The sequence below is a fragment of the Chlorocebus sabaeus genome, chromosome 11 (genome assembly GCF_047675955.1).
Source record: "Chlorocebus sabaeus isolate Y175 chromosome 11, mChlSab1.0.hap1, whole genome shotgun sequence".
In the NCBI taxonomy this organism is placed as follows: domain Eukaryota; kingdom Metazoa; phylum Chordata; class Mammalia; order Primates; family Cercopithecidae; genus Chlorocebus; species Chlorocebus sabaeus.
In genome coordinates, this window is record NC_132914.1 from 42,030,729 (window position 1) to 42,607,444 (window position 576,716).

Genomic DNA, 576,716 nt, shown 5'->3' on the forward strand with positions numbered 1-576,716 from the left:
TTTAACCAAAGTGATACAATTCCATTTCTATTGGCTTTACTTTGCAGTCAAAATGATTCAAATTATTTAAATAAAATCAAGCTGTTTTATTCATAGCAAGCCAAAGTTATCTTCCTTTGCAATATCTTTTAGAGATGATGAAATGATGTATGAAGACCTGTGCTGAGGAATATATTTACTACAGAGGAAAAAACCAAATTACTAGAAAAATTCAATTTGAAGTAGAAAATACATGCTGTTGGATTCTTCATGGAATAGTAACAATACCACTGAATAGAATGTGATTTTTCACAATGTTGAATACGCTCTTAGAACGACAATTTTGTAAACACACTTGGGAGAATATAATTTGAATACAAATGTACTCTTATTTAGCATTTTACAGTTTTTATGAATTTCAGATATATCAGAAGAGATCACTTGGTGAATTGGGAGCAAAATATATTTTTCTTCTCTGTAAGACAGAGAAGTCCAGTAAAAGAGTCCCAATTTATAGCCTCAGATTCTAAACCAAGTATGTCTTTGGCTGAAGAGATTTCTCCTGGAACATGGTGTGTGGTTCTGGGCATGACACATACAGAGGCACATAAACAACTCCAGAACATCTAGAAGGGAACAACTGAGATAGTTTGGGAGAAATCTACCATTGAAGAAGAGTGTGCCGGAAGGATATTTGAAAAGGAGTTTGTCAGTACGGCCCAATGACTAAAATCAGGACCAACATTATGTAAATTAAGTTGAAATGTAAGGAAAACAGATTTTAGTTGAATCATGTTCAGAAGAATTCAAATACAGAATTTAAGAAAAGGAATGAATGGTTTCTGGAGGTGGTGACAGTCTTCATTTCTGGAATGTCCATAAGCAGCTATTTGGAGAGACAGTATTCTGAATTTTGAAAAAATATAGGAGGTTATAAAAGAAATCATCAATGATACATATTAAAATTAATTATAATAAAAATGAAAATAAGCTCTAAACATAATATAATTGAAAAAGTTGCAGAAATGTGTTAAAGGATTTCTAACATCCTGGCTAACACGGTGAAACCCCGTCTCTACTAAAATACAAAAAATTAGCCGGGCGTGGTGGCGGGCGCCTGTAGTCCCAGCTACTCGGGAGGCTGAGGCAGGAGAATGGCGCGAACCCGGGAGGCGGAGCTTGCAGTGAGCCGAGATGGTGCCACTGCACTCCAGCCTGGGCAACAGAGTGAAGACTCCGCCTCAAAAAAAAAAAAAAAAAAAAAAAAAAAAAAAAAAAAAAGGATTTCTAACAATTATAAGGGATATCAAATTCTCACATAAAAAAAATCAAAACACCAAATATATGAACATAAGACATAAATAGATAATTCATACATGGGGAATAAACAACTATAAATGTTTACCTTCACAGTTATTTAAAGAAATTCAAATTAAAACAGAACTATACCATTTTATACAAATAAAAGAAACAAAATGGAGGACAAAAACTAAATTGGTAATATTCAACGGTGGCAAAAGGGTGTTTTAAAATGAATTCCATACATTGCTGGTGGCATGGTACATTGGTATAGCCTTTGCACAAGCAATAAAACAAGTTAAAACACATCATATAGACCGTTCATAACTTGCTTCATTAAATCTATTATTGACGATATTGTCTAAAGAAACAGCTCACATGATATAAATTACAGTGGCATCTATAGTAGTAAAAAAGTTAGAAGGAAATAAACTATATTTACAACAAACCGGTGAAATATGTACCAGCCATTATACTAACATCTAATAATTTTATTGAAACAATTGTTTCCCCAAAATTTTATGCAAAGGTGGAGATAAAATGATACATACCATGACTGCAACGATGTAAAATGTGTAGGCATGTGAGCAAAGAGAAGATAAATAAAAACAGTAGCAAAGGTGGTGAAATTATGGTGGTGATTTTTTTCCCTTTACAGTTTGTCTTTAAAGGAGTAGTACTGTATTTAAATAAATAATTAGGAAATAAAATTTTTTAGACAATCCTGTGTATACTTTTTAAAGTCTTGCTTTGATAAATCTTGTGATATTTTTACATGCTTGTGAAAAACTAACTGGCTTAGTTAGGAAAATATAGGCATATATATTTAGGGTAAATTTGTATATATATATTTTATTAAATATATGTATTTATAAAATGGAAATATAAAAACATATAAAATATAAATGTTTAATCAATTTGTAAACTCATTTTTGAATGTTAGAAATAGCATTATTTTGAAATAACTGGAATACACATTAGCAACACAGTTATGCATCTGTGTACCTGGTACCCCTCTTCCACCTCTTAGGATAACTACTATCCTAATTTGATGTCTATTATTTCCACGCAATTTAAAATACTTACACATGCATAAATATATGTCTACACCACATATAGGTTGTTTTTCACATTTTAAAATTTTGTAGATTATCAAAATTATAACATTTAAAAAATGCATTCCTTGTTATGCATGTATATTCTGCATTGTAATTTTTCTAAACATTGTTTGTGAGACTCATTCATGTTGGTATGTGTAGTTTTATTTGTTTTCATTCGAGTATTCTGAAGTATAAACATATTCCATTTTGTTTATCAATGACTGTATTAATATTTGAGTGGTTTCCAGTATTTTGTTATTACAAATAAAGCTGTTATAAACATCTTCTTGTCCATGTGTATGAGAATTCTTCTACATCACTGCTGTTGAATAGAACATTTTACAATTATAGAAATGTCCATTGTGCTGCCCAACAATAGTAGTAACTAGTCACAGAGTAGCTACTGAGCCCTTGAAATGTGGCTCATACAAATGGAGAACTGAATGTAATTTAATTTTAACACATTTTAATTTAATAGGTACGAATGGCCAGTGGCTGCTGCATTGAACAGTGCAGCTCTAGATCATGTACCTAGGAGTATGCTGGGTTATGAGGGGTGCACATCTTCAACTTTACGCATTGCAAAGTTACCCTCCAAACTGGTTTGGAGGTGTGTGTATAGTGTACAAGCATAGTACTCCTGTTGTTTCATATGCTCACCAATATCTGGTGTTATATTACTTTTTAATTTTGTCATTTCTCCCGATTGTGTCATTGTGGTTTTAACATACATTTACCTGATTACTAGTAAGCCTAAGCAAATTTTATATGCTTATTAGTCATTCTGGGATTTCCTTTATTGTAGCATACCTAGGTATTGCTTCTGATTATTTTTCTGTTGGATGCATTGTACTTTTCTTCTTTTTAGTACATATATATACACACACACACACACGCATATATATATACACACACATACATCTGAGTGTATAGATGTGTATATATATATACTTACATATATATATATATGCTTTTTGAGTTTATTTAAAAAATTCTAAAGCCAAAAACAATTCTTTTAATTTTTTTGCATAAATTTATTGTATTTTTCACATTTTGGTTTTTCACCTATGTGGAATTTATTTTTATGAAATAATGATCAATGTCTTTGTTTTTGTTTTCCTGTAATCAATTTTCACAGCCTCGCTCAGTGTAACTTCTATCTTCTATCAAGTATCTATATGTATATAGGATGGTTTCTGAGGTTTTGATGAAAATGTTCATGTTACCCAGATTGTTTATTCCTGAAGCAATGACTCTTAATTCCTATAGCTTTACACCTTCTTGATATGTGATAGGATAAGTATCCCCTGTCTCCAAACATAATCTTTTCTCAAAGTATTCCTGGCTATTCTTGGACATTTGTTTTTCTATAATAGTTTAGAATTACCTTAAAATAACATTTTAAAAAATTAGAACTACTGGGGAGAATTGACATTTTTGTGACATTTCTGCCCATTTCATTAAATTGAATATTCTTTCATGTTAAATCCTTTTGGTTCTCATTATTACCATCCTAGTCCAAACCATTATTCTCGTCTGAAATTCTGTGGTATGAATGTGCCTCCTGAGTACATGTTCACCAACACCCTTCGTTTCTCCCCCAACTCCACCTCTGTTTATTCTCCACATAGTAACAAGACAGATCATTTTACCTGTCATATTATAGCAGAGCTATGCTCAAAGCTCGCTAATGCCTCCTATGTCACTAAGAATAAAGACACAAATCCCTAACCATGGCCTTGGAGGACCTGATTTGGTCATTCCTCTGACAGTATCTTCTACATGTTTCAGCATTCTCATTCCACTCAAGACATGTAAGTGTGCTTCCACTTCAGATCTGTGCACGCAGCTCCCTCTGCTTGTAGTTCCTTCTCTCCAGGTATGAAAATGGCTTGTGCTCTGACCTCATCCAAGTATTTGCCCCAGTACTATTTTGTTATAGAGAAGACTTCCTGCCCAAGCGACCTAAACGATCACCACTCTCCACAACAGCATCCCAAGCCAGCTTAAATTTTCTTCATGGCTCTTATCACCACCTGATATGGTATCTATTTATTTGTTAATTTTCTTTCCCTTCCATTAGGACATGTACTTCATGAGTCAGCAATCAATGAATGCTTACGTTCTGCACATACTTTGTTCATTATTATTCCCTTCTTTCTCTTTGGCTGTGGTTTTGTGAAAGAAAGAGAAAAAGTCTTAAAAATAAACTTAAACTCACTATCATTTCTGCTTTTACATAGCACTATATTTTTATTTCAGGCTGCTTTTCTTTTTTTTTGTGTGTAATTATTTCTTTTTTTTTTTAATTTATTTATTATTATTAAACTTCAAGTTGTAGGGTACATGTGCACAACGTGCAGGTTTGCTACATATGTATACTTGTGCCATGTTGGTGTGCTGCACCCATCAACTCGTCATTTACATCAGGTATAACTCCCAATGCAATCCCTCCCCACTCCCCCCTCCCCATGATAGGCCCCGGTGTGTGATGTTCCCCTTCCCGAGTCCAAGTGATCTCATTGTTCAGTTCCCACCTACGAGTGAGAACATGCGGTGTTTGGTTTTCTGTTCTTGTGATAGTTTGCTAAGAATGATGGTTTCCAGCTGCATCCATGTCCCTACAAAGGACACAAACTCATCCTTTTTTATGGCTGCATAGTATTCCATGGTGTATATGTGCCACATTTTCTTAATCCAATCTGTCACTGATGGACATTTGGGTTATTGCAGCACTATTCACAATAGCAAAGACTTGGATTCAGGCTGCTTTTCTAAAACACCTAACATTGGAGATAAATAGGAGGTCATGTTTTAAATGCAATATATTGGTGGTGGCAGTAACACAGTGTGCCATCCATCATTTGGAATAAATAAAAATTTCAGAATCTGTCATGCAAACAATCTCTATGAACAATTGTTTAATACCAATACAAAGACAAAAGACATAGGGGAGTTGTCCCAGCCTGGCAAGTAGAGAGAATACAAGAAACTGCAACTCAGATTACCCTGTTCCAAAGTTCTTCAATAGTTCTATTCCTTGCCTATTTATGTCACCACCAATCCAGAGCTACTGTAGCCCAAGGAATTCCTGACTTTCTACCTGCAGGTCTGTTAAGTAAGGACAATTATTCTGCAAAGAGGTGACAAGTCCTTTACAGAAAATGTTGAATTCTAGGGTAGAAAATTGTGCGGTAATGAAATGTCAGTAAGACCACAAGGAGCCAACTCCACTGCAACAGCGACTGCAGACGGGGACTGTCCAGGTACCACAGTGAACAAAGCGGGTACAGAGCACAGCATCCACTTATTGTCTTCAGGGATGCTTTTGGCATGACTCTCTCAGAGATAAATTTACTGTTGAGCTACAACACTCTACATTTGAAAAAACAGAAAGTAAAAAGTCTTTCTTTAAGAACAGTTGGTATTGTCAATCCTTAAGCTATTTATATCAATAGGACTTGGACCATGCAGGTATCTGTGGGATGTGCCGACCTTCAGAGGAAGTCCTAACTAGTCAGCATTGTGGAGCTTTGATAGATGAGGTCACGCTTAGTGAACTGAAGCTCATCTTTTATTCAGCAGATGTAACCTCAGTTTTATTCAACTGAACAAGTTCTGCTACTCCAACACTCAAGAGTATTGACTGCTGTTTCAGAGCTTTGATACACCGTTCATTTTGTAAAGGCAATTTACAGGGTGTTTCAACTTTGGCTATAGATAACCAAGTTACGGGGAGGATGAAAGGGTTCCGTGATATTGCAGTATAATTGAACAAATGCATGATTCTTTTTACCATTATATAAGGCAAACTAAAAAAGCAATACGGCAGTCTTTTAAAAAAGGAGATAAACTATATAGGTTACTAAACCAAAGATTCATAGCTAAATATTTTTTTTTAAAATTTTTGCAGAAAAGAGGAAATAAAGAAAATGGAGTAAAGACTATTTTCACCAAGGCCTGCCCTTAAAGGAGCTAAGCACCTCAAATTAAATTCGTGCTTCTTAGTTCTCACTTTCCCTTAATATTGGCATAACTCAGCCACGGCATTCTGCCAATTATCATCAGAGTGAGAAACAGGGCATTCACCTTCTCTTTTTCAAGGGACAAAGTTCTTAAGAAACAATTGATTACTGCTTGCCCAGGGTCTGCACATAAAACAGGAATTCTCCTGGGGAATCTACTATTTGTGGAATAAACCTTGAAGAAAAAAAATTCAGTCTGAACATATGTATTGCTTTACCAGTCGCTGAATGATCATAGTCTTATTTTTTCCTTCTTTTCTTCTTAACTATGAGTTTTCTTTCACTCAGTGGCCTATATAAACCAAGGATGTGCAAGCCACCAATATACCCAGAGTCCTACAAAGATTTCCAAAAGATTTGTAATATAAAATTCCAGCCTTGCTTCTCCTTCCAGAAGGACATAAGATATCTAAATGACGAATATGTATCTATATGGGTGTACACACACAAACACACACACACACTTTCCTGCACACATAATTTCTTACTCTCCTCATAAAAATGAGTAAAATATACCTTTTCAGGAGGATCCAATATGAAATCACAAAGCTATATAAGGAAAAAAGTAACCTGAAAAAACTTCAAATTAACAGATATCTTCTTGGAAGCTAAATTGCTATCTACCATTGTAATACAGCTGATAAAAAAATAAACCTTATGCTCTGTTGAATTAAATTAAATATAAAAAGGCTACAGAAAAATCATTTATGATAAATTCAGGGAATGTAGATACTTGATTTTACACATTCAATAAATATTACCATGCCAAAGTATGAAGACATTTTTGAATTATCTTTCAACTCAGCTCTTGCTTGGTTGTTTCCATAGCAATAGTGAGTGAACAGTTAAAAGCCACTTTATCATTTCTGTGGCTTACGGTGGTCACCTTGTGTTCATTTTAATTTTTTTAAAAAAATAACTCTATGCTTCTAAAATTAATTTGACAGTACTTGTATTTCCTTTTCACCCTAGTGTAAAACACAACAGGGCAATATTGGATTAGCTTCCTTTATTGAGTTTCAGGACATTTACTTTTATCCCCTCTGAGATTCTGGTGCATCAAAAAATTTAACATGTAATTAATATCATAATCTCTTTTAACTTTGAGATTAAAAAAATTTTATATCAAAACGTGAAGGACCAATTCTTGAAGACATTCCCAACCTCACATACTCCTCTCCTTATGTGTATCAGTTAGGATCCTGGCAGGAAACAGATGGCACACTCAAGCTGGTTAATTAAAGAGTATAACAAAGGGACCATTTATAAAGATATGACTAGAAATAGAGAAAATAAGATTGAATAGTTACCTCCCAAGGACAGAATAGCCAGAGCTGTTAATATCCCTAAGCCAGAAGATGCAAACAGTAGAAGTTATCAGAACCTGGAGCGGGCAGTGAGACACAGAGGAGTACCTTTCAAGAGATATAGCCTTCAGTAAGGTGACACACCAAATCATGGCAGTGACCAGGCAGGAAGGGAGCCAGCAGAATAAATATCCAAACTTTACCTCTTCCTAATATGCCAGCAGTGTTTCCTGCTGCAGTATAATCAAAACCAGACAAGAATTAAGAGGAAAAAGGAACCCACTATTAGGGGTCTGTATAGATTAGCCACCCCAGGATGCAAAGCAGGGTGGAAAGGCTGAAACGGAGGAGCTAGAGAGGAAGAACTAAGTTATCCATCACATCCCTTACTTAGGCATATCATTTCAATTTGGAAATTTAGAAATAGCAACTTTCAATTTGGAAATAGCATAACAGGAGTTTATCATCAGCAGAACTAGAATGCAATTTTTATAGTGAATCATCTGTAGAAAAGAGGAACATATTAAACAAGATATTCAGACTCACATGTGTTATAAGGTAAGAGAAATATTTATTTAATTTTGCACAAGAACGAGCTTATACTGAACAAATTCAACCAAATAATATTAAGTGCAGTAAAACAAGGAAATAGGGATGACTTTTCCTGTTAGAAAATATTAAGTAACCATGCCTGTGCATTATTTTTATCATTACAATAACTTGTTTCAGATTTCTTTTCAGAGTGTGTACTGTACATAACATGTTATAGCTTCTTTGCTTTACTTCTGAAAATATAATTCATTCACTGCCTGACATTTTATTTCTTGCAGTGAGGAACCTAACTGATTCGTGAAGATTCTGATCTAGAGGAAAATTTTCTGCACCAGTGAAGCTAGAGACTTTCACAGATCCAATGGGCTCAGGCTTTCTATCCAGGGTTCAGGATGTCACGGTGCATATTCCACGCCCATTCTTCTACATGGTGATGTCAGACACAGTGGAGGCAGACTTGAGGTCTAATTATGCCCCAGTAATTTTCCTTTTGTGATTTTGTCAAGCTCCACAAATTTTATAATTGAAAGTTCACTCAGCTATTAACAAAGCTGCATTTAGCTGCCCACAAATCACCCAATTTAAGTTTTAACTTTTTTTGGTCTTTTTAATGAAAGAACATTCTTTTAACAGAAATCTCCCATGAGACAGTTAACTTCACAGTTCCTGAAGGCACTGTGGATCCACTGAGCAACAGATGTGGCCATTCTAGATTTAAAAAAAGTAGAAAGAAAAACAGAGTATGAATTTTTAAGCCATTAGTAAATGATCACATTTATTGATTGGTACGTACAAATAAAACTGTATAGTTTATTTCTGCATTCCTAAAAATTTCAATAGCCCAATCACTTTTCATACGATTTCAACTCTACTATTGCCAACTCAATTACTATGCCCATTGCATTTGTGGGAAGTCATAAACTGACTTTATTTACCCATTGGCATCCTCTGTATCACATTTGTTCTTTTATTTATTTGCAAAATACGTACTGAGTCTATGTAAGCACTACATATATTAATAAATAAAGCAGACATGGTCACTACTCTCACAGAGCAGGGTTTGCAGTTTATAAGGGAGAAAACTAGTAATTACCAAGCCAACATACAATCAAAAATTGTGAAAAGTGCTAAAAAGGTGCTGTGAACTAAATGTTTGCATCCTCTTACAATCCACATGTTGAAATCCTACCCCCCAGTGTGATGGTATTAGGAGGTAAAGCCTTTGAGGGGTAATTAGTGAATGAGGGTAGAGCACTCATGAATGGGATCAGTGCCCTTATAAAAAAATGAGAACACATGCGTCCTCTCTCTCTATCTACCATGTGATACAATGAGAAATGGCCATCTGCAAACAGGAAGTGCGTCCTTGCCAGATACCAGATCTGCCAGGGTCTGGATCTTGGAATGTGATAAATGAATTTCTCAGCCTCCAGAATTGTGAGGAATGAACTGCTGTTGTTTAAGCCACCCAGTCTATGGTATTCTGTTACAGCAGCCTGAACTGACTAAGACAAAAGAAAATAAATTAGGTGGTGGTGTGAGATTAATAAAAGACTAGCTACTTAGTCAGTGGCCAGGATAGACTATTCTGTGAGGTGATATTTAAACCGAGACCTGGTGACTGCATGAAAAGGTGGCCAAACGTGCAGGAACCAGCATAAGGAGAGGCTTTGAAATGAGGAGAGTTTTGTGTAGTTAAGAAACTGAAAAAAAGCTTTGGGTAAGAATTTTCAGTTGGGGAAGAAAACTGTGATGATGAAATAGGATAAATAAGCAGGGAAGGGCCAGATATGCATAATTAGTTTTCGATATAAGGTGTCACAACAATATAGTGTTGTACAAAGAAGAAAAATCTTCTATCCTATTCTATTGATTCCCTGCACTCTTACTTTTCTCAACCAGCTAACTCATACGATAATGTTAATATCGTTTTTAAAACTGTGATGGTGATAATATCCTTCTACTCCTTAAGTGTGTACTCTGTGGCAGACACTTTGTCAGGCATTTAAAACACATTATCTAATTTCAACCTCATGGCATTCCCAGTGGGATTCCTATTAATAGTCACATGTTTTAGATTCAGAAACTAAAGATCAGAAAGCTTAAATATCATGTACAAAATCACACAGCCAGTACATGGTAGAGCTAGGATTAAAACTCAGGCTAGCCTGACTCTAAAATACATCCTCCATTATATAGTTTCTCTCAGAAAATTGGCTTTTGATGATTGAAATGCATAATACTTTAGCATGATAAAAATCGAAAGTGTCTTTGTTTCTATAAGAGGAAACCTGAAAAGATTTTGATACTCCAGCCTTCGCTAAAGTACACCAAATGAGGGAAAAGCCAGTATATATCCAAGAAGAATATTATCAATTTAACTTATTCTCATCTTTTCTAAGTTATTATTAAGCTGAGTTCATATTCTGACAGTGACAGACTCAACCATTTCTTAGACCTCTAGTGGCATTTTAAAGTTTTGTCATCATATCTCCAGCCCCTAACATATTCCTAGAGACAGAACTGTTCGAATGAGACTTGTAGAACTCAGCTGTGCCCCAGAATCTCCAAGATGCCCCAGGCTGGAACCACCTTTGCCTATCCTGTCTGCCAAAGGCCACTTCGAGGTGCTGGCTCAGAGGCACAGGTTTTCTGACCATAACCAGGTCACACGATCTTTCCTAATTCATTGGCCCAATAAAGTGATGGGTGTACCAGTTCCTGGGAATTTCAGCTCCTCAAATTATATGGCTTTGGAGCAGAAACATAATTAGGGAATTTCTGGAGTCTTCCATCATTGAGTATGTGCAATTAGCATTAGAACCCTCGGGGGAAGAAACCATTAGTATTGCACCCGTAAGTATGTCTTAGGAAGGGACTCTTTGTTTTCTAAAATCTTCCAGGAGTGTGTTGCTTATTCCATAAGGATATGTTCTGCTACAACAGGATTCTACAAACCATATCAATGGCAGCTCCTTAATTAGGGAAGCATGGACAACTAATAAAACACCCTACTTGGGTTCCAGTTTTACTGATAGCATAGTTTCTTATATAAGACTAACCCTCCTACAGATTAACAACTACAAAGTCTGAACAAAATACAAAAATAACAATTGAAAGTAATGGAGAGTATCAGGCAGACACTACAGCAGTTTCAATCTTTGAAAGAAGGAAAAGGTACTGTGCCAGTGTTGTTTCCACTTGGTATTCCCCCTTAAGGCACTCCCTAATCTGTGCAGCTTGAGATAACTATAAGGAAAGCAGTGAGCCACAATCTCACTGAGGTGTCAGAGGACAGCTTGGGGGTTGTCAGAGTGGCTGGAAATTGAGGGAGAAATATCTATAAAAGAAGAAGTGAATCAGTAAACAAACTCCTCTCAAATCCTTGGCTGATCTTTGAGTTGCAGAGGAGATTCTAAAGAGAAAATCAAGAGAGCCACAGTTTGAAGGTTGAAAGATATGAGAAGAGCTTTCAGATGCTGCTCACTGAAGCAGTGCGTCAAATCTGTGTCCTTCAAAGATATAAAGGACTGATAAGCAGTTTAAGCTTTCCTTAGACTTCTATGTCTCACCGCCTACAAAACATCAACTAAAAATGGATTAAAGAGTTACATGTAGTATTAATACCTGCAACTATAAAACTACTAGAAGAAAACATAAGACAAATGCTTCAGGACACAGGTCTAGGAAAATATTTTATGGGTGAGACCACAAAAGCACAGGCAACAAAAACAAAAATAGATAAATGAGACTATATCAAACTAAAAAGCTTCTGCATAGTAAAGAAAACAATCAACAGAATGAAGACACAACTTGCAGAATGGAAGAAAATATTTGCAAACTATTCATCTGACAAGGGACTCATATCCAGAAAGTACAAGGAACTCAAATAACCGCAAAATACTGCAAGTAATCCAATTAAAAATGGGCAAAAGATTTGAATAGAAATTGCTGAAAAGAAGTCATACAAATGACCAACACATATATTAAAAAGGTTCAACATCACTAATCATCAGGGAAATGCAGGTCAAAACCACAATGAGCTATCATTTCCCTCCAGTTAGAACAGCTTTTATTAAAAAGGAACATATTACAAATGCTGGTGAAGATGCAGAGAAACAGGAACCCTTATGCACTGTTGGTGGGACTGTAAATTAGTATGGCCATTATGAAAAACAGTATGAAAGTTTCTCAAAAAACTAAAATAGACCTAACACATGATCCAGCAATCTCACTACTGAGTTTTTACCGAAAGGAAAAAAAAATCAGTTTATTGAAGATATATCTGAACCCCCATGCAGCATTATTCACAATCACCAAGATATGTAATCAACCTAAATGTCTATCAACAGATGAATGAACAAAGAAAATGTGGCATATATCCACAATGGAATACCATCCAGACATAAGAAGAATGAAATCTTGTCATTTTCAACAACATGGATGAGCCTTGGAGGACATTATGTGAAATAAGCCAGGTGCAGAAAAATACATACTACGTGTTCTCTCTCATACGTTAGAGCTAAAAAAATTCATCTTATAGAAGAAGAATTATGGTTATCGGAAACTAGGAGGAGTATAGGGGAGAGGAGGATAGGAAGACGTTGGTTAAAGGATACAAAATTACACAGCTGGATAGCAGGAATAAGTTCTAGTGTTCTATAACACTGTAGGATAAATATAATTAATAATAATTCATTGTATATGTTCAAAAATCTAGAAGAAAGGATTGTTGAATGTTCCCAACACGAAGTAATACATTCTTGAGGTAAAAAATACCCTAATTGCCCTGATCATTACACACTGTACATATGTATCAAAATATCACTCTGTACCCCATAAATATGTGCAACCACTATACATCAACCAAACATACAAGGAAAAAACCAAACAAACAATTCAAACTTTCAATTGAAGGCTCAAAAGGGCCATGATTAGGAGTAAAACAATACCTACAGATTAAGAGATTCACGCTAAAACTAAAGGTAAATTTGAAACAGACCTTCCTAACTGGTGTAAAGCCAACCTTTAATAAGTACCAGGTTATTGGCCAATAATTTACAACCTGCTAGAACAGAAACAGTTTTCACAAGAAGCCAATGGAACCTATGGTCTATAAAACGTATCATCCATCATATCCGATATATTATAAAAATTAATAGACATGTGAAGAAAAACAGGAAAATGTGGCTCCTAATGAAGAGAAAAAGTAGTGAATGGAAAATAACTCAAAGATGATCCACATGTTGTAATTAGCAAAGACTGGAAAGTATCTATCATAAATTTGCTCAAAAATGTAAAAAGATATGGCCATAGTGAATGAACAAATAGTAAAGCCTGGCAGAGAAATTAAACTATTAAAAATTAAGTGGAAATTCTGGAACTGAAAAATGCAATATCTGAAATGAAAAGATTCACTAGACGAACCTAATAGCAGATTAGAGATGGCAGAAGAAAAAGTCAGTAAATTTGAAGACAAAGCAATAGAAATTATCCAGTCCATAAAACAAAGACAAAAATATTGAAATAAAAATAGAGCTTTAGTGACTTTTAGGATAATTAAACCATCTAAACAAATGTTTAACTGGAGTCTCAGAAAACTATGAGAGAAAAAGATGTGGCAGACAAAATATGTGAAAAAACAGTGGCTCAACTTTTCTCAAGTTTAGTGAAATGACATCAACTTAGATATTCAAAAAGCCCAGCAAACACCAAAGAAAATAAAGACTAAAAAAAGAGATCAGACCTACGTGCATCATAGTCAAACTACTAAAAACAAAGATAGAGAATCATGAAAGGAAAAAGTGGGGGAAAAAAGAAATACTGCATACAAGGGAATAAAAAAACAAATGATCACTGTATCAGAAACAATGGAAACTAGAAAATAATAGAATATCACCTTTAAAGTTCTGGAAACAAATCTGTCAATCCTGAATTCTATATCCAGTGAAAATACTCTTGAAATATAAAGACATTTTCAGATAAATTAAGAGTTGAAAGAACTTGTTACTAGCACACCTGCAATAAGGAAAATGCTAAGGAGTGTTACTCAAGCTGAAGTGAATGTAACCACATGGAGACTCCAATATGTAAGAGGAAATGAAGAGTACCAGAAATGGTAAATATGGTAGTCTTCCCTTATCTGCAGTTTATCTTTCCACAGTTTCAGTTACCTATGGTCAACTGTAGCCCAAACAAATGAGTAAAATGTATGATAAAACATTCTGAGAGAGAAAGAGAGAGAGAGAGAGAGAGAGAGATCACATTCACATAATTTTTATTATATTATAATTATTATATTTTATTATTAGCTATTGTTGTCAATCTCTTACTGTACCTAATGTAAATTAAATTTTACTGTACATATGTATAGAAAAAAACATAGTATATATAGGGTTTAATAAGGTTCAGTACTATTGTGGTTTCAGGCATCCACTTGGAGTCTTGGAACACATATCCCTTGTGGAAAAAGGAGCAATTACTACATGTGAATAAATATAAAATATACCATTTTTCTTTTCTTAATTTCTTTAAGAGACATAAGACTTACTAAAGCAAAAATAATAACATGGAACTGTAGGATTAATAGTGAACAGAGTTGTAAAATATATTACTGTTTTAGCACAAAAGCTGTGCAGATAAAATTATACTCTCGCAAAGTTCTTATATTTTATATGAGTAGTATAATACTATATCTAATTATAATATAACAAGTTAATGATATATAGTATAATCCTTAGGACAACAAATAAAATAATAATATGAAAGTTATAGTTTAAAATCCAATAGAACAATTTAAATAAAATAAAAATGTTATTAAAGAAAAAGAAGGCAGGAATGGATAAATAAGTGTATAAAATATAGATGGGACAAATAGAAAACAAATGACAAAATAGTAGTCCTAAATCCATCAGTGTCATTAATTACATTAAATGTAAATAAACAAAACACTTTAATAACAGATTTTCACACTGGGTGAAAAATAAGAACAATACATTATCTATTAAAAATACACTTTAAATATAAAACCGTTGATAGATTAGAAGTAGATGAACAAAACAATACACTGTGTGGCTAAATAAATATCAGACAAAATTAATTTCAAGTCGAGAAGCCTTGCTAGAGATAAGGAGGGACATTACGTAGCAATAAAATGGTCAATTCACAGAAGACATAAATGAGTACAAACTGTGTAATTCAATTTATATGACATTTTATAAAGGCAAAATGAATTTATTATAAATAAATAAAATTAAAGTTGCCTACTGAAAGTAGGTGTTACTGAAAGGGGATCCAAAGGTGCTCTCTAGAGTGTTGGATATATTCTGTTGGATATATTCTGTATTTTGATTTATCAAACTCATCAAACTATATACTTAACTGTGAATTTCACTATAATATTACCTTGATAACAATGAAAATAAAACTGACTCACTGAAACTCAGTCTGACTACTAGGAATAATAAGCACCTACTATCAAAACTCATAAAATAATTATTTTTATATAGTGACACAGTAAAATAAGTTTCCTTAAGACCTTGCTATTTTTGGCTATATTTATTGTTAAAGAAGTCCTTGCCACTCTTCATGCTAACCTTTGAGAATCAAGGTTAGAAGACAGTCAACTTTTAATTTTCAGCTACACTTATATTTTTTTAATCCTATTACTGTCAGTATTTCAGTATGTTTTAAAGGAGTCCATTTCCTTTATTTTCAAACTTTTTGTAGTTAAAGTGAATATATAATTATACATAATATTTTTATCTTAATTTTTATTATAAGCATTGTGATCACTTCAACAGCTGCATAATAACATATAATCTTCTAATACATAATTAGAATACATTATATAAGTATAACATATCATATAATTGCATTGTACACGAAGTTACTATAATTTATTTAACTGTTCTATTGTTGGATATTTTAGTTTCTTCCTTACTTCTGTATAATAATGTTGAGATGTATATTGGCATGTATATAGCTTGTTTTATACTTTAGATTATTTCTTTAGGTTAGATTCTCAGACCTGGGATTAAAGAGAACAATATATTTGTGTGTGTGTATGGGGGGTGGGGATAGTGTGTTGCATTGTGTATTTCTTAATGATATTAACAGCACACAAAAATAATAATTCCAGTATATCTCTGTCAGCATTAGAAATTATTATGAGAAACTTTTTTGCTATAGTATATGAAAATAATTATTTATTATTTTAGTTTACAATTAAGGTTCACTTATTTAAAGGCTCAATGATTTCCTCTTTTATTTTAGTAGGTGTACTTTTTTAGTGAGTTGTTTATCCTTTGCAGATTTATTTATGGGGGAAATAATTGCTTTTTAAAAAACCTTTAGGGGCAAGGTCTTACTTTGTCACCCAAGCTAGAGTGCAGTGGCATGATCATGGCTGACTGCAGCCTTGAACGCCTAAGCTCAAGTGGGCCTTCTGAGCAGCTGGGATTATAGGTATGAGCCACCGCACCCAGCAGCAAGTACTTTTCTTATTAATGTTTTTGTTTTTAATCTAACACATAAACCAAATCTGCTGAAGCTATTTTTTCAGTCTGTAGTTGTGACTTTGTTTGTTTGTTTTTTTTTTTGCTAATTTTATGTATCTATAGAAGCACTAATCTTTTCTTTCAGTTATATTTTATCATTGATAAATTTTAAAAAGTATCTCCTTATAGAATTTTGATAAATATTTAATTATATTTTCTTTATTTTAATTTATTTTAATACTTAACACTTTTTCCATGAGGAATTTGTTTTGATATGTAACATAATTTTTATAGCTGCGTGTTATTTCCCTCAAATTGTTATTTAGTCATTCCATTATTTGTGAAATAATTTTTTCCTCCATTGATTTGCAAAGTCCTGATCATATATCAAAAGCTTTATTATAATATTGCCCATTTATAGGTATTTTTTCCATAGATCTAGTTATCTATTCTAATGTTAGAACAGAGGTCCACTGGCACAACTTCAAGTTTGTAGCTTTTGATAGATGAAGGCAACATTTAGGAAGTGAGAATCTTGATCGCTTTACAAAACTCCAATTTCTTCCATACCTCAATAACTGTAGCATTGTATCTAAACTGTAGCATTGTATCTAGAGTCTCCCTAGGAGTTAAAGTAGCTCCCTGGTTTCTGATTTTCAGTTTCCTGCTCAGTGATTGTCTATTTAGGAAAGGACTCCCTAACCCCTTCTTCCTCCTTATTTCTCAATTGGATACCTCCCTCTTTGTTGTTTGAAGCTCAAAGTGTTCTAACCAAAGTGTGCTTCTCTAGAAGATTTCGAAAAGGAGAACTTCTGAATTCATTTTTGACTCAAGAGTTTAACTTTTGAGTGGAGAAAGCTTTTTTCCTTTAACCTAAGAAAATTAAATTTGAAGACACCTTTAAAAAGAGAAAAGAAAACTTATCCTTTTCTACCCAACTAGCTCCTAATTCTTAGATCTCATGTACTGAGGAGTTACTCCTCAGCCAACATTTATTGAGTGCTTACTATGTGTTGAGCACTGTATGAAATTTTTGCATGGATCATGTCACTTAATTCTTAAGAGTAACCCTCTCAAGTAGACACTATTACAATTCCCAAGTAGGTACTATTATTTTTCCCATTTTTAAGGACAGCAAACTGAGCTACAGACAGATTAATGAATGTCCCCTGAGGTCACATAGTTAGTGAGGTTGACCAGGCTTTGAATCCAGGCAGCCTGATCCAGAGACTACATTCTTGACCACTAGACCAGGCCTGTCCAAGAAAACATTTTGTGATAACAGAAATGTTTTCTGTGTGTGTGATATAGTTTGGATATTTGTCCCCATGCAAATCTCATGTTGAATTGTAATCCCTAATCCTGGAGGTGGAGCCTGGTGGGAGGTGTTTGGAACATAAGGGCAGATTTCTCTTGAATGGCTTAGCATTATCCCCTAGGTGCTGTTCTCACCATAGTGAGTTCTCACGAGATCTGGTCATTTTAAAATGTGTGGCACCTACCCACCAACTTTCTCTCTCTCTCTCGTTCCCACTTCTGCCATGTGAAGTGCCCACTCCTGCTTCGCCTTCCACATGAGTAGAAGCTTCCTGAGGCCTCCCCGGAAGCAGACCCTGGTACTGTTACCCATACAGCCTGCAGAACTGTAAGCCAATTAAACCCCTTTTCTTTGTAAATTACCCAGTCTCAAGTATTTCTTTACATCTAAGCAAGAACGGCCTAACACAGTGTGCTATCTAATATGACAGCCAGTAGCCATATGTGGCTATTGTGCAATTGAAATGTGGCTAGTGTAACTAAGAAATTAAATTTTTCATATTATTTAATTTTAATTAAAATTTAAATAGCCACACGTGGCTACTGACTAGCATATTGAACAACAGAGTACCAGATAATAAGCTGATAGAGAATAACTCCCAGGGCTGACTCTGTCTGGTTTTGCTTATCATTATATACCTGGTACTAGCACAATGCCCCACACAGTGTGTATTTATCAATTAAAAACAAATAACTCAGAGGGGAGTAGAATGGAGATGTAATAAATAAAATAGTGCTTTCAAAGCACTAAATTGTGAAGAATGCTTACCTCTAAGGCAATATCTGAAGCCTGTTTTGCATAAACTTTATTTTCAAAATAACACAAAATAAATGTAATAAAATTAGTATTTGAGATAAATTTGACAAAACTGAGCATATTTTATGACTCATATCTCATATAAGAGATAAAGAAAATAGTATCTAATACTAACTTCTGCAAATCAGTACTTATCTGACAGGAAGAAATGACTTTAATATCAAAATACACTTTCTGGAATATATTCCTATCAAGAGCTGAGAGATTATAGTAGTTGTTTATAAGGCAGTGAATGACAAGCTCATTCAAATTCTTTACCCCAGAAAACAGTCTGTGTTGTTTTCCTGCCTATTACTATATGCATTTTTCTTACTGTGAATAACTTCTGTGCTACATTTCATTTTTGTTCATCACTCAATATATATTTTTGTCACTATTGCTCAGAAGAATAATCTCACAGAAAGATTAAGGGTGTAAGAGGACTCAACTCTATTTGGTAATTAAATGTCAGAAAGTATTTCCCTGTTAGTCATTAGTGCTAAGTTTCGAGATATGCACTATTGAATATACACATATTAAATATATATTAAAGGAACATTGCATATACATTCTTAGTAACTTTTAGTAATAGTAACTTTAAAATTTGCTAATGCATTTCATAAAAACAGCAGTAAATGTTCACTCAAAAAGCTTTGCTTGATTGACAAATTGCTTTGATTGAAAGAACTAGAAATTTGAGCTTGAAATAGATAAAAATGGCATCTCAAAGCTTAAAGCATTTTATATTTCTTTGTCCTGTTACTTCAACCTACTCTGGTAAGAATTTGTAATAAGTGAATCTGAATTAAATTGCTCCGTAGGATAAAAATTACAAAATGGAAATGCTCACTTAAAAAAATCAGAGCAGTTACAGATATCTGGCTATGTTATGCTGAGAAAAATCTGATACGTCTGCTATTTGGTTGTTACTGTTAAGCCTTCAGGTTATTTATTTAGTTTCAGTGTTAATTACAAAATTATGACTATAAAGCATAATGGCCACAAGATTAAATTTATATAGAAATAATAATCAAATTAGAATGCTTCCAACATTGTCACTAATCTACAAACTCTATATACTCTGCCTACATTCATTGTATTTGTGCTCTCATTGAAGCAAAAGGCACAGAGCTCTATTTTCCAATGAGAATAAGGAGAAAGAGCTTTCTAATGGTTTTTCTCCAACTGTATGAATAAAATATGGTAAAAAACAGATCTTAAAGTTTTCAACTCAATGTAACTGATCATAACAAACCAAGAAATACGCCCATCTTTGCCACATTGATTTCCACCTTGGAAAATGTAATAAATCTACTTCGCTTATGTATCTTACGGACCTTGTAAAAGAACCAGCTAAAAATCAATAAAACAATATTGTCTCCTATCATGAAAGAAGAAACATGAGGTTTGTTGTTTCAGCTTTTTTAAAAGATGTGTACAGTTAGATACTTAGGACAATTTAAGTAGCTTGTTTCTATTCTGGTGATATAAATAACGGATCATTCTGGTTTCAGTACATGCACTGTCCTTGAATATACATCAGAGGGATGCCCATGACAGCCTTGGAACTAATAGAGCTGAGTGGCGTTCCTCCCATCTATGTTTGAAAAATAAACAGAAAAAAAAAACCTTCCCATTGTCAGGTCGAGCACATTATTATCTATGAGCCCTGGGTGCAGCTGGCAAAGTGCTCACTATTTAAATGTAATGGGGTTTACCTTGCACTGGCAGAGAGTACACTCAGTGCCATGTTTGATCCAAGAGGACCCGGTGAAGCGAACCACATTCATCTCGTCCAGGCAAGTCTTGGTGATGTCATTGCGGATGGTGTCGGCCTGGCAAGGGTCTGTGACACAGCGCGGGCAGCACTCATTCTCTGGGAGAATACTGAATTCACATTCCACATCTGGGCAAGGCAGGGGCCAACAATCAACTTCCCCTTGCTATAAGGAAAACAGATGTGCAAGGGCAGAGGGAGAGGGAGGAGGAAATGGAGGGAGGCCAGGAAAAAGCAGATGAGCACAGGGTTTACTGAATACTCAATTTATTTGACTGATACTTAAACTTAGATCTACAAAGCTCATGAATCTTTTAGGGAATATATTAATACAAAAGCCCTATCAGAATGATGAGTTCTGTATTGCAGCTTGATTTTGAAACAATCTTCAGGATTTAAATAACACCAATAAAACAAAAGGAAAAATCACTTATCTTAAAACAATAAAATGTGCATGCCCCTATCTTTCCCATGACAAAGGAGAGAGGTTTTTATTTAATGTATTTGCCCATGTGATACCTTTTTCATTCTTCTGCTATTTTTTCTAAGCCGTTATTCATTCCTTTATGCATAAAGAATGTTTTGTTCATTTAAAAGAAAATAAACTAAAATATGAAGGGAATATGATGGTTTTTCTTTGTTCATTTATATATTTTTCAGTGTAGAGACTTTGGAAAACAAAAACAAAAACAAAATAAACAAAAAACCCTAGGAATTGATTTCACTCCTTTTTAATTCCACACAGGAAAATAGTGTGAATTGGATCTTTTTAAAAATGTGGTTCCCACCTGTTTCCTATTTTCTTCATAATTCTGAATCTCATGGTTTGGGAGATGAAAGCAGCCTTCAGGCACAGAAACTGACCTTGGTCTTTCCATTGATTTTTGGGTTGGAAGTATAAAAAGGAAGGAACAAAAAAGCTTTGCCTTAAAAATAACCTCACACAAATAGAAAGAAACTGGCCATAACTTTAAAAGTAGCATCTTCTGTGAAAGTTTCTGCTATAAAGACACATAGACCAATTTTCCTTTTCATTTACACCACTAGAAAGAAACAAGAAATTCGTTCCACTGAAGAAAGGCTTTAACAAATCATTACTTTCTTCTTACTTATTGTTTCTAGTAAAAGTTTTATAAATATATACAGAAATTCAATTCTAATATATATTTATTGCATATCCAAAACAAGGTGCCCACTAGAAGCATTGAAAATAACAGTCTTTAGAAGGAAATAAACGGTTTTGGTTGTGTGTGTGGGGGGGGGTTGTTTTGTTTTTTAAGTCTAAACATGGCTGATATAAATGGGTTAACAAAAGTTCTACTTGGAAAAAGAATTTTTTTTTCATGAATGCCGTTATTCTATCAATAATTGTCTTTAAGTTAGCCTAAAGATAGGAATGGGGAAGCTAAGAGAGTCTTTTCTTCTTTTGAGCTATGGAGACACTTCTGAAAGAGACATTACTGTCAGTGAAAGACTATTCAACACCTTGTGCCACATCTACCTCAGAATATTCCTTCTTGGGTTGTGATCGTGTAACTATCACCTCATCATCCTAACCAGGCTCACTTTTTATAACTGTCAACACTGTGGCCTGGTGCTAGGTATTGGCAAATGGGGAGGGCAGGGTTTGTTCCCTATTTAGATTCTGGGCCTAAATTTTCTTTCCACTTCATGTAGTTAAATTTACCAAGCAGCGGCACTGTTGACAATTCTGGACCCAGGTGTCACCACTGTTGTACAAAGTTTCCCCATTTTGATGGAGGCACTGACTACTAAGCCTTGGGTCACATTCAGGGCAGCAAAAAAGATCAACTGTCGGATTCTCACAGTCACAGACCATCCGTCGACACATAACGAATCCATTCTGTATGAAAAAGAAAAAAAGCAGTTACCAAAAACCTCCATTGCTCAATACAATAACACATACACACACACACACACATATATTTCAGATGGTGACTTGGAAGTTGAAATAATTCACACTGCTTATCCAATATAACAAATTTTCTTTAACATTTCTTTTTTTAGCTAACACAAAGAAATTACCTAAGCTGGGGGATTTTCAATTTCCTTTCCACATACTACTCCTCAAATGACCAGAAAATATTTTTTTCAGAAATGACCAGCATAAAATGATAACCACTGTGTATATAAATGTCTTCATTTATATGTAAGTATATATTTGTATATTAGTATGGTAAGTTGCATACTAACTAAATTTTGTTTTGTTTGAGGGCATGTGTTTTAACATTTCATAGTTAATAAAATACATATTACTAAATTTCTGGAGTATTTAACACCTATGTTTTTGTATAAACTGTTATCAATTTCTTTTATGACAGCTGAGTTTTTGGTACATAATATTATTCATCTGAAAATAATTTGAGCATTCATTATAACTAGGTACACATAACAGAATACCTATCTAAAACTGAAATATAGACCAAATAAATATTTTTCACTCTTGCATAATAGCATGTTCATTCTGACTTTATTTATGCAGTAATTCAAACATGATATTGTGACTAGGAAAAAATTAGCACGGTTAGTAATAAAATTTTATCAACATGTGGATACATAAACACATTGGTATATCCATACAATGAAATAATATTCAGCATTAAAAAGAAATGGATTACAGATATATGTAACAATATGAATGAATCTCAAAAACGTAATGTTGAGAGAAAGAAGCCAGACACAATATAGTATGTACTATATAACTCCATTTATATGAGGCTCTAGAAAATACAAATTTAATCAATAGGGACTGGATGCAATTTTTGCCTAGATCTAGGGTTGTGGGACTAACATTTGGGCTAATGGAAATGTTCTGTTATATTAATTGTGCTGGTAGTTAAGTGGATGTACACATTGTCAAAACTCATCAAACCACATACACACTTAAAACATATGCAAATTACAACTGAATAAAATTGATTAAAGTTTTTTATTTATACCAACCTGACATGAGCACACAGAGCACCTGTCGTTTTCCAAAACCCAAATCTGACCATTGTGCTTAACTTTTCCATCATGGATGCAGTCCCCTGTGCAGTTCTTTCCATGAGGACATCGACAATCATATCCGCCATCCAAATTGAAGCAAATGGTATCATTGGCACAGCTGTGCCTCCCGGTCCCACACTCATCAATATCTATAGACAAGAAAAAACGGCATGCAATGTGCTTAGAATATGTGCAGTTTCAAACAACTGCAATCAGGTCAGTTGTCTCCTGACATAAAGTATTCAACTGTAAATTAATTTTCATCTTACTGGTTTGCATTTGTGATTAAATGTTGACTAAAGCAATGTTAATGATCTGGGGATTTCACAGGAAAATATTATCATGTTTGATTTAAAAAATCGGGTAACCTTGGCTAGAATTTCAACTTTTATATCTATGTAAATACCATTAGGCTTTATGAAACATTTATATTTTTGAGAGTAAGAATATGACTCAATTTACCAAATAAAAACACTTTAACAGTGGAAATTCTAAAAGTGCCTATGATACTTTAATGGGGATATCATCCCCAGTGTTAAACTGGTGATTACAGAAAAATCCCTTCTTAGTGGGAGATGAAATGTCATGAGATCCCTGCAGCATTTTATGCAATATCAAACCTTATTCTCGCAGCTGCACCTGCCCCCCTCCATGAAGCTCTTTCCATTGTTCTGCCTAGGTGATCTTCCCTTGCATTCCAGGTATTTTCATACGGTCCTTAGACTTTGGCTCTCAACCACGGAAGGGCAAATAATCATCAGCAATTACCATCTCTCTCACAAAGAATCCACTACTTCTTAACTTTTCCATTTCAGATTATCATTTTGTCCCCTGCCTGACTCAGTTGGCAATTGCCCATACTTCACCTGACATCACCTATTTCATGGCCATTACAGCCTAAAGCATTTTCATACAGATGAAAAAGCAAACATATCGTGACCCACAGATCAGGTCCATAAGAGGAGATGGGATTCACTTTTATTTACCCCTGTAATTTAAAGGTCACAAGCCAAAATACATTTCAGAGATGTGGTATGAATGGCAATAAGCAGTTATTTCCCATTTCATCAGTTTCCTCTGAGTAAAGGTCAAGAAAGAAAGAATTAAATCATGGCAGAAGTGGGTTAGAGACAAGCTGGAATGTATAGCTTTTAACTAGGGCGCTGTATACTGATTCTCCTTGAAGATTTTAAAAATAAGGTTTATTTTAAAATAAATTTTAAAAATTTAGGAAATACCTTTATCAAATGATTCGATTTCAACATTAACTGAAGACTTGGACTAGTTAAAATTTGTCAATTTTAAACTTCTTATATACTTAAATTCTGCCACATATGTATTCCTGAAAGTAAGCCACAGGACATTTTTTTTCTGTTTGCCTTGATTTTTACTAGTTCCCATTTCAACAAAACTAATGAATTGGATCAATAGCCGAAAAAGTGATTATAGAGCTTTATTAAGCTTGATTTGTTAAGGATAATATTACTTATTATTGTAGACTATGATCAGAAAGAAAACTGTTAGCCAAGATGAGAATATATTTTTAAAAAATTAAGTACTATGGTTAATGTGTATTTTTTCAGATTAGAGAAAATTTTTCTCTTCGTAATAAAAATTAAATTTTATTAGCTAGTTTTATATTTGGTCAATTCGGAATGATATGGTACATCTGGTGAGTTGATACTTGTCTCCCATTAAGTATTTCTAGAATTAAGAATTATAATTAGCCAGAAAAACATAAACAAACCATAGTTATTTGACAACAAGCGCTACAGACATCCTTACTACATAGCTTTTTTACAGTCTACTATAAGGACATTATTCCATGAATGGCAATGGCTGAATTTTTGCAATCATTTTATTTTGCTTGACACTTTAAAATAAAAGCTGGGTTATCAGATAATACTTTTCTTCCCCCTTATAGGCAGAAAGATTCCACAGGGTTGCTGCATGGCATAAAGAAGAGATGTCCAGGCACAAGATGAATATGTATATTTAAATACAGCACATCTATAATAAAGAAATAGAGTAAAAAGTTGCTCATAACAATGGTTGGCATGTACTTGTTATACCTGGAAAAAATGTGTGGGCAGATACATCATAATGGACTAACTACAATCTCTTGCTATCCCAGGAGTTTGAGTAAGTTTGAACTCAGCTTGTTTTTTCTGCTCATTATCTACACTGACTCTGACAATGCAGAAACTTTTCCCAATTAACGGGTGGTATAGAATTTTGGAACCCATTTTTACACGTAGCTTGGTTATAACAAGATTCCCAAATTAACTATCTATACAAGGTGTGTATTCTACTTTGAAAAACCTATCACGGTATACCTATCATGGCATATACAAATTCCAACTTTAAAAATATAGATAACTCCTTTAGTGAGTGATTATTGAAGAAATAAGGTTACTAAATCCATTTGTCAGTGTCAGTTTTCATGTAACTTGGTCTAGCAGAGCACTTGACGAAACTTTCTCCCTCTCCTTGATAAATTTTCCCTACTTGCTTCCTATTACACTAGTAGCTCTTCTGGATCTTTTTTGTCTATACATTCTCTAGGTATGGCGATTATACTATGATTAATATTTAGCCATGCAAAGAGTAGGTAAACAGTAGTCTAGAGTGCTTTTGAGGCAAGAGTGTGCTTAAAGGCCCAACGTCTAGAGCTATCAAGATGTGCTGGAGAAACAGAAGTGCGGGTAGACTGGAATGTTCAGTAAGAGAGCAGAGTAAATAGCATGTAGCTGAAGGCTACTCAGGGTCTAAGGAAAGGTCATGTTAAGAAAGTTGAACTTTTTCAAAAAGCCAATAAAATGTCATTTTAGAGAAACACAAAATAAAAAAAATCACAATCTGATTTTCATTTTAGACAGGTTCCTTTGGGTTCATTTTGGAAAAGAGATTTGAATGGATTAGAATTTGGAGCCAGGAGACCAGTTAATAGACTGTTTCCGTAGTCCAGGCAAAAGATGATCATACAATAAAAACAGAGTCTCATAGTGGTTGGTATGTACCAGACTCTGAGAACTTTTCATATAATGATTTATTTAATCTTCACAACCACCCTCGAAGATATAATTAAATTATGATTCTCTCTTTATAAATCAGGAAATTGAGACATAATACTGTTACATAACTTGCCCAAGGTGACACAGCCACACAGCCAGTAGGCCCAGATGGGAACTGAAGCAATCATGCTCTAAGTCCGTGCTCTTAAGTACCAAGCCACACTGAGTTACAGCAGTGGGGACGCATAGAAAGAGACAACAGAGAGAATTAACACAACATAGTGATTTGTTGGCTTTGAAGATTAGAAAGAAAGAGAGATCAAGAACGATGTTTAGATCTCTGGCGTGGAAAATATGGCTGATGCTATTTATGGAAAGAAGAGCAAGATTTTGCTGTGGAACAGAAGAGCGGGGAGGGATAAAGGCAGACATGTGAAGTTTAGGACTGGCTGAATTGCACTTCCTCTGGGCTTCCAAGCAGAGCTGTTCAGTAAGTAGTTGGATATGTGTGTCTGGGGCTCAGAAAATAGAATTGGGCCAAAATGTGGATTTGATGCAGATTACTTTCATCATCTCCTTTCTCAAAAAGAGTCCTTCTACTCAGGTTCAAACTTTGTAGTACTTAGAGTATTTAGAGTTACTTCTTGTTTGCAGTCATTTTCCCTATCTCGACTTGGCAATAATCTCATCATACTTAGCAAAGTCCTAAAGCAAATATTAGGTACTCTGAGAAGCCTTCCTTGATACCAAAGAGCAAATAATTTCTCTTTGTTCCTTCACAGCATGACATTTATATTTCTTCTCAAAATCAAGTGCTTTTCTCAATCACAGCGTTGGGCTTGAACAGACTATTTAAAATACTATCATGTAAACTTCATTTTTTTGGTATCAAAAGTTCAAAAAACTTCACCAAACTTAAAGATTGTCCAGAAATTACAGCAATAATGGGAAATGTTGGCAGAAATATAAGATATTTATGCAAAAAAAGATACTGGACGGTGTCTCAGAGAGAGATAAGGTTTTAGGCACAGTGGAAATGGGGGATGGATACGGAAAATGGGACGCTGGCATGTTACCTCAGGATGAAATGTCTAAATCTCTGAGATAAATGGATGAGCAAAACAGCAAACAATTTGTATGAATGCAGCTTATAAACATGTATGTTGTAGATCACACAACTGTAACCTAAAAAGTAGTGACACAGTGAAGTTATTTATTCATGCCTTCGAGTATAAGTCTTACACTTCAGAGTAACTGTAAAGCTACCACTGTGGCTTTGTCTACTTTCTTCCCCCCAGCAACAAAAAAATAGCACCTTCTCTGATATAATCATATTTTAAAAATGGAATCCTTCTAAATACTAACATTACAATTCCACAAATCACAGAAATTGCAGTAAATGGAGAATGTTTAGAAGTTTTTTTAAATCTTTTTTTAAAAATATATCTATTCATCTGACAAAGGGCTAATATCCAGAATCGACAAAGAACTTAAACAAATTTATGAGAAAAAAACAACCCTATCAAAAAGTGGGCAAAGGATATGAACAGACACTTCTCAAAAGAAGACATTTATGCAGACAACAGACACAGGAAAAAATGCTCATCATCACTGGCCATCAGAGAAAGGCAAATCAAAACCACAATGAGATACCATCTCACACCAGTTAGAACAACGATTATTAAAATGTCAGGAAACAACAGGTGCTGGAGAGCATGTAGAGAAACAGGAACACTTTTACACTGTTGGTGGGACTGTAAACTAGCCCAAGTATTGTGGAAGACAGTGTGGCGATTCCTCAAGGATCTAGAACTAGAAATACCATTTGACCCAGCCATCCCATTACCAAGTATATACCCAAAGGATTATAAATCATGCTGCTATAAAGACACATGCACACATATGTTTATTGCGGCACTATTCACAATAGCAAAGACTTGGAACCAACCCAAATGTCCATCAGTGATAGACTGGATTAAGAAAATGTGGCCCATATTCACCATGGAATACTATGCAGCCATAAAAAAGGATGAGTTCATGTCCTTTGTAGGGACATGGATGAAGCTGGAAAACATCATTCTCAGCAAACTGTCACAAAGACAAAAAACTAAACTCTGCATGTTCTCACTTATAGGCGGGAATTGAACATGAAAACACTTGGACACAGGAAGGGGAACATCACACACCAAGGCTTGTCATGGAGTGGGGGTAGGGGGATAGGGATAGCATTAGGAGATATACCTAATGTAAATGACGAGTTAATGGGTACAGCACACCAACATGGCACATGTATACATATGTAACAAGCCTGCACGTTGTGCACATGTACCCTAGAACTTAAACTATAATAATAATAAAATATATACACACACACACACACACACACACATATATATAAATAAATCAGATGTGTTCTTTTAAAAAAATTCTTCAGGCCGGGCACGCTGGTTCACGCCTGTAATCCCAGCACTTTGGGAGGCCGAGGCGGGCAGATCACGAGGTCAGGAGATCAAGACCATCCTGGCTAACACGTCAAAACCCCGCCTCCATTAAAAGTACAAAAAAATTTAGCCAGGCATGGTGGCGGGCACCTGTAAACCCAGCTACTCGGCAGGCTGAGGCAGGAGAATGGCGTGAACCTGGGAGGCGGAGCTTGCAGTGAGCTGAGATCATACCACTGCACTCCAGCCTGGGCGACACAGTGAGATTCTGTCTCATATTAAAAAAAAATAAATAAAAAAATAAAAAAAAATTCCTTCAGAGCATGTTGTCCTCTGACAGAGTAGTAGGTTTTTCTGATAATCTTTATAAATTTTACTGGCAGATAATGGGTGAATCATCTTTCCAGAATAGTGTTTTTGTTTTTGTTTTTTTAAAAAAGATTTTACACTGCTCCTATGTTTGTGGGTTTCCTTGAAAGGCCTTTTCTATGAAGACAAATCGTCTACTTTGCTGTCTTCATATTTATAATGTGTTATTTTGATGTTTAGTTTAATTATCCTTGTTACTTTCTGGGCTGAACACTCATGAATGCATTAATTATGTTTTATCCTGATCATTATTATATATCTACTTTAACTATATATATATATCCACTATCTGTCATACTAATATCTACATTCCAACATAGGTTATGTGCCTAATGCATTTCTAATGAAGAGATTAGCTATCTATTATTTATCTCAATCTTTTCATTGGACAAATAAATGTATCATCTACTATGTGTCAGACACTGTTCTAGGCATTGGAGATATGATAGCTGACAAGCAAACACAAACTATGACCTTTGAAGCTTACATTCTAAAGCAGATAATAAGAAAGCAAACACATAAATACATACTATAATTTCAGGTGAGTTTATAATTTCTATCAAAAAAAAGTGAAGCAGGGTAAGTGAAAGAGTGTCAGAGGTGGGAGACTATTTTAAATTAGTTGTCCAGGAGAAACCATTTGAGAAGAAATTTGAATTAAATGAAAGAAGAACCTTGCAAAGATCTAGGGGAAGGGCATTCCACATAAAGGGACAGTACATGCAAATAAATCTGTTTTGTATATTTTAGAAATGGCAAGAAAGCCAAGGATGCATATCATGTGAGCCCTTGTCAACCATGGTCAGGGTTTGCATATTGCTTTGAGAGGGGTGGAGAGGCTCCAGGAGTGTGAACAGAGGAGTAACATGATCTAACTTCAGTTTTAAAAGAATCACTCTGAATGTTATTAAAAAAAAAAAAAAAAAGACTCTAGGGGAATTGGGCATGGAAGTAGGAAGACCAGTTTGGAGGCTGTTATAGTGGTTCAGGCAAAAGGTAGTAATGACTTAGATTAAGACGTTAACAACCGAAGTGGTAAAGGGTGGTTAGACTGGGAATATATTTTGAAAGTTGAAACTGTGAAATTTGTTAATGTATGGAATGTGAGATATGAGGAAAAGAAGGAAGAAAACAATGACTCTAAGATGTAGTTCTGGACAACTATGTTAAAGGACCTGTAGGACTTAGAGAGTAAATTAAAAGTTCTGTTTTAGCCATATTAGGTCTGAGTTGTCTATTAGATGTCCAGGTTGAGCTACCTAGTAGGCCACTAGATGTTGAATCTGTAGCCAAGGCAGAGGTCTGAATTTGGGATATATAGATGGCATTTTAAGCCATGAAACTGGTTGACTTAGAGATTAAGAATGGATAGAAAAGATCGACAAGGTCTGAGCCCTGGGGCATTTGAGAGAGTAAAAAAAAAGGCCTGTAGGAGAAAGGAGAAAAACCAGGAGAGAGTGGTGAACCTGAAGCCAAGTGAGGAAAATTATGTTTTGAGAGAAAAGAATGATCAACTGAGTCAAATGCCTGAGTAGTTGATCAAGGAGATAGTAATTGATCAGCTAATTTGGCAAAATGGAAATTGTTAGTAATCTTGAAAGAAAAGCATTGGCTAGAGCAGTGAGACTAAAGTGTTGCTGGAAGGAAGAAGGCAGAGATAACAAGTATTGAAAATTTTTTCAAGGAATTTTGTTCTGAAGGGGACAGAAAACTGGAAGATATGTCTGTAGAGTCAGGTAATGTCAAGGGAAGTTACATTTTGTTTGCTTTTGTTTTGTTTTCAAAGATGGCTGCTACTCTTGACTCTTTGAACACTGATAGGAATGATGCAGTAGAAAAAGACTTATACAGAAGAGAAAGTTAATAATATATGGGCAGAATCCTTACACAGGTGAGAGAGGATGAGATGCAAGATACAATGACGAATTTCATATTTGATAGGAGTGGGGCCACTTCCTCCAATAAAAGAGGAGGGAGAAAAAGCAGCAGGTATACAGAAATAAATGAGCAGATATATAGAAATAAATAAATAAGCGAGTAAGGGTTGTGGTGGAAAGTGAGGCAGATTGCTTTTGACTACTTCTGTGTTCTCAGTTAAGTAGACAAGCCACTGACAGAGAATAAAGAGAAAGGAAGCAGTATCCAAAGTCTGAGGAGACTTAAGAAGTTGTGAAATGGCTGTTAACTGGAAAGTTGGAAGGGAATGTAACTAAGGAAATGAAGTAGGAATGCTGGACAGTGCTGATGGCCCTTACAGTAGGTAGCTTCTGAGATGGCCCCAGAGATCTCACCACTTAGTATTCAAGCCCTTGTGTAATCCCCTTCCTTAAATGTGGGATGGACTTACTGACTTGATGCTAACAAATGTAAAGTGTGAGAAGTGATGGAATGTCACATCTGACATGAGGTTGTAAAAAAACTATGGCTCCCATATTGGGCATCTGCTCTTGGATTGTTTGCTTTAGGGAAAGCAAGCTCCCACGCCTTGAGGAGTGGCCCATGTATTAAGGAGATGAGATCTGCCAATAGCCACATGAATGTCCTTGGAAACAGATTCCCATTCCCTCCACTACCACCACAGACAAGCCTTCAATATAAGAAGACCACAATCCTGGCCAAGAACTTGACTGCAATGTCATTAAGGCTCTGAATCAGAGCCACCCAGCTAAGCTGCGCACAAATCCCTGACCCACAGCAAGTGTGAGACAATGTTTGCTGTTTTCAGCTGCTAAGTTTTGAGAGTAATTTGTTAGGCATCAATAGATAACTAATACAATCCACTAGAGATTTGTGATCACAAATTTGAAAGACAGTGAGCTCAGTTACAAATTTAATGTAAGACAGTCAACAGAGGTATGTGCATTTTTCTACTCACATTCAGATGCACAGAAAAAAGTGTGCAAGGATACTAACCCAAATTAAACATAGGTAACCCCTAGAGGATGAGTGGAAAAGATGGGGAAAGGGGGAAGGTGAAATGAAGATGCATATTCAGCTTTAATCCATATACAAGCTTCTGTATGATTTGCATTATTTATAATCAACTTATATTCATTCTTCATGTGCATAATTTTTTAAAAAGATGATCTCAATTAAATTCTATAAAATACAAAGAAACTAGCTTATCAGGGAAGAACAAAATTCCACTGTCTGATCTGTCTTGAAACTATAATCTGTGGTTCCTGGCATTCTTTCCAGGGCTGGAAATGTTCACTCTGGAACATTCACCAGTGCAAGATAAAGCCTTCAGACCATATTTAAGTGGTAACATGCAAATGCCAGGTTTTAGCCCCTGGTAAGGCAGCAGCATTCCCATTCTTGGGTGGAAATCCCGATGAATACTCTGTTCAAGCTCCAGAGCTTGTCTGCTGCTGGCAAAACAGGCTAGAAGCCTTGGCATCCATCACCCAAGCCTGTTTCACTTGTTTCTTTGTGAAAATCCTTTGGGGCACAAGGATAAAAAACATCTTATCATTTAGGTGTCAAGTATCTTTAGGTTAGATTGTCAAAAGCTTTCATTGACTGTGTCATCTTAACCCCATTATCCTCTCAGGCTCTATGAAGGTGTAAATACAAATGGAGAAATTAATGAGTTCTCAAGTTGTGTTTTGTTTTTCATTCCTATGCCAAGACTTCTGATGACAAATCCTTTCAGTGCGTGTAGTTTCCCTGGCAATTATTCACTGGGCTCTGCTTGCTCTGTCTGCCTGTTTTCTAAAAATCATGCCCCTTCAACAGAGGCTATAGAGGAGCAGCTTTGTCAATTCGTTCAAAATAATTCAAAATTAATGGTAACTAATTGAATATAATCTGATTGAATTTTCTACTCCTCTTAGATTGAAAACTTAATGGAAGCAGGGACCATATCTTATGTATCCAACATTCAACACTCACTAAACATCTTTTACTTTGCCAGGCAAGTGTCATGTTAGAAATAGCCCTGAGTAGCATGTATTGTGTATGTCATCCTTGACCACACCATCATTGCATTTCCTCTATTCCCATTTTTCCTCTATCTTGCTTTTTCTCATGTATTTTTGCTACATGTTTTTGGATCAGATGTATGCATGCTTTCCTTTAAAAAATTTACGTGATACTACATGTTTTTTCATTCTAAAAACGCCATTTAACAGTTGCAAGAATCCACAGAAAACTGGGTTAGTGTCACAAACTTTAATTATCTAAAAATAACAATAATTACCATAATTAGCAAGAAAAAGTTAGATTTTAACATATTTCCAATCACTGTTGTATAAACATATAGTAAAAACACTAATAACATTGGCTCAATGTATTCTATTTATAGCTTATGATATATTCCTCAAGTTCAAGAGAAGTTCTTAAATTCTAGGTCTTCTCTTTGTACTGACCTTCACATGATTCTCCACTTGGTGAAAACATCCCATTGTCATGGTAGCCATCTCTGCACTCACAGTGGTACCATCCAGGCAGGTTAATGCAATTAGCACGACTGTCACATTGAACAAAACCGTCAGAGCATTCATCAATGTCTGGCAAAAAAAGAGGGATTTTATAAAGTTATTTATTTTCTTTTAAAGAAACAAGAATATTCCGCTACAAGGCTACTAAAATTTTTAATGCCAGCAAATCCTTGAAACTGGGAATACATAAAATTAAGAAAATCCACTTGTTTGTTAAAAGCTATACAGAAAGATGTGGTGTTATTAGTAATAGGAGAAACATCTAGAAGGCTTCTTTGATGCAAAAGGCATTCCACTGTAGAAAATGGAAAGAATCCATATGTGATGGTCATTAGTGCTGCTCACCAAATATTTTAGCTCTTCTAGTCACAAGCTAGGATTATGATTCTCCAGGCCCTTCCCATTAGGTATGGCCACGTGATAGGTGAAGTGTCTCTTAAGCCAGCTCAGGAGTGATAAGTGTCACCTCTATGCAGAGCCTTTAATATGCAGTGTGTGATTCACATATACCCTTTCCCTATCACAATGAATAGCCATTTCCAGATGCTCTAAAGACCTACCTGAGTTCCTGTGGGAGACAATCTGGTGCACCTTCCTTACTTACCTGGGATGGACTTATGGCATGAGAAAGAAATCAACCTTAGTTGACACTCCAATATAAATGACAAAAGCATTCATGAATCAGCATGCTTCACATATTCAAGTATACATATTATTTATGTCACTTTCTACTGTGTTTCACACACACCACTTCATTCAACCCTCAAAAAAATCCTGCCATGTAGATAGTACATTGAACATGTGGGAAAAAAAAGATGGAGGCAGAGGGAAATTACGGGATTTAACCAAAGTCACCTGACAGTTCACATTCAGGTGTGTGCCCTTTTATAGATGTAGATCATGCTGGATCTACTATACAAAGAGAGCTATGGATCTTGAGTCTCAGATACTTCCTCCAGAGGCTTATTACTATTCCCAAATGTTGAAAGCCCTTGATTCTTCTTGTCTGGTCTACTGAATCGTGAGAACTTCCAACACCATTCAAGTACCTTCCCTTGCTCACAGGAGGAAAAGTAATCCCTGAAGTTGCCTTACAAAGTGTGTCCTCATTAGCTTCTGGTTTTCAGGATCTTTCGGCTTAACTTAGACTCTGCTATATGATCCAATGGTGCTGACCCATTGTGGCTGTCAAAAATATCCACATGTCTCCCACTCCCATCTTGATAGCCGTATGCCATAGCTGAAGGTTCCAACCTGCCAAGGCAGGATGGTTCTTTCCTATATGCTTCTGACACCTGAATCATATTTCCTGCTTCTGTGACCAGGCACGATGACATCCTTCAAGTTGAAGGTGAGACAAGATGCTTTTTAGAGACCTTTCCCCTCCAGACAGACTACTTAAGTTGACAGAATCTACTTCCTTCTTATTTCAGTCTCATTTCCCTCCAAATTCCTGGAAGCATATATTCCTTTCATTTTCTTATAAAATGTCCTCTTTTCAGAAGTTCAATGTTGAAAGAGATAAATTAATGAATAAATATATACATAAGTAAAAAAAAAGTCCGATAAATGAGCCATCACTCGTTTATTTCTTGATAGGTCAAGTGTCCCTTCAGCAAAATAGTAGCAAACCATCCTCTTAGATTATTAGGTAATGGGCCAAAAAATAAATATTTTATATAGCTGTAATAGTTCAGCATTATTTCTGAATTATGAATGATTCTACCTCTGTGGTGCCTCTTCTTTAGATATCAGTTACTATTGACAGTCATTCTTAACTGTCAAAATAATTGCGACTGATCAAATCAGCTAACCATTGACTTCCTGACACGTAACTGATGTGGACTGCATTCATTTACTGAGGCCTCATAGGTTTTGTGAAATAGTCTATTTGTACTTCAGGGACCTCCCTAACTGATGAACCTCTGATTTTAAATAGGTCCAGAATATTTTGCTCATTTTAGCTTTATATGGTCTTTTCTTCTAACCCAAATGATGTAGAAAATTGATTATGTCATTTCTTAAGTGCATGGACAAAAGAAAACAGGTTGGAATTTAAGCTTTAGAAGTGAGTTTTATTGGAAGAAAGCCATACGGGGGATGGTTAAGAGTCATTCGTTTTGGAAGAATTTGGTCACTAGGGCTGGTAATTTGGAAGTAACTCTTGATGGAACTGAGCTTACTCCACTGAAGCAACTTTCCCATCTATATTTAGCTTTCAGTTTAGTCCTTTCTTCCTTCCTTGACATAGTCGTCAGGTTATCTCAGTTTCTATGGTATAGATATATATTTCGATTGTTACTTCTCACTTCATTTCTCTCTTGTCACTCCTTTATCAGGCCCACTCCTATACTGCTTCATACTCATTTCTTCTTAATTACATTACAGTAAACTTTCTTGATCTATAAATATACTCCATAAAGTTTAATAGAAATGCTATGTGTTATATTAATTAGTGTTTTGAAGACTGGGAATACAAGCATGTGCCTGCCCATAATGTATTTTCATATAAACTTTGGGCATTATTATTATTTAATTATTACTGTGTGATAGGATTATAGAGGGTGAATAGGTAAATATGGCTGTTCCTCCACTTTTGATGTGGTTACCTTCCAATAAACCTATTGTAAGTCAAAAAGTCATAAGTTGAAATTGTATTTAATACTCCAAGCAACCTATCATAAATTAAAAAACTCATAAGTTAAACTATTTTAGGTCAGGGATCATCTGTATAAGTTTCATGCATTAATTTACATATTCAATATTTATTGAATGCATTTTATGTGCCAAGAACTAAGTGCTGGGGAAATAAGGATAAACAACACTGACGCAATTTCTGCCCTCAGTTAGTTAATCATCTATTTGAATTGTGCTTTATTGTAATAAAATTAAATTTATGAAAATCTGAATTTACAATCATATGGAACAGTATTTCCAAACATGCAACTTATCTGCCACCAGTGACACGGTATGTAGTTGATAATGGGTAGATATTTTATTTTAATGGCTACATATTTATTTTTCTGAATTAGTTCCATTTGTAGCAAGTGAGACTTACAGTAGAGTAATAAAACTATTTAAAATTTTAAAATGAGAAGAATTACAGAAACAATATTAAGTAAATATTGGTATAAATGGTCTATGAATATGAGAAAAACAATGAAGTTTTGAAAACAGCAATATACAACATAGGGTAATTATTCATCTTTCAAAAGGATTTGCTGAGTAATTCCTTGTGAAATGCAATGCCTTAATTCGTCTAAAATACGTCTGAATTTATAAAAGACACTCATGTCATAGATCAAGATTATATGCTTGCTATCATTTAGAATAGGGAAAAACCAGCCAGATAATATATACAACCTCATTTTACACTTTTATGTTCCTGCTAATTTTGATTTGTTTATGCAAATTTTTCTACTTTGGTTAGTCAGTAGACAATGAAAATGTGCTTGAATTGACAGAGTATACACTTCCCACTAGAAGGCATGTTTTTTTGGCTCATGACTCTAATTAAAGCCAAAGATCTAATAAAACAAACAGTCTCATCTGTAAGTGATTTGATGGTATGCATATCCTTATTCACTCAGTAAATACTTAGTAAATAAAGAATTGAAGTCTGATCCACAATTTATGAATTAAGTATATTTTCTCTATATACAAATGAGGACATTAACAAGAATTACAACATAAATGCACACATATTTTCAAGTATGCTCATACTGTGCTTCACATATTTTCTAACAACACAGGGCAGTAAAAAAAAGTTCAGATAATTTATTTATTGGGTACTTTCATTAGGTTAGTTAAAACCTAACTTCATATTCTCTAACTGAGTCAGATACACAGAAAATAGCAGACCCGGGGAAAAAATGATACTATTTTATTCAGTATAAGAACTTCAAAACTTGAATGCATTACTTTCCAAACTAAATAAAAGTATTCAAAAAATTAGTATAGGCTGTATAAGCTTATATGACTTAGTCTTAATCATAAGGACCTTAACTTTTTACTCTGTACGTACATTATATAAAAAACTAAGAGTAAATTTCATGAATTTTATAATTTTATGACATATTCTGTCTTAGAAAGGAACTAGTTCCTTAGAACATTTTCAGTAACCACATTTAGAACAGTCAGCTAGCAATAGTATTAAAATGCTGTCCAAAAGCACAGAGAATCTAAAATCCAAAAGATGTTTAGCCATCCAACAACAGTCATGAATATCAGTCCTACTCTGGGGATCAGTATCAACTTAGATAAAAAAAATGAAAGGCACTGCTGAGTGTAGATTTCCTAGAAAGCACACATGTTTTGAGGCAATCATTAAAAACAAATCAACAGACAAACAAAACATAACAAAACAAAAACCAAAAAAGAAAAAAAAAAGAAAGGAAAATGTATGAAGAGAAAAACAACAACAACAACAACAAAAACCAAGCTCATATACATCAGTGTCTTGTTTTCTTTGTCCCCCTCAGGTATGGTGGCACAAGACTGGTTGTTTTGTACAATGCCACAAATCACTGGCTTCAGAGGCAATCAACTGAAAATGGCTTTTGCCAGCAGCATTTAAAGGGTTATTTTAGAAAATGACAAATTATTTCCTTATAAAATTAACTGCAGTTGTAGAATGAGACACTTGAGTGATAAACACCCTCTTTCTCATGCATAGTAATAGTTCTTTCTACTATAAAATAAGAACAATAAAAAATGTGCAAATGTCCAGAACAATCCATACCTAAAATAGACCCTAATTATTACTTTAACACTCTCAAGAAAACTGATTAGTTTCTGCTCTTATACTGGATAAAAAAAGAAAGGAAATCCAACTCTTTTTTAAGATGAGTGAACTGTTTTTAATGACAGTCACATAGAGTACTCTCTTTCATACTATTTTATCATTAATAAAAATATGACATTTCTCATTTAAAAATAGGCAAGTGTTCTATTTATATCATCATCACATGCACTGGTAGTTAAATTATATTGATAAACAGTAGGCAATTAAAGATCCCCAAAACAATGAACTCCTGATTACCCACATGTGGGTTATTTGCTGTCTAGATTATCTGTAACGTTTTTTTGAATCACAAGGTCATTTCCATCTGTCTCTTGTTGAGCTTCTGGGAAGTCTGCTTTCAACATTTAGGCATGAATGCTCAAATAATGCAAACTCATTATATTACTTTAAATGACTGCAAGATTTGGGTATAAAATATTGTCTAAAATTTCATATAAGAAGACTGATTTTCTCATGAATTTTTTGAAAATACAACATGGTGACATATGTAAATAAAAATGGAAAACCACAAAATCCTCTGCACAAGTTACACCCAACATTGCATATTTAGAGAAAATTATATTCATTACTTTATAGTTCATAATTAGGAAGTTAATGACTGGTATTAAAAATGCACAGATATAATCTCTTTATCATATTGTTTAATCATTACAAGAGCCATATGAAATATTCTTATCCTTATGTCATAGACAAGAAGGTGGTGACAGCAAACAGAACAGAACCCTTTCAACTCCAAGCCCAGTTCTTTTTTCCCTTATGGTAGGCTGCCTTTCAAGACCAACACTTCGCCAAACAGAATCAGCCTATGCTTTGGAACATCACAGTGTATATCTTAAAGTCAATGAATTGCAGCTCGTTGGCTCTTTGAACTAGGAATAATACTTTCTTCATAGTTTGCTGTTAACATACGAGGCCTCACAGGAGAAGCAGTAACTGGCTCGTAAGAGGTATCTAATATGTGCAAATTCCATGCCCATCTCCAAAATAATCCTTCAGAGTTTACAAAGCATGTTCACATTCATCATTCGATTACTTGAAAAGAAACAGAGGAAAATACAATTTCATAAGATGGATTTAGTTGAAAGAATGTCTTTTCTTCTGTGAACAATCAAGAGTCACTGAAGGGTTATTAACAGGAGAGTGATGTGGAAGCTGCACCTTGGGAAGAACAGGGCAGCAGTTATGTGTCAAGCCAGTGGGACTGGGAAGACTCGAGGCCATCTCACCAGCTTATGAGACTACATTTCATAAAGAAAAAAGGTTATAAAAATTTCAAGTAGAGAATAAGTGGAAACAAGGATAAAGAAGCATGTTTTCTTCAATGCTTATCTTTGGTCAGTGTACAACTCCCTCTCATGTCCCCTGTGTTGATGTCAGGTTGACCAAGTTCACATTCCATATGTCTGGGGGATATACCAGAAAAGGAAAGAAAATTGAGACAATCTGACTTTTCTTTTGGTTACTAGAGTCTTAGTATTTTATTATTTCTTTCTTCTTCACAGAGTCTCTCCATATGTTTTCCCGGTTGACTAAAATGTTCTTTTTCTCATCCTCTCACCTGAGTTAGTTAACTACTTCTCATCTATCTGTCCCATACTAACATTAATGTCCCTTGGGGAAGCTTTCCTTGACTCTGGAGACTAGATTAGATCTCCTATTACTTAATGATTAGTCTACTTTCCCCCATATTTTCCTTGTATTTTATATCCTTGTAATAGCATCTATATGCTTTTTCTTTTTGCCTAAACTTGCACAAATATTACACTGATTTAATACAATTTCAATTCTGGAGAAGTTCCTACCTATGTTTTTCTCCCATGTTCAAAAGCATTTTTCATTTGGGCTTTTTGTCCTTCCAAATAAATTTCAGATTTATTAGTTGGTGAACTTCTCAGCAACAAAACAAAACAAAACAAAATAAACACAAGAAATGGGGGAGGGGAAAGCCTGCATTGATTCTATATATTGACTTTGGGAGAATTGAAATCTTTATATTATTGTATCTTTTAATCAATACATATTATATATTTCCTATTTCTGTAATATTTTACAGATTTCTGAATGTATGTATTGTGTATATATTGCCTGAACTTATTCCTAAATGTTTTATTACTTTATCTTTTTTTAAATTAACTTTATTGAGGTAAAATTTATATAGGAAAAAAATCACTAACAATTTCATGACTTTTCACATTAGTCACTACCATAATCAAGATATAATGCATTTCCTTCACTTCCAAAATTTCCTTCATATCAAAGTAGTTTGAAAATAATTTTTATAAATATTAATTTAATGTTTATCTCTCAGAGTAAATTTCAAATGGCCAGAAATTATGTTATATTTTACACCATATCTCTAACACTTAGAAGAGAACTGGGCACATGGCTGGAGATTGATAAACACATGCTGAATGAATAGATGAATGAATGCTCTGTTTGTAACAGCAAGTAAGTAAGTGGAACACTCACTATGCCACACTTGAGTTCTGCTAGGGTTGGAGGGGAATGAAGGCAGGAGTGACAGTTTGAAAGCATACACTAAGACAAAAATAACATGATGGTAAAATGATACTTCCTCATTCTACTTCAAATGTTTTTGCCAAAAGACTATAATATTAGATGCAGTACAATAGGTGAAGAGAATGTGTTAATTTTACACACTTTTATATACCTATTTAATTATATGTATTTTTAAACAAAAATAATACATCAACACCTCTGATTAAAATGAAAGACTGAAAACATTTTTAAATCTCTTCTTCTTTACTTCCAACCCTGTAAACATTATGTTAGAGGAACAAAGAAAAGTATAAAAAGCCAACAAAGACAAAAAGAAAAATGACAACAGGATAGAAGAAAGTATAATACATTTCTGTCTTTTCTTGGAAAATAGAATATAGGTGAAGTGGTAGAGACAGAGTAAAAGGAACCAAAGATTATAATCTTTAAGTGATAATCAGGTATGGCTGATTATTAATAATTATTAATGATTAAGAATATGGCTAATGGGTGTAGTAATCTTCCCTGAAAAACCCTGAAGAGTCTTGAAATACCATGTAGAGCTGAGATGAGATATGCAGCTGGAAGTAGTTGAGTTAATTAAAAGTCTACTGATGAATAATCAACCTACTCATCTCCTCCCACCAAGAGCAGATTGTTGAAAGAAAGCAGTTACCCTTAAAAGGCAGAGTGAATGTTTGTTTGTTTTTTTCCTGCAAGGGAAATAAATATCTGTGGGAAACTAAAGCAGCAGTGTAGAATTTGTTATTGTTTGAATCAAAGTCCTCTGCATTTCAGTCTTTAGATATCTTGAAGTACAAAAACTGGCTCTTTTTTTTTTTTTTTTTTAGCTTACGAATGTAAGTTTGCAAGCCAAAAAAAAGCCTACCCTCATATCAAAGCTCAAAATCAATTTTCTATGTATTCACTTCTAAACATTAATGTGAAATCAAGGAGCAACGGATAATCAAGAAAAGTCTGTAACATGTAAGAGAAGAGCCAAGATAGAGTATCAGAAAAACTGACCCTGAAAGAAATAGAGATAATTGGCCGGGCACGGTGGCTCACGCCTGTATCCCAGCACTTTGGGAGGCCGAGGTGGGTGGATCACAAGGTCAGGTGATCGAGACCATCCTGGCTAACACAATGAAACTCCGTCTCTATGAAAAAAAAAAATACAAAATACATTAGCCACGTGTGGTGGTGGGTGCCTGTAGTCCCAGCTACTCGGGATGGTGAGGCAGGAGAATGGCGTGAACCCGGGAGGCGGAGCTTCCAGTGAATCGAGATCGCGCCACTGCACTCCAGCCTGGGCGACAAAGCGAAACGCCATCTCAAAAACAAACAAACAAACAAAAAACAAAAAAGAAATAGGGACAATTCACAGAACAGAACCAAAAATATTTCTAATTAACATTCTTAAATAGATTTGAGAGAATATTTCATCTATAAAATAAGGACACAGTGATTACAAAAAAATATTCAGAGAGGAATAAAGAGTTCTTGAAAATTAAATATATACTAACTGGAGCCTTAAAAAATGCAATGTTAAGACTTGGAAGATCAAGTAGAAGTCGTCTCTTGAAAAGCAGAACATATAGAGAACAGAGGAAAAATATGAAAACAGCAAAAGCAAACAAAGCAAAGACCACCAACCCAAAATGCTCAGCTTCTGATTGAAGAGAAATTTCATACCAAGAACACACACAAAAAAACCAATGGGAGAAAAATATCTTTAATAATAATAATAAGTCCAGAACTTTTCTCAAAGCTATTGTCTTCAGATTGAAAGGTCTATCAGGGTCTTCAAATATACTGAATAAAGATATGTTAGCCAATAGCTGTTGTTGGCTATACGGCAGCTATTGTTCTATGTAATTTACCTATATTTACTCACTTAATGCTGACTGCAGTACTATGAGGTAGGGAATATTACTGCTATCCGCATTTTAAAGGGAAGTGAATTTAAGCAATGGAAGTTTAACTATTTTTTTACAAAATTATTTAGGGGCAAAACCGAGATCTAAACCCAGATATTTTAGATAACAGAGGTCATACTCTTGCCCATACACAATGCTGCCTCACAAATAAATGAAAGACCTACATCTAAATACACAATTGTCAAATTTCACAACAACAAGAATAACATGAATCTTAATATGTCCCAGAAGGAAAACAATAGCTTACATATAAAGGGATGAGAATCAGTTTAGTAGCACATTTCTTACTTGCAGCACTGTATGCCCAAAGAGAGTGAAGCAATGATTTTAAACCTAGAAGCCTATACTCAGCATAATTGTCAAATAGCTATGAATACAGAATAAAGATGTTTTAAGGCCATGTAGTTCTTTAGAAGTTTTATGTTCCATGCATTATTTAAAAATATTTTACTAATATAGTGCAGTAAAATAAAGGACTAAATTGAGACAGAGAAAAAACTATCAGTAGTTCATCACTCCTTTTTTACAGTACTTTCTTCACTTTGCAAGGATACACCCCTCTCTCTTAGTTCTCCTTGTACCTCACTGACCTCTATATATTACTTTTTTTTTTTTTTGCAGATCTTATCTTCTCTATCTCTAAAAGTTTGAATTCCCTGGGGATCTACCCTCAGACCTTTCCTTTTGTAGCTACCAAATTCTTAGTGATTTCATTTAGTACCAGGGCTTTAAAGGCTTTAAATATCCAAATGCCACTAGTACATTGAAAACTATCTATAGTGGGCAGAAGAAGAGCGTCCCCTAAAAAACCATGTCCAGTTGGAACCTCAGAATATGACCTTATTTAGAAAAAGGGTCTTTGAAGATATTATTAGGTGATAAACTCAAGATAAAATCACCCTGGACTTAAGATGGGCCCCAAATCCAGTGACTGGTGTTTTTGTAAGAAAAGAACACAAATAGAAACAGAGAAAGCCAGGTGAAGAATGTAAATCAACTCTCTACCATAGTCTCTGGTCTCTAGACTTTCCTGTTTCAGTCTGCCTTCAGTCAGGAAAATTGAGCCACTACAAGCATTATTGGAATAAGGAGTTTTAAATAGAAATCAAGTCTGCACAGATCAGGGAGGAATTGGGGAAGTAAAGAATGCTTCATTCTTCATCTGGAGTTATGTAGATTGGAGTTATGTAGCCGTAGCCAAAGAATGCCTGGGGCCACCAGAAGCTGGAAGACGCAAGGAAGAATAATTTTAATAATTTTCCTAGTGTCTGTAGCAGGAGCATGCCTCTGCTGACACCTTGAGTTTGGACTTCTAGCCTCCAGAACTGTGAGATAATAAATTCCTATTGTTTTAAGCTACCCAGTTTGTGGTTTTGTGATATTTTACTATAGTAGTCCTAGGAAAATAGTACAATATGTTATTTACATTTTTATTCTAGACTTCTCTCCTCTAGTTCCTACCTGTATATTCAATTTATCACCATCATTTCCACTCGGATACAAAATTTCTCCTTCTGAAGTCTCCCTCTTCTCAGAAAATGGCAATACCATTCAGTTACTTGGGCAAAAATCCTTATAGTCATTCTTCTTCTTCTTGCTTTTGTCTCATGCCCTTAATCCAATCACCAGCAAATCCTATTAGTAATGTCTTTCAAATACATCTAGAATCTAATAATCACTTCTAACTAGCTTGATACTTACCATTCCACTCCATTCAAATCCATTCACTATCACTATCTCCCTGATTCCATCTTTCCCTCCTACAGTGCATTCTGAATCACAGCAGTCAGATGATTCCTTAAAAATATATGTCAGATTGTGTCACACTTATGCTCAGATCCTATTTCCCATTCATGGAGAATTTTAGGAGGGAAGTATCTTGGGATAAAGCTGTAAGGGATATATGCTATTATCAACAACTTTCTATTGCTAAGGCTGAAGACTACATTTCCCAAACATCCTTTCCCTGTGTATGGCTTTGTGTTAGAGTTGAACAATGAGCGGAATGCCTAAATTTGCCAAAGAGAACTAAGGCAGAAGCCATTATTCTTGGGAAGTCATAGCAATCAGTGTCAGTGATTCTAAGAACTCTGGTTTCTCCACCAATTCTAGTGCATCAGTCTGAAGTGATGAGTGAATGTTTTGCAAATCCTCTGGCTGCAACCTCGAGGATCTTCACTTTCGCAACTCCTCCCTCATTTGTACAATCTTGATTTCTGTATAAAACTCCTTATTCCTATAATACTTGCAGTGGCTCCATTTTCCTCACTGAATGCAGACTGATACAGAAGTGTCTACACACCAGACGATATAGTGGAGAGTTGATTTTAAATAATAAATATGTGATGAAGAGTAAAAGAAAAATGATTGTCAATTAGGAACTTTAAGATAAGAAATCTAAAGATAAGAAATGCTATGTATATACTACTTGTGTCTCTAGTAAACAACATTTACCTGGTCACAAGGATATAAACACTATGGATTTTCAAATTTTATATACATTCCATAGGGAAAGCATGAGATATTTAAATATTAACATTCATAATATAAAAAGAAGATAGAAGTTGGGAGATGAAGGTAAGGAGCAGAACCAACATCTTTACATTTCATAGTGAGGAATCAAGAAAATCCATTGTAGTTGATACAATGAGAAGTGAAGGTGGAAAAATATATTGCTGAAGTCTGAAAAGGTAACCAATAGAGGAACTTAAACTAGTGATATAACTATATTAGAATTAGATAGTATGAACAGGTGATGGTATAAGAGAGATAAATGTTCATCTATCATACCCGGCATTCTACTGATAATGTCTGAAATTGATCAATTAGACCAAGAATGGTATAAACATATTGAAATAATTAAGTTATTTATCCTAGCAGCTTATCTCAACTGAGGTTTCAGAAGAGAATTAAACCCTAATGCATCCTTGTAAGCATGGATGAACTTATCTCCTGTGTATCTGGTATGGTGCTAGTCATATGCCATCTTTGGGAGTTATGAGAAAATAGTCCCTCAGGTAATTTTCTGGTTTTGAGATTAGATGATGAACTCCTTTTAAGAAAGGGTGCTGGAAAGTGAGCAGGAAGTGAGTCAGGTGATTATTTCTTTTCATTCCAAATTCTTCTCTATTGTTTGGTATCTTTTAACTCTGTGTCTTTTTTCTTTGACACACATAAAATATATTTTTAAAAACATTTAGGAATCTCATTTTATAAGTGTTGAGTATAATAATATGATAGGATGGCGATTCACATAGGAATGATATGAAGATATAAAGAAAGTGAGACAGAAGCTTTGGACAAGATATCAGGGCTGGAGACACAAGGGTAACCTAATTAGAACTGATACTGCAAGATGCTACTACAATTAGACCTAATTTGATGAAAGTACTAAAGTTGAGATTACAGAGAGACTAGAAAGAGATAAGGGCAGTCCTTGGAGAAAACTGAGGGGGCTGGAAAGGGAACTATAGGAGGGATTGTGAGTAGGGAGGTAGGAAGAAGATCACAAGTCTAACCACAGAACTAAAGAAAAAAAGAATGTCAAAAACAGAGGGTTGCCAACAATGGTAAGGAGTATTTGTAATGGCCTTTTGATATATATTTTAAAATAAATATTTCTGGTTTAACATAGAATTGAAACGCTCTCTGATATATGAATGAGTTGAACAAAGCATTTAATAAAATAATTCTGGAAACTCCTTAAGACTTTTCAAAAATCTTTGCAGTTTCTATTCCTTTCACAACATAACCAAAGGGTAAGATACAAGACTTAGAAGAATTTTATTCTTGTAAGTATTTGAAATAGTTCCTCAGGTCATTTTTTGGTTTTGAGTTCAGAGGAGGAAATCCTTTTAAGAGAGGGTGCTACAAAGTGAGAAAATGTATTTATTCATTCATTTAAGTATTTATTAAATGTCTATCATGTAAAAACATGTGCTAGACACTGTGGAGATACATTCAAGAGTTCATAGTCTTATAAAGAAGATATAGAATGAACACAAATAACTTAGACAACAAGGTAAATATCATGAGGTCTACAGATGAAGAAAGAGATGAATTCAGGAAAGAGACATCACCTCACTTTAAAGCTCAGTTCAGTAAAAGTTCAAAGAAAATTAGTTCACTGTAGTAAAACACGGCTGAACAGAAACTTCCAGCTTTACTCCTACAAATGCTAGAAAATTACTTAATTATTTACTACATTGTGATCAAATATCTACTTTAAAAGCAGAGTTTTTAAAAAATCAGGTGATATGATAGAGAATATGAATGTGAAGCATCTATTGACTCTACAATATTAAGTACACTGCTCTTAATCAACGCAAAAACCAGAAAAGTCTTACTTTCTATGCCTCCCAGAGCCATTTTCTAATAGCAAAGATTAGATTGTGTACTTGATCTACTTAAAGATTATTTCCAGAAGAAAAAAGCTGATTTTCTTGGACTATCCAGTAAGAATAAGAGGGTTACGGTGTCTTTGTGTAATAGCTTACTGTGAGCTTTCTAATTATTAATATAGTGAAACAAAAGACTTTACGCATTTTGATGAGCTCACTTATGGTTACTCAGAAAAATGAGCTTTGAATGGTATGCCAGAAATTGTAAGATGACAGCAAAAATAGCTATTCTGTATTTATCTGCAAACTAACTGACAAACCTACATCATAAGAAATACTGCTTTGAGTGAAACGGGCTCACTGATACCAATAAACAAAGAAATGTAATACTACAGTTTTCATATATCTGAATGAGAAATTGTCGGATATAGCTTTGAGTAGGTCTTAACCAGAAAATGCACTGACGGATGGCTTCTACTGGCTTTGAGCAAGTGTCATATGCTTGACAGACTGTCTACTTTAAGTCCATTTTATTATAACAACTACTTCCATCTCTGCTGAAACACCCATTAGCTTGATACAGGTTTTTTAGCCAGTAAGGAAACATCACATCTCTCCCACATAGATAATTGAAGGCAAAAATATACCAGTTGAGCAAGCCAATAACTCCTTCCAATTAAAATTACATGAAACAGGCTACGTGTTTCTTAAAGACAGGTTTGCTATTTGATGGTGCTTTAAAACCTCTTAACCATACAACCTGATGGCACTGTCTGGTTCTGTCAATATGAGGTCACTTAATCAAACTTTTTCCAGACTAATTAAATTTTGTGCTCACTGTAACAACTGTATTTTCATGATCAGTCAGATCAGTTGTACAATCCAATTTTATTGCTGAGGCAACCCCAAATGATAGATCAAAGGAAAAGGTTTTCACTCCTGAGTGTTTGATTTTACAGACTCAGCTTAATTGTGTACTTGAGTAATGTATCTTTAAAAAAAACACAAAAAACTTTAGTTTACATTTCTGTGATTATTTAATGTAATAAAAGAAATAGGAAAAGGAAGGTAACTGACAGTTGTTTGGTTGCTAACTGCCAGGTGTTTTGTCTATCTTTCTCATCTAATTTCCATTACAATCATTTTTTCTACACATTCACACACAAATCTTTTTTTTTAAAGATTTATATGGTTATAGGAGACATGATATGGGGTACCCAAAAGGAAAACAATTTCTGTATGAACAGAGCTGCCACAGCTACTTACAGTTTTCTGTGGCAGAACATATTCATCCTGCTACTTCTTAGAGGCAGGTTCCAACATTATAAAAAGGCTTGGTAAGAAGTTTGTCCTTCTAGTAGTTTCAGTGCTTTAGTCAACAATACGAAGTATTTTGAAGTCTAGTTTTATCTATACTATCTCAGCATTAAGCTGCTAGAGCACAGGAAATGATCTAAAAGTACAGTGATGAGACAGTGATTAAATAAATTATGGCACATGCATAAAATGGAATGCGATACAGCTTCTTAAAACGATGCTTCAGAAAATTCTGAATGTCATGGAAAAATGCTTGGGATAAATATCATGTAAACAAGGTAGGATCAAAATTATGAATAAAATATTACTCCAGCATGTAAATATGTATCTTACCCATGAATAAGGTAACAGTTATCTTTAATTGGTAATATTACGGATAGTTTTTATTGTATTTTGTATGTGCTTTTTCATTTTATACATTTTCCAAAATTAAATATGCATTGCTTTTTAATTTAAAAATATTTACCAAAAAATATATCATAGTTGAGGAATAAAACCAGAATGAATTAGAAGAGTGGTTTGTATGTAATCCTTAAATAAATTAATATCTCAAGAAGATGGTCAAGGCCATCTCATCTCATCTCCCATTGTACCCCTTCCATAGATTCTGTGCTCTGCCTGCCCCTTGCCTACACATGAACTGGACCCTTTTGCCTCCATGCTTTGGCCTACAAGACTTCCTCTTTCTGGAATACACTTTCCCTTCCTTTTGAGGCACTAAAGTATATTTTCAAGGCTCTTCACAAGTCTTACTCATCCAGGATGCTGTTCTTAACTCTCTGGGTTCTAGTTCTCCTGCTGCACTTATAATTGAACCAATCACAATCTGTTAAATGCCTGCCAGTCTTACCAAAACAAAATGTGAGCCCTTAGAGGACCTGAATCTCACATTATTCATCTTTATAATTATTCATTATTCACTCCCTCCACTTCTAGAACACAGCCTGGTGCACAGTAGCCCTCAATAAATATTTGCTCAACTCTGGTAAAGTCATCCTCAGCAAATAGGACTGGGATGCATGAGTGGGATGCCTTCGGATTAACATATGGAGTTTTCGGTGCAATCAAAAGGGCATTAGTTTAAGCTATTTTACTTCTTCAAAGGAAATTATTATGTAGTAGACTTAAGAACATAAGCGTTAGTCTTTAAAATTTTGGCCTACAGTGACTAGTATAAAACAAGAAGGATCACCTGGCCAACATAGTGAAAATGCATCTCTACAAAAAAAAAAAAAAAAAAAGTTAGCTGGGCATGGTGGCAGGTGCCTGTAATCCTAGCTACTTGGGAGGCTGAGTCTGAAGAACTGCTTGAACCTGGGAGGTGGAGACTGCAGTGAGCTGAGATTGCACCACTGCACACCAGCCCGGGCGACAGTGTGAGACTCCATCTCAAAAAAAAAAAAAAAAAAAAAAAAAATGAAAAAAGAAAAAGAAAGCCAAGAAGGAAAATAAAACACCAAGGAGACAGGCCTGAAAGACTAAGCTACCATTTTTTTTTTGGTTGTTCAAAGAACATGATCTACACTGACATATGTCATTTTATTTTCACATAAGCAATACTTTCTTTCAGAATAAATAACAATTACTGGTTTGAAATTTTCATTGGGACTTAAAGATAAGTTGTAAATATTAAATTTGTCTCACCTTTTAATTGGAACTATTTTAAATATAACACATAAATATAGTTGTAATTCACAATGATAAAATTAAGCACTCTATGCTTCTAATTTCCTATGGAAGTTGATTATAAAACAGAAATACTTTCTGTTAAATCACCTTTATTTATTCCCCAGTGGAATGTTCTTTCTAAACTATGAAGGTAACCTCTGTAATTCTTTCCACTCTAATATCTCCCATGACTAGAGATCAAAAGAAATTCACTTAACTAGGAAAGTGAAACTTGTTAGTTTCAAGAATAATGAATGATAAATTCTACTACGTTGGCTGTAAATTTTTCTACCCACATATTTAATTTCATGTTATATTGAAGAAAATAGAGTCATAGTACCTGTTAACAAGACAAATTCCTGGAGGTAATTAAAATAGTTATAGTATACTAACTGTGACAGAGATTGTTAATGGTTCACAGAAATCTATTTTCTCTTCCTTGTTGGCACACAGCTAGACTACATGAGTTTCAGAAAGTGGAATATGGGTGGTCAGAGTTTTTAGAAAGCAGATGTGGCACTGCCAGTCTCTTACTATTCTGCTGGTTGGATAGAATTAACAAGATCATCGGGAAGAGGGGAAGGGTGGGAGAGAGTTTGAGACTCTAAAATGTCTGCCAATCAGAAACACTTACTTTGGGCAGTTACATGAAAAGTAAACTTCTATTGTATTTGTCATAATACATTTTGGCTCTATTTAATATTGCTGCCAATACTTCCCTATCTAAGAACTAGTAAAGGAATTCAGTGAAGTTGCAGTGTACAAAATCAACATACAAAAATCAGTTGCATTTCTATACACTAACAGCGAACTAACTGAAAAAGAAGTTAAGAAAACAATAGCATTTACGATAGCATCAAAAAGAATAAAAAACTTAGGTAAAAATTTAACCAAGTAAGTAAAGGATCTGTACACTAAAAACTATAAAACATAATGAAATTAATTAAAGTAGACATAAATAAATGGAAAGATATCCTAAGTTCATGGATTGGAAGGCTTAACATTGTTATAATGCCAATGCTACCCAAAACAATCTACAGAGCCAATGTATTCCTATCAAAATTCCAATGGCATTTTTCACAGAAATAAAATTCGAAATTCTGAAATTCATATACAACCACAAAAGATCCAGGATAGCCAAAGAAATTTTAAACAAGAGGAACAAAGCTAGGAGTATCTGATTTAAAATTCTATTACAAAAATAGCAATCAAAACAGCATGGTACTGGCATAGAAACAGACACACAGACCAAGGGAACAGAAGAGGAGAGTCCAGAAATAAACCCACATATACATGGTCAACTTTCAACAAGGATGCCAAGAATATACAAGGGAAAAGGAAAGTCTCTTCAAAAATGATGTGGAGAAAACTGGATATTCACACACAAAAGAATGAAACTGGGCCCTTATCTTAAAGCGTAAAGAACTCAAATCAACCTAAAATTTAAAAATCAACTCAAAACTAAAAAAATAAAAATACAATGACTACATATCTATCCAAATAACTTGAAATTGGGATCTTGAAGAGATATCTGCACTCTCATATTCACTGCAGCATTATTAAAATAGCCAAACTGGGATTACAGACACATGCCACCACACCAGGTTATTTTTATTTTATTTTATTTTATTATTTTATTTTATTTTATTTTATTTTATTTTATTTTATTTTATTTTATTTTATTTTATATTTTCTGTATTATTCAGGAGGCCTAGGCAGGAAAATTGCTTGAACCTGGGAGGCAGAGGTTACAGAGAGCTGAGACCATGCCAGTGCACTCCAGCCTGGGCGACAGAGTGAGACTCCATCTCTAAATAAATAAATAAATAAATAGTCAAGTTACGGGAACAACTTAGATGTCCACCAAAGAATGAACAGATAAGGAAACTGTGGCATATACTTACAATGAAATACTATACAGCATTAAAAAGGAAGAAAATTCTGTTATTTGTGACAACATGGATGGACCAGGAAGGTGTAACATATGGTGAAATAAGTCAGACACAGAAAGATAAGTGCTGTATAATCTCACTTATATGTGGAATCTAAAATAGCCAAACTCATAGAAGCAAGGTAGAATGGTGTTTTCCAGGAGCTGAGGTTAGGAGAAAGGGGAAAGTGATAGTTAAACTGTACGAAGTTTCAATTATGCAAGATAAGTAAGTTCTGGATATCTACTATACAGCATAGTATCTACAGCTAACAATACTCTCTTTTATATCTAAGAGAGTAGATCTTATGTTAAAGGGTTCTTACCAACAAACGAGTACAAAAAGCAATAAAATTGTAAAGAGGCAAAAGAAAACTTTGGGAGGTGATGAATATGTTGATGGTACTGACAGTTTCACAGGTATATAAGTATCCCTAAACTCATCAAGATGTAGACATTGATTATGTACAGCTTTTTATCTATCAAGCATACCTCAATGAAGTGGTTTAAAAATACTCCCCTAACTAATTCAATACTATACCCCATGTAAACTATCTAAAATCTACATCTTTTATGCATCCATGCATAGAAAATCCAGGTATCATTTGTTGTGTACCCTGTTTTCTGATTTATTCACCCTTAAATATGGATGTTAATTTTTCCAGATGCATATATAATATATACATCATGTGCATTCACATTTACATTAATTTATTCACTCATGAGAATCTGCTAATTGGTAGGCCTTGAGAACACATGAGTGAAGAAAGTTCATTAACAGTCAGAGAGACAGATCTGCATAGCAGGAGTAAACTTGATGTATTAATATGTGTGCTTCCTTGTATTTCCCATTCTCTCTCCTCTCTCAATGGCCTTCTCCTCTTCCAAGTGCCTTCTGCCCCTCCTTCAGAACCTATTCTCAGTTCACACAGAGAATAGCAACAAAAACTGGAAAATTCGTAGAATTCTAAGTGGATATAGTGGTTGTGTTTGGAAAAATCAGGAAGTGGTTTGATGAGGAGATGATGTGAGGTCCATGTAAATATCTGGAAGATAATTCTAAGGTAGTATAGATAAGGCTTAGCGCCCAACTTGGACAGAAGGAGCCCACAGTGGCTTTTTAAAGAACCACCAAGTAATAACTAAAGCAAATGAAACCAAAAGCTTTTATTACTCACAAGATAAAGCACTCTCTCATAACATTGCCTACTAGAATTCCCTCAGAGAACATGAAATTCTCCTGGACACACAAACTGAAGGAGCTCAGAGAAACACGGGTCATACATGTAGACATTCCTAGGTATGGTCCCAGAAAAATGACTGGTCTGGCTGCTAAGCATGGGGAGTTCCCATTGCAGCTACTAGGCATATTACTGCTAATGTGGTATCTGTGATGTCTGGGATGCAAAGTAAGGCAAATTTTACAAAGATCACTTAATTAGAATATTTAGGTAGTTTGCTCATTGCATGTAATTTAATAACATTTTCAGGTACAGAAAACATAAATTTTTCTGAAAGATTGGTGTAACTAAAGGTTTAATTGGTAACTTTGGATTGCTTTCCTTCTTCATTCTTCAATATTATGGAGGAGATGAATAATATCCTTGTAGCCTGTCGTTTTTAAAGATGATACTAACATTAAAGTCCTATAATCATCTTTTAGAAGGGTTTCTAAGCCTTAAAGTGCTAAAAACCTCCACATATTTTCTTTAAAATAATCATTTCTTTTTGTCTGACTGGTAAGTTCAAACTTTCCACTCAGATAGACTGTGTTTATTGAATTTCACAGACAACTTCAATTACAGGTCTCTTGCAATGAAGATAATTATACTAAAATTTTACATTAGATTGTTTCTTTTTCCAGATTTTAGGGGGAAAAGAAAGACATACTAATATTTATTTTATTATTACTACCAGCTCTTACCATGTTACACAGAATTCTCCACAAAGAAAGCATATACCAAATGATTTTTAGTATGTGATGTTAAGACTATAAGAACAAAAAGAAACCAGTTACTTGTGTTTACATTTTGAGGAAACTATCCCAAAGCCCCACATTAATAATAGCACTCTCTCTTTCAATGTCTTAAAGTTATTGCTATGACTTTCAGATTTTATTTTTCCATAGGCCAAGGATCCCAACTCTGCCATAAAATATGACCTATAATTTGGAACTCTCATCTCTGAGATTTTATTTGGTCAGCTTCTATTATCTACTCTATTTATCTCTCTATTTCAATTGGACTCTGCAGAGTTGGTTAAAGGTGAACATTTCCTACAAATAAGTCTCTTCATCTCTATCTCCCAGGTTGATTCATGACCTAATATAACCTTTGACCCTAAGAAAGTAGATTTCTAAAAGAAGAACTGCTAGTTTTAGACTGCTATTTGGCTTCATATATACAGCCAGGCAACATTCTTAAATATACCAAATAATTTCCACCTTTGCAAATATGTGAAGTGCTGCTCTCCTAATTTTTTTAAAAGAAGAATCAAAACAATCATTTCTATAACCTAGTATAATGCAATACATTTTAAAAAGGGCAAATATATAGTGAACTATGAACCATGAATGCTTAAAATAGGTAGAATAATATATGTTTGAAGTGATGGATATTCCAATCACCCTGATTTGATCAGTATGCATTGTATATGAGTATCAAAAATCACATGTACCCCCAAATATGCACAACTATAATATATCAATGAAACAAAGAGACAAAAAGGGTGTTTTTGAAAGTAAATCATGAAGTAATACTATTGAGGACAATGAATTGGACATTGTGAGAATATAGGATTTAAATGTTCCAAACTAAAGAGACTGCTCATTTCCATCAACACAATATTCTACACACACACAAACACACACACACACGCACATGCAGACACATCTGTGCATTTAAGTTAATTTGCACATGCTGGTTTCACCCAAATATGATGTAGTAAAGCACAAATATTTTAGGGCTTAATTAGCCTCTAATATGGTAGGAGTACTAGCAAAACAGGACAGACTTCAGATTGCAGATATCATGTACCGTGTGTAAGAAACTACCTTATGCTGATAGTTGCTACTGGCATATTACTATATTATCATGAGGAATCTGCAGAATGGACTCCAAACTTGAGCTATAGAATAATGTAGCCTTCTGATTATAGACATTTTAGAAAAATTGCACATTTGAAAACTTTGAGTGGATGCCACTTTGTTCACAGGTGGCAGACCCACAAATGGAGCCATAGTGTGTTAAGATATCTACTTATACATGGATCTCTAACCAGCCTGAATAATTGTCAACTAATATTAGAGATCATGGTGAGAATAAATCAAATATAAAACAGAAAAACAATACAGTACATACTGTATGATTATGCTTACATAAATGCTAGGAATGCAAAGTAACATACAGTGACAGAAAGTAAATCAGGGGTTGTCCAGGCTTAGGGGAGAGGGAGTTGGAATGAGGCCTTGCAAAGGGACACTATGAAAATTTTGGCGATAATGGATATGTTCGTTATTTTGATTGTGATGATGATTCCATGGATGTACAACACATATTAAAACGTATCAAACTTTATACTTTAAATATGTGGGGCTTATTGTATGTCAATTTCAATTTTCAAAAGCTATTAAAACATGTAATAAAAATATATTCCCAATTTTATGCACATATTCAACACAATGGTCAGAAATTGGTCTCTGATGATTTACCGGTGTATGACTGTAAACAACTAAAGAACTTCCAGATACTTAAGGTAACAAATTGTCCTTTCCAAAAGAGCCAGAATTAGCCTTCAGTTACAGGAAGTGGGAGAACTGAGGAGGGAGACTTGGTGTGAAGCAAGACTGTGTGTGTTTGGAAACTCAGGTATTAAAATGGGGAGTTCTTAACAGGAACACAATAGTTTAGTATACATCAATAAAGAAAAATTTCACAGACACAGGTTTAGAAACACAAGTGGGTAGCCTCCTTTTAGAATGGGGAAGCCATGTGCTGGAGGAAGACATACTCCAACTCTGAATAATAACTGAACTCAGAATGTTTGTCATGCAGTCATTCTTTGTAGATGATGCTGACAGCAAAGATAACTGAGTGGAAGGTCTGGAGCACCCAAGTCAGAACTGGTTGGGGTTCAGGTGGAGGGGTCTGTGAGCAGCAGCCTACTCAACCTGTTTGGAAATCAATTAACCCAGTTGTGGAAAATAGGGTCTTGTGAGGGATGGAAGGTCAGACTCACTTTGAGTTGGAATCTGTTTTCCCTCTGAATACAGTGCTTACAGGTTCATTATGCATCTTCTGACATAAGTAACTGGCTTTATAGCTATTTTGGTGTGGCTTACCATCTCCAACTCTCTTTTTGAGGTCATGCTCCTAGAGTAGGGAGTATTTCTTATGAGTCTTTGATCCATCATATTGCTGACAATAAACATTGAGTGGAAGAATAAAATTAGTGTTAGTAGGCTTTCCTAAAGCTCATTAGCCCTGTTCCCCAACTGACACCATCATTTACTTCAAAGACCTACTGCTAGCAATGGAATCAGCTGCCAAGTCCACTAAGTGAGGAGTGGACACTGGAGTCTCAGAATTGAATCACAATAACCTTTCAACCCATGATAGATTTCAGGCCCACTGTATTAAAAGTTGCAGAGACCAGCATGACAGCAGGCCAAGAAAAGTGAACTCAATCCCCCAATTCAGAAAGCTCCTTGGGATTTCCTGCTGTGTGATTTGACATGACTGAGTTTCTGAAAAGGCCATCTAAGCAGGGGACAAATTCAGCAGCAAATCTGCCTGGTGATGGATAACATAATATTTATCTTTCATCCCCTGCTTCCCTTATTTTATCAATGGGGGATTGATTAAAGAGAGGATGTCTAGGCACCAGGCACCAGAGAACTGGGAAATAAAGCTATGAAGGCTCAACATATGCAACTGTTTCAACATACGCAAATCAATAAACGTAATCCATCACAAAAACAGAAGCAATGACCAAAACCACATGATTATCTCAATAGATGCAGAAAAGGCCTTCAATAAAATTCAACACCCCTTCATGCTAAATACACTCAATAAACTAGGAATTGATGGAATGTATCTCAAAATAAGAAGAGCTATTTATGACAAACCCACAGCCAATATCATACTGAATGGGAAAAGTTGGAAGTATTCCCTTTGAAAACCAGCACAAGACAAGGATGTCCTCTCTCACCACTCCTATTCAACGAAGTATTGGAAATTCTGGACAGGGCAATCAGGCAACATTAAGCAATAAAGCGTATACAAATAGGAAGAGAGGAAGTTAAATTGTCTCTGTTTGCAGATGGCATGATTTTGTATTTATAAAACCCCATTGTCTCAGCCCCAATTCTCCTTAAGCTGAGAAGCAACTTCAGCAAAGTCTCGATAAAAAATCAATGTGCCAAAATCACAAGCATTCCTATACACTACTAGATAGCTAAGTCATGAGTGAATTCACAATCCCAATTGTTACAAAGAGAATAAAATACATAGGAATACAACTTACACGGGATGTGAAGGACCTCCTCAAGGAGAACTACAAACCACTGCTCAAGGAAATAAGAGAGGACACAAACAAATGGAAGAACATTCCATGCTTATGGATAGGAAGAATCAATATTGTGAAAATGGCCATACTGCCAAAAGTAGTTTATAGATTCAATGCTATCCCCATCAAGCTGCCATTGACTTTCTTCATAGAATTAGAAAAAAACTACTTTAAACTTCATATGGAACCAAAAAAGAGCCCATATAGCCAAGACAATCCTAAGCAAAAAGAACAAAGCTGGAGGTATCATGTTACCTGACTTCAAATTATACTACAAGACTACAGTAACCAAAACAGCATGGGACTGGGACCAAAACAGATATATAGACCAACGGAACAGAACAGAGGCCTTAGAAATAATGTCACATATCTACAACCATTTGATCGTTGACAAACCTGACAAAAAGAAGCAATGCAGAAAGAACTCCCTATTTAATAAATAGTGCTGGAAAAACTGACTAGCCATATGCAGAAAACTGAAACTGGACCCCTTCCTTACACCTTATACAAAAATTAACTCAAGATGGATTAAAGACTTAAATGTAAGATCTAAAACGATAAAAACCCTAGAAGGAAACCAAGGCAACACCATTCAGGACATAGGCATGGGCAAAGATTTCATGACTAAAACACCAAAAGTAATGGCAACAAAAGCCACAATTGACAAATGGGATCTAATTAAACTAAAGAGCTTCTGCACAGCAAAAGAAACTATCATCAGAGTGAACAGGCAGCCTACAGAATGGGAGAAAATTTTTGCAATCTATCCATCTGACAAAGGGCTAATATCCAGAATCTGCAAAGAACTTAAACAAATTTAGAAGAAAAAAACAACCCCATCAAAAAGTGGGCAAAGGGGCCGGGCGCGGTGGCTCAAGCCTGTAATCCCAGCACTTTGGGAGGCCGAGACGGGTGGATCACGAGGTCAGGAGATCAAGACCATCCTGGCTAACACGGTGAAACCCCGTCTCTACTAAAAAATACAAAAAACTAGCCGGGCGAGGTGGCGGGCGCCTGCAGTCCCAGCTACACGGGAGGCTGAGGCAGGAGAATGGCGTGAACCCGGGAGGCGGAGCTTGCAGTGAGCCGAGATCCGGCCACTGCACTCCAGCCCGGGCGACAGAGCGAGACTCCATCTCAAAAAAAAAAAAAAAAAAAAAGTGGGCAAAGGATATGAAGAGACACTTCTCAAAAGAAGACATTCGTGCGACCAACAAACATATGAAAAAAAGCTCATCATCACTGGTCATTAGGTAAATGCACATCAAAACCACAATGAGATACCATCTCACGCCAATTAGAATGGCGATCATTAAAAAGTTAGGAAACAACAGATGTTGGAGAGGATGTGAAGAAATAGAAATGCTTTTACGCTGTTGGTGGGAGTGTAAATTAGTTCAACCATTGTGGAAGACCATGTGGCAATCCCTCAAGGATCTAGCACCAGAAATACCATTTGACCCAGAAATCCCATTACTGGGTATATATCCAAAGGATTATAAATTATTCTACTATAAGGACACATGTACATGTACGTTTATTGTGGCACCGTTCACAATAGCAAAGACTTGGAAGCAACCCAAATGTCCATCAGTGATAGACTGGATAAAGAAAATGTGGCATATATACACCATGGAATACTATGCAGCCATAAAAAAGATTATTTCTTGTCCTTTGCAGGGACATGGATGAAGTTGGAAACCATCATTCTCAGCAAACTAACACAGGAACAGAAAACCAGACACCGCATGTTCTCACTCAGTGGGAGCTGAACAGTGAGCACACATGGACACAGGGAGGTGAACATCACACACTGGGGCCTGCCAGGGGGTTGGGGGATAGGGGAGGAGGGATAGCATTAGGAGAAATACCTAATGTAGATGATGGGTTGATGGTGCAGCAAACTACCATGGCACGGGTATACCTATGTAACAAACCTGCACCTTCTGCACATGTATCCCAGAACTTAAAGTATAATTAAAAAAAAAAAAAATTAAAAAAAAAAAAAAAAAAAGAATGGAACATCAGAAGGGAGAAAATAAATTACAGGTGATTTTTTTTTTCTTTTTCTCTTGCCTTTGCCACCAGCAAAATTCTAAATCCTGAATTTGAAGCTCTGCTTTAAAAGTGGTATATTATTTAAAAATGCACGAGTATACTAATACTAATCTTAGTAAGTCATCATTCATCCATAATTTTTTAGGGAAAGGGTGGCACTGCTTAAAGAGTGAGTCTAATTAAGTAGATCGTCATATATACCAAGGACACATTTGTGAATAATTACAAGATAAGAAACCCATTAGCTATTAAAACTATGTTGAACATAACTCAATCTTTCTTTACTGATTTGAAAGAATCTTATAGTGCCCTGGGGCCATCATTATAAATATTAATTCTCATTTAAAATAGGAACTGTCAGTTCGTTGATACTTTCTAGTAGAAATAGCCTTTTCTAAATTTAGACTTGTTAAATAAATTGACAGATAGGTTTGAAGAAAGAAAAGGTTAATGCCGCAGATGTTACAAAATGTAGAGAATTACCAGTTTGCTTCTGGTCCCTAAAATTCTATTATTATTTCCAGCTGAAAATGTCCCACCATGGTTATCAGAAATCTTATTTTAATAAGCTTACTGCAGGTCAATAATATAGCATATATTGATATAATTCTAAGGCAACTCTTTTGGAAAAGTACATAAATTGGATGATAACACATTTCCATGGTTAAATGAATGACTTTGTGAGAATATATGATAGAACATTTCCCTTTCCATATTTATCCAGCTGTATAATTTCAGTGATGAAAGGATATGATATTTGACTTACCAATTCAAACTAAACATTTTACCTATAGTTTTTAGTGAGTTAAATGACAAATTCAAGTAAGTAGGGGAATGCTTTTAATATATTTGGGTGAATTGCACCTACAGAAGAAAGTACTAGAAAGCAAAATACTTGGTCTATTTTGTAATGGGGCAGCATTTGAGGAGATTCTTCATTGAGGATAAATACAGAGAATAGAAATATTGAATATGAGTTATAATTGCCATTATCAAAGGAAAAGTGAAATGGTATAAATACTGTAATAGTCTTCAGGGCTATTTCAGTTCTCAGTATTTATATAGTATCCTCAAGAAAGTGTAGCATTTGACTGTGAAATCATGCATATGAAAGCACATTGTGGGATATTTGCAGCATGCTAGGCACTAGGCTAGGCCCTGAGGACATAAAGTCACAGTTGTGCCCTATTAGACTCACATCTAATAAAACAAGCACACACACACACACACATAATGCATATGCATGTGTGTATAAAATTGTCTGCGAGGACTGCCTGGAGGAAATACAGCTTTTTAGGAATCTATTCATTTATTATTTTAGATACAAGGAGTACATCTAGGTTGTATTATTTTGGTTTTCCTAAAACCATGTTATGATATATTTTCAGATTGTGGTCTCACTTTTTCTTTCATTACATGTTACACAAAGACAGCCTGGAGATATAATTTCTGGGCATTTGCTATGAAATGAGGGCCTTATTGATATATCCCCTCTATCAATCCGCACACATTCTGAAGTTCCACTTGAGAGTTAAACATTGAAAACAGCATTGCATATCCCTTATGGCAGTGTTTCTCACAGTGTGGACCCCCTGAATCAGAATCCTCTGAGGATGGCATATAAAAATGGATACTTTTAATCTTTGTCCTAGACCTATGAAATCAGAATCCCAGGTAATGGAGTCTGATAATCTGTCTTTTCACATACTCCCCAGGTGATCTGTGTGTGCCTTAAAGTTTGAAAGCTGCTGCACTAAGAAGCCAAGAATGTTCTCCCTTAGAACATTCTTCCTCAGATCTGTGAAGCATATTCTCCTCCTTTTAGTTTTGGCCTTCAAAGAGACTAAGTATCAAATTTGATGCTCAACTCTAACGACAATCATATTTTATCTATTCTTACTAATTCACTCATTGTAAGTTGCACATAATAATGATTATATGTATCACTAAATATGCTGCCAATTAAACAATGACATACCATCATTAGACACATTCTGATTTTTGGAATGTTAAAATGTGAAATATGTGCATCTTAGAATTGATGAAGGGTGGTCTATAGACTGCTATCCTTGTATTGTAACTCTTGTGTGACAGGATTGTCAAAATAAAAAAAAAAGTTTTGAGAGACAAACACAAGTCTGCTAGAAAATCTGTGAGAGGGAGAGCACTTTTAGATTGAGGGAAGAGCAAGTGCAAAGTCCCAGAGACATGAAATTCACACGCTTAGTCTAGAGAGTGTACTGAAGTCAGACCGCTTGAGTTCCAGTGTCTCTTGACGCTTACCAACTGAATGATATGGGAACAACCTAATTTTAAATGTCTCTAGGCATAGGACTGTAAGACTTAAATATCACAATACAAACAGAATGCTGAATACATTGCCCAACAATTCTCAATTACAGATCCATAATGATGATTATCGTGAAAGGGAGCAGTCTGGTGGGGAAGGAAAGGGAAATGAGAGAAGATGAAGCGAGAGGGGCAAGTGGGAGTAGGATTTTGAAGATTGCCCATTCCTAAGAAGCTTAGATTTTATCTCCTAATAGGAAATCACTGGAAGCAGGATAGTGATTGGTCTCATCTGAATTTGAAACCAATTACTCTAGTATCAGTTTGGACAATAAATTCGAAGGCAGGGACCATAAAGACAAGAAAACTCAGTAGCCTCTGGCGGTAGTTCAGATGAGGGATGATAAGAATGGTTGCAGTCAAGATGAAGAGTGGGAAAGACTTCCTGGAGAGATTCAAAAGCTAGTTTGAATTACAAAGTAATTCAAAAATTACATAACTCAGTGGCAAATGTGATGTAGTGAGTGAGTGATCAGGAGACGTCAAAGATACTTCCAAGATTTTTTAGTGTACTGAATTACTTTTAGAGAGTAAATGCCTATTGTAGAGCTTTACAGCAGCCTTTGCCCTTAAGAAAATTAAAAATGAAAATGGAAAACCTCAGAAGTCAACATATAATTAGCATTCACTTATAACACTAAATAAAGAAAAGACGAACTCAGGGAGAAGAAATGGCGTAGACAGTAGGTGAATATTATCAGGAATGGATGAAATTAATCAGGAAAATAAAACAAGATATTAATCACAAAGTTCATATGTGCTTTTTTGCATCTATACTAGTAGACATCACACACACACACACACACACACACACACACACAGAGTTTTATGAATAGCAATAGGGGCTACAATAATTTGACCTTTATTTACAGCTGGGGGCTGTCCTGTAGCTGTAATCAGAAAATCTGAGTTCAAATCTTGGCATTAGCCATTTAATGACTGTGGTCTGAGACAAATTTGCTAACTTTGCTGACAGAGTTTCATCATCTATACAAACAAGAACAATTATATCTACTTTATAGTATTTCGGTAAAAGCGTTTTGAAAATTATGAAGTAATCTATTTACTATACGCATTCTTTTTTTTTTTTTCTTTCTTTCTTTTTTTTTTTTTTTTTTTTTGAGACGGAGTCTCTCTCTGTCGCCCAGGCTGGAGTGCAATGGAGTGATCTTGGCTCACTGCAACATCTGCCTCCCGGGTTCAAGCGATTCTCCTGCCTCAGGCTCCTTAGTAGCTGGGATTACAGACTTGCACCACCATGCCCCGCTAAGTTTTGTATTTTCAGTAGAGATAGGGTTTCACCACGTTGGTCAGGCTGGTCTCGAACTCCCGACCTCGTGGTCCACCTGCCTCGGCGTCCCAAAATGCTGGGATTACAGGCATGAGCCACTGCATCTGGCCTACTATATGCATTTTTATCTGATGGGAGTTTTACACCTTCCGTGAAACATGAAAACTCTATATGTTTTCATGAATCGTGATAAAAAGTACTTAAATCATTTTTAGTTTTAAAATGTAACTCCATCCTCATTTCTCATTACTATTTTCTTTTTAAAATACATTTTAATATCTTCCTATTGGTTTTTAGATACCTCAGCCAGTGAGATGTAATGCTAATGAAATTCTCCTGTAAAAACTATGATCAAATAGAAAGGAGATCCATACACTTAACCTAGTTTAGGGTCAGACTCTGATTTGAAAAATCAAGACCTAAAAAAATTGTGCCCGAAACAGAAATCAGAGTTGAATGACCTCAGTGCTACAGTAAATTTGGAATTACTCTAAGTAATCCTATGGTAATGAGAAAGTGAAAAAAAGAGGACACAGTACCAAAAGAAAGGCCAAAACAAGGAAATAAGGGAATGATGACTTAAGCATGTACTGAAATATAGCCAGAAATATGGAAGAAAAAATAAAGAGGAAGCAGGCATTCTATTATATGACACTATTCATATTACATTTGTCCTTAAGTTTTCTTCTTCTTAATTTGCTACCCTAAACCAGAATGGAGATCCTGGTATTCACCTCATATCATTACCTTAGGTATAGAAACGTATTTCTGGCATAGCTAAGCTACATACAATTGCCCTGATCAGACAATGATCTTATAATAATATTGTACATATTCCTTCCCTTTATGGATAAGGACTTTTCCACAATCTGTAGGCATTTGATAAGGAAAGTGGGGAATGTTGGGAAAATATATTTATACTCGGGAATTTTTAAAGTTGAAAGGGGTATACAGGTAAACACAAATACTACACATAGACACAACCTATAAAATCACACTAATCAAAAAAGAACTAATTGAAGACTTGAATGTTAAATATTTATAAAAGTAAAACAGAAAAATACGCTGAGTGTAGTTGGTCTGATTAGCAAGCCTAAAATTATTAAAAGATTTATGGATGAGACAAAGTTGAAAAAAAGGGACTTGATTTAAGATTGTAAAAGAAATGACACTCTATGGTTTGGTGGCAGGAAATGTAGGTAAGTATGTGTAAAGGAAAAGTTCAAACCCAGCAGAGTATCACAATTCCACGAAAGAGAGTGCAGAATCACATAATCACATAGTGAGAACCAACCTTAAGTAATTTGTTTCCAAATTATGGCTACTTAATGACAAAAACTCTGTACTGGTTTTTATATAATTAGGTTATTCCCATATTGGAGATACCTTCAGGCAATTTTGATTTTAGATCTGACATAATGAAGATGAAGCACAACAGTGAGAGTGTGGAAGCATAAAATCCTTTGAATTTGGCTCATCTAGAAATGGTATTACACTCTATATTTTTACAGTTTATCATATCATTACTATGATATTTAAAAGATAATAACTTAGAAAAGTAAACTGATTCTTAAAGGCCAGAATTTGAGGGATATGTATATAATAATGATAACACAACCAGAAATTAATGAAATTGTTTCTGACATATGAATCCTGATAGAATTCACTTTTACGAGATTAGACTGTCACAGGCTCATTTATGATTCTGAAATATAGTATGTATATGTGCATATACATATTATATATACACACATTATACATATACATTATATATGCTTTATATATACACATATATATAGCATGGTATAATATAGTTAGGCTTTTAAATTAGAAAGCAATATGTACAAAATGCCTAGCATGATGAACTATTTTCTTTTTTTAAAATTTTTATTTTAAGTTCAGGGGTATATGTGCAGGTTTGTTATACGGGTAAACTTGTGTCACGGAATTTTCTTGTACAGATTATTTCATCACCCAGGTATTAAGCCTAGCACTCATAAGTTATTTTTCCTGATCTTCTCCCTTCTCCCATCTTCCATCTTCCAATAGGCCCCACTGTCTGTTGTTTTCCTCTATGTGTCCATGTCTTCTCATCATTTAGCTTCCACTTATAAGTAAGAACATGCGGTATTTGGTTTTCTGTTACTACATTAGTTTGCTAAGGATAATGGACTCCAGCTCCATCAGTGGTCTTGCAGAGGACATGATCTCATTCTTTTTTATGGCAGCATAGTATTCCATAATATATATGTACCACATTTTCCTTATCTGGTCTACCATTCATGGGTATTTAGGTTGATTCCATGTTTTCACTATTGTAAATAGTGCTGCAATGAACATATGCATGCAGATGTCTTTACGATAGGACAATTTATATTCCTTTGGATATATGCCCAATAATGAGATTGCTGGGTCAAATGCTATTTCTGTTTTTAGGTCTTTGAGGAATTGCCACACTGCTCGCCACAATGGTTGAACTAATTTACACTTCCACCAACAATGTATAAACGATGAAGTATTTCCTTTAGCTAAACTAATCATTACCAAATAAGTGAAAATAGTTTTAATTTTAGTTTATAAATGACTCTGTTTTAGACCTCTTTAAAGATTTTAAAAATTAAGCATTGACTTCAGTTTTAAAAAGCATGAACACTATGTCCAAATGTTGTTAGGCCTTGGGACCCAGAAATAATATGAAGCAACTGAAATACTTATTAAGATATTAAAAGCATTTTGAATATTAACTACATTTTGATCTATGAAATTTTTTATGAGAAGATACCTATTCTATTCAGAGAGGCCTTTGATTATCACTATATTATATAGTACTATCTAACTCAAAAACATTTTTCTCTTTAAAAAGAATAAAGACTGGGACGTTAGCTACAATTTCCAGCCAGGGATTTAAAGGCTAATTTCAAGGCACTTCAACAGGTTGAGTTAACATAGCAGATAAGTTCTTCTCTATAAATTTCCTACTGGCATGTTTCATGATAGAACAAGTCTCATCTGAAAAGCAGGTAACTTTTTCTTTTTTTATCTGAGCAAAAGCATGATTGCATTTTTTAAAAGTACCCGGTCTATGGAAAACCAATTTAGTTTCATTAATGAAAAGCAAGCACAATGTGATTGAGAATGTAATACGGAATTATAGTTCATTAATTCTTCAAGTATGTAATTTTCCAGGCTCCTGATCCCCCATTGATTTCTGCACACCCCCATAGGTCCCACTAAATGTGAGCAAAAGGAAATTTAATGGTGTTGCTATGTCATGTGTGGCAATGGTGGTGCTCCACAATTAGGCAGAAACATTGTGAAAGGGATTTTTCCAGTGACTGCTCCACCATGTAGCTCTGTTAACATTTCTTTGTTGTCAAAAATTGATCAATCACAGACCCACAGACAAATGGGACCGTGACACTCTCCTATTACGTGGTCAGTATCATCAAAGGAGATGACACTTGCAACAATCGAAGCTGATAATTCAGTACACTTAATTAAGCATGATAAATCGGATGTATGCATCAGTCTTTTTTTTAAAAAAAAAAAACTTGTATGTATTTTCCTATTAGTATCATTGCCATGGAATATGTCAATGCCCATTAAAATTTAAAACTAAAAATTTTACACTAATTAATAGAACACAATCACAATTTGGGGTGTTGGTTCAAAGAGTTATATCCTGATTTTCTGCCTTTTACAAGGTTTATCTTTTTAAAAAATACAATGCTCTGTTCTCTCTGCTAACTTGTCCTTGAAACTTAAATTGCTTTATTTACCACATCTCAGACTTGGGCAAAATTGTTGCCATGAATATTGTGTCAATTAGTGAATGCCAGTATATGTGGTCTGAAGAATTGAACAGAAATGCATTATGTCTAAACCAAATTTAGCAAAATGTTGTATGGTACTGCTTTCTTGCCTTGTAAAGACAGCTAATATTTCAAGACAGTTATGGAAGCCGCACTGACAAACTTATTGGGGTTCTTCTACAAGGAATCAAGGTCAGAACAATCCTATTGTGCTTTATTAATAGGCTCGAAGCACGGGACATACTTTATATATTGAGAGAAAAAAGACAGGTAGAATCTTATAAAGAAGTGTTCTGAAAACAGCTGTGTGAACAAAAGCCATTTTAGCAGTGAGAGGAAAATCTACCATGGAGGTCAGCCTTTAAACAGCCCTTATAACCATTTCCTCTCTATAGATGGTAGAGTAATAAATGGGGCAATCTTTAAAGAGTTTCAGCTTTTCATTCTCCCCTCTTTATATATTTTTATGCATAGTAGTGCCTTCTTGGCTTAGCAGAGTGTGAATGGTTCTGTCACCCAGAACACACAATTCAGGCACGAGTCAGCAACTAGCCTACGCTAATACACCGTCTCAGATCTCAGGTCTGCAATGACTGGGTTGAAATGGTATATGGTGAAAGTTGAGAATGCTTATTAAGAATTCAGTAAAGTAATTACATATTTTTTCACCGGTTTATTGTCCTTCTACCTCATTCTAAAGTAAAAGTCTGTCAGGGAAGTGATGTTATCTTGTTCATTAGGGAGTCTCCAGTCTTCAGAAGAGTTCTTGCCACATTGTAGGCATCTGATATAAATTGATCAAATTAATGAATTAATTAATTTTATGTACAGTGTTGATATTTCATATTTGGTAAATACCTTTATTGAAACACCAAAATGAGTTTTGAAGCATTTCAGCATCATATGTGCAATATGAGAAGTTGTTACCCTTAGACATAGACATCTTTTCTTGGGGTTCCATGACAATAAGATAAATAAACTGCACAATAATTTGATTATAGAACTCCATTTCTCTTGACTCAGTTCTAAAACAGCTTCTAGATTTTCAACTTTATTTAGTAGGAACTCCCGGATCAATATTAACCATAAGAATTTTATACTCAGAGTATGTAGATTACAGCCACCCATGTATACAATAAGCACAATAAGCAAAGAAACAAAAAAGGAGGAGAGCAGAGATATCATAGCAAAATGTGCATAGCTCAAAAAAGAAAAAAAGGACTTTCTTTCTCTCTCTCTCTTTCTTTTCTTTCTTTCTTTCTTTCTTTCTTTCTTTCTTTCTTTCTTTCTTTCTTTCTTTCTTTCTTTTCTTTCTTTCTTTTCTTTCTTTTTCTTTCTTTCTTTCCTCTTTCTCTCTTTCTCTTTCTCCCTCTCTCTATTTTGAAAGAAATTCATTATTCCATGGCCTATCATTACATTTTATTTATAAACAATATTTTATGACTAAATTATTCAAATGTTATTTATTTATTTATTTTTAGACAAGGTCTCACTCTGTTGCCCAGGCTGGATTGCAGTAGTATGATCACAGCTCATTACAGCCTTGACCTCCTGGGTCCAAGCGATTCTTCTGCCCCAGCCTTTTGAGGAGCTGGGACTACATATGTGCACTACTATGCCAAGTTAATTAAAACATTTTTTTTCTTAGTGATGGGATCTCCCTATGTTGCTGAGACTGGTCTCGAACTCCTGGGCTCAAGCTTTCCTCCCACCTTGGTCTCCCAAAGCAATGGGATTACAATGTGAGCTACTGTGCCTGGTCTGCTCTTTTTGATAATAATAATTTTGATTTTCTTAAAAAATGTGATGAGTAGAAACTCAGCTAATTAGGCAAATTAGGAAACATACTAGGAATTTATTTCAGCTTTCATATTCACTCATTTTAATATATTTTCTGGACAACAGTGTTTCAATATTGCTTGATTTTGAATATGTTTGTATACAGGTAAATGGCAAAAGCTAGAATATGTAAATATAAAAGGATAATGGGAGATTTAGTTTAGATGGTAGAACAAACAACAGCACATATTCTAGCAAAAACATCAAAATCACCACCATCAACTAAATGAGTATGATGCATTGGCTTAAAGAAAGAAACCTAAGTTTCCTCAGCAACTTGCAGATATGTGACATGGCTAAGAAGCTACACTGGAGACTAGACAGATTCTGAAATTTATCAATAAAACTGCCAGATTTGTCAAGTGATCTAACTGATAATTCTCTTCTAACTAAGGAGTGGTAGAAACAGCACCAGGGAAAAAGTTGAAGAAACAGAGGCATGCATAGCAGGGCTGATAGTGGAAGAGAAGAGAACGTGCAGTCAGAGGGCTAACCCAAAGGCTGAGGTGAACTTCTGCAGGAATGGAACTGTTCTCCAATAATATGGATTGAGCTCTCACACCAAACATTTGATGAAATCCTAGAAATGAGAGCACAGCCCAGATATTACAAGATGCTCCATGAGCTGAGCTCTCCTCTCAGCCCATTAGGCTCTCAAGTCATAGGAAATTCTGGATAGAACACAAAATGCCTCATCTTCAAACTACACCTGTGGAGGGTACAACAAACAGTTTTGAGATAGGGCAGAAAGAAGCCAAAGAGAAAATCTAGAACAAACTGCCCAAGTGTGAGTAAAATAGAAGGAAAAGGAATGGAATTGATGACCGAAAATGTAGAAAACAATCAAAATCATAGCACAGAAAGAAAATATCCAGCCTAGGAGAAAGTGTAACTCCAAAACAGAAAGAAATGTACCACAAGCGCTTAATAGGAAGATATCAATTAAATAACGAAGATTCAGGGATGAGATAATTTTTAAAAAGCAACAAAAAATCCACTAATAAATAGAAAATCACAGGCCTAAAGGCAATAAACTTGAAGACCAAAACATCTTCATTGAAGCAAAGTAGAAACAGCAAAGAACAGAATATATTCTTAAAATAAAGTTTCCAACTTAAAAGGAAGACTTGTGATAGTCACAGAATATATGGTTGGAAAGGAAAATATTTAAGTAATTAGAATGCAACTAATAGATATGGAGAACCGGCAAAAATAATTCAGTTAAGGGTAATTGAGGTTCCTGAAATACAGACCTTAATAAATGCAAGAGGAAACATTTAAAAAGTATTTAATATGAGAATTCGCCACAACGCAGAGAAAGATTTTAACTGTACACAGGGAGACTGCTCAACATGGAGACGTTCTGCACTCAGAGTTTTGCATGGCTGGCATCTTGGGTGCATTCCTGTCTTGGACTAGGTGTTACCCACTAAGAGAGTTCTTGGACCATGCAATCTAATAACCTCCATAGTTGTTTTCTTTCATATCATTAAGGGTTTTTGCTTGTTTGTTATTTTTTATTTTATTTTTATTTTTATTTATTATTTATTATTATTTTTTGAGACAGAGTCTTGCTTTGTAGCCCGGGCTGGAATGCAGTGGTGTGATCTCAGATCACTGCAACCTCTGTCTCCTGGGTTCAGGTGATCTCGGCTCACTGCAACCTCCAGCCTCCTGGGTTCAAGTGATCCTCCTGTCTCAGCCTCCCGAGTAGCTGGGATTACAGGCATATGCCACAAAGCCCGGCTATGTTCTGTTTTACTTTTATTATACATTCACCGTCTGAAAAATCTGTACAAATTATAATTACAAAAAGAATTTAAATGTTATAAAATTTGAAAATGTATAAAATAAAAATGAACAAAAATCTGGCGGGGTAATCTGTTCATCTTTGACATCAACGACTTTATTAATATTGTCTTAAATTTAAAAATGCAGGGAAAATATCTATAACCCACTTAATATTTTTAATAATCTTTGCCTTTTTTAACTTAAAGGAATTTAAAAAAAATACAATTTGTGATAATAAAAAAAAAACACTAAACACCTTGTATGCCACATTAAATGGAGTTTGCAGTGATAAAGCAAAAAAAAAAAAAAAAAAAAACTCAGTCTTATTTTGTGCCAATACAAGATGATATTTATAGTAATATTACAAATTTGTAAATCAACATGAAGCAAAAATAGTATTTGAATTAAGAGTTGCTAGTGCTTCAGAGACTGGGCACCTATGTTCTTTCTGCCAAGAATATTCTGGCCTCAAATATTTGTATGGCTTACTCTCTTACCTTCTTTAGGTATTTATGATGTTACTGACTCATTGAGGCCTTCTTGAGATGTCTAAAATTACAACCTCAAATGCATCTATACTTGACATTCCGTTTCTCTGCTTTACTTTTCTCATTAGACAAAACTATTTATTACAGGATTCATACTATTCTCTAGCATTAATTTAGCATAAATTACAGAACGCATCCTGTTTGCTATATATGTCTCATCTAACAGACATATATTTTACTTACACATCTTGTGTATGGTTTGCCTTTAGCTCCACATGGGTAGGAATTCTCATCTATTTTCTTCACTATTGTCCTCAGTGTCTAGAACAGTGCCTTTCACATAGTAGTGAGTAAAGCAAATGTTTGTTTAATAAATGAATGACTCAAAAATAAATAGAAATTCATGGACACAATGGAACACCATCCTATTAGCTATTATACTTAATCCCTTTTTAACTTACTTAAAACTTGAGAGATATAAGTAAACAGATATAACATAATAATTGAAGTTTGAGGATTCATTTTTCAATCAGATACATGCAGGCAGATATTTCTACAAATTCCTGGCAGCTTTGGTTCTCAGAGGCTTGGAAGCATCTACACTTCTTGATTTGCTGTATCTTTGCTGCAAACACTGACATCTGCCTCTACCTAGCATCAGAGAGATATGGAGCCAAAATAATTTACAATAAAATATTATCAGATGAAGTTTCAGTCCCTGGTCTTACCTTTTGGGTGTCCAGTTGACTCTAAAGCAACAGCATTTTGCTTGATTAATGCAGTGAAACTGCAGGCGATGTGGAAATGTGAACTTATTTTGACAGAGCACCACCATTTTCCAGGCATGCTTTCAATAATGCACATAAAGCACTGAGAATAGGGTTTGCTATACAGCTACAGTTCAATACATTTTCATGTATCTTCATTATTATCACAGTTCCAGTCATCTCTCGCATTGAATAGACCTCCTGATTTTTCTTCTCACTCCCGCTTTGACACACTTCCAATATCTTCTCCACATTCACGCCAAAGTGATCTTTCAGTAACTCAAATCTGACCATACTTAAAATATTGAATAGCTTCTCTTTGGCTGGAAGGTGAAGACCAAAATGTTAATGACCTACAAGCCGTCATAGTTTGACCCCTATCTGCCTCTAAAACCTCATCATATACCAGGCTTTCCTGGCCTCTGTGCTCCAGGCACACTGACCGTCTTTCCCTTCCTCAAAAGTGCCATGCCGTCCCCATCACAGGCTCTTTGCACATGCTGTTTTCTCTGAGAACACTCTTTCCCTCTACTTCACCAACAAATCTTCTTCTTCCTTTAGATGTTGACTCAAACCAATTACCTTAGTAAAGCATTTCAGGTATTCCTGAGTAGATCAAATACCCCATCCCACTTCCCACGCACAATGTGGATGGCAGTTTTTGTAGTTGTGCAATGCAGCAGCTCTGACTTCTCTGTAGGATTTCGCAGTCATGCCTGCAAATTATCAGTGGGATCCTTTGATTATATCTCTTTCCTCACTAAACCATGAGCTCCTTGAGGGCAAGTGGTGAGTCTTTTCCATTATTAAATCACAGGGTCTTCCCAGTGCCTGTCCTAATAAGCAAGCTTGTGTTGAATAATTATCATCATGATCACTATCCCCATCAACATCATCATCATTACCATCCCATTCCTGGGTAGACATCTTTCTTATGATTTACCCCCAGAGCCTACCTTCTCTCTCTCTTTTTTTTTTTTTTTTTTTTTTTGAGACGGACACTTGCTCTGTCACCCAGGTTGGAGTGCAGTGGCACGATCTCGGCTCACTGCCAGCTCCCCTTCCCGGGTTCATGCCATTATCCTGACTCTGCCTCCCAAGTAGCTGGGACTACAAGCGTCCCCCACCACACCCAGCTAATTTTTTGTATTTTTTTTAGTAGAGATGGGGTTTCACCACGTTAGCCAGGATGGTCTCGATCTCCTGACCTTGTGATCCACCTGCCTTGGCCTCTCAAAGTGCTAGGATTACAGGCGTGAGCCACCGCACCTGGCCGAGCCTGCCTTCTCTTAAAACTAGCTCCAATGGAACTAGCAGACCTTGACGTGGCATTTATATAATAGCAATTGCCCTGACTCTTAACACGTGGCCCGATTAATTCTAACTTGCGTTTTTGAATTCTGTCTAGATCACACCAAGTGGAGGTAATTTCTATCCTTTGAACCTTTTGAAGTCCTCACATGCTATAGTAATTTGTGTATTTTCAATTCCTTCTACTGAAATTTAAATTCCTTAGAGGTAAGAGCTGGCCTGTACTTATCTTTGAAAACCCTGTAGTACCAAACATTATCCCTTATAGTTCAGTAAGTATCTATTGAAGTAAATGGTCATTTTAACTCATAATTTCTCTCTGGCTCTGTTGAGTCTTAGTCCCTCTACTTCTGTGTTTTAACAATTATTTTTTTCTTTACTAACTTTCTTCAAGGAGCTACACCTTTCCATTTTGTAAACATCTTAAACATAATAAGATATTTAAAATACAGCATATCTAAATGTTAAATGTATACAAACAAAACATATACTTAAATGTATAGAAACAAAAAACCCTTGATCCTATCACAGAGTATTTCAAGTGTTAAGTAAAACGATAGAAAACTTCAATTCTGAAAAGAAATTGAAAGTAAAGTAATTGATCAAGATAGACAAAAAAGGGCCTAAGGCTAGTTAAGAGAAATAGGAAATGCCTTGAAAGCAATGAGAGTACCACAATAAAATCGTATGAAGACTCTTCCACAGTCTCCCTTCTAGGCCTTGCCTAGAGATGTGTATCTTTAATTAAAATCTATACTTTGCATATTCCTCAAATCTATACCTTGCAAATATAACCTTTTTTTTGTGGCAACAAAAAACGCCAGGAGACAGTAATGTGTTCCAGGAACTGGGCAAGAGATCCACCCAGCAACAAAGTCAAAAAGAAAAATCTGAAGAGTTTTTAACATCCAACAAAATGGTGCATACAGGTTTTCTTGAAGAAACAGACTTATTCCATGGTTTGAATTTTAAGAGTAGTTTATACGAGAAATGTCTTAAAGTGATGGTCAATATTTTATTACTGTTTTGCAAAGAAACAGAAAAAGCCTTCAAAAGCTTACTTTCTCTGTCTCTCTTAGGTTCAATCACAACTTAGTTTTTTCTCAAAGGCATTTCTGAGAGGCACTGTTTTGTTTGTTTGTTTGTTTTGCATTACTTTATTCAATTCAAGTTTGAAGCTCAGAGAATCCAGAGGAATGAATTTTGAAATGTCCTTTTCGTTTTTACTCTCTAAAAACATCTGAGATTTTAAGCCAGCTTTTGGTAGGTGCTAGACCAAAGTTACTTCCAATTTTAATTTTCTGATTTGTCCCTGAATTGCTGTAGTTTTGATTTGTTTATCAGGAGAGCATGCATCACTTTAGATTCAAACACATGGGCAAGAAAGTCTATATGATTTTGTAAAAAATCAGAAGTTTGGATTAGCTCACAGAAGTAACATACTCTTGCAGCTATAACAGGGGGCTAATTATAGGTGAGATCAGATTATTTTTCCCCAAAATCAGTTTTGAATCTGTTCAAAGGCATGGACAAATACTTATATCAGACTCTAGTTTGCTGTGCCAAAAGGCATATAGATAACCGTTTTGTTCTGAAACAAGTGTAACACTTAGCACCTTGGCCTTACATCTGTCCATCAAGAACCTTTGAGACAGTGGAAGTAGACTGATTTTGAGTGGAACCATATTCTGATACGTCCTATAAGATGTTGACTCTAAAATTTATTTTCCCAGCTTTTTGTATGGCTTACCACATAAAACAGGTTTACTACTGTCGCCTTAAAACAGAAGAATGGCTACTAAATACGACTTTAGTTTTAATACCAAGCAACACAGTTTAACTCCTTGTTCTCTTTAATTCCTTGTTCTGACACCTTCTGGTTGTGTGAGACCAGAAAAAAAATCCAGGTAATAAATGCCTTTATTACCTCAATTACCTCATCTGTAGGATATGGAATACCTGTCATACATATTTCAATGACTTCCTGAGAGAGTGCATCAAATGACATAATGTATTCTGTAGCTCTGTGAAACTGTTAAACCTCATATTCAAATATAACAAATTATTTTATGGGTTATTTATATATATTATTTAATTATCCAGAAAGCTTTTCTGAAAGCAAAAAATAAGTGTTTCAGAATTTTTCTTGGGATGGTTAAACTGCTTTTTAAAATGTGCCATAATGGTATGTGTTTAGAGAGACAATCTCTCCAAAAGTCCACTTGATTGGACTTTGTACCCACTTCATTTTAAGATTAACTTGTAGTAGAGACTCCTGCTCTGGTATAACCTTCTTAACTGTATAACATCATTTTTCTATTATGGGTTCATTAGAATAGGGGATAATTATGTGGAAGATTCACATTGATTCAAGGGAAAAAATGGTGTCTGTTGAGATTAAGTTGGCAGTAAGGAGCAGCCCACTACCCTCACTGCCTTGTCTCACAGATCTGTGAGCTCTCACAGAAAAGCATCACAGAAACGACACAAAGTAAGTGCTCAGAGGTAGGACAGATGTCATTCCAGCTGGGCGCAGTGACTTACGCTTGTAATCCCAGCACTTTGGGAGGCCGAGGTGGGCAGATTGCCTGAGCTCGGGAGTTCGAAACCAGCCTGGGCAACATGGTGAAACCCCGTCTCTATTAAAAACACAAAAAATTAGCCAGGCGTGGTGGTGGGCACCTGTAATCCCAGTTACTCGGGAGGCTGAGGCAGGAGAATCACTTGAACCCAGGAGGCGGAAGTTGCAGTGAGCCAAAATCACGCCACTGCACTCCAGCCTGGGTGACAGACAGAGACTCTGTCTCAAACAAACAAACAAACAAAGAAAAAACTTATAATTCATGAATTTATTGAATTTCTGGAAAATGGCTTTAAGTTCCAAAAATCACTAAAAGGAAGCCTCAGGGTATTTTATTATTTGTGAGCTGTACATTTCAGCTCATTTTATATAACAAATGCCTATTTCTCAAATGCTGTTGGAAGCATATAGAGCTTCAGTTTGAATTTAAATTATTGCAGTATTTTAAAATCAGTATAGAAAATAATGAGATTGCAAAATAGTCCATAAAGTAAAACATTTACATGTTAACCTCATTTTGAGACAAACTTTTTAAAAAATTTAATATTTGCATGTGACAATTTACATTTCAACTTCCTAAATGATTCAGTCCCTTATGAAAGTGATTCCGTATCTATTTTAGGTGATTTCCACATGCAGATAATTTCAGGCCTTTCAGTGAATAAATAAAACTTTCTAGTGGTTTTAGATTAAAGTCTATACTTAAAGCCATCAGTTTTTACTTACCAATGTGCCACTAATTGGACAGCTACTTTTGTGTATGTAAGTTTTAATCACAGGAAAAGTCGTCAGAGCTCTACATCTTAAAGATACTTAATTTAAAAGAAAAAAAGTTTTAAAAAATCTTTTACAATCTACACTACCCATCTGACAAATAGAAGGCAGAATAAACTAATGAAGGGTTATAACTCAATTCATAACTGAGAAGTTATCTGTTAGAGATCTTATTATAAAACACCCTTCTAAATATCTGGAGTACTTTCCTTATAGCTGCTTAAACATCAACAATCAACCTACAGATTGAAGTAGAAATTCCTTCACAGGAGTTCCTGAAAGGAATGATTTTTAGCTATGAAGTAACTTTTAACGCTCAAAAATATTATGTATAAAACCATTAAGTGGCTCATTTTAACTACTTCTCTTTGTGTAGACTGGTTAAAAGAAAAAAAAAATACATTATTGAAAAAATTCAGTTTGTTTTGAAGTGAAAAGTAGGGTTCCTAAATGCTGTAAGGCCATTTTCCCCTTGAGGGATTACAATAAGGTAATAAAAATCAATTGAAAACTATTATTGAACTATGATCTTAACTTGAACATAGAGATCTTAAAAATATATTGCAAGTTTTAATTGTGGGCAAAGGAAAAAGAAAGATCACAGTAGGGCCTAAAACATGGTAAATACTGAAATGAAAAAAGTATCTGATGATTGCTTTAATTTTAAAAATTCAAGTCTACAAAACATTTTAAGCTCACACTGAATAGACACAATTTTATGCCAGGCATTCTTGAGCAGTGATGTGGAAAAGGAATTACAATTGTATCCTTTAATTTTTTCCCACATCTTTTCAAGGCTAATTGCTTCTTTTCATTTAAATCCCAAAGAAGGTAGAGACAAGGCCATCAATAGTAGGAGGAGGGTGGGTAAAGATTGGGAAGGGTGCTTTGACAGAGAAAGCTGTTAAAACTTGACGAGGCAGAAATGGGCATGAAGTAGTTGTTCTGAAGAGAGGGGTAAGAAACGCATTCTAAGGAATGGTAGCTCTGCATGCCCTTTTGAGATTTGTGCTCATGAATTTAAAGAGTAGCCAGTCAGTGCAGTTGTATGTTTTTTCTCCAGCCACAGTCAGTTGCTCAGGAGCAGAATGGAGGCCAAGGATTACATCTGACCCAGGCCTGGGCTTTTGCTGGGCAATATGATATTTGGAGAAAGAGCAAGAAAATTAAGGGTATTCATAAAGGTGTGTTTAGATTGATGAATCAATCAAAGTGATATTATTGATGAACCTTGAAATCAAGTTGTGCATTAGAAAAGTGTTTAGATAAAATAATTAATATGTTCAACAAAGTTAAACAATTAATGAAGTGAAGATACTATGGCATATAAGATGAAAGGATAGGAAGTGGTGGTCAAAAGGTAGAATGTTTGAAAGTGAAATTTAGGGAGTGATGTAGTTATAGATGAGGATAAGGTCAAGGTTATGACCATAGGAGTGAGTAATGGTAGAATGCAGGAGGTGAGAAGATCAAAGAACTGGAAAGACAGAGTATTGGTTGGTGCTATGGTTTGAATGTGTCACTCAAAATTCATGTGTTGGAAACTGAATTTCTAATGCAACAGTGTTGGGAGATAAGGCCTAATAGGAGGTGATTAGGTCATGAGGATCCTGCCCTCATGAATGAATTGATGTCATTTTCTTGGAGTAGGTGTGTTATCCTGAGGGTGCGCCTGTATAAAAGAAAGTTTGGTCCCTTCTTGCTCTTGTGCTCACTTGCCCTTCCAACTTCTGCCATGGGATGAAGCACACAGCAAAAAGGCCCTTACCCCATGCGGACCCCTTGACCTTGGACTTCCCAGCTTCCAGAACTGTAAAAAATAAATTTCTTTTCACTACAAATTACCCAGTGTGTGGTACTCTGTTATAGCAACACAAAACACTAAAACATTTAGGTTATCCACATGTAACTGAATGAGCCAAGGGAGGTACGGTGGAAGAATGTCATCAACCATATGTCAGAATCTTCAATGAATGAAAGTTGACAAGGAAGGTTGGAGGGTATATTCTGATGGTATAAGATTCAAAGCTCAAACTCCATTTATTTAAAAAAGGCTTCCCTAACCACTAATGCTCACACTCTGTCACATTAGTCTATTTTATTTTCTTTGCAGTACTTGATGCTGCAAATTACTTGTTTCCATGTATGTTGTCTGGACACCGCACCCCGCTAACACCAGAAAGTAAAACTTATGAGAGCAGGGACCTTTTCAACTGGGTCATTACCATTTCTTGGGACTTAGATAGTAGTGGGTACACCTTACACATTGATAAATGAATAAACCAATGAATAAATAAAAGAAACTACTAATTAGACATTCACCACATGTCATGAACTGTGTAAATTATTAATAAAAAACAAAGATTTATGAGACAAAGATTTATGTTTCTTTATGAAACTTTCATGCTATAGAGGAGCTTAATTCTAGAAAAATCAACACTAGGAAACATATGAAATGAACACTAAGTGTGATACAAAGTGCTGAAAGTGTTTAAAAGTACAAGTGATACAGTTCCCTCATCATGGTTCAAATACTACTTCTATGTATGTATGTATGTATGTATATATGCATTTGAGACTGGGTCTGGCTCTATTGCCCAGACTGGCGTGCAGTGGCACAATCCCAGCTCATTGCAATCTCTGCCTCCCAGGCTTAAGCCATCCTCCCACCTCAGCCTCCCGAATAATTGGGACTACAGGTGTGTACCACTACGCCTGGCTAATTTTTGTATTTTTCATAGAAGTGGGTTTTCTGCCATGTTGCCCAGTCTGGCCTCACACTCCTGAGCTCAAGCGATCCGCCCATCTCGGCCTCCAAAAGTGCTGGGATTACAGGCATGAGCAACCGCGCCCAATCTCAAATATCACTTCTTTAAGAATGCCTTTCCCATCCACACCATAGACTAGGTCAGGCACTCTGCTATATCTTTTCATAGCACCTTCAACTCTTATCATTAAGGTAGTTAAATAATTACGTAACTGATTTTAAATGTATGCTTACTCTCCTAAGATGCAGAAAGAAGAGGAAGTATCTACCTTTTTTAACACAGTAAACCCAGCAGCTATTCACAGATGACTGGTCAGCCTGGCCTTTCTGTGGGACAAATAGCTCAGTGACAGAGCAGTGTGCAAGAAATGTCACATAACTGATGGAGATTTTAAAGAGTTGTTGACAAAACAATTATGCAATTGGAGACCTCTTGTTACATGACACTCTTTGTGCCAACAAATCTACCATGTTTACAACCAGCTCTTTCAGTTTCATATGAAAAGTAGTGGGTTAAGTGGCATTCCTGTATTATATACCTGAGCCTTATTTATGCAGTTGTTCTTTTTGGGAAGGTTAGGGCTAAGAGATTATTTAATTCATGTTTTACTGATTCCATTTCTAGCCCCCAAATATCTCATTCTTAGAATTCATTTATTCATGGTTTCTTTTCTAATTATCCCAGTAGGCAACTTGTTTTCAGGTTTATTTTTCCTCTGCCTTACTGAAAATCCATGTTGCTATAAATTCTGTGGACAACTGCTGTTACTTCAGTTACGAGGCAGTTAGGTGAAGGCTGATGACAGACTGGATCATGTTAACAAGGCAGCCAGAATCCATTAGCTCTTGGGTAAATTTCCCTAACAATATAGACAATGGATATACCTGCTATGGGAGTTAGTCATCTCAGTGTTATTGCTTGTGGAGCAAAATGAGTTCCATGATCATCACATTGTACTGTCTAATGACCATTATTATGTCCCTTGATCCAGCCTGATAGGCCTTTGTGACTTTGTCCGAAGAGTCTTGAAATCAAGCACAATTTTATTTGCTTTCATTAAATGCATTTTTATTAAAACATACTTGAAAAAATTGAAAATATTCCTATCATTCTCATATACAGTTGGTGGGAATATAACTTGCATATATCCTTTATGAAGGGCTTGGCAGTACCCAATGTTCATACAATTTAACTTTGCAATTTCACTTCTAGGAAATAGTCTTACAGAAATGCTTACACATTTGCACAAAAAGTGCACATATGAGGATGTGCATTGAAACCATCTGAAATAGTAAGAGAGTAAAAACAACTGAAATGTCCATTAATAAAACAAGAGTTAAGCCGGGAGCAGTGGCTCATGCCTGTAATCCCAGAACTTTGGGAGGCTGAGGCGGGCATATTATCTGAGGTCAGGAGTTCCAGACCACCCTGGCCAGCATGGCAAAACCCCGTCTCTACTGAAAATACAAAAATTAGCTGGGTGTGGTGCTGGGGGCCTGTAATCCCAGCTACTCAGGAGGCTGAGGAAGGAAAAAATATATATAACAAGAGTTAAATAAATTATGATATATTTGCATATACATATAGAATGCTATGTTCTCAAGAATGAGATAGAACTAAATGTATTGATTGAAAGACCTCCATCTTGTAATAAGTAGTAATAACAAGTTATAGAAAAAATAGGTACAATTTTATTATTTCATTTGCACAGCATGTGGGTGCGAATTTTGCATGGGTACACACATATACTGAAAGAATCTATAAGTACACATGACAATGTCTGGAGACATTTTTGGGGGTCATAATGGGGGAGGGAGAATGTTACTGGTATCTGGTGGCTGGAGGTGAGGGATGCTGCTAATCGCTCTAAAATGCGCAGACCCATAACAAAGAGTTATTGGGCTCCAGGTAAAAGGAAAAAAAACTGCATTAGAAGTAACCACTATGAACTGCTTGGTGTATAAACTTATCGATTCTTTCAGTATATTTATGTACCCATGCAAAATTCACATCCATATGCTGTGCAAATGAAATAATAAAATTGTATCTATTTGTTCTATGACTTGCTATTACTACTTACAACAAGATGGAGGTCTTTCCATCAATACATTTAGTTCTATCTCATTCTTAAGAACATAGTGTTCTATATGTATATGCAAATATACCATAATTTAATTCTTGTTTTTTTAACGTGTATATATACACATATATACATACATTTATATATATAAAATCATATATATCCAATTGAAAATCACTATTGTATGGGTGGGGGTAGGAGCAATGAACTTTGCAAAGTGATTTTATATCTATATATATACACACACACATATATAAAATAATGAACTTTGCAGAGTGGTTTTATACATATAATGTATATATGTATATATGTACATATATGTATATATACACACATATAAATACATAAATATATACATACATGCACACATATATAAAATCATATATCCTATGTATCTCATACACATGTCATAAATATATAATTTCTTAAAATTTAAATACATGATTCTTAAAATTTTCTTTAAAATTCTTAAAAAAATAAAATTTCTTTTATTACTATAATGTTTTTAACATTGAACTATCATTTTCAAGGCTCAGAATAATAGTGTCTACCTACCTATATAATTTTCAAGTTTCTCCCACATTTCTAAGATATCTAAAATAATGATATGGAATTTACCAAACAACAAATACAGTGAGGCACTCTACATTATTAACTCGACCTGATAATGTCTTAAGTAATTTCCTCTTTTATAAAACAGAGATACTTTTTTTTCCACAGAGTTGCTATGCCAAGTACAATAATAGATGCATTGCAGTATGGCATATTAGCATTTAAATTATTAAGATATAAGGGTTATTTTTTGAAGGAGGTTGGAATAGACTCTACAACGGCAACAATGTTGTCCAATTTTCTCCATCATATTTCCAATGCCCTGTACAAAGTCAGCACTCAACACATATGTGTGAAATAACTAAAAACATAATGACATAATGACCTCACATGAAATACAAATTAATATCTCTCATCTAACATCAGTAGTTGAGTAAGGTATTGACTTAAATATTTTAAGTATGAAGTTATATACACATTTGTCCCTATTCAGAATGAAATGAGACTAAAAATAATTAACATGATTATTACTAATGAACGAACAATAACTATCAAGCTTAATCATTTAGATCCATTAGAAACATATTACATTACAAAATTATTAACACATATTTTTTATATGTATTTTCATAGCTTGGCCAAGGGAATGATTTGTAATGGTGCATCTTTTCTATTAATGTCTAATAATGCTGGGTCGGTGGGTATAATACATAGAATCACAGAATTCAAAAGAATTTCTGGAGTCAAATAGTCCAACTATATGTTTCAAGTATGGATAGATAGTCGATTGCATTATTAAATAATTCCAATGTAGTAAGGAGCCATGTTTATTTAAAAACTTTAGGTTTTCCAAAAGCCACCAAGTAGTTAGAAGAAATCGCAGGGAAAAAAGTCCCGCTTGGACATAGCTTTCCTTAGCTTTTGTACACCACATAATAAACCCCCTTGATGGTCACCAATCTATTGCTAAATTAGCAACATTTTTGGTTTGAAAATTACATTATAAAAGTCGGTTTTATATTTTGAATCTTTGTGTTTGATTGCTTGACCTAAATGAAATGGAACATAGCACATCTGGGCACATCTGGCAGTGACTGATAAGCACCATGACTGAGCTTGTCTCATAAAGCCACAGCCTTGTGCCTCCTCTCAGGGGCAACCTGGGCCATCAGGACCACCCTCCCAAGCCAAGCTTCATGGCCAAGGCTGTGGGGGCCCATTGAAGGGAACCTCTCTCTCATGATCATGCACCCTACAGACTCCTCAGACTGCCAAAATGACATCCACTGGCTTAGGGGACATTGTGGAGGATAATTTGTCTCAGGAATCTTCCCTTGTATGCCATAGTACGCTGGAGACGGCACTGAAAGTAGTCAGTGTGTTAGATCTGAAAGTATGCTTATGTATATTTCCTGGCACTAGGCAAAGTTAAAGGAAAGAGAGTGTGGAACAGGTCTAAACCTGAGCAACAACCATCAATTATATGCTTACTTTCTTTTTATCATGGTAAAATGTTCCATATTTTAACCATATTCAAAATTTTCCATTTTAACCATATTTAAGTATACAATTCAGTGGCATTAACTATATTCACAATGTTTTGTAACCATTATCATTATCTATTTCCAAAATATTTCATCACCCTAAACAGGAACTCTGTATCCATTATGCAACAACTCCCCATTCCCTTCCATCCCTAGCCTTTGGTAACACCTAATTGACTTTCTGTCTATAATTTTGTTTAGCTATTTTTAATAATTTTATTTCACATGTGTTTAGCACTTAGTATGTACCAGGCACTGGCTACTAAGTGTTTTGCATGAATTAACTTATTTAATACTCATTACTACCATAAGGGGTACCATTAACTCCTTTTCACAGCGGTAGAGATAGAGATTAAGAAAGACGGAATTACTTCTCAGTATGGCATAGGCTGTAAGTAGTAGAACTTCAAGAATGAATTCCAGCATCCTGACTCCAAAGCTCACACTTTTGACTATGATGTTGGCCTGCTTACTGTTGAAAATTCTTTCTGAGTTCTAATGTTGTATTTAAGCTTACACTCATTCCTCGCAGTCAGTCCAGTGGAAACAAAGAACTGCTAGGCACCAAAATACTCCTTTTATAGCATTAATTTTAAAAGATAGTGATGAAAAAAATTTGCTCCAGGCAATGTTTTCAAGCACAAAGAGACACCACTTTTTTTTTTTTTTTTTTTTTTTTGAGATGGAGTCTGGCTCTGTTGCCCAGGCTGGAGTGCAATGGCGCAATCTCAGCTCACTGCAACCTCTACCTCCCAGGTTCAAATGATTCTCCTCCTCAGCCTCCCAAGTAGCTGGGACTATAGGCATGCGCCACCGCCAGCTATTTTTGTATTTTTAATAAAGATGGGGATTCACAATTTTGGCCAGGATGGTTTCAATCTCTTGCCCTTGTGATCTGCCCACCTCAGCCTCCCAAAGTGCTGGGATTACAGGCATGAGAAGAGACAGTACTTTTAAGCAATGCTTGCTAAAAGTGCATCCTTTAAGGTGGCTGTTAAGTAGTATCTTGGCTTTGTTTGTAACAAAGGAAAACCAAACTTTATTCACCAAAATGCCTGTTTAAGTTATCCTAACAGAAACTTTGCAAAGACTCATTCTTGCATCGAACATCACCTACTTGTTCCAACCCACTAAATACCATACAGTTAAGTATCAAAATGCATATCACTATTACTTGAATGATTGGTGTCTAATTTCATTCTTATTTGTTCTTATGTCCGTTCCATCTGATCCCTGCCTTCCCTTGTCACATTGTTTTCCCTGAGTCACACTGATACCTACCCAACTCCTAACTCACAGTTTATTTTACTGTATAATCACCCTAATCCAAAATATAGGTCCTGATTTATTAGTTTTTGCATACATGCCAGTAGGTAAATTTCTCAGAATCAGGTGAGAGGTAACTTATTCTCAGTCATTAATTATAATGCTTGTAGTTGCTTACTTGTTGTTGAATTTTATATCATATTATTTTTGCATATATATTTATACATTTAGCGTATATATATATTTAGCATAGTTGCATTAATTATAATGCTTATAATTACTTCCTCTGCCAACTAAGAACATCTGTTTTCTTCTAACAGCCGCTTCCCAGTTGTTAAAGCCAATATCACCCATTAGGAAAGATGACACATTGCATTTTGAAGTCCCTGTGAATGTCACAGGTATCTAGTTTTCAAAATGCAGCCTAGGTTCACCCTTAAGAGATCTAGTTCATACAGGTTATATCCTGCTGAAGGTAATAAATGCTTACCTTTTCAACAGATTTTTTTAAAGCAGTATACTTATGAATTTTATAATAGCTATTTTGTTTATCTGGATATAACCCAAATTGTGTTTTAGCCATAAAAACCATTCATAAAATACTGGATGGGTTCCCACGAAGCAATGTATGAAGCTCCATGAGTTTAAGATAGTGTTATTGTACTTTTGAGATTAATAACAACACAGAAGAAAACACAAGGGAAATACTTCAGGACATTGGTCTAAGCAAAGATTTTTGGGTAAGACCTCAAAAGCAAAGCAACAAAAGTAAAAGTAGACAAATGGGATTAGATCAAATTGAAAAGCTTCTGCACAGCAAAGTAAACAATCAAGGGAGTGAAGAGATGACCTACAGAACGGAAGAAAAATTTTGCAAACTATTTATCCAACAAGGAGTTAATATGCAGAATATACAAACAAACAAACAAACAAACAAAAAAACCTCAAACAACTCAACAGAAAAAAAACCAAATACTCCAATAAAAATAAAGGACAAAGTATCTGGATCAACATTTCTCAAAAGAGGACATGCAAATGGCCAACAAATACGTGAAGAAATGTTCAACATCAATAATCATCAGGGAAATGCAAACCAAAACCATGAGAAGATATCATCTCACCACAGTTAGAATGGCTATGATCAAAAAGAGAAAAAATAACAAATGCTGGCAAAGATGTGGACAAAAAGGAACTCTTATGCACTGCTGTTGGAAATGTAAATTAGTACAGCCATTATGAAGAACATTATGCAAGTTCCTCAAAGAACTAAAAATAGAATTACCATATGATCCAACAATCCCACGAATGGGTATTTATCTGAAGGAAAGGAAATCAGAATATTGAAGAGATATCTGCACCCCCATGTTTATTGCAGCACTATTCACAATAACCAAGATACAGAATCAACCTAGGTGCCCAATAACAGATGAACAGATGAAGAAAATGTGGTATATATACAAGATGGAATACCATTCAGCCATAAAAAGGAAGAAACTGTGTCACTTGCAGCAACATGGATGATACTGGAGAACATTATAGTAAGTGAAATAAGCCAGGTGCACAAAGAGAAATACCATATGCTGTCACCCATACATGGAACCTAAAAAAGTTTGTTTCACAGAAGTAGAGAGTAGAACAGTGGTTACTAGAAGATAGAAAGGAGCAGGGATAGAAAGAGGTTGTTTAAAGGATACAAAATTACAGCTAGATAGGAGGAATAAGTTCTAGCTTTTTATAGCATTGTAGAGTGATTATAACTAATAATAATTTACTGTATATTTTCAAATAGCTAGAAGAAAGAATTTTGAATATTCCCAACACAAAGAAACGACAACTGTTTGAGGTGATGGATATGCTAATTATCTGATATCATCATTAAACATTGTATACATGTATCGAAATATGACTGTATTTATAAATAGGTACTATTATTATGTCACTTAAAATTTAAAAAATTAAAGATGAATAACAATACAAGATAGTTTGAAGAAAGAGGATAAAATTGATACAAACATGGGAGTTGAGAGCAAGGCAAGGATACTTCTTGTTAGACAAACCAAGGAGAGTTTTTCACAAGAGTAGTATCTGGATGGCAATATGGGGAAGGGTAAAAGCACACGTCTGAGGCTAGGTTTAACTATTCAAATCAAAAGTTTACCAAATGCTTGCTGTGTGACCTTGGATACATGATTTAACTTCACTAAGCATTGGTTTTAAAATGATTATAAAAAATTATACTCACAAAGTTGCTGTTATGATTTAAACTATTTAATAAATGTAAAGCAATTAGTACAATGTTTGGCATATGGACAATTTTCAGTAATGACTAGCTGATGTCTCAGGAAATTTAGAAAGGCAGTTCAAAATAATAAAAAGATAAATAGGACAGTGGCATATGTCATAATAAAGGAAAAGGTCTTGATTTAGGAAAATATCTTGATTACTTCTTTGGGTAGAGGAGGTGATGCTTTGTTTCCCTCTTCCCAGAGCATGGTGGAGAGGGAAAAGATTAGGCAGTTAGGTAGACTGACAGATACAGAAAAAGAGAGATAGAGAGAGAGAGAGAAGAAATGTAAAGATGTGAAATTGAGAGCCACAAGAGAGGATAAAAAGAAAAACAATCAGGGAAAATGGAGGGCTGTAAGGTGAGAAATATCATCCACCTGGTAAGAAATAACTTTGTGCACGGGTCAGTCTTTGGGGACAGAAGGCTATTCATTTTGAGGGCCCCTGAGGAAAAAAAAATATTACCAAGATATGTTGCAATTGCATATTTTTTTCCTTTTTTTTTTTTTTTTTTTTTTTTTTTTTGAGACGGAGTCTCGCTCTGTCGCCCAGGCTGGAGTGCAGTGGCCAGATCTCAGCTCACTGCAAGCTCCGCCTCTGGGGTTTACACCATTCTCCTGCCTCAGCCTCCCAAGTAGCTGGGACTACAGGCGCCCGCCACCTTGCCCGGCTAGTTTTTTGTATTTTTTAGTTTCACCGTGTTAGCCAGGATGGTCTCGATCTCCTGACCTTTTGATCCGCCCGTCTCGGCCTCCCAAAGTGCTGGGATTACAGGCTTGAGCCACCGCGCCCGGCTGCAATTGCAGATTTTACAAAAATATATGGCCAAGTGAGCACATTGCTAGGGCTCTTTCCAAGGGCTGGAAAGAAGCCTGGTTGCATTAAGAGCAGAAACTTAAACTTCATTAGCTTAATGGAAAATCTGCCTCTGATTCTGTGGGAAGAAATAGCCAAAGCATTTTTAGAAAATGGGACCTCTATTTCTTTTTGGCTTTTTGACATTTGTTTTGTTCCCCCCTTTGATCCTCCTCCATTTGCCTCAATATTTTGAATAATACTCCACTACAAACTGTTTGTATGGGTGTTGCTTTGACAGGAATGAAGGAAATGAAGGGAGATGAGTGGTCTGTCAGGCATAGGTGATTCCAGTATAAAAAAGAAAAGCATTCATGATCCACATAACCCAAGGACAGCAAGTCACTAGCAGACTGCTAAATGTCCAAGTGAGAACACAATGTAGCCCCTTGGGAGTGGGAGTTAAGCTTAGGAGAGGTGACAGGATAAAATAACTCCTTTTGAAGAATTGAAAGTGACTGAGATCCAGAAAGGAGATGGTAATAAGAAAGAAAAGAGATGATTATGTGTATAATCTTGTAAAACTTCCACATTTAGGAGATGAGCAGCAGCAGAAGAAAAAAATGCACATACACACACAAAAAGCAGTCAGGCAGGTGGGAGAGGAATAACAGTAAAAGCTCACGGGTGTGGGAACTGCCATTCTGGAGCTATACTGCAGTGTTTTATTAGGGGTTTTACATTTACATGGTCCCGTATGTAACTTCAGGCTTGTCAATTTAATAGCTGTTACCTTGGGCAATTTCCTTACTCTATCTTTTCTTTTAAAAAAGTGGGTGAAATAAACATAAGTGTGCATGTGTCTTTATAGCAGCATGATTTATAATCCTTTGGGTATATACCCAGTAATGGGATTGCTGGGTCAAATGGTATCTCTGGTTCTAGATCCTTGAGGAATGGCCACACTGTCTTCTACAATGGCTGAACTAATTTACACTTCCACCAACAGTGTAAAAGCATTCCTACTTCTCCACGCACTCTCCAGCATCTGTTGTTTCCTGTAGCCTTGTAGTATAGTTTGAAGTCAGGTAGCATGGTGTCTCCAGCTTTGTTCTTTTTTCTTAGGATTGTCTTGACTATACAGGCTCAATAGCAAAGTCTTGGAACCAACCCAAATGCCCATCAATGATAGACTGGATAAAGAAAATGTGGCACATATACACCATGGAATACTGTGCAGTCATAAAAAAGGATGAGTTCATGTCCTTCGCAGGGACATGGATGAAGCTGGAAACCACCATTCTCAGCAAACTAACACAGGAACGGAAAACCAAATACTGCATGTTCTCACTCATAAGTGGGAGCTGAACAACGAGAAAGGATGGACACAGGGAGGGGAACATCACACACCAGGGCCTGTTGGGGGTGGCGGGATAGGGGAGGGATAGCATTAGGAGAAATATCTAATGTAGATGACAGGTTGATGGGTGCAGCAAAAAGAGATAAAGAGATGAAAAGTATAAAAGAAAGTGAAGAATTACAGAAAAGACAAGAGCCAACAAATATCCAGTAGGAAGTCCAGAAGGAGAGAATAAAGAGAAATGGAAATAAGCAGTATTCAAAGGGATAAAGACTGAGTGGATTCCAAAACTGATGAAAGAGGTAACTCTTCAGATTCATTCTTCTAAAGGAGTCCCTAGCAAGATAAATAAAAATATTAATAAATTCATACCTAGGCACAATGCTTTGAAACCACATACTCCAAAGAAAAGGGAACCTTAAAAGCAATTAGAAAGAAAGAGACTTTTAAAACGAATTACAATTGAATTGAAAGCAGACTTCTGAACAGAAACCTCAGAGGCCCCCCCAAAACAATGGAATACTGCCTTCATAGTGCTTAGGGAAAACCTAGAATTCTATACCCAAGAGTCGGCCACTAAGCCGGGCGCGGTGGCTCACGCCTGTAATCCCAGCACTTTGGGAGGCCGAGGCGGGCGGATCACAAGGTCAGGAGATCAAGACCATGGTGAAACCCCGTCTCTACTAAAAAATAGAAAAAAATTAGCCGGGCGCAGTGGCGGGCGCCTGTAGTCCCAGCTACTCGGGAGGCTGAGGTAGGAGAATGGCGTGAACCCGGGAGGCGGAGCTTGCAGTGAGCCGAGATTGCGCCACTGCACTCCAGCCTGGGCGACAGAGCGAGACTCCGTCTCAAAAAAAAAAAAAAAAAAAAAAAAAAAAAGAGTCGGCCACTAATAGAACCACTCTAAGAGAGTACTAAAATATGTCCTTCAAGAAGAAAGAAATGAAACAAACAGGGGAGGAATAGAATGCAAAAAACAAAAACAATTTGGGTATAAATAAAATGTTGCATACAACAACGTTTCTCCAGCATATTAAGTTTATGCCTCCCCCGATTATACTTCTGATCAACAGAAGTTCGTCAGCTTATCTATATGAAAAAATCAGAATTTATGAACGAGAAAATTGCACATCATTCTCAGCCAACATATGGGGGTACCCCCCAAAAAGAGAAAGATCTTGGCCCTAAGACATGTATTCCTATTGACACCCAGACTTTTACAAATTAAAAGTCTACTATTTGAATGGCAGAAAGCCTCAGCCTTCCTATTTGAACTACTCTGTCTAACAAGGACTTATCTATGGTATGATTTCCAGGATTTATTGTTAAGGGAAAAAGCAGTAGTTGGGGAATTGCTATAAAGGAAAATTTACTTTTCATTATATGCTCTTTGTACTTTTAAATTTTATACAATGTGTATATAATATTTATTCAAAATATTAATTAAGTATTCAATTAATTAATTTTAAAACAAAGTTAAGCAACTATCTTAAAAGTGACTCCATTTGGCTAGCTTCAAATAAAAAAATAAGAGGCAACAGGAATCCTGGGAATTCAAAGGCACAATACAAGTTAATATACAAAAGTGATCTATTGAAAAAAATAATATTTTAAAAATAAAACTGAAGATCTTTTCCAAATTCCCAACTAATTCCACTTGGCTTTTTTCTTTTTCTTGGAGACCTGCTCTCTAACAGCTTGAAAGCTATTTTTTTCCTCTTACATTTTCTCCACGATGTGTCCTCATTTCCAGTGTTAATTAGGTAGGCCTTACAACAAAGGAGTCTGAAAAATTTCCCCATCATAGTTGTTATCTATTATACATGACTGATATATAGAGTGAGTTTGATTTTTTCCAATTAACCTGAAGGACTTGGAAGAATGACTTTGAGATCTAACACTAAGAACTTTTGACTACTTTTTGAATAATACAAAGATTTATATTTTCATAAAATATTAACTTTTAACATTTGCATTAGGACAAAAATAAAGCAATTTTAAGCAAATGTACAGAATGCAAATCACTAAATTAAACATTTTAAACCACTAAAGTACAGTAAAATTATACTTAAAACTGGTTTATGAATGAATCAAGAAAACTAGAATCCTTTATTGTTCTTAACCTTTCTCTTGTAACATCTCAGGGCATCTCCAGCTAACTCAAGGATGTCAAAGAGTCTCAAACAGTTCTGTCTATAAAAGTTTATTTACAAATCAACTTAAAATTTACAAAATCATCATATCAGGTGTCATTTATTGAGTGCTTGCCAACATTGAGTGCTTACCTCAACATGGTGCTATGTGCCTTACTTCATTTAATCTCCAGAACAAACCCATGAGATAGATATTACTATCACCTTTATTTTCTACATGCACCAATCAAGGCATAGACAAAAATGAAATAACATGAAAAGGGTCACATGGCTGGTTGGTAACAGAACTAGTTCTCAGGCCAATGTTTCTGACTTCAATTTTTGTGTTCTTGACCACTATGCTAAATTCTTCAAGGAGAACGGGGTTTGGCATAACATTAAGCAATTAAAATCTTATTTAAAGATTAAGGATCGCCAACATAAAGAGAAGTCACGTCTTAAGTATCTAAGCCAACTCAAGCAGGGTATGGTCAAAAAGCCTTTGGTGAGAGTGCTTTTTGTTTGGTGTTTTATTTGTTCATTTTATAACAGAAAAAGAATCACCAGTATCTACACTCCTAATTCATACAAAGTTCATTAAAACACATTCATTTATCAAATGTAATTGAATCACTTTTATCACTGGAGACAGTTTCAAGATAAGATGTGTCTAGTGAGCATGAGTGCAGATCCCTTAGGCAGATCAACAGAACCCTCCATGAGTATGTGCCCACTTTGCAAAAGCTACCCAATGAGCTACTTTGCAGATCTTCCCTTGAAAAATTAAGATTCAGAAAACTGAATTTAATAAGACAGTACAGAACTAGAAGCAAAGCTTCCTTTACTCCAAATTGTTTTTATTACAATAAAGCATATTTAATGATTTGTGTACATGAAATTTGCATTTGTTCAGATAGAGCAGAATAAATTCAAAATAAAACTAAAAATTCTTATTGGTAAAGCAGATGTATCTACAGTTTTTCTTTCTTTTTACATTAGTTTTTATCAGATTGTCTCAGATTTTCTTCTCAATTTCTCCTCTTTTCTCACATAAAGATACATATTTTGGTAATGTCTTTCCACTGTGAGTCATGTTGGTGAGAAAAGGTATGCCATGTCTGAACTGTTCTGAGAATTTTCTCTTGCTTCTGAATTTTTTCTAGTCTTCCTATGTAAAAATGATATAAATTTATACAAATTTCTGGAAAAATATGCCTTAAAAAACCAAACACTAATGAAATCAGCAGATACATTTTATGATGAAAAATGTGCTAATTCAGCCATATCAGGAAATGTAATAGTTTGACTTTAATAATAAATGCTAACTTTGGATAAAACTGGCAAGATAACTTTTTTCTAACAAAAATAATTTCTATTATCTATACTATAACAGTAATAAAATAAACTTAAAAAAAATCAACCAACCTCAATCCACTTGAAGTTACTTTTGAAGTAAAACAACACTCATGTAGGCCTCATGCTTCATTTTTGTCATTTTAAAACAACACATATTAAAAAGCTACAAAAACACTTAGGGATGCAACTTAAATTTATATTCATTTAACAACTCACTAAAATAATTAAAATCTCATCTCATGTTTTGATATGTGGATAACAAATCCATTATTTTGTACACAGAAAAAAAAGCATTTATCGTCAAAATGTTAGATCTCTTCTTTGATACTATAGCAATTTTTTTTTTCAACTTTGCCATTTGTTAACAGCTTTTTCCCAGTTATAAATATTTTAATTTGATTTAAGTCAGCAATTGCTTGTAGGGGACTGTCAAATCTTTTAGAGTTATGCTTTACATCATTACTGAAAAATTTGCTTTTAGTATAATAAGACAGCTTTGCATATTAATTAGATCATCAGACTCATGTTTGCTGAGGTTTAGCAATCGTGTAATAAATACAATATGGCAGTGATAAAGCTGTAAACCTTGGCACATAGCTTTAGCTTTCTAATACACTTTACTGAGTTACCCAAGAAATAATCACCCTGCTAAATCCAAGTTAAACACCTGATGGAATATTAGGATATTTAATTAAAAATGAAGTTATGCTGTACATGTGAGTGATTTTATACAGTGGCTAAAAAAGAAGTCCATGAAAAATTAATTTTGCTCAGTAAAAATCATACACATTGCTCTTTTGTGAAGTTGGTAAATGAATGCAACCATTCCTACTAAGATACACATGATGCAGAAAGAGAAATGAGGGGAGGGTGTTTCAGAAGAGACTTCAACTAAAGGAACAAGGGGTGGTAAGTGCAAGACACATTCAGATCGTCTTTCAAAAAGCAAGTAAATCCTATTATTTCATCCTCAGCGATTCCACTGTGATGGCTCAACAGATGGCCACTGGGGCTGCACAACAATTTCCTTTTTAAGCTATCAGGCCGCATCCAACTCCAGCAGGCCAAATTTAGGCCATTCCTATACTTGGAAATCTTGTCACTCTGGAAGTATCCTTTAACTTTGGAGAGAAAAATTGCCACAGTCTTCGCTATTAAAGACAACAGGGTTATCTGGCAGTCGAAGGTGGCATAACAAAAGACACAGACCTGATGAAGGATGAAGGTATGATGAATTCCTGGGACAAAGCATGGCATAAGAAAAAAGGAAAGCAGGAAGAAAGGAAGAAAGAGAAGGAGGGGAGAAGGAAGGACAGGAAAGAGAGAGAGAGGAAGACAGGATGGGAAGCAAGGAAAGAGGAAGGAGTGAGAGAAGGGGGAAGGAAGGAAAAGAGAAACACTGGGCTAGAAATCAGAAGACCCACGTTCTAGAATGCAGATATGGATCAACAGTGAAACACCTACATAAGCTACGTCGCTTCTCTGTGCCTTAATTACCATATCTGCCATATGATAGTACACAACTAGATAACTCTGAAAGCTTTCACTAACATTCAAAAAAGTCCAGCAAATATGGAAAGAGCCACACCATCTTTTTCCTCATCATTTAATTGATCACTCATGTGTGCATTTATTTATTCACCAAATATTTATGGAACAACTACTAAGGTACTGTTTCGTGATGATACAAAAGCAAATAAGATACACCCTGTGCCCTCATGAGATTCACTGCCTGGGGATGGGAATGAAGTGAGCTGGCAGAAGGACAAGAGAGTAAAGCTGGGTGGATATGCAGGGCCAAGTCCTAAAGGGCCTTATTTATTATGTTAAAAATGTGGCCTTTATCCTGAGGGCAATGGGGAACATGAAAGGTTTTCTTCAGTCTGGAGTGATATGATCAGATTTGTGCTCTGTTATTCTGTGGATACTGGACTAGCCAGAGACAACCTGAAAGTCCCCAACAACTGCAGCTCTGACCAGAATAGAAAGAAATGGACCCTGGTAAAGACATGGACTCAAAACGATTTGAATGGATGTGAAAGAGGGCGAAAGGGAAATTGCTCCCTGATGACTGACTTAGAAGACTTGGTGGATAAGGTGGCTATTAGCTGAAATAAACTAGTAAGGAAGGAAGAAATGAAGATTCAGGTTTTGGTGGAGGATGGTAAGTGGGGAGACATGAATCATGGATGAGATAATGAGTTCAGATTGGGGTCTTTGGATTTAAAGTCCCCAAAGAAATATACTGGGATGCACTGGATAAAAGCCTGGATTTGGGAGCAGAATGACCTTTGTATCAGCTTTGAACTCTGATGCTAGGGGAAAAAAATTAAACACCCTGAACCCAGTATTTCTGCATGCAAATACAGATAATAACTGCCTTAGAAGAGAATGGTAAAGAGTAAGGTGATGCATAAAGGGTACAACACACAGGGAAGTTAGGTAACTTGCCTAAGGCAACATAACATATAAACAGTACAACTAAACTTTTGAGTCCACATCTGTTCTCAAAGCCCTTGGCTGCTACAGACAGCTATTTAGAATCAGTCTGGGATTGTCTTCTTACAGACTGAAGGTTCAAGGATCATGAAATAGAGATAGCTACATGTTCTCTTGGGTTATTTTTAACTCCAGTCTTAAATATTACATTGCCAATATTAATTTTATGCCATTCTAGATTTCTACAATCTTGTGATATTTTTTCCTAGTGGAAGAATGCTGTGCAGGATTGTGCATGGCCACTATTCATCCCAGATTTTCTGGGACAGCTTTTATTTCAAACTTCCACACCATTATCCTCACACCTTTGAAATGTCCTGAAAAAGGAAGTATTTCTGTATCCAGCCTCTGTTCCAGAAGCAGCACAAAAATATTGTATTCAGGAAGCCTTGTCACCAGAGGTGTTGATGTGCAGGAGGTCCACAGTGCACCTTGATGTATAGGGGCAAACTGGTGGAGAGCATGTCATAGAAATATGAGAAAACTATTGCAGTAGAGGTGCCTGATTTGATTTAGTATATCATATGGTAGCTACTAAAAACCTGTATTTCTAACAAGCTATCAATCTCTATAGGTGACTCTCATGCACAATACATTTAGGGAGCTTCTGATTTAGGAAAGGATCCTCTTAAGAAAGAGTCCTACATATCAAAGATAGTCACTATACATTGTCACAGACTTTTGAAATCAATTAGTCAATGAAATTTGAAAAACAAGACTTAGCAGTACTTGTAGAAAGAGATGATCTAGTGATGCAAGCCCTTTTGTGAGCATCCTTCTGTGCACAGTAGCAGTTTCTATTCAGTAAAATGTTCACTTCCCAAATGGAGCAGAACATTTTCTGTCTCACATTCTGGTAAGTCAGTGTTTTCATTAAACCAGATGACTCTGCAAGTGGAATAGAGGCAGAGCATGTACTGTATCTATTGCATTGAGATTTATGAAAAGCAATATGAGATGACAACTGTCAATTGCCAGTGGCAGAAGCTTTCTTTTAGGAAGAATAACCTGACTCTCTGAGGTCATCGCTATTGGACCCCACTGAACCCAAAACAACCAAAACCACTACGAGTATGATTTTAATTAGGACTTAATACTCAAAACATTATTTTAAATTCCCAAGGTGTGTTTTTCATTGGACAAAGTATTTTACTTTAGGGTTATAAGTTATATGTAGACTATATATTGTTTTTAAAATAATTTTTAAAGTTTTTAATATTCATGTCCATCAGAAAGAATAAGTTCAGAATGGATCTGGATGAGAAATAATTGAGAAGTAGAAAAATTTAATTATTTTCCAGATAAATAATTGTTTATGAATAATTAAGGGACCAGATAAAAATTTATTTAAAATTCCTAATTGTGGATGCAGGTGATAGTGTGTCCTAGGCACTGAGTTGGCCATAAGCTTGAAATCTAGGCTTTAATACAGTCATATAGATTCCAGTAAAAATGGATTCCAAATGAGTAAAATGAATTATGAAGTCATAAAATCGTGGGTAATTCCACACATGTTTCTGAAAAGTTCAATATGCATCTAGTTATAATAGCTGCAAAACCTTTTTAGAGTGACTTTGGGGAATCGCCCAGCAAAATGCATCACTGAAACTTCCCACCTCCTCCTTCCTATCACTTCCTTATTAATAGCTCCACACTTTGAGAGCCCACTTGAAACTTGAAACATTATTTTCCTCATGGATTACTTTATGCATTAGCATAAAAATTCATTTTCTAGAAGATGAAATGATATTCTTACCCGTTTCACAGCTGGGTCCAGTGAAGCCTTGTGGGCAGGCACACACATTAGCGGCAATACAGGCTCCTCCATTCCTACAGCCATCTTTGCAAAACGCTAAAATAATTCAGATACATGATTTTAGCATTTTAGAAGTAAGTAGTTTAATAAACTCCAAACCTAGCTTTTCATTATCCCCTTAGAGATATGAACATCAAATTATAAAAGCTATTTTAATTTTGTTTTCATGTAATATTTCCCATACATGTAAGAAACTTCAACACAACTTGTAAAACAGTACTCTTTCCAATGTTAGAGGAGTATTTCACTCTTAAAACAAAATACTCAAATTTATTTAAACAACAAACAGCAAATTTGCACAATAGGAAGTACATTAAAATTCAGAATTTCTTCTCATTGTAACAATCCACCTTGAAAATAAACCTGAAAATGGCAGCTATCCTAGATGGAGCAAACCACCATCTAAAGAACGAGACCACGAAACAGGAAATGGTTGAATCCCATGGGGCTCTGACCATTTTGCACACTAGCCGAAGTGCCAACATAGTAGGAAATGCTCCATCCTTCAAAAATTCGTAAGCGGGTCCTGGTAATGAATTAACCAATAGTAAGAAAAATTCATTAGAGTGGTCTTCAGGGAGACTCTTAAATTCCTCTGCTAAGGATAGGTCAGAATCAGGATCCAGGGCAAAGATGCTGTATAACCTGTTTCATTAGAGCGATTTTGGGAATGAGGAAAGTTGTTCTGTGAGTAGGAAGCCAAACCATTGCAAGGGAGCCAGGGTCTGTACCATTGCAAGGGTGATCTCTTGAAACGTGCTGTCTTCAAAGAAGTGCAGAAAAGAAGGAGAAGAGCAACAAGGCAAGTGAGCACAAGAGAAGAGAAAAACAAGATGGTTGGGACTGAGCCCCCTATAGAAGCTTTTATTTCCACTTTGGCTTATTCTTTGGCTCTGTAAGGCTCAGCAGCTGCTTCCTCAGCCTGACAAAGTCTGTAATGAGTGAATTAGACCAGTTGTTCCAGGCATTAAGGCAAAAGTTTTTCTACAGTTTTCTGGCATGTGCTTCTTCTATTAGGTAGAATATACTTTCTCAGAGTAATAAAATGTAGAAATCTGAATTTCTAGTGATGAGTTAAAGAAATGGACCCAAAGAGTCCATTTGGTTTCTTTGGTTTAAACTTCATAAATGATAAAGAATGTGTCTGCCAGACCACGTTCATATGTTCATCAGAGTAATTTGCAAGGTTGCAGCATGTTGATACTGCACAGAACTCATGTTGATCAACTATGTGTTGATACCGCACAGAACTCAATGATTCAGCTCCTACATTTAAACTACTTATCTCTCAGATTTTTCCCATTCCCAACATGGGAATTCCCAACATTCCCAAAGATATATACAGGAATCGAACAGTCTTTATTCGGGCAACCTGTAGTCCTAACTTCCAGAAGGAATTTATAAATCCTTGAAAGTTCTCCTTCTTTCAAATACAAGAATTGTCTGTCTGCATCTGTTCATAACTTTCAGAGTTCTTTATTCTATGAACTTTATTCTTCATACTAAATAGGAATTGGAATCAAGCAGAAATAAGAGAAAAGCTTTAGGGCTCCTAGATTAAACCTTAAGCCTAAGCAAACTCTCAGAACATTCAGGTGATTTGGAGAAAGTCCTAAGGACTTAGTTATATTGTATCCACTCATGCATTGAAAATACATTTCAAGATCCACAGTGGATCCCTGAAACCTCAGACAGCACAGAAATCTATTTTTAGATTATATGTGTATATGTATATATCTACATATAATCTAAATACATATACATACATATACATATGTATATATACACACTTTGTATATATATGTATATATGTGTATATACAAAGTGTATATACATATGTGTATATATGTATATACATATATATAATGTATTTTTTATACAGATATACTATGATAAAGTTTAAAGTATAAGTTATGCATAGTAAGAGATTAACAACAGTAATTTATAATGAAATAGGTCAATTATAACAATATGCCAACATCACTACTGTTGCACTTTGGGGCCATTAACAGTAAAATAAAAATTACTTGTTTTTTTTTACCCATTTTGAGTTAGTTTTTGTACATGGTGTTTGTTTTTTGTTTTGTTTTGTTTTTGTTTTTTGGTGGCGATGTTCCCCAAGCTGGTCTCAAACTCTAGACTCAAGCAATCCACCTGCCTTGGCCCCCCAAAGTGCTAGGGTTACAGGTGTGAGCCACCAAGCCCAGGAAAAATAAGGTTTACGTGAATACAAGCATTGTGATACGTCAGCAGTATATTTGATAATCGGGAAGGCTACTAAGTGACTAATGGTGGCTAGCTGTAGACAGTATGGACACACTGGACAAAGGGATGATTCACATCCCAGGCGGGATGAGGCTGGACAGTGAGAGATCTCATGCTACTCAGAATGGTGCACACTTTTAAACTTAAGAATTGTTTATTTCTAGAATTTTTGATTTAACATTTTCAGACTGCAGTTGACCATGGGTAACTAAAACCATCAAAAGCAAAACTGTGGATAAGAAGGAACTACTGTACTACACATTCTAAAAGTCTAGCTTTTCTCAGAACTTGTTTAGTCTTTCCAAGCAAATTTTTGTGGGATTTGGACCCCCAAATAAGTAGGCCTTCTTCAAAACGACCTACACTAATGATTTCCATGGAGTTTTGAAAATCAGGGTAACCCTCTGGCCCACCCATCTCTGGGTACAGTGTATTTTTGTTAACCAGGCCTTAAGACCCATCCTCATAAGACACTGCATTAACTACTATTCCTTATTCTTTCCTACCTCACACAGACACGGTACCATAGCAAACTGATTTTAGTGAACTCTGAGATGAAGGACACAGTATATTTGAGAAATCAGCAGTTTTGAAGCTTAAAATGCCTAAATTGGATAAATCATATGACATTATAAGGGATGTAAACGTTATACTATGGGACTTTATAGTTTCCAAAAAGGTCTTCTATTTCCCTTAGGAGGTAGGAGGGAAAGAGGACAGTGGGGGAAAAGGTGAGTTAAGGATTGTGGTGAACTACAGTTGTATTGTCCACTGATGGAAACAGAAATCTGATTTCAACGGGACATTTAAAAGAATGATCAATCGGCATTAACAAACAAGCTAAAATAGGAAACTATAACATGTAGAGAATCAATATTCATGGTTAATTAATCTTCCACAGTAGCGTCTGACAGCTCACGAGAGGGGAAAAAAAAAAAAAAAAAAGCTGTCCTACTGACTCAAAATGGAGGTGATTCACATGGTAGCATAACAAATAGGTTGACAACGCTGTCAGAAAAATAGCTATGATGATATATGCATGTTTCGTCTCAAAAAGAAACATCTGAAGCTGGGAGAGTGCTAAACTGAATGAAAAGGAAGGTTCAACGAAATTAAAGATCAAAAGGTGTAGAAAGAACAGACTGAGCAAACTGGAAGAAGAGGGATTAGACAATAGAATGTTGAAATTTAAGATTTCCAAGATGGAGCAGTTCTCCACAAAAACGCCCAGGATGAAAACCACTGTGGCTAAGGTCAAGGAACATTAGGTCAAAGGAGCTGAATGGTTTGTTCACTTAAACACTGAAGTAACCCAGGAGGATGTCAAGACCTGAGGGAAAGACTATGAGCCACACACCAAAGCTTTTGATGTCTCTAGGAAGTACCTGGAATGTACATAACAGTAATGATAACGTGCAGAGGAAGGTAGAGATGGATTGCATTGCACATAATGGAAGAGGCATTGGCATTTAAACCTTTTACCTTTGCATGTTGTTCCATTCCCTGTATAGCCCGGCTTGCAAACACAGTTGTGTCCTCCAACAGTGTTGAAGCATAAAGCATTTTCATCACAGTTGTGCTGATTTGTGATACACTCATCATGTTCTGAAATGAGGAATACAATTTTGTTACTCATAGTTATATTTCCAAAGACAGTATATTTTAAACTACACCTTCAATTTTGGTTATTGCATGGTAAATTCTTTCAACCACAGACATAACAAATTATAAATTACAGAAGAGCTCAGATTTTGAAGTATTATATACTCTGCTTGATGTACATATAAGTTCACACATTTACAAACATTGAATGCAAAATAATTTGGATAAAAGGCCTACCAACGATTGCAAGAAATAGAGAGGGGAGGCAAAGATGAGGATTAATTCTAGAAGTAGACTCCAAAGCCAGCTGAATACAGTTAATATTTGGGGAGTTACTCTCATGAAATAAATCTGTCACCTAATTCATCCCTGTAGCATGTGAACGATGACAGGGCGGATGTGAAATTGTATTGCTTTGTGAGTCATGACCTGTAGGATAATAAAACTGAAGTTCTAGGAGTTAGATGCCTGCCATTAACACCTGCAGCCACATTTCCAAGCCTAAAGATACTTATGCAAACTGTCTGGGGAATCTTTGATTTCTTTAGTAAGTTCCCTCACTCTGCAAAGAAAACATCACAAATCTATTAAAAGACAAACTTGCTTTTGTAATATGTGCAAATACAAACTTTAGAATATGTAATCAATATAGTATCTGCTCTAACATTCTAGCTCAGCATTCAGCAAAGATATAAATGTAAGGAATAAATACAGTGAACATGAGAAAGCAAACAAATCTAACATCAAAATAAAGATGAGGAGGAAATGAAATATGTAAGAAAATGCACACAAATTAGTTCAACCACCTAAAATCCCTACAGTGGCACTACTTAGTACTCAGTCTTTTACATGAATATTATTTAGGCCTAAAACAAAATACATATTTTAATAAATTACATTGATTGAGCCATTAATTTCACATGATATAAATCATGAAAACAATGAAAGATTTGATTTTACTTTAGAACTTTATATTCCAGACATCATAATGGTAACATATCTGTTACTTGTCTTTGGCATAATAGATCTGTAACTTGTAATACATCTGTAAATTGTCTTTGGCATATACAGTTAAGATCAGACCAAAATCACTTACTTCAACTACTAAAATAAAATGCCCTTCTTTTTTTTTTTTTAAATAAAAATTAACATTTTGCTATGGCATTTTGTCTCATTCTACATAAGCACAAAGTTATGATAACTTTACTTATAACCCTGTAATTACATTCATAGAGATTATTCCCAATAATCCTTTAGAGGAAAAAGAGATTTTAATCACCAAGGTTCCAGAACTGCACAAATGGATATACTATTTTCCAAATTTCTGACTGAATAACCAAAAATTTTACAAAATTCCACCCTTATTGTCTAGTATCACAGAACATTTCATAATTTTTATAAATTCAAGCTTACTACTGGTAGCTTAGAAAAGAGCTGGATTACACATAGGTCGCCTAATTGAGGCTACCCTTGGACCATCATAAAATTTCAGAAGGGCTAGAATGGGTAGCCTACCTACCTTTGGGTTCTGCTGCCTGAAGCAAAACAAATCTACACTTTGAATGAAGTTTGCACCTGCTGCCAATTTTCTTCCCAGTGCAATTCAAAGTGCCACAGTTAATCTATAAATCTCTATATGGACAGCCGGAGGCCCTTAAAAGACAGCTGCTGATTGATTTGATGCTGTTTTAATCCCTGCCTTGGTTGTCTTTTTAATTAGACCATACTCACCAGGTAGAGAAAGGACCTAACAAGATTCAGTTTAGCACCTAGCATGATAATGTTCAATAAACACTAAATAATTACACAATCTGGGACCTGGTTTCCTCTGTTGTCATTTACTCTCATGGGTACTGAAATGAGAAAGTGGGCTCCTAGGCAATTCAAAGGCAAATACAGTTCTGAAGGCTTTAAATGCCTCCATGCCTTTATATATACGTATATTGTTCCCTGTGACTGAAGTGTCCTTCCCCACAGATTCTCCTGGAAGACACGTACCATTTTTAAACATTACAATAAAATGTCACGTGCTGTTCGAAGACACCTTAGTCTCTCCCTCCTACAGAGTTAGGGGCTGCTATCTATTTTCCCTAACACAATATACAAGGTTCTGTTATCCTCTTTTATTGGAATTTTATGTCAATTTCTCTTTAGTTCTTCATTCTTAAGCTCCACTTTGGGACTGTGAATTTTTAGACCAGAATTTTGAATTTTTCTTTGTATCTCATTTAAACATTCAAAGAATGTTTCTTGAATAAATGATTCAAAGAATAGATGGGGCGAGATAGGAACTACTACTTCCTTTGCCATAATTCAAGACAATCCCAGTTTGTTCAATTGTGGACTACATGCCAAACACAGAGCTCTTAAAAATCCGAGCTGTTTTTTCACATCGATTTTACTACGGTGCAGTTTTATTTGATTTTGGATATTTCAAATATTAGTTAAGATATTAGAACATCTTTTGAAAACAGAAAATATTAACTCCTTTACACTATCACTTTAAATCTTTTCACACTACTTAAAATAAAGTTGGTTAAAGCTACAATATATGAACTAATGTAAACTGTGAGCTTAGGAAAACCCTTTTAAATGACTGTAGTTTCAAAGGAGTTTTGATAACCCTCCACAAAAACAGAATATAAATGAAGCAACAAGCAAATATTCTGTAAAGTCATCTCAATAGATAGTTAATTATTGGTGCTCCATTTCCAGTTTTGGTCAAATGTCAATTTCTCATCCTTTTTCTGACTCACACTTCCCTGAGGACCCCACCATCAAATCACTAGTTCGTCTCTCCATTTCTAATATTTCCTCCAACACTTCCAATATATAGAAAGTAAAATTCAACAGAATAAGGAGGGAAATTCTAAGGTAAATTTTAAATCAGTATTATGTTCCCGTGTTTAAGAAGAGCATGTCAGGATGTAATCATGAATAAATTTCAAGGTTTATGTCCCACATATTGAAAGGCAGACATTCAGATCTGATGTTTGGAATATCCATCCAATCTATAAGACTCAATGCCATCTTCATATCCTCAGTAAAAATTTCATCATTTACATGATACGATAATCCAACTAACAGCTGGAAGTGAAATCAAATGTATCGCTTTCTAGCTCCTCTTCATCAAAAATATCAGCACATGGTTATTTTAATCAGAATTTAATTATTCGTTGTGTCTATGAATTTGAAATTTAAATGAAATGAAAAAAGAAAAATATATCTAAGGGAAATATCATCACTCAACAATACTAAAAGGAAGCAATTTGGTTGTCAATCACTATGAAACATTATATATAGAATTTATAACTGTATAGTGATAGCTAGAAAAGATTTTTTCCTGTGTATCATAATTTGTTTGTTCTGCTCTCTACACACAATGTAAACCTGATTTCATACTAGTGATGAGGCACAATATAGTAAAGTTCTTCCATGGGAAAAAAAAGTAGTCATATAAGCACTTGGATGCATCTAAATGCAGATGTTATGTATAACAATAATACTTGGCTTTCACTGATTAACCCCTAAGTCAACCTGGGTATGCTAATGTATCTAAAATAATTTTAAGATTCCTATCCAACAGTGTCATCAGTCATAATAACATGAACTTAAGATGAGGTTTAAATTTGGTATTCATATTGAGCTGTTTGCAGTATGAATGTGCTACCTAGAAACAAACCAGTTGCTCTAAAATTCACATAGCTTCCCTCACTGTGATTTCAAAATAGATGTACAATAGAACACAATCCATGTTCTATTCAAAAATTTCAGTATAATATAAAATGCAAATACTGCAGAAAATAAGAGTGAAAAGTCATCGTTTACATGTATCTACATTTAAATGAAATTTAGTACATTTTTCTTCAATATCTATTTAGTATTAGAATATCTGGGGGTTAAAAATGATTATAAAGTTAACAGCCTTCAAAAAGCTTACAGTTTAGTTGAAGATATAAGAAAAAAACACAAAGCTTTAGTAAATGGTTTCATTATGAGAAGCTGCTAAAGTAGAGAAGTAAACACTGCTTACAGAGGGTTGCAAGAGATCCAGGGAGGATCTGGTTGGGTCAGGCAGGAATCCAAAAATGACTTCTTGGAGAAAGAAGAATTTGACACGGATTTATTTTTTTTACATGTGTTAGTGAGGGCAGATGCAGATTCCCAATTAAAAACACCATGCATATACTTTGTCTCTTTTGTTTTTGGAATCTCGAGGCCCTTATAAATTTGAATCACACTGAATAATTTATAATAATCATAGCTACAATTCACGGCTTACTACATACCACATACTTTGTTACATATACTATCTCATTTAATCCTTATTTAATCATTTATGACCAAAAACATCATTACAGAAAATTAAAACTTGACTTGGAAAAGCTAAACGGCTTGCCCAAGAACACACAGCTGGTAAGTAGCAGAGTTGTGAATTACATCTGACTCCAAAATTCAGGCTATTGATTGCTATGTAATTGATTGGCCAACGTATTTAATACTTGTGTTTTTCCGAATCTATTCCTTTTTTATTCTAGTGTTCTTCTTTATAATTATCCACAAGTTTTTAATGTTTACACAGTTTAATGTCTTTTTGTAGTATGTGAAGTCTTCCACTGCTTTACAATTAGGACGGTATCATCTCTTTACTATATTTTATACTTCTTTAAAAGCACCGTCTAAAAGGAATCTTAGAATGATAGCACTTCTTAAGACAAAGGACAGCCATCACTTTCTGTTCATACTAAAACCCACGTTTTCACAAGGTAGAAAGAAATTTTTAAAAGAAAAGGATAACAACATGTTCAAGTTCAAATCCCTGCCAAACAAAGTAACCAGCTAACAGAACTTAGACTCTAGCACCAATTGTCTGCACTTAAAAATCTCTTGAAGCTTAACATTAAATTAGTTTGGTAAATAGACACCTCCAACGTCTGAGAGTCTCCTCCTCTAACACCAGTGATCAGGCCCTAGAAACACTGTGCATTGTGCTGGATAATTCTGCTTCATTCTACCAGCAATATCCTACATCCTCTAGCTGACACCTTTATACACTAGATTCTGCTCTTCTGGTAACAGAACATAAATGTCCTTGACCATCTAATGAATAACACAATGTTTTCATATGTCAGGCTGTTAAATATCTGTGAAAGGGAAGGAAAGAAGAAGGGAGAAGGAAGGAAGGAGTACCACTTTTTTCTTATAGACCTAAAACCAGAAATTGTGGAGTTGTAATATAGAACATTAATTAAACTCAGTTTGTACTCATTTTGGAAGGATCTGCAGTACAATAATTATCTTGTGAAAGTACTGAGGTGCTGTGGACAAGTTCAGAGAGTTGTTTAGTATACTAGGAGAGAGACAGAGTGTATTTTATCAGGGGATGCAGTTGTTGCCATTCTTTTTGGAATTAAGCAAGAAGTCTCAGTATTGCAGATCCATGGGCTGTGTGATTTGGATGCTCTTCACAAACCAGTGCAGGTCACTACATATTTGCTTTGGTGGGGACACTTACAAGTGACGCTTATGGATGGACTTCGGTAAAACCCATTGATATCTTAAGCAATCTAGTCTACAGAAATATTAGAGGAAAATGACTAAGCAGTCATACATTTTTTAGATAAACCATCCCTCTAAACATGTAGTTTGATACTGTTGCTATAAGCTGCTTAAGAGCAATTCACACCTCTTCTATGGGCTTCTCTGCTCCAAGACTTATTTAGCATTAATTCTAAGGGAGCTTTTTCTCAGGTTTCTAGTAATCGGATGATAGTTGTGACTAGAGGTTAGTTGTCACTATGTTTAGGGCCATAACCTCCTACAATCTAAGAAAGAATTTACTTATATGAAATTTATATTCCAGAAAACACTTGGGTTAGAGAAAGTGAAGCAGCTTTCTTTGTGAAACATACACCGATATGTTACTACAGCTGCTGTTTTTCCAACATTTTAAAATTTGAACAGAAGAGTAGAAGATGCAAGATAGGCAATATATTTCCTGTGGCTGGAGAAATACATCAGAGAAGAAAGTTTCTCTGAGGGTAGTGGGCTGACTATGAAGGTATATGATGTGTAGCAGGACCACAACTAAATTTGAAAGATAAAGTAGAAAAAATGAGAAAATTATGTACTATTGTAATGAACAATAACAGGGAGGCAATGTATATAGTACATATTTTAATTTCCAGACAGGTTTAGTTTTAGATACCATTTTATCCTAGTTCTATGGACATGAGAAAGTTAGCTAAGCTTTCTAAGTTTAAAATGAGGAAATTAGGAACTGTATGAAAGAGCAGTTGTGAAGAATAAATTTAAAGGATGAAAGTTAAATTGCTGGCAATAATAAGGACACTCAAGAAAAATTAGTTGCCTATTATCTACTTCAGTGGGAAAATTTCTTTTGCTTTTACTAGATAGATGTCTTCTCTTTTCCATTTCATTTTAATTCTGTGGAGAGAGCCTAAATGTCCCACAGTGTTTGTTCTCCTCACAATCTTTTCTGAAATCAAATCTATTTTGGACATTTTTCTTGTTTCCAAAATGCCACTACTTTCAATGATTACATCAAGGGAAAATTGCCTGCTGACATATTGAGCAACAGCTATTCACTCTGTTTCTTGTGATTACCTTATTTACTCACTTCATATTATAGAAAAATTTTACTTACTACCATGTCATTTTAACAGAAATCTATTTTTAATGCTACTAAAGTGACTGCCAGAAGTCATATTGTAAACTTATTTGATGTCCATATCAGTAGCTAATTCCCTAAAAGTCATTTTTAACACCCAGGCATTTTTAATTCACTATTTAAGTTTCTTGTTCACTGACCATACCAATTCAATTCGAGTCAATACTGACTTCTTGTTATTCTTCAGTTTGCTTGGCAACTAGGAATTTGTTCCGATTTTCTTCTCCTGACATGCTTGGTTAATTTTCTTCTAGTCTTTTCACTGGTGTGCTCAGTCTCCCTTCCTAATCCTTATTTGACCAAGAATCTTAACAACCAAAGCACACTAAAATTTCCTCCTTCTCCTTATAGTAATTTCATAAGCTAATCCAACTACTGATTTTATTGCAAAAACATGCTTTATAATATTTTGTGTTTCATCAAATAAGCTTTGTCTGAACACAGTATAGGGCAATAAAAATCTTGTAACCAGACAGATTTGTTTTCTCAACACATGATTTGAAGGTTTCTGCTATATCATTCTAGTGCTCTGAAGAGTGCAAAGATGGATAATCTGAGATCTGCAGCCCCAAGGAACTTCTTAAATACTCAAGGACTGGTGATACAAATAGATAACTAACTATGATATATAAGAGTTGTTTAGTGCCATAACAGAGAAAATAATAAGAGTAACAATAATGACAGTAGCTAAACTCTTAAGTGCTTACTACAGACTGCAAAACACTGTGCTAAGTGTTTTATACGCAGTATCCCCTTTAGTCTTCATAAAAGGCCTGTTTAGGTAGGTATTATTTTTATTTTTATTTTATAAATGAGAATACAGAGCTTGCTTGGCGCAATTAGGTGCTTTGTCCAAAGTCACATAGCTAGAAAGTAACAAGGCCAGACTTCAGTGCTTTAACATATACAACCTGTAAACAAAAATCTCATGAAGCTTAAGGAGCTCAAAGAGATGAGGACTGACTGAAGGTTCTGGGAAAGCATTACATGGGAAACAGGCCAAACAGGTGGCTCTTGACAGACAGAAAGGGGTTTTAACAGAAAAGGGTAAAGATGGGAAAGAACACAGCATCTGGAGAAAACACAGGTGCACAAGATAAAAGCATGGGGTATAACAGGGCCCTCAAGTACTTGAGCTGGCAGATGGTGATGACTAAAAGAGAACAGTAAGGAATAAGTATTGGTAGCATCCAGACTACAACAGAATTTTATTTGGTAGGCAATAAATAGCTGCTTCCAGCTGTAGAAGAAAATGTGGCATGAAAAATTAGAGTTGATTTTTAGGAAAACTAATCTAACAGTAATGTGTAGATGAAGACAGATGAACTTTCCCTGACAAAATGGGCTTCTCATGTTAGAAAGTTAGCATTCCTCTCTCTTTTTATCCCTCTTTCTTCCTTTTATTCTTCTCCATTCGAATTAGATTATTATTATTGAGAGTTGAGACAGAAGTCTGTGCAACACTGAGAGAGGGAAGAGGAGAAGAATGAGAAGGCGGAGGAGGATAAGGAGGAAGGGGAGAAGGAGGAGGAAGAGGAAGGGTGTTGACAACAAAGAAAAACAGGAAGAAACTGAGTGCTTATTACCTGCCAAGCACTGTGCTAAGCAACGTATATATTCAGCATAAGGAAGTACTAAGGACAGAGGAGGAATTACTGGGAAGTTTGCAACAAAATCACAAGATTTGAATCCCTTTAAGGCAGGAACCATGTCTTATTCATTTTACGCAACCGAGCCCCTATGATTTTGTGAATTAAACTGTCTTGAATAGAGGGTCTAAAGTATAATGGAGAAAATGATGGAGGAAGAGGGGTAGATTTATACTCTAATTTTGGGCTCCAAAGTGAATCAATATTTGAGTCAAGAGGAAGAAACACTTTAGATAACTTAGGTTCTTAACCTGGGCAAGTGGGAAGGTGGTGATGAGATTAATAGATTTAAGAGAGCCTCTTACCTGTAGGTATTTTGTTATTCTTGTTTGCCTGGGTTTTGTTTGTTTTTTTATGGCAAAGAAGAAAATAGAAATAAAAAAGTCAAAATATAAAGGCAAGGACCATCTTAGGAAACAAAATTTACTCTATTGATGGTGATCATAAACCAAATAAACACTCTTCACCCCAAATCTGTTTAACGACCACCACTTAGATGGTAAACCCTTGGGTCTAATTCATCAATCACCCCCAACATCCAAAACAAAATGACTGGCACAAAATTGGTCTCCAATGAATATCTGTTAAGGAATGCATCATTGATTCTATAGTGTGTCTCAATCTAACATGCAAAACACCTGACAATGCTGAATATTCAAGGTATTCCAGAATGGCAATCCTGCAGTATCTCTTATTGTCTCTTCAAGTGCTTGCCCCATTTCCATCCTCAGCATATTACTCCACGAGCAACCTCACAGATAAACATTCAGGTCATCAGGAGAGAATGTCCTCAAATTTCCCATCCACAGACAAATATACAGCTAAATCTATCCTTAAGTCTTTCTTCCTCCCAAACCAGGAATCCAGGAGTCACTATAGACTCCTCCCTCCCTTCTTCTCACTCCCCACATTCATCTGGGGGCCAGGTCACCTGGATTCTTCTTTCTTGAAAGTTCTCATTTCTGTCCTCCCATCTCTATCCCCATTGCTCTGCAGGTGCCCAAAACTGGGCACTAAATAGCTCTTGTTTGGATTAGTGCAATATCCTCATGATGACAACACTGTCTCCAGTTTGGTGCATTTTCAGACCATTATCAGAATAACTTTTTATAAAATCTAATCTCCTTTCCTTCTGCCCCCACCAATCCTCCCCATTCTCTCTTCCTCTCTCTTGATTTTGCTATTGGTGGCACATCATTGTTTTTACTGGCCAGCAAGGCACTAAATCCTCATTAAAGCTTTCATCATGGCCCACTGCTTTCACCAAATTGCACACTGATGTACCCACTGCAACATCTAGTAGTAATATCACTTGTTGAGACTCTACTTAAGGCCATGTCTTTCACATGTGCTTCTTTGCTGCCACAGGTGCTATTCTCTGCCCAGAAAGCCCCTTCCCACTTTCTTTGCTTAACTGTTCTACTCACCTCCCACTCAGATCACACAAAACTCCTTCAGAAAATTTTCTTTGAGACTCTCAGTCTCATTTAGATGAGCTCTGTAGAGCCTTGTGTTTCATTTCGTTATAACATTGGAAAGGCAGAATGTGAAGTGGTTTGGTGAAAGGACTTTGGAGTCAGGCTGTCTCAGCTCAAATCCTGGCTCTTGCTTTTACTAACTGTGGGGTCTTGGGCAAGTTATTTAATCTCTTCAAACCACAAAATGAATCTAAAAACAGTATAGAAGTAAAATTCCCTGCAGGATCTGGGGCCATACTCACGTATTTCGGCAGTAAAAATATGACCATTCAAACCAAATAGGATCAATAAAGAAGTAAAATAGCCTCACATCTGATCAAATTTTGCTGCCAAATGAATTTTAAAAAATAAACATTTGAAGTACCTACATCCTTCACGTGGATTTACTCATTGTTATCGTGCTCGAACATTTTTTTAAAGCACATCCATACAGTACCTCTTTGAAATAAAAATTAATAAGAAAAAAACAAAGACAATAAAATAAATAAACACTTGATCGTCACAGCTGTCTGGACTTTTTGGAGTTTAGATTTGTAGATAAGGGACTGTGGATATGTATGCCTTTCATAGAGTTGTGAGGCTCAAGTGTGGTAATGTCTGGAAAGCACTGAGAATAATCCTGGTTCTCACAGCGCTTCATGAGTTAGTATTAGACTAGCTGTCCTCATGCTGTCAGGGACTGTTAATTCTATTACCTGTCCCTCCATAATCAGTATACTTCTTGAGAAAGAAAATGTTAGTATAGATCTTTGAATCCTCACATCTTGCCATAATACCTGCCACTTTTTAGGCACTTGATACATATGGAAGAATCAATGATGGGTAGGCTCCAATAGATACAAAAATCAACATTTTTCAATTTCTCAGAGTATTTTACATCTAGAGTTCATTGCACTCACTCAGAATCCCTGTAACACGCATGAGATTTAATATTTAGAAAAGTATCTACACACTGCTTAAGAGATCATGATGCTTAACTTCACCAATGCAAAAGTTCAAGCTTGTTGCTTGTGTGTTTTCATGTCGGTGCTGCCCCTAAATTTGGCAAGAGGCAAGATTTTCCATCTATTGATGTTTATTTCATAAAAAGAAAGGCTTTCACTAAGCTAGTGAAAATCTCTGCTGGAGAAAAATATCACCTTCACCTACCTAACCCCATATGATCTATTCGTTTTTTGAAAACTTTAAGGCCTGCTCTCCTTTAATATCTACAAATAAATAAGATGAGAGAGTATAGTCAACGAAGTACACCAGAAAAAAGTACCTCAAAACAAAATGAAATATAAAAGGTAACTTCTGAAATATACAATTTCCTAAGAAAAACAACCATAGCATTCCAACATAGACAGTCTTTCCAATGAATTTTAAGATATTAGATTTCCACAGTTGGATCAGATACTATTTTCCGACCTTTCATCTTTTAACTTATAGAAAAGAGAATGATTCCTCAGATTTTAAAGTGATGAGACTATGGGGCAAAAGAAACCTATCAGTGTTTTCATTCAGGGGCTTAATTTTAAAATGAGCTTCATTACAAAATTTATCTTTCTTGGAGTATGTAATTTTAATATCTCCTGCAGCAAAAAAAACAAGATAAAAGATAATTCCCTATTCCAAAGGATTACTGCATACATTGTTCTTGATAAAACAGGAAGAAGCATATAAAAGTATCTTTTGTGCACTTTTATTTCATGCTTCTGTGTTTACTGTGTTTCAGACTATTTAGTTATTTCTAACATTTTAGAGCTAATATCTTTAAAGATCCTTTAATATTTTGATTTGCAGTGGTGTGTTTATTGATGTTATAAATATGTGTTAAGGTCTCTGTGTTTAAATTAGAGTTGTGGTCATTACAAGATGAGTAAGGCAGAATTCTCACCCTCAAGATATCTATAGATGTTGTTCCCTCATAAAATAATAGATACAACTGCATTTCTTTATGTGTGCATATATGTGGGTATGTGTGTGAATATATAGTATATATGTGTGTGTATGTATATAATTTATACACACTAGACATAGCTAGACAGATAGACAGACAGATAGATAGACAGATAGATAGATATTAAGTAGCAAGTAAAGTCATCTTTTCTAAAATACAAAGGAATGTTCTCTTTTGGTAATGTGGTTAGAGGGTCTCTTCTTTCATATTATATTTTTTTCAAGAATTTAAAATGGATTTTATTCTAAATCTCACTCTGAATCATTCACTTTTACTTGATAAGGTTCCTTAAACTGCAGTAATTCTTCTCTCACTGTGCCTCACAGAGGGGAGCTCTTGCCCTCAGGAATCACTAAAAGTTTTCAGAGGAGTTTAAGAGATACTTTAATGTCAATTCATCATTCTCTTTCCCTGATTGTTTCTCACACCAACAAGCTAACTCTTCCCTTCTCCTGATGTTTTCCATTTTTACTTACTCCCTTGGCCTCTGGGATCCCAATCAGACTGTTGCTTAGATATGAATAGAAATGTGACCCAAAGACCAGAAAATGCGTAGCTTAAGGAGCAACTGGATGAAGTTGGAAACCGTCATTCTCTGCAAACTAACACAAAAACAGAAAAACCAAACACCGCATGTTCTCACCTATGAGAGTTGAACAATGAGAACACATGGACACAGGGAGGGGAACATCACACAAGGCTTGACAGGGGGATGGGGGCTAGGGGAGGGATAGCATTAGAAGAAATACCTAATGTAGATGATGGGTTGATGAGTGCAGCAAATCACCATGGCACGTGTATACCCATGTAACAAAACTGCACGTCCTGCACATGTACCCTAGAACTTAAAGTATAATAATAATAAAAAAGAAGCAACTGAACGATAACAAATGGGGATTGATTCTGATGCCAATTTTCTTTACTTTCCCTTCTCTTTCCACTACTTGCCTTCTTATATCTCTGTTTCTTGCGCTTGCTTCCTTCCCAGTTGCAAGCTTTACTCACACATCTCTCCAATATATTAATTTCAATTTCTTATATTCTTCCACAAAATTAAAAACTTTAAAATAACGTACTGTTCTCCCCAACTGTAAGTGTATATTTTAATTGCAATCAGCAATGTTCTGCTCTAGGAAAAACGCTCACTCTTTGTATTCATGGCTCTTATTCTACCCTCCTCTAATTACACCCGGCACCTCCCTCCTCACTGCCTTCTTTCCCCAAACCTCTTTTCTTTGGGATCCCAGATCTAGTACAATGGGCAAATAGGTGTATTTAAAGGTTACCCCTTGTAATGTTATATAAAAACATGTTCCATATATCTTCCCACGAATGATAAAATCCATTCACTCACTCACAATGTCCCTTTAAGGTAAAGTGGGATAAGAGGAAGGCAGAAAGGCAAAATGAAAAGGATTTGCAGTTATCAAAATATAGCTGGCTCAAGTAGCCTCCAGGGCCTCTAGGACAGATTGAGCAAGTTGACTGTGACTCAATAACGCTCCTGCTTCTCTGTCTTCTAACTTGGTCTCTGCATTCTCCATCCTCTGCCCACAATGCAAAATAATAAACTAAATGAAAATGATTACTTTGAAAGTGAGACATGACCATCATGGAAAGTTCCAGAGCAGTGAAAAACAGAATGATGGAATCATAATGTGAAACTCTTGAGGAACATAATTTTCTCAAAGAGAAGATGACAAATATACATATATATTTCTGAACAAGTGAATGTTGGGGAAAGTATACTACAGATTTTAATTATAGATTTATTTGGGAGATAGGAAAGTCCTCTTTTTTAAAATATTTACTCTCTGTCACTACTTCAGGACTTTCATGACCCATCATATTTGCCTAAACTGTTTCCTTAGACTGCTGTGCGTTCCTTTATCATGGTATTGAACACCCGGCATGGCAGTTTTACATTTGCCTACCAACCTTTGCTTCTAGGTGATGAGGGCCTTCATTATAAAGATGTGTTTTGTTTTTACACCCTTATCAACGTAACAAAGAGTAGTTAAAAGGGAATTAGCCCCACCATAATGGCGTCAACCAACTCTCCAGCCACCCCTACACATCCAAGTAAAAACAATATATAATTTGATGTGCAAATGCAACTTCAAAAGGAAGCCCCTAGCTCCCCACATCAAATATATTATTTATCACTGCCAAACCTTTAGCAGGTAACTTTGCTGTATCCTGTGTTTGGCAGAGTGTCTGACCAGAAGTTAGTACTTCATCTGTGTTTGTTGATTGAATGTTTTCATGAATTTTTAAAAAAAAAAGGAGCAGGTTGGCATGATACATCGAGAGGAGAAAAAAAATCCATCTAAAATGTTCTAAGAAGTTCCTGACCTGATTGCTGAATGCTTGCAACAGAAGGCTTTTATTTGGATGTCACTAGATTTATACTCCTGGACTCTCCTGTCTCTGTCTCCAGTCAAATATTTCAGAGAAAAACATCTAGAAAAGTATTTATTACACTGTGGTTAATCAAATCTAACACCACATGACCCTATCTCACAATCTTTCCTGAATTGGATTGAAACACTCATGCTTGCCAGCCCAAAAGCAGTTAGTATTTTTACTTCTTCTGTGAATATTATGGACAATTCTATATTACCTAAGATAAAATGAAACTCAAAAGGTAATTGGAAAAAAAAATCAAAATATATCAGAAGAAGCTCAATTTTAATCATTAGCCTTCTCTAACATCTCTAAAAAATGTTTTCCCTATAAAAGTGCATGATTTAAAAAAATATGTATATCAACATATTTGAATGTAGTCAGTTAATATGCAAACATACTCACCTGTAGCCCTCTTATTTCATTCAACAGGCAGAACAATCATTTCAAAACATAAAACAGATCATGACTTATTTTCCCATTATGAATAAAATATAAAGTATTTGCCATGACCACAGTGTGCCCTGCAATCTTCAACTTCTCCCTCTTCCCAATCACACTGGCCGCTCTGTGTTCCTTGAATAGCAAAAGCATTTTGCTGTCCTGTCTTCTTGAGATGCTGTTAATTCACAGATTTTTGTAGCTCACTCACTTGTTCACTTATTTCAGAACCCTGCTCAGAGGACACCTCCTTAGACACGCTCTGTCTCAGACCACTTCTTTTGCCTGGATTTATTTCTTCACAACACTTGTTCCTATCTAACATCATACTATATAAAATTATTTGGTTATATATTTATGGTCTATCTTCCTCATTCAAATAAAAGTTGGATGAGGACAGAGACCCTAATTTATTCACTGACACATCTTGCTCACGTAAGAGAGAAATTGTTTACAGTAGAAACAGAGAATTTTAAGAGAAACTGGACCCTATCGGCTGCATCCCTCACCAATTTTTTTTGATTGATGATATGAAGAAATTGAGGCTCATTTAGAGTAAATGACATATCCAAGGTCACAGTTAATAAGTGGCAGAATTAATAAATGACAGAATCTTAGTTATCTTTACTTCCAGTCCAGCAGTTTTTGACTGTAAAGAAACAAACAAAACAAATGGATACCCACACTGACTTTCGATTTTATGGAAATTTACATTTTGTTTTTTAGAAAAGCCTCTCTCTAAAAATTGTAATAGTTTTTAATCTTGGATTATTTTTTGTTTTCTTTCCCTTCACTAGCAGTGAGCCCTAGTGTGATTTTGCAAATCCCAGAATATGAAAGCTAACAGGGTGTGACAGCTGGTATGTCCCATGCTCGTCAAATTCAGTGGTCTGTAACAGGGTAAATGACACAATTACTTGCTGTAATTACTGCTGCTGACAATACAGTCTCCCTAGTGAATGCTTTATGAAATTTAGAACTGCATTTCTTGTCAATCCAATCCAAATCCTGCCTACATATTTGAGGCAGTATTTTGCTAAATAAAGGTTTAAAAATTAGAGCCCAAATCTAAGTGGACATTTATTACTTAGTGTAATTCAAGCATTATGGATGCATTTTGCTTTAATCTAATTTTTTGCATTGATATGGAAATCTTTCTAACAAAGTTTTGCTTTAAATCAAGAATCTATTCTCATTGGTTATAAAGATGCACAGAATACTTCATGGAAAAAGCAGATATACCAAAAAAAAAAAAAATTCAGAACTGAATAAATAAAGCATCTGCCAAAATCCCTGGTCTAGAGTGGTCTGCTGTACACTGAACTTATTACTTATTTCATTTCAACTATAAAGACACTTGAGAATACACACAGACACAAACTATTGTAATAGTTGACTGCTCTGAGTTTGGCTGCCAGCCAAAATCCTTCACAAGTTATAGGTAGGCCATCAAAATAAAAAACAAAAATGCACGGGGACATACTTGCCTGCAGATATAACTTGTTTCCCTTTCTTAAAAAAAAAAAAAAACAAGTAGAATCACCAAATTCCCATTCTAAGACTGAGATTAGATTAAATAGCTTAGACATAGTAATAACAAAGCAATTCCAACTTATGAAAAAGTAGTACAAGCTCTTTTGCAAGTACATTCAAGGAACACCAATATGTTATCAGAATTATATTAGTAACCAGATGATTTTGACTTTGCAAATAAGTGGTTCCTGGTTATTGATGCAATGTATTCCTGGAAACCACACCAGAAGGCCGATTATCATTAAATGGAACTAATCATATCCTTATTGGATTCACATGTTCTAACATAGTTTGGCACCATCAGCAAAAACCAATGAATAAATGGGTGAAGAGTTCAAAAGTAAAGGACATGTACTTTATAATTAGTGCTGAATGTGCACAGCAGTAAAACAAAAATGAGAGAAGAGGGCTAATATGTAAATTAAGTACATCATATCTTGACACAGAGATCCTCATTCTATAATGACACAAAAGGAGAAAAATTAAATTAAAAAAAGTAACAACATGCAATGTTAATGACTAATACAATGGGTTTTGTAGTCTCATTTTTGGAAGTGAAAGTAATGATAAATCAGTAAATCCTTTCTGAATTTCTTAGACTTTGCAGTTATCCGATGGTTGCTGAAGAATTGCAGCATGCTCACCCACATGGTAGAGGGTGGTAAGCCCGCACTGAAACACAGCAAACCAAGCTACTGCACTGAAGCACAATCCAAGCCAAAATGTGGTCTCATGCAAGCTGAGATCAAGGTGTTGAAATACATTTGTTCATCTAATCTCCAACCCCCCTGGGTTCTATAAAGTTTTCCCAGCTTTGAGACTTGCCCTTTGCTATTGGTCAGTATTTTTGTTCTGGAGTCTTTGGGTCTGCTCATTTCTCTACCCCATAATGTTCTTCCCCAGGTTCTTCATCCTTCAGGACCCTAGCGAGGCCCTACCTGAAAACAAAACCTAAGTAGGTCCCCATGCTGGCCTCTATAGCTTTCCTTCATAGCACCTATTTAGCATTTGATAATACTCACCCACTTGCTTGGTTACTAATCTGCCCGCTCACCTCACCCCCTATCTAGGGGTAAAGACAATGAGGGGAAGAATTTTTGTGTGACTAGCACAGTACCCAGGCCATATTACGTGTGCCCACCTAAATATGAATTAGGTGAATGTACCTTTCAGACTAAAGGACTATTTTCCTTACATATGCCTTTGTCCATACTTCATTATTCTAAATTTGAAATTTTAGAGGTCTTGAGACTAGTGAATATGCAGGTGAGGAATAAGACTAATAGCTTCTCTGTTCAGTGTAGAATAACTGTATAATATCAGGCTTTTATTTGAATGCAATTACATTTCAAGAGACATGATATTATGTAAGGTGTATCTAAATTTGGGTACAAAGGAGTCAACTAATATAATTCTATTCCACTGTATTAATTTGAACTATGGGTGAGAATCATTTCAATTCAAATGGCCTAAATAGTCACTTTCACACTGAAGCATGAAAGGGTATAATTTCAGTTCCAGCATTCTAACAGAGTCCACTAAAAGGCAAAATATCAGGTTAGGAGAGTTTAATGTTAGCTTCAGAAAATCATTTGAAAATAATCTCAGAATTTAAAAAAATTAAGTTTTACTGAAAACACCTTTTCCTATTGATTGGATTATCTGTCAACAGAATTATCTAAAATCAAATTGATTTTTAAAGGAATTAAAATATGAAGACTCAGGTAAAGAAATATTGTGTTTAGGAGTAGGATGCAGAGTTGTGGTACCCCTGCAGTAATAAATCAGCAGCAAAGCATTACAGAGATGTCACAGGTAAGCTTGATTGGAAATGTACTGGATGCTACCCCAACAGTCGTATCTATTAACCCAAAGTCTTCATGGATAGACTCCACATTTCAGAGACAGATTGGGTACATATGATGAAATAACGCATTGAAAACTCTCTCTGGTAATTCTGGGTTAAAAGGTTATTTTCTGCATTCATTTTTACAAATATCATGGTAATTGAAACAAAATGCAGAATGGAAATATTTATTAACAAACCATTTTTCCCAGACATCATCACCAATCACAGAAGCTGGCTTGCATTGTGATACATATTTGCCAGCACTGTCATAAATTTTCAACAACACTGTAATTATTTCCTGACCTAGAACTGTTAGTTCATAAAGGATTTCAGAATATCGTCTTGCTCTAGAAACTTCTTTTCTAATCTGTCTTTGTCCTTCTGAAGACATTCCCATAAATAGCACTGACTCAACAAAGAAAGGGTATATTTTACAGGAACAGACCTGATGGTTACATATTATAATAAATAGTGAAGCACTATTACTTTGTCCTCTATTACTAATAGCCCTATTAATCATGTTGCGGTGTTTCATTATCCATGCAGAAGCAATACCTATAGGCATATTTTGCATATTTACATGAGGATACATAATTTGTACTTGCATAATTAAGAAAACTTGATATGAACAGAAAAATGCCTCATCATTTGGCTGGCATTTGCATTCAAGCTTATGTTTAGCTATTTGTTGAGCACTTATAATGTCCCAAGTATTATAAAATATAATTTACTTTGTCCTTTGATTTAATTTTCACAACTGCCCTATGAAATAGGTATTGTTAACCCTGTAGTATACTATAAGGCAAATGAAGCATGAAAAGGGGTAAAAAATTTTCTTCAAAGAGTTTTAAGTAGAGGAACTAGAATTCAACTAGATCTGTCAAATTTAGAGACTAAATTCTTAAATGTTAAAATAAGTTAAGAAGCTCTGAATTAAACTAATCGATCTTCTTCATTTGAAAGTTTATATCTTTTGCAAAGTAAACATGTTACCCCTTGACTGCTCTACAGATCAACCCCAGCCACATGGCCACACTGTGGATCTAATTACCAGAAGGCACTTTCCATATTCAAGGTCTCACAGTTGGTGCTTCTTATGGATTTCACCCTGGGAATTATCCTTTAAGAAGTCCAAGGTCATGTCCCATCATAAGGACCCCACTTTAAGAAGAATGAGGGTTAACTAAAACACATCAAGAGAACAGTCATAATAATGAAGGAATTAAGTAGGAACAATAACTGGTGGAAGTGTGAACTAATTTTAAAAAAGGATACCCTCAGAAAGTGAATTTTTAAAAACATTATTTTGAGCACTGTTAGATGGAATAAAGATTAATCTCATTTTCCTGTGTTCCAGGGTGTAAAATAAGGATAGTTTAATCACTGACTCAACTCAAGAATATGGTATTCATTCCATGTCAGCTCCATTTGTGTTGGCCTCCTTGCCTGAAATCTTCTTTCTTCTTCTAGTTTACCCAAATTCTATCTCTCCTGAAATGTACTTTACATTCCATCACTGTCAAGAAAATGTTTCTGATTGGAACCATCCTCATTGAATTTCCTACCTTCAGAACTTCTAGGCATTATTATACTAGCTTCTTTTGATTGCTCTTATCTGTTATAGAAATTCTCCAACAGACTAGGTTCTTTCAAAATAGGGTCCATGTCTTTTACTTCTTCTCTACCATATAAAGGTGAGGTGTGGAAATAATGAAAAATATATATATATATAAACATTATTTTAGATAATAAAATTAATAAAGTAGCAAAAGCAAGAGTTCCACATGTTATGGGGAAAAAGCATCCAAAGAACCCATGAGTTAAGAAGGAATCACAATGGATATTTTAAAATACTTAGAATTAAATGCTATAAAGAATACTGATATTATATTTGTGGGATGTAGCTTAAGGAAATATTAGATGGAAATTTATACATTTATATGCACTCATTAGTCACGGACATAAAGATGGCAACAACAGACATTGGGGTCTACTAGGGTGGGGACAGAAGGAGGGGAGTAGGGTTGAACTAACTATTGTGTGCAATGCTCAATACCTGGGTAACAGGATCAATCATACCCCAAACCTCAGCATCACACAATATGCCCAGGTAACAAGCCTGTTTATGTACCCCATGAATCTAAAATAAAACTTGAAATTATTAAAAAAGTAGATTCTATGAAGTTTATAATGATGAATAGATTAGTAAACTCTATCAAGCATATAATGAATATCAAAGGTACACAGTCTTCTAAACAGTGGAAGAGGAGAGACCATTTCTCAACTTATTCTGTCAGGGATCTTACCCTGATCCCAAGCCAGATAAAGGCATTACAAAAACAAACAAACAAACAAACAAACAAAAAAAACTACAGAGAGGTATCCCTTATGAATATATGCAAAATTGCTACACAAATTATTAGTCAATCAAATTTAATAGTATATAAAAAGGATCATACATTCTATCTAAGCGGAGTTTATCCCAGGAATGTAACACTGGTATGACACTGGCCAATCAATCCATGAAATTGACCATATTAATAATGTGAAATAGAAAAATTATATGATCATCTCAGTAGACTCAGAAAAAGTCTACAATAAAATTCATTATCCATTCTGATAAAAGTTCTCAGAAAACTAGAAAGAGAAAGAAATCTCAGAAACCTGATAAATGTCTTCAACAAAAACCTAAAGTTAACATGATACTTAGTAGTGAAAGCTTCTTGTTTTCCGTTGACATCAGAAAAAAGTCAGGTGTCTAATCTCACTTCTATTCAACACTGCACTGGTGGGTCTAGCCAGTGCAGTAAGGCAAGAAAGGAAACAAAAAGCAATCAGATTAGAAAAAATAAAAATAAATAAATGCATACATTGGAAACACATGGCTTTCAAAACAAGCAGACCTGGGCACCAGGATTTATTAGTAGTGTGATTTTAAACAAGCTATTGAAAATTCCAACGCTTTATGCTCCTCACTTACGTGATGAGGATAATAATATCAAACTTATGATGGTGTTTTGAAGATTGAATTAAATAAATAAAGCATCTGGAACCATGTCTGACACACTCAAGGCACTCTTTTTTTAAAATATTATCACCACCTCCCCTCGGAAGCCAAAAATAATTAGATTAATTAAATGCTGACCAACATTTAATTAATGGCATTGACATATTTAAAGAAAAAAGAAGAAGACAGTCTACATGAATCCTGGAAAAGAAAAACCTTTGTACATTCTTCCTTTATTATCTGGGGAAGAGATACACTGACCAAATACACCAGAATCCTAGTCTCCTTAGAATCTTCTCATTAATTTATTTGCTCTATTTATAATTCAGTTATCTCTATCTTTTTTTTTTTTTTTTTTGATGTTTGTTTTCCCAAAGGAGAATGCTATAACTAGGCCATAGAGAGTATTAGAGTCTTCTTGACTACACTAGTGGATAGGACTATGATGAAAATCATGTATAGAAAAAAATCAAAATAGGGAGAATAGAAGATGGGGAAAGAAAGTAAGAAGAAATATGAGCCTCTACAGGAGTCAAAGGAAACACACACACATGCATACACACACAAACAGAAAGAACACGTTAGGCAAAAGAAAAGTCGGAATTGTCAGGTTAATAAACGCTAAGAGGAAAAGAAGTTTGATTAAGAGGTAAAGGCAACAGTATAAAATGCCAGAGAGACATGAGAAAAGGGACTTCCTGTAGATATTTAGGTCACTGGTGATTTCTATGTGAGTAAATTCAGAAGATGAGAGAAAAAGCCAGTTTAGAAGAGGCAAATAAGTGGTAAAGGAGTGCTGGAGAAGCATGGAGTACCAAACCATGCTGTTTTACTTTGTGACAAGATAGGATGGTAGCTAGAGTGGGGTCCTCTTCATACTACAAAATGTTAAATCCATAGCACCCCCTTTACCCAGTATGATTTGCAGCAATGTGACAGATAAAGAGAGAAATAATAAAAAAGTAATACACACATATCTCAAATACTTAAAACATACAAACAAACATTTGCTTGTCAGTCACTAATGGAGAGCCAAGGCCTTTGCTTTGAGTTCAAAGTCATGCCTTTATAAACCACAGGAAATATGTATTCTGTAGGACTTCCAGCTTTAATTTATTTAAAGTGCAGTGAGAAATTAAAGATGCTTCCAGAGCAATCTGAATAATGAATAGTAGGCTCATATGATGTTCTCCAATATTTTACAGTTTTCTTACCCACCCCTAATATGATAACACATTGTTAAGTACTTGACCAAATCAAGTCTTCCTAAATATCCACCTTTTTTTGGTGAAACAACATATTTTGGAAAATGTGTTTGGTTGGCTATCAATGTTGGTTTAAAAGAGCTTCTAATGAAGAGGGAAATTTGCTACCTCTCTTCCTACACTCATAACCATTCCTGTAAAATTCTCTACCCTAAGAGAGAATATATTCAGACATAATAAAAGGTTGACAGCTGAATAGCTCTATCTTAAAATAAAATGTTAATTGACCACATTTTTTATATATAACTGACACTGATCCAATTCCTTCTTCTATTATATAACTTGCAGAACTACTTTAAGAAAATGTACATGAAATAACCTGAAAACTGTAAAGCATTTTACAAAAACAAAGACATCATTTCATGGAAGATATATTTATAACATCTATCATTCATTTCTTTTCTATATATACATATTTTAAGTTCTGGGATGCATGTGCAGAAGGTACAGGTTTATTACATAGGTATACACATGCCATGGTGGTTTGCTGCACCCATCAACCCGTCATCTACATTAGGTATTTATCCTAATTCTATCCCTTCCCTAGTCCCCCACTCCATGACAGGCCCCAGTGTGTGATGTTACCCTCCCTGTGTCCATGTGTTCTCACTGTTCAACTCCCACTAATTAGTAAGAATATGCAGTGTTTGGTTTTCTGTTCCTATGTTAGTTTGCTGAGAATGATGGTTTCCAGCTTCATCCATGTCCTTGCAAAGGACATGAACTCATCCTTTTTTATGGCTGCATAGTATTCCATGGTGTATATGGGCCACATTTTCTTTAACCAGTCTATCCTTGATGGGCATTTGTGTTGGTTCCAAATCTTTGCTATCGTGAATAGTGCTGCCATAAACATGCGTGTGTATGTGTCTTTATAATAGAATGATTAATAATCCTTTGGGTATATACCCAGTAATGGATTTCTGGGTCAAATTGTATTTCTGGTTCTAGATCCTTGAGGAATCACCATACTGTCTTTCACAATGGTTGAACTAATTTACACTACCACAGTGTAAAAGCATTCCTATTTCTCCATATCCTCTCCAGAATCTGTTGTTTCCTGGGGTACTTATGAGTGAGAACACGCAGTATTTGATTTTCTGTTCTTGTGTTAGTTTGCTGAGAATGATGGTTTCCAGCTTCATCCATGTCCCTGCAAAGAACATGAACACATCCTTTTTAATGATCACTATTGTATCTGGCATGAGATGGTATCTCATTGTGGTTTTGATTTGCATTTCTCTAATGACCAGTGATGATAAGCATTTTTTCATGTTTGTTGCCTGCATAAATGTCTTCTTTTGAGAAATGTTCTGTTCATATCCTTTGCCCACTTCTTGATGGGGTTGTTTGTTTCTTTATTGTAAATTTGTTTGAGTTCTTAGTAGGTTCTGGATATTAGCCCTTCGTCACATGGGTAGATTGCAAAAATTTTCTCCCATTCTGTAGGTTGCCTGTTCACTCTGATGACAGTTTCTTTTGCTGTACAGAAGCTCTTTAATTTAATTAGATCCCATTTGTCAATTGTGGCTTTTGTTGCCATTGTTTTTGGTGTTTTAGCCGTGAAGTCTTTGCCCATGCCTATGTCCTGAATGGTATTGCCTAGGTTTTCTTCTAGGGTTTTTACAGCTTTAGGTCTTACATTTAAGTCTTTAATGCATCTTGAGTAATTTTTTGTATAAGGTATAAGGAAGGGATCCAGTTTCAGTTTTCTGCATATAGCTAGCCAGTTTTACCAACACCATTTATTAAATGGAAATCCTTTCCCCATTGCTTGTTTTTATCAGGTTTGTCGAAGATCAGATTGTTGTAGATGTGTTGTGTTATTTCTGAGGCCTCTCTTCTATTCCATTGGCCTATATATCTGTTTTGGTACCAGTACCATGCTACTTTGGTTGCAGTAGCCTTGTAGTACAGTTTGAAGTCAGGTAGCATGGTGCCTCTAGCTTTGTTCTCTTTGCTTAGGATTGTCTTGGCTATGCAGGCTGATTTTTGGTTCCATATGAAATTTAAATTAGTTTTTTCTAATTCTGTGAAGAAAGTCAGTGGTAGTTTAATGGAGATAGCATTGAATCTATAAATTACTTTGGGCAGTATGGCCATTTTCATGATATTGATTCTTCTTATCCATGAGCAAGGAATGTTTTTCCATTTGTTTGTGTCCTCTCTTATTTCCTTGAGCAGTGGTTTGTGAAGAGCAGTGGACGTGAAGAAGTCTTTCGCGTCCCTCATAAGTTGTATTCTTAGGTATTTTATTCTCTTTGTTGCAGTTGTGAATGGGAGTTCACTCATGATTTGGCTCTCTGTCTATTATTGGTGTATAAGAATGCTTGTGGGTTTTGCACATTGATTTTTGTATCCTGAGACTTTGCTGAAGTTGCTTATCAGCTTAAGGAGATTCTTGCAGAGATAATGGGGTTTTCTAAATACACAATCGTGTCATCTGCAAACAGAGACAATGTGACTTCCTCTCTTCCTACTTGAATACCTTTTATTTATTTTTCTTGTCTGATTGCCCTGGCCAGAACTTCCAATACTGTGTTGAATAGGATTGATGAGAGAGGGCATCCTTGTACCAGTTTTCAAAGGAATGCTTCCAACTTTTGCCCATTCAGTATGATATCAGCTATAAGTTTGGCATAAATAGCTCTTATTATTTTGAGATACGTTCCATCAATACTTGGTTTATTGAGAGTTTTTAGCATAAAGGGGTGTTAAATTTTATCAAAGGCTTTTTCTGCATCTATTGAGATAATCATGTGGTTTTTGTCATTGGTTCTGTTTATGTGATGGATTACATTTATTGATTTGCATATGTCGATCCAGCCTTGCATCCCAGGGATGAAGCTGACTTGATCATGGTGGATAAGCTTTTTGATGTACTGCTGGACTTGGTTTGCCAGTATTTTATTGAGGATTTTCACATCAATGTTCATCAGGTATATTGGCCTGAAATTTTCTTTTTCTTGTTGTTGTGTCTCTGCCAGGTTTTGGTATCAGGATGACGCTGGCCTCATAAAATGAGTTAGGGAGGAGTCCCTCTTTTTCTATTGTTTGGAATAGTTTCAGAAGTAGAATCCTGCTGTTAATCCGTCTGGTCCTGTGCTTTTTCTGCTTGGTAGGCTATTATTTACTGCCTCAATTTCAGACCTTGTTATTGGTCTATTCAGGGTTTCGACTTCTTCCTGGTTTAGTGTTGGGAGGGTGTATGTGTCCAAGAATTCATCCATTTCTTCTAGATTTTCTAGTTTATTTGCATAGAGGTGTTTATAGTATTCTCTGATGATCGTTTGTATTTCTGTGGGATCAGTGGTGATATCCCCTGTATCATTTTTTATTGTATCTATTCTTCTCTCTTTTCTTCTTTATTAGTCTGGCTAGCGGTCTATTTTGTTAATCTTTTCAAACAAACAGCTCCTGGATTCATTGATGTTTGAAGGGTTTTTTGTGTCTATATCTCCTTCAGTTCTGCTCTGATCTTAGTTATTTCTTGTCTTCTACTAGCTTTTGAATTTATTTGCTCTTGAACCCTTCTACCTATCCAACAACTATTTGTTGACCACCTACCCTATATGAGGCACTATCCTACACGTTGGTTATAGAGTCATGAAAACATACTCACCTTTTCCTGCACTGTGGAACTTAAAATAATGAGGATAAAAGGAAATAAGCTGATACACAAATCACAGTAGGTGTTATGAAAGAAAAAGTGTGGGATATTTTGTGAGTGAATAACAAGGAGACCAATATTAAATTGGGTGGTCCCAGATAACCTTATTATCTAAAGCATGAGTTGCAATTAATCCAGCCAGAACAGGAGAAAAAAACTGTTGCAAACAGAGGGAATATGCGTGTAAAGACCTAACTGCAGGAAAAAGCCTCACGTCTCTGAGAAATGAAGAAAACGTGTTTCTCAAATGACATGAGGCAGAGACCAAATGCATAAACCTCAGTTTGGGCAAACTTGATGGCAAACAAGCCTGAAAATTTCAGAAAGAAGTTGGTATAAAGTTGATATGCATCTTAATGAGAAAAAAAGTATGTAGAGCAATGCAATGCATCCTTATAAGACTAGCCTCCTGTGTCTATAATACTAGTCTTGTCCAGCTGATTTTCAAAATTCCTACAATAGCAGTTTTTTGTACACATTGGTCCAACCTGTTTCATTGTGACCTTTAGGTTACAGTATGGACCAGGAATTCTTTCTTATTACAAAAGCCCTTTGTCAGGTTCCCTCGTCCTCTGTACTCACTTCATTCCTTTGCTTTTTCCAGTAGCTCTTTCACTCTTACTCCTGAGAATTTTCTTGCTTTACAAATTTACAAAGCATCCATTTCCATGCACACCCTTAATTTGCAAACTCCATTCATTTAAAAACTCCTGAAACATCTCTTCCTTCCTCTTTCTTAACTGAAAAAACAAAGGTGATTTTTAGACTTATTCTATTCTGGCCAGATGCACAATTCCTTTGACTTCTTGTGTACTTAATAGTTACTCACTTGAATCTCATCTAATGTCATTACAGAATCCGCTAACAAACATCATCATATATAGACAGCACTGAGAGGTAAATGACCTCTTGAGGATTCTACGATGTATACAGGTTACATAAAAGTCCTAAATAAATTAACATTTTCTGTGATGATTAGCATCAGAACATTAGCTAGCTAATGGCAATAAAATACACAACACACAATTTCAAGTGGGAAGAACTGTTAGGGAAAATACACAGGCAATTTCTATCATACAAACCTTGAGAAAGAGCTGAATCTTGTAAGTAGAGCCAGGAACAAAATGAGAAGAGAAATCAGCATAGCTATGGGATGCTTTGCAGATATCCCATATTTAGAATTGTAGAGGCTCTTTTGTGGGTAAAACTAACCTCTAGCTTCACTCTAGGACCCTGGTTAAATGTTTGTTGATAATGCATCCTGTAGCAACTCATCCACACTATCTCACTTGCTTTGTTCAATAGGATCTTTGTCTTGAACACACTATGTACAGGCCAAATGATTGCTCATTCTCCAGCTAGCCCGGAAAATTGGCATGAGTTAGAAGTAGTCTATATCAGCACTGTTCAACAAAAATATAATGTGATTCATATATATAATTTAATTTTTCTAATACTCCCATTAAAAATTGTACTGAGATTAATTTTAATAGTGTATTTTATTCTACCAATACATCTAAAATATTATTTCAACATATAATCAATATAAAAATTATTGAGATATTTTAAATCTTTTTTCACACCAAGTCTCCAAATTCTGGTGTACATTTTACATTTAAACCACCTATTAATTCAGTTGAGCAAATTTAAAATGCTAAATAGCCATGTTTCCAGTGACTAGCCTATTGAGTGGCACAGGTCTAGACAGTTTATTCTTGGTATTCTTCTCCCAGTCTTTTTCACCCCACAAAAGTATTATGCATGCCTAGAGGAAAAAGTAGGAGAGAGACTCCACAGACAGCAGATGTGATTGTAAATAACGACATAAACAGATAAGCCACAGACACCCACATATATTTTCTTTATGAACCAAATTCATGAACCCGTGTAAACTAACCCCTTTCCAGCTTTATTATGACCACGACTGTGACACTTCACTCCACCCACAGCACACTCATAAATCATCTTCAGCTAAGCTGGGCCACTTGCCACTTCTTAATAAGACCTTAAGTTCCTTCATTGCCAATTCCTTTTCCTTACCACTCTTGCCATTTTACTCATTTTTCACTACTCAGCAGTTCAATCTAGAAATATGAGACTTAACTTGACTTTTCCTTTTCCCTCATTCCATGTAACAAATAAATCACAAACCCACTTTTTTTTTTCCCGATTTCCAGGGCTATCCCCCTAATCTGAATTATCACCATTTATTGTCTGGAAGACCCTCCTAAAATGGTCCTCTTAATTCCTTTCTATTTCTAACCAAACCATACTCCACACAGTTCTTACAGCAATGTCTTTAAAACATCAACAGGATCATGTCTCTCCTTTACTTAAAACACTTCAATGGCTTACCATGACATCTAGTCTGAAATGGAAACTCCTTCCATGGTTTAAGACACTGGAAGATCGGACCTGACCCTACACCTTCATTCTCATCCCATGCTACCTTCCCCAATTCACTATGCTTTAAACCTAAGGCCTCTTTCCAGTTCTTCAAACACACCAACCTTTTATCCCAACTCAAAGCCTTAGTATATGCTTGGCTGTCATTATAGTTTTTCTCTAATGTATATCTAGCTTTCAAATAAAACTGTGAATTCTTCAAGGATAAGGACTCATTTGTATAGTTTTCATAGTTTACCACTAAAGGCTAATGCTCAGTAAATAGCTGTTGATTGCTTCACAAATATAAATGGGTTAAAAAGTGTGTTTTAAGACCTTTCAAATGATGATGATCATCATCACAATTTAAATTTATTGCACACTTGCTATGCACCAGCAACTATGGGAACACTTTTCACTGAGTCTCTTAGTCTTCACAACAACCCCACAAGGTAGATGCTACTATCCCAACTGTAATAATAATGATAAAACTAAGGCTGAAGGGGTAAATACTTTGCCCCTGTGCCTGTGCAATTAAATAATAGGAACTGAGATTTGAACCCTGATCTGTCCGTCTCTACAGATAATTGTTTTGCCTCCCTGAATTTCTATAAACTTTAAGTAATTTATTTTTATCGTTTTAATAAATCACCATACTAATAACTCAAAAATTGTAAAATGAGTACATATGTGATCAGTTTTTACATTCTATATTGTGTAGATATCTTATGCTGACATTGCACTGTTTCAGTTGCTATTTTTGGAACATGGTTGCATAGCAACAAGGATTATTAGATGGAATTATCTTCCAGATTGTATTTTGTTTTTTAAATAGAGTTACCATATTATTCATACAGAAATAGCTGAGGAAAAAGGGGACAAATTTGATACAATCTTTAATATCACATAAACAATAAGATGAATGTTTTTCTGTTCAGTAGTGTTTTGGTTTTAGTTTCCAAATACTTCCTTCAGTCATCAAATATATTTGGAATCCAACATGGTTGGGGAGTGACAACATGTAACTGAAGATGTTAAAACTTTAGAAGTGAACCAGTTAAGAGCAACAGGGTTGGAAAGAACTATGTTTACTTTATAAAGGGGAAAAAACTGCTCCACAGATCCCAGATCCTATCCAGAATTCTCACAGCTACGTTCTCTTGGAACCAGATGTAACTGAGATGGAGCATATGGCTAGCTCCGTGCAAAGCCCTCATCACTAGTTAAAAAAAAGAGAAGAGAAAATAAAAGAAAGAAGAAAGAAAGAAAACACATCTGAAAAATCATGGCTTAATGCTATCATTTTACATTAAAAATAAAACAGTGGCATCCCGCTAAGGGAAAAATGTGTAAGTACATAATACATATCCAAAGCATGAACCAGGAACAATGCAAAGGGGATCTAAGTTCCTTGTCAGCTAAATCATATTTTTCCCTCAGCTTATTATTAAAAGATTGTATTTTTAGGAGTAAGTAATAAAATTAACTGTAAAATTAAATCAAATGTGATTCATGATACAAACGGATTTGGACAAAGTGAAGGATAATCAAATGATTCACTTTTTGCAGAGCATCCAGTAATGCCTGGTGTCTGACATAACGCCAGTCTTACTTGACAACTTAAGAAAACCACGTGATCAAAATGTCCTTGCTAGTTCTGACATGTTGTTAAAAAACATAATGAGGAAAATAAATTGTAATGAAGAAGAAAAGAAAAGAAAAAAAAAAAACCCATGAATATGAGTAAGGCTATATGGGAGAAAGACTGCAGGATTTTGGCATCCGAAAACCTAGTCGGTTATAGTCCTGAGTCCTGGTATTTAAAATCATGAGGGCTTGTACTAGTTTCTCCTTTTTTCCTTTTTCTTTTTCTTTTCTTTTTTTTGGAGATGGAGTCTTGCTCTGTCCTCCAGGCTGGAGTGCAGTGGTGGGATCTCGGCTCACTGCAACCTCTGCCTCTCAGGTTCAAGCAATTCTCCTGCTTCAGCCTCCCAAGTAGCTGGGACTACAGGCACATGCTGCCATGACCTGCTAATTTTTTGCATGTTAGTAGAGAAAGGGCTTCACCATTTTGCCCAGGCTGGCCTTGAACTCCCGAGCTCAGGCAATTCGCCCGCCTCGGCCTCCCAAAGTGCTGGGATTACAGGCGAAAGCCACTGTGCCCAGCCCAGTTTCCTCATTTTTGGAGTCACTGTTTTCTCCTCTATGAAAGGAGGATAATATTTCCTTCTTTGCCTAATTCACAGGCTTTTGTGAAATGAGAAAGGATTGATCCATGCAGTCACTATTGCACTTTTCCGCAGCTTGATTTATGAGTCACCATGGATACATGTGAGCAGGTCCAATGTGCTGCTAGCCTACCATCTAGGCAAGGATTCATAGATGATTCTTAACCTGATAAGCCTTCTATCCAAACTGAGAAAGACGTTGAAAACACTCATGAGGAATCAATAAGAAAAATATCAACAGCCAAAATAGATTAAAGAGTCAAAGGACATGAATAAGCAATTCACAAAAGGAAAAAAAGTCAATACACACATAATAAAACAAAGTTCATAGATTCCACTTATATAAAATATGTAAGATGGTCAAACTCAAAGAAACAGCAGGTAGAATTGTGGATGCTAGGCGTAAGGGAGAAGGAGGAAATGGGAAGTTTCTGTTCAACGGGTATAAAGTTTTAGCCACCCAAAAAGATAAGTCCTGGAGGTCTGTCTACTATACAACAGTGTATCTATAGTTAGCAATATTGTCCCTTAAAATTTGGGAAGAGGTGGCTGGGGGCGGTGGCTCATGCCTGTAATCCCAGCACTTTCGGATGCCGAGGCTGGCAGATCACCTAAGGTCAGGAGTTCAAGACCAGCCTGGCCAAATGATGAAAACCCATCTCTACTAAAAATACAAAAATTAGCTGGGCATGGTGGTGTACACCTGTAATCCCAGCTACTTGGGAGGCAAAGGCAGAAGAACCACTGGAACCCAGGAGGCAGAGGTTGCTGTGATCTGAGATCAAGCCACTGCACTCCAGTCCGGGAGACAGAGCGAGATCCATCTCAAAAACATAACAAAACAAAACAAAATTTGTGAAGAGGTTAGATCTCATGTTATGCATTCTTACTACAATAAAAAGACATTAAAAGTACCAAGACACATACCCTTCCACACATACACACATTTAAACCTATAAAAGGAAAACAGTTTCAATACAAACAAGGATTCAGAGAACCAGCCTTCTCATATACTTCTGATAAAAATGTAAACTCCTACAAACTTTCAGATGAAAATTTTATAATATGTATTGAAGTACTAAAATGTGCACAATTGAGGCCTAATAATACTACAGAAGTGTATCCTAAGAATATTAGCAGGGGGATTACAATAGTCATGTACCATATATTATCTATAAGAGTGAAATTTAGAAAGAGCTGAACATTTCAACCATATATGACTGGCTAAATAAATTACAGTTTATTTTATAGAGCTACAATACCATTTTAAATTATGTTGTGAAATATTGATATGATAAAATATTCATATTAAGTTGATCATTTTAAGATCAAAAATGTTATGATAGCATAATTCCAATGTAATTTAAAAAGGTGCATAGGCATTGCATGAGTAGATAAAAGAATAAAAATTATGTCCAAAATATTAACATGAGATCCGGACCTTCCAAAGGAAAAAACAAAAAGATAAAATATTAACAGCAATATCACTAGAAAGTGAGATACTGGGGATTTTAATTTTCTTCTTTGGCCTCCTCTGTTTTCATTATAACCTATGTATATATTACATCTTATCTGAAACAAAAATGATACATATACAAAAGAAAACATGTAGCAACATGAAAGTAGCAAATTTAGGGCTGCAGGTATGCAGTATATTTATACTAACCAATGCCAAGCTTTTCAAAATATGTGTGTTTGGTTTCCCCTGAATTTCAGTAGAGTTTCTATTGATAAATAGTATCCAAATTCATTTTTCTGGAATGGTCCTATTATGTGCATAATGATGCAGATTTTGGAAAATGAACAACAACAAAAAAGCATGTCTGTACTTTCAACAAATACTTAAAAGATCTTAAAAACGAGTTAGAAACATGGGTAAGAGTTTCTACTCGGAACAATAACAATGATTTCACCAGGAAAAACTATCTAATCAGATAGATGTTTGATAGGACAAGACAAAGTGTAAAGGAATAATAGTCAAAGAACCTTTGGGCTGAAAGTGTCTCAAACTTACATTTACTACTGTTACAAAAGAAGATTCAGCTATTGATAGACTATGAACACAGAGGCCAGTGCAAGATTAACAACCTCATTCTATTCCTCTGTGGAGACAATCTTGGAATAAGAAATTCAGGCCATTATGTAGCAGTAGAAGAAAAAATACAGACAAAATAGGCTTCCTTTTGTAAAAAAACAATAAATATGAGTAAGGTGCTAGCAGGACTGACAGACAGTGAGTTCACAGTGTGGCATGTAATTGAGCTGAATTTTGTATAATAAATCTGAGATAAATTCTAGGCAAGGTAACTAAGAAATGGAAGAGAACCATGGCAACCACCTACTGCTATTTAAAAAGTATACCCTAAACTTCTCCTCTAGAAGAATAAGGTGAGTATTGCAACTGGATATGACAAAAAGAGGGAAAGTCTTCATTTGATGCAGGCTCAGCTTTTGGATGAAGAGCTATTTAACTGTCAATCTTCTGAAGGACCTAATAAATCCTGAAGACATCCTATACCAGACAAAGTAAAGTATATAAATGTGTGTGTGTGTGTGTGTATACCACACACATACACATACACACAACACTGCTTACTCACTATACCTTTTTTTTATTCCTTAAAACTCTGACATAATGTGCTTTGATGCTCTTGGTAGTTAATATTTATTGACTAAATTAATGGACCCAAATGTCTGCTGATACTATACCTCCTAGGAACCATTCTGGGTATCCACTAGGAACCATTCTGGGTATCCACTAGGAACCATTCTGTATGTCTGCTGATACGATACCTCCTAGGAACCATTCTGAGTATCCACTGATGAACAAAACAGAAACAACAGACATTATCCTTGCTTTGTGGGTGTACAGAAGCAGGAGAAAGACAGTTAAGAAGAAAAAAAAAAGTTGGTGACTGTTAGCTTCTAAAGGAAACATAATAGAATGCCAGTGGATGGGGAAGATACTATTTAGAGCAGGCAGAAAAGGTAATTTTTAGGTAAAAATATAGAGGATGGGTAAGAGCCAACTGTGCCAAAGGAGAGGGAGAAATTATGTTTCAAGTAATAGGACAGAATATAGAAAATTCCTGAAGAAAAAAGAAGATTGAAATTTCTTCTAGGAACTAAGAGGCCAATGAGACTAAATAGGAGAAGCAAGACATCAAGTGGAATGAGACAAGTTAGGAGAGGGAGGGAGGGGACACATGAGAGCTTTGTAATAGGGAGCCACTAAATGGCAATAAGCAAAGGCAGAACATGGGCCAATTTTCTACTTTTAAATTATTACTCTGGTTGCTGTGTGGAGAACATACTGGAGACAGAAAAGCAAATGTAACAAACCAATAAAGAAGTGACAACAATTTGCTGACTTAGACTTCTACAATGGGAGGGAGACAGAGACAAGGTGTGGATTTGAGTTTTTTATTTTGAAAACTAAAACAAAAGACATGTATATAAATTGGGTGTTCAGAATGAAAGAGGAATCAAGGGTAGCCTCAGTGTCTATGGTGTTAGCAAATGGGTGGTGAATGAAGCAAAAGTGGGTAAGATTGGGAGATAAACATTTTCTTACTCTAAATCCCAATTTGCTCCTCGGGTACAACAATCCTTTTCACAGGTGAGTAACGGAATTTCATATTATCTAATTAACCACATGTTATTTCTCAGCCAATCCTGTAGGCACTTTAAATACCTTTTAATATTTTTAATCCTTAAAATACCTTTAAAAGGTAGGTATAATTTTTCCATTTTACCAAAAGAGAGTGTCAGGGAGGGTTAGTAACTGGTTGAGTTTCCCAGTTAGTATGTGATAGGTCTGTCTATACACCCCTTAATTCCTGACTCCAGCCAACGTTTATCCAGTATATTATAGTATATTATATTGTTTTTACCCTCATCTTGCATCCATCATTAGAATTTTATATAAGCAAATGACCATAGCACATAGTTTAAAACTCTGTTTAGCAATCAATTCACTTTGTCTTTTATTAATTTTAGTTGAATGACTAAATAAAAACATTTCTACATCCCTTCATGGACTATAAAGTCTGCAAGGGTATATGTCTTTTTTTTTAATCCTCCACAGCATCAAGCATATGCCTTCCGAATAGCAGCTAATAAACATGTATTTTTTAAAACCACTCGTTCTAGGCACTACTGAAAATATCTCACATATACATTAACTCATCTAATCCTTACAGCAAGTGTGAGATATTACTTTCCTTCCCATTTCATATAAGGGAAATGGAAGCACTGAGAGTTATGCAACTTCCAAAAGGTCACACATTTAATAAGCTACATAACCAGAATTCAAACACAAGTGGTTGGGCTCTAGAATGATCCTGTGGACAGTACAATAGAGTAGTCTCTGCTTATTGATGGGGGATATTCCAAGACCCGCAGTGAATGTCTGAAACCATGAATAGTACCAAACCCCATATCTGCTATGTTTTTTCTTATAAATACATACTCATGATAAAGTTTAATATCTGAATTCAGCATGGTAAGAAATTAGTGACAATAATGAAATAGAAGACTTATAACAATATACTGTAATCAAAGTTATGTGAGTGTTCTCTCTCAAAATATTTTATTGTACTGTACTCAACCATTTTTGGATTATTGCAGATTTTGGTTGACTGCAGATGACTGAAACCATGGAAAGCGAAACTGTACATAAGAGGGGACTACTGTACTGCCTAGTGAATGTGAAGTGAAAAGTTAAACTTAAGGAAAGAAGTCAGAGAAAAACTTGAGTGAATGGAGCTTACAAATCACTCTTAGGCAATGTAATTATTTTGAATGCTAAGTCAAAATACTACTCAGATACTTTAATTTTTCCTCCCTAAGTAGTCCTACTACTTAAAAGCTTACAAATTTGGGATGCTACTTGAACTTCTCTAGCTTCAGTTTCCTCATATGTAAAATGGGGATAACACTAGTACTGAGCTAAACTATGGTTAATAAGATTAAATAAAAAATGCATATAAAGGGTTGTAAGCATTGTGTCCAGCACATAGTAAGCACAGATCCTGAGATGTTCTGCTCAAGACAGCCTTCCAGAGTGCAATAGCACATATGCATTCTAAACACCTAGAATTTGAGGACACCAAAAACCAAGAGCATAGAGGGAAATGCCAAGGAGTGAGTAGCAGGGCCCCTACACAAATCCATCAGGGACTGGCACTGATATACAACCAAAAGAACATGAGTTTGGGGATGATAAGCCTGAGTTAGCCAAAGTTTGCAACCACATGTCTAGTTCATATATATTCTCGGAATGATTTTGTTTTCCCTAAAGTGATGGAAGAAGAGAGCAGACAAATGTTTTTTCCTCTCCCTATTTGAATAATGGTTCCTCCACTTAGAAAACCTTCCTTATACAAAAATTAATTCAAGATGGATTAAAGAATTAAACGTTAGACCTAAAACCATAAAAACCCTAGAAGAAAACCTAGGCAATACCATTCAGGACATAGGCATGGGCAAGGACTTCATGACTAAAACACCAAAAGCTATGGCAACAAAAGCCAAAATTGACAAACAGGATCTAATTAAACTAAAGAGCTTCTGCACAGCAAAAGAAACTACCATTAGAGTGAACAGGCAACCTATAGAATGGGAGAAAATTTTTGCAGTCTACTCATCTGACAAAGGGCTAATATCTAGAACCTACGAAGAACTCAAACAAACTTGCAAGAAAAAAAAAAAACCATCAAAAAGTGGGCAAAGGATATGAACAGACACTTCTCAAAAGAAGACATTTATGCAGCCAACAGGCACATGAAAAAATGCTCATCATCACTGGCCTTCAGAGAAATGCAAATCACAGCCACAATGAGACACCATCTCACACCAGTTAGAATGATGATCATTAAAATGTCAGGAAACGACAGGTGCTGGAGAGGATGTGGAGAAATAGGAACACTTTTACACTGTTGGTGGGACTGTAAACTAGTTTAACCATTGTGGAAGACAGTGTGGCGATTCCTCAAGGATCTAGAACTAGAAATACCATTTGACCCAGCCATCCCATTAGTAGGTATATACCCAAAGGATTGTAAATCATGCTGCTATAAAGACACATGCACACTTATGTTTATTGCGGCACTATTCACAATAGCAAAGACTTGGAACCAACCCAAATGTCTGTCAATGATAGACTGGATAAAGAAAATGTGGCCCATATATGCCATGGAATACTATGCAGCCATAAAAAAAGATGAGTTCTTGTCCTTTGTAGGGACATGGATGAAGCTGGAAACCATCATTCTCAGCAAACTATCGCAAGGACAAAAAACCAAACACCACATGTTCTCACTCATAGGTGGGAACTGAACAATGAGAACACTTGGACACAGGAAGGGGAACATCACACACCAGGACCTGTCGTGGGGTGGAGGGAGTGGGGAGGGATAGCATTGGGAGATATATCTAATGTAAATGATGAGTTAATGGTTGCAGCATAACAACATGGCACATGTATACATATGTAACAAACCTGCACGTTGTGCACATGTACCCTAGAACTTAAAGTATAATAATAATTTAAAAAAAAAAGATAATCTGACAACTTAAGCAAGTTATTCAACCTCTCTGAGATTTAGCTTTCTCGACTATGCAACAGGGATATCTGCTGCATAGAGATGAAAAAGACATAAAGCCTGTCTTCAAATAACATATAATTTAATAGTGGAAGATGGATGTGTAAACAACTAATACAAAATCAAACAGATTTAATTAAGAGCTGTAGAAATGCAGATGAAAAAATCTATTGCAAATGTCATCCTGTGACTAGGAAAGTGAACACTAAATCCACTTGAGTTTCAATCCATTGGCTGCTAAATTATCCCACTTTCTAATGAGAAGACACAAAGAAACTTATATAAGTGGGAGCTGTTTATTAAGCAACAGAAGGTGAATAGAATTTCAATAAGCGAAGAAAAAAATTAAAAAATAAAGATGGCTGTTCTAGTCAATGAAAAACCACATCAGCTAAGACATTCTTAGAAAACGTATAATAAAACTTGCCATAATGGGATAAGTGGGGTCTCAAAATCCAATCTAGTAAAATAAAGGTAGAAATGTTATGAGATTAATGACAAAAAGTATTTTTCAATTGATTGTCCAGTTACTAGGTGATGCATCATGTGGTTGGAAGGTGAGGGTAAAGATGTCCTTGCTACTCTTGGTTTTAGGCACTGTAGCTATTCAGTTTTCTGACTCAAAGTAGAAGAGGGCAGTGGAGATTGCTGCACAGGTCACTATGCTTGGAGGTGGCTCCACTGTGCGGAAGAGGCAGGCAGAAACAGATGGGGAGAGTTATAGGGCTGGACTCTGGGAATGACATGTGTTGGAAGCACTGAAGCTTCCTCCCACTAGAAAGAAGGTTCAGCATATGCCTTCTGTCAAATCCTTGCAATGTTAAATATGTTTCAAATTTAACTGCTAAATCCTCAAATGATCATGAGTCAGTCACTCCCTACTTCCCTTCTTCCTCCCTCAACACAAAAAAAGTTAAGACCTTTAGTTCACCCTGGGTTAAGGGGGCTGGATCCAGCTACATCAGCATTTGAATTACAGTGTGGTACCTTAACAAGTTCTACTATAATAGTTTTGCAAAGCAGAAGCCTGTGGTTTGAGGACACAGAAGCTGTAAAAAGACATGAAACTAGAAAGGGAGACTGCGCTGCTAAGGTTTGTGAGTGTTACTCTGTGGGCGATGAGAAGTCAATGAAGTTTCTAGAGAGGGAAACAACTACACTCCATGTAAAGACAAAGTTGGTGACCAAACTGAGGTCATAATGAAGAGGCAAAAAACTTACAGAGAATGAGATAGTATCATATCTAATATTTTCAGGTAAAAAAAACTGAAGGCTTGAACTGAGACTGTGGCAGTGGGAATAACAATGCCATCATATATATATATATATAGATATATCTATCTATATATATATATGCTGTTGTTGTTTTTTTGTTTTTGAGACAGAGTCTGGCTCTGCTTCCCAGGCTGGAGTGCAGTGGCGCGATCTCAGCTCACTGCAACCTCCGCCTCCCAGGTTCAAGCGATTCTCCTGCCTCGGCTTCCTGAGTAGCTGGGATTGCAGGCGCATGCCACCATGCCCAGCTAATTTTTTTTTTTTTTTTTTTTTTTTTTTTTTTTTTTTTTTGTATTTTTAGTGGAGACAGGGTTTTACCATGTTGGCGAGACTAGTCTCTAACTCCTGACCTCAGGCGATCCGCCCACCTCGGCCTCCCAAAGTGCTGGGATTACAGGCTTGAGCCACTGTGCCCAGCCACAATAGCATCTTATATTTTCATAATGCTTTGAACATTCTTTGATGTATAATCTTGTCATAGAACCACACGCCAACCAAGCAGATTAAGGAGAAAGGACAATGTAGATCCTTCCTTATTTTTCTCCTTCTCTCTTCCTCCCTCCCTCCTTGTCTGCCTGCCTGCCTTGGTAATCTAGCATCTGAACCACCTCTCTATTTTGGAAACACCATTGACTATGTGATTCCAGGTAGGAGGCAGGGTGCCCCTACCACTACAGAAGCCAAAAGAGGCAAGATGCTTTCTGTCCCACCAATCTGCTGCCACTTGGCAAATCCAAATAATTTATGTCTTGCAACATAAATTAATACAACTATAAGCTTCTGCCCAGGAATTCTGAATGTAGAGTGAGTGGAAGGCAAAGAGATAGTTGGAATTCAACTTCAGTGCTGTGTGTCCCCACATCCTGCAGTGGTCCCCAGTGGCAGGGGTGATACATACTACAATTGCCCCATCCTGAGAAGACTCATAGCACTGAAGGCTTCAGAGATGACTTGGTCTCTGCACATTTTCCAGACTGCTCCTCAAGCTTTGTGTATTCTTTGAGCCCCCATACCCTGCCAGGAAATCTCTTTAAGCTTAAGACAGCCAGTTTTTCTTATTATTTGCAACTGAAAGCCTTGCCTACAAACAAAGAAATCATATTTTCCCCATTTGCTAACAGGACACTGAGATTCAAAAAGGCTGAGAGTTGCCTGTGATCACAGGAGCATTTAGTTGGCAGCTGCACAGGGCTCTTCCCACTAAGATCTATCAGTTGTTTATCACTGGACTCATCAAATTCTGCATAGGAATGTGTAAAGAATTACTGCTAAAGGAAGGGTAATACCACTAATTACAATGTGTGTAAAGGGAAGCTGAATAAAATAAAAAACGTCATTAATATCAGGCAAGCTAAAACCTACAGCCTCAGGGTGCACTCCTCTCGCAAAGGAGTTGCAAATTGTAACATATTCTCTTTCATTGATTAACTTACAATGAAATCCTGTAAAATGAATCTAGGTGATGTATTCCCTTGGATAATTACATTTTATTTCTTATAATATCTTGTTACCTCCTTACAAGTCATTGACTGCTATTTCCTTTTAAAAGATATTACATCTATTAAAGACCAGACTGACTGTTATGGACTGAATGTTTTTATCTGCCCCCACGCCCAATTTTTTTGTTTTTTTTTTGAGACTCCGTCTCAAAAAAAAAAAAACAAAAAAAAAAAAACCAAAAAAAAAAAACCCAAAAGACTGGAGTGCAGTGGTATGATCTCAGCTCACTGCAACCTCCGCCTCCCAGATTCAAGCAATTCTATCCTGCCTCAGCTTCCGGAGTAGCTGGGACTACAGGTGCCTGCCACCACACCCAGCTAATTTTTGTATTTTTGGTCGAGATGGGGTTTCACTATGTTGGCCAGGCTGGTCTCAAACCCTTAACCTTAAGTGGTCTGCCTGCCTCGGCTTCCCGAAGTGCTGGGATTATAGGCATGAGCTATTGTGCCTGGCCCCGCCCCCCAATTTATATGTTGAAGCCCTAACCCCAATGTGGCTGTATTTGGAGACGGGGCCTTTCAGGAAGTAATTAAGGTTAAATAAGGATATAAGGGTGGGGCGCTGATCCAATAGGTTAATTGTCCTTATAAGAAGAGACACCAGAGAAATCTCTTTCTTTCTTTGCCTGCTCCTAAAGGCCACATGAGGACACAGTGAAAAGGCAACTGTTTGCAAGTCAGGAAGGGAGCCCTCACCAGAAATTAAATTGCCCTGAACCTTGGTCTTGGACTTCTAGCCTCCAGAAAAGTGGAAAACTAAAATAAATTTCTGTTGTTTAAGCTGGGGGTCCCCAAAGCCTGGGCTGTGGACTGGCACCAGTCTGTGGCCTGTTAGGAACTGGGCCACACAGCAGGAGGTGAGCAGCAGGTGAACAGGTATTACTGCAGCAGCATCAGTAGATTCTCATAGGAGCATGAACCCTATTGTGAACTACACATGCAAGGGATCTAGGTTGCACGCTCCTATGAGAATCTAATGCAGAACACTTTCATCCAGAAACCATCCCTACCCCACCCAACTTGTCCATGAAAAAAATTGTCTTCCATGACAAAAATTGTATTCCATGAAACCAGTCTCTGGTGCCAAAAAGGTTGGGGATCACTGATTTAAGATACACAGTCAATAGAATGTTTTTATGGCAACATAAGTAGTCTAAAAATCCAAAGCCATTAAAGCCAAAACAAAATCCAGTATTCAATAGTTTCACTTCCATAGATATTTTCTACTTTACTGACAAATTTTATGCATTTGTTGATCTACACAATTTTTTTCTGTTATATGCTGTGCAATAAACTAAACTTCTAGATTTTAAATTGGGCAACTGATACTACACTATAATGATATATATATTATCTCTGTGACTATACTATTTAAGGTTATTATAATTTAAGTTTGAAAGGAAAACTAATGCAGATGATTCAAAATTTATTGAAGTGTCTACTGGTTCTTCTGGGGTTTATTTCAGAGTGACTTGTGCATCTAATAGGAATATGACTCATAAAGAAGACAAACCTTTGACATGAATTCTTATATTAAAATCCATGGTTTAAGATGATCATATTGATGATCACTTGAACCCCATAAATCATGGGTTACAAGCTAAAAATGCTCCAAGTTGTGGGCCAGACAGATAAAGCAAATGGGTGAAACAGGCCAGCTATAAGAATTCCTAGTATTTATCTGAACATGTTTTTCTACTGGAACTGAATCTCAGTGACTAGGAGAGGGGAGACCTTCTTCTAAGAGGGCTGTTATTATTTCAGCTGTAATTGATAGTTGAGGTACAGCAATGCAGATCCAAAATTAATAGGGATTAATCTGAAAATCTGGCTGGAAATCCAGATTTTAATGACAAAATATTTTGAATGTTTAAGTGTTGAATCATTAAAACACCCAAAAGCCAAATAAATCCCCATTGAGAGCTAATGTGGCCCAAAGGTCACCAATGGATGGCTCAGGAGTAGCCTTGCTGGCATACAATACTCCTGAATTAAAAGGTCATTCTCAACAATCCTGCATTCTGAAGATTATGACAACAATGACACTCCAATAACCATCTAAATCTACATTTTTGATAGTTTCCAAAATTATTGTCTGTGAACTTCCTTCACATTATTAAGTTCAGAATCTCCTTAAAAATAAGGGCAGATGAGAAATTTGCTACCTATTTATTTTATATATTATATGTTGGGTAAATGTATAGTCTATTTCTGTGAGATTTTGTGTTTGTGTGTTTATGTTCACTGGAAACAGACAATGAAAATGTTTTAAAAATGTTGAGCACCGCTCATTTTTACAGCAAAAACCAAATATGGAAAAATCAACTCAATCATTAAAGTGAGGAATTTAGGCATAAACATGAACTGAATCCTCTTCTCAACAGACTGTCCCTCTAACTCTCTCTACAAACACCAAACTTGCTCCAGAATTATTTATTCTCTTCAATCATTAGGGAAAAAATTGGAACTAAACATCATTTTTAAATATAGTTGTGGACAAGTCAACAGTGTTAGCTAATAGTAATAGTGCATTAGTTTTCTATTGTTGCCCTAACAAATTAAACCTGGCAGCTTGAACTATGTTTATTTATAGTTCCACAGGTCAGAAGTCCAACATACATCTACCAGGCTAAAATCACAATGTCCACAGGCCTGAGGTTCTCCCTGGAGGTTCTAGCGGTGAATCTGTTTCCTTGCCTTTTCCAGCTTCTAAATGATGTCTATTTTCCTGCTCATGACTCCTTATCTATTTTCAAATCCAGTAAGGTTGCATGTCTCTGACCAGTCTTCCATAGTCACATCTCCCTCTTAAGTTTCTTCTAAGGACTCATGTGATTAGACTGAGACCACCTGGATAATCCAGGATAAGCTCCTCGTTTCAAGGTCCTTAACCTTAATCGTATCTGAAAAGTCCCTTGTGCCATGTAAGGTAGCATATTATTCACAGATCTGGGGATTTGGATGTGAACATCTTTGGGGGGCTTTTATTCTACCTACCACAAATACCAAAAATAATAACAAGTATTATTTGCTGAGTGCTTATTATGTTGCAGGGATCATACTAACTACTTTGCATGCCTTTTGCTTATTCTATTATAAAAACAACATATAAGGTATGTGACATCATTCCATTTAAAAGATGAAGAAACTGAAACTAAAGAGTTAGGCAAATTGTTCATCATCACAAGTAGTGGATAGCTGAAGAAGAATTCAAATCTAAGAAGCATGAGTGAGTTATTATCCATAAGCTAAAATGCCACAAAATGATCCTGGAGAAAAGGGGGCCAGGGAAAGATTATGATTTAATTTGGACAAACTACAGAGATTCTATGAACTTCTTAGCCATTTCCTGTCTTCTGGTTGTTGTTAGTTGTTGTAGTTCACTATGTTTTTGCAAATCATTTTTTAAATTCCTCAGATAACAACTTAATGGTAATGAATTTATTCTAGAAAAATTCTAAAATCAGTTCTCACTAGGCCACACTGAAAATTTGCTTTCATTGAGTTCCAAGAACACCAACAAAACCTGCCTTCTTTGAAATGTAATACCATATCACCTTAATACTAGGCCTGCATTGATTATCGGAAGTCTCATCAATTTAGTAAACATTTTTTCAGCAAAAAGGAAAACAACATACAACAAAGACAAAATAAAGCATTAACACTTAAAGTTGCACATCTTAATTAGAATGTCTACAGACTGACAGAAATGTTTCAGAAACCATAAATGTGTCTTAGAATTTTCCATAAGACTTTCTGGCTTTACCTCTTACAATTCCATTCACACCAAACTTGCTATTATACAATAACCTACGCTTCCTGCTTCTTGAAATGTCTTCTCTCACTTCTTTCTCTCTTGAAATGTCTCTTCATCCTTAAAAACCTCAATTTCAATGTCACTTAGTTGGTGATGTGTGGCCATACCCAGGCTTCGGCCAGATGACTCACTGCCTTCTCTGAGCTCCCCGTAGCTCTCTGTACATTTCTTTGTTACAAATTGTACCACATTGTGCTGTAATGATTGATTTACACTATTCCCATCTATTAAATTGGACAATAACTCTACCATGTACCTATATGAAAGCTCTGGTGTAAAGAAAAGTAAAAGAAATGTGTGACAACTTATGAGTTTTTCACAATCACTCACACACAGTTCCTACACCATGCATTTTTACTACTCTAACTCTCTCTACTCTTATCCTTCAACCTGATATAGTTTATCTGTGCTTGGCTGAAGTGGGTTAATTAACTACATATAGTACTCATCGTTTGTGGTAGTCAGTCTCTAAAATGGTCCCCTATGATATCCATCTCCTGAAAGCTATGCCTTTGTGTAATCCCCTACAGTTTAGTGTGAGCTGGACCTAATGATTTGCTTCTAACCAATAGTTTGCAGCAAAGGTAATAGGATGTCAGTTCCTACTGGAATGCAGCTATTCCACAACCAGATTCCTGTCCCACAGACACAGTAAGGAAACATTCTCCAAGCAGTCAGCGTGGCTGTGTCTCACCCCAGCAGAAGCACACAGGAGAGATAAGGCTTCTGATTTAGGGGAAGAAACTCAGTCTCAGGGCCCAAAACCATAACTTGTCATGAATGTGACACTGCAGAGGCACCCCGGGCTGGGGAGGAAAGAAGAGCAGCGAGACGAGGCAATGTCACCAGGAGGTTATACACCCACTGCAAGATTAGATCAGCAACATAATGTGAAGATGAACTCTGCTCCACGGAGCACTCAAAAGGTGGTAAGGCAGAAGGAAGGTCAAAATTCATCCTGGCTAACATGTCAAAGCCAGCAATCAAGAAAGGAAATGAAAGGTATCTGTTGAGCTTTGAATTCAGCAATCCTCTCCTCTACAGGTGTCTGTTGCTAAGACACCGTTATTATCACACTCTTGGCATGTATAATCCTTTTATTCCCCTAGGTGAGTTTTCGGCTCTCTGCTTTTCATACAAAAATCTTGAAGTGAAACAACTAATATATCCGTTTGGGACAAAGGTAAATTAAGGTTTGACTAATAAGTCAAAGTAGATGAGGCTTGCTAATGAGGCGGCTCCCACCATCTCAGTCCTCAGGTGGGCTTGCAGAGAGGCAGGTTCACAGGGAAACCTGCCACTGGTGCTCTAAAGACCAAACTATGGCCAGCTGGGCTGGAGGCTGTACATGGATACGACAGATGCATATGATTCTACATAAAGGCTCTGACAAGCCTAAAAGCCACTACATTGAAGCTGGTGTGCTTCCCCCACTCACTGACAGATTTAGTGAGCACAGACTCCTCTCCAAGCTTTTCATCTTTAAAAAGGCAATTCAGCTCCCAGAGCCTTTGAGCCTGTTCCATTTTGGGCTGACTGCTAATTGTATGCATGCACATATGTGTTTCAGAAAAGAGATAAGCACATTGCCTTGGCCTCCTCAGTAACTGTGGAGACACGTCTCACTTCTGTTCTCTGTGGGTTTTCTAAACGTGGCCTGAAGTTTTCCAAACATTAACCCTTCCTGGTAGCCAGAGTACACGCTTTTCTAGAGATGCTTCCTGGATTATGTTGGCTTAGAAATAGTTTTTCATCATTAATTCTTTGAGTCCTAGGGCTTGGTATTTTAATTTGCTTTTGTGATCATGTTTATATTTTCAAATTACTTAATAAGTAACATTGTAATAATAGATAATGAACCACAGGAGATGAATGAGGCATCATTTAGCTTTAGGGGGCATACTTTACATTTTAAAACCTAAAGTTATCTGATTTTCATGTTTTATAAAAAGGCAGATATATGCCACAATTTCATTATAGTTTGCAATGCTGATTTCAGGAAAAGAAAATTTGAAATAGTTGTTCACAAAAATGCAAAAGTCATTTCCAATAGTGATAGCAACCAGTGGTCAGATGGTAGGATTGTCTGATTGTTGCCTATGACTCTTCTAAAATAAATCCACACAGAAGCAGCCAGGCTCACAAAATCTGTCCTGCTTGAGAATGGCCCAGACCTGCTGATTGTTTAGAGGTGCTATTCTTCACCCTGGGCAGATTAGTATTGTGAAACCCTGAATGTTTGCATTTAGTCCCTGGGTATCACAATCTAACATTCATTCTGGAACTTCTTCCTAGGAAGTACAACAGATCCTCCAAAGGAAGGATTTTCCAAGTTCCAGAGTAACTGTTACTCAGTTACATCAAGGTTTTTAAGCCCCTATTCACAGGTACAGAAGAAGTATCATTGAATACATAATAACACATTGAGTCCATTGCTCCAACAAAGCTATCTATTTCATGTAAGTTAACGATTCAGTTTAAAATTAACCAGAGAAAAGTGCCCAGTTGAAAGAGTCCCATTGAGAAATAAGACATTTCCTCAAGATAAGAATTTGTCTAACCATAAGAGTCACAATAATAACAGCTAGTGTTCATTAAACATTTCTTTTGCAGTAAACATTTTACTAAAGGGAAAGTGTACAAAGCACTTTACAACTAAAACAACTTTGTTTAATGTTTTTGTGAAAGCTGATATGCAATATGCATATTTCCACTTCCAGTTCTTTGTCATCGTCCTCCTGAATCTGTGCTTCTTGTGGCCCTATCTACTTTGTCATTGTCCCCAGTATTCTTACTTCCTTTACCATTTATATACCAGTAATTATCATGGTGCATGCACACACAATAAATTATCTGTTTTGTTCTGTACTTGTGATTTTGATAAATCCATTGAAAGCTATTTTTAAGTACCTGACATGAAGGTATTGTTTATCCATACAATAACTTTTTGCTTCAATATAAATGTTTGGGGAAGAAGTTAGAATAAAAACAGTAGTATTGCTGCCTTTTCAAAATATGAGTTCTTTAAATCCATCAAACAAATTAACTTTCTAGCATTATTTGAAATAATTTAAACACACAGAGCAGTGTTTGAGAAAGGGGCATGCATGGGTTACGACTGACTTAAACTCTTTGCTTTAGTTGCAGTAAATTCTTTTCTGCAACCTTTTGCACCCAACAATAGTATTCAAGACTCTTTTAAGGCTAGAAAATCAATAGTGATGAGGAAAAGTGAAGAAAATATCATCATAAAATTCACCACTCTTTCTCCATAACTAGCAAATTAAACAAGACTGACAAACAGGACACTAGTGATAACTTCTTCAAATAAAAATATTTAACTCTTTTAATATTTCACTGGAGAGAGAAAGAAAAGAGAGAGAGAGAGTGTGTGTGTGTCATGTGCGTGTGTGTGGGTGTGCATGCATCTACGTGGTATGTGAGGTATGAGTCAAAACTGAATATTTCCTCAAATTACCAGCCATTTATTCCACTACCATTAACTGAGGCTTCTTCACACATTGTCTTATGACACCATATTTAAAAGATTATTTGAAATTCTCTTTTTTTCTTCAGACGGAGTCTCACTCTGTCACTCAAGCTGGAGTGCAGTGGGGTGATCGCTCATTGCAACCTCTGCCTCCCGGGTTTGCGCCTCTCTCCTGCCTCAACCTCCTAAGGAGCTGAGCTAATTTTCTGTATTTTTAATAGAGATGCGGTTTCACTGTGTTAGCCAGGACGGTCTCAATCTCTTGACCTCATGATCTGCCCACCTCGGCCTCCCAAAGTACTGGGATTACAGATGTGAGCCACCATGTCCAGCCAAAATTCTTTTTTTTAAAATTATACTTCAAGTTCTGGGATACATGTGCAGAATGTGCAGGTTGTTATATAGGTATACATGTGCCATGGTGGTTTGCTGCACCCATCAACCCGTCATCTACATTAAGTATTTCTCCTAATGCTATCCCTCCCCTATCCCGCCACCCCCAACAGGCCCTGGTGTGTGATGTTCCCCTCCCTGTGTCTATGTTTTCTCATTGTTCAACACCCACTTATGAATGAGAATATGCAGAGTTTGGTTTTTTGTTCCTGTGTTAGTTTGCTGCAAATGATGGTTTCCAGCTTCATCCATGTCCCTGCAAAGGACAGGAACTCATCCTTTTTTATGGCTGCATAGTATTCCATGGTGTATATGGGCCACATTTTCTTTATCCAGTCTATCATTGATGGGTATTTGGGTTGGTTCCAAGTCTTCGTTATTGTGAATAGTGCTGCAATAAACATACGTGTGCATGTATCTTTATAGTAGAATGATTTATAATCCTTTGGGTATATACCCAGTAATGGAATTTCTGGGTCTAATTGTATTTCTGGCTCTAGATCCTTGAAGAATCGCCGTACTGTCTTCCACAATGGATGAACTAATTAATTTCTACTCCCACCAACAGTGTAAAAGCATTCCTATTTCTCCAGATCCTCTTCAGCATCTATTGTTTCATGACTTTTTAGTGATCACCATTCTAACTGGTGTGAGATGGTATCTCATCATTGTCTCAACCCAACATCTCTTTTAAGCTAATAAGGAACTTCAGCAAAGTCTCAGGATACAAAAATCAATGTGCAAAAATCAAAAGCATTCCTATATACCAAAAATAGACAAACAGAGAGCCAAATCATGAGTGAATTCCCATTTACAATTGTTACAAAGAGAATAAAATACATAGGAATACAACTTACAAGGGATGTGAAGGATCTCTTCAAGGAAAACTATAAACTACTGCTTAAGGAAATAAGAGAGGACACAACAAATGGGAAAACATTCCTTGCTCATGGATAGGAAGAATCTATATCATGAAAATGGCCATATTGCCCAAAGTAATTTATAGATTCAATGCTATCTCCATCAAGCTACCTTTGACTTTCTTCACAGAATTAGAAAAAACTAGTTTAAATTTCATACGGAACCTAAAAAGAGCCCACATAGCCAAGACAATTCTAAGCAAAAAGAACAAAGTTGGAGGCATCACACTACCTGATTTCAAACTACACTACAAGGCTATAGTAACCAAAACAGCATGATACTGGTACCAAAACAGATATATAGACCAATGGAACAGAACAGAGGCCTCAGAAGTAACACCACATATCTATAACCATCTGGTCTTTGACAAACCTGACAAAAACAAGCAATGGGGAAAGGATTCCTTATTTAATAAATGGTTTTGGGAAAACTGGCTAGCCATATGCAGAAAAGTGAAACTGGATCCCTTCCTTATACCTGATACAAAAAATAAGATGGATTAAAGACTTAAACATAAGACCTAAAATCATAAAAACCCTAGAAGAAAATCTAGGCAATACCATTCAGGACATAGGCATGGGCAAAGGCTTCATGACTAAAACACCAAAAGCAATGGCAACAAAAGCCAAAATTGACAAATGGGATCTAACTAAACTAAAGAGCTTCTGCACAGCAAAAGAAACTATCATCAAAGTGAACAGGCAACCTACAGAATGGGAGAAAATTTATGCAATCCATCCGTCTGACAAAGGGCTAATATCTAGAATCTACAAGGAACTTAAACAAATTTACAGTTAAAAAAAAAAAAAACTCCATCAAAAAGTGGGCGAAGGATATGAACAGATACTTCTCAACAGAAGACATTCATGTGGTCAACAAACATCTGAAAAAAAGCTCAGCATCACTGGTCATTAGTGATAACTGTTTAAAAAAAATTCAACATCAACCATGTTAGAGAAAAAGAATTGGCCACAACAAGATAATAAAATATAAGCACGAGGCACATTCAATGCTATAAAAAATTAAGTACTTTCAGAAGTAAAACTCCTTGAGGAACACCAGAGAAGTCTCTCTCTTTTTTTGTTTTCTTTTTTTCAACAAAAACTCAAGTATCTAGTAGAACTCCTTGTGCTTAGACACGTTATAAATCTCCTATGATATGTGACATGGACAAAAGCCAGCATCAAAAGGCCCTGGGATAAGAGAAGCAGTCAAAATCAGTAGAAAGTATATGGAGCATGCATCAGGATAGTGTCATTTGAGGGACCCTAAGGAATTTTCTCTGCTGCCTCTGCTGAGGCCTGTAATTTTATCAATGGAGAATCATTCACCTAGGTTAAGTTAAAATCTGGGTTTTGAGAGAAGAAAGGAGATAGAAGAACTTAGTGGTGAGTGGGACTTAAAACGGGGTCCTTTTTGTGGCCAAATGACCATGAAAGGACACTGGGGAACACAAGAAGTAAGAGAAGGTATCCCTATACAGGGCCTAAAGGAAATTCAAAGGGGAACAGGGAAAGTTAAAAGGAAAATATGCATCTTACAATTTTAATTGGGTGACTCTAAAGCAGGATTTCCCAACCTTGGGACTACTGACATTTTGGGTCATGTAAATCTTTTTGGAGGGTGGGGACCTAGCTGTCCTGTGCCAGATATCTTGTAAAGGATGAAGATTAATCAGTCATCTGAAAGGTAACCAGAGAAAAATTCCCACTGAAGGGGTCCCAAGGAAATAAAACATTTCCTTAAGCAGATAGCTAACCCAATAATATTACAGGATGCTTAGTTGCATCCCTAGCATCTACCTACCAGATCCCAGTAGTAACCCCTTCCCGCATAGTTGTGATAACAAAAATATTTCCAGATATTTTCAAGTATTCTTTGTCAGGTGGGAATGCACAATTGACAACCACTACCCTAAAGGATCAATTTTATCCCTAGGCTGGGACAAGAGAATTTTCCATCCCTTCTACCCATCCATCCTTCCCATTCTCCTATTCCTACTCTAAAGAACTACACAACAGGCTGGGCGCGGTGGCTCAAGCCTGTAATCCCAGCACTTTGGGAGGCCGAGACGGGCGGATCACGAGGTCAGGAGATCGAGACCATCCTGGCTAACAGGGTGAAACCCCGTCTCTACTAAAAAATACAAAAAATTAGCCGGGCGAGGTGGCGGTCGCCTGTAGTCCTAGCTACTCGGGAGGCTGAGGCAGGAGAATAGCGTAAAAAACCCAGGAGGCGGAGCTTGCAGTGAGCTGAGATCCGGCCACAGCACTCCAGCCTGGGCGACAGAGCGAGACTCCGTCTCAAAAAAAAAAAAATTAAAAAAAAAAAAAAAAAAAAAAAAGAACTACACAACATAGAGTTGATCAACACAAAAGAAGAATCGGAATTCCTTTTTCATTGCAGTAGAGAACAGAGAGAAATGTGAGGAAGATCTGAAATGAGTGCCTCTTCATTCAGATCTTTACCCAAAATTCTTGATTCTGTTACAGGTAGTTAGACAGGCATGAGTGGGGCAGGAGAGGGTTCTCCTCCACTCACCGGGAATGTCAGGTGATGGTTTGGCAGTTATCACATTGCCTCTGTAAAAGCGATGAATTGGCAGCCAGCACCAGGGAAAGGCCATTTCCTGAGGGTCCACATGTGTCTCACTAAAGGGTAACTGAATGCAGATGCCAGGGAGAAGCAACTTCCCTGGCATGTACATTAAGAGACAAAATGAAACCCACAGCGAATATCATACTGAATAGGCAAAAGCTGGAAGCATTTCCTTTGAAAACTGGCACAAGACAGGGATGCCCTCTCTCACCACTCCTATTCAACATAGTATTGGAAGTTCTGGCCAGGGCAATCAGGCAAGAGAAAGAAATAAAGGGTATTCAATTAGGAAAAGAGGAAGTCAAATTGTCCCTGTTTGCAGATGACATGATTGTATATTTAGAAAACCCCATCGTCTCAGCCCAAAATCTCCTTCAGCTGATAAGCAACTTCGGCAAACTCTCAGGATACAAAATCAATGTGCAAAAGTCACTAGCATTCTTATACACCAATAACAGACAAACAGAGAGCCAAATCACGAGTGAACTCCCATTCACAATAGCTTCAAAGAGAATAAAGTACCTAGGAATCCAGCTTACAAGGGATGTGAAGGAACCTCTTCAGGGAGAACTACAAACCACTGCTCAATGAAATAAAAGAGGACACAAACAAAAGGAAGAGCATTCCATGCTCATGGACAGGAAGAATCAATATTGTGAAAATGGCCATACTGCCCAAGGTAATTTATAGATTCAATGCCATCCCTATTAAGTTACCAATGACTTTCTTCACAGAATTGGAAAAAACTACTTTAAAGTTCATATGGAACCAAAAAAGAGCCCACATTGCCAAGAGAGTCCAAAGCCAAAAGAACAAAGCTGGAGGCATCATGCTACCTGACTTCAAACTATACTACAAGGCTACAGTAACGAAGCAGCATGATACTGTTACCACAACAGAGATATAGACCAATGGAACAGAACAGAGCCCTCAAAAATAATACCACACATCTACAACCAACTTATCTTTGACAGACCTGATAAAAACAAGAAATGGGGAAAGAATTCCCTATTTAATAAATGGTGCTGGGAAAACTGGCTTGCCATATGTAGAAAGCTGAAACAGGATCCCTTCCTTCCACCTTATACAAAAATTAATTCAAGATGGATTAGAGACTAAAATGTTAGACCTAAAACCATAAAAACTCTAGAAGAAACCCTAGGCAATACCATTCAGGACACAGGCATGGGCAAGGACTTCATGTCTAAAACACCAAAACCAACGACAACAAAAGCCAAAATTGACAAATGGGATCTAATTAAACTAAAGAGCTTCTGCACAGCAAAAGAAACTACCATCAGAGTGAACAGGCAACCTACAGAATGGGAGAAAATTTTTGCAATCTACTCATCTGACAATGGGCTAATATCCAGAACCTACAAAGAACTCAAACAAATTTACAAGAAAAATAAGAAACAACCCCATCAAAAAGTGGGCAAAGGATATGAACAGACACTTCTCAAAAGAAGACATTTATGCAGCCAACAGACACATGAAAAAATGCTCATCATCACTGGCCATCAGAGAAATGCAAATCAAAACCACAATGAGATACCATCTCACAACAGTTAGAATGACTATCATTAAAATGTCAGGAAACAACAGGTGCTAGAGAGGATGTGGAGAAATAGGAACACTCTTACACTGTTGGTGGGACTGTAAACTAGTTCAATCATTGTGGAAGACAGTGTGGCAATTCCTCAAGGATATAGAACTAGAAATACCATTTGACCCAGCCATCCCATTACTGGGTATATACTCAAAGGATTATAAATCATGCTGCTATAAAGACACATGCACACGTATGTTTATTGTAGCACTATTCACAATAGCAAAGACTTGGAATCAACCCAAATGTCCATCAATGACAGACTGGATTAAGAAAATGTGGCACATATACACCATGGAATACTATGCAGCCATAAAAAAGGATGAGTTCCTGTCCTTTGTAGGTACATGGATGCAACTGGAAACCATCATTTTCAGCAAACTATCGCAAGAACAGAAAACCAAACACCGCATGTTCTCACTCATAGGTGGGAATTGAACAATGAGATCACTTGGACACAAGAAGGGGAACATCACACAATGGGGCCTGTTGTGGGGTGGGGGGAGGGGGAAGGGGGAGGGGGAGGGGGAGGGATAGCATTAGGAGATATACCTAGTGTAAATGACGAGTTAATGGGTGCAGCACACCAACATGGCACATGTATACATATGTAACAAACCTGCACGTTGTGCACATGTACTCTAGAACTTAAAGTATAACTAAAAAAGAAAAAAGAGACAAAATGTCATAGTATGACTTTCCAGGGGCATTGCACTGGAAAAAGGAAGAAAGCCTCAGATGAGCATGCACACCACTTCCTAAACACACTGTGCATGCTCACTGCCCAAGCACAAGGAGGGCACTGCACAAGTGCAAGGAGGGCACTGCACATGCAGGCAGCCCATCCTATGGGAAAAAATCATGGGAAAGGGGTGCAACACATTGGAGGTGGGCCAGCCTATAAAGTCTTAGGATCAAGGTTAAACACAACACTTGTCCTTTGGGTCACCCATCTGGGACTCTTCTTTCAAGTGTATTTTCTTTCTTGCTGTAACACTTTTTAATAAACTTTCATTCCTGCTCTGAAATTTGCCTCAGTCTCTTTTTCTGCCTTATGCCCCTCAATCCTCAGTTGAATTCTTTCTTCTGAGGAAGCAAGCAGTGAGGTTGTTGCAGAACTGTAGGAATTCACCACCGGTAACTCGAGTATCTTCCACCAGTAACATAGTGACGTGTGACTCAGATATTTGCCACTGGTAACAATTCCATCTTTATTTCTAGAGATGTTTCATGCTTTTTCCATTACTCAAGGCCAGTTCCAAGAAGAGATTACCAGTAAAACTCAAGAAGATCTACCCAATTTAATGAATGCTTATGTAAGTGAACCAAAAAAGCCATTAGTCTATATAAGTAATCAAGAAACTTTGTTATGCATAAACAAAATAGGTTACTTTTGCAGATATCCTGAAGAATGGGCCTCAAGCATCTTGGCTCATGTTTTCCCTTCCATTCCCTTCCCTATTCCATTTCTTTTCCTCTTTTCCCTTCCATTTTTTTCTCTTCTCTATTTCCTTCTCTCTGTTCTCCCTTCCCTTCTTCCTTCCCCCTTCCTTTCTTTTATCTCTTCTCTCTCCCTCCTGCTCCTCTTCCTCTCTCTCTGTCTCTCTCTCTCTCTCTCTTCCCTTGTGATACCCAGTAATTTTTCTATACGAACAGGAAAGGATGTAAAGAGAGAAATTATGAAGCATTAATTAGAAAAACTAATAACACCTTCACTGGAAGGAAAATTATATTAATGAGTTTAGAAGAGCAAAAACAAATGCATCATTTTTGCAAATGGTGCAACTGAGTCATTTCCACAATTTTGGAATAGAGTCAGAGGCCCAGAAAATGGTGATTCATATTTATTCCACTAACATCTGATTTAGGGTTATTATTATATGATCTGTAGTGTAAAAATTTCTCTTGGAATTGAAGCCGATTAACTTAAATAACCTATAAAGACAGCAGTTTAAATACTGAACATAATGTATTGAATAGTGTGTTTCTATGTAAAATATGAATCACTTCCCTTTATTTTTGTATGGCTGCAAATTAGACAAACAGTGAATAGTATAAGAGTTATAATAAAAAGGTTCATATTCTAGCCCCCTTTGCTTCTCACTATATGTTTAACTATGGATAAAGCAATCTGTCTGAGCCTTGGTTTCTTCATTTGTGAAACTTAGGGGATTTAACCTGATTATCTTTAATAATCCTTCCATCTCCAAAATTTTATGAACATGAGGAAAATCTAACTCAAATCATCTGAAACTGGAAGAAAAAAATATGCAATTTGACCAACTTGCATATGTAATATGTATGCCAGAGCTACTAGGTTAAAAAAATAAAGCAGGAAAAGGCTTCCTTATTGATCAAAGCTCTTCATTATTAAGTAACGTGTGTTGCTCTTGGAATCTTCTTTAAATTAGAATGTCTATGATTAATTTCCACATGGGATAAGCAACTTTGAGAGTCTGCTGGAAGTATCTGTTGTTCGGTTAGCAAGGGGCTCATTAACAGGAAAGAGGGGCAGGGATACAGAAGCAAAACAAACATGGAATTCCAAGAGCTTGGTCACAGACATCAGGGACCAGCTCTGCAGTGATGGCTTGACATTCATTCTGGAAAGTCTTCTACTACAAGTATGTGGGTGTCTATTACTAAAATTTAGAAAAAAATAAATCTCAATCTTTTATAAGATAAATAAAGTCCTACTCTGATCTAATGGGAGCTCTCAAAAAGGAACAGGCTAGAAGCCTTTGGCCACAAGGCAAAGTCCAATTAGGGGAGTAATTTCTTTAAGACTTTTGTACAGACCCTAATATCAAAGTGTGGGGGAACCAATCCCAGGACATAAAATGTAAACATGTATTTCCTTTACAGAAATCTGGAATATGTGTTAGTCCTCTATGACCTAACATTAAAAAAAGTTTTGGCAATATTCACCTGACTCTGGACTAAAAATAAAATCGACTTATATTCTCTCTAAAAAAAAAAATCCAAGTTTTGTGTTCGTAGACCTAGTCATAATAGAGTGGAAATTTAAGGGCAAGAAAGTTTCTCCTCTTTAAGTGACAGCATAGAAATAGTGGTGTTAGCTGAAAATGCTAGTGCCTCATTAAAGAAATACATTTTATCATCTGCCAGATCCTGAGCTTTGTGGCTCTTGTTCCTTAGGCACAAAAAAATCACAGTCTGAATAGCATTTCTTAAAATGATTTTCTACTCCCTTCACATTCCTGCAAAGGAATAGTTCATTTATATCATTAGATACTTGGAAATGGTAAGGGAAAATTCCTCCCAAGTAGTCAAAAACAAACATTAATTTGTAGGATTTTATTTGGAAGGAAAGTGCACTGGGAGAGGTGAAGCCAAAGGCAGAAGATTCTCTGTAAATATATGAAAGCTAACCTATTCCTTGGATTTATATCCAACAGACTCAGAACGGAAATGAATCTCTTAAAAATATCCTGCCCTGCAGAAACACTCCTTACTCAACAGTAGGCCATACTATGTCCCATGTCCTTTCACTTAAAACTTCTAACACTACTTTAAGAATATAAGAAAAACAAAAAGAATCATTACGAAATATAAAAATGCACAAAGCTTTTCAAGTCTATAATATCAAAGAATCAGTGGACTCCCCTGAAATTGCTAGCACTAATTTTTAATAAGCACACCTTGAAATATATGCATTCTAAGATGCAGCAGTTTTATCTTAGCTTTCTTGTTAAAGTGGAAATTCAGATTTATTGGTATTATCAGTAGTATAGTAAATGATATTTTCCATTTATTTATTATAATTTGTTCTTTTATATTCTTTTTATGCTGAAAAGCATCTCTGTGGTCCTACTTCAAGACACTCTTCCACTCAATGTACTTAAATTTTGTCTAAAAAATGGAGAATTGTTTCCATAATTTGGAAATGTTTAGGATGAACTGACAAAAAAGATAGGAATTTGTAAATCTGTCAGCATTTTTATATTAAATATCTTCTACCTTCAGGATATCTTCAGTTATTTTCCATAAATTGGGAAGTCACTTCTCATTATTTTTGAATGGCATCATTTTGTTTTTATAAATACTACATTTGAATTTAGAGGAAGATCCTTCCCTGTGATAAGGCTATCAATTAGCAGACAGTATGGACACTATAATGAAGACTTAGAAGCGGACAACTGAAACAAAGACAAAGTGATACTTCTATTATAGATTCATATTTTTACTAGGGAGGATTATGGAGTCTCTTTCCCTGAAAACATCTAGGTTTTGTTTATACCTGCATCTGATAAAGATCATAAAGTTGGAGGTAGAGAAATAGGTGACAAGAAAAACATTTTTGGGTGCTCTCCAGTTTTATGGTTCTACCTGTCTTTCTAAAATATGTTACTTTGTTTCTTCTATTTAAAAATATAGAGATGGAAAGAAATGTTCTGTTTCACACCCACATTTCCTCAAATCCTATAGTATTCAAGCTACTCTTCTAGCACCATGTTTTGTTTTGTTTTTTTTTCATATTCTACAGGTAGAAAGCTATAGAATAAAAGGAATACACTGTATTACCTCAAGCCAGGACCAACTTCAGACACTACAAACACAATATCCCTAACGAGACTTTGGATGATACTGAATGAGTGGTATTTCATACAACAAAAAATATAGAAAACTTATTTGATGTAGTTCTCAATTGTACTTCTCAGACGTGTGAAGAAACTCAATTATCTTTAACAGTCCCATATCCTAGAACTCTAAAAATCTCTAAACTCTAAAAATGTGGAAAAAAATCACATTATTTATGCTATTATTTTTCTATTCAAAAATCTATCATCATATATCATTTAGGGCTTGTTTCTCAGATTGACCATAGTATTTCACACAAGTTTTGAGCATAAGTACTAAGTATAAATGTAGCATATACTGATTTTCCAGGGCTTTTATCTTCCAAATTGGAGTATATGTTTATCCAGAGCAAGCAGGTGTTTTTTTTTCTTTAGAATAGATAAAGAAATAACTGCCAAATCAAGATATGATTTTGCTTATTTTTTGTTGTATTTATGGTACACTTATTAAAAAAAAAGAGAGTCAAAGAAATTTTTAAAAGTAAACTTAAGACACAAAAAGATTTTATTTCACGAATAGCCACCATTTACCTGTACATGAATAATCATCAATTCTGATGTATCCAGTTTTGCAGATGCACATAAAAGAACCTGGGGTGTTGACACACATAGTATTTTCACGACAGTAATGGCGCCCTTCAGCACACTCATCGATGTCTGTGAAGAAAAACGGGACAAAGAGGTCAACAGTGGGTAATATTCTGGAGCTCCTATATTATTTTCTTTGGTAGGGAGAGGGAAATATTTACTAAATGAATAGCATTTCTAAAAAGCATTCATGATATCTCCTTTGCTAGGAGTGTTTAATGTTCCAATGACAAAAATCAAGAGTTTTTTTTTTTTTTTTTTTTTCCAACAGCTCTTCTTGGAGTTATGAAGAAGTCTATCTGTTTTAACTTGCATCATCTAAATATCTTTTGAAATTTTCAGCACATTCATCTGCCTATGCTTGATAAAATGAATCAGAATGCAAAGATTGGGCTGCCTTAGTATCCAGCAATCTTCAATTACAGAGCCTGCCACATATTATTGTTTGATTCACCAGCTATTTGGTACAGTTGAGCAGACCCTGAAAGAGGTAAATAAAGTGTTCGATATAAACCAGAATTGTAACAATTTCACTTAAAGACATGAAGTCAATTGCATGAGCTTATTAGAGATAAAAGTAGACATACAGCTATCCCAATAAGTATACAAACACAGATAAAGTTACAATAGAGACCTGATATAGATGAGAAGTTACAAAATAGTAAAATCAGATATTATATTGAAGATCTTACATGGTAATTCACACACCAAATTATGAGTATGTATAATGACTTCTGGATGCTAACCCATAAGAAGCACTGCTACTAATTGTGAAGAATGTGAATTTTCACAATGAAACTGTCTTCATTTAACAGCATCTCTCTGTATAGAATACAAATCATGTTACAAGTATTTAAGGGCCTTAATGCATTGGTCAGACAAGGAATTTCCCATCCAGAAGTCTGCATTCTCAAATCCTTCTGATGATTCCACAAAGTAGCACTGAATTCATTTATACTGTTAACAGAAATGGATCAACTATAAGAGATGGATAGGTGACACACCACTACAGGGCCATGTCATTTGTGTAAGCCCAACTATGTTCCCAGTCCTGAGAATGTCAACAGAAATAATTGGCATAGTCTAGGAATCTATATTTTAGAACTGTAGGGTTCTTATCATTCATATGAGTTAACTATTTATTTTACAGAGGGAAAAACCTGAGTCCTAGAGAAATTCAACTTTCTATTCAATTCCATGGACAACATAATAAATTCTAAACTTCTTATCTGAACCTACAAAATGTTTCCTGGTTTGGTCTTTACTTTTCCAATTTCACATCTGATGACCTCACTCCCTTCTCCCCTCTCAGTGTTCTGGCCACATAGTTTCTAACCTACCTGCTCTTTCTTATCTGTCGTCCTTTATATATGCTGTTCTCTCTACTTATAACTGCTACTCCTTCTCTCCCTGACACCATCCCAGTGGATCTTGTTTACTGGTAGATTCATCCTTCAAGAATCTATTTAAATGTCCTTCCTATAAAAACTTCCCTAATGAACTAAAATACTCCCAATGCAGTGCTCCCTCAGGACTTTGTAAATGTTTCCATTATAGATGCATCAATTGTATTTTTATTAATTTTTATGAGTTTCTTTCTCCTGAACAAACCGCATATTCCTCAAGGGCATAAATTATCTATTAGTGTTTCTTAACTTTGCCCATCATATTCATCTGGGATGTTAAAAAACAAAAACAAAAAAAGACTGGTTCTTGGGCCAACTTCCAAAACCCCACTCCAAGTTCTAATTTAATTGTTTGTGGTGGAACACATGCAATGATTTTTTAAAAAAATCTTCTCCATGATAAGTGTAATACAGGGGTCAGAAAAAAAAAACACCTCAGTAAAGGGACAGATAGTAAATTTTCTAGACTTTGGAAGTCATGGGCAACACATAAATTTAATGAACTTGGCAGTGTTGGAATAAAAGTTCATTTACAAAAATTGATGGTGAGCCAGCCATATTTGGCTCACAGGTCAAAAGTTGATGACTTCTGACCTAATGCATAGTCAAGGTTAGCAATCACCACTGAGCAGGGTGAGGATTCAAAATACTTACTGGAGGAGCCTGGTACTCATCTCTTTGACAGACAAGGATCATAACAGCGAGTAGATAGCCACATGTCAAATTGAATTTCTAACAGATAACTCTGAAATTCAGCAGGGAAGTGTCAGAGAACTTCTGAGGCATGGGACAGAGAAGTGAAGCAGTTGGCCCAGGCAAGATCAGCTCAAAGCCAGGAGGAACTATCTATTGTGGGGAAAAGGTAAGTGAAAGATCTGCAGGGGTCCACATTCCTACCACAGTCTCATATAATCCTAGCCACAAAAGACACCCTGTGCTCTCACAGGCCCTAGGCCTAGTATAGGAAGTTGCCTAGAATACGTAGGATGGCATTGTTCCATTAGGGACCTACAACCCCCCCTGAGACCCAAGCAACTACAGCAATGGCGCCATTTTGAGAGTCTATCTCTCAAAAGATGATATCCTACCCTGGGGCCCCCAAACCCCTGCTTTTCTACATCCCTGGAGCACCACTGGCATCCCTTCATGTCCATCCAGAGGGCTATGCTGCCATAATACCAACTGGACCCAGCAACGCAACCAGGTCCCCAGTACTGTAGTCCACACAACGTCCTATACACTGGGGAATAGATGATGCAGCACACTAAGGAAGCTGCCCCTGGGACAAAGGAAGCCAAAGCATACCCTCCCCAGAAACTGAGAGCTGACTGCCCAGGGTCACTGCTAATGACAACAATCCTACCCTCTCCAGCAGCAGGGCTACCATGTACCTGTACTTGCCTTCAGGAGACCTCAAGACAGGCCATGTGCCCTCCTGGGGGCTGAGGATAGGCTTGTCCCACCCACTGCCCCTGCCATTAGCACCCAAATGCTTTATCCAGGGACCTGAAGATTGACCCATCCTACCCAGCACAGCCAGGGCCTAGGTGCACCATCATGGTGCTTGAGAGACCTGTCTTGCCTCCTGCCACCAATGCTGGTGCCCACATGCACTATCATGAATCTGGAAATCAACCCACACTGCCCACTTGTGCAGGCCAGGAGCCTGGGTATGGGCTCGCCATGCCTGCTGCCACTGGAACATATACACACTATCCAGGGGCATTAAGGACAGGCCTACCCTACCCACCATCAGTACTCACATGTACCTCTTAGGGAACCCAGAAACCAGCATGCCCAACCCACTGCCATCACCGTTAGTGCATGGGCATGTGGTTCAGAGACCTGAGGGTTAGAAAACTACCACTAGTGCCACCATCCATGTCAGAAATGCTGTCTGAGTGATCAAGGACCCACTCAGTTGGCCCACCACTGCATCTACCAGAACCTGAGCATACTGCCCAGAGGCCCAAGAACAGGCCCACCCATATCTGCCACTGTTGTTGCTCATGTATGCCACTGAGGGCCCAAGGACTAGCCACACCCAGCCCACCAATGCACCACTGGTACCCAGGGACCAGCACACCTAGAATTCCCATTCCCAGCAAAGCATCACCAAAACCTCCACTAACAATCACAGCTTAAGTCACTGAGGAACTCACAGGCACCAATGACACTAATTATAGCATGATAAATCATACAGAGACTACAATATTGTGCCTACCCAGAATCAAAGCAACAGCGTCTTACTAAACCGATAATACAGACACATCTACAGAAAAAAGTCTTTCTCTACTAAAGCCAGCCCATAAAATTGGAAGGAGAGACTATTTCACCACATGCACAGACATCAACATAAAGACACAAGAAACATGAAAAAACAAAGAAACGTGACATCTCCAAAGGAACATCATAATTATCAAGTAACAGATCCCAACATAAAGAAAATCTATAAAATGTCTAAAAAGGAATTCAAAAGAATGACATTAGAGAAACTCAGTGAAATACAGGAGAACACAGATAAACAACACAAAGAAATCAGGGAAACAAGTCATCATCTGAATAAGAAATTCAACAGAGATAGATGCCATAAAAAGAAAAAACCAGAAATCCTAGATGGGAATAATTGAATGAATAAAATAAAAAATATAATAGCTTCAATAACAGACTAGATCAAGGAGAAGAAGAAAGAATTTCTGAACTTAAAGACAGGGCTTTTGAAATAACTCAGACCAAAATCAAAAGAAATAAAACAGAATAAAAAGAATAAAATGAAATAAAGAAAGCCTAGGTGGCATACAGGAAACTATACAGTAACTAAAATTTGAATTTTGGGAGTTCCAGAAGGAGAAGAGATGAACAAATGCATCAAAAACTTATTTAACAAAACAACAGCTGAAAGATTCCCAACTCTTGCAAGTTACAAACATCCAGACACATGAAGCTCAAATATTCCCAAATAGCTGCAATTCAACAAGGTCTTATTCAAGGCACATTGTAGTAAAACTGTCAAAAGTCAAACAGCAAGAACAAAGCATGAAGTCATATATAAGAGCATCCCTATCAGAGAGGCCTGGAGAGAATGGAGTGATGTATTCAAAGTGCTGGAAGAGAAAAACAATAACTGGCAGCCAAGAATACTTTACCCAGAAAAGCTATTCTTCAAAAATGAAGGGGAAAGAAATTCTTTCTCAGATGAGAAAATAATGAAAGAATTAATCATCATTATACCAGCCCTACAAAAAAATGTTTAAGGTAATCCTATATCTGGAAGTGAAAGAAAGATATCTACCATCATGAAAACACATGACAGGATAAAACTCACTGGTAGAGCAGATATACAAATGAGAAAGAGAAAGGAGTCAAATATTATCACTATTAAAAAAAAAAACATCAAATCGTAAACAGCAAAAGAGGAAGAGGAAAGCATATGTAAGACAATCAGAAAATAATTAACAATATGACAGAAGTCCCCACCTATTAATAAAAACCTTGAAAGTAAATGGCTTAAATTCATCAATTAAAAGATATAAAATAGCTGAATGTATTAAAAAACAAGATGCAAGTACAAGAAACCCATTTCATCTATAAAGACACACATAGACTAAAAGAGAAGGGATGAAAAAAAAAATCCATCCAAATGAAAACCAAAAGTGTGAAGGAGTAGCTATGCTTATATCAAAAATTGACCTCAAGTTAAAAAACATAAAAAGGGGCAAAGTAGGTCAATATAGATGAAAAGGAATCAATTCAGTAGAAAGATATAACATTGTAATTGTATATGCACCCAACACAAGAGCACCCAGTTATATAAAGAAAATATTATTATAGCAAAAGAGAGAGACCCCAATATAATAATAGCTGTGAACTTCAACACCCTCGTTTTAGCACTGGGCAGACCATCTAGACAGAAAATCAACAAAGAAAGATCAGACTTAATCTGCTCTACGTACTACATGGAGTTAACATTTACAGAAAATTTCACCCAATGGTGGCAGAATAAACATTCCTCTCACTAACACAATGAAAGTTCTCCAGGATAGAACACAAGTTAGGCCACAAAACAGGTCTCAAAAATTTTCGAAAATTGAAACCATATCATGTATCTTCTCAGAACACAATGGAATAAAACTAGAAATCAGTAACAACAGAAATTCTGGAAATTGTACAAATACAGGCAAATTAAGCAACATGTTTCTGAGCAACCACTGGGCCAATATAGAAATTATGAAGAAAATAAAAAGCTTTCTTTAAACAAATGAAAATGAAAGCACAACACAGCAAAACCTATGGGATACTGTAAAAACAGTGCTAAGAGGGAAATTTATAGTAGTAAATGCCTACATCAAAAAGTAGAAATATTTCAAATAAACAATATAGCAATGCACCTCAAGGAACTGGAAAAGTGAGAACAAACCAAACACAAATTAGTAGAAGAAAAGAAATGACAAAGATCGGAGCAGAAACAAAACAGACTATCAGACAATACAAAGAATTAACAAAATGAAATGTAGGCTTTTTGAAAAGATAAAATAAATTGTTATATAGAATAACAAAGAATAAAAGAAGACCAAATAAGCAAAAATGGGGACCATGTAACTGATACCACAGAAATACAAAGGATCACAAAAAACTATTATTAATGACTGCATGTTAATACATTTAAAAACTTAGAGGAAATGGATAAATTCCTGGACACATACAACCTACCAAGACTGAACCAGAAAGAAATAAAAAACCTGAACAGATCAATAGCAAGTAACAAGACTGGATCAGGAATAAAAAGTCTCCCAACAAAGAAAAGCCAAAGACCAAATGACTTGATTGCTCAATTATACCCAGCCCTTCTGAAAGCCGTAGCAGAAGTCCCCTGGGCTTAAGCTTGTGAGCTAGAGAGGGTCCCATCAACAAGTCCATGTGTACAAAGACATGAACAATTTACCTGTGTGGATGAAAGAGCCAATGATAAGAAACAATTCAGTGGAAACACCCTGGTTATCAGAGAGAGGAATTACTTTGATCACACCGTTGCATTTCCTCAAACAAGAGTGGTTCCTGGTAAGAGATGATAGTTCCAGGTACAGATAGGAAAGCAGCTTCAGTGTCTAGAGCAGGACAGTAAGTTCCAGCTGGAGCAAACATTAATTACATCAGGCACCACAACTCTCTCCAAAGACAAAACAATATCCCATAGAACAGGGGTTCCCAACCCCGGGATGGCCAAACAGTACCATTCCCTGATCTGCTAGGAAGTGGGTCGCACAGCAGGAAGTGAGCGGCAGGTGAGTATTACTGCCTGAGCTCCTCCTCCTATCAGATTAGAGGTGGCATTAGATTCTCATAGGAGTGCAACCCCTATTGTGAACTGTGCATGAGAGGGATCTAGGTTGTGTGCTCCTTATAAGAATCTGACTAATGCCTGATGATCTGAGGCATAACAGTTTCATCCCAAAATCATTCTCAGAGCCCCCGCTCCTGGTTCCGTGGAAAAATTGTCTTCCATGAGACCAGTCCCTGGAGGCAAAAAGGTTGGGGACTACTACCACAGAAGTAGCCTACCCCAGCAGGAGGAGCTACCAAACCTGGTTAATTGAGCTCATAAGTATGTGTGAAACACCTCAAATCTCTCCCAAGAATACTTAAGAGATGGGAACTTTGATGGTACTAAAGTTCTGTGAGAGGAGGTGGAGAAAAGAGCCAGTGAATTAGGATTATTTCTGTTAATGTGACCCTATTTACAGCCACAATGGTGGAAAATTTGATTTATAAACAAAAATGGAGATAATTGTGCAAGAGTAAATAGGCCTTCTAAAAACTGTCTCTCACTGTTGAGTGCTGGGTCTACATGTCAGAGGTTTAGGAGACAGTGACTTGTCCAATCTTCTATTATAGATGTTTCCCTTTTAAGCTATCATAGAGTCAGAGAAAACTCCATGTAGGATCATAAAGCAAAAACAAAAAGACTATTGAATATGAAACCTTTTAGGAACTCAATGATTTGGATCTCATAGACATATACGATTCATGACCAAGAGATCTAAAGTGTCAGCCTATTAATTGGAGTGTTGTGAGACAGAGCGAAGTAAAAATAGCAAAAAATACCACCATAACACTGTAGATCTAATTGTCACTTGCCGTTTTTTGATTTCTCACACCCTGTCTTCAGAGGAAGAACTCCCCGAAGAGTTGCATTTATGTACTGAAATTGCAAAGTTACATAAATGTCATTTCCATTTACATGTACAGATATTCACAGGCATAAAAATGGCATGACTAAAAGGTAATCTGGTGGAAAATCATGTCAAATTTAGTTCAGGGTGTATTTTAGTTCCAAATCCCAATTCAAAAACCTAATATAAGTCAAATTCTCACAGTTTAGTTTCAATTCTCTACACATTCATTGAGTATATTCTATGTACAAAGGCATTTTATTGGATTTTCTGATGGCCCTATGGGGTAGAACCACAGTGACGACTGGATACTGTCGGGGTAGGCTTTGACTCATTATGACTCTCCACTAACAAGAAAGAACTGCACAGGTTTTGATTAGGCTGCCAAGTAGAAATATTCTGACATGAGCTGGTTATGCTGTAGAGAATTAAACAAAGAGTGACCCATTGGCCACATGGCCCTTCACATCCCATCCAAAATTTATTACAGAGTTAAGGCATAGACCCTGCCTTAAAAGGGTTTACAATCCAGGAAATGGGTGATGATCATCATTACTGTCATCCAGTTAGCTGCCTTCTATATTTGAAGCCAGCATTTCACAAGCAGCATTGCTTAAAGAGCAATATCTCTAATAGAGGTTCATAGTTCCTTGAAAACAAAATATTACATGGTCAAGTAAGTTTCAAGACGACTATATTACTACAGTTCTTCCTAGTTGCCTCCTAAACACTCATAATATACATAAGCTAATTATAAGCTCTGAGACACTTAAAAAAAAAAACTTCTTTCATTTATTTAACAAGTATATAACGGGCATGCACTATGTTCCAAGTACTGCATTAGGTGACAAAGATAAATTCTAACTGGAGAAAATAACATATATAAGATAACATTATAAAGTGATGCATACTATGTAACAGAAACATATACATTGTGCATTGAATATGGAGCAACAGACTTTTTTAAAAACACAGTGCTTGTTTGTTCTGAGAACCCATTAATGCAGAACACATTTGGGAATTCATATCTGGTGATATAAATAATTTTCTGACTCTGCCCCCTCCTACCAACTTGAGAAACTGATAGTGAAATTAAAAATCCAAGATATATTTACATGAATAACAACACGAGTTCCTACATTGTAAGGGCCAAAAACCCACACACATACACACACAAATCCTACAGGGACTGATATTCAGAGAAAGGTTAATGACTAACAGTAGCGATATCCAGGGAAAATATAATGGTGCGGCAGGGCTTGAAGCGGATTTTGAAGAAATCCACTCCACTTATAATGTAAGACCTCTTGTTATTTTGCTGCAGAAGGAGCAAAAACGAAATGTTCAGGAACAATAAGTAATCCATTTAATTAGAGTTTATTCAGGAAAATAATGGAAATACAATTATGGGAAAGGAGACATAATGTGAATGTATTTAAATGACCAACAAATATGAGGACGGCACCTTCTTTGTAGTGATATGAAGACATTAAAGCATTTGCAAGAAGCGGGTAGGGAGGAGGTATAGATATATCTTATGGGAGTCGGTAAAATGGCATAACTGAAGAGTTGGTAAGAAGTGCATTCAAGTTAAGAAGATCTTTTATGAATTAATAAAAGTCCGAGTCTTAAGTGGTTACTACATCTTAAGTAATCTACCCAGTCCTAATTTCTTCATATGATATTTTCACTGGTATCTGAAAGTCTTCTATTAAGTTTTTGTTAATATATCTGCTAGCTATGTCCATTGGAATATAAAATTCAAGAGGGTAGAGAGCTTGTCCACAACAAAGGCTGGCCCTGAATAAATATCTATTGAATGAATCAATGAATCTTTTTATGTCTTTGCCTTTAAAAGGACAAAGGAGAAAGTGTCTTCATTCACAACAGTCTGATGTGAAGCTCAACGTGGCAGAGTGAATTCATTGTCTTCTGAGTACACTGCCTGGGCATTTACTCAGACATGGGCTTTTGTATGAATAGCAAATACAAGCCATCCTAGTGAAACAGTCTTGCATAGTAAAGGAGAAATGGGGTGGGAATAAAGAAGCCTGAACTCTGGACCTGCATTTATTACAAATCTGACAAGCATTTAGTCCCTTCAGACCTTAATTTCATCATTAAAGGATAATTTTCAAGTCACTACTAGCTGTAAAACTTTGCAATTCCAACAAAGGGAATGTGATCTATGCGGTTGCAGTGGTTTCTGATTCTCCAGGATTTTGTAAGCTATACAGTCATATTCTAGCAAATTTAAAAAGCAAAAGTAAACTGTGTTTCTTATACTTGAACAGCTTCTCTTGCCCCAGGATAAATCAAGCCGGTCTATTTTAGAAACTAGAATTTATAAATTTATAAATTCCCTTTTATCCTATTCGAAAGATGAGGCCAACTTTGTAATTATTCAGAATCATAGATCTTTAGATTTGAGAGGAACTTTAGAAATCATCTAACCCCAATAATTTACAATTGAAGAAACAGAGGCACAGAGAAGCCAGAAACAAATTAAAGAGGAGGCAGGGATGGGATCACAAAGCTTTTGTGAGCCATATTAAAGAATCTGAACTTCATCCTACGTAAAATGGGAAAGGTTTTAAGAAGTGATTAATTGAATCACATCTGGGTTTTTGGAAGATTCCTCTAGCACAGGCTTATATAGTTAATGAGTGGGAGCCATAACAAGAGCAACATTTCTAGACCCCAGGTTTAAAATTAGTTTCTTTTGGTCTGTGGACTCATCTCCAGACTAGGCTCAGAGGCAATGAGCACTCAGGCATGACGCTCTCTTTCCTGCCACATTATACCTTGGATGTCACTGATAACTGTTTTGTTTTTTAAAGTGTAGTGTATTTCTAAAGCTACAACATTTATCTTGATTATATACTGTAAAAACATTATATTGGTATGTTAATGAACACTAATGCCTTCTTGATCAGCCAATAAAACCTTGAAGTCATGCAGCTCAACAGCAAAGACTCCATATACTGAAAAATAATACAGATCGATATGGGTTATTGCTAAGTCTTGCTAAGCTGTGAAATACTGGCTAGGCAAAGTTGGCAAAGATATCAATAAAATAATTCACAAACTAGGATAAAGACTAAGTTCTAAGAAATATAATTCTGGAAAGAGATTTGAGAGTAACATTTGGGAAGACAAGAATTTTTTTAAATATAAAATTTCTAAGTTTAAGTAGGCTGCTCAGTGAAATACCAGTAAAGAATAAATTAAAATATCATTTACAAATAAGCTAACACTGAAAGGAATTGCCAGCAATCATATGTTTTAAAGTCAGTGGCATTAATGAGTTTGTTTACCATATATTAATTTCTATGTATTAAAAACCATATTCATCTGAATGTATGATTGAAGGATAATATTAAAACATATGATTTTCTTGACATCTCAAAATAATGGCCACAAATTTGCTTCATTCATTTTGTAATTTCATTCATTGTAAACTGTATGGTACATTCCTCAAAAAGAGTGAAAGCTCTGGCATTATATCAGCTTTCTTGCTACTCTTGATAGAATATATTATTCTTAGCTTTGGGATTCCTGAATTTAAAAAAAAAAAAAAATAGAGACATGCACTAGGAAAATCTCAGACAGGTTTGAGAGTGTATCATAAATAATATCCATGGAGAAAAATGAGAGAATGTGGAATATTAAGGAGTGGGGGAACAAAGGCATATGTAGGTTTGTCCATATAATAGTTTTGACTTCCTACTATATCCAAGGTACTATAATAACTTAGACACCAACAGCATAGCCTGAATGAAATAGATGCAGTACCTGCCTTTGCAGAACTTAGGATCTGACAAAAGAGACAACTAGTAATTTTTAAAAATGTAATGGGAGTTTGAGAAGGACAGTGACATCTGGAAAACAAAGTGAGGGCTCCAAACCCAGTCTTACAAACAAGGAGAAACTGACATCTAAGCATAGGACTAAACGAGAAGTAGTTAGCCAGGTGAGATGCGATGAAAGAGCATTTCAAACAAGGAGACTACATGCGAGTGTTGGAAATTAAGAGAATTTGATATGTTTGAAGGATAGCAAAGTACTCAATGCACCTAAAGAAGTACGCAGGAGCTGCGTTTGTGTGCAGGTCTTACACACTATATGAGAGTTTGACATTATGCTATAATCAATGGTAATCACTGGAGTTTTTAAAATTATTCTAAAACATGTTATACGTACACATGCTGTAAAATTTAAAAGATGTAGTAGAGTGTATCATGAAAGTAAATCTGAGTCACAGTCACTCAGTTCTCCCACTCCTAATCCCTGAGACAACCTCTGGTATCAATTTCTTCCACAATTTCCAGACATATTCTATGCCTACTTAAGCATACACACAGGGGAATATGTGTTTGTGCTTTTCCTCTGAAGGGTGGTCAGCAGGGACATGAAATGTTATTATTGCTAAACAATATCTTTGTAAATGCAGGGTAGAGGATAAATTAGAGAAGAGTAAAACTAGAAGCTAGAAGGGAGCTCACTTGATATTACACAGTTTCGGTTCTTGTGACTATGACTGCAGAAGATGAAAGGAGTGAGCCAGATTAAAAAAAAGGACATGGGATCGAATATTGCTTGCACTCTGGGACTGACTGGATGCCTGATGATTAGCGAGGGATGCTCTCAAAGATAATATCCTTCCTTTTTAACTAAACAACTGGGTGGGTCCATAGTGTAGGGAACTGGAGGACTGCAACTGAGCTACAGAGAAGCAGTTGCAAATAGGTTGAATTTGAGGTGCTTATGACACATCCAGATAAAAATGTCCAAGAGGCAGTGAGATACGTGGGTCTAGAGCTTACTCCAGAGAGAGCACTGGGCTAAAGATCAACATTTGAGAGTCACAGGCACACAGAATGTAATTAAAGCCAGGGTGTTAGCATCACACAGGTAGGGGATGTAGAATGAGGAGAAAACAATTAAAATGGAGACCTGGGGGACTTGGACATTTAAGTGGCAAGTAAAGAAAGCAGATGGAGAAAAATTGCTCAGAGAGGTAGCAGCAAAACTAGAGGAGTGGTGGAGAAAGACAAATGTCAAAATGGTAGGCAGTCATCACCTTTTGAAGTCACCTATATTTGGAAAAATATTTGTTTCTTCAAGAAGGGAAACTCAAATTTTCAGTGTCCTTAGAAACTAGTGACCTAGTACTACCAAATGGGAGCACTCATGCAAAAATTCAATCCGGAAGAGAACTTTGTAACTTTGCAGGTTGCAAAATTTAGCAAGCATAATAGAGAAGGCATATCCACATTTAGCATGGTCACCATGGCATTCACTTCTAGAATCCAGTCCTTGATGTCATCAGTGAACATTCACAACATTTATGTGAGTTGTGGTGTTGACACCAAAAGGTAGAGGTAGTGATTTTGTATCAAGATGTAATAGGTATTTTCTTGGTTGAACATCATCTTAACCTGTCTTCCAGTCCTCCCACATACATTGTGAGCTACCTAACATCCTTCAACCTATTCCTTTTCTGCTTAAATCGTCAGAGTGAATTCCGTTGTTTGCAATTCAAAACCCCGATCAATACAGTGTAGTATCATGAAGACAAGGTAAATAAGCAATGGAAGAAGGGAAAGATCAATAGAATTATTTGCTGCCTAGAAGTCAAGCAAAATACAGATGGAAAGTTGTCTGATTTAACAATACAGAAGTTATCAGTGACCTTGGTGAGAGTAGTACGGAGAGGATATGGGATGAAAAGTCTAGTTTGAAGCTGGTTAAGGAGAAAGTCTGAGATGAAGAAGTGAAGACAGTGAGAAAAAAGCATTACATTAAGAGATTCAGCCATAAAGGGGAAACGGTAATAATACAAAAACTAGAAGGGATATAGAGTTAAGGGAGAGATTAAGCATAAGTAAATGCTGATGGGAAGGAGCAAACAGAGAGAATGAAATTGAAAACTGAGTTTGAAGATATAATAGATGAAGCAAATTTCCTCTGAAGACAGGAAGAGATGAGATTTAGTACTCATACGTACCTATTACTCCCAGGAGGAGAGGTTTCTATTCTACTGATACTAGGGAGAAGGAAGAAAGGGTGGAAGGCATGCTGGCTTATGAAATTGGAGCAGGAGGATGAAGAAGTTGCTGTCTGTTTCATTGGTAAAGAAGTTATCTGTCAGGAATAAGAGAACTGGTAGAGTCAAAGGCTTCAGAGAATGGTGAAAGTTTACAATGATTATTGTAGGAAATGAGCAAAAACTCTGCTGGGATGCACAGTAAAATGACCAAGCAGACTATTGGCCTCAGTCGGAGTCAGTAAGCGTGAACATGCAGCTGTGGGAATCCACCACTTGACATTTTTATAACACTTGGCTTTGTACAGTGCATGTTCATATACATTGTATGTTCATTCTCACAACCATCCTGTGACCTGGGGAGAACAGGCAATAGCCCCTTTTCACAGCCATGGAACCTTTGTGAAGCTGAGAAGATTTCCAAAGTCTGTTACAAGTTAGTGACTGGTAAATCTAGCACAGAATCACTAATTATTAGCCACTGTCCTTCCACAACCTGGTCCCTATCTTTGCAGTTTAATCTACTAACACTCCTGGATATAAGCCTCATGTTGTAGAAAAGTTCCAGAACATCTCTTTCCCTTTCCCTTTGCTTACTCTTCTCTGCCAATCTCAATTGGATTCACATCTCAAGGCCCAGATGAAGTCTTAATTCCTACACGGTATCTTCCCTAACCTCTTTGGTCACAGGGATTCATTCCATCTGTCTCTACTTCTGCACTTTTTGTCTGTGCTTATTCATGAGCAGTTAGTAGGTATCTTGGCTGAATCCAACTTGCTTGAAATTACAGAAGAGACAGGCTCATTTAAATGACTGTCTTGTCATGCTGGATTTGAAAATTCATCAAGTTGAATAGCAGCATTCTTTCCAAGAAGGTGGATTATTATTTTTAAAATTAGAAACTAATTTAGTAAATATATATTTATTTTGCCAGAAAGCATGAATTACAGTCATAAAATTATCCAAATTGTTACCCATCCAGAGCTGCTTGATTAACCTAAACATAACAGCAGTGTTTTCATGAAAGATATGGAGCCACTCCAATTTCCAATTGCTTGCTTATACATAAATCACTGACTGGGCTGCATTGTTATTAGCGTTGATAATCTTAATCAATGTTTAATGTTGATTAGGAAGTAGGACCTTACAACAATTCAGTATACACAAACATATATGTTCTACAATTTAAGTCCCATTTCTCCACCACCACATTTCCATTTGAAGATATGAACAATTTTTAAAAATCTATTTGGGACTACATTCTTCATATTAAAGAAAAATTACCTGGAGTACATTTAACAATGTAATTAAAGCTGTTTTTGAATTTAAAGTAAAAATGAAAATTGAATGTATTATTAAAATCCTAGGGATCTATTTTTATATCATACCAATGAACAAGACACGCAATACAGAACCATTATGCCTGCTGCTTCACCAGTGCTTCACATTCATTAAAGCCAGCACCAATTTCCTGTCTCTTGTGTCAAAACACAAGGGGCTCTGTCTTCTGTGGAATAATAATTGACTGAAAGAAGCTAGGTCTTTCTCCATCACATAACTCAAATATCTCCCTGTTCTCTCTCATGTTCATTTACCTTGTACCTACCTGCTTCCCCCAATTCACAGTTATTGTTGTCCCCTAAAAACTTATTCTTATTTCTATTCATTATATTAATAATGAAGCTAACATTTACTACAGTGTATGTTGCTTTGACAATGTCATTTCATTGTTTTTCCCACAGCATCACGTTTTCACAAGAGATCTCAAATATAATGTCAGCACTATTTAATCAAAGTTAAATTTATTTTCCTTGTGTAATTCTTATATATTTCTAGCTATAAGGTTTTCCTGTCATTAACCAGGTCCAAGCTTCCACTTCCTATCTACAAGCCTTTTTTTCAGATGTCTTTGGTGTTCGTGATAATCTTATTTTATATTGGAGTTAGTTCTTGTTTTTGAAAGCTAATGGACAGAGGAAGAGAATGTAAAAGCAATGCTAACAGTTGTGTTTCACTCCAAGCAAGCAATTGTTAATTGACTTCAGCACTTTCAACAAATATAACCAGAACATGTGACTTGGATTTCTTAGAAGAAAAGAAAGCTGGTATTTATAATTTAATCTCTATGCATACCTGACCTTAAACTTAATGAAGTTGCAAGAAGACTTTTTATATCAATTAGATTTTTTAAAGCTGTTAATCATGTGGTGTCTTATATGTCACTTCAAATGGATTCCTTTCCAGGGAAGCAATTTATTATTTTTAATAATTTGCATTTCTCTAATGAAAACATGATAATAAATGGCTACATCACATAAGATACCTGCAACTAATTTGTTTAAAATGAGTTGCTTAAATCTAAGCGACAATTTCTCTCTAATATTAGTAAACAACTTCATGCAATGTAATTATCAAGTATTTTAACCTGCTATTTATTTACAGAAAAATAACATGAATCCCCATAAATTTAAAGACTTGCCAAATAATTTTGAAAATGAGAACAAATTATACATACTCTATATTGAAGAACTGGTTAGAATATTATTCAGACCAGAAAGGAATTTGGCATAAAGTAGTTTGGTTCTGGAAATAACCCATGGTAACTTAGTTACTAAAGTAGCTACAGATTTCATTATAATTAGCTTCAAATGTAAGACAATATCATTATACAGACTCTAAGAGTCCTGTTGTCTCCAGTTTCCAGTAAATTAATAATATTTTAGTTCCAAAAATAAAATAATGTTGCATGAATTAACTGATATACTGACAGTAACAAATATATGTGAAATATATAAACTTAATGACAAACTTTTACTGACTTATTTTTCTGGAAGACATTTTCACATTTTTAATCTTATTTAATCTCTGCTTCCTTAACAACCTCACGAGACAAATTTTTCCCATTTTAATACATGAGGAGGCTAAGGCTCTGAGATGTTAAACGATTTGCACAAGTTCCCACAGTTAGTAAATAGCAGAGGTAAGAATTCAAGTCTTCTTGGGCAATGTTCTTCCCACATATCAGCACTGCGCTTGTTTGTCACAGATAGACAGGTTTTGATTTGATCCATACAAATGCTTTATATTCATCTGTGTATTAAATCTCCAAATTTTGTCTGGCATTTTAAAAAAATAATTATAGTTGGCTGCACACATAAATCTGCAAACTGTGTATTCACATACTAGAATGACTATGTAAAATGAATGTGTCCAAAATAAGTTATTTGTTCTGATTTAATTTTCAGTATCCACACAACTGACTAGTAAAAGAGTAACAATTATAAATACTTGTTTAACATTGGCAGCTAGTAAATGTTTCCATCATACTAGGAAGAAATGCAAAGGTAAGCAATCTGTTAAGAATAGTGGGCCAAACAAAACTCAGTCATACCAGAAATTCAATAATGTTACAGGCTATGGATACAAATTTTCCTGGCTGCTAATAAATCTGAGGTTGCCCTTCAAAGTCTCCCCAATTACTTCTGAGTGCACTCTGGTGTTCCTATGAGTTCAGGAATAAATCAACACTTACATACTACCACTCCCCTCTACCCTGCCCCTGGCCATCCTCTGGCCCTTTTTCATGTATTCTGAGTCTCTGCCAAAGCTAGTACATATTCCTATGTCCCTATTTTGTCCCTTTGAAAGGAGCTCCCATCCGCAAAGCTATTATATAAAACTCTTTAGCTACTGCACAGCATCTTCAGTTCTTCAGAAGCATATTCAGAAAGACTCAAAAATGAAAAAATAAAAGTTTTTATACCTAATTTTGTTTCATTCTTTAGCTCATAGGTCCTTCAGTAGCCTTGTTTCCATATTAAATGTAAGAGTTTTTACTCTTGCATCATATTATATCTTATTATATCATATTATATCATCATATTATATCTCTCTCACCACAGAGTGTTGAAACCAACTCACAGGTCCAGGCAGCCCTTATGTCCCCGTACATAAATTTCTCTTCACCCTTGGCCTAAGCCCTCAAGAGAACCAAATAGTAATAGTAGATACTTGGGGTGGGAGTCATATTCATATACAACCATGCTCCTTTTATTTATTTAGTTTCAACCAATATTCTCAACTGAGAGCAATTTTGCTCTTCAGAGGAAATTTGATAAATGCAAACATTTTTGGTTGTCACAACTAGGAATGCAGGCAGGCACAGGTGTACTACTGGCATCTGGTGGGTAGAGATCAGAGATGCTGCTAAGCATCCTACAATGCACAGAACAGCCCCACACAACAAAGAATTATCAAGTAAAAAATGTCAACAGTGTGAGGTTGAGAAACCCTGGTTAAAACAAAAAACACTCTGATACACAGAAATATATGATCGGAGATCAAATAATTCATCTTTCTAGGCAGGAGCATATAAACTAAAGACTCAAAAATAATTTTTTAAAAATCCATCCTTAGAAAGACATCAATGTAAAACTAGCCTAAAAATAGTCCTTCTCCCACTTTAATGTGCATAAGAATTGCCTGGGAAGCTTGTAAAAATTTGAGACCCAACCCTGACCCACTCAAGCAGTATTAAGATTGCGTCCAGGAATGTGCATTTTTCATAAGATCCTCAGGTGGTTCTGATGCAGCCTGAACCACATTCTAAGATGCAATGTTACAAAACCAAATTTTATACTGATGAAAATAAACTGAGAATGTGAACACTAAAATTCCTCTCCAGTTGAGCATATGGCTGAAAAGAATTGGATAGCCACCAAATTATTAAGATGATAAATTAATAGACTCTACACCCAAAACGTGCTCTCTTCAAATTTTGTATGCATAGAAATCACCTGGAGATCTTGCTAACATGCAGATTCTGATTCAGAAGGACTGAGACAAAGTATAAGATTCTGCATTTTTAACAAGCTCATAGATAGTGGCCCATGTTGCTGGTCCTTGGACCAAATGTTGAACTTCAAGCACTGAGGTCTTGAAAAGAAAACTGCCAAAAGAGTATAAAAACAGGATTACTTACTTTTAATAAAGCACAAAACCATCAGTCACATTTCTCACTTCCACGTGCATCTGGAAAATGGGCAGAGATTTTAGGATGTCACCTCTGCTAGTAAGTCAACTCCATGAAGGCAGGGGTTTAGTAGGAGAGTTTGCTCATGACTATATGACCAACACCCATTATATGCCTGGCACATAGGATGTGCTTAATAAATACTGTGAATAATGAATGCCGAATAAAGATTATCTACATTATATCTGATGATAGAAACCAGTCAAAAATCAAATTCCCAAGAAGAACCTGTAGATCCACCTCAGAAAAAAGTGCTTGTTCCTAGTGCTATTTAACATACAGCTATATGACTAATTGATGACTTAATTTATTGTTTCTTCCCTATATAGCATCCAAAGCAATTATGATCTCTAATAGACATAATTATGAGTATTCTATAGGTAAGCCACTAAATTGAGGGGGGAAAAATCAGCTGACCATGAAAGTCACACAACTATGGGGAGCTGTTTCAAAAGAAGAATACAGGCATACCTTGTTTTATTGCAGTTCACTTCAACTGCCTTCTACAGATAATGTGCTTTTTACGAATTGAAGGTTTGTGACAACTCTACATTGATCAAGTCTGCCAGCACCATTTTTCCAACAGCAGGTGCTTGTTTCATGTCTCCATGTCACACTTTAGGAATTCCCACAATATTTCAAAAATTTTCATTACTATTATATCTGTTGGGGTTATATGTGAATAATGATCTTGATTTTACTATTTGAATTCTCCTAAGGCACTAAGAACAGTGCCCATATAAGATGGCAAATTTAATCAATAACTGTGTGTGTTCTGACGGCTCTACTGACTGGCCATTCCCATCTTTCCCCTTTTCCTCAGTCCACTCTAATCCCTGAGATACAACGATATTGAAATTAGGCCAATTAATAAGTGTTCAAGTGAGAAGAGTTACACGTCTCTCATTGTAAATCAAAAGGGAGAAATGACGAAGTTTAGTGAGGAAGGTATGTTGAAAGTCAATACAGGCCAAAAGTTAGGCCTCTGGAGTAGCCAAGTTGTAAATGCAAAGGAAGAAATATTAAAGTGTTACTCCATAGAACACATGAATTACTGAAAGCGAAATGGTCTTACTGATGACATGGAGAAAGTTTGAGTAGTATGGATGGAAGGTAAAATCAACCACAACATTCCCTTGAGCCAAAGCCTAATCAAGAGCAAGGCCCTAACTCTCTTCAACTCTAGAAGGCTGAGAGAGGTGAGGAAGCTGCAGAAGAAAAGTTTAAAGCTAGCAGAGGTTGGCTCATTATGTTTAAGGAAAGAAGCCATCTCTATAGCAGAAAAGAGGAAGGTGAACCAACAAGCGCTGATGTACAAACTGCAGCAAGTTATTCAAATGATCTAGCTAAGACCATTGGCCAAGTTAGCTATACTAAACAACAGGTTTTCAATCAAGACAAAATGACCTTCTATTAGAAGAAAATGCCATACAGAATTTTCATAGCTAGAGAGACAGAAGTCAATGCCTGGCTTCATAGTTTCCAAGGAGAGGCTGACTCTCTTGTTAGGGGCTAATGCAGTTGTTGTGACGTTAAGTTGAAGCCATTGCTCATTGACCATTTCAAAAACCCTGGGGCCCTTAAGAATTATGCTAAAACTACTCTGCCTGTGCTCTATAAATGGAACAATGAAGCCTAGATGATGGCCACACTTCTGTTTACACCACGTTTTACTAAAGGTTTAAAGCCCACTGTTCAGGTAAAAAAAAAAAAAAAAAAAAAAAAAAAAAAAAAAAAAAAAAAAAAGGATTCCTTTCAAATTATTGTGACCCACTGACAATGTACCTAGTCACCCAAGAGCTCTGATGGCAATGCACTAGGAGACTAATGTTTTCATGGCTGCTAACACTACATCCATTCTACAGCTCATGAATCAAGGAGTCATTTACACTTTATAGTCTTATTATTTAAGAAATGTATTTCTTAAGACTGTAGCTGCCATAGATAGTGATTCCTCTCTTGAATCTGGGCAAAGTAAATTGAAAACCTTCTGGGCAAGATTCACCATTCTAGATGACACTAAGGAACTTCTTGATTCATGGGAAGAGGTCAAGATAACAACACTAACAGGAGTTTGGAATAAGTTGATTCCAGCACTCACAGATGACTTTGAGTGGTTCAATACTTCAGTAGAGGGAGTAACTGCAGATGCAGTGGAAATAGTAAGAGTACTAGAATTAGAAATGAAGCCTGAAGATGTGACTGAATTGCTGCAATCTCATGTTAAAATTTGAACAGATGAGAAATTGTTTCTTATGAATAAGCAAAGAAAGTAGCTTCCTGAGATGAAATCTACTCCTGGTAAAAATGCTGTAAGCATTGTTGAAATGACAACCAAGAATTTAGAATATTACAAAAACTTAGTTGATAAAGCAGCAGCAGGGTTTAAGAGAATTGATTACAATTTTGAAAAAAGTTATACTGTAGATAAGATGCCATCAAATAGCATTGCACGCTACAGAGAAATTTCTCATGAAAGGAAGAGTCAATCAATTGACAAACTTCATTGTTATCTTATTTTAAGAAATTTCCACAGCCATCCTAACCTTCAGTAACTATCTCCTTGATCAATCAGCAGCCATCAACATCGAGGCAAGACCCTCCATCACAAAAAATATTATTATGACTCTCTGAAAGCTCAGATGATTGTTAGCATTTTTTGCAGTAAAATATTTTTAAATAAAGATAAGTACATTTTTAAAGACATAATGACATGCACACTTAAAAGACTACAGTAGAGTGTAAATATAATTTTTATATGCACTGGGAGACAAAACAGTCTATGTGACTTGCTTTATTGCAATATTAGCTTTATTGCAGTGGTCTGGAAACAAACTAGCAATATCTCCAAGGTATGCCTGTATATGGAGAGCATTGATTGTGTCTTCAGTTAGCTTTGCATGAGAAACCATGCCTAAGAAGAAATTTAGAAAGGTTTCATTTTTATCAGGTTTGATTTATAAATTTCAAAATCCTCTCCTATCAAAGGAGACCTTTGCTTCGAATTTTAAAATGTCCTTTTCTCTTATTTGAATATCTTAATGGTGTTCAAGTCTAGAAATGAATGAAAATTGTTTTGACTCTGAGAAAGTTGAAGCATAGTAGAAAGTAAACGATGAATGAGCCCAGATGAATAGCTAATACAAGTTCAAATTTAGCTATGTCACTTAGTAGGGATTTTCAGAACTTCCATAACAGAATTCTTTAATTGAAGAAGGAATGATTCTCATGAAAAAATAAATCCATTATTTCCTCAACATTGTAACTATGTTACATAGATGTTCCTCAAAGCCTAAAAATACTTTAATGTTTCCATATATCATATTAATCCTGAAAGCTGTTTTATGTAGCAATTTTTCCACTTGGTTGAATGGATAGATGATGCCATTAAAAGGTCAAGTCATGACCTTTTAATTTGGAAACCTCAGAAATACTTTTGCTGTTCTCTGTCTCTCTTTCTCTCTTTTAAATTTTACCTGTGATAGTTAATTTTATGTGACAACTTGACAAGGCCAGGTGGTAACCAGACATTTGGTCAAACATTATTCTGGGTGTGTCTGTGAGGGTGTTTCTGGATGCAATTAACATTTGAATCTGTAGACTGAGTAAAGCAGATTATCCCTCCTTAACGTGGACAGGCCTCATACAATCAATTGAAGACTTGAATAGAACAAAAAGACTGAGTACGAGGGAAATTTCATCTGCCTAAGTCCTTGAATTAGAACATTGGTCTTCTCCTAACCTCAAACTGGAACTTATACCATTGAGTCTCCAAATCTCGGGCCTTTGAACTCAGACTGAAACTATGCCACTGGCTCTCCTGAGTCTCCAGCTTGCCCACTGCAGATTTTGGGACTTCTCAACCTCCATAGGCATGTCAGCCAATTCCTTATAATAATAAATCTCACATATATATAATATACAACGCGCGTGCAGTGCACACACACACACACACATCCTATTGGTTCTGTTTTTCTGGAGAACCCTGACTAATACAGTATCCTTAGACTTTTTTTTTTTTATTTATTTAAGAAATTCTACCATAGTATACCACAGAGAGTGCATCATTAATGACAGTTTTGAAAGTGACAGTGTCTGCTAGAGTTCCCTAATTAATCCCATAGGGCTCAGTTCTCTAGGTTATTTATCCTAGCTGTTAGCAAGCCTCCCATTAGATCCAGCAGAGACTTGTGTGCTGGGTTTGCAATCAGAGAATTGAGTTCATTCTGTAGCTTTCCTTTCATATCTCTTGGAGCAACTTTCTGAGGCTATCGCTCATCTTACTCTTAAAGGAATCCTTTCAGATTTCCTCTATATCTCAGTTAATCATATGCAAATATGGTTGTGTCAGGAATTCATCACTAAACAAGTTAGTTGTGAGATGGTAAGCAGCTGAAAAAAGAGAGAAGAAAGGAGACAGAAGGGATAAAAGGGAAGAAGGAAGGAAGGAAGATAGGAAGGAAGGAAGGATAGAAGGGAGGGAGGGAGAAGGAAGGGAGGGAGGAAAGAAGGGAGGGGCGGAGGAAGAGACTGGGGAGGGAAGAGGAGGAAGGGAGGAAGGAAGAAAAGAAGGAAGGAAAGAGGGAAGGGAGGGAGAAAAGGAGAGAGGGAGGGAAAGAGGGAGAAAGTGCGGGAGCAAAGGATGTTGGTTACATGATTTCTCTAATGCAATGAGCTGCTTTCTGGATGAAATACAGAATGAGAGTGAGACTCCGTCTCAAAAAAAAAAAAAAAAGAAGCATTCAATTTTTAAAGTAGCTAACTATGACTAAAAATGCCTTTCTAAGGAAAAATCTTATGCTACTCTTTCTTATAAAAAGAATTAGATTCAATATTTAATAAATAAATTAGTCTGGGCACAATGGCTCATGCCTGTGATCCCAGTGCTTTAGAAGGTGGAGTGGGATGGTCACTTGAGCCCGGGAGTTTGAGACCATCCTGGGCAACAAAGCAAGACCCCATCTCTACCAAAAGTAAAATCATTAGCCGGGTGTGAAGGCACACGCCTGTAAGCCTCAGCTACTCAGGAGGCTGAGGTGGGAGGATCGCTTACCCAGGAATTCAAGGCTTTAGTGAGCCATGATCATGCCACTGCATATCAACCATGCCTGGACAACAGAGTGAGACTCTGTCTATACAAAATTAATTAAAAGTGGTAAAGAGAAAAAGTCCTCAGAATTTGAAGACAGATGATGTGAATTTGAACCCTGAATTTACTGTTTGCTGCCTGGGTAACTGATTTTGAAGGAGTCATTTGACATGCAAGCTCTTTAGTTTTCTAAACTACAAAATAGATTATAATAAAGCTTTCATCATCATAGGACTGTTGGATGAAATAAGATCATATATATGACCAGCCTAGGCAACATAGTGAAATCACATCTCTCAAAAAAAAAAATTTTAAAAGAAAAAAAGAAAATAAATTAGCCAGGCATGGTGGTGCATGCCTGTAGTCCCAGCTACTTGGGAGACTGAGGTGGGGGGATTGCTTGAGCGCAAGACATTGAGGCTGCAGTGAGCCAAGATTGCAACACTGCACTCCAGCCTAGGCAAAAGAGTGAGATCCTGCCTCAAAAACAAACAAAAACCCATGATATGTGAAAAGCATTTTAAATGCCTCCAAGGAACCATAGTTTTGCTCACATTACTTTGTACATAGGCTAGAATTCCCTGAAATGCAGAACAAGAAAGAGGGTGGAAGAGGCATCATTAGCCAAAAGATAGCATTAAAAAGACAGGAATGAGGCGGGAGAAATCAATGTTTTTATTGATGTAAAGGATGAAGCTTAAAAAATAGATATTTGAACTAGATGTCTAAATATAAAAACTTATTAGTTAATTTTTGAGGATTCCAACTCTGGCACATCACAGGTGCTTAGTAAACGAATATTTACTAAGATTTCCATGTTCAGGGTCAACTGGTATTTATTACACACCTTACACATACCAGATATTTCATGTTGAAGTGAGCTGCTTTGCAAATTTTAGGTAGAATTCAAATCTTAGGAAAAAAATGAGAGTTCTGTAAAAGCAATTGTGAAGATGGGGAAACTTCTAATAGTTGAAGTTCTTTGAATGTGTATGTTATTTATCAGTGCACATATAATTTAATAAATAATGAATGCTATGAATGAACAAATTCCTTATCTTGCACTATTGAGAATAATTTTTAAAGCCCAACAGAAATCAATTTAAAACTGAATCCCTTTCTAGCTACAAAAGTCAGTACCATGATTAGATTTTCTTATATATAGTACAAATGCAACTCAACAAACTCAGTGCTTGCCGAGTCATTCTTTAGTGATGAGTCAACTAAGCACTTCAGACCATCAGTCAACAAATCTTTCTTAAGCTCTACATTGCCTCTATTTTAGAAGTTTGTGAGAATTCAAGGAAAATAAACAGGCTGTGATCACTAGGCACTTTTGAGAGAAGTATACACAGATACATATATTGAAATCTGAATGAATAAATAACACAGTATATAATAAAGTACAGTAAGGCCTCCTTGCTTAACATAGGCAGGCTCTTGGAAACGGCAACTTTAAGTGAAATGGCATACAACGAATGTAACCAACTTTAACATAGGCTAATGGCTGTAAATAAGGGTTAAGTTCTTTCAGCATATTTCTGGTCACAGAAACATCACCAAACTTCTAAACTAAAGACCAAAACACTTCTAATATTAAACATGGAAATAAACATGAGCTATACACACATTTAAGAACCATTAATAAAAACAAGTAAGATAATTATTTACCCACTTATTCCAGTTCAGGGTTGGGGATGGCTGGAGACTGACTGGGTAGCCCAGTGGACAAGGCAGGAACCAGCCTTGTCCAGGATGTCATTCCATCATAAAACCACTCACACACACCACACTCACTCACATCGGGGCCATTTAGACACACCAGTGACTCTACCATACACAGCTTTGGGGTGTGGAGGAAACTGGAGTATCTGGGAAAATCCACACAGACATGGGGAAAATGTGCAAACTCCACACAGACTGTGGCCTCAGTCAGGAATATTTTTTTCTCATCAACATTATAATGAAACAACATTAAATGAAATGACATTATCTGAGGATGTGTTGTATACTCCAGCTGAACAACTGGATATAAACTAGTATAAAGTACTAATTGTTCAGTCAGATAAAATAAAAAGAGAATACGAGAAAGTATATGCACACAATAAATTCATCAGGAATTCTTCCCACAGAAGATAAAAATCAAGCAGAGTCTAGAAGAATGATTAAATCATGAATTGTTAAGCCAAAAAGCTAAAGGCATTTCTGTCAGACTGTATTAGTTTTCTAGGACTGCCATAATAAAGTACCACAAACAGGGTGTCCTGCACAACAGAAACTCATTGTCTCCCAGTTTTGGAGGCTAGAAGTCCAAAATCAAGGTGTTGACAGGGTTGGTTCCTCCTGAGAGCTGTGAAGTACAATTAGTTCCATGCTCCTCACCTAGCTGCTGGTGCTTTGCTAGTGATCTTTGGTTTTCCTTGGCTTACAGTCACATCATCCTGATCTCTGTCTTCATGTTCACATGATAATTTCCCTATGTGTCTGTATCCAAATTTCTCCTCTTTATAACGAAAGTGATCATACTGGAGTAGGGTCTCACCCTTCTCCAGCATGATTTTATCTCATCTTAACACATTAAATCTGCAATATTCCTATTTCCAAATAAGGTTACATTCTGAGATGCTCATGGCTAAAATGAGAATGTAAATGTGGGCTGGGGTGTGAGGGCAACACAATTCAATTCATAACTCAGATGAATCATTATCAGCAAAAGAAATGACCATGATAGGTGACCTGCTCAGGGCTAATGGATAAATAGCTATGCGCGACCCTGGAAGCTGGGCAAAGAAGTTCGAACTTGATGTGGTGAGCAAGAAGAAGGCACTGGGAACACTCAAGTAGAATAAATTATGTTTTATGAATGCTAATCTGGAGAGTGGGTCCTAGTTGGTTAGGAGTGGGAAGAGACAAAGGAGGCAGAGTGTCTAAACAGATGGTGACATGAAGTGAAAAATGACACCTGGAGGCAGGAATCAGAATGAAAGAGATTGAATGAATCCAAGAGAAACTAGGCTATCAATAAGAAATTAGGGGCCGGGCGCGGTGGCTCAAGCCTGTAATCCCAGCACTTTGGGAGGCCGAGGCGGGTGGATCACGAGGTCAGGAGATCGAGACCATCCTGGCTAACATGGTGAAACCCCGTCTCTACTAAAAATACAAAAAACTAGCCGGGCGTGGTGGCGGGCGCCTGTAGTCCCAGCTACTCGGAGGCTGAGGCAGGAGAATGGCGTAAACCCGGGAGGCGGAGCTTGCAGTGAGCCGAGATCGCGCCACTGCACTCCAGCCTGGGTGACACAGCGAGACTCCGTCTCAAAAAAAAAAAAAAAAGAAATTAGGTACTTGGAGGTGGGGTCAGACTATACCGAACTATTTCCCATATTCTTGTTAATTTGAAGAAATGTCTCACAAACTTACTTTAAAATTCATTAATAAGCCATCAATTACCAATTTTTATAATTATGTGTGGTATGCAATCATATAAATGACTCACTTTTGCAGGACTCTTCCTGTTCTTGGTATAATGTCAAAGGCTTAGATAGGAAAAACGCCACTGGTTTTAAGAAGTTTGGAAATCACAAAAATCTTCATCGTAATGCGCTATTGGACTGACACAGCTGTCATCCCCAGCAACTACTACGTGCTGAAGAAAGAAACTTACAAAATGACTCTGGAAACCACCATCTAAAATAGAATGCCAAGATTACCCTAACGTAATACTGAATAGTGGAATGGGAGGAAAGAAGATAAAATCAAAACATCAAAGATCCCATAATTTTCACTGTCAAGTGAAGACATGTAGCAAAAAACCAGTCTGAAAATCAGGATGTCCAACATAATTCTTGACAACTTTTATATCTTAGATGTACTGACAAAATACCAAATGTGAGGTAAAATATTTAAAAACGTAGAAAGAAATCTATAGGAGATGAGATGGATGGATGGAGATGAATATATAATTTTTAAAGAGAAATGTGATAAGCGTGCAGTTAACAAAAAACTAAGTAGGCCAACAGACTTCCAGACATTCTAGATCCCTTATACAGAAAAGCTAGAGAAGTCATGCTGTCATAAAATCCTAATATTAAACTATGTTTATAAATATCTGAGGTGTTGCAAAACTCACTGAAGATCAAGAAGCTATCATCTACCTGGCTGAGATACTGGGGCAAGGGCAAACGGTACAGAAGTTAAATAAGAAAAAGTGGGTTGGGCAGAAAAATTCCTTCTTTAGCTTCAGGTCCCCTAAGCTACTTCCTTTCTCCATCCCTTTGTAGGCAAACATCTAGAAGAAGCCCTCTCCCTTCTTCAGATTCATTTTTTTCCCTTAGACAATATTCAATGTACTCCAAACTGGTTTGTATCACCAACTTTGCACCAAAATCACTATTACTGTCCTCAGTGTCATCTGTGAGGTTCAACGCAAAGGACATCTTTCAGTCTTCATTTTTCTTGATCTCTCAGACACATCCTACTTTCTTCTTGAAATTCTCTCTTCTCTTGGCTTCTGTGACACCACCTTCTCTTCTCTTTCCTCTTACATTTCAGCCATGACTTTGCTATCACCATCACCAAATCATCTTTTCTATAAAATGCTCAAGTGTTGCTCAAAACTCTCTAGGTAATCCCTTCCATCTCCTCAACCAACATTTAGATGCCAAAGAATTCCAATTTTTTTTGTCTAACTTAAACTTCCCTTAATGCCAAATTGAAGTATATTCAACTGGTTACTCAACTTAGATGTCCCATAGGCACTCCAAATCCATCATGATTTTCTCACTCAATCTGTTCCCTAAGTGAGCAGTGCCAACATCTGCCTGTTTATTAGTCCAGAAACCTGGGAATCAACCTCTAAACCTCTCTACTCATCATCTGCTATCACCAATTAATCAAGAATGGCTGGTTTTACCTCTCAAATGCTCTTAGACGCATCCACATGTCCACTTCTATTTTTAAGACAAGCCCTTACTGGCTTTCACCCACTGGTTTGCCTGCATCCAGCCTTACTCCCGTTCATCCTACAGCTGGAGTGATATGTTTAAAACACGAGTGTGATTATGACACTTCTCGGCTTAAAATCTTTAATTAGCTGCCCCTTGTTCTTCACATAAAACTCCTAATCTTTAGTGTGACCTTTAAGATCCTGCTTCTCATCATCAGACTCACTGGGCACCTCTCCTGTGCTCTCTGCTATTGACCTTCCCTTCCCTCGGTTCTTAAAAAGTCCTTCTTTCTACTGAAAGCCCTTAGACATGCTGATTTACCCATGTAAGAGATTCTCTTCTTTTCTACTCTTCCTTCCATGATTCCCTGACTTTTACTTACCCTTCAAATTCCAGAATAAAACTCTTCTCATTCAAGCAAAATTTTCCCCAACCCCACAACCCAGATCACATGCCCTACTAACCTATTTCTCTTTTAGAATAGTTGCCACATATGCAATGAAATGTTCTTTGGTGTAATGAAATGGCCTGTTAATTATCTTTCTTGCCTGACAGAATATTAGTCATGTATATCTAATTTACTGCTTTACAAATATCTCTAACTTTGCACAAAGCAAGTATTTAATAAATATTTATTGAATGAATGAATGAACTCCAATGGTTACCAGTGCTATAATAACCATGATCAAGAAAACTGTAGTAAAAATCAATAGTCTCAATTACAGTCATATCATTAAACAACCCCACAGATTTAGTAAATAAAATTGTATGTTATTTACAAACAACAGCTTGCTTATTTTTATGTATAATCACAAGTGTAATTTTTTTAAGGACCAAATATGTAACATGCAAAATTGCATTAAAAATGTTTAAAAGGGTGTTCCTTCTAAGAAGTCAAAACATCTTCAAAGTTAGCAACCATGCCACAATCAAAAGCAAAACCATATTTGATAAGAATTATTCAAATCCTGAATAATATTTTGTTATTTGGACTAAATAACAAAAGATATATTAGAAGTCCTTATGTATAAAAAAATTCAAGATATCTTGAATTTGATTATATCAATATGTTCAACAAATTTTTCCATCAGTTTCTTATGCTTTGAAGATTATATATTCAAATGACAATTAGTATAAAGTTGTAAAACATCTGTCATTGTATAGTGCATTCAAGATGAAAACAGCTGCCAATCTGTGCCACAGATTTTATCCAGAACACTTCCAGATAAAAACTGAGTTGGTCTTTATGATTAGGCCAATTTTCAGTAAGCGTCACTGATAAATAATTTAAACAAGTAAGGTAATCTAAATATCTGGCCCCTTTCCTTAACTTCTTTCCTGTCTCAATAAATGGCAATGCCATCCATGTGTTGCTCAGATTCCAAATCTCGGCTCCTCTTGATCAATTCTACACCACCACAACAAACTATCTGCAAGTATTTTTGGCTCTACTTTCAAAATGTACTATGAATATACCTCACTCCTCTTCACCTCCTATAGCTTTCCTTATCCAGGCCATCAACATCTTTTTTTTTTTTTTTTTTTTTTGAGACGGAGTCTCGCTCTGTCGCCCAGGCTGGAGTACAGTGGCGCGATCTCGGCTCACTGCAAGCTCCGCCTCCCGGGTTTACGTCATTCTCCTGCCTCAGTCTCCCGAGTAGCTGGGACTACAGGCGCCCGCCACCACGCCCGGCTAGTTTTTTGTATTTTTTAGTAGAGACGGGGTTTCACCATGTTAGCCAGGATGGTCTCGATCTCCTGACCTCGTGATCCGCCCGTCTCGGCCTCCCAAAGTGCTGGGATTACAGGCTTGAGCCACCGCGCCCGGCCGCCATCAACATCTTTACCTGAACTACTGCAATAGCCTTCCAACTAGTCTCCAATTTCCACTGCTCCCCACCACACCCAACACCATAGTTCACCTATCACACTGGAGCCAGAACTATCCTTTTCAATACAAGGCTGAGCATATCACTGTCCTCCTTGATGCAACTCTGAAATCCTTGCAAACTTTCCTACATTACCTGGTCCCTGCCTAATTCTCCAACAGGATTGCCTTGATTTGTCTGCTCCACTACATTTTCCTTCATTTTGTTACTAGAGCATTCTAAGCTCATTCCCACTTTTTATTCTCCTGGTTGAAATGTTCTATCCAAGATTATTACATGGCTGTTTCCTTTCTTACCATCAAGTCTCAGGTTAACCACCACTCTCCCCTCACTCCCTGCCCCAGAGGTTGACCACTCTGAATAAATCCCCAGCCAATCTTTAGTGCATCATCCTGTTTCATTTTCTTCCTATTAATTTTTACTACCCGAAATTGTCTTCTCTAGTTCTATGGTCACCCAGTAATTCTCTGTCTTACCCCCAGAATGTAAAGCTCCTGAGCACAGGATATTTGTAAGTCTTGTTCACCATTTACTCCACTTTACACCAAGCCTAGAAAAATGTTCAGGACATAGTAGGTGCTCACTAAATATTTATTACATGATTGGATATACTTAATAGCATCAAAAGCAGCTCAAAAATTTTTAAAAAGTAATAATCATATAAGTAAAATTCAAAACAAAATATCACATGAATCATGTAGTTTCGTGTTATACATATAAACAATATCAAAGGGGCTTGTTATATGTTAGAAATCTCAAATATTATAATGAAAATACATTAGTTTCCTAAGAAAGTTTACCTCTATGTTACGTAAGGGTAAAAATCCATTTTTATGTAAAATCTTTTAAGATGAGGAATTTTAAATAAATCTGCATTATGAATGGGGAAGGGAAGCCATATTTATTTTCTTCTGCAAAACTGGAATGATCCCTTTAGGACTGAATCAGTAGCATTTAAAGAAATATTTTGATCCAAAGGTCAATTTAAAAAATGAAAACAGATTTTTAAGAAAAAGAAAAAACTATTTAAAGCTAAGGGAAACAACAGAAGTTGGTTTTCCAAGAGCCAACAAATCATCCTGAAACTAAACAGAACCTGTGTATTTATACCTGAGGTTTTCCATCTCCACAGATCTATGGCACATGCTTGACATGTTGAGTGGGTAAGTTTAGAACTCTCCAAAACTTTCTCCGAATGCCCAAACACCTCCAAATCAATGTTCTGGTTTGTAGAACCCATTAGCTAGTTACACAATTAATAGGAATGATTCAAATCCATACCTCAGGGAAATAATAAATTACCACATCTCATGGACTTCTTCAGGAAGAATCAAAGCCAGAGCATTTGAAAATGTCAAAGGTCTGCTCACTGTATGTGGACACTTTCCATGAGAGAATAAACTATCTTGGGTATTAGTTAAGATTTTTTAAAGTAACTAGAAAATGATTTATTCCACTGGAACTATTTACTAAATACTACAGAGCATGAATACAATCACTTAGATTACTTAGAGTAGCAAACAAAAATAGCAGTAGGCACTTTATCTTCCTGTTAAGTGATTGCCTTTGTTACACAACACTGTCTGGAAAACTCCGACTACAATTCTAACTGCAAGCCACAGTAATCATGTCAATATGTGAGCTATCTGAATATCTAATTATGAAAAAAGAAGGCAATTTCACAGTGGAAGAATTGTTCTAATTCAAGAAACCAGCCATATTAACTTATTAGTCTGACATATAGCAGATAGCTGAAAAACTTTAATTTGAAAGATAATTATTTTTAGCTGATTAATATGCTTCAAATTAAATTCACCACTTTTAATGGGACCATCAACTTGACAACCTGGGAAATTAATAAATTTTGCATGCAGTAATCCTAGAAAATTTATACAGCTGAGCTACACATCATTACAAGGATTACCTTCACAGTAGGCATTATCTTCTCGAAGAGCCCTAAAACCATCTCGACAGCTACAAACAGCCCTGTCATTCAGATTTCTGCAGACAGAATTCTCCATGCAGTTATGCCTTTCAGAACAAAAGTCATAACCTACAGAAAAAAAAAGAAATTTATTAAGGTAAATGAAACTATGACAACGCAAATTTTCCTACTTAATATTTTCTTTAATTTTGAAGCTATGACTTGCTAAATAATTTTTAAATTAGTATCTTCATCAACATTTACAGAAGAATCACATGCTGTGAATACCAAAAAGTTCTTTACGTTTAACTCAATTAATTTCTATTTCAAGTTAACTCTATTTCTTCCTTGGTTTTTGACTTTATAAATGCTATCTAGTCTGTACTATTCTAATTATAAACCTCCAAGTATCTGAAAAAAGAAATATTATTAGGGTTCAAAATAAAGATTTATAACATAGAAGGTAACACAATGAGAAGGTAATCTGGTAACTGGAGGTTCAACATTATCAACACCTGTGGGTAAAACTAACCAAATCAGATGAAATGCACCTATTGTATATTTAAGAAATTAGATAGCTTAGCATCCAAAAAAAAAAAAACTTTCTAAATGTGTTAAAGATGAATATTACATCACTTTAATCTAATTTTCTCTAGAAATCTGCAAGGCAAAGTATGTTCACTCTAAAGAGGAAGAAAAATTTTGAGAAATACAGAGATTTCACATATCTGAGTCTTTATGAGAGAAAAGAAAAATGGAACATTTTATAAACAGTGACATCAATCATGTGCAATTTCTCAAGATCTCTTTTTGTGGTCTGAATCCCTTGTTCAAAGATCATCTAAGATGCTGAAATGAAGTCTTCAAAACTGGAATCCATATTTAATGGAAATTACATAATTATATATCATTCAACCATTTTTAAATTGCTTGATGTATGTTATTTATCTAGTTTTGCGCTTTCTAATGGATTACTATTTTAGCCCATGTTAAAAAAAAAAAGAAAAAGAAAAAGAAACAAGGTGGCTGGGCATAGTGGTTCACACCTGTAATCCCAGCACTTTGGGAGGCTGAGGCAGATGGATCATTTGAGATCAGGAGGTGGAGGCCAGCCTGGCCAACATGGTGAAACCCCGTCTGTACTAAAAATACAAAAATTAGCTGGGCATGGTGGCAGATGCCTGTAATCCCAGCTACTCTGGAGGCTGAGGAAGGAAAATTGCTTCAATCCAGGAGGCAGAGGTTCTAGTGAGCCAAGATCGCGCTGCTGCAATCCAGCCTGGGCAAAAGAGTAAGACTCCATCTCAACAACAACAACAAAAAGGACTAAAAAGGTATATTTCATGTATCTTAGAATAATCTGATCTACCTATAGGCAAGAAGACTTTTACTTGCGAAAATCATATAGATGGAAGTACTAAATTGGTTCATCTTATCTGTAATCAAATTGGTCTTCATTCTGATTTAATTCCAGAGTTAAAACACACTCCCTATTAATGCAACTATGATGTATAGTAAAATATTACTGGTAAAACTTAATAACCCTTAAGAACAGTAATGTTCCAAAAACGTAATAATGCCATTAAAAAACAGTAGAAAAATAATCAAATGACTCAGTGATTTCTACAAAAATAAAATAAAATAAAATATAGGTTTATTAAGTCCAGAAAAATACAGTCAATAACAGCATTTAAAATACTTGGCAACTTAGCTTCTTTTGACAAGAGTCTTCACAATCTAAATTGTCATGATTAAGGCTGTACATTTAAAAGTAAAATTCTTAAGAAGAGCAAAAGTTAAAAATGCTTTCTCCTAGGATCTTTTTATTTCCTTCTTCTTTAAATAGCTAAATTGAGATGCTATTTCTTCAAATGTATTCCACTGTCTTTTCATAATGCCTGAGGGAGAACAATTTCAGCTAAAAAGTCATCTTCACTCTCTATTCCAATAGCTCAGCACAACATCAAACTAACTAAAAAGGCTTCAAAAACCACTTTATATTTATTCTATATTAAAACAAAGTTACTAAAAAATAGCCTACCCCTTAAGATACACAGAGTATTAAGAAACAAAGTTCTAACACAGTGTTAAATTTCTGCATAATTTTACCTGTACTGTCTCAAACAACTTTCAGAGGACTGTGACTAAGAATGGATACCATTTCTCATACATCTCTTTTTCAAAACCTTCCTTCAGCTTTTCACTTGGTTGAATTTTCTCCTCTCCCATCTTGGAATCTGCTCAATATTATCTATGCCATATGCGATATGCCACCTCTATTATCATCCATTTTCAGTTCTGTTTCAGTAATGGTGAGATCTGTCATCTCAGCATTAAACATCTTGCATACATACACTATGTAGAGTTTCATTGCTGCAAGAATTTTCTCACTGTAAGATAACAGTGTGATCCAACTTTCACTGTTGTAGGTAAAAATTAGGAAGTGCCTTGCTTTTCACCATATGGGTTTTTTAAAACACAAATACTTGAAAAATTAAAATTTAAGTCATTCAAATTCCAATTTACTATAAACAATGTCAGCTATTTTGATTCATTCTTCCAACAGATAAGTTGATTGAATCTACTGGTTATTTTGCAAAATGCTAGGGTCAAAAGGCTAACAACTAATGGGTGGAAAATTCAGACTTGATTTCAAGTAGGTTGCTTCTGATCTATAGGGAATAGCTTTAAACAAATCAGAGTATGGGTTGGTAACATAATCCTATTATCTTCATAGTTGCATTACCATTCATATGTGCTTGGCTTTTGGAGTCGGCAGGCCTGAGTTTACATCTGATCTCTGCCACTTACTTGCTATGTAAATTACTAACTGTACATTAATTAACCTTTCTAAGCCTTCAGTTTTTCTCACCTATAAAAATTAGTATAATAACTACCTTGCAATATGTGAGGTTCAAATGAAATTATCTATGTAAAAGCATAATAATATATTATTTGTTAATAACTAAAGTTATTAGAGCACTACTAATAAGCTGAAATTAAATATGTTGAGATCCATAAAAGAAAATTCAAATATTTCTTATAGACAGATGGATGAACCAATTATCTAATACAACTTAGCCTTTCTTTGATTTCCTTCTTTAGGTTTTAACTTCAAGGATATCATGTTCTCTAATCCCTTTGCAAGTTTTACAAAGTTACATAAAGTTCTGTGTTCTTCTATCAAGTGTAGACCTTTAGGTAAAATATAAACATGCATTCCTGTATAACTGGAAAAGTAGGGGAGGATGGATACAAAAGATTATGTGTAAATAAGAACAGTATATACATAATGGTAATACATAATTATCAAGAGAAAGAGTATACAATAATTTTGTGGTGAATATTTATAGGTTTTGCCTAAAGGCATCTATTTCTTTTTTTGTGGAAAAAAAGAATAACCTAGTTATACTGTGGAGGAATCACTCATCCCTACTTTCAGCCCAGATGCTTAAAAGAAAATGAACTCTACTCTTCCACAGGATACAGCCACACCAGTAAATGCAGTCCACTGGCCTGGACACAATAATTTCTTCAGGTCAGGGCATATTATCTACTTCAAGCTAATGAAGACCACTGAAACTCAATTCTGGGATTTTTATTCAGTTTACGAGAATGCTGAGCTTTTTCTTCCACCTACTTGAATGGCATAATGATATGAGCATAAAAATGTAGGGGCATAGCTGAGAACACATTGAGCCTGAAAACAAAGCTACCTCACAGGAGATAAACTGAGAGATGCATCAAGACAAAGGGATGAGATTTGAGAGTGGAATCAAGCTACACCTAAAGCCAATTTACCCTCTGTTTATTGGGCCTACATATTCCATTTTTTGCGGTGACACTTGAATGGGATGTTCCATCACTTGTACATGAAAGAATACTAACTTAATTTAGGTATTGTTTGCAAGATAATGGATTATCCTAGTGTTTCCCAAAGTGTATCTCATGTACATGGATGAATATAGATAAATACTAACACTAATGGATTTCTTTTAATGTGTATAAGAAATACACAAATCTAGTAAATAATTCTATTATTTCACGGCTACCGCCACTTAGGAATAAAACTAAATCTTTTAAAAGTGAGTTGATTAAGAGTAAGTATTTAAAAATTAACTATATAATGGTATTAGTAATATATACATAGCCAGAATCATGAAGGTGATAATTGAATAATATGGGAAACTATGGGTTATCCAGAAGTTTCCCAGGGAGAGGAGAACCGACACTAACTCAGTCTTCTGCATATGGATGCCCCTATTGCTTATAATTATGAGTCGAGATGAAGTAAATAATAAATTAAGGATGGACATCTAGTGAATAAGGTTTAATGATCTTGCAGGCAGACAAAGTGGTTACCGAGGAGAAGAACCAGAAGGATTGTGGATATAAAAGTTATCCACATTATTTCTGTATCTTTCTAAATCAGAATCCTCGCTGAATCGCTGAATCTCTGTCATGTGGTAATTTGTTATAAGCTTCCTTGAAAGAGCTCTCTAATTCGAAAAAAGTGAAAAAGTTTTCTGCTACATTTCTTCTGATCTGCTGCTACAGAAGACGGCTAGCGACAGGGTACCTAGAACACAGTCTTGGGTGAATTTGATTTAGCGCCTAGTGATTTGGAGCCTGACTTCAGGGAATAGCTTAGTTTCCAACCACTGGCTGAGCCTCTATGAAAAGGTCAACACTTCATCTCATGCTCTGCTCTAAGTGAATATTTACTAACTGTTGTCCAACAATTTACTCTTTCAGATGTGAACACACCATCTTTAGCACTATACAAACAGGCCTGGAAACAGGAGGTCAATTTTATTACAAATGAATTTGTCACAACGTATCTTTAGGAGTTGACCAAAAATTTAAGCCTTGAAAACTTGACTTCTTTTAGTTTGAAAGTTAGAAAATGCCAGGAGAACATATGTTTATTTTACATATATGAAGTCGGAAATTAATGCAATCTTTACTAAAAATGGTGCTAAATGTTTCAAGAAGGGACGACCCATCCAATTTCAGTTTGAAGATTATCTAAGCCAGTGGTTCACAATCCTAGCTGCAAAAAATAATTTATCAGGGATTTTTTAAAAATAGTAATGCCAAGGCCCCACTCCTCTTATATCAGTTATATCAGAATCTCAGGTGGAGGAAGTATTAGTCATGGTATAGTCTATCATTATATTTTTAAGTATTCTGTGTAAATACGTTTTTTAACTGTAAATAATTAAAATATAACACGATTTTACTAGCCTTTTCCATGTATTAACTTGCTTTTCATAATACATTAGGACTCTCTTAAAAAGAAATAGATGTGGTTAAGGTTTCTCTTGATATCATAAAGGCCCTATTTCAGCTTTTTACCCAAATCTTATCCTACCCAACCTTGACTAACTTCTATGCTATTCATCTCTGTAATTTCTGTATAGCCCTTGGACACCAGTAGTGTTCATTAAAGACAGCTATTAAAAGTGGCCACAATTTTGCAGCACTCCTATGTATGGTGAGGTCTATTTCCCCTTCTCTTGAATGTGGGCTGCCTGTGAGTGCTTTGCCCAACTGTGTGTGATAGAAGTGATGTGGTGCCAGTTCCAGACCTAGTCTTTGAAGGCCTGAGCCACTATTTAAGAAGTTTGATGATTATCCTGCTGAAGAGACCATGGGAACAAGTCCTTAGATTATGCAGAGAGGGAGGGAGCACCAGCTGTGCTCAGCCTTCTAACCATTCCTACCAAGGTGACCAACATATAGTTAGGCCATCCTGAACTTACCAGCCAAGCCCGGCTTCCAGCCCTACAGCATTGAATGACCCCAGTTAACACGACATGGAGCACAAGAATCACCTAGCCAAGCCCTGTCTGAATTCCAGACCCACAATACTATTGCTTTAATCCACTGAGATTTGGAACAGCAATAGATAGATTTTTTTGCAGCAATAGTGAACTACTAAAAGTGTGGTCCTGCTTGCCAACAGCATTAGCATCACCTAGGAGCTTTTCTGTAGAAATTCAGATTCTTAGGCCTGACCCCAGACCTACTGAATGAGAACCTACATTTTAATAAGATGCCTAAGTTAGTCATATGTATATTTAAGTTTAAGAAATACTGTTATGGCCTACCTATGTTTAGATGCCAAAGACATTCTAGTCAAGCTGCAAACTGGAGGACTAAATCCAAAGAGCATTCTTGATTCATATCAAATTACACACATGCTTTGCATAAGGCACTGACTTAGGCACTGTGAGAATGAAAACTCTTATGGTCCTTATTAAATGTCCAAGTGATCATAGTTCTTTTTAGAAGTGTTCCTCATTACTGCAGCGTTACCCTGAAAGCTCCTTGAAGGGCAGACCACGTCTTAAACCATTTGGTAATTCCTAAAGAGCCTCACACAAACTGAGATTTAAAAACTCCCTATTGAGTGGATGGAAAAGTAACATAAAAACTAAAAACAAAACCAAACTGCACCATCCTGATAAAAATGGGAGTGGACATCAATGCTAGGAAGAAACTGCATCAACTAACGAGCAAAATAACCAGCTAATATCATAATGACAGGATCAAGTTCACACATAACAATCTTAACCTTAAATGTAAATGGACTAAATGGTCCAATTAAAAGACACAGACTGGCAAATTGGATAAAGAGTCAAGACTCATCAGTTTGCTGTATTCAGGAGACCCATCTCACATGCAGAGACATACATAGGCTCAAAATAAAGGGATAGAGGAAGATCTACCAAGCAAATGGAAAACATAAAAACACAGGGGTTGCAATCCTAGTCTCTGATAAAACAGACTTTAAACCATCAAAGATCAAAAGAGACAAAGAAGGCCATTACATAATGGTAAAGGGATCAATTCAACAGGAAGAGTTAACTATCCTAAATACATATGCACCCAATACAGGAGCACCCAGATTCATAAAGCAAGTCCTTAGAGACTTACAAAGAACTTAGACTCCCACACAATAATAATAGGAGACTTTAATACCCCACTGTCAACATTAGACAGATCAATGAGTCAGAAAGATAACAAGGACATCCAGGAATTGAACTCAACTCTGCACAAAGTGGACTTAATAGACATCTACAGAACCCTCCACCCGAAATCAACAGAATATACATTCTTCTCAGCACCACATCACACTTATTCCAAAATTGACCACATAATTGGGTGTAAAGCACTCCTCAGCAAATGGAAAAGAACAGAAGTTATAACAAACTGTCTCTCAGACCACAGTGCAATCAAATTAGAACTCAGGACTAAAAAACTCAATCAAAACCACTCAACTACATGGAAACTGAACAAGCTGCTCCTGAATGACTACTGGGTACATAACAAAATGAAGGCAGAAATAAAGATGTTCCTTGAAACCAATGAGAACAAAGATATAACATACCAGAATCTCTGGGACACATTTAAAGCAGTGTGTAGAGGGAAATTTATAGCACTAAATGCCCACAAGAGAAAGCAGGAAAGATCTAAAATTGACACCCTAACTTCACGATTAAAAGAACTAGAGAAGCAAGAGCAAACACATTCAAAAGCTAGCAGAAGGCAAGAAATAACTAAGATCAGAGCAGAACTGAAGGAGATAGAGACACAAAAAAAACCTCCAAAAAATCAATGAATCCAGGAGCTGGTTTTTTGAAAACATCAACAAAATTGATAGACCGCTAGCAAAACTAATAAAGAAGAAAAGAGAGAAGAATCAAATAGACGCAATAAAAAGTGATAAAGGGGATATCACCACCGACCCCACAGAAATACAAACTACCATCAGAGAATACTATCAACAACTCTGCGCAAATAAAATAGAAAACCTAGAAGAAATGGATAATTTCCTGGACACTTACTTACACTCTCCCAAGACTAAACCAGGAAGAAGTTGAAACCCTGAATAGACCAACAGCAAGCTCTGAAAAGGAGGCAATAATTAATAGCCTACCAACGAAAAAAAGGCCAGGACCAGACAGATACACAGCCAAATTCTACCAGAGGTCCAAGGAGGAGCTGGTACCATTCCTTCTGAAACTATTCCAATGAATGGAAAAAGAGGGAGTCCTCCCTAACTCATTTTACAAGGCCAGCATCAACCTGATACCAAACCCTGACAGAGACACAACAAAAAAAGAGAATTTTAGACCAATATCCCTGATGAACACTGATGCAAAAATCCTCAATAAAGTACTGGCAAACCAAATCCAGCAGCACATCAAAAAGCTTATCCACCACGATCAAGTGGGCTTCATCCCTGCGATGCAAGGCTGGTTCAACATACACAAATCAATAAATGTAATCCAGCACATAAACAGAACCAAAGACAAAAACCACACGATTATCTTAATAGATGCAGAAAAGGCCTTTGACAAAATTCAACAGCCCTTCATGCTAAAAACTCTCAATAAATTCGGTATTGATGGAACGTATCTCAAAATAATAAGAGCTATTTATGACAAACCCACAGCCAATATCATACTGAATGGGCAAAAACTGGAAGCATTCCTTTTGAAAACTGGCACAAGACAGGAATGCCCTCTCTCACCGCTCCTATTCAACATAGTGTTGGAAGTTCTGGCTAGGGCAATCAGGCAAGAGAAAGAAATCAAGGGTATTCAGTTAGGAAAAGAAGAAGTCAAATTGTCCCTGTTTGCAGATGACATGATTGTATATTTAGAAAACCCCATCATCTCAGCCCAAAATCTCCTTCAGCTGATAAGCAACTTCAGCACAGTCTCAGGATACAAAATCAATGTGCAAAAATCACAAGCATTCTTATACACCAGTAACAGACAAACAGAGAGCCAAATAATGAATGAACTCCCATTCACAATAGCTTCAAAGAGAATAAAATACCTAGGAATCTAACTTACAAGGGATGTAAACGACCTCTTCAAGGAGAACTACAAACCACTGCTCAATGAAATAAAAGAGGACACAAACAAATGGAAGAACACTCCATGCTCACAGATAGGAAGAATCAACATTGTGAAAATGGCCATACTGCCCAAGGTAATTTATAGATTCAAAGTCATCCCCATTAAGCTACCAATGAGTTTCTTCACAGAATTGGAAAAAACTGCTTTAAAGTTCATACGGAACCAAAAAAGAGCCTGCATTGCCAAGACAATCCTAAGCCAAAAGAACAAAGTTGGAGGCATCATGTTATCTGACTTCAAACTATACTACAAGGTTACAGTAACCAAAACAGCATGGTACTGGTACCAAAACAGAGATATAGACCAATAGAACAGAACAGAGCCCTCAGAAATAATACCACACATCTACAGTCATCTGATCTTTGACAAACCTGACAAAAACAAGAAATGGGGAAAGGATTCCCTAGTTAATAAATGGTGCTGGGAAAATTGGTTAGCCATAAGTGGAAAGCTGAAACTGGATCCCTTCCTTACTCCTTATACGAAAATTAATTCAAGATGGATGAGAAACTTAAATGTTAGACCTAAAACCCTAAAAACCCTAGAAGAAAACCTAGGTAATACCATTCAGGACATAGGCATGGGCAAGGACTTCATGTCTAAAACACCAAAAGCAATGGCAACAAAAGCCAAAAATGACAAATGGGATCTAATTAAACTAAAGAGCTTCTGCACAGCAAAAGAAACTACCATCAGAGTGAACAGGCAACTTACAGAATGGGAGAAAATTTTTGCAATCTACTCATCTGACAAGGGGCTAATATCCAGAACCTGTAAAGAACTCAAACAAATTTACAAGAAAAAAACCAAACAACTCCACCAAAAAGTGGGCAAAGGATATGAACAGACACTTCTCAAAAGAAGACATTCATACAGCCAACAGACACATGAAAAAATGCTCATCATCACTCGTCATCAGAGAAATGCAAATCCAAACCACAATGAGATACCATCTCACACCAGTTAGAATGGCAATTATTAAAAAATCAGGAAGCAACAGGTGCTGGAGAGGATGTGGAAAAATAGGAACACTTTTACACTGTTGGTGGGACTGTAAACTAGTTTAACCATTGTGGAAAACAGTGTGGCAATTCCTCAAGGATATAGAACTAGAAATACCATTTGACCCAGCCATCCCATTATTGGGGATATACCCACATGATTATAAATCATGCTGCTATAAAGACACATGCACACTTATGTTTATTGCGGCACTATTCACAATAGCAAAGACTTGGAATCAACCCAAATGTCCATCAATGACAGACTGGATTAAGAAAATGTGGCCCATATATGCCACGGAATACTATGCAGCCAAAAAAAGGATGAGTTCCTGTCCTTTGTAGGGACATGGATGCAGCTGGAAACCATCATTCTCAGCAAACTATCGCAAGAACAGAAAACCAAACACTGCATGTTCTCGCTCATAGGTGGGAATTGAACAATGAGATCACTTGGACACAGGAAGGGGAACATCACACACCGGGGCCTATTGTGGGGAGCGGGGAGGGAGGAGGGATAGCATTAAGAGATATACCTAATGTAAATGACGAGTTAATAGGTGCAGCACACCAACATGGCACATGTATACATATGTAACAAACCTGTATGTTGTGCACATGTACCCTAGAACTCAAAGTATAATAATAATAATAATAATAATAATAATAATAATGAAAATGGGGCACATATACACCATGGAATGCTATGCAACCATAAAAAAGGATGAGTTCATATCCTTTGCACGCACATGGATGAAGCTGGAAACCATCATTCTCAGCAAACTAACACAGGAACAGAAAACCAAACACCGCATGTTCTCCCTCATAAGTGGGAGTTGAACAACGAGAACTCATGGACACAGGGAGGGGAACATCATATACCAGGGCCTGTCATGGGTGGGGGGCTACGGGAGGGATAGCATTAGGAGGAATACCTAATGTAGATGACGTGCTGATGGGTGCAGCAAACAGGTACATGTATACGTATGTAACAAACCTGCACATTCTGCACATGTATCCCAGAACTTAAAGTATAATTAAGAAAAAAAAAAAAAAAGGAAATAAATAAATAAAAATGGGTGTGGGTGATCTAGGATCTATCCTATGTCCACTTTTAATAGAGTAAGTTAAAAGAAAACAAAGTAGCATATGTTTCACAATGTTTCTTTGTCTTACTTTTTCTATTTAAGCTGTGTTTTGCATCAACATAAAGGTTATTATTCAAATAAGTACTGTCGCTTATTTGGGGTAGTTTGTTATACAGCACCAATTACATCAGTTATAAGTACCAACTACATTCCAGGTATCATAGTAGGTATTAAGGATATAGAGGTGAACATAAAGACTCAGCCCTGCCCACAAGGTACACTGTCTAATGTAGAAGATGGATTCACAAGCATATAATTCCAATATAATACAAGGCGGCACATATAATTTCATGACCGGCAAAGATCTTAAAGAGTTCCGTATAATCTATGCTTTAATTTAATACATGAATCTATAATAAGATACCTAGTGTAAAAACCTTTAGTGATGGAAATTCACTGCCCCCTGCGTTGGTCTATTGCATTTTTGAATAGCACAAATTTTAGTGTTTTCTTATCTTGAACTAATAATCGAAGTCCCTTCTAATTATATTGTACTAATAATCAAAGTCCCTTCTAATTACTAGTTTTAGTTCTATCATATCAGAGGCAACACAGAACAAAAAATATATGTCTGATGGCCTCTCTCTTCTCAGTAGTCCAGAGACCTATGGGTGAGAATTGAGAGTAGAATCGAGAAGACAGGGATTGAAGTAGTCATAATGAAAAATATTCTAGGTAAGTTATAAAAAAAAGCTGAGGAGAAATGAAAAACAAACAAAACTCACTTGCCAAGAAACAGTAACTGACAATAAAATAACTAATTCAATATTGTTGTGTAACTTTCTTTAGCAAAGCTGTGCTCACTCCGAACCAGCACACAGAGAGAAATTTAGAGATCCAGAGCTTGAGACAGGTTCAAGACAACTTGCAGAAATGCAGGGGAGCAGTTCCGTTTTAATTCAGTTCAGTAAATATTTCATGACTACCTACTGTGCCACTCTGTGACAAATTAGGAGAGCATATAAGGAAATACTATTAGTCTATGGAAATAATTTGCTTATGAGAATTTCTACTTAATGTCAGTTGCACTAGCCTACTATAATAACTCTTGCACACAAATCTTACTTCTCAAAAAAGTCTTACCTTTACAAACTTTGCAACAGCTGTGAGACAAGGTAATCTGTTGAGACTCTGGACAATCCAAAGCTGGACAGCCTGAACTCTCAACAAGTTTCATGGTCTGGTCCTGTTAGACAACAGAAAAGAAGTGCTTCAAATTGTATCATTAGGACTTGCTAAGAAGTTTCCAGATCCAGCAACTGAGAAGCCTCTTTTAAGATCAGGAAATTTTTGTCCTGAGGACCTCTGCACAGATCATGGGCTCACTCCCAAAATGACATTAAATCCCAACTGGAAAGTCTTTAGAATAAGCAAGTCTTTAGAATAGGAATCAGCCACACTGATACTACCACACTGCAGCCATGTCTATAACTTGCCAAACATCTGGGGAATCCTGGAAAATTTTGCTAGTTTTACAATACATTTGCAAGCCCAGATGACAACTGTGACAAAAATACAGTTTGATTTACATCAACAGCTTTTGGAAAAAACAGTAAATTAAAATTGAGCTTTCGAAACATTTCAGTTTTCTCAAAAAGTTTTGTTATAAGGAGATTCTCACAGATGATTCTGGTAAGAAATATTGGATATCTCCCACAAAACTACAAGGAAAATGAAGGCAGGATTCATGTCTCTTGCAAATTAATGTCTAGCACATTTTGAGGCACCTAATTGGCACTTAAAAATTTCTTGAATAAAGGAATAAATCAACGTAAAATCATTATAATTCTTGCAGCGAAAAATATTAAATACTTCCCAAGGAGAAACCAAAATACAAAACACACTTCTGAGAATTGAAGTATTCCTGCCTTAGGAGCAAGCATTTGTTTTCTATACTGTTGGTCTCCAATCTCCTAAAAACAAGGATCATTAACTATGCTATATTATGCTAACTAATACATAAGTAATAACACTTGGAACTTGCAAGCTTCCATTTTAACTACTGGTCAATAGCTTAGATTTGTAGATACAATTTCTGCAAGGAATGCTTTCATAGAAGAAGTACACATTTCAATATCTGCCTTTTCCTGGCTCATTTATGTAAAGGACCTTCTCCAAATCATAAGCTCTTGTCAGGAAAGTGGCAGGAAGCATGTATACAGTGGAGTCAAATGCTAGTCTTCTTTTGATTTAGTAGTAATATCAGTTCCGGTAATCTGGTTTTCTAAACCACAGTGTTTTCTGTGTTACTATTAAAGTCACAGACCCCTAGGACTGCCAATATTTTCAAAGCCACAAAACTGACAATAAAAGAACAAACAGGGACTAGAATTGACAGCTCAGAAAATGGCTGTGTGAGAGAGCTGTCAATTATGCAGCAAGGTAAATACAGGAGCTTTAAGGGCCTTGAAGGGAAAAGAAACTGTGGAAGTCCTTAAAGTGAAGAATTTAGTACAAAAGCTTATGATGATCTGACAGAGCTGTGCTGTCCAATCAGTAGTCACTAGCTACATGTGGCTCTTTTACACTGTAATTGCAAAGTACACATGAGAATTTGAAGACTTGGTATAACAAAAGAATGTACAATATTTTATCAATAAATGTAACATTGATTACATGTTGAAATGATGATATTTTGGATATATGGGAGAAAACAGAAAAAAAACAGTCCGACAAAAATTCTGTTTGTGGCTTGCATCATATTTCTATTGCAGGGTGCAGCATTAGAAGGTAGAAAATGGTGCCTTTTGTTTCAGCAAATAAAAGGTAACATTCACTCATTTATCTAAAATTTATGAGCACCTGCTGTGTTGCCTCTATACAGACTTCTAACTGAACCTATTTAAAATCAAATAATCTTATATAATAGCAAATTTAAAATCCAATAGGCAATTATACCAGTACAATTCTAAACCACAATTATCAGTATTATGAGACATATTCTGGTAAAATGAACAGGATACACATACACACACACACACACACACACAGAGAGAGAGAGAGAGAGAGAGAGAGAGAGAGAAAGAGAAGTGAGAAACTTTAAATGCCCTCAAGATTTTTAAATTTAGAGCCAAAATTTTAATGTTAGAGATTACTAATAGAAGCCAGCAGGCAGAAGTTTTCCTCCCTCCTTGAAGTAACTTCTCTGAGTCTCTTTTCTCATTTTGGAGTTACTAGATCTCACTCTATCTTCCAATTCTTTTATCTATTGTGGGACTTACTCCACTTAAAATGGCATTGGTGTAGGGATGATGATAAAGGAAAATCCATCATCTTGAAATACAGGTTGAGGAATTCATTTTAATTTTCCTGTGCCTCTATTCTCTAAGATGGGAACCTACATCATTGGAAAGCTGATTTAAAACTAAAAGAAGCAGAGAGGATACTTTATAATGGGCGTGAAGAAATCAGAGCTTTCATGTTCTAGAAATCAAATCTGTCACAGTCTTGCCTCTTTGCATCTCCTCCTTGCTTATCTCAAAGGATTTCCAAATTAAGATGCATGAAGTGGATAGCTTCTTTCAGATTCAATTTGTCTTGGCAAAATTCTTAGGATTTTCCTTGCCCTCACTCTTAGTAATCACAGTTGATTGGTGGTGCCAGCAGCATAAATCACTATCTTAATTTTCTACATAATTTATACATACTAAATCATTTCCCAAACCATGTATAGGAGGCATTTAAAGAGGAAAATTAACTATCAAATAAAAATGAAGGCCTAAAGCAGAAATTTTATATATAGACAGTTTCCTTCACATAGAATAAGGACTGAAATGTAATATTAGGGTCAAGAAATATAACACTAAAATTTACAAAAGACAAACATGAAAAGTGTTGTGAAACATATTTAGTTTTTCAACTAGTAGGTCGAGGGGCAAAAGTTCAAATGAATCGCATTTGCTTCAGAAAGCTTGGCAAGTAAATTTGTAAGGAATTCCCCTTTAATTTAAAACATTCCTTCCAAAGGGAATTAGATAAATATCAGTCTCCACTCCATCCAACAATTAATTTTAGTTAGGCAGGTTTTTGTTTTGTTTTGAATTGAACTGAGCAATATTTCTCACATGGTACAAAATCATGAGTGACAAAAAGCTAAGTCTAACTTCACCTACATTTTCCTGCCAATAGCAAATAAGGAGCTTATTTGAATTTGGAAAATATAAGACAACTTCATAAAGCTTTAATTTGACAAAATAGCATTTTCATTTATTGGAAAAATTATTTTTCAACCACTAATTTACATGTTTAAAAACGAGAATTTCTTCACATTCAAACTATAATTAATATTGTGAATTTTCTCTTTGCATTAGAATTTCAAAAATGTATTTCAAGGTTGAGCTAGTCAAGAAACTTTTATTGTGTTTATAAATAGAAACAATTTTGAAAGACCTATGAATAGTCTTCTTACCTTGCACTCATAGAGAACACATACTCCAGAAGAGGAATAGACTGTACTTCTTTCTCCTTCAAAGTAGGTTCGTCCTTGAAATTGGCATATCGCTTTGGAGTAAAAAATACATATGTATTTATTTTATTGGGAAAAATAGCTTAGAAGGGATCAGATCATCTTGTAACAGCATTCCACATGTTTTACACCTTTCTTCAACATGTTTGAATAACCAGAAACCTCAATTCAATCTACTGCAAGGCACATGTAAACTTAGTGTCAGGCAAATTAAGTTGAGAGAGTAAAATAAGATACAAAAAAGATAAAGGGCAATGACATGTCTGAATTAGACTCTGAAAAAGTACTGCCAAGAAGCAGACTTAAAGTCAATTACTTGCCTGATAGATGATGTCCCACTTAGGGCATATTAAGTAAGCACTTAGGGTGGCAATAAATCAGGGGTAATATGAGACTCAGGGAACAATATGAGAAAAGTTTTTGTTTTATATACCATTACATAATTTTAAAATAGAACATTATAATAGAAAGAAGCTATATTCATTTCAGCACATCCATGTAAGTTTTAGGTTTTATGGTTTAGTGTTATTTTATTTATAAGTATGTATGGGTTAGGGCACCCCATCTAGGACATTGAGAGGTCTTAATCTAAACCTGCCTTGCTTCCATCACAATTAAGTGAAATTTTAAAATGTAACCTTAGATTGCATGGGAAAATATGTTTTTAATCCATAAAAATTGCATAGAGTATCAAATAATCTTTTTCTAAAACTTGCAAAATATTTACAATTCACACAAACATTTAGCCAACAGAAATCATTTCCTTGTTTTGAAGTATTTCATACTACCTACATTGACTCATCACGTAAGGCGAAACAGATTTACCCTAAAGCTAATGATGCCTAATTTTCAGGGTCCTTCTCTGGCTTAGGCTCCTTGTAAGATGCTGAACTAAGTTCTCCTTTCATAATTTTGTATTGTTTATCTTTGAAAGGACACCCAATATTGTAGATGCTTCAGATCCCCATAACATCTAGATCTACCCCAAGATAATTATTTCAAAGACCAGTGGAAGTGATCAACTGATAGACTCCGGCAATTTGTTTCCCGTATTTACTAAATCCAATTTTTTATTTTAACTATACAAATTCTATAAAGTGAATGTGTACATTTTCTTTTAATTCCACTGTGTGAATTATGAGAAATTCTTTCACTCTTTGCAATTCATATATCCCTATTACCTTTAAAAGTATCGACTTCCCAATAATAAAGAAGAAAGAAATTAGACATACTTTTATTTTTTAATTTCATTATTTATTTTTTTCTTTTAGAGACAGGGTCTTGCTGTGTTGCCCAGGATGGTCTCGAACTCCTATCCTTAAGTGGTCCTTCTGCCTAAGCCTCCCAAAGTGCTGGGATTACAGGCATGAGCCACCATGCCTGGTCTATTCTCTTAATAATATCAATATATTGTTGTAGAAATATTAAGACCCAAAATATAACCTGACTCTCACTTTCCTTGAAAAACCATTTTAAAGTTGCACATTTAAATAATGGAAACATGCACGGTTTTAAAAATGTCATCCTTCAATTCATCTCCTTACACAGCATTTATTAACAAATTTGACTACATAATGCATATCTCCTAGCCAATTGATTTTGAACTTTTTAGAGCTTGCTAGCAAAGAATAAAATTTACTTGCACTAATCATATGACTTAACATCTGGCTAAAATATGCTCACTCGTGAATATTCAAAATGAAACTATAGATCTGTCAGTTGCATTCTATGTATTATATTATGAATTATAGTGGTATGTGCATTTACCTAATATGATTGATCGCAAAATATATCTCTCTGACATCTAATTTTTAGGATTTTTTTTTGTTTTCATGAAACTCAGTAACCTCAACATAATTAAACATGTAACATGCTAGGTCTTGGTTGAGGTTACTGAGCTTCATGAAAACAAACAAAAAAAATCCTAAAAATTAGAGGTCAAGGAGATATATATATTAAGTACTATATTTTATAAGATAATGAGAATAAATAAAACCTTTCTTACATCTATTCAGTACCTGCCATTCAAAGGTTTCTAAGCCTATTGTATTATATGACTTGATAACTGTAGCCTATTCAAGTCCAAGCGTATGTGGAAGAAAAACAATGGTGCTCTAAATCTTTCTTACACAGAGGGGAAAGGAAACATGGCTAAAAAAACACAAGGGTAAATTCTCCTTATACAAAGTCTTTTGGTAATTTAATATTCACGTAGAGCAGATGGGCCTTCTGCTCTAAACTCTTAATTCAAAAGATTCAAATAGGCAACTTGTGGGACAATAGGGCACCAAATGGAGCTTGGCAGGGAGGGAAAAAGCACATAAATGAATGAGGTCACAATTGCTTAATTCTCTTTCAAGCAATGAGCACAAGCAGGATGAAGTTGGCTTAGGGAGAACCCAAAGTGAGTTATTTTTATCTCACTTCTTTTTTGATCAGTTGCTGTAATTCTCCATAAGTCTAACATTGACATGGAATATTCAGTAATATTAGTAGGATATTTCTTTCCTAGACTCTTTAGAGGAGAAATGTGAAGAAATTCAAACAAAGATATAATGATTCCTAAAAACACTGCAAGGAATCGTAAAAATGCCATTAGAATGGCTCTAGGAGTTTTCTAAGAGAAGACTGAGGGAGTAACAGTCATGTTAACCTATTCATACATTTAACAAATATGTACTGAGCTCCTATTACATGTTAGATACTCTCCTAGGTACTGGAATTCAAAGACAAATTTAATGTGCTTCGTGCCTCACTATTTAGTAGGGCAGACAGACTCATACACAACTAACTCTAAGAGAAGCCAAACTGCAGTTCTATGATTAAATAATCCATAAGCTATATGGAAACTCAGGAACCCGAAAGCACTTCCAAGAAGGGCAGCTGGATTAAGATTAAGAAAACAAACAAGGGCTGCTGAAGGATCCATATTGTGGTAAAAGCAATCATTACCCTAGGGCTAAGGAACAAGGGAAGAAAATGGTTTTACTAGAGTCCAGTGTAAGCCAGAATTATGGAGGAGAGGATGCCTTGTGAAAGCTATAATCATGAGAGCACAACTACTGCCAGAGACATAGCTTGGTGCAGGAAAGAAACATAGCCAACCTTCTCTCCTCCTCCTGCCTTCTGATTTCCTGCCAGTGTCTCCCATTGGTGAATGCTACTTGAAACTAGCTGGCAAGGAGACCAGAGTGATGCAGGCTGCAGAAGTCAGGCTCCTGGGGGACAGAGGACAAAGAATGGAAAAGGGAGTGTCGGGTGCCCAGGAACAGGAAAAATAACAAGAACAAATTTCTGTTACATTAATTCACTATATGCCATTAAGAGGTCTAGTTTACCAAGACAGCTTGCTCAGAAGGGCATGAGAGAACGGAACACAAAAGTCTGAAAGAGAAAATAGATATTTTAAAAATGTAGTCCCTCCTTGAGATTATCGAAATGAGGTTTATAGGCAGCCAGAGGTTAAAATGAGGGAACTGAGCCCTGGGAAAATCAAGTGTGTAAACAGAGGAGGGAAAGCAGATCGGGCCTATGCCCTAATTTTAACCAAGGCCAACCCGTGTAGGTATCAGGTGCAAATTCTCACAGATAACAATAATCACTGGCTACAACAATGACTACATGACCATCCCTGGAATTCTCTAACTGAAAAGTATCTGCCTTCTAACCTCTCCCCAGTAGAGTATAAAGTAAGAAAATTCACTTCTTCAATAAAGCAATAAAGGAATAATCATTTTTTACTGTATTTTCTGCTCCTTTTAACCATGTTAATTGCACGCACATGTTTATAGCCAGAGGCTTCACTTCTTCCCTAGTTTTGTTGTGTGGCTTGTGCATATGTGAGTGAGTGTGACTACCACATTTAGTTCTTTGTGATGTAACTTTGGATTTCTACACCTCAAATCACTTACTAGCTTAAAGCAGAACTGTTTCAATTAGGCCATGTTTTCAAAAGTCTATGCTGAGTGATAGATTTAATACGTTACGTGTATATACTTTAAGATATAAAACTTCTAGGGAGATGTACTTAATTTATTCATACAGGCTTATCACTTTGGAGACTAGGAAGCTATACCATTTTGAAATCATACTAACCCATTGAACCACAGTTACTCATTAGTTATTAATATTAAACAATGTGAAATACACATTTCCTCTGACTCTAGTAGGTGCTGCTGTTGGCATAACTCGAGGGAGTGTATTCACACCAGGGTCTATGTGATTTACGTCACACAGAGCTTTCCTGCACATAGTCTATTCAGTCATAAGTGGAGACATTAACAACAACTTGTAGAAATTCAATAGGACAATGTAACACTTGATGTATATGTTCTACCAAGGCTATCTTAAACAATGCAAATTGGATAGTCACTAGCGTCATAATTATCAGAGAATCCAAGAAAGCAATTAATAAAAATTATTTTCCTTCATTTTCCTCCATTTTAACAACATAAAAACAATTAACAGCAAATAGGAGCCAACAGATGCTACAGACAAATTTAGAAGTCATCAATTGTTAAAAAGTGAAAGGTAATTTATAACACAGATTCAAAAATGGATAAGTGAAAGAAGCCAGTAAAACGCTGAAAATTCTAAGTTACACATTAAAATCTTGATTTACTGGTCCTTAATGCAGAGATAGCAACTGCAGGTTTCTCTAATGAGATTTAAATGAACTTCAGCAAACCATTGTAGAAAGAATGATCTAAACCCATCTAAAAACATTTCAGAATATATAAGCAAAAGGGCATCATATTTTACTTCTAAACATTTCCTCACTACATCTTTAGCTTTTTTCCTCTTATTACTTGATTGAAAATACATGCATCTACTTTAAACTTCCCAATTGGTATCAATACCTTTAAAAACAATTCATTACAAAATTAAAAGTTATAAATACCAAAAAGAAAGTCAGTGTAATTAACTTAAGTGAGTCGTGGGACATAGAGTTTCTTTAAAATTCTTTTTCAAAACACCAAATATCAGTGATCTTTGGATTGGTTGTCTGTTAAGGATAGATTTTTATATAGTAGTAGCTTTCCAATGGTATGCTTTGAAATTTTGATTCCCTTTGGGAGACTTCTCAAAAATGTATAATAGCAGTTACTTCATTCTGAGCCAATATTTTGTTAGCAATATACAAATCAAAGCTGTTGGATGAGAAAATAACTCATTAACTATAATTATGTATATCTGTATTTTTATTATACATTTTTAAAAGAAGGTACAATAAATGCATTCATGAGGCAGGCTAAGATTCTACAAAGTCAAACAAAAAATTTAAAAGTGTTGTAATATTCTTAATAGGCTCCAATCAGCTATGCTGCATTTATCCAGCCCACAATCTTCTTTTGTAATCTGGACTCACTTGGAGTTAATGCTTAACAATATGGTCGTAATAAAAGTCTTGAGCACTAACTGATACAAATTAATCTCTCTTCTCTACAATGCTTAAATCTTTATTATAGCACTGAACACATTTTTCTTCCTTTTCTCTAGTGAGTTGTACACTTTTTCATCTTTCTTATTTCAGGACAGAGACAGTGTCTTACTTATCTTTGGATTTTATTCAGCACCCAGCATGGGCCCGGCATAATATATTCTCAAGGTTTGTTAAATTTTTTGGTAAATTCTCTTCCAGCTTCCTATTTGATAAAGAAATCTAAAAATAAGTGAACTGAACCTCTCTAAACTTCATTTTTCCCTTTACATTTGGTCTCACCTGTGGAGTTTGCATCTTATAATAAAGATTCTATAGCCTGTGTCTTACAGAAAGAGTCTGCCCTTTCTGTAAAATGACAGCTTACCTTCAACTGGAGCACATCTGAAACTTGTGAAATGGGAGCAGTAAGAAAGCAGCTAGTTACTGTCATAGCAGTAACTTACTAACATGAATAATGCAAATTAGCATGCTCAAAGAACGTCTCCTTGGACAATTTGATGACAAAACTTTCTTCTTTCCCAATATAAAACCAGTTTTTGTGAGTCAATGCTATTTAAAATGATTAGAAGTTCAGAGTGCTTAAATAATTCACAAATTCATGAATTAGACATGATTGTCTAATCTCATTAATTGTTTGGGAATTTAGTTGTTTGCCAAACTAATGTTAGAGTTTAAGAAATGAGACCTTGATAGTAGTTGTGCAACCTCCCTTTTCTGTTTTATATACATCATGTCCTTGGGCTTCTAAAGGACCAAAGAGTGCTTCCCCTAGGGGGCCTTAATTTAGGTCAGTAGCTTATTCTTCCAAAAAGAGAACAGGCCCTGAAATACTATAAATTTAGCAGTAGTGAGGGGTTAGGAGGCAAAGAAGGATAAAAGTACCTCCAAGAATAGAACAAGAGCAAAAATTCAAGCACCCTGTTCAGATCAGCCTTTAGGTTAGAGAATGTATATGCTGAGAAAACAAAAAATGAATGTTTAGAAGTTAATAGCAAAAAAGCACACACTATTGCTGTAAGCAGAGATTCAGCATTTTTGACTCTAACGTTACCAATTTAAATGGCAATCTAAAAATATTCTGAAATTCTTTTAAATTAGCTGCTTTTCTGTCACTAGTCTTGTTCTTGATCCTGGCTCATGTACCATAGAACAGTCTATTAAAACGACAATATAATCAATTCATTTAGTCCTCTGACAATATGAAAAATAAATTGAATGATTGGAGGTAAAGATTTAGAGGAAAATACAGTATTTGTATCAATACTTAAATACTATTAAAGTGACAGAACATGGACACACATGAAGAAACAGGTTTCATTACCACTAGACAAAGAAATATAATGTATAATATAATAAGGAAAAGTTTGCATATTGTCACGTTCAAAGTTAGAACTAGAGTCCATATGACAGTCCTTCTGTGCATCTTTTCTTACCACCAACCCAGTGAGTTTGATCAATACAGGAACATCTTGTCTTCGGCTTAACTTTGTGTAATTTTTTTGTTCAAAATGCCTGGCACCATTTAGACACATGTTGTTTTGATGTTAGAGTGTTGAAGATATTGAACATAAAATGTTGTGTGAACTGCAAAGCATGATTCTTTTCATTATACACCAAATATTAGTGCTCAACTAAGAGATTACAAGTAAAAAAAACATTGAAAAAGTGATTTTGCTCTTTTAGAACAGTTTCTGACGTGCAGGTAAAACAAAGGAGGAAACTGTTGAGGGGTAGCTCTATTAGGAGGACATTTTTCAATGCAGTTTCATGAAAGCTATATTAATAACTCCATTATGCAAAGAATGTGGGCCAAGAGAAGAGAACAAGCACAAGGTTAAAGGGAGCAAGCTCTGTGTAGAGTAAGACAAGTGGAAGGGATGGCAGAAAGAGGAGGGAAGAGAGAGCAGAAGAAGCAACTGAGGATGGAAAAATTTGAAAGCATACTTGAGATGGAATAGGAGAAGGAAACGCAGTAAGCAACAAAATGATAAACAGGAGAACCAAAACAATTTCATAAAGACTTAGGGCAAGAATGGTAACAACTGGTGAAAATAAGAAATTTTTTTTTTTTTCATGAGACAGGGTCTCACTTTGTTGCCCAGGTTGGAGTGCTGTGACACGATGAACTGCAACCTCAACCTCCCAGGCTCAAGTGATCCACCTCAGCCTCCTGAGCAGTTGGGACTACAGGCACGCGCCAGCATGTCCCACTAATTTTTTAATTTTTTGTAGAGACAGGGTCTCATTATGTTGCCCAGGCTGGTCTTGAAGTCCTGACCTCAAGTCATCCTTCAACCTTGACCTCCCAAAGTGCTGGTATTACAGGTGTGAGCCATCACACCTGACCTAAGAAACATTTATTGACACTGAAGCACTGTAGTAGAAGGTCATCTTCCCTGCCTTCAAGGAGCATTCAGCCTAATGTGGGAAATGATGGGCACATGCATAGGTAACTAAATATAACTCAGAGAAGAACACAGTCTTACAAGGGTGGAACTGGAAATGCTTCACACAGAGGAGTGTTTGAAAATGAGCACCGAGGGTGAAATGATTTAGTATGATTTAAATCAGGAAAAGAGTACTCATAATACATTCAAAAATAGAATAATAATCACAATAATATACTTTGTCCCAGGATCCCAATGAATATCCAGTCTCGAAACCTATATTACCTGGAAGTGATTTATTATAAGTTGGTTTTACCTATACTCCCAAACTAGTAGGCTGATGGATCTCAACCACAGATGCGTATTAAAATCACCTGAAGAACATTTAAAACTCAATGCCCTATCTGCATGCCAGACCAATTAAAAAATTCTGAGGGTAGGACTTGGGTCTTTTAATATTTTAGAGCTGTCCAGGTAGACCTAAGTTGACAACTATTTTATTATTCAGAGAAAGGGGAACTAAAAGAGAAAAAATAAAATTAACATTTGAATAGAGACAGTCGCAGATATATTCAGTAGAAGCCTTTTTATCCTATATTATCTGATGGAATTTGGCCCACTGTGTGAAAATAATCAGTTAAACTGAGAAATCATATATGACAATAAATGTGTACCTTAAACATTTTAAACACACAAATTCACACTCATTCAACCATGTTTTGATGTTGAACATTTTAGTGTGGATTCCTTGATTGTGCTTTATTGTAGTCTTGATTATATAAGTAAACCTTTTAATGTGTTGCCCAGAATTTCCAGTAAAAGTTTCATTTTGATTGGGGTTTTTTTTAAAGGTAATAAGATAGATACTTGCCCAGTAGTCTGAAGAGAAATAATTTCAATACCCTGTTTTCATCCACATTTATAGTTGTTTTACTGACATGTAATTTCAGAGTACCTTTTTTAAGGGAACTCTTATACACTGTTGATGAGAATGCAAATCAGTTTAGCCACTATGGAAAGCCGTTTGTAGAGTTTTCAAAGAACTTAAAGTACAACTACCATTCAACCCAGCAATCCCACTACTGGATATATATACCCAAGGAAAATAATTCATTCTATCAGAAAGACATATGCACCTGTATGTTCACTGCAGCACTATTCACGATAGCAAGGACATGGAATCAACCTAAGTGCCAATCAACAAGGAAGTAGATAAAGAAAATATGGTGTATATATACACCATGGAATACCATGCAGCCATAAAAAAGAATGAAATCATGCCCTTTGCAGCAACTTAGACACAGCTAGAGGCCATCATCCTAGACACCCTAGCATGAGAACAGAAAAGCAAAAAACACATGTTCTTACTGATAAGCGGGAGCTAAACACTGAATACACATGGATGTTAAAGTAAGAACAATAGTCACTGGGAATCACTAGATGGGGGAGACAGGGAGCAGGGTGTGTCCTAAAGAACCACCTGTTGGGTACTATGTTGCTGCCTGGGTGATGGAATCATTCGGACCTCAAGCCTCAGCATCATACAATTTAACCATATAATACACCTGCATATGTACCCTTTAATCTATAATAAAAGTTGAAATTTGCAGGATACAAAATCAGTGTACAAAAATCACAAGCATTCTTATACACCCAACAAGAACCAAAGTGACAGCCAAATCAGAAAGGCAATCCCATTCACAATTGCCACGAAAAGAATAAAACACCTAGGAATACAGCTACCCAGGGAAGTGAAAGCTCTCTACAAAGAGAATTACAAAACACTCCTCAAATAAATCAGAGAAGATACAAAAAAAAAATGGAAAAACATCCCATGCTCATGGACAGGAAGAATCAATATCATTAAAATGGCTACATAGCCCAAAGCAGTTGACATATTCAATGGTATTCCTACTAAACTACCAATGACATTATTCACAGAACTAGAAAAAAAAAAACAAAAAAAAACAAAAAAAAACTACTTTAAAATTCACATGGAACCAAAAAAGAGCCTAAATAGACAAGGCAATCATAAGCAAAAAAAAAAAAAAAAAAAAAAAAAAAAAAAAAGCTGGAGGCATCACAATACCCAACTTCAAACTATACTACAAGTCTCCCATAACCAAAACAGCAATGGTACTGGTACAAAAACAGGACATAGACCAATAGAACAGAATACAGAGCCCAGAAATAAGGCTGCACATTTACGACTATCTGATCTTCAACAAAGCTGACAAAAAAACAAGCAATAGGGAAAACTCCCTATTAAATAAATGGTGCTAGAATAACTGGCTAGCCATATGCAGAAAATTGAAGCTGGACTCCTTCCTTACATCACGTACACAAATGAACTCAAGATGAATTAAAGACTTAAATGCAAAACCTAAAACTATAAAAACTCTGGAAGACAACCTGAGCAATACCATTCTGGACACAGGAGTGGGTGAAGATTTCACGACAAAGACACCAAGAGCAATTGCAACAAAAGCAAAACTTGACAAGTGGGATCTAATTAAACTTAAGAGTTTCTGCACAGCGAAAGAAACTATGAACAGAGTAAAGAGAAAACCTACAGAATGAAAGAAAATATTTGCTGGCAAAGTTGCAGAGAAAAGGAAACACTTATACGTGGTTGGTGGGAGTGTTAATTAGTTCAACTATTGTGGAAAGCAGTGTGGTGATGCCTCAAAAAACTAAAAGCAGAACTCCCATTCAGCCCAGCAATCCCATTACTGGGTACATACCCAGACAAATATAAATCTTTCCACCATAAAGACACATGCACATGAATGTTCATTGCAGCACTATTCACAATAGCAAAAAAAAAAATGGAATTAACCTAAATGCCCATCAATGACAGACTGGATTTTTAAAATGTGGTACATAAGCACCATGAAACACTATGCAGCCATAAAAACAATATCATGTCTGTTGTTGGAACATGGACGGAGCTGGAGGCTATTATCCTTAGCAAACTAATGCAGGAACAGAAAACCAAATACCACATGTTTTCACTTATAAGTGGGAGCTAAATGATAAGAACTTATGAACACAAAGAAGGAAACAGCAGACACTGGGGTCTATTTGAAGAGGGAGGGTGGGAGTAGGAAGAGGAGCAGAAAAGGTAACAATTGGGTACGGGGCTTAATACCTGGGTGATGAAATAATATGTACAACAAACATCAGTGACATAAGTTTACCTATGTAACAAATTTTCACATGTACCCCCAAACCTAAGAAAAAGTTTTTTAAAATTCTATTATTCATAACAATGAATACTTTGAGAAATATTATTAAAACTTTTACTCAGTGAAAATTATTACTGTAAAAAGTAATTGACAAGAGTCCTTCAAGAAATAATTTTTAAAAATAACAGCAGATATACACACATAAAACACACTTATAAACTAAGAAAGTTAAAATAAAATTTCCAAAGGAGAAAAATACACTTACTGAAGAAAGAGCTGGAAACATATTTTACCGAATGAATACAAATCATGAGGAACTCTGCTGGATGTATTTCTTTAAGTTTTGTTATTCCTTCAAGCAACTTCATGAGGTGAGAAATATTATCTATCTATCTTTGTGTTACATATTTTAACTGAAACCCAAAAAAGTTTGTGTTGCCTAAAGTGGGTGACACAGTGGGCTTCACTTGCTAGTCCAGTCAAATCTCCACATCTCTAGTTAGTTAACCCTCAAAACCATGGGTTAGAATTTGGACTCATTCAACTTTATTTCATTCTAAACCCTAAAATACATTGATATGCCAATGTTTTTCTAATTAGACATAAAGGTAGAGTTTAGATGTGCTATACTTAAACTTGAATATAATCAAGAAAATTTTGATTGCATTTGCTTTCAAATGCTTGCATTTTATGTTAAAGACTCATAGTGTTTAAAATAAATTTAACATTAAAATGAGAAAAAGAGGACTTTTTTAGTAATTTTAGTTTATCAACTTTTTCCAAATCATTCAACTTAATTTGTATAAAACAAATTTTATTTCATTTCATATTTGTATTTAATCAATTTATATATTTATATGTATTTATAGTAGTTAAATAATATTACAATTATTATATAAATACAACTTACATAAACAGGGTTGAAAACATAAGTGTACAGGCTTAGCCTCAAACTTACTTGATTTCTTTTAATTTTTAACAGAGCCAATGTAAACTGTCAATGAATGTTTCTCAAATCACCGGAGATCTTATCTAAATGTATATGCTGATCAGTAGATCTAGAGTGAGACATGAAATTCTGCATATATAACCAGGTCCCAAGGGATACTAATGCTGCTTATTCAATGATCATACTTAGAGTAGCAAGATTATAGATCAGTAATTATCAACTGGACTTGCACATAAAAATTGCACACAGGGAAATTGTTGAAAATACCTGTGTGGAACCCAAATCAACTACATCAAAATATCTAGGAGAGGGACCTAGGCAATCAGTATCTTTCAAGAGAATACAGGTGATTGTAAAGTCTGACCAGTGTTAAGGATTACAGGTGTAGACTCACCCAACTAGTCAATTTAGGGAGGTTTTACTGTAAATCTCAATCCTAGATGATCCCACTCAGTAATGCACAGGTTGCTATAAGAATCAGACCAAAATTATTCTGGATGCTTCTTAAATTTTAAATAATTTGCTTATGAATATGACTGCAAAAAGAGCAATAAAAGCAACAGAAGTGGAAAAAATGGAGAAGAAGAGGGAGATGGAGAGGCAGAATGAGAGAGAAAAGCAGAAAGAGAGAGGAAGAGAGAAAAAGAGAACATGTGAAATGCACGTTTATTGTAGGACTAGAGATTGAGCCTTATTAAATACACCTGTACTTGTACCTTGGGATGAAAATATTTGTATCATATGAAAATAAAATATCGTATTTTATTCTTTTCAGATAATTTTTCTCATTGGGGCAATTAAGTAGAAGTTTTTGACAGCTACGCTAAATGAAACATCAAGGTTAAAATGTTAAACACATTATATTAACTCTGTAAATTAAGAGTTAAATTATCACCATAAGTAACCTTCTCACAATAATAAATAATCAAAAGAAAATTTGGTTACATTACCCCCAAATGCCTCTGGAATTAAATAAGAAGCAAAAAGGCTTCCCATAATCCTTCATGTCTTCAGTGATGCTATTATATATATAGATGAATTTCCCCTCTACTACATTTATAGAGAAGAATACTGTGGAAATGTTCTCATTCATACTCTCACGCACACACACACACATAAAATTATTACTTTAATGGCTACTATATGCCTATAATTGTGCTCATACTAATAAAAAAATAAAAAATAAACTCACAGACACTGACCTTAATAAACAGAGGCATATGATTACCTGAAAAGAAGTCAAAATGACCATCATAATGCTGCCCAATGAGCTCAGGAAACTGATACATGAACAAAGTTGGAACATCAATAGACAGTAATTTTTTTAAATGACCAAACAGATATTTAGAATGTAAGAATACAATAACTGAATTGAAAAATCCACTAGAGGAGTTCAACAGTAGATTTGATTAAGCAGAAGAATCGGCAAACTGAAAGACAGCACATCTGAAATGCAGTCAGAGGACCAAAGAGTAAAACAAATAAAAAAGAATAAAGAAAGCCTAAGGGACTTACGGGATAACATGAAGTGAGCCAATGTATGCATTTGGGGATCCAAAAAGACTAAGATAGAAAAAGGCAGAATGCTTGTTTGAAGAAATAATAGCTGAAAACTCCCCAAATCTGGGAAAGGAAATGTACATCTACATTCAAGAAGCCAAAATAACTTCAGCATGATTAAATGTAAACAAAGCTACACAAAGATACATTATAATCAAACTGTCAAAAGTCAAAGACAAAGAGAATTTCAAAAGAAGCAAGAGAAAAGTGACTGGTCATGTACAACGGAACCTCCATCAGACTATCAGCAGAATTATCAATGGAACCATTGCAGGCAGAATAGAGTACAATGATGTATTTAAAGTGTTGGAAGAAAAATCTGCCAACCAAGAATACTATACATAGCCAAACTATCCTTCAAAAATTAAGAAAAAATAAAGACTTTCCTAGGTAACAAAAGCTGATGAAATTTATCACCACTCAACCTGCCTTACAAAAAATGATAACAGGAGCCCTTAAAGTTGAAATGAAAAAACTACCAGACAGCAACACAAAAGTATATAAAAGTATAAAGTTAACTGGTAAAGGTAAATATATAGACAAATAAAGAATATTGTAATACTCCAACAGTGGTGTATATATCACCCTAAATTCTAGTATGTAACTTAAAGATAAAAATATAAAAATAACAACTAAAAATGTGTTAATGGACATGCCACCTAAAAATGGTAATTTGTGACATCAATGATAAAGAGTTCAGGGGGAGGGGAGTAAAAAGGTGAATGGAAATAAAGTTAAGTTGTTATCAACTTAAAATAGATTGCTGTATTTTATGTCAGCCCCATGGTAACAACAACAAAAAATTCCTATAGAAGATACACAAAAGAAAGTAAGAAAAGAATCAAAAGCATGTCACACATACAAAAAAATCAATGAAACACAGAGGAAGACAACAAAAGAGAAAACACAGGATAAGAAGCCACAACACAAACAGAAAACAATTAACAAAATGACAATCGTTAAGTCCTACTCTATCAATAAAAACTTTAAAAATAAATGGATTAAACTGTCAAACAGAGAATAGCTGAATGAATTAAAAAAAAAAAAAAAAAAAACAAGATCTAATTGTATGCTGTCTACAAAAGACTTACCTAAGATTTAATGACATAAATGGGCTGCAAGTGAAATGTTTGAAATATATATTTCATGCAAATGATAACCAAAAGCAAGAAGGGGTAATCATACTTCTATGACACAAAATATACTTTAAATTCATAACTGTCACATAAGAGATAAATAAGGAAATTATATAAAGACAAGAGGGTTTACATACCATGAATATATGACAATTATAAATATACCCAATATCAGAGCACCTATGCATACTGATAGACATGAAGGGAGAAATAGTAACAAAAGAATAGTAGAACATTTCAATTCCCTACTTTTAATCATGAATAGAAGATCCAAGCAAAAAAAATCAATAAGGAAACAGAAGACTTGAAAAACACTATAGACTAAATGAATCTAACAGACATATATAGAATGTTCCATACAACAGGAGCAGAATATAAATTCTTCTCAAGGACATTCTCCAGGATAGACCATGTTATATCATAAAACAAGTTTTAACAAACTTAAGAAGATGAAATGATACCAGTATCTTTTCTAAACACAATGGAATGAAACTAGGAGTCAGTAGCACTAGGAAAACCAGAAAATTCACAGAAATATGGAAATTAAGTAACACATTTGAATAGTAAATTGATCAACTAAAAAATCAAAAAAGAAATGTTAAAATACCTTGAGACAAAGAAAATAAAAACATAACATAATACAACTGATGAAACACAGCAAAAGCAGTAAAAATGGGAAGTTTAGAGGGATAAATGCCCACATTTAAAAATAGAAAGATCTCAAAGAACCTAACTAAACACCTCAAGGAACTATAAAAAGAACAAACTATTTTCAAAGTTAACAGAAGGAAGAAAATATTAAAGATTAGTGCAGAAAGAAAATGAAATAGAGGACAAAAACACAAAATAGAAAAAAAAAACCTACTAACATAAGGGTTGTTTTTTAAAAAGATCAACAAAATTGACAAATCTTTGGGTAGACTAACAAAGAAAGGAAAAAAGGGAAGATTCAAGTAAAATCAGAAATGAAACAGGAAACATTACAACCAATACACAGAATAAAAAGGTCATAAGACATTACTTCTAATAATTATAACACCAGTAAATTGAATAACCTAGAAGAAATGGATAAAGTTTAGAAACACTACAACCTACTAAGACAGAATCATAAAGAACTAAAACATTTGAATGGATAGATAACTGGTAAGGAGATTGATTCATTAACCAAAAATCTCTCAGCAAAGAAGAACCCAGGACAAGATGACTTCAGCAGAGAATAATACCAAATATTTGAAGAATTAATTCTAATCCTTCTCAAACTCCTCCCAAAATGTTGAAGAAAATGAAACACTTCCAAACTTATTTATGAGGCCAATATTACCCTGATATGAAAGCCAGACAAAGCACTGCAGGAAAAGAGCACTACAAGCCAGTATCCCAGAGAAATACACATGCAAAAATCCTTAACAAAATACTATCAAACTCAATTCAACAGCACAGTTAAAGGATTATACACCATGATAAAGTGGTATTTATCCCTGGGGTGTGAGGATAGCTTAACATCTGAAAATCAATCAATATGACACACCATGTTAAAAGAACAAAGGATAACATCACATAACCATTTTAATATAAAAAGAAAAAGCATTTGACAGAATTCAACATCCTATTATGATTAATAAACACCCAACAAACAAGAAATAGAAGAAATGTACTTCCACATAATAAGAGCCATACATGAAAAGCCCATAGCTAACATTATACTCAACAGTGATAAACTAAAAGCTTCTCTTCTATGAATAGTTACAAAGCAAGTTTGTTCACTTTTAGCACTTTTCTTCAACAAAGTGCTAGAACTCCTAGTGAGAGAAATTAGGTAAGAAAAAGAAATGAAAGGCATCCAAATCAGAAAGGAAAAAGCAAAATTATCTTTGTTGGCAGATGACATTATCTTACATGAAAAAACCCTAATGATTCCACAAAAGACCTGTTAAAGCTCTTAAACAAATAAAGCAAATTTGTAGGACATGAAATCAACATATGAAAATCGGTTGTGTGCCTACACTCTAATAAGGAACAATATGAAAAAGAAGTAAATAATCTCATTTACAATAGCATCAATAATAAAATACTTAAACATAAATAATGAGGCAAAAGACTTGTACACTAGAAACTATGAAACTGCTGAAAGAAATTTAAAAATACTTTAAGAAATGAAAAGACAGTTTGTGTTTACAGGTTGGAAGACACTGTCAAAATGTTTGCACTATCCAAAACAATGTACAGATTTAATGCAATCACTATCAAAATCCCAATGTTATATTTTAGAGAAACAGTAAAAACAGTGCTAAAATTCATATGGAGCCATAAAGGACCCCAAATAGCTGAAACAATCTTGAGAAATAACAAAGCTGGAGGTCTCACACTTCCTGACTTTCAAACACATTACAAAGCTACAGTACATAAAACAGTATGGTTTTCTGGCATTAAACACAGATAATGAAACAGAATAGAGAGCCCAGAAATCAACTCACTTACATATAGTCAAATCTCCAACAAGAATGCTAAGAATACACAATGGGGAAAAGACAGTCTCTTCAACAAGCTGTGTTGAGAAAACAATATCAAACACAAAAATGACATTAGACCTCTATCTCACACCATGCACAAAATCAACTCAAAATGCATTAAAGACTTAAACGTAAGTCCTGAAACTAAGATACTCCTACATGAACTAATAGAAAAAATTTCATAATATTTGTCTTGGCAATAATTTTCTGGATATGACACCAAAGCCCAGGAAACAAAAGCAAAAATAGAGAAATGGGACTACAACGAACTAATTAACTTCTGTACAGTAGAGGAAACACTCAACAGAATGAAAGGTAGCCTACGGAATGGGAGAAAATATGCAAATTGTATCAGATAAGGAGTTACTATTCAAAATATATAATGAATTCCCACAACTCAATAGCAGAAAAACAAATAACCCAATTAAAAACTGGGCAAAGGATTTGAACAGGCATTTCTCCAAAAAAGAGATATAAATGGCCAATAGGTATATGAATAGATCCTTAACATCACTAATTATTAGAAAAATGCAAATCAAAACTGCAATGCAACATCACCTCACATCTGCTAGGATTGTCATTATCAAAAACAAACAAATATAAACAAAAACGGAAAATAACAAGTGTTGGCAAGGATGTGGAGAAACTGGAAACTGTTGCTGGGAATATAAATGTGCAGCCTCTATGAAAAACAGTATACAGGTTCCTCAAAAAATTGAAAATAAAACTACCATATGCTCCAGCTATCCTACTTGTGGGTATTTTTCCATCATAATTGAAATAAGAATCTCAAAGAGATTTTTGTGCTCCCATGTTCACTGCAGCATCATTTGCAATAGCCAAGAGGTGGAAACAACCTAAGTGTCCACTGATGGATGGATAAACAGAGAAAATGTAGCATATACATACAATGAAATATTATTTAGCCTTTAAAATGAAGGAAATCATGTCATATGCTACAACATGAATGAATCTTGAGAACATTATGCTAAGTGAAATAAGCCAGTAACAACAGGACAAATACTGCATGAACCCAATTAATATGAGGTATGCAAAGGGGTCAAAGTCATCTAAGCAGAAAATAGAATGGTGGTTTTCAGGGGCTAGGAGGAGAAGACAATATAGTTAACAATACTGTATTGTACACTTGTAATTATATTAAGAGGGCAGATTTCATGCCATGTGTTCTTTATCCAAAAATAAAAAAGAAAGAAAAGCAAGTAAGGAAGCAAGGAAGAAGGGAAGGGAGGAAGGAAAGAAGGAAGGAATTGAATGAATTATAGTATGGAATGTTTTAGCATCTACTGCCACTGATTTCTAGTTTAATTGCATTGTGGTCATACAGCATATTCTGTATAATTTCAGTTCCTGGAAATTTGTTGAAATGAGCTTTATGGCATAGTATAAAATCAGTATTTATAAATATTCCATGGGTGCTTAAAGGCTTATGCAAGCTGCACAGTAGGGTATAATGGTCTAAATATGTTTATTAGGTTTGGACGTTTAATCACATTCAAGTGCTCCGTATGACTAATAATTATTTTGTGTGCTCACAGTCTATCAATTACTACAACTTTATGTATTTGTCCATTGTTCCTTGTAATTCTGTCAATTTCCTTAAATCTATTTTGAGGCTATATTATTAAATACAAATTCAAATTGCTAGGTCCTCCTAGTAATTTAAAATTTTATCATTATTAAGTAATTCTAGTAATGCCTTTGTCTTAAAATCTACTTTGATTTATCAGGGAAAAATAGCTTTCTTTTGCATGGTCTATATTTTACTGCTCTTTCACTTTTAACCTTTCTGTATTATTATATTTTAAATGGGTATCTTTTATTTTATTTTATTTATTCATTTATTTATTTATTGATTTATTTATTTATTTATTTATTTATTTATTTATTTATTTATTGAGACAGAGTCTTGCTCTGTCACTCAGGCTGGCGTGCAGTGGCACGATCTGGGCTCACTGCAAACTCCGCCTCCCTGGTTCACACCATTCTCCTGCCTCAGCCTTCCGAGTAGCTGGAAGTGCAAGCACCCGCCACCATACCTGGCTAATTTTTCGTATTTTTTAGTAGAGATGGGGTTTCACTGTGTTAACCAGGATCATCTCGATCTCCTAAATGGGTATCTTTTAAACAGTTTAGAGCTGAGTTTCATTAATCCAGTTTCAAAATATTTATTTTGAAATATTTATTTTGAAACTGAAAATACTTATTTTGAAACTGAATTATTTAGTCTATGTATATTTAATTTAACAATAAATATATTCAATTTTTAAATCAACCATCTTATTTTGTGCTTTCTCTTTTTCTGCTTATGCTGTTTATTTTTGTCCCCCCTGCTTTTACTTATTTTGAATTAATCATTTTTGCTCATTCAATTTTCCCTTATACTCAGCAGTTTAGATATTTAACACTCTATTCTTAAATAATAAAAAACTAAGTTTAGTCAATAACTTTAGGGTCCTTTGGGATAATAGAAGTGTCTTAAAATATTTTAACATATTTTATTCCCCCTTCTATAATGTTGTTGTTGTATTTTTAAATTTCCATACATTTTCTAAATTCTGTAAGATTATGAGGATAAGGATAATTATATCTTATTCTATCAATACTTACTTAGGTTTACTCACTATTTAGAACTCATTTTTTCAGATTTTTACTTTTCAGAAATATTTTTCTTTATTTCATTCTTGAAGGATATTCTTATTAAGCATAGATTTCATGCTCAGAAGTCATTTTCCTTCCATATATTCAGGAAGGGATAGAACTACTCTCTTCTGGTTTCAACTGTTGAAAAGCTAGTATGATTAGTCTATTCATTATTCCTTTGAAGTTAATATTGCCTTTGGCTCTGATTTAGACTTTCTTGTCTTCAATTTTTCTGAATGTTCACTTTACTGTGTCTAGATCCTATGTCTTCCTGTTCCCAGAAGATATACTCAGATTTACCTTACTTAATGAGTTCACTTGTATTATATTAACGGTCGGTTAATTCTAACTTGACATTTTTGCAGTCTGTTTCTGTTGTCTGTTGTTTCTGCCAGTTTTTATTCTATAGTTTTGTTTCCTTGGATGCCTAGTAGTAGTAAAAAGAAACCATATTTCTAAAAGTAATTTGAGGTCTGGGATAAAGAAAGACTTCTCCAGGAAGGATGTTTATTATCTTTCACCAAAGCCTAATACATAAAAGTCAATGAAATCCAAGGCTTGAGTCTCCCTGAAAAACTGAGATAACCGCAACCTGGGCTTTAAATCCATGCAACATCTTGTTTACTCCTAACTTGCCCTTATCATGAAGGTACACGGTTTTGGAATTCCAGCTTATTGTGATGAGGGTCTGTTGAATGCTTCCTCCTACTATAGGTGCTTCACTTTTTTTTCTGTCCCCTTTGCCCCATGAATTTATCAAAAGAAAAGCTGAAATTTTCAAGAAGAAAAAGACCCTCATAGCAAAAGCAGTTCCACTGATTTTTTTCACTGTATTCTATTTTCTGGATTTCTCCTTGGTTTTGGTCTGAGAATCCCTTGCTACTATTTTTATCATTTAAATGATTTTAAGAATTTTAAAAAATATTTTTATCCTCCTTTGTTAGTTGCTGTTAGAAGAACGAGGTTCAAATAAGTTAGCTATTATGCAAAATAGGAAATTCCATTCTTCATTTTCACCTTTTTAATTAATTGAAAATAGAAGACTATAAACACTTAATTGTCGACAACTAAGAGACTCAAAGTTCAGGTTAATAAGCAATAAAACTTTTAATTTTAATAAGTCAATTAAAATTAAAAACAAGCTGTTAATTCTTCATTAAAAAAAAAAAATTGGGTAACTCTTTTAAAGGGTTGCTAAAACAAAAATATTCTAGAGCCCTGCCAAGGCCCTGCTGCATAGAAACTACAAGGCAAAAACTAAGATTCTAGCGTTCTAAAGGGCAAAGTAGATAACAGCAGGAGACTAAATAGTGGCCAGACGAGTTGATGGGTGCTGACGAGTTGATGGGTGCAGCACGCCAACATAGCACAAGTATACATATGTAACAAACCTGCACGTTATGCACATGTACCCTAGAACTTAAAGTATAATAATAATTAAAAAAAGAGAAAAAAAAGGAAGAAGTAAAAATTTAAAAAAATATATATATGTATAATTAACCTTGCTTAAGCAAAAAAATAAAAGACAGAAATCATGAGTAAACATGAGAATTGTACATGTGTACTTTCTTAATGAAGCCAGGCTTTGCTAACATGTGGCTCTGAAAAATTCAACAATATACTGAAAGAAACCAGAAAAGAAGTTACCCCCAAATGTCTACTATTAGAAATCAATTCACCTAGTTGTAACTACGTAAATTAAACTTTAAATTCAATAATTATACTGTGAATATTTCACAAAGAATATTTGAAAGTAATTTTATATAAGAATTATAGAATCAGCAAATGTCTGACCTAAACTTAGTCTCCCTCAGTGAAGTTAAAAGACAAATTATACATAGGGTAATACTGCCTTCAAACCTATATATGCAAGCATAAATTTAATTTTTATTAAAAATAATAGAAAATGTCCTAATTTATTTTATAAATGTATGCATTTTTGCAACTATCATAACGTAAATATTCTCACATTTGTTTACTCTAATCTGATTTACTGTCTTGATTTATTTTCAGTACTGTAGTTACATAAAAAGATTATTTTTAGATATTCAAATTTTATCAAAATATTTATAGGTAATATTCCTCTATTTTGTAAAACTTATGTAAAAATTCAAAATAAATACCACATACTATATTAAAATTAATACTTTTCTAATATTCAGAGTGAAGTTGCTCAGATTAACATGAAGTATGTTCAATTTTCGAGTATTTTATTTTTCTGTAAGTCCCTCATGTCTAGCTGCTAAATAACCATTTTCTTGGTCATGCATAATTGATCAGAATAAAGCAGTATTGGCCATTGTAATCATTGGGACAGTCTCAACACGCACACATTTAGTTCACAATCAATAATTTTTAATAATAAACAAAACACTTGTTTGTTCTTAGTTGATAAAATTATGCCTCTTTAATAGGCAGATTTCTCATTTGTTTGCCTGCTCCTCCCAAATTCCTTTCTCATTTTTCAAGCAAAAAATCTCTAAGAATATTATTAGTGTTATTTTAATTCCAAATCATTTCTTTTTCTGTAATTGGTTTTTGCCACATACTTCTTATTGCTCTGTAATAATCTCCCCATGGTAAATACATAAGTCCAGCTCTCAGAGTATTGTTACATGGCTGCACAATAATTGTGATCAACCTGCATCATCAGATGAGTATTGGCCCACAGAGAATCATTCTTCTACCTTTTATTGGTCATTATACACGGGTTTTGCTCTTCATTAATTCCATATTGTCATTTAATTATTAAACTAAGCCTTCCTCTCCATTCTGCATACCTTCCCCTGGTATCCAACCAAGAGAGAATTCTTGTTCTTAAGGCCCTCATGATCTAATTAAAACCCAGATAAAAATGAGAACTAAAGGGCAAAAGGTTGGCTGCAAAAAAATAGAAATGCATGACAGACTACACATTAACAAGACAAACATACAGACCAGCTGATGACAGACTAAATAAGGAAGTCATAGAAACTAGTTGGTACTTGTCAAGAAAGACTTCATAAAGAACAAATGAAGTTCTAATTTACTCTGACTCCTTTGAGAAGCCCTCCCTGATTTCCCAAAACAAAGGAAGTTTCCTCTGCTCTATGAGCCCACACACTTTAATACATCTCTAACACAGCACTCAGCTATTACACTGTAGTCTACTGCCCCTCAATAACTATAAACGTACAGAGAAGAACTATATTATTATTTTCATATCTCAAGCAAGTAACCAAGTGCCTCCATCATAAGCGTTTTCTCAATAAAGAAAAGTGTAATCAGAACATAGATCTAGCAATACCACTTCTAGATATATAAACAAATGATATGAAATAAATATCTCAAAGAGGTATGCACTCTTATGTTCACTGCAGCAATATTCACAATAGCCAAGATACAGAAACATGGTAACAACCTAAGTGTCTGCTGACAGATAATTGGATTTTTAAAATGTGATTATATACACACAATGGAATATTATTTACCTTAAAAAAAAAAGAAAAGAAAATCCTGTTTGAGACAAGATGGATGAACCTGGAGGACATTATGCTAAGTGAAATATGCCAGACACTGAAAGATAAATCCTGCATAGTCTCACTTATATATGGGAACTAAAAAAGTCAAACTCATAGAAGCAAAGACTAGAACCATGGCTGCCATGGGGTGTGGTCAGGGGGAGGGAGAAGAATGAGACGATGTTGGTTAAAGGATACAAACTTTCAGTTATATGATGAATAAGTTCTGGAGATCTAATGTACAGCATGATGATGATAGTTAGTAATTATTGTATACTTGAAATTTGCTAAGAAAGTAGATCCTAAGTTTTCTGATCATAAAAAGGCAAATATGTAAGGTGATAGGTTAATAAGCTGAATAAGTGAATCATTTTGCAATGTATACATATATCTATATCTATATCTATCTCTCTCTCTCTCTCTCTCTATATATATATATATATATATATATATTTTTTTTTTTTTTTTTTTTGAGACCAAGTCTGGCTCTGCCGCCCAGGCTGGAGTGCAGTGGCCGGATCTCAGCTCACTGCAAGCTCCGCCTCCCGGGTTCACACCATTCTCCTGCCTCAGCCTCCCGAGTAGCTGGGACTACAGGCGCCCGCCACCTCGCCCGGCTAGTTTTTTGTATTTTTTTTTTTTTTAGTAGAGACGGAGTTTCACCGTGTTAGCCAGGATGGTCTCGATGTCCTGACATCGTGATCCGCCCACCTTGGCCTCCCAAAGTGCTGGGATTACAGGCTTGAGCCACCGCGCCCAGCCACATATATCTATATTTTTAATTTTAAAAAAGTGCTACCTCCCACTCATGGACTATAAAGATTCAGAAATACTGGAATTTAAAGTCCAAACTCTTTATGGCTTTGAGGCTTTATCCCTCTTTCTAGAATGATTTCCTCCACTGCCATTCACACATATCCATACACACACATACATATTCTGCATATTCATCCTTCTGATTTTAAATGTTACTTTTTTAGACAAAGTCTTCTTGAATTCCAGTGTAAAGTAAGTCCCAAGGGTTGCCTCTCATAGCACTTTAGACTTTTCCTATATTGCACTTACCATAATTTGCAATAATACCTGTGTGTGTATGTGTGTATCCTTTACTACCAAACCAAGGTAGAAAATGAAAAATACAAGCAAGAGCCTGTGGGATTTTTCCAAAAGCAGTTTCAGAGAAAAAAAAATACTATCTATACATCTAAATGGTATGAAATGTGAAGTTTCTAGCACATATACAAATATGTAGATTAGAATTTCTTTAGTCAAAATAGCTTGTAGTAGCCCTGGGAATTGACTCAGAGGTTGACAAACTATGACCCAGAAACCAAATCTATCCACTACCCAGTTTCGTACAGTCTTGGAGCTAAGAATAGTTCCATATCTTAAAATGTTTGGAAAAAATTAAAATAAGAGTATTTTATGATATAAAATTATATTATAGAAAATTCAAATTTCAGTATCAATAAACATAGTTTTAGCCAGGCACAGTGGCTCATGCCTGTAGTCACAGCAATTTGGGAGGCCAAGGTGAGTGGATCACTTGAGGTCAAGAGTTCGATACCAGCCTGGTCAACATGGTGAAATCTCATCTCTACTAAAAATACAAAAATTAGCTGGGCATGGTGGCAGGCACCTGTAATCACAGCTACTCAGGACACTGAGGCAGGAGAATTCCTTGAACTGGGAAGCAGAGGCTGCAGTGAGCCAAGATTGTGTCACTGCACTCCTGCCTGGGCAACAGAGTGAGACTACGCCTCAAAAAAAAAAAAAAAAAAAAAAAAAAAAAGGAAAAAGGTATCTATACGGTTAAAAAGTATAAATTCAAGAGCCAAAAAAAAAAAGAGTCGTCCCGGCGCAGTGGCTCACGCCTGTAATCCCAGCACTTTGGGAGGCCGAGGCGGGCAGATCACAAGGTCAGGAGATAGAGACCATCCTGGCTAACACGGTGAAACCCCATCTCTACTAAAAATACAAAAATTAGCCGGGCGTGGTGGCGGGTGCCTGTAGTCTCAGCTATTCAGGAGGCTGAGGCAGGAGAATGGTGTGAACCCAGGAGGCAGAGCTTGCAGTGAACTGAGACCGTGCCACCGCACTCCAGCCTGGGCAACAGAGCAAGACTCTGTCTCAAAAAAAAAAAAAAAAAAAAAAGAGTCTAGAATGGGGATGTTAGTTTGGGACTTTGTTTCTTCTCTGCCAGTTGGCATGCAGGTCTCCTCTGCTATACTGAAGGAAAGTCTAAAATTCATACAAGTCCCATTTTTCTGCATGTGCCTCTGAATTTTAGGGAGAGGCAGGGCAGGCTACAAAATGGAACACCAGAAACACAGCATATGTCATGGCAATAACACACGGGTAATAGATAAAACTGATCCATTACTGATAGGAGTAATCTGTTTATTCACCAGAGGTCATATCATAATAAAAAAATATAGCAATTATAATAGCTAACACTTACATGAAGCTTACTATGTACCAGGCACTGTTTCAAAGTACAGTTTCAAAGTACAGTTGATCCTTGAACAACATGAGTTTGAACTATACAGGTCCCCTTATTCACGAATTTTCTTTCCATTTTGTAACCCCTGGGACAGCTAGACCAATTCTTCCTCCTCTTTCTCCTCCTCAACCTACTAAATTTGAAGACAATGAGAAAGGAGACCTTTATGATAATCCACTTCCATTTAATAAATAGTAAATACATTTTCTAATTCTTATGATTTTCTTAATAACATTTTCTTTTCTTTAGCTTATTTTAAGCTAAAGCTTAAAGCTTTTCTTTAGCTTCCTTTAAGTTGTATTCGTAAGAATACAGTATATAATACATATAGCATACAAAATGTGTGTTAATCAACTGTTTACATTATCAATAAGACATCTGGTTAACATTAGACTGTCAAAAAAATGTGGTGGGAGTCCAAATTTATACGTGGATTTTTGACTGCACAGGGTTCAGCGTCCCTGACCTCCACACCGTTCAACGGTCAACTGATTCTACCGATAAATTCATTTGACTAACCAAACTAGTAATGGAAAGATTCAAAGGCAAGTGGTCTTGCATCAGAATCCAGGCTTTTAATCAATACATCATACTGTCCCTTATCTGACTCTCAGTTATATCATCTGTAAAATGATTTTTTCTATCAGAGGAGAAACATCCCCTACAAAATGTAGACAGAGTAAATTAGCAGCACTTGGTGCCTGCAAAAGATCCGAAGTGACATTAGCCTGTTTCAGAAACTTCAAATTGATGTGCTCATTTGTCAACACTGTAATCTAAGAATATAAATAACATTAGTATTCATACAGGCTAATATATAAACAAAAGTGTTCCTTTATATTTCTTTGTGTCTGAAATGTATTCAACAACAACAAAATTTCGGAGCTTTGACAGTAGGTTTGCTTTTCTAAATCATTGGTAAGAGTATTATTTTTCTCTACCCTTTAATTTTTTTTTCTTTCTTTTTTGAGACGGAGTCTCACTCTGTGGCCCAGGCTGGAGTGCAGTGGTGCAATCTCAGCTCACTGCAAGCTCCGCCCCCCGGGTTCACGCCATTCTTCTGCCTCAGCCTCCTGAGTAGCTGGGACTACAAGAGCCCGCCACCTCGCCCGGCTAGTTTTTTTTGTTTGTTTGTTTGTTTGTTTGTTTTTTTGGTAGAGACAGGGTTTCACTGTGTTAGTCAGGATGGTCTCGATCTCCTGACCTCGTGATCCACCTGCCTCGGCCTCCCAAAGTGCTGGGATTACAGGCGTGAGCCACCGCGCCCGGCCTACCCTTTAACCTTTATAGACAAGGAATCCCTACTTCTTTTGCATTTCCTCATGATCTTATGTTTTACAGAAATAATAAATATAAAGATCCTGTCCAATGTATTCAACAGACTTTGTTATATATTCTTTAATACTTACAACACTAATTATTATTCATGCAAATGAATCAAACCTAAATAAATCAGAGTTGGCTCTATCATGATCACTATACCTATAATGTGGCATAAAAGGGAATCATGTAAATGACTGAGTGTTGCGAAACGCTTAGTTTCCATGGGACCATAATTAAATTAAATACTTTGCTTATTGAATAGGATTAGAAAGAGCCAGGCAGCTTTGGCTTACACAAACCAAATTCTTCAGACTTGGACAGTATGAAAGCAATGAAAAGATGTATCCATTTACCAAATTAAAAGAGTCAGAACTTAAGATCAACTTTCCAAACTAAGTATTCAAATAATAAAATCAAATGCCAAAGAGGGACTATTAATGACTAGCAAAGAGAGAGGAAGGGACCAAGAAAAAGCAAAGTTATTATTTCTCCACTTCATGGGAATTGTATTATAGTGAAATTTGCACACACTCATAAATAATTTAGAGACTATTAAAGGCAAAATGATTCTGATACAGAGATCTCAGTATTAAATTAATATCACTCATGCCACATTAGCCTTGCACAATGAGATCAGTTTTCTCAACAAAAAGATGACTCCAAAAGGACTAAGTCTGATGCTTCATTAATTGACAAGGGTTTGAATCAAAGATTGGCAGGTAATGACCCACTTGAAACTGTCTATTCCTTCAGTTCAGTCTATCCCTAAAGGTTTAGCTAAAGGCAAACTGCCAAAGAAATTTCCCTTGGGAAGTCAGTACAGCAGGAACTACTGTAAAGGTGAGAAGATACATAATGCATTATCAGCTTTTTAAAATATTACTTATACATATTCAACATTCTCACCCTTTTTCTGAAGTACACTTCTATGTGTAAGAAAGAATGCAAATTTTTGTCATTACCCTATTATTTTTCCTGATTCTATTTAATATAATTTTGGCCATTTTCCTTTCCTTCTGGCATTTCCCAACCTGGACATATGTAGCACACATCAAAAATTACTGCAGCACTGAAGCAGGTGTCAGATGACACCTCTTCTTGCTCACACATGTTATTTCTTTTAACATTTCCATCTTTTATAGAAGAAACTATTTTGTCAACTCCTTAGAAGAAAGACTAGGAAAAAATTGATGTTATTTGAGAATTATTACATGTATTTCCACGATGCCATTATGCATAGCTAACACGAATAATGAGGTGAAGTCCCCCTCGGAGCAGGAAAGGAGAGGGGTCTACTGAAGGCACAGCAATGGCAAACTGTGACATGAGAAGAGAAGAGGTGATGCCATCACTCAAAATGTAATTATGCAGAAGGGCAAATAACACCATAAAAAGACACGGACACAATGTAAGAAGCACTATCTTGTGCACTATGTAAAATCTGTCACTTAGTGCGCATAAAAGGGAGGAAATGTTGGAAAATATTCTCAACAACAAGGTAATTATTATGAACAAGGGAAGAAATATGTAAACCAGGAAACTAGCAGGGAGAAAAAAGGATAAATTAGGAAAGGTACATATATCAAGATACATAGAGAAAGAGAGAGAACATATAAAAAGACATAGTATATACAACAAGCTTATTGCAATATGCAGTGCAAGAAATGTCCCCTCCTCTGCAAAGACTAGCACTAGAAAAGTGTCACTCTTCAAAGAGAAAGAAAACCACCCAGCAGAGATTACATTTTCCCTTTACATTCTTCAAAAATAAAATAAAGTTAACAAATATGTACTGTTAAAGATCAAATGAAAAGGGGAAGTATGTTTCTTTATGGTCTCTGCAGCAGATGCTGTTCAGGGAAGCCCATAATTACCTAGCAGGTAGACAGATAGGAAGGTACATTCTTTTAAAATTGCATGTTAGGACAAATTATTTGGAGACTTTCATAAGAGGGTAGATGTTTCCTAATACATTAATGCTGGAGGATTCACTGACAAGAAACAAGAAGTTTTATGGGCTTTATAAGCTTATAGGCTTTCATGTGGCCATATTATGTAAAGCAAGCAAAATGAAGCAAATCTAAAAATCAGTTAATTCTATGAACAGGTAAGGATTACCAAGGCTAAAATTTCACTAATAGAACATGAAGTAACTGGGAACCTGAACTACCAGAAAATTCACCAGATTCAGGTGACCATTGCTCATGGAAAAGAAATCTTTTTCATTCTTTTCTCAGTTGCCACTCCCGCAGGTTCACAGCAGCCAAGAACAACAGTGCGGGTCAAAGCGTTTAGGAAAACCTCCTGTTATGTTTCTATACAATAAATATACCACACATACCCAGAAACATAAGTCTTGATAGCAAGTAGGAACACATTTTAAATGGAAAAATGAAAATAACAGGTTGTGTTATCTTTTGTGAATGCAATTAAGTTAATGACTTAACTGAAATTCTGCATTTCTAAAAGTAATCCAATATCAAAAGAAAATTATAGCAAGAGTCATTATAAAAGAGTAGGCAATATTCAAGAAGGTGTTTGGGTTCTCCCTAAAGTACTACTGTCAGAAGAAAAAATAAAAATCAGGATTTAGCAACAGTCTTTCAGCCCAAACGAGCAGAATAAAGCTTCTGAAAGGACCTCACAGAGAAGATTAAATTACCACAGAATTTCATAAAGAATTCATTGAATGCTTAAACAGGCTTCTGTGGAAGTCAAAGGGAACCAATCAGAAAATTGGGGTCATTAAGGGATGAGAGACAGGGTAATAGGAGCTGAAATATAATTACAGACTAAGTGGAAGGGGGAACGAAGAAATAGCAGAAATATATGCTGTTTCGGTTTTGGATGAATCATTTTTTCTTTAAAGACATTTATAGACTAATTTAGTTGTTTTTTTTTCATTCAATGATATTTTGTTCTTTATATTCTATTTTAGAAATGATGGCCTCAAGGGAGTGGCTCAGGTGCTGAAAGTATCTGAGCCTTTGATATATATTTCACATATATTTAATTGGAAACTTGAATCATACTTTATCTTCCTTCTTAAAATATTCATTAAAATCTAGTATTTAGCTATACAAATTTGTGTATGTATTACATTTCAACTTCATTTCATTTTCAAAAAGCATGTCTGTAAAACATAAAAAGCAAGAACTGATAATAAGCTTAAAAATCCACATGTATTGATGACCAAGGTAACATTTCATATTTTCCTGTGTTCCCTTTTTTCTCTCCCTCCCTCCTGGAGTCTATAATTCTGAAACTTATGTATGTTGTTAAGCCACCCTTATCCTGATTGTTTTCCTTCATGGTACTTTCAATTTCGCATCATTAGCATTTATTACTTCCCATCCACCCACAGAGAGTAAGCTCTACTCAGGCCAGAGATTTCTATCACTTTCATTCCCTACCTTGTCCCTTGCCCTTTGACTACTGCCTAGTACATGGGAACACTGAGGTATATGTTGAATGGATGGATAAAAGAACGTCTGGATAAATTCTAACTGGTTTTCCTTTTACTATTTTTTCCCCTCTGCCTTTACCATCCACAATATTGTCAACGTGGCTCAAAATGCAGCAAAGTAAAATATGGAATGGGTAAGCTGCAAAGTATTTTTGGGGAACAGTGAGTAGGTCAGTGAAATGCCATATAAATAATGGCCTAGGACTTGGCTGTGTTGACCTCACATGCCCTATTTTTAATATTTTGTTCAGGGAATAATAATAATCCTCACCTCACAGGACTATTTTAGGGATTTAATGAGGTAATATATATAATCTGTATATATAAAATGATTGCTACAGGGCTGGTACATAGCATTCTGTAAATATGAACTAGTATTACAATGGCTGGGTTGCAGCCAGTTTTCTATTGCTGGTTTAGAACTTTAAATATCATGGTGAGGAGTTTGCACCTAATGTATTTGTAAGGAATATTTTTGTTAAATTTTCGCCTAATGAATACATATTTTCAATGGCTAAATTTTTGTTTCACACCCGTCCTAGGCCACATTTCCCTCTTTCAAAATCCATCTAGAGTTGCAAAAACTAGCTCACACTTTGAAGTGGAAAAGTCATTTCTGTATTCCATATTATAAGCAAAGATAAATCCCAAATGTATTTAAACATTAAAATGATATCAAGTGAAGAATTAAGAGAATATTGGGAAACATTTGGAAATACAGGGAAAGCTATTTTAAAGCTATTTGAAGAATTCATAAAGGAAGAACAAGATACCAGTTTACTCCTATCAATCTAACAACACTATTTTAAAGTATGAAGTTCAGTGTTGGTGAAGAAATATGCTAACAAATCTGGTATAACTGGATATAATTTGGTAGTTTGTGGCAAAAGAATTACAATGATGGATAGTCTCTGACCCAGTTATTGCTTTTTCAAACATTTACTCTATGGAAATATTAATAATCCTATACTTAAAGGTAAAACATGAGACATCACCCTTCTGTTTCTCTGTTACCTAAATGGAAATGTTAGAATCATCATCAGCTCCCTCCTCTGTAGTCTACATTCACACAAATGCCAAAGCATTTACATTACTAAAGCCATTCCTTTTCTTTTATTTCCACTGCCATCATCCCGGTTTAAATTTCATTAGTTTTAACCTAGACCACAGTCCTTGTGATATTCCAAAGACTTTATATGCCAGGGATTCCTAGAAGCACCAGTATTGTTAGAATTAATATGATTAGAGGTATATTGGAAAAAAGATAAAATGACTGCTATTTATGGAAGATATGATTGACTACCTGGAAAGAGAAACCCTGAGTAACTACTTAACCAATAATTGAGTTATAAAACAAGCTGACCAAAATCAATAGCTTTCCTTTGTGCAAATAATAACCTATTGAAAAGTATAAACAAATCCATTCACTCAGCAATGAAAAATATGAAATACTGTGAAAAGCACTGCAAACCCACATTTTTTTCCATCAAGATTTACCATCGACAACTCTGTGAGGCAGTTAACTCAACAAAAACTCAAATATCTCTTGCTTCTTTTCCCCCACTTTGTGAACCAGCCCAATGAACTAGATCCATTCATTCGTTTTGAACACTAACGTTTCCAATGCATTGTGATTCTCCTTTCACATAACTACACACATCCTACCAACCTCCTCCTCACTGCCAAACTCACTCAGTTCTCTGGAATTCTAATTCTACCCTTTCCATAGCTTCAACCTCTTGGCCTTTTGGCTCTCCCTGGATCCTGTTATTCCAGCAAGAACACCACATGACCCTTGGTGTCCCCAAATGGTAGGTGCAAATTCTTTTACCACCATGGATACTTCATATATACCATGAAATACACATCTGTACTTCAGAGTCAGAAGATATAGTTGTCACTTTTCTACCCCCACAGAAAACACCTGCCCTTTGAGGTTCCTGTTATTCAATTTCCTAACTAAATACACACGTGCACATGCACACACACATTCGTAGACACTCCCCTTCATTCATTGCTGACTTTGAAATCTGGGTCACAATCTCTCCGTCACAATGTCTGCAACATTCTGAATGATTCTGACATCAATGTGCTTGACCTATCCTGCACCCTGGCCTTTTGACTCCTTGGATCTCCCCTCACCTCCACTTTACCTGTATAGCCACAGTTTTGTCATCACTTAAAACTACTCCACCTCTAAAAGCTCTCAATCAGACATTTTACTTTCCCATTCCAGCTCCTTATTCTTTCAGTTGGCCTCCTCAACTATTCCCACTGCATTTATTCTTCAACCTTGTCAGTGCTTCCTGTTCCATATGAACTAACTTTCTCCCTATTGATGAGCCCTCAACTATCCTTACCTTATTCTCTATCCAATATAAATATCTTTAAGTCTCAAAGTTTAGTTAGTTTTTGATACCATCATTAACTTCTTTGTCTGGAGATCAAAATCCTAACGATGTATGAATCAATCTACTTTTCTCATGCTTACATCTGGGTTGTAAACGGTTAGGGACAAATTGTATGACCAGATGGATGAATAGCACAACTTCTGGTTATCAACTTTATCTGGGGCCTCAAAACTTTCATAGGCTGTTTTCAGTACATTGTTAACTTCACCTGTGACTCTGCCTCTTCTCTCCAGTAATTCACCTTAGGTCTCACTTCATAGAAAAAAAAAAAAAAAAAGCTGTCAGACATAGACTCAACTCCTTTAACTTCCTTTCCATCAAACACACATTTAGCTGCATCAATATCCATCAATTTCTCCTTCCCTTCTGTTTCTACATAGGAGGTGTCACCTCTCCTACCAAAGTTCGAATCCTTCAATTATGCTCTGAATCCTATGCTTTCTACTCTATTTACACCATCAGTTAATTCCTCTCTTATATGTTCAACGTTTCTCTCCTTCTCTCTCATTTTCCCTCTCTCTCTCTTTTTCTCTCTCAAATGCTAGTGAATACATGCCATCAGCATTTAAATATTGTCTCTTCCTATTCCTTCCCATCTTAAAATATTTTTTAAAAATCCTGAGCCCTACATATGCATCCAGTAACTACCCCATGCCTCCTCCCATTCACAGCCAAATGTATTGTGAAAAGCATCACCCCTTCTCCCCCCTACTCCCCACAGCCACTCTAATCTGGCGTCCTTTCCCAGGCCACCAAAAATGCTTTCAAAAAGACAACCATCTCCACATTCTGAATCTCATAAAAAATGTTAAAAGCATCATTTATGTCCCTTTAGCACCTTATGTTACCATGTATCACTTCCTAATTCCTAAAATACTCTTCCTTTAGCTTCCTTGGTACAATAATACTTCTGATTTTCTGTGTAATTTTCTGGCAACTCTTTCTCATGTTATTTTACAGGTTCTTCCACTTCTTATAGATTTTAAATGTAGGAGTGCCTCAAGGACTGGTCCTTGCTCCCTTTTCCTCTCAATATATTCTCTTCTTAAGTGACTTTGATCATTCCTATGGCTCTGGTTAACATCTACACAAAGGACTCCCACATTTATAGCTCCAGTTCAGACCTTTTTTCTAAACATCCGACTTATGCATCAAACTTCAATATTTCCTCTTAGATGTCTATGGGCATCTCAAACTCCTTATGGCCAAAAGTGAACTCAAAACCTAATTGCCCTCCAGTATTCTCTACTTTAATAAATAGTATAATCATCATAGCCATCCATCCACTTTGCACAAGTCTGAAATATGAAATTCATCCATGATATGTCTCTCTCCCTCAGTCCTTGAAATCCAATTACTATAGGCAACCTATTCTACCTCTCATATATACGAATTCATTTGCTTCTTTCCAATTCCACAGTCGTTTGCTATCCCAAACTGTAGTCTCTGTTAAATGGACTAGCATGAATGTCCCTAACTAATGTTTCCATATACCGTCCTGCTTTTTCAATCCAGTTCCCACAGTGGCTCACCTATCAAATTATAATACTTAATCATGTCATACTCCTGTTTAAAACCCTTCAAATGCTTCCTAATGCTTTGGGGATAAATATCAAAGTCTTTTAAATCACCAAAACAGCCCGCATTATCTGGTCACTGTTTCTCTACCCACCCTTATCCCAAAATACTCTACTTAGATCCCACACCATTCACTGTGTTCAAGTCACACTGGAAAGATACAATATACTATACATCTAACTAGATAAGATTTTCTTTTTAATGATGATAACACCTTGTGCTGGTGTGGGTGTTGAAAAAACAGGCACTTTCAGATGTTCCTGAAGTGTAAATTGATAAAACCATTGAGAACAATATGGTAATATGTGCCAAAATTTTGCATATTTTGTACAATGTTCAACCTACAAATTCCCCTTTTTAATACTGACCTGAAAAATACTGTGGCAGTATTTTTATAATAGTGAAACCTTGAAACAAATGAACAGTAAATCTGAAAGACTTTGATGTGTATCCTCAAAGCATTAGGAAGTGTTTGAAGGGTTTTAAACTGATTAAGTATCAGTATGACCTGATTAAGTATTATAATTTTGATAGATGATCCAGTAGCACTGTGGGAACTGGGTTGAAAAAGTAGAAGGGATATGGGGACATTAGTTAGGGACATTAATACTTTATCTGGTAGAACATAGCTTGTTTCATCTGGCGAAAAGTTCTCTTCTGATACAGGAAAGTACACACACACACACACACACACACACACACACACACACAGTATATGAAAACTCATCACTGTTTTCAGTGCAATCTAAAGAGACTGTCCCAGCTGAGAATTTTTGGTAGTCTCTCATATGTTTTGTGTGATAACTAGATCATTTGGGGAATTTTTTATCCTCAAACTATTCAAAATCTGGAAATTGTCTTAACTCACCCTGAGTGAAAGTTTGCAACATTCTTGACAAAATAAAGAATTTAGAAAGGACAGTCCTTTCTATCCTGTTCAGGATGAACAAATCAGAAACGAAAAGGGGAACATAACAAATTAGACAACAGAAATGCTAGATGGTTAACAAACCGCTTAAACATAACATGTCTAAATTTAACTTCATCTTAGTCACTCTCCAAATCCAGCTCAATTACCAGCCTTTCCAATCTCAGGTATCAGCAACTCTGTCCTCTTACTTCCTTGATACAAAAACCCTGTAATCATCCTCAACTCCTCTCTTTCACTCATACTAATTTCTCACCATTAAAATTCCTGTTGGCTCTACCTTCAAAATATAGCACATCCAAAACCTAATCACTTCCCATAACTTCCACCTAATGAAGCTACCATCATTTCTTCCCTGTATAACTTCAAAAACAGGCCTGCCTTGCCTAAAATGTGTAACCAGCAACCCATTGCCCTTGGTGTAATAATAAAACTCCTTAATTTAACCCCATCCTACCTCTCCAGCTGAAACTCATATTATGACTCTCTGCACAGCAGTCACCTCTGCCACCATTCACAACATGACACCTCCCTACACAGAGCCTCTGTATATTCAGTCTCTCAGCTTACACATTCCTCTTTCCCCTCTTCACTAGTTAAATGCTATTTTTCATTAGAACTCAACTCCAACATCTTTTTCTCAGGAATACCTTCCCTGATCTCCCTGATGGTAGAATTTTGCTTATTTCCAGTGCTTTATCAACACCTTAATACTGCACCATTGCATTGCATACTTGATCATTACATGATTACAGAAAAGAGATTTGGTGGTAAAACACTCATTTCACCTTTATTTCACTTAATTTGTATATGCCTAGAACAATCATTCCATATTACTATTTGTAGATCATTTCAAGAAATATTCTCCAGCTCCTAAATTCATTCCTAGGCACATGGAAAACTCAGCCAGGAAAGTTAATCCAATTCTTACATCCCACTTCATATTCTACTGATTGTCTCCCCCAGCTCTAAGTCCTTCAGTATTTAGGAACTGTGGTCTGAAGAGACATTAATACATTAAAGAAATCAGTGAACAAATACAATGTGCATCTTGTTCTATACCAGCCCACTCCCTCCCTTCTTTCCAACTAAGAAATAAAAGTGACCTTTCTGAGATTCAGGGCCTGAGAAATGGTGGAGGTAGACTATAAGCATGAACATAGATGGGTGAATTATTAATATTGCTTTGCCGTAAAAGGTCCTAATTTGTGGTCAAGAAAGCTCATTTTTTTATTGGTTTAAAAGCATGATGCTTACCCACAAAATAGTATGAAAATAATATGTTATCACTGCATTTTTTCATCTTTCTCAAAGCATAATAAAGGATTAGCTTCCTAAATCTAATAATAATGATTTAGGCAAACAAACAAACAAACAAACAAAAGGTTCTTGGTTTGTTTTTTCTTACAAATAATGCTACAGTAAATTACAAGATCCTAAAACTGGTTTAAAAGGCTTGACTAGGTTAAACAAAGACCAAGAGAATATCCAGGGCCATCTGCAAACACTTGCTTTTAGCATCATGAGATATATTTGTGCGGGCTCACTAACTCCTTGTAAATCACCATCTTTAAAATAACCTCAAGAATCAAGTGGTACAGAGCACAATTCTAAGAGGGTGGATTAATGGGAGAATTTTTACAAAGGAGAAAAGAGAAGTTAAGCTTATGGAAAATGCATTGTCCTAAAGTTTTCTAATGCTGTATTGCTTTTACTAATCTTCTTATCCTTACACGATTTACAATAAAAAACCGAAGACTCAATGTATGTGGAGTACCAATAGTTAACAAGTTGGAAGAGAACAGTTTAATTTAGCATTGAGATGGCACAGTCTTTCTCAGCAGAACTACCCAGCATAAACTAAAACGATTTTATGGGACTACACCAAGCTACAAAGGCCTGGGAAATTAGACAGATGTGATTTATTCCACAAGTATTCAGAAAAAGACCTCATCTAATACAAATGTAAAGAAAACTTTTTCAAAAAGCTTTTGGGACCAAAGAAGAATTCCACATGATCACTGACTTTTAAGAATTCCAGTTAATAATCAAGGTAGGTCTAAACCTTTTACATAGATACTTTTAATTTTAATTCAGTGTGTTTTCTCTATTCTTTATTTACCAAGAACACGTAAAATCCAACCAGAAGACATTTGCTTTTGAAATTTGTCTTCCTGAACTATCCCAGAATTGATGGTTTCCATTCTATGTATGAAGTCTTACAAAGTAATGAAAAGTTGTGCTTTCAATAATAGGCCTACACATTTCATTTTAAGAAGAAATACTAGAAGATTTATTTTGATTTTTCTCTCTTCTCTTACTAATCATATAGAAATAACTATTATAAAATCACATTTCCTAAGTACTTACATAACCATTGAACATATGGATAATTAAAGTCCTTGATATCTCCAGAACATCACAAACTTTTTAAATTCTCCATTTAAACTAATTTTCTATTTCCATTGATGAAATATGTTGCAAATTGTATGAGACAGTGCACAAGAAACACTGCATATGTTTAAATTGTGATGCTGCCACTTTACTAGCTGGCTTATCTCAGACAAGAGAAGTAACCTCCCTAAGCTTCAATTTCATCTGTAAATTGGGAGCCATTATGAGAAACAAGAGAGATGATTCTTGTTAAGCTCTCACACTTTTAAAATGTCAGCTTAAAATATCCCTAAAACATATCCTGACATCTTACTGCATACTTAAGATCAAAAAGAGAGAGAGAAAAAAAAAGCAGTATTGAGGTCCTGGACAGTCAGGGATGCACACCTGTTCACTGAGTCCTTGCTAATTGAAGCATGTTCCACGAACCAGCAGTGTTCGCCTCACCTGGGAACTGGTTAGAAATGCAAACTTGTAGGACCCACCCTGAAACACTGATTGAGAATTCTTATTTTAACACAATCTCCAGATGATTCCTATCTCCATTAAAATTTAAGCAGCACTGAGCTAAGGGACATGCTCCTGTATACAGACCTTACAGCTTGTCTGAAAAAAAAAAAAAAAATTTGAGTCTCAGCAAAATTACCAATGTTATGGATCATGGAGGTCACTTTCCAAAGGTTAAAATCATAAATATTATATCTGCATATTATCTATTGTGCTATATGGACCTCAAATTATCTTTCCTGGGTTACTGAGTTTGATGCACAAGTATTTGTGAGACATCTCTTTATAACTTGCAATAATATTTATAAGTGAGGGCCATTATGAAGGCAGCTGAGAATTTTTTTTTAAACTCACAATGTAACGAAAGTATAAAACAATCAATAACTCCAGATCTGAGCCTTAAATCCTAAAATCCTGATGTGGCCCTATGGTTTAACCCAAATTCCAGAGACCATGTAGCCAGTTCCCTAATATAGACAACATTCTAGCAACTGGGGTGAAAGGGGTGTGAACAGGAGCTGTTGCCATTTAGAAACAAAATCTAAGTATATAATATAGGTGAAATATATACTGTGGCTCAGAGTGGGATTGCAGCAGCTATTCTGACAAATACTTTACCAGCTTAACATTCCTAAACTGGAAGAAGCTCCATTCTTACCACCACCAACTCCAGGAACAATTTTTAAGGCAATTTCATGTGGTATTTTTTATAGTTAAATATTTTTAAATTAGGGGCCAGCTTTTGCATAAAAGCAAATGTGCTTAAACTGTACTCCATCTCAACCATCTTTCAACTGAAATGTGTCTGAATTGGCGGGGAGCAGTGGCTCATTTCTGTAATCCAAGCCCTCTGGGAGGCGGAGGCGGGCAGATCACTTGAGGTGTTTGAGACCAGACTGGCCAAAATGGCCAAACCCCATCTCTACTAAAAGTACAAAAATTAGCTGAGCGTGGTGGTTGGCACCTGTAATCCCAGCTACAGGAGGTGGAGGCTGCAGTGAGTCAAGATCGTGCCACTCTACTTTAGCCTGGGCGACAGAGCAAGACTCCGTATCAGAAAAAACAAAAACAAAAAAAAGAAATGCATTTGAATTCTGCTTTATCACAACCATCTCTAAACTGAAAAAGTGAATTCCTTTCTGTCCCTTCCTCATACTAAGCTCCCATATCATTATGTTTTATTTCATTCCTAATCTATAATAATTTTATACCATTTATAAATACAGACAGAAAACTGAAGGCCACACACCATTTTCAAGGTAGCCACTGGAGAGGCCAGTGTGGCTGAGTTGTGGTTTTGTGCATTTGGCTGAGGACATGGAAGCCACGGCTTTATTCTCCAATGGGAACTATGTTGTCCCTTTACCTTCATTGTGCAGCTGGGGTGTCGGAGTTACTACTTTCCATGTAATTGCCAAAATCAACTTCAAAGATGCTTTAAATTGCCTATGTCTCATTCTTCCCTATTCTTATTTCAAAAATGCCATTTTGTATTATCTCAATTGAGAAGAAAATAAGTTCATTTTTAAAAACAATTACTTAACAGCGCTGGAGATAAAAAGTTGCATTTTCTGCCTGTTTTTCTTCTCTCTTAAATTGGGTCTCCTATAAATGATACCTAGATTATGGCTCTTTTGCTTTGGTATAAATCTGAAATCCTCTTACTTATTTCAAAACCTTATGGTATTAAGAAGGAGGACTAGCCTTCTGATCACCTAAAGAATCCCATTTTGGTCCCCTAGAACTGTGCTAGACAGTTTGATTTCATTATTATTGCAGACAAATTTGCATAACGCTTTCTTCTGAAAAGTCTTAGGACACTTAAGCAATGTCATTATATGTGCAGAGAAATTCTTTTGAGAAAGTGTAATGGGACATGAAAAATAATAAAATCCACAAAATACATTTATTCAAGGATTTTAATAATGAAGAGAAATTGCAATTCAGAGTGAAGAACTAGAAGCTGAGTACTCTATTATTTTTAAATAAAACATGATTAAATAGGCACAGTATAATGCCTTAGAGCCAGAAAACAGTATCCGTGTTACATCTACCGGAAAACTCACTTTCATATCAGAAAAAAGGGGAGGTCAATACATTCTTATGCCATCTGTGGAATTTACTGAAGATGCAGAACAGCAATTACTTTAACAATAATTTTATATGAGTGCACCAGACAACATTGTTTGTGGTAAAACAAGAACGTTTGGCCTTCCACTGACTATCTCTCATTAAAATATCTCCCATTAATTGCCATTTTCTTGTCAAGGTTGCTGGGGAAAAAGAAAAAAAGCCCCCTAATGCCTTTTCTAAAGATCTAGTGAAACCCGGAGAAACGTGCTGTTTTCAGGCTTCCCTCAGCACTGCCACCTGGTGCTCCCTTGCCAAAGGAAGAAAACATCTGGTCCAGCCTGGGTGACAGAGCGAGACTCCATCTCAAAAAAAAAAAAAAAAAAAAGAATAATTTGGCAAAAACTGACAATATTTAGTGTCGTAGTCTTTGACACAGCAACTCCATCCTTAGCAACTTACTCTATAGATAAAGCCATAAGACTGCACCAAGATTATGCATTAATGGCTTCCTGCAATATTGTTTCTCATAACAAATATATAAATGAATTAGAAACATCAAAATATCTTTAGAGAGGGAAGAAATAAAATAATAAACTAAATGGAATAATATGCAACTATTTTTTATTTAATATGAAAATATCTCCAGTATATGTTATTAAGAAAAAATAAAGTTCAGGAAAATGCTTAACATCATTTATAATACATAAAAAGCCTAGACAGGAAATGTGAGTAGATGCATGAAAAGTCATCTGGAGGGATACACAAAAACCAGAAGTTTGGAGGAGAAAGAATAGGGAGGTTTTTATGGTTCATTTTATATCTGTTTGCATGGTTTGCATATTTATTATATACATGCTTTTTTTTTAATTAAAGCATTAAAAATACTGTACTAGAATTGGGAAGAAGGAATGGTAGACTTAAACAACTTACAGTACCCAGGACTAGAATACAGGACACAACAGCTAAGTCACTGTGACATTGTAATCACTCTGTGATTCTGCCCTACATTTCCCTGGCATTCCAGCTCTGCTATGAGCTGACTAATTAACAGTAGATTTATATTTTTCTAAAGATCATTAAAATATATCACATGCTGTCTCATAGTAATTAATCTGAAGGCTGTACTGTTAATTATTCTAGTTTATTAATATATTGCCAATTCTGTATTTTTCCACTGATTTGACATTTATCAGTTTTTATAATGTTTAAAAGGTAGCAGCATGCCAGCTGCCTTTTTAAAGGGTTTATTTTTTTAATTAAGATAAAATTAATGACAGTACAGTATTTAGGAAGCCTACAGGATTATCTTAATGAAATCTCTCTTTAATAAATTTAGCTATTTGTCTTTAGAGAAAACATTCCCTATCAGAAGCTCATTATCTTAAAGTGATACACAAATGAACTATTTTTCTTGCCCATGTATCACATATACGTATAGAATTATAAAAGTGTTCTAATTCTATGATTTATTCAATGTTATTTCAAATACTAAATTAAAGTAATTTTAGTGAGAAAAGAAGGTCCAGACCAAGGCTGGATACGTGATTTCCAGTGACACCATTAGCTTTCAGCTCATTCAGTTTTTTGCTGTGTCATAAAATTCCTTATTGACTACAGACTTTCAAGAAATATTCTTAAAACAGTGCATCTGATATGTAAAACAACACACCTTTCTTTTGATTGCTACTTCTACCTTTTTCATTATTACATAATTCCTCTCATTCTATATTGGCATTCTGTTCATGTGGCCCCCCGTGTCTCTATCATATCAACTAATTTATAATTGTGTTCATGCATGAGAACCTCCAGTACATCCTGAATATTTCCCAGGCTCCCAGCATTATTGTAAAAACAACTATGTCTATTGGTTACTTTGTTTCAAAATTATTTTCTTTTTTACCATAGCCTACATAAATTATGTTTTCCCCCTCTGTTAAGAACAAAAAAAAATTGTTGGTAAATTATATTGTGCTGATTTTTGTTGAAAAGTCAAGAACACATGTTCAGAAATCTCTGATTCCATTTTATCAGATTATCATCCAATTTTTAAAAATCACTAAGTACTTGAGCAGCAATCATTTAATCTCCACTACCCCTACTTTGCTATGCATTTTAAGGTGACAGGACTAGAATCATCTATACTGATGTGCAAATAAAATAAGCCTCCCAAATTCCTACTTCTACTAAAAGCAAGAAAATTGTTCTTTGGAAAAGTATAAATACAAAATATTTACTCTTACTTTTTATTATTTAATATTAATGAAAGCAGCCCATAAATAGATTAAAAAGGCACTCATCTTCGTTAGTCACCTGGGAAATAACAAACCTGGGCTGTGGCACAATATCATTTACCAACATCATTTGTCAGAATGTTACAATTAAAAAGACTAAAAATGCCAAGTGTGGGTGAGGGTGTGGGGCAACTGGAATTTTCGTACCTTGTTGGTGAGAAAATAAACTAGGATAACCACTTTGGAAAACTGTTTGGAAAATTGGTTTTGCCATAGAGTCAAACAGTTTTACCCCTTGATCAAACTATTCCACTGTTTTAAATATATACCCATCAGAAATACATACATAACTAAGACCAAGAAACATGTAAAGAATTATTCTAGGAGTACTCTTTACATAGCACAAATTGGCAAACTACCTAACTGCTGTCCAACAATAGACTGAATTGTGGTACATAAACACAGATAAAATATGCGCAGCAATAAGTAAAACTGATCTGCAATGGACATTACAATGATGCAATAAGTATGAATGAGATGCAGCTACATTTTTGATCCGCATCAAAAATATGGATGAGTCTCACAAAGATGATTCTGAGTAACGAAGCCAGACACTCAAATCAGTACATAATATTGAGATATTAGTTCTGGGTTTCAACCTTGATTAAGATATGCCCACAATATTGGGGAAGAGAATGACCTTGGGGAAATCAGGACACAATTTGAGAGAAAAAAATTACCTTGTATTACATACTATTTGATCTTAGTAACGTCACTTAATCTACCTGGCATTATTCTTCCATAAAATGGGGATAATGAAACCATACCTCCCAAAAGCAAATGGCTGTTTCAAAAAACCCTTGAAGTCCTATGTAGCTTTAAGATCTAAAAGCAATGAACTAATAAGATCATTTCACTACTTTGTAATTTAATAAAAACATGGGTGACCCTTTTAATAAAAAACAGTAATAATAGTTAACGTTGTTCTAAGCACTTTATATTTATTACCTATTCAATGCTTACACCCTATGAAGTAGATATAATTGTTATTTCCATTATACAAATGAGGCAACTGAGGCCATGAGAAGTTAAGCAATTTGACCAAAGTCTCACAGCTAATAAGTTGTGGAGTCAGAATTCAAACCCAGAAAATCTGACTTGTAACTCACAGAATTAACTACTGAATATGCAAAGATATTACAGTAGGTCCACTTTAACTAAACCAAGACTGCTTTTAAAATTAAGTTTAAAATAATCTGATGTCTAATCAGCACAGATTAGAGATTTAATATATTTAATTTAATATAATTAAAGTGTAATCTATATATTATAATGAAACTCTGACCTTGCTCAACCAAAAGAATGATGATTTTTATTTATTCATATAATTCTGGACTCTGAGGAAACACCACTTTAACTGTTGCTACTAGGCAAATACCAACCAGTTCTGATGGTCACATTCACATTCCCTGTATTTGAGAACTTTCTGATAATGGAGGAAAGACATTACAGCATCAGTTTAGATTTGCCTCAGATTCCCTATTTTCATCAACTGCCTTTCCTGTGAAGCACAGCTCTGTATACAAGCCTGAATCTACAATCAACATAAATAAATAAATAAATAAAGGCACGCATCCATGTAATAGCATGAATATTCAGAAAAACTAAATTGTTTTATAAATTCAGTGACTTTTGGTAACGTTCAATTTCCTAGAATTTCAATCAATTATTTTCTGATAATTCTTTTTTTTTTAAATCTGGGTTGAGATTTTATGTACTTTAATCATATCTTGACGTAATTCTATTTCAGAGTTGAAGTCACCTAAAATATTTATACTTTCCATTTTCCACAGCTATCTTGAATATGTGTCACTAAATCTCCGTTTGCTAGTTGACAGCCTGAGACCGGGATAAAGGATGTGGAGGAGATGGTGACTGAAAGGGAAGAGGATGAGTGGTGAAAGCAAACTCTGCCGCCTAAGACTCAACTAGGATTCCAAAACACCTCTGGTGAGCTTAGCTACTGGTCAATAAAAGTAGATCACTTAGATTAATTGTAACAGATGGTTTTTTTAAAAAAAAGGAAAGCAGGCTGTCAAAGCACAGCACTTTCAGATGGAACTTCTCTGAGACCTCTAACTGCGTGTTCCTGAATGGCTTGGAATTCTGCTTATTAGGAAGATGGAGATAATATCTATTTATAGAGCTGCAAAGATCAAATGAGGCACAAAGTATGTGTCTTGTAACCTACAGAAGCAATATGGCTTCATTATGGCTGTAATTACTATGGCTTTAACGATTTGGCCTTGGCATTCCTGCCTTTGGATTTTATCCTCTGTTTAACTCCAGCACACTATTTTAATGGTCCAGGCAGGAAATTAAGCCCCTCCTCCCAATGCTTTGTTTACGTAGATTCAAATAAAGAAAACGCTTGGTTTCTTCCGACTTCTTTCCCAGAACAACAACCTTGTTGCTATTCACCAGTATGTATATTCAGATAACGAGCTGGAATTGAAGTTGCTGAGGGAAAGTACAAAGGAAGGTGCCAAATAGGATTGCCCAGAAACTGGCAAACAACTCTGATGAAGCAAGCCTGAAAGCATTAAAGGAAGAACACCAAAAAGTGACTGGCCGCATGCACGTGTTTCGTTCGTTCATTTCAATCTTGGCAGAGTCACATTCAGCAGTTAGGTTATAGGCTTTCCTTCCAAGGGCTTTAGAAACAGTAAGTGATTAATCTCTTTAAACAGTTTTCAATAATAATCTATTTTATCGTGTTTTGTCATTAAAAAGGCAATTGAGCAGAAGCATTTCAAAGATAGGATCAGTGTAGGGTCTAAGAAGAGGGCTTATATTCATTTAAAAGAGTATAAAACATAGGGATTTACTTCTACTCCACTAAAATTAGATTTTCATAAATTTTAACAGTGACACTACTGTGGAATTAACATAGGAAAATAAGACTGTTTCTCCTCACATGCAATGGTGATACACACACACATACACACACATAAGACATCATAGGTATGTGTAACTATTGGTTTCTCCCACTGTAAATACATATGAAAATCTGTACTATTTAAGCAAGTCAGTCAAAGGATTACTATTACATTTATTTTAAGTGTTATTTGTCTTCTACAAGACTTTTCAGAAGCACGTTTTCTGGATATTGTCAGTGACTTATTTTTAAATTGTGCTTTGCGGAGACTCATTCCCAAAAAGAACCTCTAAGAATATTCACCGTATGAACTAAATGCTTATTTCCCTATGGGGAAATATCTATGGCTGTTTACTGAAATTTCTTGCTAGCTCTAGTAAAATGTTAAATTCATTAAAACTAAAATTTCAAATCTTTAAAATAACAAGCAAACATAGGCATGAACCCTCTCTATTCCATGGTACTTATCTTATATATCATTAAATGTGAACAGAAAGATAAAGTCACTTTATACTTATTATTTTTTGGCCATATCTAATGAGAGCCTATGACTTTTTTATTTTTTTCCATTACCTTGTGGTCTGCTCACTGATTACTCACTTCCAGCTTTAACTATTTTCTATACGAAGCAAACAGTTGGTTTTCAATCATTAACACCAAAGACTGCCCGAAACACTCTTCATTAATGAATCTCAAAATATTTTATCATTTCATTATGTCTAACTGCATGCTTATTGGGAAGAATTCAAGAATTAATCTGATTTAGTCTGCAGTTTACTCCTGGTAACAGAGACAAATGGTAAGATCAGAATTGAAATTTACTTCTGACGAATCTCTCACAATGGCCCGTTATTTTAATCAACCTGTATCTAATAACACTGACAACACTTAATGAAAATCTGTCATATCCATGAATGACAACATAGAATTATGGATGGAAAGAAGGATAAAAGAAGTTAAAGCAGGGCCAGGTGTGGTGGCTCACGCCTGTAATCCCATCACTTTTGGTGACCGAGGCAGGTGGATCACAAGGTCAGGAGATCAAGACCATCCTGGCTAACACGGTGAAACCCTGTCTCTACTAAAAATACAAAAAAATTAGCCGGGCATGGTGGCGAGTGCCTGTAGTCCCAGCTACTCGGGAGGCTGAGGCAAGGGAATGGCGTGAACCCATCAGGTGGGGCTTGCAGTGAGCCGAGATCGCACCACTGCACTCCAGCCTGGGCAACAGAGCAAGACACCATCTCAAAAAAAAAAAAAAAAGAGAAGTTAAGGCAAAAACTATGATTCCTTGCTATCGTATTATGAATATGAAGTCATATATGTATATATGGTCCTTCTTCCTTCCTCTCTCCAACCACCTACAAAGAAAACTATATGATATTACCACAAGCTTCCTTTTATTAAGAGAAGTCCCAGAAAAATGCAGATTATTTCTCACCAAGAAAATTAGCTAGTGACATGTAAGAAAAATTGTATTCAATCCTTCCTAGTTCCACTGAATCGACTTGACTAGGCTAATACACTTTTATGAGATGGATTGGTTTCAATGTAAAGCCTAATAAAATTAAATATAAATGCATTCCTGAGGGAGTTAAACCAATGGACTATGAAGCAACTTCCTGATTTTTCTCTGATAGCTTGTCACCCTCAGCAGCTGTAGCACATTGCTACTGTCCCTCTCTCTCTCCATCCCCCTGCACTTATCCCCACTTTGTCTTTTTGAGAGTATACATATAAATACACTTGCATTTACAGAGCTCTATATATTCCACAAACTTTAAAACAACTCAGTTTTCATGTATGTTACTACTCCTTTGTGGAAAAAAAATAGCTAAATTTTTAAATACTCTTTTTAACAAAGGTTTAAGTGAAGTCTTTTAAAGTATTAGAAACATAAAGAAATTATTTCCACTATTTATTGAATGATCTAGAACCCAGTTAAGGATAGTTACAGATGATTCAAAAAGTATTTTCTGACATCAGAAGTGAACTGCTATATAATGACTGCTAAAAAGCAGAAAAGCTTCCACACACGGTGGTGTGAGCCTTTTTTTCCCTGAATGAAGGCCATGGCCCTTATCTACACTGGACAATCCTATAATAATGTGGACTTCTGTTGTTTGGGCTAATGGGACAGCATGTCTTCTGCTGCTGAAGGCCACTTGTGTCATGGATTTCCTTGGTTATTGTGGCCGTGTGGACCATTCTTAATCTATTTGGGAGACACTTACAATAAATAGCACAGACACTTACAATAAATAGTACAATTAGTGAAATGCCTTCCGGTAAGTTTCTTACACATCTTTCCTACTACTATCACTATATGAAATAGATTACTCCAAGAAAAAATTGTCCTACTGGAATAGGGGCATAGCATTTTAAAATGGAAAAGAACTAATCAAGCAAAACAGAGAAATTACTCTTCCTTTTTTCCATCACTTCTGAAAGCTATTTAGCTTGCCTAAATTAAACTAATGATGAGTGAATGCTTATTAATACAGAGCTTTATTTTTCCAAAGAAAGTATTCATCATAAAAGTTATACTCACATTTGCATTCCTTACAGCATTTGCCATCCACATACGCAAGAGCCGACTTAAGTGGGCAGTCAGGATTCGGGCAGATTAGAGTTTCACACTGGATTGTTCCATTCTGAAAAGGAAACAATATTTAAAGAATTTCCATGTTGGAGTTTAGTAGTTTTCAAGAATTTTTGAATCCATTCCTTAAATTTTAAACTCTTCGTATGAAGAGAACAGAAGAGGCCATTGCCAGGAGGGGAGGTGGTGCTGACAATCACCACAAGGAGGCGCCAAACTGGAGCCAAGACCACCATCAGGAATTTGATTCCTAAAGGTGGCCAGAGCTCCCAGGTAGCTGGCTGCTCAGGCTTCCCAGACGTTTTATTGACTTCACTACACCACATTCCATCTTTTACTCAATTTGACTTTTGCTCCCCATTTTAAAAATTTAGGAACATATCATGTTCCTGAATAAAAATTGTATCACGCACACGCACATGCACGCATGTGTGTGCGTGCACAGGCACACACACACACAGTTCTGAACGACTTTTCATCTTTTTATATGCAAGATACTCTGTTTTTTAATAAACTGGATGAATTTTGAGAAATTTTTTAAAAAGCCTAATTCACATAGATGTCTGACTTCTTTCCAGAAAAACAGCTTTAACAGATGAGTTCATGTGTAATTTAAAAGTTTAAAACCAAACTCACTTTGAACTTTTCTTTGAAAATGAACATACATTTCTGAACTCATAATGCAATAAAATATTCCACTTCATTAGAGAGCAATTAGCAAAATCACATTTATTTAAACTCTATAATTTGTATTCCACCATATTAGTAAACTATTAGATTGTCCCAATCATTTAAACTCTATCATTTGTTTATATTGCTCAATCTGGACACAATATTTAATGCTGCATATGACTTAGTTTCATCAAAATGCACTCATGAAAACACAAAGGAGAAAAATCTCTGGAAATATTAAGGATAAGAGGATAGTCTTCTTTAGGAATCACTTTACCTCATTTAAATTGCTAACTTCATGTGTGTACTGATAAACTTTATAGCATTCCTAAACCATAATCATCTTTAGAAGCTAGACAGTGTTTTTAATAATGCAATACAGTTCTTTAGATATGACCAGGTTTGTTGGCACTTTAGTGTTGTGTCTTGAGGAAATGGGTCTTGAAATTTTCATGATTACATTGTTTTAATAAATTTTTAAAGAGTGGGAGCATCTGAGTTCCCTTAGTCTCAATTCAAATAGAGGCCATACCAGGCATGTGCAGTTCTTACAGCCGTCTGTCCAGGACTCAAATTCTCGGTAGGTGGTTCCCTTCATGGTGCAAGTCCTTTCACAATAGCACTGATCCAATCTATTCATTCGCTGTTCAGCTCGAGACAGCTGTGGCACAAAAGAAGGGGTTTTACATTGTTCATCCTTCCAGAAACACAGAAATGTGAAACACTCCAGCAGGCATCTATTTTTTTTTAAGTATGTAGCAGTAACGATGGCTGTGCTCATCAACCACTTGCCATAAACATATTTAAGACTTTAATTTTAAAGAACGTTTTTTTTTCTCCTTTTTGTGATAAATTTGCTCCCTGCCTTAGAAACAAACAACATAATTTATAAGACACAAATCAAAGGTTAATTCAAAACAACATCACTCAAATGCAGAGAAGCATTTTCCATTTAAAAGAAAAATGTTTAATTTCATTAATATGCTTATTCAAGCAAAAAATACAATTTGGAATTTGTGTTGTATAAGAAACAAATCATACACCATACAACACAACCATCAGGTAATCTGTAACTACTATACAAAATTATAAGTCTAGTGAAATTGTAGGTAAACCTGATATGTGCTTAAGATATTAGTAAATAAACCCAGAACTGTAACATAGTGATAGAAAGCATTTATGGGACCATTTCTTTGATACAATTCTGGTGTCTATATTCTTTACACTGTCCTCCTGCCTCCTTGCTTGTAATGAAAAACTAAATAAAAATAAATAATAATAAAAACTAAACAATAAATCCTCCTGTAGTAAACAGTGTATAAATTAGGTAATCTGCCTCATTCCTGATTTACTGAATCATTTGTTATACGGATGGCTAGGGTTTTAATATTTATAAGCCTTCCCTTAAGCAGGGATTTAGAGTCAGTCCTAGCAAACAGTATGGTATAAGAAGAGCCTTGAAGGTGAAAATCTATGGTTATAAAAGGAAGTATTGGGAACATCAAGGATTTTTAAGCTTCCTCACTGTATTTTTGAGTAGCTTTTACCTTGGCTGATGTTTTGGCTAAAATATCCTGTAGCTCCATGATTTTCTGCACAAGTCCATGGAAGTCATTGCAAGTTGGACAGGCTGGAATTACAAACACTACATTTGGTCAAGATGCATTTATAAGGGGTTCAATCTGGTTAAGTCTATGCTGACAACTAATACATGGGAACTCCACAGTGCAAGAACAAATAGACTTACTGCGATTAAGATCTGGGCACTGAGCAATAAATCCCTGGGGCATGACAAGTAATTGCACATCTTGCATTATACCCTGTGTGTGAAAAATAGAAAAAAAAGACATATTACTTTCATTTGCTCAAATTATGTTCAATGGTGAAGTTCACGAAGGAAAATATTACAGAACACACTCACTAAAATCCCTGAGTAAAAAGTCTTTGTTAATATATTATTTCCACTTCATACCAAAGGGAAAGAAATTCATCAGGCACAATAGATGATTACCCAGGTATTCTCTTATTGATAATGTTTTTAAAGCCTTAAGATTAAATGTCAAGATATAATTAAGAAGCAATAGTTATGTTGTTTTGAGAAGTTATTTTTAGTTAGCCACTGACGGGCTTGAAAATGACCTTTAAAAAAATCAACCTGATGATAATTTCTAGCTTCAGCAACTCTGAAATTGATACCAATTTTAAATTAACTTTAATTATTGGAAAGAAAAGAATAGAAAAACTGAGTCATGAAAGCATGCTCATTTGAGCATTTCTCATTTTTCAGTTGGATCTTTTAAAACTAATTTCTCAATTCAAAAAGGACAATAGATTCATTAAACTGCTACAGCAAGATATAGTGATGAGTTCTTATGAGTACAGAAAGTTTACAATGATAATTTTTTAAACGCCAGTTGGAAATGACCTGTTTTACACAGAAAATTTTATCACATGTTTATAGACAAAATTTACATGCATACTTAGTCATTAAGTTATAACTAGCTTCCAGCTTGCTGGGCTCTTAAAGCAAAGGCCAATGGTGGTTCAGAAATGATCTGTCAGACACATCCAGCTGTCTCTTTTATCTGCCACCCTCCCCCCATTTCTTCATGGCCTTTATATATTTTATTAAATAAATATTTTACTTTATCCATTTAAAAAATGCAAACGAAATATCTAATGACAGGGATAACAGTACCAACATGATATCAAGATAATTTTAAACGTACCTATAAAGATTTACCAGTCAAATACTGGTCTCTATGTCTTGTACATGTTTAATCTGATTAATAGCATGTATCAATGTGAATGATAAATATTTAAGTATTTACTGTGTGGGTATTACTGGATCCATTGTGTGCTTGGGCCTAGATTGAAGAAGTAAATTGTGTACCAACTCTTATCACTTAGAAGCAGCAACATAAAAACAAGGCTACCGTGTACAGTTATGTAACAGTTTGTGCACTGTACAACTCTAATGGATGCTATTTACAGACTACAATAAAGAGAATGACCCCTAGAGTTGTACACATAATTGACATGTGGAGATTTTGAGGCCACACTCAGGCTCCATGGGAAAGACTGTCACAATTAAATACAGACAAGATTTGGGACTCACAGCATACATCTGCTATCCCTTACCTGGGAAAAGTACATGGTTTCAGGATTTGCAAGCATGGAACCAATTTCCCATTTGTGTCACTTACTATTTGCCTGGCTTTCAGCAAGTTACTTTGCCCCTCTGTGCAGGTTTATGTATAATAAAAGAGAAAAAAATGACCCTGCATCAAGACTAGCAAGGCTACCATTAGATGGAATCATATATTTCAAGTATCTGGCTTCCTGGTAACAGACAATGTTTAAATACATTCCCAAAACACCTTTATAGAATTATAAACTTTGCTTAGAAAACAACTAAATTCACTGGTACATACTCTACCTTGAAATCTATGAGTTGAACCTATCACTTATCATTGTTTGATTTGGTAATCATTCACTGAGCCACTTCCATGTTGTAGGGACTGTCATAGTCACTGGGGGAAAATGATTGCACTATGGGCTTGTAGTCAAGTAATTCTCTGGACTTTATTTCTTCATCTTTAAAATATGGAAAGTTAGATGACATGTCCTTTAGAACCTCTCCAATGACGAAATTCTATGAAGTGTTGTCTCTAAGTACATACTAAAGGAAAAGATATAAATTATGACTGCTTTCTCTTTTGACAGATTTGTGCACATATGTGTATTACTTTCTCACTTTCCGCAGTACAAGGAGACCATGAATAATATATACTAAAAAGCTTTCAATCCTCTATTAACATCCTTGTAGAAGTATCATCAAAGGTTATATTTCAGTGGTGGAGAGTTTATTTGTATGTTAACATTTTAGATTTGTATTGCTTTGAAAGGTTAATTCAAAGAATGACATGTTAACTGCCCTGATTGCAGCCTTGTGATCATTTCTGTAATATCTAATGATTAAACTCACTGAAAAAAGAAGAGAAAATAATGTTTGCTGGCTAAATAAAATATTACTATTAAAAAAAAGAAATAGACACAAATTTTCTAACTTACAAATCAAATTGTTTTGTTTCACACCATAAAAAGTAAAATCTACATTCTGAAACTCATTAGAAAGAATTTACATTTCATTCTCAGACTTTTGCCAGAAGATACCTTGAAATATCCATGTGCATTATTTCTCTGTCCTAGCCAAAGTGTTGTGCCTAGAGGCAAGTCTGTGGAGGGCTTTTCTACCACCCTTTCATAAATTCTGCAAAAAAGAAACATCAAAGAAGGAAGGTGAGTAGACAGTCATTTCTCAGAATCTTCTATTTCCTAAAATGAGGACACTACACTTACTTATTGCAGTCAATGTGTAAAATCAAATGGGAAGCACTGATGGCTAAGGAGAGCTTGTGCCACTTGTCATCAGCCAAAATGTAAGGAAACACTTCTGTGTGAGGGCGGTGACTGCCTGAGCGGTAATGCAGTCTGACTTCATTCCGATGGCCACTACTTTCCAGTTCCAGGTACCTGCAGAGAGAAGAGCCACATGGGACACATTAAAAATAAAGTTCAAAAATGATTGAGGTGACCTCTGTCTACAGAAGGATGGAATAGATGTACTTTTCCTAGTTCTCCCACTGAGTACAACTAGACATCATATACAAAACAAACACAGAAGAATCTAGAAGATAGAGAAAAAAAGATATTCAGGATCCAAGGAACAATATAGTAGTGAGTTCAATGGGTTTCCATTCTGTGTCATATATCCTAGACTCGGAGTTAAGAAGCCTACAATCTGGAAATATCAATGAATGTAGACCTAAAAAATCCTCAAGATGAGCCTGCTTTCTCTAGCTGAAGGACAAAGAAAGGATCAGTCTAGCAAGACAGAAACTTATAGATAATAATCTCTCTGTTCCAGTCAAACATCACAGAAAAAACTGTGGCCCCATCCCAAACCATGCCAAACAAAAGCTAAGTGAGAAGCCTATATTTCTACCCTGTTCAAGCAGAAATGAGGCACCTAACACCAGAATAGTGTCAGAGAAGGCCAAGTTGAGAGCCAAGAATTTTAACCCTGCCAGGTAGTAATGAGGTCCTCCATAGCACTAGTGAAGACCATACAATGAGGAGCCTGGACCTCCATCTCAACTTGGAAGTAATGAAGCACACTTCCCTTTCCCCATTGGGATAGTATCAAAGGAGGCCTACTGAGGAGTCAGGAATTTTATCATCATCCAGCAGTAATGAAACCACCCCGACCACAGTGCCAGCAGAAACCATATAGGAAGCTAGAACTTCCCCCAACTCAGAAAAAAAAGAAGCTTCCCCCTCAGCTGTCAACAAAGGCAAGTGGGGAATCTAGACTTCTACCTCCACCTGGCAGTAACAAGATGCCACCCTCCCTCTGCCAAAGCAGTGTGAGAGAGAGCTGGCTAAAACAGGTGGGTTACATAAGATTCAAGTCTCAGAACATGATACAAACATGTCCAGGTTTCAGTAAAAAATCATTCATTATACCAAGAACCAAAGAAATCTCCAATTTATTGAAAAAAGAAGAAGAACAGATATCAAGACTAAAATGATAAGGATGTTAGAATTACTGAACAAATATTTTAAAGCAGCATTGACAAAAACAATTATGAACAGACTTAAATGAAGAAAATATAGAATGTTTCAGAGAAAAAGAAAAATGGGAAAAAATTTAAAAAGAAATAGAAATTTCAGAACCAAAAAAATACAATAATGGAAATGAAAAGCTCAATGGATAAGCTAAACAGCAGAATGGAAGTGACTGTGAAAAGAATCAGTTATCTGGAAGACAGAAAAAAAGGCATCCAATGTGACAAATAGAAAGTAGACAAAAAAGAAGATAGAAAAAAAAGTTGAACAGACTTAAAGAGCTGTGAGATTATAACAAAAGATCTAACATTTGTATCACTAGCATCCAAGAAAGAGAGGAGAAAGGAGGCGAGCTTAAAAAACAATGTTGAAGAAATAATGGCTGAACACCTTCCAAATTTGGCAAGAGATATAAACTCACAGATTTAAGAATCTAAGGAAACTCTAAACAAGATAAAACAATTTTTAACTTCATATCAAGCCATATCATAATTAATCTTCTGAAAACTAAAAACAAAGAAAAAATACTGAAAGTAGACAGAAAATCTTGCACATTAAGTGCAAGGAAAAAAATAGAGTAACAGTGTATTTCTCAGCAGAAACCAGGAAGCCATAAAGAAGTGGTAAAACATTTTTCATGTGACAAAAGCAAAAAGAGCTGTTTACATAGAATTGTATACCCAGCAAAAACATCCTTCAGGAATGAAGGAGAAATCAAGACATTCTCAGATAAAGGAAAACCAAGAGAATTTATCATGATAAGACCTACTTTAAAAGAACAGCAAAATAATGACCTCTAAACAGAAAGAAAAATATAAAATAAAAAGTTTTGGAACATCAGGAAGATACAAAGAACATAGTATGTAAAAAAAAAAAAAAGGTAAATACAATAAGCTTTCCTCCTCCTCTTGAGTTTTCTAAAGTGTGTTTGACAATTGAAGCAACAGCTCAAAATTGAAGCAAAAGAGTTTGTGTCCTAAATGTATGTTTTAAAAAATTTCAAGAAATTATATTATAAATGAGTGAGGGTAATGAAACATAAAGAGAGCTAAAATTTCTATACATCACTCAAACTGGTAAAATGACTATACGAGCAATCAGTTACAAGTTATGTATATATAATGGAATACCTACAACAACCACTGACAAAGCTATTCAAAGAGACACACTCATAGACACACAGATAAAATGCAATTGTAAAACAAGTAACCCATGGTAACAAAAAAAACAGAAAAATAAAACAAAGAGAGAACAAACATAAAATAAAAAATAAAGTGGCAGATAAACTCAAGCATATAAATAATTTTATTAAAAGTAAATAGTTTACATGCATCAATTAAAAGAAAGAGATTAGCAGGAGGGATTAAAAACCATGACAATATTCTGTTGGTAAGTAACTCACTTCAAATATAACAGTCTAGGCAGTTTGAAAGTAAACAAATAGAAAATAATATATACTGAAACTATTAATCAAAGGAAAGCAGAAGTGGCTATATTAATTTCAGAAAAATATATTTCAGAGCAAAAAAAATACCAAAGACAGACAGAGATGCCATAAAATGATGAAAAAAAATCAATCCATTAAGAAGACACAGCAGTTCTAAATATGTATTACCAAAAACACAGAAATGCAAAATATGTGAAGCAAAAACTGATAGAATTAAAAGAATAAATGGTTAAATCCACAATTACAGTTGGAGACGTCAACACTCCTGTTTCAATAATTACTTGAACAACTAGCCAAAATATCAAGAATGTATAACTCAAAAATGCCATCAACCAACAGAATCTACTCAACATTTACAGAACATGCCACCCAACAACGACAGAACACACATTCCTTTCAAGTTCCCAAGGGATATATGCCAAGACAGGCCATATCTTGAGCCATAAAATAAACTTCAACAAAACAACATTTTAAAAAATTTAAATCACTTAAAGAGTGTGCTTTCCAACTGCAACAGAATCACACTGAAAATTAATAACCAGACAATCTCCAAATGCTTTGAAACTAAATATATTTCTAAATAATCCACATGTCAAAGAGGAAGTCTCAGGGAATTTTTAAAAATACATAAAACTAAATTAAAATTAAATATCAAAATTTGCCAAAAAAAAAAACAGGTAAAGCAATACTTGAGAGAGAAATTTATAGCACTAAATGCATATATTAGAAAAGAAGATAAGTCCCAAATCAATAAGCTCCAACCTCAAGAGCAAAGAAAAGAAAGAGCAAAATAAACACAAATCAAGTGGAAGTAAGGAATTAATAAAGAGCAGAAATCAATAAAATTTAAAAAATAGAGAAAAATCAATGAGCCGCAAGTTGGTTCTTTGAAAAGTTCAATAAAATTAATGAACTAACAAAGAAAAAAAAGAAAAGATATCAATATTAAGAGATAAACATGAGATCTCATTACAGACCTTGCAGATATTGAAAGGTAAATATGGGAATACTAGACTCTAGACAAAAAATTGACAAATGACACAAAATGAACCAATTCTTCAAAAACACAACTTACAGAATATGAAACAGATTACTTGTATAGTCCTATAATTTTTTAAGAAAAGTGAACTCATAAATTTAAAACTCCAAAAAATTAAATCTCCAGGCCCAGATAGTTTCATTGCAGAATTTTCTCACATAATAAAGGAAGTCATAAGAATTCTACACAATCTCTTCCAGAAAGTAGCAGAGAGAAAAACTACTAAATTCATTTTATGTAGTTTATATTGCCCTGACACCAAAAAACAGTTAAAAATAGTACAAACAAGTGAAACCAAAGACAATATGCTTCCTGAGTATATACATAAAAACTGTTAACAAAATATTAACAAACAGAATTCAGCAATATATAAAAACAATGACACACCATAATCAAGTGGGGTTTATTCCAGGGATGCCAGGCTGGTTCAATATTTGAAAATCAATCCACTATACTGACTAACAAAGGAATGAAATTATTTTATCATATTGACTTATGCCGAAAAAGCATCTGACAAAATTCAACACCCATTCAAGATGAAACTCTCAAAAAAATAAGAACAGGAGAACTGTCTCAACCTAATAAAAAGCAACTATAAATAAACTACAGTTAACATCATACTTAATGGTGAAAGACCAGATGTTTTCTCCCTAACAACAGGAATAAGGCAAACCTCTCACTCCCAAACAATCTTATTCAATATAGTGCTGAAAGCTCTGGTCAGTGCAATAAGAAAAGAAAACAAAAGAAAGGAAAAGAAAAAATAAAGAAAAAAGAAAAGAAAATAAAGGAAAGGAAAAGAAAGAAAAGGAATACAGAACAGAAAGGAAGAAGTTAGAAAGTCAATATTTGCAGATTACATTATTACCTACATAGAAAATCTCAATATCTAGAGGAGTTGGCACCATTCCTTCTGAAACTATTCCAAACAACAGAAAAAGAAGGATTCCTCCCTAACTTATTTGATGAGGCCAGCATCATCCTGATGTCAAAACCTGGCAGAGACACACACACAAAAAAAGAAATTTCAGGCCAATATCCCTGATAAACAACCATGTGAAAATCCTCAATAAAAAACTAGCAAAGCAAATCCAGCAGCACATCAAAAAGCTTATCCACCATGATCAAGTCGGTTTCATCCCTGGGATGCAAGGCTGATTCAAGATACGCATATCAATAAATGGAATTCATCACATAAACAGAACCAATGACAAAAAAAAAAATGATAATCTCAATAGATGCAGAAAAGGGCTTTGATAAAATTCAACACCTCTTCATGCTAAAAACACTCAATAAACTAGGTATGGATGTAACGTATCTCAAAATAATAAGAACTATTCATGACAAACCCATAGCCAGTATCATACTGAATGGGCAAAAGCTGGAAGCATTCCCTTTGAAAACCAGCACAAAACAAGAATGTCCTCTCTCACAACTCTTATTCAACACAGTATTGGAAGTTCTGGCCAAGGCAATCAGGCAAGAGGAAGAAATAAAGTGTATTCAAATAGGAAGAAGGAAGGCAAATTGTTTTGTTTGCAGGTGACATGATTGTATACTTAGAAAACCCCATTGTCTCAGCCCCAAAACTCCTTAAGCTAATAAGCATCTTCAGCAAAGTCTCAGAATACAAAATCAATGTGCAAAGATCACAAGCATTCCTATACACCAATAACACAGAGCCAAATCATGAGTGAACTTCCATTCACAATTGCTACAAAGAGAATAAAATACCTACGAATACAACTTACAAGGGATGTGAAGGACCTCTTCAAGAAGAGCTACAAACCACTGCTGGAAATAAGAGAGGACACAAACAAATGGAAAAACATTCATGCTCATGGATAGGAAGAATCAATATTGTGAAAATGGCCATACTGCCCAAAGTAATGGATAGATTCAATGCTATCCCCATCAAGCTACCATTGACTTTTCTTCACAGAATTAGAAAAAAACTACTTTAAATTTCATTTGGAGCCAAAAAAGAGCCCGTATAAACAAGACAATCCTAAGCAAAAAGAATAAAGCTGGAGGCATCACGCTACCTGACTTCAAACTATACTATAGGCTACAGTAACCAAAACAGCTTGGTACTGGTACCAAAACAGATATATAGTCCAATGAAACAGAACAGAGGCCTCAGAAGTAACACCACATATCTACAACCATCTGATCTTTGACAAACCTGACCAAAACAAGCCATAGGGAAAGGATTCCCTATTTAATAAATGGTGCTGGAAAAACTGGCTAGCCATATGCAGAAAACTAAAACTGGATCCCTTCCTTACACCTTATACAAAAATTAACTCAAGATGGATGAAAGACTTAAATGTAAAACCCAAAACCATTAAAACCCTAGAAGAAAACCTAGGCAAGACCATGCAGGACATAGGCATGGCAAAGACTTCATGACTAATACACCAAAAGCAATGGCAACAAAAGCCACAATTAACAAATGGGATCTAATTAAAATAGAGAGCTTCTGCACAGCAAAAGAAACTATCATCAGAGTGAACAGGCAACCTACAGAATGGGAGAAAATTTTGGCATTCTATCCACCTGACAAAGGGCTAATATCTAGAATCTACAAGGACCTTACATAAATTTACAAGAAAAAAAACAGCTCCATCAAAAAGTGGACGAAAATAAGACACTTTTCAAAAGAAGACATTTATGCAGCCAACAAAACATATGAGAAAAAGCTCATATTGCTGGTCACTAGAGAAATGAAAATCAAAACCACAATGAGATACCATCTCATGCCAGTTAGAATGGCGATCATTGAAAAGTCAGGAAGCAACAGATTCTGGAGGGGATGTGAAGAAATAGGAACACTTTTACACTGTTGATGGAAGTGTAAATTAGTGCAACCTTTGTGGAAGACAGTGTGGCAATTCCTCAAGGATCTCAAACCAGAAATACCCTTTGACCCAGCAATCCCATTACTGGTTATATACCCAAAGGATTATAAAGCATTCTACTATAAAGACACAGGCACATGTATGTTTACTGTAGCACTATTTACAATAGCAAAGACTTGGAACCAACACAAATGCCCATCAATGATAGACTGGATAAAGAAAATGTGGCACATATACACCATGAATTGCTATGCAACCATAAAAAAGGATGAGTTCATGTCTTTTGCAGGGACATGGATGAAGCTGGAAACCATCATTCTCAGCAAACTAACACAGGAAGAGAAAACCAAAAACTGCATGTTCTCACTCATAAGTGGGAGTTGAACAATAAGAACACATGGACACAGAGAGGAGAACATCACATACTGGGGCCTGTTGGGGGAAGGGGGCAGGATGAGGGAGAGTATTAGCACGAATACCTAATGCATGCAGAGCTTAAAACCTAGATGATGGGTTGATGGGTGCAGCAAACCACCATGGCACATGTATACCTATGTAACAAACCTGCACGTTCTGCACATGTATCCCAGAATTTAAAGTATATAAAAAAAACTATCAGAACCAATAAGTTAATTTGGCAGGGTCACAGGATACAAGATGACATATAAAAATAATTATATTTCTACATACTAGCAATAAACACATGGATACCAAAATTAAAAATATAATTTACAATTACACAGAAAATTTAAAACTACTTAGGCATAAATCTAACAAAACATAAACAGGTCTTATATACTGAAAACAATATAATAGTGATGAAAGAAATAAAAAATCTAAATTAATGAATAAATATACCATGTGCATAAATTGGAAGACTCAATAAAGAAGTCAATTCTCGCCATCGTGAATAAATGTTTAATATAATTCCTATCAAAATAATGGCAAAAAATTTAGCTATAGACAACATTATCCTAACATTTATATGGAAAGGCAAAAAATTTATATCAAAATTTATATGGAAGGACATTTAGGCTATTCAAACTGGAATAGCTGATATAGTTTTGAAGAAGGAATAAAGTAGGAAGAATCAATCTACCCAATTTGAAGACATTATACAGTACAGTAATCAATACTATGTAGTATGGGCAGAGGGATAGTCACATATCTCATATAGACAGAGAATCAAGAATATATCCACACAAATATGACCAACTGATATTTTTACGAAAGAGCAAAGGTAATCCAACGGAGAAGAATCTAGCTTTTTCAAAAATGGTGCTGGAGCAACTGAACATCCAAATGTTAAGGGGAAAAAAAAATGTTAATTTCAGTCTCACACCTCATGCCAAAACCATCTCAACATGGATCACAAACTTAAATATTTTTGACTTTTAGGACAAAAAAAAAAGGATAAAATGTTACGGATTTAAGTCTACACAATGAGTTCTTGGAGTTGTCACCAAAAGCACTATCCATAAAAGGTAAAAATTGATAAACTGGACACCACTAAAAAGGGAAACTTTTGTGCGTTTTAAGACCCTGTGAAAAGATGAAAAGACATGCTACAGTTTGGAAGAAAATATTTACAAATCAAATATCTGACAAAGGACTACTAGCTAGAATATAAAAGAACTCTCGAAACTCAGCAATTAAAAAAACAGTTGGAACATGGGGAGAACGGTATCATTATGGCACGTGAGAGGCAGGAATAGATTGCAGCTCCAACTTGGATGGACAGAGCAGTGTGTGGAGGCTTGCATGATGAATTTTAGCTCCAGATCGACTGCAAGAATAAACCAGGAATCCTGAGAAGACCCACGGACCCTCTGAAGGAAGCAGATTACTCCTGCAGGACACCGGAGATACCCTGAACACTGAGTGCTCCAATTGTGGAAATGGGAAAGGGAGTTCCTCTTCTCCCAAACACACACCCCCACTGGGGAAACTGAAGATCTGTTTGAGGGACGAGTTTCCAAACTTACCGGGAGCTGAGTCAATCTAGAGAGCCCAGTGAAATACAAGGGTAGAGGAAGCAGTGGGAAAGGCCTTAGGAGCTCACTGGGTCCCCAAGCAGGCCATTCCTGCCTAGCACCACAGGGATCCTTTGGGAGGATGCCCAGAGGCATGGGAGAAGGCAGAAGGAAATCTCAAGCTGGCAGCAGGAAATCTCAAGCTGAACTTTGTAACAATTTAAACTGGGCAAGAAGCCTCCTGGCCAGAACTTGGAGGAGGGGACAAATATGGTGTGCAGACTCCATAGGTGGGGAAAGAACCAAAGCTCTGTTCTTTTGCAGCTGGGAGGTGGGTAGCCTGGAGCAAGTTCTTAAGTCCAGCTCACCCACCGCCTGGAAACAGACTTGGGGCTGTTGGGGCAGGGCACAGTGGGAGTGAGACCGCCCCTTTGGATTGTGTGGGAGTTCAGTGAGGCCTGTGACTGCCAGCTTTCCCCCACTTCCCTGACAACCTTAATGACTCAGCAGAGGCAGCCGTAATCCTCCTAGGTTCACAAATCCATTGACCTGGGAACCTCACCCCCATCCCCGACAGCAGCCACAGCAAGATCTGCCCAAGGAGAGTCTGAGCTCAAACACGCCTAGTCCTGCCCCCACCTGATGGTCCTTCCCTACCCACCCTGGTAGCTGAAGACAAAGGACATATACTCTTGGGAGTTCTAGGGTCCTGCCCACTGCCGGTTCCTTTCCATGCTACCACAGCTGATGCTCTCTGGAAAGTGCCACCTCCCAGCAGGAGTCCAACCAGCACAAAAATAGAGCACTAAGCCACCAAAGCTGAAAATCCTCACAGAGTCCATTTCACCCCGCTGCCACCTCCACCAGAAAGGGTGCTGGTACCCACAGCTGAGAGACCCACAGACAATTCGCATCACAGGACTCCGTGCAAACAATCCCCAGTCCAGCGCAGAGCTGGGTAGACTTGCTGGGTGGCTAGACCCAGAAGAGAGATAACAATCACTGCAGCTTCACAGGAAGCCACATCCATAGGAAAAGGGGTAGAGTACTACATCAAAGGAATACCCTGTGGGAAAAAGAATCTGAACAACAGTCTTCAGCCCTAGACCTTCCCTCTGACAGAGCCTACCTAAATGAGAAGACACCAGAAAACCAACTTTGATAACATGAGAAAACAAGGCTCTTTAACACCCCCCAAAAATCACACTAGTTCACCAACAATGGATCCAAACCAAGAAGAAATCCCTGACTTACCTGAAAAAAAATTCAGGAGGTTAGTTATTAATCTAATCAGAGAGGCACCAGAGAAAGGTGAAGCCCAATGCAAGGAAATCCAAAAAAAGATACAAGAAGTGAAGGGAGAAATATTCAAGGAAATAGATAGCATTAAAAAAAATCAAAACTTCAGGAAACATTGGATGCATTTATGGAAATGCAAAATGCTTTGGAAAGTCTCAGTAATAGAATTGAACAAGTAGAAGAAAGAAATTCAGAGCTCAAAGACAAAGTCTTCAAATTAACCCAATCCAACAAAGACATAAGAAGAGAGTTGGTTGTTGTTGTGTGTTGGTTATCCTCCACATAAGAGATACAGAACCACTAAAGAAAGAAGAATGAGAAAATATGAACAAAGCCTCCAAGAAGTCCGGGATTATGTTAAATGACCAAACCTAAGAATAATTGTGTTCTTGAGGAAGAAGAGAATTCTAAAAGCTTGGAAAACATATTTGGGGGAAAAATTGAGGAAAAATTCCCTGGCCTTGCCAGAGACCTAGACATCCAAATACAAGAAGCACAAACAACACCTGGGAAATTCATCACAAAAAGATCATCGCCTAGGCAAATTGTCATCAGGTTATCTAAAGTTAAGACGAAGGAGAGAATCTTAAGAGCTGTGAGAAAAAAGCACCAGGTAACCTATAAAGGAAAACCTATCAGATTAACAGCAAATTTCTCAGCAGAAACCCTGTAAGCTAGAAGGGATTGGGGCCCTATCTTCAGCCTTCTCAAACAAAACAATTATCAGCCAAGAATTTTGTATCTGGTGAAACTAAGCATCATAAATGAAGGAAAGATATAGTGTTTTTGAGACCAAGAAATGTTGAGAGAATTCATCACTACCAAGCCACCACTACAAGTACGGCTAAAAGGAGCTCTAAATTTTGAAACAAATACTGGAAAAACATCAAAACAGAAGCTCCTTAAAGCATAAATCACACAGGACCTATAAAACAAAAATACAATGTAAAAATCAAAAACAAAAAACAACAACAACAACAAAAAAGCCAAAGTACACAGGCAACAAAGAGCACGATGAATGTAATGGCACCTCACATTTCAATACTAACGCTGAATATAAATGGCCTAAATCCTCCACATAAGAGATACAGAACCATTAAATGGATAAGAACTCACCAACCAACTCTCTGCTGCCTTCAGGAGACTCACCTAACACATAAGGACTTACATAAACTTAAAGCTGTGGAAAAAAAGGCATTTTATGCAACGTGGACACAAAAAGCCAGCAGGGGTAGCTATTCTTCTATCAGAAAAAAACAAACTTTAAAGCAATAGCAGTTAAGAGACAAAAAGGGACATTATATAACGGTAAAAGGCCTTGTCCAGCAGGAAAATATCACAATCCTGAATATATATGCACCTAACACTGGAGCTCCCAAATTTATAAAACAATTACTAATGACTTAAGGAGATCAACAATAAGAAGAAAGTTCAAGTAGATAAATACACACACACACACACATATATATAGTATTCCGTCATATATATATGACGTATATATAGCCATAAAAAGGCATGAATTAATGGCATTTGCAGTGACCTGGATGAGATTGGAGACTATTATTCTAAGTTAAGTAACTCAGGAATGGAAAGCCAGACATCCTATGTTCTCACTGAGATGTGGGAGATAAGCTATGAGGACACAAAGGCATAAGAACAATACAATGGACTTTGGGGACTTGTGGGGAAGCCTAAGAGGGGGCTGAGGCATAAAAGACTATAAATAGAGTACAGTGTATACTGCTCGGTATATAGCTCTTGCAATAATTCATAGGAGATGTGATGGTGTCTTGGACCAGGGTAGTAACAGTAGATTGTTGGGGAGTTGTTTAATTTTGCATATATTTGGAAAATAGAGCTGATAGAATTTGCTGATATGGAATTTTGAAAGATGAAACTAAAAAACAAAATAGTCAAGTTGGAGCTTTTGACTCCAAAGTTTTGTACTTGAGCAAATGGAAGACAAGAGATGCCACTGATTGAGATGGAGACCGTAAGAAGAGCAAGTTTAGATAAGGTGAATCGAGTATTTAAATTTAGATATGTTATATTTAAGGTACCTAATGAACATTCAAGAGGACATATAGAAAGGACAGCTAGATCTGTAAGTCTGAGGTGAACGGAGGTCCATATGGGCATGAGAATATGGAGGTAACAGGCATATAGACCACATTGAAAGCCACGAAGGCATAGGGATTCCCTAGGGAATTATTATAGATTTAAAAAGGCACTTTGACATTTTGAGGAAGCAGCAAAGGAAACCAGGGTGGCCAGGGAAACTACAGAAGAAAAAAGTGAGAGTGGTGTCTCAAAGGCCCAGTGATGAGGATGATGCCTCAAAAAAGAGGGAATGATCAACTGTATCAAACGCCATTGACAGGTCAAGTAAGATGAAGACTTAATCTCTGGATTTAGCAAAAATCAGAGATTATGCTATTTCAGAAAACTTTTTAGGGGACCCTAAAGCTATTTCAGAAAACTTTTTAGGGGAGAAAGCGGACTTGAAGTAGGTTCAAGAGACAATGGGCAAAGAGAAGAAAGAGACAATAAATGGAGACACTTTGAAAGAAATGGGAAGGCAAATGCTGAGAGATATGTCAACAGATTTTTCTTTATTTTTACTGGTGAGAAACACTGTACATGCTTATATGCTGCTGGGGATAATCCTGTAAAAAAAGGAAATTAGCCAAAATTGAAAGAGAAAAGAAACTGGAATAAAAATGAAGTCATAAAGTAAAACACAGATTAACTTTATATTTTAACTACATAAAAATTAATTTTTTTTCAATGGAAAAGACACCATAAATAAACAACAAATGACATTCTATAAGACAAAATAAAATACATAATACATCAGAGGTTAATATCCACAATATATGAAGTGCATCTATAAGTCAATAAGAAAAATCAGCTAGATGGATTTTTTTATTGACTTATCTATCTGCCAATCAGATTAGCAAAAATTAAGCAGATTAATAATATCCAGTGTCAATCATAATGTGGGGAAATATGCACTCTGATACATGATTTGCAGTAACATAAATTGACAAAAACTTTTTTGAAAGGCAGCTTGGTGAAACTATCAACACTGTAAATGTGCATACTCTTTAAATGAGCAATTCCAAATCTAAAAATCTATCCTACTCAAATAATAGTACAAATTAGCAATGACATATGTAGAAGTTGCTCACGGAAGATGTATTTAAAATGGTGAAAAACTGATAAAATTCCAATTATTCATTCATATAGAAAATGTAATACATTCATATTCTAGAACACTAGGCCACTCTACAAAAGAATGAGGTTCTTACATGAAACAATATCATAGTGTACTATTAAGTAAACAAAAGAGCTGTCTATAACCACATTTTGTTTAACAAAACTCTGTATGTGTATGTGTGTGTCTGTAAATATATAAAATATGAAGTAAATTGATATTTTAAGATAAAAAAGAAAAAGGTAAACCACCAGTCAAGAATATAAATTATTTAGAAATTACAAAGAATGAATAAAATACCAACTTGTTTGTTTTATCCAAAAGACACCAACCAGAGAGTCCCTTTTTTCTTCTTATTTAGCAGCAAGTATTCATTATTTAATCAATTCAACTAGTGAGTTCTATAATAATAAAGTGTGTTTGCATTTTTAAACAATAACATCAGCAAACGCATCATCCTATTGCTAAATACCTGTCAGTTCTCAACATAATGAGGCAAGAACTCGATTGTTGCTATCATGTCCCCACTTTTAGAAATTATTAGAAATAGCACCTGTATTGAATTCCTAAACCCAAGCCACTAAAAGTAGCCTTTAGTAACAATGAGGGTGATGCTATACCCTACAAACAAGAACAGCTCTTAGGGAGTTCAATTATTTCAGCAAAAGTTACATTTTCATTAGCATAATTCACTCAGGTTTTTTTAAATGAAATAGATAAGTAATCCATCAAAAATGTGTGAGTAGAAAAATAAGTAATGATATAAAATACTTAGAAGTGTACCTGACACTTGGTTAGTACTCAATAACATTAGCTATCATTAATAGAAAGGAAGACATGTCAAAAGGAATCAATCCAGAATTCAATTCTTATAGTTTTGAAACAGAATGTCTTCAAAATCTGGTACCATTAAGATGTACAAAACCATATGAATACATGAAACTACTGAAAATATGATAACTGTATAGTTGTAAGTTTTATAACGAACCCTGGCATACTTTGATCAATCATTTTTCTAAATACAGTCGTATTCGCTTCAGGAAGTCCACTGTTCCCCACTGGATGGAGTCTCAGTAGGACACAGCCCTGGCTCCCCGCATTGTCCCCTTCCTGCCTCCCTACCAAGGCTCAGCATAGCAGGGTGGTTGAACAGCTAAACCCTAAATTCAGATCACTGGGTTCACATCCAGGCACCCCTCCTAGTGACAGTAAGCTACTTCACCCCTATGTGTTTCATCTGGTTAATCCACTCTATAATAGTACTTGCCTCATTGGATTTTTGTGAGGATTTGAATGAGTTGATTTAAGAAAGCACTCAGAACAATACTCAGTACATACAAAATACTCAGGAATAGTAGTAGATGTCAGCTATCATTTCCATTTCAAAAAGGAAAGGGCTCAAATCTTCCCACTGTCTTCCCTTGGTATAATTAGAGGCAAGACCATGACACACCCTTCCAACAGACATGCTTTCCAGAGACAGAATCTGATGCAGCACAGCAAGGAAGGGAGGACAGGTAGTACCTCCCTGTGCAGGCGGGAGCAGCACCCTAGTCAGTTATGCTAAGATCACTGTGCATTTTGCTTCCTGTTTGCTCACCCATCAGGGTACCTCTCGTTATTTTCTAGCTCTAATTCTGGTGTACCAGCCTCCTATTAGTTCTGTAAACTGCTCTCTCATCTGCAACCTCCCCAGATCACCTTTCAACCAAGAGTTCTAACCAACACATTAAAATTGTGACTACTGGGAAAATACATAATTGGAATAAAATGTACCAACATTGTAAACATAATTGTTTGAGTGACAGAACTATGAGTAATTTTTAACCTTATTTTTAGTATCCTTTATCTTCCCTTTTGTCTTTAATGAGCACTTACTACCTTAAACTGAAAATCACATTATAAATCCCAGGAAGATAATTTGTCACACTTGAACATATCTTGTCTCCCTGATTTGTTATTCAGAATTTTGAGAGTTAGCTGGAATCAGAAATAAAGTTCACCTTTTATAGTAATTTATGCCCTTGTTATTCAAATATCCTTTGCATTGGCAGAAATATAAACTAATTTAAGATTAGGTTTCCAAGAAATAGGCAACGGTGGCAGGGCATCATTCATTTTAAGAACCTCCTTCATCATTCAAGACCAAAGGATAAAAATAGGGTCGTGTCTCATATGACAAAAAGGTTGCACACAACATAAAATGAGAATTTTTTCTGCTGCCTTAAGTTAAGCCTAAATAGGAAAATTATCAGATCATCTCAGTACATTAAACTACAGCCCAGATATAAATTAGTCACCTAAAGAAAAGCCACATGTACTTCTAGTGCCAAATATATTATCAGTGTAGCTTATGGATGGTACAATTGCAACGTATTTACATGCATAGGCTTTGGAATTGAAAACACAGCTCAGCCTCTCACTACTACCTGTGACCTAGGTAGATCATCTAACCTCTCAATTTCCTCACCTGTTCAAGAAGATTCAATGTGATAATCCATACTAAGCAAGATGCCTGAAACATAGTAAGCACTCAGTAAATGACAACTATTTTTATTATTAGTCAATAATCCCAATTAGGCATCATTTATAAGGTCCAGATTCTTAAGGCTGATTCTGTGAATAACAAGCAATTTGAATATGTTTTTTTAAGTGCAAGAATGCAGAAGCCAGGAAATAAACAAGGCAAAAACAGATTAATCCACTCTAGTGGATTCATCCAACTAGTGGATAGCACTGGTATTGCAGGGACTCTAGTATAACTAATGAAATATAGTGAACTACAGTGGTAGAGCCAAAATTATTGTGAGTTAGGTGGCTTTCCTCATTTATTATAGAAAATTGGCTGTTTCATCTTGCTACTTTTAGTGATTCCCTCACATGTTAAGGGAGATGGGAGAGCAAGTAGAAAACAGTGCATTTTTTGGCATCCCTTATTAGAAACATTTTTCTGATATTTTTGTTCACTCATTTATTTTAATGGTATTTGTTCATTTGCAAGACAGTATAATGCAGCAATTTAAGAGGACTCAGAGTCTCTTAATCCTGTCTCCACAGTTTACTAACTGTGATAACAGACAAGTTAAAAATTCTCTCTAAGCCTCAGTTTCCCCCTTCCCCATCCAAAGAGGATAATAAGAGTGGTAAACGTCTATGATTATTTTAACAATTAAATGAACTAAAGGTTGTAAGTGCTTACTTTGCACAATTCTTAGTAAAGAGTAAACACTCCATACATGTCATTATTATGACTTACATTTCCTATGATACAATTATACATTCTATTAAAATATCAGCAAAATTTCAGGATGGGTTTTAACTTAATTAAGTATGAATCTCATGAACGGAAAGTGTTTTAACAAGAATCTACCCAAATAATGGTGCTTAGATCTCATCTACGATATTCCTGTCAAAATGATTATCTAGTTTGAATATATCCAGTGACCAAAAATCATGACTTCCAGACACAGACCATTTCATTTTTAATTTTAAATATTTTTTCTTACATTAAAGCCTAAAGAAAAGAGGTGTCTTAATAATAACGTTTTAGTTTAATTATTCCAACAAACGTTTACTATGGTACTGAGAATCTGTCAATAAACAAAGCTAAACAACCCTGTAGCTTAAAGACCCTCAGTAATAAACACATCATTAAGTGAAAATTAGGTTTAGTTGTTTCAAAACTAATAATAACACTACTATAAAAGTCTTGTTACAAGAAAAGGAATGCAGCCAAATCACTGAGGATAACAAAACTTTTTCATGAATAATATAGCTAGGAGCCAAAATTATATCACCAAGAGATAAGATCAGTCACAAATTGAATTAATTCATAATTGAAGCCCTAGCATCCAACATGATGGCTTGAATAACAACCTCTCTATCTTATTACCCTACATAACTGTGCTTAATGTAAAATAAAAGGAAAAAATGGCCACTTGTAAATTACAGGTAACTTATTACTCTTAATGATGAGGCCAGCAAAACACAAAGAAATCCTAAGAAACAACATTTGGAGCTATGATTCTGGAGATAAGAATTAAGTGGCATTGCATACATTTTTCAAACACCAGTTTTCAAAAGGTCCTATGTGAATATTAACACCAGGTATTTAAAAAAGAAAGAAAAGGTATAATAAAGCACTGATAATAAGTGGGGTACTCCACGGCACAGGGGTAGCCAAAAGAGTTAAGGAGTTAAAACAAGCCACTGGATAAAGGGTAGTACCAGCTTAATGCTTAGCTTTCTCATTATCTCAACTCAGTTGTGACTGAAACCAAACAGGTAGAAATTAGAGAAAGACATGGAGAGAAAGGGTTCAAAGAAGTGGCAGGCTCAAGGAACATGAGCCTTCCCTATTGTATCAAGGATGGTCATAAAAGCATAGTGTTGTAAGGTTGGGGACCCACTGGGGAGTATGGTCTGCTTTAATGATCTGAAAATGCACATAGCAAGAGTGCAAAAAATTTGGCTGGCTCACAAATTTTACAGAGGTTTCATAGATTCTATAAAGTCTATTTACGGGCTTCCAAATAAGTATTTCTGAATAATAGGAAATAAAAGCAGAAAGAGTGAAGGCTTATGGCTAGTTGCAAAAGACCTGACAACTTGGCCAGTTGTGTATATACATAAATATATAATTTTTCTGATATAAAATAATAGGTTGCAATTAGACAAAATTTCAGAAAATACACAAAAGGATGATGAAGAAAATTAAAATCATTAATGGTCTGGCTGATCATTTTTGTATGTATCCTTTGCAATATTTTTCATTTAACTGAATATAACTTTGTCTTTCAATGTCAATAAAGTAAACCCACATCCTTTTAAATGGATGTGTGGTATTTTACAGTATAGCTGTATCATAATTTATTTAATATCTAATTTCCTATTAGTTCCTACATTTTCATTCTTAATAAAAATGCTTAATACATGTTTCTTTGTGTATCTGTACAATTATTTTCTTAGAATAAATTATTAGAAATAAAATTGCCAGTTCAAATGGCATTACATTTCAAAGGGATTTATGTTATATTTACCTTCTCATTTATTTCATTCAACAAACACTTTTTGAATGTCTATTTTGTTCTAGGCTCTGTTCTAGGAACATAGGAATATAGAAGTAAACCAAAATGATAAAAAACAGCAGCCTCAAATAAAGTTAATATGTAAAATATATAGGTTGTGTGGTGATAAAAATCTATAGAAAAAGTTAAAGTAGGAAAGGAGAATACAGACTATGAGGGGATGATATTTAACATAGGATGACCAAGGAAAGTTTCATTAAGAAAGTGATGTCTAGTGTAACCCTGAAAGAGAACCATCACCCTGAGGCAGTGGCCTACCTCATAAGTTCAACAAATACCAAAGAAGCCTGAGTGGCAAGAGTGGAATGAGCAAGGGACAGAATAGTAGGAAATTAGGCCAGAAAGGTAAGAAAAGGCAGGGAGGAAGATCATTTAGGGCCTAAGAAGCTAATAAAATAACTTTGGCAGCAGGTAGAAAGCCACCAGATAGTTCTTTGAATTGAATTTCAGTATAATCAACTTGACTGCAGTGTCAGAAATTCACTGTATGGAGAATGAGGAGTTGCAAGTGTTAAAGCAAGGAGATGAGTTTGGAGGCTACTGCTAGTGGTGGCTTGGACAAGGCAGGGTGGTGAGAGGGTCAACTCTGGAGATGTTTTAAAGGTAGAGCAATAAATATTTTCTCAAGATTAACGTGCAAGTGAGAGATACTGAAATCAAGAAACACTTCAAGGATTTTAGCCTGAACATGTGGAAGAAAGTAGCTACCATTTATTGAGAGGAGATGGAGAAGACTCAGGTTTGAGAATGAGTAAGCTTGAAGAGAGTGACAAATTTGACTTCTAATATGCATAGTTTGATATTCAAATTAAATATCCAAAGATATTTATATATCTAATGAAGGTGCAGTTGGGCCACTGGATACATGAATCTGGAGTCCACAGGCAAAGATCAAGACTAGAAAAAATAGGAAATCATTGTTTCATAGAGATGGGATTTAAAGCGATTAGGATGAGATCATCTAGGAAGTGAGTAGACACTGCGTAATGAGGAGGTCTGAGCATCAAGCCTTGGAACAGTCCTACATTGAGATGTCAGGGGTGTGGGGAGGAATGCATTAATGGACTAAGCAGTAAATCCAGAAGAAGGCAAGCTGTGAAGGCCAAGTAAAGAAAGCGTTTGGAAGGAGCAAATAACCTAACTACCTAACGAAATGATGCTCAAAGTCCAACAGAATGACGATTCAGAATTGCAAAATGGATTTAGCAACATGGACATCAGTGGTTACCCTGATTTTTAAAAAAAGTTAATGAAATAGAGAGAGCAAAGCCTCATTGGAGTAGGTTCAATAATAAATGATAGGATGGGAACTGGAGACAGCTAAAAGGAACAGAGAAGGCAATAGATTACCAGTTTCAAAGGTAATATGCAAATGGAGAAAGTCATGAGCCAAATTAATCACTAAAGTCATTGCAGACCAAAAGTATAACAGATGACTCATCCACACATTTCATCAGCAATTGGTAATCACTGCTTTTCCATGTGTATACACACACACAAACACACACACACACATATATTCCTATGTCCAACCATCTCATGAAACCCTCATGTAATAACCTTTTAGTCAATTCTCGTAGGTTTATTAGTAGACAATTTTAATAATAGCAAATATTTGGCTTAGAAAATTTATATTCATATAACTATTTAAAAACCCTACTTTAGTCTTGTTGTTTTATACATTAAATGCACTTCTGGAGTTCATCTGAAGAATTTTAGTAAGAATGTTAGTGTCTCTATTCATACTTTACACTGCCGTATACTTGTGTATGTGTGTGCATGTGTGCACATGTAGTTGTTCCATACTCAGATTTTGGAATCAGGATTAAGATCACTCTGAGAAGTGAACTAAGAAGCATTTCTTTTCTTTTCCACACTCAGGAACAAAGTATATAGCATAAGTATCTGTTCCTTGAAGGTCTGAAAAACTCAACATTAAAAAAATAAAGTTAAGGTCTAATGACTTTAGGATGAAAAGATGAAAAGATCCAATTCTTTGACAAATTTTTATTCCATCATTCCTAAGTGGAATGATGGAACAAAATCATTCAATCAAATTTTCATATGTATTAGTATAAGGTATAAGAATTTGAAATAAATATCACTATTTTTACTGGTGGATAACATGACTATGTGCATAGAAAAAGCAAAATATTCTACAAATAAACTATAGAATTAACAAATGAATTTAACAGGCTCACTGGATAAAACATCAGTGTGCAAAATCCAACTGTATTGCTAACAAATAGAAAATAAAATTTCAAATGATGCCAATTAAAATAACATCAAAATGTCAAATATCCAGGAATTAATTTAACAGAAAATATGTAACAACTCTACAAAATGCCTATGAAACAATACTGAAAGAAATTAATGTTCTCTAATGTAAATATGTAAGTCATCCTTCAAATTTATGTATTTGGGATTTAATGAAATCTGAAACAAAATTTAAGTTGATTCTGAAATTATAAGGAAATGTAAAAAATACAAGTACATATATCTAACATAATCTTGAAAAAAGCAAACTTTGGAGAACTTATGCTACCACATCTAAAATTATTAAAAAGGTATCGTAATTAAATTGTGTAATATTGGCACATGAATAAAAAAGTAGACTAATGGAGCTATATAGATAGTTTAGAAACAGGTTCACACAAATAGGGTAACCTGATTATAGCAAAGGCATTGTAATGCATAGAGAAAAAAACCAGCTGTTAAAAAACTGTGAGGGATCAGTTGGCTATTCATATAGGGTAAAAAAGAACTTTGCAAATGATTTCCACTTTTTTTTTTTTTTTTTTTTTGGAGACGGAGTCTTGCTCTGTCACTCCGGCTGGAGTGCAGTGGCAGGATCTCAGCTCACTGCAACCTCCACCTCCTGGGTTCAAGTGATTCTCCTGACTCAGCCTCCCAAGTAGCTAGGACTACAGGCGTGTGCCACCACGCCCAGCTAATTTTTTGTATTTTTAGTAGAGACTGGGTTTTGCCATGTTAGCCAGAATGGTCTCAATCTCCTGACCTTGTGATTAGCGAGCCTCGGCCTCCCAAAGTGCTGGGATTACAGGCGTGACCCACCGTGCCTGGCCCGATTTCCACTTCTTATTTATCAACTATGCGTATGACCTTTGTGCAATACAGTAAGATCACATTTCCTGAAAACTCAAGGCATCAGTTTGGAGATCAGATTCATTATACCCCAATCTTGATGGCAGCTGCAAACCAGTTCTGCCTCTAGTACCTGCTGCAACTCAAGGGATGTTAATGATATTTGAGAAAAATAAAGAAGTATAACCTTTCACTAATTCTCCAAGTTGGTGTTCATTGAAGTATGGTAAGTTGAGAAAGGGTCAACAGCCCTCTTTCCTTCTTTCCAAAACTCTCCCATCTTACTACCACTTTATAATACATTATTCTAACGTCCAAAATGGTTATAATTTTTCCACTGAATACAGATCAGTATATTAGAGGGAAAAAATAAGAGTTTGATCATTTAAATATAAATACTAGTGGTCCTATTCTGAAGGGTTTTCAGGTGTGTAGGGGGGATAATGTATTTAATATAGCTAAGTTATGAAACATATTTTATTCCAAGGCATTTATTAACTGGGGTGTCACCTTACTTTAATTAAAAGATGAAACTCTTACCCAAGAGTTATTTGTAAAGGATCAAATAAAATATGAATTTCTTTCTACATTATGTTTAAACGTTATTCTACTTTCTACAGAGAGGAAGTGGAGTAAACTGGATCTGTGAAACCATCTGTCATAGGGATTAGTGGTCAAGTAGAGTTCAAAAATATAGAAATTGAATTTAATTGCATTTAATCACCAAATCCTCAGAATACATTTGCTCTGATATGAAAAGATATAGAAATATACAGACACATTAATTCCACAAAGGAATAACATGCTCATTGAGGAATCATTAGTTACTTAGTCATTTGGCATATAAGACACTACTGTACTTAATTTTACTTTAAAATATGGTAAATATGTCACATTTTAGTTCTGAATTTGGTTACTCAAGTCAATCTCTTAATTTTGTGAAAAAAATAAAATTCATCTTTTCTGGATGTAGTTTTACCTGTTAGAGAGGTTTAAGTCAGCTCTGCCTGAAGTTAAAGGGAAGAACTTCGCGATATCTTAAAATCCAATCTATACCTAAACTAAATACTACTATGAATGGAGATGAAAGAAGAGAAAGAGAGTGTTCCCAAGAGAATACGCTAATCTTCTCTTCAATTTCCAGATACCTAAGTGGTTTTATAAGCCTATGAAGGGATGACTGCAATTGCACACTTTCAAATAACAAAGAATTTTTAGGAAGAAAATAATATTCCCCAAATGGTAGCTTTTCATCTTCATCTTTACCTAAAAATGATCCATGATACTTTCAGGGATATGTCCGTCTGGAGTGAGTAAGTGACTCTCAAAGCCCCTCAATGCCCTAAGATTCTATGCAGTATTTCATCTGGCTTCCAACCTTTCTCTTAAGCTAACAGTTTGCTGTCCTAAGATGCTAAAAATCAATAGAAATTATTTAGACCAATAACGCCTGGGCTGTGTAGGAATTTTCAGCAGCTTTATAGGTAACACATTCTGAAAGTATGGGCAGCAATAAAGGAAAAGCATTGATGCATGGAAGACGGCTAGAAGTTCTAGGCAGACGGTATGTGAAAGAGAGAAAGTCATGTGGCAGAGAGTAAGCTGTCAACATTGCATCATCTGCTTTCTGACATGCTTCATGGATCATCATGTCTCCCCTGTTGTTCAGTATAAATAAGAGCCAAGGAAGAAGGCAACAGGATTCATAGGCTACCCACTGAGGTGACATTTTGATTGTTGTGAGCATATTACCTCTGGAGTTCCCAACTGAAATGGGTACAGAACATCCCTAACTAGAGGAAACAGAACCAACCTCACCCTAAATTGTAGCTATTATAGAAATGCCAAAATGCTAGAAATCTTACTGTCAAGTTTTGCCATTAACTTTTTATGGAGAGGCAGTTTGAAAAATTAAAAGACAAAATAGTTACCCAATAATGTAGGCCATGATTTATTTACATTGCCTCAACTTTTCAGTAGGTCATGGTGATGCTGCTGAAATAAAGAAGTAAATTGTGTGAAAGATTTCTGGCTAAAAACTTTTAGTATAAATTAAAAAGCCCAACAGAGAAAAATACATTATTATCATTATTACTATTATCTTCAGAGCACTATAAAACAATAGTGCTAATCCGGTCATTAGAGTTTTTGAGCTTTGAAGGAAATAGAAAGCTCACGGTGCTGCTCAAAAATAAGCAGTTGAGAAGTTGTCAAGATAATAGTTAGGACAATGGGCTGTGACGCCAAGTAGCCTGGTTCAAATGTTGATTCTGCCACTTATTGTAACATCGGACATAAGACTACATCTCCCAGGGTCCCATTTCCTTGTCTATAAGGTAGGAATAATAATGGTACCTACCTCCAAGATTTTTGCAATGAGCATTTAATGAGATTAATCCATGTAAGGAATTTAGGGAACGGCCTGACACAGGGTAGGCACTTAAAGTGTTAACCCTAGCAAATGAAGGGAAAACATTTCCATGCACCTAAGAAGTCAGCCAGCTACCACAAGACCTGATATAAGCAGATGCTCTGTACTTCTCACTCAGTCATTTAGTTGACAAATATTTATTAGCCATCTATATGAGATGTACTGCACCAGGCACAGAGGATACAGAAAAAAAAAAAAAAGAGACAAAGTCCAGCTACTCAAGGAACTTCTCATTTCATCACTTTGTCATTTTCTTGAATCAACATTCCCCAGGATAGTATAAAGCCTTCCCTTTTCATATCTACAGTTCCTGTACTTCTGCCAATCTTTGTTTTACATCACAAGGCATGTTTGCACTGTTTTCGTATTTATCAGTTCATATTACTCTACATTATTGAATCCACTTACAAATGGAGAGTTTAAAAATAAGCACAATTTTTCTTAATGTGATTGAGCAAAACTCCTGCAATAGATCTTGAATTCTGATAAGTCAGAGGTTCAAAAGATTCTGTTGTGTATTTATTTCGGTTACTGGCTAGTGGAAAACAATGAGGTTTATTTTTAAATGAATAAAACATACACTTTAACCAACTATAAACATTCAAAAAAAACGAGGCTCCATTTCACTTATTGCTTACCAATAACTAACTGAAATAAAAAATTTGAAAAGCCATAAACGGAAGAGTCATGTCAGGATAAATGTAAATGCCTTTTAGCAAAATACACCTCCAATATATCATATACACACTCTGTGTTTTCATAAAGGTGTGTGATACATCAGTTCAATATGTGCAATACTGTATATAAAGCTATCAAGAGAAAGGTAGAAAAACTAAGCAAATCATCTTTATGGAAATAAGATGTTATTTTCTCTGAATTTCATTCAGCATACCTAATTACATTTCAATAAGAAAAAAATAAAGTATTTAACGTAAATAGACCTTACATGGTGAATGCTGATATGCATTTGAAATAATATGTGAAAAAAGTTTCTGTTACCAATTTTTAGGAATACACTTTTACATAAATACATATTCTCAAGTTGTTGATACTACCAGAATATGAGTAAGAGTAAGAGTAAAAACGAGTGTCAATTTCCAATTTTATCATTTTATCCATGTCACTAAGAAGCAATAATATCTAATACAGGTGGGCGTGGTCGAGGGATGTAAAGGCAGGTGGGAGAAGGTCTGATGAGGATCAGGATATTGGAATAAAATTAGAATTTCTCCCCGATAAAACACTAATCAAAATCCAAAGGAAAAAATAATGAAGAACTTTTCAGTTCACCAACTTGACCTGGTGAGCAAGGTTAACATCACCAGTGGTAGGGCAGGTTGACATAGTGTGCCTCCAGATATGGTATACTAAGAAGAATCATCCTCATATCTATGGGTTTCCTCACAAGATGCATGTCCTGAGTCATAAGTAAACGTTGGACAGACCCAGGTTGAAGGCCTACAGAATGAAAGGCCTATACTTCTAAGACCATAAAGGATATCAGAGACAGGAAAAGACTGGAACTGCTCCAGATGGAAGAAGATACTGGTAAATGACAACCAAATGCAACATGTGTTCTTGGCTAGAATCCTGGGCCAAGAAGAAAGAGTTTAGATAGTTGGTGATGTTTGAATGGGGTCTGTAGATTAGATAATACAGTAATGTCAATGCTGATTCTTAATTGGAAGGTTATATGTTGGCTAAGTGTGTCAATGTTTGATAAAATATACACTAGAGTATTTAAAGGTGATGAAGTGTCTTGTCAGTAAATGGCTCAGAGGAATAAGAGATGGAGGGTGATGAAGCAAATAAGCTATAAAAATATTTAGGGAGTTCGGGAATCTGTTATAGTGAAGTTTTTTGTAATATGCTTTTAACTTTTTTGTAGGTTTGCAGCTATTTCAATTTTTTAAAATTAAAAGCAAATATTAAATTAGGAAAACTGATGCATATATGCTGCATATATGTAATGGAGGATAAGTTGATATCCTTATTATATAAAGTGTTCTTACAAATAAGCAAGAAAAAGAGCAAGAGTTCAATATGTACAGTCCTGTATATAAAGCTATCAATAGAAACTGTTCATCAATTCAGACACAAATAACTTACTAACAAATATATTTCCAAAATATTCAAATTCACTAATACTCAAAAATTAGTAAATTTTAAAAATTACAGCCAGTTTTCAGATGTTATATTAGCAAAAAATTATTTTAAATATAATGCTCAATGCTTGAAAATGTGCATAGTTTAAGTGTATAGTTAAAAGTTTGAGTGTGCAAGTATATAGTTTAATGTTTAAGTCATTTGCAAAGCAAACTTTTTTCTTGTAATTCACTCAAAACATATCTTACTTCACTTTTGGTGCTGTTCAGACTATTTTTACTGGCTGAATTAAATGGGTTTAAGCTGAAATATTCAATAATTCATGTATTCTGTGATGCATTCAGTATCCTCAAGAATGTGTCATCCCACAATCAAGTGTAATTTTTACAATACCTAAAGTTTTAAATAACCAAAGGTTAAAGTACAAAGGAAAGAAGACAGCATGTCAATCACTTTCCTTCAAAATGCTCAGTGAATAAAAGTACTAAAAAAAGAGGCAAAACATGAATGACTTTATTCAAGTTGTTACAAAACATATCAATACATCCTTTCAACCACAGAAATATAAGACTCCTCTCCAGAATCAGTGGAAGTAGAGTGTACACAACAGCAAGAGAAATAAGATTTTTTAGGTAACGGAGATAACATAAACTCCACTGTCAATTAAGACACCAAAATAAGATTTCACATGGACTTTTTAAAAAGGTAGACACTTAATCGTAACTAAAGGAAATTATGAAATAAGTTAAAAGTTAAATTCTATTTCCTGAGTAGTAAACTGTAAAAAAAAATTATAATTTTTAAGTGAGCCCTTTGTAAAACTATTTTAAGCAACTGATCAAGGGCTTAAAGAGTATTTGTGAAGTTTCACATAGACATGAAAAGACTAAAAGGAGATGTATTGTAACGCCAAAGAATTAAAATTTATTACAACAATCCTTCAACATTCACTGTGCATTAATTTTAAAATGCCAGTGCATATGAATGTATGGTAGATTAAGAAAAGAGAATTAAATGAACTTTCATGGCGCATCGAAAATTGTGTTATGATACTCTGAGTTGCATCCAAAGAATCCAACTCTGTCACTAGGGAAAAGAGAAAGCAATTTAAATCCTATGGAAGCTGCTACTTTTGATACAAAACAAAATCCATTTTTCTAGTAACACATCAACTTAAATGTCTTTTACAATTAGAAAATATAATAGAAAAGTAAATAACCCATCACAATAGCAGTACAATATATAAGGTTCTTAGGAATTAATATAACAAAATAAGTATATACACTTTATGTAGTAATTTCAAAGAAGATAATAGAAGACATTAAAAAATGCAGAGAAAAACCATATTAATGGATTAGAAGACTGAGTAATATAAAAATGTTAATACATTAACCCATAAATGTGATGCAATTTCAATACATACCAATGAAATTTTTTTCATAAAACTTAAACTGATTCTAAGTTATTCCCAAGAATGAAGTTTCAAATGCAGCAAAAATTTCTTAACAGGAAGAACAAAGAGACTTGAGCTATTAAATATCAAATCTTATAAAACTATATTAATCAGAGTATTGTGGTATCTCTGCAGAAATCAACAAATAGGTTAGTAGAACAGAAAACAAGGCCCAGAAACCGACTTCAGCATTGATGGAGATTTGAGGTGGCATTACAAATCTGTGAGAAAACAGTGAGTTTTTGAAAAAATTGCACTGGGGCCACCAGCTTCATTCTGTTGGATATTGCACTGAATATCTACATCTAAGTAGATATCTTAGATACCTATATCTAAGTCCAAAATGTCAATTTTTTCTTAGGCAGGACTAACGGGCATTAAAATAGAATATCTGTTTAATATAGTAAGGCAGATTAAGATGGAAATTTAAACACAGATGTAATATTATACCCTTTCCAGACCCACAATTAAAAGATCAATAGGGAACTAATTAACAGTATTTGCATTTATGCCTACAGGTAGTATTAATTGCAATACCAAATATTGTGCTGAGACAAGCATTCTCTCACTAGAGTAACACAAACTCTCCAACACCCAAAGGAGAATGTTCAATAGCATCAAGGATAGATTTTTTTTTCTTAAATGTAATAATTGTCCAAAATTGTAGTAAATTTTATTTCATTATATATAATGGACCATGAATTTCTCATACAAGATTTCTTTTTCTTGAATTTTTGAATTAGCCTTCTCTTGTTTTATATATGGAAAACACATTATTTCTTCACTATGTCATTAACATAATCCCACCCTTTAGAGACAGAAATTATTGACTAGACTGCACATCATTTAAGAAAATTTAGTACATTAAAAAAACATAAAAACTTAGAGGCAAATTAAAAATATAGATGATAATGAATAAATATCCTTATTAAATGGAGCTCATTTATAAGAAAACATGAAAAATTGACAATCTATATACATAGGCAATTTATAAAAGAAGATATATGCATGGCCAATAAGCATATGAAAAAGTATTCAACCTCACCAACAAAGTGTTACTTCTCACCTCCTAAATGGGCAAATTTTTAAATCATTGTTGAAGAAAGTAGGTAAGTAGGCACTCTGCTGATGAGAATGCAACATATTAAAATGTATTATGAAATATGTATTTCATATACACAATATGTAGAAAATGACACATACACATACATATCTCATAAATATTCACCTATATTTGGTGTAATCGTATACATATTAAAATCTATACTTGAATCTCTACATATCTATCCAATATCATAAAATTTAGAAGTACATACACACAGTGCATATAGAAACAGCCATACTGGTTGATTATAGTCAAGGTTCATTCTACCTTGTCACTTTCCTGCTTTGGTTGTTTAGTGCCCATGGCATACTGATTACTATACATTTTGAATATCACCCATGAATACAACAGCATACTACATTTGAGTAGTAATTTTTTGCATTTGCATTTTTTAAATGCATACAGTAAAAAACCACAATATGAAAAATCATGTATGTAAGTTTATTACTGGTACAAAAATAAACAGACTAATGAAACGGAAGAGACAGCACAGAAATGATTTTAATGTAAAATATAAGATTATATTTCAAATGAGGGAGGGGGAGAGTTACATAAATGGTGTTGGAATAATTAATTATCTGTTTGAAAAAATCTTTAGAGCCTCAATCGTCTTAAGTACACTAAAATAAATTATAGATGGGTTCAAGAGTAAGACAGGGAAACGATAAAAAAATATACTTTTACAAAGCAAGGCTACCTGATCTCAGGATAGGAAAAACCATTTCAAACAAAGAAAAAAATATACAAGGAAGAAATTAAGGGAAATAATAACCAAATAATAAACACATATAAAGAAGCAACGTTTGAAATGCAAAAATCCTCTTAAAAGAAAAAAATTAAGTGCTCAGCAAAGTCAGAACCTCTAACAGCACTGCATTTAATTATAAGGAATCATTTACAAGAAAAAATAACAAAATATTCCTGTCTAAAACATTATATTTAATAGCAATTTATACATTTGATGGATTTGCTCTTTACACACACACAGACACACACACACTCGCACAAAGAATTCTGGACCAATGACTCAAAAATATCTCCGTTCATTAACAACATCTCTATGAAACATGATAATAGTAAATCATCGAGATATGATAAGCTTCTGTCTTAAAGAAAATCAGGAAGAGCTATAGACTCCTAAAATTTAGATGTCAACATTTTCAAAAATGGCAAAAGGGAAAATAATAAAGTCACAACTTCTTAGCAAAGCCAAAACAAGAAAGAACTAAAATTATAATCTCAAAGTTTTATTCCCAAGTGAAGAAAAAGTTAGAAAAGTTTTTAATCATTAGAAATAGTTTTTAATGCTGAAAAGAAAAAAATAACCTTAAAAAAGTAGCAGACTGATCATTAAAAGTTACATGGGCCAATTATTTCTAATGAACAATTCACCTTTCCTGCCATTTATAAAGAAATTATATGGCAACACAGAAATGGGAAGTATGAAAAACTGCAAGCAAGAGCACGAGGTTGGTTTCCAAAACACACTATGCCTGCTCCTTAATGACAGTTGCTTACACAACAACCAAAATTCCAGTACTCTGTCCGTAGGGAGTGAAGAGAGTAGATGTGAAGGAGCTACAAGATGGATGACACAGACGGGTCTTGCAATGGCCTAAGATATTTAGGGTCTGATAACCAGATAGAGTCAGAATAGGATGGTTGCCTGGAAATATCCTTGGTCCTCTGCATCCCCATCTAGGAGGAAAATACCCAAAATGTGTAATGAAAGTGAATATGGGCTGGTTAGTCTATGGGCTGCGGCAGCAGCAGTCAACTGATTCATTCTTTGACCCTGCAGAAAGAGTGGACTGCTTACGAGAAGGGAAAAAAAAAATGCCTCGCTTCTTTAGCGCAAAACAGGGGATTTGTGCTCTATGGGATAACCTTTGTGTGTTAAAATGTGTATTTCTGTCCATCACATCACCTATATAAGAATTATGATGAGAAATTCCATTTGCTTGCTTTAATTTACTTTCTTTGATGAGCACTTGACCATGCCTACTTGGTAGTGATATATGTATGCTTGGCCACATTAGAATATATATTGCAACTTTCCTAATAATAAGGGAGGTATTAAAGTACACAACAGAGATGCAATTTTGTGAGAGATAAACAATGATATAGAAACACTTCAAGAAAATAAAACCTAAGTAAAGTTTTTTAATGATGTAGAAATTGGAGTTTGAAATTTTAATTTATAAATCCTATTATCTTTAAAGTTATTTATTAAATAAAGTGCAAGCAGCAAGTAACAAGTTTAGTAGCTTTTATGTCAGTCTATTAATTTCATCCATAATAAACAAAGTCATTTTTTAGTTCAGAACCATTAAACCAAGCAAATATTGCCAGCAAGTTTAATTTTTACTTACTAATGTCAAGAAAGAGAAATGGCTTAATACATGACAAGCACTCACAAACATGAAGACACAATTTCAGCCTCATACATAAATACATTTTTACTCACCCAGAGGGTATAATTAATATTAAGAGGGTAGAAAAATCACATTTATTTCACCTGAAGTTTATTAATACAGAAGATGATGATAAACTACGGGACAGTTTTGTATTTATTTGCAAAGCTATTGCCACAACTGATCTCCATGTATGCTATCCGCAAAGCATTCAAAGTCAGAAGCATAAATAATGCTTGGATATCAGCAAAATTCCTAATAAACACCTTGGAACCAATTTATATATCTAAAGTCCAAGATTGTTTTAAATAAAGAAGAAATATTATAAGCCACAGAACAGAATCTAGGCAACCACACCAAATTACACTAATCATAACAAAAGGATTTTATTTATCCTGAAGAAACTGCAGTTTTATAAGAAGGAAACAGTTTCTTCGGGATTTTCAATTAATTTCTTTTATTTTTACTGATAAGTATACTTTTGCTTTTCAACAATCTTTTATATTTTTCATATTTCTCTTCCATGTTTCTTGTATAAATGGATAAGTGATTCAGTATTTTAAAAATATTTCTCTGTTCTCTACCTTTCAAAACACAATAGTCAGAAAACTATAATAAAGAGAGAACTCCTTTGATCAGCCTGAACGTCTCAATTATTTCCAACAAGTGTCATGTATTATTGTCTGGTTTTTTTTAGGTTATGCTGCTGATGGTGAACATACTGAAATGACTGAAGAGCCAAAAATCTTTTTACCCTGTGCTCACATGAAGTTTGTGGCTTAATTTTTAATATCAGCCTCTACTTAAGGAACACCATTTGAAACCAGCATCTCGGGTTGGGAGGCCAAATGAGGCTTTGCTCATGGCACACCAGGACACTGCTGATGGGCTTCCCGGGAGTTTCATAATTATGCCACTTGGTTTGAAGCTATGTTTCAGTGCCAAGATTTGACTGAAGCCCTCTTCTTAATTCTGCAACAGTGTGATCATCTGCCTTTCCTACTTTCATCTTGCTTTTAGTTCACTTCAGATACCCTAGAACCCACAGCATGCCCATTAGTCCATATGTTCAAACCAACAAAATTGTGTGATTAGATATCCAGCACTAACACCGTGGCTGAGATGTTGCCATATAGCTTATTACAGTTGTCGTTATTGCCTAAGAACCTAACTTATAGCTGTTTCAAGGCAGTGGCTGCCAGTTAGTGAATTTCTTGTGCTGGAGTTAATGACATTTCAGGATGGATTAGGCACCCTGCATCAATATAGCAATTTGAACATTCCCCAAATCCTACCACCCTAGCTTGATGAAAACTTTGTGATACCATTTATGATTCCTGATGTACTCATAATAACCTTTCTCTTCACCTTTTACTCATTTCTTCATCTACCAAATATTTATTTAGCATCTAACTGTGTATGGCAGCGTGACAGATGTAATGGAGTTTGCAAGTTTAATGCGCAATCCTTGACAGCAGAAAACCTTAACATCTAATCAAAAATTGTTGTCAACTATGTAAATATTTTGCACAAACACACAAATTCACCTGAGAAAAGGATGCAAAAGCTGCATCCCACAGCATTAATAGGGTTATCGCTAATGTCAGAATTACAGGCAGTGGTAAATGTTTAATAATTGGCTCTCTGTTCTCTAGAGACACAATTCTAAGCTATTGGTTCATCTGCCCATTTGTATCAGAAAGAGAGTATTTAAAAAGTATACAAAAATAAAGGTTCATTGAAAAAGTATATTTTTAAAAGCCCTGTTTTGTAGCATCTGCTGATTTCCATGGAATAATTACTCATACCATGGCCTATTTCAAGCTACTAATGTCAACCGGTTCACAAAATTTCAGTCCCTAAAGCCAGTAAGCAAGCCAGCTCCAGCAAACCACTGACTGGATGAGCTTCATTTTCTTCTTTATATATACATATATTTTTGGTTTTCGAAATGCCTTAATGATAATAGTGGCTGCCCTCAAGGATAGAAACTGGATGGCAGAGAACAGGAATGAAGTGCCTTTTACATTTTGAACCTTGGGATGTATTACCAATTAAAAAAAAAAAAGGCTACAATTTAGATTTTTAAAAGTTAGATTATGTATTTGTTACAACTGTAATCAAAAGCAGTAAATGATATTTTAATGTCTCATGCAATTAACACACATGTATACACACAAAATATTTAAATAACAATGAAAGACATGCAGCCATAAAAAAGAATGAGTTCATGTCCTTTGTAGGAACATGGATGAAGCTGGAAGCCACCATTCTCAGCAAACTAACACAGAAAAAAAAAAAAATCAAACACCTCATGTTCTCACTCATAAGTGAAAGTTGAACAACGAGAACACATGAACACCGGGAGGGGAACATCACACAATGGACCTCGCAAGGGGTCAGGGGGAAGGGGAGGGAGAGCATTAGGACAAATACCTAATGCTTGCAGGGCTTAAAACCTAAATGATGGGTTGACAGGTGCAGCAAACCACCATGGCACATGTATACCTATGTAAAAAACCTACACGTTCTGCACATGCATCCCAGAATGAAAAGTAAAAAAAAAAAAAAAAGAAAAAGAAAGAAAAGAAAGACGTTATATGTTAGAATACCAAAAAACTGGTACAAGTTTTTAAAATACATTGGAAACTGATACAGGAAGAAATTAATGTAAACTGGGAAGATAAGTGAAAGCTTCCTGGAGATATGAGCGGAGTTCTGAAGTACGAGCAGGATTTGAACAAGCAGAGAAAAAGAAAAAGGGTGACACATAGATGCTGAGCAGACTGGTCACTGTGTCTGGCTAGTATTTATACTCCTATCGCTTTACTCCATCACCACCAGTGCTGGAGCTACCATTCCCACAGTCTCCATCACTTCCTACCTTCTCCCTCTTTAATTAGGCTTCAGAGCAGGCTTCCCAATAAGATAGGCATTCACTGCAAATAGCCCAAATGGAGATAAGACTGGAGTCAGGAACTGACATAAGGAAGAGACAGCCAGTCTCACATCACCTCTAATAATAATACTAATGTTCATTTCATGTTTATTCTCTAGCAGAGACTTTGTGGTCTAACTCACAGAGTCTAAATTCATAGAGGGATACCTCAAGCTCTTGCTCTTACTTAAGCTCTTGCTCTTGTGCTTTCTCCCAGGCAGGCAAGAACATGTGCTCAGAGGAAGCATCACAATGCCACTGCCACCCCATCTTGCCCCCCAAAAAAACTAGAAAAATGAGCATCCTTCAGCAGGGCATGCAGAAGAGTTCTTACTATGGTGAACTAGAATGCACCCATTGAAGAACCAGACCTGCATCTAATCACTGTCAGTTGTGAGTGACAGAGTTACATTGAGAAAAGCAATTTACATGCAATGTGGCCTGAAGGACACAGTCTGCTTACCAGGCCTCCATATAAAAGGCTCCTGCATATTCAGCAGGAAAACTTGGTTGTATATGACTGACTGTCTTGCATATTACCAAGAAAGTGTCTCCAAAGGGGACAGTGTTGCTTCAAAGACCTTCATACCTAGATTATCAACACCATTGTAGATCTGCTTTTTCTGAAGAGACCAGCTAACATAGAGTCCCCTGAACTTGTTCCCTAAGGACACTCACTACCTTGACCACAAAAGGCCATATGAGAAATATGTGTCTGGTTTCAGTGCCAAGAATGGTTGAATTATCCTGAATACTTAACTAGGGTTTTATCTTTTTGTTTGCTCTGATTTGTATATGTTTCATTTTATCTTGTCCTGTAGACATTTTTATAAGCCTCCTTAAAATTTTTGTGAAAGAAAGCAGAAAATAATGAAATAAATGTTCAGGCAATGATGAAACTAAATAGATGAGTGAGGAAAAGCAGGATGACTAAAGAAAGATAGCTTCAGAAATAAGAGCAGGAAAAATTCCAGTACAAGCCATAACAGAAGGTCTGTTGAGATGATAGAAGGCAATATCACAGTGCCTTAGTTAAAAAGACTCAATAATAGGAAGTGGGTTTGGGTTCTGGCTCTGTCAGTAACTAGCTAAATGATGCTGGAAAGAAAGGCAATAAAGAACCTAGTTTAATGATCTCCCAAAGACACGGAGAGACGGGATAGCACAGAGGTTCATCAGGTGGACTCTAAAATCACACTGAGGGAAAAGACTACTCCCATTAATTCCCATCGAACCTTTAAGAACTTATCGCTAAGGCTTGTTTTTCTTATCTTTGAAATGAAAATAAGAGTGCTGATCTTGTATGATTATGGGAGGTTTGTGAATTTTTATAACTAGTATTTTCAAGCACTCTATATGGATTTACAGAGGGGGACACTTGAGGTACAGAACAATTAAGTAATTTTTACAAGGTCCCAAAACCAATGAGTGGTAGAGCTATGATTGGAATGTATGCTGTCCATCTCCAGGTCTACACTCTTAACCACTGCTGAATACTGCTGATAAATGAACTAATCCCGTGCAATGCATGGAGCACAGTGCCTGGCACATTGTAAGCATTTAATAACTGTTAGTTTACTTAAAAGTGAAAGTGCCTTACAAATCTAAGTTATTTTCCACATCATGGAAAGATATACTATATCTCAAATATGATATTTGTTAAATAATAATATATCTAGATAATATCTACATAATTTATAATTTCATAGATACATGCCATGACATTGACAGATGATACAACCATAGAATGAATAAGTAAAACAATAAATTTCAGAAATAATATTAATTTTAAAGGTATAACTAGAAAACCTAACAGCTGAGCACAAATACTTATGTATAAGAAATATTCATCATATTATTATTTATTAAAATTTACAAAGTGAATGAGTTGAATACCCAAAAGTAAGGGTTGATTAAACAAAATATGGCATATCAATGCACACAGAAAAAAGGACTTGACTGAAATATGACAGAACTTCAACATTCATCTTTTGGTAATATGATTGTATCAATTTTCCTATTTCTTTCTAACTGTCAGTTTTCCAAATGTTTTCTACAGTGAAAACATATTTCTATAATAATCTGAAAAAATAAATACTATTTTCAATTGAAATAAATCCATTTAAAGCCCTGCCTATAACTTTAATAAATCTACCTCACAGAAAGAGTAAGAAAGGATTTGCCTGACAGCAAACCACCTGATGAAGGTCAGGTATTTCAGTTGCCCATATCTTTAAAATGTTTAAGGTGCTTTAAAAAAATCAAACTATTTTAAGAAATATTAGGTGGAAAAAGTTTGCAGATTGCAAGAAGTCTGTGCTGGTCAGAGTGTGTACAGTTAAGGTGTTCGACCCTGGGAACCAATACAAACAGGACTCATAGTTGAGGGAAACAGACCCATTGAGATGCTGCCCAACAAGCCTCAGGAGGAGCAGATGGAGGCCCCAGCACCAGTTAGCCCAGAGACAGGAGCAGTAAGAAAGCAGGTAGCAGTGGCCACCATCTATGTAAGGGATGTCATCCGGAAGAAGGCGGGGTGAGTTCTATGTCTCTACAAATAGGGGAGTGGGAGAAAGTCACAGGGAAGAAAAATCTAATGTGCAAAATTAAGGGGAGATTTTCCTAGCATGTAGAGGTAATCAGAAATACAACAGGTTGTTCTGCAAATGAACAATCTTCCTTTATTACATGTGACTCTTGTTGCCTGAAAGCTCAATGGACACAGGCAGAGACACACGGCTATAAACAAGGAGCTCACTGGATCTCAACCACAGGAAGACAAGGCCTGTCCGTACAGCCAAAAACAGACGGAAGGGAATAGCCCCAGTGAACCCTTCAAGATGGGATTGCTCCCTTTCTTGCTCTTCCCTGAAAGTAGTAAGCCAGTTACCAGGTGAGTGTTAGGATGGCACGCCCCCCTCAAAAACAGGCCAGAACCTGGGAGGAAAGAAACCCAAGTGAAGGGCCTGGGAAATTATCCTTTGGAGCTAAAGATATAATTAAATGGGCCTTCAAGCCGCAAGAGCAAGTTGGATAGTATGTCCCTAGGAACTTTCCTCACTAAGTCAGTCTTGCTATATTTTGTTCTCCACATAGATTTTCTTATGTTTGCTCTTTAGTATTTAGTAAAGATGTGCAAAGTCCCAGACTGCCTCATCTGTGATAAGAGAAACCAAATAAAGAGATTTATACCCATGCTTGGACAGGATCATTAACGTTTTTACATAAAGAACTTTGTATGTATAAACTCTTTAATCTTCACAACAACTTATGAAGCAGGTACTATTATCCTCAATTTACAGATGAGGAAATTGAGATACAGATCTTATGTGACTTCCCCAATGTCCACAGATAGTAAGTGGTGGACTTCTATTCCCAGAACTGTGGTTATTCTTTCCAGAAGGAATCATCTTAAACTATTTGGTATTATTTCATAGCAATTTATGTATATGTCACGTATCATGAATGACTTTCGTCTTCTTCCTCCCTTCCCCACATCCAGAGCTCCTAATCATGTCTCACATACAAGAAAAGCTGGAAGATAGTAGACAGCATTTTTATACAGTGCATGTCCAAGAATACAGCTGTAACTGCTGCAAATTATGAGGTAAAAGAGGAAGTTATCTGTCAGTGATTAAAATTATACGACTATTAAACTCTAAACCCAGGCAATTTTGCAAAGAAATAGAATATAATATTTTTGTGGATAACTATTCACACATTAAGAAGTATGTTTGGCTTTAAAATTGAGAAAGATACGTCTTGAGGAATTCAGTAATTAATAAATTTGTTTTAGGAATAGCAACTTCTCACTAACCTGAAAAGCAGCAACTCCTGCTTTTAGGCAATTACTTTCAATTACCTGTGCTTGTGATTTTTGTATAATGTAACAAAACCATTCTACCTTAAATCAATCTTTTTGTTGTTGTTGAGAAGGAGTCTCGCTCTGTTACCCAGGCTGGAGTGCTATGGCATGATCTTGGCTCACTGCAACCTCCACCTCCTGGGTTCAATCAATTATCTTGCCTCAGCCACCCAAGTTGCTGGGACTACAGGTGTGTGCTACCACGCCCAGCTAATTTTTGTATTTTTTAGTAGAGAACAGGGTTTCGCCATATTGGTCAGGCTGGTCTTGAACTCCTGACCTCGTGATTTGTCCACCTCAGCCTTCCAAATCATAAGGAGATATACCAGAGAAGAAAGCTTTTGTTTACTTCTCTTTAATATGTTCATTTAACCGCATACAATGAAAACACAGGAAACTACAGCAGCCACATTTACCTGTGATCCAAGTGGTGAACTGAGAGAATAACTCCTGAATTTAAGTGGGTCTGTTTTAGGGTCACCAAAATAGTAAATTCATGTTTATTTCTCAGCTTCTGAAAAAACCGTTCAGCTGTAGCAGTGGATGCTTTTATGCTTCTGGGAGTATCTAAAAAAGAAACAAAACATATACTAAGAATAGACTAGAATTTGATTTTATGAAGTATCTTTTACATGTAACATCTTTCAAAAAACTTTATCAAGTTTATCAGTAGCAGCTGATAAATACCGAGTTTCAGACTCTTGGTAAATTCTTTTTCAACAAGACTTTATGCTACATATAATAACATAGGACAATAAAATCACACATGAATTATTGAACTTGTGTTTCAGGAATCTGTTTTCAAAAATGTCACCTTTGAAGCAAAGAATCAAAAAACCTTATTTGAGGATGTACACTCCCAAGTTTTCTCTTTACACAATTCCTATATTCTAGATACCACAGCAACATCGGTGTCAACAATGAACAAAAAGATGTGCTTCCTAGAATAGGACCTAAACGACCACACTAGAACTAGTTAGCTTCTAATCATGACACCTCATGACAGAAAACTGGATTTAAATCTATGTGCCACCCTCCACATTGGTTTCTTCAGCCAGAAGGTTTGCTATAAATGGATTTTTAAAAGATCATTGAAATTAGTCACTCTCAGCCTTCTGTGCAGTGGAAGAGGCATTAAGATCAAATTATCTCACCATAGATATTGAAAACAAGAATACATAGAACTTAATTCCCATTTCTTCCCCAGGCTTAGAGAAAGCTTAGCCAAGGAAAGTTTACTTAAGAGAGGAGAAACTTTTATCCTGAACTTCTGCATATTTTAGCCTTGTATTTCAACCTCCGGACCCAGATTATATGGGGAAACAGATAAGGATAAAAATGCACTTAGTAAAAACCTATCATTCAAACAATCTGCTAGCTGAGCATAGGCTCTCCTATTCATAGTGTATGCAAAGAAGATTGACGAGAGGTAGACATGCAGTTTGTATTGTGATTACTCTCCTCTTTCCTATGCTTCAGTCTAGATAAGTAGTTTTCAAAGGAAGAACTGGTATTTAGAGAGGACAATCCTTCTTTGTGCAGGATTGTCCTATGCACTGTAAAACATTTAGCACCTTTGGGTCCCTACCCAACAAATGTCAGTGGCACCCAATCCCTAAACTTTGCAACAACTCAAAGTACTCCCACACACTTTCAAACATTCCCAGGGAAGCAATGCAGCAGAAACTTGGGAATCACAACCTTGATGAAACAGAGATTATAAAATTAATCCAAAATTCTCCGCCTTTCTAGGCCCACAATTTTACGTGATGCTAATGTAATCACCTGGTCTAAGTCCATTACCGAGAATATACAGCCAAGGAAAACACGCAGACCTTGAGACACTCATATAATAGAAGGGACACCTAATATGATACAAGGAAAGAAATGCTCTCAGAGAGGAAGGTACAAAGTGTTAATGGGTCAGGGGGGAAAGTAGCCAGCAGAATCTGAAGGGAAGGCTCAAAAAGTAGATGCCATTTGATCAGGAGTTTACCAGGTAGAGAAAAGAGGAAAAAGCATACCAGACATAGGAAAAGCTTGTGAAAAAGCAGAGATATGAAAGGGCATCACATGGTGCAATGAATGAACAGCAGACATTGCTGGATGGGGCTGGGAAACTGGATGAGGCAGGACCTCACAGGCCAACTTAATGGGACACCTGCTGTTTCCATCACCATTATCAATTTACTCTACTGGTTTAAAACAAAACAAAACAAACAAACAAACAAAAAAACCTCCCTATTTACCACTGAGAAATGATACCTCCCCACTCTCAACCCTTGACTTCCTCTCTGCTACAATTGGTCATGTGACACAGACCTGACCAATCAGGGCATCACCTATCCCTGCACATAGTAATCGGTTCAGGAACAGGTACCTAATCCAAGGTAATGAAGTCAGACTTGGGATAGTTGTTCAAAGTTTTAGAAAAAAGAAACTATCTTGTTGCAAAAAAGAAACTTCAACATTCCCAATCAACTTTCATAACTCAAAAGCATAACAGTAATCTGAAACGTTTGCCATAATCAATGCAATAGTTTCTCCCCAGGCTCTATTACGGATAAGACAGGCTGTGGAGGAGATTCCACAACATTGCTCTTAGCTCCAAAATTTTTTGTTTACTCAAGGAAGCATGCAAAATCTAATTGAGAATGATTTCATCTAGTGTTAACTTTTAATTCATTCTAATTTATACAGAAGTGAATCATTCACAAACGACATTACTTCATTTTAATTTAATAGCTAAAAGCAAACTGAAATTAAATTATAAATATTTATTATGCTTCTCCTCTTTTCAGGCAGGTAGAACTTCAGCAGCATCCTTTGTCTTGCTGAACAGGATGATAGATGGGGATGCAAATGAGAAAAATGGAGAAAGGATTACAGTGAATACAGAAATGATGCTCAGACCCGCAGAGAGGTTCAAGGATGTGGCCCAAAGAGATAGAGCTCTTCCAGTAAGAGAAAAGGAATTTGGAAATGTGTGGCAGCTGCCTTACAAGATGGAACTTTAGAGATAAGATGCTCAAAGAAGATTCTTAGGCTGTTGTGTTGTTTTGTATGCACAGAAGAACTTTATTAAATGTCTATATTATTCACTATTGCTTTTGGAGTTAGATTTGTGAACAGAGCTGAGAGGCTGTATTTTGTTCACTTACTTTTTAACTTTGTTGTGCTTTCAGATGAAATGACAAGTAAAGATTGGCCTTAAGGTAAAAGAATGAAGAACCTGGAAGAATGAATCACATTTGAATATTAGTAAAAATGTACGTCACTATGGTTGAAAACATGGTGAAGGAAACTGTAGGTGAAGGGAAAACATCAAAAAAATTGATCAATCCGCATTTTGAAAAAAAATTTCTCTAGTGGCCATGTGGAAGGGTTGCTTCAAGAAAGAAAAAAACTGGAAAGAGACCACTTGAGAAGTCTGGCAATTTGGTAATTATTAACTTATACAGGTTAGATTTCACATATTTAAATATCATATTTTGACATCCCTAAACTACCTTTCCCAAATCAAATTGATTTTCTTTGGCTTTGACTAGACTAGTAATGGTGATACTGAGCTAATAGTGTTTGCACTGCTTGTCAGGCATGTTGATGAGGGAAGGTCCAAGGGAACTCTGAGGTAGATGGATAATTTGTATTGGGGTGCTTAATGAAGTGCTTAAGGAGACCCGCACAGCAGAACCATCCTCCACCACACCAGGGTGGTAGATGGGGTGCTATGAGGCCTCCATCCAGCTTAGACTTGAAGTTCATTCACTCATGCAGGGTCACAATTCAGGACAAGACCACTTATCCTATTCAACCTCTCCTCCCAGCCCATTGTCTTCCTGTTTTGCTACCTCTATGGGGATGGGATGGCTTGCAAGAAGGAGGGACCCTCCAGCATGAACGAAGTCAGCAGAAGCCCCATTCTGCTTATGCTATAGGGATAAGAACAATAATATTCTTTTTTTTTCCATCCTGACTAACCAAGTTCAACAAGTTGTACAATTGTTTAAAACTGGGCTTCCATGAGCCTCCCACCTATAATGGAGTAAGGGGCAGTGTAGAACACCCATGGGAGAGAGAAAACCCAACTTGATTTACCATAGCCTCTGGATGGTCTCCTCACCTGGTGCTCCAGCCCAGAAGCCCAGGACACAGATGAAGATTTTTAAGATTTCCTGAATGTGACAGAGAGAGTACATAGAGGAAGTGTAAGTCATGATTGTATCATAATTTTCGGTTCTCTGTCCACAGAACACCTTCTGCTTCCAACACTTAGCTCACCCTAAAATACTTAAATGTATTGTTCCCCTTAAAAACATGTTTTCAAGAATTCATTATGTCCAAGTCCAGGAAGGACTTGATGAGGGCCTAAACTCTGTAAGTGGCATCAGAGTAAACAGGAGGGGTAGGATTCAGGATATATGTAGAAAGTAGAATCTAAAGAACTTGGTCACTAATAAATCACATACAAAAGGTAAAAGAAAGGAGGAAAAGGAATCCAATTGACTGCAATGTTTCCAGCTGCAGAGACGTAATGAAAGCAAATGCAGTAGAAGCCTGATGGTACCCAAATGGGATTTCAGTTTTAGAAATAGTGATTTTAAAATGCCATGTAACATACATGTGGACACGTCCAGTAGAATGCTAGCACTCCAGAATTTGGTATGAAAGAGGTTAAAGTTGGCAATATAGATTTAGAAGTCACCAGATTGTGTTACCTAAAATCATAGGCGTGCCTGAGTAAATCACAGGAGTCACAGGAATGAGAGGAGGATGAAAGGATGGACCACAGAAACACTAAGTCAGTAGCACAGCAGGGGCAGCATATATAAGCTTAATAAATACAAACACACACACACACACACACATTCTATAATGCTGCACATATACTATACAACTTTTATCCTGCAAAATTGTATAATAATATATTTTTTCCTTTTGAACTCATGTTCCATTTTGTTCTCACAAAGCCCTGGAGACTTGACAGCAGCAACAATTACTACTTCCTTTTTTAAAATGAGCAAAAAAAGCCATGGAACATTTCCATGTTCACCCCAAAACACCAGCAGTTAGAGGTATAATGGGGATGACAATTTTTGGGCCAGTATTCTTTCCACTAAATTGTACTGTTCCTGAACATGGCATCCTTTATCCATACCTAATTGCCAGTCACAAACAAATGCAAATAAAAGTGCACCAACACAGAAAATAATTCAGAAAAAAGTAATTATATAAGATAACGTTTTTAGTTCTTTAAGTAACTAGCTGAGTAGTGATTTTAAGAAAGGTCATTTTACTCATTTGCATTTCTATTTCCGAATTTGTAAAATTGGCATTCCTGCCTTATATTTTCATCTCAAGGATTACATAATGTTCAGAGAGACTCTAAGTTCCCATGATTAATAAGATAAGACCCAATTCTGGCACTGATCATTAAATCAAGTCAAGGAAACCACCATCCAGGAATTAATTTTACTTTATTTCTATTATCATTAAAGTTTTCAGAATTTTTTTTTTTTTTTTTTTTTTTTTGAGACAGAGTCTTACTCTGTTGCCCAGGCTGGAGTGCAGTGATGTGATCTCGGCTCACTGCAACCTCCGCCTCCCAGGTTCAACTGATTCTTGTGCTTCAATCTCCCAAGTAGCTGGAACTACAAGTGTGCGCCACCACGCCCGGCTGATTTTTATTTATTTGTTTATTTATTTATTTTGGTATTTTTTTTAGTAGAGACAACGGTCCACCATGTTGGCCAGGCTGGTCTTGAACTTCTGGCCTCAAGTGATCTGTCCACCTCAGCCTCCCAAATTTCTGGGATTACAGGCATAAGCCACCGCATCTGGCTAAAATTTTAATTTAGATATGCATTAAGCAATCTTTCAACAAGGAATCCTGCTAGGAATCAAATATAGAAAAATAAAGTGCAGTGGTTACAGGAACAAACTTTGAAGCCAGAAGAATGAAGTTCCAATTCCAACCATGGAGATTATTAGCTGTTCATAGCATGTAGTAAAGACCATGGGTTTACTGTGAGAAGTATAATAGTTATTATTATTACTCTTACAAGCAATGGGGCTGTGGAATCCATGAAAACCAACAACTGCCATAACACCCTTGTGATTTTCTGAGCTTACTTTCATTCTAAGTATCCCAAACTCAGCCACAAAATACTAGTTTCCAAGTTTGAAAATTGATATACAAGTTTTGACCATCAAATTATTCTTAGCATACCATCCTGCCTACCACTCTCTGTTTCCAGAAAATTATGAAATATCATTCTTTTATGGACAAAAATCAATGTAAAGTGAAATTCTTTCTGAAGCAGAGACAAAGATCATTTGATTTGCTGCTTAGAGAAAAAGAGGCTGAGAAACAGGCCTTGAAATGCTACTAGTAAGCTCTATAGAAAAACTTATCAACATGACCATGCTGCATTGGAGCTTTTTAACTGGAGAACTGCTTGAGTTTAAACCTAAAATGTATTTCAATGTTTTCCATTTTTATTGTGCATAGAGCCTAAAAATCCCATTAAGAAAACAACCTGTAGCCATTTAAAGCAATTATTAATAAATAATGAAGTAGCTCAGAAGCAATTACATCAAAATATTCATTTTTAGTCATGGGACTATCAGAATGGAGTGATGAGTTCATATGTGGCTACAGTAAAAATTTCTAGGGATTTAGACAATGTGCTAAGTATTCACTATATACATACATAGTTAACGAAGAAAGGCGGGGGGAGGAGGAGACAGAGAGAGAGAGAGAGAGAATCTGACTTATTTCTAAAATAGACTGTACTTAATGAAATTATGCATATGGTAGCAAACATGGGTGTTTACTGAAAAATAGGGTCAAATTGGAATTCCTTTCTTCTTTATTTGGTGGCCAAATTTCTCTTCTTAATGGGATTTGATTAACAAATTAGAATTGTATATATTTAATGTGTACGATGTGATGTTTTGACATCTATATCTATTGTGAAATGATTACTGCCATCAAGGTTCCTAACAGATCCATCACCTCACATAGTTGGCATTTTTTAAATGTATGGTGAGAACATTTGAATTTCAACTATACAATACAGTGTTAATAACTATAGTCACCACACACTATACGTAGATTTCCAGAACTTATCATCTGCATAAATGAAACTTCATACTCTTTCACTAATATCTCCCATTTTCCCCATCTCCTAACCCCCATAAATCACCATTTTACTCTCTGCTTCTATGAATTCAATGTTTTTAGATTCCATGTACAATGAGATCATGCAGTATTCATCTCTCTGTGCCTGCCTTATTTCACTGAGCAGTTTGTCCTCCAGTTTATCCACGTTGCTGCAAAAGATATGACTTCTTTCTTTTTGTAAGGCTGAGTGATATTCCATTGTGTGTATATACCAATATTTCTTTATTCATTCATCCACTGGTGGACATTTTAAATTATTTCCATAGCTTAGGTACTGTCAATAATGCTGTTACGAACATGGGAGTACAAATATTCTTCAAGATACTAATTTCCTTTAGATACATACCCAGAAGTGAAATTCCTGGATCACATAGTAGTTCTATTTTTTATTTGATGAGAAACTTTACACTATTTTTCATAATGGCTATACCAATTTACATTCAAACCAACAGCGAACAAGGGTTCTCTTTTCTCCTTGTCCTTGCCAGTAATTGTTATCATAGATCTTTTTGATAATAGTCATTTTAACAGGTGTGAGGTGATACCTCAATTTTTCAAATTTGCATTTCCCTGATGATTAGTGATGTTGAGCATTTTTTCACATACATTTTGACTATTTGTATGACTTCTTTTGAGGAATTTTATTTAGGTTCTTTGCCCATTTTTTAATCAGGTTATTTGTTTTCTTGCTATTGAGTTGCATGAGTTTCTTATATATTTTGGATATGGACCCCTTGGCAGATGTACTGTTTACAAATGTTTCTTCCATTCTGTACATTGTTTCTCCACTCTGTTGATTGTTTCCATTTTTGTGCAGAAACTTTTTAGTTTGATGCAATCTCATTTGCCTCTTTGCCTTTGTTACCTGTGCTTTTGGGGTCATATACCAAAAATGTATTGCCTAGACCAATGTCAAGAAGTTTTACCCTGTTTTCTTCTAGTAGTCTTACAGTTAAGTCTTTAATCCATTTGGAGTTGATGTCTGTATATGGTGTGAAATAAGGGTCTAATTTCATTCTTATGCATGTGGATATCCAGTTTTCCCAACACCATTTATTGAAGAGACTGTCCTTTCCCCCCCGTGTGCTGTTGGCACTTTTGTTGAAAATCAATCGACTAGAAATGTATGGATTTATTTCTGGACTATAACTATTCTGTTTCATTGGTCTACATATCTGTTTTTATGCCAGTACCATGCAGTTTTCTACAGTTTTGCAGTGTAATATATTAAAGTCAGGTAGTGTGATGCCTCCAGCTTCATTATTTTTGCTCCAGATTGCTTTGGCTATTTGGGGCCTATTGTAGTTTGATATAAATTTTAGAATTGTTTTTTCTATTTCTGTGGGGAAATGCCATTGAAATTTTAATAGGAATTGCATTGAATCTGTACATAAATATGGGTAGTATGGATATTTTAATAACATTAATTCTTCCAATCCATGAACACAGGATATCTTTCCATTTATTTGTGTCTTCTTCAATTTCTTTCATCAATGTTTCACAGTTTTCATTGTAGACGTCTTTTACCTTCTTGATTTAATTTACACCTAAGTATTTTTATAGCTATTATAAATCATACTGCTTTATTCATTTCCTTTTTTTTTTTTTTTTTTGAGACAGAGTCTTGCTCTGTCACTAGGCTGGAGTGCAGTGGTGCAATCTCATCTCACTGCAACCTCCGTTTCCCTGGTTCAAGAGATTCTCCTGCCTCAGCCTCCCAAATAGCTGGGACTACAGGTGCATGCCACCATACTCAGCTAATTTTTGTGTTTTTAGTAGAGGGGGGTTTTCACCATGTTGGCCAGGATGGTCTCGATCTCTTGACTTCAGGTGATCTGCCCGTCTCGGCCTCCCAAAGTGTTGGAATTACAGGTATGAGCCACCACACCTGGCTTATTCATTTATTTTTGAGATAGTTCATTGTCAGTGTAAGTAAACCCTTTAAATATTTTTTGTGTGTTAGCAGTAAATGTAAAGAGAAGGAATTTGTCCATCTTCTAATAACAAAGAAATAGGTAAGCATCATTTTCTTCTTTGTGATTAAAAAGTATCACCACAACTGCCATCATGAATTAAATGAGTTTCTGCCCACTGCAGTGTGTAGAAACCTAAATTGATTTTCTCCCACATAACCAGACTAATAAAAATACAATGTAAAAATTCTATTAGAAAAACTGTCTAATTTCAGACATAGAATGGTTGACTTAAAATATTTCAAAACTCACGAGATTACCATTTTTTTTCAGTACTTAACTATCAAATGTTATTGTCTTCTAAATTCAGGTTAGAAATATATTAAGTTAAAACTATTATTATAGTTACTCTCCATTGCTCTTCCTTCAATATGCTCATGCTTTTATAATGCAAACTTATAAGACAAAATGGTAACAATTTTAAAAGCCATTAAAATTTGATTAACACTATATACAAAGTTTCCAAAGTCTTTAAACATGAACAATCTCATTTAAGCCTCATGACAATTTTGAATAAATAGGATTGTTAGCTCTATAATAACAGAAATTGCTGATGAGAAAATGGAAGCACAGAGAAGCCAAGACACTTGGGTCATCATCAAAAGTGGCTCGAAATCAGAGCTCGTTTCTATAAACTTACAAAAGCAATTATAGCAGTATATAGGGATGAACCCACCAAATTCAAGTGGCAGAGCCAGGATCCTAACCCAGGTCAATGTGCTTCCTGTTTTACACAACAGTGTCCTACCAACACTACAGTGATGCACACTCCAGGGGCGGATTAATCCTTATTTTAAATTGCACTTGATCTTAGAATCATCAGGCTTTTCAAACATAGAAAATTATTTATATCATACAATCTCCTCTCATCTAGATACTATAACCTATAGAGAGTAAACTGCACTAAATTGCAAAACAGAAGGCTTTTTTAAAAGACAATTTTAAAATAATTCTGCTTTAAAAATTACTGAGTAAAACGTATGAGTTCCCACAAACCCACAAATTTATAACTTTAAAAAAAATTGTGGGTTCATGGTAGGTATATATATTTATGAGTTACATGAGATATTTTGATATAGGCATGCAATGATATCGAGGTAATCACATCAGGGTAAATGGGGTATTCATCACCTCAAGCACTTATCCTTTGTGTTATAAACAACCCCATTATACTCTTTTAGTTATTTTTAAAAGTACAATTAAATTATTTTTTACCATAACCACCCTGTTGTGCTAGCAAATTCTAGGTCTTCTTCTGTTTTTTGTTTTTTGTTGTTGTTTTTTTTCCCCATTAACCATCCCCAATTCTTTATCACTGGCCCCCACCCAACCATCCTTCCCAGCCTCTGGTAAGCATCCTTCTACTCTCTATCTCCATGAGTTCAACCATTTTAATTTTTAGCTCCCACAAAAAAAGTGAGAAGATGCAAAGCTTGTCTTTCTGTGCTTGACTTCTTTCACTTAACATAAACACCTCCAGTTCCATCCATGTTGCTGCAAATAGCTGGATCTTATTCTTCTTGTGCTGAATGGTACTCATTGTGTATAAGTGCCATATTTTAGTTATCTATTTATCTGTTGGTGGACACTTTGGTTGCTTTCAAATCTTGGCTATTGTGAATAGTGCTACAATAAATATGGGAGTGCAGATACCTCTTTGATATACTGACTTCCTTTCTTTTGGGTACAAACCTGGGAGTGGGATTTCTGGATGTTATAGTAGCTCTATTTTAGTTTTCTGAGGAACCTCCAAACCATTCTCCATAGTGGTTGTAATAATTTGCATTCCCACTAACAGTATAAGAGGGTTCCCTTTTCTACACATTGTTTCTAGCATTTGTTATTGCCTGTCTTTTGGATAAAAGCCATTTTGACTGGGGTGAGATTGTATCTTATTGTAGTTTTGATTTGCAATTCTCTGATGATCAATGATGTTGAGCACTTTTTCATATAGCTGTTTGACATGTGTATGTCTTCTTCTGAGAGATGTCTTTCAGATCTTTTGCCCATTTTTTTAAACCAAGTTATTAGATTGTTTTTCCTATAGAGTTGTTTGAGCTCCTTATATTTTCTGGTTATTATTCCCCTGTCAGATGGGTAGTTTGCAAATATTTTCTCACATTCTGCACACAAACCCACAATTAATGATGCAACTTCCTCTCCCTTAACACATTTATATGCCCTTTACATTACTGGTTTAGAAGAGAACAAAAACATACTCTTAGAAAACCAATTTGGAAATTCCCCTTCTACCTACTTACTCCAATTAAACTCCCAAACACCTCCAGTTCCCTCCAAACCCCCAAAATTTCTTTCAAATCTACAGCTAATTACAATTTGATTCGACGCATAATAAACATATACATTTCCACATGTATCATTAACAAAATGTGTGTTGGCTTAATGTTGTGAATCTTCAACCACATAAAAGTATACATACATTAATATAATCAGAAATCATAAGTATAAGCATTAATCAACTAATCAAACAAAAAAAAAATAGCAGGTTCTATTCCCAGAACCAACAACTATAATGGTTGACCTTAAGCAAATCATTTGAAGTGTATGTTGGAATTTTCATTAATAAAAGTCAGGATATGGGGGGGGGGGGCTTCAAATAATAAAATGTCTCTATGATTTAGAACTTAAAGTATTAAGATTTATATATAACAAATATAAGTTCTGGAGACTATTCTATTTCATTTGTTTTCATTCCATGCTAGCAAGCAAAATTCTGATAATTATTTGGCTTCTAGAGTGTACCTTCCTCCAGAGACAGTAGTAGTGATCAATGACAATAAGTACTCTGATTTAGTTCACTGCTATAATTCTCATTTTAGATTAAAATTAAAATTGGCACTTGAGTTTATAATCAGATTAATACTTTTGGCTAGTGTGAAGCAGTCCTTCAGAACCTCATCAACTAAGGTACCAGCTGTTTTGATACCAGCAAAACTGAGTGGGTAAACCAATCCAAACAGCCTTTCTCTTTATCATCTCTTCCTCTAACTGCACTACTACTCAAGAATAAGATCACATATTCAAAAACGATCAAATAAGGCAGAAACATTAAGCAAATAAAAAGAATGATGATAACTGATGATGATGAAGATAAAGATAATGATGATGACGATGATGTCATTCACAACTTTGATAGCCTGACTGCCTTCCACTGTTGATCCCGTCTCGTACCTATTAAGTAGCAGTCTCAACAAAATCCTTTTAACACATGTATCAAATTTAAGAATCAGTAATTTGCTAGACTTTTATTTAAACCAGTCCAAAACGTTATATCAAATTGAACCCAAACTGAATGGCTGCAATTTGTCAGCTAATATCATTAACCCATGTCTTAAATTCCTAAGAATCATTAAATTCATGAACCATCGATAATTTATAGAATATGTGTCTGCCTTGACTAAAGCTACTGAAACTTGAACAAACGTTTGAATTTCTTTAAAGAAAAGAAAAAAACTTGAGTTTTCACTGGTCTTATCCTTAAGAATACATGAAAAGGTTCAACTACACCTTCGTATACTGACACCAGTCATTACTGTATGAAGTAGTGCTTGAATTAACAAATTATTCACCTTAGCATTAAAGTTTATATATTTAATAATTACCTAATTTAATAATTAGGTAATTTTTCTCATTTTTAATTATCCCATAGATAGTACCTGGTTATTTCTTAAACACACATACACTTAGTGTTTGCAAAGTGTTCATCTATTAAGATAGTAACCATCTATCTTTAAAAAAAGTGCAAAAGAGAAATGTTTATAAGTCAAAGTTTTCCAAAGTGAAAACTGAATCACAAGTCTTTCTTTTATTTTCTTTGAGATCTGATCAAATATTCATATAGTCCCTAAGAGGAAAAAAATGAATGTTCTTTCAAAAAACTGGTTGTTTTTCTAACCACATATGTGTTACTGTTTTGACATGGCTCTAGTAAAATGATTAGCATAAAAAGAAGAAAACAAGACGAAGGTAAGATTTCTATTATATAGCCTTAACATTTTATTCATATCTATTAATTAGAAGGAATAAAAAATAATGATGTATAAAATATTTTTACATCTATAAAATGTGAAAGTTATGAATTGTGCAACCTCAGACTCCACAAGCAGATTCTAACAGAATTGTTGCTGAATAGCCAAAGAGATAGTACATGGTGTCCCATCAATTATGCAGAGCTGAAGTACTGAAATGCACAATTTCATATTCTACCTAATAGGCTAATTTGACCTGAAACATCAATTTTGGGAGTTTGTTCTGTTTTTATCCTTCTTTAATTATAATAATCAAATTATTTCAGAATAACAGGACACCAAAATATCAGTTATCATGATTAATCACCCTGTCAAAATTGAGCTACATTTTTTCTATGAGTATTTTCACTGCAAGAAAGAAAACAGCATTATAAAGTACCACAGGGCATGGGGCATATTGTAATCAACTTTTCCAACCAGAGTTTCACACACCAGCCTTCATGTCAGTCCCTGTCCCTGTTTCCCCAGGCCCCAAACCTGCCACCTCCCAGTTTCTGAGCCTGTTATGATCATGATGCCAGAAAATCAGAAGTCTTGCTGCTCAGAGATTTGACAAAAAAAAAAAAAAAAAAAAAAAAAGCTCTGGGAATGTGTGCAGCCTCTAAAATAAATCATTTCCCAGCCCCATCATGTTGGCCCAGTCTACAAAGTTGAGCTTCTGCTTCAGTCTCCCAGCCTGGAACTCTACACTCTGCCCTGCACACCCATCTGCTTGGTTGAGGCTTTGATGTTCTGTCAGGATCTTGCCAAATCTCATTCTCTCTCCCTCTCTCTCTGTTGCCCCTCAGGAATTCAGAAATTTTGCTTTAAAGGTGTCAGAATTCTAGATCTATCAAACGCTGCCTGCATGACTTTAATCTGTGGGGGGACTGGACTTGCCCCATTTACCACATGGACACCACACCCCAACTCCCACTTAAAACTCACAACCCACCGCCAGCCCCATCTTACCGTCCTCTTGAAGTTTTTCCCACCATTGTGAGTTTTATTAAAATTAAACTCACTATTTAAATACTAATGTTACCCCTGCATAAAGTTCAGAAGATTCACTTACTGTCTAAACTAATCTCTGTACTTTACCTTACTGGGAGCTCTATAATCTCTAGTGCTAATTTAACCATTCCCAGGAGTCTCACATCTGACTCCACCATGCTTGTGTCTTTCCCATTTCAAGAACAGATTTCTCCCTAAGTGACCATTCCTAGACTAAGTATGGCTTCCAGTTTTCTGTTCACTTTAATGAGCTCAACAAATATATACTGAGTATGTAGTAAATGTTCAGTATATATTACATAATGATCATGTTGAGAATTCTGCAATGAAGATCAGGAATAATCCAGTACCACGAACTGTTTGCCTCTCTGTGGCAGATTGCTAATTGTCCTCCAATAGCAATAACTCTCTTCCTCTTCTAAGTCATAAAACTCTCTACTTTTATCAGTGCACATATGGTTTCCCAGCTAGAAACTGCATTCCCCTATATCCTTTGCAGCTAAAGTGAAAGGGTGATGTAAATCCTCGCCACTGGGATGTGAGCAGAAGTCATAGGCGCACAATCCATATTTTATTATTAAAAAGGAAACTGATTGTCCCCTACTCTTCTTTTCTTTCAGACTGGAATGTCCTCAATGAGGACAAAGGCAGTGTGGGGTTAGAAGACAGACAAAAACTGCGTCCTTGAGTAATTTCAGGTGGCAGGACTGGGGATCAGCCCTGAAACACCTGCCTACCTCTAGATTGTTACATAAAAAACAAATAATCTCCTTTCTTATTTGAGCACTGCATTTTGGGTCTCTTTGTTACTGGAACTTAGCCTATTCCCTAAGTAAACCATCTCCCCAAACTTCCTATGACTTGTTCAAATGTTCCCATGGGTGTCATTATTTAAAAACGAGGATAAGAATTTTTTTCTGGATAAAAACAGACAGTAAAAATTTTAGTCTTTTCAGGCCACATACTCCTCTATTCCATACTGCTTTGTTTCTTTTTTACAAGCATTAAAAAATGTAAAAACCAGACTTAGCTCAAGGGGCCATATAAAAATGAGACCCAAAATTGGCCTTTGGGGCCACAGTTTTAACCAACCCCTGCAATCAACAGATATGGATATAATTTCCCCTAGATAAAGAGAAATTATTTTATGTCTTTAGTTGATTATGTCTAGAATGGAAGACCAAAACAATGTGATAAGAGGCTTAGTTAAAGCAAGTACTAGATGTCATGAAAGTGGAAAAGACGGAAAGTGAAAATACCTATTAACTAGTTTTCATCACTGGTATTGATACGCATATTTTGGTGTGTATCCTTTCTTATCTCATTGTGTGATATGCTTTCCAAGTGTAGGGATCAATTCTGTAATTCTCCTTTTTAGCACAGTGATCTGCATGCAGAAAACAATCAATAAGTATAGCTGAATGTCTTATTCATTGAGGACTTTGCCACCTACTTCCACGTCTTTTCATAACAAAGAGCATATTGTCTGCCCAAGTAACTAAGTAACAGTTACAGATCTATTTTGTCCTCAGCATTTCTTGGCGTTACCACCTATTTTAATATTATGATTTAAAGGTACTGTAGATAACAACCACAATGAACTAAACTAGAACACACACAAAAACGTTTACAATAGTGCTTTATATTGTTACATATTAAGACCAAAAGACTCTCCTTTCCCCTTGGAAGATATGAACTGGCAGGTCTGCATGAGGATTGTAGCTCTATGAAAAGAACTTAGTCCTTTCTAGCATTCTAAGATTAACATCTTCCTAGAAAAAGGAATAACAGAAGACCTAAATTTCTGACAGGTACAATGGTAACAGTGTGGTTTGAGTATTTTCTTAGCAATGTTATAAATTTCTAGATTATCAGAGAAAATAATTACTAATTGAATGCCCAGAAACACGTTCCAGAGCTAAATGTAAGCTTCACACTTACTTTTTCTCAATTCCACCACCAGTTTTGGGGGCAGTTGTGAGTTGGCCTACATGGAATGTTCAGAATACTTAACAAATAAGTGTTCTTGCTTTTTTTTTTCTTTTGTTGTGTAACATTCCTTTTTTAAAATTCAAGGAAAACCTGGGTGTTCTACAAAGCGGTCTATAGATAACTTCTTCAGTATATTTTACGCTCTAAAACAGAGGAGAACTGGGGATCAAAATAATCCTGGAATTATATTGCAATCAAAATTTAACATCTCATATCCCATCTTCTTGACAGTTCTCTCCTTTTCATGATAGTCCACAGCTCTGATATCTTTACTACACATTTTCATTATTTTTCAGTGTAGCACTTTGTGCTGCCTTATAGTTTTCTCTGTTTCTTGCCTAATTGCTTTACATGCCAGTCTTACATCCTCAGAAAGACAGGTTTTAATTTCCTTAAGGGCAAAACTGTATATTACACCTCTCTTCTACCCCAATAACTATCAGCAATTATAGCCCAAGACAGAGAGAAGGGTTCAATAAAAATTTATTGAATGAAGTTCAATTAATTTTCTTTTCCCAAGACTTGGAAGACAAAACAATGGCCTATCTTGCTATGTAAGAATAAGTTACTTCCCTCCCCTCTTAATTCTCCACTGAAGCAAGGTTTACAACCTTGGACTTGCCGTACAGTTCTAGGCAATACCTGATAATCTCACACACAAACACAATTTATGCTATACAAAGGTTTATGGGAGGTCCTGGGAGGCACAGTCCATACTAATTACCAGGTCCAACTATCTCATTAGTCCAGGCTAGGAAAGTTGTTAGGATTTAAAATCCTATTGAAACAAAAATATCAGAGTCGAGTTTAAAACAAGCTGCTTCCTTCCATCCCAGCATTTCCGATCTGAATGCTAGTCTAAGTGATGTATTTCTTCCCCTTTGGTAATTGTTTTCTTTCTGGCATTTGGATGATAATATGGGCATTTCTACCTCAATACCACACTTAGATAGATGTATTTCTGAATTACATACAGATATGCAAAAAATATAATAATTTCCATTTCTAATTTAGAAAATTAAGCCCAAACATCAATAATATATTTCCTATTTAAACACTAACATCCAATAACTCATTCACATGTTCCCTCATTTTCATTCCTTCTCTCTTATATCTGTACAATCTTATTCACTAAACACATGCTCTAATTTTGTTTTTCTTACAATTTCTTATTTGTAGCATTTATGTCACTCTTTTCTCTTGTTTCATAAAGTATAAATATAGTAAAGATATAAATACAATTTATATATATGTGTATATATACATTTGTGGTTATATTTGCATGTATACCTACACAGACACATGCATTCTTACTGTGGTCAATCTACAACTCATAAATGTGGCTGTGTTCTAAAACATCACTGGTTGATCCGTTTTTAGGATCTTGCCCTAATTTTTACACAGAGGCAATATTGTATATAATGGTTAATTCCTCTGAAGATTTAGATTACTAGATCATGCTGTGACTGATTTCAATTCAGTAGATCCTGGTTTCACTAATCCAACAAGGTAAGCTTGGCAACACCTGACACTTTGGTGGGCAGAGGAGAAATGTGGAAGCCAAGAGGAGAGACAGGGATGTGATAACTGAACAAGCTGTAAGCTAGATACTGACAAAGGAAGCCAGGCGTTCAGTGTCTAATAGTGAAAGAAGTAAATGTGAACTCAGACCTGCTCAAGTTGGAAAATCCAGGCAGAGGAAGAATATGTACAAAGCATACAGGAACGACGAAGTACGGCATATTTGTCAACCTATCAGTATTATATACACTGCTAGGGCATAATGTATGTGGGAGAAATGGAGAGGGGAGTGGAAGGAGTCTAGACAGGTGGTTAGGAACAGATCATAGTTCTGTGATCAGCCTTTCAGAGACACTGTGTTACTCAGAGAATTGCAGGGCTGAGGAGAAACCAAAGCAGAAGAACTGGGCCAACAGATTGGAACACACAGAAAAGCTATGACTCAGTCAGCATGTAACAGCACGGGGCTTTTCTTAGGAACACCAGGAACCAGTCATTAGCACAGTGAATTCCAATTCTATTCCCACACTAGGCGGGTGAGATCCCAATCTATTCTCTGTCCTTGTCAGAACTGGCTCCGGAACTGGGAATGGTTGGCACACAGTTACCCAAGCCTAGAACTGCTGACATAGGCCACCATTTATAGCTTGGCCTCCAGGTGAAACCACATTCAAACTTCCCACTTAGAACCCCAAGAATGTGTCCTCAATAAATAGCACCTGAAAAAGAAATAGAGACTTTCCCTCCCTGATGCTATATTAGGCTATATAAGCCAGAACAGGAGCCTGAAGTTCTGAAGGAATAAGGGGAGAAGGCTACCGAAGAAACTCAGGGATACCAGCCCTGATGGAGAAAAGCTAGGATATCTGCAGTTGGAGGAAGGAAGAGAGAAAGTCCTGAGGCAAAGAAAAATCTCTAACTGGAGAGCCATTGGCATGAATGAAACCTCCTCAATTTCAAAGTATGCTTGGAGAGATTAGCAATATCTGCTCATAGATCAGAGTGAGGGGTCTATAATGCTGAAGTTTAGATGAGTGTTTTGGGAAATATGGGACTAATTATGTTCTTTTGAAATATAACTATAGATTCTTCTAGGTCTAGAAGAGAGACTTTTAAAAAGAGATGAAGAAGGAGCATTGCATTTTGAGAGGAGGGGGGCATAGACAACTTGAAGTAGCTCTAACAGTGATAGATGCTGCTGTCCCTAGGAAGCAGACGTCACCTCACAGTGACCCCTACAGTCATAAACAGCAAGATCCTCAAGGGTAGGGGCCAGGCCTATTTGGCATCCACTGGATGCTTAATATCTAGGAGAGTGCCTAGCACACACTGAGCATTTTACATATATATATATATACATACACATTTTTTTTTCTTGAGACGGAATCTTGCTCTGTGGCCCAGGCTGGAGTGCAGTGGTGCGATCTTGGCTCACTGTAAGCTCCACCTCCTGGGTTCACGCCATTCTCCTGCCTCAGCCTCCCTAAGAGCTGGGACTGAAGGCGCCCGCCACCACGCCTGGCTAATTTTTTTTTTGTATGCATTTTACCAATATTTGTTGAATGAATAACAAGAGCTACTATTTACTGACTACTTACTACGTGAGGCACTTTCCTAAGTGCTTTTTTTGAATTCACTACATTGATACTATTAGTGTCCTTATTTTGCAGAAAGAGTAAGTTATTTGTTCTAGGTCAGAGTTTCTCAATCTCTGCAATATTCACATATTGGACCACATAATTCTTTGTTGTGGGGAGCTTCTCTGCATATCGCATGATGTTTAGCAGCATCCACGTCCTCCAGTGGAACCTCATCCCTAATCGTGGCAATCTAAAATGTCTCCAGACAATGCCAAACATTCCCTGGGGGAAAAAACTGCCCCCAGGTTGAGAACCACTGATTAGGTTTTCCAGTCGATAAGAGGTAGAACTAGGACTTGAGCTCAGGTAGTCTACTCCAGAGACTTTGCTCTTAACCTCTACACTACAACGGCCAGATGAGCGTATGACAGGTAGCACTTAGTGACTACTTACTATGAGCCAGGCATCATGCTGCATGCTTCCTATATAATCTCATCTAATTATCACCATAGCTGTGGATCCCAATAGCTACCTCTGAAACCAAATACTATAGAAGAATTCAAAGAAAGCTTTTTTTTTTTTTCTTAAGTTGATTCATATCTGCCAGATCCTTTTCCAAATACTTTTGCAGGACTCAGAACTACATTTTGGTTTTCTGATTGCTAAGGTCTTGACTTTTCTATCCCATTTTTGGTAAAAGCAATGTACCTTACTGAACTAAAAAATAGCTTTAATTTCTACATTAAATCAATTCTGATTTTTATGTGGCATTAAAGACTTATATTGTGCCAGTTTTATTATAATACCCTGAAATCATCTTAAAGTAGAAGTACAAAATCACCGTACCACAGCTTCTAAAGATGTGAACTATGGCCTTTGTGAAACCTGCACGGGGGAATCCTTGATTGTAATGTTGCCAAGCTACTTCATGGAAGAATGGACTCTAATAACAGTATCAGCAAACCACAATCCATAAAGTTTACCTTTCTCACTTTTAAAATTTATCTAGAAACTGAAGTCCAGGGGGTTTAATTTCAAATCCTATATCCTACCTGTCTCTTAGTATTTAGAAGATGCATCATGAAAATATCCATTATTAAAGGTAACAAACTCCACTGAGAAATATGGTAACAAAATTTGGTACTGTGGTGTTTCCCAATGCACAAAAAGGTGTCTGAAATTATGTCAACAGAGGATGCTTTGAATGGTGAGTAAAAATGTCAATATGAATCACTTAGGTAATAGACAAATTGTGAGTATCAGTCCCTTGCCACACAAATGTACCTACATTTGAAATAAGCATTTCTTAATAATTGTGTACACTCTAGAGTCAGTGTACACTACATTTTGATGCCAGTTCCATCATTTTCTAGTTTAAACAAGTTACTTAACCTCACTGGGCCCTGGTTACTTTGGTTCCCATCTGTAAAATGGGAATAATAATAATAGTACACAGGGTCATGGTCAGGACTAATATATATAAACTACCTAGAACAGTGCTTGAAACATAATAAATGCCGGATTAATAGATCTCTCACACATGTATAGAAGCACACACACATTTTGATAATTTGTATTCAAATTGGTGTGTTATTACAATGTGGATAAATAAATAGCCAAACCCTCAATGCCAGGTAACCAGATATGTCTACAGCTCTTCTAGCAGAACTAGAATACTGACATTATTATTATATTATGAGTAAAGAAAAGTCATGGGAAGTATAGAACACTTCGGTAATATAAACAGATATAACCAGTCATTTAAACATGTAGACCATCAGCTTTTAATAGCCACAACTGTAAGTGAGTTCACCAGCTAAGTGAGAATACATTGAACTATGACATTTTCTTCTGCTGGTCTGGAAGCCCAGCTTCGGCATCTGAGAAGGAGGAGGACCTGATGACTGCAAGATGGCAATTTGCATGGTGTAATGAGGGGGGTTAATTTTGTGCATCTCCCACACCTCCCCACGCATGCTTCAATCTGTGCCACACGGGTGAATTTATACTACACCATTCCTGTTCTCATATGATCTGTCTAAAATTCTCTCATTCCTGTATACTATCTGTGAAAGACTGTTATATACCATTGTACTAATTATGCTTCTACAGAATATTGATGTGCCCCTTGGCAAACTTGGCAACCCCAAACAAAAATTATAAAGAAAATTAAGGCATTATAGTCATTATCAGGAAAATCGGTCTATATTTATATCTTCATGCTGCTTATAATAATGGTGATAAATAAAAACAAAACTATGTTGGAAGAAATAAAAATGACCTGTATATACAAATGACATGCAATAGAACTCATTAAAAAAGAATTATTTGTAACAGTGACCCAGATCAACGGTTTAAATATCCATAAGATTTCTTTTCATTAATATTAATTAAGAATATGAGCATTTGTGTATAAAGCCAGGAAAATTTTGCACTATCCTAATAATAATAATAAAAATGCTTTCGATAAAGGGCTCTCAGTTTTACGCAGAAATACTAATATGAAATGTGATGTAATTATCTAATTCCAATATTTTTCATCTGTTAGAATTTTGTTTCTAATTTCTAAAACAATTTAGTGAAGTGTTCCCTTGAGGACTATCATTCCTTCAAGTTTGCTGTCAAGGTTACAATCATAAAGTGTTTGTAATGACTCCACTTTGAAAAAGACCATAAGAATGCTGTTCTTCACACCCATGATAACACTATTTTCTGCCATCTGGGAACACAGTTTTGGATTGCTTTTCTATCAATTGGGCTTAGTTACACTGCTTTGCCCAGACTTTCTCAGTTCTTCCCATGACCAGTGTCACAACTTGCAAGACAGATGCCTCAGGTCAGGTTTTCATTCTGATTCTCAGAATTCAGTGTTTTCTAATTGTTACCACCCTTTCAACTTCATCCCGGGCCACTCTCCCACATGCGTGCTGCATTCTACCTACACCAAACCACTTGCAAGCCTCCAAATGCATCAAGTTCTTGAACTCCCCATATTTTTGCAGGTGCTGTGCTTCTGCCTGCAATATCCTCCCTTATCTCACTGGCCTGTCAAAATTAGCACCTAAATGCTTTCCAAGTTCCTGCTCAGTCAAACACCTTGCTTGATTGAGGGGGCAGTCCTAAAGACCCCAACAAGTTGATAGAGTTGGTGATTTATTCCTCAGAGTGTCAGTATATGGAGTGCTGTCTCCACAAGTTTACTGTATTGCAAGTTATTTACTCGATTTCATGTCAATCTCTCTCACTACACTGTGAGTTCCTTGAGGACAGTCCTCAAGATTTATCTACCCCAATTTAGCCCATTTCCAGACATAATTTAAAACGATAAATGTGGGTAGACTAGTAATAGCACCCATTTACTGAGAACTTACAATGACCAAGATTTTACATTTTTTATCTCATTCAACAATCCCATGAGGAAACGACAGGTAACAAAAATTAGATTTGTAATCATCACAGAAGGTGGTCTCTCCAGTGACAAATGAACAAATGAAGACATAAATGACTGAATGACAAATAAAATATTTCAAATACACTGGAATATTGAGACTAGTGATCAGTCACCATCTATTGACTCTCTTTTCCATTTTCCACCACTTTCACTGTAGTTCAAGCTCTCAATAGCCCACTTCTGGACTGCTGCAATAGTCTTCCGGTCTCCCTACATCCAATCTTTGCCTTCTCAAATCCATTCTTCAAAAGTGTTTATTAATCTGTATTTGCATGAATGCATTCCTAAGAGTCTGTAGGTTACCTACAAAAATCACAGCACTTTGTAACTTGTTATGATAGTACCTTTTAAAATATTAGTATTAATACACTCTTGAATATTTAAAAGATCACCTTCCAAAGGAGAACTATCATGAAATTTCAGAGCCTGCCTTTGTGTTTTTGTGTATAATTTCATTTACCTCAGCAATACTATTTTAATTGTCACAGACAAATGCAAAAAGATGCATATAAATAACATTCATAAATGATGGCTTCAAGCCAAGGATGCGCAAGTTATTAATATATCACTTTCTTCCCTATAAGAAGAAAGATTTTGCAGTATTCACAGCAATGTGATGGAAGAATTGAGTCATCCACCAGTGAATGGATTGGTTTTAAAAGATCTTGCATCCTAGAAATACCGTTTGACCCAGCAATCCTATTATTGGGTATATACCCAAAGAAATATAAATCACTCTGTTACAAAGATACATGCATGCGTATGTTCATTGCAGCACTACTCACAATAGCAGACATTGAATCAACCCAACTGCCCATCAATGATAGACTGGATACAGACGTGGCATATATACACCATGGAGTACTATGCAGCCATGAAAAGAAACAAGATCATGTCATTTGCAGGCACATGGATAGAGCTGCAAGCCATTATCCTTAGCAAACTGATGCAGGAAGAGAAAACCAAACACCGCATGTTCTCACTTGTAAGTGGGAGCCAAATGATGAGAACACATGGACGCACTGAGGGGAACAACACACAACAGGGCCTGTTGCGGGGGAGGGAGAGCATCAGGAAGAATAGCTGGGCTTAATACCTAGGTGATGGGTTGATCTGTGCACCAAACCACCATGGCACATGGTTACTACCCATGTGACAAACCTGCACATCCTGCACATGTACCCAAGAACTTAAAAGTTGAAGAAAAAATTAAATTACATATAAACAAACAAAAAAAGAATCTGCATCCTAGCTGTCACCACCATATTTATATTGTAAGCAACAGTTTAGGTTTTCACCAACACATCATTCACCATACTAAACTAATGTTACTAATCTGTATTTACAGATTTGTTTGTATTAATATCTAAATTATAAATTTGCTTTTATTTAAAGTAAATGTGCAACAAATTTATACTTTGTTTTACATTCATGTAACTTAACAATATAATATAAATAATTTATGTATGGATACATCATGTGAGGAATCTTTTTTCCTTTAAAAAAGATTTATACAATACACTTGGTTGAGATATACTGACTAAACAATCCCAGACATTTCATATGGTAGCCCTTTTTAAAGGGCCACTACAACCAAAAAGTTAAATTCCATACTGGCTGAGAGGAGGTAAAAAAATGCACATGTGTTGCTTTGAAGTTTATTTGTACTTTCCTAAGCAAGGCTCTTTTTCTCTTTCAAAAAAAAGAAAATACAAAAAATTAACGAGGCGTGGTGGCAGGCACCTGTAGTCCCAGGCACTCGAGAGGCTGAGGCAGGAGAATGGTGTGAACCCGGGAGGCACAGCTTGCAGTGAGGAGAGATGCACCACTGCACTACAGCCTGGATGACAGAAAGAGACTCTGTCTCAAAAAAAAAAAAAAAAAAGCCATAATATATGCTGTATAGATTGGTTCTTAACAAACTCGGAGTAAGCAAAGAAACATAGGCACTTCCTAACCACAGAAATTTCAACCATTTTTGGCTATCTATAGCTTAAAACAAACTGTACTATGAGTAAATCAAAAGTGCTATATGATATGTTGCAATTCATTTTCTTTCTTCTTTTCCTAAGGTAGAAATAGGTCAAATACATGGAGAAGTGATGTCTTTTAAAATGCTGAAAATGTTTTCCTATGGTAATTGTTTATGTGTCTAACTTTGAGAAGATAACAAGTAGTTTTGTAAAACACTATGGCAGATAGACCCTTACATTTGGTATTTTTAATATTCTGAAAATAGTGTTCTTTGTTGCCTGGCATAATGATCTACTGAGGAAAACCATAATAATTTTATTAAAATTCAACAGTTTAAAGCTCAGTAGACCGATGCACACCTTGTGTACCGTGCAATATCTCAGAAACCTTTTAGTTAAAAGTACAATGGATAGAAAAGAGCAGAAATTGGCAGGCTATGTAGTATGGCATTTCAAAATTGCTTCAACCTCCCTGGTTACCAGAAGTAACTGAGCTTCTTTAAGTGTACCCCATGGTCCTTTTCACATGCCTTATTTCTAAATTACATAAATCAAATCAACTTTCTATAGATTAAATCCTTAAATATCACATGCTTTCAAGAATCTAATTGGTAATCCTGTTTACATACTTCCTCACAAAGGGACAGCACAGGCAACCTGTCCCAGACATAATGAATTAGTGGCTATCAGACTTACCTTCCACTCTATGAAACTATAAAGTTATACAAGATATGGAAAGTAACTATTTTTAGGCATTGGGAAACAATCACATAGCTACGATCCTTGAAAGAACTTTGGCTTTCTACGCAGGGACACTTTTCAAACTAGAAGCCACGGAGAAGCAGAGGAAAAATGTGCAGAGGAGGAGCTCTAGGAATCTTGCATAGGGTTCCCCAAGAACTCTATAAATTTCCCGAATATGACCAATGGCTAAGGTGTGTATGTGTAGTGCAAGACTCTAGTTGACTGGCAGTAAACATCTCCTGGGCTATAAGCTGAACAGAGATTCCAGGGCTCACATAGTGCTGGGAGACACTGGATTATGATCATCCAGAGTGGAGCAACCTCTCTGAACACCCAGAGAATTCACTCCCAGGAAGATCATGCCTTAGGAATGGAGCCACTCTAGCTCCTCTAGCCACCTTAAGAAATCCTAAACCAAGCCTGAAGAGAATAAGGATAATCTTCCAGTAAAATGACTGCCTGACAGAAAAAAAAGAAAACGGCATTCTTCAAAGGAAGGTAACAAAATTAAATAGAACGCAAAGGGCTTACAATAGCCAAAACAACTTTGAAAGTGATGAATGAAAGGAAGCAAGGAAGGAGGGAAGGAAGGGAGGGAGGGAGGGAGGGAAGGAAGGCGGGAGGAAGGGAGGGAGGAAGGGAGGGAAGGAGGAAGGAAGAAAAGGAAGGAAGGAAGGAAGGAAGGAAGGAAGGAAGGAAGGAAGGAAGGAAGGAAGGGAGGGAGGGAGGGAGGGAGGGAGGGAGGGAGGGAGGGAGGGAAGTGGAAAGGAAAAGAAGGAAGAGAAGAAAGGGAAGGGAAGAGAAGAAGGAAGTAAGGGAAGTTGAAGGCCTTACACTACCTGATTTCAAGATTTATTATAAGTTCGTAATAACCAGGATAGTGTGGTATTGGAATAGCTCAGAGAGTCTAGGAACAGAGACATATTTACATGTTCAATAGATGTTGACAAACGACCAAATAAATTCAATGGGGAAAGGACATTGTTTTCAATAAACCATACTGGAACAATTGGATATACATACAGAAAAAAAATCATCTTTGGATTTCATCTCATACCATAAAAACAAAAATTAATTCAAAATGTATTACAAATCTCAATATAAAAGGTAGAATCAAAAAACTTCTAGAAGAAAGCACAGGACAATATCTCTGAGAACTTGGTATAGGCAAAGATTTGTTAGAGCACAGAAAGAAGCAGCTATAAAATTAAAAATAGATAAACTTGATTTCATCAAAATGGAAAACTTCTGTTCATCAGAAGACTTTATTAAGAAAATAAATAAGTGTTCTGGGTTAAACACTGTCCCCCAAAAAATTCATGCTCACTGGAACTTCAGAATGTGACCTTATTTGCAATTAACAAGATGAGATCATACTGGATTAGGGTGGGCCCTAAATTCAATGACTTTTTTTAAGAAGGCCATATGAATAAACAGACATACAGAGACAGACACACACACAGAGGGAAGAGGGCCATGTGCACGTGGAGGCAAGAGTTGAGATGATGCAGTTATAAACCAAGGAGTGCCAAGAATTACCAGGAGCCAGCAGAAGCTAGGAAGAGGCAAGAAAGGATTCCTCAGAGGGAGCCTTGCAAACACCTTGATTTCATACTTCTGGCCTTCCATGAGATAATACATTTCTGTTGTTTCAAGCTACTAAGTGTGTGGTAATTTGTTACAGCAGCCCTAGGAAACCAAAACTTCTGTTCATCAAAAGACTTCACTCAGAAAACAAATAGGCAAACTACATATGACAGAAAATATTTTATTTGGGGAAGCGGAGTGGTAACTTGTAACTAGAATATGAAAAAAAACAAAAACCGTCCTAAAACTCAACAATACAAAAAACTTTTTAGAAAGTAGAATACATAATAAAACAGAAACTTCACAAAGGAATCTACAGGAATGGCAAATAAACACATGAAAAAGCACTTAACATTATTTACTGTCAGAGAAATGCAAATTAAAGCCAGAGGAGATACCACTATACACTGATTAGAATGACAAAATTAAAGAATCAATTGCAAGGGAAAACGTGGAACGACTGGAACTCTGAGAAATTGCTGGTGGGAATATAAAATGGTAAAACTTAGGGAAACAGTGAGTAATTTCTTATTAAACTAAATGTGCATCTACCGTATAAGCCAGCTATTCTACTTCTAGGTATTTACCAAGAAAAATGAAAGCATACGTTCAGAAAAGACTTGTTCTGTGCTGCTATAACAAAATATCTGAGACTGAATAATTTATAAAAAACTGAAATTTGTTTTCTCATAGTTCTGGAGCCTGGGAAGTTCAAGATGAAGGTACCAGCGGGTTTGGCTGTCTGGTGAGAGCTGCTGTCTGGTGAGAGCTGCTTTCTGCTTCAAAGATGACGCCTTGACCTGGCGTGGTGGTTCACACCTGTACTCCCAGCACTTTGGGAAGCCAAGACAGGCAGATTGCTTGTGCCCAGGAGTTTGAGACCAGCCTGGGCCACGTGGTGAAACCCTGCCTCTATGAAAAATACAAAAATTAGCCAGGTGTGGTGGCTCACATTTGTAGTCCCAGCTACTTGGGAGGCTGAGGTGAGAGGATCGCTTGAGCCTGGGAAGCAGAGGTTGCAATGAGCCGTGATTGTGTCACTGCACTCTAGCCTGGGTGACAGAGTGAGATCCTGTCTCAAAAAAACAAAAAACAAAGACCGCACCTTGTTGCTGCAGCCTCTAGAGGAAAGGAATTCTCTGACTTCGTGTGGCAAAAGGTGAAAGGGCAAAAGAGTAGAATGTTGCATGAAGCCTATTTTATAAGAGCCTTAATCCCATTCACGAGGGAGGAGCCCTTACAGCCTAAACATCTCTGAAAGATTCCATCTCTTAATTTTACCACGCTGGTGAGACCTGAATTTTAGAGAGGACACATTCAAACAATAGCAAATTGGAAACCTTTATATGTCTACCAACAAAAGAAGAGAAAAACAAGTCGGGATATATTTATACAATGACTTATTACTTAGCAATAAAAAGTGACAAACTTCAGATGCATAACAGCATGGATGAATCTCAAAAACATAATGGAGAACAAAAGAATCTAGATACAAAAAAATTACCTACTCTCTAATGCCATTTAGACAAAGCACTACAACATACAAAAGTAAGCAATTATAAAAATCAGCCTCCTCAAAGCTGGGGGATGGGGACGGAGGAGTGGCAGGGGTCACCTGGAAAGAGGCACAAACATGCTCGAATTTTTTTTATATGAGAAATGTTGGAGTACCAGTGAAGAGATATGGCATACATAGGTTTGAGCTATGTGCTTAGTGTGTGTGCATTTCACCGTCTATAAATGAGAACTCAAAGAAATGTTAACAGATGAGGACAAATATAAGTACACTACATTTAAAAGTCCAGTTCAAAATCTTAAATAAATCACTAATTTAGTAGGAAGTAGTCATTTCTGGAGACCTCATCACAATAAACCTCCATTTTTCTTTTTTCCAGTTAGTGAAGGATAATACCCTGGAAGAGTTTATCATTGTGCACAATTAATATAAAAGGAATCTAATTTTTAAAAATTATAATTAATAATCATTCTATTATCTCAATTCCAGAAAGCTGCCACATAATTCCAGCCTATCCCTTGCTGAATATTTTTACATATCCTCTTAATCCTTAATATTTTCCATTCCAAAATGGAAATAATGAGAGTCCAAAATTCCAATAAAGTTTCCTCAATCTAGGTTAAGCTTCCCTTCTTTATAAACTAGAAAAATTGAAAGTATTTGACCACTTATAACTTTAGAAATTGTCGTTAAGTAATACAGGCTCCAAATTTTATCCTAGAAACTCTGGCCTTCCTATTATATTGTTATGCATGTCAAACCAGACTTTCCCCATCACAGATGTGCCCATTAACTGAGTATAGCCTTTGCTAATCAAGTATTATAATTCCTGACTTAAAGTTCACCAAGCACATGGAAGGGGACAGGAGTGGTGAACAGCATTTAGAACTGCGCTGTTCAACACAGTACAGTATAGTGCATAGCATACAGTGGCTAGATCAATCCACAAGTCACATAAAGGCTAAAGTATCAAAATTAAAATTTAAAATTCAGTTCTTCATTCTCATTAGCCACATTTCAAGTGCTCAACAGCCACATAAGGTTAGTGGCTACCATATTGGATTGGACGTTTCCATGACACTATTGGGTTGGGCAGCTCTGATTACACAGAAGCTGGGGTAAAAGGCAGTCCTAATGTAAAAATCTTCATTTCAAATTCAATGGAAACTAAGTATTCTGAAGTGAAGGAAATGACCCAAAGCTAACAGTTAAGATTTAGAACTTTGTGAACCAGAGATTTTTCATAAACACATGCACATACACACATACAGTACTAAGGCAAAAACCAGAGGTCAATGAGTTTTATTATTATATCTAGTCTCAGGTCCCATGAGAGTCATCCTAAAGAGCCTGAAGCAGCAAAACTCAATTTGCCTCCACTTTCAGGGAAAGTCTTTGAGCCAAGGTGTACATTTTATTTGACTGCCTGGTCACTATTCATGTCAAAGGTTTAATCCTGAAGGCTTTCAAAATTCAAGACTTTAGATTCAAAAATGGCCTGCACTCCACACTAAGGCATTGCTCATTCTGGACTTACTAAAATGCTAATATAATAAAAATGGACTTGGAACATTTACACCAGGAGCACTAATAACCATATGGACTAATGATTGGAGTACATCCCTTGAAGTTACTGACTTGGCCATGCACATGGTTTAAGGCCATTTAAAAGACAACTTATAGGCCAGATGTCTGTAAAAATGTTCACATAGCATCTGTGGTTCGCTATGCAAGTATATATTTAGAGATTATTGACCCCCAAAGACCATAAAAGTTTCTTTGGAGCCATCATATTTAATGATGCATTTACAATAAGGAAAAATTCCAGCACTGCCAGATAGTCTATGGTGTCAGCAACAACATGGATGCTCTGTTTTTATGAAGATTCTTGACTCTGCAGATGGGAATGGCTTCTTTAGTGCCACTGTGGTCTAATCATATCAAATCCTGCTAAAAGAGTCCTCTATTTATGGATCACTAGCAATATTGATCAGCACGGCTCCTCTGGAACCATTATCATTTGTCATGTCAATATTGTTGCTACTGCACCCTATTGCATTTTAAGTTGCTGCAGTAGTGGAGTAGCTCAGGTTCCAGGTGAAAAAATTCCAATTTTTCTTCCAAATTCTCCCCTTTCAGACAATATGCAAAAGTATTATGATATTTCATTGTAAGCAACTAAACCCATTAAGATGATCAATTCAAAATAAATCCTAAAACATATTTTTTCTAGTTTTTTTCCCATGCCAATAGTATACATGGTTATGCAAGTGTACATATTTGTACTTGCCAATTTTTTAAGTTATCCAAACGATCTTTCAATCTCCATTTGAGCTCTCTACGCATGATACATACAAATGTTATTTGTTTTTTTTTTTAAGTTATACATCCTTCCAAAATTAAAAACAACCCATCCATATACTGTGGCATTCTGAGATTTCATAAACAATAATGTTCCGAAGCCAGTGTCAGCCACAGGACTTCTGAAAAAAGTGGCTTTTCAAGCTCAGAATATCTTGAGGGAATGTTACAGAGAGCAGCTGATTAATGCCTGGCAAAGTTTTCTCCCATACTATACAATGCCTGATACCAGAACTCAGAGTATTACATAACATTCTATGCTTCCAGTAGCTCCAAGGCTGACAGGCCAGGATAGAAAAAGGACCACAGTAATGGGCAAGGGGCTCATTATTACCATAGGCAGAGCAGCAATTCACCACATGCCAACCTCACCAGTGCAGTAAGGAAGCAAACAGGATTAAAAGTAGGATATTTGAACCCTATTCTCATGAAATAAGGGCATTAGATTATTGTCTGTCTTAAATGTGTGCTTTACTTCTATTAATCCTAACTTCGAAACCAAGGTGTACATTCCTTAAGTATTAGAATCATATATCCTTTTACTATTTACTGCTGAGACTAATTTACTATATTAGGGATATATTTACTATATCCCTTTACTATTTACGGCTGAGACTAATACAGTAGATTTAACACAGTGAAATTATGTCTATTTTCTTATGTGTAACAGGGATAATATTTTATAAATTATTAATGTGCCTTTCTAAATGCATTCACCTTAGCTGGCCTAAGCAGTCTTCTGCCTGAAAGATTTTGGCTCAGTACAGAAGAAATGGGGGGGGGGGAGGGGGGAAAACAGCCTTGTATTCCTTCCACAATGACACCAAGGGAGCAGAAAAGAGAAGCATGAAGTTTAAAAAAAAAAAAAAAAAAAAAATTTAACCCACTCCATGCAAGACTGGAAAGAAAGTGTTATGAAGAAAATAAGCAAAGAGAAGAGATTGTTTTTTTTCCTCTCTTGGGGTTTTGGCCTGGAGAGAGGGAGTTGTATTAAATAAGTGTCAAAGAGAGTGGAGAACTTTGGGAGAAGGCGGTAGGTGGATCACTTGAGGCCAGAAGCTCAAGACCAGCCTGGCCAACATGGCAAAACCCTATCTCTACTAAAAATGCAAAAATTAGCTGGGTGTGGTGGTGCATGCCTGTCATCCCCGGTACTTGGGAGGCTGAGGTTCGAGAATCGCTTGAACCTGGGAGGCAGAGGTTGTAGTGAGCCAAGATTACACCACTGCATCCAGTCTGGCGACAGAGTGACAGTCTGTCTCAAAAAAAAAAAAAAAAAAAAAAAGGCAGACGGCTGTAGGGACTGCACCGTATAAACTTAGGGCATAGCCACATTAAAGTAAACACTGAAGTGTAGCAGTGTTAAGGCTAAGGAGAGGGGATGTCCTGAAATTTACCTGTCCCAATGTTTGGCTGGGGACCTTGCCAGAAAGGACACTGGAGAAGTAGTGAGATGGCTTTATAGAAAACCATGCAGGCAGGGCGCGGTGGCTCACGCCTGTAATCCCAGCACTTTGGGAGGCCAAGGCGGGCAGATCACGACGTCTGGAGATTAAGACCATCCTGGCTAAGACGGTGAAACCCCGTCTTTACTAAAAAAAAAAAAAAAAAAAAAAAAAAAAAAAAATTAGCAGGGCGTGGTGGCGGGCGCCCAGTCCCAGCTACTCAGGAGGCTGAGGCAGAAGAAGGGCGTGAACCCGGGAGGCGGAGCTTGCAGTGAGACGAGATTGCGCCACTGCACTCCAGCCTGGGCCACAGAGCGAGACTCCATCTCAAAAAAAAAGGTGGGGGGGGGTGGGGGCGGGGGGAAAGAAAGCGATGCAGAGGGACCAACCTCCCAGGCTAAGCTCAAATATGAGTTAGCACCAGACCCCCTAGGGTCTATAGCACCAATGGGAGCCAAGATAAGGCAGTCAGCCAGGAGATGCCACTGGGCTCTGATTGAGCTAACAAAAATCCAGTGAACAAGTCACAGCAATCATAGACTTGAGCTACAAGTGCCAGCAGAACAGAACACACAGCAACAGGTGGGCAAAGAATATCAACCCCCAGAGCAGCAGAGAGAGGAACACAGGACAAGACCCTCTTCTTCCCCACCCCCATCCCGCCTGGAGAGAAGCCAGAGAATACTCCTCCCAAAGATCTCAAGTCTTTCTTTTAGTTATGAGGTCACGAAAACCATACCTCTCTCCTCATGAACTGTCATCACTTTATATAAAAAAGTGGGGGGCAGGCTGAGAAACTGGGCTTTTTAATCAATAGACTGATCACTACTTCCCATCTAAAAAGAGCTTATGCTTTAAGCAGTGGTCACTGGACCAGAAAAATCACTTGTTAAAAATATGTTACAATTATTTAAGGCAAAGGCCAAAGCCAGTAACTCCCAAGTGTCCCACCCATCTACAGACATGTAAATTTGAATTTGAATAGCTCTAAGTGACGCCTGTACTTCCCACTCACCCACTGACCTCACTACCCCTCATAATCTCATATCTGGTTCAGTGAACTCATTTACGTTACTTGCCTGGCCCATGTAAGCAAAACGATGTTGTGACAGGCTACTTTAACATTTTAAGATTATTTAGATCTGTTTCTTTCTGTTGAATTTACACATTGGGAAACAAGAACTCACAAATTTTTAAAGGTTTTTTAAAATTAGATGTATGTAGGATTTCTTGAACAAGACACAAAATATTCACACCACAAAACAAAAAATAATGATAACTTGAACTCCATTAAAAATAAATATTCCTTCTCATCAAAGAAATCCATGAAGAAAATAGATAAGCCACAAACTGGGAGAAAATATCCACAAAATAAATATCTAACAAAGGACATGCATTCATAATAAATGAAAAAGTCCTACAAACCAAAAATAAAAAGATGCAAATCTCATTTTCAGAACAACTAAACGGACACTTCACAAATAGAAAACATATAATGATCAGTGAATAATACCTCATGAGATATCAGGAAAATACAAATTAAGTCCAAAATGAAATATCTCTTCATACCCATGAAAATGTATCAAATCAAAAAGACTGCAAGAAACACTGAGAACTCACATACATTTATATAGGAGTATTGAACAGTACAAAATGATACAATCATTTTGGTGAACTGTTTGGAAGTTTCTTAAAAAGTTAAATATACTTCAACCCCAAAATTCTTCTCACAGACATTTATCCAAAAAGAATAAGAGTAAATGTCCAAAGGAAACTTTTAGAGAATATTTATGGCAGCTTTATTCAATAGCCAAAGACTAGAACAAAACCCAGGTGTTTATTGCAGGAAAGCTGATCATCAAATTGTCGTATATTCATACAGTGAAATAATACTCAGCAACAAAAGAGAATGCATTACTGATACATACAACATAAATAAATTTGAAGACATTACCTTAAGTGAAAAAAGTCAGGCACAAAAGTATATTGCTTGATTCCACTTGTATAAAATCTAAGTATAGCAAAACTAGTCTATTTTATGAAAAACCAGAGATTAATTGTTGGGGAGAGGTGGCAACTGACTACAAAGGGGCACATGGAACTTTCCCTGGGAACGGCAATGCACTAAATCTTGTTTTGAGTAGCGGTTATCTGATTGTATACAATTATGAAAACTCATCAAACTAAGCACTCAAGATTTGTTCATTTAATTGCATGTTAATTATACCTCAATGGAAGTAGCTATGAATACAGAGTAGACAAGTATAACTTCATAGGGACAGTGATAATTTTGAGGGACAGAACTTCTAATTTAGTAGTCCTAAAAGAGATTTTTTGGTTTTTGTTTGTTTGTTTGTTTGTTTGTTTGAGATGAGTCTCGCTCTGTCCCCCAGGCTGGAGTGCAGTGGCACAATCTCCACTCACTGCAAGCTCTGCCTCCCAGGTTCAGGCCATTCTCCTGCCTCAGCCTCCTGAATAGCTGGGACTACAGGCACCCAAAAAGAGTTTTTTAAATTATTATTTTTCACAATTAATTATACAAGTAATGCAAATTTATAAAAAATTCCAGCAATACAAAAATGAATTAAGTAGAAAAGGAATTCTCTGTGTAAATGAGATAGTGTTAGAGACAGAGTGACAAGGATGTCTATTCTATTCACTTATTGGTAATTTTTCTTTTAAAAGAATCAGGAGAGCCATTTAAAAAATATTTTTATTTGCTCTAAAACTATATTAGCCGTTTGTTAACAAGTTGTTATTTTTAAATTGTTATAATTTTTGAAAATTACAGTCAATTAGAGTTTATCCTTCATTTATCAAAGAAGGCATCGATGCAAAACAGTAATTCTTTTTATGTAAAAAGTTAACATCAGAAATATATACTAAAACAGTTATGTAGGGCTCACTGCATAAAGTAAGTTTATGAAACTAAAGCACTTCAAAGTCATTGCAAAATATGTCAAACTGAAACACAAAGAAAAAATAAAAACCCAGCAACAAAACAAATAATTTGAACAAATAGGCAATACCATGAAGCCCCTGCAATACCATTAAATGGAACCTGCTCCCAAAGGGACTGCATAAACCCTTGGCAACAGTGATAACATAGATGTCAATGTTAAAGAGAACAGCCAAAGATACCAGGAAGCATAAAGTGCAATTTAGGAGGAGAGTGGTGGATCCGGGTGAAAGAATTAGAAGAAATAGACAAATTTTGCTCTTGGGACTAATTAGGAAGATGTGGGAGTCCAAGATTCTCTTACATACATGATACTTAAAATATCTATATTATATGTATATATCTAAATAACTATGAATGAAACTAGGCTAGAGTGCTATATATTTTATATCAATCAAGTAATTCAACATTTACCTTTTTGTTCAAAGAATCAACAAGAGAACTCCAAATAGTTATTGCTTTATAATAGAAACACCTGAATCCATCTGGTCAACACACTACTATACTGGAAACCGTAATGACATCTGCTTGGGTTAGTCTTCCAAACTCACCCACCCACTACCACCCCTCTACCATAAATCAAGCGGAGTAATGAATTCATATCTATAAATAAATATTAATGGTTAAACTTCAGGAAGAATTTGCTACAGAATTTAACAAAGTCATTTCTATGCATTTCTTTTCAGAATAATGAAACATTAAATGTACTAAAACCTCAGACCAGCTGAAATTTGGACTCTTTGTTTATGATTGCATGCCAAACAAAATATGCACAAATAAAAAATAGAATGATATAGATGAACTCAAGTATGATCTTGTTTCAAGCCTTTTTAGCATCTTGCTTATGACTTTGCTGTCATTTTTACTTTCTACCAGTAATTTTTTTAATTTACAGCTATAGCTAAAGATAGAATTAAACCACAGCTCTAAACATAAGAGTGCTTTCAAAATGAAAATGCAAAAAGTGCTTCACCAGTCTATCTGGAGGAGGGAATAGTAGCCAACTAACATTTATAAACCCCATTCCTCCTACAGAGGGATGATGTGCCATGTGCGAAATGGCCTATTTCAGTTTCCAAGGTTGGCAACAATCTGCACCAGCGAGACCAAGTTCCAGAGCCAGCAGTGCCCAGGTCTTTTCATGCGTCACATACTGACAGCTGAATCTGTTTTGTGGAGTCTTATGCCATACCTTGTTCTTGCTCAAAACCTACAATGCCATAAGAACAGATTTTGCCCTTCAAAAGCATTTGATCTTTTATTTTTAAGTATATTTGGTTCTACCTTCTCTAATTAAAAGCGAGTATCTCTGCAAAATGAACACAAAAATCACATTTATTTTTCACTTTCCATTGTTCCCTCTTGTATTTTTATAGATTTATTTTGAATGAGTTCTGTCCATTTAATCCACTAAAATGCATTCACTGTCAATATCAACAGTGGATTTGATTTACTCTTTTTCTTGAGCCTGTTGCCTGAGATTCAGTATCTCAATTTAATTATCTGAAGAATGTATTTTTACAGATTCATATCTCAACATACACTGCTGGAAAAAAAGTTAACAAATTAGATTTTCCTTACCGACTTCTTCTATCAAGACAGTGTGGAAAAGAAAATTAATCCTTTCCTACAATATTTTCCAGTAGCACGTATTTGTCATGTTGCTATATAACTTTAGAAAGTCTAAAATGAGGTAGTTCAGCATTTGCACCTCTATTCTGTGTTTTCCCCTGAGAGAAAACCTTTGTTACACTCAAATGGGAACAGTTTAAACATTCCCTCTCCTTTCTTCATGAGGCAGCTAAGATAGTGTTCACTTAAAACCCAATTTTTGCATGTCAGATGCCTGTGTAATTAACATCAGTCCCTAAAAGTTTTAGAAATAAGCCTGCAAGTTTCCACAAGCTAACTGGCATTTTCCCAACTTCACCCTCTGACTTTACTAATTTGCTGACCAAAATAACAATAAGTAATCATCCATTAAATAGGTGGGTTCTACCCACTCGACAGTTTCCTGCCTGGTCAATGATTCAGAGTGAATGCTCATTTTTTCTCATTAGTCTTTGAAATGTGTTCTAATTTGAAAGTATGTTATCAAAGAACAATTTAAATTGCACAATTTTCCTGGAAATGCAACCCAATTATTAAAAATTGAACCCAGAGCAGCAAAGGGATGAAAATGTACTATGAGATGCTTTGTTGTAGAGAGGCACCTATGATAAGAATAATGAAATTTTTGTAGCAACTTTTAAAAAATTGACCTCTACATCAGAGGCTTAGTGTCTTCAAGGTGAGTGGCAATAAATATACTTTTACTCTGTGTTCTCTTCTTTCCCTTTAGAGGCCTCATTTCTTGTGAATTCCCATGCTCCAAATCAAGTTCTTATCCAATCAAGTTCTTATATCCACTGCATTTCAACTTCAAATATGTCTTCATTTCAACCCATAACATAATAGCCTTATAAAGATGTATAACTTAAAAGTGTCCTGTATCTTCAGGATTACTGTTTATCATAGAAATTAATAACAAACTTCAGAAAGATTTCAATGAAGACAATCCAGATTTGAATTAGAAATTTTAAAAGTCCAATTTCTGACCTTTGGATTTTAAGTTTAAGGAAATTGGTAGAGTTGTTTCTATGCATTTTCCTTCAGAATGATAGTGAAACATTAGTGTATTAAGATCCTAGGCAAACCCAAGTCTGAATTCTTTACACTCAAATTTGGACTGAAAATTCCTCCTTTGAGACATTTTAAACATTTCTCCCCTTTATTTGGGATACAATATTTCTTCTCCCAGAGTGAAAAATCTCTGTCTTCATTTAAAAGGCAAAAACATAAAGCCTAGAGTCACAGTGCTTTCCTGAGTTGGTTGAGTTAAATGATCTATTAGGTATCCTACATAAAAATTCACTCTGAACATCAGGGAACAGAAAGTATTAACAAAAGCAATAACACTAATACTTACATTACAACAGAACTTTTGAAAATCAGTCTCAGAAGGAAGAACAAACATATGAATGACAGTGTCATAAAATAAGTTGCCTCTCTGGAGTACTCATATACTTTAAATAAATCTATATTTATAGTATAATTAGCAATCTGATGAAATGTGAGAAGAATACATCAGTGAAGGACACGTCCTCCTCCAAAGTCAACAGGCTCTCAGGACACATCCAGGTTCAACATTCAGTTACTAGGAGCATTGCATCTCATTGGTAGCCTAAAGGAAACATTTTTACATGCCTTTTTTAGCAATCCATCAGTCTCTAGGAAAAACTCTGCTCAGTTACAAGTATATGTCAACAAACACAATTCATAGTAAAGATATTCAGCTACCAATTACCACCGGAAATTTAAATAAGTTCTAAAAATATAGGTTACATTCTGCTCTGAAATACTTAATCTATTTGGCATTTTTTCTGGTCCATTTAATGGTCCATCAGTACAATGTGTTAGACTGTACAAACATAGAATTAGACACAGTGCTTGCCTAGGGGATTCTCAATTTAAATAGACAAGCAAATAGATTAAACACTAAAATACCAGTGTATGGAAGAAATAAAGTGGATCACTACCATTAAGAATACATATTTATAAAACATGCACAATGCACAGCATGGTAGTAAAGGGCAGGATATCTCTCAGTAGCAAAGAAAGCCTTAGAACAATCCAAGATGCTCTTTGGAAGGGAACTGTTTTGAAGATACTGTTAAAGATTGTCAGAGAGATGAAAAAGAGGATGTTATGGACATCAGAGGTTACAAGAAAAAGAAAAGTTAACTAAAAGGAAGGAGGAAATTTACTTCTGGCCAAATGCAAGTGACTTCAGAAATCATTTAATATAACTCCCATCTACACACCATTGAAACATTTTTGCTAAAATACAGTCATCTAATCTCCACTTAAGTATTATTAGAGACATGTCTATTGGATGGATGGATGGATGGATGGATGGATGGATGGATGGATGGATGACTGGATAGATGGACAGATAGAAGGACAGCTATTCCAAAAAACAACAACAAAAGAAAGCTACTTAAATTTTGGAACTTTGTTGAAAGCACTTATCTTAAAATGACTCTTCCCAACTTTTTTTATAGACGTAGTTTTGCCCTCTACACCAGTGTTGTCCAATAGAAGTATAAGAGCCGTAACGATGAGTCACATAAGTAATTTTACATTTCTAGTAGCCACCTTAAAAAAGTAGAAAGAAACAAGCGATTTTAATTTGAATAATATATTTCTTTAACCCACTATCCAAAATATTATTCCAACATATAATCAACATAAAAATGAGATTTTATATTTTATACTAAGTCTTCAGAACCTAATATGTATTTCTATACTTACATCACTCCTCAATTTGTATTAAGTATATTTCAACTATTCAATAGCAATCGGCAGTTAGTGGCTACTGTATTGGAGAGCTTAGTTTGAGACAATGGTTTACAAACTTGGCTAAACATTAGAATCACAGGAAACTTCTTAAAAATACAGATTCCTGGGATTCATCCTCAGAAATTTAGATTCAGTAAGTTTAGGAGGGCCAGGGAATCTTTTTAACAAGGCATCCAATAAACTACTGATCATCAAGCTGACATTTGGGAATTACTGCTCTAGAACAACACAAAATCAATCTAAGTCCTTCTATACACGACTATCCTTCCAAAATCTTAAGAGAAATTGTCACATTGGCACTGTATTTTATTCTACAGGCTAAAAATTCTAAGGTCTTTCAATCATTCCTCATCTGGCAAAGTTTCCAAACCTTTCAACTCCCTGGTTGCTGTACTCTGGATGCACTCCAGTTTGTGTGGCTTATTTGCAATAATGGAGAAGTACCATAGCATAAATAATCCAACTTAATCTTTATCTGCCTTGGAAATGTTTCTCAGGACTCTCATATGAATATGAGTGTCTCTGCTAAATGTTGAATTTGCAGTACTTCAAACTAAAAATTTAAACTCTCATCATCAAGAAGCATTCAGGATGTCCAGGTTCTTCAAAATGCTGTTATTTCCTCTGCGGCACACTTCATCATAGGCTGGAGAAGGACCCTCTCAGGATAATTTGGAGTTATTCAAAGTTAAACAGAACTACCATTTTTTCCATGCCTCTCCACCCTCTTACCTTTCCTTATGACTAGAGAAGAAAGCAGGTATTTTGATTTTTAGAAAGAGCTCTTCAGCTTTCATTAAAGTTACATAAATATAAAACATAAAGTCACCAAAATAATCATATTTGTCAAAAACAAATGGGCTCAATTCAGTGCCACAAGTATTCACTTAGCAAGGGTTTACTAAGCACATTATATGTGCAACCATGGTAGGCCAGGAGGCTATAAGAAGAAACAATGCAGAGACTCAAGCCCCAAGGCATATTAATCTAACAAACATATAGAGATGCTCCCCAACTTCTAAAACATTGGTAAAACAAGGCAGATTAAATTCCTTCCTCTCCTATGCTAGACATTTGGGATTCATATCGTAAATTAAGCATTCAAAAATCCCTGCCCTCATGCAGCTTACTTTTTAGCAGCAGAGACAAACAATAAACAATTCAAATGATAAGTAAATGAATTATACAGTATGGTAAATAATAAATGTTAGGGAAACTAACAGATCAGAGTAAGGGGTATCAAGAATACTTGGGAGGTAAAAGACAAGTTGAAATTTTACTCAGTGATCATTAGAGGCCTCATTAAAAACTTATTTGAGAAAAACGTTTGAAGGAAGTAAGGCGGAAAACATGCAGCTGTCTGGGGGAAGAGCATTCCAGGGCACAGTGGACAGCCAGTGCAAAAACCCTGCAGCAGGAGAGTACCTGCCTGGCCTGCTTGAGAAGCAAGGATGCCAGTGGAGTTAAAGGCAAATAAGCAAGAAAGAGAGAAGCAGATGAGGTCAGAAAAGTAATAGGGTGGGAGTAGGAGTGTGCATGTAAGACTTTATAGGGCATAATAAGAACTCTGTCTTTATTTTGAGTGAAATGAAGAACCCCTGAAGGCTTGAAGCAAAGTAGTGACATGATATGTATTATATTTTAAAAGGATCACTCTGGCAACTATGTGAAGGACAGACGGCAGACAAGCAAGAGTGTAAGCAGGTAGACTACTTGGAAGGCTAGTGGAGTAATCCAAGTGAGAGAGGGTGGTAGCTTGGACCAAAGAGGTACAGGGAGGAAAGGAGAAGTAATCAGATTACTTCACACACACAAAAATTATAATACAGTGTGGTGGGTATTGTGTCAGAGGATACTAAGAGAGCACAGAAAAAGTAACAAACAATAATTCCACCAAAAGAAGAATGTGTAGCCAAAGTGACAACTTACCTGAATGGTATGTAAGAGTTCATCAGGAAAAGGAACCAGGAAGAACAGCAAAGAAGAAGGCCAGCACAGAGCTGCTGGCGACCAAGAGAAACAGAGGGAAATGATATTTTCCCTAGACAACCTATATTCTCATTAAAAGACATAATCATTTAAAGACTACAGTTACAGGTGCTACTGGAATCAAAATCAGCATGAGGACTTTAGATTGTAGAAATTAGTAGTAATGCAAGAATGATAATCAAAAACCACCATCAAAGAAGTAACAGAAAATGTAGGGAAAAATAAACCCACTTCACAAAGAGCTCACAGGAGATCTGTGGACATTCCACTGGCCCCTGAAACACTACTGAAGGTTCCCTGAAATCTTATCCTCCACCACCAGCTCCCATCAACAGATCAAATCAATATCAAGGAACACCAAGGTTATCCAGACAGAGCCAGGTAAAACAATTGTGTCATTTGTTTTTCAGAACTTCTAAAACGTATCCCCACAATATAGAACTCAAAACCTATGCTTTAATTGTGCTTGAAAAGTAATTATGTTGGGGTTGCTGTAGAGAGGAGCTATGCCCTGAATCTTCCTTTACTGGTTTTCTCGATGCTCCTCAACTTCTAAAACATTGGTACAACAAGGCAGATTAAATTCCTTCCTCTCCTAATCTGCCATTTGTCCTCACCCACTTCTACCCAAATCCGTATATCCTTTACTGCCCATTAAGAACTAAAAACAGCAAAGATAGAACAGAATATGCTTTAGGGGCAGTTTCTCCCCCAGCCCAGATGACCTTCACCTGTCCTCCCTTTAGCATATGAAAGTCATCATACTTTAGCTCCTACACAAAATCTAGCATTTCCACCTGAAAGCCTCTAAAAAGTCCAAGAGAGCATGATCTTCTGATAAGTTAATTCCAAAATAAAAATAATAATTAACATTTAGTGAATGTTTAGTAAAAGTCAGGCATAGTTTTGTTCCGATGATGCACACATCAACCCTAAGTAGTAGTACTATTATTATGCCAATTGAGGCAGAAATAAGTAACAAGATCAAGTTCATACAACTAGTAAAAGAGCCAAGACTGGAGATGAAGATGTCTAGCTCCCAAGCCGTGCTCCTAAATGCTACTGTACATCAATATGAACTCAGAATTACCTCCATCATTCCTTCCCTTTGTCTGGAATACAGTGTGACCTTTCAGAGCAGTGATTTTCCATCTTCTTTCCGTATATTTCCTTTGTAGGGAGAGACACATGGTTGCCTGAGTTACTCACCCTTTCCCAAGAATGAAGACTATTAGCGGAGGCGTCATCAAAAACAGTTCAGGGAATATGTGCCCAAGTGCCCAGTTCCTGACAACTGGCCACATGAGAGAAGGAGAAGCTATGCTATACTTTTTTCTTCCCCAACAGCTCCTTCACTAATCCTTTTTAAGTACAAGGATGAATATCCGAGTCTCTACAAATATGAGTTTATGTGGTGAAACAAAAGTCACCACAACAAAAGTATTCAGCAATAAGCTGTTTGCTTAGAAAATGTTTCCACCTAAGACTAATGTCTATCCAGGCAATGTCAATCAGAAACCGAAATCTAGCAAAAGATGAGAAATTTCATGAAGTCAATAAAAGCAATGTAAGACAAATGCTCAAATGACACAAAAAGGCCCTAAGTTATGATTATATGATGCAGGTGGATACATTTTTTTAAATTAAAATTAAAATTTAACCAGAATAAGTACTTCAAAATAGAATGACTTCACATTTAAGGATTAAGAGAGAGTCCTCAGATATTTTTGCAAACACAAACAACAACAAAACACTCAGTACTTGATTTTACTCTGTTTCTTCTTAGAATTAGCTTGTGGTTAAATGATTACCTACAATTTGTCATATATAGACTAGGACACAATTTTCCTAGTTTTCTAATCATTCTTCAAGATAAAGTCCCAAAGTTTCTTTTTCATGATTCACAATAAAATTTTGGTTCCTATTTTACTGTAATAATTTATATAGACATTTTCCTTTCCCTATTATACTGTGATCCCCATCCTTAAAATAGAAGCAGTGCAATAAATATTTGTTAAATTGAATTGAATTAAAATCAACAGGAAGGCCGGGTGCGATGGTTCACGCCTATAATCCCAGTACTTCAGAAGGCTGAGGCAGGTGGATGGCCTGAGGTCAGGAGCTCAAGACCAGCCTACCCAACATGGTGAAACCCCGTCTCCACAAAAATACAAAATTAGCTGCGCATAATGGCAGGTGCCTGTAATCCCAGCTACTCGGAAGGCTGAGGCGGGAGAATCGCTTGAACCCGGGAGGTGGACGTTGCAGTGAGCTGAGATTGTACCATTGCACTCCAGCCTGGGTGACAGAGTGAGACTCCATTTCAAAAAATAAATAAATAAATAAACAGGAGACATATCACACCATAAAACCTTGTTGTCTAATGCCTCAGTTGTCAGTTAGTACCTTGGTAGGTACTGAATTATAGACAGATAATCTAGAATAAGAGAAAGAATAGATGCCTACAAGAATGGGATTTAGAACCAACATGAAGAGAATAAGCCAACGAGAGGTCGAATAAAGCCAAAGAAAGAAAGTCCTCACTTCAGTTGTTACCCAGGGTGAATTCAGCGATGACATTGAAAGCTGTTCACTTGCCAGAGCCTGTCAAGATTGCTCCAGCTCTTCCAAAATCAAGTCAGTGTTCCTCCGATATCCCTGACACTTTTCAGAGGGGTCTTCTAGTTATGTTTGATCCTGTCAATAATTATAGCTACCACACTTGCTGAGTGCCAAATAGCATGCTAAGTGCTGTCCCTTCTATCTTCAAAATATTAATGCTTTCTGACTTTTCCCCTCCACATCCAGATTAACGTTTTGAGGAGAAAGGGTGTATTTTTGTAAAAAGATTACAATAAAAAAACTCAACACTTGATTTTGCTCTATTTGTTCTCAGAATTAGTTCATAAATGTTGGGGAGAATCCCTTAAATACTCAGCATTTACCATAAAGACTGAATTGACATGTAAAAAAATCTATTGTACATCCCAAATGACTAATATGACATGGTAACTGTCAACACCAAGTTGCAAACCATCCCATAAACACATTCTGTTGCATAGTTAAATGAGAACTCAAAAGAAAGTTTAATTTGGGATACTGAACACGAGTTGGAGGAGGCGAGTCCAGTCTCAAAATGGAGGTAAAACCGCCACCCGGTCGCCCCTAGCCCGATTCCAGCCGTCGCCATCGCCGCCACGGGGAGGAGGGCCATGATCCAAAGGAACCAAAGCAGTTGAGAAAACTGTTTATTGGTGGTCTGAGCTTTGAAACTACAGATGATAGCTTAAGAGAACATTTTGAGAAATGGGGCACACTCACAGATTGTGTGGTAATGAGAGACTCCCAAACAAAACGTTCCAGGGGCTTTGGTTTTGTGACTTATTCTTGTGTTGAAGAGGTGGATGCAGCAATGTGTGCTGGACCACACAAGGTTGATAGGCGTGTAGTGGAACCAAAGAGAGCTGTTTCTAGAGAGGATGCTGTAAAGCCTGGTGCCCATCTAACAGTGAAGAAAATTTTTGTTGGTGGTATTAAAGAAGATACAGAAGAAAAAAATTTGAGAGACTACTTTGAAAAGTATGGCAAGATTGAAACCATAGAAGTTATGGAAGACAGGCAGAATGGAAAAAAGAGAGAATTTGCTTTTGTAACTTTTTATGATCATGATACAGTTGATAAAATTGTTCAGAAATACCACACTATTAATGGGCATAATTGTGAAGTGAAAAAGGCCTTTTCTAAACAAGAGATGCAGTCTGCTGGATCACAGAGAGGTTGTGGAGGTGGATCTGGCAATTTTATGGGTCGCGGAGGAAACTTTGGAGGTGGTGGAGGTAATTTTGGCCGTGGTGGAAACTCTGGTGGAAGAAGAGGCTATGGTGGTGGAGGTGGTGGCAGCAGAGGTAGTTATGGAGGAGGTGATGGTGGATATAATGGATTTGGAGGTGATGGTGGCAACTATGGCGGTGGCCCTGGTTACAGTAGTAGAGGGGGCTATGGTGGTGGTGGACCAGGAAATGGAAACCAAGGTGGTGGATATGGTGGCGGTGGTGGAGGATATGATGGTTACAATGAAGGAGGAAATTTTGGCGGTGGTAACTATGGTGGTGGTGGGAACTATAATGATTCTGGAAATTATAGTGGACAACAGCAATCAAATTATGGACCCATGAAAGGGGGCAGTTTTGGTGGAAGAAGCTCGGGCAGTCCCTATGGTAGTGGTTATGGATCTGGTGGTGGAAGTGGTGGATATGGTAGCAGAAGGTTCTAAAAACAGCAGAAAAGGGCTACAGTTCTTAGCAGGAGAGCGAGGAGTTGTCAGGAAAGCTGCAGGTTACTCTGAGACAGTCTTCCCAAATGCATTAGAGGAACTGTAAAAATCTGCCACAGAAGGAATGATGATCCATAGTCAGAAAAGTTACTGTAGCTTCAACAGATAACCCTTCTTGTTCAGGACTGTCATAGCCACAGTTTGCAAAAAGTGCAGCTATTGATTAATGCAACGTAGTGTCAATTAGATGTACATTCCTCAGGTCTTTTATCTGTTGTAGCTTTGTCTTTTTCTTTTTCTTTTTTTCATTACATCAGGTATATTGCCCTGTAAATTATGGTAGTGGTACCAGGAATAAAAAATTAAGGAATTTTTAACTTTTCAATATTTGTGTAGTTCAGTTTTTCTACATTTTAGTACAGAAACTTTAACAAAATGCAGTTTTGAAGGTGTTTCCTTGTGAGTTAACAAGTAAAGAAGATCATTGTTAATTACTATTTTGTATGAATTTTGCTAAAGTTAACTGTAAAGAAACACCTGCTGACTTGCAGTTTAAGGGGAATCTAGTCTCCCCATTTCCAAACCATGATATGAATGGGTGCTGACATGTGGAGAGAATAGATAATTTGTGTGTTTGCAATGTGTATTCTAGATAAATAGGATTGGGTATTTAAATTAGCATTTGTGAATTTAATAGCATTAAGATTACCTTCAAATGAAAAAAGTCTCAAAATTTCAAAAAAAAGTTTAATTTGGTTATAAAATAAATGACTGCTAATGTTCAAGATATATATTTGTTTTCTATTTCTGCTTTAACAAATCACTACAAACTCAGTGGCTAAATTAACAAATTTATCTTGCAGTTCTAGAGATCAGAAGTTCAAAATGGGTCTTCCTAAGCAAACATCAAGGTGTCAGTAGGGCTATGTTCCTTCTGGAGGCTCTAAGAGAAAACTTGTTTTCTTGCATTTTACAGCTTCTAGAGAATGTCCACATTTCTTGACTCATGGCCACCTTCCAACTTCAAAGCCAGAGATGGCCAGTCAAGTCTCACATTGCATCACACTGACACATACTCAACTACCTCCCTCTCCCACAATTAAAAGGCCCCTTGTGATTACATTGGGCCCAGTTAGATAATCCACAATAATCTCCTTATTTTCAAGTCAGCCGATTAACAACCTTAATTTCTTTTGCAAATCTAATCTCCCCTTGCCATATGACAATATATTCGCTGGTTCTGGGGATTAGTTTGTGGACAGCTGACTATCAATCAGCCTACCACAGTCTTTCTCCTGACTCCTAAAGATTCACATCCATTGTACATGCAAAAGTCCCCCAAATTTCCAGCCCACTGAAGTATCAACTCAAAGGTCCATCTAAATCTTAATCAGTTCAGAAGTCCCAAGAACCACACATTAGAACGATGGTGAAATAAGACTTTCCAGCCCTCAACCCCCTGATAGAAACATCAATTAGAACAACTATCAACACATAACAATACCATACAAAAGCTAAGAAAACCAGGTGAGAGATTGCAGCACCTGGGTGTGGCACAGAAATAAGAAAAGGCATATTGAAGAGAGCAGTAAGGACAATTTTACATTACCCATCTCACCTTTCCCCAGTGTTGGGCAGCATAGCATGGAAAGCAATAATCTTGGGGAAAGGAAATAAAAATGAGCACTTGACTTTGTTTCAGACTCCAAAAATAGGCCTGACTCAGTAAAACCCAACACTAGGCATGACTCCACAGCCACAGACTCTAGGCTGGAACCCACATATTGAGCCTCCAAACCCATTCGAGTGCCAAACCGGATCCCACAGCCTCAAGCTCCAGGCGGGCCAATCAGACTTAGTCTTTGGGCTGCCCCACTGTCAGCCCATCCCCAGTAGCCTCAGGCTCTGAAACAAGCTCAACATTAGATTGGGCCCCACAGACCCAGGCTCCAGACCCATTCCAGAAACAAGCAGCTGCAGCAGCCACGGGCTCTGGACCACCCCCAGAGCTGAGCTGGGCTTCACTTTCCTAGGCTTCAGACCCAACCTAGTACCAGGCTGGCAGCCTCTATCCATAGGGGCCAGGCTAAAGCTGGGTCTAAGGATGCCCATTCCATCAGCAGGGCAGTGACCATGGACTATGGCTCCAGGCTAGCTCCACAGACCCAATCAGTGAGTCCAGGCAACAGGCCCGCCAAACTGCTAACCCAGACACCAGGACAGCCTGTCTGAGAACTCCAGCAATAAGTCTTCCCACCGACCATGCCAGACAGCCTTCCTAGAATCTATGAACTGGCTGACTGGTGAAGAGCTTTCCCAGACAAAGCCAGTCTGCAAAGACTAGCCTAAGTCCCTACTTCTTCAAATGCACTGATTTTAACAGAAGCAACAAGAAACATAAAAAAACCAAGGAGATATAACACCACCAAAAGTGCACAATAATCTCCCAATAGTGACCCCAAAGAAATGAAAACATATAAACTTCATGACAAAGCATCCAAAACAATTGTTTTAATGAAGCTCAGAAAACCTTAAGAAAGTACATATAAATAATTCAAAAAAATCAGGAAAACAGTAAGAGATCAAAATTAGAAGTTTAACTCTTTTCCCATTTGCCCCATGAATACTCACCAGCAGCGCTTGCGGCTGCAGTGTTTACTCTGGGTTAACTTTGCCATGAAATATCTTGCTTTTATTATTATTTTTACATTGTTCCAGTATATAGGCTTTAGAAACAAAAGACATCATTCTATTTATAGCATTCTGCTTTTAATAGTGGTATTTCCATTTAAAAATATAGTAATTCTCAATTGCTAAAATGTCAAATCCTAGAAAATGTAGCATTCCTATGCAGATGTTAATATTGTTTTTGAAGAGTTGTTGGCCAAAGACTAATCTGATGAATTGATTATTCTGGTGATTCAAATAATTCTGATGTTAGTTCTGTTTAGAAATAACTCCAAAAACAGTTTTTATATTTATTTTCACATTGCAAATCAGTCAGATTTCCTTCAGCCTCAAAAAGCATGTTTATGTAAAATTAAATGAGTGCTGGAAGTGAGCTGCACTTTTTTTCTAAACAGAAAAGGGATTAATGGAAAGTTTAAAATCATATTTAGATAAAACACAAATTCTTCAGCTAAAAAACACAGTGCACAAAATAAGTGCAATAGACAGTAATACCAACAGAATGATCAATTGGAAGAAAGGATCTGTGAACTCGAAGACAGGTTATTTGAAAATATACAGTCAGAAAAGAAAAAAGAAGGAAATGGAAGGAAGAAAGCTTACAGGATTTATGGGATGGCATCAGGAGTTTAAGAAGGAGGAAGAAAGAGACAAGTGAAAAAGCATACACACACACACACACACACACACACTTTAAGTTCTGGGATCCATGTGCAGAATGTGCAGGTTTGTTACACAGATATACACGTGCCATGGTGGCTTGCTGTACCCATCAACCTGTCATCTACATTAGGTATTTATCCTAATGCTATCCCTCCCCTAGCCCTCCATCCCCTAACAGGCCCCAGTGTGTGATGTTCCCCTCCCCATGTCCATGTGTTCTCATTGTTCAACTCCCACTTATGAGTGAGAACATGTGGTGTTTGGTTTTCTGTTCCTGTGTTAGTTTGCTGAGAATGATGGTTTCCAGATTCTTTAAAGAAATAGTAGCAGAAAACATTTCAAATCTGGAGAAAGATATTCAGATACAGAAAGGTGAATGGTCTTCAGCCAGATTCAATCCAAATAAGACTATATAGTGACATATTATAATCAAACTGTCAAAAATCAAAGACAAAAAAAATCCTAAAACTAGTAAAAGAGCCAAATCACATATAAAGGAGTTCCAATAAAGCTAACAGAAGTTTTCTCAACAGAATTCTTACAGACCAGGAGAGAGTTGGGTGATATCAAAAGTATAGAAGTAATAAAAAAAAAAAAAAAAAAAAAAAAAAGAAAAGAAACTGCCAACAAAGAATATTGAACCCAGCAAGCACTCCCTTCAAAACTGAAGGAGAGATAAAGACTTTACCAAACAAACAAAAGCTAAGGGAGTTCATCATCACCAGACCTGTCTTACAAGAAATGCTAAAGGGAGTTCTTCAAGCTGAAAGAAAAGGATGCTAATTAGTAACAAGAAAACATCTGAAATATAAAACTCATGGGTAAAATGAAGTACAAAGTCAAATTTAGAATACTCTAATACTATAATGGTAGTGTGTAAATCACTTATCTCTTTAGTATGAAGGTTAAAAGTAAAAACTATTTAAAAATAATAAAAGCTACAATAACTTGTGAAGGAATACATGATATAAAAAGATGCAAACTGTGCCTTAAAAATAAAATAAAATGTAGGCAGGGAGTTGTAGTAAATGTATAGAGTTTTTCTTATGAGATCAAAGTTAAATTGTTATCAGCTTAATATAGCCTATTATAACTACAAAATGTTTTATGTAAGCTTTGTGGTAACTACAAAGAAAAAACCTATAATAGATACATAAAAGATGAAAGGAAAGGAATCAAAGCATACCAGCAGAGGAAATCACCTAAGCACAAAGGAAGACAACAAGAGAGGAGGAAAGGAATAAATGATGTCCAAAACTACCATAAAACAATTAACATAATGCCTGTAGTAAGTTCTTACCTATCAATAATTACCTTGAAAGCAAATGGATTAAATCCTGCTATCGAAAGACATAAAGTGGCTGAATGTATTTTAAAAATAAAAAGCAAGACCCAGATACATGCTGCCTATAAGAGACTCACTTCACTTTTAACAACACATGAAAACTGAAAGTGAAGGGATAAAAAATAAATTCCATGAAAAGGAAACAAAATAGAACAGGATAGCTATGCTTACATCAAATAAAATAGACTTTAAGACAAAAACTGTAAAATAAGACAAAGTACTTTATACAATGAGAGAGAGATAAACTTATCAAGATGATATAGCAATTGTAAATATAAATGCACTTTACATCAGTGCACCTAAATATATAAAGCAAATATTAACATATCTAAAAGAACAGACAGAATGCAATACAATACAATAGCAATAGGGAACTTTAATACTCTACTTTCAGCAATGAACAGATCATCCAGACAGAAAATCAATAAGGAAACATTTAATTTAAACTACACTTTAGATCAAATGGATCTAACAGACATATAAAGAATATTTCATCCAATAGCAGCAGCATAGTCATTCTTTCTCTAGCACACATGGAACACACTCCAGGATACATCATATGTTAGACCATTAAAAAAGTTTTAACAAATTTAAAAATAATGAAACCATATCATGTACCTTTTCTAACCACAATGGTATTGCCATGGTTTAAGTGTATATGCCCTTCCGAGATTCAAATGTTGGAACCTAATACATAATGTGATATTATTAAGAGGTGGGGCCTTTTGGAAAGTCATGACTGATCCACTTTCATGAATGAGATTAATGCTCTCATGAAAGAGATTGAAGGAAGCACCCTAGAGCCTCTTGCCCTTCTGCCATGTGAAGATACAGCATTCATCCCTCCCACCATGTGAAGACACAAAGAAGGTGCAATCTATGAGGAATGGCCATCACCAGACACCAAATCTGCTGGCACCTTGATCTTGGACTTCTTAGCCTCCAGAATTGTGAGAAATAAAAAAATTACCCAATCTAAGAGACTTCGTTGTAGTAGCCAGAAGAGATTAACATAGGTATGAAAGTAGAAATCAGTAACAACCAATTGGTCAAAAAAGAAATTAAAAGGGAAATTATAAGGGAAGGGGAAATTAGGGAAATTAGAAGACATCTTGAAACAAATAAGAATTGACACAACATACCAAAACTTAATACATTCCTAGACACACACAACCTACCAAGACTAAATCATGAAAAAAATGAAAAATCTGAACAGACAAATAACTTGTAAGGAAATTGAATCAATAATAAAAAGTCCTTCATCAAAGAAAAGTCCAAGGTCTGATGGTTTCACTGCTAAACTCTATTTAAATAACTAATACCAATCCTTCTCAAACTCTTCCAAAAAAAAATGAAGAAGAGAGAATAAATTCCAAATTTATCTTATAAGGCCAGCATTACTATGACACCAAAGCCAAACAAGGATACTACAAGAAAATTACAGGACAATATTGCTGATGAACAGAGATGCAATAATCCTCAACAAAATACTGGCAAACCAAACTCAACAGCACATTAAAAGTATCATTCACCATGATCAAGTAGGATTTATCCCAAGCATGCAAGAATGACTCAACATACACAAATCTATAAATGTAATACACTAAATTAAAAGAATAAAGGACAAAATCCACATGATCATTTCAATATTTGCAGAAAAACGTTTGACAAAATTCAACATCATTTCATGATAAAAACTCTCAATAAATGTATAGAAGAAATGTATCTTGACACAATAAAGCTCAGATATAACAAAACTACAGCTAACATTATACTCAACAGTAAAAAGTTGAAGCTTTTCCTCTAAAATAAGGAAAAAGACAAGGATGCCCAATCTTGCCACTTAATTTATCCCTATTTGCATTTGACATCATCTTATATCTAGAAAATCCTGAAGATGCCACCAAAAAAATGTCAGAACTAGTAAATGATTTCAGTATAGTTTCAGGATACAAAATCAATATACAAACAAAAAGTAGTGTTTCTATATATTAACAATAAACTGGTCAGGTACGGTGGCTCACAACTGTAATCCGAGCATTTTGTGAGCCTGAGGCGGTTGGATCACTCGAGGTGAGGAGATCGAGACTGGCCTGGCCAACATGGCGAAACCCTGTCTCTACTGAAAATACAAAAATTAGCCAGGTGTGGTGACAGGTACCTGTAATCCCAGCTACTTGGGAGGCTGATGCAGGAGAATAATTTGAATCCAGGAGGCATAGGTTGCAGTGAGCCTAGACTGCACCACTGCACTCCAGCCTAGGTGAAAGAGTGAGACTCCATCTTAAAAAAAAAAAAGAAAAGAAAAAAAAAAGAACTACCTGAAAAAGAAATCATGAAAACAATCTCATTTACAATGGCTATGAAAAAAATAAAATGCTTACATATAAATTTAATCAAGAAGGTGAAAGATCTGTACACTGAAACTATAAAACACTGATGAAAGAAATGAAGAAGATACAAATAAATGAAAAGATATCCTTTGGTCATGGATTCAAAGAATTAATATTGTTAAAATGTCCACACTATCCAAAATGATCTACAGATTTACTGCAACCCTTACTGAAATTCCAATGACATTTTTCTTTATTCATTCATCCATTGGTGACCATTAATTAGGTTGATCTCACATCTTGGCCATTATGAATAATGCTGCAAAAAACATAAGAATGCAAATGAATGCATAAAGAAAATCTGGTATGTATGTGTTTTTGTGTTTGTGTATATATATATACACACACACACACACAATGGAATACTATTCCACGTCAAAGAAGAAAATCCTGTTATTTGAGACAACGTGGATCAACCTGGAAGACATTATGTAAAGTGAAATAAACCTGTCACAGAAAGAAAATACCACATGATCTCACTTATATGTGGGATCTTAAAAAGTTGAACTTATAGGAGCAGAAAGTAGAATAGTGGTTACTAGGGTCTCGGGATGGGAGGTAGTTGTTGGGGAGATGTTAACCAAAGGATACCAAAATTCAATTAGATGGCACAATATGTTCAAGAGGTCTATGGTACAACATAATGACTATAATAATAATACGTTGTATTCTTTAAAATTTCAAACAGATTTTAAGTGTTCTCACCACAAAAAATTATAACTACATGAGGTAATGAATATGTTAATTAGCTCAATTTAGCCATTCCACAATGCATATTTCAAAACATTGTGTTGTACACAATAAATGTATACAATTTTGTCAATTTAAAAATAATTAAATGTGAAGTGATAAAAACATAAAACAAAAACAAAAGTCTCAAAACTCACCATCCAAAACATCTAAAACAGGTATAAGAAAGGCATTGCATATAATCCATTCTGAGGCACACCTTGAAACATGCTATCTGCTCCCAAAAATACAATGGTAAGGCAGATAAAGGTGATAGTTCTAAATATTCTCATTCAAAAAGGGAGAAAATGGAAGAAAGAAACAAAAAAAACCAGTTGCCATACCCAAGCAATTTTAAAATCCAGTCAGGCAAACACCACTTGGTTTCAAGGTCTAGAAATAAGCTTCTGTAATTATTGGCTCCACCCTTTGGAGTCAGCTCCATGCTCTGGGCTCTGAGTTCTGCCCTTTGAATTAAACTTCTTTTTTCATGAAAGATAGCTTCATAGAAAGATGTTTACAGCCAAGTTAGCCTGTTTTTTGCCTGTAGAATTTTGGGGATCCAACACCTTCTTTCACTTTATTCTCTCACTGATTCTTTCAGGCCACACCAGCAGCAATTTTACTGGCATAATACTCTTAAGAACCTTGCAGATCTCCCATGTACGTCATGGAGATTCACTCCATTAAACAAAAAAGGCTCCTCCATAGATATTTCTTGAATAATTCCATCCCTATTTGTGACCTCTTCTGAAATGGTTGAGGGGATCTGTGAGTCATATATTCTTCAAAGAGCCCTCAATGTAACTGAATACTCTGACCTTTTGATATTTCTGAGGCACTAGCAAAATATTTTCTAGTCACATCCTTGGCTTTCTTTTCAGACCAGGTATTCCTGACAGTGAATATCCTATTTTAACATGTTTTGGAATCTGAATAGGTTGATAATTTCTCAAATATCAAGTTATGAATATGTTTTGCTTAACAATTATTCCTTAAATCTCTCTCTCTCCTCTCACGTTACTACAAACATCAAGAAAAAGCCAGAGTGCACCTTCAACACTTTTGTTGCTTAAAAATCACCTTAGCTAAAATCTAAGTTCATCGTTTACAAGTTTTGATTTCCACATAACCACAGGGTACAATTCAGCTAAGTTTTCTGCCCCTATATGAGAAGGGTCCCCTTTCCTCCAGTTTATAATAAAAATTCCTTATTTCCATCTGAACCCTCAATGGCAGTTCCTTTAATGTCTATACCTCACCAATGCTCTCCTTTTGATGATTTAGAAATACTCAGAGGTGATTTAGATTTTCTCTCTACCATGCTCTTCACTTTCTTCTCAGTCCTCAATAGTAGAGTCACCAATATCCATATTTCTACTGAAAGTCTATTTAAGGCAATCCAGGCTTTTTCTATCATGCTCCTCAAAATTCATCCAACATCTGCCCATTGCCGAATTCCAAAGCCACTTCCATATTTTTTAGGTATTTCTTACACCAACACTCCACTTTCATGAACCAAAATTTGTATGAGTTTCCTATTACTGCTCAAACAAATCACCACAAACTTAGTGACTTAAATCAACACGAATCTATTATTGCACAGTTCTGGAGATCAGAAGTTCAAAATGAGTCTCATTGCTCTAAAATCAAGGTATCAGTAGCACTACATTCCTTCTGGAGGCTCTAAGAGAAAATTCATTTTCTTGCCTTTTTCAGCTTTTAAAGACGGCCTGCAGTCCTTGGCTTGTGGCCCACTATCACCTTTAAAGCCACCAGTGGCCAGACTAGTTTTTCTCATATCACATCACTCTACATTGACTCTTCTGCTTCCTTCTCTGCATTTTAAAAGATTATTCTGATTACACAGGGCTCACCCAGATAATCTATGATAGCCTCCTAATCTTAAATTCAGCTGATGAGCAATCTTAACTTCCCCTTGCCATATAACGTAACCGATTCTTTGGTTCCAAGAATTAAGACATTAACATCTACACAGGACCATTATTCTGCCCACCATAATATATCTTTACATAATGATAAATTTTCAATTCTACTCTATTAATATAGCATACCATGTAACCTGGCCCCTGCTTTCCTCATATGCTTTATTTCATATCACATGTCCTATGTTTCTACTTCTCTAGACTTCCTCCATTTTCTAAAATGCACGCTCATTCCATACTCAGAACCTTGCTCCCACACTAGTCCCTTTACCTATCCCCATAGCTTCTCTCCTCCAGACTACTCTTACATATCCTTCAACTATAAGCTTGAATGACTATTCTTCAAAGATGGTTTCCCTGAGCCAGAGACTCCCATAACTAAAATAAAGATTCTCATTATATCTTCAGTTTTTCTTCATATAATTTATCTTAATGATGATTAGGTCAGTAACTATGTAATTGTTCAATCGCTATTTTTAAGACACTATGAAGTCAAAGTTAAGTTCCAACTTCTTCATTTGTTGTGTGCCTAACACCTAGCAGTATGCTAGTTTCACAACAATAACTTATTTGATTGAATGAACGTAACTCGCTTAATCGTTGTAACAATAATCACTCTATAATTCAGGGTACTGAAGCTTAGAGAAATTAAGGAACTTCACCACAGTAAAACAACTAATGAAATTCTATATCAGTATATCTTGTTTCCACGTGCATCTCTTAATCACTGTGTTATTCCACTCTATTTGGGCACCAATAGCCATCACTTCAAAGTGCACAGATGCTCACCCACCAACATACTGAAGACAAATTAGTGCCACCCCGATCTCCTCAATGCAGTTATCTTTGCCTGCTAAAGTCCATGGTCTACTACCAAATGCCTATTTCATTCTGCTGCTACCAAATGCCTATTTCATTCTTATTCATGGCATAAGAGGAGACATACGACCTTTTTTTCCCTTTAAAACCTCAAAGTTCTTTACAAATAACTACTAAGCTTATTTTCAATTTACTAACTTGTAAAAAAAAATGATTTGATCTTATCTACTTCTCTTCTGTGGATTAATGAGATTATAAAATCTGTGAACACTTCAGAAGAAATTGTATTAAACCAACAGAGGAAATTATCTACCTTGGAAACCTGGCCAGATTAATTATTAAAATCAAAGATCTAAAAATCATGCTAACATTGCTGGAAAGTCCTCAAATGGTGCTTCTTTATACTCTTATTCCTGATCTCTCATGTACAGAGAGGAAAAAAACATTATGATTATTCTTGGGAACTACTTCCTAGATTTTAGAAGGTAGAACCCTTTATAACTTTTCATAGGTGTTTTTAGTGTTAACATTCACTCCTCTAATTTTTAAAAGCATGATAAGTGTATTTTTGTGGCTGCGAGTCAGATTATAGCTAGAAATGACTAGAATATTGCCTGAACTCCTTTTTTGAAAATTATTATAATTGGCAAAGATCAAAAGCCATATTTATTAAGGTGTAATCTAATTTAGCATCTTATTATTTGAATTACCAAAGCAACTATAAATCAAATTTCAACAACAACAAAACCATTTTAGTGATACTATAGTTGCTATTATTATTTTTAAAATATATGACTTTAAAATATATTTCCATTTTTTTATTAGGTATAGATAATAATAAATGTATTGTTCCAAAAAGTATTGAATTGCGTGCATCTCAAAATTCACTAAGGAGAAAAACTGGCACAAAGAAAAGCAATATTAAATGAGCAAAAATCATTGGGAAAGTATATGTTGAGATTTCTTTATTTTAAAGTTAAAAGACAGAAGAAGATGGTTATGTTACCGCGGGAAAAAATGTGATGGTTCAAAACCCCTTCCATCTATTTAGAACATATCTGATAGCACAAAGAAACTTATATGATAAGTTCATATGAAACCTGAGAGCATCTCACAGATTTTGTAATTTGTTACTATTCCTGCTATGACTGTGTATAGTGTATATGCATACAATGTACAAAATATCTGCAGCACCCTCAACTCACTGTAAATAGAATCTATAAAATCTTCAGAATCTGAATATTTTTTTCTCTCTAAAGTCAAAGGAAATCTCAATGAAGCTGCAAGACTCAGAACTGACTTCCTAACAAGTTTCCAAATGCTATTAGCAAAGACCTTTCCAAGGTAATGCGAAATTCTATGCATGGCCAAAGGGCCACCTTTTGTCAATTTCATAATCCAAATCTTAGAATAAAAGAAATCACAACAGCATAATCAATACATCAGTAATATATGCCTACTGAGAACATTACATGCAGGAAATACTTGTTGATTGATCGGTTATATTAAAGTTCATAATTTGGCAGAAAATGAAATTTTACACCTTCAAATCTCATAAACCATATTTGTTAGGCATTTACTGTGTCTAAATATTGAGCTTGGCATCAATCAGGAAGCAAAAACAACCAATTCATCAATGTACATGGATATCTAGTTACTATGGACAATTCAAAGAAAACATTTTATGTGCCTTATGTATTTTGAACACAATGCCTTGAATAATTTGACAATTTAAATAAAAATGAATAACTAAACATTTTTAATTAACTAGGAAAGGTTATCGATTCCTGAGACTATTTCCTAAAAATTGTTTAATTTTCTAGCATCAGAATATAAAATGCACAGTCCTGAAGGTTTCTGTTTGTGACAGATCAGACACTCTACAGAGGAAACTAGGTAGAATACTAATAAAATTTAAAGGACCTTTGTAAATTTTAAGAGCACTACAATACCGTTTGTTTATTACGAGCTTTAGATTCTATAAAGCTTTCCAGCTACTCAAATTGGCAGTCCTGAAATAACTTTGTTTTCAGTTCACAAGGATTAAAAATCAGAGATAAAAACAAAACAATACAAAACAAAACAAAACAAACCAGAAGGTTAACCCTACTGACATGTCTATTCAACTATGTGAAATTTTGCTGACAGTGTAGCCTTATCTTCTTTATTAGATTTGGTCATTGTTTTTAAAGGATTCAATATCCAAGCCCTACCCTCCATAAAAGACCTTTAAGTGAATAAAACATTACCATAAATATTTGTTACAATAAAAAATTAATTAAACAGAAAATTTAAACAATAATTTTTAAGCCAGAAAATTGCATTTTAATTTTTTATAAGAGCAAACTTGTTTTAAGTAAATGTAACACATGTGAATTTCCTCTTTCCCAACTCTAGTCTTTGGTGTTAGTGTCCATGGTGACACATACTGGCTATATCAGGCAACAACACCACTACAGAAACATTCAAGTTTTATTTTATTTCTATTTCTTGGTAGCATATTTTCTGAAGTGGTTTCCTTTTGCATATCCAACTCTTTAGTAATTATGAATTGCACTTTCAAAGCCATGGCACCAAAATAACAACAACAACAAAATCTGGGTCAGGTAGGGCAGGAAGCTTTAGTCCATCAGATATGTTAAACCAAACTCCATTTCTCTTTTGCCTTCATGTATTCTTCACTATATGTGAATCTAGTCTGTCTGTACACGTTTAGCCATCTTTTAGAAGCTCTTACTATGGCAACTTTCCACAAACAAGCAATCCTCAGAAGCTCTAATCAAAGTTGAAGGTTTGTTGCATTGGAATTTGCTTCTGACTGCACAACACATTTAAATATAATTTGAGATGCAGACATTTGTACCCAGCCAATATCCATTGACTTCAAAAAAAAAAAGTTGTAAAATCCTAGGTACACAATTAATGATAATACATGATACACTTCTAGATTAACATTTAGTTGAAATCTTTCCAAAATACTTTTGAGACTATTATTCCCTTTCTCTTGTTACTGGTGGATGAAGGAAGAATGAGGGTCTTTCAATGATAAATCTTGCCTCAAATATAGTGTGACTGTGATATAAAGTAGGTAAAAATATTCAGAGGCATTCATTTTTCCAGAAAGCTACCCCCATAAAACAATTCCTTCAAGCAGGGCACCATTGTACCTGAAACTTTCAGAGATCAGTGTCTTAACTAAGATTAAGCTATCCTGTTTCCTACCTAAATCAGTTTCACCCAAACGAGGCGTTTGTGTTATAATTCATTGTTCCCCAGATTCTAAAATCAACCATCTGCCATAGGAGTTTCTGCTGGGTAATTAAGGGACTACCCATTAGAACTGGCAAGAGTACAAAGTAAGGAGGAGAAGGGTGCGGCAGGAGAGAAAAAACACTTAAAAGAGATAGGGCTATGTGTCTCACATTGGCCCCTCTACACCTCAGCTAAGGTACTGTCATCCATGAGGCAATACAAAGTTGGGGCGAACGGCGAGGACAACTCCTGCCGGGGTTATCGGAACTGAAATCACAGTGGGGATGCAGCATGCCGGGCATACCTTGAAAGAGAAAGGCTTTCGTCCCATTATGCAGCCCCGGGACCTGGTGCACTCCGGTCGTGGACTCCCCAAGTTCTAACTCTGATAGGACGTCAATCTGTAGTGAAGGGTCCACACCAAGCCCCCAAACTGGTGAGGGGTATGAGAGGGGAGAGAAAAAAAGGAAAAGCTCCATCAAAATGCAAGTCTCTTCCTCCAGGGCAGCAAAGAACCGCGTCTTCGCGACAATATTGGGAACTGAAGATGAGAGGCGACTGCCTCCTCCTCCACCGAGAACCTTACCTGAGATCAGCAGCAGCCAGGCTTTAAATAGCGGAGCACTCAGTCCCGTTTCCATGACCTACTTTAAATCCCTCTCTCTGCAAAGTTCCCCCTCAGCCCTCCGACCCTGGACTAGGGACGTGACCCGCCTCGCGGTCTCCAAGGCAAGCACAGAAAAAAAAAAAAAAAAAAACCCAAATCCAAACCCGCTCCCCTACTTCAAGCTTCCCACTCCAGACCTACTTTGGGTCCGGAAAAAGCGAGGCTTCCCCAACCAGACCATGCTGCCCCGAGGCGGGAGCCATCTCTTTCCCCAGTCCCAGCTCTGCGGCCACTCACCTGCTCCGAGACCGAAGATCAAACAGAATGTTCTCAGTAAGACCCAAGACTCCATGGTGCGGATCAGCTCAGTCCATCGTCTCCCTCTTTAAAAATAAAAATAAAAATCGAAGAGGTTCTTGGAATCAAGCGTTTGTCTCTCCTGCTGCTGCCTCGAATTTACTGATTAGTAGGATTAATACGCTTTGGTTGCCTAAGAAAGAAAAGGGAGGCCTCCCCAGGCGCGTGAAGAACTTAGACCCTCCAATGCGCACATCATTCCCACACGCAGAGCCGAGGCGGCGGCGCGGCCAGGAGGGGGCCGGGAGGGAGGGGTCGGACTCGCCCCGGCGCGACTCTGCCGGGGAATTAGCTCCCGAGCCGAATAAAAGCAGCCAAAGATTCGCACACCCGGTAGAAGGGGGGCGGCCCCAAGAAAGCCCGGGTTGGGGCGGCCCGGCACCCGCCCGTCTTCCCCGCCGCCCGAACCTGTTGTAAAGGCAGAGACAATGGAGAGAGCTCCCGGAGAAGCGCGGAGAGACTGCTCCTCCGGGGAGGGAGGGGCGGGCCGGGGGAGGCGGGGTGAGAAGGAGGGAGGGGCCGCCGAGGGCGAGGCCGGTGCTCAGCTTCGGTCTCCCGCACGGTCTCCTAGATGCCAAACCCGGTCTAGCGAGCCCAGGAGCCGTTGCAGCCTCAGCTCTTCTCCCTCCCTCTCTCGATGACCCGGGCAATGCCAACCTCCTTTCGGGATTGAAATATCTGATTCCAAGGTGCTAAGTTGATGGGCGGTCTTTTCTCTCACCCCTCGATTTCGGGCGCGTGTCTTGAAAGACAGGAGAGAAAAAAGACCACCCAGCTGCAGGAGGCAAGGCTGGAGCAAGAAGCGCTCGCCCGCCCTTTAGGCAAAGGAGGGAAGCCCACGTGCATTCATGCACTGAGCTCCGAAGCTCCCCCCCACCAACCCGGGTGCAGGGCACTCCCCCTCCAGGGCGTGCGGAGGAAGGCCACCAAAACACGCTCCACTGCCGAGGTGGAGCTGGGCAAAGTAGATAGAGACTGGTGGAGACGGATGGCGAGTCTGGGAAGCCTCGGGAGTCCTGGTGGAGAGGTTCCCTGCCCGGGGCGGAGCGCTAGAGAGCTTCCCCGGCTCGGAGAGCGCAGAGGAGAACTTGGCCAGGAGGTGCTGCACAGCTCCGGGACCTCGCGCGCCCCCTGCCAAATACAGCGTGGAGACCTGGACTCTATGGGGACCAGCATACAGCAGAAGGCAAGGGGAACTGAGCCAGGGCGTCCGTTCACGCCAAAATATACATAGAGGAGATGGATAGAGAGAGAGATAAATAAATACATAAATACATAAATAAGCAGAGGGAGGAGAAGGAGCCCAGGCGAGAGAGAAGAGCCATCCCACTGTTGACCACACTCATGCAGGCGCTACCTGCCCTTCACCATATATGCCCGGGACCATAACAGTGGTGGAATTTGAGATCCATTTTTCAGCAGACATGTATGTTCAAGATCGATGGCACATAATATTTTTTTAACATATCCCTAAAATTTTTAGGTAAATTTTGAGGAATGACATTCCACTTTCATTTTGGAAAAGCTAAGAGTTTCAAAACCCATTATAGTATTAATCTGTACAATGATCAATTGAGTTTCTTAAACTTCCATGCAAATATGTGGGTACTGAATTCTCCAACTGAACACTATACAGCTACAGTTACCAAAATACCTACTGGGTAGTCTGAGCCCCCTGCAAGGCAGCAGTATAATATACGTTTTATCTATAGATATATAGATACAGATATTATCACATAGTGGAATACATATACTATGTTATACTATAGGGAAAGGGGTATTTTTAGTTCTGCCGTTAGAATTTTTAAGAGAAAAGATTCAGAATTTGGGAGGTCTTTTAAATTAATTTTTAATTCTCTCTTATCGAATTTCCCATTTAATTCTATTTGTAACTTCGTAAAGTTTGAGAAATATTTCAGTACTTACAAGTGATAAACTATTGTCATATGCAACTTCCCAAATTTTAAAAACTATGCCAAATAAATAATACAATTTAATTAATCAATGAAAAGAAATTAATCGTCAGAGAATTAAAGACCTTTCTACTGCAGTGCATCTAAAATATTAAATTGTAATAAGTATCTACAAAAGTTACACAAAATAAATTTTAAATAATGTATCATTTACATGTCATTGTTAGAGAAAAGAATAAAACATATATATACATACGCACATGTATTTTCATGTAAAAGTCCTCCTAACCAACCTGTATTCAACCAACTCATGAAAGTAGGGATACTCTCCAGTTTCTCTGACTCTCATCCATGATAGGCTGAAAGCTGGTGGTTAATGGGCTTATCTCCTGTACAATGCACACTGAGGCTCCCTCCAGAACAGTGGTATTTGGTGCCCAAAATAATTCTAGTTGAACCTGCTACTGTAATTATTTGACCTAATTAAATACTATGGAAATCATTAAAATATGAGTATGGGGAGGGGTGAAGGGTCGTTTCTCTAAAAATAAGGTGTAAGTCTTAGAAACCCATAGTAAAGGTGAATCATTGTATTAGCTAGGGCAGAGTTTCTCAACCTGGGCAGGAGTTTTCAACATTATAACTACTAACATTTTGGGGCTGGATAATTCTTTGTTGGGGCTGTCCTGTTGAATTCTTGGTCTCTATCTATGGAATGCCAGTATTTTCAGTCTTCCATTTTATCTGTGTGTTTTTTGACTATATCTCTTTGTGAAGCATTTAAAATTGGTAATCTAGGGAATACAATACACATACTTAACTTTTCGCCTTCTACCTAGAGTCCATATGTTACCACTTCAGTTGGAATATAGAAGCTTTACTACCACATCAATCCCTTTATCCTCAACTCTTTAGGTTGTAGTTGTCTTATGTATTATATGCACATCCACCCAAACTCCTTTTAGACAATGTTAAAATTTTGTTTGCAATCATTGTTGTAGGCATAATAATACTCCAATGCCCTCCCCCTTAAGAAATAATCTTTTCCAGGTACTAATCCCTGGAACCTGTGAATGTTACCTCACATGGCAAAGGGGATTTAAGGTTGCAGATAGAATTAAGATTGTTAATCAGGTAACCTTAAAATAGGAAGATTATTTCAGATTATCTGGGTATGCCCAATATAATCACAAGGGCCTTTAAATGAGGAAGAAGGAGGCAGAAGCAGAGGTCAGATTAATGCAATATGAGAAGAACTCGACTTCCTGTTGCTGCCTATGAAGATGGGAAAATATAGAAGGCCTATCAGACAAGGAATATGAGAGGCATCTAGAAATTGGAAAGGGCAAGAAAAAGGATTATTCCTTAGAGCCTCCGGAAAGGATTACAACCCTGCTGATACCTTGACTTTTACCCAAAAAGTCAAGACTATTTTAGACTTCTCAACAACCAAACTGTAAGATAATAAATTTGTATTGTTTTAATCCACTAAATTTGTGGTAATTTGTTACAGCATCCATGGAAAACTAACGTAAGCACTGACTACATGAGGTAAAGTTCAGTAAACATGCTTGACTCTAACCACCCTTAGATCCCTTCCTACCATATACACATTTCAAAGCTAAGTAAAACGTCCAATTTTTAAACTCACAGATAAGCTTTAAATTAAGAAAAGAAAATCCCCAGGTGCGAAGAAAAAAAGATATAGCAGAAGATGGAAAGAGAAAGTGATAGCTGGTGCCAGAATTGGGAGAGGGTGAGACACAGGGATTCAGACTCTATCGGGACGCTAAGAAAATAGAGTGGGATTTTAATATCCACACCAGAACTGAAAACAACAAATTTCGGAAGCCACGAAAGGTGATGATATTACTGATTCTTCTGATAAGAGTAGTAAGCTTTGAAGAATTATATCTCCTACAAAAAGAAACTTTTGAAACTTTAAAACTCTGCATGTTAGCCCAAGAAGTGGCAAAATGCTTCCAGCTGCACATGCCCTTGTGGAAAACCAACGCACCTATACTAGATGTCAAATCTTAAGCTTTGCCACTTGCAGATACAAGGTCCAAAATCACACTCCTCACTGGTATGGAAATTCTAAAATCAAAAAGTAGCATTAAACTCTCAGGGTCTTCTGAAGAAGCAAATGTAAAACTTATTTTAAGTGGCTTTCTATGACTTCTGGTACACAAGAGAAAAATTCCTGCTGTGCAATCATACTAACAATAATAATAATTGCCATTGTTATTGTTATTACACTGAAATAAAAGACCATGAAAAATAGTCAAGAAACATACACAGAGAGAGAGAGAGAGAGAAACAGAGAATTAGTATCTCATGAACTCAGGATATCAAAAAATAAGTGACAGAAAGCATAAAATAAGAATGTTTAAATGACTGGAGATATTTTTAAAGGTACATAAAAAATAATGAAATGATAGAATTATATGAGAAAAGAGTAGGCATATCTCAAAAGAAACCAAATAGAACTTCTAGAAATAAAAGTATATTTAAAAACAATATTAAACACCATTAGCTCTAATAAGTAGCAATAAAACTGTGCTAAAAATTAGTGACAAAAAATTGAAAACAAAAAGTCAGATGTGAGAATATTACTGAGAATGTACCAAGACTGATAAAAAGAATGGAAAACATAAACAAAACATGAATGTTACAGTTAAAATAACCAACACACAGCTACTTAGAGATGTGGAATAACAGACTAGAAAGAATAGAGATATACAGTATTATAGATAACATTTAAACAAATAAAATGTAAAAGTTTTCAAGAATTAAAGAATATCATGGGGCTCCAATTCTGGGTAAAATGGATTAAGTACTCTTTACCATTTTTCCCACTGAATGCCATCAAACTTCGACAGAATGTATAAAGTATTTGAGGACTCTGAATATTACATGGTATCAAGCAAACTGGGAAAGAAAATCAGAGTTTGAAGTACTACCATACTGGCAGTGAGTACTTTGGTTTTTGTTTTTGATTTTTGTTTCTCGTTTTTTGTTTTTTTTGGCCAGTCAACTGAAGCAGTAGGAGTGGAAAATGAACAAATAAATCTGTAATTGGATGTGACCAATTAGTTGTAAGCACCACTGCACTCAGACCAACCAGGCAGTGATTACCAGCCAGGTCACAGGCTGGCCTCTGTGTTGCACACTACAAAGTCTTAAAACCACACAAAAGGAAGACTGGTCAAAATCTTTTGTCTAAATTCAAATGGGTCAATTGCCTGCTTAAATTTTCACCACATTCACCACATTCACCACAGTACTTAACAAAATTCAGAGTTTTATAACATAATATTAAAATATGGAGATTATAATAAAAATTATTTGGCATATGGAGAACTAGGAAAACTTCAACTTAAATGAGAAAAATACAATCAACAGATACTAATGCCAAGATGATACAGATGTTGGAATTATCTAGAAAAGATTAAAGAAACCATTACAAAAATGCTCTAACAAATAAACACAAATACTCTAGAAACAAATGAAAGACAGAAAATGGTAGCAAATACATAGAAGATATAGAGAAGAATCAAGTGGAAATTTTAGAGCTGGAAAACAGAATAACTGAAATTTTTTTTAAAAGACTCATTAGAATGGGTCCAGTAGCAGAATGAAAATGATAAAGGAAAGAATTAGTGAGCTTGAAGACAGATCAATTAAAATTACCCAATCTGAACAAAAGGGAGAAGACTTTATTTTTTAAATGAATATAGCCACAGTAACCTGTGTGACAAAATGAAAAGAAAATGTCATCGGAATTCCAGAAGGGGAGAAGAAAGAGTGCAGACATTTTGTCATTGTCATTCAAAAAGAATGGCCTAAGATGTCTCAAATTTGGCAAAAGACATAAACTTACAGATTCAAGGAGCTCAGCAAGCTTCAACAGGATACACTTAAAGGAATCCATAACTAGAGTGCTGAAAACAATAGAAAAAGGAAACTATCAATAGAGAAAAAAAATCCTAAAAGCAACAAGAAAAAATGGCATTACATATAGGGAAAAAACAGTTTGAATGAATGCAAACCATGGAGGCCACAAAAAAGTGGAATTTTTTTTCTAAGTGTCCAAAGAATTTTGTCATCCCAGAATTCTGTCTCTGTTAAAATATCCTTCAGGAATAAATAAGAAAGAAAAACATTCTCTAATACAGAAAATCTTTAAAACCTGATTCCCAATAGACCTACTCTAAAATTATTGCTAGAGAAAGTTCTTCAGGCAGAATGGAAATAATACCAGAAAGACAACAGCATATCAGGAATGAACAGTAGAAATGGCAAATATTTGGGTTAAAAATGTATACTATTCTTGAGTACTGTAAAATATGTTTGATGGTTATATTATTTTTCCATTGCTGCTATAACAAATTATCACAACTTTGGTGGATTAAAACAATACAAATTCATATACATATATATACACATACACACACACACACACATACACATACATCTTTTATTTATTTTTTTTTTTTTGAGATGGCTGGAGTGCAGTGGCACCGTCTTGGCTCACTGCAACCTCCGCCTCCTGGGTTCAAGCAATTCTCCTGCCTCAGCCTCCCAAGTAGCTGGGATTACAGGCAGGCACCACCAGGCCTGGCTAAGTTTTGTATTTTTAGTAGAGACAGGGTTTCACCATGTTGGCCAGGCTGGTCTCAAACTCCTGACCTCAGGTGATCCACCCTCCTCAGCCTCCCAAAGTGCTGGGATTACAGTCGTGAGCCACCGTGCCTGGCTATATACTTTTTTTTCCTTTTATTTTGAGACAGAGTCTCCTTCTGTCACCCAGACTATAGTGTAGTGATGCAATCTCAACTCACTGCAATCTCTGCCTCCTGGGCTCAAGCAATTCTCCTGCCTCGGCCTCCCAAGTACCTGAGACTACAGACATGTAACAACATGCCCAGAAAAATTTTTTTTGTATTTTTAGTAGAGTCAGGGTTTTATAATGTTGGCCAGGCTGGTCTTGAACTCCTCATCTCAAATGATCAACCTGCCTTGTCCTCCCAAAGTGCTAGGATTATGGGTGTGAGCCACCGAACCTGGCCCACAAATGTATGATTTTATAAACCCAAAGGTCATAAGTCTGACACCAGACTTACCAAGCTAAAATCAAATAATTGACATGACTAAGCTTCACTCTGAAAACTCTAGGGAAGAATCTATTTCTATACATTTTTTAACTTCTACAGGGTGTCTGCATTCCTTCGCTCCTTGTCCCCTCCTTCAATCTTCAATCTAGCAACAGCAGGCTAAGTCTTTCTCACACTACACTCTCTCTGGTTCTCTGACTACAGTTTAGAAAGGGCCTCTGCTTTTAAGGATTTATATTTTTAGATTAGGACCCCCTGGACAATCCAATATAGTCTCCCTATCTGAAGACCCTTTGCCTTAAGCACATGTTCAAGTCTCTTTGCTATGTAAAGTAACATATTCACAGGTTCTAGGGATTAGGGTGTAGACATCTTTGGGACTCCATTCTCCTGGCTACCACAATGATTGAAAGAAAATGTTTTAAAATTATCTAATGGAGTTTTAATACATGTAGATTTAACACATGGGACAAACACAATGTAAAGATATGGAAATAAAGGGACTGATACAATGATAAGGTTTCCACATTCCAATTGAAGTAATAACATATGAACTCTAAGTAGATGATAAAAAGCGAAGTATGTATCTTATAATTCTCTACAGCACCAACTTAAAATGCTACAATTCAATAAAGGTATAGGTAAGAGATATAATAGGTAAAATGGAATTCTAAAGATTATTTAAATAACTTGAAAGAAAACAGGAAAGAGTTTAGATACGAACAGAAAATAGTAAGAACAAAGAGAAAGAATAAAATGGTAGACCAAAATCCAAACAAGTCAATAATTGCCTTAAATGCAAGTGGTCTAATCATAACAATTAAAAGACTGAACTCATAAGAAGGAATCTGAAAAATATATTCCCACTATATGTTGTTAAAAAGAAATTTACTTCAAATATAATGAGGTAAGTTAAAGGATTAAAAATATATAAAATATATATATACTACATAAACATGAATCAAAAGAAAGTTGAATATCATATGTGAATGTCAGAAAAAGCAAACTTTATTACAGAATAATAAAATGGTTCACAATTAAGACATAACAATCCTAAGTATATATGCACCTAACAGCAAAGCATCAAAATGTATGAAACATTTACCTAGAGAAAGAGTAATAGGACTGAAAGAAGAAGTAGACAAATCCACAATTCTATTTGGAAAACTCTACATTCCTCTTTCATAATCAATAAAATCTCTAGTCTTACATAGTTTCAACACTAAATTCCACCACATTTAAAGGATAATTAATAGCAATTTTACACAAATATTCCAGAAAACAAAGAGGAAACACTTCCCAACTCTTCTTATGACATTAGCCAAAACCAGATGGACAGTTACAAAACAGAAAATAAAACTAGAACATAGACATTAAATTTACCTTTTGAACATACAAAATCCTAAACAAAATATTATTAAGTTATATCTGGCAATATATAGAAAGGATAATAAACTACAACAAGGTGGAGTTGATTCCAGAAATGCAAGGTAAATTAAATATTTTAAAATCAATCAAGATAATTCAGCACATTTACAATCTAAAGAAGGAAAAGCATGTGATTATATCAACTGATGGAAAAAAATGATTTGACAAAATTCAACACCTAGTCACATTAAAATAAATAGTTCACTGCAAAGTAAAATAAAAGGGAACTTCTTCAATCTAACAAAGAGCATTTAAAATATACATCTAATGAGGCAACATTATATCGGAGATTATATTCAATCCATCCAATGAGGCAATAAAAAGAAATAAAACGGCTGAGTGTGGTGGATCACACCTGTAATCCCAGCACTTTGGGAGGCTGAAGTGGGTGAATCTCCTGAGGTCAGGAGTTTGAGACCAGTCTGGCCAACATGGTGAAACTCCCTTTCTACCAAAAGTACACAAATTTGGTGGGCATGGTGGTGAGCACCTGTAGTCCCAGCTACTTGGGAGGTTGAGGCAGGAGAATTGCTTGAACCCAAGAGACAGAGGTTGCAATAAGCCAAGATCATGCCACTGCACTCTAGCCTGGGAGATAAAGCAAGATTCTGTCTCAAAAAAAAATTAAAAATTAAACAGAAAAAGAAATAAAAGTTATTCACGCTGAGAAGGAAGAAATAAATGTTTTCCCTAAAAGATATGGTCATCTACCTTTAAAAAATCCGAAAGCATCTGTGAGAAAGCTACTACAAGTAGTAAGTGCGTTGGCAAGGTTGCAGAATACAACGTCAATATGCCGAAATCAATTCTATTTGTATATCCTAACAAGGAATAATTAAAAATACAGTTTTTAAAAAATATTATTTATAACAGCATTAAAAAACACAAAATACTTATGGAGAGAAATAAAATATAGGTAAGATTTTACACAAAAAACTATACAGCTTTGCTGAGTGAAATTAAAAAATATTTAAAAGGATAAAAAGATCCACCATGCTCACAGATACAAATGTTTCACATTGTTAAGATATCAATTACCTTCATATTGATATAAAGATTCAAGAAAATCTCAATAAAAATGCCAGTAGGCGGCTGGGTGCAGTGGCTCATGCCTGTAATCCCAGCACTTTGGGAGGCCGAGACAGGTGGATCACGAGGTCAGGAGATCGAGACCATCCTGCCTAACATCCTGGCTAACACAGTGAAACCCCATCTCTACTAAAAATACAAAAAATTAGCCGAGCATGGTGGTGGGCGCCTGTAGTCCCAGCTACTCGGGAGGCTGAGGCAGAAGAATGGCGTGAATCCAGGAGGCGGAGTTTGCAATGAGCTGAGATCCCACCACTGCACTCCAGTCTGGGTGACAGAGTGAGATGCCATCTCAAAATAAATAAATTAATTAATTAATTAATTCCAGTAGGCTATTTTGTAGCAATTAATAAGCTGATTTTTAAATTTATATGGAAAAATCAAAGAAAACAGAAAAGCCAAAAATTTTTTTGAAAAAGAGCAAAATCAGAGGATTCACAGTGTGTCACATCAATACTACACTATAAAGCTATAGGAATCAAGACAGTATAGTTTTAGCATAAGGCTAGGCATAGAAATTAATGGAATAAAGTAAAGAGCATAGGAATAGACATATATATGATGCTTAATTGATTTTTTACAAAGATATCAAGATTTTTCAATGGATAAAAGGTAATCTTTTGAACAATGATGCCTGAACAATGGAACATCCATATAGGAAGGAAAGAAGGGAAGGGAAGGGAAGGGAAGGGAAGGGAAGGGAAGGGAAGGGAGGGGAGGGGAGGGGAGGGGAGGGAGAAAGGGAAGGGAAAAGAAGGGAAAGGAAGGGGGAGGGAGGGGAGGGGAGGGAGGGGAGGGGAGGGGAGGGAAGGAGGGAGGGAGGGAGGGAGGGGAAGAGGGGAAGGACAAAAGGAAGGAAGGAAGGAAGGAAGGAATTAAAGAAGAAAGGCAGAGAATCCTCATCTTGTCTTGTATCATATACAATAATTAACCTAAAGTGGATTATAAGTTTACATGTAAAAGCTAAAACTATAAAACTTTTAGAAAAAAAGTTTTGTGACTTGGGTTAGGCAAAGATTTCTTAAGCAGAACACAAAATGCACATATATTAAAAGAAAAAATTGAGAAATTATACTTCATCAAAATTAAAAACTTCTAGCTTTTTGAAAGATACCATCAAGAAAATGAAAAGTCAAGCTATAAAATAGGAGAAAATATTAAAGGACTTGTAGTCAGATTATATAAATAACTCTTATAACTCAGTAGGACCAAAAAATTCAATTAAAAAAATAGGCAAAATATTTATTTTTTGTACTTTTTGTATTAATGCATAATAGATGTACATAGTTTTGAAGTACATGAGATAATTTAATACACTCATAGAATTTGTAAAGATCAAATAAGTGTATTGGGATATCCATCATCTTAAATATTCGCGTTTTCTTTATATTAGAACCATCCAAATTATTCTCTTCTAGCTATTTTGAAATGTGCAATAGATTATTGTAAACTACAGTCACCCTACTGATCTATGTTAACACTAAGTCTTATTTCTTGTGTCCAATCATATATTTGTACCATTAATCAACTTCTCTTCATCCTCCCCTTCCTGCTAAACTTCCCAGCCTCTGATAAGAACCAATATAATCTCTGTCTTCATGAGATCCATTTTTTTAGCTCCCATATATGAGTGACAACATGCAATATTCATCTTTTTGTGCTTGGCTGATTCTACTTCACATAATTACCTCCTATTTACTGAATATTATTACATACCTACATATACTACCTTTTCTTTATCCATTCATCCAGTGATAGACACTTAGTTCGCTTCGTAGTTTGGCTACTGTGAATAGTGCTGAATGAGCATGGGAGTGCATATGCCTTTTTGATGTATTGATTTCCTTTCTCTTGGATAAATAAACAGTAGTGGAATTGCTGTATCATATGGCAGTTCTTTTTTAGTTTTTGTTTGTTTGCTTGCTTATTTGTTTTAGCAATGAGGTTTCACTATATTCCCCAAGCTGATCTCGAACTCCTGGGCTTAAGCGAACTTCCTGCCTTGGCCTCCCAAAGTGCTGGGATTACAGGCATCAGCTACCTCATCTGGCCCTTATTTTTGGTTTTTTGAGAAACCTCCATACTCTTCTCGAAAGTGGCTGTAGTAATTTACATTTCCACCAAGAGTATACAAGGGTTCCCCTTTCTCCACATCCTCACCAGCATCCATTATTTCCTGTCTTTTTTATAAAAGCCGTTTTAACTGGGGGAAGATACCAATCTCATCAGAATTTTGCATTTATCTGGTGATTAGTGATGTTGAGCATTTTTTTTCATATACCTATTGGTCATTTGTGTCTTCTTTTGAGAAATGTCTGTTCAGACTTTTGCCCATTTTTTAATCAAATTATTTGGGTTTTGGGGGGATTATTGTGTGTGTGTGTTGTTGGGGGATTATTGTTGTTTTTGTTGTTGTTGTTTTCCTATTGAGTTGTTTGAGTCCCTCATATTCTGGTTATTAATCCCTTGTCAGATGGGTACTTTGCAAATATTTTCTCCCATTTTGTGGGTTGTTTCTTTCATTTTGTTGATTGTTTCCTTTGCCGTGCAGAAGATTTTTAGCTTGATGCAATCCCATTTGTCTAATTTTGCTTTGGTTGCCTGTGCTTTTGAGGTCTTACACAAAAACTCTTTGCTGAGACCAATATCTTGGAGCATTGGCCTAATGTTTTCTTCTGGTAGTTTCATGGTTTCAGTCTTAGAGTTAAGCCTTCAATCCATTTTGATATGATTTGATTTTTGTGTATGGTGAGAGATAGCAGTCTAGTTTCATTCTTCTGCACATAGTTACCCAGTTTTCCCAGAACCACTCATTGAAGACTGTCTTTTCCCCATTGTATGTTCTTGGCACCTTTGTTGAAGATGAATTGGCTCAAAATGTGTGAATCTATATCTGGGTACTCTACTTTGTTCCATTGGTCTATGTATCTGTTTCTATGCCAGTATCATGCTGATTTGGTTACTACAGCTTTGTAGCAAATTTTGAAGTCAGGTATTGTGATGCCTTTGGTTATGTTCTTTTGGCTAAGGACTACTTTAGCTATTTGAGGTCTTTCATGGTTCTAAATAAATTTTAGGATTTTATTTCTAATTTTGCGACAAATGAACAGTTTTTGTTTTTTTTTTTTTTTTTTTTTTTTGGAAGATAAACTACTTAACAAACCTTTACCTGGACTAAGAAAAAAAAAGAGAAGGCCCAAGTAAATAAAATCAGAAATGAAAAGAGGGACATAACAAATTAGACAACAGAAATGCACAGAATGATTAGAGACTGTCAGAAAAACTGTACATCAACAAACTGGAAAACCTAAAAATAAAGAAAAAAATATTAAAATTAAGAAGCAATATATCAAACTGGGAATGATTAAGTATGATATAAAAAGAAATAATAAGCATGATAAAATAATTTTATAGCAAAAGTGCCTTTCCATACAAATCATATTCTTATTCACAATAGGAAGTATAAGAGATGCCCTATTTGGAATATGGGAGGGGATTAGGTTTTAGTCAACTTTCTTTGTATTCACCAAAGAATGTTGTATGAATGTGGAATCATTGATAAAACTATGCTAAAATAAATAAATAAGTAAAATAAGAGAAGTATTGCTTCAAACACAGTTCTAAAACCAACATAGCAAAAAGAAATGAGCTTGGAACTTAGGAGCTCTGGGGTTGAGTCCCTGTCCCTGCTTTCCTAAGCTAGACACAAATTCCCTGCACCTGCTTTCAGAGTTGCATAATAACTAATGCTATCTATCCAAGGACTGCTGGGGGTCAAGTCTACATTGCCATGCTGTATGACATGAATGCTAGTTCTTCCTGTTGCTGTGACCTTAAACTATGACACATCATGACTGGCCTATTTTTATCACTCTTTGTGAGGCCATTATCAAAATGCAAATAATGGTAATTTAAATCAGTCCATATGAATAGGTAAGGAAAAGAGAACTGGAAATGTAATTAAGGTTTAACAAACAGCACTGTAAGAGAACCAAAAATGTGAATAAGCTTTACCAAATAGCACTATTGACCTTTACTGGTTAGAAATATATATATAGCATTCCGGGCACAGGACTGACTTGTTGGTTTATCATATGCATTAATCTCCAAGCGCCATGAGTCATCAGTTCAAAAGCTTATCCCACCATGCAACCCTTATTTTTAACTGCCAATAGACAAGCAGAGTGAGCATTGGCTGCTTTTTCAATACACTATGGTACTGAACGTTCATCTGAATAGAATGAAGCATCCACATGGACCCAGCTGGTGAGCTGGCTTCTGGCCCTGTTTAAGGTTGTCTATTAAAGGATAGGGCTTTGCCTATCATTAGGGGACAAGTGACCGTTACGTGAAAGGCTAAATACCAGAATATTCTTAGTGATATCCAGAAATCAGCTTTACTTATATCAGATTTTTTTTCTCTTCATCCTGTAAACTTAAATCCAGAAACAATAAATTTAGAAGTCATTAAAAATTCCATTTTCAAAGGGAGATTTTTATTTTATTCTGCCTCCGCTACCACCAAAACTAATTCTCTTTTTCTAAGGCTATATGTAGTCCACACCTTAAAGAAAATTTATTAAGTTCAGTCCTCAGGATACAATAATTCAAAATCCTTCCTGACTCATCACATAATTATTGCTAGTGCTCAGCTACTGCCATTAGAATCTTGTTTTTGATGAACATGTAGTTGCTAGATGGAAAGCTTAGACCAGGTTTCCCAAATGCATGTCTTGAGAACAGGGATAAGTTTATGTTAGTATCTAAAAAGGCTGGTAGGGATCCAGATTCAGCATTAGTTTAGCCAAAGTGTCTGTTCACATGTATCATTCAGTCCTCTGACAGGAATAAACGGCCCTAGAGTTCTGTCACTCTGCCAGAGCCTCCCTCTATCTCCAGCTTTACAGTCTTGGCCAAAGGCTGGAGCTGAGAATGCAAACATAAAGAAAGAGCTGCTGAGTGAGCAGGTAAATAAATGTGGGAGTGGCACAGGTGCTGTTCAGGTCTTCCTCATCCTTTCCCTATACAGGCTTAGTATTAGTATTCACAGCGCTAAGTACAGAACTTGCCAGGAAGACTGGCCATCATTTAGGATCATGTAATAGAAAAGCATGCAAAGTTCTCATTTTGCAAACCACGACACAGACAAGTCAAGTAATTTGTTCAAAATCATGCAACTAATTAATTTCAGAGTAGCTCTTAAGCTTTGTTTTCCAGCTTTATTCATTTATTCAAGAGGTATTTGTGGAGGTGACTCCAGAGTTGATTCTCTAAACCCCTTCTCTATAGCTGTCTCCTTTAAAAGTTGTTAGAAAACTTAATCTAGTGAATTCCAGTCTTAGTCAGTTGCTTCTGTTTTTTTCAGGTCACCTCCAGTTTAAAATCAGTTCAAAATTTTCTCCCTCCATATCATTGCCCCCAAGGGTTCTTACATTTATTTTTCTTTATTTTCCCTTCCTTCCTTCCTTCCTTCCTTCCTTCCTTCCTTCCTTCCTTCCTTCCTTCCTTCCTTCCTTCTTTCCTTCCCTCCCTCCCTCCCTCCCTCCCTCCCTCCCTCCTTTCTTTCTTTCTTTCTTTCTTTCTTTCTTTCTTTCTTTCTTTCTTTCTTTCTTTCTTTCTTTCTTTCTTTCTTCCTTTCTTTCTTTCTTTCTTTCGAGATAGAGTCTCACTCTGTCACCCAGGCTGGAGTGCAATGGTACCATCTTGGCTCACTGCAATCTCCACCTCCCAGATTCAAGCGATTCTCCCACCTCAGCCTCCTGACTAGCTGGGATTACAGGCATCCGCCATTGTGCCAGACTAATTTTTGCATTTCTGTAGAGATGGGGTTTCATCATGTTAGCAAGGCTGGTCTTGAACTCCTGACCTCAGTTTATCCACCCGCCTCGGCATCCCCAAGTACTAGGACTACAGGCGTAAGCCACTGCACCCAGCAGGGTTCATACATTTCATTTTGAGAGTAGTGGAAAAGGCACTTTCTCTGTTGCCGCCCCTCCGGGTTAAGATATGCTACTGGTGTCCAAATTACCCCCTACTATTTGGTCATCTGCCCCCTTCTGAAGTGTCCCTCACTCAGAGGATACCATACTTGTTCTCCATGCCCTGCCATTGTGGCTACAACTTTTTGAGTTTACTAGGCCTGCCAGCTATCCAAATAATTTCAAATAGACTGGCACCCAGAAGAGAGGTCTGGATTATCCCAGAGATGATAACTAAGGCCATGGGAGCAGATCCTGCTAAAACTCTCCACACCACAATCCCTAGGCGATTCATATACAATATGCACCTTCTAATAATGTTCTTGTAGTTCTCCTGCAGGATGTCCCCATAAAGGGTCCTCTGCTCTCAGCTCAGACACTACCACTGCTGGAGCTCAGGCCCAATGGGGCCATGTCCCTTAAAAGTTAAGATCTTTCATATTATTGTTGTTGTTGTATTATTGAATTTTTATTCATTCTTAATTTTTAAAGTGGTTAGATGTTATTCTCTTTAAATTTTTTCTCTTTATTTCTAACACTGATATTTTTTCCTCTTGTGGGTCATGATTCTGTATAGAAAAGGGATTTTTCTACCTTTCCCCCTAGACTGAAAGCTCCACTGTAAGAACAGAGCTTGTGCCTACCTTAGTCATATGATTAAGAGCCAAGCCCAACACCAGGCAGAAAATTGGAGCTCAATGCATGCATATTTGTTTAATCAAGTTGAAATGGAATCTCCTCTCTCTCTCCTCTTATTTAATTGTGTAGAATATAATTCCATCCCCTGCCTTGAGAAGATCTCAGAACAATATGTTTTGCTAATTATGCAAATATATTTATCAAATATATGGGTAAAGTAGCCTATAATTTAAAGACTGAGGACTTGTTTTCAAACACATCACAGTAATGAAATGAGCCTATTCCAACAGTATATTCATGGTGCTATGGTTTCCTTTCTAAGCCTGGTTATCGTTTCACACCAGGCAAGACATCTGGTGAAGTTGAGAGGCTGTCACCCAGCTGAGAGAATATGTGTATGGTTGGAAGTAGAATTTCCTTACATCTTTTTAAAGATATTAGCATTTGAAAATGAAATCATTATGTGAGGATCAATCTATGAAGGTGCATGAGTGAACAGTTTACTGGGATGACTTGAGTAGAGGTAGAAATGTCATCAGAATGACAGAGAGCATCCCAGGCTTCTACTTCCAACTATGCCACTGTCCAACTGAACAGGTCAAAGAATCTTCTCCATCAACACCACCATGCTACTAGCATCATGATTATCATAATAACATCTAACCTATACAAAATGCCTACCAGCTTTCAAGCCCTGTGCTTAAATGTTTTCATGGATCATTTCCTTTAAACAGTAATCAAAAATAGCCCTATAAGGTAAATCTTCTTTTTCTTATCAAACTATTACCGATGAAGAAATCAAATTCAACATTAGTAAGGAGCACAATTGACCTTTGCATTTATTTTAACAATCTGATTCCAAGACCCAAACTATTTTAAAAAAATCATAATCCTACAGAGGATGTTATTTAAACTCATTTAGAAATTCACATACCAAAGAAACTGTGATTCATAATACTCTATCAGTCCACATAGTCATCATGCATAACAAATTTCCACAAACTAGGTGGCTTAACACAACAGAAATGTATTCTCTTACAATTCTGGAGGTTAGAAGCCTGAAATCAGGTAATGGTAGAGTCATGCTCTCTGTGAAGCCCCTAGAGAAGGATTCTTACTTGCCTCTTCCTGTCTCTGGCAGACCCAGGAATTTCCTAGTTTATGGCAGCAGAATTCCAATCTCTGACTCCATGACCCAAATTCTTAATCAGTTCTTTCTATAGAACACTTTGAGCCTCAATTTTCTCTCCAATTTTCTCTATCAGGTATTAAGTTAAATACATCAAGTCCTTTTCAATTCTGAAATGTCATTATTCTAAATAAAACATAGCCAAATTAACCCTTAACATATTTAGAAATATATACAATCACATAATCATGATTTTGCACCAATAATAATTTCACATATAGGATCAGCCCTCAGTTAACTAACAAGTGTTAACATTATTTTAAACACAGCTAAATTAAGTATTTCTGGGATCTACTTGGTATCTCTCTACCACTCAGAGAGGGTAGAGGGAGAGTTTGTGGCTTCCTCATATCAGGAGTTGCATATCAGGAGTAACTGCAGAGCAGGCACCTGTTCTGTCTTAAACCAGACTGACTACAGGATTTGATGTTAGCTGTGTTCCTGTGCCCAGTACCTAAGAAAGCATGACAGATGGGGTGCCCCAAGCCTTCTAATTTTGAATGTCCATGTAGCATCCTAAATAATGAGAATAAGAGCTATCACTGAAGAGTTTTCTTCCTGTCCCTAGGACAGTATCCAAAACCCTAAACTTGGCCTACAGAAGTGCTTTCCCAAACCATCTGTGGCAACAGACTAATTCTTTTAAAATCCCTAATCCATTGTGAATCAACAGATTAAGGATTTTTAAATTTATGTTCATAAAGTATAATAAAATTAAATTCTAGAAAAATACATGAAAAAGACATACAAACTCAACAGACCTAAAATTGCATTTCAATACATCTACTTAGAACAAATATAACAGGAAAAAAATAGAGAAATTCCACACATTGTTCAATGAAAGTTTGTATTTAGGAGATTAAAATGGAGAATTGCTAATTATGCTCATAAGTTTTGTCATCCATAATCATAAAAAACAAAAAGTTATAAAGCAAGTCCCTGTATTAAATTACTTTACACACTTTGAATGAACATCATGTATATCAATAGTTGAGTTTGTTTTTCTGCTTGTTAACTTACCTAGGTTGGCTTGATGACAGTGTTACTCTCAGGGGATAACATACATCTATGTTTTCTTCTATTAATAATAACAATAGAGAAACCTGTCTCACATAGCAAATTGACAGAAATGGAAGAAAAGAAATGACAGCAAGCTCAGGATATTTGTTTTAAATTTTTATCTAACGCGAGGTAAGTGACGCTGTATTTTCATACTTCATCTTTAATCTTGCATCATTAACCAGTTACAACAATTTATTCTGTAAAGCCATGATTACATGTATATTATCTTTCAAAAATTGAGAAGGATGCTGAATCCACTATTTTCTCATGCATGCATCTTGTTTTGATAAAAAGTAAAATTCTAAACATTCTATCAGAGCTATAAGGAACTCAATGATATGTCTCACAGATGTGCAATGCCAAGATCATAAATTATCTCATCAATAAATTTTATTAAATTATGCAACATGTCATAACAATTTATAAAGGTATTCTTCCCTGCTTCTAACTCTCAATTTTACCCTTAGTTTTACCTATTATTGAAAAATATTTTGCATTCCTTCTTTGCATCCATATATTTAGATGACAGAAAACATCAAAGATACAAGATATATACATGCTGTCCAATTCACAACTTGAGAATGTTGGGATAAAACTGATTTCTTATCTTGTAGAAAGACCAAGAGTTTCTTCGGTGATTCAAACATTCTCAATAGAATGTTCTCCCTTTATATGCATCATAACTTAGTATGCGACAAGTCGCTTGTGATTAACTTTTGTAACATTCATATTATGACATAAAAAAGAGAAGTGTGTAGGATTTAACACATTTGATTAGCTGGAGTTGGCCAGGACAAAAAGACAGGAAGTAGAGGTTCTAGAGAGATGCCCGATGGAGAAAGGAAATCTTCTCCTTCAGCCTTTCCCTTCGACACTTAGAGAACTCTGCAGGCTGGATTTTTGCTGTGGTGCCAGAAGAGCATCTATTTCCCAGGGTGAGTGAGTGTCAGCTCTAATCAAATGATTATATGATGAGATAACAACAATTTAGTAAGGAGCTATTAGTTTAATTAAAAGGAACAAAATGCAAGAGTTGAAATGCAAAGAGAAAATCTCAATTTGGATCTAAGATTTATATTTTTCTTAGCTTTATTTAAATTCATTTTTCATTTTCTCATTCTATTTATATAGTAGATTGGTATTCATACTGATGATTAAATAAAAAATACATTTTCACAGATAAATGTAAATCATAATTTAGTTTAAATGCCATTACAAACACATGGAGGAACCTTTGGTTAAGTGATTGTGACCATCTCATGTAGCTGAATTAGAAGCCCTGAAGTCATAGTTCTCAAAAGTTTCTAACCCGTGTTTCCATTATAAACATTACCCCAAGGAGATTCTAATTTGCATCCACATGAATAAGATTTCTGCTGAGGTTTTTTTTCCTGCATTTATATTATGAAATCATATATCACCCCCAACTTTAATTAGATATTACCACTACCACCACCTCGGGGCACATCCTTCCACCTTGAGATTCACAGCCTAAAGAAATCATTTCTTTCTTTAGTGGCATTACATCAACAACACAAATAAAGATGGAGTGTATAACTGGATTATATTATCATCTAACACATTTACACTGATAAACACTCAATTTAACAGTAAGCCATAATTATATACATTTGTAAATAAAACATATTTTGCTATGTTTGGTTTTATAACATGCTATATTCTGATTATTTAGACTAAGGAAAATAAAGCATTTAGTGTGTTATGAAGGAAGACAAAAAGCAAAAGAGTCCGAGATTTCCACGTAGGTCAAAGTAATTAAAATAGTGATCATTCAGTAAGACAGCAAGAGGAGCTATCAGAGAAGGTCTCAGTGTGGCTAAATTAGAAAGCAAGGAGATGTCATTTTTTAAAGTCTAAAAGTTGTGCCACTTTATAAAAATCATCCAACTAAGCAATTCTTGATGGTTGCTAAATATACATGCTGGTGTAAGCTAATATGAAATACACAGCAAAGTTTAAAAAAAGAAGAAAATGTATATTTTAGTTCAAGATATCCAGCTGAGGTAAGCTCTATAGGCTTCCTTAAATAGCTAATGGGAAATTTCTAACATCTCCAACTATTAGTTGAGTGTCCCTTGTTAATAAATGAAAGCTACTAACATAATTTTTCAGATTTAATTAAAATAAACTAACATTTCTTAAAGGAAATCTGTGGCCAAGGTATACACAGGAGTACTGAAAGCTAAAGTGGTGTATATTTCTAAGGGCATATGCCCTTAAGGAACATATAAACTGGTCTTGAAGATATATATGTATACATATGAAAAGTATTGGGTAAAGCAACATGTAATTGATTTTATAAGAAAAATATCACTTAATGTACTAGATGAGCACAAAAGCAATAGATTAACTAAGTGGAAGACCAGAGAAATTTTCAGAGGAGGGAGTGTTTGCCCTCCTCTGTGAAATATGTTTATTTTTAAAGGGCAGATGAGGAATACTTCAAATGGATGACACACCAGAAGCAAAAGTTTTCTCCCTGTCTAAAGAATGAAAGCCTACTTTAGATGCATGAGATGGACAAGTGGAAGGTAAGGATGGACAGGTAAGAGAAGCCCTCAGTTGTGAAAGCTACAGTGATTCTGGACTTTATTTTGAAGATAATAGGAAAGCAATGAAGGTTTTTAAGCACAGGAGTGACTCAATTGAAGGAGAACTTTAAAATATGTGGTAGCCTTTTGTGCAAATAAATACTAAATCTGCTGGTACTATTGACATGTTTTCATTAAAAGGCCCTCTATACAGTGCTGGTTAAGAGCAAATGTTAAAAGTTAAGAGCAAATGTTAAAAAGAAGCTGTGATTCTCTCAAATTTAACAAGATGACTATCACAATAATCACCTACTGAGGTTAGTAGAATACCTGTCAGTGTTGCCAGAAAACAGAACACAATGCAGAAACTGATCATAACATTCTTGGAAACCACAGAAAACTAATGAAGGTTCGTACTTAAAAATAAGACATGGGAAAGAGGAGTGTGTTCTAATGTTAAAATTTAGTATCTTGGATTCCCCAGTAAGATGGCCCAATAGGAACAGCTCCGGTCTGCAGCTCCCAGCAAGACCAACACAGAAGGCGGGTGATATCTGCATTTCCAACTGAGGTGCCCAATTCATCTCATTGGGACTGGTGAGACAGGCAGTGCGGCCCACGGAGGGCAAAGAGAAGCAAAGTGGGGCATCGCCTCACCAAGGAAGCCCAAGGGGTTGGGGAACTCCCTCCCCTAGTCAAGGGAAGCCCTGAGGGACTGTGCTGTAAGGGACAATGCTATCCAGCCCAGATACTATGCTTTCCCAAGGTCTTCACAACTGGCAGACCAGGAGATTCCCTCGGGTGCCTACACCACCAGGGCCCTGGCTTTCAAGCACAAAACTGGGCAGCCATTTGGGCAGAAACTGAGCTAGCTGCAGTTTGTTTCATACACCAGTGGTGCCTGGAATGCCAGTGACACGGAACTGTTTACTCCCCTGGAAAAGGGGCTGAAGCCAGTGAGCCAAGTGGTCTTGCTCAGAGGCCCCGACAGAGCCTAACAAGCTAAGATCCACTGGTTTGAAAGTCTTGCCGCCAGCACAGCAGTCTGAAGCCAACCTGGGAAGCTCGAGTGCGGTGGGGGGAGGGGTGTCCACCGTTACTTAGGTTTCAGTAGGCACTTTTCCCCTCACAGTATAAACAAGCTGCTGAGAACTTCAGACTGGGCAAAGCCTACCAAAGTGCTGCAAAGTCTCTGTATCCAGACTACCACTTTAGATTCTGGGCAGTGTATCTCTGAAAGTCAGCCGCCCCAGTCAGGAGCTTATAGAAAAAACTCTCATCTCCCTGGGACAGAGAACCTGGGAGAAGGGGTAGCTGTGGGTGCAGCTTCAGCAGACTTAAACATTCCTGCCTGCTAGCTCTGAAGAGAGCAGCAGATCTCCCAGCACAGCGCTCAAGCTCTGCTAAGGGACAGACGGCCTCCTCAAGTGGGTTCCTGACCCTTGTGCCTCCTGATGGAGAGACACCTCCCAGCAGGGGTCGACAGACGCCTCATACAGGAAAGCTCTGGCTGGCATCTGGCGGGTGACTGTCTGGAATGAAGCTTCCAGAGGAAGCAGCAAGCAGCAGTCTCTGCTGTTCTGCAGACTCCACTGATGATACCCAGGGAAACAGGATATGGAGAGAACATCCAGCAAACTCCAGCAGACCTGCAGAAGAGGGTCCTGACTGTTAGAAGGAAAACTAACAAACAGAAAGCAATAACATCAACATTAACAAAAAGAACACCCATGCAAAAACCCTATCCAAAGGTCACCAACATCAAAGACCAAAGGTAGATAAATCCATGAAGATGAGGAAAAACAAGCGCAAAAAGCTGAAAATTCCAAAAACCAGAATGACTCTTCTTCTCCAAAGGATCACAATTTCTCGTCAGCAAGGGAACAAAACAAAATGGAGAATGAATTTGAAAAATTGACAGAAGTGGGTTTCAGAAGGTGGGTAATAATAAACTCCTCCGAGCTAAAGGAGTATGATCTAACCCAATGCAAGGAAGCTAAGAACCTTGATAAAAGGTTAGAGGAACTGCTAATTAGAATAAGCAGTTGAGAGAAGAACATAAATGACCTAATGGAGCTGAAAAAACACAGCATGAGAACTTCATGAAGCATACACAAGTATCAATAGCCGAATTGGTCAAGTGGAAGAAAGGATATCAGAGATTGAAGATCCACTTAATGAAATAAAGTATGAAGACAAAGTACCTGAAAGTGACAGGGAGAACAGAACCAAGCTGAAAAACATGCTTCAGGATATTATCCAGGAGAACTTCCCCAACCTAGCAAGATAGGTCAACATTCAAATTCAGGAAATACAGAGAACATCATAATGATACTCCTTGAAAAGAGCAACCCAAAGACACATAATTGTCAGATTCACCAAGGTTAAAATGAAGTAAAAAATGTTAACAGCAGCCACACAGAAATGTCAGGTTACCCACAAAGGGAAGCACATCAGACATACAGAGAATATCTCTGCAGAAACCCTACAAGCCAGAAGAGAGTGGGGACCAATATTCAACATTCTGAAAGAAAAGAATTTTCCACCCAGAATTTCATATCCAGCCAAACTAAGCTTCATAAGAGAAGGAGGAATAAAATCCTTTACAGACAAGCAAATGTTGAGAGATTCTGTCACCACCAGGCCTGCCTTAGAAGAGCTTCTGAAGTAAACAGTAAATATGGAAAGGAAAAACCGGTACCAACCACTGCAAAAACATAGCAAAATGTAAAGACCAACGACACTATGAAGAAACTGCATCAACTAATGGGCAAAATAACCAGCTAGCATCAAAATGACAGGATCAAATTTACACATAACAATATTACCCTTAAATGTAAACGGGCTAAATGCCCCAGTTAAAAGACACAGACTGGCAAATTGGACAAAGAGTCAAGACCCATTGGTGTGCTATATTCAGGAGACCCATCTCATGTGCAAAGACACACACAGGCTCAAAATAAAGGAATGGAGGAAGATTTACCAAGCAAATGGAAAGCAAACAAAAGCAGAGGTTGCAATTTTAGTCTCTGATAAAACAGACTTTAAGCCAACAGAGATTAAAAAACACAAAAAAAGGGCATTACATAATGGTAAAGGGATCAATGCAACAAGAAGAGATAACTATCCTAAATATATATGCACCCAACACAGGAGCAGCCAGAATTGTAAAGCAAGTTCTTAGAGACCTACAAAGAGACTTAGACTCCCACACAATAACGAGACAGAAAATTCACAAGGATATTCAGTACTTGAACTCAGCTCAGGACCAAGCAGACCTAATGGACATCTACCGAACTCTCCACTGCACATCAATAGACTATACATTCATCTCAGCACCATATCGCACTTATTCTAAAATTGACCACATAATTGGAAGTAAAACACTCCTGAGAAAATGCAAAAGAATGGAAATCATGACAAACAGTCTCTCAGACCATGGTGCAATGAAATTAGAACTCAGGAGTAAGAAACTCGCTCAAAATTGCACAACTACACGGAAACTGAACAACCTGCTCCTGGATGACTACTGGTTAAATAACAAAATTAAGGCAGAAATAAAGAAGTTATTTGAAACCAATGAGAGCGAAGATACAATGTACCAGAATCTCTGGGATACAACTAAAGCAGTGTTTAGAGGGAAATTTATAGCACTAAATGCCCACAAGAGAAAGTGGGAAAGATCTAAAATCAACGCCCTAACTTCACAGTTAAAAGAACAAAAGAAGCAAGAGAAAACAAATTAAAAAGCTAGCAAACACTTTTGAAGGCCAAGCGGGGTGGATCACAAGGTCAAGAGATTGAGACCATCCTGGCCAACATGGTGAAATCTCATCTCTACTAAAAATACAAAAATTGGCTGGGTGTGATGGCATGTGCCTGTAGTCCCAGCTACTCGGGAGGTTGAGGCAAGAGAATTGTTTTAACCCAGGAGACAGAGGTTACAGTGAGTCCAGATCACACCGCTGCACTCCAGCCTGGCAACAGAGCAAGACACTGTCCAAACAAAACAAAACAAAACAAAACAAAACAAAAAAAACTACCAGAAGACAAGAAATAAGTAAGATCAGAGCAGAACTGAAGGAGATAGAGACATGAAAAACCCTTCAAAAAAATCAATGAATCCAGGAGCTGGTTTTTTAAAAAGATTAACAAAATAGATAGACCACTAGTCAGACTAATAAAGAAGAGAGAAGAATCAAATAGACACAATAAAAAGTATAAAGAGGTATCACCTCTGATTCCATAGAAATACAAGCTACCACCAGAGAATACTATAAATACCTCTACACAAATAAATTAAAAATCTAGAAGAAATGGATAAATTCCTGTACACATACACCCTCCTAAGACTAAACCAGGAAGAAGTTGAATCCCTGAATAGACCAATAAAAAGTTCTAAAATTGAGGCAGTAATTAATAGCCTACAAACCAAAAACACCCTAGAACTAGATGGATTCACTGCTGAATTCTACCAGAGGTACAAAGAGGAGCTGGTACCATTCCTTATAAAACTATTCCAAACAACAGAAAAAGACGAACTCCTCTGTAACTCATTTTATGGGACCAGCATCATCTTGGTACCAAAACCTGGCAGAGACACACACACAAAAGATTATTTCAGGTCAACATTCCTGATGGACATTGACGCGAAAATCCTTAATAAAATACTGGCAAACTGAATCCAGCAGCACATCAAAAGGCTTATCCGGCATGATCAAGTCAGTTTCATCCCTGGGATGCAAGGCTGGTTCAACATACACAAATCAATAAACGGAATCCATCACATAAACAGAACCAATGACAAAAACCACATGATTATCTCAATAGATCCAGAAAAGGCCTTCAATAAAATTCAACATCCCTTCATGCTAAAAACACTCAATAAACTAGGTACTGATGGAACATATTTCAAAATAATAAGAGCTATTTATTACAAACCCACAGCCAATATCATAGTGAATGGGCAAAAGCTGGAAGCATTCCCTTTGAAAACTGGCACAAGACAAGGAAGCCCTCTCTCGCCACTCCAATTCAACATAGTATTGAAAGTTCTGACCAGGGAAATCAGGCAAGAGAAAGAAATAAAGGGTGTTCAAATAGGAAAAGAGGAAGTCAAATTGTCTCTGTTTGCAGATGATATGAATGTACATTTAGAAAACCCCATTGTCTCAGCCCAAAAACTCCTTGAGCTGATAAGCAACTTCAGCAAATTCTCAAAATACAAAATCAATGTGCAAAAATCACAAGCATTCCTATACACCAATAATAGACAAACAGAGACCCAAATCATGAGTGAACTCCCATCCACAATCGCTACAAAGAGAATGAAACACCTAGGAATACAACTTATGAGGGATGTGAAGGACTTCTTCAAGGAGAGCTACAAATCACTGTTCAAGGAAATAATAGAAGACACAAACAAATGGAAAAAACATTCCATGCTCATGGATAGGAAGAATCAATATCATGAAAATGGCCATACTGCCCAAAGTAATGTATAGATTCCATGCTATTCCCATCAAGCTACCATTGACTTTCTTCAGAGAATTAGAAAAAACTACTTTAAATTTCATATGGAACCAAAAAAGAGTCCATATAGCCAAGACAATTCTAAGCAAAAAGACCAGAGCTGGAGGCATCATGCTAACTGACTTCAAACTATACTACAAGACTACAGTAACCAAAACAGCATGGTACTGGTACCAAAACAGAGATAGACCAATGGAACAGAACAGAGGCCTCAGAAATAACACCACACATCTACAACCATCTGATCTTTCACAAACCTGAGAAAAACAAGCAATGGGGAAAGGATTCCCTATTAAATAAATGGTGTTGGGAAAACTGGCTAGTCATAAGCAAAAAACTAAAACTGTACCCCTTCCACATACCTTATACAAAAATTAACTCAGGATGGATTAAAGATTTAAACATAAGACCTAAAACCATAAAAACCCTAGAAGAAAATATAGGCAATACCATTCAGGACATAGGCATGGGCAAAGACTTCATGACTAAAACACCAAAAGCAATGGCAACAAAAGCCACAATTAACAAATGGGATCTAATTAAAATAGAGAACTTCTGCACAGCAAAAGAAACTATCATCAGATTGAACAGGTAATCTACAGCATAGGAGAAAATTTTTGCAATCTATCCAGTGGGGCTAATATCCAGAAGCTACAAGGAACTTAAACAATTTACAAGAAAAAAAAAACACCACAAAAAAGTGGGCAAAGGATATGAACAGACACTTCTCAAAAGAAGACATTTATGTGGCCAACAAACATATTTTGAAAAGCTCATCATCACTGGTCATTAGAGAAATGCAAATCAAAACCACAATGAGATACCATCTCATGCCAGTTAGAATGGCGATCATTAAAAAGTCACAAAACAACAGATGCTGGAGAGGATGTGGGGAAATAAGAACGCTTTTACACTGTTGGTGGGAGTGTAAATTAGTTCAACCACTGTGGAAAACAATGTGGTGATTCCTCAAGGACCTATAACTAGAAATACCATTTGACACCATTTGACCCAGAAATCCCATTACCGGTTATATACCCAAAGGATTATAAATCATTCTGCTATAAAGACACATGCACACATATGTTTACTGCAGCACTATTCACAATAGCAAAGACTTGGAACCAACCCAAATGTCCATCAGCGATAGACTGGATAAAGAAAATGTGGCACATAAACACTGTAGAATACTATGCAGCCATAAAAAAGAATGAGTTCATGTCCTTTGCAGGGACATGGATGAAGCTGCAAACCATCATTCTCAGCAAACTAACACAGGAACAGAAAATCAAACACTGCATGTTCTCACTCATAAGTGGGATTTGAACAATGAGAACATATGGGCACAGGGAGGGGAACATCACACACTGGGGCCTGTCGAGGGGTAGGGGAAAGGGGAGGGATAGCATTAGGAGAAATACCTAATGTAGATGATAGGTTCATGGGTGCAGCAAACTACCATGGCACATGTATACCTATGTAACAAACCTGCACGTTCTGCACATGTATCCCAAACTTAAAGTATAATAAAAGTAAACTAATTAAATTAAATTTTTAAAAACTTAGCTTTAAAATCTAGACAAATTAATATGTATGGCCAGGAACACTTAAAACAAATCTATTAAATGTCTATGACTCTTTTGGACCACAAACTTATAAAGATAGCAAATTAAAATAATAAATTTATTTTAGAAAAACTTACGTTACTTCATTGCATTAAACATCTGAAATAAAATAAATGGGAAAAGGCTAGATCAGACATTGTAATAGATATAATGCTATATGCTCAACACATCCCATTTTATTTTATTCTAAGAATACACTTTCCACTCCACTTGTTTGGGTAAAGCCCTCAACTAACTTATAGCTAAAGGAATATGTGTAGAAGTGATACTCAATGCTTCCAGGTCTGGCTCCTAAAACTTCCATATTCTGTCTCTCTTTTCTTGCCTGCTGAACAGATACAAAGATATCCAGTGGAATGCTAGAAAGCCCTTGAAGATCAAAAAACAAAACACAATGAAAGCCACATGATGGAAGGAGGTTCAAGTCCCTGAATGACTGTGAAAAAGAAAGGCCTTCCTCTTACCTCCAAGTTACCCTCATTGAATTATGACATGAGCTAGAAATAAGAGCTACTGAGATTTGAGATTATTTGTTATAGCAGTTATCCCACCCTAATTAATATGGGCTCCTAAAACTCCATGCATATTTAAAATCAAATGTTACACAATTTATATTCTAATCCTCCTCAAAGCATTTCATTAAAACTTTATGCTGCAAATATAATCAAATTAATTTTTTAGTACACTAAAAAGTACAGTTGAAGATAAACGGCTTAAGGGAATGAGATAGGGTCATTAATCATTACATTTTGCAAAAAAAAAAAAAAAAAAAAAAACCAAACAAAAAAAATGGCCTGATGGTTCATTAGGGATTTGGTTATCCTATCATAATTTCCCCAGTGGGCATTGTCCAGTGAGAGTTAAACAGTTTTAAGCAGAGACAAAAGTAACCTGAACACCAATGACTGGACCAAATTTTCTTCAATTTTATAAGATTAAAAAAAAAAAACAACTTCTGTATCAGAGTTCCAATGATGTAGATGTTCTCTTACATGGATTATCTTATTTGCAAATCTAAAATACAATGAGCATTTCTTTGAGCATCATGTCAGTGCTTAAAAAGTTGGATTTGCAAGAATTTCAGATTTCAGATTTTCAGATTGGGTATCTCAGCCTGTACTTTCATAACAGTTTATTTTTATATTTTCCTGTATTTTCTTTATTTCTTCTTCTAAAGTATGTGTGTTGTAAGCTGGCATTTTATTTAATTATATTTTATAATTTCTATTTTATGTGGTGTGTTTATACTTATAGATTTCCCCTTTTGATGTTTTTTACTGTTCCAAGCATAAGTTCTTATAACTGTTTATAAATCTTATATGAGATGACTCTAATTTCTGAATATATTTCTTCTATAAGACATGTGTTCTTTCATTAGTAAAGATTTTTAAAGTGAGTTTTCACTAAGACCAGAATGATCCAGCAAAAAATAAGCATTGAAAAATGGATAAAAAATGATGAATATAAATTCCTTCATTAATATTTGGTTATCCAAGCACTGAGGGATCCTTAATGTCTCTTCCCAAATTATTTTTTAAGATACACTGAATTATTCTGTATCCTCTCTGGCCCATATCAAGATCAGATGTTCATACAACCTGCAAATAAATCATCCACCATCTGACTAGCTCTCACAGGCCCATAGTGGGCCCTTTGGTCTGAATCCTATAAAAATATTTTTCTTCAGTGTGACCATTATACATATATTCATTTAATTAATGTTTAATGAAGGTCTACTATACAACAGACACTATTAATATATTAATGAAAAAAAAGACAAAAATTGCTACCCTCTGAGAGTCTAGGGGAAAAACAGGGAATAAATAATAAACTAAATTGTCTATAATTAATTACATAGTATTCTAGATGGTAATACGTGCTATGGAAATAATACAATAGGAAAGACAAATGTGAAGATTATAGAGAGGTTAACTTTTAAAATAGGGTGTTTAGTAATGGTCTCACAAAGATTGGCATTAAAATCAAGACCTGAAGGAGGCAAGGAGGCGAGCTATGACGATATCTTAGGGAAGAGGGTTTCTAGGCAGAGGCAACAGCAAAAGCCTTGAGGTGGGAATGTTCTAGGCAAACTTGAGAAACACAAGGAATCAGTGTGCCTGAAGAAGCAGTAGTACGATTGGGGATAGGAAGAGAGTAAGAGGAAATGAGGTTAAATTACTTGAGTTTTATGAGTCACTCTAAGAAATTTGGGGTTTTCTTTAAGTGAAATGAAATGTCACAGAAGAACTTTAAACACATGAATGATATTATATTAAATATTTAAAACTCTTAATTCTGGCTAGTATGTTAACAATTACTGAAGGAGTAAAGGGTAGAGCAGTTAGAAAGTTACTGCAATAATCCAGGTTAAAAATGATGATGGCTCAAACCAGGGTAAGACTGAGTAGATACGGTGAGAAGTGGTGAGGTTCTGGACTTACACTGAATTCAGAGTAGATAGAATTTACTGCCAGACTGGAATTGAGATACGAGATAAAAAGATGAATAAAGGAGAACTCAAAGATTTTTTTACCTGAATAACTTAAAGAACAAAATTTGAATTCACTGAGATGAAAAAACTAGAGGAAGAGATAGAGAAAAGAAGCAGTAATCAGAAGGTAAGTCTGGGACATACTAACCTTGGGATGACTATTAAGATGTCCAGATAGAAATACTAATCTGGCAGCTGGAGTTAAATGACTGGGATTTAAAGGAAAGAAACACATAAGAAATATATATATATATACATGTGATTCATAAGTATATAGATGTCTCTTAAAGCTATAATATGGTTTGCCTGTGTTCCCAGCCAAATCTCATCTTGAATTGTAGTTTCCATGATCCCTGTGTGTCCTGGGAGGGACCCGGTGGGAGGTAATTGAATCATACAGGTGGTTACCACCAAGCTGTCCTGATGATAGTGAGTGAGTTCTTGTGAGAGTTAATGGTTTTATAAGGGGCTTTTCCCCCTCTTCATTCATTCTTCTCTTTCCTGCCACCATGTGAAGGATATGTTTGCTTCTCCTCCTGCTGTGATTGTAAGTTTCCTAAGGCCTACTCAGCCCTGCAGAACTGTGAGTCAATTAAACCTCTTTCCTTTATGAATTACCTAGTCTTGGGTATTTCTTCATAGCAGCATGAGAATGGACTAATACAAGCTATAAGACTAATTGAGATCACAAAGACTATGAGAATAGAAAGGAAAATAAGAATAAGAGTTCTGGGCACTCCAACATTAAAAGCTCTGAAAGAGAAAAACATAACAAAGGACTGAGAACAATAAGCTAGCAGATTAGGTACAAAACCAAAAGACAGTGATGTCATGAAAGTGTCAAGTATTGCTTATAGGCCAAGTAAAATGAAGATTGATATTTGGCCTTTGGATTTAGCAATATGGGAGTAACTGGTTACGTTAGTCAGAAATATTTCAGTTGAAACATTTCAGTTGAAGGCAGAAACCTGTTTGAAAAGGTTGAAGATAAAATGAAAACAGAAAAATGAAATTAGAGATAGTACAGTAGGAAAACTCTTTGGAATAATTTTCCCATAAAGGGAAGGAGAGAAGTACAATGGTAGATTGAGTGAAGGCAAAGTAGGATCAAATAAGGCTGTATTTGTTTTTTTGCTTTAAAATGAAAGATACAACAGTACATTTGTAAGATGGTGGGACATAACCATTAGAGAGGGAAACCAGTAACTGGAGAAAAACAAGGGAAAATCATTGTAATGATGTCCTTGAGTGCATTCGAGAAATAGGATATAGTACACAAGTAAAATGTTGGCATTAATTGCAAATGTGGACAGTTTTTCAGGCATCCTAACAAGGCGGAAGGCAGAGTTTAGCCACACAAAGGCAGAAGGTCATTAAATGCGGTAGTACATGCTTAAGAATGATGTCTTCTGGTTGCTTTTATTTTCTCAGTGGAATAGGAAGCAAAGTCATCCGTTGGAAGTTATGATGAAATAGACATGTTTGAGGTTTCAGAAGAGAGGAAAAGATATGAAATGGACATCTAGAAGTACGGAAATATGTGTGGCATGGAGAAATATGACGGCTAGGAAGCATTAAAAGTCTACTTGAGTTTAGTGATCAATAATTTGAAGTGAGACCCATAAACCTAGGAAGCTATGCGGTATAGATAAGGTATAGAAGAGTTGTATTTAACCAATCTTATGATTTGGTTGAGGAATAGAGGGTATGTACAAGGGAATTCTTACAGTGATTAATCATGAAATTTAAAATGGGTAAGAAAGGCAGTAAAACAGATAGTACGTAGGTAAAGGTCAAAAGATTGTTGAGTAAAGTGTATTCAAGAATAAACTGGAAAGATAAGAGTTTGTAATAACAGAAGGATTCATGGAATTGAGATTTTGACAAGATTGCAATTATTTTTATAATATGGTCTTGAATGAACATAAGGATGAGTAAGGAAGAATGGAAGACAATATCACTGAAGGAAAGGAGGTCAAGGAATCAAGTGGCTACAGTAGTAGCAAGATCATCCACCTGGACATTAAAATATTTAAGAATTATGGTAGAAGTAGTGTTGGATGAAATTAGAGTGATCCAGGCACTAAAATATTCCGTAAATGAAGTTATATTCAACAGGTAGTCTAAAGTAAATGAGTTGATGAACCTTTGTGCTGCTAAAGATACAGCATTCTTCATAAGAAAAGAGAATTTATTTTTACCTTTTACAGACTACTAATGACCACACTAGAAAAATAAATAATTAAAAGTTATTTCAATCATCAATATTAAAAGGGAATCTCTTGAGTGGTGGGTAATTCTTTCTGACATCCTTTCTCTGAAAGAAGAGTCAGCTAACATAATTTATTTAGATTTACTTTAAAGGTGTTTGACCTTAAAAAATACCTATCACAGAACACATAAGAACAGAGTAATTGAGAAATCAATACAATGCTCTATTAAGTTGAAAAAGTGACTAATTACTTTTAAAAATAAAGTACCAGAAGTCCTAGACAGAGCAATCAGGCAAGAGAAAGAAATAAAAGCCATCCAAATAGGAAAAAAAAGAAATTCAACTATGTCTCCACTGATCATATGATTCTATACCTAGAAAACCCCAAAGACTCCATCAAAAGGCTACTGAAACTGATAAACAACTTCAGTAAAGTTTTAGAATACAAAATCAATGTAGAAAAATCAGTAACATTCCTATATACCAATAATGTTCAAACCGAGAGCCAAATCAAGAACACAATCCCATTTACAATAGCCACACAAAATAATAATAATAATAAAGCAAAATACCTAGGAATAGATCTACCCAAAGAGGAGAAAGATCTCTACAAGGAGAATGACCAAAAAAATGCTGAGAGAAACCACAGATGACACAAACAAATGGAAATATATGACATGCTCATGGATTATTGGAAGAACCAAAATCATTAAAATATTCATAGTACCAAAGGCAATCTACAGATTCAATGCTATTCATATCAAACTACCAACTTTATTTTTCACAGAATTGGAAAAAAAAATCTAAAATTCATATGGAACCAAAAAGGAGCCCAAATAGTCAAAGCAATCCTAAGATAAAAGAACAATGCTGGAGGTATTAAATTACCCAATTTCAACCATACTATAAGGTTACAGTACTCAAAACAGCATGATTTTGGTAACACACAGACACAGATACACATGCTCACACACACACACACACACAGAGTAATGGAACAGATTGAGAACCCAGAGATAAAGCTACACACAATACAGCCATCTGATACTCAACTAAGTCAACAAAAATAAGCAATAGGGAAAGGACTCCCTATTCAATAAATGGTGCTGGAATAGCTGTCTAGCTACATGCAGAATAATGAAATTGGACCCTTACCTTTTATCATATACCAAAAAAATTAACTCAAGATGGATTAAAGATTTAAAAGAAAGATTACAAACTATAAGAATCCTAGAAGAAAAATAGGAGACACCATTCTGGACGTAGGCCTGAGGAAAGAAGTTATGACTAAGTCTTCAAAAGCAATAGCAACAAAAGCAAAAATTGACAAGTGGGACCTAATTAAAGAGCTTCTACACAGCAAAAGAAGCTATCAACAGAGTAAACAACCTACAGAATGGGAGAAAATATTCACAAACTTTGCATCTGGCAAAGGTCTAATATCCAGAATCTATAAGGTACTCAATTCAACAAGCAAAAAACAAATAATCCCATTAAAGAATGGACAAAAGACATAACAGACACTTTTCAAAAGACATACATGTGGCCAAAAAACATGAAAAATGTTTAACATCACCAATCATCAGAGAAAGCAAATCAAAACCACAATGAGATACCATCTTGCACTAGAAAGGCTATTACTAAAAATTCTAAAACACCAGGCACTGAGGAGGCTGTGGAGAGAAAGGAGTAATTATGCACTGTTGGTGGGAACGTAAATTAGTTCAACCATTGTGGAATACAGTTCGGAGATTTCCCAAAGAACTTAAAACAGAACTACCACTCAACCCAGTAATTCCATTACCAGATATATACCCAAAGGAAAATAAATTACTCTACCAAAAAGGTACATGCACATGTATGTTCATTGCAGCAGTATTCAAAATAACAAAGACATAGAATCAACCTAGGTGCCCATCAATGATGGATTGGATAAAGAAAATGTGGTACATATACATGTGGAATACTATGCAGCCATGAAAAGAACAAGACCATGTTCTTCACAGCAATATGGATGCAGCTGGAGGCCATAATCCTTTTTCTCTTTTAAAAAATGAAACACAAGGACTTAGCCATAATCCTAAACACATTAATGCAGGAACAGAAAACCAAATACCACATGCTCTCTCTTATAATTGGGAGCTAAACTTTAGGTACTTTTGGACATAAAGACAGCAATAATAGGCACTGAAGACTACTAGTTGGGAGAGGTAGGGAGGAGGGTAAGGATTGAAAAACTGTTGCATACTATGCTCACTACCTAAGTGATAGGATCATGCATATCTCAGTATCATGCAATATACCCATGTAACAAATCTGCACATGAACTCCCTGAATCCATCTAAAATTATTAAATAAATAGGTAAATAAAGTACTGTTTTACAAATGTGGGAGTAGGACGAATTACGGGGAAGGAAATGATTACACTATTTCCCTGAGTATTTTAACTATTGTAAGTCAACAGGAGAATTTGCAGGTTTTAGAAAATTGCTCCAATCATTCTGACCATTGATTGGTCTTACTCAATTTCAAGAAGACTATTACAAAATAACAATAACAATAAAAAAGAAATAACATATATTTCTCAGGGAAACCATTTGGCTATGTGATTAAGTAGCAAACCCTAAGTATTCCAAGTGACATTTTAAATTATAAACTTTCAAAAGATAAATGGATAAAGCACCACAAAAATTAAGTAAATGTCTGTGTTTAATCCTTGTCTTCCTCAAAAAAATAAAATAAAACTACAAAATTCGTATGGGCAACCTTGTTTGGGTGAATATATCAAAATTAAAAATAAATGAAAACTAGAGCACCTTTTCAAGACAGAGGTTCTATCAGGACTGAATATTTACTATGTTAAATTCTAGGGAAATAAAAAATGAGTAAAAGATATAACCCTGCCTTTGAGTCATCGATAAACAAGAGAAAAAACACGTACGTACGCAAAATATATATTTATAATATACATTTATATACAAAATGCTAGGGGACCAAAAAGGAGGTGGTGGCTAAATCTTTCTGCGAGAGTGACAGTAAAGTCATAGGTGATATTTAAACTGGGCCCTGAGGACTGAGTTGGAGTTCAGGTTGAAGGTCTCTGTGTCTATATGTTGGGGGAGGGTAGTATTGAGAATGGAAAAGCCCACACAGAGAGAAAAAAGCCAGCAGAATCTAGAAGAATTAAAATTCATGGAACACTTAGTTACTTGTGAAGAAAGAGATGTAGTTTATGAGGAGATACAATGGATGATGAATTTGTAAATGAAATTGGAAAAGCACCCTTGTAAATTATTTTTAAGGCTTTAGACCTCATCCTATAAAGTAGTTACTTGCCAAAGCATATTCCATAGGCTACTAGTTCTATGGAATGTTGAAAGATTATCACAAGAAAAAGGAGGCATCTCTGATCAAAAGAGTTAAACAAAATTTGAAGGATGTATTTACTCTCGGACTTCTCTGCATCTCTTAATATACTAATACACACTGAAAATCTCAAAAAGCTAACAGAATATGCAGTTTTCTAAACTAACTTCACAATAGAATCTTTTTTTAAAGGAGAAAATCAGAGAACTAATGTTCTGTGGGAATGTATTCTGGAAAATGCTACTGGGGTAATGGGGAAATCACTACAAGTGAATTAAATTGGCTTCCCACCACATGACATCATTTATTTATACTTCCACCTAATAAACTTGTATTTAGTACCTTCTACATGCGAAGCGTAATAATACATAAAAGTATATGAGTCTTATAAATTCAGATTGTTTATGTGAACAAAAATAATATTAGTTTCCTACTGAGTTAATGTGACCAAAACAAAATGAACTTGGATTCTGACTATACAGGATCCAAGTTCATGACAGTGCAGTAGTAGTGGTTAGGCATGGACACTTGGTAGCCAAACTGCCTGGGTTTAAATCGTAGCTATTCTACTTACTAGCTGTATGACCTTGGGCAAATTACTTAACCTCTCTGTGCCATTATTAAGTGGAAAGTGTGACAGTACCTAACTCAGTTGTTCTGATGATTAAATTGAATAAGTTAATATTTATAAAGTCCTTAGAAAAATGCTTGGCATATAGTAAGCATAATGTGTATTTTTGTTAAATAAATCAAATAAATATGCTAGGGTCATAGGGAGTGTTTTTCTTTCCTTTCTTAAACTAGTTTATTGCACACTTACTCTGGGAAATTTTTGTAATAAATCAGTAGCCTGTTTAGATATTGGTGAAAATGAGATAACACAAGGCCATTTGGGCTCTTCCCTTAAGTAGGAAGCTTTATTGAAACATCAATCTTTACCCTAGATAGTGAGCCACAGTCTCCTAGCTCTCATTATTTTCGCCATACACCTGATTGAAAAAGTCAGGATATAAAAATGTAACAGCAAGATGAAGAAATGAAGTTGATTTCTAGGTTTTTCTTTATACTTCTTCCTAGTTTTCAGATTTTCCATGATGGCATATCTAAGTTCTTTATTAAGAAAAAAAGTTATTTAAAAAATCAGCTCTCAAACTAGGGTTAAAAACAAAGATAAATATAATATAGGAATTTTCTCCTTCCCAGTCCTAAAATAGTTGCCAGAGATAATTGGGAGGTCAAGGCAGGATTCAGCATTATGTTTCAAGTTTGAATAGTTGTGAATTTAGCAAAGAAATTCCCAAACTCTTAACATACTATAAAATTCATAAACATTAATATATTTTAACAAAAAACAATATGATTCACATCAAAATCACAGCTGTTTGGAAATTCAGGTCACTGTACCCTCCTTACAGAATTTTTTAAATGGTGTTCAGAGTTACCTTAAAATTGAAATGATAAGAAAGAACTAACATTTTGAGGATTAAAAATGACAAGTCTTCTTATAGACATTTTATAATAATAATGTCTAAAAGGTTCTTTTTTCACTTCCACATTGAATAAAAGCATCTTCCTCATTTCAGTAAATGCTAGATGGATCCTTCTGATTGCTCAGGCCAAAAACCTTGGAGTCATTTCTCTCACATCCCACATCCAATTGCTCAGTACATCCTGTCTGCTACTTCTCAATATATAGACAGAATCTGGCCAGTTACCATCTCCACCCACAACTGCCATGGTCTAAGTCATCATCCTAACTGGTTTCCCTGCTATCATCATTCCCTCAGTCTATCCTCAAAACAGCATCCAAAGAAGTGATCTTTTTAAAACATAAATCAGCTGGTGTCACTCCTCTGCCTAAAATCCTTAGTGGTTTTCCATCTCACTTGAAGTAAAAGCTGAAGTCCTTGCCAAGCCATCCATGATCTTGTCCACTTTACCCCTCTATAACGCTCTCCTTCCTTTGTTCCATTTCGGTCTCCCCAGTATCCTTACTGTCAATATTCCTAAAAATAAGCAGCCAGGCCTTTAGAGTTGCTGTTCTTTCTGCCTGGAATGCTCTTCCTGCAGGTGTCCTCTTAGCTCACTCCCTTACCTTCTTCTGTACTTTGCCCGAATGTCATCTTATCAATAAGGTTTTCTTTGACTACCTCTTTTAAAATTGCAAACCACCCCACTCACATTTCCTAGTGCCTCTTCCAGATTCTTTTCTACATAGCAATTAAAACCATCTAACATCCTATTTTTCATATTTATCTCATTGTGTCTCCTCAACATAATGAAAACTTCATGAGGACAAGATTTTTCTCTGTTTTATTCTCTGATATATTCCCACAACCTGGAACAGTGCTTAACACACAGTAGCTGCTCACTAAATATTTAGTGGATGTTAAACAAAAGTGAAGGTGTTGGGAAAGCTATTGGATATATACTCCTAGAGGGTAGAGAAAGGTCTTGGCTGGAGATATAATTGTATGAGTCATCAGTAAACATGGCATTAAAATTAAAGAGGCTGGATTCAGTAAAAAAGAAACTCCCCCCCACCCCCGCCCCAAGACGGAGTCTCCCTCTGTCGCCCAGGCTGGAGTGCAGTGGCGCGATCTCCGCTCACTGCAAGCTCCGCCTCCCGGTTCCCGCCATTCTCCTGCCTCAGCCTCCTGAGTAGCTGAGACTACAGGCGCCCACCACCACGCCCGGCTAATTTTTTGGATTTTTTGGTAGAGAAGGGGTTTCACTGTGTTAGCCAGGTTGTTCTTAATCTCCTGACGTTGTGATCCGCCCGCCTTGGCCTCCCGAAGTGCTGGGGTTACAGGCGTGAGCCACCACGCCCGGCCAAAAAGAAACTTTTAAGATAACTCTTTTTAAAAATATTCGTTGGAAAAGCATAAAGACAAAAAGAAAGCACTTTGTTGGAAACACATAGTGATAAAAATAACGTAGTTTTTGTAAATTTCAAATTAGCAAAATTTACAAAACTGAAAGCTATTTAAAGGATATACAATATGCAACTAATTGCAAAAGATTGAATCTGTAATTTTTCATTGCTTTCTCATTGAATTTTGCTTTATTTCATGTTCCAGGTTATCTTGTCTTCTCAGTAAATGAGGGAAATTATATGCCTTTTCATCCTTCTGTTTACCATCAGATCTTAGACAACCATGAAACACAAATAAGGAACTGAGACTCATGCAATATATTGTTTCTAAAGAATTCCCCTCTCTATTCTTCATCTTCTGAGACTATTTAATTGTGCTGGTGACTGGCAAGACATGTGGGAATTGAAAGTAATATACTTGGAAGTAAATGGAGATTAAAATTCTCTTCCCAATAATTTGAAACTTATTCTGAAGCTTATTCAAAAAAATAAATGAAGACCCCAAGGTCAGGCAACAATTTACTGAGAATCAGCCATTAGAATGCAGAACAGTCCCCTCAAAGACTGCTGTCTGCATTTTATGGGAAGATATCAAAAAAAAAAAAAAAAAAAAAAACCATGGGGAAAATATTGTAAAATAACCACCACCATTGCTCGGTAATTTGTGTTAATTGTATGAATGAAGTTGTCAACCCATTGTACTTCTTAAATGACATCACTCATCAATCCCTGCATTTGTTTCAACATGATGAAAATACAGTTGGGCTGAAAGATGCCTAGCTTCGGAGTAGTCTAAAAGCTTTTCAAACACCTTTAATGCATACTCACAGCCACCACTTTTCAAAATGTAATATTTCATCACCTGCTATATTTAAATTTCTAAAATCTGCATCATATATTTCAAGATGTGTAAATCAAAGTGAAAGTATCAAAAAGCCTACATGATTTGACAAGTAACATGTATCAAAGTATGCTGACACAGCAGGTAATAGGCAACCAACAGGCCAATGTTAGCTAGATGAAAGCTACAAATAACTGCAGATTTAAAGTAATGAAGATGAAGAAGCTGGGAAAGAATTTAAAAGGAAAGAGATAACTGAAATCAAATGAGGCAAAGAAAATAGTTTAAAGGCAAGAAAGCTGAAAATATAAAAACAATCTGAATAGTAAGTAGAAAATAAGGCAAATGAAATGGATTCAGAATCTAACTAAGCTAAAAAAAAAAAAAAAAAAAAGGTATTAATCAACCATCACACCAGACCCACACTTTTGAAAATGGAAATTATTATAACTGGGGTAAGAATAAAGAAGCAAGAGAATTCCAGAAATATGGTGGAAATTAATATTAAATAGGGCACCATTGTGTTTTTTGTTTTTTGTTTTTTTTTAGTTTTCTTTCTAATAAAATCTCTAGTGTCATCTTTACTCCATCACACCTTCCTTGCACTCCTCATGACATCCATCATTATTAAACACAAATCTCACCTTCCCCACCACAGCAACAATTTTCCTGGAAGAGGTTTGTACAGAGTATGTAAGTCAAGAAAATGACAAAATTTGAGTCCCTTCAAGGCAAAGCATTATAAGTCATATTGAACACTTTTTGAACACCAGTGCCATAGAATCATATGCTCACAAGGTCAGAAAACTCTAAAGGTCCTCTAGTCTAATCATTCATTCTCAAAGTCCCTCTATAATATTCCTGACAAGTAGCTAGATTATTTTTACAAAAACATGTTGATTGATAAGAGAACACTGCCTCCTACAAAATGGTCCATTTCACCTTCAAATATCCTTTCAACCTGTTATTTATTCAATTTTTATTCCACTCAAATTAAACATTTTGGCCAGGACCAATAAGAAAACATGAACACACCAAAGCAACTGGCCCTACCCCACAGAGACTCTCATTTTGTTAATCTGATTGGAACATCCCTGAGAATGTGCTTTTAAAGCTCCCCAAGTGATTCGAATATGCAGCCAGGATTGAAGAACCTTACACTGAACTAACTTCAGTCCATACCAAGGTGGATTTACTGCAAGAAAATGTCAAAAGGTCCTTCTCCCTAAAATTTCCATCCATGAGTCTCTCTTTGACCTCTTGATGATTATACAGTAGAATAAAACAACATTATGACATAGAAAGAACACAGCATTTGAATTCAGAGAAACCCAGCCCAACCACTTCCTAAGTGACTGGCCTCAGCCAAGCTGTCTAACTGTCCTAAGTCTTAGTTTCCATATATGTAAGAAGAGGATAATAGTAACTAATGGAGAGTTGAAGGAGCTAATATATTGCACATGGCCAGTACAGTGCTATCATGTCTTCCTAAGCCTTCTCTAGGTAAATGTGGTGAGCAGACCCTAGGGTGGGTCCATGAATCCCACCCCTTGGTGTTCATACCCTGTATAATCCCCTCCCATTGAACATATGGGAGGCTTGTGACTTGCTTCTAATCAACAGAATATGGCAAAGATTAAAGGATTTTGCAGAGGTAATTAAGGTCCCAAATCAGTTGATTTCAAGTTAATCATAAGGAAGCTTGTCCTGCGTGGGCCCTTAAAAGAGTGACTAGGCCCTCCCTGAAGTCAGAGACTCTAATCAAGAGAGACTGTCCTGTGGGCTAGAGGAGTAAGGGGTCATGTTACAGAAGCTCATGTGGCGAGTAACTAAATGGCCTCTAAGCACTGCAAGTGGCCTCTAGGACCTGAGGGCAGCCTCCAGACAGCAGCTTCAAAAAATCAGGGCTCTCTGTTATATAGTTTCAAAGAAATGGATTGTGCCATCAACTGGTCATTTGGTTTACAGCAGTAGAAAACTAACACTGTTAAGCATCAACCATTTTAGTTTGAATATTTTGAGTCCTTTCCTCTTGAACATAACTTTTATTTTCCTGGTCACTGCCTAAAATACCTCCACTTGAGCTAAAGTTTCTTTAACCTGTGGCTTGCAAAAGCAGATGCAACCATCACAGCAAAAATGTATTCAGGTAGAGAGCATCAATAGATATTAAATCTGGGGTGGTGGTAGTGATGGAAATGATATTTACATTAAATTTGATTTTGTTTTTTACCCTAAAGTACAGATCCTATATGGTGTTAATCTCACATTTAGGGAAAAGAAAAAAGACTCCCTTGTTATCAAATTGTTTTGCTAAAGATCCTCTCTTTAACCATCTGGAATGCAATCCATTCAACCTGAAGCTCATGTTAACTCCAAAGCTTGCAAAATATATTTTGAAGAGTTTTACAAAAACTAGACATTTCTATTGTCATTTATCTTAATCTATTACAGCTTTTGTTACTCACTTGACCCCACTAGCCTTATGCTAACTTGGCATATTTATATGTTTGTGCATACATATGTGTGTGTGTGTGTGTGTGTGTGTGTGTGTGTGTAGAATCTCCTGCCAATCAGAAAAACCTAAGAACTTTAATTTTCCTCTTTCTATATTCGCACAGGCAAGTGTTTAAAAGTATTTCTAAGTAATTCACATCCAAACACACCATAAAGACTCCTTCTTTCACCCTTGCTCACTGATGGTTTTGTGTCAGATCACATGCATTATCTATCTTTAATTTCTGAAAGGAGCCTTTCTATTAATGTCCTTTGTAAGGTGTCATGCAGAGGAGATTAATGGCATTCCTTATTTGATAGACAGTACCCAACAGTCAGTCATTGCTTCCCTCTCTCCTCTATAGGCAGTCCCTGATTCCCAATGTAGAGGCTAACACTGCATAGGTAGTTTTTCCCTCTTATTGAGGATATGATCACGTGACCCTGAAAGTACCTGACAAAGACAATTAACATGCTAAGAATGACAGAATGGAAACATAAAAGAGCTCAAGTTCTTGATGACACTGCTCAAGCAATGACTTAACCTGACCTTCAACCACCCTACTGCCAGATTTCTTCAAACATGAGAAAAAAAAATACTTTGTCTAAGCCCTTTTTGGGTATCCAGCTACTTGTAGCCACAAACAACCTAAATGATACAACTGCCTATCTGTAACAATTTTTAAAACTCCCTAAACCTCAGTTTTTCTAGCAAACAGAGGAAAAAATAATAGTGTCTGTTTCTTAAGAATGTTGTGGAAATGCAGTGGTACAATGAAGATAAACGGTGCTCAGCATATAGTAAAAATGATAATTATTAGTATTAATATTAACATAAAATAATATTAATATAATGCAAACCTACATAAATAATAACTGTATGTTGAATGTAACTGTGTTATTATTGTGGGTTGAACTGTGTTCCCCTAAAAGATGTTAAAGTCCTAACCCCCAGTACCTGTGACCGTAACCCTGGAAATAAGATTTTTGCAGACCAACTTAGGACATGGTCATTAGGGTGAACCCTAATCCAATGTGACAGTGTCCTTATAAAAAGAGGAAATTTAGACATAGAGAGAGACACGAGTACAGAGAGAATGCCATGTGAACGTGAAGGTAGTAAGCAGATTGACGCGTCTACAAGACAAGGAATGCCAAAGATTGCCAACAAACTATTGGAAGCTAGGAGAGAAGCATGGAATAGATTCTCTCCCACAGCCCTCAGAAGGAACAAATTCTGCCAACACCTTAATCTCAGACTTCCAGCCCCCAGAGCTGTGAGACGATACATTTCTGTTGTTTAAGACATTCAGTTTGTGCTGCTTTGGCATGGCTGCCCTAGCAAGCTAATACATGCATTTAATGTTAAAAATAAACCTAAATTCCAAAGGAAAACATGCAAAAAAGGCAGAAAATGAGTGTCCACTTTTTGCATAGCCATACATTCGTAAGCTGATGGTGATTTTCATGGATAACTGATGGTAGCACACACACAAAAATGATTCTGGAAATAAAGTCTTTAAGCATGAATTTTAAGGTTAGAAACTGGAGAGCTTTTCAAAGGAAAGAGGAATATTCACAGAGAAAAAAAGAATAACTTGGAATTTATGTAATATATGTTAATAGAATGAGGAAACAGAAAATCTAAGGGAGAATTTTGAAATATAGAAATAAAGTAGAAGAATAAACGGGGTTAAGAAACAAGAGCACTTTCTTAATAAAACAATGAAATCACAAATGCTAAAGTAGATAAAGAAGATAATGAGATGTAAGAAGAGAATCCATTTGGACATATCTTTTAAATTTTAATTCTTTGGAAAGAACTATAAATTGTTATATTTGCATATTTAATCATTACTTTTTAAGCCTTTCAGTTCCTTGAAATTTTTTACTAAAGAATTGTCACTAAAAAGATGTGGAAGATGTTTTGTATTGAATTTGAATATATTATTCACTTAATTACAACCTTCATGTCACAAAGGTTTCCTAATGTAGTCTCCTCTAAAATTAATAGATATATACTCAGTGAATCCAAATGTTTAATGAGCTACAAGGTTTATTAACATTCCCATTTTATTTATTTTTAGCTTTATTAAAGCTCATCTACTGCCCACAGGCTTGTGATGCACATATCACATAATAAAAAGGCAAATTAAATTTAAATTCTTAGTGGCAGAATTTCCTACAAGCAAATGAATACCAACATGTCTACAATATTTCAGTACTGCGAGATTTTAAATTGAAGATTAAAATTTTTATTTACTTTTAATTAGTCTTATATTTATACAGAGAGAGAGAGAGTACAAACTAGTGCAAATATTACCAACAAATCCATAAAATGAAATACTTCACATAAAAATGGGTATAATTTCCACAGCTCTGGAGTAGGTCTGTTGCTCAAATAAATACCTCCCTCATTTATTGACTGATGGCTGAAATTATTAGTAATTAATTTCTGTGAAAATACAAATGTTCTTAAGAGAGTAACACTTTAAGCTACTCTCAGTGAAATCATTTGAGATCCTAACCTACGTGCACATTTTTATAGTTAGCAGGTAGGGGGCTGAGGGAGGAAAGGAAAAGAGCACCCAAGAGAGGCTGGAAGCACCCAAACTGACATTTATCAGCTTCCCTGGATTATTTATATCTATTTGAGATTCTATTTTTTTCAAATGAACATCTTCTCATTTAAACCACGACATGGAAGTCAGAGACCTAAACACTAGATAGACTTTTGCAAATCGTGGTCTAATTTCAATTCATTTGCAAGCATTTACTGAGTACCTATTGTGCACAAAATACTAAGCTAGGCTTCACAGAAAATACAAATGTAAGAAAGACACAGTGGCCAGGTTCTCAGAAGCTTACAGTCTGGCAGAGGTATAAAGCAAGTTCAAAATATACTACATAGATGGTATAGCAAGATGAGTCAGAGAGTGGGCTCCAGAGGCAGACCGGCAGGCTTGAATTGTGGCTCCAGCTCACATGTAATGTAACCTCTGTGTACCTTGACCCTCAGCTGCACAATGGAAATGAATTGTTATGATTAATTGAATTAACACATGTAAAGCACTTAGAACAGTACAATCAATAAGTATTATGTAAGGGTCATTTGAGACAACTAAAAACAAAAAAGTGCTAATGGAGTTCAGAAGACCCAAGGGGTATTTGATAGGAAAAAATGACTTTTCTAAGATAGCATACAGCAGACAACATTAGGGACCCTCCCACCCTCCACCCCACCTATCATACACAAAAGGACTTCTCTACCTTTTCAGAGAGTACTTCTGCCTTTGTGCAACCTGACAGCTTCAGTTCACATGTGGTTTGTACTGTAACTTATTCTTTCCCTTTTATTTGCTCTTCCTCCCTGGTCACAATGGGAACAACTTGCACTAAAACTGTCATTGTATAACAAAAATATGTCAACGTCCCACACATAGTCCTTGCAAAAATGTCGGGGTGGATTTTTAAGATGCGAGCATCATGAGTATCCTTCCACATTCATTTATTTTTAATACATGAAGAAATAAGCTCTCTTCTGCTAAGGGAATAGAGAATATAAGTTTAATTTGGTCAAATCCTAGTCTTGGTTTTTTAGGATGGCATGGATATCGGTGTAGTTAGGATTCAACCAAAGAGTCTAAAACAAATCAAAACAATTTATCGTACTGACACAAAGTAAAATTTTTAATTTGATGCAAAGTCAAATGTTTGTACATTATATACAACCTACTTAGAAATGAGCCTTTTAAAATACTACAATATATGAACTTTTAAAAATTAACTTCTTAGATTTCCTTTTTCTGAGAAAAATAGGGACAGTTGGTTGACTTTGTAGTTGTGTCCCTAAATATGATATGTTGAAGTACTAACCACCTGCACCCCCCACCTCATCCCTGTGAATGTAAACTTATTTGGGAATAGGGTCTTTGCAGATGTAATTAAGTTAAGATGAATCATGCTGGACTAGTGTGGCTCCTGATCAAATGACTGATATCCTTATAAGAGGAATATTCAACGCCAAAATAGACCAGATTAAACACACAAGAAAAAAGGTCATGCAGCGATAGAGGCAGAGATTGGAGTGATACAGCTATCAGCCTAGGAATACCAATGATTGCCAGCAAATACCAAAAGCTAGAAGAAAGAATTCTTCCCCCGAGAGACCTCAGAGGGAAAATAGCCCTGCAGATACCTTGATCTGACACTTCAAGTCTCCAGAACTGTGACAATAAGTTTCTGTTGTTTTAAACTACCTGATTTGGTATACTCGTTATGGCAGCTCTAGGGAGCTAATACAGTAGGCCAATTCATTCATTTGGCAATACTTATTGAGTCTGCTATATTCTGGGCACTATACCTAGTGCTGCTGGGTTATGGTGTGAGTAAGTGTAACAAAGTCTCAGTTCTTGGAAATTTGTGTTTTTCCAGAGAAGACAGACATTCAACAAACAAAATGAACTATCATTCATTTAATTGCAGTTGCAAACATCATAACCAAAGTACCTCTCTCCAGTCATTTTCTAGCACAGTAATTGGTTTTATTTTTTTTATAATCTTCATCACCATTTGAAATTATCTTGTTTTGTCCTATAATTGTTGTCAGTCTCCCCTCATTCCATTTCTAGCTTTTAGAAGAGTGCCCAATAACTGCTAGATGAATGAATGAAAAAAAGGTGCAGGGTGACAAGAGAGCATTTGTTAAACAGATGCGAGCTTTTCTAAAAGATCAAAATGGGAAATGATGTTTGGGCAAAGTAATAAATAGGAGTTAACTGCTTACTGGGGACTAATAAGGGTTAATTTGAAGACTAGACAGGGAAGAATGTTGTAAACAAAGAAAATAACACCATAAAGACCCTTGGCAGGAAAGAAAGGCACATCTAAGAAATCCATAGGTCAAGCTGACTAGAGTCCAAAGAGTAAAGGAGAGGGTACATCAAAGTAAGTCTGGTGAAGCAGGCAAGGGCCAGATCATACAGGAATTGAGGCAAGGTTAAGCTTTTTTACTTTATCGTGGTAGACAATGGGAAACCTTCACCGAATTTTCCAAAGGAGAGTGAATGATCATATTTGCCTTGTAAAAATTTCTCTCTAGCTCTTTGCTATGAATTAGAAGAAGGCAAGAATAGACATGGAGAGATGAGCTAAGGGCTATTCTAGCAGCCTGGATAAGAGATAAGGGTATCTCAGAGAAGGGAACAAGCTATGACAAAATGGACAGATTCAAAGGTGGTGCAAGTGGTTCAAAAAATGTCCAGAAGATTGTAATTGTGATGGATTAGATGTGGAAGAGTGAAGCATAAGGAAAAGCCTTCTGGCTCATGCTGCTGGGTGATTTGTGTGTGTGTGTGTGTGTTTTTAAATAAAGAATTAGAAGAGAATGAGGTAGTAGGGGACGGGTAAAAGAATTTAGTTTTGACCATGTTGAGTTTAGGCTCCAATGAGACATCCACATGCTGATGTTGAGCAGTCAGTGTCACAGATGAGTCTGGATCTTGGCAGAGATGCCTGGAGCAGAGACATGGATGTTAGGAATCATCTCTCTAGAGATGGTAATTGAAGCCTTGGGCATTGATGAAAGTACTCAGGGAGAAGAGAAAAAAGTCTTGGACTATGTCTTGAGAAAGCAAAGTACTTGGATATAGCCTTATGTCTTTTTTTGTTTGTTTGTTTTTGTTTTTGTTTTTGACACGGAGTCTCGCTCTGTCACCCAGGCTGGAGTGCAGTGGCTCGATCTTAGCTCACTGCAAGCTCCGCCTCCGGGGTTCACGCCATTTTCCTGCCTCAGCCTCCCGAGTAGCTGGGACTACAGGCGCCCACCACCTCGCCCGGCTAATTTTTTGTATTTTTAGTAGAGACGGGTTTTCACCGTGTTAGCCAGGATGGTCTCGATCTCCTGACCTCGTGATCCGCCCCCCTCGGCCTCCCAAAGTGCTGGGATTACAGGCGTGAGCCACCGCGCCCGGCTTTATAGTCTTAATTTCTTTGCATCTAGAGGGTTTTGTTTTTTTAAATAAACTTTCTAACCCTAACCTCTCCATGACCTAATTGTTTTCTTTTTAAAATTAAACACATACTGAAAAATACCAAATCTTCTGAGTTTCATGTTTAATTTTGAGATCTCGAATTCCAGTTAGTGTGGATTATAAAATTTATTCCTTTAGATACACATAAATGGTAAACGTATAGCAATTAAATCACTTGGCATTTATTCTTCACATTCGTCAACTTCATGTAAGTTTTAGATAAATATTCCCCCATACAGGAAATCAACTTGCCTTCCAACATTCAAGCTTCCTGTACAAATATCTACATACAAACCCAGGAAAAGTCACCAGGTTGAACTCTAATTTATTTTATTTTATTTTATTTTATTTTTTGAGACATGGTCTCACTCTGTCACCCAGACTGGAGTGCAGTGAGTGGCACAATTTCATCTCACTGCAACCTCTGCCGCCCAGGCGCAAGCAATTATCCTGCCCCAGCCTCCCAAGTAGCTGGATTACAGGCACATGCCACAACAACCCAGCTAATTTTTGTATTTTCAGTAGAGATGGAGTTTTACCATGTCGGCCAGGCTGATCTTGAACTCCTGACCTCAAATGATCCAGCCACCTCGGGCTCCAGAAGTGCTGGGATTACAGGCGTGAGCCACCGCACCAGGCCTGAACTCTCATTTCTTTCTCAAGTTTAAACTACCCTCTCATTTTCTGATAGGACTTTGTATTACTGAGAACAAAGGCCTCACGAAAATTGATTTCATGGGATACCTTCCTGCAATATTTGAATACATATAAAAATCCCTATCAAAAGCTGAGATAAAAAACTATGTACCTTTATTTTCAATCTAAAGTGATTTTATACCCTGGAAAGTAAGTATAAGCACAATATTTACTGTAAAAAAATGCACTAAGCATTTTGTTGATATAAAATTTAATGAGTCCATAACTATGCAAACATTGTCATTGGGAGTGAAGGACATATAGGTTCTATGTGTCCTTGCCTATCTTCTAGAAAAGAGGCAAGAAACAGCCATGACTTAATAACATGACCAATTCACAGAACTACCCTCAGGCCCTATGAGTGTGAAAACACATGCAGGATGCAAAAAAACTCATACAGAGTTTTATTTCCAGAAGCTCTTTTTTGAAATGGCCAATACTAGAGAATGTTTATGAAATCCAATTTCTACTTAATGCAGATAATTAAGCAGGTAATAAGGGATGGGTGAAAGAGTTGCAACTTGCAACTTGCCTACAACTCTTTTCAGACTGCAAATTTTCAGATGTCTTACAAAACAAAAACTTATTTTAACCAACCAATCTTTGAAGAATTTTACATCTTACTATAACATATACTTATTCTGTTCCTTTCCATCATCCTGACTCAACAATTGGTCATAACATTAACACTTTCTCTCCTGTATTCTCCTTACTATTTTCTCTCCTGTATTCTACTATTTATAGAATTAACTTATCAGTGTTGATCACATAGAATTGTGTACATTTTGGCACTATAAGGCTTTTCAGAAGTCATTTGGTTCCATTTTATTTTCATAGGTGAAGAAACAAGTTCAAGTGCATTAAATGACTTCCCTTAAAACACACACGAATACGGCAAAGTACATAATTTAATTTTACTTTTCTTTAGTTCAAACCAGCATGCTACTATTTATAAGTAATAATTTAGCTTTTCGTATTTTGGAGGGAAAATTGTCTATCATTATACACAACTTTTACCCCCCTACAAGTAAGCTTCCCTTTATTAAACATGAATCAACTTCCCAACTACCTTTGAAAGGCTCTTGACATCCCATAACATAGTTAAACTCTTGTAAAATGTTATCAGTGCACTTCAGTTCAGACCTTTCCTTCTCTCTGTCTCCATATGAAGATATTTAGTCATATTTAGAATATTCCTTTACCCCATGGTAAAATAAAATCTTTATTTTTCTGGTAAGTTTGTCTTTATTCGTCCTTAATTCACAATATCAAGTATATTAAGGGCAAATCCCAAGTCCGTAACTCCTTATCACAAAATAGGGATTTGGCTCCCATTGTAGAAATCTCATGGAATAAAAGGATTTGTAAATACCAAAATTTCTAAAAATAGATTACAAACATACTCTTCATCTCCTCTTGGAGTTTATCATATTTGCTTCTTGTTTCTCAAAGTGACCTCTGGAAATACTGCAATCTTCAATTAGTAAGCAAGGAAAGGTTTTCCTGCTTTAACAAAGTAATTTGAGAAATGAGTTTCAAAGACAAACTGACAGAATGTCACTATGGACACAAGGAGGGAAGGGAATTTCTTAGTTAAGTATACCTCAACATCCAGAATCTCTGGTTATACAGTTATATAGCAGGAGGATTAGAAATATATTTAAGACTTTCTCATGTTCTCATTGCAAATTGAATAAAATCCAAACTCCCTAAGTCCTAGAAGACACACTGACATCCTCTCAACACTGACCAACTCCAGCCCCATCATAGACCACTTTTTCGCTTCTACCTATCTGCCACTGTGCCTCTTGAAAATTACATAAGCAGTTATAAGAAATAATACAGATAGAATCTATATGTCCTTCACTCCCAATGACAATGTTTGCATAGTTATGAACTCATTAAATTTTATATCAACAAAGTGCTTAGTGCATATTTTATAGTAAATATCGCATTTGTACGTACTTTCCAGTGTATAAAATGACTTTAGATTGAAAATAGAGGTACATAGTTTTATATCTTAGCTTTTGATAGGATTTTTATGTATATTCAAATATTGCAGAAAGGTATTCCATGAAACCAATTTTCTTTAACTCAGAAGCAACTAAACTTTTCAGTTGTGCACCACTGTTAATAAAGAAAACATAAAATGCATATATGTGCTAGAGAGTTAATAGGTAAATTACAAACATAAAATAGAAAAATGAGGAGATTGAGTAAATTAACATATTTAGAGAATATTGTTTGTTTATTGTAAAAAAGATTTGAATTTCACTAAAAATATTATCTTATGCTTTTTAATACATTTACTTTTATTTGAAAGTTTTATTTTATTCCTTTGAAATAAACCAGTTCAAACATGAAAACAAGAAAAAGAAAGGAAATTACAAAGTACATCCAACTGCAACAGCTTTGCTTTAGCTTTTCCCAATGCCTAGAATATTCTTATCCTTGATTTTCACACAGCAGAGTGGCCTTCCTTGACCATCCTATCTATACACACCCACCTCAGCTCTCTCCAATTAGCCTGCAGGGCATTTGTAACTATCTGCAATTATTGCTATTTTTCAAGTTTGTTTGTCAACTTTTCCCACTAGATCGTAAAATAGATGAAAGAAAACACCATAATTGAATTTACTACTGAGTCCCAAGGCACATACATCAATGCCTAGCACGTAGTTGATGTTCAATTAATAAGCATTAAATAAATACAAAGTTGACATTGATCAAATGCTTTATTTGCCTTTTATTCACTACATTTATTGTCTATTTACTAAGCATTACCTAACAACATTTTTAAATAGAATTCTTCAAATACCTAAGATCAGGAGGAAATCCAAATCCTAAAATTATAAAACTGTAGTATTGATCTTGAGCTTAGAAATCATCTAGAGAAGCTTCTTTGCCTTTCCAGGGGAGGAAACTAAGGAACAGAGATAATAGCGACTTGCCCAAGATAATGCGAGGTTTTTATTGTTTCTAGGAAAGAAGCTGCCCAGTCAGATCCTGAATGGAATATTTAAAGCACTGACATAAGAAGTTTGATTCTCACCAATGAAGTTAACTTTACAACTACAAATTTAAGAATGATTATTACTATAATTACTATTATTACCACTCCTATTAGAATACTGTGTGGATGTGACTTAACAATTTGATTACTATCTATGTGAATAACTATGTAGAAAACCCACACCAAGTCCTTTAAACACCAAACACTTTGATCAATACTGTCACCCAAATAATTTAAGTTCCATCGACTCTATTGATTGACAGATTATCACTTGCTCAAACAGGCTGACAATAAAATGCAAGGACTGCGGTCCAAAACGATTTAATCATCAGTACCGTAAAGACACACACACTGAGGCAAACACGTTGAATTGATTATTTAATTTTGTGTGTAAGTTAAGGCTTGCAGTACCTCACACAGTGCCTGTAACAGAGGGATCAATAAATACTGAATTAAATATGCTACTAAGTAACTGTTAAATGGCAGTTGGACAGATGGATAAATGACAGACTGAAGGAAAGAATCATTCAATCGATTTGAATCACGAAACCTTCTGCCATTAGATGTGTGTTGCCTTACTTTGCCTGTCTAATTGTGCTTTGTGCAATTCTATGTACAGCCCAGTTGATCTTTCTGGCATCATTTGGTCAGTCAAAGAAAGCTTAGAGTTGAGGTTAATTTAGGATTGGAATAAGCCTTAAGAATTTGATTTCTCTATGAAGACTTCACTTTACCCAAATTCATCTCCTTGGGATGACCACTTGCCCACTTTTTAAAGATATTCACAACTGCGCTTCCTTTAATAACTTTTAGGGACTTAGCAACAGAATATGTGGGAAATCTTCCCTAATAAATTACACAAAAAGCACTTCACCAGCAATTTTAGTTTATCAAGTATTTTTTAAACTCATTCTTTTCTTTTAAGAAGATCACAGCATTTTGGAATAGAAACATTGCATCTTTTGACTAAGTCTGTTGAGAGGTAATAAATTTGGTGGGTTTTAAGTATTTTTAAAATTTATACAGAGTTCACCCACTAGAACCTAGGTGGGCTTGTACTTTATACATTGAAAAAGTGAGATGTGGGCAAGTTAGGGGGTAAAGAGGAGGAAATCAGAGCTTCCCTTTTACCCCAGTAGCCCTTGTCTTAGCACTTTGCTGAGGAAACCTCTGGCTTGCAGTCAATATCATGATAACTTGATAAGTCCCTTTGCAAAAGTCCTTATTATGCCTTACATAAACAGCACAATTAGAAAGCCTAAGCTACTTCTTATACATTACAAACAGAATATTTCATGCTAAAATTGGCAGACTTGACTAAAAGCTACCTGACATGGCAGTTACAAATACAATATACGTTAGTGGTTCAAAGTGCAGGCTCTGGAGTCACTAAGAACTTGCCTTTAGATCCCAAGCCCCACTCACCAGCTGTCTAAACCCTCATAAATTATTAAATTTCTCTAAGCAACAGTATCTTCATCTGTGAACGCAGAACAATGCTACCTGCTCCATACAACTACTGTATGAATTAAATAAAGGCATGATGTGCTTGACACATAGTAGGCTTTCAAAAACACAATTAGTAGTAGTGGTAATAAGTATATATATGGCTTAACTACTTAAAGCACCAACTAAAAGCACAAACATATCTGCTAATGTACATTCAGAGCTTTTAAACTTAAGCATGGCTTTTCCACCCACTCACCACTATAAGATCAAAATTGAGAGAAATAGATAAAAATGAACTACAACGTGTCTTCTCTTGCGAGAGTTTTCTAATTAGCACACTAACTAATTCACTCCTTACAAATGTGCAATTCATAAACACAAACTGTTGTCTCAGACACTGATAACTTAAGTGATTTTGTGAACGTAAATGCATTACAAATTCATTTTAATTAGACATAATTAAGAATTACACACACTAATTTATTTGTTTTCTCTTGATGCTTGGGCTTTTTATTTAATAAATTTCTGATTCTAACAAGGAGACTGTGTTAGGGCATTAATTAAAATCTTTAGTACTTGGGGTCAATATGTAATTTTTATTAAACTTACCCAGTATGATCAAAGAGAAACTTAAAAATAATTCACTGCCAAAATATTTTAAATACAAATCTTCCGAACTTATTTTAAGCAATGTTTGTTTTTTGAAAGGAAAAAATAAAATTTTGTTTTCCTAGTAGATCCAATTAAAACTGTCCTTTGCAGATAAAAGGGCTCAAAATCATTACTATAAATGGATTCAAGTGCAAATTTATCTGAGAACTTTGGGAAGTCTTAACATCAAAAGGATACAACTAAAAAATATTTAGAACAAAACTGAGATGCAAATTAAACACTAAAATATTTACTAAAAAGAAATCAGTCCCATATCTAATATGTTTTTCTGCACAAGACTAAAAAAATTGAATTTTTTTAAAACAGAATATAGCAGAAGACCCTCCTGTAAGATCAGACGGACACAGGTAATGCTGGTATTGCTGGGCTATCATAAAGAAGTGGACTGAGCCCTATGCAAGAGCTTTAAAAATTATTACAAAAGACATAGAAATATCCAGTGAATTAAGTAGTTCAGATGTTGAACACCCAAAGTAGTACTAAAAAACATTAAAATTCTACCCATAAGCTTTAAAAAATAATTTCTAATTCATAGCATATAAACAAAGGGTAGACTATGTTTATTTAAAAAACTGCCCCAAAAAATCCTATACACATAATTTGCACACATAATTTGTTGTGTACTAATTCCTGTTATTGACCCTTCTATGGCTATTACCATGGACTTATCTAAAATATGTAGTAAATCAGGCCTATTATGAAGTGACAGCCTTACATTCCTTCTTATATGTCACTTTTATATGTAAAGAAAGGAAGGGGAGGATACTTTTAAAAATAAAACCCTGAGCTTCTGTATTCCAAATAATTGGAAGAACTACAGCGCCATCTTGTGGAATAAAGTAACTAATTAGTTAAATGCTTCGATTCTATTAGGAAAAAAATTGAATTTCTTGGCCATCAACTCCAGTTTCGTTTAATGATCTGTTATTTTACAACATTTTAGTCTGGAACATCTGTCAAACAGCAAAAACCTCTATTATGCTAGAACACTAACATACATAATACAGCAACCAGGTGATTTATGGCCGACTATATCATAGATAAAGAAAAATACAATGTTAATATTATATGTTGCCCTGGAACCAAAGAAAGAATCTGGAAGTTTTGGCTTTTGTGTCCTTTTTCAAAAATTGAAAGGCAATAAGAAAACTCTTAATGTGGCTGAGGTGCAGTTTCTCAATATTTATTAAAGCAGCATATCCTTTAATATCCATAATCAGAAAGAAGGAAGTAAGTCAAGGAGGTTTGGGAGGAAATAAGGTTGTGTAGTTGGAATCAGAATGTTCTTATTTATTTCTTCTTAGTTCAATTAATAAAATTTACTGAGAGGCTACAATGTGCCAAGCACTTGGTAGGCCCTAGAAGTAAAGCAATGAATATATATAGCCCCTCCCTCAAGACAGGTATAAACTAGTAAAGTATACAGATCACTTCAAGGTAGAGGAAATGCCCAGGAAGGCCATGGGGGCCTGATACAGTTTGGATACTTGTCCTCTACAAGCTTCATATTAAAATTTGATCCCAATGTTGAAGGTAGGGCCTAATGGGAGGTGTTTGGATCATGGGGGCAGATCCCTCAATAATAGATTGATGTCCTCCCTCCAGAATGAGTGAATTCTTACTCTATTAGTTCCTCCAAGAGCTTGTTGTTTAAAAGAGCCTGGCACCACCCCCAACCCTTGCTTTCTCTCTCGCCATGTGATCTCTGCACACACAGGCTTCCCTTTATTTTTTACCGTGAATGGAAGCATCCTAACACCCTTGCCAGATGCCCAATCTTGAACCAGCTATCACAATAGTGAGCCAAATAAACCTTTTCTTCTTTATAAATTATTCAGCCTCCGGTATTCCTTTATAGCAACCCAAAATGGATGAAGATAGGGTACCTACATCAGTCTGGGAATTCATGGCAGAAAGCTGAACAAAATCTTGAGGGGTAAGAGAAAGGGGAGAATATTTTTCACTCATTTTCCCAAATCAGTGGGTAAAAATCAAATGGTGAAACCCTGGGTGACTCTCATACTACAATATACTTTTCTTTTCTTTCTTTCTTTCTTTGTTTCTTTCTTTTCCATTTTTTAACTTTTATTTGAGGTCACAGTTACATGAACAGATTTGTTATATAGGTAAATTGCATGTCACAAGTGTTTGGTATACAGATTATGTCATAACCCAGGTAATAAGCATAGTATACGATAGGTAGTATTTTGATCCTCTCTCTCCTCCCACTCTTCACCCTCAAATAGGCCCTAATATCTGTGGTTCCTTTCTTTGTGTCCATGTGTACTCAATGTTTAGTCCCCGCTTATCAGTGAGAACGTATGATATTTAATTTTCTGCTCCTGCAATAGTTCACTTAGGATAATGGCCTCTAGCTCCATCCATGTTGCTGCAAAGGACATAATCTCACTCTTTTTATGGCTGAGTAGTATTCCATGGTGTATATGTACCACATTTTCTCTATCCAGTCTACCACTGATGAGCATTTAGGTTCATTCCATGACTTTGCTATTTTAAATAGTGCCCAACATATTTCTCAAAGTACTCTCCAGACAACTATGCATCCCATACAAACTAAAAAAAGCACAGAGTACAGAATGACCCTTTGGTAGAATTAAACATCCTCTCCTGTGCTCACACAACGTTTGGTTCACAACCTAATATAAAACTCCTTGTGAATAAATATTAATCATTATTTATCTGTTTGCTTCTCCTAAAAGATCATGATCTCTTAAAAATCAAAACTATCTTGCTCATCCTTCTATACTTAATCCCAACCACCTGCAAGTTCAGCAATCAACACAGTTGTTGAATTGAATCAATTATATTTTACAGTAGTGTTTAGCCAAAATAATAAGTTCATGAATAAGAATCATAGAGGTAGCAGACCAGCACCGACAACAGTGTTACTGATTTATTTCTAAGGTTGTCATTTACCAAGCTCTTGTTTTGCGGTTTTTCAGTCCTGGATCTATTTTTATAAAATCTCCTGATCAAACAAGGGCAACAGATAAAAGAAAAATTGTCTCCATCTTTTATCTATGTTTTTATTTGTAGGTAGAAACTTGGTATGATTTTTTTTTCTAAAAAAAAAAAAAAATCTTTCTTTAAATAAAAATCTAAAGAGGCAGCTTGCTATCATGGTAGAGACCAAAAAAGAATAAAGGGAGAAAAATTAAGATTTCCCAGAAAGATGACTTAAATCTCCCAGTGTGGTGCATTTGCTCTCAATTCCCTCCTCTTTGCTTCTGACCTCTCAACTTGTTTGTTTGTTTCTCGAGACAGGGCCTCACTCTGTTGCCCAGGCTGGAATGCAGTGGTGTGATCTTGGCTCACTGCAACCTCAGCCTCCCAGGTTCTAGTGATTATCCTGCCTCAGCCTCCTGAGTAGCTGGAATTACAGGCACGCACCCCCACGCGTGGCTATTTTTTGTATTTTTAGTAGAGACAGGGTTTCACCATGTTGGCCAGGCTGTTGACGAACTCCTGACCTCATGTGATCCCCCCGCCTCGTCTTCCCAAAGTGCTGGGATTACAGGTATGAGATACCATGCTCGGCCCTCTCTCAACTGTTAGCTCCCACTCACACCCCTCCCTTGACTTTATTTTTTACCTAAAACATTAACACCTGATTGCGGAAGAGGTTGTAGCAAACACAGCTGGAGAATTTGTTATAAATCATTAACAAAGAACCATTTGAAATCCCATTTCTGTTGTGACTTTTACTTTTTTGGACATCTTTAGGCACTTACCTCAAAATATTATCAAAGTGTTTGGCTGCAAAAAGAAACCAAAATGCCAACTTTTAAACAACAAATGGATGTAAAGCTCTCTAAAGAAACCAATGTTAAATTAAAAGTTCAAAATGTCCTATACTTGCTGTGTGCTTAAATGCTGAAAAAGGAAATGTATGCAGGAAAAAACTATTTCATATGATTGTGCCATATGTATACAGATCAAGAGTCTAATTCACAGCAACTCTATTTTTAGGTGAGGACCAACAGTTTTATAAACTGGTTTAGAAAGAAGAAATGCTTCAGCAGTCACTAGATAAGAGGGAAAAGCTTGATGTGAAATAATTCTTTTAGTTCTCTGTAGGGTCAAGGATTCAAGTATCACATACAAAATGCAATGCTGACATGGGGGAAGTCACTATAATATACCACAAGTCTCTCTAATTTAAATGCCATTCAGACTTGTACTCATGGAATACAAATGCTTCTTTTAAAGCTTGTATTACAATCCATTTCTCAGCTCCTACTTTGGATTAAACAAGATAGTTACACAAGAGATCCAGGAGTAGTATCTGACACTTAACGGTTTCCTTTTCCTTTTCCTTTGGAGGTAAGAGGACTGTGTGAACGTTTCTAATTTCTATGGAAAAATGATTAAACCTCTTTGAAACTTGGTTTCTTCCTGTGGAGGATGATAACACCACTTCATCAAGTCATTGTAAGGGATAAAACTTACAGCTGATAGAGTTAATTGTAAGTAGTTACTCAAAATAAAGTAGCTATCATTATTAGCACTATATTTTTAGAGTGGTTTCGTATAAACTGCATATCCAAACTTCTAACCTTTACAATATTCACCAAAACTCAAATCTAAATAGACAAAGTATGCCCAAATTTTGGTGTTATATAGAAAAACCTCTAAGGTGGTTAAGCGACTTTAGTATGGTATTTTAATATCATGAGTTTTCTCAAAGTGTAAGCTTTGAAATTTTAATAATGAAACATAATTATCCATCTATATTCTACTTAGTTCTTCATCAAAAATAGTTTTCCAAGAAGGAAATCGAATTGTACCAATGCAAAAATCCTAATAATGACTGGCTGAAAAATCTGAAATCTTATTGAAAAAGACGAAAATAAGTTCTTTAGCAGCTCTGAGGTAATTAAGTTGAAAATGCCAAGGAAAATTGTATTTTTGTGGTTGTTATTTTATTACCCTTTCCAGCAATTTTCCACTTGAATATCTTTTAAATGTGTAATTTAGCCACACTTTATTCTTTACTGTATATCAATATGGGAGGCAAATAATAGAAGACCTGAAACCACCAAGAATTCTGGTTCTAGTTCTTGTATTGATTTAGCTCTTGATTTTCCATATTTAAATTAGGATAATAACCTGACCAGTTTCAGAACCATGTTGTCATGACCTCTTCTACTTTTCCTTTGAGTCTCCCCATCCCCTTTCCACCACTGCCAGTCCCCAAAATACTATGGAACTGAATTTATCATAAGTAAATTCTTCAATTAAATTATCTGATATAAAGTAGTATTTGGCATAAAAATGATCATAAATGTTTTCCCCCTTCCTACAAATAATGCTTTTTCCCTTTTCTCAACAGTTCTAATTGCCTCTTATGAAACCTATGAAATTAATTTCTCCTGATTTTAGTAATTCCAATCATTTCAGCAAACCCAAGAGAGTCAAGGATTGAGCTCTGGAACATTCTATTACTTAAAAGTCAATATTTAAAGATTCAAAGGTGAATCCAATCAAGGAAGCTTGATTCGATTTGTCATGAGGATATGGGCTGAGACCGTGGAGACATTAAGGTTGGCTGTAAAGGGTGGTCAATAAATTGGTAGCTATAGGGGATATAAAAGTGAAGAAGGGTTCTATTCTCCCTTGATTAATATTACAGCACATCACAGCAGAGAGATATAGTGATTATGTCAGACAGAACAGAAATAATTATGTCAGCAAATTCTTGAGAAGGTGAAAAGAGATGGAATCCAGTGCACACGTAAAGGGATTGTTTTAAAATGGGGACAGAGACCCTTCCTCTGTAATAGAAAGATTCGGATGTGAGAGACTAAGTGGTGGAAAAATAACGTTATCTTCTGATTGCTTCTGTTTGCTCAGCAAGATAAGAAGCAAAGTCATCAGCAGAGAGTGAAGAACAAGGAATAAAAGCTGGAAATTTGATAAGAAAAAGTGTGACACAGTACCCTCAGAGAGGGAAAAAATAATTCAATGAGAAAATGGAAACTGTGGTTGACAACTGCAGAGAGGTACTAAGGACCCACTTGAGACACAGCCATGAAAATTAAGAGAGATCAGTCAGCTACGTTAGATGTTCCTCTCCAACCATTAACTGCAAGCGTAAACATTTATTAAATGTTCATTATGTACCAAGCACTATTCTAAACACTTTATTTTCATATTACTTCATATTAATACATTTAAGCCCACAACAACTCCATTAGATAGGTATACATGAGGAAACTGAGGCACAGAGCTGTTAAGAAACTTACTCAAGTCACATGGCTGGTAAATGTTCTACTCAGGATTCAAGGAGCATGCGTCCGGAGCCCACATCCTTAATCGCTAAACTATGTGACATTTCCGCAAGTGCTTGGGATTAACCAGTATTGATGTTCTGTCATTGGAGTAAGGCAGAGAGTGAGGCAAAAAAGCTGGGGGCATTTACAAGTAATTAAACAATGGAATCTAAGCTGGACAAGGAGGAAGTGAGGATAAAAGAGGGTAGTGGAAACTAAAAATTGTAATAGTAAATGGATTAGAAGCCCCAGAGTAGTCCACAATTGTCATAGATACAGGTAGCTGTAAACAGAAGAAGGGGTGTTTGGTGACTGGATGTTAGAAGATGAAATTTTGAGTATGGTACAGTTATTCACAACAACATAGTATAAAGTTTTACCATGATGATTGGCAGCTAAAGTCAGGGGGTGAGATGAGGCATGAAAAGATTGTAATGGAAAAGGTCACGGGGCCATGCGTGGTGGCTCACCCCTGTAATCCCAAAGCTTTGGGAGGCTGAGGTGGGCCAATCACCTGAGGTCAGGAGTTCGAGACCAGCCTGGCCAAATGGTGAAACCCCACCCCTATTAAAAATGCAAAAAATTAGACAGGCGTGGTGGCCCACGCCTGTAATCCCAGCTACTTGGGAGACTGAGGCAGGAGAATCACTTGAACCCGGGAGATGGGGGTTGCAGTGAGCCAAGATGACCCCACTGCACTCCAGCCTGGGCAACAGAGTGAGACTCTGTCGAAAGAAAGAAAGAAAAAGAGAAAGAGAGAGAGAAAAAGAAAGAAAGAAAGAAAGAAAGAGAAAGAAAGAAAGAAAGAAAGAAAGAAAGAAAGAAAGAAAGAAAGAAAGAAAGAAAGAAAGAAAGAAAGAAAGAAAGAGGCAAGAAAGAAAGAAAAGAGAGAGAAAGAAAGAAAAGAAAAGGTCAAGAGACTTAAAAAAAATCTGTTGAATGCATATATACACACCAAAGGTAGTCATGGAAAGAAAGAAATAAGTCAGGTGTTAATATCTTCACCAAATGAGGAGCTTTGTAGATTACTACAGGATGGAAGGATGAGCATAGTTCCGCGGCTTTGCTCCAAATAGATATTCCGACTCTTCCCAATTTACTGATAACTTTCTTGGTTTTAACACTGAAAGTCCCACATTCTGGGCCTCCATGAGCTAGGGATTTTGAGAGATGAAGAAAAATGAGACATTTTCTGGATATGGCAATGAAAAGATTATACCTGCTCTATCTCCAGGCCTTGTGAGATATGGATGTCATGAATTTTAACTCTAAAAAACTGTCATGTGGTAGGTACTACTATTATATTTTTAATTCCTCTTTTCAGAGTAGAATGCTTTGTTAACATTAGCTGATTAGTTTGAAGCAAATATTTCCAAAGCATTTTCCTCACATTTTGTGCTACCTTGATTCCTAAAGGGTAATGATTATGTTTCTCGTCTCACTAAACCTAATATGCTCTAAAAGCTATAGCTAATTCTTTTTTTACCAATAAGTATTGTAAATACTTGAATACACCCAATAGGAAAAAATCACTGAGGTAAGAAAGTCTTTTCTCACAGAAAAAGTGTTGGCACTCGGGAAGGGATAGGCTTGGTACTGCACTATCATCCTGTAATGAGAAGTACTCTGCCACAGAAGGGTCCACATCTTCCACTCCACTAATTCAAAGACTTCTGGGTCTAGAGTATGGAGGGAGAATCACAGTATTTCATAGGCAGGAGTAACCTTAAAGATACTTTAGAAGTTATTTAGGAGTCATGGAAACCATCTTATTTGATTTAAACCCTTATGGAGACTCTTCACTCAGATTATGCATTAAAAGTAGTTTCTGTGTATTTCCATATTCACATGGCAGCAAATGCTGTATGACATTTTTCTATTTCTTAAGCTGGACATTTACAAAATGTGTGACATATTAAGTGATTTCAAAATAACACGTGCAAAGAAAAAGGCTAAAAAATACACAAAAGATTCACTAAAAAATTATCCAGAAGGTGCAATGAGACCATCAGGCTAGTCTAAGCCATCTTCCAGGTCTTTCCTGCCTTGTAACCATACCCTTCTCTCTCCTTGCTCTTATCACTAAACTTCTCAAAAGCAAAGTCTATATTTTTTTAACTCCAAATCACATCTTGGATTGAACCTGACTTCAGCCCACACTCTCTTAGGAGGTTACCAAATGACTACTTACATAGTCATTTATAAGAAAATCCCAATTTCCTATCCTTTTATTATTTTCACCATATTCAGAATGAACTATGTAACTAAATGTGAATGATTTTTACACGTGTTAGTCTCGCACAAGTTTATAATCCAGAAAAAAAAAAAAAGATTTAATGTGCCACACATCCTAAGTTCAGGTTTAAATGCCCAGCTCTCTAAACTCAGTTTCCATCCCTCCTTGAAATTTCAGCAATGTTTCAAACCATTTGCTATCTCTTCTCCCTGAAATGATCTAACTCCTGCCCATTTTAAAAAAAATCTCTTATCTTATTCTCCTATTATTTTGTTACTTTCCACTTCCAAAATTAGTTCATTATTTTTCATATAATTCTTGAACTTTTAGCAACAAAATGATACCTCTCTTTTTAATATACTCTTGCCCTGAATAGTTTTTCTGAATGTTCTTTCTTTGGTCACTTAGTGGCTTCTTTTCTTCCTCCAGGCTCCAAAGGCCAGTAATCCCTAAAAACCTACACTTGCACTTTCCCTCCCTTCTTTCTACAAGGCTGATGTTTATTAGTAAACTGTCCATTCTCATGATTTCAAGGACCATTCCTAAACAGAATGTACCTCAAAACCTAACATTTTGAGAATTATTTCCTGCAGTTCCAACCCATTGCTAAACATCTCCCCCTGGATGCCTTACAGTCACCTCACACTCCAACGAAAATCACACTCATCTTCCTAACCAAAACAAGTTATTCTCCTGATTTCTCTAATTCTGATTAAAGAAGTCACCAATCTCATGGTCACCCAAACTTAAAACCTCTGTTTTTAATCCACTTTAGTCAGTTAGAATGGTTAACTTTTTCTATCTCCACCCTAGGTCTGACAATCATTGCCTCTTCTTCACGTCTACAATTATAATACAATGGCTTCTTAATTGCCTCTTTGTCTCTGGTTTTTTCCAGTCTGTCCAGGATATTACTTCCAAGGAAATATTCTAAAACCCAGTATTATGACATTTCGTATTCAGTAACCTTTAGCAGCCTCCTACCACAGAGCAATCTAAAGTCAAACTACCTAACCTGGCAACCAAACCCTTCTAAGCTGCTTGTATTTCTCTGGTGATACTTACCTTACAATAGAGTCAAACCTCTTAGATTCTAAAATCAGAAATGAGAAAATTATAAATAATCAAAATTACCCTGGAAAAGTCCTTTGGGCACTCCCCTGGAGACCGCGAGTTGGTTTAGCACAGCCAGTTTTTCCTCCAGCATTGGAACAGATTCCTGTTTCTTTGGTTGAGCACCAGATGAAGCAGTTGGCTTGCTTTTAGGGTACATTTTATATGAAAAATGCATATATATATCTTTAAAAATTAGAATCACTCAGGTCAGTGATATACTTGCACTTCAGAACAGAGACAAACTGAGGAAACTACAGATTTGCATCTCCATTGTCATGCTCACTCCAGGCAATCAATAAAAGGAATGATGGGCAGTATTGTCAACATTATTTAAATTGGTAATTTTCTCTTTTTTATTAGATTGTTAGTTTGCTTTTGTTTTGCTGAGATGATGGGATTTCAACTGTTAAGTCTTCATTAAAAGTTATTTAGAAACTTGCCTTTACTCTTCCCCTTGAACTTTAGGGATACAAATCATGTCATATTTCTATTTTCATTTTATACAGCACTTGACACTGTAATGAGTTACCCTGTAAGTATTTTCTCAACAAATCAAATTTGCTTTGATTTGTTTATAATAATTAAGTGGTGTTCAATAGAATATGTCTGATGAAAGTGTTATTTCCTATTTTATTAATATCTGTATCTTTTCCCATGAAGACATATTGACAAAGTTTTTTCTATTGCAATTATTTTAAGGCAACAACTATTTTTAAAATATGTTGCTCTATTTTAAATATAATAATAAAACAATATCAATAAATTCCAGTAGAGGCTATGAAATAGATATATACTTGGTATCTATATTTAATAACCAAAATACACATGTTAAAATATTTGTATATTTCAATACAGATGCCACATATTTATATTCAAAAATAATTAATCTACAGTTGTTATTCAAATTAATAATAAGGGGCCAGGCACGGTGGCTCATGCCTGTAATCCCAGTACTTTGGGAGGCTGAGATGGGTGGATCACCTGAGGTCAGCAGTTCCAGAGCAGCCTAGCCAACACGGTGAAACCTCATCTCTACTAAAAATACAAAAATTAGCTGGGCATGGTGGCAGATGCCTGTAATCTAGCTACTCTGGAGGCTGAGGCAGGGGAATCACTTGAACCCGGGAGGCAGAGGCTGCAGTGAACCGAGATCACACCACTGCACTCCAGCCTGGGAGACAGAGTGAGACTCCGTTTCAAAAAAATTAAGTAATAAAATAAAAAATAAATGAATAACAAGGAAATAACTGCTGTAATATGTCATCATGATTATATTAAATCACAAAAAAAACTGATAGCATTCCTGCATTAGACCGCATAGGATTTGCCAATGTTATTTAAATATATGTTATAAATAGAACAAAAAAAAAATCCCAGAAAAATTATAAATACAGTATCCCATGTAACTTAAGATTGTTACTAGAGTTATTTAAATATTTACCTTGGGGAAATATAAGATATCCAGAGCTGTTTCTGGGAGTTAATTTAAATAAGCCACCCTGTGCATTCTGAGGGACGTACAAAAATAAAGTTTGGACTTGCTGCCACATCCTCTAGATACCTGTTATATTATTCCTGAAATTTAGTGACAGAATCTACCCTGTAGTATCCAAGAGTGTACAATTGGCAGGTTTGAGAAGTCATCTTGAATTGGGGTGGTGCTAAGGGACATTCCCCAGGAGCACCTAAAGGGAAGCTACGAAGGCGACTCTAGGTGGTGTCACACACCCTTGCTTCCCTGGGCAACATAAGCGGGGCTTTCAGAATGTTCCTGGGAACGTTGATCTCCGAGTGAAGGTTGGAGTTTCCTAGTGACCAGTAGGGAATCCGGAGCATCGTTGCGGCAGGCTGCCCTCTGGAGGCCATGGAAGGAAAGGGCTCCAGGGATGTTCTGAGGTTTACACGCTGACCACACCAAACAGCAATGGATGCTGACGCTAAAAGACTATTAATGGGCCGGGAGTGGTGACTCACGCCTGTAATCCCAGCACTTTGGGAGGCCAAGGCGGGCGGATCACGAGGTCAAAAGATCGAGACCATCCTGGCCAACATGGTGAAACCCTGTCTCTACTAAAAATACTAAAATTAGCTGGGCGTGGTGGCGTGTGCCTGTAGTCCCAGCTACTTGGGAGGCTGAGGCAGGACAATCACTTGAACTTGGGAGGCGGAGGTTGCAGTGAGCCGAGATCGTGCCACTGCACTCCAGCCTGGCGACAGAACGAGACTGCGTTGTCAAAAAACAAACAAATAAACAAACAATGTAGGGAACAGACCTCAGATATTTGGAGACAGATAAGAAGCCTTCTGGGTCACTGATGCCTGGCATGCTGATGCCTGGCATGCTGATAACCTTTCTACCTAGATTTCTAGTTTTTCACTCATGTCCAAAGAACTAGATCTCCCTGAAGAAGGAAAGATACATATCAGAATGAGGAAACAGAATGTGTCCAGGCTTTGGTATCAGACAAATTTGTGTTAAAATCCAATTTGCCATTTATTAGCATGAGAGGATGACTAAGTCATATATTTAATCCCTGTAAGCTTCCGTTTCCTCATCTGGAAAATGTAAACTACTTGGTATCAGAAGGTACTTTAAAGAATGGATTCAATAAGAGGAAGTTGTACTTTTTTTTTTTAACCTAATACAATTGGAATCTCTGGGACTCTGGGTGGTACCATTCGTTGCTGTCCCCAACTACGTTCAGTAAAATCTAACATCTCTGTCAATAGCTACACAGACTCCACAGATCAATAACAGCCTTATGTAGTGAAACATGAGATGCCCTAGAAGATTCCACTGCTTCCAAACCTGCTATATTTTGTATTGGACATAAATTTTAATTGTTCTCAAGAACATCAGCCTATAGGGAGGCCTATAGCCTCCCTATCTAACCCCCTACCAAGTGTAGCCAGTATATCTAAATGGAGCTCTCACCTGCCTATCTGGCACCTTTGGTTCCTCAAGGTGCTGAGAGCCTCATCCTGAATTACAGTTGCCAGAATCAGCAGAGTGAGGAGCAGATAGAGTTGGAGGGGCCAGCCTACCTAACTAAGCCCTGTAGTCCCTTTCCTTTGGTATTGTTCTCTGTTGGTAGTATTGGTCCTGCTCCTCAGGCTCCATCAGTTAAGCATTTCAACATCATATACATACAGCTCCCTATTTAATTATTCTAATCCCACCTGATGCTGTCCCCAATAAGTTTCTTCTGTCCCACAGTCATTGCAACAGTCCCTTGAACACTGACTTCATCCTGTATTTAAACTATTACAATCTCAGCTTGGGTTTTAAACTTTAGGTCTCATTATAGTCCATTTTCCCCGGGACTCACTCACAAATATAACACCTAGTCTCAGATTGTTCCTCAAAATCTCTCAAAAGAACAGATAGTTATGACCACACCTTTAATCAGAAAATATAAGGGCTAGGGCTAGATTTATTGTCTGGAGACACTGAACTAGCACTCAGATTCCTAACAGAGAATATGGCTATAGAAATAGGTCAATTAATTCCATTAGTTACTTTCTGTTAATTAACACTGTCATCAAATAAAAAAGCCCATTAATACTCAGAAATGATGATCAAAAGAGCTCTTCATCCTCTAATACAAAAAGTATTTGGGGCGTGCCCAAGATGGCCAAATAGGAACAGCTCCAGCCTCCAGCTCCCAGCATGAGCAACACAGAACACGGGTGATTTCTGCATTTTCAACTGAGGTACCGAGTTCATCTCCCTGGGGCATGTCAGACAGTTGGCACTGGTCCATGGGTGCAACTCAGCCAGCAAGAGCTGAAGCAGGGCGAGGCATCACCTCACCCGGGAAGCGCAAACGGGAAGGGAATTCCTTTTCCTAGCCAAAGGAAATTGAGACACACAACACCTGGAAAATTGGGTAACTCCCACCCAATACTGTGCTTTACCAACGGTCCCAGCAAACGGCACACCAGGAAATTATATCCCACACCTGCCCCAGAGGGTCCCACACCCACGGAGCCTCCCTCATTGCTAGCACAGCAGTCTGAGATCTAACTGTAAGGCCGCAGTGAGGCTGGGGGAGGGGTGCCTGCCATTGCTGAGGCTTAAGTAGGTAAACAAAGCCACTGGGAGGCTCGAAATGGGTGGAGCCCACCACAGCTCAAGGAGGCCGGCCTGCATCTGTAAAACAAAAAGCAGCAGAAAACTCGGCAGAGGTAAATGCCCTGGTCTGACAGCTTTGAAGGGAGTGGTGGACCTCCCAGCATGGAGGTTGAGATCTGAGAACGGACAGACTGCCTGCTCAAGTAGGTCCCTGACCCCTGAGTAGCCTAACTGGGAGACATCACCCACTAGGTGCAGATCGATACCTCGCACCTCACACGGTGGGGGACACCCCTGAGACGAAGCTTCCAGAGCAAGAATCAGACAGCAACACTCGCTGTTCAGCAATATTCTATCTTCTGCAGCCTCCTCTGCTGATACCCAGACAAACAGGGTCTGGAGTGGACCTCAGGCAAACTCCAACAGACCTACAGCTGAGGGTCCTGACTGTTAGAAGGAAAACTAACAAGCAGAAAGGACACCCATACCAAAATCCCATCAGTACTTTGCCATCATCAAAGACCAAAGGCAGATAAAACCACAAAGATGGGGAAAAAGCAGTGCAGAAAAGCTGGAAATTCAAAAAATCAGAGTGCATCTCCCCCTCCAAAAGAACGCAGCTCATCGCCAGCAATGGAACAAAGCTGGATGGAGAACGATTTTGACAAGTTGAGAGAAGAAGGCTTCAGTCGATCCAACTTCTCAGAGCTAAAGGAGGAACTATGTAACCAGTGCAAAGAAACTAAAAACCTTGAAAAAAGAATGGATGAACGGATAACTAGAATAATCAATGCAGAGAAGACCTTAAAAGAACTGATAGAGATGAAAACCATAACATGAGAACTACATGACAAATGCACAAGCTTCAGTAACGGCAGATCTCTCGGCAGAAACTCTTCAAGCCAGAAGAGAGTGGGGGTCAATATTCAACATTCTTAAAGAAAATAATTTTCAACCCAGAATTTCATATCCAGCCAAACTAAGTTTCATAAGTGAAGGAGAAATAAAATCCTTTACAGACAAGCAAATGCTTAGAGATTTTGTCACCACCAGGCCTGCCCTACAAGAGATCCTGAAGGAAGCACTAAACATGGAAAGGAACAACAGGTACCAGCCATTGCAAAAACATGCCAAAATGTAAAGTCCATCGATGATAGGAAGAAACTGCATCAACTAACGAGCAAAATAACCAGTTAATATCATCATGACAGGATCAAGTTCACACACAACAATATTAACCTTAAATGTAAATGGACTAAATGGTCCAATTAAAAGACACAGACTGGCAAACTGGATAAAGAGTCAAGACTCATCAGTTTGCTGTATTCAGGAGACCCATCTCACATGCAGAGACACACATAGGCTCAAAATAAAGGGATGGAGGAAGATCTACCAAGCAATTGGAAAACAAAAAAACACAGGGGTTGCAATCCTAGTCTCTGATAAAACAGATTTTAAACCATCAAAGATCAAAAGAGACAAAGAAGGCCATTACATAATGGTAAAGGGATCAATTCATCAGGAAGAGCTAACTATCCTAAATATATGTGCACCCAATACAGGAGCACCCAGATTCATAAAGCAAGTCCTTAGAGACTTACAAAGAGACTTAGACTCCCATACAATAATAATGGGAGACTTTAACACCCCACTGTCAACATTAAACAGATCAACGAGACAGAAAGTAAACAAGGATATCCAGAAATTGAGCTCAACTCTGCACCAAGTGGACCTAATAGACATCTACAGAACTCTCCACCCCAAATCAACAGAATATACATTCTTCTCAGCACCACATCACACTTATTCCAAAATTGACCACATAATTGGAAGTAAAGCACTCCTCAGCAAATGTAAAAGAACAGAGAGATGCCCTCTCTCACCACTCCTATGTAACATAGTTGTGGAAGTTCTGGCTAGGGCAATCAGGCAAGAGAAAGACATCAAGGGTATTAGGAAAAGAAGAGGTCAAATTGTCCCTGTTTGCAGATGACATGATTGTATATTTAGCAAACCCCATTGTCTCAGCCCAAAATCTCCTTAAGCTGATAAGCAACTTCAGCGAAGTCTCAGGGTACAAAATCAATGTGCGTAAATCACAAGCATTCTTACACACCAGTAACAGACAAACAGAGAGCCAAATCATGAATGAACTTCCATTCACAATAGCTTCAAAGAGAATAAAATACCTAGGAATCCAACTTACAGGGGATGTAAAGGACCTCTTCAAGGAGAATTACAAACCACTGCTCAGTGAAATAAAAGAGGACACAAACAAATGGAAGAACATTCCATGCTCATGGATAGGAAGAATGAATATTGTGAAAATGGCCATACTGCCCAAGGTAATTTATAGATTCAATGCCATCCCTATTAAGCTACCAATGACTTTCTCCACAGAATTGGGAAAAACTGCTTTAAAGTTCATATGGAACCAAAGAAGACCCTGCAATTGCCAAGACAATCCTAAGCCAAAAGAACAAAGCTGGAGGCATCACGCTACCTGACTTCAAACTATACTACAAGGCTACAGTAACCAAAACAGCATGGTACTGGTACCAAAACAGAGATATAGAAAACAGAACAGAGCCCTCAGAAATAAGATCACACATCTACAGCCATCTGATCTTTGACAAACCTGACAAAAACAAGAAATGGGGAAAGGATTCCCTAGTTAATAAATGGTGCTGGGAAAATTGGCTAGCCACAAGTAGAAAGCTGAAACTGGATCCTTTCCTTATTCCTTATATGAAAATTAATTCAAGATGGATTAGAGACTTAAATGTTAGACCTAATACCATAAAAACCCTAGAAGAAAACCTAGGTAATACCATTCAGGACATAGGCATGGGCAAGGACTTCATGTCTAAAACACCAAAAGCAATGACAACAAAAGCCAAAATTGACAAATGGGATCTCATTAAACTAAAGAGCTTCTGCACAGCAAAAGAAACTACCATCAGAGTGAACAGGCAACCTACAGAATGGGAGAAAATTTTTGCAATCTACTCATCTGACAAAGGGCTAATATCCAGAACCTACAAAGAACTCAAACAAATTTACAAGAAAAAAACAAACAGCCCCATCAGAAAGTGGGCAAAGGATATGAATAGACATTTCTCAAAAGAAGACATTCATATGGCCAACAGACACTTGAAAAAATGCTCATCATCACTGGCCATCAGAGAAATGCAAATCAAAACCACAATAAGATATCATCTCACAACAAGTTTGAATGGCAATCATTAAAAAGTCAGGAAACAACAGGTGCTGGAGAGGATGTGGAGAAATAGGAACACTTTTACACTGTTGGTGGGACTGTAAACTAGTTCAACCATTGTGGAAAACAGTGTGGCAATTCCTCAAGGATCTAAAACTAGAAATACCATTTGACCCAGCCATCCCATTACTGGGGATATACCCAAGGGATTATAAGTCATGCTGCTATAAAGACACATGCACACATATGCTTATTGCAGCACTATTCACAATAGCAAAGACTTGAAATCAATCCAAATGTCCATCAGTGACAGACTGGATTAAGAAAATGTGGCACGTATACACCATGGAATACTATGCAGCTGAAAAAAGGATGAGTTCATGTCCTTTGTAGGGACATGGATGCAGCTGGAAACCATCATTCTCAGCAAACTATCGCAAGAACAGAAAACCAAACACCGCATGTTCTCACTCATAGGTGGGAATTGAACAATGAGATCACTTGGACACAGGAAGGGGAACATCATACACTGGGTCCTATTGTGGGGACTGAGGGGAGAAGGGATAGCATTAGGAGATATACCTAACATAAATGACGAATTAATGGGTGCAGCACACCAACATGACACATGTATACATATGTAACAAATCTGTACATTGTGCACATGTACCCTAGAACTTAAAGTATTAAAAAAAATTATTTAATGCACAATTTTTAACTAATGTGGTGGCTTTTGGCTATTCTCTTCATAGCAGAACACATACTTAGAGTTGTGCACTTGGGGTTTTTCTTTTTCCTGTAATAACAATGCATTTCAACTGATCCATCCGTTTTCTCCTCAGGAATGCCCATAACCAAGAGTAGGTATCTCCAGATATCAAGAAAGGGGGAATTATTTAGTGGCCCAAGAATTGGAAGGAATACTAAATGGTTCACAACAGAATTCAGACCTTATTAGAAATGTGTCATAATAGATGGATACTGATAATTCTTTTAAAGTATTATAGAGTACTTCTCATTTCCTTTCCAGTCTCAGCATTCTACCTTTTCTATTATTATTGATTTATAAGTTAATGAATTGCTTAAGAAGAAAAAATAATTTATTTGCCTGGTGTCTGTCAATTTTGCTATGAAAAAAAAAATGTCCAAAAACTGTACTGGCACATCTGTCCCACAAAAATAAACACTATATCTATCCATATCTGGAATAACAGAAGATTTGCCACACCAGTCAATTATGAAAATCTTTCTTTGAATTAAACATCAAAGTATTAGATGCTAGAAAAGGCAACAACAGATTTTTTTCATATCCACATTATAAAACTGCAACTCTGAAAAATATTTTTCTAGGAGTTCACTGCTTTCTAAAGTCGCTGTCATCAAGTTTTGACATAAAGTATTTCAGGCACCCAATTTAGATAACAAACAGCTATTAAATGTCTAAAATGTCTATTGCCATAGATGTTTTAATAATGGAATAACATGTTTCTTTTTGCCTCCTTTTCAAAAAATTAGGCAGTTCAAAGTGTGTTTATTCATTTTTACAAATACATTTCCCCACTGTGTCAAAAAGAAGAGCGTAATTCAATTGAAGTGCATCAGAACTGTGCTTCTTTGTACCATATTATATGACAAGCTGTAAATAAAATGAACTTTTTATGAATACATTATGTATGGGATATGTTCCCAGGGTTGCATATCAAGAATATTTTAATGACATAGATTTTTCTAGCTAGGCCAAACATGTTGCCATTTCAATAACCCTTGTGCTGAATATAAAGCAATTTTAAAGTGTCCTAGCACAGACTTAGTAGTCCCAGCACCTGAAATATTGACATGGTAAGGTTGGTTTAGAAAATCACCCTTTGGGAAATTATGCCAGCCACCATGGACTTTAAAAAATATCATTTCTACTTTAATGTTAAATTTCTGTAAATGATGCCAATTACTGCATATCCTTTAGATATAAATAAGTATATATAGTTATTATTTTATTAAGTTATATGAATGACTTGGAAACATAGCAGAAACAAAAATTTTATGATTTAGCAAAGAAAATATCTAACCAAAAGTCATGTATAATGTGGAAATGCTCTAAATGTAATATTATATTGAAAATCTGGGTACAGACTTCATATAAAGCATAATTCGATTCCCATGAAAATATATTCTTAGAAAAGCCTGGAAGCAATCCAATAAAGTGCTAACAGTAGCTCTTTGGAGATGCCCGTTCTTTGTATCTTCCCATATTTTTTTCATTCTCTACAATAAATGTTAATTTTATCTTTATTAAACTAAGATAAACTAATTTTATCTTTATTAAAGTCTATTAAACTCCTTCATTAAACTAAGGCCTATAGAGCACCTACTATATACCAGGCACTGCTCTAGGCACTGGTGTACAACAGGAAAAAACACTAAGTGCCTGCCCTCAGGGAGCTACGTTCTTCAAGTGTGTATGGGGAGAGGGGGATGATGGACAACAACAAGATAAACATATAAATAAACAGAAGTTAGATAATGACAAGTGCTATGAAGCAGGGAAAGCAGTGCAATGAGATAGAGAAATATAGGTACTAGAGAAGTGTAATTTTATACAAGGTGGTCGGGAAGATATTATTGAGAAGGCAACGTCTAGAGAGGGAGAGCCATGCAGGAAGTGAAAATACAAATCTCACAGGTATCTGGGGGAAGACGGATCTAGGCAGAAGAAACAGCAAGTAAGAAGCTGCCATGCAGAAGTGGGCTTGGCATGTTTGAGGGATGAGGGGGAGCTGGAGCTCAATGAGTGAGGGGAAAAGGGCTACATGAGGAGTTCTGATAGGCAGCCCACAGTCAAGGCTTGAGACACTGACAAGGTCTCACCTTATGGAGACCACTGCAAGCCTTTAAGAAGGAGAACACCATGACTTGACTGAATTGTAAAGGGTGCCCTGGATGGCTGCTGTGAACACAATAGACTGTGGGGAACAGAGGCGGAAGGTGGCAGACAAGTCAGTAGTCATTGCAGGGACTCAGAGAGAGCTAAAAGTGGTTTGGATTAGAATGGCACTGATGGCGGGGAGAGAACTGGTCAGATACCAAAATGTGCTTTACAACAAGGGTGAATGAGTGAGGGGTTTGAAAATTGTTAATATTAAGCTGTGTATTTTCAAATTTCCTTCCTTCCTTCATATTTCCTTCTAATGTCTAAGGTCTAATGTCCAATAACTAAAAACCTCAGTTTTTCTATCTTGTGCTCTTAGTTTTAATAAAATGTATTTGATGTTTACTTTAACACAGAAAGAATTAATAAATTTTTACTTGAATCATGTATAGTCAAACCTCAGGCAGATACAGCTTGTTTTCCATACTATATATTATTTCTAGTTTTTTGAAGAATTTGTGGCACGCACCAGTGAACACTCAATAGACTATTTTTTTTCTAAAATACAATAGAATAATCCTTCAAACATTCTAGGCTTCTAATGTACTTCATCTTAATTAAAGTACCACCTCTGGTTTTAGATAGCTAGTTTGAGGGAATAGCCACATGCTGATCTAGAACAGGTTCTATTAATAGAATAACTTAAATTATTAGTTCTTTAATAACTGATTCCAAAGGACATTGAAGAAAATGTCACGTTGGCAAAAAGACTATGTTTTTAATGTCAGTTGCAAAACATGGAAGAAAAGTTTCCAAAAGCTAAGAGCTCAGGATTTAAAGCAGACAGCCTTGAGTCTTTGGGTTTGAGTCGCTGGTCAGCTGCTACCAGCTATGTGATCTTAAGTCCATTGTTTAAGCTCTGCCAGTCTCAGTTTTCTCAATTGTAAAATGTGGCAACAGTACATTCCTCGAAATCATTATGGATCTTAAGTCAAACAATTCACTTGGTACAGATGGAGCACATAGTAAGAATTCAATAATTGTTGGCTATTATGAAAATTAGCAATATTACTTTTCAGTTGTGAAGGGTGGGTGGTGATGTCATCATTTTCCTGAAGTTTCCTGCACAGTCAGTGCTTCCCTTCAGCTCAAGACTTTATACTCTAGCCAAATTTCCTCCTTAGCATCTCTAATATGTGACAGCCCCGATTATCATGCCCAGGTGATTTCTTCCAAAGCAGAAAATGTATGTAGGAGGCATCCTTTGAAAGTAGATTTTATGGCCTCGCCAATTTGGAAGAAGCAAACTAACATGCAGAGATTCACACAGTGAATTTTTATCCAAGAAGGAAAATGATAATTCAACAGAAAAGTTAAAGGAAACTTCAAATACTGAGAAAGAGAAGACAGGCAGGCAGCCCGCATGGCAGAGTCCAGCTGAAAACTGTGAGTGAACCCCCAATACAGGAGACAGGGAGTGAGTATCCTTCTGCAATCCACCTTCTCACTGGGGAACCATAAAATCTATATCATGGGAGAGCAACTTGACCTTCCCAAGCCCTGGATCTTACTTGGGGAAGAGCCAGGAGGCTGTGAGAAGGAATGGCACTGGGAAGTGCCTCGGGCATTTTCCCAGAGATAGGCACAGATAGGAGGGTGTTATTCTCAATTCTAGCTCCAGCAAGCAGCATGATGAATCCTTCAACCTAGCAGTAGCATCAGCCATTAGCATTAGAAAGTCCCAGGCAGAGGGTTGGAAATTTGAGTCTCAAGCAGGGGAGGGGTCCCCACATCCAGTACTAGTAAACCAGTGTACCGTGAACTCCAGCCACGGGTGCCAGAATTGGGATTCTCCCCTTCACAGGACCAGAGCACAAGATTTGCCTGAGAGGTGCGGTTTTGGCCTATATAGCAAATTCCATGGCCAGAAACAGCTTTGTGGACTAAAAGCAGCCTATGTGTGACTTTACTAAGTATCCAAACCTGCTCCCTAGGTTGGGATAGGAGAGTGAGCTGTGCTAGGACTGGAGCATGAGAGGGAGGCAAGTACCACTCCTGCTTACCTTACCTTGGCATGGGGGCCACCCCTCACTTCCTGTGCTGGGACATCATTGCAGCAGTGGTTGCTCTGCTCCTTGGCTGGGCATTTCTCCAGGGGCCTGAGGAATGCCCCTGGACTCTCATCCAGGCCAGTGCTTACACCTGTCATTAGCAGGCCCTACTGCAGACTTGCTCAGTCCAGCTTCACCCAGCTTCACACCCCTCTCCAAAGCTGAGCACAGGACCCAGAACACTGAGTGTTCCACAGCCCAGCCTATTGCCTGAGACACCCAAATACTTCTCTTGATTAACAAAGATCAATCATAAACCCTATTGCTACTGCAGTAGGACAAGAAGTCAGAAAAATAGAAAGAAATCAGAAAATCGATTCAGGACATAAATGAGATATTTACCAAAGAGATGGATATAGATATCTTTTTAAAAAACATTTAAAAATAAAAACAAAAACAGAACTTCTGGAAATAAAAAAAATTATTGAAAGAATTGCAAACTACATTTGAAAGCTTTAACGATAGATAAGTTGAAGCAGAATAAAGAATTTCAGTATGTGAAGACAAGATTTTGAATTAATCCAGACAAAAATAAAGAAAAAAAGAATAAACAAATCCTTTGAGAAGTATGAGACTACATAAAGCAACTGAACTTACTAATCATCGGTATTAACTTACAGAGAAGAAAAAACAAAAAGTTTAAAAAACCTATTTAAAAATATATTGATGAAAACTTCCCTAGACTAGCAAGATATTTAGACATTCAGATACAGGAGACCCACTGATCACCAGGAAAATACATTGCAAAACAGATTTAAGCACACCATATAGTCATCAGACTGTCCAAAATCAATGTGATGAAAATAATTATAAAATCAGCAAGAGAAAAGTGTCCAGTCACCATGAAGGAAACCCCATCAGACTAACAGTGGACTTCTCAGAAGAAACCTTATAATCCATAAGTGAACGGAATGCTATTTTCAAAGTGCTAAGTGAAGAAAAAAAAAAAACTTCCAACAATAAATTTTATTTCCAGTTAGAATAAGCTTCATAAATGTAGGAGAATTTTCCTGCTAAGACAATTCAGCACTGCTAGACCAGCCCTGCAAGAAATGCTAAACAAGGAAACAAAAGGTATTTACTATCATGAAAACACACACAAGTGTAAAACTCACAGAACTTGTAAAACAGTTACACAAAGGAGGAAGAGAAAGGAATCAAAGGGCAACACAGCAGAACTTCATGAAACTACAAAGACAAACACAGGGGAAAAAAAGATATTATAATAAAGGGATCAATTCAACAACAGGTTATAACAGTCCTAAAAAGATGTGCACCCAAGACCAGAGCACCCAAATCCATAAAACAACTATTTCTAGACCTAAAGAAAGAGATGGACAGCATTACAATAAAGTAGGGAATTCCAACATCCCACTTACAGCACTAGACAGATCACTGAGACATGAAATCAACAAAGAAATATTGGGCTTAGCCTGGGTGCTGTGGCTTACGCTTGTAATCCCAGCACTTTGGGAGGTCGAGGTGGGCAGATCACCTGAGGTCAGGAGTTCAAGACCAGCCTGGCCAACATGGTGAAACCTCATCTCTACTAAAAAAGCAAAATTTAGCTGGGCATGGTGGTGGGCGCCTGTAATCCCAGCTACTTGGGAGGCTGAGACAGAAGAATCACTTGAACCTGGGAGGCAGAGGTTGCAGTGAGCTGAGATCGTGCCACTGCACTCCAGCCTGGGTGACAGAGTGAGACTCCATCTCCAAAAAAAAAAAAAGAGAATTGGGCTTATAGTTGAACTTTAGACCAAATGGACCTAACAGAAATTTATAAAATGTTCTACCCCAAACCCACAAAGTGCACATTTTTTTCATCAGCATGTTGAACGTTCTCCAAGATAGAGCACATTTTAAGCCACTAAACAAGTCTCAATGAATTTTTAAAATTTAAATCATATAAAGTATCTTTTCAGGACACAAAGGAATAAAATTAGAAATCAATGCCAAGTGAAATGCTGGAAAATATACAAATACATAGAAATTGAACAACATGCTCCTCAACGACATTTGGGTCAAAAATATTAAGTCCAAAATCGAAATTTTTTTTGAAATAAATGAAAATGGAAACACAACATACCAAAACCTCTGGGATACTGGCAAAATTTTCATGATGATGATGCCAAAAGTAATTGCAACAAAAACAAAAACTGACAAATACAACCTAATTAAACTAAAGAGTTTATGCACAGCAAAATAAAGTATTGACAGAGTAACCAGACAACCTACAGAATGGGAGAAAATATTTGCAAACTATGCATCTGACAAAGGTCCAATATCCAGAATCTATAAGGAATTTAAATTAATAAGCAATAAACAAACAACTCCATTAAAAATTGGGTGAAGAACATGAACAGATATTTTTCAAAAATGCAGTCAACAAGCATATTAAAAATTCTCAACATCACTAATCATTGAAGAAATGCAAATAAAAACCACAATGAGATACCATCTCACACCAGTCAGAATGGCTATTATTAAAAAGTCAAAAAATAACAGATGCTGGTGAGGTTGTGGAGAAAAGGGAACGTGTATATGCTGCTGTTGAAAATGCAAATTAGTTCAGCCATCATGGAAAGAACTGTGGCTATTTCTCAAAGAACTTAAAACAGAACCACCATTTGAGCCAGCAATCCCATTACTGGGTATATACCCAAAGGAATGTAAATCACTCTACCATAAAGACACATGCACATGTATGTTCACTGCAGCACTTTTCACACTAACAAAGATATGGAATCAACCTAAATGCCCATCAGTAGTACTGGATAAAGAATATGTAGTACATATATAACATAGAATATTATGTAGCCATAAAAGGATAAGATTATGTCCTTTGCACCAATGTGAATGGAGCTGGAGGCCACAATCACATGCAAACTAATGCAAGAACAGAAAACCAAATAGCACATGTTCTTTCTTATAAGTGGGAGCTAAACATTGATTACAAATGTACACAAGGAAGGATACAACAGATACCAGGGCCTACTTGAGGGTAGAAGGTGGAAGAAGGGGGAGGACTGATAAACTACCTGCTGGGTACTATGCTTATTATCTGGGTGACAAAATTATCTGTACCCCAAACCCCTGTGACATGCAATTTACTTGTATAACAAACCTGCACATGTGCCCCTGAACCTAAAATAAAAGTTAAAAGAAAAACCTCTGGGATATATCAAAAGTAGTTCTAAGAGGAACATGCACAGTGTTAAATGCCTACATTAAAAAAAGAAAAGATCACAAATTAACAAAATTTTACCTCAAGGACCTACAAAAAACAAGAACAAACCAATCCCAAAGCTAGCAGAGGAAAAGAAGTAATAAAGATTGGAGCAAAATTAAATAAATTTAAGATCAAAGAAATAATATAACAGGTTGATGAAATGAAAATTTGATTATTAAAAAAAATTCATTAACATTTATATTATAGATACAAAAGATCATCAGAGACTATCATGAATGACTATATGCTCACAAACCAGCAAACCTAGAGGAAATGGATAGAGGAAACATATAACCCCCAACATTGAACCAGAAAGAAACAGAAATCCTGAACCAACCGATGACAAGTAGTGAGATTGAATCAGTAATAATAATAATAATAATCTCCCAACAACTGCAACAAAAAGCATATGACCAGATGGATTTATAGTTGAATTCTAATAACATACAAAGAAAACTGATACCCATCATAGTGAAACTGTTTCAACAAATTGAGGAGGAGGGAATCCTCCCTAACTTAGTTTATGAAGCCAGTGTCACCCTGATACAAAAACCAGATAAAAACACAACAAAAAAGAAAACTACAGACCAATATTCCCCAAGAACATACATGCAAAAATTCTTAACAAAATACAAGCCCCCTGAAACCAATGGCACATCCAAAAGATAATATACCATGATCAAGTGGGTTTTATTTCAGAAATGCAAGATGGGATCGAAATATGCAAATCAACATATGTGATTCATCACATAGAATGAATTAAGGACAAAAACCACACGACCATCTCAATAGATGTACAAAACCATTTGATAAAATTCAGCACTCCTTCATGATAAAAACCTCAACAAACTATTCATAGAAGAAGCATACCTTAACATAATAAAGGCCATATATGACAAACCCACAGTGAACATCATCCTGAATGGGGAAAAAGTTGTCCCTAAGAACTGGAACAAGTCAAGGAAGTCCACTCTCACAGCTCCTAGTCAACACAGTACTGAAAGTCCTAGCCACAGCAAGCAGGCATGAAAAAGAAATAAAAGGCATTTAAATTGGAAAAGAGGAAATCAAATTGTCCCTGTTGGCTAATGACATGATCTTATATCTAGAAAACCCTAAAGACTCCACCAAGAAATTATTAGATTTGATAAATGAATTCAGTAGCATTTCAGGATACAAGATCAAAGAATAAAAATCACTAGCATTTCTACACACCAATAATGCCCAAGCTGAGAAACAGATTAAGAAGGCAATCCAATTTACAATAGCTACCAAAGCAAACAAACAAACCATAAAACCCTAGGAATATATTTAACCCAGGAGGTGAAAGATCTCTACAAGAAAAACTACAAAACACTGATGAAAGAAATTGTAGATGACACAAACACATGGAAAAAATATTTTATACTCACATAAAAAGTGGAAAGCTACCCCATGTTCATGTGTTGGAAGAATCAATATTGTTAAAATGTCCATACTGCCCAAAGCAATCTACAGATTCAATGCAATCCCTATCAAAATACCAATGACGTTCTTCACAGAAATAGAAAAAAACAATCCTAAGACGTATGTGGAACTACAAAAGACCCAGAATAGCCAAAGCTATCCTGAGCAAAAAGAACAAAACTGGAGAAATCACATTACCTGACTTCAAATTATACCACAAATCTACAGTAACCAAAACAGCATGGTACTGACATAAAACAGACACATCAACCAATGGAACAGAACACAGAAGCCAGAATCAAATCCACACACCTACAGTGAACTCATTTTGAACAAAGGTGTCAAGAACATGCCCTGGGAAAATGTCTCTTCGATTCATGGTGCTAAGAAAACTGGATATCCATGTGGAGAAGAATAAAACTAGACCCCTATCTCTAGCCATATACAAAAATCAAATCAAAATGATTAAAGACTTAAATCTGTGACCTCAAAGCATGAAATTACTACAAGAAAACATTGAGAAAATGTTTCAGGACTTTGTTCTGGGAAAAATTTCTTGAGCAATACCCCACAAGCACAGGCGACCAAATCAAAAATGGGCAAATGGGATCACATCAAGTTAAAAAGCTTCTGCACAGCAAAGGATACCATCAACAAAATGAAGAGACAAGACTAGGAGAAAATATTTGCAAACTATGTACCTGACGAGGGATTAATAACCAGAATATAAAAGGAGCTCAAACAACTCTATAGGAAAAAAAAAATCTAATAATCTGATTTTAAAAATGGGCAAAGTATTTGAATAGACATTTCTCAAAAGAAGACATACAAATGGCAAACAGGCATACGAAAAGGTGCTCAACATCTTTGATCATCAAAGAAATGCAAATCAAAACTACAATGGGATACCATCTCACCCCAGTTAAAACGGCTTATAACCAAAAGATAGGCACTAACAAATGCTGGCAAGGATGTGGAGAAAAGGGAACCTTTGCACATTGTTGGTGGGAACGTAAATTAGTACAACTGCTATAGAGAATAGTTTGGAGATTCCTCAGTAAACTAAAAAATTGAACTATTGTATGATCCAGCAATCCCACTGCTAGGTATATACTCCAAAAAAGGAAATAGGTATATTGAAAAGATATATGCACTCCTATGTTTGTTGCAGCACTGTTTACAATAGCTAAGATTAGAAGCAACCTAAGTGTCCATCAGCAGTTGAACAGATAAAGAAAATGTGGTACATATACACAACAGAGTACTATTCAACCATTAAAAAGAATGAGATGCAGTCATTTGTAACAACATGGATAGAACTGGACATCATTATGTTAAGTGAAATAAGCCAGGCACAGAAAGACAAACATCCCATGTTCTCACTTATTTGTGGGATCTAAAAATCAAAACAATTGAACTCACAGAGATAGAGAGTAGAAGGATGATTACCAGAGGCTACAAAGGGCAGTGGGAGGGTGGAGGGGTGATGAGGATGGTTAATGGGTAAAAAAAAGAAGAATGAATAAGACCTAATATTTGATGGCACAACAGGGTGACTACTGTCAATGATAAATTGTATATTGTAAAACAAAAATAAAAAAAGAAAGAGGCAGGAAAGAGAATGAAAGAAAGAAGAAAAGAGTTTAGAAACATCAACTTTTGTGCAAGAGGTATATGGTTTTTTTGTATGTGAATTTGCAGTGGGGAGAATGCACTAACCCAAAATTTGAAGGACTTAAGTGTGAAAGCCCATTTCTTTGCACTTCTGTGCTGGACAACTGTACATAGCCTGTCGAAGCTCTACAGGTGGGTGTGCACTCACTGGCATGAAAGATCTCTTGGCCACTCCAAAGGTTTTTCCCCATCCAGAGATCAACTGAGACAAGCACTCCCTATCACATGATGAAGGATTGGGTAATTGTCTTGGACTCCAGTAGCCAATCTCTTGGGAGCCAGCACACGCCCTTGGTTCATGGGATGTGCTAATAATTTAGACTTGAGATCACACAAGCCCTGCCTTTCTTGATCTACTCTCAGTTCATGTATAGTAAAGTAGTTTGGTTAAACTAAACTCTTCAGAGTTTAGTTCTGGCAACAGGTTTGGGAGGTGGAAACACTCAGTTTCAATGGATTTTGTGCCTCTCTGGATATATACTTTAAACATTTTCTGGAATAAGATAACCCTTTGATTTAGGTTTGATAGTCATTTCATTATTGACAGTCTGATATAATGTTCCTTATCATAAACAAGTGTACAGAGAGTATGAGCAAGCTAGAACTGGAAGAGTATGTGTATGTGATTTTAGAGGGTGCCACTTTTAGCAAATATGAGAAAAGCAGTATTTTCAAAGTGATTTGAAATCTCTTTGTTTTAATTTTTCTTTTCTTATCTTTTCTTTTTTTGGTAGGATGTTACCAAAGGTTTTAAAATTAACAGAATGGTTTTTAGAAATGCCACAATGTACATCTGCTTGCAGTCTATTCCCATGCTGGATTGTAAGCTCCATAAGAGAAGGTGTTGCCTGTTTAAATACCATAACTCTGGCCCAAGCACAGTGCCAGAGTATGCAGTCCAAGGATTTGTTTATTGACTATGGCATTATATGGCAAAAAAAAAAAAAAAAAAAAAAAAAGAATTTGGGAACCAAGAGTTAACTTTGTCTGTCTTGATCTTTTTACTCAATTCAACCTTTTACCTCTTTTCTCAAACCCAGTCAACATTATTATTACATGCTCAATGAAGTAACAACTAAACTTCACTGCTAATATTCAGTGCTTATTTTTAAATTATTCTGTCGCTTGAAATATCAACACACCTGTAAAATTAATTTATTTTTAGATCAAGGGATGAAGTAACTTCTCTTGCCCAAAAAACTGGAATTATATTAATTATATCAACAACTTTAGCGATTTTATGATTACAAATTTCCAAGTGTCAAGTTTTATAAGACCCAAAAGTAAGCTGTTCCAAATGCCTTTAATGCGGAGTTCAATGCTATTTATGGGCGTAGAAAAAAAGACTTCAAAGAACACATTTACAATGTTGGTGTTTATCTCAATGGTCAGATAATGAGTGATTATTTTCTATGTTCTCTTTTTACTTCTCAGTTTTGTCCAGCTTTACTAAAATGTGCATTTTATAGTTAAAAGAAAAATTATCAGACTTCTGGCTTTTAATAATCCTGCTGGTAGCAGCCTATGAAATCTTTTCTCACCAAAATAATAATGAAAATGCTGAAAAAAAACAAAGGAACAACACAAAAGTTGACTTGAGATTCTAGTGTGATACAAGGCAATTTCCCAGTAATAAGTTCCTAGACCATCAGATTGTCATAGTGATCTATCCAGGTACCCTGAAGTCACACACACTCTGGACTTAGGTGTTTCGCGTGTGTATACGCTAAACTTCTAAGTAAAAGCATGATGGCAGGAAGTCAGTTAACCTCACAGCAAAGCCTCCAGAGGAAGAACCAGTAAAAATCTATTAGTATTGCAGCCAAAATAAAAACTATCGTCCCTGTTTAAAAAAAAAAAAAAGTTACTTACATTGGTCATTTTTCACCCTAGTAAAAGAATACACAGAAGAACGCGATAATACCACCAAAATTAAATAACATTGAGTCTAGGACATCAGCAGGCATAATAATGACCTTGAATGCAAAAATCTGCATAAAGAAGAAGAAATAAGATAGCTAAATGCTAATGACATTTACACTCAGTTAGACATCTTCCATGGTTTCTCTTGCTACTGCATAGATAACTTGACATATTTGCTTTTCCCCATAAGTAATTTAAATTCTCATTATATTAATACAGTATAACAAAAAATAATGTTAGGATTGTTTTAGTCTAGTGGAACAAATCTGTAAATTTTTCATTTTTTATGGGAAAATTAATTGGTGTTTAAGTTGTTTTGAATTATCTTTCACTTTTCAGAAAAGTTGTTGTCAGTTGAATCAAGACACAGGTAGTCCCTTTACAAAGCTAGAAATGTATATATAATATAATTGTTACCAAAAAATGCAAATAATTATTTTATGTATTTTCAAAACCTAGATAGGATGGCCTGAGTATTTTTAATTTGAAAATATTAATAATAAACATAAGAAAGATGATATCTCCTCAAGCCCTTCTTAAGATTATCTTTCAACTAAGACTTTAGAATATTTCTATGCTATTATATTTATTTATATACCACATGTTTATACATATAATGTTGGAAAAATATAATTTAAAAGAAATTCTAGCCCACAAATCCTTTCCACCAATGTAGTAAATAAGTAAAACCCTTTTATTATTAAATAAGCATCAAACCAGAATGTGAGGCGCATCATAGGCAATCTGCTAAGAGATTGCAAAGACCAAAAAACAAAAACTCACCATTTTATACAACCAAGCAGACACAACCTGTTACATATATGTTCTCATGAAAAATAGTAGTCCTCAAGTAATAGGACTTGATAGCACCATTTGTCACACATTCATCCTGAATTCACCTGGCAACTGAAGCGATCATTTGTATTAGCAAATTGATTTTATCCAGAGAAGAAACACACTTCTCATATCTTTATGGCAGAAAATAGTTTTGCAACTTGGAACAGGCCACCTACCAAAGTTAGGCTCCTTCTCTCCCACAGAGACTGGGAGATAAAGGTACTATCTCCCTTGATGTCTACATTCAAGGATATGGCTCCAAGATCCTTGAGAAATACATTTTTGGGTCATAAAACTGCCAAAAGCCTATCTAGTTTTCAAAAGGATGTATACACATTTCAAAGGGAGGAGCAGGTACTTACAATTACAGGTTTTCTTAAGTAAATGTTTAAAGAGAAAGGAATAGCGAGAAATCTCTTCCCTTATTTACAATGCCTATAATTCTTTCATTTTTAATTTTTCATTATCCTTATAATAGCTATATAGGGCATATTTATGTGTGTGTAAAACTATATGAAAACTATTTATTGTATGCATTTATAGATATACACATATATACAGTATATTAACTATGTATAAAAGAAATTGATGGCAAAAAAGACTATCTGGTATACAGTACCAAAAAGGACTATAAAAATATATCAAAAAGTCAACATTGGTTATGTCTGAATAATCAGATTCTGTGTCACTTTTATCTTCTCCTTTCTACTTAAGTGTATGTAAAATGATTTTAGTACACATTCTGTTTTTAATTGAGAAAAAGAGAAAACATAGGTTGTTTTCTAAAATATTGAAAAATATTTCCCAAAAATTCTCAGCAAAAATTTTCCCATCTGTGAGAAAACAAGATGCCAATTTTTTAAATAAAAATAATGTAAGGCATTCAGCACACAGTTATTTATGATGCTGTGTTTTGTTGGTTTCACAACAGTTTATTATTCAGCAAGATGAAGACAAAGGGTGAGTTTGCTGAACACAGTTTCTATGGTTTGAAGTGATCACAATATTGGCAGAAGAGAAAAGCTGATTGATTGTTACCAGGATGAGGATAAAGAGTGAGACATAGGGCCAGTGGCTGAGTCCATCGGTACTATCAATGAGGGATCAAAGCAACTAGTGGTTCATACCAACCATGATTCAAGTAACAGTCACAAAGCTATTTTCAGAATCAATTCCCTTTTCTGAGATATTCCCTCTTCTACTGTTTTTCCCACTTAAGAACTATTTTCTCACAGAAGAGATGGAATTAATACCTCAACCTTTGCAAGTAGACATACAGCTCCAGATATTTTCTGAAAACTTTCTCAGGCTGCTGAAAAATAAACTGCTATCTGGATTGTCCCACCAGGTCACCAAATAAATTGCAAAACATCCAAAACCAGAAATAAAAACATTCAGGGCTCAGGATGACACCGAAGAAACAAAGCACAGAAATCAGAATCTGCAAGATACGTATTCTGCTAAGCTCTCTGCCATCAAGAGCAATTGGAACATCCCAGCTTGGAATCCCAGAAGCCCCAGGAGTGGAAGGCCCCAGAGAAGAAAAAACCTCAACAGCACAGTGCAATGTGCAGGAAAAAATACAGACCTTAAAGCCAGGCAGAAATGACATGAAATCCCTACTTAGCTATTTACTAGTCATATGACCCTGGGTAAGTTATTCCTACCCACCTCTTTCTTCATCTGGAATATGGGGATATCAATCTATGCATTAAAGTGTCACAATAAATAATGAAAATACATGTAAAATTCTTGGCTCAAGGTAGGCATTCAGTAAGTGACAGCTATATAATAGTCCCACAGTACCATTGTGACGCAATGGGACAATAAGAAGACTTGATTTGGTTGAGAATTGGCCTATATAATGTAATTTTTAGAGTTAGCTTACAGCAATCTCTCTTTTTTGTATTCCTTCAACACTTTTGTCCATATTATGCCTTGAAGCTACTGTCTTTCAAATTTATTATTTCCCACACTAGAGTTGAGCTCTTTCAAAACAGCAACTATTGAATTTGTGATGGATTATGTTCCATACTTCAGGCATATTTGCCTACCTTGTGATAAGAGCAGATACCAGAGAGGAAAGTTGTTATTTCCTAAAACAGCTAAAAACATGTATAGTGCCTGTATATCTGTGTTCACAACTAACCATTCTATGAAAAATGCAGGCAGAAAGATAATTTAATTAATTGATTTGTGAGATTTTTGCTTATGTTTTTCACATTAAGCACAGAAACTGCTTTAAAGAGCTACAGATAAACATAGTAAATGGATTAAAGAATGATGCAAATGTTATTATTACAGATTTTGTTTGAAAGAAAGGGCAAAAGTATTCATTTAGTCCAATTTAGAAAACAGTTAATCAATCCTTCCTTCCTTCCTTCCTTCTTCCTTCTTTTCTTCCTTCTTTCTTTTCTTCCTTTCTTCTTTCTTTCCTTCCTTCTTTCCTTCCTTTCTTCCTCCCTCCCTCCCTATCTCTCATTCACACCTTTCCTCCCTCACTCCCCTCCTTTCTGGACAGTTCAGTGCTAAAATCACTAGACCCCATGGGGCCAAGCAAGATAGTCTCCAGCCTGCCTTACCATCTGCATACTCCACTGCTCCCCTTGAACTCTTTGTTGCAGCTGAATTAAACCACTTGCTCTTTCCACCTGTGTACGTCTGTTCACCCTGAAGATTCTTCTCCCTAGCGTGTGGACAACTCATGCCCAGCTTCCTTCCCCACCACCCCTGTTGATGTCTAAACCAGTTCCATCCACACTTCAAGGCATAATATCTCAAGGACTGCCACCACTCACAAAATAATATTTTCCTCCTCTTAACTTTCTCAGAATTTTCTCTGTATCTCTCTTATGGCTTATCTCTTTCTCTGTTGCATTCTTATTGTTCAAGAATATATCCTATCATCTCTAGCAGATTGTAAATTCATTCAGAGTGGAAAAGGAAGAATTTACATCTGATAAATCTTGTCATTCCCTGAAGTAAATAGCACAGTGCCTATGATACACTACCAGACATTTAATTAGGATTTATCAATTATGTATTAGGTGAGAAAAAGGTAAAAATCATTTTAGGCAACAAGAAATAAGGATGGAGATTAATGCATTCACTCACTCATTCAACACATGCTGAGTTCCTGTTATGTGTCAGACACAGTGGGAAAAAAAGACTATAAGAGATAAAAATAGTGGGAGACAAAGAAAAATATACTGGGTGTGGTGGTCACATGACTATATGGAGATTGCCAAAGGTCAGGCTGACGGATAGAGATTTCAGACTAGAGATGATAAAAGGCCAGTATCATCATTTATAATTATATATAATTTACCATATTATTGACATCATTTGTAATATGTTAATTATTTACTATGTCCATATATGTTATATATACATATATATATAGAAAGAGAGAGAGAGTGTGTTTCATTTAACCATGTCAGACATCCTTTGATGTTTGCAGATGAAGAAATAAGTTTAAAGAGATTAAGAAATTTGCTCAGGGTTAATAAGTTAATACTTGCTGCAGTTAATACAGGGCAGGCTGGCATTCATACCTAGGGCAGTGTGGTTCCAGAGCACTTAACCACTATACTAAATCTACAAGGTTCTTAAGTAGAAGAAAGATTGCATTAAAAAGTGTGATTATAGGAAAAGTCCTATAACAGTGACCTGTTGGATTGACAGACTTTGGAAGGAGCTAAGGAAAACATACTGTGAATACTCCTCAGTGATTACCTACATTTATCCATCAAGCCAGGTTCTCAAAATTCTCCAGAAAATAACTCTAATCCAATTCTGTTGTAGATGACATGCAACATCAGCAATGCACAGGTGGCCATAAGGTTTTTTTAAGTTTTTTTATTTCCACAGGTTTTGGGGGAACAGATGGTATTTTGTACATGAGTAAGGTCTTTAGCGGTGATTTGTGAGAATTTGGTGCACCCATCACCAAACCCAATTTGTGGTGTTTTATCCTTCATCCCCTCCCACACTTTCCCCTGAGTCCCCAAAGTCCACTGTATTATTCTTACGCCTTTGCATCCTTGTAGCTTTGCTCCCACTTATAAGTGAGAACGTATGATGTTTGCTTTTCCATTCCTGAGTTACTTCACCTAGAATAACAGTCTCCAGTTCCATCCAGGTTGCTGTGAATGCAATTAATTCATTCCTTTTTGTGGCTGAGTAGTATTCCATCATATATATGTGTGTGTGTGTGTGTGTGTGTGTGTGTGTGTGTGTGTGTGTATATATATATATCACAATTTCTGTATCCACTCATTGATTGATGGGCATTTGGGTTGGTTTCATATTTTTGCAATTGTGAATTGTGTGGCTATAAACATGCATGTGCAGGTATCTCTTTTGTTTAATGACTTCTTTTCCTCTGGATGGATACCCTGTAGTAGGATTGCTGAATCAAATGTTAGTTCTACTTTTAGTTCTTTAAGGAATGTGACAATAAGGTCTCAACACAAAAGCTTGAAAAGGTGTCTAACTAATTGACATTGTTTTGAGGGAAAAGATCATTAATTACCCTGCCAGACTGAGGGACAGTCTCCAAGACAACTGACCTTGACTCTTCAAAACTGTCAGTACTACTAAAGATAGAACAAAGGCCTGGGAACTACTTTAGACTGAAAGAGATCGAGAGACAACTAAATGAAATATATGACCCCCTGATTGGATTCTGAATTTTTAAAAATAAAAGCTGTATGGAACATTATCAGTGAAACTGAGGAAATTTTAAGACTGGCTATATATTACATAATATTATTGTATCAATGTTAAAATTTTGGATGTAATAATGGCATCATGGTATTTAGGAAAATGTCCCAGTTTTCAGGAGATGATGCTGAAATATTTACGAATGCAGTGGTAAGATGCTTGTGACTTATTTTTAAGTGACTCTGCAAAATAAACAAACATGCATATACATATATGAAGTGAAAAAGAAAATAAAAGTGGCAAAGTTAATTGATGCACCTAGGTGATGTTATACTGGTGTTCATTTTCTCCACTTTAAAATTTGTTAAAATAAAAAGTATATGCGTCATCCTAGAATACCAAGGAGTCATTTACAAATCTATATGAGTAACTTTTAAAGTATAAACACACCAACATGCTAACAGAAATATCTATTTGTTATATTATCAACTTGGAAAATTCTTGTCAACAGTATGGAAATATCCAGCATCATCACTGATCCTCATAAATCTTGAGTCACATTGTGTTTTTTAATATTTGTGGGAACTTTCAAAGCAGAAATAAACCTCAGCTAAATTTTCAACTGAAATAATTAGTAAATTAAGCAATGTTCAAGGCACTCTAACAGTTTACTGCATTAATGGAAGAGCTTTGAAATGTTTAAACATAATATTTTTGTGGCTTTTTACAATAATTAAAGTTTAAAAAAATACAAATTTTTTTTTTGTAATCTCTACAAGAATGAGGTGGGAGAAGGGAATTTGTATAAAAATCCTTAAGCAGAAAATCTTCAAGAATTATACTCTAGAAATCCATGTCTGTTATTTGCTCTGTACAGCCATCCTGCCCAAGAAAGAACTGAGGTTGTGCCAGGAATTTTTTACTATAAAACATTATGATGCCAGTGTGGTTTACACATCCAGACAACATCTGGCACACCCAGCAAAGAAAACTTAAATTACTGGAGGTCTATTAAAGATGTAAGATACATAAGCTTGGATCTTTGATAAATAAATTACGTATTTTAATGATGATGAACTCAGTTTGGAGATATAATTTCAGAACTTTTTTCATTAAATGCTCCAAACAGTAGGAAGAAGAAAAAAAAAAACCACCAAAAAACAAAAAACACTCTTTTTCTCCCAACAGTAGAATCCTCATAGTCATTATTAAATATCCACTTTATTGTGTGACTTCAAAATATATCTGGAAGCTAGTTTTGCTCTATTGTTATACATGATCTTATAATAATTTCTATAGCTCTTTACATGATAGAAACATTCTTTAAAATGTTTAAATAGAGTGGAGCAAGATGGCCAAATAGGAACAGCTCCAGTCTCCAACTCCCAGTGTGAGCGACACAGAAGACCGGTGATTTCTGCATTTTCAACTGAGGTACTGGGTTCATCTCACTAGGGAGTGCCAGACAATCAGCGCTGGTCAGCTGCTGCAGCCCGACCAGCTAGAACTGAAGCAGGGCGAGGCATCGCCTCACCTCAGAAACGCAAGGAGAAAGGGAATCCCTTTTCCTAGCCAGGGGAACTGAGACACACAACACCTGGAAAATCGGGTAACTCCCACCCCAATACTGCGCTTTAAGCAAACAGGCACACCAGGAGATTATATCCCACACCACGCCCACGGAGCCTCCCTCATTGCTAGCACAGCAGTTTGCGATCTCGCTGCAAGGAAGCAGCGAGGCTGGGGGAGGGGCGCCCACCATTGCTGAGGCTTAAGTAGGTAAACAAAGCCGCTGGGAAGCTGGAACTGGGTGGAGCTCACAGCAGCTCAAGGAAACCTGCCTGTCTCTGTAGACTCCACCTCTGGGGACAGGGCACAGTAAACAAAAGTAGCAGAAACCTCTGCAGACGCAAATGACTCTGCCTGACAGCTTTGAAGAGAGCAGTGGATCTCCCAACACGGAGGTTGAGATCTGAGAAGGGACAGACTGCCTGCTCAAGTGGGTCCCTGACCCCTGAGTAGCCTAACTGGGAGACATCCCCCACTAGGGGCAGTCTGACACCTCACACCTCACAGGGTGGAGTACACCCCTGAGAGGAAGCCTTCAAAGCAAGAATCAGACAGGTACACTTGCGGTTCAGCAATATTCTATCTTCTGCAGCCTCTGCTGCTGACACCCAGGCAAACAGGGTCTGGAGTGGACCTCAAGCAATCTCCAACAGACCTACAGCTGAGGGTCCTGACTGTTAGAAGGAAAACTATCAAACAGGAAGGACACCTACACCAAAACCCATCAGTACGTCACCATCATCATCAAAGACCAGAGGCAGATAAAACCACAAAGATGGGGAAAAAGCAGGGCAGAAAAGCTGGAAATTCAAAAAATAAGAGTGCATCTCCCCCGGCAAAGGAGCGTAGCTCATCGCCAGCAATGGATCAAAGCTTGACGGAGAATGACTTTGACGAGATGAGAGAAGACGGCTTCAGTCCATCAAACTTCTCAGAGCTAAAGGAGGAATTACGTACCAAGCGCAAAGAAACTAAAAATCTTGAAAAAAAAGTGGAAGAATTGATGGCTAGAGTAATTAATGCAGAGAAGGTCATAAACAAAATGAAAGAGATGAAAACCATGACACGAGAAATACATGACAAATGCACAAGCTTCAGTAACCGACTCGATCAACTGGAAGAAAGAGTATCAGCAATTGAGGATCAAATGAATGAAATGAAGCGAGAAGAGAAACCAAAAGAAAAAAGAAGAAAAAGAAATGAACAAAGCCTGCAAGAAGTATGGGATTATGTAAAAAGACCAAATCTACGTCTGATTGGGGTGCCTGAAAGTGAGGGGGAAAATGGAACCAAGTTGGAAAACACTCTGCAGGATATCATCCAGGAGAACTTCCCCAACCTAGTAGGGCAGGCCAACATTCAAATCCAGGAAATACAGAGAACGCCACAAAGATACTCCTCGAGAAGAGCAACTCCAAGACACATAATTGCCAGATTCACCAAAGGTGAAATGAAGGAAAAAATCTTAAGGGCAGCCAGAGAGAAAGGTCGGGTAACCCACAAAGGGAAGCCCATCAGACTAACAGCAGATCTCTCGGCAGAAACTCTCCAAGCCAGAAGAGAGTGGGGGCCAATATTCAACATTCTTAAAGAAAAGAATTTTCAACCCAGAATTTCATATCCAGCCAAACTAAGTTTCATAAGTGAAGGAGAAATAAAATCCTTTACAGATAAGCAAATGCTTAGAGATTTTGTCACCACTAGGCCTGCCTTACAAGAGACCCTGAAGGAAGCACTAAACATGGAAAGGAACAACCGGTACCAGCCATTGCAAAAACATGCCAAAATGTAAAGACCATCGAGGCTAGGAAGAAACTGCATCAACTAACGAGCAAAATAACCAGTTAATATCATAATGGCAGGATCAAGTTCACACATAACAATATTAATCTTAAATGTAAATGGACTAAATGCTCCAATTAAAAGACACAGACTGGCAAACTGGATAAAGAGTCAAGACCCATCAGTCTGCTGTACTCAGGAGACCCATCTCACACACAGAGACATACATAGGCTCAAAATTAAGGGATGGAAGAAGATTTACCAAGCAAATGGAGAACAAAAAAAAGCAGGGGTTGCAATACTAGTCTCTGATAAAACAGACTTTAAACCATCAAAGATCAAAAGAGACAAAGAAGGTCACTACATAATGGTAAAAGGATCAATTCAACAGGAAGAGCTAACTATCCTAAATATATGTGCACCCAATACAGGAGCAACCAGATTAATAAAGCAAGTCCTTAGAGACTTACAAAGAGACTTAGACTCCCATACAATAATAATGGGAGACTTCAACACTCCACTGTCAACATTAGACAGATCAACGAGACAGAAAGTTAACAAGGATATCCAGGAATTGAACTCATCACTGCAGCAAGCAGACCTAATAGACATCTATAGAACTCTCCACCCCAAATCAACAGAATATACATTCTTCTCAGCACCACATCACACTTATCCCAAAATTGACCACATAATTGGAAGTAAAGCACTCCTCAGCAAATGTACAAGAACAGAAATTGTAACCAACTGTCTCTCAGACCACAGTGCAATCAAACTAGAACTCAGGACTAAGAAACTCAATCAAAACCGCTCAACTACATGGAAACTGAACAACCTGCTCCTGAATGACTACTGGGTACATAATGAAATGAAGGCAGAAATAAAGATGTTCTTTGAAACTAATGAGAACAAAGATACAACATACCAGAATCTCTGGGACACATTTAAAGCAGTGTGTAGAGGGAAATTTATAGCACTAAATGCCCACAAGAGAAAGCAGGAAAGATCTAAAATTGACACTTTAACATCACAATTAAAAGAACTAGAGAAGCAAGAGCAAACGCATTCAAAAGCTAGCAGAAGGCAAGAAATAACTAAGATCAGAGCAGAACTGAAGGAGATAGAGACACAAAAAACCCTCCAAAAAATCAATGAATCCAGGAGTTGGTTTTTTGAAAAGATCAACAAAATTGACAGACCGCTAGCAAGACTAATAAAGAAGAAAAGAGAGAAGAATCAAATAGACACAATAAAAAATGATAAAGGGGATATCACCACCGACCCCACAGAAATACAAACTACCATCAGAGAATACTATAAACACCTCTACGCAAATAAACTAGAAAATCTAGAAGAAATGGATAATTTCCTGGATACTTACACTCTTCGAAGACTAAACCAGGAAGAGGTTCAATCCCTGAATAGACCAATAGCAGGCTCTGAAATTGAGGCAATAATTGATAGCTTACCAACCAAAAAAAGTCCAGGACCAGATGGATTCACAGGTGAATTCTACCAGAGGTACAAGGAGGAGCTGGTACCATTCCTTCTGAAACTATTCCAATCAATAGAAAAAGAGGGAATCCTCCCAGCTCATTTTATGAGGCCAACATCATCCTGATACCAAAGCCTGGCAGAGACACAACAAAAAAGGAGAATTTTAGACCAATATCCCTGATGAACATTGATGCAAAAATCCTCAATAAAATACTGGCAAACCGGATTCAGCAGCACATCAAAAAGCTTATCCACCATGATCACGTGGGCTTCATCTCTGGGATGCAAGGCTGGTTCAACATTCGCAAATCAATAAACATAATCCAGCATATAAACAGAACCAAAGACAAGAACCACATGATTATCTCAATAGATGCAGAAAAGGCTTTTGACAAAATTCAACAGCCCTTCATGCTAAAAACGCTCAATAAAGTTGGTATTGATGGAACGTATCTCAAAATAATAAGAGCTATTTATTACAAACCCACAGCCAATATCATAATGAATGGGCAAAAACTGGAAAAATTCCCTTTGAAAACTGGCACAAGACAGGGATGCCCTCTCTCACCACTCCTATTCAACATAGTGTTGGAAGTTCTGGCTAGGGCAATCAGGCAAGAGAAAGAAATCAAGGGTATTCAGTTAGGAAAAGAAGAAGTCAAATTGTCCCTCATTGCAGATGACATGATTGTATATTTAGAAAATCCCATTGTCTCAGCCCAAAATCTCCTTAAGCTGATAAGAAACTTCAGCAAAGTCTCAGAATACAAAATTAATGTGCAAAAATCACAAGCATTCGTATACACCAGTAACAGACAAACAGAGAGCCAAATCATGAATGAACTTCCAGTCACAATTGCTTCAAAGAGAATAAAATACCTAGGAATCCAACTTACAAGAGATGTAAAGGACCTCTTCAAGGAGAACTACAAACCACCGCTCAGTGAAATAAAAGAGGACTCAGACAAATGGAAGAACATACCATGCTCATGGATAGGAAGAATCAATATCGTGAAAATGGCCATACTGCCCAAGGTTATTTATAGATTCAATGCCATCCCCATCAAGCTACCAATAAGTTTCTTCACAGAATTGGAAAAAACTGCTTTAAAGTTCATATGGAACCAAAAAAGAGCCCGCATCTCCAAGACAATCCTAAGTCAAAAGAACAAAGCTGGAGGCATCACGCTACCTGACTTCAAACTATACTACAAGGCTACAGTAACCAAAACAGCATGGTACTGGTACCAAAACAGAGATATAGACCAATGGAACAAAACAGAGTCCTCAGAAATAATACCACACATCTACAGCCATCTGATCTTTGACAAACCTGACAAAAACAAGAAATGGGGAAAGGATTCCCTAGTTAATAAATGGTGCTGGGAAAATTGGCTAGCCATAAGTAGAAAGCTGAAACTGGATCCTTTCCTTACTCCTTATACGAAAATTAATTCAAGATGGATTAGAGACTTAAATGTTAGACCTAATACCATAAAAACCCTAGAGGAAAACCTAGGTAGTACCATTCAGGACATAGGCATGGGCAAAGACTTCATGTCTAAAACACCAAAAGCAACGGCAGCAATGCCAAAATTGACAAGTGGGATCTCATTAAACTAAAGAGCTTCTGCACAGCAAAAGAAACTACCATCAGAGTGAACAGGCAACCTACAGAATGGGAGAAAATTTTTGCAATTTACTCATCTGACAAAGTGCTAATATCCAGAACCTACAAAGAACTCAAACAAATTTACAAGAAAAAAACAAACAACCCCAATAAAAAGTGGGCAAAGGATATGAACAGACATTTCTCAAAAGAAGACATTCATACAGCCAACAGACATATGAAAAAATGCTCATCATCACTGGCCATCAGAGAAATGCAAATCAAAACCACAATGAGATGCCATCTCACACAAGTTAGAATGGCGATCATTAAAAAGTCAGGAAACAACAGGTGCTGGAGAGGATGTGGAGAAATAGGAACACTTTTACACTGTTGGTGGGATTGTAAACTAGTTCAACCATTATGAAAAACAGTATGGCGATTCCTCAAGGATCTAGAACTAGATGTACCATATGACCCAGCCATCCCATTACTGGGTATATACCCAAAGGATTATAAATCATGCTGCTATAAAGACATATGCACACGTATGTTTATTGCGGCACTATTCACAATAGCAAAGACTTGGAATCAACCCAAATGTCCATCAGTGACACACTGGGTTAAGAAAATGTGGCACATATACACCATGGAATACTATGCAGCCATAAAAAAGGATGAGTTTGTGTCCTTTGTAGGGACATGGATGCAGCTGGAAACCATCATTCTTAGCAAACTATCACAAGAACAGAAAACCAAACACCGCATGTTCTCACTCATAGGTGGGAACTGAACAATGAGATCACTTGGACTCGGGGAGGGGAACATCACACACGGGGGCCTATCATGGGGAGGGTGGAGTGGGGAGGGATTGCATTGGGAGTTATACCTGATGTAAATGACGAGTTGATGGGTGCTGACGAGTTGATGGGTGCAGCACAGCAACATGGCACAAGTATACATATGTAACAAACCTGCACATTATGCACATGTACCCTAGAACTTAAAGTATAATAATAATAATAAATAAAAAATAAAAAATAATTTTAAAAAATGTTTAAATATATGATACTTCTGTGAAGTATCTGCTTAAATCTAGAGTGATCTAACAATTCTTTAAGATATATTTATAATATGCTAAATGAATACTAGTTTTGTTAGGGAGGAAGAAAGTTTATTTAATCATATCCTCTTTAAATTAGTATTTCTTTTTGACCATATCTTACAGTTGTAGTCACTGTGCTAAGGTTTTAAAACTTAAAGATCATCAAGTATTAACTTTAAATCTATCATACGCTCATTGTACTAGGAAAATAGGCCATGACCATATGGTTGCAGTTTTTCTAATCTACCACTGCAAATGTTCCTGATCCTTTAGGAATGGTATGTTATCCAAGAAAGCGTAGTCATAAATATCCTTTCAAATTTCATTACAATACAGATACTGTTTTAAGAAAAATAATGACTCTAACAAAAAGATCTCTAGGCCATAGTACAAATGGTCCACGTTTTTGAATGAATATTCAAGATGATAATATCCCATTGCTTCAAAAGCACACAGATCTTATTTCATTTAGATTTTCCCTTCCTTCTTCAGTCACTATTTATGCTACCCACAAAATATTTCTGATTAAACTTCTAGGCACCTAGTAAGATGCCCTTCTGAGCCTGCTTAAAGTTACATGTGACCATATGAAATGCTTTGGCCAATGAAATGTGAGCATAAGTGCCAAGCAGAAGTTTCAAGAGCCAGTGCATAATAATAAAAAGTGCCCAGCTCTCTTTTCTTCTGCCAGAGTGGTCGGCAACCTCCAGGTGAAGTTGCTTCATCAGACTGAGTACTAAATAGAAGACACTGCAGAGTAGAGCCCTCACATCACAAGAAGTAAAACTGATAGTTTTAAGCCACTGAGGTTTGGGATTGTATATTAGTTACCACAGCATAATCAAGCCTATCATGACAAGCACACCTTCCATATTTCACTCAAGATGACTGTGTTAGGCCCTTGAAGTTTGCAAAGAATAGGGATATAAGCACTGGTTACTTGGCTAATGAGTGCTTATTGTAAAGGTATATGGATGCAGAACCAAGCCTATGAACACAGGATACAAGGCAGCACTTGTTTCCCTTATGGTCCTCTCAGCAGCAATCACCTGTTGATTGATAGTCATGTGTTCTCACATTATAAGAAATCATTTACCCTCCATCTCACTCCTTCTGCCATCCTACAACAATGTTGATTTATAAGACCTCTGTAACAATGACAATGGTTCTATTATTGCCCAACTCTTAAGGGAATTACCAACTGCTTGGTTTAGTTCTCTCATAGAGTGCCCCTAATCACGTGCAAGAAGTGTGAGCCTCCAAGTTCTGGAGGCCCAACAGTGTCCAAGATTGTTGAATCTTGATTTGACCTTAAACCAAGGTCAGTGAGGAACTTACAACTCAAGGGCAGCTTGGCTGCAGTCTCCTCCACTTTACCATCTATTCCTTGTGATCTTTCGTTCCCTTCTCAGTTGGAGAAATCTACTCCTTCCAAGTGTTCCTCTCTCCTCCCAGTCACCCTCTTGCACCCTCTTTCTCCTTCTCCTTTTCTCCAGACTTAGTTAAACTTTCAAAGTAGGAAGAAAATTGTGAAATTTCCATGCTTTATCAAAGCACTGAAGATTTTGATCTCAAATTTGGTGACGAGTTTCTTAAATCTTTGCTTGTGACGTGGGGTACGTTACCTTCAAAACCCCAGGAAAGAAGAGCTAGAACTCAAACAATATATTGAGGTACAATGCTTGCATGTAAATTCCCTAAGAATAAGGATCTGGTTGGGCATCCACTAAACAGTCAGTAACCATAGGGGCACTCTATATGATGTGATTATAGCAAATAAATTATATACCATGATTTTTAAGCCATGTTATTGTTTATGGATGTTTGATTTTAGTTCAGGCATTGATCCTTGGACTTATACTTAAATTCAGAGTGTCAGAGGCACATAGCACCAAGTAGAACATTCTATGTATAAAAGGCTAGCTGCAGCCACTGTCAAAAAAATCAGCTTGTCTTAGAAGAGGCCTGTAGATAAGCCAGCCAGCCCATATTGGGTTCAGTTCACTGTTATCATATGAAACCTCATTTTAAAAGGTAGTTATTTAATATCCATAATTCAAATTTTCATTTTATTGGCTTGAAAATCCTTGCCCTTTGATTGGTAGAGAGTCCTCCAACTGGTCAAGAGTGGGAAATCCCCCAATTTGTAATGGGTGTTGAACAGTAAAAGTGAACTCTTTATACCCCACCAAGGGTCAAAAAGGAAAGAGGCAAAATATCCAACCAAATAGAAGCAGAAAGAAAATTTAAAGTGATACAATGCATAAGCTTGATATGTTTACATGCCATGTGCAGTTTGCAAAGTACTTCTACATAACTTACCAAGAAAAATATAACCGATGCTATGATTAGAGATTTTCCTTGTTTAGTTATTGCTAGTTTTGTGAGTCTTTTTTCCTCTGTAAAGTGAAATTAATCTAAGGATTTAGATTTCATAATTGTTATGAAAGTTAAATGAAATAAAGAATGTGAAAAAATTTCATGAACTCCATTGCATTGTACAGTAATATAATTTTGTAAAATCTTATCAAATTCAATTATTACATAGATCAATAATAACATATTAAGGACTTTTTATGTGGCAGAGAATATGCTATGTGCTAGAAATATAAATATAAATATAAATAATACATAGTCCCTACTCACAAAGAGCTAAAATTTCATGAGCAAGACAAAAATGGAGAAAACGATTTCAGTAAAATATAGTAAATTTGTGATAAAGGCATAATTAAAATCTGAGGGTGCATAGATGAAGCCATTAGTCCAGTCATGGGGTATATAAAAATTTCCTGGAGAAAATGATGTCTTAAAGAATGAGAAACCATCTTGAAGAATGTAGAGTTGAAAATCCCTAGTTTTTAACTTACTACTTTATACAGAAATTAAGTATCCGTTTGTTCTATTAATGTATAAGCTATTTGTAACCTTGCTAGCTCTCCTATTACATTGAAAACATCTTTATGAAGGGACCATGTCTTATTTACTTTGTATGCCCCCTGAGTCTACTTAAATGTTTTAAGGGATTGACTCAAGCACTCTGAACACAAATGAAGGTACAGATAACTACACATAACTACATATATAATTACAAAGATTTGATTGTCACATAATGTAATAGAATTATAGAATTTCAGACCTGGAACTGGAATTGATCTTGGAGGGCATTTAATCTACATTGCAAATATGATGTAGAAGAAACTAAGTTGCAGAAAAAACCATGCAAGAGATTAATGGCTGTATCTGAAAGCTGGGATTCTTATTATTTTAAACTATTATAAAGTATGGCCATAGTTTTGTGTGTTTACATAGATATGTTTATATAGAAATGTACGTGCAAATATGTATGTGCAAGCATATGGAAGACATACATGCATAGATACATTGAATTCATGAGGATGTAGGTATCCCAGCTTGAAGATTCCTTGAATTATAAATATCTAAACATTTCATTATGAGGTAAAAAACAGATCCAAATCTTAAGCCCCCCAGTTGTCATTTGAAAAACTGCCTTTTGTTCTTAATTTTAAAGAATTTTAAAGTTGCTCTAGCCTGGAACTCCTTATCTTTTGTTACAAAGAAAGCTAATAAATTATGGGTGTCTAGGTCAATATCAAGGAAAACACTTTTGACAGTGTAATATTCTAAACGGTTCTTAGGTATTTGGGGTTCTGTAACCTAGTTTATTGCCACTGTAAGTTGTGTCAAAATGGGATGCCAATAGATAATTCCATTGAGAGAGACTAACGGTCATAGCAAAAGTTCCAGACACCTAAACACTGGCTTCACCCAATCTGCCCCTTCTTATCAGGTTGCTTGGGAAAATATTAAGCACTGGGAACCAAACTAGGCAATGGGACACACTATTTTTTAAGAAAACTTGATTTTCTTAGGGCAGCTTTAGGTTCATGGCAAAATTGAAAGCAAGAAATAGAGATTTCCCATATATCCCCAGTGCACACATGCACACCCTCCCCCAGTATCAACATCCCCCGACAGAGTGCTACATTGACACATCGTTATCACCAAAGTCCACTGTTTACATCAGGGTTTGCTCTTGGTCTTGTGCATTCTATAAGTTTGGACAAATGTGTAGTGACATGTCTATCATTATAACACCGTGCAGAGTATTTTCACTGTCCTAAAAATCCTCTATGCTCTACACTCTTTTTATTGTTGTTGTTGTTTTGTTCCTTTGTCAATTTTTATTTTAGATTCAGGGGTTACATGTGCAGGTTTGTTACAGAGGTATTTCGCATGATGCTGAAGTTGGGGTATGATTGAACCCACATCCAGGTCGTACCCAATAGATAGTTTTTCAGCTCTTGCCCCCACCCTCAGTAGTCCTCCGTGAAGTTGTTGCCATCTTCATGTCCATGCATACCCATTGTTTACCTCCCACTTACAAGTAAGAACATGCAGTATTTGGTTTTCTGTTTCTGCGTTAGTTTGCTTAGGATAATGGCCTCCAGCTGCATCCATGTTGCTGTGAAAGAAGTGATTTCATTCCTTTTTATAACTGCATAGGATTCCATGGTGTATATATATGTGTGTGTATGTATGTGTATATATAAATATATATATCACATTTTCTTTATACAATCCACTGTTGATGGGTACCTGAGTTGATTCCATGTTTTTGTTACTGTGAATAGTGCTGCAATGAACATACAAGTGCATGTGTATTTTTTATAGAATGATTTATTTTGCTTTGGGTATATTCCCAGTAATGGGATTGCACGGTGGAATGGTAGTTCTATTTTAAGTTCTTTGAGAAATCTCTAATCTCTTCTCCCCAGGGAAACACTATTTTTTAACAAGGGACTTAGACCCACACTCTAACCTGAAACTCCAGTGTGCTTGCCTGGACTGTGTAGAAGACTGCCTGAGTGAGGAGGGTCTGAGAGGCCTCAAACTAAATAAAGCTGAAATTCCTATTTCACCTTCTTCGCTTTCGAGCAGAAACATTAATCTCAGCTCTTTCTACTTCAAAGCAAGGAAAGACTGATCCAGAGAACTTTGGTGGCAAGAAGAGAGAACTAGCAAGCTAAAAAGAGAAGGCCTACCTAATGCCGAGAGAAGAGCAGGCTGTCTACCCACCCAGCTCAGATATTCTGAGCTACTCACATTTTCCTATGTTAGTGAAGTGAGACAGTCAAAGGTTTCAGAGGTGGGTCAAAGAAAGAAAGTGTATTAGGCCATTCTGGCATCACTATAAAGGAATACTTGTGACTGGGTAATTTACAAAGAAAAGAGGTTTAATTGGCTCGTGGTTCCGCAGGCTTTACAGGAAGCGTGGTGGGGACCTTCGTTCAGCTTTTGGGGAAGCTTCAGGAAAGTGTCCAATTATGGCAGAAGGCAAAGGGAGAGCAGGCACATCACAGGGCAAAAGCAGGAGCAAGAGTGAGAGGGAGAGGTGCCACACACGTTTATATAATACAATCAGATCTCACGAGATCTCACTATCATGAGAAGAGCCCCAAGAGGATGGTGCTAACTCATTCATGATAAATCCACCCCATGATCCTGTCACCTCCCACACTGGGGATTACATTTCAACATGAGACTTGGGCAGGGCAAATATCCAAACTATATCAGAAAGCTACCCCGGAGAGGGGTAGCTCCCCAACTATACACCAAATTTCCCGCCTCATGGGAGAAAGAGGAACAGTCCAAGGATGTGATCTGGCTTCTTTCACTCTAGCTTCAAAGAAGCAAGAAAGTCAAAAGGGCCACATTCATTTCTTCCTTTACCTCAACACAGTGAAGCGTCTACCTATCAGCAAAAACAGCAATAAGATTATCTCCAACATGCCCATCAGCCTTCCCCAAAAGTGGCTGAGCCGTTGTAGTTTGGGGTATCTGAGCTCTTCTTGACCTACAAGGGGGTCTTTAAGCGGTTCAGTGGAAAAATTCCAAACAGCCAACTTTGAAATGGTGGAACTTTTATGTACAAAAGTACACCAGACAAGGGAATCATGTCATATATCCAAACAGCCAACTTTGAAATGGTGGAACTTTTATGTACAAAAGTACACCAGACAAGGGAATCATGTTATATACTCAAGACAGAGAAGCAAAGTGAATAAATCAAGCAATTGATCTTTTTCTATCTTGTATCATAAACAGAAAATCTATTTATGCCTGTGAGCACATTAAACTCAACTTCTCTACACTTGAAATACTAGCCTTTTCCTTTTTATGGCTCTTCATATGCTTTTTATATACATTACCCACCTCACCTTCTTTCTTTGCTATGCATACTGTTGAATCATTAAAATGTCCTCTGTGGTTGCATTTGTATTACTTACTGTTATGGTGTTACAGAGATTAATGAACTTTGTTTTGTTGCTTTTGTGCTTTTCATTGACGGTTTTATCTTTCTAGACTCACTCCAGAATACTACACATGTTCATGCAGAAAACTTACTTATAAAATGACAACTTTAGTTATGATCATAATAACAAATAATCAAAATGTTCTTAAAACCATTGTTCTTTACTTAACCTAAGAAATTTATATTTTTAAAACAGCTTTACTGAGGATTTGAGATTTTTTAATTGTGATAAGAACCTGAACTTGAGATATACTCTCTATTGACATACAATAAACTGCACAAATTTAAAGTATACAACTCAAAAAGTTCTAAGATATATATCAACACACTCAAGACAGTAAAATTATCTCCAGCCCCCCCTAAATTTCCTTGCATTCCTTTACAATCCATTCTGCCTATCTCCCTGATTCAATCTCCTAATAACCATTGTTCTGCTTTCATCATGAAACAAGTTTCACTTTATAAATCGAATTATACAGTATATATTTTGGAGGGCTGATTTCTTTCATGCAGCAAAATTATTTTGAGAGCCATCTATGTTGTGGCAAATCAATAGCTCATTCCTTTTAATTGTTGAATATTATTCCATAGCATGGATATAACAATTTCACCTGTTCACCTGTTGAACATTTCATTTTTCCTCAGTAAATACCTAGGAGTATAATGATTGAATCATAAGGTAAGTGTATGTATGCTAGCATCTTATTTTAGCTTTAACTTGGATTTCCTTAATAATGAATGATGTTAAGCATTTTTGTCTTATTTTCCACCCATATATCTTCTCTGGTGAAGTGTCTGTTGTTTAAATCTTTTGTCTATTAAAAAAAAATTGGGTTATTTATGTTCTTGAGGTTTCAGAGTTCTTTATATATTCTGAGCAGTTATATATATATAAGTACTTTATCAGGTATGTGCTTTGCAATTATTTTCTTCTAGTATGTGGCTTGCCTTCTTATTCTCTTACAGTGCCTTTTGAGGAGCAGAAATCTAGGTTTTGATAGAATCCAATTTATTTTTTCTTTTTTAATAGATTGTGCTTTTGATACACCTGAGATAGTTTTGCCTAGCCCAAGTTCACCAAAATTTCCTCCTATGCTTTCTTTTAATGTTTCACATTTAAGGTTGAATTTTTAGGGCTGTGATTCATTTTGAGTTGTGCTTGTATATTATACACAAAATGGATTGAAGCTAATTTTTGTGGCTTTCCAATTGTTGAGGCATAATTTATTAAAAATACTATCTTTTCTCCCTTTAATTGCCTTTGCATCTTTGTTTTTAAAAAGTTGTGTATGTATGTGTGTCTATTTCTGAACTTTATTATTGTTCTTTCATCTACTTTTTTATCTTGACTCCAATTCCACATTTTCTTGATTGCTCTAGTTATACAAGTCTTGAAATCAGCTAGTGTTTGTCTTCCAATTTTGTTCTATTTCAGAACTATTTTTACCATTCTAGGTCCTTTGCATTTTTATATCAACTATAGAAACAGTTTGTCCCTTTCTATATAAAAACCTGCTGGTATTTTGATTGAGATTGTGTTGAATCTAAAAATCAATTTGGTTTAACTTCTGACTAGCATATAGAAATACAATCAATTTTTGTATATTGATTTGTATCCTGAAACCTTAGTAAAGTAACTTATTCGTTCAAATATATATTTTTACTTTCATTGAATTTTTTACATAGGTGATCATACCTTCTGCAAACAAGACAGTTGAACTTCCTTCTTTTCAATCTGTCTCCTTTTATTTTTCTTGTTATATTGCATAAGCTAAAACCTTATGTATAATGTTGGAATATAAGTGCTGTGGGTGGACGTCATTGTCTTGTTCCTAATCTTAGAGGGAAAGCATTTAGTCTTTCTCCATTAAATGTGATGCTAAATATTTTTTCACAGATGCTCTTTATTAGAAGTTTTCTATTTCCATTTTGCTGAAAGTTTTCTTCTTTAAATGAGGATATTTGTTTTCATCAAATACTTTTTATGCGTCTATGCGGAGGATCTTTTTTAAGTTTTTACTGTAGTGAATTACATTAATTGATTTTATTTTCAGATATTAAACCATACTTACATTCTTGGGATAAACCCTGCTTGGTCATGATGTATCTTTGTATATTGTTGCATTTAATTTGCTACAAACTTTTAGAATTTGTGCATCTTTGTTCATGAGGAATATTAGTCTGTTGTTTTCCTTTCTTATAATGTCTTTATTAGTCCTGGCAACAGTATAATACTGACCTCATAAAATGATGTGGCAAAAATTCCCTCTTCTTCAATTTTCTAGAAGAGTTTGCATGGAATCTTATTAGTTCTTTAAATAATTAGTAGAGTTCACCAATGAAACTATCTGGACTTCAAAAATTTTCTTTGTGGGAAAGTTTTTAGATACACATTCGATTGCTTTGATTGATACAGAACTTTTTAGGTTATTTGTTTCTTCTCGTGTAAGGTTGAGTATTTTTTTTTTTATGGAGTCTCACTCTGTCACCCAACCTGGAATACAGTGGTGTGGTCTTGACTCACTGCAACCTCTGCCTTTCAGGTTCAAGTGATTCTCCTGCCTCAGTCTCCCAAGCATCTGAGACTACAGGCACATGCCACCATGCCCAGCTAATTTCTGTATTTTTAGTAGAGGCAGGGTTTCGCCACCTTGGCCAGGTTGGTCTCGAACTCCTGACCTCAGATGATCCACCCTCGTCGGCCTCCCAAAGTGCTGGGATTACAGGCGTGAGCCATCACGCCCAGCTGGTTGGGTATTTTTTGTCATTAAAGAAATTTCTCCATTTTACTTAAGTTTTTAAATCATTAAGATAATGTTTATATTTCCTTATTTTTCTTTTAATATCTGTGGAATATGCAGCAATGTCACCTCTCTCATAGTTAATATTTGCCATTTGTGTCTTCCCTCTTTGGTTTTCATTAGTCTGACTAGAAATATATGAATTTTATTGACCTTTTTAATGAACCACCTTTTCGCTTTTAATTTTTTCTATTTTTCCCATTTTCTATTTAATTTTAAAATGTCTGTTCTAGTCTTATTTATTCTTTTTTTTGTTTGTGCTTACTTTGCTTATCTTTTTCTAATTTTTTTAGATAGAAGCTGAGTTCGTTGACTTGAGACCTTTCTTTCCTAATACAGACATTTAGTGCAATAAATTCCCTTCAAGTACTGATTTTGCAGCACCTCACAAATCTAGATATGCTATGCTTTCATTTTATTCCATTTAAAATACTTTGTAATTTTTCTTTAACTTCTTCTTTGACTAGTGGGTTATGTAGGCATGTGTCATATATTTCCAAGTATTTGTAGATTTTCAGAGATCTTTTTGTATTGGTTTCTAATTTAATTCTATGGTGTTCAGAAAACATAGTTTATGGGACTTGAATCTTTTTAAACTTTTGAGAATTGTTTTATAGTCAGAATATAATATAGTTTTGTTAATGTTCTATATGTACTTGAAAAGAATGTGTTGTTACTGGAAAGAGTGTTCTAGTAATGTTAAATAAGTTAAGCTGGTTGATATTATTGTTCAACAATCTACCTGCTAAAAGTTTTGAAGAGTAACTATCCAACTCTTCAAGTTTTCTGAAATTGCTGTAATACGGCAGTAAGGAGGATATGCTTATCCATTGCCCACATTTCAATTTGATGTGGTCTAGTCCTATTTCAGAAATTAGAATAAACTATTTCTAAATTACAACAATTTTAGGGTTGTAAGAAACAGACATAAAGTCAGGATATATCAGCTAATGGTCATCATTTTAAGGAAATATGGGAAATTTCTAAACAACTGGAATCAGCAACAAGCCAGGGCTTATAGTAACAGGGTTCCTGGCTGTTCAGTGTGAAACAGTGTATCTTGTTCTCAAAAGGTAGCATTTATAAGTGGATAGCAACCCTAGCTTTCTGCCAACGTAACAACTCTGTTCTTCTGCTCTCCCTATCTGTTCTCTGTTCTTTAAACTATTTTTTAAGAGAGGCAGGGTCTTTCTCTGTTGCCCGGTCTGGAGTGCAGTGGTGACATCATGGCCCATTGCAGGTTGAAATCCTGGCTCAACTTCAGCCTCCTAAGTGACTGGGACTACAGGTGTGAGCCACTGTGCCTGGTCTTTAATTTATTTAATAATGAGTAAACCATTTTTAATTTCTCATAGAGATGGGGTTGGGGCAGAGGTGTGTTCTAGCTATTTTGCCCAGGCTACTCTTGAACTCCTGGTCTCAAGCAATCCTCCCACCTCAGCCTCCCAACATGCTGGCATTACAGGCATGAGCTACTCACTGCACCTGGCCTTTAAATTCTTTAATAATGAGTAAACCGTTCCTTATTTTCTATCTTTGTGACTCATTGTTTCTGCTTATGCATGTCTTCTTTATTGTTATTATTAGTATTATTATACTTTAAGTTCTGAAACATATGTGCAGAACGAGCAGGTTTGTTGCATAGGTATACACATGCCATGGTGGTTTGCTGCAACCATCAACCTGTCTTCTACATTAGGTATTTCTCCTAATGCTATCTTCCCACTAGCCCCCCACTCCCTGACAGGCCCCAGTGTGTGATGTTCCCCTCCCTGTGTCCATGTGTTCTCGTTGGTCAACTCTCACTTATGAATGAGAACATATGGTGTGTGGTTTTCTGTTCCTGTGTTAGTTTGCTGAGAATGATGGTTTCCAGCTTCATCCATGTCCCTGCAAAGACATGAACTCATCCTTTTTTATAGCTGCATAGTGTTCCATGGTGTGTATGTGCCACATTTTCTTTATCCAGTCTATCATTGATGGGCATTTGGGTTGGTTCCAAGTCTTTGCTATTGTGAATAGTGCTGCAATAAACATACGTGTGCATGTGTCTTTATAGTAGAATGCTTTATAATCCTTTGGGTATATATCCAGCAATGGGACTGCTGATTCAAATGGAATGTCTGATCCTAGATCCTTGAGGAATTGTCACACTGTATTCCACAATGGTTGAACTAATTTATATTCCCACTAACAGTGTGAAAGTGTTCCTATTTCTCCATATTCTCTCCAGCATCTGTTGTTTTCTGACTTTTTAATGATCGCCATTCTAACTGGCATGAGATGGTATCTCATTGTGGTTTTGATTTGCATTTCTCTAATGACCAGTGATGATGAGCTTTTCTTCATATGTTTGTTGGCCACACCAATGTTTTCTTTTAAGAAGTATCTGATCATATCCTTTGCCCAATTTTGGTGGGGTTGTGGGAGAAAATTTTTGCAATCTATCCATCTGACAAAGGGCTAATATTCAGAATCTACAAGGAACTTAAACAGATTTAAAAGAAAAAAAACAAATGTCTTCTATTTTTCTACTTTCTTCTTTTTACTTTCTAATGGAATATCGCTTTACTTCTGGGCCACTGTATCATTTGTATTCCTCTCTGTCCCTCTCATTCAGACACTTGTAAAGGGGTTCTCTGACTGGCTTGTTTCTCACTAAACAAACCAGATCATTCCTCTTGCATAGATGTCTCATCCTTGGTCATGATATATGTCACTAGCTTTAAAAAATAATCTTATTTATTAGCCATTAATTATCTCTTTTCATAGCTAAGTACTATTAAATGCCTACAATAAGTATGAAATTTCATCAACATATTAGCAGAAAGGGCTGACAAGCTTTCATAGTTTAATGTATTTTAAGTTTCTTTTAATCTATAAAAAAAGATAGATAATTGTCTCAAAACAAGGATTAAGAAGAGGTTATATACTGAAAACTTAAAATACAAATTGAGGATATTGAACATTACCAACAAAAACCTGTCGAAATAATTCTTTAGTACAAATACCATTTAACCATGCCATTTTTACTTGCTTTTCAGAATAAATTTCAAGATCATTTAGAGGAATACAAAATCATCCAATACAGTAAAATTCACAATGTCAGGTAATTCAAACAAAGATTACCAGCAATACAGTAAAACCTGAAAACACGAACCATCATGAAAATAATCAGCCCCAACAGACTTTTTGTGTAGGAATTAACAAGCTGGCTCTAAAATTCACATGGAAATGCCAAGGACCTACAATGGCCAAAATCACTCTCAAATAGAAGAAAAACTTGAAGGTCTAACAGTACCTGATTTCAATAATTATTATAAAGCTACAGTAATCAGCACGCTACTGGTATAAATATAGACAAATTAGTGGAACAGAATAGGATAGTTTAGAAATATATTCACAAGTCTATGGACAACTAATTTTTATAAAGGTGCAAAAGCAATGTAATGAGAAAAGAAAAATCTATTGTTTTCAACAAATAGTACTGAAGGAATGGGATATACATATTTTTAAAGTGAATTTGCCTCTATGACTCTCACCATGTTTAAGAATTCACCTAAAGTGAATCACCAACCTAAACTATAAAACTTTTAAAAAATAGGAGAAAATCTTTTTGACCTTGGATTAGGCTAAATATTATTAGATATGATTCCAAAAGAATAATCTATATAATCTATAAAAGAACAGACTTCACAAAAATAAACAAACCTTCTGCTCCCCAAACGATACAGTTAAAAAAAATGAAAAGACAACCACAGGCTAGAAGAAAATACTTATAAAGTGCATGTCTGATAAAGGAATTGTATTCAGAATATATTAAAAATGCACAAAAATTAAACAATAGAAACTCCAATTTTTTAACATGGCAAAGATTTGAATGTATTTTTCACCAAAGAAGATATACGGATGAGAAATAAGCACAAGAAAAGATGCTCAGCATCATTAGTCATGACAGAAATACAAATACCGCTAAACACCACTCTACACCTATTAAAATGTCTCAAATTAAAAATACTGACCATACCAAGTGTTGTCAAGAATGTGGAGCAACTGGAATCTCAGACACTATTGGGAGGAATGTAATACGTATTGTACAACTGCTTTGGAAAACAGTTCTAACAGTTTCTTAAAAAGTTAAGAATACTCTTATGATCCAGCAATTCTGCTTCTAGGTATTTATCCAAGAAAAAATAAAAACGTATATATTAGCCAGCGTTCTTCAGAGAAACAGAAATAATGGAATATATATAGATATATGAGAGGGATTTCTTTTTGGAATTGGATCACAGGATTATGATGGTTGAGAAGACCATAATCTGCTATCTGTAAGCAGGAAAACCAGGAAAGCTGGTGGAGTAATTCATTCCAAGCCTGAAGGCCTGAGAACCAGAGAAACCCATGGTGTAACTCTTAGTCCAAGGTCAAAAAGCTGAGAATATAGTAGCCGGGATTGGAGACCACTGGTGTAATTCCTGGAGTCCAAAGGCCCAAGAACCTGTACCTTTAATATCCAAGGGGAGAAGATGGATGTCCCAACTCAAAGTGAGAGAAAATTCACCCTTTCTCTCTTTCTTCTACCCATATCCTCAACAGATTGGATGATGTCTGCCCACAACGGTGACATCATTTTATTTATTCAGTATACTGATTCAAATACTAATCTCTTCCAGAAACACTATCACAGACATACCCAGAATAATGTTTTGTCAGCTATCTGGGCATCCCTTAACCCAGTCAAGTTGACACATAAAATTAACTATCACAGTATATTTCTATATGAACACTTGTACATAATTATTGATAGCATTTTTATTTGTCATATCCAAAATCCAGTTGTCTATAAGTAGACGAATAAATAAACTTAGCTGTAGAAATTCATTCAATGGAGTACTATTCAGCAATATATAGGAATATACTATTGATTTGCTACAACAGGAATGAATCTCAAAATGGTTATGCTCAACAAAAGAGTCCGGACTAAAGAGTACATACTGTTTGATTCCATTTGTATACAATTATTGGAAATGAAAATTAATGGAAATGTGAATTAAAGGAAAGCAATTCAGCAGTAAGAAAACAAATAGTACAATTAAGAAATAGGCAAAGGGCCTGCATAGACATATCTCAAGAGAAGACATACAAATGGTCAACAGGTAAATAAAAAAATGCTCAAAATCATTAATCATCAGGAAAATGCAAATTAAAACTATGATAAGGTATCAACTCACACCTGTTAGAATGGCTGTTATCAAAAGGACAAAAGATAGCAAGTGTTGGCAAGGAAGTAGAGAAAAGAGAACACTTGTACTCTGTTGATGAAAATATAAATTAGTACAGCCATTATGAAAAACATGGAGGATCCTCAAAAAGTTAAAAATAGAAATACCATATGATCCAGTAATTCCACTAAGAGTACTAAGTCAAAAGATATGAAATCAGAATACTGAAGAGATATCTGGATTCCCATGTTTAATGTAGCATTATTCAAAATAGCCAAGATATGAAGTTAATCTAGGTGCCCATCAATGGATGAATAGATAAAGAGAATATGGCATATATACATACTGGAATACTATTCGTCCTGTCATTTGCAACAGCATGAATGATAAGCCAGGCCCAGAAAGACATGTACTGCATGATTTCATTTATATGTGGAATCTAAAAAAGTTGAATCGTGGAAGTAGAGAATAGAATGGTGGTTACTAGCTAGGCACGGTGGCTCATGCCTGTAATCCCAGCACTTTGGGAGGCCAAGGTGGTGGATCATGAGTTCAAGAGATTGAGACCATCCTGGCCAACATGGTGAAATCCCATCTCTACTAAAAATACAAAAGTTAGCCGGGTGTGGTGGCAGGCACCTGTAGTCCCAGCTACTCAGGAGGTTGAGGCAGGAGAATCACTTGAACCCGGGAGACAGAGGTTGCAGTGAGCCGAGACTGCACCACTGCACTCCAGCCTGGCGACAGACAGAGACTCCGTCTCAAAAAAAAAAAAAAAAAGAATGGTGGTTACCAGAGGTTGGGGTGTGGGGGGATTAGGGAGGTGTTAGTCAAAGGATACAAAATTTTATGACACAGGAGGAACAAATTCAAGAGATCTATTGTACATCATTGTTACTATTATTAATAATATTATGTACTTGAAAATTACTGAGAGATTTTAAGTATCCTCACCACTAACAATTCTATCTGTGATCAATTAACTTGTTAATTAACTTGATTTAGCCATCCTACAGTGTGTGCATATATCAAAACATGTTGTACACCAAAAATATATAGAATATGTGAATTTAAAATTTTAAAATAAAGAAAATTAGTAGAAATACAAATTAAAGGAGAGCAGAACAGTGGTTGTTTAGGGCCCAAGGGATAAAGTGGAAAGATGGGAAGCAGGGGTTACAAAGGGATATGAGGGAACTTTTGAGAATGATACCTATTTTCATTACATTAACTGTGGTTATGTTTCATAGGTGTATAAATACATTAAAACATATATATTTTCAATATGTGTAGTTCATTATATGTCAGTTATCTCCAATAAAGCTGTTAAAACGTAAAAACAATTAATTGTAGGCAATAAATAGACTTGGTTCCTGGATTATCTGTCTGGAAGTAGATATGAAATACCAGGCCTATTACATAATGCTGCTGCAGGGGACTCTAAAGGTAACCCAAACTCTGAGGCTTCTGCAGAACCATTATAAGACCTGATTACATTAGGTGATTAGTCCTAATAATTGAAATGTGAAATAAATATCATGGAAAGGCAGTTCTCAGAGAAAGGTTCCTAATAGGTCTATTGGATTTAGGCTGGGAGTGGAAAGTAATTTTAAAGTATTTTAAGCATATGACAGGAATGTGTAAGTTCTATTTTCAAAACTGAACACATCAGTTGAGTGTTTCTGATGGGGAAAATGATATCTAAAAGAAAACAGAATCAGATTATGAATCTTGAGTACCTAGTCTAGGAGTTTTGTTATATTCTGCACAATTTTTGTTTATCTTGGAATCAATGGAAAGCTACCAAAAGTTTTAAAGTACAGAGTGACAAAATGAAACTGTGAATTCTGGAGTCAAACAATCTTGGTTTGAATTCAAGCTCTGCAATTTTATAGCTTTGGGATTTAGAAGAATTTTCTTAGCATGTCTAAACCTTGGGTGTCTCATTTATAAAACTGTTATAGTAACATCAACTTTTCAGTGTTGATGTGTGGATTAGAAAATGTATGTGAGCCTCTAGCACAGTGCCTGGTGCCAACTAAGGCTCAACATGTAGTAGTATCATGAGTATTTTAAGCAGAATAATATGGCACTGGTGTATAGCACGGTTTGGGGATGGAATAAATGAGAGATAAACAAATTGAGATGCACATAATTAGTACTAAGAAAATATTGTCAATTGCTTCGCTACTAATAATGAATAGAATAAACTGCTGGTTTTTTCCAGGAAGATGAAAGGCCATTTCACTGGTTACCTGCTATTCCCAGTTATAAAGCCATGGTCTCTGGCTTCATGGAAACATTCTTGAACCTCTCTGTGGAACCATTTAGTTCTACTAAGACCCTAGGATATGTGTTCAATTCCTCTGTGCTATAGCAACAGTTCTTTAAGTACTTTTCTTAGCACACAAGTATAACAGACATGCAGTCAAATAAGGAGATGAAAATTGACAGATAGGTTTTATTAATGCTCACCCTGCTGTGCATGTCAGAAGGCAATAATTTTAGGCAAACATGACTCAACTCCCAATGCCATCTGTTGCTTCATCTCAGAGTCTCATCAATTTATCAATCCAGTGTCCCAGCCTTATCCCCTACCAGGCTTCATGCCTGTTACTGTAATATTCTTGACTTTAATTCCATGATTTCTGAAATTTCCACAGGGTTTCTGATTCATTAGATGTTATATGCTTCACTGCCTTGAATGAAAATGTGTTCTGTGATTCAGAACTTGAACACTCTAAACTGCTTCTCATAAACCTAATATTTACTATCTCCATCAGGTTTCTAACATACTTGAATTGCTGGATTTCCCTTGGAAAACTGTATTAAAGTGCCCTCAACAACCCAAATGCCAGTATGCTATTTAAAAGCAAAATTCTACTACCATGTTCTGCATCACTTGGGAATTTTGCAATGTGGCTAAAATATGAAATAGATAATTAATGTACCTATCCAAGCTATACAAGTCTTATGTATTTTGCATTTTTCTATGTATTTATAATTGAGTTCAAAAAGTTTGCGACTTGATAGGATGTTGTGATGAAAGTATAGTGAACAATAGAAGAGAAATTAATGTCATAGCCATTCTATTAGAACTCTTTCAATTGCTAGCGATACAACCCCATCTCAAATCAGCTTGAGCAAAATAGACTTTATTAGCTTAAATAAATAAAACATTCATAGGTTTCTAGCTCAGGACATAGCAGCATCCAGGTGTTGATATATAGCTCTCACTCTCCCTTTCTTGGACAACTAGCTTTTCTAGGCATAATGAATAGCTGCACCCTTCAATATCCCTCCCCATCATGCTATCTTAGCAACTCCACAGAAAGAAAGCAATGAGACGCTTTCTGAACTAAGCACTAAGACCAGGGGACTAGGGTGCTCTAATTAGTTAGACCTAAGGCATGCAGCCTCTTCTGCATCTAGGAAATGGAGTCATCCATGCTCAAATCATATAGAACGGGTTCTTCTTGGGAGTGGATGGGATTTGTCAATAGGTACGATAAGGGATACTAGGCAGACTAAATCACTGATCTTTTCCATAGATTTTCAAGAAGATGACAATGTTCTCAAAGATAAATCTACAAGATACTACCAAACGAATTGTGAAATTAAATATACTCAAGTTAACATGTAGAGGACAATCTGTGTTTGTGCCATTGAAAATCAGGTAACTCTTGAAGAGAATTCCCAATAAAAACATATGGAAGAAATCAGGCTGCAATAGCTTTTGCACCCCTCATTGCTGTCCATATTATACAAATATCACCAAATTAAGCTTCCTAAAACTCTGCTCAAAAATTTTTGATAGCTACTCAATACCAACATAATAAACGATGATCATCTTAGTCTGAAAGTAGACAGAATTTTATTCAAATTTAGTCAATAACACAGACACCTTTTGGCCTTGAAAAACTATCTAGTCTCTTTAAACTTAAGGTTACCCATTAGTAAAATTATAATAACTACTTTAGTAGCTATTAGAGAACGAAATGAGTTTATCTCAGTATCTGGCACATAGTAGATGCTCAACAAGTAGAGGGTAAGTATGCTCTTAGCACTGCTTGTATATTTCCTCAGCAGGAATAAACTTCTTCCCATTATACCCTCATTAAATTCTCCCAACATTTTCTTCACTTAGTGTGATCTTGGTAAAGGTAGAGATTATGTCTTTTTTCCCCCACAGATAAATCTCTAGAGCCTATAACTGTGCCCATAGCATAATAAGAGCTCAATAACTATTTGTAGAATAAATTAATGGTCTGCCTTGTCTCCTACCCCAAATTATTGACTTATTGAGGACATGATACTAGCTCAATTCATGTTTATATTACCCCAAATTCCTGGTTCAGCAACTGAAACAAATCAATTTTTATTGACTGAATAGATAAAACCTGAGCCATTGGCTCAGTACTACATTTTCACTTCTCAAACACAAATATAGTCATTGATGAACATTTTAAACTGCAACCGTAATCATGATTTCTAGGATTTTAAGCTCATATTCAGAGGGGAAAAATGGTACAAACAATACACCTTCATGCTCAATCAAAAACATATGCAAACCAAAGTTAAAAGCATAAGGAGTGGCACTTATGCTGTTCAATGGCATAAAAATATAACGATTGCTCAATGACATGGAGTGTGTTCTTTTTAAACCAGTTTACTTTTCAATCTCAGAACAATAAATAGTAAATAGTATGTATTTAATAAAACATTTCTGAAGTCAGAGCACATTACTGAGTAATCAATAAAATGTGCTTTTTAATGTATAGGCAGGGCTGATATCACCAGCTTTTTAATGAATGCCCAGACCGCAGCAGAAAGTTTAATGGATTCCAAATTAGTGAGATTTTTATGAAAGTTATTAGCACACTTGTTCAACTAAGAACTTTACACCATTTCCTGGTATTTTCAACTGCTTTAATGAGGCAACAGTTACAACTTTGCCTAAATTTTATTGGCAATATAATAGAAAAAAGTTCCACTTAGCCATCACTTAAGTCATTCTCCAAGTATTTGCATATGGGATAAGCATGACATAAAACAAGGAAGGGGTTGCTTGTTTTCACCAAATCCTGATGGGACTGCATACATGAACATGATTTGAACCCACATTAGTGAATTTCCTAATGGAAAAACATGACCTCTTACCTTTAAAACTTAAATGACCCTTTTGGGACTTTCTAAAAAGAAGGTTCACCCGACATTGCTAACATCAAATGACCTATTCAAAATAACTTCTTAATGTATTAGTATATGAATCAAAAACATCTGTATCATGTTTGACTTAAAATATCCATTTATTTGAAAATAAAAGGGAAAAAATTTATAAAAATGTGTGCTTTATTTCAAAGAATCTAAACCATTAAACATATTTTTGATACCCTTCTAACATTTAATTCAGTTGATTGAAATAAGGCTTGTAGACATCTGTCTTTCTTCCTGAAATGAAACTAGTTTGAGCCCTTCAGGAGGGGTGTTTTGACCTGGGATCAATGCATTCAGATAGGCCTAGGGAAGTCCCTCAAATCCATGAAATTATGTTCAGAATTTTGTGTGTCATGCTGACATGCTGGTATCTACAAGAGTGTTTCTTAACCTTGACATTACTGAAATTTGGAACCAGATGGTTCTTTGTTGTAGAGGCTGTCCTGTGCACTGTAGGATGTTTAGCAGCATCCCTGGGCTCTACCCACTAGATGCCAGTAGCATTTCCAATCATGACTATCAAAAACGTTTTCAGACATTACAAATGCTTTGGGAGAACCACTGATCTAGAGAGAGGGTCCATAGCTTTTAACAGATTCTCAAAGAGGTTAAGAGTGACTGTGTTAGTGTGTGGACAAAAAGACTTAGTCACCTACCCATTGGAACCCATAGATAAGTGTGCTGGTCTGATCTTTGAGGTTTCCCCAGATTTCTTTCCTTCTTCTTCTTTTTTTTTTTTTAATGTTACATAGGTATACATGTGTCATGGTGGTTTGCCGCGCCTATTGACCCATCCTCTAACTTCCCTCCCCTCATCCCCCACCCCCCAACAGGCCCTTGTGTGTGCTCTTCCCCTTGTTGTGTCCATGTGCTCTTATTGCTCAACTCCCACTTATGAGTGAGAACATGCAGTATTTAGTTTTCTGTTCCTATGTTAGTTTGCTAAGGATGATGGCTTCCAGCTTCATCCATGTCCCCACAAAGGACATGATCTCATTCCTTTTAATGACTGCATAGTATTCCATGGTGTATATGTGCCACATTTTCTTTATCCAGTCTATCATTGATGGGCATTCGAGTTGGTTCCATGTCTTTGCTATTGTAAATAGTGCTGCAATAAACATACGTGTGCATGTGTCTTTATAGTAGAACGATTTATATTCTTTTGGGTATATACCCAGTAATGGGATTGCTGGGTCAAATGGTATTTCTGGTTTTAGATCCTTGAGGAATCACCCTACTGTGTTCCACAATGCTTGAACTAATTTACATTCCCACCTACAGTGTAAAAGTGTTCCTCTTTCTCCATAGCCTTGCCAGCATCTATTGTTTCCTGACTTTTTAATAATCACCATTCTGACTGATGTGATATCGTATCTCATTGTAGTTTTTATTTGCATTTCTCTGATGGTCAGTGATGTTGAACTTTCTTTCATGTTTGTTGGCTGCATAAATGTCTTCTTTTTTTTTTTTTTTTGAGAGGGGCAATTTTTATGTTTATTTTTAAAAAGAACATAAACATCAGTTCTATGAGGAAATTGAACCAGTTTCAGTGTTTCTAGTAAATAACTACAAAAACTGTTGTGCAACTTTTGCCTTAATCCCAAGCATTCCTTTGTTTGATGGTGAGTTTGGGTTCTCAGTCTTTTTGTTATGATATTCCTCAAATTATTTGTGATAGGCATTCACTGAGTCTACCTGCAATATTAGTTCTACCACCCATTGAATATTTTTCTAAGTGAGTGTCCTCATCCCCCAAATTTCTATCATTGGGATTGAGGTATAATTTTCTCTGAATCATGTGACTTTCCAGTTGAGAAAATGACACATACTTGGTCCAAATAAAAAGGAAATGCCTTTTTGTTCTACTTCTTGAACATTCTTCCCTTCTCCAAGCTCCTGTATGACCACTGCAGCCTCCACTTTGAATCACTAACTGCTCATAATTTGGCAATGAGTCCGAAGATCTAGACTTTTACAGATTTGATTAAGGTCTGTTGAAATGATTATTTTACAAAATATATTGCCTTCGGATATTACTCTTCATGTGGTTGTGATTTTATACATTTTGCTGTGAACTTCATTCCTAACAAATAAAGCAGGAACTTCAAGTTCAATGACCATCCAGTGTATAGCAGGAAGATAAACAGCGGATTATGTTGGCATGCAATTATGGAAATAATGGTAAGTATGAAAGTTAGTAAACTTGGAGAGGAGCTACTAAGTACTCACTTCCCCAAGTCTCAGTTCCAGGCTGGTTGAAGCAGAAAGTTTTTGAAAATCTAGACATTACATCATGATTCCCCATTCTCTCTCTCATTCTTTTTCTTTATTTTTTAAAAATTATTATCATAATTTAAGTTCTAGGGTACATGTGCACAACGTGCAGGTTTTTTACATATGTATACATGTGCCATGTTGGTGTGCTGCACCCATTAATTCCTCATTTACATTAGGTATAACTCCTAATGCTATCCCTCCCCAGTAACCCCTCCCCACAATAGGACCTGGTGTGTGATGTTCCCCTTCCTGTGTCCAACTGATCTCATTGTTGAATTCCCACCTATGAGGGAAAACATGCAGTGTTTGGTTTTCTGTTCTTGTGATAGTTTGCTGAGAATGATGGTTTCCAGCTGCATCCATGTCCCTACAAAGGACAAGAACTCATCCTTATTTATGGCTGCATAGTATTCCATGGTGTATATGGGCCACATTTTCTTAATCCAGTCTGTCACTGATGGACATTTGGGTTGATTCCAAGTCTTTGCTATTGTGAATAGTGCCACAATAAACATACGTGTGCATGTGTCTTTATAGCACCATGACTTATAATCCTTTGGGTATATACCCAGTAATGGGATGGCTGGGTCAAATGGTATTTCTAGTTCTAGATCCTTGAGGAATCACCACACTGTTTTCCACAATGGTTGAACTAGTTTACAGTCCCACCAACAGTGTAAAAGTGTTCCTATTTCTCCACATCCTCTCCAGCACCTGTTGTTTCCTGATTTTTTAATGATTGCCATTCTAACTGTTGTGAGATTACCGGTATCTCATTGTAGGTTTGATTTGCATTTCTTTGATGGCGAGTAATGATGAGCATATTTCCATGTGTCTGTTGGCTGTATGAATGTCTTCTTCTGAGAAGTGTCTGTTCATGACCTTTGCCCACTTTTTGTTGGGGTTGTTTGTTTTTCTCTTGTAAATTTGATTGAGTTCTTTGTAGGTCCTGGATATTAGCCATTTGTCAGATGAGTAGATTGCAAAAATGTTTTCCCATTCTGTAGGTGGCCTGTTCACTCTGATGGTAGTTTCTTTTGCTGTGCAGAAGCTCTTTAGTTTAATGAGATCCCACTTGTCAATTTTGGCATTGCTGCCGTTGCTTTTGGTGTTTTAGACATGAAGTCCTTGCCCATGCCTATGTCCTGAATGGTATTACCTAGGTTTTCTTCTAGGGCTTTTATGGTTTTAGGTCTACATTTGAGTCTCTAATCCATCTTGAATTAATTTTCATATAAGGAGTAAGGAAAGGATCCAGTTTCAGCTTTCTACTTATGGCTAGCCAATTTTCCCAGCACCATTTATTAAATAGGGAATCCTTTCCCCATTTCTTGTTGTTGTCAGGTTTGTCAAAGATCAGATGGCTGTCGATGTGTGGTCTTATTTCTGAGGACTCTGTTCTGTTCCATTGGTCTATATCTCTGTTTTGGTACCAGTACTATGCTGCTTTGCTTACTGTAGCCTTGTAGTATAGTTTGAAGTCAGGTAGCGTGATGCCTCCGGCTTTGTTCTATTGGCTTAGGATTGTCTTGGCAATGCAGGGTCTTTTTTGGTTCCATATGAACTTTAGCAGTTTTTTCCAATTCTGTGAAGAAAGACCTTGGTAGCTTAATGGGGATGGCATTGAATCTATAAATTACCTTGGGCAGTATGGCCATTTTCATGATATTGATTCTTCCTATCCATGAGCACGGTATGTTCTTCCATTTGTTTGTGTCCTCTTTTATTTCACTGAGCAGTGGTTTGTAGTGCTTTGTTCTCCTTGAAGAGGTCCTTTACATCCGTTGTAAGATGAATTCCTAGGTATTTTATTTTCTTTGAAGCTATGGTGAATGGGAGTTCATTCATGATTTGGCTCTCTGTTTGTCTGTTACTGGTGTATACGAATGCTTGTGATTTTTGCACATTGATTTTGTATCCTGAGACTTTGCTGAAGTTGCTTATCAGCTTAAGGAGATTTTGGGCTGAGACAATGGGGTTTTCTAAATATACAATCATGTCACCTGCAAACAGGGACAATTTGACTTCTTCTTTTCCTAACTGAATACCCTTTATTTCTTTCTCTTGCCTGATTGCCCTAGCCAGAACTTCCAACACTATGTTGAATAGGAGTGGTGAGAGAGGGCATCCCTGTCTTGTGCCAGTTTTCAAAGGGAATTTTTCCAGTTTTTGCCCATTCAGTATGATATTGGTTGTGTGTTTCTCATAAATAGCTCTTATTATTTTGAGATACATTCCATCAACACTGAATTTATTGAGAGTTTTTAGCAAGAAGGGCTGTTGAATTTTGTCAAAGGCCTTTTCTGCATCTATTGAGATAATCATGTGGTTTTTGTCTTTGGTTCTGTTTATATGCTGGATTACGTTTATTGATTTGCATATGCTGAGCCAGCCTTGCATCCCAGGGATGAAGCCCACGTGATCATGGTGGATAAGATTTCCGATGTGCTGCTGGATTTTTTTTTGCCCGTATTTTATTGAGGATTTTTGCATCGATGTTCATCAGGGATATTGGTCTAAAATTCTCTTTTTTTGTTGTATCTCTGTCAGACTTTGGTATCAGGATAATGTTGGCCTTGTAAAATGAGTTAGGGAGGATTCCCTCTTTTTCTATTGATTGGAATAGTTTCATAGGAATGGTACCAACTCCTCCTTGTACCTCTGGTAGAATTCGGCTGTGAATCCGTCTGGTCCTGGAATTTTTTGGGTTGGTAGGCTATTAATTATTGCCTCCATCTCAGAGCCTGCTATTGGTCTATTCAGGGATTCAACTTCTCCCTGGTTTAGTCTTGGGAGAGTGTAAGTGTCCAGGAAATTATCCATTTCCTCTAGGTTTTCTAGTTTATTTACATAGAGGTGTTTATAGTATTTTCTGATGGTAGTTTGTATTTCTGTGGGGTCGGTGGTGATATCTCCTTTACCAGTTTTTATTGCATCTATTTGATTCTTCTCTCTTTTCTTCTTTATTAATCTTGCTAGCAGTCTATCAATTTTGTTGATCTTTTCAAAAAACCAGCTCCTGGATTCATTGATTTTTTGGAGGGTTTTTTGTGTCTCTATCTCCTTCAGTTCTGCTCTGATCTTAGTTATTTCTTGTCTTCTGCTAGCTTTTGAATGTATTTGCTCTTGCTTCTCTAGTTCTTTTAATTGCGATGTTAGGGTGTCAATTTTAGATCTTTCCCGCTTTCTCTTGTAGGCATTTAGTGCTATAAACTTCCCTCTATACACTGCTTTAAATGTGTCCCAGAGATTCTGGTATGTTGTATCTTTGTTCTCATTGGTTTCAAAGAACATCTTTATTTCTGCCTTCATTTCGTTATGTACCCAGTAGTCATTCAGGAGCAGGTTGTTCAGTTTCCATGTAGTTGAGCAGTTTTGATTGAGTTTCTTAGTCCTGAGTTCTAGTTTGATTGCATGTGGTCTAAGAGATAGTTTGTTATAATTTCTGCTCTTTTACATTTGCTGAGGAGTTCTTTACTTCCAACTGTGTGGTCAATTTTGGAATAAGTGCAATGTGGTACTGAGAAGAATGTATATTCTGTTGATTTGGGGTGGAGAGTTCTGTAGATGTCTATTAAGTCTGCTTGGTGCAGAGTTGAGTTCAGTTCCTGGATATCCTTGTTAACTTTCTGTCTCATTGATCTGTCTAATGTTGACAGTGGGATGTTGAAGTCTCCCATTATTATTGTATGGGAGTCTAAGTCTCTGTAAGTCTCTAAGGACTTGCACTATGAATCTGTGTGCTCCTGTATTGGGTGCATATATATTTAGGATAGTTAGCTCTTCCTGATGAATTGATCCCTTTACCATTATGTAATGGCCTTCTTTGTCTCTTTTGATCTTTGATGGTTTAAAGTCTGTTTTATCAGAGACTAGGTTTGCAACCCATGCTTTATTTTGTTTTCCATTTGCCTGGTAGATCTTCCTCCATCCCTTTATTTTGAGCCTATGTGTGGCTTTGCATGTGAGATGGGTCTCCTGAATACAGCAAACTGATGGGTCTTGAATCTTTATCCAATTTGCCAGTCTGTGTCTTTTAATTGGACCATTTAGTCCACTTACATTTAAGATTAATATTGTTATGTGTGAACTTCATCCTGTCATTTTGATATTAGCTGGTTATTTTGCTCGTTAGTTGATGCAGTTTCTTCCTAGCATCGATGGACTTTACATTTTGGCATGTTTTTGCAATGACTGGTACCTGTTTTTCCTTTCCATGTTTAATGCTTCCTTCAGGATCTCTTGTAGGGCAGGCCTGGTGGTGACAAAATCTCTCAGCATTTGCTTGTCTGTAAAGGATTTTATTTCTCCTTCACTTATGAAACTTAGTTTGACTGGATATGAAATTCTGGGTTGGAAATTCTTTTCTTTAAGAATGTTGAATATTGACCCCCACTCTCTTGTGGCTTGGAGAGTTTCTGCCAAGAGATTTGCTGTTAGTCTGATGGGCTTTCCTTTGTTGGTAACCCGACCTTTCTCTCTGGCTGCCCTTAACATTTTTTCCTTCAACTTTGGTGAATCTGACAATTGTGTGTCTTAGAGTTGCTCTTCTTGAGGAGTATCTTTGTGGCATTCTCTGTATTTCCATAATTTGAATGTTGACCTGCCTTACTAGGTTGGGGAAGTTCTCCTGGAACATATCCTGCAGAGTGTTTTCCAACTTGGTTCCATTTCTCCCATCACTTTCAGGCACACCAATCAGATGTAGATTTGGTCTTTTCACATAATCCCATATTTCTTGGAAGCTTTGTTCATTTCTTTTTACTCTTTTTTCTCTACACTTCTCTTCTCGCTTCATTTCATTCATTTGATCTTCAATCGCTGATACTCTTTCTTCCAGATGATTGAGTCGGTTACTGAAGCTTGTGCATTTGTCATGTAGTTCTCATGTTATGGTTTTCATCTCTATCAGTTCTTTTAAGGACTCCTGTACATTGGTTATTTTAGTTAGCCATTTGTCACATCTTTTTTCAAGGTTTTTAGTTTGGTTGTGCTGGTTACATAGTTCCTCCTTTAGCTCCGAGAAGTTTGATCGACTGAAGCCATCTTCTCTTAACTCATCAAAGTCATTCTCCATCCAGCTTTGTTCCATTGCTGGCGATGAGCTGCTTTCCTTTGGAGGGGGAGATGTGCTCTGATTTTTTGAATTTCCAGCTTTTCTGCACTGCTTTTTCCCCATCTTTGTGGTTTTATCTGCCTTTGGTCTTTGATGATGGTGAAGTACTGATGGGATTTTGGTGTGGGTGTCCTTTCTGTTTGTTAGTTTTCCTCCTAACAGTCAGGACCCTCAGCTGTACGTCTGTTGGAGCTTGCTTGAGGTCCACTCCAGACCCTGTTTGCCTGGGTATCAGTAGCAGAGGCTGCAGAAGATAGAATATTGCTGAACAGCGAGTGTTGCTGTCTGATTCTTGCTCTGGAAGCTTCGTCTCAGGGGTGTCCCCCACCGTGTGAGGTGTGAGGTGTCGGTCTGCACCTAGTGGGTGATGTCTCCCAGTTAGGCTACTCAGGGGTCAGGGACCCACTTGAGCAGGCAGTCTGTCCATTCTCAGATCTCAACCTCTGTGCTGGGAGATCCACTGCTCTCTTCAAAGCTGTCAGACAGGGACATTTACCTCTGCCGAGGTTTCTGCTGCTTTTTGTTTAGTTATGCCCTGTCCCCAGAGTCTACAGAGGCAGGCCAGCCTCCTTGAGCTGTGGTGGGCTCTACCCAATTCAAGCTTCCTGGTGGCTTTATTTACCTACTTAAGCCTCAGCAATGGCAGGCACCCCTCCCCCAGCCTCATTGCGGCCTTACAGTTAGATCTCAGACTGCTGTGCTAGCAATGAGGGAGGCTCCGTGGGCATGGGACCCTCTGGGCCAGGTGTGGGATATAATTTCCTGGTGCGCCATTTGCTAAGACCCTTGGTAAAGCTCAGTATTAGGGTGGGAGTTACCCGATTTTCCAGGTGTTGTGTCTCAATTTCCATTGGCTAGGAAAAGGAATTCCCTTCCCCCTTGTGCTTCCCAGGTGAGGCAATGCCTCACGCTGCTTCAGCTCTCGCTGTTCGGGCTGCACCCATGGACCAGCACCAACTGTCTGACATGCTACAGTGAGAAGAACCCAGTACCTCAGTTGAAAATGCAGAAATCACCCGTGTTCTGTGTTGCTCATGCTGGGAGCTGGAGGCTGGAGCTGTTCCTATTCGGCCATCTAGGGTGCACTCCCATAAATGTCTTCTTTTGAGAAGTGTCTGTTCATATCCTTTGGCCACTTTTTGATGGGGTTTTATTTCCTTATAAATTTGTTTAAGTTATTTGTAAATTCTGGATATTAAACCTATGTCAGATAGTTAGATTGCAAAAATTTTCTCCCATTCTGTAGTTTGCCAGTTCACTCTGATGCTGTGCCAAAGCTCTTTAGTTTAATTAGATCTCATTTGTCAATTTTGGATTTGTTGCAATTGCATCGGCATTTTTGTCATAAAGTCTTTTCCCATGCCTATGTCCTGAATGGTATTCCCTAGGTTTTCTTCTAGAGTTTTTATGGTTCTGGGTTTTACATTTAAGTCTTTAATCCATCCTGAGTTAATTTTTGAAGATGTTAAGGACTACCTTTTTTTTTTTTTGGTATAAAGTGTAAGGACCACATTTTTGTGAAAGGTATAAGGTAAAATGGTCCAGTTTCAGTTTTCTGCATATGGCTAGCCAGTTTTCCCAGCACCATTTACTGAGTAGGAGATACTTTGCCTATCACCTGTTTTTGTCAGGTTTGTCAAAGATCAGATGGTTATAGATGTGTGGTGTTATCTCTCCTCCATTGGTCTATACGTCTGTTTTGGTACCAGTACCATGCTGTTTTGGTTACTTTAGCCTTGTAGTATAGTTTGAAGTCAGTTAGTATGATGCCTCCAACTTTGCTCTTTTTGCTTAGGAATGTTTGGCTCTACAGGGTCTTCTTTGATTCCATATGAAATTTAAAATAGTTCTAATTCTGTGAATAATGCCAGTGGTAGTTTGATGGAAAGAGCATTGAATCTATAGATTACTGTGGGCAGTATGGCCATTTTGATGATATTGATTCCTCCTATCCATGAGGATGAAATGTTTTTCTATTTGTTTGTGTCCTCTCTTATTTCCTTGAGCAGTGGTTTCTGATTCTTCTTGAAGAGGTCCTTCACATCCCTTGCTAGCTGTATTCCTAGGTATTTTATTCTCTTTGTGGTGATTGTGAATGGGAGTTCATTCATGATTTGGCTCTCTGCTTGTCTATTGTTGTTGTAAAAGAATGCTTGTGATTTTTGCACATTGATTTTGTCTCCTGAGACTTTACTGAAGATGCTTAGTTTAAAGAGCTTTTGGACTGAGATGATGGGGTTTTCTAAATATAAAATCACGTTGTCTGCAAACACAGACAATTTGACTTCCGCTCTTCCTATTTGAATACCCTTTATTTCTTTCTCTTGCCTGATTTCCCTGGCCAGAACTTCCAATACTATGTTGAATAGGAGTAGGGAGAGAAGGCATCCTTGTCTTGTACTGGTTTTTAAAGGGAATGCTTGTAGCTTTTGCCCATTCAATATGATATTGGCTGTGAGTTTGTCATAAATAGCTCTTATTATTTTGAGATATGTTCCATAAGTACCTAGTTTATTGAGAGGGTTTTCCTCTATTTCATCCGAAAATGAAACCTGCTGCTATTATTCTCATGTCTGGCAGAGTGATGTATCCCCACCACCACCACAACTGTTCTCTCTAAGCAGGGCTATCACCTGAAGATTTGTTGCCTCAAAAACATTTGTTTCAGATTTCCTGATATCTGAATGGCTTCAGAAAGTCTAAGGACTATGTTTAATGAAGGAGAGTCTTATAAACATCCTAGGTTGGTTGTGATCAGGAATTCCACTTTGCTCATCTTGTTTGGATTCTCCACTACCCAACCCAATGCCTAACTCACATAATCAACATGTATTTGGTTAATAAATGTGCAACTGAATTGTGAAACCCATGGCAACTGCAGCAGTTTATTTTTAATTAAAACAGCCCATAGGAATGAGGTAGTTCTGGAGTTACTACCTCCCAAAGTTCTGATTTTCTCTTTCTACTTTCTGTAAATCTTTTGTCTGAGAGATCCAATTTAGAGAGAACAGAGTCCAGTGAGTGCATTCCACCATTAACTTCAAATCCTGGGCAGTGGATTTTCTCTTTGCTCCATATAGGTTTGGCCCCGTATACAGGTCACAGGTATCCATGAAGGTCTGTAACATTCATAGTATTCTTATGACCTCCAATGAAACCCTGGTGAAGTATGGGATAGTTCTCACGCTCCCCTTTCATTTTGCCAACAAGTTCATGAATTTTGACCTGCTTTCCTTTTTCCTTTGAAATAGCTACCACACTTATTGTATTCTATGTTATTTTCCAAAACTAATTCTGAAGTGGCATGTAATCTCTCCAGCACCCTTTCATATACCCTCCGCCACCACCACCTACACACAACTTTCTTACCTACCTCACAACAACCTAAAGATGTTTTTCAATCTAAGTGTTTTGTGGGAAAACCAAAAAAGAATAATAAAAATGATGAATAAGAGGAGATATAAAGTTGTAATGTTGCTGATGTCTCACAATCTTTCTGCTAGTCTATAATTCCTCACCACTCTTTCAGATGTTAACTGGAAATTTTACTGACAATTCTCTTTAGTGCTATAGGTGGAGCTCACCAAGCTTAAGCCTTTCTTTCTTAACCCTGCTTTTGTCTGGATCTGTGGCTTCCTAATGCTGGGCCATACATGTGAAGCATCACAATCATCTGGGAGCTTGAAAAGTACAGATTCTGAGGCCCAGCCCAGACCAAATGAACAAAGTGAATCAATCTGAACATCTTATACTGCTAAATGGGGAGAGGGAAGAATGACTTTCTCCACATAGTCATTCAGGGACCCAGGCTAATAGAGGTTCTGCAATCTTCAATACAGGCTTCCAAGGTCACCAAGGTCATCTCTCTCCACTCTGTAAAAGAGAGAAGAGCATGAGGAGACAGGTGTGGGAGGTGTATGTAGCTCAGGCTTGGAAGTGACTCATGTTCCATTGGCCATAACTCAATCATATAGCACACCAAACTGCAAGGCTGACCGGGAAATGTTGCCTAGTTGTTGTTCCAGAAAGAAGAGGAGAACATGGATTTTGGTGAGCAGCTAGCATTATTTGTGAAATGATTTGAGATAACTAATATTCTTTTGGCAGGGCTAGAAAACCAGCTTTCAGCCACTAGAATTGGTCTGATGTGAAGAAGTCACTACTGCTCTGCTCGATGTTGCAGCCATCATGTGAGGGAAGTAGCCGTGTACCCACTGCCATCATCAAAAGCCAGATTCTTGCATTTCCACTATGAACAGTAAAATGGATTCTGCCCATTCCTCTGGAGACTGGAGCCACAGAAGCCTTGCAGAGCTGAATCTGATGAAGAAAGTCCAGGTCACATTGCTTTGCCCTAGCTGCAAAAGGGAAGGTTGAGAATCAAGTCTTCTGGTTATATTTTTAGAGAGGCAGGACTCATAAGACTAGACGGTGACCCAAACACATCCAGGATATTAAAGAGCTGCTAAACATCTAGAAAAAAATGATAAAATTCACACCGCAGATAGAGCTTCGAAAGGAGGGGCCATTGGCAAGCAACCCGTAAGAAATAAACCAAAATATATCAAGAATTATGATAAATATAACACAGTGATTGACAGATTGGACTAAGAAAAACAAAAATTCAGCTATATGCTGTTTACCGTAAACATCCTAAGACATAAAGACATAAAAATGTTAAAAGACAATTATGGAATGTCACTCTAAAAAAAGCCGTTGTAGCAAAGGAGACTGTAAGCACAGTAGTGTCACCAAAGTGAAATTTGCCACATAGTTACAAAAGATTCAACTCACTGAAAATACGTAATAAATCTAAACTTATATGTACCTAATAAAATAGCTTGAAAATATGAACAGCAAAATTTGACTGAACTACACAAGCAACTTGGAAAATCCTCTATTACAGTGAGATGCATATCACGACATTCTCAGTAACTAAGTCAAACCCCAAATTAATATGTATATGAAGATTTGGCAAAGTCACTAACAAGCTTAATCCAATATAAGTATATATTTAAAACCTTGTTAATACCCTCCACTCTACAAGAAAACACTTCACATCAATTTGTTTACAGAAGCCTCCACTGTCTAGTTCCTGTCCTCTCTTTCAGCTGATGATTTCCTTGCTATTGCATTGAGAAATTTTAAGTATTAAGAACTTACCCAGGCTCCTTCTATCACATTTTCCCACTTGCCAACATGTGCACCCATACTCTGCCTCCCTACATGTACTGTAGATAACTACCTGTGCTCCTATGTAAAGCCAGTCCCTGTCCTTGTGCACTAGGTCCCATCATCCCTTCCAGTTTCTTTTTTCTAAGAGGCCTCCTTTCTCTGCTATATTATTCTGCTGGATCATTCCATCAGAATTACTATCAGCTTTTCCCCATCTCCTCTGCAAATATTGTTCATTTCTCTGTTACCCTTTGTAGTAAAAGTGCATGGCTATCCCCCAATACCTGTCCTCTGATACTCTCAAATCTACTCTAGTTTGGCTTTCACAGCCATTATTCCACTGAAACTGTTCTAGTCAAAGTCTTCTGCACATTGCTAGATCCAATGGTCATTTCTGAGTCCCCATCTTACAATACTATTATAAGCATTGACCCAGTTGATTACTCCCTCCATTTTTATCCACTTTCTAGGATACAAATCCCCCTTGGCTTTCTTCCCATCTCAAAGGTTGGTTCTTCTCAGTCTCTTACTGGTTCTTCATCTCTTCTTGGACCTCTTGAAACTGGAGACTCTTAGGGCTCAGCCATTAGTCCTTTTCTCTTCTCTTTGCATACTCACTCCCTTGGCAACCTCATACAGTCTTGGGGCTTAAATGCCTCTTATTTGTTCCAAATGTGTATCTCCAGACCAGGAATCTCTGGAAATCCAAGTTTGCATATACAACTACCTACTCAATATCTCCTTTTGAACAGTTCGTTGACATCACAAATTCAACTTGTCTAAAACTTAACTTCTAATCTCACGCCCTCCGCCCCTGAAAACCTAAGTCACCCACAAACTTCCCTGCATCAATTATTGATGATTCTATACTTCCATGAACCCAGGCAGAAACTGTGGAGTCATCCTTGTCCCCTCTGTTTCATACTACCAATATTCTGTCAGGAAATGTTTAGGTCTATCTCTAAAATACATCAAGAATTTGCCCACTTCTCCCTACCTTCACTACTGTTACCATTATCCATGCAACCATCATCTCCTCAATGGATTGCCACAGTATCATCCTAACTGGACTTCCTGCTTCCATCCTTCCCCTTTTAGTCTATTCTAAACACAATAGCCACAGTGACCCTTTGAAAATCTAAACACATCACATGACTTCACTGCTCTCCCTCTCACTGGGAGTAAAAGCCAAAGACCCTATAATGATCTGCACCTCTTATTATCTCACCTTATCTCTTACTACACTCTTTTATTCAACCCCTGCAGTCACACTGCCTCTTTGTTGTCCTGTAAACACAACACATAAACTCCCACCTATCAGTATTTGTATCTTTATGCTCTTAGACGCTCTTCAATTCTTCACACTGTTTATTACCTCTGCCTGAAATGCTCTGGACTACTGAGGTGGGTGCAATGAGGGGGAATGAGGTTAGAGTGTTCTTGGCAGAATGAAAAAACATGAGCAAAGACCTTAAAGCAATAGAGAGGGTATAAAGAGCAAAATGTGCTTTAAAAAAAAAAAGGTTCAGAGGGAAGGGATGATGGTGAATGATGAAGTTGGACTGAGAATTAAGTGGTGACCATTTCGTAAATATCCATGTAGTCTCTGTTAAAGAACTTAGACTTCATCATAAAAGCAATAGGGTATCTTCCAGTTCCTTGGCCTCTTTATCTCCAGTGACATTTCTCTTAACCCTATCAGTCACCCATCGCCATGGTCCCATCCTAGACTTGAACAACACTAGATATTGCATTAATTCTGAAATATTAATTTCAAGTGTTATACATTCTAACTATCAGATCACTTGCCTCTACATTCCCACAGCTAAAAACCTTCACCTTCACCAAGGCCCTCACTATACTAATCCCATCACTTTCTCACTAACAATAAGCCCCTGCCTCCCTCATCTCTTCCCTCATCCACTATACATCCCATGATCTACCACCACCATCATACTCTTTCCAAAGACCCTCAGCTCCCTTCCTCTTTTACCCCTCCACACTACTGTCCCAGCAAAACCCCAGTTGTTAATCTGCCTTTCTCATATGTGTACTGACAGCTGAACATTGATAGAGAAATATCATTCATGTAAACTTACTTGTTTCACTTTAAATTAACATCACAGACCACAAATGGGTACTCAATAAGATCCAGAAATCCTACTGTTTTTCTAAGAGACTCACTCCCACACTGCCTCTTTCATTGTATCTCCTTCTTCTAACATCCCATGCCCCTCCTCAGCTTTCACCTTTACTTTTAGTTAATGACTTTGCTTCATACTTCATTGAGAAGCTATAAATGGGAAGACTCATCATCTCACCCTCCACCTACCAACGAACCTGCATTTGCACTGCTCTTCTCTACAAGTCCAGGGGAGAACATGCTCACTCCTTTAAGGAAGGTCCTTCCTCCAAACATGGCTCTTGATCCAATCCCTCTTGCTGTCACCAAGACTGGGTCATTCTCTCCCTTTCCTTCATTATCATCACTTCTTCTCAACTAAATCATTCCATTGTTATCCTAATATTCCCTACTAGCTCCCAACATACAAGAAAAGGTCTCACTTCTCTGCATAAACCTCTCCAGGTTCCACTCTATCTCTCCACTTCCTTTCACCGAAAAACTGCTTCCAACATTTTCTATACTCAGCCCGTCCTCTTTCTTACTTTTCATTCTCTCTTCAGTCCACTCCAGTCTGGTTTTCCCTCCTGACCATTCCAATTAAGGCTGTTTCGGTCAATTGCTATCATCCTCTCTCCTGTCAAGTTCAAATAACTTCTCCCTGTCCTTATCTTACCTCTCAGCAGCATTGCAGAAGAGACTAACTTCTTTCTTTTAAGAATCTTCTGTTTACTTCCCTGACACAATGCATTCTTACTTTTCTTCCTACCTCGCTTGCTACTCCTGACTCTCTTTTGATATCTCTTCTGCAAACTCTCTTTGTTGGTACTCCTCAGAATCACTCGGGAGCTCTCTTCTACTCCTTTCTATTTACACTTAAAAAAAAAATTCCATCCAATAGTTTAAATTACCACCTATATTTTAATGATTCCGAAGTTGGTATCTCCAGTATGGATGTTTCTTCTCAACCACAGATACCCACCACCAATCTTAACCAATGTCCAGTTGAAAGTTTTACCATCTGAATGAGTCTGAAATTGAATTTCCAATCCAAACTCCCCATACCTCTACCATCTCAGTAGATGCCCTTATTGCTCATCTGATTTGCCTAACTCAAATGCCTCAGGATCTTCTTGATCCCTTTATTTCTCTTATCCGTCATATTTATTCCATCAGAAAGACCTACTGAATCTAGCTTCAAAACCTACTTCAATTATGTCCATTTCTTTCCATCTACTATGCTACCAGCTTTGTCCAGGCCTCTGTCATTTCCCTTTTTGGTCTCTCTTTTCTATCTTGCCCATCATTTCCCACTCTATTCTCTACATACCATGAAGTGATTTTTTAAATAAGATTATTCCTTCACCCATCCATGACTGCATAATTTACTTAGAATAAAATCCAACCCCCTTACTATACCTTCTGCAACTGGGCCTGACCTAGCCCTGCTCAAGTCTATATAGACTTCCTTCCCCCTTGCTGACCAACACTCATCCCCGTAGGTCTTGCCTCAGTTCCTCAGATACAGCATGCTCTTCTGCTTCAAGGCATTTGCATGTGATTTTTTCTCTGCTCAGAATATTCCTCCCACCACTCTTTGCATATCTAGCTTCTTCTCGTCCTCCAGAATGGACCTGAAATGTTATCATCCAGAGTAAATTTTGCCCCAGTCCAACCTTGTTTTTCCGAGAGCTTATTATAATTTATACTTTTTTGTGGACTGAGGTTGTCTGTTTACTGAAATAGAATACAAGCCCCATGGGCAATGATCACATCCAACTTGTTCATCTTCATATTCCTGTAGTCTAGCACACAGCTGGGCACAGCACATACTTGGTGAATGAATTAAATAAAGAATTACTGAAATAGAAGGAGGGGAGTGACATGATGAAATCAATATTTCAAGGCAATGATTCCCAACTTGGGGCAATCCTTACTCCCCGAGGGATATTTGACAATGTCTGAAAATATTTTTTCTTGTCATGACTGCGGTAAGGGAGGATTTGCTCATGGGTAGAGGCCAAGGATGTTACTAAGGATCCAGTGAAGCACAGGTCAGCCCTCCACAACAGAGAATTATCTGACCCCAAATGCTACTAAAGCCAAGGTTTAAAAACCTTGTTTTTAAAGTGAAACTCTGTCTCTTTAAACAAAAACAAAAACAACCAACTTGCTATACCTCTCTCAGACTCGCTTTTCTCATCTGCAAATGGAGGTAATTATATATACTTTATAGAGCTATTGTCAGGAATAAAGGAGATAATGTGTGTAAGCAGCTGGGGGGCGGAATGGATTGTTCCCTATGGCCTCCAGAAGAAGCCAGCCCTGCCAATGGGATCCCTGGTTCTCAGGCCTTGGACTCAGACTGAATTACATTTATATATGTTTATAGAATCACAATATGAAAATATACTCTTGACCAAGGAAAAGTGTTGTTTAAGAAGAAGTCTTAATTGTAACAGACTAGCATATTTTAACTATTTTTCTTATTATAACCACACTGGGATAAAAATCACTATGAAGAAAAATACTAAGAAAATACACGTTTAATTTCAGATTTAAGTTTATGACTACAGGTAAAGCTTAAACAACGTTTTTTAAATTAAACTATACCTTAGATTCAGCAGAACTCTCCCATCTGCATAAGAAGGTATTCATGGCGTTGAGAACAGCAGTTACATATCAGAGTGACACTTGCATTGATAAATCATCCCTTGCTGTTGCACTCTTCAAATTAGCAAATGAAATAGCATCATCTGGCAATGGGGCAATATTTATAAATTAAATTTATTAACACATGCACAAAAAAATCCCTATTTTAGAGAAATCAGCAGAGAATTTAAATAACAGACTATTGCTAGTTGGTCTCTTCTTTAACTGGCAATGGGGAGGCCAGTTAAAATGTTGTTCCCAGGTGAGAGATGATGGCCTGGAATGACGTAGTGCATGCAGTATAGAAAGAAATGAATAAATATTTAGGATGTAGAGTCAACTGTACTTTGTGATAAACTATATGGAGGAGACAGAGAGAGACAAATAGACAGACAAAGATATTCAAGATTATTCCCAGACTTTTGATTTAGATGTCTAGATTAAGGTAGTGCATTTATTGAGTCTAAATGTATAATAAGTGGAGCTCATTTGGAGAGGAAGATGCAATCAATTTCGAAAGAAACATGAAGTTAATAAACGACTGTGGAAGTCACAATACAAGCTCAATAAACTCTAAATTTATTGCTAAAGTTAAAAAACTCGATATAAATTTGTAGAGGTAAATCACAACAAATATTATAAAGGTAAAAACAATGTGGCATGGATAAATACCATACAGAGAGTTACTATAGATATTTCATCAAAGAGAAAAAAAGAATAACATGAAATAACATAAAGAGGAGTAAAATTTCAGAAATGTAATGATTAAAAATACCTATAGAAAATAATTGAAAGGATTAATGTATAATTCCTTTTAGCACAAGCAAGTCAATGAAATGACCAGTTTCTACTATTTATATGAAAGGAATTTAAAGTTTTACAATATATAGAAAGAAGACAATAATATCTATTAAAACAATGGTATTAGGTCTTCTGGTTTTATTTCTTTATGACTTGAAGTTCTTTATCATGAAGAAGATTTATATATGTTTATAGAATCATAATATAAAAATATACTTTTGACCAAGGAAAAGTGTTGTTTAAAAGGAAGTCTTAACTAGCATATTTTAAAATATTATACTAATTGTGGTAGGCTGAAAACCTGGCTCCCGAAAGATACCAGGTTCTAATCCCTGAAACCTGTAAATCTTACATCATTGGAAAAAAGACTCTCTTTACAGATGTGATTAAGTTAAGGATCTTGCGATGGAAATATTGTTTTAGATTATATAACAGGGTCCCAAAGGCAATCTTGTAAGAGGGAGATTTGACACAGAAGGAAGAGAAGGAGGCCATGTCATTGCAGAGACCAATATTGGAGTGATACAGCCACAAATCAAGGAATACTGAAGCCAGCAAAATCTGGAAGAGGCAAGGAATGGATTGTTCCCTACAGCCTCCAGAAGAAGCCAGCCCTGTCAATGGGATCCCTGGTTCTCAGGCCTTGGACTCAGACTGAATTACATCACTGGCTTTCCTGGTTCTCCATCTTGCAGATGGCATATTGGTCTTCATAATCATGTGAGCCAATTCCCATAATAAATCTCCTCTCATGTATCTATATATCTATAGATATAGATAGATCTAATTAGCTAGCTAGCTATAGACATATAGATTCTATTGGTTCTGTTTCTCTGGAGAACCCTAATTCAATGAGATTTGCATTTTAGAAGAATCATTCTGACTACAGACTGGGGAAGGAGTTGGAAGGGAGCTAGAAGGAATGCAAGGAGATTTCTAGGAAACAAGAAGCAAGCAAGGGATAATGGTGATCTGGAATGCATTAGTGGCTGTGGTGACAGAAAGAAGAAAACAGATTGAAGAGATGTTAAGGGAAATGCATAGATAAAGCTAAGTAATTCATTGCATATGAGGGGAGAGAGGGAGGAAAGAGTCAAGCTGACTCCCAAGTTTCTGAATTCAGCAACTGGTTATTTTGCTATTTATTGAGAGAAGGAAATACTGGTGATGATTTAAGGTGAGAAAAGGGCTCATTTGAATTTGAGATGTCTGTGAGATATCCATGTCAAGACGTGTTCTCTGATTTTAAAAGCAATATGCATTTATAGTGCATTATTCAGAAAACAGAGTACATGGAAAATAAAGCAAACATCACTTTAACCCCACTACCCAGAAATAGCCACAGTTAATATATGGGCATACAGTCTTTTCTTTAAAGCTGTGTGCACGTGCCTACACACACACACTCATAAACACACACATATACACATAGGCACACACAAATATTAGGCTATTAACATTTTGTAGTCTATTTTTCCCTTAACAATGAATCATGGCCATTTATAAAGATATTATTCTTCTACATTATTATTTTCGATGGCCACATAGGATTTCATTATATAATTTGCTAAATTTGATTTAACCAAAGCCCTATTGTTACCAAATTATATTATGAGAAGATTTTTGGACAATGAAACTATGCTGTATATCATTATACATTTGTCAAAACCAATAGAATGAACACCACCAACAGTGAACACTAATTGTAAACTATGGACTTTGGGTGATAATCATGTGTCATATGGGTTTGTTGATTGTGACAAATCACCAATCTGGTTCGAGATGTTGACAGTGAGGGAGGCTGTAAGTATGCAGGGGTAAGGGATATACAAGAACTCTCTATGTCCAGTTTTTCCAGGAACCTAAAATTGCTCTAAAAGAAAGTCTACTCTGTGTGTGTGTGTGTGTGTGTGTGTGTTTGTGCATAGAGAGTGAGCATCCTTGTATATAAAACTGCATATCTATTACTTTAAGATAAATTCCAGTAAATGGCATTGTCTGTTCCAAGAATATGCTCATTTAACATGTGCTTATTGGCCAAGCACATGTTCAATGAGGCACGGTGTCTCCTGCCTGTAATCTCAGCACTTTGGGAAGACTAGGCAGGAGGGCAGAGGATCACTTGAGCCCAGGAGTTCGAGACCAGCCTGGAAAACATAGTGGTATCCCGTCTCCAAAAAACAAAAAAATTGTCCAGGCATGGTAGTGCATGCCTATAGTCCCAGCTACTCCAGAGGCTGAGGCAGGAGGATCGCTTGAGCCCAGGAGGTCAAAGTTTAGTGAGCCATAATCACACCACACTACACTCAAGCCTGGGTGACAGAGTGAGACCCTGTCTCAAAAAAAGCCACATAGGCAAACTCAGGTTGCTTGTGTTGCCAAATTGCCCTCCAGAAAGTATTTAATAACTTACATTTTTACTAAGAGAGTACAATTGAGTTGATTTTTGATCCCTGACTCAACACAGCTCATTATTGCATTTCACTCTATACTTCCATTTATGCCTTCCTCAAAATGGTAAACATTATTGATGCTTCTGTCAACAACATCCCATTTTCTTCATCACAATGTAGTACCAAGTTCACCTTGTCTTTTGATTGCCAGCTAGTTCCATCTCTGAGAAAACGTATGCCATGCTAATTTGTCTTTATTTAAAATTTCAAAGAAATTCTCACATGGATCCCAGATGTTGACTACTTAATGCAAGAAAGTGTTTCCTCATTATACAAATATGGTATGTGGTCAAAATATTGGCATTGTTTAATGAATCACTTAAAATAACTATATCACAAAAAACAATGGTTCATGTGTGAGTCATAATTTAAACAATGCCAATTTTTTTATGTGTACCACATTTGTATAATAAGGAAACACCTTCTTGGATTAAATGGTCAACATCTGGAATACATGTGAGGGCTTTGAAAAATTAGCATTGTATTTTCTTAAATTTTCCCAGTATAGAAAGAAATCCACACTGGAGGAAACTTTCACAACAATTTATGTATCCCAGATATTCTTGTAAGTAGTGTGTTGTGTGGTTGGTACACAACAAGCTGAAGTCAAAGCAATATTAGTCAAATTCCATGGGAAGGACTGCCAAGGAAGTCTAAGTCTTTTCTTTTTGTTCATTCTAAGCCTTCTCCTCTGATATGGTAGACTATGATTGTAGGAGGTTGAATAGTGGTCCCCCCCGCAAAAAAAAAAAATACGTCATGTCCTGAACCCTGGAAGATGTGAATGTAAGCTTATTTGAGAAAAGGGTCTTTGCAGGTGCTATTAAGTAAGCAATCCTGAGACATGATCATCTGGATTTAGGGTTGGTTCTAAATCCAATGCCAGGTATCCTTTTAAGAGAAAGGCATAGGGACATTTGGGACACAGACACATAGGGAGAACACATAGGAGAGAAAACCATATGGAGACAGAGGTAGACAATGCAGTCATGCAACCCCAGGTCAAAGAATGCCTGGAGCTGGAGCTGGACCTATCAACTGGAAAAAGCAGCCTTCTGGATGCATCGGAGGGAGCATGGCCCTCCTGACACCTTGATTTTAGGTGTCTTTCCTCTACCACTATGAGAGAATAAATTACTGTGTTTGTGGTAGTTGTTGCAACAGACCTAGGAAACTACAATGCCTATTCAGTAGTTGATGGGCATGGCATTCATAGTGAAAGAATTAGATATATATTATGTATTAATTATATCACTGTATTTTATTCAAATTTGGCATGCCTGGTGTTTGGCTTTTGACTAACATCAAGGAATGATGTTTCTGCTTTAGGTGTAAATAACATTAAAAGTTTCCCAGCTCCCTTTTAACCTTGGAGTGTTCTGATCTTGAAAGACTCTCCCCTTCTGTTATTTAAGCAACTTGGAGAAAAAATCCATAAATTTATAACAAGTGGGAGATTCTAGACTAAATAGGCAAATCAGATTTATCACCTCAGGCTTTGGAGTGGTGACAGATGCCAGATCCCCATTAGTTTGCTTGACTCCTGCCCACTTGGTAGACAATAATACATACTCAAAAAGCTGAATAATGTATCAGTTTGACTACAAAGCACAATAAAACAGAGGAATATTATCCCATATTATTATGTTTGCTGCTGGCTATGGACTCAAATCCAAGTGTGTACACTCTCTTGAATTTTGAACGCATGGGATATGTTTTGATAAGCTTTATGGTGGCTTTTTGGAAGAGGCTCTCCCTTTGGTGTATTTGATACACTATATTTAACACCACTAAAAGTGTATTTATTCAGTTTTCATTCTAAGTCTTATGTTTGTTGAAGTTTCATTTAGCTCAAATAAATGATAAACATCAGATTACTTTTCTTAAGTGTCTTCTATGGTACAAAAGCCCATGATCATTCTTTCTATCACCTGTCACTCCTAGCCCCACACCCTGGTCCACCTCAAGAAGTGAAAGAGCTACAAGGAGATATTACACAGCTGTCATAAACAGTTTCAAGTAATTTTTAATGACATGGGGCAATGTTCTGTGTACAAAATTGAGTAAAAAAAAAGTAGAATCAACTGGATATACGCTATGGTCCAAATTTGTTTAGACACACATAGTTACATAAAAATACATTAAAAAACTGACTGAAAATGTTCCACAAAAGAGCTAAGTTGGCTATCACCAGGCACCAGGTGGAATTATATATGAACTTTACTTTGTTAGCTATATTTTCAAGTGTGCTTCTTTATAACCAGAAATAATAATGTAACAGAACTGAAGTAGTAGCTGGAAGCTAAGGGCCATCTTTGTTAGGCTATTGCTATGTCTTTAGGGTAGTTGCTTATTTCAGAAATTGTTTGTAATTAATTCTGCAAAATTTTCCATATGTATTCAAGAACATTCATCCTGACTTCCCCAACTTGCACTATTTGCTTTTTCTTCTCTCGTCCTACTTACCATAGGTATAGGCTGACCTGAGGCTGAGAAGGTAGAAAGAAAAATAGAAATAGGGTACACCTTGAACAAAAGGAAGCTACTGAATTCTTCCCTGGACTCTTTCTGGCTCCTCTTCGGTCCACTGTGGCCTGAATGGAGGAGGGACAGCACAGAAAAGCAGCAGGGTCAAGCAGCTTGCATTTTTCTGTATGGTGGATCATGGAAGAACCTTGCATTGCAAATGGAAGATGACGTGTTGGAGGACGTCAGAAGCTTATTTTTTGCCCCAAATTCACTGGATCCCATCACCAGCGGAATGGAAAATGTCACAGAATTTTTTCTTGGCAAGAAGACTAGATTAGAAGCTCCTTGAGGTCAAGAACCATGCTCTTCATCATACTTGTTTACACAGAGCTAGGATAAGGCTTCATACATAGTACCCGGTAAGTGCTTAAATTTAGAGAGAAAAAATATTTTGAGGAATTTCAGATAGCCAAAATGCAGTGTCTAACAAGCCTGTGTACACAGTAGAATAGGCTTCATGGAACCACTAGTCATCAAGGGAGGGGTCATGGAGCACACTGGGGGGTATGTAGTTTTTAAGGGAATGCATCAGAAAGTGGAGTGAAGGGGGCCAGAAAGAACATCTGTGGCTTGGACAAGCGTATTTAATTGTGACTTGTATTTGAAAAGTGAACAAGAGTGTGTATTAATGATTCTTGAGAGGTGGGGTGGGTGGCAGGGATTTTGAAGCAGTATGTATGAAGTGTATGCCCAAATCTGAGCACATATCCAAAACTGGTTGGAAGGTATAGCATGTTCACAGACATGTACTTTTAATGTTTGAGAACCACTGGACTGAATAATTGGGTTCCCCATTCAAACCACCATATTACTAAGAAAATAGAACTGCCCTTTAAATATTAATGATCATGGTTTTCATTGTCTCAAAAGCCAGTGATCATCCCTAACCTGTTTATATATTTCCAACACTAAATATTTATCTTTCTGAAAGCTTAGGGGATAATGCTCACCATTTTTTCTCATCTGCTTAAGATCTTTTTGATAATGTTTTTTTAAATTAAAATGCTTCAGCCTCCAGGCTTCTATGGCCCTGGCTCTCACTAGAGCACTATTTGTCTGGAAAGTAGACAACAAATCTACTAATACGTCATCAACTGAAGAAACGGAGTCTGCATCTAGATAGCAGAGAAAATTATATATTTACACGAGGGGAGAAAGGATGGTAGCAAAGCACGAGAGAGAAGGGAGACCCTTCAACAGGATAGGGGGCTCAGCCACTCTCTCCAGCCATTCAGGCAAGTGAAGGCAAAGTGAAAGCACACCAGGCATATGTATGTGTACTGTGTGTGTGTTTCCTAAGTACCGGTAATATATCCATCTAAAGCATACTTTTCCTAAGTGTTAACACATTCCAAAGTGGAAAACAATTAAAAGCTTGATTTATCTATTTGAATATCAAGCTAATTTTACAGTGAGATGCCTCTGCTGGGTCTTAGATGCCTCTGCTGGGTTAGGCCCTGAGGGAAGATTATTTAAGAACCAATTAGCCCTACCTGTGTTATCAGATGGCCATGACAGAGGTTTCTCTTATTTGACTTTCAAGTTATTCTCAAGAAACACTGACCACAGATAAGCATTTTATGATTTTAGCAGTGATTGATATATATATTTTTTATATATATATCATATATATATATGATAACAGTGATTATGCTTAAACACTCCTATGGGACTATTTTCTATAGAGGCTTCATAGTTGAAGGATTTTGCAATTCCTTAATTTCCTTAAAGTTCAAAATCTAATAGAAAAGACAATACTGAAGATAAAATCATTACCCAAGTAAGATGGTAAAGCTTCTGAATTTCTTTAATAAATCTCACTGCAATCCCCAAAATGTATCTCTTACAATGCATCCCATAGCTGTGTGAATACATAACACTGGTATGCAATCCCCACATGGTTGGTAAGATTCCAAGATTCAAAACTTGAGTGTCAGGGTTCAAATCCCATTTATTAACTTAATGACACTGGATAATTACCCCAACCATACTCTGCCTTAGTGTCCTTGTCTGGGTAACAGGAATCCTGATAGTAATTACCGTCTACATCACAGGGTTATTGCCATGAGGATTAGATGAGCTAATCCACCCTAAATGCTTAGCACAGTCTCTAGCACATAGGAAGTACCCTATAAATGTAAATGAGGTTAACATTATAAGAATAGAAACCATACTATAAACCATTTTAAGACTGGTTTTAAATTTCAAATTTTTGTCAGCAGATCCGTGCTCCCATTCCCCACAATGAGGCACTGAGACACGCTTCTAAAATGACTTTTAAGTAAAAGATCATGTGGTAAAGACACGGGTTGACATACCAAGTCCAATTCTATTCATATAAAATAATTTCCTGCTGTTGATTAAAACCATTATCTTCTGAAATATCTTTTCTAAACACTAAACCCTCAAAAGACGTTAACTTCTCAGACTAGCGGAGTTCAGCAAATTAGAAGCCACCATCATTATGCAGCTTACTCACTAACAAAATGCCACTTAATGAACTTCTCAGAGTGTTTCTTGTCCACAGATTGATAAGAGTTCAAGGCAAAACCACATCATTTCCTATTTTTGTTTCATTTCCTTCAAAGTGAAACATAATTTCTTCTTGGTCCTGGAGTAAAAACTTCTGGATTAACTAAGTAGATCATTACCAGAAATGCAATTTTAGAAAGATACAATTTCAAGGTAGTCAAAAAACACAAAATATCTGTGTAGTGTTTGTTAATACATAAAAATAACCTAATATGTAAAGTGTATGTCACCTAAGTGGAAGATTGAGTCTCTAACTAGAAGCGCAAACAGAAATCATCGTCGATTCTGTTAGTTATTGTGGTTTTAAGTCCAGTTAGAAAAATTTTAAGAACTGTGACACCACGGCTTTCTTTAGTCTTGGCCAGAGATCACAAACTTCTTGGCATAGATATTCTGTTTGGCCAATACAGTATTTGAAAAATTACTTGACTTAAATATCTTTGGGTGAGCCATAGCTTTTATTTACCTGACAGGGTCTTAAAGGCATTTTATTTTGCAAACCCTCGTCTAGGCCCATATTTACAGAGAAAAGATTAAAAAATACTTATTAGTTAAATGGGCCTCCCGATGGCCCGATGGTCCAGAGACTTGGAGATTAAGGATACTAATAGTTATATATAGAAATTCTTCTAATTTGTTTGTCGGGTTCATTTTAAATATATATTTTCAGTGTATGTATCTAGCAGCGGCTCATTTGATGAGGACTGCTGAGCTAAGGTGTTAAAATTCACTTACAGCTGGATACCAAAAGAAGTTGGAAAATAGAGAATTTTTTAAAACACGTTTTTGGGGTATGAAAGTTTGCACCAAAGTCCAAATTTTACATTATTTTCAAAAAATTAATAACATTCTGTCAATGGTATTTTTCTTCACATAAAAGGAAATGAATTTACTCAATGCAATAGTTAAAGAGAAACTAGTTTCTACTAACACATTTTAATGGATATTTATGTATCTACACACATAGAGACACACACACATATACACATACTAAGAGCAGGGACCAAGCCAGCTGTTGCTGTCATTCTTTTCAGTTCCATCATACTTCCTGGGAGATTCTACTCCACTTACAAATTAAGCCTGAGTCTAGGGCCAAACAAGAGAACACTGGAGTGAGTTTCCTAAACCATTAGTTCATATATCGCTCCAAAGTTGTTAGGCTGTAAGCACTGATGAGGTACAGGCGAGCTGGCATTAGAGCCCAAATGTTACTACTAAGCGTTCTTTTAAATTGACATGGAGGAATGCTTCCATTCAGATGGCCCCAGTAAGTACACCCTTGCTTCCAGCTTCTTCTTCAGAACATAAATACAAGGCACCTTGCAGTGAATTTGCTTCTGGGGGTGGTGCCCCTGAACTCTCCTGGATTAGTCTTTCTGAAGGTTCTGGAGAATTCTTCCTCCATCTTGGACTTGAGTGCTGTTGGGGGACATCCCATATTGAAGGACATGGAGAAGGGAAACCCAGAGCAGACCGTGAGAGGGGATCCTCTTGAAGACCTACTTCTTGGATACACCTGTTGGAAAGCACTTCCTTTTCTTTGGAATTCCGCCATTTCATCCTTCTGTTCTGAAACCAAATTTTCACCTATTGACAAAATAATTGCACAAAATGATCACTTATTCCAGGTTATTTTACTTCAGCATTTTCAACTGTAATTGCTTCTACTATCCCTTCTACAGAATACCTTATGAGAGCCGACCTCAAAAAGTCCTTGTGGCTTTTCACATGAACTCCTTCAAAATATCTTTTTTTTTTTTTTTTTTGAGATGGGGTCTCTCTTTGTCACCCTGGTGCAATCTCAGCTCACTGCAACCTCCACTGCCCAGGCTCAAGCAATCCTCCCACCTCAGCTTCCTGAGTAGCTAGGATGACAGGCACGCACCACCACAACAGGCTAATTTTTATATTTTTTTTGTAGAGACAGTGTTTCACCATGTTGCCCAGGCTGGTCTTGAACTCCTGAGCTCAAAGAATCTGTCCGCCTTGGCCTCCAAAAGTGGTGGGATTACAGGCAGGAGCCACCACACCCTGCCAAAAATATCTTAATCTAATATCCCCATACACACATTTGAAACAAAACAACTGTGATAAATTGGTTACACCCTGTAAGTCTGATAGCTTTCAAAATTCATTTAACTCCTAGATATTTTAAAATATCATCTAGTCTGTGCTGAATTATTTATTCAAAGAAAATGGATGGGCTAGTATTAGCATCTGAGTGTTTATTTAGTGCCAGGCATCAGGCTATGCACTCGGGATGGATTTTATAATTTGATCCTCAGAATGGCTGTAAGAAGTCCTCATTTCACATGTTAAAAAAACTGAAGTTTGGAGACATTAACTAGCTGATGGTCACACAGCTAGTGAAATGGAAGCACTGAGACTAGAATTCATGACTGTCTGATTCTAGGGCCCAGGCTCTTATAAACATTCAGACCTCATCAGGAGCTTTCTGAGACTAAATTAAGAATGCATTCTGTAATGCTTTGATAAATTGCAGGCTTTATACAGTTTCCAAGTCTTGATTACTCCCAGGATTTATCAAACTGTAAGAATTAGGCTCAATAAATAACAACTAATTGTAATTAAGCCAAAAGTGCTTATGATGGTGGTTCCTAATTTGAACCATACCTACCCCCAACCCATGCCACTTGAGTCTTTATTACTAACCTCCCTCTTTATACACTGTGTAGTCAACTGTGCCTGAGCTGACAACATCACAACTGGTTTCCTGGAAGCTTAAAAGCCAATCACATTCTTTCCTGTGTATTGCATCACATCCTTACACTAACAATTTAGTTGATTTCTATTTTTAAAACAAAAACTAGAAAATTTTTATCTGAAGAAATAATTATTATATCAACCAAGTATTTCTCTCAGTGAAGAAAAAAAATCTATCTGAGGCTCTCATTCCAGATTGGAAAAACAATTTCTTCTTTCTTTCAACTTGATTGGCAGTGTTCAAAATGGCAACCAAAGAAGTCTACCCCAGGCAATTCAGTGTGAAAGACTGTCATCTCAGTTACAACACCATGATTAAGGCTTTTCATATGAAAACAGAACTAATGTGTACATACCACAGCACTTGGTTCTACTCATAAGCTCATTTATTGTTTGCAGTGGGCATTTATTCCTAGAAAGCATGCCAAGTATTTCTAATGGGTTTTCACTGAGACAGTTTTTTGTTTTCAATAGTGATTCTTTCCTTTATCATCACATTCGTTATTTCCTCTTCTCTTAGCTTTTCTGTATATCTATAAATATTTGTTGTTAAGTGATATCTCAAAGAAAAAAAAGCATAAAAGGAGTTTCCTCACAATCAATTGTGTTGAGACAAATGCATATATGGGAGTAACATTGAAAGTTCTACCTCTCAAGAAATGCAAAAACAAATTCCAGATAGATTAAATAGCTAAATATAAAAATAAAACTGCAAGTTTTAAAAGAAAATAGAGATTATCGTGATAGTCTTGGGGAGACGAATGTTTTCATAAGCATGACATAAAACAGAGGATACGTGGAAAAGATAAAAAGGAGCCGAATACATAAAAATGAGAAATTTCTGTACAAACATATGAACAAGCCAGAAACTACCCAACAAAACTAAAAGCAAGAAATCTAAATGATATTTGTACATCCATGTTCACAGCAGCATTATTCACAATAGCCAAAAATGGGAAGCAACCAAGCATCTAGGAACAGATAAATGGATAAATAAAATGTGGTATATACATACAAAGGAATACTATTCAGCCTTGAACAAGAAGGAAATTCTGGCACATGCTACAACAGAAATGAACCTCGAAGATATTATGCTAAATAAAATAGGCCAGGCATAAAAGTACAAACGCCATATTATTCCACTCATATGAGAGCCTTAGAATAGTCATTAATAGAAACATAAAGTAGAATAGTGGGTGCCAGGAGGTGGGAGAGGGGGAAATGGTGAATTACTGTTTAATAGATACAGAGTTTCAGTTTTACAAGATGAAAAGGTTTCTGGAGATGAATGGTGGTGATGGTTTCACAACAATGTCAATGTACTTAATGTCACTGAACTGAACATTTAAAAAAGGTTAAAATGCTAAATTCTGCTATGCATATTTTACCTCAATAAAAAAAGTCACAAACTTAGAAAGGACTTTTGCAACATCTGAAACAGGAAAAATTTCCTAACCATAATATTCCATAATTCTTGACTAACAGCCAAAGTATTGCTACATATCAATAAAAAGACAATATGATAGAAAAAAAAAGATGCAGCCATGAAAAGGCCAATTCACAGACTACAAATGGCCAATAAAACAATTAAAAGCCCCTCACGTTCTGGTAGTTAGGAAAATTCAAATTGAAAAATAACAAATAGCATTGCCCATGAGAGTGGCAACATTTTTCAAATCATAAATGGTAGAGGTTTTGCAAAATGGAACTATTTGTTAGTAAGAATGAAATTTTCATATGTCAGTATCTAATTTGATACAATGTTGTATTTGGAAAGGAATTTTTAATCTGCCACATTTTAAATGTATGTACACTTTTACACATAAATCTCACTCACACTCTCTTCTTACAAAATATTTTTAAAGTGCATAAAAATTTGTGATAGTGAAAATTGAAAGTAACTTAAAATTGAGGATGGTGAAATGATGGTCTGTTAGGAAACACAAAAAAAGAATGAAGTAGATCCGTATGTACTGACATGGAAGGAAGCAATCCATAATATTCAAAAAGGAAAAAAGCACCAAACAATACACATTATCAGTAGCATTATTCATAATAGCCCAAAACTGGGAACAATACACATGACCACCATCAGTAAATGGATGAACTGTGGTATACTACATAATGGTAGTACTACACAGCAATAAATACACATGAGCTTTTACTACACACAACATAAAGATTCTCACAAACATACTGTTAAGTAAAAGAAGCATATATGATTCTATTTATATAAATAATACTGAATGATACTATTTTTAAAAATTTGTTAATAGCTCTATGAGCCTATAATTCACATACAATACAATTCGCCCATTTAAAATGTACAGTTCAAAGGTTTTCATGTATTCACAGATAACGCAACCATCACCAATTTTAGAACATTTTCATCACCTCAAAAGGAAATCTCACACCCTTTGGCTATCTCTGTTCTATTCCCTATTTCCCCCAGCCCTAAGTAGGTTCATTTACTTTCTGTCTGAATTTAGATTTCCCCATTCTGGACCTTCAAATTAATGGAATCATATAATATGTGGTCCTTGTAACTGAGTTATTTCACTCAGTATAATATTTTCAAGGTTCATCCATGTTGTAGTATTATCAGTAAGTACTTCATTCTTTTTTGTGGGTAAATAATATTCCACTATATGGATATACCACATTCTGTCTACACACTGAATAATACTACTTATATAAAAGTACAAAAAGAGGCAAAACTAAGAAGTTACAAGTTAGGATAGAGGATACCCTTGGAAGGAGCAGATAGTGAGTGGGAGGGGATACTTGGAGGATCTTCTGGCCTCTACTGCTAGATCTGTGAGCTGAATATACAGGTGATTTGTACTGTTCTTTAGAAAATGTCAAAATACATGCACAATATGATTAAATTTTTATGTAAGTATGTATATGTATATATATGTATATATATACACAAACACAATTATCAGCCTCTTCACTTGTAAAATAGAGGTAGTAAAAGTAGTTACTTCATAAAATTTTTGTAAGAATTAATTGACACAAAATGTAAGGGCACATGGTAAGCACGCAAGTGTTTGTGTTACTATATGTTCGTGCATATACAATACACATATAAATTTATTTTTAAAATAATACATGATGTGTCAAAAATTCAAACAAGTGCCATTTGTGAACGACAGAAGTAACCAAGGAATTGGATTCGAGGAGAGTAAGATGCATTTTCACTTTTATCTTTACAGGTTTCCTTTTTAATTGAATTTACCACAATAAATACCATGTAATTGATATATTGTAACTGATATATTTACAAATAAGAAAATGTTAAATTACTTCTGAGGTGCTGTAATTGATATACTGATATATTTACAAATAAGACTGGTATATTTACAAATTGTAATTGTAATGTTATCATTGATATAATTGTGTAATTCATACATTTCTGTAATGGATATATTTACAAACAAGAAAATTTTAAATTCTGAGATGCTGTAACTGATATACTGATACATTTACAAATAAGACTGATATATTTACAAATTGTAATGTTATAATCGATATACTACAATTGTGTAATTGATACATTTGTGTAATGGATAGATTTACAAATAAGAAAATGTTAAATTACTTCTGTGATGCTCCACCAAATTCAATAAGACAGAAAGTACTCACTCCTGAGGCACCAAATTTTAAACACAATATAATTAACTATGTAAAACCATATGCCTATGGATAAGAACAAGATAGCATACAAATAGGAAAATAGTTGTTTTTGAGGCAGCAGGAGAGATTGTGGTCACACCCCATAATTTTTATATATGTCTGTTGCATTCTCTTTTCAGAAGTCTCTTTTTGGGACCACAATATGTACTATCAGAGATGTTCACAATTTCTCAGAGCACTGTCAGATGGAACTTAACTACTTTCCACTGCTTTCCATCTTTTAACACCTACTTCAAGTTTCAACTCAACCAGAGGCTCTCCAAGCTCCCAAACCTGCCTGTTGTCTCCCCTCTGATAATAGGAGCTTCTTCCACCAGTGAGATGCAGGCCAGGCCCTCTGAGCTCCCCTGATACCCTCTCTCAGGCCCAACAGCTCCTCTGAGATCAGAGAGTTCCATCACTAGACTTTCCAGAAGTCGTATATGGACCCATCCCACGGCTGTCCTTTGCAGAGATGGGGATCAACATAAGGCTTCAGAGAGATAAGTAACTTTGAGAACTGATCCCCTTATTGGGCAGTATATCTAACCTACCACGTGATACTGTCTATATTATTATATAGTTTTATCAAACTTTTTACGAGTTTCCATGGGGCGTGGAAGCTTCTGAGGTGCACAGACTGTGTCTTATTCAGTATTTATCAATATTCCCTGTTATTGCCTACCTAACACAGTGTCTTGCACACAACAGACCATCAAGATCTGGCTGCTGATTTATCTGTTATATACACAAAACTGCTTTGTGACATAGACAGAATTCTTATATTTGTTTCTGTTTTTTTAAGTGAGAAACTGAGGCACAGAACAACCAATTAAGGTTATGGACTCATTAGTACCACACAGCTAGGAGAGCACAGACTGACTAATATAGGCCAATTACCCTCTACTACACCTCGTGCAGCTTCCTACTACTTGACAAAGTTGGGGCAAGCAGCTTGTGAAGACACTTCCCTAGGGTCAAGCAGAGTTTAGTCCAATAACAACTGTGTGTGGGTGTTTTTTTTTTTTTTTTTGAGATGGAGTCTCACACTGTCACCCAGGCTGGAGTGCAGTGGCGCGAACTCAATTCACTGCAAACTCTGCAACCCGAGTTTACATCATTCTTCTGCTCAGCCTCCCAAGTAGCTGGGACTACAGGAGCCCACCACCTCACCCGGCTAATTTTTTTTTGTATTTTTAGTAGAGTCAGGGTTTCACCGTGTTAGCCAGGATGGTCTCGATCTCCTGACCTCATGATCCACCCGCCTCAGCCTCCCAAAGTGCTGGGATTACAGGCGTGAGCCACCGCATCCAGCCAATAACTGGTTTTAATAAGATCCAAAATTAACCACCAAGTCATCGGTAGTGAGGAACAACAGTAGAGTATGGTAGTTAGCCCAGAGCCTCCTCTAACTCTTTAGTCCCTTTATGTTAATTAAAAAATTCCAGGCAGATGTAGGCCTGCACCAGAAAACTCAACCTGGCAAACAGTGTTCATGCTGCATTTCAGCTGCCACCATTCCTTTTGGCCAGATGCCTTTGTACAGTGAACTCTATGCACAACTGTACATGGTATTTTTAGGTTAAAGAGAACACAAACCCCAGAGTCAGGTTGTCTAAGGTGGGAGCCTACCTCTGAAACCTCTTTACTACATGATATAGAACCTACATTCCGTTTCTTATTTTTTCATTTAGAAAACAGGGATTATTATAGTGTGTATTTCACATGACAATTATATGGAGGGTTAAATAGGAAACTTCTAGTGCCTTATGATATTGATTATTTGCAACAAGTAGGCCAAACATTAAATGGAGTATTATACAACTCCAAAAGCCATAAAGTCCCATTCACAATTATACAAAACCTCAATGAACAAGAAAGCTATGTAAGTGTTGCAAATGTGAAATTGCTTAATTGTACTTGACATAAACCTAAAGAACAAAATCATGAAACCCATTAAGAAGTATTCATGAGTCACTCATTCATGCTTTGATTTTGGATTGGAAATGAAAAGAAAGATAGGAAAAGTGGTTCCTGCTTTTTGAAGAATTATTTAACCTGTTTCTCTGAACACAGAGCAAACGATTTATAATGTAATTACCACATCCTTAGCATTTCTCTTCATTTGAAAAGAACTAAGCAGCCCAATGGCAAAAACCTAGACCTCTCAGCAAATGGATGTTTCCAAATAGGAAATGGGACATATATCTCCACCCACTAAAAAAATATGAAAAGCATTTCAAGAACACCTCAGGCTCTAGCACCATGCCTGGTATAAGAAACATTTGCCAAATAAATGGATTCCACTGTGTGCCTTAAGAAATCAGAAGCAGTTGCCTATGGCCCACCACCCTGAACACAACTGATTTCATCTGATCTCACAAGAAATCAGAGGCAGTAGACATCTTCCTGCTCATTAGTACCTGTGATTCCTTTAGTCCCAAGTTGATGGCAAGTTTCTTTCGGTCTGTTTTGCTGATATATTTCTGTTTCTGAAACATTTTCTCCAGAGCCTTTCTCTGGTCCTCAGAAAAGACAGCTCTTCTTAAAATGCCCCTCCGAGTCTTGGAATTAGAGTCCTGTGTCAGGAGAGGCAGCACGCTCTCTTCTCCTAGAGTCGAGGGAAAAAGATACAAAAGCCCAGTTAGCTTCAGAAGGAAGTCAGTCTTTCGTGGGACAATATGGTATCCTCCTACTCTGTACTATGGCCAAATGACCTCATTTCAACTCTGCTCACTTAAAGCAGTACTTCCTAATCTCTTTTTGGCTATAGACTCTGATATGGTCTGGCTCTGTGTCCCCACCCAAATATCATCTTGAATTGTAATCCCCACGTGCTGAGGGAGGGACCTCGTGGGAGGTAACTGAATCATGGGGGTGGTTCCCCCATGCTGTTCTCATGAAAGTGAATGAGGTCTCATGAGATCTGACGGTTTTGTGAGGGGCTTTTCCCCACTTTGCTCTGTACTTCTCTCATTCTTTGCCTTCCTGCTGGCATGTGAAGAAGGACATGCTTGCTTCCCCCTCTGCCATGATTGTAAGCTTCCTGAGGCCTTCCAGTCATGCTGAACTGTGAGTCAATTAAATCTTTTTCTTTTATAAATTACCCAGTTTCTGGTATGTCTTAATTAGCAGCATGAGAACAGACTAATATAGACTCCTTCGAGAATCTGATAAATACTCTTTGCTCCACAGTGCAGGGGAAATGTACATTTGCTCATCCTTCCAATTTTGCATGCCACATCAGACAACCCAAGGTCCCGGTTACAAAGCCCCAGTATGGATTAAGTAGTAGGTGATTTAAAAACTTCGTTTTTCTCTAATTCTTCATTTGTTTATTTACTCATTTTTTCAACAAAATTTTGAACACTTGCCATTTGCCAGACACTCTGTTCAATACTATACAATGAGAAATAAGACAGATATGTTTAATTGCCCTCCTTACCTGTAAAATATTGTAGAAGGGCATTTATTGAACTAGCATGACAAATGTGTTGTATTCCTAAAGAGGGAGATTTGGGAACACAAAACAAGGGGTCTGACATAAACCTGGGACAGGGAAAACTTGCAAAAGTCAGAGATGCTTAATCTGAGAAGAGAAGAGAGAACTGAAGGGCTCTCAGTCACTCCCCTGCAATTCCACTGGTCATCAACTCCTTGAGGTCAAAAAGGCAGAAACTCCTCTTTCTGCCTTTTTGTGCCTAGCACAATACTGGTTCCCATGCTCTGAGAGTTTATAGGCTTTTATGGTTCATTCACTCATTCTGCTTCCCAGGTGTGGCAGGCAGAGAAATGGCTCTCAAAGATGTCCATGTCCTAATCCCCAGAACCTGTGAATATGTTATGTTACATGGCAAGGGGAATTAAGGTTGCAAATTGATTAAAGTTGCTAATCAACTGACCTTGAGATGAAGTATCCTGTATTATCCAGGTGGGCCCAATGTAATCATAAGATTCCTTATAATTGGAAGAGGGAGGCAAATTAGGAGGTCCTAGTCAGAGAGAGATTTCAAGATGCTACATTCGTGCTTTGAGGTTGGAGGAAGGGGCCAGAAGCCAAGGAATGCAGGCAGCCTCAAAAAGCTGGAAAAGACAAGGAAACAGATTCTCCCAAGAGCCTACACAACGAACACAGCCCTGCTTAATTTTAGCCCTGTGAGACCCATTTCAGGGTCTGACCTCTATAACTATAAAATAGTAAGTACTTGTTGCTTTAAGATACTCAGTTCATGGTAATTTGTTACAGCAACAATAGAAAACTAATACACTGGGTGTCAGGCTCACAGAGCCAATTGCTGAAGAAACCAGACAAAGAGCACATGGTTCCCACCCTAAAGGAGCTCACTTTCTTATGGGAGGGGTGACTCATGAACATTAACTCTGTAACATAGCACCAGGAAGGCAGGCTTACGGTTATAGCTACTATGCATTCTGCTGCTTAATAATTATTTACTGAATAAACAAGTAAATGAATGTCTTAAGTACGAGAATAGAAAGATCTGCAAAGTGCACTGGCACCACAGAGGAGGAAATGATGAATTCAGAGAAAATAGTCAGGTCAAGTCAAGTCTAAAAGAACAATACCGTTAAAGAGAGAAAGAACCAAAGCCAATTCAAACAGTTACTAGTATGTCTGAAAGCACAAGGAATAAAGTCTATGCAAGGAAAAGTAAGCAGTCATCAAGGCTGCAGAAAGGCATAAAGCAGAGGCTGCAAGAGGGCAACCATATCCAGTCTGCAAATGGGCTTTTTTTGGTCTTAGCATGTTGCTTAACAATTCTTATTTAGTTATACACATTTAAAAAGCGGGAAGTTCCACATAAAGTCCAGGTTTCTGACACCTCTTCAAAGGTAACCACACTGGGCTTAAAGTGAGTAGCAGGTGCCTCTTTTTTATATGGAACATGTGGCCCCAGTTTGCCACAGTCTTGCTTAGCTTGTTTTTTACCTGCCAGGCCTTTGAAGACATTTGGACCTCTAAAGTGGAATGGAGTCAGATAATAGAGAACTGCAAGGGTTTGGGCAGGTAATGAAGATCAATAGAAGTAGGACAGGACATAATAATAAACATATGCTAAACACCACTATTAATGATTACTTTGTTTTAAGCCACTGACATGCATTATTTCATTTAATTCTCACATTGAATCTATGGCATGAATGCTACTATTACTCTCTCCATTTTACAGAAATAAAATGAAACTTAGGAAGGTTAAGTAACTTTGTTCCAGGTCACAAAGCTAGGGTTTCAAACCCAGGAGACAGATACCACGATAAATGTACTAACCCTACACAATACTGGCATTATCTGATATGTATTTTAGAAGGAAAATGACAACAAATCTTGTCAATTTGGCTTCCACAATGTGACAGCTTCCTTTTCTATTTGTCTAAAAGATTACAAACATCTCCTGGCTAAGCCCTGGGTTACATCTCATTACAATTCATCCTCACTCTGCAAAATGAACCATTAACTTCTCCCTCTTTCCTTCCAGCTCTGTAACTCTGTGTCTTCTTTGAATTGCCATAACCTTGAGATGTCATCAAGCCCAATTCTCTATAAAGGTCTACTTTCATTGATGCCCCTCCATTCATCTTCACATAGGATGTTGGTTATTTCCCCTGTTACATCACTAATTCTTTTTGCCTGTCTCATACCAAGATCATATCTTGAAGTCAGACTTTGACAACTAGATTCACTATTCTTTATCAGAGATTTAAGCAGTTTTATGAAATATTGATCAATAATAAAAATATTCTGAATATCTCAATATGTGCATCTTTTCGTAAGTGTGTTTCTTCTCTGAACATTCCTTGGTTTGGATCTCAGCCCTTACATGCATGTCTTAAAGCAAGTTATTCAGTCTCTTCCAGCTGATTTTATAAGGCTGCTCCCAAGATTCAATGAAATAAGATAGCAAAATTTCAGTGGTTAGCTCACATTAAGGATCCTACAAATCTACTTCACTTCCCATTGTTGGATTTTATTTGATCTTTACAAGAATCATATGCCACAGATATCCCTCACTATAGATGAAGACGTGTTCAGAGCAGTCAAGGTCCAAAGACACACAAAGGACGTGGAGCAAAGCTGGCACCAAGATCTTCTGAATTCAAATCAGTGGCTCTTTCCTCTGCACTCTGGCATTCTTAATTTCTAAATGTATCCAATATATAATTATTACAGCAATAAGTATTAAAAATTAGGAGGAAAAATAAGTATTCACTAGTAAAGAAATGCATATGTAAATTATCCACTTGGTAAAATTTAAATGAATCATTAAAGATGAGAACTATGAAGATTAGGCAGCAGCAAAGAAAGTACTTACACTATGATTTTTAAAAGTATGATATTTAAGATACATATTATGTTCACAACTAAGCAAAAATGCAGAGAAAAAATAGAAAAGACAAAAGTAAACACAAAATTGTGTCATTGCATTATAGAATTCTGGACAAATAATTCATCTCCACTGTCCATGTTTTAAGTTTGGTTCTATTTTCTAATGAAAACAGGCAAGCATTGTAGCAACCTTTTTGGAAATAACCTGTCAGTTACCAAGTCATTGTTGAGCAATAATCAAAGATCAATCCAAATCCATCCTTAAGGTGTTCACAGTTGATAAGGAAAAGTCCAAGAAGAATACAGCCACAATACAGTGGGATGAGACCACAGCACAGAAGGCATTAGTGCACCAGATAAGAAGCGACTGAATTAGGATGGTCAACAAAGTAGGTCCTAAGAGAGAGCAGCACCTAAAAGAACAGCAATTCCTCTTGCTGGCACACGAGGGAAAGGCAGGTAGAGGAATTAGCATTTGCAGAGGCATGAAGCCAGGTGAAGACAAGTGTGAAACATGGCAGACCTAAGAATCTCACACAACCTAGTATTTCTGGATTGCAGGGTATGACTGGAAAGAACACAGGAGAAAAGCTAGAAAGACAGATTAGGGTCAAGGGTGCCTGAAACAAGTTTAGGTTATAACTTGTCAAGGGAAGCCTTTCAAGAAGGACATAACCAACCTAGCATTTTAGAAAGGCAAAGGTCCTCTTGAGTTAAAAAAACCTTTTATGTCTATATACAGAGTCTAAAACAAATTTATGGTAATGGAAAAAATATGTACCCTTTTTTTTCTAAGTAGAATTTGTGTAAGTAAGGCTCAAGATTCTATTCATTTTGGCTGTTCTTCACCAAGATCTACAAGTTAAAATAAAATAGTAAGGAAATAAAACTCATTTAAATGCCCCTAAAACTTTTAGTAGCAACCCATAGGTTTCCCTAACAAGTTATTTTTAAGTAAAGAAAAAGATTTGTTGTGGGAAGTCAGGGACTCCAAATGGAGGGACTGGCTGGAGACACGGCAGAGGAACATAAAATGTGAAGATTTCATGGACATTTATTGGTTCCCAAAATTAATACTTTTATGATTTCTTAAGCCTGTCTTTACTTTAACCTATGAACATAAATTGTGAAGATTTCATAGACATTTTTCAGTTCCCAAATAATACTCTTATAATTTCTTATGCCTGTCTTTACTTCAGTCTCTTAATTCTGTTATCTTTGTAAGCTAAGAATGTACGTCCCCTCAGGACCACTATTGTACAAATTGATTGTAAAACCTGTGTTTGAACAATATGAAATCAGTGCACTTTGAAAAAGAACAGAATAACAGCGATTTTCAGGGAACAAGGGAAGACAACCATAAGGTCTGACTGCTTGCAGGGTCGGGCAGAATACAGCCATATTTTTCTTCTTGCAGAGAGCCTATAAATGGATTGCAAGTAGGGAAGATATTGCTAAATTCTTTTCCTAGCAAGGAATATTAATAATTAAGACCCTGGGAAAGGAATGCATTCCTGGGGGCAGGTCTATAAATAGCCGCTCTGGGAGTGTCTGTCTTCTGCAGTTGAGACAAGGACTGAAATACGCCCTGGTCTCCTGCACTATCCTCAGGTTTATTAGAGTGGGAAAAAATCCCCACCCTGGTGAATTTGAGGTCAGACCAGTTCTGTGCTCTTGAACCCTGTTTTCTGTTGTTTAAGATGTTTATCAAGACAATGCATGCACAGCTGAACATAGACCCTCTTCAGGAGTTTTTGATTTCACTCTTTGCTTGTGATCTTTGCTTTGTCCTTTGCCTTGTGATCTTTATTGGCCTCAGAAGCATATGATCTTTGTTCTCTCTTTTGCCCTTTGAAGCATATGATCTTTGTGACCTAATCCCTGTTTGTACATCCCCTCCCCTTTTAAAGTCCTTAATAAAAACCTGTTGGTTTTGCGGCTCAGGGAGGCATCATGGTCCTACCGATACGTGATGTCACCCCCAGAGGCCCAGCTGTAAAATTCCTCTCTTTGTACTCTTTCTCTTTATTTCTCAGCCAGACGACACTTTGGGAAAATAGAAAGAATCTACATTGAAATATTGGGGGTGGGTTCCCCCGATAAAGATTCCCATCAAGAAAGCCTACAAATAAATTATTCTTACCATTGTGGTATATATTAACATTTGGGGCATCATCAACCCAAACTAGCCCTTGATCTTGAAAGGTGAGACCTGGAGTGGCTGTAAGGATCAAAGGGTTAACTACTGGGTCTGGTCCTCAAGTTTCAGTGCCCTATAACAAACAAGAACTCAACCAATAGATAAGCAAAAACAAAACACCAAAAATAAAGAATATTGTATTTTTTCCTTCTTTACTAGTTGTCTGGTTTCTTTTAGTACTGACCTCAATACACAAATCAAGCTTGTTCTCATAAAGTGATGTAACGTGGTTCCTACAAGAAGCATATGACAATGCTGCTATTCCTAAACCACCACTGATGCTCCTTCCCATGGGTCACCCATGTCTTTTATGGGCAATCGCTGTATCTAACCACAAACCACATTGATGAACCCATACCACTTTCATACCTTCTAAATATACCTATAAGCCCCTAAATTTTATGTCTCCATAACACATGTCCAACTATTCATAAATTTATGACCAATGTCTGACTTTTATGGATACTTCCAGGTAAACAAAAATAAACAAACAACATAAAAAGAAACAGGCATGGAGAATAAGGCATGTAGCAGAAATGAGGCTTTAAAAGCTGAAGTCACCAATTCAAGGAGCTACAGTCTCTATCAGTTTGAGGATATTATTATTATTATGCAGCTTCCACATATATTTGGGCTTACATGTGCTGACATATGTGCCAACTACATGCATTATGTCATGTAATCTTTACAACAATCCCTGGAAGAAGAAATTACTTCCCCCATTGTTTACAGGAAAAACCTAGGTTCTAGAAAGTTAAGTTGTGCAATTAAAGTCACACATCAAAGCAGACGGAGGCAAATCAATGCCTTTGTCAAATTACATCAAAGATCATCAAAGGTACGAGTGGGCAAGGAAAGAAGTGGGGAAGTGGGAAGAGTCACATTAAAATAGCAGAATGACGCAGGATAGGCTGGGTGCAGTGGCTTATGCGTGTAATCCCGGTACTTCGGGAGGCCGAGGTGGATGGATTGCCTGAAGTCAGGAGTTTGAGAACAGCCTGGCCAACATGGTGAAACTCTGTCTCTACTAAAAATATCAAAATTAGCCGGGCATGGTGGTGTGTGCCCATAATCCCAGCTACTCAGGAGGCTGAGGCAGGCAGAAGTGCTTGAACCTGGGAGGCAGAGGTTGCAGTGAGCCAAGATCGTGCCACTACTGCACTCCAGGCTAGATGACAGAGCAAGACTCCATCTTAAAAAAAAAAAAAAAAAAAAGAGTGACCCAGGATAGAAAACTTTTCAAACGCATGATTCCCTGGACCCTGACATGCTCCCTAATCACCATCTTCCCCAGCAGCCCTGTATGAGCGCCCAGTGAAGGGTGCTACAAATGGAGGTATGCTGTGGAGGGGAGGTGGGGGGAGACAGAGAGACAGAGAAACAGAAACACAGCATCGGACAATCTAGTGGTCATCATTGCCTCTCTCTATTGCCTCAACTTCCAGAAAACATGACTTAACTCTGAAGACAGGGCAATGCTGTCTGTAGCAGCCAGCAAACACTACCAAACAAAGAGAGACCTTATCCAGTCACTTTCTAAACATCAGACCAAGAGCAAATAGCTGCAGCTCTGGCCTATCTACCATTGCAATTCAAAAGCATCTTGCACTGTGAACAGCTTGCCAGTAATGTGTGTAATGTTTAGACTCACAAGGAACTCATGTTAATCTCTGGATCATTGATCCCATTCGGGGACACTTCCTTTCTCCTGTATCTTTTCACCTATTGCTTCGAGAAGCTCTAGAAAGGCTTCTGGATCATGCATGTCCAGTGCTGCTCTTTGCCCCAGTATAGTTTCCAGCACCTGCCATGGCACTGGCCTTCTCTCTGTTTCCTGTTCTGTTCCAGCCTTTGCTTGCAACCTGGGCTACCCTGAGGTAGGCCAAGGAGTGCTATATAAAGTCCACTTCTAACAAGTCATGTTGTTTAATGTTTGCTTTCTAAGTTTACAGTTTTTCCATATTAAAAACTAATTCATAACCCGGTATCCCCCGACTTTGTAAGGAAAATAATAGCATAAGTCTAAGAAGCACCACTGAATCTAAACCTCTCAAAGATTTTAGTAAAAAATAGGATTATTTCAGGATAACTCAAGCCGGGGGCTACCAATAACACTTTCAGAAACAGAATTCTTTCATCCTTTTATATAGATTCAATAGCTTTTCAGAACTGAAAGGGATAAGAGGTCATTTGTTTAATCCAGGCCTCTCCAACAGGCTAGCTACAACACCATCAGCCTCTATTAACTATTTCCTCAAAAGTAGCTCATTTCAAACCTTGAGTCTGTGTCTCTCCCTCCTGGAGTCAGTTTTCCTCAAATGGGGGATGTTTCTTGACTGTGTGCTCACCTTTTCCTTCTGCAATATTCCTCACAGTTGAGACTTCCTACCTCCTACCTTTCAGGGGCTTCTCTTCCATGAAGAGCTTCCTTACCCTTCTTATTTTCAAGTGTGTGTGTGTGTGTGTGTGAGAGAGAGAGATGTAATTTTTGCAGATTTGAAGTTCAGAGAGAAAAGATACAGCATTTGCCAAACCCGTGTGATTTAAATTAAAAATCTATCCTTCTGTCTCGATATAATCTTGTATTTGGGGGTGCCACATGATAACACTTATCAAACAGCTTGATTTGCTAGAAATCATTCCCTTAAAACAAGCCAAAAATTTCCCTAAACTCCACTCATTGGTCCCAATTCTACACTTCATATCTATATGAATACAGCAGACCTGAGTTAAAGAAAACTCTCATGTTCTCCCTAGCATTTCTCTTCTCCAGGACAAAAATACTCAATTTTTTCCCCAAAATTCCTAACAGTCATACAGAGTCTTCGCTATTTTAAGTTGCTGTATACCTCTTAACCTGGTTTTCATATGAGAGTTTGTTCAATGTACCTTTTAAAGTGGGTCTCCAGAACTGAACAGGTGCAGGCAGTCTGATCATTTCACAGTCCAGTAGCACTCTGATGTCTCTTGTTCTGGATGGTCTATTTCCAAAAGCACAATCCAAAAACCCTGTATCATTTTGTAGACACATACTGAGCTGACAGTACAACGCTTTCCTGCTTTGTTCTATTCAGCCATTCTCCCCCTCCCCTATTCTTCACTTGTTTTTGGAAACCAAAAATCAGGACTTTATAAGTAGCCCTGTTAGGTTTCATGTTATGCTCAGACTAGGGCTATAGACAAGATCAGAGACAACCACCCCATATTGCTAAGCAGTTCCCCTCCCCCACCCTTTAACTGCTTAAGAACATTTGGGGAGAAAAGGAACTCCATTCCAGGAATGTTACTCCAATACTTTCACTGCCTCTCTAGAACTGCTGAATAGAGCCATCAACTTGGAAAATCCATTGTCTTTGAGTCTCTAACCCCTTTAAACATTGTTCTTGGTTGACTGAATGCCATTTATCTATGGGACAGCCCTCCCTGTACTTTTGAGAAGTCAACACCTATTCAACTTATTGCACAAACTCGATTATGTTTTAGGCAATATAATTAGCCTTCTTTTTATATTAGAAAAAAATTATGCATTCCTCTGAAGATCTTATAGTGCTAAGATTAATCCCTATTTAAAAATTGTATGCAACCTTTTGCAGATTTCCACAGATCCTGCTCAGTGTCCTCAGTCCACTGGCCACTCCAGCTGAGAGCAGTAAAAGAGAACACAGTCAGGACAGGTGGTAAGAATACTAATCAGTGCATTCCCCGTCTTTGACCATGAAACTCATAGAACCAACCTACATTCACAATTAGAAAAATAATGTCCCTTCCTTTCTACCTTCAACACAATCCTAAAAATTGAAACTTGGAAAGTGTATTACTTTTTTTAAGTTTTAACAAGAAGAAGACAGTACAATTATCTTAAAATGTAGAATATAAGTTCATCTCCCAAAAGGCAGAGCAGTTTGTCCCAGAAGAATACTTTCCTGGCTCAAATTTTTATAACGCTGCTCCAAATTTAAGCTTTGTCTTTTAAGGCGTAAAATTCAAAGGTCAAATTCAAATTGGGTCCTCAAAGACGAAACAAAACAATTATCTGATTAATTCAATTAGCTAGTCTACATCATTAGGATTCCTATACTTTAAGTAATTTTTAAAAAGTCATTATTTACATAATTTCCACAACTTTCCATTTCATGTTATTTGAGAAATACGTTATTTTGAAAAGAACCTTGTGATTGTAATATCAAAGATTTTCCATACACTGCTTTGGGTGAGGGGAGAACTGTTAGTACCGCCTTTTAATTTTTCCCCACTGTAAGTGTTGTGCTTAAATAGCCTATTAAACTATTTACTATATGTGAGAAGGCCATTGAATGATCGTTTCCACATTGCAACAAGAAGTTAATCGTAAATCTAAGAAGTTCACAAGAAAAACTAAATCAATATTAAATAAATGAATCATGTAAAGAGTCAAAATAATACTTCGCATAGTTAAAAATGTGCTGGTCTGATCCTACTCTTTTGGAAAGAGTGAAGCAATATAGTGAAACAATGATGAGGGCCATTGATTTAATCAGTTATTACACTTTTCAATATAAACCTAATTTTGGCTGTCTGAGCTGAAACTTAATGCAAGTTTATTTGGACAGTCCACTTTCCTTTGTTTGTACAATGGAAAATAATATAAAGACCTGGGCATAAAAATCATTCTTATTATTTAAAAAAGAAGAAAAAAAGAAAAACTAGTAAATGTCTTATTAAAAATTGTTGTACAGACGTAAACCTTATTAACTGTACCTTATTTATGTAAAATTATTTATTGACAGCTTAATTCTACCATGTTATTATTTGCTGCCAATACAAATGAACATTATAAACAAGAAAATATGAAATTTTAATAATATCATTTATTAAAATCACTTGTGGGATCGCTAAACTGTTTTAAAATGCCAACTTTAGAAATGAAGCCAAATCAAGTGAATCATTTTCTATCCTTGATTAGAGCTGCACTGACTTTCAGATTGTATATTTATTTTTAAGAAAAAGATAAACACAGGACTTCATAAACCTCCAGGGTTAAACACTATAATTTACAAGAGTTATGCAAAAGGCACAAAGTAGGAAAAACTGGGAAGCAGATGGAGAAAAATAAGACCTGCTTAAAGTAATTTTTCAAGCAGCAGAGAAGATAAAGTCGTCTAGAAAATGTCTTTAGCATTACTCTTACATGCTCTATTTATTGAACTGGCCCAGCCTTTCTTTTCTATCTAGTAAACTGCCCCAAACTTTGATAGCTTGAGACTCTTCAAACATCCCTATAAAATAAGTACACACACACACACACACACACGCACATGAATGTCTGTCCACCTGTTAAATGGAATTATTTTTTGTCCATTTCCACTTACCTGAACTGCCAGAGATTTTCTGAAGTAAAAACCCAGTATCATATCATGATGAAATAACTGAAGCTAAGTGTGGGACCTCTTTTGATCTCCACTCCCGAAATCTAACACTGAAGACTTAATTCCACAGAGATGCCACCATGATACGGTACCAGATATTTGGGTTTTAGGTCTCTACTCCAGAAGTCTTTTCCTGATACCCTCATATATGGTGATAAATGTCTCCTTAATTTGCACAAGAGTTTTCAATTGTGCTCATAGGAGACCACCTTGAAGGAGCGAGTAAAAGGTTTAGTCATGGTTTCTATTTTTCTGTTTGAATTCAATACATTCTAGTTAAATGGACAATTAATAGGTCACTTCCAAAATAGTAGTGTATCAGTCCCGGTTAATAAACAATCCCCACAGTTGATAATGGGCCCTATGTATTCAGCAAGTCCCTGTATACACTCAGCTCATCCACTAAATCCCTTTTCAGGTAGACAGGGTTATATGGGAAGATGAGCTAGAATGAGTCTATAAAAGTCAGTTTCATTCACTGCTTTATTTTTCAGTCAAGTGTTTTAAATGGTGTCCAGAAATTCACTTGGAATGTGAGACAGGAGAAAAGACTGACACACAGAGCCTTGCTTTATGACCATACAAAAGGGCAACTGACCCTTGCCCAAGCCTTTTCCATGTGAAATGGTTCCTAAAGTTCATCTGCAGAGTGAAAAATCGTGGTGAGGTCGCGTGTGGATGAGTCGAGTGAAAGTGACGATTGGTCACGGGTCTGTCACCCATTGTGGCCGGGTCTCAGCCATGTAAAGTGCTCTGTGGGAAAGTATCAGCCCCCTAAAGAGATGCTCAGAGCCTGCAGCTCATTAAACCGCCAGCATTTGCTGCCTCACTTGTCAGGAATTATTCTGTCGAGCAACTGCTTTCCTGAACCATTCCCAAGACACATGCACAGAGGCAGCAGGGATCTGAATTGAACCGTGATGGGGTTGGGCACAGGAGCCGGACTCAACTCTTATTTCACTTTTCACCTGACAGAGCTGTTAAGCTGAATAAGTGTTTTCTCTTGGGCAGCTGAAAGAAATGCACCCCTCCACTGGATCTCTTTACCATAAACTCAAATTCCCTGCCTAGAGATTCTCATCTGACCCAGAAATCTCAAGACCAAGGGGAACTTTACTTTTATGCCTGTGTTTTCCTTTGCCTGTGAGAGTGTGTGTGTGCACGCTGCGAGATTTCGAAAGTCTGTCATTCTCACTCCACCCCCAGACTCTACTAAAATTTTGCTTTTATAATGTTGGGAGAAAAGAGTTCTCTTGAAAATATTTCCAACAGTTCTGGTTGGTTACCTTCAAGATGCCAAAAATGAGAGATTTATCTCCTCTCATGATCTTGACAATTTTAAATTATTCTCCATAGATACTTAGTGACTTTCTGTGTTACATTTTAAGCGGAATGGAAATTTTACACAGCACAACTTTTTCACCTTCCTTCCTTTCCTTTTTCCTCTTCTTTAAAGGAGTGTTGCTACACATTTCAGAAAAGCCAAACTGGTCCCTCCGAGATCTTTTATATCAAATGGAAAACAAGTTGCTTTTGGTGATGTGTCGGCCCTGGGCTTCAATGCCATTAGAACTGCTCACAATTGCTCAGTGTGCTGAGGTTTGATAAATCTCTGGAAAGCTCCTGAATAGGATTGCTGTGATTTTTAGTGAGGAATTAGCTCCTTGCCGTTGCATTACCAATTAGTTTTCCAGAGCACATTAAATCCTGCAGCTTTCGTTTACAGAGTAACTGAGGCATTGCTGATGAAGCATAAAAACTTACTTGGAAAAGCAGCGGAGGACGCAGTGCGCCGACAGGACCCACCACAGCACGCCGAGTAGAATGGCGGGGCGCTCAGAAGAAAAGGTTTGGAAGGTGCTGCGGAGAAAGCATTGATCTCATTGATTAGCCATTTCTTTAAGACAATATTCAAAACTCCAGTTTCCTAAAAGTCATTGAGTAAATACTTTGCTTAGTTTTAATTTGTTTTGAAATTAAAGTTGTTGTAAAGTAGCCTTTGTCTGTCAAAGAGCATGCCAAATAATCTCATCAAGATTTGAGAGGTGTGGTGGAAAGACGCAAAGAGACTATGAAACACCAAGCTTCTTAGATCATTTTCTGCGCAGTCATCATTGTAAACAGTAAACATCAAATATTCCTTTATTTAAAATACCCTAGAGCAACACTGTCCAAGAAAACTATCTGTGATTATTGGAAATGTCTACATCTGCATTGTTCAAAATGGTATCTGCTACCCACATACAGCTACTGTACACTTAAAATGTAGCTAATATAATGAATAACTGAATGTTTAATCTAAATTCACTTATATTTAAATAGACTCATACGACTAGGGGTTACATTAAATAGCACAGCTCTAGATATCCTACTTACCAAGAAACGATTTAAATTTTATGTGCTTACATTTAATTGTTAAAGTTTGTATCACTTTGCTTATTTTCAGATGGTTCTTTGAAACATATAGTTAGTTGGATTCCAAAGTTGGTAAGAGTAAATTTACTGAGCGATTCCATAACAAAAAGTAGTGTTTCTGATCACATTTACATGACTTAAAGTATTTGAGAATAATCCCATCTTATCGCAAGAGAAATCTAGTCACCCTGAAGATATATGTGTTTCTAGTATAGTGAGTTGCCGTGTAATTCTGCTCTGCATAGTTTTATTAAAATAATCTATTCATAAAATTTTCAGGAGAGACGCATGAACTATTTATGATTACTCCTGTGCAAAAGTATGAAAAAGAGACCCATTTTGGTGACCACAAACTTCTATAAAATTTTTTGAAGTCTCATTAGTATAAGTTGTTCTATTATTTTAACTATAAAATCATCATAGAAATGATGAATCATCCTCTTTGAATTTAACATTTTAAGCTAAACTCTGTTCCTCAGTAGACGACAACAGTCATAAGGGATAAAACATGAATAATAACTCTCCATTACTGAGCACTTAACTGTATACCATGCTTTGGTAATGTGCCTTAGACACACCATGTCCTTTCATAGAATGTGTTTAATACAATATAACTGTAGGTGGAGATTGCCTAAAGTGGACACTTGCCCATACCATGACACACTCTGAACAGAGTGCCTAGCACATTCTAAATAGTCAAAACTTTTTTAGTAATTGAGCAAATGGTCTTCCAAACTAACAAACAGAAAACTTCCCTGGTCTTAAGGAAAGAATGAGGGTCAAGAATTAATCCTTCCCCTGCTTCCTGACCCATCCTAAAACATGGCGTCTTTCATAACTGATGACCTTGAAATCTAAAACATGACTTGAAAATAAATACTTTTGTGATTCTCCTTTCATATTCAAGTGACAAATTCTTTCCTTTTCTTAATCACATTCAGTGAATATTGTTTCCATATGACTACATACCTTTTTGAAGAACACAGTAATTTCAGACTTGTATTTTAATGAACTGATGAGTTGTTTATGTTCATGTTTATTTTCACAATTTCTGTGAAGGATGTATCAAAATAAGTATAGTTCCCAATAAGAATTATTATAGTATTTCAGGGTCCTGGGTGCATTAAAATTGCAGATTAATCATAAATGCAGTTTTCTTCCTAGCACACAATGGGAAGTTGTTAACATTAATGCTTTTAGGTTTTTTAAATACTTGGGCTTTTAAAGAATCAAGTGTTTGTTTTAATGATCAATTAAATCAAGTGTTTGTTTCAAATGATCAATTAAATTCTTAGTGATAAATGTGGTTTACAGATGTCTGATCTTAATGCTGAATTTAACCAGCAAAACCATTTTAATTGAATAGTCTATTATATCGCTCTACATTACCCTATCTTAATATATAAAAGCTGTAATCAAAATGACAGTATCAAAATCTGTAATTGCAAAAAAATTAATCATAATCTACAGTAACAATTCTAGTTTTGACTAAAGAACTGGACTTCTTCACATTTTGTGACATGACCAGGCTTGAAATTCTATTGTGTACAATTTTTCACCATTTTAAATCATCTTTTTGACACACATATTTACACATGAGTTTAAGTCAATTCCTGATTGCTATACACAAATACATCTTGTTTAAGCTGGTTTATGTGAAAATCACTGGAAAATTCCAATTAAGTGGTTTTTTTTTTTTTATGTGTTCCTATTTTGACCTAAGTCAAATGCTAATCCAGTGAGCATGTGATTGCGGAGCACTGAATGGTCTTAAGAAATCACCATTTAAAACAATGCACTGCATTGAAGGTATACATATATACATACCATATATATATATATATATATATATATATATATATGTAGCACTTTTAACTTTAGTGAACCATATACATTTTTAAAGTAATGACCAAAACAGGAAACTCAGCTTTGAAGAAAATAAAGTGACAAATTGGTAGACGTGCCATAAACCCTTAAGAACTACTTAGAAGGTGCTCTGAAAAAGGTAGAAAAGGTAATTTGATCCTATATAAAATGCATTTCAAACCTGATCCGTGCCATCTAGATGCAGTTGCTTAATCATTTTTCATGTTAGAAATGATTAACTGTAGGCTCACTGAACAATATTTATAATGATAATATTCAAGGAGCACTTACTATATATCAGGCACTGGACTAGCTACAAATTTAACACATGCTATCTCATTGATTCATTAACATTCAACACATCTGAAATGTGATTATGACCGCTCACAGCAAATTAAAAGAAAAAAGGATGAGAAAAGCAATAAAGATTTAATATAATAATTAATTACTAGCCATGAGGGATAGAGATTTCATGCACCATGACTCTGCCAGTTATTCAATAAGAGCTTGACCCTGGATAACTGACACATCTCCCAAGATTTCCATGAGAAAGAAAAAAAATGGCCTTTCCTCTGGAAAAAAATATAAACAGGTCAGGTTCCACAGCATGACGTCAGTTTATATTAACACAACATCTTGAGACACTCCAAATTTCATATCCTACTGTGATGGCTAATACTGAGTGTCAACTTGATTAGATTGAAGGATGCAAAGTATTGATGCTGGGTGTGTCTGCGAGGGTGTTGCAAGGGAGATTAACATTTGAGTTGGTGGGCTGGGAAAGGCTGGGTGGGCACCATCTAATCAGCTACCAGCACAGCTAGAATATAAAGCAGGCAGAAAAAAAGTGAAAAGACTAGACTGGCCTAGCCTACCAGCCTACATCTTACTCCTATGCTTCCTTCCCTCAAACATTGGACTCCAAGTTCTTCAGTTATGGGACTCGAACTGACTCTCCTTGCTCCTCAGCTTGCATACGTCGTATTGTGGGACCTTGTGATCTTGTGTTAATACTTAATAAACTCCCCTTTATATATATGCCTATATATCCTATGAGTTCTGTTCCTCTAGAGAACCCTGACTGATACACCTACTAATCAAGCTTCCAATTTCTGTGTGAAACTGTTATGAGTGACAAACAAAATGACTTAAAATCTTTGGAACGAAACTGGGGACTGTCTGAATACAAATGACTAAAATTATGTATTCAGAGAAAACTTCACGAACTTTCCGTATGACTTATTTGAAGATATAGATTCAAGATACTTTTTATTTTGCATGTTTATTTAAGATGGGAACTTCTAGCCAACCTAATGGTGAACTGGACTGATTTTTTTAACTTAGCTGACTAGATGGTTCTGTGATACAAGTATCCCATAGCCAAGCAAGGTTACAAGTCTAGCTACTGAGAAATTATTCTGTTTTCTAGAAAACAATAATTTTTTAAGTTGTTTTTTGTTCTTTTCATTCTCCTTTAGTAAAGCAGAAGAACATCAGGAATCTAAATGGTGTAAAACCACATTCTTATTGGCAATACAAACTATGGTACTAACCGACTTGAACTGTTTTTCGAAGGGAGGATACTAAAGACCACTAATAAAACTTTCAAATAAATTTCAGGAGCCCACTGCATTTAAGAAGGATGAGGAGAAATAACAGAAAGTTCCAAAGTATCTTACTAAAGCAACCACTGGGGGAAAAAACCCTCTAGGAAAGAATGACAGGGAAGTAAATAATTAAGAATATTATTATAATAAATAATATTAATAGTCAATTAAATTAATTAAACGGATCAATTCAGCAGGAAGAGCTAACTATCCTAAATATACATGCACCCAATACAGGAGCACCCAGATTCATAAAGCAAGTCCTTAGAGACTTACAAAGAGACTTAGACTCCCACACAATAATAATGGGAGACTTCAACTCCCCACTGTCAACATTAGACAGATCAACAAGACAGAAAGTTAATAAGGATATCCAGGAACTGAACTCATCTCTGCAGCAAGCAGACCTAATAGACATCTACAGAACTCTCCATCCCAAATCAACAGAATATACATTCTTCTCAGCACCACATCACACTTATCCCAAAATTGACCACATAATTGGAAGTAAAGCACTCCTCAGCAAATGTACGAGAACAGAAATTATAACAAACAGTCTCTCAGACCACAGTGCAATCAAACTAGAACTCAGGACTAAGAAACTCAATCAAAACCGCTCAACTACATGGAAACTGAACGACCTGCTCCTGAATGACTACTGGGTACACAACGAAATGAAGGCAGAAATAAAGATGTTCTTTGAAACCAATGAGAATAAAGATACAACATACCAGAATCTCTGGGACACATTTAAAGCAGTGTGTAGAGGGAAATTTATAGCACTAAATACCCACAAGAGAAAGCTGGAAAGATCTAAAATTGACACTCTAACATCACAATTAAAAGAACTAGAGAAGCAAGAGCAAACACATTCAAAAGCTAGCAGAAGGCAAGAAATAACTAAGATCAGAGCAGAACTGAGGGAGATAGAGACACAAAAAACCCTCCAAAAAATCAATGAATCCAGGAGTTGGTTTTTTGAAAAGATCAACAAAATTGATAGACCGCTAGCAAGACTAATAAAGAAGAAAAGAGAGAAGAATCAAATAGATGCAATAAAAATGATAAAGGGGATATCACCACCGACCCCACAGAAATACAAACTACCATCAGAGAATACTATAAACACCTCTATGCAAATAAACTAGAAAATTTAGAAGAAATGGATAATTTCCTGGACACTTACACTCTCCCAAGACTAAACCAGGAAGAAGCTGAATTCCTGAATAGACCAATAGCAGGCTCTGAAATTGAGGCAATAATTGATAGCCTACCAAACAAAAAAAGTCCAGGACCAGATGGATTCACAGCTGAATTCTACCAGAGGTACAAGGAGGAGTTGGTACCATTCCTTCTGAAACTATTCCAATCAATAGAAAAAGAGGGAATCCTCCCTAACTCATTTTATGAGGCCAACATCATCCTGATACCAAAGCCTGGCAGAGACACAACAAAAAAAGAGAATTTTAAACCAATATCCCTGATGAACATCAATGCAAAAATCTTCAATAAAATACTGGCAAACCAGATCCAGCAGCACACCAAAAAGCTTATCCACCATGATCAAGTGGGCTTCATCCCCGGGATGCAAGGTTGGTTCACCATATGCAAATCAATAAATGTAATCCAGCATATAAACAGAACCAAAGACAAAAACCACATGATTATCTCAGTAGATGCAGAAAAGGCCTTTGACAAAATTCAACAGCCCTTCATGCTAAAAACTCTCAATAAATTCGGTATTGATGGAACGTATCTCAAAATAATAATAGCTATTTATGACAAACCCACAGCCAATATCATCCTGAATGGGCAAAAACTGGAAAAATTCCCTTTGAAAACTGGCACAAGACAGGGATGCCCTCTCTCACCATTCCTATTTAACATAGTGTTGGAAGTTCTGGCTAGGGCAATCAGGCAAGAGAAAGAAATCAAGGGTATTCAGTTAGGAAAAGAAGTCGTCATATTGTCCCTGTTTGCAGATGACATGATTGTATATTTAGCAAACCCCATTGTCTCAGCCCAAAATCTCCTTAAGCTGATAAGAAACTTCAGCAAAGTCTCAGGATACAAAATTAATGTGCAAAAATCACAAGCATTCTTATACACCAGTAACAGACAAACAGAGAGCCAAATCATGAATGAACTTCCAGTCACAATTGCTTCAAAGAGAATAAAATACCTAGGAATCCAACTTACAAGGGATGTAAAGGACCTCTTCAAGGAGAACTACAAACCACCGCTCAGTGAAATAAAAGAGGGCATAAACAAATGGAAGAACATACCATGCTCATGGATAGGAAGAATCAATATCATGAAAATGGCCATAGTGCCCAAGGTAATTTTTAGATTCAATGCCATCCCCATCAAGCTACCAATAAGTTTCTTCACAGAATTGGAAAAAACTGCTTTAAAGTTCATATGGAACCAAAAAAGAGCCCGCATCTCCAAGACAATCCTCAGTCAAAAGAACAAAGCTGGAGGCATCACACTACCTGACTTCAAACTATACTACAAGGCTACAGTAACCAAAACAGCATGGTACTGGTACCAAAACAGAGATATAGATCAATGGAACAGAACAGAGTCCTCAGAAATAATACCACACATCTACAGCCATCTGATCTTTGACCAACCTGAGAAAAACAAGAAATGGGGAAAGGATTCCCTATTTAATAAATGGTGCTGGGAAAATTGGCTAGCCATAAGTAGAAAGCTGAAACTGGATCCTTTCCTTACTCCTTATACGAAAATTAATTCAAGATGGATTAGAGACTTAAATGTTAGAACTAATACCATAAAAACCCTAGAAGAAAACCTAGGTAATACCATTCAGGACATAGGCATGGGCAAGGACTTCATGTCTAAAACACCAAAAGCAATGGCAACAAAAGCCAAAATTGACAAATGGGATCTAATTAAACTAAAGAGCTTTTGCACAGCAAAAGAAACTACCATCAGAGTGAACAGGCAACCTACAGAATGGGAGAAAATTTTTGCAATCTACTCATCAGACAAAGGGCTAATATCCAGAACCTGCAAAGAACTCAAACAAATTTACAAGAATAAAACAACCCCATCAGAAAGTGGGGAAAGGATATGAATAGACATTTCTCAAAAGAGGACATTCATACAGACATATGAAAAAATGCTCATCATCACTGGCCATCAGAGAAATGCAAATCAAAACCACAGTGAGATACCATCTCACACCAGTTAGAATGGCAATCATTAAAAAGTTAGGAAACAACAGGTGCTGGAGAGGATGTGGAGAAATAGGAACACTTTTACACTGTTGGTGGGATTGTAAACTAGTTCAACCATTATGGAAAACAGTATGGCGATTCCTCGAGGATCTAGAACTAGATGTACCATATGACCCAGCCATCCCATTACTGGGTATATACCCAAATCATGCTGCTATAAAGACACATGCACACGTATGTTTATTGCAACACTATTCACAATAGCAAAGACTTGGAATCAACCCAAATGTCCATCAGTGACAGACTGGATTAAGAAAATGTGGCACATATACACCATGGAATACTATGCAGCCATAAAAAAAGATGAGTTTGTGTCCTTTGTAGGGACATGGATGCAGCTGGAAACCATCATTCTCTATCGCAAGAACAGAAAACCAAACACCGCATGTTCTCACTCATAGGTGGGAACTGAACAATGAGAGCACTTGGACTCGGGAAGGGTAACATCACACACCAGGGCCTATCATGGGGAAGGGTGTGGGGGAAGGGATTGCATCAGGAGTTATACCTGATGTAAATGACGCATTGATGGGTGCTGACGAGTTGATGGGTGCAGCACATCAACATGGCACAAGTATACATATGTAACAAACCTGCACGTTATGCACATGTACCCTAGAACTTAAAGTATAATAAAAAAATAATAATAGTTAATTAATTAAAATTAATAATTAATGAATAATTAATTAAAATAATTAATTTAATAATAAATAATAAATTGATTGCAAATAATAATAATGACAGAGAAGTAAATAATTCCAAAAGGGTGGTTTTAATGACCTCCTTCACATGCCAGGTACATGGCCATTGAGAAGTTAAAAATCTAAACTTCCAACTCGCAAATAATACACAATTGAACAGACAGTCCATGGTGGGGTAGACCCAAAACAAGACTCCGAAGAACAGCAAACATCTGTCTTGAGTAGTTGGAACAAAGAAATATCAATTAGCTAATGAGGTTTGATTTATTTTAATACTTAGTACATCTGAAAGTAATTCATTCATGTGATGTAATTGCAAACCTTGCCTTCAATCACCAGGCATAACAAGTTAGGTAAATTCATCCTTTACCTTTCTGTTTATCAGAAAACAAGAGAAGCCTGCATTTTTTGCCTCAAAGGTGTTTTAAAGACAGAAAAACAAAGGGTCTTAATGTTTTGGTACAGCTCATGAGAAGATAAATCGAATGCAGTGTCTACTTGTTTGCTTCTGTCCTTTCAACTTAGGGCAAGTAATATGTATTGCCTATCTGTCAACCGCTGAGCACTGCACTGTGTGCCGGGACTACAAAGATTGAAAAAGGAGTTTTCCTTCCTGGAATAATTTATATGTTTTAATATTCTTTAACTTACAGATTTGAGTCTGCTGGTTAATGAAATGAAATGTAAATTTCTCAGTTACTCCAAATTCAATTTTATTCAGTGAAACCTGACACACTCCCCAAGGAAATGCAATCTAACAAAATTCATACTGTGCACATCCATAGCCAGTGGTTCTCAACCCTGAATACACATTAGAGTTGTCTGGGCTGCTTCTCAAAGATACAGATGCCTAGCCCCCACACCAATTGTTTTAAATCAGGCTGGCTAGGATTGGACACCCGCACAGCATTTTTTCACTTTGTAGGTAATTATAAAATAGAGCAAGGATGAGACCGTGAAAAGAACATAAAACAACACCTGACACATCGTAGACAATCAATAAATGTTAGCCTCTCCTCTTGCCATTAGTATATAATCTGAGATCAAGACTAAAACAGCATATAAAAAAGCACTATTGTCCAGACTTCTACTGAAATACAGAATAAAAAGAAAAGGATATTTTAAGAAAGGCTTGTTCAAAGAAGGCTTTAAGCAGGAGAAACATCTTAATCAGGGTCTTGATTTGGAAAGTACTTGGAAGGGCAAAAGAAGAGAATGAAACCATTCCAAAAAGAAAAGGTTGCAGGGACAAAGGAAAAGAGGCAAGGATGGTGTTAACACATGGGGCAGGTGAAGGAGACCAGCCTGGCTACTGGGACAAGGTTCAAGGGGTGAACATTAAGCAATGTGGCTAGAAGAGTTAAATGCAGTTGATGGAATTAAGGTCTTAAAGGCCAAACTAGGTAATTTCATTTAATCTGTAGTCAAATTGGATAATTTGGATTCTCCTGAGTAGCTTGGTGACATGATGAAAACTACATTTGAGAAAAGTTCACCTGGCAGTGGTGGATGGGATGCAGTGGAATAAAGAAGGGCCAGGCCGGGCGCGGTGGCTCAAGCCTGTAATCCCAGCACTTTGGGAGGCCGAGACGGGTGGATCACGAGGTCAGGAGATCGAGACCAGCCTGGCTAACACGATGAAACCCCGTCTCTACTAAAAAATACAAAAAACTAGCGGGGGGAGGTGGCGGGCGCCTGTAGTCCCAGCTACTCAGGAGGCTGAGGCAGGAGAATGGCATAAACCCGGGAGGTGGAGCTTGCAGTGAGCTGAGATCCGGCCACTGCACTCCAGCCTGGGTGACAGAGTGAGACTCCATCTCAAAAAAAAAAAAAAAAAAGAAGGGCCAAAGGGAAAGCTGCTATGCAGTAACAACGTGCTGTAGCAACAGGTGATGATAAGCATTTGTGTGAACACTTCCAGCTACATCTTATCTATCCTCACAACATCAACAAGTTGACGGGGTCTGGCTTCCCTCCAGCTGTGGGACGCTAGTTCACTGTGATCATCACAGGTGCCCAGGGTCATCACCTCTGCTGCCTTACCCTCAGGTAGTCTCAATTAGACCGCTCTGAAAAAATGATCTAAACTTGAGGAGATTCCTTGCTCTTTGTATTATAAAGTCTATGTCACAGAAGAGAATACTACAAGCCTTTGTGAAGGCTCCCTGAGCTCCCGGCTATAGTACTCTGTGTGATTAATTCCTGCACTGGTCTACTCCAGCAGAAGATAGACCTAGCAGGAAATGCATCTGATATTGGTTATCTTGATTTCATCCTGGGACAGATTTTAAATGATCACAAATTATTTGGTACTCCTCCCACTGACAGGTGGGGTCTATTTCTTCTTCTCTTAAATTTGGAATGGCCTCGGTGACTTGCTTAACCAAGAGATATGGCAGATAAGACATTCTGAAACTTCTACAACTAAGTCTTATGAAGTTCCAGAATGTCACTTCCAAGACTAAGTCATAAGAAACTGCAAGACTTCATATGACCTAGTGTTGGAAGTACCAGAATGTCCAAAGTTCCAAAGCCATATGGGTTTTTGGAATGTGTGCTCTTGGTGTTCTCCCTTTCAGAACCCAGCCACTCTGCTATAAAAAGGCCAAGAAACTTGGAGAGTCCAAGTATGAATGCGGCAATAAACAGCTCCAGTTGAGCACCCAGTAAACAGATGGTATCAGTGCCAGCCATGTGAGTAGCCATCTTGGACATCCAGCCCAGTCAAATCTTCCCATGACTTTAGTCCCAGTTGACATCTAACATCACTCAAGATTCTAAGTGAGAACCACCCAGCTGAGCCCAGTCAACCCACAAAACTGTAAGAGAAAATAACAAATTGTTCTTTAAGCCACTGAGTTTTGGGATGGCTTCTTATACAACAATATCCCTTTTACCAATATTTTGCTTATGGTGAAATGGTGGGAAGGAGTCCTGCGCATCTTTTCCTGTATCTTACCAGTGGGGTTTTGAGGTATGTGCTTTAAAGTCAAATACTGAGTCTACCACTGTTCACATTTTGAAATGAAGAAAGAGAGCCTCTGTGAGGTTATATGAATTCCTTACGGTTACAGAATCAGTAATCTGAAGACCTTGAATCTAGACTTAAATACAGGAATGTTCAGAGAGCTATAGGTAGTTTTAAATTTAACCAATTTGCCATTTACACGTCGCAACAAGCACTGGCGTACTTATACTATAAAAAGCAAGACAGTAAATACTTTACGGTTTGTGAGCTACACAGTCTCCATTATGACTATTCAATAGAAAAGCAGCTATACGAAATATGTAAACAAATAGGTGTTATTCTGTTCTAGCTTTAAACAATCAGATGGTCTTTTTTGTTTCAGACCCGATATAACCACAAAACTTGTTCAATACACCTAAACTCAATCCAGCCCCAGGTTATCTATTAAAAACTTGCCAGAAGTCACAGTTTTTATTTCTTTTTTAATGTACATAAATTTTCTCAAAGAATGACTTATTAACTCCTTCCCATATTTTAATTTTAAAAATAATAGAGACAAAGTTTTAAAGAACAAGAAATTTTGAGTCTTTTCAAGAGGCCTTGTAGAAATCTATATATTGTATTTCTGATGGTGCTTAGAGTTAACAAAAAATTAAGGTTGTTATGGCATGGTCCCTGAACATGTGAAAGAAAAGTGAAAAACCTGGTTCATCTGGGGAGTATTTATAAACAAGAAGGCATTAAAATAGTCAGCAATTTTTACAAAAAGACCCAAGTTTTTTTCTGTTTTCCTTTCCTTTTCCTGAATGCTTCAGTTCTAAAAGTCTAAAAACTCCTATAGGCTTTTTGATCTTTGACTTCAGAGAGAATTTTAGTACCTTAAGTTAACTGTTCACATACCTCACAAAACTGTGCCCCTGAAATATTCTCAACTAATAGCTGGTTGACAAAATGAATAATGCTATTAAAAATGAAATCAGCTATGGTAACTTTATATAGAGTGATGAATCACTCAGCATTGCCAAGTTAAGTATTGACTGGAGGCTAAAAAGAATGAAAGAGAGAGATTTCATTAAAAGTGGAAACATTACTGAAAGTAAAATAAAATATTTTGGAATAAAATACAAGGGCCTGGTAAGTATGTTATATGTTAAGGCAAAAATCCAATTTCTTACTAAGAGAGTATAAAATAGAAACATGATCTAATGAAGTCTAAAATGAGGATTCTAACAAGCATTCCTAGATAAAAATCATAGTTTCATTTTACAACTTGCCTTTTTATTCCTGACAGACTCCAGGTGTATTTGAATGAAAATTTAGTTACTTAAACTGACTTAAAAGTTGTGTCCTTTCATTGTACATATAAAGAAAAACTACTGTAATTTTTTTTAATTTATTTTTTATTATTATTATACTTTAAGTTCTAGGGTACATGTGCATAACATGCAAGTTTGTTACATATGTATACTTGTGCCATGTTGGTGTGCTGCAACCATCAACTCGTCAGCACCCATCAACTCGTCATTTACATCAGGTATAACTTCCAATGCAATCCCTTCCCCCACCCCCCTCCCCATGATAGGCCCCGGTGTGTGATGTTCCCCTTCCTGAGTCCAAGTGATCTCGTTGTTCAGTTCCCACCTATAAGTGAGAACATGCGGTGTTTGGTTTTCTGTTCTTGTGATAGTTTGCTGAGAATGATGGTTTCCAGCTGCATCCATGTCCCTACAAAGGACACAAACTCATCCTTTTTTTATGGCTGCATAGTATTCCATGGTGTATATGTGCCACATTTTCTTAATCCAGTCTGTCACTGATGGACATTTGGGTTGATTCCAAGTCTTTGCTATTGTGAATAGTGTTGCAATAAACATACGTGTGCATGTGTCTTTATAGCAGCATGATTTATAATCCTTTGGGTATACACTCAGTAATGGGATGGCTGGGTCATATGGTACATCTAGTTCTAGATCCTTGAGGAATCGCCATACTGTTTTCCATAATGGTTGAACTAGTTTACAATCCCACCAACAGTGTAAAAGTGTTCCTATTTCTCCACATCCTCTCCAGCACCTGTTGTTTCCTGACTTTTTAATGATCACCATTCTAACTGGTGTGAGATGGTATCTCACTGTGGTTTTGATTTGCATTTCTCTGATGGCCAGTGATGATGAGCATTTTTTCATATGTCTGTTGGCTGTATGAATGTCTTCTTTTAAGAAAAACTTTACTTGGAGCTTCTTCTAACCGAAAATTAGACAAACACTGTATTAAGTGTTGCAAAGCAAGATCCTCAAAAGATCTTCACATTTAACGCCCATCTTAATATAAGCACACATTTCTTTAAATAGTTTAAATAACAATTTCATTTCTGTATAAACTTTCATAGCAAAGAATCTCAAAGGATGTTATGAACACAACGATTAAACAGAAATTATGCATGGATGTTAGGTCCTTCACTTTTAAGTTGCTACCATTTCACTGTTCAGCAGCAAATCTAACCATAAAATATCTTCTTACAGCAAAAAGACACCTACTGGTCAACAAGAACTGGAATGAGGTGGCACACCCAAAGAGGACTATCATGGAGTCTAAGCACAGCTTAGGTTCCAATATAAACCTTGGAAACACATCCATGGCAAATAAATATAAATAAAATCACCCTTGGCAATCCCTCCTCCCCGCTTTTTTTTTTTTTTTTGAGACAGAGTCTCGCTCTGTCACCCAGGCTGGAGTGCAGTGGTGCGATCTCGGCAATCCCTTTAAATTGCCCAAAACATACGGCATCCTTTTGACTTTATGTAGCATAACCCTGAACACTCTAAATTCTACGTTTAATTCTACGTTAAGTCCATACGTAGATTTACGGGCATTCAAACCATCGTATCTCTTAAAATAACCCTCAAATCCCTAAAGGAAGGGAGCTAAGTGGAAAGTTCTAAAACATTCTTATTTGCCTGCTCCATGTACTCCTGTTTTACTATTAAACTTCAAGAGTTTCAGTACATATTACCAGATTGAAATTTGCTTGTTGTTACAGCAAAGAAGAGAAGAGAAGCATGTGTTGGGGCAGAAGAGAGGTAGAGATATTGGTTCTAATAGTCTCTTTTATTTTATCCACTGCAAGAACTTCTCCTTGAACCTGAAGGTATTTATTAACTTAGGGACCATAGAGTTGATTACTCACGAACTAGGTAAAAGTTATTAATATGTTAATTTTAAATAAAAAAGGTATGTTGAGCAGATTACAGAAAAATATACAGACATAGAAAGAATATGGTTCTGGAATTCTCAAAAAATTCCACCAAAGGATGACTGGAATGATGGCCTCAGCAAAGAACCACTAGCATGGGTCCCATCACTATCCCATTCGGAATCCCCTTTTGTCATCCTGGTTCTGAATCAGCACCAACACTCAAAATTCTATGATTTTAATTTGTCAAAACGAATCTAAATCACAGTGTCAACAACAGAAAGCTCAAACTCAGGCTTAAAAAATAAGGTCACAAAGTCTTTACTTAGACTGGAATCCCCACCTTGAGCACATATCCCTTTTCTCCCTCCCCTAGGTGCCTAAAATGTAAGAGAGGCCATTTTATTTCACACTTCCAGTGTATCTCAGTGGAGGAAAAAACTACCATTTGCAGCACCAGACACAAGTGTGAATAGTTTCAGACAGTCAACAATCAGTGGGTAAACAGTACCTGGGATTGGGAGACAAACAAGAAAACTAGAGTGCACATTAAGTATTGATGGTCAGAAACAATCCTAACTGGATGCCAGAAAAAAAAAGTACTAATGCTCTTTTATTTCTTTACTACACAGAATGACTTACTTGGTAAAACTACTTTTTGCAGTTCAACTCACCTATCCAGAATGAACATTTGCTTTCCAGTCCTTTCATATGCAGCACAATAGATTTAATAAACAATAAAGGAAATTATATTCAGGAAATTATTTTTATGTCAAACACTTTCTAAAATGCTTAAAATAACAAATGTTATTAATAAGCAAGACTATTTGTTCCACTGATTTTGAAGAGAACTGATGGCATAACCACCAATTGGAAAACGGATATCATTCTGTAGCCAGAAGAATTTAAATCTTTCGGCATTTTACATTTTCAGGCCCTCTTTTATATACAAAGACATGAATATTTTTATCAGGCATAATATTTTCCAAATATTGTCACAAATAATGGCATCGGCAAACTTCTGAGGAAGGATGTCTGATAATCAGAGTTTACTCCAAAACCTCCTGGTTCCCACTAATAAACTATAATACATTCATGACATTTTTTCTTTTTTCAGATATAAGCCCTGCAGGAGAACCTATTTACTATCCAATATTGCCCTAAATGTGCCCCTCCCTAGCCCTGAGTCCTTTGATTTTTAAAGTTTTAAAACTATTCTATATAAACAACTTGACAACATATAGCTATGGAGTGTGGCTTTTCTTGCTGTAAATACTCAAACTTAACAACTTTCAGGGATGAAGCACTGACAACTCTACTTTCACCCATGAGCTGTAAATTTGTGTTACCGTGTTTAACTGTCACCACCTTTCAAATATATTTCATAACAAGAGGAAAGGGAAAGCTAATTTCTTCCATTATGGGCAGAGGTACAAAATCACAATTTGATTTATTATTGTGATACTATGTAATTGGTGATCCAATTGGCCCTCATTATTTTCTTCTAGTCAATGAAAGACTAACCTAAGGTAGGAGTCTGAAGATTTGGAGTAATTTTTTTCTCTTTCACAAGTTCATAGATGATTAAAGTGATACTTTGGACAAAAACAAAATGAGCAAATGAAATAATCATTAAGAAAAACAACTGGAATCCCCATAGCCATCTCATTTGCTTATTAGGAGGATTAAAGGAGCTGTTTTGAAAATGGCTGCTAACCTATAAAGCGGTAGGGAACATGGAATGTAAGCTCTACAAGGGCCCAGACAGTCATCTGTTTTGTTAACTGATTATGCCAATGGCCTAGAACAGAGCCTGATACATGGGAGACACTCAGTAAGCATGTGCTGAATGAATGAAATATATGGTATATTTAAAGTAGGTAACAAAAATAACGAAAAATAATGAAACAAAAATGCATACAGAAGCAGAAATCCCGCAGTTAAACGGTGGTATATTTCACCAATGAACTTAGAAATCACTCTGGGGCTTTCTTATTCAAATTTAGATGAGGTACACTGAACAAATTAAGGCTGGGAAAAAAGCGGGCAGTCAACATGCAGAAATTACTAAAATCAGATTTTGTGGTCCACTCCCAAGTTCGTGTCTAAAGGATCAGAACTGGTTGTTCGACAACATTTCAGAAAAATAGAGTATTATCTTCCCGAAAACTCCAACTCTTAGGCTCTCCCCCAGAACACCAAATCACTATTTCATCCTCACCTAATTTCCACCTGATAGGAAAAAAAAACTTGTTGGCACTCCATTATAATTTCGTAATTGTACACTCCATAAAATAATTCCCACATTTGGTAAGGCAAGAATCTGTAATTTAAATAAAACTGGGGCAATGTTCAGAAAACTACATTCTTTATCCAATTATAAAAATATATCAAGATAAATTCTGGTTTTAAGCAGCATATTTGTGGGGTCAAATTCATGAGATTTTAGTTTTCTTCTTTAGATGTTTTTCTAGTTTCAGAACCTAATGTTTTCTTTACAAGAATAATTTTTTAAAAAACAAAGGTTGTTTGTTCAAATGAAAATTAATCTAGAACATCATCTCTTCAATGAGTATTGAATAAAATATTTGGAAAACCACATGCTTAAACTGTATTAGAATACTTCAAAAGGGAATAAAAATTCTTACAACCCTCGTAATTATTCCAAAAACAATGTTTGCAATTGGACACTTTAATACGTGTACAAGAATGAATATGTTCTTGAAAATAAAAATTGTAGTTATGAAAACTTTTAACCTTTAGTTGCAATATTTTGAAATAAATAAATAAATAGATATGGGAAATTATTTTTGAGGGTTATTGAAATAACTTCACTTGACTTGCATTTATTTTATTTAAATGTAATCTGTAAAATCTGCAAAGGTTAAAATTAAATACCTTTTCATGGCTGAGACAATTACGATTAGAAACAGCGTAGGAATCCTTGAAAGATAACTTCTATCAACACAAGCCACCAAAAGTTATGCAAATCAACAAATTTTCTGGAAAATGTTATTTTTATGAAATATAATTTATTAACTCTTGTCCAAGTGAACCTGCTTTATGCCTAATTTTTCTAATACTTCAAAAAGAACAGAGAGGCCCAAATTTCCATAAACTTTGCCTTAACTGTTCCTCTTTCAGGGTGCAAAAAAGGCTCCCTAGCATTTAGGTTTTACACTAAGTGAATGAGACCGGTGTTCATATAGTTACATTTGTTCCATTCTGTTAGTAACCATTTCAAACTGAAAGACTAGGACAGGTTCTAAACATGTTAAATTCTATAAAGCCATTAGCAATAAATTTGATCCGGCAGTTTGCTGGGACAATGGAAACCGCTGAAAAAGCGTCTATTAGTCATTCTGGACAAACCCATCGGGATTAAAAGAATGAGTTAAGATCGTTTAAGGACGCAGCCAAAAAAAAAAAAAAAAAATTCCAATTGGATCTCAGTTTCTGAGTCTCTAAGAGGCTTTTTCCCTTTTATCACTGACAATTTCAGGGAGTCCCACATAAGCTTTAGCTAATATTTGACTAAATTGTCAGCATCCTTCTTCCCAGTCCCACTAGTTACGTTTAATACGGTGATTAAAATAAACCCAAACTGCCCTTCTTTCGGTAAATTCTTATTTATTGGTGAACTTCCTATTCCAGTTGCCAATTCAGCTGTTTTTCAGCTCAGCACGAAGAAAGAGCCGGCCTTCATTTCTTTGCGCCTAACGTGATCCAAAATTTAAGGGTGGAGAAAGCCTGAACTTTGCGCAACTCTCCTTCCAAAGATCGTTGCGCGCGTTCCTGACCTATCCCGACAATCTTAACAGTTTGAGTGGCAAAATCTCCCCTAGTTGGGCCGCGCGAAGCTCTCCTTGTCAGTAACTTTTCTGAGAGCTGGTGTCGTGCGGCCCGGGGCACAAGAGCGGGCGGGTTAGAAACGTTGAACTTGGTGAAACCCCTTGAGACTGATCCAGGCAGGCCGAAGAACCTTCAGAGTTTCCCAGTTAAGGCCAAAAACTTAAGGAGCCCTACCACCTGTTGAAAGAAGGGAACAGCAAGGAAGCCGGTGGTATGGAATGGGTGGGATGAGGCAAAAAAGAATCACAGAAAGTGGTGCGCCTCCGCCTGGGCACCCGACTCCCAAAGTGGCATCTCCACTAAAGCTTGAAATGCTCCAGGAAGGTCCCAAACCGGCGTTCCCCGGGCACAGTGCGCACCGCCGGCGCTGCCAGATCCCGTGACCGCCCGGCCCGGGGACACGGTCGCGGCTGGGGAGGGAGGGGAGAGCTGGCTCACCTGGCGCTGAAGGCTGGAAGGTACAGTCTCGGTCCCCCGGAGCCCGGCCCGGCAGCCTGGCACTGTCCATAGAGGGACTGAGCACTTGAAAAGCCCACCGCGTACCGTAGGGCGCCCCGGCGGGGCTAACTTGTTCGGCTGCGGGGCACAGCTTTAGGGGAACCGGGCTGGCGGGCAGGGGCCGGAGTTGCGCGCCCGCGGTGGCCAGGGCGGTCGCCGGGCCGTGGGGCGCGGGCGGCTGCAGCCCGGGCGTCGGGGCACCCCCGACCCGCAGCAAGTTCTCGATCAGGAAACTCTTGCCCAGGTTGCCAAAGCCGGGCGCAGCGGGGAGGTTGAGGAGCGCGGAGGAAGCCACCACGTCCCAGTACGCACCGGCGTGGGCTGCCACCGCGCTGGGGAGCATAGTGCGGCGCCGGCTGGCCTGCTGCGCGCCCGCCGCACCGCACAAGGAGCCGCAGCTTCTGGTCGCCGCCTGCCGCAGGGCTGGAGCGCGCCGAGCCGGGCGGGGAGAAGAGGCCGCCCGGGACGGCGGCGGGCTTGGAACGATATTATTTATTTGCGTTGGGCGTTTTTTTAAGGGATGGGAGGAGTGAGTGTGGGAGGGGGAAGCTGTGAGTTTCTCGGGCCGACGGCTTAGGCTCTGGGAGCGTCGGGGGGAGTCTTTCCCCCTCTCTATGCAGATCTGGACGGTTTTTTCTGGTTTTTTTTTCTGGAAGGACTGAAGGTGTGTCCAGCCCATCCATTCATGTCACCAGTCCTACAAAGTGACAGACGCGGCCAACAATAAGGGCAGTGCTGTGGCAAGGGGAGGGGACTCGTAGTGGGAGGAGGTGGGCATGGAAGCGACGTGAATCGGGCGCGCTCACCTCCTCCCCGCGGCCGTGCAGAGCCTTGGCACTCTCGCTGGAGCCCACGCAATGCCCCAGGCGCGGGGTCAGGTGGACAACTGCGTGGAGCGCCCAGAGGGCGGGGTGGGGGTGGGGGTGGGGGGAACGCCCTGTCGTCTGAGGCGCCTCCGCGTACTACCTGTTGGGCGAACCCTGGCATTCCAGTGTTGGTTGTCACTTCAGCAACTGATGGGTTTCCGGGGGAAGTAAACGGAGTCGCTAGTGGCTGGAAGGGCTATTATCAGGGTCAGTGGAAGGATATCACCGAGACTGTTGTAGCTGTGCCGCAGTTGAAAAGTTACTTCTCAAAGAGTGGGTTGTTTGCATATTAAATGAGGCCCTTATGTTGTAAGGGGGAAGGAGATGTGTTTTTCTCAGAGACCTTTTAAGAAATTTCTGTTTCCAGTGACTCATTTCCGGTCACCTTTTAATAAGATTTGTTTTAAGGGTTGTGGGGAGAGGTGCCTACAGCTTCTTCACTCCAGAAGAGAGGAGCTAATACTTGCTGATCTAGAGAAGGAGCTGGTAGTCGGGGTTGGTTAAATGCCAAATGACAGATGGTTGGGTCCAAAACCTAGAGGGAAAAAACCACCACCAGGTCCTCCTAGACATTGGTAGTTGGGTACGTCTCTGCAGGGAGACGGGGATGAAAACACTGCGTTACTTAGGATTACAGCTGCTCTTTTTTTTTTAACTCTGAAAATTTATGTATTTTAAGATGTATTAACAGTTTGCTAAGCGGGAACTGGACAGATGAAAAGCATGGGTGGGTGGGTGGGTAGGGATTTGTGTGTGTGTGTGTAATTAAAGCTTGCTTTTTAACCACAGGACAACTTTGGGAAGGCTGCTCTTTTAGGAAACTCTGTGTAACAGTGGAGTGTTAAAACTGTGAACTCTCTGCCAATTAACACTTACCATTGCTACTCTCCTGTCCAAATTTAGATGAATTTATTTAGAGTGAGATTTTTTAAGGATGTCTGTGAAGTTTGGAGTCACATTATATTTTTCCTCTTTATCCTAAGAATAATTTGGTCTGTGGCCTCAATTTAGTTAAAATTTGGCCAGAGTTGCCAGGCTAGTGAGATAAATATTCTTCATAAGTTCACCTTATGGTGAATTTAAATGCCCAGTGAGCATAGGTAACTAAATAAAGTTTGGATTTTTTTCCTAAGAGGGTGGACAATTTTATGACCTGCTACTAAATGGGAGGAAAGTTATTTGGAAGACTGATGTATACTACCAATGTTCGTTCACTTGTTGATTTAGTCAGCAGACCTTTACTGAGCATTTCATATTTGTTGAACACTTGTGGTGGTCTTGGGAATACACAGAAGAAAGATCTGGTCCTTGCCTCATGGGAATTCACAGCCTACTGCGGGAAGAAAAACAAGTAACATCTGAGGAAGGGCTTCTAATCTGAAAGGAAAAATGTGAGAGAAAACTTTCTAAAGACAGCCTGTATTGTCATTCAGTTTGAATAATTTTTAAATTTCCATCTTGATTTCATTTTTGACCCAATCATCATTCAGGAGCAGGTTATTTAATTTCCATGTATTTGCATGGTTTTGAAGATTCCCTTTGGAGTTGATTTTCAGTTTTATTCCACTGTGGTCTGAGAGAGTGCTTGATATAATTTCAATTTTCTTAAATTTATTGAAGCTATCTTGAAGAAAGTTCTGTGCACTGATAAATAGAATGTATATTCTGCAGCTGTTGGATAGAATGTTCTGTAAATATCTGTTAAGTCCATTTGTTCCAGGATATAGTTTAAATCCATTGTTTCTTTGCTGACTTTCTGTCTTGATGACCTGTCCAGTGCTGTCAGTGGAGTATGAAGCCCCCCCACTACTATTGTGTTGCTATCTATCTCATTTCTTAGGCATATTAGTAATTGTTTTATAAAATTAGGAGCTCCAGTGTTAGGTGTCTATCAAAACCTCTGGGATACAACAAAGGCGTGCTAAGAGGAAAGTTCATAGCCCTAAACACCTACATCAGAAAGTATGAGAGAGCACAAACAGACAATCTAAGGTCGCACCTTAAGGAACTAGAGAAAAAAGAACAAACAAAACCCAAACCCAGCAGAAGAAAGGAAATAACCAAGATCATAGCAAAACTAAATGAAATTAAAACAAACAAAATACAAAAGATAAATGAAATAAAAAGCTGGTTCTTTGGAAAGATAAATAAAATTGATAGACTATTAGCAAGATTAACCAAGAAAAGAAGAGAAAATCCAAACAAGCTCAATTAGAAATGTAATGGAAGATATTACAACTGACACTGCAGAAATGCAAAAGATCATTCAAGGCTACTATGAACATCCTTATGCACACAAACTAGAAAACCTAGAGGAGATGGATAAATTCCTGGAAAGATACAACCCTCCTAGTATAAATCAGGAAGAATTAGATATCCTGAACAGACCAATAATAAGCAGTGAGATTAAAATGGCAATTTAAAATTTACTGACAAAAACAGTCCAGGACCAGATGGATTCACAGCAGAGTTCGACCAGACATCCAAAGAATTGGTACCAATCCTGTTGACACTATTCCACAAGATAGAGAAAGAGGGAATCTGCCCTAAATCATTCTGTGAAGCCAGGATTACCCTAATACCAAAACCACGGAAGGACATAACCAAAAAAGAAAACTACAGACCAATATCTCTGATTAACATAAATGCAAAAATCCTTAACAAAATGCTATCTAACCAAATCCAACAAGACAGCAAAAAAAAAAAAAAAAAAAAAAAATCCCACCATGATCAAGTGGGTTTCATACCAGGGATACAGGAATGGCTTAACATATGCAAGTCAGTAAATGTGATACACCACATAAACAGAATTAAAAGCAAAAATTGCATGATCACCTTGGTAGACACAGAAAAAGCATTCAAAAAAATCCAACATTCCTTTATGATTAAAATTCTCAGCAAAATCGGCATACAGGGAACATACCTCAGTGTAACAAAAGCCATCCATCTCTGACAAACCCACAGCCAACATAATACTGAATGGGGAAAAGTTGAAAGCATTCCTTCTGAGAACTGGAACAACTTAAGGATGCCCATTCTCCCCATTTCTCTTCAACGTAGTACTGGGCGTCCTAGCCAGAGCAATCAGACAACAGAAATAAATAAATGGCATCCAACTCAGCAAAGAGGAAGTCAACCTGTCGCTGTTTGCTGATGATATGATTGTTTCCCTAAAAATCCTTAAAGACTCCTCCAGAAAGCTCTCAGAACTGATAATAAAAAAAAATTCAGCAAAGATTCCAGATACAAAATTAATATACACAAATCAGTAGCTCTTCTATACATCAACAGCGATCAAGCTGAGAATCAAATCAAGAATTCAACCCCTTCTACAATAGCTGCAAAAAAATAAAATAAAATACTTAGGAATGTATCTAACCAGTGAGGTGAAAGACCTCTACAAGAAAAAGTACAAAACGCTGCTGGAAAAAATCATAGACAACACAAATAAATGGAAACACATCTCGTGCTCATGGATGGGTAGAATCAATATTGTGAAAATGATTGTACTGCCAAAAGCAATCTACAAATTCAATACAATTCCCACCAAAATACCGCCATCATTCTTCACAAAATTAGAAAAAACAATCCTAAAATTCATATGGAACTAAAAAAGAGCCCACATAGCCAAAGCAAGACTACGCAAAATGAACAAATCTGGAGGCATCACATTACCTGACTTCGAACTCTATAAGGCCACAGTCACCAAAACAGCATGGTACTGGTATAAAAATAGGCACGTAGACCAATGGAACAGAATAGAGAACCCAAATACTTACAGCCAACTGATCTTTGACAAAGCAAACAAAAACATAAAGTGGGGATAGGACACCCTATTCAACAAATGGTGCTGAGATAATTGGCTAGCCACATGTAGGACAATGAAACTCGATTCTCATCTCTCACCTTATATAAAAATCACCTCGAGATTGATCAAGGACTTAAATCTAAAACCTGAAACTATAAAATTTCTAAAAGATAACATTGGAAAACCCCTTCTAGACATTGCCTTAGGCAAGGATTTATGACTGAGAAGCCAAAAGCAAATGCAACAAAAACAAAGATAAATAGCTGGGACTTAGTTAAACTAAAGAGCTTTTGCACAGTGAAGGCACAGTCAGCAGAGTAAACAGACAATCCACAGAGTGGGAGAAAAATCTTCACAAACTACATCTGACAAAGGTCTAATATCCAGAATATACAATGAGCTCAAACAAATTAGCAAGAAAAAAAAAATCTCATCAAAAAGTGGGCTAAGGACATAAATAGAAAATTCTCAAAAGAAAATATACAAATGGCCAACAAACATATGAAAAAGTGTACAACATCACTAATGATCAGGGAAATGCAAATCAAAACCACGATGTGATACCACCTTACTCCTGCAAAAACGGCCATAATCAAAAAATAAAAAATAAAAATAATAGATGTTGGCACGGATGTGGTGAACAGGGAACACTTCTACACTGCTAGTGGGAATGTAAACTAGTACAGCCACTATGGAAAACAGTGTGGACATTCCTTACAGAACTAAAAGTAGAACTACCATTTGATCCAGCAGTCTCACTACTGGGTATCTACCCAGAGGAAAACCAGTCATTATACGAACATGCATGTTCATAGCAGCACAATTTGCAATTGCAAAAATGTGGAACCAACCTAAATACCTATCAATCAACGAGTGGGTAAAGAAACTGTGTTTTTATATATATATATATACACACACACACATATTCCATATATATTCCATCATATATATATATGATGGAATACTACTCAGCCATAAAAAGGAGTGAATGAATGACATTTGCAGTGACCTGGATGAGATTGGAGACTATTCTAAGTGAAGTAACTCAGGAATGGAAAACCAAACATTGTGTGTTCTCACTCATATATGGAAGCTAAGTTATGAGGATGCAAAGGCATACGAATGACACAATGGACTTTGGGGACTCAGGGGAAAGTCTTGAGTGGGGAGTGAGGGATAAAAGACTACAAATTGGGTGCCATGTATACTGTTCGGGTGATGGGTGCACCAAACTCTCACAAATCACCACTAAATAACTTATATAACCAAACACCACCTGTTACCCAATAACCTATGGAAACTAAAAAAAAAAAAAAAAAAAACCAGAAATAAAGGCAGTCTCACTGAACTGAGTTTGCTTGTTGTCGTTGTTGTTGTTCAGTTTTTTTTTTTTTTTTAAAGACAGAATCTGACTTTGTCACCCAGGCTGGAGTGCAGACACAATTCTCGAACTCCTGGAACTCCTGGCCTCGGTCAAGTAATCCTCCCACCTGGGTCTCCCCAAGTGCTGGGATTACAGGCATGAGCTGCTGTGCTGGGCCCTGAACTGAATAGTAAAGGTGAATAGCGGTTGGTGATAGGATGTGAAGTGGTAAAATTTGAGATTGAGCAGGGAAAAGAGTGATTACATGATTATTGTCATCACTATATCATAGTGACCATGCAGCCAGGCACAGTACAGGCATACCTCAGAGATATTGTGAATTCAGTTCTAGACCACCACCATAAAGTGAATATCAAAAAAAACCAAGTCACACAATTTTTTTTGTTTTCCAGAGCATATAAAAGTTATGTTTACACTCTATTAAGTGTGCAATATCATTGTCTTTTAAAAAGTACGTACCTTAATTTAAAAATACTTTATTGCTAAAAGGTGCTAATATTCCATTGATCCTTTAGCGAGTTATAATCTTTTTGCTGGTAGAAGGTCTTGCCTCGATGTTGATGGTTGCTGACTGACCAGGGTGGCTCAGGATTGAGGTAGCTGTGGCAATTTCTTAACATAAGACAACAATGAAATTTGCCACACCAATGGACTCTTTCTTTCAGGAAAGATTTGTTTGTAGCATGAAATGCTGGTTGATAGCATAGCATTTTACCCATTGTAGAACTTATTTCAAAATTGGAGCCAGTCCTTTTAAACCTTGCCACTACTTTACCAAATGAGTTTATGCAGTGTTCTAAATCCTTTGTGGCCATTTCAGAAATGTTCACAATATCTTCACCAAGAGTAGGTTCCATCTCAAGAACCCAGTTTCTTTGCATATCACTGAGAAGCAACTCCCCATCTGTTCAAGTTTGATCATGAGATTGGGGCAATTCAGTCATGTCTTCAGGCTCCATTTATAAATTCTAGTTCTCTTGCTACTTGTAGCACATTTGCAGTTACTTCCTCCACTAATGTGTTGAACCCCTCAAAGTAATGCATGAAGGTTGGAATTAACTTCTGCTGAACTCCTGTTGATGTTATTTTGACCTCTTCCCGTGAATCATGAATGTTCTTAATGGAATCTAGAATGGTGAATCCTTTCCAGCATGTTTCAATTTACTTTTCCCTGATCCATCAGAGAAATCACCTTCATGGCAGCTATAGCCTTACAAATTTTTTTTAAAGAATAAGACTTAAAAGTTGAAATGACTCCTTGATCCGTGGGCTGCAGAAGGGGTATCGTGTTAGCAGCATGGAAACAACATTAATCTCCTTATATAGCTCCATGAGAGCTCTTCGATGATGAGGTGCATTGTCAATGAGCAATAATATTTTGAAAGAAATCTGAAGGGCCCTAGGATTTTCATAAGAGTAAACGACCATTGGCTTCAACTTAAAGTCACCGGCTGCATTACCCCCTAACAAGAGAGTCAGCCTGTCTTTTGAAGCTTCGAAGCCAGGCACTGACTTCTCCTCTCTGGCTATGAAAGTCCTACCTGGCATCTTCTTCTAACAGAAGACTGTTTCATTTACATTGAAAACCTGTTGTTTAGTGTAGCCACCTCCATCGATGATCTCAGCTAGATCTTCTGGAACACGTGCTTTAGCTTCTCCATCAGCAGTTGGCACTTCACTTTTGCACTCTTATGTTATGGAGATGGTTTCTCTCCTTAAACCGCATGAATCAACTTCTGTTAGTTTCACATTTTATTCTGTAGCTTTCTCACCTCCCACAACCTTCATAGAATTGAAGAAAGTTGGGGCCTTTCTCTGGCTAAGGCTTTGGCTTAAGGAAATACTGTGGTTGGTTCAGTCTTCTATCCAGACCACTTAAACTTTCTCTATATCAGCAATAAGGTTGTTTTATTTCCTTATCATGTGTGGGTTCCTTAGAGTAGCACTTTTAATTTCCTTTAATAACTTTCCTTTTGCATTCACAACTTAGCTGTTTGGTGCAAGAGGCCTAACTTTTGGCCTGTCTTGACTTTTGACATGCCTTCCTCACTAAGCTTAATCATTTTTAGCTTTTGATTTAAAGTGAGAGTTGTGTGACTTTTCCTTTCACCTGAACATTTACAAACTAGGCTTTTTAATTGGCTGAATCTTGTTATGTCTCAGGGAATGGGAAAGCCTGAGGAGAGGCAGAGAGGTGGGAAAACAGCCAACAGCCAGTTGGTGGAGTGGTCAGACCACATACAACATTTATAAAGTTTACTGTCTTATCTGGGCACAGTTCTTGGTGCCCCCAAACAATTATACTAATAATGTCAAAGATCACAGATCACCATAACAGATATAATAATAATGAAAACTTTCAAAATATTGCAAGAATTACCAAAATGTGACACAGAGACACAAAGTGAACACATGCTGTTGGAAAAATTGTACTGATAGCCTTGCTCAGTGATAGCCTTTCAGGGTTGACACAAATCTTCAATTTGTAAAATATGCAATTTCTGTGAAGCACAATGAAGCAAAGTGGAATGAAACAATAAAACAAAGAATGCCTGTACTAAACACTTTATACATATTAACTCATTTATCTTCACAATAATACTATAAGGTTGGTACTATTATCCCAGTTTTACTGATGGGGCACATAGAATTTAAATAACTTTCCTAAGGTGGTACAATTGTCAGAGTGATGAGGCTGGGATGCAATGATCCAAGCTGGATGATTCCAAAGCTTTGCTGTTAACCTTTAAGTTCAACTAGCTTCCCTTCATGAACCTAATATTCCATGCTATATTGTGTCAACTGGTTATCCTTAGATGCAAATGAGGCTGAAAAACAAGTATTCCATTTTTCTTTAGTGCATGGTAGCAACGAATATTTGAGTCAAGAATTACTGTTGTTTCAGCAAACTTGCTTGCCACAGCCAGAGAGGAGGCAATTGGAAACATCTAGAGGTGAAATTATGTGAAATTTAATGAAATGGGTCAGGCAAGGTGGCTCATACCTGTAATTCTAGCACTTTGGGAGGCCGAGGTGGGAGGATTGCCTGAGCTCAGGAGTTTGAGACCAGCCTGGGCAACATAGGGAGACCCCATCTGTACAAAAAAAATCAAAAACATTATTTGGGTGTGGTGGCATGCTCCTGTGGTCCCAGCTTCTTGAGAGACTGAGGTCGGAGGATCACTTTAGCCCAGGAGGTCAAGGCTGCCGTGAGCTGTTATTGTGCCACCACACTCCAGCCTGGGTGACAGAGTAAATCTTTGTCTCAAGAAAAAAAAAAAAAAAAAGATGAAATGAATGGCAAAAAGATTTAAATGAAGAAAGAAAATGTTGAACTACCGGGTTGAATCTGTAGGACTGGATGATTTTATAGGGCAGTTCTTAACTGGAGATAACTGGAGACAGTCTCCCCCTCCCCAGGGGACATTTGGCAATGTCTGGATATTTTTGGGGATTGTCACAACATGGGAAGGGGTTCCCTACTGGTATCTAGCAGGTAAAGGCCAAGGATGCTGCTAAACATTCTACAATGTGCAGAACCTCTCCCACAACAAACAATTATCTGGCCCAAAATGTCAGTAGTGCTGAGACTGAAACCTTCAGTTACAGAGGATAAAAGAAGAATGTAGGATCACTTCATTTTCTGGTTTGGTGACCGGGGAAGATGCCCACTTACCAAAATGGAGACTTAAAGGAAGAACAACAGGTTTTACATCAGGGTCTGAACAAAAAGATGGAAATAGATCTGCTGGTTATTTATGGAATGTTCCAGGAGGAATATTTAGTGAGAAGAGAAATTACTTAAGAACAAAGTGCAGCAGGATGCCAACATTTAAGGAAATGAATAAAAGAGGACCTGTGAGAGACTGAAAATAAACAGCCAGGATTTGAAGACAAACCAAGAGAAAATGGTGTCATGGAAGACACAGGAGAGAGTTTCAGAAAGAAATGATAGCAGACTTTGGTAAAGAACTGCTGTATACTCAACAGTTTAATTTTCCAACTGGAAGACACCTGCAATGCATGTTCCAGCCTTCCTTGCAGGCTGTGTTATGGTCAATGGAATAAAGGTAGAAGTGATAAATTTCTCCCTGGCCCTGCCCCCTTCTAACAGCTCAAACAATCTTCCACACTCTTCGCTCCTCAGCTGCCAGATGCAGAGCTCCAGTGGAGGGCCTTAAGTCCATAAGAGATGTTGGAGCCACAAGATGAAAGGAGCCTAAGGACCCAGGTCACCACAGGGAATGCCAACAAACAAATACATGAGGAGATCATGACCTAAATGAAAACTAAACTTTTATTGGTAATCCCATTAAGATTTAGGAATTGGTTTCCACAGCTTATCCTCACCGACCTTAATATACTAACTCTAAAAATGCCTCAGACCAAAAAAATAAATAACTTGATCATGAGTGACTTGGGCAAGAGCCTCTTTTCATGGGGGCAAGGGAGCCAGAAACTAGTTTGTGGACTGCTGAATGCCAGTAGAAGGTAAAAAGGTGGCAATGGGGAGGTTGAAGAAACACAAAGGGAAAGCTAAAGGAAATCATGTGATTAAAAGAAGAGTCAAGGATATTTATATGATGAGAGAAAAGGGGCACTGCAGAGGAGAGGCTGAAGGTTAAGGATAGATGGGGGTGTTTAAGGAAGCAAAGTTCTTGAGGAGGAAGGAAAAAGTAGGATCCATAGTCCTAGTGGGGCAATTAAAATTGAACAAAGAAGGGGCAACACTTTTCCTCACATGAGAGAAAAGAGATAAAAATGGATTCAGAGAGACTTTGTGAGAAGGGGAAAGAAAAACATTAGAATTCTTGCCTCATGATTTCTGGATTTTTTTCTGGTGAAGCAGCTGTGAGTATAGAGGAAAGAAAATGGGCTCTGTGTTAAGAGATCTGGGTTTGAAATTCATCTGTACAACTGATTAGCTCTGTGTGGTAGATCAATTTCATTTATAGTCCAAACTTTTAAGTTCCCTCCCCACTACAGTTTTGTAGTTCACTCCCATTCTGACTCTGGGCTTAATCATGGGACTTATTTCATCCCATGGGATAGCAAGCAGAGGCTTGAAGGACACTTGTGTGTTTCTACTTCCTTTCATGAACTCTTGTTAATATGTGAAAATAGACCTGGTGTAGCCCATGGGAGGAGATAAGAGACCACATGGAGCAAAGCGGGATTGTCCCAAGATCCCAGCTGACCTGCCAACTGACAGCAGATGCATGACTGAGTCCAGACCAGAGCAGCAGAACCAGCCAATGGACTCAGAACTCAAAAGAAATTACTCTAGTAAATTATTTTAAGCCAATAAATTGGGGTGGTTTGTTATACAAGTATACTGGACACTCATGGAACAGTTGTTTAACCTCTCTTAGAATCCATTTTCTCTTAGGTGAAATGGGATATTTATCCCTAACTCATAGCACTATTTTGATGTGTAAATACGATAATGCATTCAAAATATCTTGCTCAGCATCTGACACTTAAAAGCAAATCAGAGTAATTGTTAACAGAAAGTTTAAAATGAGGTCATCAGCTGAGATTGAGGGCAAGAGACTAGAGTCTGCTGTAGTAAGGAGAGGAGCTAGGGGAAGGTCTGGAATAACCATCTGAGAAGAGAATGTATGAATGTATTAGTCTGTTTTCACATGGCTGTAAAGAACTGCCCAATGCTGGATAATTTATAAAGAAAAGGCGTTTAATTGATTCATAGTTCTGCAGGGTTGGGAAGGCCTCAGGAAACTTACAACAATCATGGCGGGAGGGGAAGAGGCACATCTTTTTTGTTTTGTTTTGTTTTCCATGTTGAAAAAGCCATTTACTTTTTTCCAAATATTATTCTAAATAGGTGTTTTATAGATAAGGGTCAATATAAAGTCAAACATTCTATAGAAGGAAATCATTTTTACAGAAATTAAGAATAATTTTAACAGAAGAAAACCCTAACATCTGTCTAGATGTGGTTGTGTTCCATGGGAAAATTTCAGCATCCAAAGTGCAAAGAAAAAATGACTGTGGCTTTTCTTACCACATAAAATATTGACCATCTTCCTTATAGGCTATTCTTTATTGTTACTTGAGATGCCAAAGGACGACATATTGATCTTTAGAAGTTGGGCTCCACTGGACAAGATTGGGAGTATGGGGGTCAAGCATCAGAATGAATTCAATTTTAAAAGAAAAACTGACTTTGACCCCAAGTTAACCCAAAGTTCAGCCAATGGCATAGTAGAGATAAATACAAGTTGTACTTTCACATTTACAAGGTTGTGCCACTCAACACTATTAAAGACCTAATCATCCAAATTAAAGCTACGCATACTCCCATCACTAGTTCTGTCCTCAATGCATCTCATTTTTATGAAAGCTCCATATTATAGCTCTGTTCATAATGGGGAATGAGAATTTCCAGTTCTTAGAAGGAGGCATCCTAAATCTTCTGGTGTAATCCTTTCTTTGCCCCACCCTCCCACTTCCCACCCTGAGACAAGTCAATCTTATCAGATACGTAGGGTTTTTGTCATTGTCTCATGGAAATCAGTTATAAATGAAACTAGAGAAAGATCATTCATTCCATGAGCAGCATTTGACTTTAAGCCAAAGGAATAATAACCCCCCTTCCCCCAAAAGAATCACAATCAATTCCATACTAACCCTGCTACCCTTGGAAAGATCTCTCATCTAATAGCTCCCAACAATGACCAGAACAAGGTACTGATATTATGTGACTCATGGAGAAGGAAGGGGAGATACATGTAATTTTAGTAAAACCCTCATGCAAAATTAAACTTGAATAAAAGCCTGGAGAATGCTAAAAGTAGTAATGAGTACAGGAGGCTGCAGAGCAGAGAGTACAGGTGTGTCCTTTCTTATAGTCAGTCAGTGCTGGGAGTAATAGGCAGATGTGACTTCACTCGAACATTGAAGAAGTAAAACAGTTGCCTTGTCGTCCTAGGTTGGTGGCAGACTTGCTTTTGCTTCCAAATCTGGGAGTGTTCTTTGTGAGGGTGGAACTGACTCTCTGTGACAGGGAACTCAATGAAGGAGTCTTGAGAAGCTGATGTCCAGGAGTGGTCACAGATGCCAGTAAACTCACTTTAATATCTGGTGTCTGTGATGTTGAAAAGGCATTTGAGTTTTCAATGACATGTAGGGGGTCAATGTTCTCTTGCTCCACTATGGTGAACTGACTCCAATACTCCAGGGGCAAGGAAAGCAGGCACTTGACCACCTTGAGTTGACACTTGATGTCCTGTAACATTGTAACTGGGTCTGGATTGGGCACAGCATGGGCCACTATTATAGGGCAAAGACTTTAGCCAGATTGGCAGCATTCATTTTAGTCTCTGGACTCTGAGCTACTCTGCAAGTGAATCGTGAGGAAAGCCAGTGTGTCCCTGTTGACCTGGAGCAGTTCACTAACAGCCTGGTACATGGCAGCTATGCTGTTGTCTTCATCTGTGATTTCTGCTGCTTCCATAAAAGCTTTGTTTAGGCGAAAGGTTCTTTGAAGTTTCGAAGAAAGTGTTTTAGAAGGCTTCAGATAGCGTGGATATCATCCACTTTGCTGAGGAGAGGTACAGTTTTCACTCTGAGGAATTTCTCTTTCAGCTTTTACTGTGCGGTCACCGCCCGAGATCCTACACAGGCCTGTCTCAGTAAGACCACTCTGCTCAATCTCGTTTACACAATGCACAACAATGGAGGGGATCATTGGAGAGGTCTGGGATACAAAGTAAGCCAGCATACCCTCTCCAATCTTGACAGGTGTTCCTATCAGAGTACGAATGCAGGTAACGGGACAGTGGTCCCGACATTCTGGATGACAGACCACACAACAGTCTCCACACTTCAGAGATAGTTTCCCAAATTTTATCTGCTTTCCACATGGAACATAGAATTCAGGTTTAATAACCGTCTTAGAGACAAAGTCATGCAGGTACATCCCTCTGTTACTCTGTGGCGTGCCCACATTGTCTCAGTTCTTGGCTCCAGCTGCCTGCTGTTCAGGGTGGGGTCACTGTTCCAAGGTTGTAAAGTACCTGTTTTCTTTTGGCTCCTGATCCAATATGGCACAGTCTCAATAGTGGACACAGCTTTGATGGGCCCGCCATCTCTGGGAACAGTCACGGTAGTTTTTGCAACTATGGATTCATTCCCCCGGTCTACTGTGGAGCCAATGGAACGGGTTTTCTTTACAGGTCCAGAGGGACCATCAACAAACTGTCGGCTACTAGAGCGCCTCTTTTCTCTCTTCTTCAGCTTGACAGTCTTCATCAAAAAAGAGTCTCAATCCAGTGATTCATCAGTCTTGTCAAAGCTGATATCTGATAAAATGGAACCAGATTCATCGATGATTGATAGTCTTTTGTTCCCAGCATTGCTGCTGGATGGTTGGCCTCTGTTGAGAAAAGCCAAAGCTGATTTTTGCTCCCCACTTAGTTGGCCAGATATGTCACACATGAACATCTCTCGAATCAGCTGAATCTGTCATTCCAGCTTTTGGCAGTCAGCCTCAGCTCTCCGTTTGGATGTCTGCATCCACCTGATTATATGCATGCTTCAGCTTAACATCCAGAGCATTTCACTCAGTCTCTGCTTTTATCAAAAGATCCTTGTATTTCCCCCAGCTCATAGTCCTCTCCTACTTTTTAAAGAAATCCTCAAAGTCCTTCACCAGCTGGATAAATTGCAGTTCGTTTCCTTCACTGAGAATCTCCGCCCCGCGCACAAGCTGCTCAAACAGATTCTGCATATTCAGTATAGTAGTATCCATCTTTTTCCGTCAGCCTGGCCTCACCTGGGCAGCCCTTCACTTCGCTCTGCGCCTCAACCAATGGCAGAGCAGCGGCCGCGCGGCCAGCTCCTGAGGCACATCTTAACATGGCGGCAGATGAGAGAGAGCAAGCGTGAGAAGGAGGAACTATCAGACAGTTATAAAACCATCAGATCTCGTGAAAACTCACTATCAGGAGAACAGCATGGGGAACAGCGCCCCCATGAGCCAATCACCTCCCACCAGGTCTATCCCTCCGCAACTGGGGATTATGGGATTCACGATTCAAGATGAGATTTGGATGGGAGCGCAAAACCTAACCATATCAGACAGAAAAATGCCAGATAATACAGTAGATCTCAGCTGAGGCCTCAGACCATGAATTTTTAGTGGCTTTTTAATAGGCCATACTATTGTGTACTTTTCTCCAAAAGGACCCAAGACTAGAAGGGAGAGTTGGACTGTTTCATAGTAACAGTTCTGCAGGCAGGCTCTGGAAAAATAACCCAGGAGCAATAAGCATGAGTAAAGATATGCATTTTGTAGGGTAGACTGGAAAGGGAAGATAGGAGGAACCCTGAGAAGTTAGGGGACCAACAATCTCAGTAGGGTATAAAATTTGTGAATCATAAATGCCAAAGTGAGAGCACTGGTGAAAGAAATGATTGTGAGCAGTGAGGTGGCTGCAAATGTTACAATTTCAGAGGCAGAGCAGTTCAAGTTAATGAAACGTTCTAAGATAATGGTAATGAGAGTGAGAGGCTAAAGTGGCAACAATTCCAAGCCAATACGTTTGACAAAGGGATATCTGAGGTGGAGACAATAGATGGAATATCCCCATGGACACTGAATTCACCAAGGATGTTACATTACTCTGTTCTCACACAGCTATAAAGAACTACGAGAGACTGGGTAATTTATGAAAAGAGGTTTAATTGACTCAGTTCCACAGGCTGTATAGGAAGCATGCTTGCAAGGCCTTAGGAAACTTATAATCACGGTAGAAGGTGAAGGGGGAAACAACAACCTTCTTCACATGGTAGCAGAAGAGAGAAAGTGCACAAGAGGAGAAGTGCCACACACTTTTAAACCATCAGATCTTGTGAGAACTCACTATCAGGAGAACAGCATGGGGGAAATCTGCCCCTATGATCCAATCACCTCCCACCAGGTCCCTCCTCCAACATTGAGAATTACAATTCAACATGAGATTTGTGTGGGGACACAGAGCCAAACCATATGGGATATGAAACCAGCTTCCTACACACAGTAGACATTACGGCTAACGGACAGCTCCAGCACCTCTCAAAATTTTGTTAGTAACTTAATTCTTTCTCCTATTCCAGTTCAAAAGATTCTAGCAGAGGACTTTGGTGACATGCCTGTGCTTAGACCTAGAGAGGAAGAGTATGATGACTAAAAACAAATGACTAAAGTGAGAAAAAACCAATTTCCCAAAAGATGAAATGCTGTTCCCAGAAGAATGAAGTGGAAGTTAGTATATTACAAAAGAAAACAAGCAAATTACACCTACATGTCTACCACATTTGCAAGACTGTAATGTTGTTCACACAGAATCTGTTGTTTAACCCTCCTATCTCCTAGAACCCATATTGTGTGGTCTGTAAATATTCCCCAGTAAAAGGAACCAGGACTCTCTGGAGAAACAGCTGAATCCACCTCTGCAGCAGGATGAGCTTGGAAGATCTAGCCATATAAGGAAGCAAGAAAGCTATCTGGGATCACATCAAAAAGACACAGGAGCCCAGTTGAAGGTACTGCCACTAGGACAAGATGGGGCAGCTTGAGTATTGTATTAGTTTGTTTTCACATTACTGATAAAGACATACCCAAGATTGGGCAGTTTACCAAAGAAAGAAGTTTCATTGGACTTACAGTGCCACGTGGCTGGAGAGGCCTCAGAATCATGGCATAAGGCAAAAAGCACATCTTACATCGCAGCAGGCAAGAGAGAGAATGAGAACCTAGCTAAACATGTTTCCCTTATCAAATCATCAGATCTTGTGAGACTTATTTACTACCATGAGAACAGTATGGGAGAAACCACCCCCATGAGTCAGTTATCTCCCACTGGGTCCCTCCCACAACACATGGGAATTATGGGAGTACGATTCAAGATGAGATATGGGTGAGGACACAGAGCCAAACCATATCAAGTATGAAAAGGAATAATGACTATAATGGACCGAAATACCTCAAGTAGGTTAAAAATCCATGAGTCAAAAACGGTAATTTTTTTTAAAAAACTCATTAGCTCCCTTGGAATGTTATGGTACCAATTCACTACTATGAAAATAACAAATACATGGAAATACATGTTCATCGTGTATTTTAGCATAAGCAAATAATTTATAGGGGGTAAGTGCTCCTTTACAGAAGAATTTAAGTGTAGACCAATAAATGCAGAAGTAATGATAGAATTGGTGTATCATCATTACCTGAAAGATAGGCATATTGAGAAGGCAACACTTGACTCTATTGATCAATTTAATATGACAAAATAGACAACCTGATAATTGTATTGTATGTTAGCTTATAAAGGCCCCGGTTAGTGACCTCTATGCATCCAGTCTCTCACACTCCAACTTTGAACTCAGTCATGTGACTTCCTTTGGCCAACAGACAGTAAGCAAGGGCTTGACAAAGCACTTGTGAGTTTCTTCTGCCTTTGTATTAGTCTGTTCTCATGCTGCTATAAAGAACTGCCCAAGAGTGAGTAATTTCTAAAGGAAACAGGTTTAATTGACTCACAGTTCTGCAGGGCTGTGGAGGCTCCAGGAAACACAATTATGGCAGAAGGAGAAGCAAACATGTCCTTCTTCACGTGGTGGCAGGGAGGAGAAGTACTGAACAAAGGGGGAAAAGCCCCTTATAAAACCATCAGATCTCGTGAGAACTCACTCACTGTCACAAGAACAGCATGAGGATAACCGCTCCCATGATTCAATAACCTCCCAGTGAGTCCTTCCCACGACATGTGGGGATGATGGGAATTACAATTCAAGATGAGATTTGGGTGAGGACACAGACAAACCATATAATTCTCATGTTCTCACATTTCAAAACTATACCTTCCCAACAGTTCCCCAAAGTCTTAACTCATTCTAGCATTAATACAGAAGTCCAAGTGCAAAGTCTCATCTGAGACAAGGCAAATCCCTTCTGCCTATGAGCCTGTAAAATTGAAAAGCAAGTTAGTTACTTCCTAGGTACAATGGGGGTACAGGCATTGGGTAAATACACCCATTCCAAATGGGAGAAATTTGCCGGAACAACGGGGCTGCAGGCCTCATGCAAGTCCCAAATCCAATAGGGCAGTCATTAACCTTAAAGTTTCAAAATGAGTTCCTCTGACTCCATGTGTCATATCTAGGTCACACTGATGTGAGAGAAGGGCTCCCATGGCCTTGGGCAACTCTACCGCTGTGACTTGGCAGGATACAGCCTCCTTTCAGCTTCTTTCATGGCTGGCATTGAATGTCTGTGGCTTTCCCAGGCACACGATGCAAGCTGTCAATGGATCTACCATTCTGGAGTCTGCAGGATGGTGGCCTCTTCTCATAGCTCCACAAGGCAGTGCCCCAGTAGAGACTCTGTAGGGTGGCTCCTGACCCCACATTTCCCTTCTGCACCACCCTAACAGAGGCTCTCCATGAGAGTTCCGGTCCTGCAACAAACTTCTGCCTAGACATCTAGGCATTTCCATATATCCTCTGAAATCTAGGCAGAGGTTCCCAAACTTCAATTCTTGAACTTCTGTGCACCCACATGCCCAACACCAAGTGAAAACTGCCAAGGCTTAGGACTTGCACCCTCTGAAGTAATGGCCTGAACTGTATGTTGGCAACTTTTAGCCATGACTGGAGCTGAAGCAGCTGGGATACAGAGCATCACGTCCTAAGGCTGCACAGAGTGGGCGGGCCCTGGTCCTGGTCCACAGAACCATTTTTCCTTCCGAGGCCTCTGGGCCTATGATGGGAGGGGCTGCTGTGAAGGTTTCTGATATGCCCTGGAGACATTTTTCCCATTGTCTTGGTGATTACCATTCAGCTCCTCATTACTTATACAAATTTCTACAGCTGGCTTGAATTTCTCCCCAGAAAATGAGGTTTTCTTTTCTAGTGCATCATCTGGCTGCAAATTTTTCAAACTTTTATGCTCTGCTTTCTCTTGAAGGCTTTGCCACTTAAAAATTTCTTTCACCAGATACCCTAAATTGCCTCTCTTAAGTTCAAAGTTCTTCAGATATCTAGGGCAGGGGCAAAATGCCACTAGTCTCTTTTCTAAAGCATAGCAAGAGTCACCTTTACTCCATGATATGGTTTGGCTCTGTGTCCCTACCCAAATCTCAACTTGAACTGTACTCCAATAATTCCCATGTATTGTGGGAGGGACCCAGTGGGACATAATTTGAATCATGGGGGCAGTTTCTCCCATAATGTTATGGTAGTGAATAAGTCTCATGAGATCTGATGGTTTTATCAGGGGTTTCTACTTTTGCATCTCTCCCATTTTCTCTTGCCTCCACCATGTAAGGAGTGCCTTTTGCCTCCTACCATGATTCTGAGGCCTCCCCAGCCATGTGGAACTATAAGTCCAATTAAACCTCTTTTTCTTCCCAGTACCAGCATGTCTTTATCAGCAGCATGAAAAGGGAATAATACACTCCAGTTACCAAGAAGTTCCTCATCTCCATGTGAGACCACTTCAGCCTGGACTTCATTGTCCATATCACTATTAGCATTTGGTTAAAGAAGTCTCTAGGAAGTTCCAAAGTTTCCCACATTTTCCTCTCTTCTGAGCCCTTCAAACTGTTCCAACTTTTGCCTGTTACCAAGTTTTAAAGTTGCTTCCACATTTTGGGGTATCTTTACAGCAGCACCCCACTACTCAGTACCAATTTACGGTACTAGTCCATTCTCACACTGCTATAAAGAACTGTCCAAAATGGGGTAATTTATAAAGGAAAGAAGTTTAATTGACTCACAGTTCCGCAGGACTGGGGAGTCCGCAGGAAACTTAAAATCATGGTGGAAGGGGAAGCAAACACGTCCTTCTTCACATGGTGGCAGTAAGGAGAAGTGCCAAGTAAAGGGGAAAAGCTCTTTATAAAACCATTAGATCGTTTGGGAACTCACTATCATGAAAACAGCATGAGGGTAACTAAACAATATCAGCCTTCCTTGAACACCCTGCAATCTCTATGGGAATAAACCTAGGGTCACCCCCTGAAAGAGGAGAGACAACATGGAGTAGAGCTCAATTGATCCGACTGAGACCATTCTAGACTAACCAGATCCCAACCTCTGAAATATATTTTGCCAAGAAACATTGAAATAAATCTTTAATCTGGCTGGGTACAGTGGTTCACCCCTGTAATCCCTTTGGGAGGCCGAGGGGGGAAATCACTTGAGTCCAGGAGTTCAAGACCAGCCTGGGCAACATGGCAAAACCCCATATCTACCAAAAAATACAAAAATTAGCCTGGCATGGTGGTACATACCTGTAATCCCAGCTACTTGGGAGGCTGAGGTGGGAGGATCGCTTGAGCCTGGGAGGTGGAGGTTGCAGTGAGCCAAGATTGTGCCACTGCACTCCAGCCTGGGTGACAGAATGAGACCCCCCCAAAAAATAAATATATATATATATATGTATATATATATACACACACACACACACACAAATTTCTTGGCAGTTATATATTTTGATTAGATTCAAGTTATATATAACTTGAATCTGATCAAACCTCTACAGGAAATGCAGGAAATGGAGAAACGTATTAACACATTAAGTAACTCCTCAGGTATACAATCTCTAAAATCCAGAATGTGAGACATTCTACACAACAAATAACTGACTTCATTGTTAAATAAATGAAGAAAAAAAAAAAAGAGGGAACCGTTACAGATTAAAAAGAGATCTAAATCAATTAAATGCAACAGATAGACTTGACTTGGATCACGATTAGAATAAAACAATGATAAAAAGGCATGAGGTAATTGGGGAAATTTGAACATCGATTAAGTATTTGATGATATGGAGAAGTTGTTGAATATTTTATTTTATTTTATTTATATAGAGAGACTGGGCCTCACTATATTAACCAGACTGGTCTCAAACTCCTGGCCACAAGTGACCCTCCTTCCTTGGTCTCCCAAAGTGCTAGGATTACAGGCATGAGCCACTGCACTCGGCTCTGGCATATTTTGTTCTATGGTGAACATCTATAGCCCCAACTACTACAGAGGCTGAAGTGGGAGGCTCTCTTCACCCCAGGAGTTTGAGGCTGCAGTGCACTATGATTGAAAGCTGGGTACCTTTGAAGATAATGAAATTCAACAGGTCAAGTCATCTAATAATAGACTTTACTGTAACTGCAGAAGCACTTAGAAAATCCAAGGCAGAACTCATGGAAATCAGTGAAGATAAAACTAAATTCAGAAGGTCTTCAAGCAAGCCCCTCCCAGAAATGACTGATGAGTCTAAAACTGATGTAAAAACAGATCTATTTATATCAACGGCTTCCCAACTGACGCAACTCATGATGACGTAAAAGAATGGCTAAAAGATAAAGGTCAAGTACAATATTCAGATGAGAGGAACATTGCATAAAGCATTTAAGGGATCAGTTTTTGCTATGTTTGGTAGCATTGAATCTGCCAAGAAATTTGTAGAGACCCCTGGCCAGAAATACAAAAGCACAGACCTGCTAATACTTTTCAAGGAAGATTACTTTGCCACGAAAAAAAAAAAAAAAAAGAAGAAGAAGAAGAAAGAGAACAAAATGAAGTGGAAGCTAAATTAAGAGCTAACCAAGAGTGAGAAGAAAAACGAAAGTTAGAAGAAGATGCTGAAATGGAATATCTAGAAGAAGATTGGATGCTTGCTGAAATTTTCAGGTGACTTAGATGATCAGACGTGTAGAGAAGAGTTACACATTCTTTTCTCAAATCATGGTGAAATAAAATGAATAGACCTTGTCAGAGGAGCAGAACAGGGGATGTATAATTCTAATTAAAGTAAATGTCAAGGAAGTATTGGGTAAAGCCAAAGACACGAGTAATGGTAACTTACAATTAAGGAACAAAGAAGTGAATTGGGAAGTACTAGAAGGAGAGGTGGAAAAAGAAGCATTGAAAAAAATCTTAGAAGACCAACACAAGAATCCCTAAACAAATAGAAGTCAAAAGGTTGCAGATTTAAAGGAAGAGGAACAGGTAATTAAGCTGTCTGGCCTGGGTCTGCTAAAGGAAAAGTGTGTTTCAAGTTTAAAAAAACTAAATCTGCTAATGATGGTGAACAGGATGAAAATGGTGCAACTAGACTAGTGAAACGAGCAAGAGAAGAAACAGACAGAAGAACCTGCATCAAAACAACAGCAAATGGTGTCAGTAGCTTAGTAAACCAGTAGTTTAGTAAACACATTTTTTATTTATTTTAATTAGGTTTTAAGCTGCTTTTGTTTTGGGGAGCTTTCAAAATGAAAAACAAATTAGGTCCACTTCAATATCCATATGTGAGAAAGGAGAAGTTCTTTTGTTGTTTAACTTGTCTTTTTTTATTATCCAAATGAGGATTTTTTAAAATGCATAGTTCTGTATGTGTTGTTTCAGATTATTCAAATATTGAAAGGAGCAGTCTTCCCCTAAATTGCCTTTGTAATATGATAATGTTAGTACAAGCTAATAAAATATATTCTTTATTAAAAAACAAAACAAAAACAAAATAATCCACAGGGTTTGGCAAGTGATAAATGAAACAGAACAAGAGCAACAAGGAACGCATGATTGCTGAAGCTGGATAATGGTAGGTTGGCTCATTAAACTATTCTCTTGCATTCATATATATTTGTCTAATTTCCAAAATAAAAATAGGCAAAACAAAGTCCTTCATCACCTACAAATTATTTCCTGAAAGTAACTTCCACTAACAGTTTTTTATATTGTTTTCCAGACATCTTCCATGTATACGGAGGCAAGTTCATGTCTATCTATATATGTATATGTATATGCAAGTGTATATAATTTTTAAAGCAATGGAAATCATTCTGTATAAGACAAATAAAATGAAATGAAATAAATTAAAGCCCCCAGGTATTTGTCTACATAATAGCAAACATCTGAATATTTACATAAATATATGTATGTGTAATGGTTTTGGAGCAGGAGAGAGTCAACATCTATAAATCTAGCCTGTCAGATTTGACTGTTTTTTAATGTGATATTAAAAGTGTAATAGTTATTTTTACATTAATAAAAATCTTCCTCATAAATACATACACTTTTTTGAATTAAATAATACATATTTTGGAGTCATGAATAGACAGTTCTTACATACACTTTCCCTCTTCACCAAATGATTGCTTAATAGAGATTGTATATAAGAGTCTTAGGAAACATTTGCTTAAGGAAGCAAAATTTAAATTTACTTTTACTAAAAGATCCTCAAAGTTCATATTTTTGACATATTCTGTAAACCCCTATAATACCTAGAAATCATTTGATAAATACATCATTGCATATGATGTGCTGTCAGTGTTGAAGTTGATAATGATAAAATGTAGGCCCTAAGTAACTTCTGTAATAACCAGAATAATTTCTGTAATAATTCTGCAAAAATCAACTTGATAGCAAATTGTCCAATTGGAAGTAATGTTCAAAATAAGACATTCTAAGCAAACTTCTTTTCTCATCAAGACCAAACAAGAGCATTTATCCTTAAAATATCCCAGGCCAAAACTGTCAGATGTCTGTGCTGCCTTGAGCAGTATCAACCCTCTACTCTAGGAAAGTCTTGCAACTTACAATTCAGTGCTCTTTTCAACCAAAAGCACAAGTCATTCTCCCAGATTTTTATAGTTAAATATCAACTTTTCTACCAGTATATTTGGTGTACAAAGCAAACTGATCATTTTTTAGCCTACATAGGAGAATATCTGCTTGAGAATTCAGTCTTGAACTGATGTCTCTCTGAATTCTGTCAAAAATACAGGTGAGAAAAAATTATACTTGATAGCATGTATAAGAGATGTAAAAATCCATTTTTCTGCATTTTCTATGTTCTACTTTAGTTATCTTTTAGTATTACTGTAGTTCTTTGGAATGGTATGTATCTGTAATGTGGTTAGTATTTTACTTTAAATACTTTAGCCTAAGAAATGGATCTATAAAGACGCATAATTTATTTTTAGGTTATACATACCTCAGGGCTGGTTAGTTGATATTTAACCAAAAGCCAGTAATCCAGAAGAGGCTACCAAAAGCACTTTGGTTATCTTTAACTTCAATTAACACTGGAGGATTTTTTAGTTACCACTACTGACATATCAAATTATTTTTTCCCATTGGATAAATAAGTGGTATTAGAGATGTGGAGAAAAACATTTTTATTTTTACATGAAAGCTTATACCTTCCTGAATGGAAAAGAAGGCTTATTTCTGAATCAGTCCTGTGTTCAATCACTGACTTAGAGAATTGTTGTCTAAACTGAGCTATGATGTTAGCATCTCATGTTGGAACATTGTCACATTTCCTCAAGTGAACCTTTTATACAGGGTAGAAACTTGGAAGGACCAAGAGCTGAACCTCACGGAGTTTACAAAACGTTATATGACTGTTTCTTTGCCTGCTAGCACAAAAAAGTTTAAATATATCATAAAATTCAGTTTGACCCTTGTTTTCATGCCTGGTAGTAGAGTTATGGGGATAGCTCTATATCCCCTAATCAGCTTAATTAGATATTAGAGGCTACTCATGTTTAAGAAAAAGAGCATAATAAATAGGCTCAAGCCATTTTGCTGACGTTCCTTGAAGAACCACTTTGGAAGGCCGGGAGCGGTGGCTTATCCCTCTAACCCCAGCACTTTGGGAGGCAGAGGCCGGCGGATCACCTGAGGTCGGGATTTCGAGACCAGCCTGTCCAACATGGAGAAACCCGTCTCTACTAAAAGAAAAAAAAAAAAAAATTAGGCCAGCATGCCTGTAATCCCAGCTACTCGGGAAGCTGAGGCAGGAGAATTGCTTGAACCTGGGAGGCGGAGGTTCCGGTGAGCGGAAATTGCACCATTACACTCCAGCCTGGGCAACAAGAGCAAAACTCCGTCTCAAAAAACAAAAACAAAACAAAAACAAAAAAAACAAAAAACACTTTGGCCTGTGCTGAAATCTGGCCACCAAAAAAGAACAAACTCAAAAAGTCAAACGACTTCAGGGTCAAATGGGTAAAACCTGTACGTCGGGTGTAAAATAATAGAGAATGTGAGTTAGCAATTAAAGGGGAGACGATAAGGAAATGTGATCCTGCCGAGCAGAGCATTTGCCTAAGTGTGTGTTGCCACAAGGGTGGAGAAGTAGGCTGGAACCAGATCATGCTGGGTCTTGCATGCAGCACTCAGGATTTTGGATTTTGTCTTCACAGCAATGAGATATGATCATATTTGCATTTTAAAAGGACCACTCTTGTGGTGGTGTGGAGACTGTACCAGGATCTGAAGACACTGATTGGACACTGCCAAAGTAATCTAGATGAGAGCTGCTGGTATTTTGGACTGGATCTGTGACACTGAGGATAGGAGCAGGAGAATTTGAGAGTTATCTAGGAGGTGGAGTCTATTCAACTGTGAATTTAGAGTCTGAGGAAATCTTGTCTTTCCTGAGGAACTAGTGTGCTTAATTTTATCAGGCCATGATGAGAATGACATAGCCCATCATGTTTTGGCTGCCAAAAAGTTGAGCTAATTTAAGAGCTCTATCGTAACAATTCTTAGTTTGTATTTCTCTCATTTTCACCCTCTCTCTATTTGACTTTAGATATTTTATGTTATTTTGATGGTTCTGTAATGTGGTAATATGTGTATCCACTTAGTGTGCCTCCTCAAATCCTGTAAGTGACAAATCAACACAATGTATACCCCATAAATATATACCATTAGTATGTATCAACAAAAATTTTTATTAAAAATTTAAATAACAGGCAGGCATTTTTTTAAATAAAACAGCCTGTACTTACAATAGTTCCACTAAGAATTGGACTTCTGCAATAGAGTCTAAAGAAGTTCTTCCCTGTTGCTCTATAGTCAGCTAAATTTTTCCCTTTGGCAGGAGACACCTTTGTGCTTGGTGGAGAGCAACAGCTCCTGTAGTATGAACTCAGGCTGGTGAACTCCGGGAGTGAATAGCTGACCTCCCACTGCTGCAATCAGCTGTAATCTGAGATCCTGCTTCAACATTCAGACACCTTTAAAAAGGAGATGGTGAGGAGCTAGGTTCTTTTCTCAACTGAAAGGAGAAGACTCTAGAGAATCATTGCAGCCTTTTTAGTAACCTGCTGGACATCTGGCTGGTGCATGATTACTCAGGGAGAAATAAATATTTCCCAATAGCTGCTAACTCTGTGGATTCCCTCTGCAGCCTAACACCCACTCACAACTCAGAGCCTTGGGCGGATTATGTCTTAATCCTTGAGTTATTTTCTCTTCAAAGAGAAAAAACATTTTCTTTTTTAAAGAAAGTACAATAACATGTTAAGAAATTTATTCTACCACTTCAATAATCATTGCTCAATTAAATTTCTATAATTCTGTACTTTCTTAAATATTCTTCTATTCCCTCCACCCCCCACCCCATCCCCCAAATACTCTTGGGTCTTCAAAATAAATTCTAAAAACCTGGCTCACCACTGAAAGACATGTATAAATATGTTTTCCATTTCGATCTGGCAGAACTCATGCTCTTATTGTCCTACTTTTCTTGCACATGCCTTTTCTGGCTGGCCCTATTTGACTTTTTGTGCATTATTTTGCCTTGCCCCAGGCATTGTTCATCTCCGTGCCCTGCATTCTACCTTCAAACTCTATTTTACTGACTTTCTTCTGTTACTGGGAAACTTCCCAGTTTCCTTCCAGGCCATTCAGTTTCCTTGGCATTACTTGCTCATTGATCATTTCTAACCACTTTCCCAATTCTGCTGCTTGGCCCAAAGTGAAATGTGAAACTACTGAAAGATTTTGAGGAAATTACTCTGATGCTGCTGAGCAGGAGTCTTTTCAGCTGTTTTTATCTTTGTTGCCTCAAAGTCACAGGTGCCTCTCATTCATGTTGAGTTCCTACTGCATTTTGTGATTTGACCTGAATTACTGCTTTGAACAAAAGGATGCATATTACATCATGAATTTTGTCATATTCTCCAATATTTACACCAAAATAGTCCCTTCAGATGAACTTTAAATGTTTTACATTTACTGCCAAAATTATAAAGCAAACCCAGAAAAGTTAATCCTTTGGGAACCTCTACTCTAAGGCTATGAATCCTGGCTTTCTGAACCAGATTTGGATGTGTTAATCTCTTTGTTTTAGAGTGTCATTTCTCTGGTAAGAATGTGTCATGTAAAATACAATAGACATTTTAAGCACATACACAAAAATTAATTTCTACAGTTTTTTTCTAGTTTCCTAATTCTATTGAGTTTTGCAGTTTTGATTTATTTGCAAACTCTGTAAAAATCCATGTTTAACTTTGAATTTGTTTGATTTCATAGTTCCAAATTACTGAGAAAAAAAGGGGTGTTCTCCTTTTAGAAATATTCTACTAAAATAAAGGAATGATTCACAGTGAGGAAAGAACCATGAAATTGAAAAAGGACATTTATAATATTTAAAAGGAAAGGAAAATTTGATGAGGAAGGGTAAGAGCAGGTTGATGCTGAGAGCTAACTGGGGCAATTTATGTTCCCCTCTAGTTTCCTAGCCCTGTAATGTTAAAGCCTGACTGTGCATTAGGACCACCTGTGTAGAGTTTACTAAAAATGCAATGTCAGGCATCACTCAACACTTTCTGAATCAGAATCAGAATTAGAATCGGTCTCTTCTGCAGTCACCCCAGATGTTGCTGATGGACAGTTGTGCTTTGAGTAGCCCTTTAACTGGCCTGGAACCTCTGCTTCTTGCCTCTTGGAACAAGTGGCCATATGGGAAGTATGTCTACCCACAGATCACCATGCTAAGAAACGCCCAGGCCACATGAAGAGGCTCTGGAGAATGAGCCTCTTAGAGAAGGGAAAGCGGGCTGAGTATCATCGTGAAACAGACAGACACATCAAGGCAATGGATATGTGAATGAGCCATTTTCAATATCCAATCCTATTGAACCTTCAGTTGGCTACAGCCTCAGATACCATTCTAATGGTCATGGCATGAGACCCCAAGAGAACCATTCTGCTGAGCCTAGTCAATACACAAAAGCATGAGGGATAATAATGAACTGTGTTTTAAGCCACCAAATTTTGCAGTAGTTTATTGCACAGCAATAGATGACCCAAACATCAATCCCTACTGCCCCCTCAGGGACTTATCATCAATAATCTCTTTTTAAAATATACAAATAGAAATAACTGACATTTACTGAGGCTTACTATGTACCATACACTGTTCTATACACTTTTTATGAAATCCTCTGAATAATCCTATTGAGATAGGTGCTATTTTTATCTCCATTTACAAAAGGTGAAATTTATCCAAAGTAACACAAATAAAAAGTGGCGTGGAGCAAGACAGTGAGATCCCAGAGTCTGCACACTTAACCACCACATGTACCTTAATCTGTCACTCTTTATGGGGTCTTCTCTACCTGCATTTAAACATATTTGAGTTTCTCCTTCTTGACCCTATAGATCTCCTCTAGCAATCACTCCATTTCTCTCTCTTTGCATCTTTAAGGTTAACTCTCCAGAAAGGGTTGTCTACTTTCTGTCTCTTCTTTCTCCCATTCATCCCTCAAGCTATTGCTGACTTCTTCCTCTTCCACCCTATAGACACCAGTTCTTGTCTAAGTCATTCGTGGTCTCCCTTGCTAAATCTAAGGGATCACTCTTTGTCCTTGTCTTCTTAATTTCTCTTACACTGGTGATACTGATAACCATTTCCTTCTCTTGAAACTGTTCCCTTCTATAACTTCTGTGACCCCAGTCTCTCCTAATTTTACTCTTACTTTTCTAACATTACATCTCGTTTTCTCTTACTGCCGTCTCTTCCTCTGCCTGTCTCTTAAATATTAGTGTTCCTTAGGAACTCCCTTTCTAATTATTATGTACAATTATGTCTATCCCTATGGCTTTACTCACTATCGTCATGATGAGAATCTCAAATATCTCTAGTCCAGATTTCTGTCTGAACCTGATTCTTAACCTGAGGTCCACAGAACCATTGGAATTTTGTGTGTAATTCAGAGGGGTCCATGAACTTGGACAGGAAAAATATGCATCTTTCTTTTCACTAAACTTTACTTGAGACAAGCATTTTCTTTCATAAAACATATGGGCAACAAACCACAGTGGAATTATCAGTACTTGTATCAATGGAAACCACAGATTTTTTTTAAAAATTTTAATTTTTGCTTTTAGTTCTGGGATACATGTGAAGGATGTGCAGGTTTGTTACACAGGTAAATGTGTGCCATGGTGGTTTGCTGCACCTATCAACCCATCACCTAGGTATTAAGCCCAGCATGCATTAGCTACTTTTCCTAATGTTCTCCCTCTACCACCCCACCCCCCAATAGGCGCCAGTGTGTGTTGTTCCCCTCCCTCTATCCGTGTGTCCTCATTGCTCAACTCCCACTTATAAGTGAGAACATGCGGTGTTTGGTTTTCTGTTCCTGTGTTAGTTTGCCAAGGCTAATGGCTTCCAGCTTCATCCATGTCCCTGCAAAGGACATGATCTCATTCCTTTTTATGGCTGCATAGTATTCCATGGTATATATGAACCACATTTTCTTTAACCAATCTATCATTGATGGACATTTAGGTTGATTCCGTGTCTTCGCTATTGTGAATAGTGTTGCAATGAAGATATGCATGCATGTATCTTTGTAATAGAATGATTTATATTCCTTTATATCCAGTAATGGGATTGCTGGGTCAAATGGTATTTCCAGTTCTAGATCTTTGAGGAATCACCACACCGACTTCCACAATGGTTGAACTAATTTGCATTCCCACCAACAGTGGAAAAGCATTCCTGTTTCTCCACAACCTCACCAGCATCTGTTGTTTCTTGACTTTTTAATAATGGCCATTCTGACTGGCAAACCACATAAATTTTTATATCAAAATACAATTGTCAGATGTGAGGGCTGTCTGGCTGTGGCATCTGTCACCCCATTGATAGCCAGGGTTGATTTGGCTGAATTGGCTGGCTAGGTGGGTGTCCCCTTCTTCCCTCACCATTTCATGTGGATCACTCCTGAAGCTGCATGCTCAGTTGAACAGAATGACCATCAAAGAGGACAATCATCCCTGATAGAGGAGGACAGTCTTCAGTCAAGGATATAAGAGTAGCTGTACTCTCCTGCTAGAACCTCCAAACAAGCTCTCAGGGTCCATTTGTAGGGGAACATGGGGCAGTCAAGCTTCCAAGACTCCAAATACATCCAAATGAGGTGCTGCATTGGTGAGTTTTGAATTTTTATAAGATGAAAATATCCTTATTTTCCTTTATGACTGAAACCTGATTTATGAAATATTTAACCTAAGGTATTAACTGTTGTCTCATAATTTCCCACAAAAGTTTAAATTTTCTGTTTTTCACATGTAAATATTTAATTCATCAGCAATTATGGATAGTATGATATATAAGGAAATTACTTCATCAAAGCATGATGACACTACCATTCAATATCTGACATAAAAAGACAGAGCTCAGTCTGGGCAACATGGCAAAACCCTGACTCTACTAAAAATACAAAAACTAGCCAGCGTGGTGGCATAAGCCTGTAGTCCCAGCTACTTGGGAGGCTGAGGTAGGAGGACTGGCTTAAGCCCAGAAGGTTAAGGCTGCAGTAAGCTGTGATTGTGCCACTGCACTCCAGCCTGGGCAACAGAGCAAGACCATTTCTCAAAAAAAGAGACAAAGAGCTGAGTTTATTGCTGGTCAGGTATGGTCTCTCAGAGCACAGGAGACTGTTGATCTCACGTGGCTGTTTTTGCAGCATGGAGTTCAGGGATGGGCTGACTTTCCAAGGCATCAGTGGGTTGACATCATCTATAGTAGTAGTGTGACTACTTAGGTAAGACAGTGGTTGGTTTGTTGGCACTTGAGGTATGTGACATTTTTGGAGTGAATCTGCCCCTGACTAGGTGGCTCTCAGAAGCCGGTTGCTGATCCTGTTTGTTTGACTTGCAAAAGTGTGTTGACTGAGGGGAGTTATTGTTCATGTATTGAACAGGTTTCAAACTGTTACCACAGTTTCAGAACTATCTGTCTTAGAAAACCCTTGTGGAAACTTTAGTTCTCAGTTCTTTCTTTGGTTTCTCATTCATCTAGAGCTATGGAAGAGATAACCAAGGGTTTTCCAGATTTTACTATGGTTGTTGATTCAAGACTTGGTTTGTGGAGGACTAATTTTTAGATTGAGCATTGATCAGTGTGATATTATCCTGTGTTTCTCTGGAGTAATTTAAGTCATTTTTCAGAAAAGTGGCTGTGTCAAAGTATTTGAGACACTGAACAACAGACATTGAAAAACTGTGACACAAATACATGAAGATAAATGTACTTAAGAATAGATTAGAAGATTCTCCACAGCTGGGGGTGATTAAGGAGACAATTCCCAACTATTCCCTGAGTCCATCTTAAATAGCCAGGCTGCCTTTTATTTTGGCTGAGATATAGAGTGTTTTACCTTATTTGAAGGGTTAATTCAGTACTACATGAAGTGTTGGCCAGGAGCATTTTCTTCTCTGGTTGGCCAAAAGAAAGTGTATGCACGCGCGCGCACACACACACACACACATATTCCTACAGTCAGGTACCACATAATGATGTTTTGGTCAATGGCAGACCACATATATAATGGTAGTCCCATAAGATTATAATACCATATTTTTACTGTGCCTTTTCTATGTTGGATATGTTTAGATACACAAACTCTTACCATTGTGTCACAATTGCCTGTAGTATTCAGTACAGCAAAATGCTGTACAGATTTGCATCCTAGAAGCAATAGGCTATACCAAATAGCCTAGGTGTGTAGCAGACTATACCGTCTAGATTTGTGTAAGTACATTCTAGGATGTTCCCACAATGATGAAATCCCCTAACAAGGCATTTCTCAGAACAAGCAACACGTAACTGTATATGCAAATTTGTAATTTATATTTCTTCTCATAATGTTTTATCTTTAAATCTGTTTTGGCTATTATTAATACAGTTGCATCAGTTTTGTTTGTATTATTACCTTTTTGGTATATTCTTACATATTCTTAGTTTTAAATGTCCTGTGTCCTTATGTTTTAGATGTATGTTTTAGCTATAACTAGAATTTTAAAATTTACTCTGATGATGTCAGTCTTTTAACTAATGAATAATCTCATTTATATTCAATATGATTGCTTATATTTTCAATTTGTTTCTATAATTTCATTTTTTTACTTACCCTTTATTATGCTTTCTCTTTCCTTCTTTCTTGACTACTATTAAATTAATGTTTTATTTATTCTTTTTTCCTTCTCTACTAGACCAAAAGATATGTACTCTATTTCTATTCTTTCAATGGCTAATCTCAACATTTTAACACTAATTAAAAGCTGTTGCATATCTCTACAGTTGTTTTGAACAATTTACCTCTAAATACAGTTCTACTCACATGTTACCTTTCTGCAGTTATTTCTATCTTGTTTTTATACCCTTAATATGATGATTACTTACATATACTCATCTAGTTACAAATTTCTTAACTTACTATTCCTTCTCACATATCATTAACTTTTTTCTATATTTATAGTCTATCCTTATGAAGTACATCCTTTTTTTCAATGAGTGGCAATTCTTACTAAAAATGTCTTCAGTTTGCTTTCATTGTTGAATTTGAATGATAGTTGAGCTGTGCATATATTTTAGATTTACAATAGTCTTCTCTAATCTTTTGGAGGTATCATTCCATTGTCTTCTGGATTCTGCTGCTGCTGGTGTAAAGTGTGCCATAAGTCTAATTGTTATTATTTTGTAGGTAATGTTTTCTTGGTTGCTTTTAAGATCTCTATTTCGCTATGATGTATCTACTGATTACTCTTTTTCCTTTAAAAAAATCTTCCTCAGAACTTCCTCAGAACATATCATGAATATATTCTTCAGAGCCTGAATCTAAAGATTCATATACTTGAGTAATTTTGGAAAATTCTCAGCTATTATCTCCTTAAACATCGCTTCTCTTGCAGCCATTCTTTAGTCTCTCTCTATTCAAATCCTATTAGACCAATTCTAGATCTTTTGCTCTGTTTTTCATTTTTCTTATTTTCTTTTTTATATTTTTATCTCTTAAGCCTTTGGGGTAATTTCCATATCTCTATATTCAAGACACTATTCCTCTCTTCAGCTGTTTAATTTCCCGTTTAATTTGTACTAGTGGAACTCTTACTGAAATGCTTACATTTCCTATTTTAATTCTAGATGTTCTACTAGTTCTCTTTTCAAATCTTCCTGGGTATTTTAATAATGTATTGATCATTTCCCATGTTTAATTCCTTTCTAATGTTTTTAAATAATTTAAGCATACTCATTTTATAGGTTCTATCAATAATTCTATTATCTAAAGAGCCTAAGGCTCTATACCTGTTACTTTATGAGTCATAAAATTTGCTTTTGTTAGTTGTTTCCTTATGTGTTGCAATTTTATTAAAAGTATTTTAGATTGTAAAGTCATCTTTAATGGAGTTTTATCTTGTAGAAATCCACTATAGTTTGCCTTCAACAAGTATTACCCTAGAGATGTTTCATGGCTACTTCTTACAATTTGCCCAACCCTGCAAAGATGAAGTTTTGGGAACAGGCAAATTGAGGAATTTGCCTGAAACCCAGGCTATGTATTTAAAATCAATATGTCATATTTTGTCCTGTAATTTTTAACTTTTGTTTTATACCAGTCGGTTTTTAATTATATTTAGTTTTCCTATGTTTTCAGAAATAGAAATACTTTTATTTTTCAACAGGAGCCAGATTAATATTTTTTATGAAGTATAAACCTAGCCATATAACTCCCCTACTTAAAACCCTTCATTGATTTTCTTTCTTTTTATTTAATTTCACTTTCCAGATAGAATCTGAAATTATTAATATGTTCTTGAAAGCCTGGAATGATATGACTCCTGGCAACCTTGCCAATCTCATCTCCATCAGTTGTCCACTAGGTTACTGCTCTCTGTTCGTTCCTCCAGGGTGAATGTTCCTTCCCATCTCTGAGCCTTTTTACATACTGTTCCCTCTGCCTCAAAGCCTTGTCTCTGTCCCAGCATTACCTGGAAAATGTTCATTTATCTT

At 36.5% G+C, this 576,716-nt stretch overlaps 3 protein-coding genes and 2 pseudogenes across 3 annotated transcripts; 2 read left to right on the top strand and 3 right to left on the bottom strand.

Annotated features, from left to right (window-relative positions):
- Window positions 1-8,250: 8,250 nt before the first annotated feature.
- On the bottom strand, window positions 8,251-359,666 carry NELL2 (neural EGFL like 2). Its single transcript, XM_073020642.1, has 21 exons — window positions 359,495-359,666; window positions 359,027-359,112; window positions 358,427-358,555; window positions 298,711-298,861; window positions 260,686-260,859; window positions 260,500-260,596; window positions 258,071-258,143; window positions 257,871-257,953; window positions 256,856-256,984; window positions 255,601-255,703; window positions 207,307-207,398; window positions 203,982-204,084; window positions 191,814-191,942; window positions 159,254-159,379; window positions 101,251-101,373; window positions 97,444-97,539; window positions 33,854-33,994; window positions 23,615-23,808; window positions 22,338-22,514; window positions 20,592-20,816; window positions 8,251-8,970 (listed from the first exon to the last, which is right to left on the bottom strand). The coding sequence occupies exons 2-21, from the start codon at window positions 359,079-359,081 to the stop codon at window positions 8,920-8,922; spliced, it is 2,451 nt and encodes an 816-aa protein (XP_072876743.1). The 5' UTR covers window positions 359,082-359,112; window positions 359,495-359,666; the 3' UTR covers window positions 8,251-8,919.
- LOC103238187 (heterogeneous nuclear ribonucleoprotein A3) lies at window positions 343,008-344,781 on the top strand. The gene has a single exon (XM_073021331.1). The coding sequence runs from the start codon at window positions 343,349-343,351 to the stop codon at window positions 344,285-344,287; it is 939 nt and encodes a 312-aa protein (XP_072877432.1). The 5' UTR covers window positions 343,008-343,348; the 3' UTR covers window positions 344,288-344,781.
- Window positions 359,667-501,015: 141,349 nt separating the features above from the next.
- On the bottom strand, window positions 501,016-543,198 carry DBX2 (developing brain homeobox 2). The gene is made up of 4 exons (XM_008002949.3): window positions 542,497-543,198; window positions 523,955-524,050; window positions 510,666-510,853; window positions 501,016-503,427 (listed from the first exon to the last, which is right to left on the bottom strand). The coding sequence occupies exons 1-4, from the start codon at window positions 542,897-542,899 to the stop codon at window positions 503,095-503,097; spliced, it is 1,020 nt and encodes a 339-aa protein (XP_008001140.3). The 5' UTR covers window positions 542,900-543,198; the 3' UTR covers window positions 501,016-503,094.
- Window positions 543,199-555,009: 11,811 nt separating this feature from the next.
- LOC103238190 (rac GTPase-activating protein 1 pseudogene) lies at window positions 555,010-557,326 on the bottom strand (annotated as a pseudogene).
- A 6,350-nt stretch (window positions 557,327-563,676) lies between these two features.
- LOC103238189 (lupus La protein pseudogene) lies at window positions 563,677-564,808 on the top strand (annotated as a pseudogene).
- The last annotated feature ends 11,908 nt before the right edge of the window (window positions 564,809-576,716 follow it).

Coding starts and splice junctions, on each gene's coding strand:
- LOC103238187 (XM_073021331.1), top strand. CDS start 343,349: ATGAGAGACTCCCAAACAAAACGTTCCAGGGGCTTTGGTTTTGTGACT.
- NELL2 (XM_073020642.1), bottom strand. CDS start 359,081: ATGGAGTCTTGGGTCTTACTGAGAACATTCTGTTTGATCTTCGGTCTC. Junction 257,954..258,070: donor GTGCCCAGATCTTAATCGCA/GTAAGTCTATTT, acceptor TTGTAATTCCAG/CCTGTCCAACTTGCAATGAC. Junction 256,985..257,870: donor TAGCCAAAACATCAGCCAAG/GTAAAAGCTACT, acceptor TTTGTGCCACAG/CTGTCTCGAGCTGAACAGCG.
- DBX2 (XM_008002949.3), bottom strand. CDS start 542,899: ATGCTCCCCAGCGCGGTGGCAGCCCACGCCGGTGCGTACTGGGACGTG. Junction 524,051..542,496: donor CTTCCAGCCTTCAGCGCCAG/GTGAGCCAGCTC, acceptor CTTTCTCCGCAG/CACCTTCCAAACCTTTTCTT. Junction 510,854..523,954: donor GTCCTCCGCTGCTTTTCCAA/GTAAGTTTTTAT, acceptor CCTCGACTCTAG/GAGAAGAGAGCGTGCTGCCT.